Source organism: Anabrus simplex, chromosome 5 (assembly GCF_040414725.1).
Source record: "Anabrus simplex isolate iqAnaSimp1 chromosome 5, ASM4041472v1, whole genome shotgun sequence".
NCBI classification, from domain to species: domain Eukaryota; kingdom Metazoa; phylum Arthropoda; class Insecta; order Orthoptera; family Tettigoniidae; genus Anabrus; species Anabrus simplex.
The window spans coordinates 136538566-136942962 of NC_090269.1; the positions used below are offsets into that span (position 1 = coordinate 136538566).

Below are 404397 nucleotides of genomic sequence, written 5' to 3' on the forward strand. Positions count from 1 at the left end.
GGGTGTTCCGGCCTTATCTCAACGTAATATTGGCAACTTCTGGAACGTGTTCCAGCCCCGTTCTGCCTGGTGAACTGGGAGCACGGGTCATCAAAAGACGATGTTGAAGACAGCGACAATCAACCGTAAGGTGATGTGCACTTTGAAATGCATTTTATGAATAAGAACTATTATTCAATCTCTTTAAACATTTTCTTGTAATAGGACCCTGCCTCCCGTACCAAGCCCTAGCTAGAAATCACCCAGTATTGCCCTGAGAACTACTTCGTGCTAACTTTAAAATTAATTCATAAAGTCGGGATATTTTACTGGCACAGAGGGGCGGGTAATATACCAGGTGGCTCAGGGACGCCGTACTTTCTACTTATAAATTTTTCGCATGCATAAGTGATGTGTGGGGTGTCTACCAACTGATTTTTAACAGGAGAACTACTGCCAGCGGGCAGGTTACGTCAGAATATGAAGAGATAAGAAACAGAGTCACACTCGCAGCATGTTACTCAGCGCTGGCGGTCGAATGTACCCCTTGCATTAGTAAACATCGTTTTCGACCGCATAGTTCTAGGCTGGTGTATGGTACAGCCGCACTATATTTATTGTCTGCTTATCGCCAATAGCTAGTGTGTTCAGCAGCGACGAATACATATACATTATTTTAATCTGGACAACCCGGTCGGATCAAGGGCTTTATTCCTGTCAGGAATATCAAACGTAAGCAGCAAGTCTTCCTTGAGTTTGCTATCAATAAAGAAGTGTGTGAGCATATTTTTCTGATAGTCTCGCCTATGAAGTTTAACCTTATCTTGGGTTCAGACTTTCTATCTAAATATAAGGCTACTATTGACTACTCTGCCAACACTATTTATCTATGTAGGATTGTATCTGTAGAGTTACAGCTGGTAGACGTTGAAGATCTTAGACTTCAAGGGATTGATTTACCTCGTGCAGAAGTCGATGTTGTGATTGGCGATGCCGCCCCAGTCGACCAGGTACAGAAGGCAGAGGGCGATCCCGAGGAGGGAGAGGGACCCGTTTCCAAAGAAGATGGTGATCCCAAAGAAGGACCCATCGATAAAATTTTGAATGACAAAGGGCCCGATTTTCTCACCTACATCTCCATCTGAAGCCCCAGATTGCCACCCTAACATAGCAGCGGCGGAAGAAGACATATCCGGACGTCTTCAATGAGAATCCTGGAGAGATCAAGAATTTTAGACACCACTTCAGCGTCAAGGATACTTCCCCCTATAAATGCAAGCCATACCTGGTGCCTGAGAAGTATGATGAAACCAGGACACTGATTCGTCAGATGGAGGCTGACGGAATTATATCGAAGTGCGTTACGCCCTATATTATTCCGCTCACCATAGTAAGGAAACCCAATAGCAATCTGCGATTATGCTTGAATGCTCGTGCCTCGAATGACCGCTTAAAGATGTCATTAAGCGATTTTATGGGGAAAATATTTTTCAGGCGTACGAAATATAAAGTATTAATCACTGAAGCTACTCCCAATTTTACCGAGCAAACAAAATCACAATACTCAAATCTAACAAATATGAGTGACACCTAATCTAACATAAATCGATTTTCCACTGGAATATCCTCAGATAATGTAACATAAACAATCAAAAACTTCAGATGCCTTGGGTTCAAATAGAACCCCACCCATATAAACATGAACTCGTCGCACCAATGTTACACACCATTGTCGACGCTGAATAACACCACAACACAGTTATACAGTACACAAAAAATCGAGAGAAATACAGAAATTATATACACAACACAGGTGAAACGCAAATCACCAGTCCCAACATTGTTAGACTGCCTGTCGTACACCCAGAGCTGAACCCACGTTCTTGACGTCTGCACGGACGTGAAAGACCTACTAATGATTTTACATGCATGAAAAGAAATAAGAAAAAACCGTGTCATTGATTTCTGACATCTATCTAAATCGGTTGGGGAAATGAATCAATTAGCACTCCACGCAGGGACAAACTCAAGACGGATCACGATTTCACGGTGCGGGGTCGAAGGCACAAAATCTACTAGAGGCTGAACCAAACCCCTCCCTTTTAGATAATATCAGATATATTATGTTACGCAAAACGGGAGAATCGGGGCGTGGACCGCGACTAGGAAAGGCTAATGACATAGCCCTGAACTGGATATGTTCCTCATTTCAACGCAGTGTAGGATAAACACTAAGACTACTAACAGTAAAAACAAATTAAATTCAAATGAGGGTATATTGGAAATAATAAGAAAAATTCAAAAAAGGGAACAAATAAGAAATGAAGCCAGCAATCAAAAAGAGATAATACATACATGTTCAACACCCATCCAACTGGAAATCATATCATTCATGTGTGAACACAACTTTTTTTAAATCACCAGGCTGAAATTATTAATATAACACTCTCACCTTTTCAACTGTAGTCTCGCTACATAATACCGTGATACAATTACAATCCACAGGGATCAATTCAACCATTTTTTCAGCGAGCATAATGAAACTCCAAGCCCACGCGTCTATCATTATTTCCACATCGTCTCAACAATTCTTACGCAGCGAGGAGCAGAAAAGAATAGTTAACAATAAACCCAGGGGAACATAAACAAGCATGGAGGATCACATCTTAACACAGAAAGCAGCATCTCTAGACCAAAGAATTAAAATTCAAAAATAAAGAGAGGCACAGGCACGCACATAGCCCGAATGAAAATAAACAACATGGCGGCCTCCAGTTCAAAAAACGGCCAGGACGGACACCAAGGCAAAACAAGAATAGCCGTACCTGCGACAAGCATGAGGTCCAGAAAAAGATTAAAATATTTAATAACTGATTGATACGTCATCTTTACTTTCCTTTCACACGCCCACACACCCAAACAAAGAAGTATTTCCAGACGTGTATACAGTCTATCGTAGAGACCGAGGAGATAAAAAGGGAGGAGGGGTATTTATTCCGGTGAAGGAAACTTACTGTTCGCATGAATGGTTTACTGATGAAAGTGGCGAAATATTAGGGATAAAATTAGTTTGTGATAATATGAAGGAGGTGGGAATTATAGGAACATATAGGCCTGGAAGAGAGGAAAGAGACATGGAAATATTTGAGAAGATAATAGATTATACTCATAAAAACAATAATGAAACGGTAATAATTGGGAGAGATCTAAACTTGCCTGAAGTTGAATGGAATGGAGCTGCAAGTGAAGCCCATGAACAGAAACTGGCAAATAAGTTAATTTGGGAGGGAGGATTTACACAAGTAGTACAAGAACCAAATCGTCTCAATAACTTGCTAGATGTATTCTTGGTTAAACCATGGGAAATTGTTGATAAAACTGAGGTAATTGAAGGAATAGGTGACCATAAGGCTGTAATAATGGATGTAGGACTCGTACCAAAAATGCTTAATAAGAGGGTCACAAAAGACAAGAAATTATACAGAAAAACTAAAGTTGATGAATTTGGGACTTACCTTAAATCACAATTCAGTTGTTGGATAAGTGAAGGGAATAATGTGGATAAACTTTGGGCTAAATTTAAAGGAATCATTTGGGAAGGAGAGAACTGATTTGTACCTGTTAAGAAGGGTAAACTCAGACCCTGTTTATTATACAAGGGAAATAAGAAAATTAAAAAGAAAATGTAGAATAGTAAACAGGAAAATCAAAGTGGGTAGGGAGAATAGAGAAACTAGAAAACAGCTAATGAGGGAACTGAATAGAGTGAAAAAGGAAGCAAAAGAGAATTATATGAATGGCATTCTTCAAGGGGGTAATGACCACAAAGGGAAATGGAAAAAGCTGTATTCATATATTAGGAAAAAAAGGAAAAGGAATCCAAATTCCTACAATGGTGGGAGAAGGGGGTGAATACTATTTAACAGATACTGAGAAAGCAAACCTCTTTAGTAGGGAATTCAGAGATTCAGTAGAAGATTGTCAGGACTTGGAAACCGTAACAGAAGATAGAGAGGGAGAGACACACAGGGATAAAAGAAGCTTCTCATTCACAAATGAAGATATTTTCAGAGAAATCCAACTTCTTCAGCAAGGAAAAGCAGCAGGAAGTGATCAAATTACTGGGGAGGTATTAAAGACAATGGGGTGGTATATAGTGCCTTATTTAAAATTTATCTTTGACTATGTCATAAATAATAGTGTAATACCAAAGGAATGGAAGGAATCTATAATAATACCAATGTATAAAGGGAAGGGTGATAAAAGGAAACCAGAGAACTACAGACCAATCAGCCTGACCAGTATAGTTTGTAAAATACTGGAGAGTTTAATAGCAAAGTACATCAGAGGGATATGTGATGATAAAAAATGGTTCATGAGGAGCCAGTATGGATTTAGAAAGAAATTTTCTTGCGAGGCACAACTGGTGGGATTTCAGCAGGACATATCAGATCAGTTAGATTCAGGAGGCCAGTTAGATTGCATAGCCATATATCTCTCCAAAGCCTTTGATAGAGTGGAACATGGAATATTATTAAAGAAATTGGAGGGAATAGGATTGGACGTAAGGGTTATACGTTGGATAAGAACATTTCTAAATTCAAGGGTTCAGAAAGTCAAAGTAGGAAATAATATATCACAGGAAGAGAAAGTCTGGAAGGGAATTGCATAGGGTAGTATAATCGGTCCGCAACTTTTCTTAATATACGCAAATGATTTAGGGAACAATATAACATCGAAAATAATATTATATGCAGATGACATAATTGTTTATAGGGAAATAAATAACATTGAGGATTGTTCAGAATTACAAAGTGACCTTGAGGGTATCCAAGAATGGGTTGAAGAAAATAATATGAAGATTAATGGAGGCAAATCAACTGTTATAACATTTACAAACAGGAGCTTTAAAACTGAATTTGAATATACTTTGGATGAGGTAGTTATCCCAAAAGATGGCAAGTGCAAATACTTAGGTGTGAGATTTGAAAGTAATTTGCACTGGAAAGGTCATGTTGATGTCATTGTTGGGAAAGCATACAGATCGTTACATGTCATCATGAGGCTACTTAAAGGATGCAACAAAGAATTAAAAGAAAAAAGTTACTTAAGTATGGTTCGTCCATTATTGGAATATGCAAACAGTGTTTGGGATCCTCACCAAGAATACCTAATAAAAGAACTAGATGGTGTGCAGAGGAAAGCAGCAAGGTTTGTAACAGGGGATTTCAGGAGAAAGAATAGTGTATCAGAAATGTTAAAGGAACTTGTGTGGGAAACTTTAAGAGAAGGGAGAAAACTAGACTTATAGGATTATATAGAGCCTATACAGGAGAAGCATGGAGAGATATCCGTGAGAGGCTTCAGTTAGAAAATAATTATATTGGTAGAACTGACCACAAGTACAAAATTAGAAGGAATTTTAGCAGAAGCGATTGGGGTAAATTTTCTTTCATTGGGAAGGGCGTGAAGGAGTGGAACAGTTTACCAGGGGTAGTGTTTGATCCTTTTCCAAAATCTACAGATATTCAAGAAGAGAATAAATAACAACAGAGATAATAAGTTAAATGTTAGAGGGCATTCGACCAGTGCAGGATATTGTAAATAATAAATGTGTGTGATTAAATTAATTCCATCCCCTGGTCTAAGGAGTTTGGACAGCCCAAGTAGGGGACTGCCTGTAGGGATGAAGTACAGTGGGGACTTCGAGGGCCCTGGGACCGCTACGGTAGCTGTGAAGGCCCTTCAGGAACTCTGAAAAGTGGTGGCAAAAGGGACTATGGTTAAGACGCAGCAGGTCGTTATGCTACCTAGGTTCCAAAATTGGTAAAATATAAATATGTAAATAAATTCAATGTTAATTTTAATCTTATACCAGTTGTATAGTATTATTAGAAGTAATTTCACATACCGTACTGTATATGAGTTGACTATGTTTGTAAGATATTATAAGTAGAATTTTGTAAACAATATAAATTTATTAAGTATGATGTGTGTGTTTAATAGAAAAAAATATTAGCGTAAATTGTATACTATTGTATTCTAGGAAAATTTTCTTCGTCTCCTGTTAATTTAAAATTTAGTGCTTGACAATAATGTATTTTAGTGTACCATTTGCCACCGAGGTAGACACCTCATTTGCAAATAAAGAGATTTTGATTTGATTTGACAAACACATACACACCGCCAGGCAAATGATACGAACAGTAGCACCAGTAAATACGTTGAACACAACTCATATATTGTGACTCACCTGATCACAAATAATGGTCTCACATATGTTTGGGGGACTGGAATGCGAGAGTGAGCAATAGAGTACCGGTATACGGGAAAGAAGTAAAAGTAGACGGGGTACTGCAAAGGAAGAGTAAGGATAATGTTGTAAATAGTTATGGAGAAAGGTTATTAGAGTTATGTGCTCTAGAACATTTATTTATTTTAAATGGGTGGATGAAGGGGGATAGTGTGGGAGATTTGACGTATATTACAACAAATGGAGGGAGTATGGTGGACATAGGAATAAGCTCAGAGATAGCGTTAAGGAGAATAATAAGTTTTGAGGTGTTAGAATATGGGTTGACAGAACATATGCCTATCAAAATAAAATTGAGAACGTTGGACGCTGATGAGAAGGGAAAGATGGAGGAAAGAAAGGAGAGGTATAGGAATGGAGGATGGAAGTATGTATGGGATGATAATACTAAAGAGAAATTAAGACGGCATTTGAAAGAGGAGGGAGATATATTAAGGGTAGGAATTGAAAGGGCGGTAGAAGGGAATGATATGGATAACGTGCTAAAATTAATTGAACTCCCTGTATGGAGGGTGCGGAAGAAAGTGAGGAGAAGGGTAGAGGGAAAAAAGAATAAAATGAATGGATGGTTTGATGAAGACTGTAGGAGAAAACGTGAGGTTGTATTGAGAGCCCTAGCGGAGTTTAGGAAGGAGGGTGTGCAAGAAAAAGGAAGGAATATTGTAAATTGAGAAGGGAATATAAGGAGGTATTGGATGAGAAGAAAAGAGGATGGAAGGAGGTGGAAGCTGAAAAAATAAATATTTATTGTAGAGAGAAGAAATTTGAGAGGATTTGGGAGTCAATAAACAAGATCAGAAGAACTAAACCAGAGGGGAAGGGGGATAAAATAGGAGAAAACGACTGGGTTAGGCATTTTAAAAGGCTTTTAGAAGGGGAGAGGAAATTGGGTAGAGAAATAGACAAGTCACAAATTGGAAGGGAACTGGAAGTAGGCATTACAATATTGGATGGGGAGATAACAAGGCAGGAGGTAATTACAGTATTAAAAAATGCTAGACCCAAGGCTGCAGGAGGTGTGAATGGTATTTCCAATAGTGTATGGAAAGAGGTAGGGGCAAATGAACCGATGTTGAGAGGGATTGTGAAATTCTTTAATAGGTTGCTGGAAACGGGGAAATTTCCTAGAGAATGGAGGAAGGGGGTATTATGCCCTATTTATAAAAATAAAGGAGCTAGTAGTGATCCAAACAACTATAGAGGAATTACACTCCTAGACTCGCTGTCAAAGGTGTACACAGGGGTTTTGGCGAATAGGATAACAAATTGGGCGGAACAGTACGGTAGGATATCTGAGTTCCAAACTGGATTTAGGAAAGGATGTAATACAGTTGATAATGTTTGGATTCTGGACACTTTGATTACAAAGTATGTGAGGATAGCAGGGCGTAAATTATTTATAGCAGCGATTGACTTAGAAAAAGCCTTCGATATGGTCAGTAGGGAGGCGCTATTTTTGAGATTAGGGGAGGTTGGAATGTCGAAAAAAATGAGGGTGGCAATTGAAACTATTTATGAGGAAGTGTTTGTGATGATTAAATTGCAGGATGGAAGGTTGAGTAAGTGTTTTGAATCGAAAAGCGGGGTGAGACAGGGATGTAAGCTATCCCCGATATTATTTATATTATTTATAAATAATATTTTAGAGGGTCATGTTGGAGACGCATGGCAATGCCCTTGGGTAGGGAAAATGGAGGTTCCGGGGTTGCTATTCGCGGATGACCTATTGATTTTGGCTTTGACGGCAAATGGGTTGCAAAAAGTGTTGGACAAGGTAGTTGAATATACTAGGAAATGGTCTCTCAGAGTAAATGTAAGAAAGACTCAGATAATGGTGTGTAGGAAAAGGGGTGGGAAAAAGAATAAGGAAGTCTGGAGGCTGGAGCAGGAAGAAATTAAACCAGGGGGAAAAATTGAGTACCTAGGTGTAATAATTAGTAAGAATGCTTCTTGGAAAAATCAGTGTAAGAAGACAAAACTTAAAGGAAGAGGAGTGCTTGCGGTAGTAGGAGTATTAGAAAAGAAATTTCCAGACGTTAAATACAAAATTCAGAAAACGGTGTTTAAATCACTGGTAATGGGCAAAATGCTATTTGGGGTTGAAGTATGGGGAATGGAGGAAGACAGGAGTGAACTAAACCAGGTGGTGGCGAAATTTAGCAAGATCATGATGGAGCTACCGAATTGTACAGCCAATGCCGGGGCCAGATTAGTCTGTAAAGAATCGATAGAGGTTGAAATAGCTAAGAGGGTGTTCAAGTACTGGATTAGATTGGAGGAAGGGAAGGGTGGGGCGTTAGTACAAGAAACGTTTAAGTTTCAGAAAAGTATGACGAATGAAGGTTACTGGGTGAATAAGTGCAAAAATGGTTACAAAAGATTGGATTGGGGTATATGGAGAGGTCTGGGGGGATGGTAGGAATAAATGGGTATGGGAAAGGATAAAAGGATAAAGGGAAGACTACTAGATATTGAAAGACAGAGCTTAATAGGGGAATGTAGAGAGAGAGTCTCTTTATCAGTATTAAATAAATTGGTGGAAGTAATAAACCCGAAAACGGAGTTTGAGGGTAGAAGGGATAAGAGAGGTTTGTATTGGTGGGTATTGGGTCTTCCGAGGAATAGGGGGTGGGTAGGTAGTGAGAATAGGGATAGATGTGTGTTATGTGGAGAGAAGTGGGAGGACCTGCATATTTTTAATCAATGCCGACCTTTGGCGGAGATAAAGATCAAACTACTAAGTAAGAAGGAGCTGCATATGGTAGGGGAAAGCTATAAGATAACATCTTGGTTATGTAGAGAGTGGGAGAAAGGAACGAATATAGCGAAATTCTTAAATGTGGCCAGAGCTATATTTATAAAGAAATTGAGGGAGTAACAGGGGTTGTGCAGATAATGTGGTTCGTGCTGAGGGAGAAAGGGGGAAGGCATTCTGCTCAGAGGAATGGATATCCGCCCTGAGCAAATGCGGGAAGGATATCATGGTAATCATGATATCAGAAGAGGGGGCTGTAGTGTTAGGGGAAAGGGGGAGAACACCTTGCCCTGTGGAAAGGTGATCCGCCTGGGGCAAAGGGAAAGCCTGAGAAAATTAGGCAAGCGTTGAGAAAAGGGGAGGTTGAGTAGGTTTGAGGGTAGTGCAAAGCTTAGGTGGAAGTAAAAAAAAAGCGAGTTGACTGAGTGAACTAATGGACTTGGAATGGAGTACTGCCTGTTGGTGTGTAAATGAGGAGTGAAAAAAATGGATTGTTTAAGTGTATTTGTGTGAGGAGGGAGTATATAGAAGGTATATGTGATAGAATTGTGATAGATTAAGTGGGAATGTAGTTAAGGAGAAAATGTTGGCAGTAATGAAATTATGAAAGTAGGTCATATGAAAAAAAATTAAAAAATTTAAATGGTGTAGATGCCTTGATGAGGGGTGTAAAATTGAGGGATTCTTGATGTTTATGTATTAAGTTTAATAGGATGGAAGAAACGGGATCTAACAGTTTGATGTAATTGAGGTGTTGTAGACTGAGAAGTCGGAGTGAACTAATGGATTTGGAATGGAAACTGTTTGTTTGTGTGTAAGTGAAATGTTAAAAAAAACAAGTCAAATTGTTTGAAGTGCGATATAAAATGATTGTTAGTTGATGTTTAAGTCTGAAGCTTAATAAGGTGAGTCGGTTTGATATATGAAGTGTGGTGCGGTAGGTGGAGAAGACTGAGTGAACTAATGGACTTCGAATGAAAAAAGTTTGTCTGTGTAAAAAAACAACAGGTGTTAATTGTTTTAGGTGCGTTGATGAGGGATTTTAAATGGTTGTTAGCTGATGTTTAAGTCTTAAGTTTTATAAGGTGAGATGTAGATAGCGGGTGTAGTGCGTGAGAGGTGAGGGTGACGTATCAAGGGAAGAGGGAGGGGTGGGTGGCTTGTAACACATGATAAGGAGAGGAACACAGTGTTTGTCAGCGAGGGTCGGTGAGATACGATACCAGTTCTCACGTGGCAAGGCTGGTGGCTGCTGTAGACGGGTTGGTGGGCGTGTGTTCCATGCCAGGGCTGTTGCAGTGACCAGTCTAATTAATTTTTTAAATTATTTTTTTAGGTGGTAGTCAGGGGTTGGGCTTTGGGTAGTTAGTAGTGCGGTATCGTCCTGCATGTGTGCTGGCTATCCGCGTACGTGTGGGATGATACTGAGTAGATGTAGAAGTAGTAAATGTAGTTAAGTAGTTTTAAGAGAGATGTAGTTGCTATTATTGTTTGTTTTCCTTTGTTTCGCTCTGTCTGTCTTTATTGCCTGTAAGCCGATGGTGTACACTAGGGTGGGCAATAAAGATATGTTCTATATTAATTCTACATATGTTTGGGATAGCGTGCACGGCTCAGGCAATTAGCAACAACATATTAGTGACCTAACGGTCACGCATAAACCCATCATTTATGCACTGCATCCGACCCGAAATGGATCTCCGAGCCGAGACGCAAGGCATTCATTCATACGATGGCAAAATATATCACAATGCAGTGCACCAAAATAAATCAATCAGAGACCCGGCCACGGACACAATGCTATCACGTCAACAACAGACACACAATCCATTCTCGCTCTGAGTACAAGGACGCATATCAACCGGCCAATATTCAAAGAGGCAAACGGTACAATTTAACCGCAGAAATAATATAAATACAAAGATTACCGTACCTGTAATATCAGCAATTAAAATAATAAGAAGCAAGGTAGTATGGGTCATGTTTAAATCTGTTATAAACCCTTTTATAACATACGAACGCCGCTCCAATCTGCGAGGGTTCCATCTTTATATTCAGCACTCATAACAATGTCAAGATTCACTCCAAAGAGATAAGACAAAGATCTTGCCGAAAGAACGATCCTGCGTGCACACGACCGAGGGAGCTGCTCTCTAGGGTACAATCATGGAAATACGTAAGTCAATTGAGGTGAGGCTGACACAAGTTCTTTGCAATACAGAAAACATCAATTTAATGAACATGCCATATTAGCATGTTGCAAGGCTCATTCGTAAATACCAATCCCCAGTTCTGCCCACCCACTCGGCTGTAGGCGTGCCAGCGGGACATAACCTATCGCTGCCAGAGATGCTTTTATTGTTATCCGTCTCTCTTCGTTGTCTCGGGCGACGGAAGTAATAATAATACTCTGTGTTCAATTTATTGCTAAAAATCATAGAAATTTTTTACCGCACAATTTTTATATGCCTCTTCTTAGTTCACTTCATATACCACTCGAATTAAGCCGTATTGCTTATTCTCTGCAATAATAACACACACACAAAGGAACCTAGAGCCCGATACCAACACACATCTGTCCCTCGTGAGATGAAAACTCTAACTCCCTAGGGTGACGCTTTTAAAAATGTTAGCTGAAATCAATCAATCAATCAATCAATCAATCAATCAATCAATCAATCAATCAATCAATCAATCAATCAATCAATCAATCAATCAATCAATCAATCAATCAATCAATCGACACTGATCTGCATTTAGGGCAGTCGCCCAGGTGGCAGATTGCCTATCTGTTGTTTTCTTAGCTTTTTCTTAAATGATTTCAAAGAAATTGGAAATTTATTGAACATCTCCTTTGGTAAGTTATTCCAATCCCTACCTCTTCTTCCTATAAATTAATATTTGCCCTAATTTTTCCTCTTGAATTCCAACTTTACCTTCATATTGTGATCTTTCCTACTTTTAAAGACGACACTCTAACTCATTCGTCTACTAATATCATTCCACACCATCTCTCCGCTGACAGCTTGGAACATAGCACTTAGTCGAGAAGCTCATCTCCTTCTCCCAAATCTTCCCAGCCCAAATTTTGAAATATTTTTGTTGCACTACTCTTTTTTCGGAAATCACCCTTCTGCCTTCTTTCGAACCAGTTATTAATTTCGCAAACATGTCTCATATAATCAGAAAGAATGCCTACCCAAAGCTTACATGCAACGCATGTCAAACTTACTGGCCTGTAATTTTCAGCTTTATGTCTATCACCCTTTCCTTTACACTCAAGGGGCTACTATAGCAACTTTCCATTCATTTGGTATAGCTCCTTCAACCAAACAATAATCAAATAAGTACTTCAGATATGGTACTATATCCCAACGCATTGTATTTAGTATATCCGCAGAAATGTTATCAATTCCATCCGCTTTTCTTTTTTCAACTTTTGTATCTTATTGTAAATGTCATTGTTATCATATGTAAATTTTAATACTTCTTTAGCATTAGTCTCCTCCTCTATCTAGACATTATCCTTGTAACCAACAATCTTTACATACTGCTGACTGAATACTTATGCCTTTTGGAGATCCTCACAAACACACTCCCCTTGTTCAATAATTATTCGTGGAATGTCCTTCTTGGAACCCCTTTCTTCCTTAAAATACCTATACATATCCTTCCATTTTTTACTAAAATGTGTATGACCACCAATTATACTTGCCATCATGTTATCCTTAGCTGCCTTCTTTGCTAGATTCAATTTCCTAGTAAGTTCTCTCAATTTCTCCTTACTTCCACAGCCATTTCTAATTCTATTTCTTTCCAATCTGCACCTCCTTCTTAGTCTGTTTATTCCTCTATTATAATAAGGTGGGGCTTTACCACTCCTTACAACCTTTAGAAGTACAAACCTATTTTCACATTCCTCAACAATTGCTTTAAACCCATCCCAGAGTCTGTTTACATTTTCATTTAACGTTTCCCACCGATCATAGTTACTTTTTTTAAACTCCCTCATGCCTTCTTTATTAGCCATATGGTACTGCATAATAGTCCTACTTTTAAGACTTTCCTTTCTATCACATGTATTTTTAACTACGCCAAAAACTGCTTCATGATCATTAATACCATCTATTACTTCGGTTTCTATATAGAGGTCATCTGGTTTTACCATCACCACATCCAGGATATTATTCCCTCTAGTTGGTTACATCACTTTCTGAATCAGCTGTCCTTCCTATATTAACTTATTTGCCATTTGTTGGTCATGCTTCCTGTCGTTCGCACTTCCTTCCCAATTGATATTTCTTTAATTCAGATTTCCCGCTACAATCACATTCCATTCCATGTCGTTTCCACATAGCTGATTATCTTATCAAATAATTCTGTACCCGTGTCAGCGCTAACCTTTCCCGGTCTGTACACTCCAAAGATATCAAATTGCCTATTATATTTAGAAATGAGCCTTACACCTAGAATTTCATGTTTGATATCTTTAACTTTTTCCTAGCTTAAAAATTCTTCTTTCACCAGATTTAATACGCCCCCTCCCACCATTCCTATGCTATCTCTACGATACACACTCCAGTTCCTTGAGAAAAATTTCTGCATCCATTATATCATTCCTCAGCCGTGATTCAACTGCTATTACAATATCTATTAAATTACCTAATTCTATTCCATTCTTTACAATATTTCTACAGTTCATCACTAACATTTTTATGTCATCCCTACTTGATTTCCAGTTCCCTATTCACTTATCACCGCTCCCTAGGCCACGCAGTTTCCCTGAATGTACCTACCTATTACCCTCCCGAACACATTTCCTAACTTATACCTATTCTCGATGTATCTGAGGCGCAAAAGTGCGATAACCAGGTGACCAGTAATCATATACTTAGAACACCCCCGGCGATATCCAATCGCAGAATCTCCTGTAATAAATAAACTATTGCCTTCAAAATTCCCCTCGCTCACATGATTCCCCATGTCAAGTGGATGAAATTTCTCCGGTATCGGATACAGACATTGCCAAAATGTTTCAGTGGTGGTGATTATTGTTTTAAGAGAATATACAGCTATGCAACCATCCTCTATATAACACTAATCAGAGGGAAAATATGGAAGGGGTCCGACACTTCGAAAAATGAAGATATCGGCAAAAGGAGGACAAGGGCCACGAAGGGCATGAAAAAGAAAGCCTCCCTAGCCCTCGCAAACCTAGTAGCGTCGGGGTCGGAAAAGAACAAGAGCTTACCAAGAGAGGTCGGAAAGGATAGATGAAAGTGAGGAGCCTGGTACAAGTAAGTGGAAGCAATGCCAGGACTCAGCTAAGGGCCCCGTGGTCGCCAACCCACACTCCAAAGTTCAGAGTCCCTGGGGCCCCTTTGAGTCGCCTCGTACGACAGGCAGGGGATGCCGTGGGTGTTATTCTACCGCCCCCACCCACAGGGGGCAAAATGGTTCACAATTATTGACTACCAAAGAATATTTGAAATTGGAAATTTCCCAGGGTGCGAACCAAAAACATTGTTATGGTCCCTCGCTATCCGCTTCCAACTTGAATATCATCTCTTGAAATTCGTTTACTATCTCATCCCGATATTCATCCCAATTTGTAAAACAGTCTCCTTGTTATTCATACTTTTGGTCAACGCTATTCATCCAAATTTTTCTTCCCTGTCTTGTTCTTCAAAATGGTGTAATTTTACATCTCTCTGGAGTGCGTTATTTCGAAACTGGATCTCATATTTTTCCATGTCGATAACTGCTTTAAATTCTCGAAGAATTTCCATCCCAGTGATAATGTTGTATTCCATTTTGGTTAGGATTATAAAATGGTGTGACACAATATTGTTGGCTATTTCCAAGTCCAGATAAGCTTGCCTGTTACACGTGGTAGTGCGGTTTAGGATTATGCCTCGAACTTTAATATTTGAGACTATGATAATCGGAATGCGTGTTTTTGTCTCAAGTTCTCTCATCTTTACTCTAGATGCCACGCTGACGCAAGCGCCTGTGCCTACAATGCATCGAACATGACCCGAACATAAATAACCCGAAGTGCCTTTATTGTTTCTGGGTCTTCCACAGATCATCAGGTTGAACATCCAGGATGCTATAGTCACAGTCGTCCATCCTGACTGTCCTTCGGTAGTAGTCCTCGAAAATCCGGCTATCTCCTCGCTCGCTATTTCTAAATATTTTAACTGGCTCACGCCTCCATACTGATATGGTGGAGGGTGAATATCAAGGTTTTCGTCTGGAATTACAGCATTATGAGCGTGCAACTCTAAACTTTCAACCCCTCGGCATTCAACCGTCTTCGTGAATTTCGGTATCGGATCATTCCATACGTCATTGCCGTGCTGGGTATAACGTAGTTCCTTTATATAACAGCGTGACTCAATCCTGCGATCGTTTAAATCTCCCCGATAATACTCTCAAGGTTGAAATTTGCTGGCCTCCATTTCCCCAATTAGGTTTGTTCATCCTCTCGCATATCCGCTGCCCTCTTTGATTGCTTTGCCCAAGATTGAATCTTCCGGGATGGTATCGATTTGTTCTGCCATAGTTGTCGCTGTATTTTCACCCATGATTTTCCCATATTCTAGGCTGCAGGTCTGCGTCTCTTCTATTCATGTTTCCCATTTAAGTATCAGCCTGGGTACCCGTCCCTTGAGTGCTCCGGTTTGGAGACTGATTTTCCTCTCTCACTTTTATGGTATGCGCACATTCCACATTCCTTAATCGAGCATGTCCGTCATTCGACGTCTGATCCAGTTGTCTCAGGACGTGCTCGGCTTCCATAACAGTACGAACGTTTGCGGCAATTAGCATTCGCTGCACCTTGACCGGAAATTTCTTACTAATGGCCGAGATTAATTCATTTTTGACGATGGGCTGCCCGGTTTGCGCATTTTCACCAATTGCGAAGTGAAATATTTGCAGAACCTGATTGGCCCCCAGAGGAATAGCTTCTGGAAGAGAGCTCCAGCCTGAGTCCTTGCTGTGTCTCCAATCCCCAATACTTCTCCCGAAATAGTTTCTTGTCAGTTGAAATATGGCGTGGAATGACATCAGTAGACGAATAAGTTTGAGTGATGTCTTCAATAGCAGGAAAGATCACAATATGAAGATAAATTTGGAATTCAAGAGGACAAATTGGGGCAAATGTTCGTTTATAGGAAGGGGAGTTAGGGATTGGAATAACTTACCAAGGGAAATGTTCAATAATTTTCCAATTTCTTTGCGATCATTTAAGAAAAGGCTAGGAAAACAAGAGATAGGGAATCTGTCACCTGGGCGACTGCCCTAAATGCAGATCAGTAGTGATTGATTGAAGCTCCCATTGCGAAGTCAGATGCGTCAACCAACAATGTTAATGGAAAGTCACCTGACGAATGTACCAGAAAGGTGGCATTTGCTATTTATTCTTTAAGTTGCGTGAAGTCTTTTACTGCTTCGGGTGTGCAATTATCCTCACTGTGATCACGCCTGCGAGTGTGTTTACAAAGACTGAAGTATAAGCGTTGAGTAGCAGCTGTGTCTTGTAATGATCGGCGATAGAAATTCACTAATCCATGAAATCGTCTCAAGTTAGCACGAGGTTGAGGGAGTGAGCGAATAGCATGAACACGGTCGGAGATTTGTTTAATGCCCAAATATGATACACTGTAGCCTAGGGAGGAAATTTCTAAGGCTCCAAAACACATTAAGAAAGATTCACATTGATAATATATATATGCAGTCGTTCAAGGAGTATGCTTAAGTGATGCTCTTTTGAGATGCAATCAGGATACCATCGAGATAGCAAAAAATAAAGACGAAATCTCTCAAAATGAGTCCATGTACCTTTGAAAAATTGGGCAGCGTTTCGCAGGCCAAATGTAAGTTTGACAAATTCAAATAACCAAAACGAGGCTATAATAGCTGTATTGGGAACATCAACTTCTGCGACTGGAATGTGGTGGAAACCTCTGATAAGGTCGATCTTTGAGAAAATTGTTTCACCTGACAGTCTGGTGGTGGTGGTGATTATTGCTTTAAGAGGAAGTACAACTAGGCAACCATCCTCTATATAACGCTAATCAGAGAGAAAAATGGAAGGGGTCCGACACTTCGAAAAATGAAGGTATCGGCCAAAGGAAGACAAGGGCCACAAATGGCATGAAAATTAAAGACCCCCTAGGCCTCCATACGTAATACCGTCGGGGTCTGAAAAGAACAAGAGTTGACCAAGGGAGGTCGGATAGGATAGTTGAAAGTGAGGAGCCTGGCACAAGTAAGTGGAAGCAATGCCAAGACCCAACTGAGGGCCCCTTGGTCGCCAACCCACGCTCCAAAGTTCAGAGCCCCTGAGCCCCTTTTAGTCGCTTCTTACGACAGGCAGGGGATACCGTGGTTGTTATTCTACCACCCCCACCCACAGGGGATGACAGTCTGGTAGGGAGATGAGGTATAGGATACCTGTCTGGAACTGTGATGGCATTGGGGATCCTGTAGTCCGCACAGGGTCGCCATGAGCCATCTTCTTTTTGCACCAGGTGCAGTGGATTGGACCTAGGGCTCTTCGAAGTTCTGAAGATACCCAAGTCGATCATTTTCTGGAAAACAATCTTCGCTTGAACAAGTTTATCGGGGCAGTCTTCTTGCTTTGGCAGCGACTGGTGGGCCGATTATAGAGATGGTGTGGAAAAATGTATGTCGGTGTCAGTAAATGATAGAGGCCGGGGTAGTCTTGGAGTATAACGGAGTATTTGTTGTGGTGGTCGAAATATGAACAGTTCCTGAGTCAGGGGACGATACTGGTAGTGCGTGCGTTGTTAAATTAGTTGTGGCATGTATGAGACGTTCGTGTTTTATATCAACTAACAACCCATAGTTATTAAGACATTTAGCACCGAGGAGAGATTGACGAATATCAGCTATTGTGAAAGGCCACAAAAATGATCGTCTCAAACCAAAGTCGAGTGGAATTAAGTGCTCGCCGTACGTTTTGTTTGGTGTCCCGTTAGCTGCATCTAGAAGGCGTGTGCAAGCACGCTTTTTATCTTGTGCTATGGGAGGACAAATCCGCTCCTGAATCGATCAGAAATCGCCTGCCAGAGGAGCGGTCTATAATGAATAAGCGGCGTGAATTTACATGGCCCACGTCGCTAAGTGCCGCCTGTAGCGAGGGGCCTGAGCATTTCCCGAATCAGAAGAAGTGTAAAACTGCATGGTATGTGAAATGGTACCAGCATAATGAACCACGTGATTGATAATTTTTATGATGAGGTGAATGGAACTTTGAGCGAAATCGATGCTGTGGTCGGTTCAAAACACTATTTATTGATAATGTTAATTGTTCAATCTGCTCTTCAATCCTAGAAATCCTATCGGTGACTGATGCTGACGGTTTCGACTTAATAACGGATATGCTAGGGCTAGAGTAATACAATATCCGGTCCAGTATTGTTGCTATGTTGTCCAGTGTATCATTGGAAGATGCTAATATAGAACTTAAATGTACTGGTAGTTTTTGCATTAAAATCGTCCTTAAAATCTTGCTGAAATTGTGTTCCAACAGGGATACGCATTTCTCAGAGTAACTGACTAGGCTTATTATCACCACGTTCGATCTCTGTTAAAATTCTGGTTACCTTTCGTCCCTCTGATTCATCGAATTCAGTTATAAGACAAGACTTGAGGTCTGTAAAAGGTGTGTTGGATAATGATCGATTCAGAAAGTCATTTACAAGCTCTGCGACATGAGGCTCGAACGAACCTATTATGTAGGCTAATTAAATTGTGTCAATTCTGCTGTAATACCGGCTGTAGCGAATTGTGCTTCTATTTGCATCAGCCATAAATTTACGTTTTTTCGCCATATGGTTGGTATTTTTACCGAGACGCGTGCGATATGTGCATTTCTGTTCTGGGGAATGTCTGTTGATAGTGTTCCTTCCGTATTCTCAGTGTAAAGCATGTTTACAGAAACAAAATTGTATACGGTTACACTGCACAACAGTTCAATGTATGCGTTTTGATTTCATCACATTGGGTTCACCACTGTTAGAGTAGCCTAACTTGACTCTGCTCTTACATTGCTATTTAAGAATTCTTCTTCTTCTTCTTCTTCTTCTTGAAAGGTGTGGTTGGACTCATGTGATATCGTCCAGTCACGAAAACATTAACTACTTCAACACCGACACATGTATCACTCGTATTGTACGTTAAAAATGTAATTGATAGAAAAATATACCATTGGAGTCACACAAGAAGCGATGATGACATATAAGACAGAGGTTAAAGTGATTTATATCCCACCAAAATTATGACAAACATTTTGCAATGGAAGAGTGAGCATTAAGAGACTGTCAGAGGATTATAATACAATATGTGCATCATCAAGAAACTGATTTATGCTGTTAACAAGAGTAGGAGTTAGAGAGGATAATAAACACGAAATACTTGTGAGGAAGGGGATGCCCATGGTAAGGAAAGAGGATAGGAAGCGCTGGCGGGGAACATCAAAAGCAGGACATTGTAACAGGAGGTGATTACTGTCAGTATCAGACAAGCCACAAGCACAGGAAGTTGGGGGAGGAAGATGAAAACGATTTTTATATTGGGGAGTAAGGGCATGATTAAAACGTAGACGTATAATAGATGTGGTATGGCGCCGAGAGTACGTACCATAATAAAACCACGGTTTAGGAGGAATAACAGGTTGTAATTGATGATAAAAACGTCCCTTTTCTCGTGACGTTTCATTCCAATCGGACTGCCAATGTCGATATGCTATATCCCGCACTTCATGAGTGAGATCAAAAGGGGGGATCGCAAGAGAAAGAGGGGGAGATTGTTGTGATGCTCGTTTAGCTGCCTGATCAGCAGTCTCATTCCCCATGATACCAGAGTGACTGGGAACCCAAACTAGAGTTATGTAAACACCAGAACGAGTAAGGATATATAAGAGAAAGAGATACTTAACGCTATATAAGTACAAATTAGAGGAAGAAAGAGACGAGCATAAGGCATGCAGAACATTTTGTGCATCCGTGAAAATCGTAACCTTATCATAAGCATGTGACCTGATGGTAATGAGGGCTTATCGAATAGCAAACAATTCGGCGGTAAAAACAGAAAAGGCAGAAGGGAGGGAAAACTCAGAGAGATACGGTTGGGGGATATAAAAGGCTGCTCCAACGCCGTGTGCTGATTTTGATCCGTCAGTATAAATACTTACTTTCCTTATGTAGAGGGAAAGTCGAATACGTTTAGTTGCAAGAGGGGAAAGAGGAGTAGAATGTGTTAGACAAGAAAATGATTCAGAAGAAGATATAATTACTTGAGGAAAAAAGGACTGGCTGTCATAAGGGATAGAGTATAAAGGCAATGTTGGTAAACGGAGGAGCTCAACTTCTCTTGGTATAAGATAACGAAATGCGGTATATAAAGCAGGGACACGGTTTCCACGGGGAGATTTGGAAGAATAATAAGAATGTAAAAGTCGTAGCTTGGGGATAAGCTGAGACCGGGTGACAGTAAAATGTTTGAGGACATACTTAGCGGCTATGGTCTTTCGCCGAATCTTTAAAGGCTGTTCACCGGCTTCTATTAATAAGGCATTGGTTGGTGTAGTTTTAAGTGCTCCTAAACAGACACGTAGAGCGCGGTATTGTATTGTATTTAAACGTGCAAGGGTAGTAGCAGAAGCGGTGTCGATAAAAAGAGCACAATAATCTAGTAAGGATCGAATAGTTGCTCTGTAAAGGAGAATAGCTGTAACGGGGTCAGCGCCCCAACTTCGACGGGTGATCGTACGTAATATAGAAATAAAACGATCAGTTTTACGTTGAAGAGAGACCACATAAGGAGTCCACGATAATTTGTGGTCCAATATGACTCCAAGGTAGGGATGCTGATTGACAAAGGGGATGGTAAGACGATCAAGAAGGAGAGGAGAACGGTTAGGTGCGCGAGCATGGGTAAAAAGTATTGCAGCACATTTGGAAGGCGAGAGTGAGAAGCCATGTTCATGTAACCAGAGAGCAACCTCATGAAGGACACACTCTATTTTTCTCCTACACACATCAACACTATCATGTGATACGTATAAAACATAGTCGTCTGCGTAAGCTAAAACTCGTGCGTTCTTTGTAATTATACGTTCTAAATCTCGCATATAAAGCGCAAAGGGGATACCGCTTAGTATATCACCCTGTGGGACTCCATGCGAAAAGTGTCTTCCTGGAAACGGGGGATGGGGGATTTGAGAATGAGAGTACCAGAAGTATACAGGCGTTCTAATAGAGAAATAAAAGCAGAGGGAAAGCCAAGAGAATCAAGGCAAGACCATAATAGGTGTAAAGGAACGGAATCATAAGCTCCTTGAATATCAAGAAAAACAGAAATAGTGCTATGTTTACGATGTCTAGCTAGTAGGAGATCAGTCAACAAAATATTGAGTGGATCTTGTGTGCTACGTCCTTTAAAAAGGCATACTGATATTTAGGAAGGATTTGATGTTTCTCCATAACCCAGAGAAGATGCCGTAGTAGAATTTTTGAAAAAGTTTCCTAACACAGGAACTTAAAACAATGCCACGATAACTTAAAGGAGAGGAGGGATCTATCCCGGGTTTAAGAATTGGGACTAAATGAAAGTTGTTCCACTGTGTCGGTATCTGTAAGGTGAGAAGGATATTATTAAAAAGAGAAAGTAAAACAAGAAGACCGGTATGGGGTAAAAGTCGGAGCATAGTGTAAGTGATACTATCAGGACCAGGAGATGAACTACGAACTGCTTGTAAAACGGACTGTAATTCGGACAGTTGGATGGGTTGAAGTAAAACAGAAAATTGGGGGGATATGGGACGGAAGGAAGAAAAGGGAGGCGGAATTGTGAAGTCAGGTGTTACAGTATATAGAAAAGAAAGAAGGACATTAGGCAGAATAATCGAATGCGCAGGGTGCACAGAAGTAACACGGGTGAGCGCGCGAATGGCGTTCCAATGGGATGTTGCAGATACGCGATGATTAAGAGAGGAGATGAAGGCTTTCCAAGACTCTTTGCATTAAATATGCGTTTGATGCATTATGGCGTTTCAATGTTAAATGTAATTAGCTAGCGTCATATTCTTACGATACAATTTAAATAAAGCTGTTCGCCGCAGTATTAACTTGTGACATTCGTCGTCCCACCAATGTATTTTCTGATAAGGACGGGGACAGAGGGAGGGGATGAATTTGCATGGATGAAAAGTCTCAACATATGAGGAGAGAATGCATAGAAGGGTAGGATAGTCTAAGGTATTGGGCGTGTATTGAAGGAAATGGGTGTGAAGGAAACTACAATACGATTGTTTATCAAAATTTCGGAAAGACCTAATATTACTGAGCTGGGAGGGTGGTAATGAGGAAAAGGGTGGTTTACAAACACCAAAAGAAATAAGTATAGGGAAATGATCACTCAGATGAGTGTCACGGAGTGTATGCCACACGGTATTAAGAATTAAGAAAGCTGAAAAGCAATGGTTTATTGTTAACACAGCACCATACTTAGTTAACAACAAGATATAAACAAACCTACATAAACATACATTCCACAAGGAGGTTACACAATCTTAAAGAAGCAAAGAGAGAATGTAAAAATGTAAAAATTGGTCACTAAGTCTTTGGAATCATTCTTTTATAGGTGGAACCACCACAGGAGCTAATGAACATGAAATGAATGATGTGAATGGAATTGGGTAAGGAAGTGAAAGAAATCGGCATTGGCCTGTGAATAGGAACTGTCCCGGCATTTGCCTGAAAGTGAAAATGGGTAACCGCTGAAAACCATTCTCAGGAATACCAACGGTGAGATTCGAATCCAAGCGTCTGCCGAATGCTCGGCTCTATAGTTTTATAATACAGGAACACTCTCCAATGACGCAATCGCCGCATAAATTCAGCTGAATGTATTCAATCTATGGCGCTAGAGCGCGCACGAAGTCTTCGAAACGCTCGCTGTACCACCACCAAATGACAGGCCATGTCGGCAAATCTGCTGTCTGGCGGCGAGTTCCGCTGTGTCTGTTTCATCCCATCTGATACAATAAAACCATGTGTCGACTCGACGGCCGACTCGGAAAAATCCGCTCCGTGGGTCCACAGCCTAATGGACTTCAATAGACTTTGAACCGTTCCTAAGCTTGTGCTAATAATTTCAGTATTTATGTGAAGACGGCATTGCCAATAAATATTAGATCTCGGTAATCAGTAACAGAACAATCAATTGCTGAAATCAACATTAATAAATACACACTATATTATAAAAACTCTTGTCTTATGGTATACCGGTAACTTACATCTGTAGTGGACCAACACCTCCTAGATAATAATCTAGGAGGTATTTAGTAGACAACGAGAAAGGGAAATATTATTTTGATAATCTTGTAAAATTTCGACTGTGATTTTGAGCATCGATATTTACAGTTGTTTTCTCATGTGTAATGTATAGTGGTATGTCATGACCAGTCAGCTGATACTCAGTTGTAAAAAGTATTTTGACGAGTATATATCTTGAAATAAAATGTAAAGTGCAAACAGTGGAGTTATCTATTCCTAACCACTACAGATCCATCAGTCATTCAGACATTCATAAGGAACTTATGATACAGAATATACTGGCAGTTGCATTATTTAACACAAATTGTTAACGGTACAATTCAAGTATTAACCATCACAGGTAGATGGTACTTCATCGAAAAAAAATAAATAGTATTATTCTTTTAAAACTGGTGTGGATAGTAATCCTAGGGGGGTCTGAATTTCTCTTTTGAAAACCTCCAGAAAGTATTTGTGCTTACTCCCATGTCTCTGGCAGTAAGTTTCTGAACGTTGTTCAATGGGAAATTGTAGATCTAGCCACTGATTAATTAATATTAGGAAAACAAAAATGTAAGATAAAGCAGTATGAGTTAATACAGTGTAACTCCGCATGATACTCCAAAAGTGACTGAGAGCAAGCTCAACCACATGGCGATAGCTTCACTGGGCTCGCTGTCATGGCAACAAACCATTTTCGAGCAGCCAGTCCACCTTATTCTCGCAGTTAGCGCCAAAGTCAGACTTCAAATCTCGTGGGCCCTACTGCAGTGTATATTTAGCTCCCATCCATTCCCTGTCTACCCATGGAGTAATCTTCGTGCCATATTTCTTCCCTCTTCCCTGTAGATAGTTCTTGTATCTTCTTGTGCCTATGATGATGTCAGTGTCAATTTAATTTTGAGGGGTGGTGATTATTGTTTTAGGAGGAAGCTCAACTAGGCAAACATCTTCTATATACCACTAATCAGAGAGAAAAATGGAAGGGATCCGACACTTCGAAAAATGAAGGTATCAACCAAAGGAAGACAAGGGCCACGAAGGGCATGAAAATGAAAGTCTTCCTAGGCCTCGAGTGCTTTAATACTCTCGGGGTTCAGAAAAAAAAGATTTGACCAAGGGAGGTTGGGTAGGATAGATGAACGTTAGGAGCCTGACGCAAGTAAGTGGAAGCAATGCCAGGACTCAGCTGAGCGCTCTGTAGTCGCCATCCAACGCTCCCAAGTTAAAAGACCCTGGGGCCCCTTTTAGTTGCCTCTTATTTCAGGCAGGGTGTACGTGAGTGTTATTCCACCACCCCCATCCACAGCGGAATCATTTCTGAGATCCTAATTGTGGAAGGTTTCTCTGGCGAAAAATTTTGCCAGCCCTGACGAGGTGAACCAAGACCAACTACAATTACATCAGACCCTAATGCAGAAAAAACATGGCGGACATCGACGTGCAATATGAGAGGTTGAGGGAAAGGTTATGCATGTTTATTCCGAGTCACCTAAAGAAAATATCACAAGTTGAACCTCATGAAATGCAACTCACTAACTCAAAATATGAATAATTAAACACCATAAGTTGCGTTATCGCGTATTGTAAGTATAATGGCCTGTTTCTGGAACGACAGTTACCTGTAGATGCGTAGTTATCAGTGACTTAAGATGATGATATGTTCAAAATGAGTTTCCGAAACAACAGTTACCGTCTTCTTCACAGTTAACTGCGCAGTGACTGGTAACTGCAGCTAAAGCTAGGGTTACCTCTATGTTAGAACTGATTCCAACAAATACCGATGTGCAGCGCCACTTCATTACCGTTTCGTACAAGGTCTTGTATTAGTTACGTAAACATTAGTAAGTGATAATAGTCTGATTATAATATATCCAGTCATTCATTGTAGTGTTTACGTGCTTTCTTTTCTTTTCTACGTTACGGTAGATAGCCTGCGTTTATAGTATTGTAGGTGGTTTTACGATACTAGTTCATATCAGCAAAATGGGATTATTATTATCTTCGTCTTCCTCCTCATCATCAAATTCTGTGTCGTCAGACGAAGAAGATTTGGCTGTTTTGGGTGCTCTACCAATGCCACGAGTGTTCAGGGCTTCGAAAAATCCATTCGATCACTTTAATGAAACCGAATTTCAGATGAGGTACAGGTTAAGAAAACAGACAGTGATGAGGTTAGAACATCAAATTGGTCAAAATATTAGACCTGAAACACACCGAAACCAATCTGTAAGTTCATTAAATCAAATTCTGATTACCCTAATATTTCTAGCAACAGGAGCTTTCCAAATTTTATTAGGTGATGATATTAACCTACATAAATCAACGACATGTCGCATATTGCAGAAGGTGCTCCCTCAAATTTCTGCTTTGCGGGACGAATTTATTTACATGCCAAGAAACCCAGTGGAAATTGCAGAAACGAACCTTCCATGCCATTCCTGGCTTTCCCTCTGTAATAGGATGCATTGATGGGACACACGTGAAGATTCAGTCTCCGGGTGGTGAAAATGCAGAACGGTATAGAAATAGAAAATCCTACTTTTCCTATAACGTTCAAGTAGTCTGCGATAAAAATCTGCGCATTATGGATATTGTTGCTCGCTGGCCAGGTTCAACCCATGACAGCACAATCTTCAGTGCATCTGCTCTGAATCTCAGATTTGTTCGAGGAGAATTTCCAAACTCTTTTTTTTTTTTTGCTGACAGTGCATACCAGCAGAAGAAATTCATTCTTACGCCGATTCTAAACCCTCCAAATAATGTGCAAGAACGATACAATTCAGCACATATACGAACAAGAAATTGCATTGAACGGTGCTTTGGAGTTCTTAAGAGACGTTTCCCTATCCTGGCTTTGGGATTTCGCACCAAACGACAAACAACTTTAACAGCAATAGTGGCAGCTGCTATATTACACAACTTAGCGATAGAAGAAAAAGAGGATATGCCGGTCATGGAAATGGATGCAGATTACAACGACCCAGTACCCACAGAAAACCTACCTGTTAATGAGGGTAATGCTTTTCGTGCCGCAATTGTGGAAAGCATTTTCAGATAATGTAAATATGAAACATTTATATACTAATATAAATTGATATATTAGACTATAGTTTATCACAAATTATAATGTATTAACATAGGCTAATTTTCAGATTAATATGACACGCAAAAAAGGAAAATAGTATTTGTTTTAGATTGTTCTTACATCATTTCAAATTGCTTTAATTTTATTTTGTAATCAAGTTCCTTAATTTTAAATTTATATTCTTGTTTTTCCAACTCCTTAAGATCACTCTTCTTTTGAATGTCTAATATTTCACATTATTTATTCTGTTTTACTTCCTTCATTTCAAATTCCTTCTTTTTAATTATCGCAAGTTCTTCATCTATATCAGTTTTGGCTTTCTTTCTATTTACAATGCTTTCACTGACGCTGTCGACATAATCTGATTTTCTTTTAGGTGCTGGTTTAGGCCTAGGGAGTGCTGGAGTCGACAACATTTCATTCACTACATTGGCTTCAGTCACTGGTTCCACTTTGATGGTGTCATCTGTCCTAGCTGTTTTACCTACAACCTCCTCGGTACATGACGCCTCTACTGTAGACGTATCTTCGAATACGGGAACTGAATCATTAAACAAAATAGAACTGGAATCAAATGGATTTTCATCTGGCTCAAATTGATCTTTCAGTGCACCTATAATCTTAAGACCTATTTCATCAGCCTTTGTTTCATGAGTCCCACCACCAGTTAGTGAACACCTAATCTGAAATTAAAGAACGTTCACCATTAATATTTACATTTATACTAAATAATCAACATCTTAGTTACTGGTATGCATTTAATATAAGCCTGCTGAATAATAAATACAGATTTTTCATTGCTCTTTTAATTTTATTATATCATTTAAAGGTGATGTGAGGTCTCATATACTCCCACGAAATATAAAACATCTGGACTTCTTTAATTATAAATCTTTCAGGGAGCTGTAGTTTATGTCACCTTCTTATCTATGTCAACACAATTCATACCCAAGGTCAGGGTTAGCTCACTACGATTCAAATTCTCAAGTGGACATACAGAGCTCACGTCATCAGTTAGGAGAGTATTTTTGTCAATGCATGTTGCGTGGCCCGCGGAAGTAAAACATATCAAATGGCTGGTCCATTGCAGTTATTAAGATTACAAATCCTCAGTTCGGGGAGTATATTAGGGAAATGCTATGAACAATGAAGTGATAAGGCTAATTTCTTTCGGCTATTGTAGATTGCAGTTTGTAAGGGTTTCGTGTTGTACAAGTTGCAGCCTGAAAGACCGGATAAAGTGGATTTCTTGAAGGGTTTGGGAGCTTATCAAGTAAAATTACATATAAAAGAAAAGTGCGAGTAGCCAGTTTGTTCGCAGTGTACTAAAAAAAATTTGCACCAGTTACATCAAGGACGAATGAGAGTCACATCATCAGTGGCGGAATGATAGGTTACAAAGTGTGCTACACGTTTTCATTTATAGGATTATATTTGTTTACGCTCCTTTTGTTTTGGATCAGTGAAAAGTGATCTGTTTGATAATTTGAAGAACATTTTTAGTGACGACAACAATCAAGGTGAAATTTACGAGGATGTCTACGTACTGTGAGTAACAAAGAAGGGAATATATATGTAATTTTTGCATTATTAGGTACTACATATATTCATATTATGAGAGATTATTACATGCTGAATCCGATAAAATAGTAGTAGTACTTGTATAAGATGCCGAATGTTTCTCATTGAACTCTATTTTTGTCACAAGTCTCAGAGACCTCACGTCACCAGTAAGATGATATATCAGTACTTACCCTGTCTTCGTTGTTGTGCTTTCTTGCTTTCCTTTTCATAACGAAATACAGTTCTTTTAACTGTTTTGCAGTCCGTCCTCCTGTCTGGCTGGATGCATTGAAGACTTTACTTAAGTCCTCCCAAGAACCTTTTTTTCTGAGCTACTGTTGCCCCATCAGTCTTCTTATTCTCAATCACTTCTTTTCTTTGAAGAACGAGGTCTATTAACAAGTTCCTCTCGAAAGGACTGAAATTTTTCGCACGTTTAGAATTATCCGACATTTCCGTATTGTGTCGCACCAAATAGCTATCATTCACTGACTTCTTATAATCGCATTGCGATTGAGATGTCAATGAACATGTTTGCCAACCAATTTTCATTATAGAAAACTTCTGCTAGTAAAGGTAACTAGATATTAACAAAATAACCCTAAAACATTTGCGTAGAGACATCTATTGGAGGACGAGAGATACTAAACATGACGGTAACTGTACTGTTTATTACCAGGGCTTATAAATCTTGATTTAAGTTTCCGGAACCTCATTACAGTTAACAGCGCAGTTAAAGTTACAAGCGCATTTAGGTAACTCACAGGTAACTGTGGTGTACCAGAAACCGGCCATAAATGAAATTTCAGAGGGGAAAAACGAAGGGAGAATTATTGTATCAACGTCAGGTTGAAACACAGAGTATAAAAATATTTCACATATGAATCTCCGGTCAGCAAATACGATATATAGATGTCAACAAAGTACATTATTAACCTTACATGAAATACTATGTAACACCACCATTAACCACAACCCATTATGCAAAACACGCAAACAAATTTCCCCAACAAAATTTCAACCCTCCAAAATATGCCTGCATTGTTGAGTAGGTACAAGCGATATTTGTATGATAAACTTGACCGTCTAAAGCACTCGTCACCTTAAAACTCATCAGAATTGATGGCATAATTGTATTTTATATAAAAAAAGAACATAATCCTGACGTTAACTCACGGGAAATGGGGTTAGGTTTAGTTTACGCATGTTCACTGTAAAACGTTGTTAATTAATTAAGTTACGTCATTCTTGCACCACCGTTTAAGATTTAGTCTCTAAATCATAAATCTTGGTCATGATTTTCCGGATCTTTCTGGGACTTATTTAATTTTCTTTGTAGTAAGGTACGTTGGCTGATAGGGTAAATGCTAGGATAGGCATCATTAGTTTTAACTTCGGAAGTTTGCGCGGCACTGGAATTAGATCACCACCTTCTATAGGTATATGTCTTCCCTCAGAATACATTGATTTCAAAAATGATACAATAATTTATGCACACAACATTATTAGTCCTATGATTCGTTTCGAAGTTTTCCTTACGAATGCTCTTAACCCAATTTTGCCTTAATACTAGGTCTATTGGAAACGGGAACACTAAGCTCTTACTTACATCCAGGCAGACAGCACATTGAACTATAAACATATTGCATAGGTAACTAAAAATAAAGAAAGTACTTTCGGAGAAGAACACGAGAATCAAAATTAACCTAATCACCACCGACATTGTTGGAATAAATAAGCTCTTTGAGAACAAACAGCTTCTTACGGCACTGAAAGAGGATCTATAATCTTCTTAAGACCATAAATCAATATCATGTACGATTAATAATATTCAAATTTCCATAAATATTTGGTAACAACACGGCTTACATAAATCAAAACAAACGCATGCTAGCACTCCAGCTGCCACCATTATGGACAGTTTCGATAGGTCGGTTAAGATCTGAGATATTGTAGTTCGTCTTCGGTGAACTTTTCAGTCACTCGTCGTTTTCTTTTGACAAAGACCGATCGAGTTAGCTGTGCGTTTACGGTTTTAGCTGTGGATATGGTGGGTTCGAATTCCTAGGTCGGCAGCCCTAAATTCTCCCATTTTTCTAATGCTAATACCAGGTTATAATTCTAGTACGTTTTCTATTAAAGTGCTGCAGTACTGGTAGTCAAAACTAACCTTCTACTAGGAAAATCACAGAGACGTTAATAAAATGTCAAGAAGGTTGAATATAAACAGCAGTTTAAACCAAGAATATAGATGGTTTAACTTTGAATTAGGTTTAAACTTGATACTAAGTTTAAACCAATATGGGGAAAATGAATGTTAGTTTAAACTCAGACTTAAACCAGATTGAAATAAACCTAGTTTAAACTCATTTGGGGAAAACGGCCCTTAGCTGTGGATATGGTGGGTTCGAATTCCTAGGTCGGCAGCCCTAAAGATGTTTTCTCGTTTTTTTTTTTCACACCAGGCAGATATTTTTACTGGGAAGAAGCGATGCCTTATATCGTATGTTATGAAGGAGGTGTCAGAGTTCGACTTCTCATGACTGGGATGGCAACCCACGGGTTTCATAATTGTGTGTGCTATACCAAGGTGTTTCACACTCGGATCATACCTTAATTGCCGCCACGCTCACTACCTTCCCATTCCTAGCCCTTTCCAATGCTTGTATCTCCGAAAACCTTCGACGTGGTAGCGCGAAGTTAAATCACGATATAAATTGTCAGAATGTTCGCTTTAAAAATCTGATTTTTGAATGAATGAATGAATGAATGAATGAATGAATGAATGAATCAATCAATCAATCAATCAATCAATCAATCAATCAATCAATCAATCAATCAATCAATCAATCAATCAATCAATCAATCAATCAATCAATCAATCAATCAATCAATCAATCAATGTTATGCCATATGTTACGACTTACATTATGTCTATAAGGCGGTTTCCAAGGGTATCTTCCTTATGTTTTGTTTCGTAACTGCTGGTTACAAATAGGTTTTAGCCTGGTTTGAGGTATATCTACGGCATGCTTAATCAACGCGAAGTACGGAAGTATGTTATCTCGCACAATCTCGTCATGTACGGTACAGTTGGAATTATATTGCCAACTTTAATATGAACCTTTGTGTTAATGCAGGACATGTGACATGAACAGTTTCTTTCTAAGCCACGTTCTTCTTCTATGTTATTAGTAGTTAAAAAATTGGTATAGGTTTTGTAGATGGTAATATAAATATCATTGATGAATGTATGCACATCCTTTGTCATCGGACACATCCAAGCTATGGAACAAATCTGTCATTATACGAGAAATTTAGGAATTTTTTTCCGTTATTTGGCCAGCCTGGCTCATTGTCACACTGAAGTTACCGAAGTGAACGCTTCTGATTCTTTGGTATTTTTATAAAGTTAGATAGTAAATTTTTGTAACTTTGTACTGTTCGGGTAAAAATTAAGTCTTCTGTTATGGTACTGTTTTAGAGGTGAGTTGGAATTTATCGTGCATCAGCATGTGTTGAGCGTGTCCTTTCTTGATGGTTGTATTCGCAGGTCTCGAGGAAACAAAAGCTCCATCCGTACATGAAAAGTGTATTACAGAAATATAACCTCATTTTATATGTGAGAATGTTCGGCAGGTCGTTTTTTAGTTTATGCACTCAATGAAAAGAATACGTTGGTTTTTTAGTTCGATTTTCTGTTAAATTTCTTGATGACAATTTGTGAACAGATGAAAAATTTCTCTTTTTCTGCGCCCTGTTGCAACTGTTCTTGGAGTTGTTTAATGTGAGTGCCCTTCAGGAACTAAGGGTAGGTTCTCATTTGTTTTTCGGTATTTCTCTTCAATGATGACTGCTTTTACTCTTTATTTTATTTATTGTTGGTTTCCTGAATATATAATTATTTTGTGCATTCGTTCGTCCCCTCTTGGTTTAAGATTTCCGTACCTATTGAACAACCATTATGTCTCTGCAATTTACATTGAGTTTGTTGGGTTGTTATGCATATCGTATATTTCTGATATTTTAATTCTATGAGACTGGGTGGTAGAAGTATTTGTTGCTCTATTTTGTTTATTTTGTTCATTACTCTTTATTATTATGGGATATGATTTAGGATATAGGCTACTTGGTACTGTATTACTGTAAAATGCAGTGATTTCAGCACAGTTGTGACTAAAAGATTTACGAAATGAATACATCACTTGTAATAATTACACCTTTCTTGTCAAGGGAAATTTTATTTTCTTGCAATGGTTAATGGGTTAAACTCACTCAGTGTGTTCCATTTCCAGGTTGTGATGAATGTTGGGTAGCACAGGTAATCTGACTGTGAATTCATAATTGGCCTTTCTGTATAATGTGTGCTGAGCAAAGCGTGGCGTAAGTGGTATGATTTTGTTTAGGTATGTATATTAATTTACCACCTTTAGTCTGTTTAGAATATATCTACTGAGTAAAGTGAGGTGAAAACTTTGTACATGTGTGTATTAATTTATCACCATTCACTCTGCTTAAGGGGTTAATAATAATGTTATTGGCTTTACGTCCCACTAACTACTTTTTTACGGTTTGTGGAGACGCTGAGGTGCCGGAATTTAGTCCCCCAGTTCTTTTATGTGCCAATAAATCTACCGTCATGAGGGTGACATATTTGAACGCCTTCAAATAGCACCAGACTGAGCCAGAATCGAACCTGCAAATTTGGTGTCAGTGTCTCAGCCGTCTGAGCCAATTAGCCCCCTCCCTCTAAAGGGGTAAGACTTCATCATGCGAATATTTACATTTAAATTTTGCAATGGATATCTTCTGATGAATGCCAGTGGAACTTGCTGTTGGAGGGTTTTTCTGGTTAATACGGAATCGTTTTTATTATACATTAGTGTGTTAATATTTAATTAATATGTGGAGAATCAACAGTATTCTGTAGAATGCCGGTTGTATTACTCACGCAACTTTTAGTGGTACATGGCCTCCCTAGTGCTGAATCTGTCAACCTCGGTTATCTTTGAGATTCATATTGAAACGCAAACTATGAATCGCTGTGCGGCATCTGGCGTACACTTTACATACTAGTACTGTTGTTGTTTACACAGCAAAGCCAAACTATAGAATTCATGCTAGGAACAAGATTCACCTTGAGAAAATGTGTGCGTGTGTGGCACAGTTGTTGGCTTAAGATAATAAAGGTTTAGAAAATTCATAAAGATCATATTATCGATTCAATTCAGATTTCATTTCCATTCAGTTGGCAGTATTGCCGGAACCGGGAGAGCTCTTTCCTTACTCCTCACCACCTTAACACCAAATATCACTAAAAGTTGCACGAGTAATACTGCTGTTTTTATTTTTTATTACCAGAATCCTTGGTTAATTAACATTGTGCATTTGCTCAAATATATATCATTTTAATTGTCACTAACCTAAAAAGAAGGATGTGGAAATGTTACTTCAAAAGTTCCTTAGATATCTTAAATATATTATGGAGGAAAGGTTGATACTGGATGAAATGTCATTCTATGTTTATTGTATGTGCACTTTTTAGTGATAGATTGACACCCTAATGCTGAATTGGTCGACTTTGGTTATCTTCGAGATTCGTATTGGTGACCTTCAAAACATAAACTAAGAATCGCTTATGATCGCTGTGCGACATCTGGCATACACTTCACGTACTCGTACTGTTGTTGTTTACACAGCAAAGCTAAAGTATAGAATTCATGCTAGGAACAAGTTTCACATCGAGAAATGTTATATAGTATTATATATTGTGTGTGTGTGACACAGTTGTTGGCATAAGATAATAGAGGTTTAGAAATTTCATATAGATCGATCATATTATCGATTCAATTCAGATTTCATTTCCATTCAGTTGGCAGTATTACCGGAACCGGCAGTGCTCCCTCCTTACTCCTCAACCCAGTACAAAAATCTATCACTAAAAAGTGCGTGTACAATAATTATATTGTCTTTTTAACTTTAGGTCGTACATCCTTTGGTTTATAACTAGTGTTTCAAATAACTGGGAAGCTTTTTCATTTTATTATTGTTTGCAGATAACCAAACAAGGAAAAAAAAAAGTAATTTCCTTGCCTATACAACAGGGTATTTTCCAGATAAGTTGTAGTTTTTACTGTGTCAAAAGATCATAAGGTGGCATTCTCTTCAGCAATTTCATAAGCTTTCTTTCTGCCTTTTTATTTTACAATTTACCAATAACTTGCCACCTACTTTGATATGAAAAAAATGCTCTATTGGTTTTTGCCTATGAATGCCACTTTTGAATGACAAACTTCCTGATCATTAACCAGAATATCACAGTATTGAACCGACAGACTGGCTTCAGGATGGTTTCTAATAATCATCACTATACATACTACCCTACTTTATTCTTTCCTGACCCATTCATCCATTTGTAGCTGTTGCTGTTACATCTCTTCCTAGATTTTTCATATTAATTTCTTTGCCTCCTACACCTTTTGCACCCTACATTTCCCTTCAAAGTCAACTGATCAAGTCATGGATGTCTCAAGATCTGTCCTTCATTTATTTCTTCTTGTAATAATAATAATAATAATAATAATAATAATAATAATAATAATAATAAAAGAAAGCAGCACCCTCTCACCTACTTGGTTCACAAACTTGTTTCTTATCTGATTCTTTCTGCCCATTTTACTTTTACTTCAATAGCAACTTATCACTATTTTTTTACTGTATTGTTGATGTTTCACTTCCTTACAGTGATGTACTCAACCCAGATGTTTTAAGAATCAGTTCTCAAATAAGCTTGTCTAGCATATGTTAGGGGTGAACATATTCCTTTCTTTTCTGTTGGCTGCATTGTGTGTGTTATCGAGGCCTTCCGTTCTTTACTCAAAGTTTTCGCTTTACTTGTTAACTACAAGGATGTTTAGGTTGTTAAATCAGACAATTTATCAGAGTGTATTTATGGGCACAGTGAAATAAGTGCCAAGATATCGAAAGGGAAAGGAATTCTGTATGTCTGTGGCTTAATTATTTGTAGAAGACTGTACTGGTAGTAATGTTTTTATTTTATTTTTAAAAGTTTTTACCCTTATCACAGCAAGTATTGACTGCCTGGAAAGGTGTGGTTAAGTGTAAGAGAGGGCCAGAAGCCCCAACTTTACCATGGACAATAATCTGTCTGCTAAACCAAACCTCATGGCGCAACAGCCCTGAAGGGTCATGGTCGCTTGGTAAGCGACCGCTGCTCAGCCCGAAGGCCTGCAGATTACTGTCGGATTTTTTATTATGGACACTCGAGTTTAGGCTTTAATTACAAACGAACCAATAGGCCTATTGAAATTCAAGTTATACCAATATTTTCCTTGTTTAATTCTACATTAGCGTATATAAGACGCATTGTTTTCGACGTTCATTAAATATTTTTTATTTGTGGTTCTAATAAATATTGCCCGGGGTTTTGGCTTCTTCTCTACGAAGCGCTCACTTAGGAATATATACAAGGAAAACGACTTGTCTGATTCTAATCAAATTTTTATATGTTATAACCACATGTATTTTTAGTGCAATACTCAAGTTACAACTTTTTTCAACCACCTTGAAAAAGGTTCTTATCATTTTTCTAAAGCAACTCTTTCTCAGCCCAGGATAAACGTACAGCAGCAAACTTGGGCTTATTTTGAAGCACTCAGTCATGGTTATCAGAAACTACAACAACTGTAACCGTACAGTGTGGTACTGAATTTATGAAGAGTAATATTAAAGGGAGGTTTTCTGCACGCCGGACCGTGCGATTAACAGCAGGCCGGGTGCTGAAATTGGGCGCAGTGTTGCCGCGTTCAGTAGTAATCACGCGCGCAACGAACACAGTACACTCGCCCCGGGCAGTCGTGAAACGGAATGCCCGTGACCTTGGTTTGTCCGGAAGTTATTTTCAGTTTTCCTATATTCTGCATGTTGACCACGTCACTTCAAGATGCCTCCAAGGCCGCCGTTATCAAAGGGTGAACTTGCAATGATTTTTTTTTGTTGTCGTTATTTGCTTTACGTCGCACCGGCATAGATAGCTGGTCTTACGGCGACGATGGGAGATGAAAAGCCGATGAATGGGAAGGAAGCAGCCGTGGCCTTAATTAAGGTACAGCCCAGCATTTGCCTGGTGTGAAAATGGGAAACCACGGAAAACCATCTTCAGGGCTACCCTCAGTAGGGTTCGAACCCACTATCTCCCGGATGCGAGCTCACAGCTGCGTGTTCGTAACCGCATGGCCAACTCACCCGGTTTGCAATGATTTTGAGTGCTATTTTTTCTTTCAATGTGAGGGGGGGGGGGGGGGGGAAAGCAGGGAACAAGAAGTTCCCTGTGTACCAGAAGGTGGCAGATTGTCTTGGATTATCGCTGTCGTCAGTGAAGAGAGTAGGAGCCGCTTCAAAGGAGAATGATGGAAATACGTAGTCCAGGTCATAATTTTACACATCGAAATTGAAGAACGATTTCTTGACGGTGCAGAACTTTGTTTTATTGGCAAGAAAAGTAGTACTGATTATCAGAATGAGATGAACTCGACTCATTATGAAGAATCATGAAAGTCCTGAGTTTATTGCCTCAAAGGTCGGCTGTCGTTATAGATCAAGCTCCATGTCATACGAGGGTCGATCCTTCATCTTAAAACCCGAACATGTCATGACTGAAACGTGAAATTATACATTGGATAACGTCAAAGAATATTTCACTACCACTTGGACTTGGCGATTATAACAAATTAACTAAATCAGAGCTGATTATCCTTGCCAGGCCTTAGTTTCAAACGCCGGTAAAGAAGCTGGAACAACTGCCTAAACGACTTCGACCAGATGTACAGCTTGTTTGGTTACCAGTGGCCCATTGCGAGCTTAATCCACTCGAGCTCATTTGGCCTACGTAAAAGAGAAAATAGCCAAAACAAATATGGCTAACACATTAGAAAATGGTATGGGTATGGAAGCAATTTACGCTTTATGCCGAGAAGCCTTACGTACCGTGACCCCTGAACTCTGGAAACAGTGTATTAAACACGCGAAGAAAATTGAAGATCACTACTGAGAAAAAGATGGACTGTCTGCAAATGTCCCTTATTTCGAGTCAGTCATAATCAACATCAATGACAGCAGCACCGTTTTTTCGGAACACAGTGATTTTTCAGACGAAGAAAATTGATAGAATTAAATACCGTAAATATATGTAAATAATAATGCAAATAACTCTTGTAAAAATTGTACAGTGTGATATTTCTAAATTAGAAAGTTAACCATTTTTAAACCTGCCGTTGAAGGTCCAAAGCCCTTATGAGAGAAGGTGATGGCAAGTGGAATGTATAAGGGGAAATAAAATTAAAGTTTGAAAGTAAACGATTGAAAAGTAAACGAAAAGCTGTGTTCGTTGCGCGCGTGATTACTACTGAACGCGGCAACACTGCGCCCGATTTCACCACCCGGCCTGCTGTTAATCGCACGGTCCGGCATACACAAAACTTCCTTTGAATATCACTCTTCATAAATTCGGTACCACACTGTACGCTTACAGTTGTTTTAGTTTCTGATAACCATGACTGCGTGCTTCAAAACAAGCCCAAGTTTGCTGCTGTACGTTTATCCTGGGCTGAGAAAGAGTTGCTTTAGAAAAATGATAAGAACTTTTTTCAGGGTCGTTGAAAAAAATTGTGACTTGAGTACAACACTGCAAATACATGTGGTTATAACATATAAAAATTTGATTAGAATCAGACAAGTCGTTTTCCTTGTATATATTCCTAAGTGAGCGCTTCGTAGAGAAGAAGCCAAAAACCCGGGCAATATTTATTAGAACCAAAAATAAAAAATATTTAATGAACGTCGAAAACAATGCGTCTTATATACGCTAATGTAGAATTAAACAAGGAAAATATTGGTATAACTCGAATTTCAATAGGCCTATTGGTTCGTTTGTAATTAAAGCCTAAACTCGAGTGTCCATAATAAAAAATCCGACAGTAGGTGTCGTGTGGTCAGCACGACAAATCTTCTCAGCCGTTATTCTTGGCTTCCTAGACTGGGGCCGCCATCTCACCGTAAGATAGCCCCTCAATTGTAATTGTGTAGGCTGAGTGGACCTTGAACCATCCCTCCGATCCAGGTAAAAATCCCTGACCTGGCCGGGAATAGAACCCGGGGCCTCCGGGTAAGAGGCAGGCATGCTACCCCTACACCGCGGGGCCGGCTTCTGTCTACTGTAAGTTCAGTTATGAGCCCCTTGGTAATATTACTGAAAGTAAAATCAGAATATCCATATCTTCAATTGTTCATGCGTTGTACAAGATGGACATCTTAACTGAATAACCTTGTATACCCAGTTGGACTCTCCAGATATCCCTGAACTGAAATACCAAGTTTCAAGAAATTCTGCCAAGCCTTTTTTCCGTGATGTTTTTGAAAACGAAGAACGAAACTAGACAAAAAGTGAACTGAACCCATTTTTGACTGAGGTAAAAATGAAGTAACTTATAAGGCAAAAATTTAAAGTGTATTGATAGATCTGTAATTTTATTTGTACCTATGTGGCTTCACTATCAGAATTCAGTACAGATGCGTGATTGCCAACTTAGACAAATGAATTGGCCATGCTCTTAAAAAAAAAATGAAGAGCATATGTCACGCCATCCACAGCGGCTGGAGTGGATCTTTATTGTGCAGCCCTGATTATTTAGACCGATGTCTCTGAAGACAGCTCTGTCCAGACTAGTTGAGTGTCACTAAGATATATGTCGTCAACAGTTGATATCATGGCTAATAAATGTGTAAGCAAATACACTGCTAGCAACAGATGAGCATCGAGGTGTGCGAGTATACAGCTCTCCTTGTTGGCATGCACATACCTAAAATCTATCCTAGATTGCCCACTATTTGTCATTATATATAGGCCTATATGAAGAAACCATATTGCTTAGGAATTGAAAGTTTCCCTGGCAGTGAGTTGCATATGAATAACCGTTAATAGGCCTATATGTAGAAAGTAATAAGTTCATCAGACTAATTAGAAACATGCAGGGTTAAATAAGAATTAAAAGATAGTGGGGAGGGTGGGGGGGAATATGTACAAAGGAGGAAGAAAGTGAAGTCAAAATATAGAAAGAATAAAAAAAGGATATATGAATAGAAATATTACCTAATTTTATGGTTTTGTTATATATAGCGTCAGATGCCATTGTAAAACAATATAGTTGGTCCGTTATTGGACATTATAAATTTGCTGGTAATACCAATATAAATGGTCCGTTATTGGACATTATAAATTTTCCAGCTAACTCATTCTTGGTTGCCAGCGTTTCGCCCTCGTGTGCCAGGGTGGGCTCATCAGTTGGTACCTAGCACACCTACCAATACGCTGGCTAGTGCATACCGTGGAGGCCACTGCGTAGGCTAACTGAAGCCACCGGCAGTGCCAATGCACTAAGAGACTTTGTCTCATAACTAAAAATTGATGCCTGCTTGGCCATCAGATGATATAGATGTTGATTCCCATAGGGAATCTGAAATATTTGTCCTGAATGAGTAAATTTATAATACCAATATAAATGGTCCGTTATTGGACATAAATTTTCCAGCTAACTCATTCTTGGTTGCCAGCGTTTCGCCCTCGTGTGCCAGGGTGGGCTCATCAGTTGGTACCTAGCACACCTACCAATACGCTGGCTAGTGCATACTGCGTAGGCTAACTGGATGAGCCCAACTTAGAACACAGGGACTTAAAGACTATGACCCTAATGCAAGAGAGTACAAATTTTGAAAGAAACCTTAGCGTTAAAGGACTGGAAAGAATAAAATACCTATCCATATCTTTATTGGCTGGCAGTGGTCCTGTTGAAATATTAGAATTTCTTCATTTTTTATAGTAATGGTTTCTGCATGATCCTCAGGGAAGAGGTCAAAAATCTTGGAACATGACAAAACTACCTGAACACAGAGTGTGCTGAGCTATTGTTGATGTCTGGCTGGATGAGATATGCATTCCTTTCATGCTTTTTGAAAATGCTTTTGAAATGAGACATAAAGGAATGTTATGTTTGCCTGGTGAAGTTCTGTTCAGCCCAGAAAGTAATAGTGGACACTGTCTTTATTTTAACTAAAGCATTTACCAGTTTTTGAAGTACCATTCGCTTCATTGATGGTTGTTTATTATTCCCTCTGGAACTCATTACCTTCGATGATAAAACTATAAAATGCACCTCAGCACAAATTACATTATTTTCAAAGGTAAATTTTACTTATATAACTTGTAGCAGAGTGATGTGTTCATTAATTAATAAAATATATCTTCACTCGTAGAATTCAATACAGATAGATGTGATTGCCAACTGTGACAAATGAATTGATCATGAACATTGCACGCCACACCATCCTCAAGAATCAGATAAAAAATTAGATGTATGGCTTTTCAGGCGTTTGCTCTATTAACCAGCGTTTCGTCTTAGGTCTGACACTAGATTCTTCTGAGTGGGATGTGTCAGACCCTACCCACTGACGCTGGGGTGTATGCAGGTGAACTTATCAGAAGCCTATTTAAGAGGCACAGTCTGACAACTGCATACGGGAGATAAAACTCCACAATGAAATTAATGCCCTAATTCCCTCCATGGGAACTTAGAATATCCACACCATCCTCAGTCGCTGGCGTGGCTCTTTGTTACACACCCGTGATGTTTAGAACAGTGAAGTGTCACTATGAGCCAGGTTTGTCCAGATCAGTCAAGTTCACTAAGAGATATCTTGTCAACTGATTGTGTAAGCACTAAGCTCCTAGCAGCGAAAAAGAGTTGAACTGAAATCTGCAGCACTCTGCTGCTTTCTCGCTGGAGGTGCATTCTACCTTGTACATGGCTCACTTGAAAGTAAATACCGAGTTAATTTTAATTACAACCGTCTCTAGTTATGGTAAAGGTAGAAAAATAATACATGCATTGGAAGAATAATGAACGTCCTTGGGGTGTGTGTATAAAAAAAATGATTGTCCACGACATCTGTCAAGACTGTGTTATAATTATATTACATTCATTCACAGTCACAAAATCCAAAAATCCAAGCATCATTGTTGTAAAAGTGTTACGATCTGTGATATATTGTGGAGTTAATACATCCTACTGATGTGTGATACAGAAATAGATGATACCAAATACACTAAGAAGAAGCATGAGCTAGGAAGGGTGAGTGATGTAGGGAAGACATTTCCACTAGACTCTCAGTGTAGATTCTTCCTTGGGTGTATGACATTCCTTCCCATAATTCTTTACACAGTCTTGAAATACATGCTGGATCAAATTTTTTGCCTCTCTTTGAGGATCCTGAATCACCAGTACTATACCTTCTTTTGATTATCAGTGGATGCCTCCCATCCTGAGCTTTTGGTTCTGATTTTTCTCTGTCTTTGTATGTTAGCTGTTACCCTCTCTTTTCCTACCCTCATCTAATTTCCCAAAGAATTTGGTTCCATCTAACCCAGTAATTGGATTTTCTGCTGGATCTGTTCTTTTGTATCTTCTTTGTCTGGAATGTTGGCAGTATCTTCTGTTTGTAGACCATTCATCACGTCGTCATGCTGGGTTTGTGCTAATGGGTGAAGTGAATAAAAATAACTACTACCTGGTTTGAACAGTTCTTCGAAAGTTGTTGATTAAATAAATTCTAATTCTGGGTAGGAACAACTGTACACGTTTAAGTAACAGCTGGATAAACTAGTACTTTGTAGGGGTAGTAGCTGCTAGTTTGCAAACTTTTAAGCATTTACTTGCATTGCCCAGAACTTATTACAACTCTTCATGGCAGTTGTGTCCCTCACCCTTTGTTTCTGTTCTTTTATTGTTACTCTGACTGACACACGTGCTTGTCTGTTCTTCAAGAAAATCATCAAGGGAAGATGTCAGACAAGAAAAGAAACTTGACAGTGATTTACCTGTTAATTTAATACTCAAAAACCCTATTGTGGAAAAATCTAAATTAACTTACTACATCAAAGAAAGATTCTTGGAAAAGTAATAATAAAGTGCGTAGAAAGGAATAGTGATAAACTTACTTACCGAATAACTGATGACTACTTTTATGAAAGAGAACCAATCCAGGAAGGTTAAACTTTTAGTCGGGTTGCCAAGGACTTAATGTTTCTCTGCCTGTCATTTATCAGTTATGGAATCCGTGCGAGACAGGTCTTTTCACCAGGTGGGTTGGACAAAGTTGTTGACACATCACGACCCAAAATGACAATAGATATCTAGTAATTTCTGTGTTGTGTCATCATACCACAAGTGCCAGAGAACTGCAACAAGACCTCAGAAGGGCTACAGAAGTCACGGTATATGATCAGACTGTTGGGAAGAGGTTATGCAAAAGGAACTGACAGCTCAAATGGCCTGTTCGAGTGCCTTCCTTAATGCAGCAACATCAAGCAACTTGCCTTCAGTTTGCTTGTAATCAAGTCAATTTCGTAATATCTGAAGCCATTTCTTATCAATACGACTCCACGCCGAGTGACTGTCTTTTATTTACTTCTTGCGACCTTCTCGCGGAGGACATGGTCGGGGCGGTTGACCTCTCTAGTTAAGAACTAAGATGAGGAGGCGTAAGCCCTTAGAGGAGAGGAATGAATGGAAGTTGAAGTAATACAAGGCCGTTTCCTTTGTATATACCATTGGTCTGTATTGGTTAAGGTAGGAGTTGACAAGACCAGTGATATGTGGACGAGCAAAGGGGTCTAGAGCTGTGAAGCAGCCTTAAGCCTCTAGTTCCCTGTGTATGCACCATTGGTCTGGACTAGTTAGGGTAGAGCCTGGACAAGACCATTGGTCTGGATTGGTTGGGGTAGGGTCTGGACAAGACCATTGGTCTGGATTGGTTAGGGTAGGGGTGGACAAGACCATTGTTCTGGATAGGGGGTCTGGGGACATAAGCCCCCAAGTTAGAGTTGCAAAATGGCCTTAGGCCTCTAGTTTCCCCTGTGCAAACACTATTGGTCTGCACTGGTTAGGGGTGGTAGCAGCACATTCTATGTGGGATAGCAGTGAAAAGTTAAATTAGAACGGTAATACTGTTTCATAATTGAGATTGACGTGTGGCTGGAAAGCAGTTTTCAAAATACACATTGACCCAGGGCAATAACAGGCATACTATTTGACCTAGGGCGACAGCATAGCATTCATTGTATGTTCGATTCGACATGCCCCCGCCTATATCAGTTCTATTTGTTTGTGCTTTTATTCTGCCCAGGTTGGTAATACAATCTAATTATGGTTATTCACGGGAATGACATCACATCCGACTTTATGTTGGCCAATAGAAATGCAGGTACGTAGGTGGATCAAAAGGTTAGTTGCACTAACGCGCTGCAGCAGCGCGCTGTGTGTCGCAAACGTGGGCATAGCGGAGAAAGGGACAGACACTGCCCACACGTCTGTTAGGCAGGTTGCTGTGGTGTCTCGTCTAGTATTGTGGGAATAGCGGCCAAATGCAATGACACGTCAACTGGACGTTCACTCCAAATATGAGGTGCTTGCGACAATCCGATTCCTATGGGCCAAAAGAAAGAATTGTACAGACATTCATCGTGAAATTAGTGCTGTGTATGGGGAGCGGGCCATTTTCCGGCAAGGTATCGTAAAGTGGTGTCAGCACTTCGAAGCCGGACGCACGGATATCACGGACAACCATCGCGAAGGCAGGCCCGCAACGTCTATGACCCGTGCAAAGGTCAACACTGTGAATGCGATCATTAGACAGAACCGGCACATTAAACTGAGAAATTGCGACGCAGCTGAACATATAATAGAGAAAAACGCAGCTGAACATGTCGTATGGCAGTGTGTTCGCCATTGTTCACGAGGACCTTGGATATCGTAAGCTGTGTCAAAGATGGGTCCTACGTCTTCTCACCGATGAGCACAAGCGACGTTTCCAATCCTCCCTGGCATTTTTGCAATGCTATGCCGCAGATGGCATTGGGTTTCTGCGGCGAATCGTCACAGGCGACAAAACGTGGGTCCACCACTTCGCCCCCGAAACGAAGCAAACATCAATGGAATGGGTGCACTCCTCATCACCACAACGAAAGAAGGCCAAGGTTCAACCTTCAGCCGGTAAGGTTATGGCGACAGTGTTCTTTGACATGGAGGGTTTGCTGCACATGGAATTCATGCCGAAAGGAACGACGAACAACGTGTTGTCATATTGCCAAACGTTGCACCTGTTGTGTAAAGCGATTAAAGAGAAGTGCCGAGGGAAATTGAGCGCCGGTGTGATTTTGTTGCACGATAACTCAACACCTCACAAGGCCCGCCAAATGAGAGAACTGCTGCAGCGTTTCAAGTGGGAGGTCTGGCAACATCCACCCCACAGTCCCAACCTAGCGCCATTTGACTTTCATCTGTTCGGTAAGCTCAAAACGGAGTTCGGTGGTCGACGTTTCCAGACCGATGAGGTGGTGAAGGCCGTTGTCTCCGAGTGATTGCAGAACGCTGGAGGAAATTTCTATGCATCCGGCATCGACAAGTTGGTTGTGTTTACGTAGAAATGTTTGGAGTCTCTTGGAAACTATGTGGAAATGTGACGTTACAGTGTATGTCGTTATAGTCGTGTTGCTGTTGTATAGGTGGTGTAATAAATGGCCATAACTGAGAAGTGCAATATATTTTCTGATCTGCCCTCGTAGCTACTTCAGCAATGTATAACGGTGACTGCTGCTCTTAATTAGGTTATAAAAGTAAATGTACTTCTGGGGGCAGGATTGTGGGTTCCAGTACATCACAATGAACACATCTCTCCTGTAAAAGGAATTCCAAGTAACATTTGCATAAATTCTACTTCCTAATAATGATACTAAAGTTGGTAAGCAGGGCAATAATTTTACCTAGGGCAATTCCAGGAACGTCTTGAGAAGGCTTCACATTCAAGCGATGGAATGGTCAGTGGTGAGTCCTGACTTAAATCCCATTGAACACATGTGGGACGTGCTGGACAATCTTGTTCGTGGTCGTTCTGTTGCACAACTGACCCTCCAGGAACGCTCTCAGGCTCTCATTGAAAAATGGGAACAGATATCATAGAGACCTCTCGTAGACTTGTATGGAATATGCTATGTAGGTGTCAGGCTGTGATAAGTGCTTGCCGAGGGCATACATGATATCAGAGATCTCAAGCTCAGAAGAAAACTAAACTGGATGAGCAGCTGTTTTCTTGACACTGTTTGCACATTTAACTTAAGAAGTTTTTGTTAGTGTGAATGAGAATCAGATTATGTTTTGTTGTGTAATTTATCTGTGAAGAAGACAGGTGTATCTGGTAGCATTGCTAGGTATAAATTATTTTTCTGTACAGTATGGTATACGTTTAAAAACGTGTTACGTTAATTCTTTTGGGCAATGAAATGTTGCTAGATGGTAAGGAGTGTGTAAGGGATTGAAGAGACTAGAGAATTCTTAAAAAAGGAGCAATTATCTTGTATTAAGGGAGTCTGCATCCCTGGATTTGAGCACCAGTCCAACTTCAGAAGGTTTAACAAGAAGGGGATGGGAATGAAGTACCTTGACAGTGTAACATTAATTGAATGTGGTGTGGTGAACCACCATGGGAAGGTGAGCAGAGTCTGCATTGAAGCTGATGTATGGTATTAGATGAAGTGCAGTTTTGATGACCTTGTATGGGATAAGATTTGTTGTCACTGGTAAAATTTTAATTGTTTTTGCTAGTGGTTTTATGTTGCATTAACATGTAGATTTTCAATGAAAGGAAAGGGTAAGACTGGGAAGGAAACTACCGTGGCCTTGATTAAGATACAGTCCAATATTTGATGTGAAATCGTGGAAAACCATCTTCAGAGCTGCTGATGGTGGGGTTCAAATCCACTTTCACCAAAATGCAAGGTTACAGTAATGGGTGCCAAACTATGCTGCCTATGCGCGCTTGGTGTTGCTGGTGAAAGTGAAAGTTTTTTTAACAATTGGCATTGTCGCATCTTCACAGATAGGTCTCATGGCGACGATGGGGGTAGGAAAGGGCTAGGAATTGGAAGGAAGTGGCTGTGGCCTTAAATAAGGTACAGCCCCAGCATTTGTCTGGTGTAAAGACGGAAAACCATCTTCAGGGCTGCCGATGGTGGGGTTCGAACCTACTCTCTCGTGAATGCAAGCTCACGGGTGCGCGCCTCTAATCGCATGGCGAACTCGCTCAGTGAAAATGAAAGTGGTACTAGATATATGTAGACAGCAGATCATGCAGGTGTTATGATCACAAAGGAAAAAATCCAGAAGTTAGTGTGGAGTGATGTGGTCCATAGTGAGAGAGAATATTTTTGAGTTTTGAGGAGCTTGGGGTCTGCGGGGCTTTTATGTGAGGTCCTGGGTTTGGGGTGAGGGTGAGAGGAGATTGAATGATTGAGTTGGCTACGCGGTTTTGGGTCATATAGCTGTGAGCTTGCATTCGGAAGGTAGTGGATTCAAACCCCACTTGCCAGCAGCCCTGAAGATCCCATTTTCCCATCATGCTGAACCTTAAATAAGGCCTTGGTCGCTTTCTTATCTCATTGGAGTGCAGTGACCATTCATACACAGATGCCTGGCAGGCGGTCTACTGAGAGGTAAGCCTTCTGCAACTAGTTCAAGCCTTCTGTCCATAGATGGCATGACACGCCGTATACCATCTGAAAGCTGAGAATCTTCTCTCTTTATTGAAGTTGGAATGAACATCATAGATTGCATCATGCAGCAGGCAATCACTCTCCAAGTAGGGTGATTACCCGCTTGATAATCAGCAGAAATGTCCGGTCTTAGTAAACATTGTATTACAAGGAATAAAATCAAATGTATATTATGGGATAGTCAGAGTGAATTGGGCAGTGATGTAGTTTTGGAAAATTATACAATTTTATTTACTAGCAGTGAAAATTATAGCAGCATAACAAAAAAAAAACTTCATGTGAAACTGATGATGCGTTTGAAAGTGACGATGATAATGAAGTCCATCCTGCCTACAAAAAGACAAAGGAAGATGGCTGGGAATGGAATAAAACAGGTGATAAACCATCCGAAATATGATTTTATATGAAATTCTGGAATAAAACCCATCACAAACAGGGCCCTCCCTCCAGATCTCTCCCCTCTGTACATTTCTCAACATGTGATTCACAACTCTTTATGGGATGAGGTAGCTACTGAAAGCAACAGTTTTGCCGATCACTTATTCACAGAAAAAAATCCCAACTCACCTTGTATGAGTTCATTGTGAACATTTCGCAAGGTTTATGACCCTAAACCATGCTGTGACTATGTGAAAAGTAAGACAAGCAAGAAAAGTGTAATTAGATGCGACTGTGAAAAGTATTTGGTGGCTTTGCATTTCCTGGAGTGTTTTAGGATGTTTCACACCATTAAAACTTGCACAAATTGTTCTTCTGGGTGTTGCACTTCATCACATCAAACAAGGGTATGATTAAAATTCAGAATATTGCGGATTACATGTATAAATCTTAGTAGCGTAAGACTATATCTTTTGCGTGAAAAAATATACAGGCGCATGTTCATTACATTAAAATTAGTATGTCAGTGGGTTAACAGTCCTAACCTTGTCCTTTCCCATTGCCACCATAAGACGTCCCTGTGTTTGTGCAATGTAAAACAAATAGCAATAAAAGAAAATAAATGCTTGTTTTGAAATTTGATTTTGTGGAGACCAGGATGATATGTAGTTGATCAGAGTTCTGGGTTTGGTTGCTCAGGGAGTCTGAGGCCATAATATATGACCAAGAAGATCCAGTTTATTGACTAGTTGGCTGGATTACTCTTGCTAGTGAAGGTGTTCCCCAGATTGACATATAAGTCATAAGCAAATCTGTTTACCCTGGGTGGCAAGGCTAAATGGTAGCAATCATTTGGCGCAATATTGTTGAAAACCGTTCCAGTGGAGGAAATGCTGATGGTAGGTGGGTTTTTGATGTGTACACAGGTTTCGATTTGCTATCATGGTAGTGGAGGTCACTGTCAAGGATAAGGTGAGAATGTGGGTCTAACAATTTAAATGGACAATTCAATTAGAGTAGAGATGGTGTTGAAATAAGTTGAAGTTTGGGTCGTGGTTGCACAGGTGAAATATATCAATAAACTGATATCTGTCAACTGTGACCAGACTGAGGTTTTGGAGAGGCTCAGTGGCAAGGAACTCAAGGTTGGGGTGTATGAGGGGGCTGTCCTAGTGCTGAAAATAACGATAGAATTGTTTCCCCTGAAGCTTTAAAAGTTGCAACTTGAGATATAGTACTTGAAGCATGCGGCACCTTCCTTGCAATGCCAACGTGACACCTTCTGAATGTCATATTTTTTGTTTTGTGAAGAAATATACGCAAGGCCTACACATTTATATCTAACAATTCACGTCTTGCTGCCTTCTAGTTCTGTAGTTGCCTGCCTTACGTCGCATCACTGCACTTTGGCTATGTATTCATCATGTGCTTTATTCTAGAGTGAGAAGTAGATGTTTTCGTTGAGCCTAGTGTAATACACTGTATCAGGATGTAACAAAAAACAAGCCACAAAATTGTGTTATTCAGGAAGATCTTTGTTATTTTCAAATGTAAGCAGAAGTGTATCACACAGTGTGAAAATTGAAATTATCCAGATTCTCATATTTCCCATATTTAATTACTGTGATGTAATGAGTGGGACGCTGGCCTCTCACTGCTGGGTTCTGTGGTTCAAATCCTGGTCACTCCATGTGAGATTTTTGCTGGACATAGCAGAGAGGTTTTTCTCAGGGTACTCCTGTTTTCACTGTTATCTTTCATTCCAGTAACACACTCCAATATAATTTCATTTCATCTGTCGTAATTAATCGTTGCCACTGAGGAGTGCGACAGGCCTCGGCAGGCGGCACAATTCCCCTCCTCGCCACTAGATGTGGGCTTCATTCATCCCATTCCTGACCCAGTCAGATGACTGGATACAGGCTGTAGATATTCATATTCAATGAGTGGTGCCACTATGGAACTAACACTGAAGCTACAGGAAACAGAAAACTCACGTATTAGTCTTATCCTTTCCACCCTGAGCCACACGATCGTGCTGGTTGAGTTTTTATTTTATTAAAAGAAAACTAGCCCGTTTCCCTGCGTCACACCGGGCTGCAATGATCGTGTGGGTTCCACACTTCATATTGCAGTTTTTATTTCGACAGTTTGGCACAAGGAGGCAGCATATGTGTTTAAACTTTTGTAAATAAAACATACCATGCAGCCTCAAATTAAATTGTCCCTTTTTATTATCTTTTACATATTGATTTCGTTTGCTACAATTTCTGTATTTTTTGCAGCAAAAGTAATCACATCTTTATTATGCATACCACCCATTGTATTTGCATACAGTGGTAAAATGCCTATCTCGTGATAAAATACTGTACATATAAGGCTGTTTGAACTTAGTTCTGAAGGTCCAGGTTTTCTTTTTAACACCATTGTTTCTGTAATGCTTCAAAGTTTTGCATATTTATCAGATTTTTGAAATAGAAAAATAAACCTCAGCCTTCAAGAGTGATTACAAATCAAGGCTGTCAGAAATTGTATATTGAAAAAGGTCAGGTTGAAGTTTTTGAAACTGTCCAGTTTCTTCTCCAAGAATGACCTCCACCTATCTCAGAGCATGCAGAGTCTAGCATGGTTTCCACTCACTTCAGTTGTCATTTTCATCCTTCTTATTTGACCTGCCTTCTTCTCTTTTGACCCCAATGGTGATAGCTTTCTGAAGCGTAGGGAGTCTCTTTTTCACTCCCTTCATGGCCCTTCCCCTTCTTTTGCATATACTTATCCTTTGAAGAATCATGGACCTCTTCCACCTGCTGACAATGATACATGAAAATAACAAAGCAAAAAAATTCTCCTGTAAAAAAAAAAAAAGGCAGGAATGTACGTTACACAATGCAATAAGTACACGACTGGATGCATTTTTATCATAAAGATATATTGTCATTATCATTGGCATCCATAGGAGCACACCTTACATCTGTGACACACAATATCAGTCTGTGACATTCGGATGCTCTTCGTGTGTTGAAAGTTTTATGTCTGGTTCTGTGTTAATTAGTGCAACAATGTATAGCCATCATGACTATTCTTTCATGTAAATAATTGAATGCCATATTAATATTTTTAATGTTGCATCAAGTGCTTCATGGCCTTGCCTGTGAAATTTTCTGTATGTGTTCATTTGCTGATTGATTGCTAATTTTTATCATTTCAGATTTTGAATTGTGGTTGTGCAGTCTTCATTTGCCATGTCGAGTCATAAAAGCCAGAGCAACCCTCCAGGGTTGAAGCAGATCGACCTTGATCAGATTTGGGGTGATCTGCGTGAAGGCATTGAGCAGGTGTACAATCGACAGGGCATGTCAAGACCTCGCTACATGGAACTCTATACGTATCCTTTTGATTTTTTAAAAATGTCTCAAGGACATGTGTTTCAGGATTGTGTAAGCTTTGGATGGATTTTGTTTTGTAGTAATTTGAATAGAAATGTCCAAAACTAATTACAGTAAAACCTGCCTTAACGGACACCTCTCATTGGCGGACGATTTTCTAGGTCAGTAATTAAATACCATGTTGTGTATGAGTAATTTATCCCTCTTATTACGGACACCCTTTATTATGGACGTGGACACACCATAGCCACGAGAAACTCCAATTAAACCTCTCCTGATGGACACTTTCCTTTTTTAAAAATACTGTATTTGTGTCCTGTACAGGATATATTTGCTTACTTTTTGCACAGGCGGTACCTCAAAAAATCGCAGACACTGTAACATTTGGTCCAGGCTGTACACATTCTTGGAATGCAACACTAAGCTACGCTATCACTTCTGGAAGTTGTGTGATCTGACATGCTCGACAGCGCTGGAATTCGTACCTTCACTGTTAGGTTATTTTTCATTGACTCCTGGGCCTTTGATGTGTTGAGTTTTACGTTAGTAAGTTGGTGTAAACATGGCTCCGAGGAAGTTTCTAACTCTAAAAGAAAAGATAGGCATAATCATCATCAATGCCTTTGCTGGCGGGACCTAGTGTTTACAGTGCACTATGTCTTCTGGTATGGGCTAGAGCAATCTTGTTACTTTCATTGATCTGTCTCAGCTTTATCCTTGGCTTTGACAAAATGAAAGTGACTGAGGTATGAGTGATGCTAGTAATGCCATTCCTTCTGCAGCCAGTCCCTGCTATGAATGGTGTGAAAATATTGCTCATAGGGTCGGTTGGTGCATGCATTTCAGTGGGCTTGGCAGACTGATATGTAATAGCAACTTCTGGCCCGGTGAGGAAAGCAACGGGAAACTACCTCACTCCTCATTTCCCTAGTATGCCTCTTCAGTGATGCCTAGGCCATCTATGACAGCTGATGGCAGAGCTGTTGAGGATCCAACCAGCCTTCGGGCTGAGGACTAAACATATACAATCATCATCATCTAGGTATTCTGCCTTATGGCAGGTCTTGTCATGGGATGAACCTCTTCCACTGTTGCCTGTCCTGCGCAAAGTTTTTCATGTCCGAATATTTATTTCCTTGGATATTGTCCAACATTTGATATTTTTACCTTCCTCTTCCTCGTTTGCCTTTCACCATTCCTTCTATTCCTTCTTTCAGTAAACAGTCCCTCCTCAAACAATGTCCGATCCAGTTCATTTTTCTCCTTCTAATGATTTGTAACATACTTCGTTCTTCTCCAACTGCGATTTTTGACATTTTAACACAAAAACGTAAAATTGCCAGTCTTATATTAGGTCAGAAACAGTAATAGGCAATCCCAAGACCTCCCATGGCTTTTTGTATGTAAGGTGGAACATCTGTTCTGGTCTCAATAACATAATTGTGTACTATAATATTAAAATACAGTGAAACCTCGATTCTCCGTTTTTCGAGGGACCATGAAAATAAAACGTACAACATGGGAAAACAAAAAATCCGGGAATGAATGAAAACCATCAACAATTTGGCTAAACATCACAAAAATGAAATATGTATAATTATAAATTTACAAAAACTCCTAAACCAAACCTAACTACAGCCCCAATGGGCCTTTGCCTGCTAAGCAACCGCTGCTCAGCCCGATGGCCTGCAGATTACGAGGTGACGCATGGTCAGTGCGACAAATCCTCTCGGCCGATATTCCTGGCTCTCTAGATAGGGGTCGCCATCTCACCATTAGATAACTCCACAATTAAAGGTAATCACATAGCCTGAGTGGACCTGGAACCAGACTTATATCCAGGTAAAATTGCCTGACCCGGTCGCAATCGAATCCGGGCCCTCTGGATGAGAGGCAGGCATGTTAGACCGCAAAACCGGATTAATTACCAGTACGTGAGTTCAAAATCTCGATACTTTATATTCAGTTTTACAGGGGAATCTTCGTCAGTTTCCCGTGAAAACTTCTTCCAGTTCAGCAATTTTGATTAGGCTAGCCAAACTCTGAAAAATCTAATAACGCCAAGCCAAACGACAATCGACCACAAGTAGTTTTTAATTCTCTCATCTAATAAAATAAAGCACATTAGATATAAAAGCACCCAACATGATAGCGAAATCCCTTCGTTTCTTGATCTTTCATTGTAATTTAGTCTCCGGTATACTGTTTGTAGTCAGTTGCCGGAATTCTTGTACTGCGTAAATTAGGCCTACATCGACTTTTAAAGGTTATGTTGAACTCGAAAACATGGTTTTGAATGTAAGTATCGATTCTTAAAAATTCTTGAATGCATTATATTCAATTCTGCTCATTACAAATCCAATCAAATTGGAAAGATAAAAGAAATATCATCAAAACTTCGGAAATTACGGTTATTCGTGACCTTGAGGTCATCTGGAATGCGTGCTCGCTGCACATGTCACTACGAGTTGGAAATTATACCAACCATTTAAATGTAATGTGCGCAAATAAAACGACTGCGGTTTTTGGTATTTTAACATGAAAACGTAAAATTCCCAGTCTTACATTAGGACCTAAACAGTAATACCGTAGGCAATCCCAAGACTGCCCTTGGCTTTCTTTTTTAATGTAAGGTGCAACATCTGTTCTGGTCTCGCTAACATAATCATGTACGATAATATAAAAAATACTGAATTTGTGTTAAGAAGGAGCAGTTTCGATTCCTGCCTGAAAGCCCAGTTACTTTACAGTGCCCTGAGCAAAGTGCCGAAAACCTGTTCGGCAGTATGATTGAAAAAATGTAAAAATATAAACATCTAACCCTGGACATAATATGGACATTGTGGCCCCACTCTGCTTTATGATTTTCCGAGATTCTCTAAACAATACCACCCGAATGCGATGCTAAGATGGTCCCTTATGCAAGTTCACCACCGATCGCTTTTCCAGTACCGGTATTATCGGCACACTTTATCTGGATGCATGTACACCCTAGTGCTGAATCGGTCGACATCGGCAATCTTCGAGATTCGTATTGGCAACTTTTGAAACACAAACTATGAATCACTTAAGCATTGTTGTGTGACATCTGCCCCGTACACTTTACGTACTATAGAGCATCCAGCGTTAAGAAAAGACTACAGGCCTTTATGGGCTTTTACTTCTATTGGTGTTACCCACTTTAGTTCTACATGTATATAAAAATTATAATGAATTCCTATTAAAATATATAATTTTTCTTATGAAACAAGCATTGGTTGTGCCATACAATACTGAAGAAGACGTAAAATCATTTTGATATCTTTGAGTTTATTCTTTTAAATATCGTATATGCGGTTCAGTACACGGTACAGCCGGCCGTGCTTGTCGCATTGCGCGCCACATTTCAACGTGTAGTGAGGAAGTGTGTACAGTAGTCAACACGTGTAATAACTCAGCTTAACCACTGCGAATCATCATTGGTGAAGTCAGCGCGTCATGTTTCCCTTTTTGTGTGTGTCACTCATTACAGTGATTGCTTATGTAAGGGAGATATTTGGCAGAGTCAAGTGATCGTCTTCTTCGGGCGCATAGTGTTTTGTTATAAATACAGTATATTGTGTTTCATTTTTCGTGTATTGCATTGCTTTTGGTTGTTTGTATCGTGTATTGTTTTTGTCTGTTTAGTATTTTATATAATCAATCAGCGAGTAATACATTTAAATTATAGCTGAACATGTGAAAAGGAGTAGTGAAGTTGTCAGGAGAAAGGAACGGCAAATGGTGCTTAATTCATTTTCATATTTGAAAACAAAGCATCCAGGACGAAGTGTAAACTGGGTAGTAGATAAAGCCGCAAAGGTTTTAGGAATTTCGAGGTCTTCCGTCATCAAAATAAGGAAGGAAGCCAGCGAAGGGCCACTCCAGAGTACCAGCAAGAAGCGGGAAAGGAAAAAGTTAATTCGCAGTAATTCCAGACTCATTAAATATGATGATTTCGTCAGAAGTGGAATACGGCGCACTGTTCATGAATTCTATTTTAGAGATGAACCGCCAACTCTGAACAGAATCCTCACTTCCGTAAACAGCAACCCCAAACTATCTGATTTTAAGAAATCATACGAATAGGTCATTCAGCATTCTGTATTTTATGTTGCGGAAGAATATTTAAATTAACGTATTTTGTGATAAACATGAAGCCCTTGCATCTGTTGTCACGAGTAATTTTATCTGAAATGAGCTGAAGGATACATCACCGAGATAGATATATCTTGCCATCAGCTTCCTGTGTTGTAACCACATGGTATTTCGTCGCTGCCGAGACAAAACCTCCTATGTGAAATATTGTCGCTTAGAAGTTTGTCCGGTAAGGTTCTGTCATCTAAGGTGCAATACTGTGTGAATATTGTCAAGGCATTCTCGCTCTTCATAATGTATGTGCTGCGGGTCAGTATATCTCCAAAAAATATTATCACACAGGAGGTTTTATCCCGGGAACGACGATTTGCCTTAATAATGAAATATTTCTGGGGGCTAATACCCTCAGCACTGCGCTCCCATAAAGCAACAATGATCATGAAACTTTCTCAGATATAAGAAACAAGACAATCATTTCGGTTTCTGGACATGCATGTTATTGTTTTTGTTGTTGTTATTATTATTATTATTATTATTATTATTATTATTATTATTATTATTATTATTTAGTTCGCATCCCTGTATGTTCAAACTCTTACTCTATTTCGAATGATAGTCAGTGGGCTATTATCCTTAGAAACGTTATGACAAAACGAAATTTCATGACTGTAATTTCATTAATGACGGGAGTTAATCTGGCATTTATATTATTATTAGTCTTGCAACAGCTGTACCAAGCGATGCATAATTTTGTGTCATCACTGTATTTTACAAGCAGTGTCCGAGCCGCGGTGAGTGAGTGAGTGAGTATGGCAACAGTGGAAAGCAGCAGGTCCATAAGGACTGTAGTCTTTTCTTAACTCTGGATGCTCTATAGTACTGTTGTTGTTTATACAGCAAAGCCAAACTCTAGAATTCATGCTAGGAACAAGATTTGCACCGAGAAATGTTACATGATGTCATATAATGTGTATGTGACACAGTTGTTGGTTTAATATAATAACGGTTTAGAAACTTCATATCGATCATATTCTTTATTCAATTCAGATTTCATTTTCATTCAGTTGGCAGCACTACCAGGACAGCTCCCTCCTTACTCCTCAAACCCGTACACAAATGCATCCAGATAAAGTGTGCCGATAATACAGTCACTTGCTCTAATTATCGCAATGACGGGGCGTTAACACCAAGATCCATAAGTATGCCATAGCCGTCCTTTCGTGAGATACAGTTTATTAAAAAAAACGATTGATCGAGGATTTAGCGTTGATGGGACGGAAATTTCTGGACGGTTGATCCGGGAAATCGTTTCTTCAAGGAATGGATAATGCGGGGCTTTTACAACGTGATTTAATTACGATGCTCGCGAGACCACATAATTTGAACGTATATTACACGTTATAATTCTCATGTTAGGTCCGTATTGAAATGTACGTAAATACAAAGTATGTTACAAGTGTTATTATTTTTTATTGAATAGGTGGATATAAAAAATAACAACACTTGTAACATACTTTGTATTTTGAACGTATATTCCAAGAAAACGTATTTTCCAGGAACGGATAATCGAGGTTCCACTGTACATTTTATTCAGTCTGCCTGGAATTTCAGGTGACTGCAAAGATCCATAATATCATATTGTGCATTTCTTAAAGTTGATGCAATACATAATGGTTGGTGTTTCGAATGAGATAATCTTGAAGTTTCAAAGCTGAAAGAGAGCTAGAAGTAAAGATGACAATGAATATGTCGAGTCCTTTATCCCATGTAAGATCATGTTGCTGAAGATAATATCAAGATCTAATAAATATTGAGGTTAGTTTTAAACTGTTTACTGCGTATGCTATTGCAGTACTGAAGAAATTTCTTGTACTGAAGAGAGTATAAAATTTCTTATATTGGAAATTCTCCAATAATCAAATAGTAGATCTTTGTATCACTAAGGTACTGCACCCGCCCCTACCCTAATAAGGCACCGGCATTGGATCTACAGGGTCGCACATGGGTCAAAAGGTATATTAAAATAGGCGCTTATCTAACATTATCTTAAAGGCGTACAGGGTAGGATGACGGGCATACTTAACTATAATGAGAGCACATTCGGATTAAATTTTAGCTAACAAGACCGGTTTATTTAACCTTGATGGTGATGAGAATGATACATAAAGATACACTGATGAACTACATTAATATTTATAAGTGTTGTGAATTATTCAGTGGACGTTTGTCCATTATGCGTGATAGAAATGAGTGAGTATATCGCGACGCGATGTATCGTGACATGAAGCGAATGGAAAATTTTACCGTAACACTGAGGCTATATTATATCACTAACACATAAAACTAACATGCACGCGACAACATGTCTGAGCAATCACTACTCGAATGAAAACCTAGATTTCCCAATGAAATGATGTAAAAGAAAAATACACAAATATGAAACTACACCTGGGTTTCAACCGACCCTCACTAGTATAGACATTGCCAGGCCGATGGACAGAACCACCGCTGACCTTATTTACAATCAAACATGACGCATAGAACACACAAAAATCATACATGATACGCAGCAAATACATGAGGCACTTTAATCTTCCTTTTGGCAGTGTAGGCTTCCAGTGCCTACGTTGAGCATTGAACTGATAACCCCTTGCGATGAAGACATGGTCCTGTAATCCCTGTCTATATTATATTCAAACAATTAACAATGATTCACTGACAAACATTAGCATTATCGGCCGGGTCACTTGTTAATAAATACACCCCTCTGGCGTGTTGAATGAATCACATATTTAGCCGCTCAAAGAGGCCAACTTCCCTTTAACAGAAATGTCCCTTTCTCCTCAGCTACGGGACACCCTCACAAAAAAAAACACAACTGGGGCAAGGTCGGACGGCACGTCCGCCACCCCAAGGGTCAATAGCCCTACATAACAACCGTGACATTCCCTTTCAAAAGGAAACAAAACACTTCACAATGAAGTACATCCACAAAATAATCTAAGGGCTCATAACTCACGCAAATCACCTTGAATTCAACACACATTTTCTCATCAGTATCACGTCACTTTTACCACGCGACACCGGTATTACAATGCTAATATTTGCGTGACCACTATTATTATTATTATTATTATTATTATTATTATTATTATTATTATTATTATTATTATTATTATTATTATTATTATCATCATCATCTTTAGACTGTCACTCCCCATGACTCACCTGGTGCTTTGATCATACCTGGTTATCGTACAGATTCTACTTTGCACTCACAATTTAATTGCGCCCTCATCGGCAATTCATCCCTAATTAATAACTTCTAATTATTGATAGTTATACCCGGTCACTTTATCATCACACGGCAATGCATTAATTAATTAATTAATTTGATATTCACACGGATTAATATTTGACACACGCATTATAATCACATCCTGATAAATTTGATCAAATAATCCAACTTGAATATAAGACTCTCTATCTAAATATATCAGGGGTGGCCTTGGGTCATCAGTTCCGCCTGCGATTCTTGTAGCTTCGTGCCTTCACACAATATCGTACTTACCTTTTTTTTTTTTTTTTTTTTTTGCCTGTCATGCACTTATCAAATTAGAATAATTACACTCTAACTGCAATTCCCTAACTCATTACTACCGGTCTCTTGACGCAAATAATCAAACGAAAATCTCCCAAGATAAAATAACTGAATAAATCTCTACCACATGCAAAACTAAAGTGTTATATTCCCTAAATTATTTACAATCAATCACTCAGACGTCACCGACTCCCTAAACTAAGAATTAATAACTACGTGCCCATTTCGGCAGTTTGTATTCAACTGGACTACATCTTTAACCTTTTATAGTGTCAGCTTATGATAAACATTTCCCATCCCCACTAGGCATGCCAGATATTAAAATTAGTACTCATCTCTATCACGATGACGACATCTTTGTCAGGTCAGGAGATCCATCCTGGATTTACTGCTGCTCCATGGATACCACGGTAATCAGTTGCAGCTCCATCACCACTTTAGGCTTGAAGTTCATTGTCCTTGCTGATGAAACCACTGGAAGTACTCCTGTGCACAGACACATCACTATTTAAATTTACAATTCAATTAATCAGCGTTCAACATGAACGTTCGGGCACTACTTTGAATACTATCGCGTCACTCGCAGTTCCGTACGGAACTCCGTCTATCACAGCTACTTTAGCCTTTGTTGCTCATTGGCACTGCCATGCTACAGTAATAATAATAATAATAATAATAATGTTATTACGTTCCACGCTGTAAGTTCGCGATACAACACTGTTCATTAAATATTCACGTAGGTGTCACGAAAAATAACTCTGTTCGTTTTATTTAAGACGAATTATTTGACTTCACTTGAAAATTTAAGTTTAAGTCACTAGAACAAAGCACTAGTGCGAGCGTCACGGATATAGCTCCGCCCTCACCAAGCTGAAAATCCCGAATGACGCTCTTCCCTTACTGCAGTGGTTTTTACAAAGAAGCGATTTCCCCTTCTACAAATCTGTGTATTGCCTATCCACGGCAGCCTAGAGGTGCGATAGTGCAACGATCAAGTGACCAAAAATCATCTGATGTGACCGAGACATATCCGCCCAATTATCCTTCATTAGATTTCCTTTAATTAATTAAAATCCGTACAGCTTACCCCCCTCTGCTCTGGTGAACTTCCCTGTGAAGGGTGAAAGGTGACGATGACCAGATGGCCCTTGGTAACTTTCCACTCATAACTGAGGCCGTATTTTTTCTTGTATGAAAAGTTAGCATGTAATATGACATTAGAGACTCTAAATAGACGGCTCAATCACAGCTGTCTCTTTTAAAGCGAAGAACGACTCCAGAACTCAGATTTCAATAAATTTTATCTCGTAGAAAATTAAGTTGGCTAGTCCGAAATAAAGATGGCTCTGGTATTCCGCTTCGAAAAAATCTGTTTCCCCTCATTCTCTCAGTCGTGAGGAAGGGAAGTTTCTTCTCGAGTGGCGCCATGGGAAACCACTGATTGTCGCCCCTTTTGACTTTGGCTAGGCTTGGCTCCTGCCGCGTTCCCCCGTTACACAAAGGAAGTATCGCACACTGAGTTGCAAATAAAGAAATCATGTAATATAAATTCTAAAGACTCAATTTATATATCGTAATGATGCGGATATTAATTAATTTCGATGTCCCTTTTCTCAGATAGCATTGCGTCTGTAATTTGGAAGGTCAGTATTAGCCAAAGGTCCTTAGATCATGCCCCTGTCGGGTTCAGTACTTTGAAATTGGATTGGTGACCAAGGAACCCCTAGTTTAGTCTGCTAATGTACGCACTTACCTGTGAGACATCCTCACTTTCAACTTTTCCCGACTTCCCGGGTTCAACTCCCCCCCCCCCCCCCCCCCCCCCCGATTGATGACTCTTCCTTTTCTTCTGCTGATATTTTCGTTTTTTGAAGGATCTGACTTTTGCCTTCATTTTATTGTAGTTAAGGTGGCTGTTTTTTAATCTTGAAACAACAATTGCTACCAGCTTTTCTGTTAACCCTAGAACACAAAATCTCGTAATTTTGATGACGGCGATTTGGCAAATGTATTTGTACTGTCTTTGCGCGCCACATTGCTGGCCATTGTAGTACCTTCCTAACTCGTGATGAAAGTTGTCGTGATGAGTTCTGTTCTGTGATCTGCTCGTTCGCGAGTTTAAAAAAAAATCAATATTGATTCGTAAATTTTATGAGCTTTTGTTTTTATGTGGTGCAGTTACGGGAAGGTAAAGTATTCAGTATAGAATTATATGCAACTTACGTTTGTGACGTAAGTAAACAAGGCACGTATATAAACTCAACGAGTGAAAATACTAGTCTTTTTCCCAATTGTTTTAGGTGAATATCCTAGAAGGAAACAATCCGGAGTTTGGTGCAAAAATTGCACTAATGCTTCAAGATACTGAGGGGGGAAGTGATGATAATAAATAGTGCTGACGAAAAGAGGACTATATAAAGTTGACATTATTGTACCAATTGAAATTGACGACTAGTGCATAGAGCAGTCGAATGAACACAACAATACAAAATCCTCCAATGATCCAGAAGCCAGTGAAGATGAGTGTATTCCTTTCGAGAATTCCAAAATATTATTATCCAGCTGATTGAAGTACTTACAAGACTGCTGATGGAGAAAAGAATTCGAATCTCGAGCTTGCAGTCTGATTGTATACAATTATCTTCGTATTGGTCTGAACTAATGCAGTTACAATTACAATAAATAGAAATAAGAATTCTACCTAATCAATACATATTTATTGGTATTTAAATATGTATTGATTAGGTGGAATCCTTAAAATTATACAGGGAGCTTTAGGAGTTAAAAAGTAAACCCTTTAAAGTGGAAGTTGGATCCAGCGACACAAAGAGGACTATTTCCCGGCATATGTCCTTCTGAAAAGAGGCGAATGACAATGTCACATTACAGTCGGTGTTCACGGGTGTACTGCAAAGAGCACAGTGGCAAATAAGTGTGGAAATTGCTCCTGATGAGTGAAAGAGTTATGTGCAATGTTTTTGTGGACCCTCACAAACATAAGGAGGTCCCAGGGCTAACACGCTACTATGAGAGGTGAATAACGTCATGTTGCAGTTAGTCTCAGAAGGTGGCCAATTGCAAATATGACGACTATCAGTGGCTAGATTATTCCCGATTGAGGAAAAAGCTGCTGTGTGTGATATTTTTTAACGCACGCGCGCGCGTGTTGTTTTTTTTAAATTTTTTTGCTGCTGCAAAATAATAAATGGAAAGTGCAGTCATATTACAAGGTTTTGTGTTTATGTACTCTTAATGTAGGTTTTGTGTTCAAGGGTTAAATATTGATATTTTTCTGTTTGTTCTAAGGATAGAGTCTGACCACAAAAACATGTAAAATCAGAACCCCACAGAGGTTAGTCTAGACACATACTAGTATTACATATTTTCAACAATGTGTATTTTGTGCTTGTAAGCTCTGGTAGCATGTTCATTGTAAGGGAGGTACTGTCTTTATTTATTTACTTTTTATTTTATGAAATACTTCCTCTCGTGCAGAGGCTGCCTTGCGACAAAGTATACTTTTACATTTATTTCTAGAAGAGAAATAGATGTACTGTACTTGAGAAATGTTGAATGTAACCTAATTGTAACTGTGATTTCTTAGAATTCTCAGTGAACCCCATTATAGCGAGAATTCATAACAGTAAAAAATTCACTTGCTGTAGCAGATTTTATAGAAATTGGGAAAAACACAGACACATTAAAATTTAAATTCTTGCATTTCGTATCAAACACCATATACATACTTCACTTACTGAAGGTCATTTTCAACCTCAAGGAAACCCCTGTTTTTCTGCCCCCAGAATGCTTTCCTGGATTTGTTAATATTTTTGAGAGCAGCTTTTTGTTTTCATTAGTAGTTTACATTAAACTTCATTTCATTAAATTCTTGACCTGAGGCATGATCACCATTCTTTTCCATAACTCGCCCATAAGCGAAGTCATTCTGGAAAGTAAATTATTTATTGTAATACACTGGACTTTATCTTATACCTTGCGTCTTGCACATTCCATATACTGACATTTATCTTATACCTTGCGCCTCGCACATTCCATATACTGACATTGCAGCCAGCTCAACAGTGTTGCATTCTGTTTAGCTCATTAGGCCAGGGAATACCCTAGGATCCAGAATTACCTCCTCGACTTTCACCAAGTAGAGCCTCTGTGGCTCAGGCAACAGTACGTTAACCTCTCACTGCTGGATTCTGTGGTTCCAGTCCTGGTCACTCCACGTGAGATTTGTGCTGGACAAAGTGGAGGCAGGACAGGATTTTTTCCGGGTACTCCGGTTTTCCCTGTCATCTTTTATTCCAGCAGCATTCTTCACTATCATTTCATTTCATCTATCAGTCATTAATCATTGCCCCAGAGGAGCGTGACAGGCTTCGGAAGCTGGCACAATTCCTATCCTCACCGCTAGATGGGGGTTTCATTCATTCCATTTGTGACACGGTCAAATTACTCAAAACAGGCTGTGGATTTTCATTTTTCAGTTTCACCAAACAAGGAATAACTAAGATAGGGGAAGGATTACAGGAGACACTTAGTTTTGTGCTGCATGCCACAGGTTATACGTTATTGTATTCATGCTGACACATAAAGATAAACTGATGCGAGATATAATTGGGGATTATTTTTCTTGTAAGATTCAGGAAATTTTGAAATTATCTGTCTGGAACAATACAAATTCTACAATGATATCATCTTAACTTGTCAGTCATGTATACAACTATTGCACGAGTGTGCATCAACAGGCTAATCGCAATATGTCATCCAAGATGAAGAAGGGACAAGTGTCGGGCGGAGCTCAATTGGTGGGACTTGAATTGTATAAAAGGTTAAGAGACTTCTTGCGTAATTACCTCATCAATTTACTTAAGGTAAGTAATCATTTTAGTATAGCCTGATTTTTAGTTATCATTTATCTTTTTATTTTGAGGTTTCCAATTTCCTTGTTGATTTGCCTAAAAAACATTTAAGTATTTAAGCAAATAGTAGTTATTCGACTCAGGAGCGACGTTATTATTTTTCTAAACTGAATATTTTTAATAATGAATTTTATCAAAATTATTTGTAATTAACAATTTTATGCATGCAGGATTATCAGCCTGTGTATATATACCGTACTGTAAAAGGCTAAAGCTTCATATAATAATGTTTACTGTACTTCTACAGAGCTAGCAGGATGATTTTAACAATTTTTATGTCGTATGCAAGCTCTTGCTAAATGGATTCCAAAATGTCTTGAAAGTGGCAGTATTCTCAGGAAAAACTAAACTCCTTAACTGTTAAAGATACTGAGTTGAGGCCTTTTATATTAGATTCCCTCATTGTAGAAAACTAGATATGTTTCGTGTCAAAATTTACATTTTGTAACTTTACCGCATACAGTAGCATAGAGAGAGTGGGATCACTTCACCTATTTCTGTGGTTAATGCTTTAACTTCCTTCCAAGTCTTCCGTGCTTCAAGAGCCTCCTCCTCTACAGTCCTCTTCCAGGTCTTCCTAGGACGACCTCTCCTCCGTGCCCCTTGCGGATTCCATTCCAATGCTGTGCGTTCTATAGATCCCGCTGGCTTCCTCAAAGTATGACCTATCCATTTCCATTTCCTCCTCTTGATTTCCACTGCGACTGGAACTTTGTTTTGTTATCCTCCATAGCTCGTCATTGGATATAATTTCAGGCCATCTGATGTTTATGATGCACCGTAAGCAACGGTTTATACATGTCTGCAAGAGATTAGTGATAGTTCATACCTTCCAAGTTTCACAGGCATATAGAAGGACTGATTTAACATTTGTATCAAACATTTTTATTTTCGTTTTCCTTGAAATGTTGTTATTCTTCCATACTGTATACAGCTGCATGAAGGCTCCATTTGCTTTCCTTATTCTGGCTCTCACATCCTCTTCCGTCCCTCCTTCTCCTGTCACTACACTTCCCAAGTAGGTAAATGTTTTAACCTCTTCAATCTCTTCTCCTGCCACAAACAGTCTTTCATCAATTTTAGCATTTACTCTCGTTTCCTTGGTCTTAACAACATTTATATTGAGTCCTGCAGCCTCTGCTTCCTTCTGTAATCCTTCTAACTTGTTTCATATCACTTCTTGAAGACAAAAGACAAATATCATCTGCAAATTCTAAATCTTCCAGTCTTTCCCCCATTCCCCATTGTATTCCTCTTTTCCTTCCACCCAACATATTTCTCATAACATTATCGAGCACCACTAAGAAGATTGTTGGTGAAAGAACGCATCCCTGGCGAACTCCACTTGAGACATTCACATAATCTGAGAGTTTTCCCTCATGTACAACTTTACATCCATACCCTTTATACATTTCTTTCATGAGATTCAAGATCTTATCCGATACTTGATATTTCACCAAGGTCTTCCACGGTCCTATTTACTGAATCAAACGCTCTTTTGAAGTCTATGAATGTCAAGTACAATGTGGCCTGCCATTCATTACTTTGCTTTAGAATTATTCTTAACGTATTTATTAGATCAACGCAGCTGTGTTGTCTACGGAAACCAGCTTGTTCTTTTCAAAGACATTGCTCAATTGAGTCCTTTACTCTGTTTAGAATTATTCTAGAGAGAATTTTACTTGGTATGCTCAGTAGTGTTATTCCTCTCCAGTTCTTACACGCTGTGGTGTCACCTTTCTTGGGGAGTTTCACGATCAAGCCTTCTATCCAATCAGCTGGAATTCTCTCTTCTTTCCATATTTTCCCCAGTAATGGTAGCAGCAAATTAATGGTGGCCTCTTCATCCACTTTTAGTATTTCTGGATCTATATTATCTATATCTGCTGCATTACCATTCTTTAATTGTTTCAATGCTAACCTAACTTCATGCCTTGTTGGGGGATCTAGCTTTATTCTTGAGTCTTCACTATCTAAGCCTTTATTTACTTGAATTTCCTGCTCATTTCCGTCATCCTTGTTTAAAATTTCTGAAAAATACTCTTGCCATCTTCTCAATTGTTCTTCTTGTGATAATAGCATATTTCCTTGCTTATCCCTCACTGGTTTACTCTTCCTATAACCTCCTCTTCACAATTTCCTTGTAATAGTATAGAGTTGTTTCATATAACCCTTCTTCTCAGCTTCCTCTGCAATTTGTGCTTGCTGGTCAATCCATCTTCTTTTATCGCTTCTCACACTCCTTTTAACCATTTTGTCAATTTCCAAATATTTCCTTTGGGCTTCTGACTTCTGCTGTCTTGTTCTGCTTTGGTTTACTATAGCTTTTGCCTCTTTTCGTTTTTCAGTTAAGTCCCATGTTTCTTCAGACATCCAGTCTTTCTGTTGATAGCTCCTATAACCAATTACTTTTTCACACGTTTGTATGTAAGTGTTCTTAACATTTTCCCAAGTTCTTTCCACACTCAACTCTTCCTCTTTTTCGAGATTTGAAAGGACTTCAAACCGATTTTTCAACTCCAGACTAAAGTCCTTCCTCCTCTTTCCACCGTTTAACCTTTGTATGTTGAACCTCTTTTTTCTTCTTCGATGCAGCCTTTATTTTCAATTTAAACTCAGCCACTACAAGATGGTGATCACTACCAACATCAGCTCCTCTTCTATTCCTCACATCTGTCAATGATCTAAATTTCTTGCTAATAGCTACATGGTCGATCTGATTTTCTATTTTGTGATCTGGTGATACCCACGTAAACTTATGACACCTTTTGTGGGGAAAGATTGTCCCTCCAATCACGATTTCCTGGCTGGCACACAAATTTACAAATCTTTCTCCATTATCATTCATTTCATCTAATCCATGTTTCCCTATCACATGCTCTAGTCCCTCATTATTTGATCCAATTTTCGGATTCATATCACCCATAATAATAGCAATATCTCTTTATATTCTTTATAGTTTCATTCAACTGATGATAAAATTGATCCTTCATGTTGGCATCAGATACTTCTGTTGGTGCGTAACAAACTACTATTGTTACATTTTGAATTTTACCTTGAAATCTAGCTTTCATCATTCTGTCTGAGATGGGACTCCATTCAATTAAACTGTTCTTGGATCTCCTATTTAGCAATATACCCACTCCATTTCTCCGTTCAGCATCCTCCCCAGACTCTCCAGAATAAATAAATATATTCCCATTTTGCGTCATGATCTCTCCAAAATCGCACCTCCTCACTTCACTTAAACCAAGAATTTCCAAGCCATAATTTTGCATGTCTTTTTCAACCTGTTTTAGTTTACCTTCTTCTGTCAAAGTTCTAATATTACAACAACCAATTCTCATTTTCCGTTTTGGGCCAAAGTTCATCGAGGTATCCATTCGGTTTCGTTTCACTTCAGTTTCTTTAATAATTGGATTTAAGATGTGCGAGTTATTAGCCCACAGCACCCGAGCTTGGTGGTGGGGCTGCCACCTGAGCCTCCAAGCCTGCCGTTTTCTGTAGGGGTTGTCTCCCTTAGCCTTTGAAGATCCCTCTTCATCACAAGGCAGTGGTTTCCCCCATTTCAACCCCAAGGGAAAAGGATTGCCTCGTCTGCCAGATTTGCCGTTCCAAAGGTCTCCTCCTCCAGCGCATCTGCCATTGAGGACTTCACCAGAGCCCCGTTAGTCGTCACTTTTCAGGGTTCTTGAAGGGCCTTCACAGCTACCGTAGCGGTCCTAGGGCACACACAGTCCCCGTTGTACATCACCCCTATCGGCAATCCCCTACTTCATGCCGTTGCCCACCTCCCACGACGTGGACGAGGTGTTGGACTTACGGGAGGCATTGCACTCTACAACGAAAGATATTACGAAAAAGAATTTACATTTGCGAGCAATTTTTTTTTACAAACACACAGCCTTTCTTATACAGCACCCTGGTTCCAGTAAATTCCTAACCATTGTAATATACTGTATACATATGAACACATTCCAAGAGGTTAAATTAAGTTTGAAACTGAAAAAAATAAAAGTATTGTAGAAAATTTTTGAGATATTCAGTTCACTGCACAAACTTCTGCTCCAGTTCCACTTCTATTCCCGCTGCATAGATATCATGATTGTATACACACTGTGTTACTGTGGTTTCATTCTTGGGTCTCACCCTTACCCAAAGCTAGTTGTTTAACTTTATCCTATTCCTCATCCTTATGGTCTATGACAGCCATCTCATTCACGTAAGTTCCGTCTTTGCCGTTAATCACCAATTTATCAGCCTTAAGAGGCGACCGGAGTCAGTTCTAGATCCACCTTTTATTTCAAAATATCGCCACTAGTCTCGTTGCTGTCGACAGTTAACTCCATTGATAGTTGCATCACGGGTGCATAGATGTCAGTAAGAAAGGCCAAGGCCAAGCGAGCGATTCCCCTCTCACCCTCCAGCATCACATAGTCTGTCACCAGGAAGTTGTGATACAGTACTTGCACGGAGCTGATGGTGTTGACATTTGTACGGAATGCAAAACATTCCAGGAAATTGAGCATGGGTTAGGGCTGAGCCAAACAGTCAAAATAAGGTACTGTTTCCGACAAAAATAAATGAAATGGCGTATAGCTTTTAGTGCCGGGAGTGTCCGAAGACAAGTTTGGCTCGCCAGATGCATATCTTTTGATTTGACTCCCGTAGGCGACCTGCGCGTCGTGATGAGGATGAAATGATGGAGACGACATATACACCCAGCCCCCATGCCAGAGAAATTAACCAATTATGGTAAAAATTCCTGACCCTGCCGGGAATCGAACCCGGGACCCCTGTGACCAAAAGGCCAACACGCCGGACACTGTTTCCGATGTTGAAATGAAGTAGTGCATCAACCCCGTCCCCGCCTCACATCTTTCCCTGTACCGGCCAGTCGGTGATACATAATATAATTCTATCCAGTTAAAATACAAACTGATATAACAGAAGTTAATTCATTTACGCATTTTTTTGTCACACAATGATACTTTGGACATACGATAAAGACTGTAACGTGACCAAGAACGGAATTTTTCAACAACCCTGAGTAAAAAAAAACCTTACTAATTTATAACAGTTTTTCCCCCTTGGAAACAAACAGTTCTGAAATATATAAACAATATATAAAACATCCCATTGCATATTGTGTTAAAATTTGAATTTGATCAAATAACTTGTTTTCGGAGATGCAGAGGTGCCAGAATGTTGTCCCGCAAGAGTTCTTTCTTTCCAATACCACCGCACTGAGCCCGTTGTGAGAGTCTCTTTGTCTTTACAAAGACGGATTTGAAGTCGTATGTATTCATATAAGTTTTAAATAATAAATGTTACAGCATCTAAATATCCATTAGTTCTGTATTTCATGACTTGAGTGGAGTGTAATTAGAGTAACTACTAAGCTCAAAAAAATACCACTTCATTCTCACTCTCGGTGACGTCAGGTGCTTTAGCCTATAGAAACGCTGCTCACGGGAATGACCTATTTGACCTGTGAGTTATTCTAGTTAAGTTGAAAAACACCATTTTCAAGAAATACAAGGATTGTAAACGACGGTTTTGTATACCTACCCGTTATGAAACTCTGAAACGGTGCTGGTTAAGAACGCAACAGCTGAAGGGCACAGCAACTTCCCTCTGTAGGTGGGGGTAGTAGTAAAACACCCCCAGTATTCCCTGCCTGTGGTAAGAGGCGACTAAAGCGGGCTGCATGGGCTCTGAACTTAGGAGTCTGGGTTGGCGACTACGGAGCCCTTAGCTGAGTCCTAGCTTTATTTCCACTTACTTGTGCCGGGCTCCTCACTTTCATATACCCTTCTTCTTCAAGTGGCATCTCTTTTGTTTTTTTGTTTTTTTGTTTTTTTGCTAGTTGCTTTACGTCGCACCGACACAGGTCTTATGGCGATGATGGGACAGGAAAGGGCTAGGAGTGGGAAGGAAGCGGCCGTGGCCTTAACTGAGTCGATTATTTCAGAAAGTGCCAAAAAATGGAAAAATGAGTTAATTACAGAATATGTTACTAAAAGGGTATACGCACATTTTGGTGCTGAAACCAGTCAAGAAACGTAGTCCTATAATGGTCAGGCATCACGTTGAATTTCGTATTTAGTTCAGAAACCATTTAGTGACACCGCTTGGTTGGTTTCTGCAGTAAACTGCTGGTACCTTTCTGGTTGGCGCTACTGTTCTGAATCCAGAATAACCAGTTGTTCATCTGTTTTTGTTGTCGTTGTGTTTCTGGAATCGCATGTTCCTAGTTTTGTGAACAACTGATTCCAAAAGTGTTTCTTTTGTTTAGTGCAGTGTTCTTTATATTCTTAGTGATATGTCTGAAAATTCAGAAGCGGGTTCGAATCCCACTGTCGACAGCCCTGAAGATGGTTTTCCGTGGTTTCCCATTTCACACCAGGCAAATGCTGGGGCTGTAAATTAAGGCCACGGACGCTTCCTTCCAACTTCTAGGCCTTTCCTATCCCGCCGTTGCCATAAGACCTATCTGTCTCGGTGCGACGTAAAGCCACTAGCAAAAAAAAAAAAAAAAATCAGAAGACGAACCTGTATCTAAAAAGGTGTCATCTCATTTGCGATCAGTCCCATTTGCGATCAATCTTATCAGTGACATACAAACAGGTTGCTGTGGGGGAATTCCCTACTGAAGGACTGGTAAAGGAAGACATCCCTCAGTAACTGTCAAAACTACATACTAGAATTCTTGCGAATCATATGTTGAAACGCATTAAATTACTTACATTTACCGTTTGAGACTGATGCATTAATATCGGGATTGGCAGAGAATAAAAAAACTCAAATGAACCTTTTATTTAGAGTTACCAGATGGTTGTGGGTGTAAAGGCGGTTAAATTAGTTTTAAGAAGTAAGACAAATGATGGGCGTATTAAAACCGTTGGATTATACGTACACTTTCCAATTTCAAAACAAAAGGTTTGCTGTAATACTTTGCTTCTTCGATAGTGCTACCCTTTTTGAAGCAATTGTAGGTCATCTCAGACTTAGACTTAACAGTTTCTTATACAATAGGGGACACTATTAAATTACTGCTTAAATAATGCTCAAACTGTTCAAACATTCATAGTGACACTTAAGTAAACAGCTGCTCAAAATAGAATTAGCCTACTTTCATCTATCTGTATGTCTGTCTAGCCCCAGATCTCATTTCTTGATACTGGTTCGGGTTGAGGTGAGATTAATTTATACGGGATGTTTCTACGGCCGGATGCCCTTCCTGGCCTCAGTCGAGGACCTAATGAATATGAAATGTGTTATGGTGAATGAAATTGGTTAACGGGTGGGAGGACACACCTCTGGCCTATGAATAGGAACTGTACCGGCATTTGCCTGGAAGTGAAAATATTAAACCCCAGAACACCGTTCTGAGAACTATTGACGGTGGGGTTCAAACCTACGCGTTCCTCGAATGCTTGGCGCCATAGCCATAGCGCGTTAAAACGCACAGCCACTCAGACTACTTTCACCTATATAAATAAAATGATAAGTTAATTTGTGTCTGTACGTTAGGATTAGATGTACAAGATTCCAGAACATTATGTTAAGAAAATGTTTAGATTAAAATAAGTTGAAGAAATGATAATTCTATAATGATAGCACGAAAAGATGAGATTGCATTAGGGAAATAGTGGGTTCGAATCCCACTGTCAGAAGCTCTGAAAATGATCTTCCATGGTTTCCTATTTTCACAACAAGCAAAGGCTGGGGCTGTACCTTAAGGCCACAGCCGCTTCCTTCCCACACCCTTTCCTATCCCATTGTCGCCATAAGACCTATCTGTATCGGTGCGATGTAAAGGCAGCGATATAAAAACTCATGTCACCAAACATTCCTGACTTTTCCGTAAATGTATGTAAGCGTATCCATAATATAAAGTACAAGGCTTGCCTTTCTTCGTCTGTGACCTGCATGTCGTAAGTAAATACGCAGATAACAACATAACAATAAAAGCTACATCAACGATGGATGTCTACAGCTGGAATAATTCCAGTATGTTAAAAACTATAGACTAATATTCTTTCTTAATCTGCTTACCCTCCAGGGTTGGCTTTTCCCTCGGACTCAGCGAGGGATCCCACCTCTACCGCCTCAAGGGCAGTGTCCTGGAGCGTAAGACATTGGGTCGGGGGATACAACTGGGGAGGATGACCAGTATCTTGCACAGGTGGCCTCACCTGCTACGGTGCACAGGGGCCTTGGTGGGGGATGGGATGATTGGAAGGGATAGACAAGGAAGAGGGAAGGAAGCGGCCGTGGCCTTAAATTAGGTACCATCCCGGCATGTGCCTGGAGAAGTGGGAAACCACCGAAAACCACTTCCAGGATGGCTGAGGTGGGAATCGAACCCACCTGTACTCAGTTGACCTCCCGAGGCTGAGTGGACCCCGATCCAGGCCCTGGTACCACTTTTCAAATTTCGTGGCAGAGCCGGGAATCGAACCCGGGCCTCCGGGGGTTGGCAGCTAATCACAACAGACTAATATTACCTCGAGAAACCTTCAAGGGAGAGGTTGTGTGGACTAAGCCCTAATTAGAAGTCTCCCTGCTGCATGGACGTTGGAAAACCCTGATGGGCTGCTGATAATTTTACAGTGGTCGCAAATGGGACACGAACTGGTCTTTCTTCACATTCTTGTTTTCCACTCTAATGGAAGTGATCGCAAATGGGACAACTTTTTCTGTGATCGCAAATGGGACACAGCTTCTAGAAAGGAAACGAGGAATGGTAGACAAACAAACTCTCACGTGTAATATTATTCGGAATGCTAGGGTAAAAGGAGAAGATTATATTTCTTGCTCAGACAAGGAAGTACCTGGTCTGAGCCCTACATTATTCTTTGTTATTGTTTGCTTTAGGTGCCCATCAATATCAAGAAGTACTACCTCTGCGGTTCTGGAAATTGTCAATCAAACTTTAACAGCCTTTGAAAATAGGAAAATGGTTTCTCTGGTTTTATGTGATTTGAGTAAAGCATTTGACTGTATAGATCATGACATTTTGTTGGGAAAACTTCAGTATTATGGCATAAATAGTCCCACTTTGGATGTAATTAAGATGTATTGAAGTAACAAATGCCAGTTTGTTGCAATTAGAAATAGACATTCCACATTGAAAGATGTTATTACAGGCTTTCCACAAGGATCTGTACCTGGCCCATTTCTCTTTAATGTTGCTGTTAATGACCTACAACAAAATGTTACGTCACAATCAGTTGTATCACATGCAGATGACACAACACTAATCAACATGCATCAGGACGTATTAAATCTGCAAGAGATGTCACATGAAGCTCTTAGCACTGCAGTGAAATGGTTTTCATCTAATAAACTACTCTGCAACGAGAATAAAACCCAACATATTATGTTAGGATTTTTGTCCAATAATATAGAAATTCAGTCAGTCAAGCTACTAGGTATTCACATTGATACCAAGTTAAGCTGGGAAGTACATGTCAATCATGTCTGTAAAAAGGTATCACGGGTCTCATATCTTATGTGGAAATTGAGGGAATTAGTAACAGCAGACTATTTGAGAATGGCATATTTTGGACTTTTCCAGTCCCATATTTCATATGGGCTGCTATTGTGGGGACATTCATGTTATGTCCATAATGTATTGCTAATTCAGAAGAAGCTTGTTCGTGTAATGTGTCAAGCTGGTTCTTCTGAACACTGTCGTCCCCTTTTTATCAGGCTTAAAATATTAACAGTTATAAATCTGTATATTTTTATCTCATTATTGTATGTTAAAAATCATCTGAATGAATTTACCATCAGGGAAAACATCCCTCAACACAATACTCGTAATAAGGGTAATATTGATGTCCCAAGACATAGACTTGTGAAAACAAGTAACTCACATAAAGTAAATAGTATAATATTTTTTAATAAAATACCATTCTCTGTACAGGATGTGTCCATCAATAATTTTAAAAGAAAACTGTATAACTGGATGTTGGAAAATCCATTTTATGACGTAAAGGAATTCTTAGAAATGAAATATTCTTATTCTTACATGAACTAAATGCCTTAAAACCTTACCTGATGGAATATGAACACTTTTATGATAGCATTTTACAATGGCCTACTACAGAGACAAAATGTGCTGTGGAGTTTGTTTATGGGGATTGATTACCTCCTGTCATGATGAGCAGACATTGCTGATTTCATCCTTTTGTATCAACAATACAGTCTAAACCTATTAAAATATGCTTTTTTAAACAAATATGGGGTTTATGACAAAATCCCTTCAAAATTCAACAATTATCCCATAAAAATATGTTTGCAACACTCGTTTATTTCAGAAACCAGTTAAGTGAAAACTTTTTCTGTTTTTTTTTTTACAGCAAAGTTAATAAGCACAAAATATTTTTCCTTAGATAGAAATTATTAAGAGATTTAATACTTTCAAGCTAAAATATTAAAACCCCTACCATAACATTTTGTCTGATGCTAGACGGTTTTTTCACTTTCCCAAAAATGACAGACTTGGCACTTGACTGGTTTCTGATATAATCGATTCAATTAAGGTACAGCATCAGCATTTGCCTGGTGTGAAAATGGGAAACCACGGAAAACCATTTTCAGGGCTGCCGACAATGGGGTGGTGGTGATTATTGTTTTAAGGGGAAGTACAACTAGGCAACCATCCTCCATTAACACTAATCAGAGAGAAAAAATGAAAGGATCAGACACTTCGAAAAATGAAGATATTGGTCAAAGGAAGACAAGGGCCATGAAGGGCGTGAAAATGAAAGACTCCCTAGCCCTCGCAAACCTACTAGCGTCGGGGTCAGAAGAGAACAAGAGTAGACCAAGGGACGTCGGATAGGATAGATGAACGTGAGGAGCCCGGCACAAGTAAGTGGAAGCAATGCCAGGACTCAGCTAAGGGCCCTGTGGTCGCCAGCCCACGCTCCAAAGTACAGAGCCCCTGGGCCCCCTATTAGTCGCCTCTTATGACAGGCAGGGGATACCGTGGGTGTTATTGTACCATCTCCACCCACAGGGGGGCGACAGTGGGGTTCGAACCTAGTATCTCCCGAATACTTTATACTGAATGTAGGATGCTAAAAGGTTTGTTTCTTCCACCTATTCAATACATATAAATTTTATAAATTAGGAATTTATTATTGATTCCACTTGAGACATGTTTCGCCCTTCATTGAGGGCATCATCAGTCAAAATATCACCTCAAGGTAAAAAATCAGGTAACTGGTTAGTAGTTGACATGTACAAATTAATACATATTATTAACACACATACAAAAATTAAGTATGGGAAATAGTTGTACAAAAGTGATGGTTGAACATACAGGTTTATAGAAGAAAAGTCAGCACCAATGCCTAAAATTAACATAGTAGAGTTCGGCAGTGGTGCTCTGGAGAAACAGTTGACGCAATCAAGGAAAAAAGTTTAAAAATATTTACATTATAACAATTAAGGGAGAAAAGGTGTAGTGTTCAGCGTCAATGTTTGTAACCAAAAATTAATGTCAAAGGTTGGTAACTATACAGTATTTACATTGTTCAGTTGAACAGTTGAGATAAAGTTTTAAAAATATTTACATTATAACATTCAGCATAAATGTTTGTAATAAAAACTAATGTCAATGGTTGGTAACTATATAGTAATAACATTATCTAATTGAATAGTTGAGAATTTACAATTATATACATAATTACAACAAGAGCAGCTGGTGCGCAAGGATAAAAAATTTTAGTACCAAGTGCGTCCTGATGTTTTAGAGGTTGGACGAAGGAATTAGCATTGACATTTCAGAAATATGTAGAGCAGTTTATTTTAGTTAAAATCACCGGGGGTAGGGAAATATTTCATAGCCAAATGAGGTTTTATAGGCATCAAGCTGAAAGTTTTCCAGTTGCAGCGCCGAGATCGGTACGGAGACTGGTCAGTGTGGATGGAGATTCATGGGTATTCCGTGCGTTTGAACGGCAACAATGGTGACAGTCACTGCAACTGGAAAACTTTCAGCTTGATGCCTATAAAACCTCATTTGGCTATGAAATATTTCCCTACCCCCGGTGATTTTAACTAAAATAAACTGTTCTACATATTTCTGAAATGTCAATGCTAATTCCTTCTTCCAACCTCTAAAACATCAGGACGCACTTGGTACTAAAATTTTTTATCCTTGCGCACCAGCTGCTCTTGTTGTAATTATGTATATAATTGTAAATTCTCAACTATTCAATTAGATAATGTTATTACTATATAGTTACCAACCATTGACATTAGTTTTTATTACAAACATTTACGCTGAATGTTATAATGTAAATATTTTTTAAAACTTTATCTCAACTGTTCAATTGAACAAAGTAAATACTGTATAGTTACCAAAACTTTTTTCCTTGATTGCGTCAACTGTTTCTCCAGAGCACCACTGCCGAACTCTACTATGTTAATTTTAGGCATTTGTGCTGACTTTTCTTCTATAAACCTATATGTTCAACCATCACTTTTGTACAACTATTTCCCATACTTAATTTTTGTATGTGTGTTAATAATATGTATTAATTTGTACATGTCAACTACTAACCAGTTACCTGATTTTTTACCTTGAGGTGATATTTTGACTGATGATGCCCTCAATGAAGGGCGAAACATGTCTCAAGTGGAATCAATAATAAATTCCTAATTTATAAAATTTATATGTATTGAATAGGTGGAAAAAACAAACCTTTTAGCATCCTACATTCAGTATCTTCAATACGGATAACAATGATTTTTATCACTTACTTTATACTGGCCGCACTTAAGTGACTGCAGCTATTGAGCTCGGTTCATCTCCTTTCAGAAGATTGGCTACCGTCATAGAGATTCTTGCTTTGGGTGTAGGTCAGAAGAGGAACAGTTGAACCAAGTTTTCAAATTATCAATCGAAGGAATGCGCCTTCTTCCTGGTCTTTTTTGCCTTGTATCTTCCCTTGAATAAGCAGCTGCAGTAGACGATATTCTCTTCTCTCATCTATCCTATCCGACCACATTTGATCAACTCTTGTTCTTTTCTGACCCTGACGGTATTATGTAAGGAGGCCTATGGAGTCTTTCATTTCCACGCCCTTCGTGGCCCTTGTCTTTCCTTGGCCGATACCTTCATTTTTCGAAGTGTCGGATCCCTTCCATTTTTTCTCTCTGGTTAGAGTTATATAGCGGATGGTTGCCTAGTTGTACTTCCTCTTAAAACAATAATCGCGATGTAAAGCCCCTAGCAAAAAACCAAACAATAATCACCACCACCAGCGCACTGCAACTGAACAACGGATATATTCTTGTAATTGTTTCATTCAACAACGGTTGTGTTCCCGAAATGGTTGCATTCTATCTGTCCCAGCTGTAATGGGTATTACAAACAGTGACACATGCACGGAGCCTCAAGGAGGGTTGTAATGCAGAAACAGGGGAGGTCAGCCTGCTAGCCTCGTATCGAGAGCAAGGGAAGCAGTACAGCGGTGAGTTTCCGTGCACACTAGTAACAAATGTAGATTTAAACCCATATCCAGAGGCGATTCTAGTCCTGGCGGGGGGGGGGCTCAGTTTTAGTGAAATAATAATTTTAAAATTCCTTGATTAATAAAGAAATTGATACGTATTAGAAATAAACATGTTAAAGGTTGTGCTAATGTTGCCCATTGTATTTTCATAAACATGGTTACTTTTCTTTTAAATTCCGTTACCAAGACTTTCAATTCCAAACAGCCCCCCCGCCCCCCATTTTAACTACCTTTTTTGCTAGTTGCTTTACGTCGTACCAACACAGATAGGTCTTACGGCGACGATGGGACAGGGAAGGGCTAGGAGTGGGAAGGAAGCGGCCGTGGCCTTAATTAAGGTACAGGCCCAGCATTTGCCTGCTATGAAAATAGGAAACCACGTAAAACCATCTTCAGGGCTGCCGACAGTGGGATTCGAACCCACTATCTCCCGGATGCAAGATCACAGCCGCGCGTCTCTATCTACCAACTCGCCCAATGTTAACATTTTAAAAAAAAAGTTTAATGTCTTATTACAAATCAAGTATTTTGCCATTCCATTGCACTCGGTAAAAAGATACGACATAATAAAACTCGACAAAATATAATGTGCTATTGAAAGGTCATACCACAAGTAGCGAGTAACAAAGTATTGTTAGCGTGTCCACTGCTGCTTGTTATGAAGCAAGGGTGAGGAAGCGACTGATAAGCAGCTAAAGATCTCGCTCACCACATCCCTGCATGGGTAAGAGCTAATCTGTCATTATCCCTCTTCAAGGACAAGGCTTTGTGACGCTGCGGCATCTGACGGAAACTGGCTGAACTACCAGCACTAGAATTCGGCCGACACTCGTAAGTCAATAAGCAGAGCTTTATTAAAATCTTGATTAAATATATAAAGAATCCCTAATTTTGAAGAATGTTAAAGTAGCCCCTTAGAGAAAAAAATAAACTTCCCTATGGTATAGTTTGCTTCTAATTTGAACACCATCTTGACTTAAAACAAGTTTAGGAAAACCGCGGTTCAGAGCTCAATTTCATATGGAGATTTGTTATTTTAACCACCATTTTATAACTATATTTGCATTTCTTTTTTTAATGCTTTAACACTAATGAAGAGTGTATCACAGACTATCGTGCACTATAAAAACAAAATAATTTTACCTTGTTCCGTTTCCTTATAAAAACTCATACAAACTTTTGACCCATGTTACAACAACTACTGAGCTGGTGGCCGGCCGTTCCAGCTCCGGCCGCCTCTTAATAATGTGCTTGACATGAAAATGAACATCACATACAGAACTTCGCTGTGCGATTTCTGTCCTTCCGGGAATAGCATTTGGCCACTTCGATGTGAAAAATCAGGGGTCGTCGTGCATTCGCGGCTTAACAATAACCACTGTCAGCTACTACAGTAACCGTGCTGCTTCCCTTCAGTCTTCGCATGTGTGCAAAAACTCGTTCACCTTCAACGTCCGTGTCTTTATTATATATCGCTAGCCATGGCAGCAGGTTGTACAGTACCTCTGTGTAACATCACTGGTTCTCGGAAAATAGCGGAGAGAATGGCATTCTACTAGCCTCTACAAAAACATTTCTCAAATCCACAGAATGGCATTAAAACATTACTCTCTTGACTATAACGTACTTCCGAGCCCCAACTGTGCAGGAAATATAATTCAAATTATAATAGCAAGGATACGACTCTTGGAATATTTAGAAAGGCCACGTCTTCTCATTGGCAGAGTTATAAACCGTATACCTGATGCGCAGTAAAAGGAACAGTTTTTATAGCCGGTAGGGATATTTTCGTGATGGATTGTCTTAGTGTAGAGACATATTGAAACTGGTAATTTTCAACGAGTTCTAATCGGTATTATGATGCCAATTTTAAGTGTGTAAATGAAGAATACCATGTTGTTGTTTGAGTCATCAGTCCATAGACTGGTTTGATGCAGCTCTCCATGCCACCCCACCCTACACGTAACGCTGCAACAACAATACACCACAAATACTGGCACAGTCAACCTCCAAACTCTCAGAAAACGTATTCCTTAATACCAATTTTATATTCTTGTCGAGCTGAATACCAGACCTGGGAAGATTACAAGATTATTTTGTGCATCTACAGAATGGTGGTGTTAATGAAGCTATGTAATATAGAGAGAGGCTTTCAAAAGGTGGTTAAATGAAGAAGTTATATCATGTTCAAGATCATGCTTTCACGTCTCTGCACAGTATTTAAAATACAATTTACCGTTGGTCTTTATAGCTATTGTTGAGAGTGAAGGAGAATTTCCTGTTGTGTATGTTTATCAGGAACTCAAGGGAGACTTCATTAGTTAGTCGGAACATAGAAGAAATGATGAACTCTTCTCAGAAGAACTCTTAAGGTTTCACCTTACTTTCTCCTGCCTGCTGGCTCTTCAGAAGTGTGTGCACGTGCGTTTTGTATTCAGGAATCATTCAAGGCGAATATTTTCGCACTGCAAGATGTGTGGTTAAGGTTATTTTTAATATGTATAACTTTTGCTTTATCAACGTTTCATTTGTTTCTATATTCGTCCCTGTTTTTATCTCCTCGTAAGATGTGTATTGTTTAATGTAACACCTTGTGTAAAAAAAATTGGGTTAAATGAAGTTATATCATGTTCAAGATCATGCTTTCACGTCTCTGCACAATATTTAAAATGCAGTTTACCGTTGGTCTTTATAGCTATTGTTGAGAGTGAAGGAGAATTTCCTGTTGTGTATGTTTATCAGGAACTCAAGGGAGACTTCATTAGTTAGTCGGAACATAGAAAAAATGATGAACTCTTCTCAGAAGAACTCTTAAGGTTTCACTTTACTTTTTCCTGCCTGCTGGCTCTTCAGAAATGTGTGCGCGTGCGTTTTGTATTCAAGAATCATTCAAGGCGAATATTTTCGCACTGCAAGATGTGTGGTTAAGGTTATTTTTAATATTTATAACTTTTGCTTTCTCAACGATTCATTTGTTTCTACATTCGTCCCTGTTTTTATCTCCTCGTAAGATGTGAATTGTTTAATGTAACGCCTTGTGTAATATAAATGTCTACATGCTAGCCTATTTCCCACATTTTGGCTGAAGATGACGCCAAACAGCGTCGAAACTAGTTCCAAGTGTAAATATATGTTGTAAATAAACTATAACATTTTTGTATTGAAAAGGTGGATCCCTTTTAAGTTTCCTATCTTCCACCCTATCATGTGCTAAGCTTTTCATTTCTACGTAACTATTGCATCTTACATCTGCTCTAATCTGCTTGTCTTATTCATACCTTGGTCTACCCCTACCATTCTTATCCCCTACACTTCCTTCAAAAACCAACTGAACAAGTCTTGTGTGTCTTAAGATGTGTCCTATCATTCTATTTCCTCTTGTCAAATTTAGCCAAATCGATCTCCTCTCACCAATTCGATTCAGTATCTCTTCATTAGTGATTCGATCTATCCATCTCACTTTCAGCATTCTTCTGTAACACCACATTTCAAAAGCTATTCTCTTTTTTTCTGAGCTAGTTATCGTCCATGTCTCACCACACAATGCCACGCTCCGCACGAAAGTCTTCAAAAACATCTTTCTAATTCCTATATCAATGTTTGAAGTGAGCAAATTTCTTTTCTTAAGAAAGCTCTTCCGTGCTTGTGCTAGTCTGCATTTTATGTCTTCCTTACTTCTGCCATCGTTAGTTATTTTACTACCCAAGTAACAATATTCATCTACTTCCTTTAAGGCTTCATTTCCTAATCTAATATTTCCTGCATCACCTGCCTTCATTCGACGGCACTCCACTACTTTTGTTTTGGACTTATTTATTTTCATCTTGTACTTCTTACCCAAGACTTCATCCATACCATTCAGCAACTTCTCGAGATCTTCTGCAGTCTCAGATAAAATAATATCATTGGTAAATCTCAAGGTTTTGATTTTCTCTCCTTGGACTGTGATTCCCTTTCCAAATTCCTCTTTGATTTCCTTTACTGCCTGTTCTATGTAAACACTGAAAAGGAGGGGGGACAAACTGCAGCCTTGCCTCACTCCTTTCTGGATTGCTGCTTCTTTTTCAAAGCCCTCGATTCTTATCACTGCAGACTGATTTTTATACAGATTGTAGATAATTCTTTGTTCTCGGTATCTGATCCCAATCATTTTCAGAATCTTAAATAGCTTGGTCCAATCAACATCATCAAATGACTTTTGTAGATCTACGAATGCCATGTACATGGCTTGTCCTTCTTGATTTGATCCTCTAAGATCAGACGTAAAGTCAGGATTGCTTCACGTGTTCCTACATTTTTTTGAAGCCAAACTGATCATCTCCCAACTCAGCTTCAACTTGTTTTTCCATTCTTCTGTAAATAATGCGTGTTAAAATTTTGCAGGCATGAGATACTAAACTAATGGTGCGGTAGTTTTCACATCTGTCAGCACCGGCTTTCTTGGGAATAGGTATAACAATGATTCTGGCTAAAATCGGATGGGACTCCTCCTGTCTCATACATCTTACACACTAATGCCCGAGTGCACCAACCTCGGTAAAGAGAATACCGCGGTAAACTTCACAATTTTACCAGGGTAAAGTCGTATTTCTGTTGCACCAAGCTCGGTTTCGAGTTTACCGACATTTTACCGCGGTATAATGTTTACCGCACGTGAACGAGCGGTTAACTAAGAAAACCGCGGTAAAGTTTATTTGTGCTCTGTAGTTAAAGATTCCAAGATGGAGCTTAACAACTATAGGTTATATCTCCAGTATCTTAATCAGTTTGAAAGAAATGAAGGGAGAATTATAGAAGAGAGACGCGATTTATTTGAAGAATTAAGCGATGTTTCGTTCCAGAGAAGATTTAAATGGTGAACAATTGGAATGACCGACAGGGAGAAACTGTCCTATGTCGCCTAGAAATCGTCTTTTAATAGCGCTGCGGTTCTCTGCAACTGGAACATTTCATGGAGTGATCGGTGATGTCTGTGATGTTGACAGAACAACTGTATGCCGCATAATACACAAGGTTTCTGATCTACTTGCGTCGTTATCGCCACAGTTCATTCAACTTTCACTTACGCAGCGAGAACAAAGAGAGGTTATGGAAGGGTTTCATACAATAGCTGGGTTCCTTGGTGTATTGCGTGCGCTGGACTGCACTCATGTGCGAATACAGTCTCCCGGAGGTGAAAATGGGGAGGTATTTAGAAATAGGAAAGGTTATTTCTCGCTAAACATGCAAACTGTGAGCGATTCGAACCTCACGATACGAGATATTGTAGCAAGAAGGCCAGGGTCGACTCATGTTAGCACAATATTTCACAATTCTCGGCTGAGAGCGCTTCTCGAGACGAGACAAATAGCTAATGGCTATATTTTGGGTGATGGAGGTTACCCATGTAAATCCTTCCTCCTTACACCTGTTCAGAATCCCACCTCCCCAGCAGAACAACGATATAACAGAGCCCATATTGCCACAAGGAATGTTGTCGAGAGACAATATTGTGTGTGGAAAAGGAGGTCCCCTTCCATGTCTTTAGGACTTCGATGTAACATTCAAAACATGTCGAACATTATTTTCCATTTTAAGGAGTCGATAACTTTGCTTGCGCTGTCACAAAATGTAAACACGAGGGACAAGTGACTGTCGAAACGATCACTGCCGGCTGGATAAACTAAAGACAAGTGACTATCGAAATGATCACTGCTTCCTGAATACTACTTCGAATTTCTTCCGAGGGGAATAATAGCGAGAAAATCAAGCGTCTAGAAACCGCGGTAACGAAACCGGGCGATAGTAATGGTGCACTGCTTTTACGACAATACCACGGTAAAAGTTTTACCACGGTTTCGTAAAGGCTGATAATTACCGAGCTTGGTGCACTCGGGCATAAATGGAATAACCTTGCCATGCTGGTTTTCCTAAGGCAGTCAGTAACTCAGAGGGAATGTCATCAATTCCAGGTGCCTTGTTCCTATTTAGGTCACTCACAGCTCTGTCAAACTCTGACCTCAAAATTGGGTCTCCCATTTCATCAGCATCAACAGCCTCTTCATGTTCCAGAACCAAATTATCTACATCTTTACCTTGATACAACTGTCGGATATGTTCCTGCTTTGTCTTCTTTCCCTAGAAGTGGCCTTCCATCTGAGCTCTTAATATTCATACACCTAGATTTCCTTTCTCCAAAGGTTTCCTTGATTTTCTGTATGCAGTATCTACCTTTCCCAGGACCATACAACCTTCGACATCCTTGCACTTCTCCTTCAGCCATTCTTCCTTAGCTACCTTGCACTTTCTATCCACTTGATTCTTTAATCTCCTGTATTCTTTTCTGCCCTCTTCATTTCTAGCGTTCTTGTATTTTCATCGTTCATCAATCAGGTCTAGTATCTCCTGAGTTATCCACTGATTCTTAGTTGATCTTTTCTTCCTTCCTAACATTTCTTCAGCAGCCCTACTGACTTCATTTTTCATGATTATCCACTCTTCCTCTATTGTGTTTCCTTCAGCCTTTTCATTTAGCCCTTGTGCAACATGTTCCTTGAAACAAATCCCTCACACTCTTTTCTTTCAACTTGTCTAGATCCCATCTCCTGGCATTCCTTCCTTTCTTCAACTTCAATTTCAGATGGCATTTCATGACCAACAGGTTGTGGTCAGAGTCCACGTCTGCTCCTGGGAAAGTATTGCAATCCAACACCTGGTTTCTGAATCTCTGCCTAATCATAATGAAGTCTGTTTGATACCTTCCAGTGTCTCCAGGTCTCGTCCACGTATACAGCCATCGTTTGTAGTGTTTGAACCAAGTATTGGCAAGGACTAAATTATGATCAGTGCAGAATTCAACCAGCCGACTTCCTCTTTCGTTCCTTTGTCTCAATCCAAATTCTCCTACTCTATTACCTTCTCTTCCTTGGCCTACGACTGCATTCCAGTCTCCCATCACAATTAGATTCTCATCACCTTTTACATATTGTATTAAATCTTCTATCTCTTCATATATTCTTTCGATTTCCTCATCCACTGAACTAGTAGGCGTATAGACCTGCACTATTGTGATGGGCGTTGGTTTGGTGTCTATCTTGACGACAATAATTCTTTCACTATGCTGGTCGTAGTAGCTCACCCGCTGCCCTATTTTCTTATTATTAAACCAACTCCTGCATTTCCCCTGTTTGATTTTGTGTTGATAATTCGGTAGTCGCCTGACCAAAAATCCTGTTCTTCCTGCCAGCGTACTTCACTTATACCAACTACATCTAAGTTCAGTCTATCCATCTCCTTCTTCAGATTCTCTGACCTACCACAATGATTCAAACTTCTAACATTCCACGCTGTGACTCGCAGAATGTCAGTATCCATCTTCCTGATGATCGTCCCCTCTCGTGTAGTCCCCACCTGGAGATCCGAATGGGGGACTAGTTTACCTCTGGAATATTTTACCCGGGAGAAAGCCATCATCAGTACATCATTCATACAGAGAGAGCTGCATGTCCTCGGGAGGTAGTTACGGCTGTAGTTTCCCGTTGCTTTCAGCCGTGTAGCAGTATCAACACAGCTAAGCCATGTTGAGTATTATTACAAGGCCGTATCAGTCAGTCATCTAGACAGCCGCCCTTGCAACTACCGAAAGGCTGCTACCCCCCTTTCGATGAACCATTCCTTAGTCTGGTCTCTCAACAGATACCTATCCGATATGGTTGCACCTGCGGCTGGGCTATCTGCTTCATTGGGACACGCAAGCCTCCCCACCGCGGCAAGGTCACATGGTTCGCAGAGGAGGAAGAATACCATATAATCCCGAATACCACCCTCCACCCCCCCACCAATTAAGACCTGCACCGTAAATTTGAGACGGAAAAATACGAAAAAATAAAAAAAATCAAATAACTTGTATACCTATTTAATTTTCTTCAAATATACCACAAATATAAATTCAAACAGCTTACAATTAATAAAATCTTCACAAAAATCGTAAATAAAATCGGTCCAATACTCAGATCATTCACAATTCACTGTCGTCATCTGAAGTTTCACCATAGGAACTTTCGTCGCTGGCATCTTTCCACAAATAGTCATCCTAACTACTGTCCACTGAATTTGAAATTCCACATTTCTTAAAGCTTTTGGACACTAGATCGTTGGGAATGCGCGCTCATGCGGTCTTGATCCAGCTGCATATTAGTTCCACTTCAGGCCTCTTCACTCTCGTCCGGTTGGTGTTTACGCGTGATCACCGTCAGATATCCATTCAGTGTACAACTGTTTCATTGCAGTTTTGAAAGGCCGGTTCATGCACACATCCAACGGCTGTAGAATAGAGCCGAGTCTTCCGGGAATTATCGCAAGATCAGTTTTCCCTTTCCTAATCATATCTTTTATGGCGTTGATTGTATGTCCTCGGTAACTGTCGCAACGCAAGCATGTTTCGTTTTTGTAACAAAACTCCCTGGTGACGTTGCGAAACGCACTTCACCCAGTCCTCAACTAACGCACTGTCCATCCACCCGGACTCGTGTTCTAACAATAACACCGGACGGCAAGTTTGCTTTCGGAAGTGTTTTCCTTTTCAGAACCACACATGGAGGGAATTTGGTTCCATCCGCTAATAAGCACATTACTGTGCATCGTCGCTTTTCGTTACCACCTGTTCTGATGGTTACACTTTTAGAACCCTTCGTATCCACTGTATTTTCCAATGACATTTCAAAATAGACAGTTGTCTGGTCAGCATTCCCAATTTGCGACAGCAAATAAGAATTTTGCTTCCTCAAATGAATAATGTGATGGTGAAAGGCCGTTCATTTTTCTTGATACACCCCAGCGAGACGTTGTGAAATAGACGTATGTCTCTGAATGCACAATCCCTTTCTCCGGTAAAGGTTTTGGCTCCATCCGTGGCTTGTAGTAAAACCCTGTGTTGTGAGTTCTTTTGAAGTTTCTAGTGCTTTCAGTTGACACATTTCACTAGAAACACCCTATCCTAACTCACGTTTTTCTGTCACAATTTTGTGGAGTCGTTCTTCAATTTCCGGAAACACTGCACTCCGCTCGCGGAATGCTGTGCGATCGCCGTTACTCTTTAGAAGTTTTTCCTTCTTCCCCAATCATGAATACACGATTCATCAATAACGTACTTTCTGCCATATATTTCAGCTTCGCTTACAACTTTCAGTTTCTCACCCACAGTAAATGACCGCAGACGCCGTTTTAAATCCATCGCTTACTATCGGGACAGCACTTTCACAGGGCAGATACGGAACTCGAATGTGAGCGCAGTAGACTTCCGTAACCAACAGTCTCGTCTCTCGCACAGTACGATATCTCACAAGATTAACTATTCGTGCATCCAGCATGCCAGCAAGACTTGTGAAACAAATGACGATCGAGCATCCGCAACAGCGGCTTTCATGCTTACCGCATATTTACCTATATTCTTTGATTTACTGTATTTCATTACCTGACATTTTGCGTTTGCATGCCACTGTAACCGTATTGAGAAAAAATCGATCTTGTTTTCTAGAACGAAACTAAAACACAATAAGACCTGAATGCCCATTTACATGTAGTATGAGTACGGTAACCATCTTCAAATATATTTCAATACTTCATGTAAACGTATTAAATATTTACGAGAATGAATGGCTTGTATATGACCCGCACCCAAGATTTAGAACCAATATTTTGCGGGAAAATTGCGGGCGGTATTCAGGATTATATGGTAATTGTGAAGCCACAAGAAAATATGGCATAACTAAAGTCGAAGTTCGGCATTAGCGTGAAGAGACAGATAGCCTAAAAATGCATGCTGAACAGTACTGAACAAAAAAATGCACTCAGTGGCCCACAACAGGGACGCTTTAAAGAAGTTGAAGATGAAATTGTAAGATATGTGCACGAAAAAACACAGGGCTGGAATGGCATTACCATGGCGCACAAAATTCGTTGATCTTTAACGTCTGCACCTTTATTAATCCCATGACGCCGACCTCCATAAGTTGTGTAGATCTCCTTTTCTTCATATGCTGCAGATGCGTGGTGTAGACCTTATAGGCCTAACTTCATTTTGTTCTAACTTGTAAAGTTTTAAGGTTGTTGAAATGGTATGTCTTTGAAGGTGAAGATCTCTGCCTTTTATGTATGAATCATGCTAAATCAGTATTTCTTTTTCCTTTATAAAGAGTTTGAAATAATCTGATCTCTTTCCACTAGGCCTGTGTTACCTGTGCGCATTACACTACCTGTGAATAGTACGATAATATGTGGAACACCGCAAGTCTGCGCTACTTTTGTTTAGTACCGCAACATTACACATAGCATGATTCTACTTTCCTAGCGATACATACCATTGTGAGGGGCCGATGACCTGGATTTTGAACCAATTTTGACTATGGGCTCCGTGCGTTAGAAGGAGAAATGCACTGCCACGCTGCGAGTGGCGAAAATGGTAAGTTATTGCGTTATACCGCGAATGCACAAACATCAGCTGTCATCTCACCACGTGTTGCCATGGCAGACTTGATAATAACAGTGGGATTTGAGAGTATTTTATCTGACAGTAATCGGCCCAATTCTTCGAAGAAAGGCCGCCTACTTGCAGAAAGTGGACAAGTCATAAATTTACTAGAAAAACAGTTTGCAGGTAATACCAACAGTGTAATAACTGCTGATGTGATAAGAGAGACATCGGTTCGTCAGAAACCTTACCTTGTCACGATAAGAGGTAACGTACCTAATCATCATTTATGTACCAGTTGAAGTGATAACGGGATTAATGATCATGTACACATAAGCAATGTTGACTTTAGAAAATTATGTTAGGCTTACTTCTAATAGGATATCATGTTCTCATAGGTTAGTGCTACTAGAGAGACAATTAACTGTTCCTGTGAATGCCCTGCTGGACCGTCAGAGAAGTGCAAGCATATTTCGGCTGTTATTCATGCAGTGAACTCGGAAAATGTAACTTCGTGAACCGATCAACCATGTGAATGGTCTCGACCTCGTATCTCAAACGCGGGGAAAGAGAAATATAGTGAGGGAAAGAGGTTAGAAGAACTTTTTCCCACAAAAAGGCAGAGGCTTGATGTTAACGCAGCTGAAATTCCTGATTTTAAAACCCCATGTATACTTTTCAAAGTCTTAAATGAGGAGAAAAAATCAGAATCAGTAAAAGTTGTTAATGAATTGCTAGGATATTTAATAGCAGATGTCACAGTTACTGTTCAGAATAATGCATGTAAACATGTAATGAAACAGGAGACTACATCTATAATTAATGTGTGTAGTGTCAACAATTCTGCACTAACAAATAATTTTTATAACAATCATGTTGTAATTAATAAGACTCAAGCAACTGAAATTTGTGTAAAAACCTTACATCAATCGAAGTCTGACCTCTGGTTTTCAGAAAGAAAGAAAAGGATATCTGCAAGTAGGGCACATTCAGTTAAAAGTAGGAGGAAAGATCGCATGAAACTGGTAAATACACTTTTTAATCCTAAATGTCTTTATGGTAGGGGCCTTAGAAATGTCACATTTGGAAATAAATTAGAAAAATCTGCTCTTGCCAAATACACAAATTTATATGACAGAACAGTTGTTGAATGTGGTCTTGTAATTCATCTCACCCATCCTTGGTTATGTGCTAGTCCTGATGGTATAGTTGAAGCCAGAAAGGGTACTAGAAATTAAATGCCCTATTTCATGCAATGATAAACCAATTGTAGGTGATAATGATGAGATCAATGTATCCTATATTATAAGAAATTCAGAAAGAAATTTGGAACTGAAACAAAATCATACATATTTTACTCAATGTCAGCTGTTGATGTACTGTTGTGGGCTTGATGTTTGTGACTTTTTCATTTATACAGAGAACCATAGTTCCATTCTTTTAGAAATTCAAAGAAGATATGTTCTTGAAGGGCTGTATTGAAAAGTTGCAACAGTTTTATTTTACACATTATTTAAAGGAACTATCATTCAAATTTAATAATGAGCGTCAGAAATCAAGGGAGGTTGTACATTTGTCATAACACAACACATATGCACAATGTCATCAACACAACATAACAGTTCACTTGGAATTTTTTGAAGTATGTTATATACTTTCACTCTCTGAATGCAGCGTTCAACATGGATTCGCACACTAGCAATATTGTGTCATCTACTTCTTCAGGTGTCAAGTGACCTTCATGCATGAAGGGAGGCATGACTAAAATTGCATTGCTGTCCTCCCAATACAGTTTTTATGCCAGGGAAACCTTTATGAGCCATGATTTGATCTCCTGGTTCTATCAATTTCAAAATTCCACAGTCATTTGTGATAAAACTCACTAGCTCTACCACCATAACATTTGGAAATAAATGTCACCATACCACAAGGTGCAATTGCAATAAGGACCTTTGCAGTATATGTAGATTTATAATTAGAGTACATATACACACGCTGGCTGATTTCAGGAGGCTGTTCTGTTTTAATTTCAGTGCAGTCTATAATAGCTCTACAATTTGGATAGTTACCTTTAAAAACAGAAGGCAATGTGGCATTAACCGTACTATGGTGAATATTGAAAATAACAGCAAGGGCAGCAAATGGCAAGGCTAACTTCATTTTCATTAAGAATACCAAGAGTCTATTTTCTTTACTAATTTTGCGTGTAGTAGTGTCTGGCAGTATGTTTAAAAATACATTAAAAATTTCTTTGTTTACACCAGTGAGAACATTTAATTGTGATTCATCAAAAACTGAACTATAACCAAAAAATCCTATTTCTTCATATGGGGAGTCAGGCCCAGACAGTTTACTAACACGTCTAGGTTTAGCATGCAATGTGTGAATGGCTGATATACTTGCTTGTGTGCTGACACTATTCCCATCCAAAATACAACTGAATTAAAAATTACTTTCCACACCACTAATTCTATTTGTCTGAGTTTGTGCATCAGCTTTAATAGTCACTAGAACAGGCTCACTATCTTGCAGATCTGATATATGAGATGTTGAAATGACTAAATTTCTATTTACACTTTTCTCCTTCAGTCTTACAAATCTGTTGAGAGAGCTTGTTCCTGTTGATTTTCTTCTATAACATTCTGGAAAGATACTTGGTACATATGCTGGACTAGAAGGATGTTGAGATTTACTCCCTCCTATGAAGTGTTTGCTGCAGATTCTAGATGATTTTGAAGGTGTACACAAAGTACCATCTGCCCTATAAAATGAATTGTGTACATGTGGTGATAAAGTTTGAGCAATCTGTAGGCCTAAATGGAATTATTATTCTGAACACATATTGAAAAATTTAAGTTTTATCTGTATTACACTTATTTGAATTATTGTTGTAATGAATTCAAATTATTTTGTGACTATCTGGTTTCATAATATTACTTCGATAGGACTTCTTAAAATACTGTAATGCTTCTTTATTTAATGTTTATATATAATTACACATTTGTAAAATAGTTATGTAGGCTATTAAGATAGTGTTCCTATTTCTTGTCATGTAGGCCTATTTCTGTAAATATATTTATCCACTGACTTAGGAAAACTACAAAATTTCACACTTTGCTCAGTATTAAGGTATTTATTATCCTGGCTTTAATTAAGACTATTGTGTAATATATCTCTACAATTATGATGTGTCTGCTTTAAAAATAAGGCGTATGGAGCTTACTTTTCAAGTATAGCATTACTGTAATTATTTGGTTGTAGCTCTTAACCTTTTTGTAAAATTTGTGGTTAATATAGGTTTTGTACAGTATAATTTAGTCATTAAAATATGTAAATCCCCAATTACTGACTTCTTGCGATTTACTGCTAAGATCCACTGTCTTTTCAAATCTATTTTGTGAGGTCGTGATGGAAAACTATAAAATTTCACACTTTGTTCTGTATTGCAGTATCTATTATTACAGCCAACAACACAGCACATAGTATTTCCGGAACGTTTTGACATTTTAAAAATAGTAATGCCAAGATTACACTATAAAATAATTGAATAAATACATGTAAACACACATACTCCAACTTCTTACCATCAGCTATTTATAAACATCAACCTCTGAGTAGTTCTCATAATATCCACCCGCGGCATCTCAGTGCTATACGCACGGAGCCTATAAGCATAATCGATTCAGCATCGTGCTATAGAAGCAGTCCCGTTCTTCCGACTGGAAGAACAAAGAGTGTGGCTACTTGGAATGTGAGAGGACTTTTAGCTTCAGGAAGACTTTTCCTGATAATACAAGAGCTGGAAAGGTATAATATAGGAGTGGCTGGGTTAAGTGAAACTCACTGGAAAAACAATGGCCATTTTAGAAGTGTTAATCATTGGGTCTACTTTTCTGGAAATGATGAAAAAAGAATAACGGGGTTGCAAAAGTGATCAGCGGCAAACTGAATGACCTAGTGAAAGGATATAAACCTCTTAATGATCGCATTATAACACTAAGTCTCAAATGCAAGCGACTTTCAATCAACATCAATCAGGTTTATGCCCCAACAGCGGGTGCGTCTGATGAAAAGATCGACCGCTTCTATGGAGATCTTGATGCTACTGTTTCAGCTTTTCCAAGCAGAGAACTAACCTTTGTTATGGGAGACTTCAATGCCAAAATTCGTTCAACACAACATGATGAGCATGTCAGAACATCGGTAGGAAGATACGGAATTGGAGAAAGAAATGAACGGGGAAACAGGCTTCTTGAGTTTGCAATTCAAAACAGGTTCACTATAACACAGTCTTCAAGCATCACATCCAGCACATGTACACATGGACTTCACTTGGTGGTCTATATACAAATCAGATTGACTACATGTTGATCAGTTCAAGGTGGAGGTCTTCTGTAATGGACACCAAAACCTGTCCAGGTGCAGTATGTGGCAGTGATCATCAGCTTCTTAGAACAGAAATAAGAATAAAACTCCAAACACTAGTTAAAAGATCACACAGGATAGCACAAGTAGTTAATGTCGTCATTCAAGGAATCATTGGTGTGAAGAGCCTCCATATTACAGGATCAAGTAACAACTGCAGAAGGGCTGTGGAATGTGACTAAAAACTGGATAGAGTCCTTTTTGAATGAATCCAGAGTACCAAATACTAGAAGGCAACAGTGGATCTCTGACTTAACCCTTCAGCTTGTAGAAGAAAGAAGGTGCCTAAAATAATCTGGCATTAACACTAAAGAAAAAAAGAGAGCAAAAGTTTGATCTTGATCGAAAGATTTAATCTTCTTGTAGAAGAGATAAGAATAATTTCCTTAGTAACATTTGTTCCGAGATTGAAGACCATGCAAATCAAAACCACACCAATGATCTTTTTGACAAAATTGGAATAATCACTCGAGAATTCAAGCCATATTCCTGGATTGTACAGAGCCCACAGAGTGATGATGTGGATATAGAGAATGTTCTAAAAACATGGAGATTTTACTGACAGGATATGTACAGTGAACAATGCAATGCACAAGACCAAGTGAAGATAGACAGTCAGATCCTGAACCTAACATCCTCTGAGATGAAGTAGAAATGGCTTTGAAAATGCTGAGAACTGGAAAAACGTGTGGACCAGATGGAATAAGTGCAGAAGTCTTCAAAACTACAGACGATGCTGGAATTGAAATGCTGTTGAAAATCTGCTAATCTATATGGAATTCTAGAAGCTGGCCCGAGGAATGGGTACAGTCTATCTTTGTCCCACTCCACAAGAAAGGATCGAGGAAAAAAGTGGAAATTATCGCTTAATTCCTTTGATTTCACATGCCAGTAAAGTTATGCTTCATATCCTGCATAAGAGACTCCAGGCATTCTAGAATATCAAATTCCTGAAGTCCAGACTGGATTCATGAAAGGAAAAGGCACTCGAGAACAGATTTTAAGCCTAAGACAAATCACAGAAAAGGCTAGAGAATTCAATGTTCCGGTATACCTGTGCTTTATTGACTACCAAAAAACCTTCGATACCGTCAAATGGAACCATCTTTGGAAAGTCAGACTCGTTGGCTGAACGGTCAGCGTACTGGCCTTCGGTTCAGAGGGTCACGGGTTCGATTCCCGGCCGGGTCTGGGATTTTAAACTTAATTGGTTAAGTCCAATGGTACGGGGGCTGGGTGTATGTGTTGTCTTCGTCATTTTATCATCACGACACGCAGGTCGCCTACGGCCGTCAGATAGAAAGACCTGCAATTGGCGAGCCGAACCCGTCCTGGGGTATCCCTGCACTAAAAGCCATACGCCATTTCACATTCATATCTTTGAAAAATTTTAAATGACATGGGTTTGCCACTCTATTTGATTGATCTCCTCAAGTCCTTGTATAAGGAAAATACATCCACTGTGAAGACTCAAAACAAACAGTCACAACAGTTTCGTACGAGGGCTGGAGTCCGTCAGGGATGTATCCTCTCACCGTTACTTTTCAATCTCTATGGTGAATGTGCAGTGAGAACTGCATTAGATGACTGGGACAAAGGATTTTCCATTGGGGGGATGGAAGATCAACATTTTGCTGATGACACCACCTTGATAGAATCATCTGAAGAGGAGTTGACAGAGTTGATGAAGAGAGTGGAGGAAGCAAATCTTGAAATTGGATTACGCCTAAATTGACAGAAAACCAAAGTCATGATTATTGATCGTAAGAACATCAGTCCACATATCAAACAGATTGGAGGTTGTGAAGTTGTACATCAGTATGTATATCTAGGCTCCTTAATATCCAATTCTGGTGGTTCCAAAGATGAAATAAAGAGAAGAATTGAAATAGCAAAGGTAACAATGATCCATCCGCAGAAGATCTGGTAAGATAATAACTTCACCATCAATACAAAAAAGAAGCTTGTTCAATCTCTAGTCTTCTCAGTCTTCTTGTATGGCGCAGAGACCTGGACCATCCTCAAACGTGATCATGAACGGATAGAAAGCTTTGAAATGTGGTGCTGAGGAAGATATTGAGGATTCCTCGTACAGCTCATTGCATGAACACACCAATCCTGAACCAACTTCAGATAAAAGTTTGTCTATCGTGTAAGGTCTCCCAGCGGATCGTACGTTACTTTGGACATATAATGCGCCGAGATAGTAGTCTTCAAAAGTTGATTGTTGAGGGCAAAGTTCAGGAAACTAGACAACGAGGACGAGAACCAACATGATGGATTGACATGGTGAACGGCTCCCTACAGAGTTCTCTCAGAGCAACCATATTGAAAGCTTTAGATAGGGAAGAATGGCGGAGTATGGTTCATCGGCTAGATGGCTGAATATTATGATAGTCACGATGCCTCAGTCATGAGGTAAAACGAAGAAAAAGAAATGGTAATGTATATAGACAAACGGATTGCACCATAAAATGCCTCTTTTAGTGGTCTAAATGGTTGATCCTATGACATTTTCTTGTATCTCCTCTCTTTATGGGTTAGATTGAGTTAGAACATTGAAGAGAGAGAAATTTGGGTAAGGTTTTCACACACTGCTTTACGTTTCGGATAATTACGTGATAGAGACATAGAATTTGGCTCACATATGGCTGTTGGCAGGGCCAATGTTCGTGCCCAATTTGATGATTCTGTATTTCCTATAAGTGTATCAAACTATGAATTATATATGCAAAACCTGCATATTTTACGTACAATCGACAAATAGTCCGAATCTAACACATAAGCGATAGAGATACGACTAAACGCCATAGGACCAAAGTTGATCACACCAAATTGAACTGACATTGTTCCATCCGTTTTGTGATACGACTTACCATTTAGCCACGAAATACACTGAAACGAAGGTCTGCAGCGTCGTTTAAATTGCCTCCATATTTCAATATTTTCCGGGGTTAAAAAGTGAAAAATTTATACATCTTGGAATTCTTCCGTCGGTTACAAGCTAAATCCTATAATTTTGCCAAATTTCAACTTTCTGGCTCGTCTGGCAGGTTGTGCTGCCATCTTGATTTTACGGAGGGGATAAAAATGAGGACTTTCAGGAAACGAAAGCTAAAATATATGCAGGATCATTATTACACCTGAAACGCCAAAAAAAAAAAAAAGGCATTGTACAGACACACGGTCATTACAATTTTATTTATATACGAGGGTTGGGGCAAAAGTCATGGCAATTGTTTCTTTTCTTGCAGATATCAGTCCGGTTGGAAAATGTGACATCTACAGACGAAAGGACAAGGTGTTAACTACATATGTGGACAATGAATAGCACTGAAATATCATAACACACTAATTTATTACAACCGGGCGAGTTGGCCGTGCGCATAGAGGCGCGCGGCTGTGAGCTTGCATCCGGGAGATAGTAGGTTCGAATCCCACTATCGGCAGCCCTGAAGATGGTTTTCCGTGGTTTCCCATTTTCACACCAGGCAAATGCTGGGGTTGTACCTTAATTAAGGCCACGGCCGCTTCCTTCCAACTCCTAGGCCTTTCCTATCCTATCGTCGCCATAAGACCTGTCTGTGTCGGTGCGACGTAAAACCCCGCAAAAAAAAAATTTATTACAGTAGTATACAGGGCAATATGGCCTTTCCGGTGCAGAAGAATGACAACACAGTACACATAAATTTGACATGACAAACCTGGGCCTAAAGACCCTCTAAGAAGTCCCGTGCTACTGACATCACACGCTGCCAACGATGTGGGAGGCACTGAATATCATCTGCCTCAGCATTTGCCGCACCATGTGTGAATCGAGTCACGTGTTGGCACACAGCATTAGCAATGTCCTCTCGTGTTGCAAACCACCTACCATGTAGTGATTCCTTAATCTTTCGAATGAGATCAAAGTCACAGGGCAAAATGTCGGGAGAGTACGGTGGGTGCTCCAATTCTTCCCATCCCCAACGTTGCAGTTGCTGCCCTACACACTCTGCTTAATGTGGTTTTGCATTGTCGTGCAGGATTATTGCACTGTCCACAAGATCCGGACGTTTCTCCCGAACGCCACGTCGTACCTGTCGCACCAGGAAGTCGCTGTAGTACTGTGCGGTCGCTGTTCCGCCATGTGGAACAAAGTGGCAAACAATGACCCCCTGACATCATACACAACGATCACCATCAATTTGACTGGGGAAGGATTCTGATGGACCTTCTGCCTCCTTGGTGATCCAGCATGTCGCCACTCCGCAGACTGACGTTTCAGTTCTGGTTCGTATGCCCCGGCCCAAAATTCATCGATGCTGATTATTCGTGACAAGAATTGATCGCCCGTTCTGTTGCCAGCGTGCAAGGTGGTTGGAGCATATTGCATAGCGCACCCACCTTTGAACTTGCGTCAGTGCATGCGGTACCCACCGCGATGCGATTTTGCGCAGTTGCAGCTCATTACGCAGTATCCTGTGGACGGTGCGTTTCTCGATGCCACTTGCCCTCTCTGACTCCAGTAGCATCCATCGTATGTCTTCATCCAGGAGCTGCTCGATGATGGCACGTGCCACGTTGGTCCACACACTGACAGGTCGTCTCGAACGTTGCTCATCACTGGTTGACACGTCCTTGCTGAAACCTTCCTACCCACCGTGCTACTGTACGGTGTGGTAGGGCATTATTCCCAAGAGCTTCCACTAATTCACTGTGACATACCATCGCATTCCCTTGGAGAACGGCTATTTTGATGTAAGCGCACTGCTCAACGCGGGTTACTTCCATCTCGCATGACACTCACCAATTGACTGATTTCACAGCCCTCGCTGCGCTACTACCAGCTATCACAGAGCTATCTCTTGTTCTGCATACACACTATGCCTGCAGAACTTCCACACGACATAATACGTGATTCTTTGTGATCCGTTCACGTACTGTATCTACAAGAAAAGAATCCTCGAATGTGCTCAACAGTCTACATCTTTACATAAAAGAAATGAAACAGGGGTATTGAGTACCCGTTCTACTGGGCCTTTGTGAAAAACAACAGGTTAAGTTACTGCCCATACATCGAAATGGTGAGGAGGCGAACACTTGCGCTCCTTGAAAATAGAAATGAAAGTTTAAAATCCTATTTGGGTTTATGGCGCAGAAGTCAGAGGCTAAGCCTATGCTACTGGGGTGACTAGATGGAGAGAATAATTAAATTACAAGGATTACAAACTGGAAAAGGTTCCAAAATCATAGTCACCTCAAAATCAAGTTGATAGGGAACACGAGAGGGTATCACACTCTCTATACCTTGATTTCGAGTAAGTTCTTTTGATTTTAGAAAATATCCTGTTTTAGATTTTAGAAAATTGAAGTTACATTAGTAAAGATTGGAAACCACGTCGAGCTAGCTTTCAAAGACTATCACGTAGTTAAACCAGGACTGCCATTACCTTGAGCTGATGGACGTCTCGACGATGAACGAGGCACCCCTGCCTCCTTTATTAACACACACTCTGTCGACTGGAATGATCAGTAAGACAACCTGGCTCAGAAAATGTGCGAGCTGATATACTCGAGGGGAAGGTTCCAGAAAACTCTGGGCTAAGGCCCGACACACCCCCAATTTTCATTGGGTAATTTAAATAGGTACAAGACGGAGCTTATTGGCTAAAAAATAAATATACAAAATTTTGTATTGGTCAACATTTGAAGTTGGTGGGAGAAGAGTTGTAAACTTTAACATACCAAAAACAAAAAATTATTTCAGTTTAGGAAACCTTAAAATAAGATATTATCTTAGAATTTTAATGGTTACTCTTCACACCAGAGGGCATAACAAAAGTTTTTAGTAGTGACATCTGTAGAGAAAAGTCCTAACTTCTTGTATTAGTTGTTGCGCGTTTTAGTTGTAGATGACATTCTTCAAGGCGCTTCATTTGAATGAATGGAGTGGTTGTACATTCCGGTACAAGAAGTACGCAAGGCGTGTGCAGTCTTAGCTCAGGAGAATGTACAGAGAGGGAATTGCATTTGAATAAATATTGCATAGTAGGCCACACTTACTTTTATTAATATTAGCAAATGTAAATAAATTCCCTGTGATGTCATTGAATCCTTGTCAAATTGAACTAGCATACCATTAAAATTTTATATTTAAAAGCACATAAAGTTTGGGTCAAAGTTCATTCTTGAAGTTTCAGCAAATGTTCAATTCGAAATGAAATAAATAACTAAATAAACCAAGTTCCTTCTTGAAATAATTAATCAGTTTGACTTCGTATGGAAATAAATAAAGTTCACTCTTGAAGTTCTTAATTGAATGCCTAATTCGAAATTATCGCAAATTAACCAGAGTTCACTTTTGAAATAATTATTTTGACGTATTGTGAAAATAAAGTTCTAATTCACTGGAAAAATATCTAACGAAATGGCTCTCACTTGCATTCTATAAATGTTCTTCAAAGTTTTTCCACTCGTTAGCAAGTTTGTTTGAGCTTTGGAGTATTTCTGGTAAGACTTAATACTACACTGGCTTTGCATGTAAAATTGAAAGTTATTTGAGAAATTGAAAGTCACTTTGAGAAACTGAAAGTTACCTTTGAACTTGAAAGTTAAATTATAAGTTAGAGTTCATCAAGTTTGAACTGACTGCTCTTTAACCAACACAAATGCATATCACCTTTAAGTAATTCTGGATCTTGAAGTTGCTGGTTCCGTCTGCCTGCGTCCTCACAGGCCCGTAGTACCACGTATTCAGCAACGACCAGGAAACCCCATCACCACATGTCCCCCGAAGCTACCACGTCTCCATCGGCGAAAGTTCACACGATGGTACGGGTTGTTAAGCATGTGGCATAAAATTGCACACGGCACGTGAAGTGTTGTAGCACCGTCGGTTCCGCTTAATAATGCGATCGAACCATAACTGTCCAACTACACAAATTCGATATGCTGAATGCACTGTGTTCCCGACTGTAAGTTTGGATACAGTTCGTGAAGTCTAAGCAGAGTCTGCACATTCTATCTCACACATGATAGTGTCGTAATATTCAATTACACAGTCTATGTTCCCTCACATGAAATAATGAGCACCTAATTTTATGAAACAGTCTACTATTACAAGTTATAAATCTCATTCCATATTGATGGTTATCACTTTACAAATAAAAATTAATTTAAAATCCTCCTTATCAATACAAATCAAATCATCTGTTAGATGGAACAAAGTCTACACGTGTTTCAGCCTATTCTCAAGGCCATCTTCAGTAGCAGAGCAATTATTACATAACACAAAACAAATTAAAAATCTTGATGAAGTGAAATGACAATGATCATGATTAATGAATTAAAAAACATGTTGAGGTACAAGGTCCTCTCGTCTGATAGGTCATTCTTGATTGACAAATAAAACTTGCTGACTGTTAAAATGAAACACTGTGCTGGGCAGTGTAGTGAGACCGTCAATTACATGGATTAAAAAGTGTGTAACATCTGTAATAAAAAAAAGAACTATGAGTGGATGAAAAACAAGTCAAAATATTGTGCAAAAAGAAAACTCAATCGACTTACTTGTAAAAAAGTTGTCGCCTCGAGTGGAAACGACCTTGTCAGTCTCAAATCACATTGACAACCAAGTTTGTGTGTGGCTTACTGTGTGTCTGTGCTGACGCGGTTGGGTGGGGAAGAGGAGAGGGACGGGCGAAGGGGGAGGGATGAGGTGAATCACAGGAGGGGGATGTTGAAGAAAGGGCGAGTCTTGTTCTAGAATGTCGGTAGTGAAACTCGTTTTTAATAAATTGCTGACAGATGAGTGGGACAAAGGTTTCCCATAATACATTTTTCTTCTCATTGATTTCATTTAGGTTGTGCTCGGGATTGTTGTATTGGTCAATATCTATATAAATATAAAACAGTCTACTGTCTATCTAGCCCATCTTAAAATATTATTACTCGGTTCACAGTCTTGGTCCCCTTACGTGAAATAATAGGCACGTAAGTTTAAGAGTCCTAAATAAGAGTGGACGAAAAATGTTAGAGTATAAAGTTATCCTGCTGTCACAGTCAAAAGTTCTCACCTAGGCCGTGCCTCGCTGATACAAAGTTCGAAGTTGTAGACGTTCGGAATTTGGCACTCCACGCACCAAGTTAAATCACACTCGCCAACACTACGTCACGCAGCAGACCTTGACCGGTCTCTGCTGTCGATCGCTGTGTGTCTCGTTGTGTTTCCAGGCTCGCCTTTTATACAAGATCTTGACCCTAGACGTGAATGTCACGGATATCACCCGATATTTTAATATCTTAATATTACCTCAAATATTGAAGCTATCGACTTGAAATTTGAGTACGAGCCATTTGTTATTGCCAGCTGCACGATCTCGTTGTCCATTTGCTGTTACCTCATCAGAAAGCGGATATAGAAAAAAAGCTTCTAGATCATTCCTTCTGACGTGCAGGCCACGTGTTCCCTGATGTCGAGGTCGTGCTTTAGCAAGCTGCAGCTGAGCTTGCTATCAGGATGCGTTGCATCACAGACTACAACGCGCACAATTTAAACTTATGAAACAGACCGTGCATTCTCCAGTTCGATCATGGGCAATTGCAGGTGTAAACGGATTATTATTATTATTATTTATTTTCCACTAATTGTAGTTACAATTTAGGGATGGTGAATGGAGAAAGGGCATAGCCCCACATACACAAAAGTGCCTCCATCACCTGTTTCAGTATATACGGCAGAATTTTGCCGTTTTTAAAAGCTGTATGGTTTATGCTGAGATACTATTTCATATGTACCTACTCATTAACTTGTAGTGGTTGTATTTAATTAGGGAATATTTATTCAGTTGGTTATGTTTAAAAAGTGCACAATTTAGGAAGGTTTACACAGTTGCATTATTCAGTTTCAGAATTAATTAGTAGCTTTAATATTCTTTGTGATATTGCTTTTGGGGTGTCTCTCATACATATTGCTTTAGTCCTTGGCCTTGCAGTCAACCTTTCTGTATTACAGTTAAAAGCAAATACTGGCATGTAGTTCTGGTTCCGTTCCACAGGTAGCACGAAATATACAGTCTTACAATAGTGACCTTTGATTTTCGTGGTGGAACACACTGCACAGTCCTTGGTGTTGCTGTTTTTGTTACGGTAAATTGAATTTGGTGTCCCAGTCAGTCTTTCATATGTATCACGACAATGACGACGATGATGGTGGACGACCGTGCTTCACTGATGCTTTTACAGATATTCCAAATCTTTTAACACTTTGTCAACCATTGTTTTATTGTCCCTCTTTTCCTTCCTTCTTACTCTGTTATGTGAGACTTGCTCTATGCTATGCAAAACATCCAAATTTATATGTATGTATGTTCAGTCCTCAGCCCTAAGGCTGGTTGGATCCTCAAAAGCTCCGCCATCAGCTGTCATATATGGCGTTGGCTTCACTGAAGAGGCGTACTAGGAAAATGAGGAGTGCGTTAGTTTCCTGTTGCTTTCCTCACCGAGCCAGAAGTTGCTATTACATATCAATCTGCCAAGCCGCTCTGAAATGCATGCATCAACTGATCCTATGTGCAACATTTTCACACCATTCATAGCGGGGACTGGCTGCATAAGGAATGGCATTGCTAGCATTGTTCACATCTCAGTCACTTTCATATTGTCAAAGCCAACAATTAAGACTGAGACAGGTCTATGAAAGTAACAAACTTGCTCTAGCCTATCCTAGAAGACATAGTGCACTGTAAACACCAGGTTCCGCCAGCAAAGGCATCAAAATTTATATAGGGAAGAGTATCTTTGTTAAGCATACGTTTGGTAGGAAGCCCTGATAATTCGTCCTTTAGATCCCGTTCAGAATCTCTGTCTGAAAAATGTTCTGAACACTCCTGGCACAAATCTGCATATCACTTTCCACCACACATACATCTATGAATCCACCACTGCTTTCTTAGCTCATTGTTTGGGAAACGTGAAGTATTTGGTGCCACTTTTGGAGGAATCTTTCCTAGGTTTCGTCCTGCCTGTTATTTCACACGGCAACCGTACACCTAATACCAGGTATGTTCATATGCAGCTTGAGACTTAAGTCATGTCAAACTCTGAATAATACTGAATAAGAAAGCATCTGTTCACCACAGGGCTAGTCGCTAATGTGTAGAAAGCACCATGAAACTGTAAAAGCAAGACTACAACTAACTTGCTCATATTAAAGAAACTCACATGTTACTGCACAAACTCTTAGAGAGACTGGCAGCGGGTCTCTCTGTGACATTATAACCTGAGTGTAGCTGAAGCCTTCTGGATGCAGAAACCCCTTTGTGACCAACCTCTTATATACCAACCTTGAGCTCTCACTGCCCTATTATCCCCACTGAAGGCTTCTTCCAGCATGGCTGTAATGTCTGTCATATTGATCATATTTCCCACTGTTATATAGTCTGATCATAGTTCTTCTATACCTGGTAATTTTCTTCGTAACTCTGAGCTGTTTCCTCCTACAAAAATCAGTCAGTACTTCTTGATTTTCATTTCCATATCTGCAACTTCCTATGATTTCCTCTTTCCATTGTCTCCCTCTCCCCATGTGTGCATTCAAATCTCCCTTTGTTGTTATATGTTAATCTTCTACATGGCTTTCCAGCTCTTCAAAGAAGTCCTGCAGTGTCTGTTATTATTCTTTGTTTGAGGAACATTCACTTTAGAGATATCCTTCGTACCAATTTCAACCTGCATCCTTGTTCCATCATCCTGCTATTGACATTTTTTACAGTTTGCACATTTAACTGTATTTCTTTTTTCAGTATCATTGCTACTCCATTTTTAGGCTCAGATCTTCTGCTATAGAACAGCCTGTATCCATCTCCAAGTCTCACATCTCCTTTACCTTTTCTCTTGTCCTCTTATTCCTAGAATAGCTATATTTTCCTGATGCAGTGTTTTTGATCATATTTCTTATTTGTGAATTTCTCTTGTTTTCATTTAAAAACTTGTCTTTTGACCTACAGAATGATCTGGGTATCTTTTTTCAAGATGCCTATGAAGTTTAGCAGGATTAATTAATTCATTCAAGAGAGTATCAAAATATAGAAGACATTGAAGTTGCTGTTGTTGGTTGTTGAAAGCAGTAATCCTTATTGCAGATTTTTACAGTAAAACCTTGTTAATTCGAAGTCGTTGGGACGCAAAAATCGGACTTCAAATTACGTGATTTCGAATTAACCGCCAAATCATAATTCAGAAATGCCAACCCTTGCGGCGTCACGAAGTATTCTAAGACCTGTTACTGCATGCAATTAACCTTGATTCACAGTTTAAATCTTTCCAATGCCATGGAAAATTAAAAAAAAAAAAAAAAAAAATCCAAAATGTATCCATCCAACAAGGTGCATTTACAGTATTTAAATAATGCACTTGGATAACTCACTGGCAAACATAACCTCACGCAGTGAAATTTAACAAGAAAGAAAAAATGATTCAAAGACAAGGAGAAATCTAAGCTAGCTCCCCTGTGCAAGTGCTTTATTCATTGGATGTATGCATTGTACTTGCACGAAAAGTACCCAATGCCCTTAAAACATCGTGGCTTATCGAACTTTCCTATGTCGAGGGGAGAAAGTCTCTCACTTCTGTTTGCATTACAACGCAGTACAGTGACTATCCTTGTACGATTTCCCTCCATGGCACTTGTCCGTGGCCTCCTTGTCTCATAATTTAGAAATACCAACTCTTGCCGCATCACAAAGTATTCTAAGACCCATTAATGTATGCAAACACCTTGACTCTCAGTTTAAACCTTTCAAATGCCATGGAGAACACTATTTCTGAAATGTATCCAACACGGTGCATTTACATTATTCAAAAACATTGGATAAAACACTGGCAAACACACTCACGCAACGAAAGATTTTTTTTTTTTTTCAAAGATGAGGATGAATTATGCTGGCTCTCCTGTGCAAATGCTTTATCTCTTGGATTACTGTACCATTTGCATTATTAGATGCCTTGTACTTGCACGGGAAGTGCCAGACGCCCTTAAAACATCGTGGCTTATCAAACTTTCATATGGCGAGGGAAGGAAGTCACTCGCTTCCATGTGCATTGCAACACAGTACAGTGACCCCTACCCTTGTACAATTTCCCGGCTGGCACTTCTCTCCTTTATAACCATAAGTCCATTTGGGCTTGGCATTGAACAAATTTAAAAAATGCAGCTTCTTCGGCAATGACAATATTCTTCGGTGCATACGAATTTGCGGGTTCTGTTTCTCCGCACACTGCCTGCTGTGTGATATTGTGGCATTCCTTAAAACACTGAATACAAAATAATTACAATTTCACTCGAACTTAGCACATATGAAGCGCACGGTAGACACACCGATTTTAGTGAAAGTGTGAAAAGCTACCCATGCATGTTCTGGAAGATGTGTTCGTTCATGACGCGGAGAAATTTTGAATTTAAATTACTTTGTAAAGTACTATTTTTGTAAAATGTAAAGGCAGGTTTGAATTAAAAGTCTGAATTTTGGTAATGGGACAGACATTGTTCTTTGAATTACGAATTATACGTATTTTGAATTAATTTAAATAACATGCAAAACCGTACCTCACGCTTTGGGAACGAGAGCTTCTTCGAATTAGGCAAGATTTTGAATTAACCAATTTCGAATTATTGAGGTTCTACTGTATTACAATATCTCTTTAATTTACTTTTTACTGGAACATCTAGAGATGAAACTGAGCTGAAAGATGCATTTCCCAACAGCTTATCGTTGTCACCATGTTTATCTGTAATCAATATTATTATGAAGAATAAGCCAACAACTAACTATTAAAGACAAAACTAATCAATGTTTATGATTAATGTGTTTAAACTTATGGTCGTACGCTGTTTAATATCTTGGGAAGGCTGCAGAAAAAAATCAAACAAATTTGTAAGTTGTACTAACAACAGTTGAAAATTTTTTTTAAGTAATGCATTTCCATCATCATTTCAATATTACAAAAAAAAGAAATCCTTCTGAAAGAAGGAATTTCTTTAATCAAAATATTAATTTGGGTATCCCTGGGGATTTGCGGACCACAGTTTGAAAGCCATTGATTGAAATTATATTTCCTTTCTAATTTAATCTTCAGAACTATTTCTATCCAATCTTGTTTTTAACCCATTTTATTTTCTGATGCTCTTTAGGATGGTATAGATCTGATGGATGAGGACGTGCTGCAGTTCTATACAAAGCAGTGGGAGGAGTATCAGTTCAGTTCCAAAGTGCTCAACGGTGTGTGCGCCTACCTCAATAGGTGAGTAGCTAAATTGTAAGATAAGTAATACAATCAAACCTGCAAAGACCACTATAACAATCTACCCTCGTTTAGATATGTTTTATCCTTCATTGCAGCATTAGTAAAAGTTTGAAGAATTATAACTGTGATAATGATATTTCTTTAAGTTCAATGTTTTCCTTTTCTTTGTTGGTATCTGTAGCCGCTAGTGACATCAGTAATAGTTTAGGAATTGAAAGTTCAAAATTGAAAAAAGGAAGTACAGTAGAACCCCATTAATCCGGACTAATTGAGGCTCTAGGTTGTTCGAATTAATGAAAGTCCGTATTAAACAAAATAACTTGTGAAATGAGCCAAGTTACATATTAAAACACTCTATTTAGTAAAAGGAATGATTACAGTACAGTATTTTAAATTTAAGAAATACAAAGCTTATTTAGTATAAAAGATTTAATGCAATACAGTATTAGGCCCTACAAAATACAGAGTAACTAGTGCAGTACAGAAGTAGAACATGGCACTCAAGGCACACCTTCATTAACCACTCTTAACATGCTTACTGGTTTGACGAAACTGCTGATCTTTTGTTGTCATCGATTGACATTAATTTCTTTAATAATTAACTAACACAGGTGCCTCAGATGTTCGTAGTATGCAGATATGTTTTCATCATTGTTGTCTTCAATGTATTTAATGACAATGTTTAGATTGTCTTCAGTTCACTAAGTTTTGGCTCAGAGTTAATAATAGAACCTGCTTTATCCTGGTCATATTCATCCTTGTCAGAGCTTTCTGCATAGATCACACTTTCAACGATTTCCTCTTCTGTTAATACATTGTGCGGACAGGAGACTAGTTTACTCGTGTTTGGCCGGTCGAGCGTTGCGGCTGGGATACGAGTTAACTCGTCTATATGTTCGGTGATATCTCGAAACTTCTGAAACTAGCTGGCAGTCAAAGTTACTAGGATCTCAGTGTTGAAGCTTTTTTTTATTTTTTTATTACATGCTAGCTTCGCTTTATGTTCTTCTGTTTTATGATTTATTTACTATGTTTTCTGACCTCTTGTTTACATCATTCAAGGAGCTATGCGGTGGGAAAGATGGCGCTTCCCAGGCCGGCCATTTGTGGTATGTCGCACCGGCTGAATTGAGTAGAGTCCCGCGGATGTGACGTACGTCGAGCTGGCCTGAGTGGTTAAAAGTTTCTTCCACGGGTTAATCAAAATTGATGGTTTTATATCATTGACAGCAGATGCGAAATTGAAAATCATGGATCTGAAATTGTAATCTTTGAGATTCTGTAACGTCTTTTGCCCACTATCTTTTTCCCCTGCAGCCGGTTCCTTGACTTCCAAAATTCCATTTTTTAAAATTTTTTTATTTTTTTAAACAGATGCTTGGCTGTGTAGATGACGCCTTGATCCGTAGGCTTGATCAGAGAGGTTGTGTTTGCTGGCAAGAACATGCACCTGATCTTTTTATAATCACTAATCAGCTGTTCAACTTGTGGTTGTGCTGGGCAATTGTCCAGTAAAACCAGGGCCTTCACTTTTTCGTCGGGAATTTTCAAAACTTCTGTTTGATAACTTCTGGTTTCTGGCACTGCTTTTTGGTAAAACTAATCCAATATAATATCTGAAGTGAACCATGAACTTTTTGAGATGTAGTAGTAAACTGGAAACATGCTCATGATATTTTTTATTGCATGTGTTGTTTTTTAAATAACTTTTGCCTACAATCACAGACTTCGACATGTGACTTCCATCAGCATTACTACACAGCAATGCAAGAACTCTATCCTTTACTGTGCTTCTTTCCTGGTGAATCTTTTTCAGCCTTAGATGCTTGGGGACTGTCTGGTAACGGTCTCCAATATAGCCCTATCTCGTCATAATTGTACAGTTGTGAAGGCTTTTATAATGTCATTCAATTTTTTCCTGAATGGCTCACCAGCTTCGTCGGCACCGGGAAATGACTCTGATACACATCCCACTGCACTGCTCGTTTGTTACTCTATTATCAATATTCAAACACTATTTTGCAGTGTTTAGTTTATATTGAATGCGATCAATCATATGAAGTGAATCAGGTGACTGACTGATAGAGGTTGATGGGAGGCAGTGTGAGATAAGGTTGTCACATACGTACACTGAACAGCAGAGTGGCTTTGGGAAGGTCAACAACCCGCCACTAGCTGCTGCACAAACTGCATAGTTTACAACATTGCGCTTGTAAGTCGGCTTTGTACTGTAATTGCATTTGTGTATTGTTACTAAATGGCTGTCCGGATTAGCGAAGTCTGGACAAATTGGGTCTGGATTAATGAGGTTCTACTGTATTAAGGGGTTTTACAGGGGAGAATCGCAGAGTTTTAAAGCAAACAGTTCATGATCTCATGTAATATGTACTAGAAAAATAACAACCACAATACATATTTACGAAAACCACATCAAAATCCCTTTGGATATTCTCGAGATTAACTTGCAGGGACACTGACGGGGAACTTTTATAATATTTATATATGATTGGTAAGTGACCTTTGTACATCTGCAGTGAAAGAACTAGTGGTTTTTTTTTTTTACACCTCCACTTATTAATTTCAGGGATGAATGTTGAATTTTCATGACCATGTTACGTACATGTACAATGGGTGACTAGCATGCACTCTACAGTGTGATGGCTGTAGTGCCAGAACTGTAGCTTAGATCCTTTCCAATAGAACAATGATGCCCTAGGCCACCATAGCTCATTTGGTAGAGCAACTGACGCAAAATCGGGAGGTTGTGGGTTTGGATCTCACTGGTGTTCGGTTGGCAATATTTGTTCTGTAATTAACATTTCTTCAACATGTTCTACAAATACATAACATGGCCTAATAGGTTGAAAGTCTATTTCAGTTTCAGGGATGTTTTGCATTTTAAAATTTTAGGATTAGACAGTAATAGATACATGAAGTGGACACTTCCACTTCCTCGTTATAGTTATGTTTTCACATATTGAAACCGTACAGTGTCCTGTACAGCTCCATGGGAATGATATGGGCCTCTATACTCCATTAAAATTACTCCTAAAGGTCGCGTCATAGGTAGCAGTATGGGCGAAGGGGATCGAGCGGCGTCCGGCCAGAACGGAACCCGCGAAAAGAGCGCCTGCGAACAATGGAAAGACAAAGCAACAGCCAAGCCCTCGCGGAAATACGCTCTCAACGTGCAGAGAGAGATAGAAGGGGACGCGATGCTGGAATAGTCAGATACGCCCCGAGGTGGAGCCTAGCCTCCCCGAGTTCCAAACGAACATAAGGAACTTCCGGTTTTTTATGCACGTGTCACGGGTGCCAACGTCGGATTTTGGCGCGTAAACAATAGAATGATATTTTAATCCAGACATAGGAAAATTATGCGAGACACACCATTGAATAGAGCGGAATTTTCTGCGTTCTCCAGACTAAAAATATGTAATAACTTATGCAGGGGAAGAAATGAGGTCACCAGCTGTCAAGATGTAACATATCGCTAACACATGTGGATACAGCGGCGTCACCCACGCCAAGAATCGCGCTTAGGAGATAGCTCCACCCCCCAGAGGACGCTATGAATTAATCAAAGGCGGGAAGCAAATTACATAAAAACTGCTGATCGTCGGTCCAGCACGCCAGGCTCAAATGAAAGAGGAGACAGAGGGCTACAAGATGCACTATTCAAATATCGTCAATTCTTGGTACGAAAGGAGCTCTTGTGCTTAATGAACCGTGAACGTTGACGCCCCCGAGCTTCCGGCGGGTAAGATAATATAAGCCGGGCAGGCCATTGTAGAGACAGTTGTTGTTCTTTTACGGGTCGGTGAGGAGGACACTATATCCCGCGGTGCCCCAGTTTAAGTCAGAAACCCTTGACCGTGTATTGAAAGCGCCATTGTGTCCAGCACGCTTTGTGAAGTGAACGGGAGGCCAAACGAGCCTAGGTATTGTTCCTGTGCTGCGTGTCAAACTAGTAAAAACCCGCGAGCATAATTTGCAAACAAGTATTGGAATTCGGCTGAGACAGTGCCGGCTTTAATGAGTCAGTCAAATTCATAATTTGGTATCACCCAACGTGTTACTTTGAATCAGGGGCTCGAATCTCGTGAGCCACCCGATTCTTACTGTGAACGCGGGTGTAAACTCTGAAATAGAGGACGTGTGACGAGTGTAAAAGTGTTACCCACTTGGATTACTGTAAGATTTCAGCTGTGACGAGTTCCCCATGATGTCGGACTTGTATGGACCAGGGATGAAGGACTGCACGCCCGCCACCTACCGAGTGGTCATGGAGTACTAAGAACTTCACCATGGGTCTCCCGTGGCGGAAGAAACAACGGCCACCAAACAGATGAGTGATGTCCAAATTTAATTTCTAAGCATGACATAACCCGGGGATAGGATTAGCGTTCTTTTGTAAATATCAAAATGTTGTAAGTTAATGCATGTCCTATATGGAAATTTTATTGATTTTATAATGTTGAAGTAAAATTTAAGGGAGCTGAATTCCCGGACGACTCATATTTCTTTCTTAATGGTTAGCTTATCGTGAGGGTTATATTTTTAATGTAGAATGTCCTAGCAAATATGGGAACAAGGTTAGGAGAATATTTGAGTTTCCCGTAGGGGCGGTTGGAAACATAGTGCTGGCAAGCAGGGAAATATGTCGAAATGTTGGTAGTCACTGTCCCACGTGGTTGTCGGATATGCCAGGGAAACTCATGGGTCAGTCAGATAATGCATGCCTAGCTTACAGATATAATCCGTGCATGTACATCAAGAATGAAGAAAATCCCGACCGGGAGAGGTACATACTGTGTGATCTAGATAGGTGTGAGGGACCATGTGCAAGTCTCCCGTGATTTTTGATTAATGGGCCATAATGGTTTGGAGTGTATTTTTTTATCTATAGCCGGGGTAAGACCCAGGGGCATGAGTCCCTAATCTTTGGCCAGAAGGTTTAAATATAAGTGTAGTTATGTGGTATGGACGAGGAGCCATGAGAGCCATAGGCCCAAGGGAAGAAGATACGCGGTATGAGGCGTAGTGGAAGGGCCGAATAGGAACTTACGATGAGATGATTGAGAAGTGATCGTGCCCACAGTCTCAGTGATAATAATGAGAAGGGAGTGAATAAAAGAGTATTTCATGGGAATTCCATAATGATATGAATAAACAAATGAAGCGGGCTGTGGATATGTGTGTCCCCGAGATGAGAGGGTAGACGTGTGAGCGAGAGAAGAATCAGAACGGCCGTGCGAAGTGAATGGCCGGCCTTCCTTCTGTTGTGAATGACTGGCTCTCGCCCTCGCGACAGAGGGATCCCTTTAAACCATTGTGTTAAGACTAACTTGGAGCCCTGGGTCAACCTCGCGCTCCCCTCGGTTGGTTTAAATGGCTCAGCTAAGAATACTTGTATAATGATAATATCACGGTAACTTCTTTTAAAAGGGTATTTAATAAATGAGTAGGGATTCCCCCAGATATCCGGCGAGATGAGATTGTAGCTATTCTCGGTATCTACAGAAACCCACAGTACCTCTCGGTCGGGAGTCTGCCAGTTCGACGCCGGATGATGACGGCGCCCTTGAGCGAGCTGCTTCCAAGCTTGCGCTTTGGGCCGGAGACTGTGATAACCATGCTGTTTTCCTTTCTAGGAAGGGTTCTCCGGTGTGCATGAAGTGTATATATCCATATGTTTTGTGTATGTTTCGTAATGATGTGCACATATTTTTGAGTTCAAACAGAACCTATGTGCACGACGTGTGGTCTTGGTGACAGATGAGAAGTCCGGGGTTTAGCAAAAATGGTATTTGTGTTTGTTTGTGCATTATGCAAATGTGTCTTTTAATATGATATTATGTAGCGTAGGCCCCGGTTATGTTCGTGCTTAGAACAGCTAGTGATATTTGTGTATCGGGACATCAAGTCATCTCACGGTGTGATCGACAGAATAATGTACAAATTTCATGAGCGGTATGAATTAATGAGGAAAAATGAACGATAGCAAGTCGCAAAACCTCAATCATACCGTTATGCAGACGACGCCCATGGGCGATTCGTATTTTAAAATGATTATTATTTTCTTTTCATCCCATATGTGGAGAGTCATTGTATAGAGCTGTATCAACCTTTTTAAATTGTTATTTTTGAATAAATTTGCATTCGTAACCCCTATTTTATGGTTCTTGTCATTGGTAGCAGTGGTAAGCAGTATCCAGTAGGCATTCGAACCCAGAGATCCTACTTTCATATTATAGACATAAGGCTCCATCTTAAGGATTTGTTGTTTTTGTTTTTCTTTGAACGTACCACTTCCCCAAGTGCTCAGGCTGCCGGGCCGGCACAGAAAGTAGGAAGGGGAGCGGTTCGAAGCTCGTTAAGCAATTCGACCCGCTCTTCAATCCAATCTCACCCGTGGGTGTTTACCCCGTTACGTGGAGGCATTCTTATGCGTGGGTCATCCATTCGACGCCCGGTAGGGTGTATACTTGGCGCCCTTCGTGGATGGGCATTGTTTATAGTTTACGCTGGAGCATTTTTAGTAATAGATAGGCCGCCCACAGGGAGGATAGTGTGCGATGATGGAGTCAAATTGCCAGGTTCGTGCCACAATCTGATTACATTTGGTATCGAACGGGTTGGCAATTATTTGGAATGGAGTACCCGCCACGTAACCGAACGGATGGAGACGTTAAGCACATGTCCGAAGTGCTAAGATTCATAATTATAGATTGGATACTGCAAGGGTTGTTCAGATTGTGTGATACTCAGCAGGACTGTAATGGTCATCGTACGGGCGTGCGTAAGTCACGACTCGTGATGATAACTCACACAAGATCAGCCATGAAAGGGAGCGACGTGAATAATAAATAGGATAGGAAAATGACAAGAACAGAAAAATCATGTGTCCAGTTTAAGTGGAAATCCGCATGAGTGTCGCTCATAAAAGTAAAATGGATACCCGGGACAGACTATGAAGCTGTCATTTCTTTGGGAGACAACGTTATGGTTCTCTCAGTGTGAGGTTAAAACGGCCGGCAAAATTCTTCAAATTTCGCCAGTTACGGGTATCGGCCAAAGATTGTGCGCTGAAGTAACAACATTTGGCAGATATAAATATTTTTTCAAGAGGGCTTTAGACGCCGCGGATAGAGCAGGGTACCTCAACCCAGGCTCTAATTTTTGCGCAGTGACAGATGCGATGTTGCCAGTTTGAGACGGGTAATTGTCTGCTAACGTCATCTTACCAATCTCAAGGTGATAACATCCATTAGTGACTGGGGTGTGCCATGTTTCCGGCATACGTAAAATCGAGCCCACGGTAGGCCGCGCGCGAGGTTGGAAAACTTATTCCAGGATAACAGGGCTAACGTAGAATCAGTATTATTATTGTTATTATTATTGTCAAATAATATGACGAAATTTCTTATACAATGAATTATGACATTAATATGGTAGGGGGCGTGACACAAGCCGTTTGTAGGCCCAGTTTGGATTGATTTGTTGGAATTTCGAGTAAAGTTAGGTCACGCTGAAATTTGTATTAAATATTTAAATGGATCTATGCTTTCTGTCGATCACCGGTGGTCAATTTTCTGCCCACGGGAGATCCGCTTTCTCCAAGATTGAATTTAATATGGACATGGAGGCCATGAGGGAAATGATGTGCCAATTATTGGCAAAACACGAGGAAGGCTTAAAGGAACATTTCGAAGAACGATTAGACAGAATGACGGAACGTGCAAATCAGCAGGCAGCGGATGTTAAAGCGCAGTTCGAGAAGCAGGGGGAACTTTTGAAAGAACAATTAGACACGCAGGCAGAGCTTTGCCAGGCTCAGGCGGCTACGAATAAGGCTTCGTTAGACGAGCTCGCAGAGGATGTGAGATTAGGTTGTGAACGTAGCGACGAGAACGCCGCGAGGCTGGAGGCAAAGATGACTGAGGCGTTGGAGGAGAAGTTAGATGACGTCATCCAGCGAATAAAGCAAGTGGAGATTAGGGTGACAAAGAAGATCGACCTGACGGACACCAGAGTAAGCGCGTGCGAGGAAGAGATGGAGAAGGTGAGCACCCGCGTAGAGGATGTTGCAAGAGACGTGCAGGATACCAAAGCGGAAGTCCGAGAACTAAGGACGCAGACGACGGAGTCCCTCAACAAAGTGGCAAATGAACTCAGGAACAGCATAGCCCGAGTGCAGGATACTGCGACAACCCAATTCAAGGAGGTCCAGACGCAGATGTACGATGAGGTCGAGAAGCTACGGAAGGAGATGACCGAAGAAATGGGAGTCAGGCGAATTTGTAAAGTTTCTACAGAACATATAGTGAAAGCAGATGGGAACGACGGTGTAGAGAAGGTGGCCACTAAAAGGGATACCGAAATAAATGCATCCGAGACCCAATGTGACGCCGAGATGGATGAAACTGACGTACGGCGACCGTGAGACGTTGGACAGGCTGCAACGCATCGGAGAAGAGCAAGAGAATTGGCCCGCAACCAGACGATTGATCGATTTCTTCCGAAAGAGGATACCAGCAGGAACGCCTGAATACCAGGAGAGTGAGAGGCAGGCACCAAAATATAACTATTTCAACGGGATCCTTCACCAGTTCATCGATGAAGATCATACGAAGTACCGTATTGTTGTTCCGCCCGTGCTGCAAGTGGAACTGATTTGGCTCGCACATCATTCCATCGGTCATGCGGGAATCGATAAAGTTACCTCGACACTACAGGAGACCTTTGTCTGGCCGAGAATGAGGCGGATGATTAGGACCGTGTTGACAACATGTGATACTTGTCAACGAATCAAACCAAATACCTATCTCCTGCGGCAACCACCTAAGCCGCTGTTGCCAGAGAAGCCACGAGAGCTATTTGCGATAGACTTTTACGGGCCCTTACCCAAGGCAATTAGAGGGTTACAATTCATTTTGGTCTGCGTAGATGTTTTCTCGAAGTATGTGATGCTGTGCCCAGTACAGAAGGCAAATTCCAGGTCGGTACTGACACAGATCCGAAATAAGATCATTCCATCTATGGGAAAGCCAGATAAGATATTGAGTGACCATGGGTCTCAGTTCACGTCCGCCATGTTCAAACGCGAGATCGAGCAACTCCAAATCCAGCATGTCTTCAGTTCTATTAGGCACCCCGAGTCCAATCCATCAGAAAGGATCATGCGCGAAATAGCGAAATTTTGCAGAGTTTATTGTGCCAGACAGCATTGGCGATGGGTTGATGTTCTTCCAATCATCATGGAGTGCATCAACGGGACGATTCATGAATCTACGGGGCAGATCCCGATAGCGGTACATTTTGATCAGAAACCAGAGAGACCGTGGCACCGCGTGCTACAGTGCCCAGAAGATCCCAGGCCTTCGGCTGAACTTCGTGTGAGGATAGCTTTGGACCATCTCAAAGCCCAGGCAGAGAAGAGGCTCAGACGTCATCGAAACCGGAGATTTCATCGGCCACTTCGTGTGGGAGAACTAGTTTTAGTCAAACGGCCAGCCATGTCCGACCCTCCGAGGAAGTACTACCACAAGTTTGCAGAACTTTACATCGGGCCGTATAGGATAATCCAGAACCTAGAGAATAATGCCTACAAAGTACAGTCAATGGATGGGAGAACAGAGGCCACTTACAATGCTGCAAATCTCAAACTGTACCACGCCCCAGGACAACACCCTGAAGAAGGTCCGGAGGAAGAAGAACCAGGAGAAGCCGAGGATGACGAGGACAACCCGGATCCAATGGAAGAAATGGAAGCCGATGAAGATGATGATGCCGTGAATCACATTGTTTTGGAAGAAGGGAGCGAGTCCGAGGCATCAGCCTGTGAAGATTGTCCAGAATGTTCTGAGAGGACCGGTCTTAGGAATGCTTTAATTAATCTATGCTACCAGATACAACTGGAGAACACAGAGTTGACCGAGAAGGTCCACCAGCTTCGCGACCATCACCAATGACTACTTTCCGAGACAGTTAAAAGGGAAAGAAAAATCCCGAGTTCGTGATTTTTCTTTGATGAAGTAGGAGGAGAATGAAACCGTACAGTGTCCTGTACAGCTCCATGGGAATGATATGGGCCTCTATACTCCATTAAAATTACTCCTAAAGGTCGCGTCATAGGTAGCAGTATGGGCGAAGGGGATCGAGCGGCGTCCGGCCAGAACGGAACCCGCGAAAAGAGCGCCTGCGAACAATGGAAAGACAAAGCAACAGCCAAGCCCTCGCGGAAATACGCTCTCAACGTGCAGAGAGAGATAGAAGGGGACGCGATGCTGGAATAGTCAGATACGCCCCGAGGTGGAGCCTAGCCTCCCCGAGTTCCAAACGAACATAAGGAACTTCCGGTTTTTTATGCACGTGTCACGGGTGCCAACGTCGGATTTTGGCGCGTAAACAATAGAATGATATTTTAATCCAGACATAGGAAAATTATGCGAGACACACCATTGAATAGAGCGGAATTTTCTGCGTTCTCCAGACTAAAAATATGTAATAACTTATGCAGGGGAAGAAATGAGGTCACCAGCTGTCAAGATGTAACATATCGCTAACACATGTGGATACAGCGGCGTCACCCACGCCAAGAATCGCGCTTAGGAGATAGCTCCACCCCCCAGAGGACGCTATGAATTAATCAAAGGCGGGAAGCAAATTACATAAAAACTGCTGATCGTCGGTCCAGCACGCCAGGCTCAAATGAAAGAGGAGACAGAGGGCTACAAGATGCACTATTCAAATATCGTCAATTCTTGGTACGAAAGGAGCTCTTGTGCTTAATGAACCGTGAACGTTGACGCCCCCGAGCTTCCGGCGGGTAAGATAATATAAGCCGGGCAGGCCATTGTAGAGACAGTTGTTGTTCTTTTACGGGTCGGTGAGGAGGACACTATATCCCGCGGTGCCCCAGTTTAAGTCAGAAACCCTTGACCGTGTATTGAAAGCGCCATTGTGTCCAGCACGCTTTGTGAAGTGAACGGGAGGCCAAACGAGCCTAGGTATTGTTCCTGTGCTGCGTGTCAAACTAGTAAAAACCCGCGAGCATAATTTGCAAACAAGTATTGGAATTCGGCTGAGACAGTGCCGGCTTTAATGAGTCAGTCAAATTCATAATTTGGTATCACCCAACGTGTTACTTTGAATCAGGGGCTCGAATCTCGTGAGCCACCCGATTCTTACTGTGAACGCGGGTGTAAACTCTGAAATAGAGGACGTGTGACGAGTGTAAAAGTGTTACCCACTTGGATTACTGTAAGATTTCAGCTGTGACGAGTTCCCCATGATGTCGGACTTGTATGGACCAGGGATGAAGGACTGCACGCCCGCCACCTACCGAGTGGTCATGGAGTACTAAGAACTTCACCATGGGTCTCCCGTGGCGGAAGAAACAACGGCCACCAAACAGATGAGTGATGTCCAAATTTAATTTCTAAGCATGACATAACCCGGGGATAGGATTAGCGTTCTTTTGTAAATATCAAAATGTTGTAAGTTAATGCATGTCCTATATGGAAATTTTATTGATTTTATAATGTTGAAGTAAAATTTAAGGGAGCTGAATTCCCGGACGACTCATATTTCTTTCTTAATGGTTAGCTTATCGTGAGGGTTATATTTTTAATGTAGAATGTCCTAGCAAATATGGGAACAAGGTTAGGAGAATATTTGAGTTTCCCGTAGGGGCGGTTGGAAACATAGTGCTGGCAAGCAGGGAAATATGTCGAAATGTTGGTAGTCACTGTCCCACGTGGTTGTCGGATATGCCAGGGAAACTCATGGGTCAGTCAGATAATGCATGCCTAGCTTACAGATATAATCCGTGCATGTACATCAAGAATGAAGAAAATCCCGACCGGGAGAGGTACATACTGTGTGATCTAGATAGGTGTGAGGGACCATGTGCAAGTCTCCCGTGATTTTTGATTAATGGGCCATAATGGTTTGGAGTGTATTTTTTTATCTATAGCCGGGGTAAGACCCAGGGGCATGAGTCCCTAATCTTTGGCCAGAAGGTTTAAATATAAGTGTAGTTATGTGGTATGGACGAGGAGCCATGAGAGCCATAGGCCCAAGGGAAGAAGATACGCGGTATGAGGCGTAGTGGAAGGGCCGAATAGGAACTTACGATGAGATGATTGAGAAGTGATCGTGCCCACAGTCTCAGTGATAATAATGAGAAGGGAGTGAATAAAAGAGTATTTCATGGGAATTCCATAATGATATGAATAAACAAATGAAGCGGGCTGTGGATATGTGTGTCCCCGAGATGAGAGGGTAGACGTGTGAGCGAGAGAAGAATCAGAACGGCCGTGCGAAGTGAATGGCCGGCCTTCCTTCTGTTGTGAATGACTGGCTCTCGCCCTCGCGACAGAGGGATCCCTTTAAACCATTGTGTTAAGACTAACTTGGAGCCCTGGGTCAACCTCGCGCTCCCCTCGGTTGGTTTAAATGGCTCAGCTAAGAATACTTGTATAATGATAATATCACGGTAACTTCTTTTAAAAGGGTATTTAATAAATGAGTAGGGATTCCCCCAGATATCCGGCGAGATGAGATTGTAGCTATTCTCGGTATCTACAGAAACCCACAGTACCTCTCGGTCGGGAGTCTGCCAGTTCGACGCCGGATGATGACGGCGCCCTTGAGCGAGCTGCTTCCAAGCTTGCGCTTTGGGCCGGAGACTGTGATAACCATGCTGTTTTCCTTTCTAGGAAGGGTTCTCCGGTGTGCATGAAGTGTATATATCCATATGTTTTGTGTATGTTTCGTAATGATGTGCACATATTTTTGAGTTCAAACAGAACCTATGTGCACGACGTGTGGTCTTGGTGACAGATGAGAAGTCCGGGGTTTAGCAAAAATGGTATTTGTGTTTGTTTGTGCATTATGCAAATGTGTCTTTTAATATGATATTATGTAGCGTAGGCCCCGGTTATGTTCGTGCTTAGAACAGCTAGTGATATTTGTGTATCGGGACATCAAGTCATCTCACGGTGTGATCGACAGAATAATGTACAAATTTCATGAGCGGTATGAATTAATGAGGAAAAATGAACGATAGCAAGTCGCAAAACCTCAATCATACCGTTATGCAGACGACGCCCATGGGCGATTCGTATTTTAAAATGATTATTATTTTCTTTTCATCCCATATGTGGAGAGTCATTGTATAGAGCTGTATCAACCTTTTTAAATTGTTATTTTTGAATAAATTTGCATTCGTAACCCCTATTTTATGGTTCTTGTCATTGGTAGCAGTGGTAAGCAGTATCCAGTAGGCATTCGAACCCAGAGATCCTACTTTCATATTATAGACATAAGGCTCCATCTTAAGGATTTGTTGTTTTTGTTTTTCTTTGAACGTACCACTTCCCCAAGTGCTCAGGCTGCCGGGCCGGCACAGAAAGTAGGAAGGGGAGCGGTTCGAAGCTCGTTAAGCAATTCGACCCGCTCTTCAATCCAATCTCACCCGTGGGTGTTTACCCCGTTACGTGGAGGCATTCTTATGCGTGGGTCATCCATTCGACGCCCGGTAGGGTGTAATATATAATAACTGATCTTTCTTTTCAGGCATTGGGTACGGAGAGAATGTGAAGAAGGCCGTAAAGGAATTTATGAGATCTATCAGTTGGCCTTGGTGACGTGGAGAGATAACCTGTTCAAGCAGCTTAATAAGCAGGTAAAATTCTACCATAGAAGAAACTTCTTTTCTTTTTTCATTTTTGAATTATTAACAGTTAATTTCTGTTGCAGGTGACAAATGCAGTCCTGAAACTCATAGAACGGGAGAGAAATGGCGAGACTATAAACACTAGACTAGTTAGTGGTGTAATTAACTGTTATGTTGAATTAGGTGAGAGAAAAATAACATTTAATTTTTGTGCTTCGTTATCTTTAGAGATAATGAACAGGATATTTTATTGATAAAGATATAAACACTCAAATCGTAGAGACAAGATGAAGTAAATACAGTTATAAATAGCATTTACAGACCACTCAGGACATTGTCCCGGGGAATGATTATCCATATAGAGACATGCTTATCAGTTACAGTATCCCCTATCAATATCTGAAGCTCAGTCTGTCCATCCATCACAAATTCTTGCTTACCATCTGATTCATTTTGTGATGTTTACTGCGCAGAACAGTGTTGCATGGTACCAGAAACAGTGCCTGAACAACATGTGGTGTGAAGTACAATGTATGAGTGTGATCACAGAGCAGCAGTTGAGTGGAAATTACATGATGGAAAAGATTGAAGATATTCAGTTGGCTGTGTACTGTGCTTCAATCATCTAATTGCTCTGTACAGGAAATCAGTATTATTTTAAGAAAATTTAGGAGGCTCAAGTAGGGAAGGAATGTAACTGAAGAGTTTTATTTTGTATGCAGAGTGGTTCGCCATTTTGTGTAATTCGTGGAGATATGCAACCAATCCTATACTGATAGTACTTAAGGTCAATATTGCTCTGTTTGCTATTTTTATGTCGGCAACGTAAAACGAGACACACTTGCACAGAAAAAGACTTTTATATGTAATCTTAGTGCCAAGATGAAAAGATTATTCCACAAATATGCTGTTTATTGCATGCTTTTATAATACATGTACCGCCGATATGAACTAGTTACAGTAGTGGGTTGCCTGAAGTAGTTGTGGTAGGATTCTACTGTAAATGAGCACTGTAAAACATGAACCAGAGGTAGGGCATGGAAATGACCACATTTTACTCTCACAATTCCCCCCCCCCCCCTTTTTTTTTTTCTCTTAATATTTATAAGGGAGAGACTACTTAGACATTATGCCATGACTACAAAAAATCTGACATTAAATTGAGGCATACAACTTCAAAAATTTCATTTATCAAATTAATGTTTAACCTCTTAACCTGGCGTGATGAGTTAATTCGTCTACTGATAGTTGCTACTCAAGCAGGTAATGACGAGTTAACTTGTTTAAGAGCTTTTCGAAACTGCTATCTGCTGGGCAGGGCGTGTAATCTCGTCACTTTTTGTTGCCTAGTGTAGTTGTATGATCACTTTATAGATGTCAGTAGGTTCCAGACTTGCAGTGCCACACTGCACGCCAATATTTCATTGCATTTTCTTACGTACATGATAGCTATGCGTGCTCATTTCGATGATGAGACTATTCCTCATCTCGTTGATTCGGATGACAAATTAGATTACACTTCTTTGGATAGCGAGGATAACACAAGTGGAGAATCACAGTGAGTTTGCTTCTGTACCATTGTAAATAGACTCATTGAAGAAAAAGTATTTTGAAGAGTGTCTTACAATTTTTTTTGTAACCTTGTGTACAGTACAGTCCTTCACTTTTATTTTTCACTGCTTTTCTTGCTATACTGTTATAAGACAAGTTCATATTGTGTAATAATAATGTACTTTATTATAACAGTGGCATCGTTTTATTGGTTGTTGTTACTTAGTGTCAGATGTAGTCTCATTATAATGAAGTTGCAAAAAGTTGAATCAAATATTGAACTATGGTTTGAATCACCAAATGTATATCAAAAGAAACCACTCTTTCCATCTGCGAATATCAAATGATCATGAATATATCTGTCGGTTGTGGCCATCCGTCACCGCCTGCTAATTGGAGATGACCACCACTCATAAGACATAGTCTGCATGGTTGCTATGTACATTGTCTGGCCATCCATCCATATCTTACGTCACATCCTCCATGGTTGCCATGGTTACACTATTGTCACATTTTGTGACGTTAACTTCCATAACGCTAATTTTCAGATGCCCCCCAGTCATAAGACATATTAATATCAAAATAGGCAGGACTAGATATCTCGTCTTCTGCAGAGGCATGCACGCATGATGGGTGGGACAAGTTCCTTCATCATTCGTGGAAGAAAAATCTCGGTAAACTCCTTGGTTAAGAGGTTAAAAGCAAATAACTAAAGTAACACAAAATTTAACAGTTGTGAGGTTATTCTTCAAAAACCTTGCTGTATCAAAGTTCAAAAGTGGCTGCAGTACAGGTGCTTGATTTTGGGGTCAACCCTAACAATACAAACATTACATAATAATCATATTTATCGGGCCTAAAAAGTACATGAACAAAATTTACCTCATAAGTGCGTAAAAAAATCAACGTCCCTATCCTTTTCTCTCCACAGCTTTCTTTGGAAGACATATCGGTAGACAGATAATTTTCATCAGCGGAGTTGTTCGTATCCATTGCCTCGTCCCATATGATCATTCAGTTCACAGTTATAAGGTTGGGAGTCTCCACTTAATCAGTACATGTTACAATAAAATGTATGTATTTAACTTGAAAAATACATTACAATCGCCGGACTAGTTTTGATCCCACTGGGGATCATCTTCAGGTGCTGAGCATATCATTAACACCAATTGTCAAAATATCAGATACCTTGATAGTATTATGTTCTAATGCTAACAGTATTTTATGTCACCATTTGGTGAGAAAGTTTATATAAACATTTTTTTGTTTGTGCCAGTCAAATATGCATACAGTATAACCCCGATTTTGCATGACCTCGATTTCGCGTAAAGCCGCGTTTAACAGAAGAAATTTCAAGTCCCGAAAAATTATTCCGTAAGAGCAATGTAATTTTATATTCGATTTAACATTATTCACAATAGGGCACATCCCTCATTTAGCGTGAAAGAAATGTTAAAATTCTCAAATTTTTTATTCGTTTTGGTTATGGGACGTTATGAACCTATGAAATGAGACGTCGTAAGCTTGCTAAGGATGATTCAAGGCAGAAGAGGAATTTAGAGCAATTAGGGCTAAAGTGAGATGTCAGACTCGGATACACATCCGACTGCGTCTGCTGTAGTACAGTAGAAGAGAATCCCCGTTTTAATGACATTGTTATTATGCCCTTTGAAAATTCCTATATTAATCTGCAATGTTCTTTGGTTACAATGAGAAGCCTTTTACTGATTCATCCATTATTACATTATTACAGGCAAATTCGCATGTTTTATTTTTTATCCGTTATCAATATTCAAACACACTACTCCAGACAGACCGAGAATGGGGAAGATATGCCATGAATACGAAGATAATCCGTAGTAAAAGTATGGAAGGTGATCATAGATTATTGATTGTGAAATTAAAACAAGTAAAATTCCCTAAAATTGTATTGAAGAAGAAACCAAAGATCAGGATTTGGGAATTGGAGGAGGAGGATAAAAAAATGGCTTTCCAAGATTGTATAAAAAGGAAGTTGCCTAACACGGAAATACAAAGTGGAGAAGAAGAATGGGACAATTTAAGACAGACGTTTGTGGAAGCAGCAATTGAGGTACGCAGGAAAACAAAAGCAAAGTTTAAGGGAAAGGAGACACGGTGGTGGACAGACAAAATAACAGAAATAAAAAAGGAACAAGGTGAAGAAAGAAATGGATAAGGAAAAGCAAAAAATGTATCAGAGGAATGAGAATTAGATAGAAAGGTTACATGTGGAATACAAGATTGAAACTACAAGTAAAGTGGAGTATCAAGGAAGAAAAGGAGAAATGTTGGGGAGAGTTTACCAACAAAATGGAGCAAGATAGTCTAGGAAATCAGAAACTATTATACAGAGTAATTAAATCGAAAAGAATAAATCAAGAAAAAATCAAGGCATTAGAGAGGGAAGATGGATCCATAGTACATGACGAAAAGGGTCTTCAGAAGGCAATGGCAAAGTATTTTGAAAAACTTTATAATGAGGATGACTGCTCGGAGGAAGGAGGAGATAAGAAAATGGAAATAATAGATGGAGAAAAAGAAGAGAACTCGATAACATGGTTGGAACTTTAAAGCGCAGTGGAAGCAATGACCAAAGGTAAAGCAGGTGGAAAAGACAAATTCAATACTGATATGATTTAGGCAGCAGGGAGCTTTAGACTACTGTAACTATACAGAGCCCTCAGTGCCATATGGAAGGATAAAAGGATACCTGAAGATTGGCAACAAGAAAGCATTGTACCGCTGTTCAAAAAAAGGAAATAGGAAGAAATGTGAAAATTATAGAGGTATAACTCTATTATCACATAGGCTAAAAATCATGGAGAAAGTCAGACAAAAGACTGAGGGATATAATAGAAACACAGTCAGTTAGAGGAAGAACAATATGGCTTTAGACCAAATAGATCAACAAAAGACTTGATATTTACAGTGTGAACGATAATGGAAAAATATCTGAAAGGAACAAGGAAATTATCTTCGTATTTTTGGATTTGGAAAAAGCTTATGATACACTTAAGAGAAAACTGTATGGGAATGCCTACTGAAAAGGAATGTACCAAAATTATTAATTAACAAGATAAAAATGTATCATGAGAGTAAAAGCAGTGTGTAAGTAGGAAGTGGTGACTAAAACATTTTATACAAAAAAAGGTCTCAAGCAAGGAAGTGCACTGTTGCCATTATTGTTTATTATATTGATGGATGAAATCATAAAACGAGTAAAACAGAGTATCAATAGTGATGAAGTGAATGGTTTGGTATTTGCAGATGATGTGGTGATTTGGGGAAAGGGAGAAAAGTACAAAGCAGACTGGACATTTGGAATGAAAATCTGAAGGAGTTTGGAATGGTAATTAGTAAAAAGAAAACTGTAGTCATGCTCTGTGGAAAAGAGTAGCCAAGTGAACATAGGCGGAGAATGGTTAGAGAATGTAGAACAGTTTACATATCTGGATAGCATTATTAATGGAAGTAATGAAATCAATCCTGAAATTAATAACAGACTAAGTAAAGGTACAACATGTTATAAACAGAAAGGAGTGGAGGAAGCTTGTTAACCACACCTGGGCGACTGGAGTGGGACATTGATGATGATGATGATGATGATGATGATAATGATGATTACTCCAGCGTTTACATTGAATGTGATCGATCATCTTCCGTATCGATTCCCCTCTACGTGAAGGAGTCGATCTTGAGCAAGCCAGAGCTCTTCTCACAACTCCAACTATTGTAAACAAACATCGGGAGAACTTGTTTTGCCAATAAATGCGATGACAGCAGTTGTTAACTCCTTAGAAATAAAGGCTGAAGTAAACGATTGCATAATTTTAATACTATGTACTGAAATAAAATTAAAATGTGATACTTCTCCTCAAGATACAGCGGTGTGCATAACTAATTTCAGAGGTTAGGTTAGGTTAGGTTTTTTCGTGTGGTGTTCAATTTCAGAAAGGCTGTTCCAATGTAAATTTATAGTGAAAAGGTTTATCATTATTCTACAGGGAGCTTGAAATATCTTTTCATAATACGTGCGCAGTAAACCTAGGTTAGGTGACGCCGTTTGAAGTAAGAAAATGGAAATATTTGCCACAAGCCTCTGGATGATGCTATAACAGTTTTTAAGAATGAAACTGAATATGCGTGTTCAGAACATTGGAATTAGGCTATAACAGTCTTTAAGAATGAAACTGAATATGCGTGTTCAGAACATTGTAATTAGAAAATATGTGCTAACTAGCAAGCTACTGCTTGGAAAACATCCACGAAAATATTTAAACAAGCTGATTACTGTTTCATACTGATTTTAATGTGTTTTTGGGCGAGTTTTGTATCTTTTCCAACTTTGGAAAATCATGTATAATGTTATAAGAACAACCTTAAACTGAAGTGGTTTTGCATTCACTGACACAAGTCTGTCAAAAGGAAGGGTTAACCATGGGCTCACCATTATCAGGAATAATAGCAAACATATTCCTTAATAACTGTACCATGCTATACGGGTAGAGGAGGAAAGAAGTGTCTGGACCGGAACCAGCGCATAGAGAGCACAACTTCGGGGAAGCACATCATCTCTATTTAAATTCAGTTTTCCCCTTCTTGGGTTATCCTTTTTCTTTACGAGAGATATAATTAAGTACAATACTGAGGAGGAAGATGTACAAATATTTGAGAAGAAGCCTTGGCTAGTATAATTTACATAAATCTGGAGGTTGGTGCAAATGAATAAAATCCCTTATAACTTCAGTAAAAAGGCTTCAAAGTTAAAATTAGAATTCAAAATTTAAAAAAGCTTCAAAAGCTTGGTATCATTACATGAGACGCGTCTCGGACACACAACTCATTTAACAACAGCTAGTTCTGGAAAAATATTTACTATAATCTCACTTAAGCTAATTTAAATGAATGCTAAACTACAACCAATTAAACCTTTTAAAGCACCAGTAAGGCAATAAGCCTCGAACGGGAAAACACAACCCCAGATCCGCAAATGAGTTAAGGAAAAGAACTAGATGTTCCAGAATGCACTGGGTGTTTACAGCAATGTCTGGCTGCAGCCAAATATAATACCTTTCCTTGATTAGAACCAACAAGGGTGCTCGCCGACTCGAAACAGCTTTAGCATTCAACATTTCAAATACATTTTTGTGAACTAACAACGTTAAAAGCCTGGATACCACTACAGTGCGACTATCCAACAGGAATCGGGCAAATAAAACCTACTAGGCCAAAGGCCGATTAAACAGTGGGTAAGCCATACTATGAGTGACTGATAAAAGTAATTGCCTGAAGGGCGACATCCAATTCTGATTACAATAGAGTAAATTAATATATTATTTTGGGTCCACCTTTTCAATACAAAATGTAAATAGTTTAAATTACATAGGGACTAGTTTCGACCTAGTAATAGGTCATCATCAGCCTGAAGTAAATTAAAGCGTAAATATCGAAGAAAAAATAAACAATTTAAACACAAATACAGTCTTTTTAAAAGTACATACCATGTGGGATATTGAGCAGCAACATATTAAAAATAATAACTCTTCCAATTGACGAAGCACTGAGCGGAAGTTATGTTGTTTATTTATGAATAAAGTCCAGTGCGCCGTATAGTATTAAAAGTCCAGTGTGCACTAAAAGATGTTATAAAGAAGAATTATCATTTGAATGCTGGCTTCTTGAGGTATTTTCATAGACGAATACCTTAAAAAATGACGTAACTTCTTCGAATATACAACAGCAAACTCAAGAAGCCAGCATTCAAATGATAATTCTTCTTTATAACATCTTTTAGTGCACACTGGACTTTTAATACTATACGGCGCACTGAACTTTATTCATAAATAAACAACAAAACTTCCGCTCACTGCTTCGTCAATTGGAAGAGTTATTATTTTTAATATATTGCTGCTCAATATCCCACATGGTATGTACTTTTAAAAAGACTGTATTTGTGTTTACATTGTTTATTTTTTTCTTCGATATTTATGCTTTAATTTACTTCAGGCTGATGATGACCTATTACTAGGTCGAAACTAGTCCCTATGTAATTTAAACTATTTACATTTTGTATTGAAAAGATGGACCCAAAATAATATATTAATTTACTCTATTGTAATCACAGTTCAATACAGATCTATCATTATGAAACTTATTTCTTTTAATCCAATTTTGAAAACAGTCACTACAAACCAGAACAAAGTGTTTTCCAAGGGCACTCGCGTACCTCATTTACATTCTCTATGAACTTCACATAACAATTCTATTTTTATCCTCCATCCCCTTAAGTAAGTAAAAGGCTTTCAATTCAAGACCTTACCTCCATGCTCCCGGCAGTGAGGAGTTCAAACCTTGAGCGGGACCAGCCCGCTGTTACTCAGAGCAGACTCAGACCAGTTAGCACGATGATCAAAGACCTCAGTGAGGCGAGGAGCAGAACATATAAGGCCGGAGCAGAAAGCCCCGATTGGTCGGCGAGGAAGGTGGGGCTCGTTGCCATCGAGGCAAGTAACAAGTGCGTCTTGAAGGTCAGACTTGGCGCACCACGCCACAGAGTAAGGAAACAGACATCGTACACAAAACCCTTGCATTAGGGATGGGAGGGAGCAGGAACATATAGTACAATTTTAGATTATACAACAAATAAGGCATAATTTACGAGGGTTTACCTCACTAAGTTAAAATTAAGACGTAGCAAATATGGTTTAACAAAATGCTGCATATCTGACAGCAACATAAGCAAGGGGAGACAGTAAACTCATGGTACAATAACAATGAAAACAGTTTCTTAACCAACTAAGAGACTTGGAGACAAAATTCTAAGAGGTGTGCAATTACACTGACCAAAATTAATGTGTCACTTGAATTATCTAAGGAAAATTTCCATGAAAAAATTAATGCAAGTAATGTTATCTGTCTGTTATTGCTACCCTTATTTACTTAGATAATTTTTTTATAATAATAATCAGTGTATAACATAACTGCCAAGTATTCAGGTTTTTCTGTAAAATGTATGGATTTTGAGTGTGTTTTATGGTTGTACAGGTGAACAACGTTGTTGTACAGATTTTGAATATCGGCACTTGGTTTCGCTTTCTGCGGTCAAATCAGATTCGTTTGACTTTCGATAGTAGCTGGTAATATGAGATGCATTGTTTGAAATTCGACTGGTAAATGTATCGATAATCACATTATTGAAATTTGACTGGTAAATGTATCGATAATCACATTATTATCACCGTGCTTTTGTCACCTGTTCTACCTCAGCTGCTACTTCATTCAGTGAGATGTTCCCAAACAAGTAGCATGCTGCGATTTTAAAGAAAAGAAATCCGTGAAAAGTAGCAGGCTGTGAATTTATATAAAACAACTTTAGTAACTGCGCCGTGCTTCGTAGCAGCTGAAAGGCTTTGTTTGTGTGCGTGTTAACATTGACGGAAGTTCTGAAACTCGTGGAATTGTGAGACGAATTTTCGAGTGATTTAGTATTTTTAGCGGTGTTCATAATGAGTTCAACTAAGAAACAATATTATCAGCCTTTTTGGGAGGCATATTCTGCTTAATTTCCTTGTTTTATACGATCATGGAAAGTGTTCCCAGTGTTAAGTGAAAACAGATGAGCACTTGTCAAGATGTTACTTTGTGTAAGTATTTAATTTCAGGGATGATCATAACATATACAGTGAAAACTCATTCCATTGTTTTTCAGGTGCTAGGGGGAATATTACGACGGATGTGGGGAAAACTATAAATGCGGGCAACAAAAAAATAGGGGGAAAGCAAAATAATAAAAATACTGGTACTGTATTGGGACATTTTTTGTTATATAAATATAATATTATTATTATAAAAACAACAATAATGGCACGTGGCCTCCAGAGCCAGGTGCTGCAGGTCTTTTGAGTTGTCGCGTGATACGCAAACTGTGCGCATATGAAAATGCGGCCCTACCTAAGATAAATTTGAATGTTTAATTTGGCAGACAGACAGCCCCCCCAAACCGTTGGAATTAACCAAGGAAAGTTAAAATCCTTGACCCAATTGAGACCCCTTAAACCAAAGGCCAACATGTGCTAACCATTTAGCTCATACTACACATACCGGTATCAAAATATTGCAACTATGTTATAGTCCTACGAGATGAAAATAAAAAGCTTGACTTTTACGCAGTTTCGTTTCACATTCCTTTACACATTTCGTAGTAATTGAAGACATGCTCGCTAAAACGGTCTAACCCTCACTGTGCTTCAAAGGAGAAAATTAAAGTTTTGTAAATGGAACAAAAAAATATATATATATACTGCATTAATTTTACCTGGTGTATTGCACATCAAAACAAAGTACAGTAGAAGTCCATTATAGTGAGAATTCATAACAGCGAAAAATGTACTCGCTATAGCGAGTTATCGTTATATCAGTTTTTTGTATAAAAGTCGTAAAACCCCCCATGCACATAAAAATCGGTGTGAAACGGCAATCAGTTTGTTCAAAACTTGCATTTCCGCAGATGATATCCACACTACGGCTTACTTGTTTTTTTTCGAAATCTGATACAACGTGGAAGTGTATGTTTAATTTCATTCTGAAAAAAATATGGCACCGTATTTCTCCGAATCCAAGATGAACCCCACGTTTTTCTTCAAAAAATTTTAATCAGGCTCGGAAAGTACTTTGTAAATTCATATGAATATCTTGTTGTATTGTAGGCCTATGCATTTTTAGACGCCGAACATTGACTTTCGTCACGCTTTTTTTTTTTTTTTTTTTTTTGCAGCTGCACAATTATTATTTATTTCCACGGGTTTAAGGACCATTAACTTAAAATTCTCATCATAATACCAAAGAGAACCCATTGAAAGCATCAGATATAACCGGCTACCGCTGCATGCACGTCTCGCTTGCCGGGTTCGGCCAACTTCAGCGGCTAGCGATGTATAGGCCTAATCGTGGACGTTGAAAGTCAATGAACGAGTTTAATGCGCCATGGTATGCCCATGCCGCCCTTGTGTTTTTCGTGCACATACCTCACAATTTCATCTTAGACTTCTTGATAGCGTCCTTGTTGCGGACCACTGAATGTATTTTTTGTACAGTACGCTTTTTTTTAGCTCTTTGTTTTCACACTAATGCCAAATATTGGCTTAAGTTGTTAGGCCTATACCGTATTTTCTTGCGGCTGCACAATTATTCTACATTTCCGAGTGTTTAATAACCATTAACTTAAAATTGGCATCATAATATCGACTAGAACCCGTTGAAAATTTGCCGGCACTATCTTTTCCACGTATCTGTACAATATGACTATCCGTCACAAAAATATTGCTGTCGTCTCTAAAACTTAAATTTACTAAGCGTCATGTACAATAGATGCGTTATAACTCTGCCACTGAGTAGCCATGGCCTTTCTAAGAATTCGAAGGGCTGCATGTTTTGATGCCATTTTCCAGATTTGAGAAACGTTCTTGTAGAGGCTAACAGAACGCCATTCTCCACTATTTCCTGAGATCCAGTGACGTTACACACGGGCACTGTACAACCGGTTGTCGCGGCTAGCGATGTACAGTATAGTAAAGAGGCGCTTGTTTGTCAATGAGTTCTGTGCGCGTGTGAAAAGCAGCAGCGTGGTTACTGGGGTAGTTGCCAGTGGTATCCATTAAGTTACTGATAGGCCGCGAATGCAACAACCCTTGAGTTTTCGCATGAGATTCTGAGAAATAAACAGTCTTGGATTCGGAGAAATACGGTATCACTCCAGAGGTTTCTGTGGCAAACACCCCAGTTTTCTTCTTCGAACAGCATTACCTAACCTAACCGTATATGTATCATGAAAACATATTTGAAACGCATGTAGAGAAATGATAATATCCTCGCTAAAAATTTACATGTAAATAGCCTTTCTGAAATTTAACTAGACTCGAAAAGATATGAAATATCTTCTGAAATCAGTGATTTACTCTGCCATATCTTGAGGTGTATCACATTCTTACTTAATTTCTGAATATAACATTAAAATTAAAATATTGTTTACTTCAGTCTTTATTTTTAATGCTATCGGCCATGTCATTTACGCATTTATTACGAAAACGTATTAACCTCTTTCATTTCAAATTTTCTTTAGAGAACAGCAGTCGCCAGGTATTATTAATCAACTCCAACATCGTCTCTAAATGTCAACGAGAGAGTTCGCAAATGCACAAAGTGAGAAAACTATACCGTACCGAAGATGATCGATCGCATTTTGTTGCAAACTTTTCAGTTTTCTTATTCAAACAGCGTCACCTATCCTAACTTAACCGTACTATACCTGTGATGAAAACTTACTTCAAGCGCCAGTAGAGAAATGATAACCTTCTCGCTATAAATTTTCATAATTAGTCTTTCCGTAATTTAACTAGACGCGACAAAATATAAACTAACCTTTGAAATCAATTAAGGAGTCTACCATATCTCGAGGTGTATCCCATTCTTCAGTATTTAGCCTCAAAATTAAGAGGTCGTTTAGTCAGCCTGAATTTTTAATGAGTTAACAACCATTATCGGACACGTTATTTATACATTAATTACGAAAATATGTTCTCTTTCATTTAGAATTTTCTTTACGGAACAGCTGTCGACTCCGACATCGCCTTCGAATGTTGACGAGAGAACTCACTAGTGTCCATAGCGAGGAAACTATGCTGAAGGTAATCGATCGCATGCAATATCACCACTGGGGTGCATAAATATTGGTAATGGAAAAAATCGCGCACGCTTAATCGCTCGTAATAACGGATGCGTCAGTGATAGGGTTCTCGCTGTAACTGAAGGACGAAACTCAGTTTAATATAGGAATTTGAGGGGACAGAAAAGAGTCGTCGCTATAACAGAGTTCTCGTTATATGTCGTACTCGCTATATCAGACTTCTACTGTATGCATTCAGGAAAATCTTTTCATAGCAATTTTAAGTTGTTTTATTGCAGACTAGCAATGCAGTAGCTAAATGAACTTCAGGCAAGTTGTGTACTCAATGTACATGTGTTAGTTTTATAACATACCTACCTGACTTTGGGATAAATGGAAGGGAAATACAAATAATTCTGGCAATACATTATATAATATAGATAAGGAAAGTGTTATTACAAACAAATATTACATACTTTATCAACAAATGCAATAATGAGCTTGGCCTACAGGTACTTAATCCTGTACCTTAACCTAATCATAATCAGGAATATCAAAAAGTGGATCATCATCTTCATCTTCTTCTTCTTCTTCTTCTTCTTCTTCTTCTTCTTCTTCTTCTTCTTCTTCTTCTTATTCTTCTTCTTCTTGCATGGGACTACATACTTTGGAAGCAAGATTTTTGTAGTATGCATGATACACAGGGGGTATGTAATCTAATAAGTCTAAAATATCCTGGATTTCGGCTGGAAGTACAGGCCTAGGTCTGTCATACTTGCATGGTAGGTGTTCAATACCAGATGATGGTCTATCAAGTACTTACTTTCTGAGATCTACAGAATCATGAAGAGTATGAGTACTTGAAGAGTAACCTAAATGGATCCTCTTTACTGATTTTACGTGTAATCTTGCTTAATAATACCTTTTGGTTAGATCAGAGACTGTTCTTTTCGTTATCTTATCCAGTAAAGGCAAAACAGTGATAAACATGTCACGTGTCATCTTTACCGCTGCAAACGGCTTCTTAACCCTAGTCTTCCTAACAAGTTCCATCCATTGATCTGGAATGTAAATTGATGACACTAGCCTCTTTTTCTTCTCTGTAAGGCCAAAGTCTCTGTCACATTGCAAATACGTGTGACCTGGCACTAAATATTTATGTTCTATTATATTAAATCTTCCAGTCTGGACTAAAAACATCCAAAAGCTAACTAAAGAAAAGTTCTTATCTTGACCGAAGCAAGAATCAGAATATACTACCAGGTGGTTAACATTATCAGGAACGGAAGTTATTACATAATGCCGAAGGCATGAGATTATATCATCGTCCCCCCTTCCCGCTACATCCTCAGACCACATAAACATTGTTGCAGTGTTATTTGCAACATTGTGAATACCAAAATTCAAAGTCCAAAACTGACGTTGACAAAATATTATCCCTACAGTCAAGTGAGGAGACATTGCTGCATATCAAAAGCAATCACATGAACAGTACTGTCTTCCTTAGCCAATTGTGTGTCTGTTTTTAACTGCTCATAGGCCGACTCTGCTTTTCATTTATGCAGCTCTAACTTAAATTCTAGATCTTTTTTTTTTTTTATTCAGAGGGTCATTCTCTGTTGAAATTTGAATGTTTAAACTATCACATATTTTACATGTATCACTACGAAGTGCTTGGAAAGACAAACTATAATATTTATCGAACATCTTTCTGTAAATGGCAAGGCTAACTAGTGTCCTATTTTCCTGGGTGCACTTGTCCTTATAAAGGTTATACAAAACACTGATATTGAGTTATCCGCTTAAGTACTTCATGTTAAGATTCTTTTTCCAAGAATAATGACTCGACTGAGTGGGGAAACTGTCATTATGATCCCTTACATAGTTTACATCTGCCTCTTCTGTTTTGTTAGGACGGTTTCTATGATGACCCCTCTGATCCAACTAAAACAGAATAAACCATGGTCTCTTATAAACTTGTTTTATTATCTTGAAGCACAACCTAACTTAAGTAGAGAACTGCACGTGAAAAGTGATTAGAAGCACAGTGATATCTTACCTTGAAGGTGCCTGAAGTTTTCTTCTCTTGAATTATTCGAGGTCGTCCATTACTAAATCCAAATACAGTAGAACCTCGATAATTCGAAATCGGTTAATTCAAAATCCCGCCTAATTCGAAGAAACTCTCATTCCCGGAAACATGAGATAGAGTTTTGCATGTTATTTCAATTGTTTAATTCGAAATACGGATAATTCGTAATTCGAAGTACAATGTCGGCCCCATTACCGAAATTCAGACTTTTAATTCGAAACTGCCTTTACATTTTAAAACAATAGTATGTTACAGAGTAATTTCAACTCGAAATGTATCCGCTCCGCGTCATAATAGAACGCGCGTTCCGGAACGTGGAGGGGTAGCTTTCCGCACTTACTCACTTCGGTGGGTCTACAGTGCGCTTCATGATTGCTAAGTTGAATGAAATCGGAATTATTTTGTGTTCAATCTTTTAAGGAACGCCGTAATATCACGCAACATACAGTGTGCGGGAAAACAGAATCCGCGAACACTGGCGATGCCGACAGTTGACGAAAAAACGTGGCAAATATAATAAATTCGAAGGCACCAAACAAAATTGACATTGCCGGTGAAACTGCATTGTTTTATTTTAATGCGAGCCCAAACGGTCATATGGTTTTAAAGGAGAAATTGCCAGCCGGGAAATCGTAGTGTGAGGGATGGGGGTCATAGTAGTGCGTTGCAATGCACATGGAAGCGAGATACTTTATCCCCTCGTCATAGGAAACGTCGATAAGCCACAATGTTTTAAGAGCGTCGGGCACTTCCCATGCCAGTACAAAGCATGTATAATAAAAATGCAAACAGTAAAGAAAACCAAAAAATAATGCATTTGCACAGGGGAACCGGCATAATTTATCCTCGTCTTTGGATTGTGCGATTTTTTTTTCTTTCGTTGCGTGAGGTTATGTTTGTCAGTGATTTATCCAAGTGCATTATTTGAACATTGTAAATGCACCTTGTTGGATAGATTTCGGAAATAGTTTTTTCCATGGCATTAGAAAGGTTTGAACTGTGAATCGAGGTGATTGCATGTATTAATGGGTCTTAGAATACTTCGTGACGCGGCAAGTGTTTACATTTCTGAAGTACGAGAGAAGTGCCACGGCGGGAAATCGTATAAGGATAGAGTCATAGGAAAGTTCGATTTTAAGGGCATCGGGTACTTTCTGTGTAAATACAAGGCATCTAAAATGCATACAGTATAGTAATCCAATCAATAAAGCACTTGCACATGGAAGCGTGCATAGATTTCTCCTCGTCTTCGAATCGTATTTTTTTTTCTTTCTTTCGTTGCGTGAGGTTTACCAGTGAGATATCTGAGTGTAGTATTTGAATACTGTAAATGCACCTTCTTGGATACATTTTGGAAATAGTTCTTTTTTCATGGCATTTGAAAGGTATAAACTGTGAATCAAGGTTAAATGCATGCAGTAACGGGCCTTAGAATATTTTATAACGCGGCAAAGGTTGGTACTTCTGAATTGCGGATTGGCGGTTAATTCGAAATCACGTAATTCGAAGTCCGATTTTTGAGTCCCAACGACTTCGAATTAACGAGGTTTTACTGTATAGACAATAGGGCCTTTTTACAGATTCCAGCCTGTTTTGCATCTACCATAACCTTGAAAACACATGAACATTGTCATCTACTGCTACTAGAATCATTTACATATCTTTGTTTCACTGCGCAAATCTCTACACAACCTGAAATGTATGCATTTTGTAAGTCATGGTCACCCATATTCCAGAAATTGAGAAAAAGTCTCACGATAATCTTCTGTAACCTTTTCAAAACACTTACGCGAAGAACAGCAGTTTGCACCAATACTCTTCTTTTCTATTACAACACCTTTGTAATTAACATACAGTATTCCTCACCACTATTCCTTTCCTTTTTCTGAATTTCCTGACACCATTTTGCAGGACTACTTTTCGTTTTACGATAATTTCCGCACATTTCTTCAGCTCGCTCAGCAAATTCACTCTGTGTCCTCCATGTTTGTTATTTACAAGCAGTAGCCGTCGTCACCAACATTGATGCAATGAACATTCTGGGGTAGGTATAATACGCGAATCTTTTCTTGAGCCCTGAACTCCATAGTGCATAATGGGAACTAGGGCTCAAGAAAATGTTTGCGTACTATACATATTCACATATCATCAGAGACATCGTATTCTCAGTAATGATTTTTTAAAATGATGTTACATTAAAATTCTTATGTAATGTTCATAATGTTAGCCGCTCTCGGCAACTTAGTTGTTTCAATCATCGATTCACCACCACACTACACCACAATATTAGTGCTAAGCCTGTAATTTCTGGTGTATAGGGGTTAGCCCATATTTGCACAAAGGCACAGAGGTTAAACACTCAAAATTTTCACTCATTCTATTTCCTCTAAATGATCCCTGCTGATATTAGTGCATGTAGGAATAGTTACTATTCATGTTACTCAATAGATAGCAACACCTAACTCACTTTATTTAATTTTGTGGGTTAGACTGTTTTTGCGAGCATGTCTTCAATTGAAAACATTAAGTTCAGTTCTGTTATTGCAAATTGAAGATATTTGTGGATATTACGGCGATAACCTGTATTTAGGAAAAGATTCCGTAGACCCTTTGCAAACGATAGGTTAGATACGCAACATGGCGCGGCTGCCGCAGCTCAGCTCAGACAATGTCACAGAGGTTAGAAATTCAACGCGGCATGTCTCGAACGATGTCACAGGGGCTTGTGCGAAGCTCCCAACTTAGTAACTAGTTACGAGACTAGGCTATGAGAAAAGATTATTGGTCTGGCTTGGTTAGGTCCGGCTTGTAACAAACTATTGGGTAGAGGGCAACAAAGCGGTCAACATGCCTCTTGCATCCCACAGACTCCACTAGGTACGACGGGATTAATCACCCTGTGAGACTGAAAACGTATCTGGCACACTGAGCTCTTTTTTTTTTTTTTTTTTTTTTTTTCCCATTGAAGTTGGCGGCCATAACCAGCCTATACCAACACCGAAAATGGTGGCAAATTTGAATTTTACGCTGTCTATGTTTTAATTCTTGTAAATAAGAATACTTCTAGGAGTCGGTTAGTGGGCCGAGGAGAAGCGTTGGCACCAGGAGGCTCGTAGTGAGGTTGCGCGTGAATAACCTGCGCACAGCACTCCAACCTACAAGATCCTTGTTGTTCAAGACTAGCAACTCCGAATCGCTCGTACATCCTTACGTAACAGGTTGCCGCTATTACATGCTAAGAGTATTGAGCCGTCCCTCTAAATTAAAAAAAAACTGTTGCGTATATTTTTCTTATGTATGATCGATTAATGCAGGAAAATTGTGACTAAGGACAAACAATTTTTCGACGATTGATGCGATAAAACAATAGTTCGAGAAATGATAGATGCGGGGAAATTTAACATTGGTTTATATGGAACATTTTTTGGGACCGAATAAATTCAACGATGAATACGGGGAAACGACAGTTCCGGGAATGATGCATCGAGGTTCTACTGTATTTGACTTGTATTAGTATTGTTTATAATATCCCCCCCGCCATCCTTTTTCATTATGTCTCAAGACTGTTACGCATGCGTGTGTAGTTAAATTTCCGCTTAAGGATCTTCCGGATTTCTCTTTTTTGAAAGTTGGCAGGTATGGTGTATAAGTTATAAAACAAATGTTTCACAATTTAATATGCTTTTTTATTTAAAAATTCAAGTTATCCATAAATTTTGCAGGTCACTGTAAAAGAAGCTACAGAGCTGGTTACAAATAGAGGATTATGGAAGAAGTGCAGTAGAACCTTGATAATTCGAAATCGGTTCATTCAAAATCCCGCCTAATTCGAAGAAGCTCTCATTCCCGGAAACATGAGATACAGTTTTGCATGTTATTTAAATTGTTTAATTCGAAATACGGATAATTCATAATTCAAAGTATAATGTCGGCCCCGTTACCGAAATTCAGACTTTTAATTTGAAACTGCCTTTACATTTTAAAACAATAGTATGTTACAGAGTAATTTCAACTCGAAATTTAGCTGCTCCGCGTCATAATAGAACGCGCGTTCCGGGACGGGGAAGGGTAGCTTTCCCCTCTTACACTCACTCCGGTGGGTCTACAGTGCGCTTCATGATTGCTAAGTTGAATGAAATCTGAATTCTTTTGTATTCAACCTTTTAAGGAACGTCGTAATATCACGCAACAGGCAGTGTGCAGTAAAACAGAATCCGCGAACACTGGCGATGCCGACAGTTGACAAAAAAAACTTAGCTCCTATAATAAATTCGTAGGCACCGAACAATATTGTCATTGTCGGTGAAACTGCATTGCTTTATTTTAATGCAAGCCCAAACGGTCTTATGGTTTTAAATGGGTCATAGTAGTGCGTTGCAATGCACACGGGATGGAAGCGAGATACTTTATCCCCTCGTCATAGGAAAGTTCGATAAACCAAAACGTTTTAAGGGCGTCGGGCACTTCCATGCCAGTACAAAGCATCTAAAAATGCAAACAGTACAGAAATCCAAAAAATAATGCATTTGCACAGGGTGACCGGCATAATTTATCCTCGTCTTTGAATTGTGTGATTTTTTTTCTTTCGTTGCGTGAGGTTAGTTTGTCAGGGATTTATCCAAGTGCATTATTGTATTCCTATATTCTCTGTTATGGCTATTTGGCTGCATTAAATATATTATTATTTGAACATTGTAAATGCACCTTGTTGGGTACATTTCGGAAATAGTTTTTTCCATGGGATTTGAAAGGTTTAAACTGTGAATCAACGTGATTGCATGTATTAATGGGTCTTAGAATACTTTGTGACGCGGCAAGTGTTTACATTTCTGAAGTACGAGAGAAGTGCCATGGCGGGAAATCGTACAAAGATAGTCGTAGAAGAGTTCGATTTTAAGGGCATCGGGTACTTCCTTTGTAAATACAAGGCATCAAAAATGCATACAGTATACTAATTCGATTAATAAAGTACTTGCACATGGGAGCCAGCATAGATTTCTCCTCATCTTTGAATCATGCTTTCCCCCCCCCCCCCCTTTCGTTGCGTGAGGTTATGTTTGCTAGTGAGATATACGATTGCATTACTTGAACACTGTAAATGCACCTTCTTGGATACATTTTGGAAATAGTTCTTTTTTTCGTGGCATTTGAAGGGTATAAACTGTGAATCAAGGTTAACTGCATGCAGTAACGGGCCATAGAATATTTTGTAATGCAGCAAGGGTTGGTACTTCTGAATTGCGAATTGGCAGTTAATTCAAAATCACGTAATTCGAAGTCCGATTTTTGAGTCCCAACGACTTTTAATTAATGAGGTTTTACTGTACTTAGTTAATTCACAGAAACTTGCAGACTGAATGCTAAAAGGCGTAACAGTTTACAATGAAGATGCATATATGAGATAGTGATCCTTCATCTGACAACCACATTTCCTTATGTATGTGCCTTCAGCAATTATTCATTTGGGTTCAGCAAGTAGCATATGTCTGTCATCTGATAATAGTGCAAAGGAAAAATTTGTTAGGGCATACCCAACATTTATTTATTTGATTAAATTTATTTTCTAAGAACAATCTGAGCCAAAGCTAGTCATAGTGCAATACAGGTCTCTTGCTTACATACGAGGGGCAGTTTAACATGAGAGTAATCTTCAGCACAAACCGTACAAAGGTGTAACTACAGTGTAGTTTAGGGTGGATATCTCCTTGTTTTATTGCTGTCTTGGTGTGAATAATGTACAATAGTACAATTTAGGTTAATGCAGGTGAACATGCTTTCTACTGAAACCTTGATTTAAAGTTAAAAATATCAGGTCCCTGTAAAAACGTTAAATAGGGGTTCTACTGTATATTGATCAAATTCTTAGAGATCAGAGTCTATAATAAAAATATTACCAAGACAGCAGGCTCAAGTTTTATATCAATGTACATCTCTTTTTTGAAGTGGTCCAAACAAATCTTAGCCCCATTTTACTTAATTGTGATGACAATTTACCAGTTTTGAACTAAGTATCACTACGCGTAAGATAGAGAATGCAAAATCTTCCTGTGGATGAATAAGGGTAGAAAATATTCATAATGGGTAAATAAGACAGAAGTACATGGATATGATTAGTAAAAAATTCCAAACAGTAGACAGTAATCAGGTTCAGGATGTAGAAAGAGAATCTGTGGCATACAATGATGCTGTAGTAGAAACAACATGGGAATATCTAGGAACAACTGTGTGTAAAGGTGGGAAAAGCAAACAGCAGGTTGTAAACGTGAAATGAAGGCGTATCAGATATGGCTCCAAACAAGGACTAATGCAGATAGGGAATTGCACGTAGAGAAAAAAAACAGAGCGAAACAGATAGTTGTTGATCCAAGAAAAAGTAATGAGATGATTTTGATGATAACCTGGAAAGGCTAGGTCAAGCAGGAGGGAAACCTTTCTGGACAGTAGTAAGGAATCTTAGGAAGGCAGGGAAAGAGGAAGTTAATAATGTTTTAGGTAAATCAGGTGAACTCATAATAGATTCCGGGGAACTACTGGACAGGTGAAGGATTATTTTGAAAATCTTCTCAGTATAAAGGAAATCTTCCTGGTGACGTTGCAAACAACTGAGTTCACAGGGAGGAGGTCAATAATGTGGGTGAAATTACCATATTTACTAGTTTTTTTTTTTTAATAAGATGGCGCGCAGTAATGACAACGTAGTTTTTTATCCTCCAAGTAAATTAATCGTAAAATGTGACGAAAAATGCAGAAAATGTCTAAGATCAGTGAAAAATGGAATGTTGTGTGATTCATGTGATCGATGATGGCATTATAAGTGCGGAAATTGCCTTAGAGACGTAAAAACTAATGAAAATTTTGAATGTATTTGTGAGCAGTGTGTTCGGAATGTTGTAGTTGGCGATGGGTTGACGGTGAAGCACCGAAAATAAATAATGAGAAATACAAAAGTGCATAAAAAATGATAAACATTCTACAAAAGGACAACGAGGCTCTTAAGTAGAAAATCAAGAATGAAAAGAAAGACTGCGATCACCGGTACTAGTAACAAACTCGAGCACGTGGTGTCTAGTAGTTCATGGTTGGCCGGCTAAGAAGAAATCTACAGCTGAATATCCGGAAACAAACATCAGATATAGGTTTTCTGCCCTAAATAATTTAATTCAGGAAGAAAGTGATCGCGCAATTCAGTGTGATAGTGTTTCAACCTTGAAGGATGGCATCATTTCCGTCTTTTCAAATGAGATTTGTAGTCTGACTTTTGCTGCTATCTTTTCAAGTTCTTCAATTTGGTGTTTAGCCTCTTCCACACTATTTGCAAGCAGCGCAAGGTCATCTGCAAATGCCAGACATTTGAGTTTGATATTTTTGCCTATCTTGATGTTTGGTTGGCATTTCTTCATCCACTTTCGCATGATTTTTCCAGTGTGCAGTTAAATGGTAATGGTGAGAGACCATCACCCTGTCAAAATTTCTCACTCTTTGATGTTTCATGATCCACTTAAGTCTGATTATTTGATCTGGACAACTTCTTCCAGGTCTAAATCCTCCCTTGATATTCTCCAAGTTCTCGGTCGAGTTGTTCCTGAATTCTTGTCAGGATAATTCTAGACAGGATCTTAACATGTGACATGAAGTAAAAAAATCCCCTGGTAATTATTTGGATCCAATCTATCACCCTTTTTGTGTATGGGATGAATTGTAGCTGTGTTCAATTCTTCAGGCAGTTTTTCAGAATTCCAGATGTCTATGAAGTGTTTGTGGAGGTTTTGAAGTGTTTATTTGCATTCTTCCACAGCTCTGCAGCCACTTGATTCTCTCCTGCTGCCTTGTAGTTCTTGAGCCAACCAATCGCTTTGATTACTTCATTGAAATCTGGTGGTATAACCTTTTCTAGACGTGTTTTATTTTTTGGATAAGGATCAAATTCTAAGTGTTCTTTTGGTTTCTCAGCATTTAGTAATTCTTTGAAGTGATTCAGCTAGAATTTTGGCATTCTCTTGATTATTGTGTGCTAGTTTCCCCTGTTTATTTTTCATCATGAGTGTGGGTGGAGTATACTTTGATTGATATTGTCTGTATGTTCTGTAATAGTCCCTTGTCTTGTGTTGTTTGAACGACTCATCTATGATGTTCAGGTTTTCTTTTTGATAGTCTCTTTTGATTCTTCCAATTTCTTTGGCCGCTTGTCTTCTAGCAATGGTTAGTTCTTCTCCAGATTTTTCAGTTTTTTTTGTTGGTCATTTAGCCATGCTTGTGCCTTTTCTGAATTGCCATATCACGTTCCTCATTCCACCAGGCGTTTCTTTCTCCTTCTAATAGGAGCAAATTCTTCTGCAGTGTTTTTCAGTTTATCGATAATTGTTTCCAGTTTGTCGCTTAGATTTGTTTTGGATCTCTCTGAATACAATGCATTATTTAAGTAGCTGAATTATGTTAAATCTAATTTAAAATTGCATTGCTCTTATGGAATAATTTTCGGGACTTAAAATTTGTTCCGTTAAATGCGGGTTTACGCTTAATCCAAGGTCATGTAAAATCAGGATTATACTTATATTGAAACTGTTGTCATGAATCACATCCACATTCTAAGATTTTTTTGAAGAAAGTTGCAGATTTTCATCAGTGTCTCACTTCACAAATGAAATTACTTTGATGTTAATTTGCTTCTGATTTTAGATTTAATTGTGTTGTTTAAGTAATCCATAACTGTGAAGTTGTCATAAACTAATTCAGGATAAAATAAATACCTGGAATGAAAACATTAAATAACAGATTATACCTGAAAAATATGCCATTAAGTAATGTCCATAGATCTGTCATACATAATTTACTATTCACATTTCAATGCTCATTTGTTACGCTCCTTTCTATTCTATTGGCATAGTATGCTGTATCTAGATTCAATGAGCGAGTTGACAGTGTGATTAAGGTTGGTTAGCTATGAGCCTGCATTCGAGAGATGATGGATTTGAATCCCATTGTTGGCAGCCCTGAATATGGTTTTCCATGGTTTCCCATTTTCACTCCAGGCAAATGCTTGTGCTGTACCTCAGTCAAGGCCTAGGCTGTTACCTTTCCAATCTTTGTTGCCAAAAACCTTCAGTGTGTTAGTGCGACGTTAAACCTCTGGCAAAAAAAATCTAGATTCAGGCTGAAAGAAATTAATTGGAACATGTAAGTTTATATTTATGTCATTGAAGATCTTAGGCTAGGATAGAACATGGGATCACCCACACAGTGAAGAGCAATACAGTTCATTGTGGACAGAGGGAACAAGAGAAGAGAGACAAGAACAAACATGCAAACCTTGGGACAAACTTCATGCATAGCCAACTTCATGAAGGACAGCTTATTACAGCTTCCCTGCTTCGGGAGAGTGGCAGGCATCCACAATCCATCAAGAAATTTCTCCTTTCTTGAAGTGGGAATTGTAGGATAAGGAGAAAACTGGATAAATACAAGAAATGGAGAGTACTAAGTGAATATAATTGCTGGAGGACGATAAAAACACTGAAGAGGAATATAACAAGCTTAATATGTTGTTGTTTGAATCATCAATCCATAGACTGGTTTGATACAGCTCTCCATGCCACCCTATCCTGTGCTAACCTTTTCATTTCTTCATAACTACTTTATCCTACATCTGCTCTAATCTGTTTGTCATATTCGTATCTTTATTTAGTTCTTTTTCCGGGTTGAACCGTGTTGTTGTTTTCTTTACTCCCAGGCAGGGAGACTGATTACTTCGGATCGAGTAGGGGTATTTCAGTCACTTTGACAAAGAATACTGCAGTGTGTTCGAAACGTCTGCAAACTGTACGTAATGTACAGAAAACGATACAGATCAGCCCAGAAAAATAAACTAAATTCTATACACCGTGGAAGCTTCACTTCTAAGATATTCGTATCTTGATCTACCCCCACCGTTCTTACCACCTACACTCCCCTCAAAAACCAACTGTACAAGTCCTGGGTGTCTTAAGATGTGCCTTATCATTCTATCTCTTCTTCTAGTCAAATTTAACCAAATCAGTCTCCTCTCACCAATTCGATTCAGTATCTCTTCATTCGTGATTCTATCTACCCATCCTACCTTCAGCATTCTTCTATAACACCCCATTTCAAAAGCTTGTATTCCCTTTCTCTCTGATCTAGTTATCATCCATGTTTCACTTCTATACAATGCCACATTCCAGACAAAAGTCTTCAAAAACATCAATGCTCGAGGTGAACAAATTTCTTTTTTTTAAGGAAGGCCTTCCTTGCTTGTGCTAGTCTGCATTTTATGTCCTCCTTACTTCTACCATCGTTAGTTACTTTACCACCCAAGTAACAGTATTCATGTACTTCCTTTAAGACTTCATTACCTAATCTAGTATTTCCTGTATCACCTGACTTTGTTCGACCGCACTCCATTACTTTTGTTTTTCATCTTGTATTTCTTCTCCAAGACAGTCCATATCATTCATACCATTCAGCAGTTTCTCCAGATCTTTTGCAGAGTCAGATAAAATAACAATATCATCGGCAAATCTCAGGGATTTGATTTTCTCTTCTTGGACTTCGATTCCCTTTCCAAATTCCTCTTTAATTTCCTTTATTGCCTGTTCTATTTAAACATCAAAAAGGAGAGGGGACAAACTGCAGCCTTGCCTCACTCCTTTCTGGATTGCTGCTTCTTTTTCAAAGCCCTCGATTCTTATCACTGCAGACTGATTTTTGTATACATTGTAGATAATTCTCCTTTCTCGGTATCAGATCCCGATCACCTTCAGAATCTCGAACAGCTTGGTCCAATCAACATTATCGAATGCCTTTTCTAGATCTACGAAAACCATGTACATGGGCTTGTCTTTCTTAATTCGATCCTCTAAGATCAGACGTAAAGTCAGGATTGCTTTATGTGTTGTCACATTTCTTCTGAAGCCAAATTGATCTTCTCCCAACTCAGTTCCAACTTGTCTTTCCATTCTTCTGTAAATAATACGTGTTAAAATTTTGCAGGTGTGAGATACTGAACTAATGTTGCGGTAGTTTTCACACTTGTCAGCACCGGCTTTCTTGGGAATATGTATTAACTACGTTCTGTCAAAAATCGGATGGCACTTCTGTATCATACATCTTACACACTAAACGGAATAACCTCTCCATGCTCGTTTCTCCTAATGCAGTCAGTAATTCCGAGGGTAAGTTATTAATTCTCGGTGCCTTGTTCCTACTTAGGTCTCTCAAAGCTCTGTTGAATTCTGACCTCAAAATTGGGTCTCCCATGTCATCAGCATCAACATCCTCTTCTTGTTCCAGAACCCTATCATCTACTTTTTTTTACCTTGATGCAACTGTTGGATATGATCCTGCCATCTTTCTGACTTGTCTTCTTTCCCTAGAAGTGATTTTCCATCTGAGCTTTTATTATTCATACACTTAGTTTTCCTTTCTCCGAAGGTTTCCTTGATTTTCCTGTATGCAGCATCTACCTTTCCTAGGATCATACAACCTTTAATATCCTTGCACTTCTCTTTCAGGCTTTCTTCCTTAGCTGTCTTGCACTTTCTATCTGCTTTATTCTTTATTCGCCTGTATTCTTTTCTGCCCTCCTTATTTTTTGCATACTTGTACTTTCGTCGTTCGTCAATCAGGTCTAGTATCTCTTGAGTTATCCTTTGTTTTTTAATTGATCTTTCCTTTCTTCCTAATTCTCCTTCAGCAGCCTTACTGTTCTCCTTCTTCATTACTGTCCCTTCTTCCTCTACCATGTTTTCTTTAGCCTTTTCGTTTAGTCCTTGTGTTACATGTTACTCGAAACAATCCCTCCCACTCTTTTCTTTCAACTTGTCTAGATCCCATCTCCTGGCATTCCTTCCTTTCTTCAACTTCAATTTCAGATGGCATTTCATGACCAACAGGTTGTGGTCAGAGTCCACATCTGTTCCTGGGAAAGTCTTGCAATCCAACACCTGGTTTCTGAATCTCTGCCTAATCATAATGAAGTCTATTTGATACATTCCAGTGTCTCCAGGTCTCGTCCATGAATACAGCTGTCATTTGTGGTGTTTGAACCAAGTGATAGCAAGGACTAAATTATGGTCGGTGCAGAATTCAACCAGCTGGCTTCCTCTTTCATTCCTTTGTCCCAATCCGAATTCTCCTACTACGTTACCTTCTCTTCCTTGGCCTACGACTGCATTCCAGTCTCCCATCACAATTAGATTCTCGTCATCTTTTACATATTGTATTAAATCTTCTATCTCCGTATATTCTTTCAATTTCTTCATCATCTGCTGAACTAGTAAGCATATAGACCTGCACTATTGTGGTGGGCATTGGCTTAGTGTCTACCTTGACCACAATAATCCTTTCAATATGCTGGTCGTAGTAGCTTACCCGGTCCCCTATTTTCTTATTCGTTACTAAACCTGCATTTCCTCTGTTTGATTTTGTGTTGATGAAATTGTAGTCGCCTGACCAAAAATCCTGTTCTTCCTGCCAACGTACTTCACTTATACCACATATATCTAACTTTAGTCTATCCATCTCCCTCTTCATCCCTTTTCAGATTCTCTAACTTACCACAATGATTCAAACTTCTAATTTCCACGCTGTGACTCGCAGAATGTCAGTATCTATCTTCCTGATGATTTCCCCCTCTCGTGTAGTTCCCACCCGGAGATCCGCATGGGTGACCTCCGGAATATTTTACCTAGTAGGAAGCCATCATCAATACATCATTCATGCAGGGGGAGTTGCATGTCCTTGGGAGTTAGTTACGGCTGTAGTTTCCCGTTGCTTTCAGCCGTGTAGCAGTATCAACATAGCTAAGCCATGTTAAGTAATATTTCAAGACCATATCAGTCAATCATGTAGACTGCCGCCCTTGCAACTTCCGAAAGGCTGCTACCCCCGTTTCTATGAACCATTTGTTAGTCTGGTCTCCCAGCATATACCCATCCGATATGGTTGCACCTACGATTCGGCTACCTGCTTTATTGGAACATGCAAGCCTCCCCACCGCGGCAAGGTCACATGGTTCACAGGGGAAGAAGCTTAAGATAAGTAATGAAAATTGAAATCCTTTGTTTTTTTATGGAAAAAATGAAATATTTTGGCAAAATTTTGCCAACTTAATGAACAATTGACTTGTCTACTAAAAAGGAGCAGGAACATGTACATTTCTGGACTGGTAAGTTATCTGAAAGTATAGAGGTAAATATTCAGGGATTAACATTTTTGACAAAATTAGCTTAATTGCTGCTTGCATAGCAATAAATAAAATTGTATTGCCTGTCCTCTTTTTTTAAATATTCCACACTTTTCTGTTTTCATTCCAGTACAGTACACAGGCTTTGGATGTCTTTCTTGTTAAACAATTTCATCCCTTCCTAATCCCCTACTTACTCTTAATGCTACTTAATTAGTGATGTTCTGATTTGTCCCTTTCTATGTAGGTTTAAATGAGGAGGATCCTGGTGCTAAAGGCCAGAACTTATCGGTGTACAAAGATTCTTTCGAGAACGTTTTTCTTGAAGACACAGAAAGGTTTTACACACGAGAAAGCACAGAGTTCCTACGTCAAAATCCTGTAACCGAATATATGAAGAAGGTAAGTTTTTTGTACTGAAGTATGCCTTAACAGCAAAGTGAAAGTGTTGCATTAATAGTGATCTACTGTTCTCTTAAATTAACCTTGTAGGGGCGCGCGGCTGTGAGCTTGCATCCGGCAGATAGTGGATTCGAAACCCACTCTCGGCAGCCCTGAAGATGGTTGTCCATGGTTTCCCATTTTCACACCAGGCATATGCTAGGGCTGTACCTTAAGGCAATGGCCGCTTCCTTCCAACTCCTAGGCCTTTCCTATCGTATTATTGCCATAAGACCTATCTGTGTTGGTGCAACGTGAAGCCAGTAGGGGAGAAAAGAAAAAAGACCTTGATATTCAGAAATAAAACTGAAATGTTCAGTTCCAAGTTTTATATCCTGGTTGATCTCTGCTGTTGTTCTGTGGAGAAGGAAGCAGATAGGAAGTGAGAGAGAGAGTGAGAGGGAGGGGGGTTGGTCATGGAAGCATTGTATCATACATATGTTTACACTAATGATATAAGAGGCCTTTCTAATCTTATCTGGATCTATTACCTTATTTGAAGATTACCTTGGGAATATTTTGGTCAGATATAAAACCATTGAGGGTTGCTAAAATTGTGAACTATTTCCTTGTCAGTTGTCATATTAATTTGTAGTCAATTATTGCAGACCTTACTTTCCTGGATACATATCTTCAAACTAGATTACGATTACAGCTCTCTTGCAGAGATTATTATTATTATTAATAATAATAATAATAATAATAATAATAATAATAATCTAAAGTAACCAAAATCAGTACTATTAGAGCAAAGCTCTTTTTCCTTGTTAAAGGCTTAGAGTCATAATGTTTATTACTATTTAGCGCCTGTACTACGATGTCAGATAAGTCTGACTCGTTGGCTGAATGGTCAACGTACTGGCCTTCGGTTCAGAGAGTCCCGGGTTCGATTCCCGGTCGGGTCGGGGATTTTAATCGCTTTGGTGTAATACTTCTGGCTCGGGGACTGGGTGTATGTGTCCATCCCAACACTCTCCTCATCATATTCAGACAACATACCACACTACCAACCACCACAGAAACAATAGTGATTATATCCCTCCATGTAGGGTTGGTGTCAGGAACGGCATCCACCCATAAAACAGGGCCAAATCTACCTGTGCAACGCAATTCGCACCCGTGACCCCACAGGTGTGGGAAAAAGCTGTAGGAAAAGAAGACTACGGTGCCAGATACTGTACATAGATGGAAGTTAAACATTTTATTGCATACTACCAATGAATTTTAACTACGATATTGTTATGCGGAAGATGTAGTTATATTTTTATTGCATTGGCAATAAGGTTACTGAAAGTATAGTGAAATTCTGCACGGATGTATACCTGTTCCCTGGTGTTATGGTTTGTTTAGGGCCATATCTTTTTAGAGTCCACAGACTCTTATTAGGCTGTAATGTGGAAGTTGTAGCCAAGAAAAGAATTAGGACTGAAATCTACAAATGTAAAGAAATTTGGAAATTAACCCCTTCAGTGGCAGGTTCTGGCAGACCTGTTGTGCCAAAAAGGTGAGGTTTATTTCAGAGGAAGTTATTTATTTTAGGAAGCAAGGAATGAGTAACAATTATTAGGGGAACATATTCAAATATTACCCAATGTTAATAATTATTAACTTTACACTCTATACTTTTTTTGCAGCAAGCCTGTGACATGGTTTCATAAAATATTGGTGTTTTGAGAATACTGTCCTGTGACCAATACCTTTTTATTTCAAGCTTTTGTATTATTCCCATCAACAACACTAATAAAATAAATTGCCGAATTTCATAAGAGTTTGTTTCTTTCCAAAACTGTACCCCTTATATGCGGAGATTTATTTACAAGGTTTTCAATGCACTTTTAGCTTACAAATTTGTTTTGGTCACCATCAAATTTACAACTTCATTCGTTAGAAAGGGTTCAGAACAGTCAATCGCACTCACTGCTGGTAATAATCCTACCCTCACACTAGGATTTCCCTAAATGGAATTATATTAAGTCACACACTATCCCCAGCCTTACACTATTTCACACGAATGTATGTTCAACATCTCCTACCATCACCTTAGCCTCTGACGTAATATCTTCTTCGATTTCACCAGAAATACTAGGAAGATAATCATCCGAAGAATCAATACAATCATTATCACTAATATCAGAAATACTACTGTCACTTAGAGATTCATCTTCGATGCAGTTCCTTATTTTGTCTTTAGGCTGGAACAGCTGGAAACCCTCCCGCCACCTGTTGAGAGTGCTTGTAAACATTTTCCGAAGAGGTTTTAGCACCCGATAAATTATTGGGCGATCGCAAAATGAACACTGGTGCTAAATGAGAATTTCTCGGGCGGTGACGTTATGGGCAAGCATGCGCCACCCGAGAATTTCTCGGGCGTGCCACTGAAGAGGTTAATTAAATATTTAACGAAACACAGAAGTTATTGTAGGAAATAAAGAGATTGAGAATCATAGGCCTACGTGGAAGCAAAAGATAAGATTCAGGTCCTGTATCTTTTCAAATAATTCCTACCACACAATTTAATCTTGTTTTTTGTCTAATACCAACTAGCACGAGGCTTTGCGATGGTTTAAAATGAACGTTATCATTCAGTTTTTACATTTTGGGGAGTCCATTGTTGGCTGAGCCTGTAAAATATACCCTTAGTTCATACATCAGTTGGTTATGTAGGAATGATTATTTTTGGATTTGACACTCATTTGAACCTCATAGAATTGGAATGTTTTAAAACCATACTTTATTTAACCTGTAGGACGTAGAAGCGACAAATGTGCGAAATTTTGACTTCGTACGTTGCATAGTAATGGAGGAATGAAGGTTTTATTTAGGAGTGAAATGTTTTAAAAATATTTTTTTAGTTTAACCTGTAGGATATGGAAGACCAACCTTTGTGTAAAATTTTAAGTTTGTACGTGAAATGGTTTAGAAAGAATAAATGTGATTTTCAGAGTCAGTCCCCATCTAAACCTCTTAGGGGAGAAATATTTTAATGTATATGATGCATGACACCCAGGGCAAATAACAACCTTCTTATAAAATTACAACTTCGTACGTCCAACAGTTTTGGAGGGATGGTTAATTTTGCTTCCAGAACTAACCTCATTTAACCCCTTAGGGGTGGAATGTTTTAAAATACAGTAGAGTCTCGTTTATCCGAACTAATTGGGATCGGAGCCTGTTCGGATTACAAAATTTTTGGATTAACCGGAAAATATTTTCTAATAATGATGTTATTGTTTTTATGTCCCGCTAACTATTTTTACGATTTCCGGAGACGCCTAGGTACCAGGATTTTCTCCCGCAGGAATTCTTTTACGTGGGAGGGTGTCAGTGAACAGTTCATGAGGAAAACATGGAAGAAATTGTGGCAGAGTCTCGCATTCATCGAGAGTCCAGCGGAAGCATCTGCAAATATCAATCTCCTTGAAAATCATTCAGTAACTTCCTGGGTGTGAGGAAGCCAATGAAAATGACATTAGCGAGTGGATGGAAGCTGACTGTCATCAATTACAAACAGACCAAGAAATTGTAGCGATGGTGGAGAAAGAATCTGGAGTGATGTGGAACAAAGTGACGACGAAGAAGACCCCAATGAACAAACGACTAGTGTCACGTTCAGATGCCGCGGCCGCCTTAGAACTTGCCGCACGCTACGTCGAGCAACGCTCGACTGCTACGCCGGCTGATGTGAAGTTTATGAGATGCTGGTTTAACACTGCATTTTTTAGTAGGTTCCAGTCACTATGGCAAAAGAAACTAACAGACTTTGTAAAGATAAACGACCAGTGATTGATGGTTTATGATGTGTAATTATGTTTACATCAAGTTATTCTAGTAAAATATGACTATTAAAATGCAAATAAATCTTAATTCTATAATATGTTCTTTCATTTCGATAAGGAGAATGTTTTTAAAAAATTAATATTTCAGTTTGGATTAACCGGACATTCGGATGAACGGGACTCTAGTGTAGTTCCTTTTTCTCACACCTAGGATTTAAAATATACCTCAATTCAGAATTTTTTCTTCGTACGTTAAACAGTTTTGGAGGAATTAATATTTTTGTTTACGGATCTTTATCCCCATTCAACTCCCTAAGGGTTTATTTTTTCAAACTTTCTGTTATTTAACTCCTAGGAAAATGGAAAGATTAAAGGAGATAAGAGGTAATACCTATATAATGGTCCGTTATTGGACATTATAAATTTTCCAGCTAACTCATTCTTGGTTGCCTGCGTTTCGCCCTCGTGTGCTAAGTTAGGCTCGTCAGTTGGGACTTAGCACACCACCCAAGACACAAGGCTAGTGCATACCGTGGAGGCCACTGCATAGGCTATTTGAAGCCACCAGCAGTGCCAATGCACTAAGAGAGCTATGTCTCATTTCCAAAAATAAATGCCTGCTTGGCCATCAAATGATGTAGATGTTGATTCCCATAGGGAACCTAAAATATTTGTCCTGAATATCTACATCAGATAAGAGGTAGTAAAATAAAAGTGTGAAAATTAGAAGGTATGAGGGTACAGGAAGAATTTCTAGAGATACTGAAAAAACATATTCCTGTTACTGAAGTAGGAAATGTGGAAGATGAATGATTCAACTTCAAGAGGAAATTTGTAAGTGGGACAGAGAGTGCCTGTGGTAGAACATCGAGAGTGAAAGAAAATGGGACACCGTGGTGGTATGAGAAGGCGAGAGCAGTGAAAGAAAAGAACACAGCATGGCAAGAATGGAGTAGAGATGAAAAGGATAAGAGCAAAAGGAAGTACAATGGAACCTTGATTCTCTGTTTTTGGGGGGACACTGGGAAAAAATAATACAGTCCGGGAAAACAGAAAATCCGGGAACAAATTAAACCAAACCAAACCCCATGGCCTGCAGATTACGAGGTGTCGTGTGGTCAGCACGACGTATCCTCTCGGCTGTTATTCTTGGCTTTCTAGACAGGGGCCGCTATCTCACTGTCACATACCTCCTCAATTGTAATCACGTAGGCTGAGTGGACCTCGAACCAGCCCTCATATGCAGGTAAAAATCCCTGACCTGGCCAGGAATCAAACCCAGGGCCTCTGGGTAAGGGGCAGGCGCACACTCCCCCTACACCGTAGGGCCGGCTGGAACAAATTAAAATAATCAACAATTTGGCAAAACAACACAATAGTTATATGTATAATGATGGTCTTATAAACACTCCTAAAACAAACCAAACTACAACCGTAGTGGGCCTTGACCTACCAAGTTGCCGCTGCTCAGCCCGAAGGTCTGCAGATTACGAAGGGACGCATGGTCAGTGTGATGGCTCTTATTCCTCTCTCTCTATACTGGGTTCGCCATTTCACCGTTAGATAGCTTCTCAGTTAACGGTAATCACGTAGACTGAGTGGGCCTACGTAGAACCAGCCCTCATATCCAGGAAAATATGTGAGACGTGGCCGGAAATTGAACCCGGAGTCTCCGCGTGAGAGGCAGGCAAGCTAGACCGCGCGGTCGGCTTCAAACATTAATTACACAAGTTAAATGTCTCTATACTTTACATTTTTACCAGAGAAACTTCTTGAGTTTCCCGTGAAAACTTCCTCATGTCAGCAACTTTGATCAGCCAAGCTCATGGATGAATCTAATAAATAATGCCAAGTCGAACAACAATCGATCAAAGGTAGTCTTTAATTCTCATATCTAATAAAATAAAGCACATCAGATACAAAAGCGTCCTACAGGATGGCAAAATCCCTTCCTTTTTTTTATCTTTCATTGTAATTTGGTCACTGGTGTACTCTTTGTAGTTAGTTTCTGGAAATCTTGTACCACGTAAATTAGGCTTACATAGACTTTTAAAGGTTATGTTGAACTCGAGAATATGGTTTTGAATGTAAGTATCAATTCAGTATCAATTCTCAAAAGTTCTCCAATATATTCAATTCTGCCCTTCACTAATCACAAGTAGCTTTGAAAGAGAGAAAAAACGATCAAAACTCCTTAAATTCTAGTTTATTCATGATCTAAAACTCAACTGCAAAGCTTGCTTGCTGCACAAACCAGTGGGAAATGACACAAACTCTTTGAATGTTACGCTACGCAAATAAAACAACTGCTGTTTTATAAGGATATTTTAACATAAAAACATAAACTTAAAAATCCCCGTTTTATATTAGTAGTTAAACATTAATGGCTTCATATATGTAAGGGGCAACATCCCTTTTGGGCTTGAGAACATGTTCATAGTACATATAACGTAAAAATGTCTAATAATACAATGATAAAACTCATTACAACAATTTAAAAATGATCAGTAAAAGGATAATGTCTATTAAAACATTTAGTAACCATTAAAATAGCTTGAAGTGTAGGTGAATGATGTTATTGGTGCATTGCTGTGAATGATTATTCTTACGGAACAATGAACGTAATCCTCACACGATGGCATTAAACTGTTTATAGTTGTGAACACTTCTACACCATAAGAGTGAACTATTGTGGACTGCTATCTTGTTACAAATGTCTTAAAATCACGTGTTAGTTGAAAAACGAATTGTATGGATGGATAAAACATCACCTGGTAAGAGTAATATGGCTTTAAGAGACTCCCTCTTGTTATATTTCGTCATAATGTTATTCAATATATACTGTCATTAATCTTCGAACACGGGACTAAAAGATCTCATAGATGGAAAACATTGAAACAGGTGAGCCCCTTGTGGTTGAGGAATAAATGGTCCTTTAGTTGTTTACGGAGGTATGTTTTCCATCTATGAGATCTTTTAGTCCCCTGTTCGAAGATTGACAGTATATATTGAATAACACAACGACGAAATATAACATGAGGGAGTATCTTAAAGCCATATTACGCTAACCAGGCAATGTTTTATCCATTCGTTTTTCAACCAAGAGATGTCATTTTAAGACATCTGTAACAAGATGGCAGTCCACAATAGTTCACTCTTATGGTGTAAAAGTGTTCACAACTATAAACAGTTTAATGCCATCGTGTGAGGATTACGTTCATCGTTCCGTAAGAATAATCATTCACAGCAACGCACCAATAACATTTATCATTCACCAATACTTCAAGCTATTTTAATGGTCACTAAATGTTTTAATAGACATATTTTTACTGATCATTTTTAAATTGTTGTAATTAGTTTTATCATTGTATTATTATCGTAATCTATAATTTTCATTTCCGTATTGACAATTGCACAATTAAAAATAGGAGAGGATTTCCACCAATCAATACTTATTTATTGTATATATTAAATTACAGGACCGGTTTCGACCTCATATTCAAGGTCATCTTCAGCTGAACCATACATACATATTTATATAATGAAGCTTTGATTAAGATTGTGGTGTTGAAGGAATGCCATATGATGATGTACATTTAGTTACATACAAATGGGGCACGTCTTAGCGTGAACTGGTGTATATGTCATTCTGTACAATATTGCAACTGTATGTCTAAAATGTTGAAGGTCTTAAAACTAGTGTATAAAACACGTCTTTTCCTAAACTAACTTATATATATGTACAAGATAAAAACAATATATAAAAACACTTCATGCATATGAACATTCGTTCTTGCTTGGTGGTCAATACATCGACTAACTTCCGTATTTAAGTCTTATTCACAGTTGTGCACTTCAGCTGCTATTCTTAGAGTTTGTAAAATTGCATGGATAAAAGTTTTGTCTTCCTGTGCGTATGTGAGATAAAACACTTTCAATTTAAAATAGGTGCCAAATGTATGGATGAAATTCAAGTAAAATATGTTCAGCTCTGCTGTGTGTGTTGCCCTTTTATTAGAACCAATTCATGTTGTCTTTTGGCGTCCGTGAATTTGGATGACATTGGTTTCAAAGTAGTGGCTCCTTTCCCATTTGTAGCTGTGCAATGATGTTATGTTTATCTGTGGAAGATAAGATTGAGTTATAAGTGATATTGTGTGGAGGAATGTCTAAGGGTTATGTGTGTGAATTGGAATGGCACGCCCCTCCAGTTTGGTCTGCCACTGCTAAGCAGAGTCCTGGAGGGGCGTACCATTCCAGCTGATGAGTCCAAATGGCACGTCTGGACGAAACTTTGCAAAATGCACATGGCCTAACCACCCAAAAGCTGGTTCTATTCCCGTGATTATAAGATCTGCAGCCGTGAAAGCCTTTTTTGATATTACATCTCCAATGGGGAAGTATTTTTTAAACGGAGAATTCATTTCTCCTTTAGCAGGTTAGCAAACTAGATTTGCTAACACTGCAGGGCCACACAGTTTGGTCTGCCACTGCTAAGCAGAGTCCTGGAGGGGTGTGCCATTCCAGCTGATGAGTCCAAATGGCACGTCTGGACGAAACTCTGCAAAATGCACACGGCCTAACCACCCAAAAGCTGGTTCTATTCCCGTGATTATAAGATCTGTGGCCGTGAAAGCCTTTTTTGATATGTATTGTCTCTGTGTTGGGCCAATAATGTTTAGGGCCATAAGAGAGGATCGAGTTGTCATCATCATCTAGAGTTGTTTTTGATAAGTTGACTACAGGTGGATGGAACGTCTTTATTATGTTGTCAGGATTGTTCCATTTTTTGGTTACTTTAGTAACATTTCTGCTTAGCGCTGAGTTGTTTTTGAGCATGTTGAGCTTTCTATCTAAGGTACTCTCTTTTTTAGATAGTATATTGAACAATCTGTTGTCAACTTGGGTCTGAAATATGTCCCATTGAGCGCTTGAGAGTTGTCGAGCTGCTTCAAGGTCAGACTCAAGAGTCGACTGTTTAGAAAAGATTTTTTCCTATAAAGGGACTTAATTTCGTTATTTAACCAAATCTTGTTAACTTGGGCTTGGGTTCTAGAATGGTTAGCAGAAATGTTTGTGGGTTTTTTTTGTTTTTTTTGTTTTTTTTTTGTAAGTTTTAGGAAAATGAATTAATTAATTTTAATTTCTTTTCCTTAGATCTCATAAAATCCATATCAGTACTAATAGTATCATATTCTAAGAGTTTTTATATATACCACTATCCACCTTTTGAAGTACTAAAAAAAAATCATATCATTTGTTACCTAGCAAAAAATTTTATTCCTTGAATAACAACAATTGTGAATTATACTGCATCATTTTTTTAACCTCAAGATCTACAGCAAGAGTGCTCAAGAACCTCTACATGAACTTCTATTTTTAATTCAAGAAAAGTGTCATAAGTGTTACAATTGTGTTGACTTCTTGCCATTTTTGTGTAGGCTGATGATGACATGGCCTTATGTCGAAACCAGTCCCATAACATATTAAATATGTTGCTACATTAATTCGTGCAACAATATTATTGTATTGAATAGGTGGAACATCTTTCTCTCTTTAGCATTGTAATACTTGTGTTCTCAATAGTTAAACACGCCTGCGGTCCGGTCACCATTGTTGCCGTTCAAACGCACCGAATACCCATGAATCTCCATCCACACTGACCAGTCTCCGTACCGATCTCGGCGCTGCAACTGGAAAACTTTCTGCTTGATGCCTATAAAACCTCATTTGGCTATGAAGTATTTCCCTACCCCTGGTGATTTTAACTAAAATAAACTGCTCTACATATTTCTGAAATGTCAATGCTAAATCCTTCTTCCAACCTGTAAAACATCAGGACGCACTTGGTACTGAAAATTTTTTATCCTTGCACACCAGCTGCTCTTGTGTAATTATGTATATAATTGTAATTCTCAACTATTCAATTAGATAATGTAATTACTATATAGTTACCAACTATTGACATTAGTTTTTATTACAAACATTTACGCTGAATGTTATAATGTAAATATTTTAAAACTTTATCTCAACTGTTCAATTGAACAATGTAAATACTGTATAGTTACCAACCTTTGACATTAATTTTTGGTTACAAACATTGACGCCGAACACTACACCTTTTCTCCCTTAATTGTTATAATGTAAATATTTTTAAACTTTTTTTTTTTCCTATGATTGCGTCAACTGTTTCTCCAGAGCACCACTGCCGAACTCTACTATGTTAATTTTAGGCATTGATGCTGACTTTTCATCTATAAACCTGTATGTTCAACCATCACTTTTGTACAACTATTTCCCATACTTAGTTTTTGTAATTGTATTAATAATATGTATTAATTTGTACATGTCAACTACTAACCAGTTACCTGATTTTTTACCTTGGGGTGATATTTTGACTGATGATGCCCTCAATGAAGGGCGAAACATGTCTCAAGTGGAATCAATAATAAATTCCTAATTTATAAAATTTATATGTATTGAATAGGTGGAAAAAACAAACCTTTTAGCATTTTACATTCAGTATCTTCAATACGGATAACAATGATTTTTATCACTTGCAACGGTTCGTTTTTGCCGATGTGATTGCAGTACTCATAAGTTTGACAGTGCGCGAGACACAGTTTGGGAAAGAGTCCTAGTGATTAATAAATGCAGTTTATCTGGCCTCGTGGCTTCTCTCAACGGCTCGAGGTAATTGTTGTCGCCACACCGAAGTGAAAGGTGCGCTCGCGGCCAAGGGAGGCCGGCTTGTCCGCATGTATCCAGCAATGTGCTAGCCGTCCTAATGCTGGCGCTCTCCGGAGGTGTACAACTGAACCCAGGACCTAACCAAAGCAATCAAGGTATGACATTTTTCTATCAAAATGTGAGGAGTATGCGTAACTCTCTTACTGACTTTAATGCTGGACTAAGTGAAGGGAACTATGACTGTATTTGTATCAGCGAAAGTTGGCTTAACGAAACTGTAGTTGGTACTGAAATATTAACGGACAATTACACTGTATTTCGTAAGGACAGAAATTCCGTGAACACTTCAAAACTGGATGGTGGGTTTTTTTTTACTAGCTGTGAAGCCTGACCTTGGACCAGTGCCGAAGCCTGAGCTTGCTGGGAATTTGGAGTGTCAAGTAGTGAAAGTCAACCCTCAACCTGGTCGTGTTGTCTTCATTGTATGTTGCTACCTGCCTCCAGATGAAGTGAACGACCGGCTTAGCGACCTACGTCAAACATTGGGAAACATAACATCTTCTCAACTCACAGGACACTGTTGTTGTGTGCGGTGATTTTAACTTGAGCCAATTAGCTTGGAAAACTGATGAATCGTCGAAAGTACAACACATTATCAGAGAAGCGAGGAGGTATTCTTATTTCTAGAAATTATTAATGAATTCAATTTCAGTCAGATTTGTGATTTTCCTACTAGGAATGGTAATTTTCTAGACTTAATTTTAGTCTCAAACGAATTACTTCAGAGTGGAGAGTGCGTCAAAACTGAAAATGTAATTCACTGTGATCACCAAGCCATCGAAATCTTTCTGTCTATGCCACGGACATTTCGCCTCAAAGCGCAAAACAGTCATATTTGCGTGGAAGAAAGCTGATTTTTCTTTAATGAGGTACCGTTTATCCCTGTGCCCCTGGGATATGATTAAAGAGTCCCACTCTCTGGATGAAGCTATGAGCACTTTTTATGACTTACTATATGCGGTCATAAAAGACAGCGTACCATTTCGAAAGATTATCATCAGAAAATACCTTGGTACGACTCAGAACTAATCCAGAAACTGAAGGAAAAAGAAAGGGCGAGAAGGAAATACAAAAGATCAGGTCAAGAGTGCGACTATGTGCAGTTTTCGACATTACAAAGTGAATGTAAAAAACTGCAGCGTGCTAAGTACAGGGACTACATTAATTCGGTACAAGATGACGTCATCACACGCCCTAAGCGCTTTTGGAATTTCATTAATAATAAAAGAAAATTTTCCTGTCTGCCTCCCACTATTCTAATAAACAGAACTGAAATCCACGCAAAACATTAAATTCTAAACACATTTGCGCAAACTTTCGCAAAGTACCATTCTCCTTCCGAGCCCTGCAATGCAACTTTTTCTCCCCAATTTTCAATAGATCCTGTGTCTATTCAAACTTCTGTGGTAGAAGTGACATGGATCCTGTCATCGGTGGATATCAACAAATCATGTGGGCCTGACGAGGTACCTGGCATCGTCCTCCGTGAATGTGCTTCCCAACTGGCAATTCCACTATGTGAAATTATAAATAAATCATTTAAGTGTGGGTGTTTTCCATCTGAGTGGAAAAAGTGTTACGTAATCCCTATCTTTAAAAAAGGTGAAATGGTGTTGTTCGATAATTGTAGACCAGTAGTGCTGCTCTCACTTCTATCGAAGGTGGCGGAGAAAGTGTGGCTCTTTTAGTCAGTACATAGACCCATCACAGCATGGATTTGTTAAAGGCAGGTCAGTTGTTACCAATCTGGCAGTTTATTTATCCTCAATTTCAGATGCATTGGACAAAGGTAAACAGGTTGATGTGATATATTCTGATTTCTCCAAAGCCTTAGACTCTTTACAACACGAAGCCTTGTTGAGAAAGTTGTCAGCGTATGGAGTGTCTGGGAGTATTTTCGAGTGGCTAAAGAGCTACTTGACAAAAGAATATGTTTTGTCAAGTCCGAGGGTTTGATCTCTGGCGTCCCACAGTGATCACTGTTAGGGCCCCTTCTGTTTGTTTTGGTTCTAAATGATATTAGTACAGTCGTTCAGAGCAGTGAATATCTCTTGTACGCTGATGGCTTGAAACTATACAAAGTCATAGAAGAAGACAGTGATGGCGATTGTCTACTGTACAAGAGGATCTGAAGCAAATATGCGAGTGGTGTGAAAAGTGGTCCCCCTTAAAGTGAATAAATTCAAGTGTGGTGTCATGTCATTTACTCGGAAATTAACACCTGTATTTTACAGATGTAAAATCAGTGGGGAAAGTTTAAATCGTGTGGAGGAGTTTAATGATCTAGGTGTAATTGTTAGCAACACTAATGGCTTATCCTTTGAGAAACACGTCAGTGGTATTATAAAGAAATCTTTCAGACTCCTGGGGTTTGTCAAAAGGAATTGTAAAGATTTCAGTAATATTGCATGTGTCAAAACACTGTTTTGTTCCCTGGTGAGACCCTGTCTCGAGTATGGTTGTGAGGTGTGGCTCCCGTATCAGAAAGGCCACATACACCATCTCGAGAGAGTACAGATAAGGTTCATGAAGTGGATTAGTTTTGGATTCCTGGGCATGCCACACTCTTCAAGCAGGTATGAAGAATTTGTAAACATTCTTGGAATGAATACGCTGGCAACGCGCCGAAAATGTGCAAACGCAATGTTAGTGATTTAATGCTTGAAAAGTAAAGAGGACTGTCTGGCTATACTGGGGCTGATCCCACTTCATGTTCCAAGCAGACAAACAAGGCAGATATGTACATTCTACCTGCCCAAATGTAGGGTGGTTGCATATGAAAATTCTTGGTTCAGGCAAGCCCTTAGGACCTTAAATCAGCTGGAAGGGTCACTCGACATTTTTTACCACCCTTCCACTGCAATTCAGAAAGTTCTTCTCAAGGGTGGAACGTGATAATTTTGTAAATTATGTAAATAATCTGTAGAAAACATGTGAAGATTTATATCTGTTTGTATATATATGTATATTAGTATATATATTATTTAATTTAATTTTCTGTTATATCATCTGTAATTGGGACGTCCTGTAGGTGATAAATAAATATATTCTATTCTATTCAATAAACATCTAACCCTGGACATAATGGAGATGTTTTACAAGTACGCACATTTGACGAAGCTCGTTCTTTCTTCAAGTAGAGCTGTCGAAATGTGCTCTGTATCCTTCCAGTTGTTGTGGCCACTCTCGGCTTTTTGTATAATTTCCGAGGGTTCCCTAAATAATACCAGCTGAATGCAATGCTAAGATGATCCCTTATGCAACTCCACTGTTGATTGCTTGCTCTAATTACTGCAATGAGGGGACGTTAATGCCAAGATCCATAGGTATTTCGTAGCTGTCCTTTCGTGAGAGAATTTTTCTTGAAAAACTCTTGATCAAGGATTTAGCATTGAGGAGACTAAAATTTCTGGATGGGTGATCCGGGAACTCGGTTCTTTGAGGAACGGATAACGTGGGATATTTAGAACATTTGATTAGGAAGTTCGCGGGACCATATAATTTGAAAGAATAATCCAGGAAAACGTACTTTCCAGAAACGGATAATAGTGATTCACTGTATCTTGATAATAAAAGTAAATACACTGACTGACAGAGCAAATGCAACACCAAGAAGGAGTGGTCAGAACTTTATGCCAATTGCAGGGTAGACTGACGTCACTGAGGTATGCTCATGATGTGAAATGCGCCGCTGTGCTGCGCACGTAGCGAACGATAAATGGGACACGGCGTTGGCGAATGGCCCACTTCGTACCGTGATTTCTCAGCCGACAGTCATTGTAGAACGTGTTGTCGTGTGCCACAGGACACGTGTATAGCTAAGAATGCCAGGCCGCCGTCAACGGAGGCATTTCCAGCAGACAGACGACTTTACGAGGGGTATGGTGATCGGGCTGAGAAGGGCAGGTTGGTCGCTTCGTCAAATCGCAGCCGATACCCATAGGGATGTGTCCATGGTGCAGTGCCTGTGGCGAAGATGGTTGGCGCAGGGACATGTGGCACGTGCGAGGGGTCCAGGCGCAGCCCGAGTGACGTCAGCACGCGAGGATCGGCGCATCCGCCGCCAAGCGGTGGCAGCCCCGCACGCCACGTCAACCGCCATTCTTCAGCATGTGCAAGACACCCTGGCTGTTCCAATATCGACCAGAACAATTTCCCGTCGATTGGTTGAAGGAGGCCTGCACTCCCGGCGTCCGCTCAGAAGACTACCATTGACTCCACAGCATAGACGTGCACGCCTGGCATGGTGCCGGGCTAGAGCGACTTGGATGAGGGAATGGCGGAACGTCGTGTTCTCCGATGAGTCACGCTTCTGTTCTGTCAGTGATAGTCACCGCAGACGAGTGTGGCGTCGGCGTGGAGAAAGGTCAAATCCGGCAGTAACTGTGGAGCGCCCTACCGCTAGACAATGCGGCATCATGGTTTGGGGCGCTATTGCGTATGATTCCACGTCACCTCTAGTGCGTATTCAAGGCACGTTAAATGCCCACCGCTACGTGCAGCATGTGCTGCGGCCGGTGGCACTCCCGTACCTTCAGGGGCTGCCCAATGCTCTGTTTCAGCAGGATAATGCCCGCCCACACACTGCTCGCATCTCCCAACAGGCTCTATGAGGTGTACAGATGCTTCCGTGGCCAGCGTACTCTCTGGATCTCTCACCAATCGAACACGTGTGGGATCTCATTGGACGCCGTTTGCAAACTCTGCCCCAGCCTCGTACGGACGACCATCTGTGGCAAATGGTTGACAGAGAATGGAGAACCATCCCTCAGGACACCATCCGCACTCTTATTGACTCTGTACCTCGACGTGTTTCTGCGTGCATCGCCGCTCGCGGTGGTCCTACATCCTACTGAGTCGATGCCGTGCGCATTGTGTAACCTGCATATCAGTTTGAAATAAACATCAATTATTCGTCCGTGCCATCTCTGTTTTTTCCCCAACTGTCATCCCTTTCGAACCACTCCTTCTTGGTGTTGCATTTGCTCTGTCAGTCAGTGTATAAGAAATTGGTAAGAGAAGAAAAGTTAGGAAGAACGTACATAAAAAATGGAAATAGATGGAGCTGGCAGTAAAGGAATGCTGTATGGAATTATATGAAGTAATAGGAAAGAAAGAGTTAATACAAGGAGGGAAGTGAAGAGTTAACACATCCAGAAAAATTTAAAGTAGATGGAAGTAGTATTTTGATAAACTGCTGAATGTGACAAATTGTGTAGAGGAGATGTTAGTAATATGGTGTGATGACTCAATACTAGATGATATAACCATGTTAGAAGTGTAATTAGCAATCCATAAAATGAAAATGGAGAAGGCACCAGGGATGGATGAAAAAAAGGCTGTTGGGACCTGTTGAACTACAGTGGGTGTACAGATGGTTAAAGTGCTTATGGAAACAGAAACGTGTGCCAGGAAGACTGGGGAAAGGGAGTAATAATGCCAGTCTTTAAGAACGGGGTCAAATAAGTTTGTGAAAACTTAGAGGAATCCCACTCTTATCACAAGTAGCAAAAATAGTGGAAATAATATTAGAGAGGAGAATGGGAAGAAAGGTAGAAGGAGAATTGTAAAAGGAACAGTGTGGCTTTAGAAGTGGGAGATCTACAGTGGACCCAATCTTCAGCGTGAGGCAATTGATAGAAAAGAGTTCGGAATATGGAAAGGATCTGATCATGACATTCATAGGTCTAATAAAGGCGTATGACACTGTTCCCAGGGAGAAGGTTTGGGTAACCATGGTCAAAAAGAGATTAGGTACACAAACTGTAGTAATGGTGCAAGCGATGTAAAGAAAACTGTGTCAGCAGCACACAAACTCTGTATGCAAAGACAGAATGGTTTAGAAATGAAACTGGACTAAGACAGGGGAGTGTGCTGTCACCTCTTTTGTTTCTAATGGTTGTGGACAAAATTGTAAATGAGACCAAGGAAGCATATGAGAACAGGGAGATGAAGTTATTACTATTTGCAGACTATATTGTGGTCTGGTTAATAAACAGCAAAGAAGTACAAGAACAGCTTGTTGCACTGAACAAGAAACTTGAAAAGTATGGTATGAAAATCAGTGCAGAGGAAAACAAGACCATTGTGATATAAAGAAGAGAAAGAAAAAGAGAGTTCTGCAAATTGGTGTTCAAAAATTACCCAGGGAAGGAATTAATTCAGAATACAAGGTTGGACATGGAGATTAGCAAGAAGGCAATGTATTCTACCCGAGTGTAAGAAACCTTGTCTGGAATAAGGAAGTACCAAGAAAGAGATAACGTACAAAATGCATTATGTGCCTGTATTGACAGGTAGGGAGGAGAGTAGAATTCATGCCAGTGAATTGAAATTCCTAAGAAGTATGATGAGAAATGAAGATTTGAGAAAGGAGTTCAGAATGGAAAACGTAAGGAAAGAATTGATAGGAGTAAACTAAGATGGTTTGGACGTGTAAAGAGGGAGGAGGTAAGAATACTAAAACAGATGATGGAGATGGAAGTTCGAGGGAAAGAGAGCGAGTGGGAGACCTAGAACAAAGTGGATTGATTCAATAAAGACGAGTGCAAGAAGAAGAACTGGACTGGGACAAAATTATGGAAGAGGAGTGGTGGAGGATAAGGGTAAAGGGGGGAGGATAATGATTGAACACACATGATTAATATAACTGCTCAGAAAATCATTTTTTTTTTTTTAATAAGGCTGTAATCTTTCACCTTCGTTGTTCGTAGTGTACATGGATCATCTGCTGAAGGGTATAAAATGGCAGGGAGGGATTCAGTTAGGTGGAAATGTAGTAAGCAGTCTGGCCTATGCTGACGATTTGGTCTTAATGGCAGATTGTGCCGAAAGCCTGCAGTCTAACATCTTGGAACTTGAAAATAGGTACAATGAGTATGGTATGAAAATTAGCCTCTCGAAGACTAAATTGATGTCGGTAGGTAAGAAATTCACCAGAATTGAATGTCAGATTGGTGATACAAAGCTAGAACAGGTCGATAATTTCAAGTATTTAGGTTGTGTGTTCTCCCAGGATGGTAATATAGTAAGTGAGATTGAATCAAGGTGTAGTAAAGCTAATGCAGTGAGCTCGCAGTTGCGATCAGCAGTATTCTGTAAGAAGGAAGTCTGCTCCCAGACGAAACTATCTTTACATCGGTCTGTTTTCAGACCAGCTTTGCTTTGCGGGAGCGAAAGCTGGGTGGACTCAGGATATCTTATTCATAAGTTAGAAGTAACAGACATGAAAGTAGCAAGAATGATTGCTGGTACAAACAGGTGGGAACAATGGCAGGATGGTACTCGGAATGAGGAGATAAAGGCTAATTGAGGAATGAACTCGATGAATGAAGCTGTACGCATAAACTGGCTTCGGTGGTGTGGTCATGTGAGGCAAATGGAGGAGGATAGGTTACATAGGAGAATAATGGACTCTGTTATTTATTTATTTATTTATTTATTTATTTATTTATTTATTTATTTATTTATTTATTTATTTATTTATTTATTTATTTATTTATTTCATGTGCCACCAACAGAGACACACTCCAATTATAGGTGGCTTTTACAAATTATTTGAACAAATAACATAGAAATACCAAAAAGAAGAAAATGTGAAAATGCTATGTAAATGAGAGGATAATACTCTGTATGAAATGGATGAAACAATATATCATATACAGAAGCCTGTTAATAAATCAAACAAAAATTTGTAACAAAATCATGTAAATATTATACATATAAACAAATCACTTTGACAAGAAAAATTCTTTTAATATATTTACATATGTGTCATATTCATAAGCAAAGTCAAGATCTACATGATACTTATTAATTATTGTATGTTTCACACATATTGATAAACGGAGAGTTCTTAAAAAATACAGCTTTGGAGACTGGAGTAAAAAACAATTCCCGAAATCTTAAATTTCCTTTTCTAACATTAAAGCATAACTCGTGAAGCGAACTATTATCGTCAATTAATGCATTAACCATCCTATAGAGATAAATTTGTTGAGCTATTACACACCTACTGGCTAGTGATACATATTTAAATTCATTCAACAAAAATCCATATGAAACATAATTTCTAAAGGGGAATATCTTATATTTTTTATAATAAATATACCTTAAAAAGCGTTTCTACACCCTTTCAATTTGATTTTGATAAGATTTATAACATGGAGACCAAATTATACATGAATACTCAAGTTTTGATAGGACAATACTATTGAATAATAAGGTGAGTGCATACGTGTTAGAAAAATCTCTTGACTTTCTAATTATAAAACCCAATTTCTTAAAGGAATCATTAACCATTGTATTAATATGCTCCTTGAAAGATAAATTTCTTGTAACAATTACCCCTAAGTCATTAACAGAGTGAACAACTTTGAGTTCTTCATTATTAATTTTATATTTATAATTCAATGTATTTTTCTTATTTGAAATCTGAAGGAAACAACATTTATTTATATTTAGTTGCAAACAGTTTTCAATACTCCATGTGTATAAGTAATCCAAATCATACTGTAATTTCAACATATCAACATTTTTTATCTCTTCATAAAGTTTGACATCATCAGCATATAATAAACACTGAGAAAACCTAATTCTAGTGGGCAAATCATTAATATATAAAATAAAGAATAAAGGGCCAAGGTTAGACCCTTGTGGTACACCAGAAGTAACATTGTATGCGAAAGACTCATGTTGATGATAGTAAACATATTGTTTCAGTGCACTAAGATAAGATGCAAGCAGTTTTAAGCAAGGAGGAGTCAGACCAAAGTATGACAATTTTTTCATTAAAATGCCGTGATCTAATTTGTCGAAGGCTTTGGAAAAATCTGTGTATATTACGTTGACCTGTCCTTGATTATTCAAAACGGCACGCATATAGTATAAATTTTAATAGATTAGTCGTAGTTGATCTACCTGGTATAAAACCATGCTGATTGATATGTATACCGACCCTCACATGATTAAATATACGCGTGTACATTATTTGCTCAAATACTTTAGCCGGTGCACACAAAATACAAACAGGGCGATAGTTTTCAATATTTTTACTGTCCCCACATTTAAAAACTGGACACACTTTCGCTATCTTCCATTCTTTTGGAAAGGTTTGCGTTTTTACCACAATGTTATATAAGGCTTGTAAGGGAAAATCCAACACATTAGAACATGCTTTCAGTACGTACGGCGGTATTCCATCAACACCACATGACCTTTTAGGTTTTAATTTTTTAATAGCTAACATATATTCCTTTTCATCCACTAATTCTAAAGATAACGGATAATTAACATATACATCAGATGAATCAGGAATATCATAGGTTGGTGGAGGTTTTGAATATACTGATCCTGAAAAGGTTGCAAAGCCATCAGCTATACTTTTATTACTATTAAGTAAGATATTGTTAAATTTCATGCCCTGTTGCAGACCCTCCTTGGTATTTCTTTTGCATTTCATATAGCTCCAGAACTGATTAACATCACTTTTGATATTCTCTTCAAGTCTAGAAATATAATTCTTATACGCTTTACTGATCATGTTTCTTTTCTCTCCTTAACTGGTTAAATATTACCCTACTATACTCTGAATGTTTCCTTCGCTTTCTGTGGATTTCCTTCAGTTTCAAGTTATTTATTATGTCTTTAGTAAACCATGGAGGATACTTTTTCTTTGTGTGAAAATTCTTCATTGGTACCGTTTCACAAAATACAGAGTGTACCTGAGCATAAAAATACTCAACAGCCTGGTCAACGTCTGTAAATTTTTACAATCCTAGACCAATCCATTTGGTCGAACATTTTATAAATTTGAAAGAAATTAGCCCTTCTAAAGTCAAATAACTGCTTAGGTTATTCAGGTTGTTGTGAAACATGGCTACGCTCTCTGTTTAATAGTAGCGTGACTGCAATTGCAGGATGATAACTATCCTCCTTAATTGAGGGGCACTTATCTCTATATACTGTTAATGTGTTAACATTCGTAATAATAAGATCAAGTGTATTTCCATTTGCATTAAGAATATTATTGACCAAGTGCAAGTGATAGAGTGACATAAACTCAGCTAAGGATCTATATGCAGGTCCAAAATTTACAAGATTACTTTGCTCACCAGTAATTAATGGCAAATTAAAGTCACCAGCTATAATAAGATCTAAATTGGAAAGGTCCTTATTAACTTCAAACAATCTATAGAAGTCCAAATATGCTTCCAATTTGGTTGCAGGTGGAAAATACACTGACATTATTACATAACTGTGACCATTAACTATAATTTTTACACAGACTGCTTCAGTATCACCAAAATCTAACGTTATTTGTCTTGATACTATAGAACCTTTAACAGCTATTAATGTGCCTCCTCCTTTCCTTGTACCTCCACGATCTTTTCTATACACATTATAATCCCTACTAAACAGTTCGCTGTTAGCAACATGAGATTGTAACCCTGTTTCCGTTATCAACAGAATATCGTATTCTGATTCACTATTGTTAACATAAAACTCCGAAACTTTAGTGTTTAACCCTCTTACATTCTGGTAGTAAATATTAATTGCATTAAAAATCATTTTTCTCAAAACACAAAGGAGGGTAAGAGAAGTAGAGGTAGACCAAGACGATAATGGTTAGACTCGGTTTCTAACAATTTAAAGAACTAAATGAGACCACAACACTAGTTGCAAATCGAGGATTGTGGCGACGTGCAGTAAATCCACAGGGGCTTGCAGACTGAACGCTGAAAGGCATAACAGTCTATAATGATTATGTATGTATGGTACCATGGGAAGTGCTAGGACAAATATCTCACATAAACATGAAAAAAAAAAAAATTCAAAATCTTACCTGTTATATGTTGATTATTTTGTGCTTCTTTCTGACTTTTATTTGGTCTACTTCATAGGGAGTGTAGGAACTGAAATGCAGCTCTGAGGCACTTTGTCACTGTTGCCGTACAACAGAACTATTATGCTTTGTTTGCTTTGTTTCCGCTGATTACAGTTTTCCCTCTTTGAATGCCATTTTACGACCAGGCATTAAATAAAAAAAGAAGCCTGTCTAGTTCTCATTGAAAATGTCTTTAAGGAGCTAACGGAGATGTCGGTTCTTTCAGTTTTCTTTCCAATCTTGCCGAGTCTCGGCCTCGATACTTCTGCTTTCCCTACACACATTGTGATTGCCTATAACATGCCTAACCTTAAATTTGTGTAGCTAGCCCAACGAAACTCTAAAATCTTCTACACAAAGTCTGATTGCCAGTTCACTTGCCTTTTTGCAAAGCATTAGTCCACTGATTGGCCTTCTAAATTGAAAATATGTAATTTTTCAGTAGTTGTAATGCACTTCCTCTTCCTTTTGCCCATATTCACTACTCACAATGCTTATCACAACTGAAGTGCAAAACACACATGACTGAAGCAAGTATGGTTTGGTATTTCACAACTTTTTCTTGAAAATAGCTTCGTAGTTGTTCTGGCTACCCGTTGTGTACATCGAGGGATGTTTTTCAAGAAAAGTATAATGCGAGTCATAAGTTTGTGCATAGAATATTTCTCCCGATTTTGAAGACTGAAACCATCGTTCATGTATGAGCGATGCATTTTTAAGATATGATCACATAAGCTTAAAAACCGTATAGATGGAAGACTTACAAACAAAATAATATGCCATAATACATATAGGATTTTGTTGGGACTGCTGAAAAAATACATATAAGATGTGTGAAGCATATGATTGAAGTTTTACCGTGTCATTTTTTGTCATCAGCAAGGTTTCCTCCCCATAACTGTCTTAGATTTTTCCTATTGTATTTTTAAACAGGCAGGTTATCCCTCCTTCTCCTTCGCCATGTTCGTTCTGTATTGCAAGTGTGTTTTTGCAGTAAAAACTTGGAGTACTAATTGATTCCGTTAGAAAGGTTTGTGTGGCAATTATAAAATCAAAGTTGTTCCAAAATCTGTCAATTGTCAGTGTGACCAATCTTTTTAAAGCCTTCTCTGTTGCATAGCAACATGTTTGTCCTGTTTTATCAATCCCTGTGCATCTGTTGTGGTCATTTGTGACATTTTGTTTTAATTTTGGATGGAAATTTCATTGTGTATAGCTGTCTCGTCTGTTTTCAATACTGCACACTCTCTTCTGATCCTTCAAATAAGCTGGCATTGTACAGTAATGCCCTTTGGCCAGAGTTCTGGGGTCTTTACTAATTCTGTGCACACTCACCTTGAATGATTTGTGCCCCTCCTCCATGTTTGTAGCTGCTCACACAGTATCCTTTTGACTCCATTCTTCTATAGATAGGTGATAAGGTTTTAACTGTCAATTTTCGAGTGTAAGCGACCTGTATGCAGCCACGCTAATCATTCTCCTGGTTTTATTGCACCTCTATCCATTACTTTTCTTGTTCTTCAGTGCCTGTTTTATCTGCTTTTTCGTTGCAGATTTCTGATTGGGCTATGGGTTTGGTATTTACTTCTCTTGCTTTTTGGGTAGGTTGCGTGATTGAGTAACCAGATTCCTGTAAAAATCATGCTGGGCTGGTGGAATCCATTTCAGAAGTGACATTGAATCTGGGTGTTTTTGATTGTTTGTTGAAACTAGGGATGAATACTTACATAGTAGTAAATTTTAAATTGAAATTTGTGAATGAGGATGTCCCTGTTTCTTAAGAATGCATTGTGTACTTAATGAGAATTCATGGTGGTAAGTGTAGCAAACTTGAAGAATGCCTGGTGCAGCTGAGGCCATCTGAAACAAATAAATAAATAAATAAATAAAAAGTGAATAAATAATAGACTAGAAAAAGGATATAGATTTACTGCCAAGTTACACGACGCTCCTACTAAACCATCCTTTAACAGCAAGTTCGTACTATTATTCTGCATGTTTCTATACATCATGAATATATATTTTAATAAAATGAAGGTTAGCACCTTATTGCATCAAGCCCTTCAGTGATTAAATTACTTCAGGTAACATTATTTACTTTGTGATTTGGACATATCCTTCTTGTCCAAGGCTTGTTAAATTAGTATCTAAGTACTTGTTTTCACCCTGTTATCTCTCTCTATGTTGAGGTGTTCTGAGCAGAACCAGTATACTACTTCTGTATGTTATGTTGCAGAGTATCTGTTATAGACACACTATAACCTTTCACATAAAGTTCTACACTTTTATTTGTTATGTTCTAACAAGCATTGGCTGTTTGTAGGCTGAACAGCGTCTACTCGAGGAACAGAAGCGTGTTCAGGTTTACCTTCATGAGACTACTTTGGAGAGACTGGCAAAGACTTGTGAAAAAGTGTTGATTGAAAAGCACCTTGAGATTTTCCATGCAGAATTCCAAAATTTGCTAGATGCTGACAAGAATGAGGATCTAGGCCGCATGTATCAGCTAGTAGCACGCATTCCTGATGGTTTGGGTGAGCTTAGGAATCTCCTGGAAAGCCATATAGCAAGCCAAGGTCTAGCTGCCATTGATAAGTGTGGAGATGCTGCCAATAATGTGAGTATTTTCTGTAATATTCTCCAAAGGATCCTTAATTAATTTTTTAAAAATTATTATTATATACAGTATAACTAGAGCCCTGCACGGATGTGGATATCCGTGAATATCCACGGATATTATGAGGAGCAGAACCAGTATACTACTTCTGTATGTCTTGGCGGATACAAACTGTACGGCAGTGCGAATAATGTTGCTGATAATTTGTAAATAATGACGTTTATTGAATTTCATTCAGGTATACTCTTGTTTTTGCTTGTGGTTAGGCGACCCTTGATGTTGGTATGGGATAATATAAAGAGCCTCGAGGCCATAAAGCCGTAAATCTGACCTAACCCTAACTGGCTCCTGCCCGCAGTTAATGGAAGGAAAGAACAAAGTTCAATACATCGGTAGTTGTTGCAAGAGAAAATCCCTCATAAACCTGAGACTGTAGTTAAATATTTAAATTATCCGCGGATAACCATTTTGTGGATGGAGGTAACCCTGGATGCGGGTGCGGATGAAGGAAGTGCAGGTGCGGATATTATTTTGTACATCCACGCAGGGCTCTAAGTATAATTTGGTTATAACATCCAAGAGGCCTAACAAAATTGTGTCGGTATGAATGAGTGTTTTCATAACCGAGATTTACGCTATAAGTCAAGTGAGGTAGCAAATGATATAGAACAAAACTTAATGTGGCTTATTTTAATTTGTACATAATTTATCTTTAAGCCATCATTAAAGTGCAAAATTAAAAGTATGTACAACATAAAATGCAGTATTAATTTTTATAAAAGAGTTAGAGGTTGGGTGGAGAAGTCGGCCTAGAGCAATTTCCGAAGGTCTGTGACAGAATTGAAGATTTTTCTAGGCACTAATCCCCAACTCTGACTTTTGAATGTTCAAGTGACAATAGAAATCTTAAAATACTTTGGTTTTTAGATAGTCCTAACCCAAACTGGGGATTAAATTGACGTATACGAGGTAGATGCATAAATGTTTGTGTCGTATTAAGCAAGGCTGAAAGATGAAAAACACTTTACTTGTGAGGAATATGCTGGCACCACAGAATACCTGACACTATAGATGAGGTGTTGCTGAAACCAGTGCTGCTATAATAAAATTCTACTGTATATGGAATTACATTAATTATGTTCTGAAGGTCATCTTTGTTGAACAGTATTGTTTTTGTACTTAAATCCTTCTTTTATTAATTAGTATACCTGTTTCTTTCCCCCTTTATTTATTTGTGGGTTGGTCAGGATCCGAAGATCTATGTCAACACTATTCTGGAGGTGCACAAGAAGTACAACGCTCTTGTGCTGACTGCATTCAACAATGACTCTGGTTTTGTGGCTGCTCTAGACAAGGCTTGTGGACGCTTCATCAATAGCAATGCTGTTACCCGACAAGCTAATAGCTCATCTAAGTCGCCAGAACTGTTGGCTAAGTACTGTGACCTCTTGCTGAAGAAAAGTAGCAAAAACCCTGAAGAGGCTGAACTGGAGGATACCCTCAACCAAGTTGTGAGTGTTTAGTCATTACTCCAAATATTACATAACTATTCAAATTCTGAAATTAATTTTGTATCATCTTGTGTACTGCTCTACTGTATCTGGAATTTTAGAGCATTAATTCTTCTCAAATATTCTAGTTAAGAAATTGCAATAATGTCATTAATGAATAATACTTTTATTGCAGCCAAATAGCCATAAAAAGAGAGGTAGAATACAAAAAAATTGCACATTTTGCCTTGTTTTGCATACTCTTTAATTGATCTTGTTCTAATGCTGCAGGGTTCTGAGTGATAGTTTTCTCCTATATGTCCACAGTTTACATTCACATGTTTCTGTTGGTTCATGGTAAGATGTGTTTGTACAAATAATTTGGTGAAAACCCTGCACTTCCAATCTTGTAAATACATGCTACATCTCATAAATGGATATTGTCCATGTCCGATCTATACCTTTTCTTTTGTTTTTTGTTGAGTGATGTTAGTTTTTCTTTGGCTCCAGTGTTGAGTAGATGCAAAAGTGTTCTGAGGTCTTAAGTGAGGAATGATTCTCGTGCGAAGAGATAGACGAGTCGTCATCTTGTAGTCTTTGGTACTCCAATCACTCTTTTGATGTATAGCACTTTTGTGCTTTATAGTGCTGATAGGTTCTTTTCTGTGAGGCATTGTCATACCTATGATTAGAGTTTGTGATTTTTAGCATTTGCGATAAATGCGAAATACGTCGAAACTTTGTTAGTGTATGTGCCTTCATCCTATATGACCCGTACGAGTGGTTTCCAGCGATTCTGAATTAGCTATAAAATGCTAAATTGGTTCAAAATGCGAAATTATGCAATTTATGCAAAATAGATGCTAAACTCTCTGTTTTATACAAAATAAACATATATCTTTTTAAAACGACACATTTTTCTTAAAAATAAAATATATATGTTATTTATTTCAGAAGAAAGAATTATTACGGCAGCCATTGCCATTATGAGGCGGTAAAATACTTTGACGGACACTTCCGTCCTGGTGCACGGAACATTTATAAGTTCTTCTTCTTCTCCTTCTTCTTCTTCTTCTTCTTGAATGGTGTGGTTGGACTCTTTTGTTATCGTCCAGTCACGAAACCAGATTAATAACTTCAACACTGACACATATATCATTCATAGTGAAACGTTAAAGAAAAAAAACTATAGGACTCACACAAAAACATGATGACCTCATATAAGACACAGGTTAAGGTGATTTATATCCCACCAAAAATATGTCAAACATTTTGCAATGGAAGAGAGAACAAAGAGGCTGTTAAAGGATTATAATACAATATGTGCATCATCAAGAAACTGTTTTATACTGTTAATAAGAGTAGGAGTTAGAGAGGATAGTAAACACGAAATACTTGTGGGGAAGGCGATGTTCATGTTAAGCAAAGAGGATAGGAAGCGCTGGTGGGGAACATCAAAAGCAGGACATTGTAACAGGAGGTGATTACTGTCGGTATCAGGCAAGCCACAAACACAGGAAGTTGGGGGAGAAAGATGAAATCGATTTTTATATTGGGGAGTAAGAGCATGATTAAATCGTAGACGAATAATAGATGTGATGTGGCGCCGAGAGTACGTGCCATAATAAAACCATGGTTTAGGAGGAATAACAGGTTGTAATTGATGATAAAAATGTCCCTTTTCTCGTGACGATTCATTCCAATCAGACTGTCATTGTTGATACGAAATAGCCCGCACTTCATGCATGAGATCAGAAGGAGGGATCGCTAGAGAAAGAGGGGGAAATTGTTGTGATGCTCGTTTAGCTGCCTGATCAGCAGTCTCATTCCCCAAGATACCAGAGTGACTGGGAACCCAAACCAGCGTTACGTATACGCCAGAACGAGTAAGGATATATAAGAGGTACTTGACGCTATATAAGTACCAATTAGAGGAAGAAAGAGGCGAGCATAAGGCGTGCAGAACATTTTGTGCATCCGTGAAAATCATAACCTTATCATACGCATGTGACCTGATGGTAATGACGGCTTGTCGAATAGCAAACAATTCGGCAGTAAAAACAGAAAAGGCAGAAGGGAGAGAAATCTCAGAGTATACGGTTGAGGAATATAAAAGGCTGCTCCAACGCCGTGTACCGATTTTGACCCGTCGGTATAAATACTTACTTCCCTTAAGTAGAGGGAAAGTCGAATACGTTTAGTTGCAAGAGGGGAAAGAGGAGTAAAATGTGTTAGACAAGAAAATGATTTCGAAGAAGATATAATTACTTGAGGACAAAAGGACTGACTATCATAAGGGATAGAGTATAAGGGCAATGTGGGTGAACGGAGGAGCTCAACTTCTCTCGAGATAAGAGAACGAAAGGCGGTATATAAAGCAGGGACACTTTTTCCACGGGGAGGTTGTGAAGAATAATAAGAATGTAAAAGTCGTAGCTTGGGGATAAGCTGAGACCGGGTGACAGTAAAATGTTTGAGGACATACTTAGCGGCTATGGTCTTTCGCCGAATCTTTAAAGGCTGTTCACCGGCTTCTATTAATAAGGCGTTGGTTGGTGTAGTTTTAAGTGCTCCTAAACAGACACGTAGTGCGCAGTATTGTATTGTATTTAAACGTGCAAGGGTAGTAGCAGACGGTGTCGATAAAAAGAGCGCAATAATCTAGTAAGGATCGAATAGTTGCTCTGTAAAGGAGAATAGCTGTAACGGGGTCAGCGCCCCAACTTCGATGGGTGATCGTACGTAATATAGTAATTGAACGATCAGTTTTACATTGAAGCGAAACCACATAAGGAGTCCACGATAATTTGTGATCTAATATGACTCCAAGGTAGGGATGCTGATTGACAAAGGGGATGGTAAGACAATCAAGGAGGAGAGGAGAACGGTTAGGTGTGCGAGCATGGGTGAAAAGCATTGCAGCACATTTGGAAGGTGAGAGTGAGAAGCCATGTTCATGTAATCAGAGAGCAACCTCATGAAGGACACACTCCATTTTTCTCCTACACACATCAACAATATCATGTGATACGTATAAAATATAGTCGTCGACGTAAGCTAAAACTAGGGCATTTTTTTTAAATTATACGTTCTGAATCTCGCATATAAAGCGCAAAGAGGATACCGCTTAGTATATCACCCTGTGGGACTCCATGCGAAACGTGCCTTCCTGGAAGCGGGGGGTAGGGAGATTTGAGAATGATAGTACGAGAAATATTGAGGCATTCTAATAGAGAAATAAAAGCAAAGGGAAAACCAAGAGAATTAAGGCAAGACCATAATAGGTGTAAAGGAACGGAATCATAAGCTCCTTGAATATTAAGAAAAACGGTAATAGTGCTATGTTTATGATGTCTAGCTAGTAAGAGATCAGTTAACAGAATATTGAGCGGATCTTGTGTGCTACGTCCTTTAAAAAAGGCATACTGATATTTAGGAAAGATTTGATGTTTCTCCATAACCCAGAGAAGATGCTGTAGTAGAATTTTTTGAAAAAGTTTCCTAATACATGAACTTAAAACAATGCCACGATAACTTAAAGGAGAAGAGGGATCCTTCCCAGGTTTAAGAATTGGGACTAAATGAAAGTTGATGATGATGATGATGCTTGTTGTTTAGAGGGGCCTGACATCTAGGTCATCGGCCCCTATGGTATGAAATGAGACAAAATGGGATTACAATTTAAAAGTACAAAATTCATCCACTGACCCGAATTCAAAACGTGATGATGAGGAGTGAATTGATGAATATGAATTTAAAACAAGCAGTGGATAAGACGCGTAGTGCCTCACATTCCCAGAAAATAAATGTTACTGACCAAGGGACTGCTTCCAAAGCACAATCCTGAATCGATGATGCTTGTGTGAATGGGTCAATGTCTATGTCAACGATCCCGCATAGTGGCACTTATCGGTAGTAAAGGAGAACCATGATATTTCTCAAGCTGCGGTACTAATCAAAGGTAGCGTAAACTCACGGTGTTCAAAACATTCAGGTACTACTCACAAGTATTGTACGTCGTAAAGGTAACGCAGATCTGTGGCGTTTCTCACACAATGGCGCCACTCATAGCCTACGCAAACCGATGAGGTTCCTCACCTAGGTGTACTAATCACGGGTGCCGGCATTCCCGCGGTGTTCCTCACATAGTGGGTACTAATCACTGGCAACGCAGACCCACAGTGTCGCTCATATAGTGGTACAACTCACTTACTTTGAAGGGCTTCCCATATGTTATTTAATAGTAGTTCAGTTGTGTTTAGAGTTGATTTTCTTTTCTTTACCCAAATTGAGTATCTGGAAGTTGTTTATCTATTTCTTCTTTTATTTTCTCAGTAATTATTTTTGTGAAAATATTTTGAAAGGGATATTCTGTGAAGCGATGCCTCTGTATTTATTGGAGTCCTTTGGATGTCCTTTGCCTTTATGCACCACTTTTATTATGGACTGTCTCCACCTCTCTGGTATTGAGGTTGTTCCAATGCATTTAGAGTGGAAATTTATGTTTCCGAAGGGACTGAGAAAAAATTGGACGTCAAAAGCAGGAAAATGTACTACCAAAAACGCTAAGCTGTATTTACAGCATGGAAAAATGTTAAAAAAGCGCATCATAGACATGCGTGTGAAATTGACGACCTTAAGTTTTAGTTGCATGCACTACAACAGTCACAACATAAACATAGGTTTGTCAGTAACTTACAGGGGGAATAAATATCAACATAAAAATGAATTGACCGGGCTGAGCGGCTCGGACGGTTGAGACGCTGGCCTTCTGTCTCCAACTTGTCAGTTTCGATCGTGACTCAGTCTGGTGGTATTTGAAGGTGCTCAATTATGTCAGCCTTGTGTCAGTGGATTTACTGGCACTAAAAAAGCTCCTGCGGGACTAAATTCTGGCTCCTGGGCATCTCCAAACACCATAAAAGTAGTTAGTGGAATGTAAAGCCAATAACATTATTGAAAATGAATTACAGTATATGAACTTTAATTCTAATAATACATCTTAGCTCACAAACTATTTCTAATAATACATCTTAGCTCACAAACATGAATGCTTACACTGGTTTGAAATGCATTTGTGTGGTTGATTGCTTTCTTGGTTTTAATTTTAAAGTTATACTGTCCATCCTGTTTAATAAAGTCATTTCTTTGTCATGAAGTTCAAAACTACACAGTGCTGCTTCACAATGTCCATTGCATCCATAATTTTTGACACAGTGGGATCTGGCTCGTTATCACTTTAATCCTGACCGGACGAGTTGGCCGTGTGGTTAGTGGTGTTCAGCTGTGAGCTTGCATCCGGGAGATAGTGTGTTCAAGCCCCACTGTCGGCAGCCCTGAAGATAGTTTTCTGTAGTTTCCCATTTTCACACCAGCCAAATGCTGGGGCTGTACCTTAATTAAGGACACGGCCGCTTCCTTCACACTCCTAGGCCTATCCCATCGTTGCCATAAAACCTATCTGTACTGGTGCGACGTAAAACAAATTATAATAAAAAAACAAAAAAAACAGTACTTTTCATCCTGCACTGACTCTTTTTCCATCTTCTGTTCAAGTATTTCTTCCATTGTCATACTTTCACACACAAGAACATCATAAACGTTGACATATGTTTTGAAAGGGACCACTGCTGCTTTTCGGCGTCATTTTTTCACTCTCATAAAAATCCTCTAGCGTGACTTCATCAGCGTGAACACGACAAAAGCCGGCTCCATTGAAGCAGTTCTGAATAGTGTTTTGCTCCACAGAATCCCAGGCAGCCTTAACCCGATGAGTGCTACGCCCGCCTATAGACGGGCTGACGCGGCCGGTCCACCAGTACTATGTCCGTCTATAGACGGTGTGCGAGAATTTTAATCTTTTTGAGTTTCCCGGTTCACTTTCGAGTGCAAATTTGATCTCTGATATTGGTCTGCCATCTGTTGGGCATTATGTAGAACTAACTGATCAGAGATTATAGCTTCGGGAAGTAAGTTTCAGAGCTTTATGTAGACGTCTGTGGAGTTCATCTGTGATGTAAACAAACATGGCAGAACAACATTTTAGTTGCTCTTGCAGCGATGTTATTTCGGATCACAGAATCTTTCAGTAATGAACCACAGCGGAAAGTGATGATGGAGATAATCATTTTAAGAAATTGTTAAGTGATTTTGAAAGGGAGAGTAATAGAGAGAGTGCTGAAAATATTGTATGTAAGAGAGAAACAGAGCCTCGTTCTAAACTAAAGAAGAAAAACACTGTGAGTACAAAAGCTATTTTATTGGTAATTTTGTGGTGGATGGATTACTTTTCATCACCAGAGTTTCAGGTAACTGTAACAGGCTATGAGGGGCAAGTAGTGTTTGATGACAACCTAAAATCATTGATGTTTTAGAAATTTTTGTGCCAGTGGAGTTGGTGCAGATAGATGAACAAATCAGCATCACAAACAACCAGTAGAAAAAACTATCACCACATTCCAGGTTTGGAAAGTATTTTAAAATATCAACTTATATGCTTCTAAGAAGTTACATGTAATAGTTGCCTACATATTTTAGGAAATATTATTTTGGGCTCTTTACTTTGTATGAAGATAATGCACGCGTGGGCACATAAGTGTAATTTTGTTTTCTCTCAAAATAATATTGAACATAAGTGTAGGATTTTCCATTTGCATTTAGATTTGTAAACAACCAACATTTATAAACATTTTAAGCTAATCACCCCACTGATAAGTTAAAAATTGAGGCTTCTACAAATTGTTTTACATACGCATGAAAAAACTCAGCACTGAGGTACCAAACAGTCAACTGGTAACTCAGCACTTAAAAAGGTTAATGAAAGACGGTGATTTTTCTTGTCGTCGATTTCCACTGCAGCCAATCTTCTCTGTACAGTCTCTTTCGATATTTCTGCTTCATGCACTGTATTATGCCTTGGTCTAACTATTGTAGCTTACATAAAATCATCTTCATGGCCCGTATCGCACTTCAACAGATTCACAACTAAGTACTTTTATTTTCCACCTTGTCGATACATTAGTTGCTTAAGGTAACTTATTGGTTAAAAGTGGTAGGCTACATGTTTCGTATATTATTAACCACATAACACTGTTTTGATGAAAAATTTGTATATTGACAAAGTATCAATGCTTTGAGAGGAAGTGTCCTTAAAAATAGCATAAGAAAATTAAATGACAACATTTAAAAAAAATAACAACATGAAAGCATGGATAATATCTGCAGTATTTGAAATTTTGTTACGCGCATGGGAAGCAAGGCTTGGCATAAGAAACAAGAAAACTGCATTCTTCATTAATCCGTGCCTTGCTCAGCCCCCAAATGTTTCTAATCATTTTCCTCCCAGCAGACTGCACGAGTAAGCTACAATACAACTAATTTTTTTTTTTTTTTTTTTTTTTCTTCCACCTTGTCAGTACATTAGTTGCTTAAGGCAACTTATTGGCTACAAGTGGTACATAGTGGTACATGTTTCGTATTGCACGTTTCACTTATATATATTTCTCAATCACGTTGGCTGCCAAATAAATGCGGCACGTAGGGCAAAAAATCTTCTTGCGGCATGTTGAGCGACCAAATAATTGCACCGTGCATTTATACTATGCTATGTACCGGCAGCTACACCAATCTTTATTAAACCAGCCATAATAATTTTTCTATGCGCCGACATATCTTTGGTTAGGATAAAAAACCTCCTTTCCATGTTTCACTGTTGGTGTCAATTAAGTCTCTGATTCGCTGCACGATACCTCTCAGGGATAAATATCATTCATAACAAAGAAAATTATTTTTAAAGTGTGTCCGACTGGGAAACCGCATATCCTCTTTTCTAGTCTACCAGCAAATCCATTTCTTCTTAAATGTAATTAAAGATTAACTCTCAAATTCATCCAATCATAAACTTGCCAGAAATCGATTTTAACTAATCTCCTATAATAATGAATTAAATTGCAATAATCATAATTTAAATTCTTAGATTCTAGTTTTATTCATGATCATCAAGTGTCTTAGGATGAATTATAAAATTATTGAAATGTCCAAATACATTCGTTGTATTCTCATTCAAAAAGGACATAATTAATAAAATCCTTGACTGAAATTAAATCATTATCTCAGTAAAAAAAAATGCTGTACTTGTTAAATAGAAATGTAAACAAAAAAATAACTAAATATCATTTAAAAATAACTATCAATCATATTGGGTAACAATCTTGTCGAGCATTAAGAAAATAAAGAATGTCATTAAATTCAAGAATGCTTATTTATCTTTTCGTCAAGTCATTAATTTTCTCTTATTTTGTTCAACTTCATTCGTAACGCAAGCAGAATAAGTAAAGTTCCGTTTATCATAGCTTCCAATGGCTATTCTTATAATATACCAATAAATTTAAAAAATAATAAGTTGTATCTGAAATTGGATAAACATATCCGCAATATTTCCTGAAAAGAAAATGTAGGTATCGTTTAACATAGCATAATCATTTTCAACACAGGTCATACATCTCCCATGGTCAAATTCTTATTTAAATTCAACCACCTGATCACAAAAATTTCAAGAAATATCGTATGATAATTATTTACTTGTCAATGGCAGTAACTCAAATTATGTGGATGCTTTCTCCCATCAAAATATGGCTTCGACATTAATCAAATATAGCTTAATACAACATGCGAAATTCTCCTACAAAACACCAGGTTTACACCTTAGTATCAGTTATTTGGAAATAATCTTTTGATGACCGTACACCATTATCAGCCTGCAAATTCAGTAACATTATGTCTTCTGGTATGGGCTATATCAAATTTGTTACTTTCATTGACCTGTCTCAGTCTCATCCTTGGCTTTGACAATATGAAAGTGACTGAGGTATGAGTGATGCTAGTAATACCATTCCTTATGCAGCCAGTCCCTGTTATGAATGGTGTGAAAATATTGCTCATAGGGTCGGTTGGTGCATGCATTTCAGTGGGCTTGGCAGACTGTTATGTAATAGCTACGGCTGGCTCAGTGAGGAAAGCAATGGAGAACTACCTCACTCCTCGTTTCCCTAGTACGCCTCTTCAGTGACGCCTAGGCTATTTATGACAGCTGTTGGCGGAGCTGCAGAGGATCAAACCGGCCTTTGGGCTCAATACCCAACATACACATACGTATCACTATATGACTATCACATCAACCCAAACATCCTACGCCACTATGTAATTTACGCCGCAATCACGTCAGCTATAACCTATAGCTAGAATTATGTCACGTATTTACCATCAGTTAACCATTATTACACATCTCTCATCATATTCTAATCGTAAACATCGTAACCCCACATTAATCATATCAACAAATATAACCATCTCAAACTTCACACCAATAACCTCCTTACTCCGCCATATGTACTCTCAACTACACATATAAATATCAATTATTCCTCCCTTAGTGGCGTAACATTTCAATATTCCTCTATCATATCACCATGATGCTTTAATGGGTTTAATTACTATTCAAATACAAATAATCACTCTTAACCTTGAAAGAAATACATATATGAATGTATCAGGCTCATAACTTACATTTGGTGACGATTCGGCGTTAATCAGGTCTTAATATATCCTATAAGACGATCTATTTCCACACCGTATTTCAACTGGATGAAATCACATTATGTTTAACACACTTCTTTAGCAACAGTCGAATAATCATTTTCATATCTCTCCACAAATTACTATAAGCATCCCTACATATGAATGTTAACTAGCTGATGTACCCGTGCTTCGTTACGGAATTCTACATTGTATACAGAATTCTAGGCTAGTTAGTGTTCACGTTGTGAGCAAGATTGTATTAAATTGCATAGCTCTTAACGTTACCCTAGAAACGCGACGGGGAAGTCACCAAACGTCTTTTCTCATATGAAGACTGTGTTAGGGAATTTTTATTGTAATGATAGGCCCGCTTGCCTACCATCAGTCACCACCAGGTTAGGGAGTTTTCATTATAATGGCAGACACTCACTCCACCAGTCATTTTACATCCTCAGAAAGACTGTCTAAGTGGTTTCACCAACTTAAATGAACATAGGTCATTGCAATGACGTCAGTAGGGATGTCGCGATTAAAAGCAATGCTTTTATATGAAATACTCCATCAATGAAAGACCACACAATTTCTCACTTTTAACCAACAGTAGTATGCTGGAATTCCAGAGCTGGAATGACCAAGCCGCAGACAGCTCTGATCCGTGAATACTCTTCGTCTTTTTTTGGTGGTGGGGGGTGGAAGGGGAGGTGAATAGTGGAGAGTCCCAGCGCAAAAACTATGCCCTTTTACTAATCTGTTTCCTAGGAGTACTCGATGAGTCGTAAAATCTCAATTCACTACACTGGCAACGGAAAATTCTATCTGACTTGGAGGCAATTTTTTCCTCCAAGCCAGAGGAGAAGCCCCCTCTTCACTGATAATTTGGAATTAAATGAATGTAGATTTTCCAACTCCACAGCTATTTCCCGCCAATGTTCAGTCGGGCTGTTATACTCGGTACGCAGTAGTAATCCCATCTATCGGAGTTGAGCGGCACCATAAAAAACGAAGAACATCAGAACAAACAATGGTCAATGTAAAGTTATTGTTGATCAGTAACAAACAATGGTCAATATAAAGTTATTGTTGATCAGTGTTATGCTCTTTCGATATTGTAGGCCTTCTGAAATACCACTCTTATCATAGTCGGTACAGTAAAACTGAATGAAACATAAATGATCGGAAATTGTATTGTCTATAACTTTTGTTATGTAGTACTTTTCGATAGCACCAATAACATTGGTACCGGTATTTAAAAAGTAAATTTTAGGCGCCTTCCCCTAAACTACCTTTTCACTCAGCGTGAATAAAATAATTTATAGCCTAGATTGGAGCGGCTCATCCCCCAACTTTACATACCGATTTTCATTAAATTCTCTTCAGCCGTTTTCTCGTGATGCGTGTACATACATACATACATACATACATACAGACAGACAGAAATTACGGAAAAGTAAAAAGTATATTTTCTTGTTACTATGGACATGACCGATACAGAAATACCATTCTTTTCAAATTCTGAGCAATGTACAGACAAAACTCTTATTTTATATATATAGATTTACGTAATTAAAGACTACATAAATCCGTTGCTTTAAAACAATTGTATGAATTCTTTCACAAAGACACTGCAATTGAAATCAATTCTCGAAGATATAAATATCGACCTTTCTGTAATCACATTACAAACATCAACACACTACATTTCAAGTTATAGTTAATTTAAATATATAAATCTACATGGAACTTCTTATTTCTGCCTGCATTACTGGACTGGGCTGAATTTCATCTCGGTCTTCTTTGGTTCATCGGCTCCAGGTGATGGCTGCGTCATGTACGGTCAGTGGTTTCCATCCTGGGGTTTACAGAATCAGCTGGTTGGTGTCCATCAGTTGTTAACCCCATCTTCGGCTTAGTTGCTCGTAGCGTCGTCGCATACATGCGATAAAAACATATTTAACATAGTCATTAGTTCCATAATTCAATTATAAAATGAATTATCTTGTGCCTAATTTCTATTTTCAAACAGATTATTCCTTAAGATGTACAATATTATAGGTTAGGATCCACCTTTCAATACTCCGTAATAAGATGTGTTTTGAACATTTACTGAATTGCTACGTTATGATACAATGTTAATTTTTTGCCTGTATTCAATGTGCTAGTTGTTTTAAGATCTTCGCAAATTGGCTGATGATGACACTTAAAATGTGTTGAAACCGGTCCCATTAAACAGGTTGTAACTACTTTTTACCATCTTATTACGGAGTATTGAAAGGTGGATCCTAACCTATAATATTGTACATCTTATTTCTCTATTCAATACGGAACAATAATGAAGTTTTTAACTTTAAAAGATTATTCCTTCAAAATTAATAATGTCTCCAGTTATAAGACGTATAAAGTACTTTAGATAATTTCTAGTTTGACGAAAATGTAAATGTAAATTGGCGATATTTAATTTCTCCTTTAAGTAATCCTTTTTAATTTTCAATCCAATCTTCGGCCTCCGACAACTTATCTCTTCTTCTCTTTTTTTGTTTTTCCACTCGGTAATCTTGTTATTTATTTGAGAATTGGCGTAATATCTTTATAATATTACTCGTTCTTCCAATTAATCATGAAGTCTTCTTTAGTAAAACAGCTTCCTCCTTCTTTACATGTTGAATCTCGCGTGAAAAACTTTGTTCTGATGCTCAACGTAAAAATGTGTTTGTTCATTTTGCCGGTTTTAACAATTAAAATATTCTGCATTTTTCTTACTCACGGCCGCATGGATTCTATAGGTTTGAACGTTTTACTTTCTGATCATGGCTTACTTGACTCGTTATGTCTGTATTCCTTCCGATATATTCACGGCTTCTTTAATTCTATATGTCTGTATTTTTTTTTTTTTTAATAACATAATCATGGCCTATTTAATTCCGTATGTCTGCATTTTCTTACAATACATTTTTCTACTTTATAATCTTTGTCATTTTATCGCGATGTATGGCAAACATCGGTGTTGTAACATCTCGTTTTGACATAATCAGGGCAATGAAATGGTACAATTTATTATTAACATCTTCAGCCACATAACACAGTTTAGACGAAAAGTTCATATATTGACAAAGTATCAGTGCTTTGAGAGAAAGTGTCCTTAAAAATAGCATAAGAAGATTAAATGATAGCATTAAGAAAACATCATCTGAAACTTTGATCACCAATGAGACCTTACCTGCAATACATCCAACACTTCGCAGCGCAACTATCAGAACTTTGTAAGGAGTGATATATACAAACCTCAAGAACCTTCAACACCGAAATTCTTCTTCTTGGATTCTTCCTTCAACAGCTAAGTGCATTAATTTATGCATTTTATGCATTATCCAAAACTTTTTCAACAATTTTGACTTTTTACATTTATAGTGTCAAACCACTGTGTTTTCACGACTTTTCAAGGGACTGCAAAAAAAACTTCTTAAGCAGGAAACTTCTTAAAAGGGTTAATGACCAAAAAATGTTGTACTTTGAAATAGAGTGGAACCTTGATTCTCTGTTTTTCGAGGGACCCTAAAAATAAAACGTACAACACGGGAAAACGGAAAATCCGGGAATGAATGAAAACCATAAACAATTTGGTTAAACATCACAAAAATGAAATATGTATAATTATAATCTTACAAAATCTCCTAAACCAAAGCAAACCAAACTACAGCCCCGATAGGATTTTGCCTGCCAAGCAACCGCTGCTCGGCCGGAAGGCCTGCAGATTATTAGGTGACCCACGGTCAGTGTGACACATCCTCCCGGCCGATATTCCTGGCTCTCTAGATAGGGGTCGCCATCTCACCATTAGATAGCTCCTCAACTAAAGGTAAACACATTGGCTGAGTGGACCTGGAACCAGCCCTTATATCCAGGTAATATTGCCTGACCTGGTCGGAATCTAACCTGGACCCTCTGGATGAGAGGCAGGCATGTTAGACTGCGAAACCGGATTCATTGCCGGTATGCGAGTTCAAAATCTCGATACTTTATATTCAATCTTACAGGGGTGTCTTTGCCAGTTTCCCGTGAAAACTTCTCTCAGTTCAACAACTTTGATTAGCCAAACTCCTCGAAAAACCTAATAACATTGCAGGTTATAAATTTCATTTTTTGTCCATATTGAAGATCTACTTGTGATTCAGATTCTTATAATTTTGTTAAATACCACCTATTCAATACAATAATAACGTAATAAAAACTTACATATTTATTAAGTTGTTAATATGGTACATATTCCGCTCCTTTTTCGTGAGCATCATCAGCCAGTTATCATTTACTGAAGGTTATATAAGATTGTGAATCTATTCTATTGGATTTATGCTTGTAAACCTGATTGACAAATCTTATAATATTTTACAAGTCATATAAGAATAAAATTATGTCTTTAACTCATTGGGCCCGAGCCACGGAACTGTTCCGTTGTCTCATTTTACTACGTAATTCAACTTTTCGTCAAGAGATGGCAGAATGAGTTACATTTGTGATTTGTGGAAGGACTTCCTTTGCAATGTTATATGCTCTTTGCTAATATATATCGATAGTGTGCTTGGTAATATTAGTTTGAAGTGGGCTATCTCTAGTTTTGAGATTTGCTTATAAACAAGATGGCTGCCAGTATAGAACTGATATTTACCGATATATAACTCCTTTTAGGATGTAATGATGATTAGGAATGTAATTTTTTCGGAGAAGTTAGTAGTTATATTAGTACTAGTGTGAGCAACGCTCCTGAAGAACAAATAGATGTGGAAATCGAAGAGGAAGTGCAAAGAGAAGGCTGTGTTACAGCTCAGCAGGCAGACTGAGTACAGTCCCTTGATGCTAATTGTAACCGTTATTTCGAGCGCGTACATAAATAAAAATAATAATAGAATAATACCAGTAGTAAATAATATAATACTTAATAATATCACTAAGAAAATTGTTGATAACGCAGTGGCGGAGTATTCATATCAGAACTTAGAAGTGTGACGAGTATCTTTTAAATACGCAATACTAAATCAAATATAGGGAACACTTACAGGCCTAAAAATGACAACTAAGAAAGGATAGTGGAACGTGCGGGAAGCCCTACGAGGTCTATGGAACGTATAACGTTATGGGGGAGAAAAGACTTACATGAAACACCCTCTAGCTCAATTCTATTAAAAATAACAAATAACCAAAATTACAAGAGACATAACAGAGCAGCAGATACTTTACACGTTTGACAAACGGAATAACTACGAAACCAAAACACAAATGAAAGGATAGTTGATTAAAGGACAGGAGAAAGACTTTAAATTACGAAAACGAGAATCTAGGGCAAACTCAGACACGTTGAATATTAAACTTTGAAAATTACATTAAGCAAGAAAATACCGAAACGCAAAGGAATTAAATTAAATCAAACAAAATCAGAAAACATTGATAATAACAAGAAAATAGCACTGAAATAACACTTACTTCGGAAAGGCAGGAGTTCCCGAGGGTAGCCCTCGAGCGCGAACGCTCGCTAGGGCGGTCGGATGGAAAAATGACGCCGAGCGCACGCATCATTTTTCCAAAGCCGGCAAGAAGACCAGATATGGCCCGATTACAATCAACCAATAAGAAACAATTTCCACTAGATTCTCGTTTGCCAATATATTCGCATGACCATATATGGTCATTTCCTGTCTACAGACACTAGATAAATTACATCACTTATTTCAACATCCCTAACCGCGCGTGCAGTATAGGCTGTTCCAAATTAAAGCACCTTTACATTTTTTTTAAATGTTATCAAATTACATCATGATATACAAATCACTTTAACACTCTTGCAATGTTAACAATCCAATCTCGAGGATTTCTTAAATTACATTTTACTAGTTGCGTAATTTTTGAATCGAAATACTTCTTGCATCTCGCAATGTTCATACAGTTCAACATTTCTTGCTTATTGCCTAAAAGAAAAATTATTACACACATACTTCAGCTACATAAACGAATATACCAGCAAAGTCCAGAGTTCTTATTTCTTCATTTCTCAAAATATTACAAACAAAATAAAATCCTTCAGTTATGTTAAATTTTTTAAAAAAACTTTTACATTTCCAAACTCTAACTTCTTGCAACACACAACATCCAGTTCCAGTTTACTGTCCCACCACAGCTTACACTAATAAAATAAAATGTTTTACTGTATTCCTTGTTCCGCAGTTTGTGGTATGAAAGCCTTTTGTTTTCACGTACATTTAAATCTTTAATGGTCTTGTTAATTAAGAAATTTCTCATGATATGAAGCGACACTATATTTCCTCCAAAATAATTCCAGCGTCAATGCAGTTTCAATCCAACAAATATGCAGGGCTCAATGGGTTAAGTTAAAACATATTTGTCTAAAAGCTATCTAAGTCTAACATTTTATTGACGAAACTCATGTGGTAAACATCCTTAACGAAGTTTCATCGACAATCATACAAGTCAAGCAACATTGATTCAATACAATTAGCCAGATCTCAAAAGGATTTTAAAATAATTTTAAAGGTGTTCACCAGATGAGTTTCGTCAGTAAAATGTTAGACTTAGATAGCTTTTAGACAAATATGTTTTAACTTAAAGACATAATTTTATTGTTATATGACTTGTAAAATATTATAAGATTTGTCAGTCAGGTTTACAAGCATAAATTAAATCCAATAGAATAGATTCACGATCTTATATATATAACCTTAAGTAAATGATAATTGGCTGATGATGCTCATGAAAAAGGAGCGAAACTTGTAACATATTAACAACTTAATAAGTATGTAAGTTTTTATTACGTTATTATTGTATTGTAGGTGGTATTTAACAAAATTATCAGAATTTGAATCACAAACCTAATAATGCCAAGCCAAACAACAATCGACCACAAGTAGTTTTTAATTCTCTCATCTAATAAAATAAAGCACATTAGATACAAAAGCGCCCAACAAGATAGTGAAATCCCTTCTTTTCTTAATCTTTCATTGTAATTTTGGTCTCCAGTAAACTGTTCATAGTCAGTTTCTGGCAATCTTTTACCACATAAATTAGACCTACACCGACTTTTAAAGGTTATGTTGAACTCAAAAACATGGTTTCAAATGTAAGTATCGATTCTCAAAGGTTCACGAATGCATTATATTCAATTCTGCCCGTCACTAATCCAATCAAATTGGAAAGAGAAAAAAAATATAATCAAAACTTCAGAAATTACGGTTATTCGTGATATTGAGGTCATCTAGAAAGCGCGCTCGCTGCACATGTCGGTATGAGTTGGAAATGATACAAAACGTTTAAATGTAACGTGCGCAAATAAAATGACTGCAGTTTTAGGCATAACACGAAAACGTAAAATTCTCAGTCTTACATTAGGGTCAGAACAGTAGTAAACAATCCCAAGACCTTCCATGGCGTTTTTTAAAAATGTAAGGTGCAGCATCTGTTCTGGTCTCGCTGGCATAATCGTATACGATAATATTAAAATACTAAATTTGTGTTAAGAAGGAGCAGTTTAATTCCTGTCTGAAAGCCCAGTTAGTCTACAGTGCCCTGAGGAAAGTGCCGAACACCTGTTCCGCAGTACGATCGAAAAAAAGTAAAAATATAAACTAACCCTGGACATAATGTGGATGTTTTATAAGTGCAAACATTCGACGAAACTCGTTCAGTCTTCAAGCAGAGCTACAGAGCTTTCATTATATTATCCTTGAGAATCTATGCCTTCAAGCAGAGCTGTCGAAATGCACTCTGTCTCTGTACAATTGTTGTGGCCACTCTCTGCTTTATGATTTCAGAGATTATCTAAACAGTACCACCTGAATGCGATGCTAAGATGGTCCCTTATGCAAGTTCACTGCTGATCGCTTTTCTACTACAGTACTTGCTCTAATTATTGCAATGACGGGGCATTAACGCCAATATCCAAAGGTATGCCATAGCCGTCCTTTTTTGAGATACAGTTCATTAAAAAACGGTTGATCGAGGATTTAGCTTGATGGGACTGAATTCTGGACGGTTGATCCGGGAAATCTTTTCTTCGAGGAACAGATAATGCAGGATTTTTACAACGTGATTTAATTATGACGCTTGCGGATCCACGTAATTTGAACGCATATTCCGGGAAAACGTAGTTTCTGGGAATGGATAATCGAGGTTCCACTGTACATGTGAAACACACAGTCAACAGATTTCCTTGTTTGTGAACAATATCGAAATAGGCCGATATATAAGAGCTGCTAAAAGAAAGCCACAATACAAAAATTTGATTATCATGACATGTATTTTTAGAGATAAAGTAAAATAATTGAACATACATACATATATTTGATAAGAGAAGGGAACAAAAAAAGTCACTTCCGTGCAGGCCATGAAGACCCTTGCAGGAGTGGAAGGTAAAGGCTTCCACCATTGTTAACCTCAGCATGTGATGGGGTAGAGTGGTTAGCTGCATGCCCGGCCGCCTCTGCCCCCGGGAATTAACCTGGTACTAATTTTTGGTGTAGGCTGAGTGAACCTCAGGGCCATATGCACCTCCGGAAGTGGAAATCTCGTTTCTTAAATTTTACGACTTCCTGATGGGGATTTGAACCCACGTCCTTCCGAGTGAACAGAGCACGCCTTTACCGCCTTGGCCAGGCAGCCCCTAAGAGAAGGGAACACATTATATAAAACCGTGCACAAGAGATAAGAAGAAATACTAAGAACATTCAAATGGTAGATGGTAACTGTACATTATGTCAATTCTGTACTGCATTAGACATTAAATACATTTTCAAACACAAAAGTCTAGGCTCCTACTTGGAAAAGAAATTGTCTAGGGTTGACTGTTTTAGGTTTTTACTGCTTTCTTGAAGTACAAACCTTTCCATTTCCCACATTGCCTTTCATGTGTTCTAAGGCACACTGTTTGAACATTCCATAAACTGCCTCAGTTTTTCAAGGCAGATGCTTGCCCCACTGCAAGATGGCCTTAGGGGATGCTCTCCCTCATCTTCTTCTTCTTCTTCCTGAATTTCCCTGCAGATCTGATCTATGTTCTGCTCCTCGTAAGTGATTACCATATCATCAATGGCAGTGAAGTTCTTGAAACTACTGATATGTCCATCTTCTGTATAGTTTTCCAGCACCCAGGCTCTTCATGACCAACTTCCATAACAGTGCTGTTGGTACCACCACCGAAGCCTGCTTTCTTGAAGCAGTTTGTTATTATTACAGGCTCCACTGAATCCCATGATGAGGCAGTGAAATGCATTGTGTCCAAAAGAGATGGTTTGTAGATGGGTTTGCCTGCTTCCATGCATAGCAGTATACGGCGCTCAACTGATTTTCAGTACCTCTGCTTCAATACCTTAATGATTCCTTGGTCCATGGGCTGTAGTACCGATGAAGTATTCGGTGGAAAAAATTCTACCGTGATGTTCCTTAAATGGGGCCATTCCTTGGAATGAGCAGGGCAGTGGTTCATAAACACCACAATCTTCTTGTTCTGGCTCCCCATTTTCACATCTAATGCCTGCATGTACTCTTCAGACAGGGAACTTGTCATCCAAGCTGACTTGTTGCTGGTTTACTTGTACGGTAAAATCCTGATATTTTTGAAACAAAGTGGCTTCCTAGGCTTCCCTATCATCATTAGAGGTAGTATTTCAGATCCTTCCATATTAGCACCAACCTATACCGTAACGTGCACTTAATTTTACCCCGTGGCAAGATTCTCCCGTCAAAACTAGAGACTTATCCGGGATAAGCTGGTAAAAAAGTGCAAATTCATCAAGATTAAAACCGTTGCAAGGTTTGCTTATTTTAGCAGGCAGAACCATTTCCTTCCATGCTTTCCTTTCCTCTGCACTTACACTTTCTGCTTCGCCATAAATTGTTTTGTAAACGATGCCGGCTCGATTTTTAAAGCAGTCCAGCCACCTGTTCGACACGGTAAAAGGTACCTTCAAGTTGCACGCAATTTCTTCGGCTTTCTTCACAATAGTCCCGTTGAAAGGTATGTTTAAACTTTGCTGCTGTTTATACCCTATTAGCAGAGCTTGTTCTACTTCATCTTACTTTCCAGATTTAACTGTCTTGCCATTTGCTGAAGTATTCCCTGCAGAAGCAAAGATCTCTTCTTTCTTCGCTATGATGGCGTTCAAAGTAGACAGCGGCACCGCCGTCTCCTTTGCCAAAGCACCACGGGAAATTATAGATGACTCCACTTTCCTTATAATCTCCACTTTGTCTTTTATTGTTAGTGCCTTTCCTTGATCTCTTTCGTCTGAGTTCCGCTCATTTTCACTTAAAACGTTCGTACGTTGATATTACAAGTACAACTAACTTCCCTGACTCCTACTCACACTAAGTACGACAGTACACTATGCTTGGCAATCCGCAGTTTAGGCTTAAAAGACGCAAAGACAAGATGTGTACTACAGTTCGTTAACATGCGCTTTCTATCTTCCTCACACCCCTCGACACCTGCTTCAAGGTTAACGGCAGCAAATGGGAAATCTGGCAACTTGTACTTAGAGATTCTTAGAACCTAGGCCTGAATGGTCCCTGCATTCTTACTGGTTGTCACAGCAACGGGGATAGTTTTTGGCTGTTTCGCAAGTACCGCATGGCCAAGCCAGTATCGAGTTTATTTTCCCGCTTCAATCCTCTTCATGCTATAGCTAATGAAGAAAAGAAACACAGGTTCGAAGTTGCAGAAATGAGTGCATGGAAAAGTATCTGGGGTATTACGTGGGAGTGATAAAGGCGCAGTAGCAACACTAGCACATCTGAACGTAAACAGTTTCTTTCCCTGCGAGAATTTTATTTCATGTCTCCTCATCCTTGTGCAGCGTTCTAATAATGTGTTGTAATAATTACGAGTGACACGATAACACAATGTTTAGCTTGTATAAAGGTAAAAATAAAAATAACTTTTAATTTTATGCCAACATGTGGTATTGCAACGCCTCTGTGTGTTTCCCACCAACACCCAGTTGGTTATCAACTTCGTTGACGATCGAGATCTTCTGGCCGGCTGTTTGGCGGCATGTGTATCAGCTGGCAAGTTGTCTGTTTCTGGCATAGAGTCTGAAAGTTGTTTTTGTTCACCTTGCTAATGATGGACACAGAAAATCTTATCAGTTTAGTTCAAAAACGCAATTTCCTCTACGACAAGACTCATAAGTATTATTGCAACAACAACAACGTAAGAGAGAATGCCTGGAAGGAAATAAGCAAGGAAATGAAAAATCAAACAGGTTAGAATATTCAATTTCATGGTAGATTAGGCCTATACTGTATTTAGTTTATTTTGCAATTATTGTTGATTTATTTCAGAATTATATTATCATGTTGGAGTCCATATACAGTACGATATGTCAGCACGATAATTGGCATTGTTTGGAATGTATGACCTTTAAGTGTTTATTATAATTTTATAAGTGGCATCCCATAGGTTTGTTGTACATATATTCGTAACAAACAGTAATGTTGTGGACAAATACATTTTACGGTTTTTAATCAATGTTTAGGCCACCTCGATTAATGACTTCACCCTGTTGCGGCAACTTACTGCATTAAAGTTTTATCAAGCCATCCATTGCGTGCTTTATGTTTCCTGCATAGAATCCCGTTCGATTCTATTCCGCTAGATGGAACGATGGAGTGGAAATTTCGACTGATGGGTTCGATACTGTAGGATGCTAATTTGTTCGATTCAATTCCACAAAGTGAGAGTGAGCATCTGGTGTCTGTGTTTTCATAGCGTGACGTCGTATGGCCTTGGCAAGCCCGGACAGGTTCTGTGACATCAGAGACACACCGCAAGTGCGCGAACAGCCTAACACGGTGCAACTTGAGTGGAGACTGAAGGGTTCTAACCATGGTCTGCTTTGAGCGGACGTTTTCTATCTCAAGGGGCTCTAAAATCTGAACTATTTAACTGGGAAATATATTTACAACAGAACACTTTAAACGATAAAAATATATATATATCTTAATGCAACTGATCAAGGGACCAAGAATGTCACACTTCTTAAGCAGGAAAACTTCTTATGCGGGAACTTCTTAACAGAGTTTCACTACTTTAAAAATAAAGTCCCATCTTTTGTTCAGTAAGTGTTGCCTGAGTTTGAACCACAGTACTATCTACTGGCATGTTTGAAGCATACAGCTTCTTCTTAGTCTGGAAACTGACTCTGGTGATGACCTTTCTTTTAGCACTTTTCTTGTCTTCAAAGACAGTTTCAATCCATTCAAGTTTGCTAACAATTGTATTTAAAGTTGATGGAGGAATGTTTAACTTCCGCGCTACATCCACATGCTTCATATTTGGATTGCAATCCACTTCTTGAAGGATTTGTAGTTTTTCACTGTTTATTTGCCTCACTTTCTTCCTCTCCATTGCAAACACGTAAATAATACCCAGATCAAAATAGTCAAGGACACTATCACTATAGGGCAAGCTTTCATCACTAAATGAATAGATGACATTGCAGGGAGCACACTCACTGCTAAACTGAGTTGGCCGTGCGCGTAGAGACGCGCGGCTGTGAGCTTGCATCCGGGAGATAGTGGGTTCGAATCCCACTATCGGCAGCCCTGAAGATGGTTTTCCGTGGTTTCCCATTTTCACACCAGGCAAATGCTGGGGCTGTACCTTAATTAAGGCCACGGCCGCTTCCTTCCAACTCCTATGCCGTTCCTATCCCATCGTCGCCATAAGACCTATCTGTGTCGGTGCGACGTAAAGCCCCTAGAAAAAAGAAAAAACTGAGCTGAGCTCTCGACTACTGCCGCACCATGCATAGGCAGTCACTTAACCTTGACCGAAGTGACATGATCTGAGCCTACGTTGCTCGAACAGAGGTGCCAACTACTATGGATTTGTTACGAATTTCACCTCACATTTGCGGAATTACGGTCAAAGGGGAAATTGTTACGGAAAAGCTGACATTATCATGAAAAAATAATTTTCCACGGAAAAAAGGAAAAAAACGAAAAATGTTCAATCCTTTTGAGCCTTTCTCCTATACCGTCCTTGTTTCAATGCTTGTGAGTTGGCATTGGTACTTATTTGATCGTGACTTCCTTTTGCTACCCAGAAGCGTTGTGAAATTCATTGTGAATGAAGGAGCTCAGGTGCTGCTCATCTCCACTACATCCTTCAGTAATGTTTTATTTGCTATGTTAAGTGTACCAGACAGTTGACAGAAAACTGGAGTCTACATTTTAAGCACATCTGCACTGGAATCGTGTATGGTTCAGAAGACGAAAATGTCATTACAGTGGGAAGGATGCTTCAAGGAAAATTACACCGGAAAGCAGCTGTTGTGTGAGAAACAAGCTACAAGAAAGACAATCAACAGCAACAATAAATACAACCACTCAGGGGTATACAGTATTAAATGCAATAACTGTGAGACAAGGTACGTCGGTCATCGCCCTCTACTATGACTGCGCTAATACGCCTTCTCATTCGCCCAGTCACACATGTAAATGAGCGAACACGGCGCAGTTACCAGTAGAGGCGCTTGGAGCGCGAAAAGCTGGCATTAGTATGCTTGACGAGACACGCTCAGTGATCATTGCTAAGAGTGCTGGTGTAATTTGAGCCTGTATTTACCTTAGTTGGCTTATTTCGATGGTCCTGAACCATTTTAATGTTTATGTACATAATAATGTTTACTACTGTGTGCCTTAATGTAAGATGAAAAGCAGATCGGCAAGTGGGATTTCGTTTTATGAAATTACTTTGAGTGAGTAACAACGTCATAAATGGTTAAATGTTACTTCAAAACAGAATTTCTCACCGATTTTCAATTCAAGTTCATCGAAACGATATGTTTGCCACACCAAATAAATCCACACTGTCAGGCTACGTAGGAGATATAAACTGCGAGACTGGAATAACACTCTTAGTAAAAGAGCGCCTCTTAGCAGAAAGTCATTGCCTAAATGAAGAGAGATTGTGATTGTTGATAGTCCATCGAACAGCAGGTGTTATGTGACAAGAAACTCGACACCTTCTTTCAGCAGAAGACACTTCATTCCATGTTGAGTGAATAAAAATTACTTAAGATGACTGTTATGCAAGCGAAAGTAGAAATCGAATTACCCTAGTCAATAACCTTTTCTGTTTTATAATTTCTGCTATGACTTCAAAAATAAAGGTTACAGCAGTATTTTTCTTCTTTAAGAGGCTTTTAGGTTCATAGCTACATACTTTAACACTCAAAAGAATAAAGGAAGTCGAAGCTTGTGGTTTTTTCGTGTTGCGCATTGTGACTGACAATCATAAGACTAATATTAGCAGGATAAGAAGAATGTCTTCTTCAAAACACATTAAACCAAAAAACTGTCATCCAGTTGATAGCGAAATGCCTCTTCTTGCTTTCAACAAACGGCACTTTCTGAAAAGTAAGAAATTCTTTACAAAAAATATCTATGTCTGATGGTTCCCAGGATATAAATGGTGATTTTATTAACTGTAACAGATGCAATCAAATGAAACTGCGAAACAGGTTCATTTTCCTTACATGCGAAAACATCGAGCCGCCTAAGTTTAAGAAAATGAATGTGTTGCGCACAAAAGATATTTTCGCGACTGAATTGAAAAGACCATTTTTATACAGATATGCACAATTTTTTAATGCAAGTACCACTGTCAAATACAAGTTATCGATACAAAACTGATTCGACATACGTGTCAGTAGCACAAATGTAGCAACATTGCAGCTGGACAAGATGCTTGATTCTTTTGACAAGACCAAGGGGTTCAACAGTGCTAATGGGCCGCAGTACCCATCTTGATTTGCCACTGTGGATTTTGAAAGTTAATCTTGATTTTGTATTGAAAGCACAACCATTTGTGCATAAAAATCCTGTTGCATCTATGAGCGACTATTTAGTGCCTGTGTTGCGTGATTTTCCTCACTTCAGTTGTACTGAAATCGGACATTCATAGTTACTGAGTGAAGTTATTTGCGAGTGTGGTACTCCTGTATCTTTAAACAACATAGCCACATAAATAAGAGAAATTTTTGAAAGATTTGAATGCAGGAATGCGAAATACTTAAACAGTAAAGTGTGTGAATATATTTATCTTCTACAGTATTTACTACCTACCTACCGTTAATATTATTTTGTACAGTTTGTCCGCTGTGCAGGGGTATTGTTCAGCTTAAGATGACCCTATGTAGGGCGTCGAAACCGGTACTGTAGCATAATAAGTGCAATAAATAAGTATTGATAAGGTGGAAGTCCTTTCCTCTTTCTAATTGTCTCAATCACAAAGCGATGAAAATCAATTGGTGATGCTTCCGTAAGCGGGCTGGCATTGGTAATAATTAGTGAAGATTGAAAAGTAATGTTTTACAATACCTGAAGCACCAGAGGAGAGATCCTTCCTCTACGCTTGCTATAATCCCACCATCCCACCCCAAAAAGTATTCTTTCTCATATAGGAAAATTGAAAGGAAGACAGCATGAAAGAAGAAATTGCCACCATTTACTTTACTCCTTTTGGCGAGCTCCGATCAGCTGTGATCAGCCTGTGAAGAAGTCTATGAAACTTTTTTCCCCAATAGAGGTTGCATGATCAGTGGCCACAGGGTTATCACATTTGGGGAAAATAAGAAAGAAATGTGCGCATTTTCAATGTGGTAATGGCTTGTGGTTGATGTAATTTGAGTAATCATAAAAACAGTCTTTTGAGTGTTGACGAAGCTAAACTGAACGACTTTCTAATAAGCCATGGGCTAATAAAAGATTCTGTTCCTTGTGGCGTATGCGCAAAAACATTCACCGTAGAAGTTTATCAAACAAAGTTGTTGTTCGGGTACAGGAAAAGAACGTGCTCGTATATCAAATCCATACCAATGGTTTTGTCACTAACCTAACCAAGGCAGACCAATGATTTTGTCACTAGCCGGACCTAACCAATCCAGACCATTCATGGTGACACGCGAGTTACTGGAAGCCTAAGGCCGCTTCGTGCTCTAATGTGGGGGCTTACGCTCCCAGACTCCCTTTGCTTCCAGCCAGGCCAATGGTCTTGTCACTAACCCAACCTAACCTTTCCAGACCAATGGTCTTTAAATTTGCCTGTCGTTAAAAGATATTTGTAGGTTGGCAGCCTTCTGCAGCTGATTAAGACTTTATCCAACCTGTTCTATGTTGTCCGTGTAACTTCGGTTACATCGTCTGAGGCGCGCCACGCCCGGCCCGCTTACGGAAGGTTTACCAATCAGTTACTTTTTGGTTGAAATAATTCGGCATTTTGTAGCATGATGATGTTCTTCGTCGAAGAGAAAGTCCATTTCTCCTCATTAAGCCTTGGCTAACCTTCAAATCCGAGACCCTGATTCCATGTGCAGCAGCGATTTCTCGTCCTATAAAATACAGCATTTTGTGAGAAACGGCATATCCAAAGTTGCATAACGAAATATATTTAAGCAGATCCTTACCTACTTTCAGAAACTTGCCGCTTTTTGGTTCGCGAAATGCTTTGCGAGATTTGTTGGTCGCTTGAAGTGCACTTCTATGTTTTCTATTCTACACTTCTCTTTGATTCATCTGATGCCCTCCCTGTTACTTACATGCACACACGCTGTGATAGGAACATCTTATTGGAGCTTAATGTTTACGTCAGCTCCCGCTGTGCCAGCATGTAGTCAGCCATCTGGTGACGAATAAGTGTACCACTACAGTGACCAACGGTAAAGCATTCTTAAATTTAAACCCTCATATTATAGAAGTCTTCCTCGTGAACAGCCTAGATTTTCTTCTGAAGACGTGGAGCAAAGTTCTCTGCGAAACGTAAAGGATTTCACTTGGATGGGGTATTGAGAAATCTAAGAGTAGATGGAGTGTGTTACCAAGGCCAATGCACAGGTGGTGCAAAAGCATGGGTTTTATCATTAATTGAACTGCTGCTCTTTCTGTTTTATCAATTGAAAGATATTGTGTGGTTAATTTTTTTCAGATTTTTTTCTTTTTCTTGTAATTTTTGCCCTGGTAATAGTTGAGAATTAAAGGGGGATGTTATAGCAGAGTATATATGGTACTTACAGAATTGAACGTTATTTAAGTATTCCGTAAAATTTGTAGAGTTGATTGTTTTATTCTATTCATTGACTTCAAGATTATACAAAACAATTCTCTTTTACAGATGGTGGTCTTCAAGTATATTGAAGACAAAGATGTATTTCAGAAGTTCTACAGCAAAATGCTGGCCAAACGGCTTGTACAGCACATGTCTGCCAGTGATGATGCAGAAGCTTCTATGATCTCTAAACTAAAGCAAGCTTGTGGTTTTGAATACACGTCAAAGCTTCAGCGAATGTTCCAGGTGTGTTATAATTCTGTAAATATTGTGTACTGCATGTTAATGAGCATGTGTATGTTCAAGGCTTGGTATTAACCTTCTTTAAATTTTCTGGTGTGCAAAACATAATTTTGCTATTAGGTAATTGATGATCCACATTTTACATGGTAACTTCCTATTAACTTGTAGAATACCAGGGAGCGCAAATGCGTTTCTCAGCAAGCTAGAAAAAATTGCAAGAAATGCAATAGTGCTTTTTAAGCAAGCCGTTTTGTATATGCTTGTAGTTCTCATGTTTCTGACAGCCAAACAAATCAGATGATCTAGAATCCACATAGCCTGTAGTTTTTAAATTTACCACAACTGTTACGCTAATCGCTTTATTTACGGAGTTCATCATCATTGGTGCGACAGCCCTTTGTGGGCCTTGGCCTTCTGAAGAAGTTTTCCCCATTCTTTCCTGTTAAGTGTAGAGCTCCTCAAATTCTTGATTCCAGTTATCTTTACATCCTCTCTCACCCCTTCTTCCCACCTTAACTTTGGTCTGCCAACTTTCCTGATTCCTTCTGGCACTGCATTAAATATCTTCTTTATCATTCTGTCATTAGCACGCAGCACATGTCCTGCCCACTCCAACCGTCTGATCTTTATACAATTAACAATGTTTGGTTTGTTACCTAAATTATACAATTCATGATTAATTCTTCTTTTCCAGACACCATTTTCTTTCACTGGCCCAAAAATTTGCCTCAAAATAATCCTTTCAAATATACCGAGCTGTCTTTCATCAGATTTTGAGTGTGTCCAGGTCTCAGCCCCATATATTAATACAGGCTTTATTAAAACTTTATACATCAGGACTTTAGTTTTTCTGAACAGCAGCTTAGACTTAAGATGTTTTCTGAGGCCATAATATCACTTGTTGGCAGACAGTATACGTTTTTGCATTTCAGAACTAACATTGTTCTTGGAATTATATTTTGATCCAAGGTAGGTAAAGCTACGCACAATATCAAACTTATACGAGCCAATTTCTATTAATGTAGACCCACTAGGGTAGTCTTTCTTGGTTACGGGCATGTACTTAGTTTCCCCTTCATTAATCTGTAAATTCATCTTTCCCTGCTGCTTTTTCGAGGCTTGTGAAAGCTTCTTTCAATGCTCCTGGTGTTCTGCATATGCCAAAATTTGAAGATTTATATAAGATGGTTCCCCTTTTGTTGATACTTGCATCTCTAACAACTGTCTCCAAAGCTATATTGAATATAAGGCATGATAATGAATCTCCTTGCCTAACTCCGTTCTTGGTCGTTGCAGGACTAGATAATATATTCTGGATCTTAATTTGATTCCGAGTATTTTCCATGGTAGCTTTGACAAGGGCGATCAATTTCTTAGGGATCTCAAACTCTTGCTACATAGAGATTACTCCTGTCAATGCTGCCGTAGGCTGATCTGAAGTCAATGGAGAGATGGTGTGTATCAGTTCAAAATTCTTTACATTTTTCAAGTATCTGGCGATTTGTGAAAATCCGCATGGATAGTCACCAAGGGCATTTTCCACGTAAGGCACCAATCTGCTAAAGAGAATTTTGGAAAATATTTTATAAGCAATGGATAATAAGTGTATACCTCTATAGTTAGAACACATCATATCACCTTTCTTATGTATCGGGCAGATGATACCTACGTTTCATTCATCAGGAATTGTTTCAGCTACCCATATCTTGGCCACTAGTTTGTGAAAGTGTTTAACAAATTATTTTCCAGCATTTTTCACAAGCTCTGATTGTATTAAATCCATTTCCAGGGCTTTGTTCTTCTTCAACTTCCTCAGTAGTAGGTATCGGTACTTCTATGTCTGATTTTCTTGTATTTACAGGAGGTAAGGTTACTTGGTTATCACCTGGACTTTCATTCAACAGTTCATCAAAATATTGGGCCTATCTTTCTAGTATTGCTTCCTCGCTGCCCAATATTATACCATCTTTATCTCTACACAGACTTGTTCTAGGCTGGGAAATCCTTACGATTTTTATGTAACTTCTGATAGAAAGCTCTCACATCATTCATCCCTTTCAACCGTTCCATTTCTTCTTATTCTTTCCTCTCTCTTTTTCTTCTTGTGCAATCTCTTTTCTTCTCTTCTGGAAGTTCTATACTCTTCCACTGCTTTTCGGGTGTGGTTCCTCTGTTGCATTCTCTTGTATGCTTCATTTTTTAAGGTTGTTGCTTGTGCACACTCTTCATCAAACCAATTGTTGTACCAGACTTTCTCTTCACTTCCTAAAACTTCATTTGCAGTTTTTAATAGTGCATCTTATTCTTCCAGATTTCATCAATACTCTATTAGGCAAATCGGTCAGGGCCTCATTAAGCAAGCTAGCATATCTGAGAGCAGTTTCGGGCTCCTTCAGCCGAGCACTGTTGAACTTTCTTGCATTGGATCCATGTACCTTTCTTGCATTAGATATTTGATAGTTGCTACCACAAGGTAGTGGTCAGAGTCAATATTGGGCCCCCTATTAACTTCTAACATCCATCAACCCACAAACACGAACCATTTGTTTGTTAATTGATTTTTCAATTATATGTAAGTCCGTAAGGTCTCGAAAAAAATTGTACGGCTGCCCCCCTGTGACCGAACGGCTGCATTACGAATTCCCTTTCTTGCAAGTTGGCATCTCTGCATGACCCCACCACCGAACCCGGTTTATGCATACAGCTTCATCCATCGAGTACATTCCTAACTTAGCCTTTATTTCCTCATTCCGAGTTCACTCCTGCCACTGTTCCCACCTGTTTGTGCCAGCAATCACTCTTGCTACTTTCATGTCTTACTTCTAGCTTATGAATATGATATCCTGAGTCCACCCAGCTCTCACTCCCATAAAGCATAGTTGGTCTGAAAACAGACCAATGTAAAGATAGTTTAGTCTGGGAGCTGAGTTCCTTCTTACAGAATACTGTTGATTGCAACTGCGAGCTCACTGCATTAGCTTTACTGCCCCTTGAATCAATCTCACTTACTATACTACCATCCTGGAAGAACAGACATCCTAAATACTTGAAATCATCTACCTGTTCCAGCTCTGTGTTCCCAATCTGACATTCAGTTCTCTTGGATTTCTTACCTAGTGACATCAATTTAGTCTTAGAAAGGCTAATTTTCATACCACACTCATTGCACCTATTTTCAAGTTCCAAGACATTAAACTGCAGGCTTTTGGCACAATCTGCCATTAAGACCAGGTCGTCAGCATAGGTCAGACTGCTTACTATATTTTCACCTAACTGAATTCCTCCCTGCATGCGATGCTAAGATTGTCCCTTATGCCGACCCTACCAGGAATCAAACTCGGGACCCCTGTGGCCAAAGACCACCACGCTAACCAAATAGCCAAGGAGCCGGACAATACATATAGAAATTTCATGTAATACATATGGATTACATGAAATGACCATATTTTCAGATCAACAACTCAAGCAGTTCCTAAGTACCAAGTATGGACCCATGCTGAAACACCCATACTAATATGTCGTGTAGACTCCACAGGTAGCAATGCAAGCACTGACTCTGGCATGCAGTCGATCATACAAGCGGTGAATAGTGTCTTGATATACGTTATTCCACATCTGCTCGACCTATTGGCTCAACTCCATAAGAGTGGTGGGTGGGCGAGTCGCAGAAGTCACTTGTCATCCCATCATATCCCACACACGCTCAATTGTAAATAAGCATAGTGATTGTGCTGGCCAGGGAAGATGCTGAACATCTTGCAGTGCATGTTGAGTTTCACAGGCAGTGTGTGGGTAAGCATTGTACTGTTGGAACAGCACATCACCTTCCTGTTGCAAGAACGGCAGAAGAGTGGGTTGAACAACATTCTGCACTGCAAGAAATCAGCTTAATTTCAAATTCAATTACTATAGAGCAAATTGAGAAGAGGAGAAGATTCTAAACAACAAATACACAAAACTATCACTTAAATTTACTGTTATTGATTCATTGGAACATTCTGATGTACTAAGAACTGGTCAGTGTTCCCTCTACAAACACCAGAGATGAACGAGAATTGTAGCTTTTTGCACCATAGACCAAAAGACCTGGTGCGAGACCAGTGTGCCTGTCCTGTCACAAGAAAGGCCACAATTTGACACTCAGACTCGCTGTACGAAGCAAGAGTGCATCTCTTTGGCATGGTGTCTGCTTGCTCTACATGTTTGCACCACACTGAGCCTGCTGGAGATCGAAATTCAAATCGTTATCAATACACGGACTATCTCCCAAAAGTCATCGGATCAAAGTAATCATTCTTTTAGGTGTTCTTATTTTTATTTTTCAGCAGTATAATTACCAATACAATACAGTCCTGTGTACCTTATGTATATACCAGTATACAACTAGGGGCCATGTTTTTTGACAACAGTGATAAGTGCAAAATTTTTCATGTCCTCCTTGCCAATGTATGACATTCTAGGAAATTAATGTACTGTATTTTAGCAAAATGAAGTCTTGAAATATGATTTATTGTATTAATTACATGAATATCCATGAAATACAGCTTGTCTGTTATGAAAAATTTGAAATACGAGGATCACAAACGTATATGTGTCGTGTGGAAGTTCTGCAGGCATAGTGTGTATGCAGAACAACAAATTGCTCTGTGATAGCTGGTAGTAGCGCAGTGAGGGCTGTGAATTCAGTCAGTTGGTGAGTGTCGTGTGAGATGGACGTAACCCGTGTTTAGCAGCGTGCTTACATCAAAATAGCCGTTCTCCAAGGGAGAAATTTGATGGAATGTCACAGTGAATTAGTGGAATTTCTTGGGAATAATGCCCTACCATACCGTACAGTAGCACGGTGGGTAGGAAAGTTTCAGCAAGGACGTGTGTCAACCATTGATGAGCAACGTTCGGGAGGTTTTGGGATTGCCTATCGCTGTTTTGGTCCTAATATAAGACTGGGAAAATCATGTTTTTGTGTTAAAATGTTATCAAAACCGCAGTTGTTTTATTTGCGCACATTACATTTAAAAACTTTGTATCATTTTGTTGCGCTTGTACCGACTTCTACAGCGAGCACACTTTCCAGCAGCACACTTTCCAGCCGAGCTCAAGGTCACGAATAACCATAATTTCAGAATTGTTAATTATTTTTTTCTCTTTCCAATTTGATTGTGATCAGTGAAGGGCAGATTTGAATTGAATGCATTCAAGAACTTGAGATTCGATACTTACATTCAAAACTGTATTCTCGAGTTCAACGTAACCTTTAATAGTCAATGTAGGGAGATTCAATCAATCACTGCTGATCTGCATTAAGGGCAGTCGCCTGGGTGGCAGATTCCCTATCTGTTGTTTTCCTAGCCATTTCTTAATTTATGCGGTACAAGATTTCCATAAACTATGAACAGTATACCGATGACCAAATTACTATGAAAGATTAAGAAAAGGGAATTTCGCCATCATGTTGGGCACTTTTGTATCTAATGTGCATTATGTTATTAGCTTAGAGAATTAGGAACTACTTGTGGTCGATTGTTGTTTAGCTTGGTGTTGCAGGTATTAGATTTTTCGAAGAGTTTGGCTGATCAAAGTTGCTGAACTGAAAGAAGTTTTCAGAGGAAACTGACGAAGTTTCCCTGGTAAAACTGAATGTAAAGTCTCAAGATTTTTAAGTCGCACACCAGTAATTAATGTTTGAAGCTGGCCCCATAGTCTAACTTGCCTGCCTCTAACCCGGAGGGCCCGAGTTCGATTCCCGGCCAGGTCAAGCATTTTTACCTCGATATGAGGGTTGGTTTCAGATTCACTCATTCTGTGATTACCTTTAGTTGAGGAGCTATTTAATGGTGCGATGGCAATCTCGGTCTAGAGAGCCAGGATTAACTGCTGAGAGGATTCGTCACACTGACCATGTGTCACCTCGTAATCTGCAGGCCTTTGGACCAAGCAGCAGTTGCTAGGTAGGCAGAAGGCCCATTGGGGATGTAGTCTGGTTTGGTTTAGGGGTGTTTGTAAAATTGTAAGTATACATATTTCTTTTTTGTGATGTTTAGCCAAATTGTTGATGGTTCATTCGTTCCCGGATTTTCAGTTTTCCCGTGTTGTACTGTTTTTTTTTTTTTTTTTTTTTTCTTGTCCATCCAAAAACTGAGAATCCAGGATCCACTGTACATTATTATGGCAGGCCAAGAAACTTTTATTGGTTGCTGCACTACACTAAAGTGACATAGATACACGACTAGTTTTCAACATAGTCACCAAATCTCTGTAAACAACAGTCTAAGCATTCTACCAATCATTCAATTCCTTAACGATAGAAATCCGCTTCTTTGTCACGGAGCCATTCGAGAACTGCTGTGTGAATTTCCTCGTTGTTGGAAAATATCTTTTCCTCCAGATTTTCTTTCACCTTGCTAAAAAGATGGAAATCGCATGGTGCAAGATCTGGATTGTATGGCGGTTGCTTCCATACCTCCCATCGAAAACGATGAAACTCGTGTTTTGCACGCCGTGTGGGGTGTTGCGTTGTCGTGCAGGAAAACAATGTATTTGCTTAATTTTGTTCTTTATAGCGTTGCGCGGTGTTATCAGTACTACACCTTAAGAATCGACATTAATGGTTGTGCCCTTTGCCATAAATGCTGTGTACACAACTCCTTCACAGTCTACGTAAATGGTGGCCATAACCTTCCCTGCCGATTTCACAACTTTGTATTTCTTCCTCCCAGGCGAGGAAGTGCGTGTACATTCCATAGGCGCTCTCTTTGTTTGAGGTGTGAAATGGTGCACTCATGTCTCTGCTTGTAATGAGCCCAAATTGTCACACTGGGGTGAAAACCAAGAATGAGTTAGCTGGAAAATTTATAAGTTCCAGTAACGGACCATTTATACATGAATTATTTACTCATTCAGGACAAATATTTCAAGTTCGTTGTGGAATCGGTATCTATATCAGATAAGCATCCAGTATGTTTACATCTATGGCTTGGGTCGGCACTGAAACATGCCAGCTTCCTGCCACATAGGATATAAATGCAAAAGCTGTCATTATCAGATAGAATAGAATTGCTTTCCGTTTACTGTACTATACTGGGTTCCTATATAGTATACGTGAAACTACAAAATAAACACATATCATTAAAATTATAAACAGGTGATTTTTTGTTTTCTGTTTTACTCAATCTGCTTTACTTCTCACTGACACAGCTAGATTTTATGGCGACGATGGGATAGGAAAGGGCTAGGAGTGGGAAGGAAGCAGCCATGCCCTTAATTAAAGTATAGCCCCAGCATTTATCTTGTGTGAAAATTGGAAACCACGGAAAACCATCTTCAAGGCTGCCGACAGTGGGGTTCGAACCCACTATCTCCCAAATGCAAGGTCACAGCTATGCGACCCTAACCGTACGGACAACTTACTCGGTGATAATTATTTTTAAAGTTCCTTGTATTTTAATTTGCTTACACTGTCCATGATTTTTATTTCTTTTGTTAATATTGATGCTTTCCCGGCCCATACTTACAGACATAAGGGCTTTTGGGCTTATGCCGTGTCAAGGAAGCAGGGTGAAACACTTTACGTTTCACAGAGAACTTTGCTCCACGTCTTCAGAAGAAAATCTCGACTGTTCATGAGGGAGACTTCTACAATAATGAGGGTTTGATTTTAAGAATGCTTTACCATTGGAGTTGTAGTGGTACGCTCGTTCATCACCAGGTGGCTCGCTGTATACTGGCACAGTACTCCAAGCGGGAGTGGACAATAACATTAAGCCACCTAGTGACGAATAAGCATACCACTACAACTCCAACAGTAAAGCATTCTTAAATTCAAATCATCATTATTGTAGAAGTCTCCCTCGTGAATAGTCGAGATTTTCTTCTGAAGACGCGGAGCGAAGTTCTCTGCAAAACGTAGTTTCACCATGTTTTCTTTCATTTCTTTTGTTTGTCCTCTTGTAATTTGTTTATACTTTTAATATGTCATATTTTAATTATTTTTTTCATTTTATTTTCAGGACATTGGTGTTTCGAAAGATTTGAATGAAGCATTTAGGAGACACTTGGTAAATTCCAATGAACCATTAGACATAGATTTTAGCATCCAGGTGTTATCATCTGGGTCTTGGCCATTCCAACAGTCATTTACTTTTTCTCTTCCTACAGAGGTAAGGTATATTTTCACTCATTTTCCTTTACTGAATATGTACCTATAATACTGATTCATTGAGAGCCACGCTTCCACTGTTTTCTATAACCAACTTTAATAATTAAAATCATCACATTAGAATTTCAATTAAGGCAAAATTATTTTTGTCTATTTTGCTTGAGCTTCTCATGATGTGTAGCTGAACATAAAAACCAAGGCAATTTCTACACATGAATTTGTAACACTCCTTCCCGTCATTTGTAGTGAATTGATCCTTAGAATGATATAAATCTGAAACATGCCTCAGGTGGGTTTTTCCTGTACCATTAGTATTTTTATGGGTTGATTGAAACTTACAATGGTAGTTCTTAAATTTTTCCTTATCGTAAAGAAGCTTTATTTAATGTTGCCATTGATGCTTTCACGGCCCGTACTTATAGATATCACACTGTATAGGCTTTTGGGCTATACAGCTTTATTTAATTTGCAAATAGCCTTTACTGTCTGCTTCCATCAAGCAGAGGCTGCCAAAGACAAAGCGTAATCAACAGAGTAAAGAGAAATAATCAAAAGAATACTTACACTATGTAAACTAACGTTTGAATTAGATTTCCTTGAAAAATACATCAAGCATGATGTTTCAGATGTTTCCAAGCTTTTTTGTTAATTTTTCTTCCTATGACATTTGCTGTTCTGTATACACAGTATGTGGCAAAACAAAAACAGTGCTGTATTTACATACAAGCTTTGTACATCAAACAGTATTGAATGTCTCCAGAGACCTGTCGCTGCAACAATAGTGGATGCAGCAACCAACTGGGGCCACACTGTGAGGGTGGTCACTTGCCCTTCTGTGACACCACTGTCGATATGGATTAATTTACCCAGGAACAAAATTTCCGTACCCTTCCTACTGCCTGTAATTCATGTATCCAGAGGCTGAAAAAGTCCATTTTCCGGTCAAATGGCCCACGTAGGAATATTTCGGAATTACTGGAGAAGATAATTTTTTGTGTCCTTGTTACTATATTTGACAATCTGCTGTATTGTTATGAACAATGCATGAGATATGAGGTTGCACATTTTGAACACATGCTGTAGTAGTGCAGTTAGATATGTATTGCCATTGTCACCTTGCATGTTATAATCTCAATGTTCAGAGCACGTTTGTAATTCTAGTATTGTTTGTTTTGCCACAAACTGTAGTACTTCCTTTCTAATTTCGTATGCAGAATTTATCTTCCTTTCACAAGCTTCCCTATATGAATTATTCTATTACTCCTGAGGTCAAAATTCTTTTTATTGGTGTTTTACTCATTGGAGTTTACTTGTCAGCCTAAACCCAGTCAAATTATAATTCTTCAGTTTGCATCTCTCCATAAAATTCACTTCAGGCAACACTCCTGATATAAACAGATATTTTTACCTAATGCATGGATTTTCACAAAACCTTGTGGGAATGGCACCTACATCAAAGTAGAGATATTACAAACATTTTTTTCATGTACAATTAATAGTTTTTCCAAAAAAAATGTTTTTTAATTTTTGACATTTTTAATTTCTGTTTTTCATGAAATTAACATGTTAATGGAAATTTGTAATTAGGTACGTAATTTACTATACAAATTTTGCTTCATTTGGCAAAATATTACGGGAGAAAAATGGGATTTAAATGTAAAATTACAATTGGTGGGAAAATTAAAGCAAAGTTCAAGTGATGTTTTCTTCCTGATTCATTATCTAAAAATCACCAGAACCGTATGTTTTTCCTTCCTTTTCCTTCTTAGCATCTTCAGTACAAATACTGGTAAGTCTGGCAGTTGTCTCTTCTCCTTCTCCAAAGAACGGAAAATGATTCACCTGCATTTAGTTTTTCACAATGCAACTTTTCTTGGGTTATGGGAATAGTAGTTTCTGTCATGTCATGGCTGTTGGCTATAGGCTCCGTGCGTATAGCACTGTGCTGCTGTGGGTGGATACTACGAGAACTACTTAGAGGCATCTTCATCAACAGCTCATCATAAGCTGGAATATGTGTCACGTTTACATGCATTTATTCAATTATTTTTGTTCCGAGGTATCTGTGGAACAGCAGAGGTGAAAGAAGGTGCGGGGGTGAACAGGTCTCAGAATACGAAATTAAAGTTAAGATAAAATTTAACAAGGTTATATTTTCTTAGCAAAATCAAGAAATAACAAGAATGGCAGGTACAGAGTAGCAAGGTAACAAATGTACAATCACAGTATTCACAGGATTTGGGCTTCAAGCCCCGGACTCACAATTCTTGAGCAATTAGCCCAACTTTACCCAAAAAAACAAGATTCGACAAAGGGGCAGAAGACCCCAATCATGTTCAGAAGCACTTGCTTCCAATTACAAGGTAAAGCCTCCTCGAGGCACCCAAAATCAATTTCAAAAGAGCGATCCGCTCTCAAAGTTTAAGCCTAACAAAGGCCACACCAAACTCAACTTTCAAGCTGTCCTCCAAGGACATAGACACAGGGGTAAAAAGATACCCAACCTACTGAGGCCTATTAAGTGAAGAAACAGAAATATTACATGGCCTCGACAATACCAATTTGAGAGGAGGCGAAGCTGCACTCCTAATACATGTTGTTTAAAACCTACTTGGCACTAGGCCGTTAATGCAAGGGCTAATCCCATACTAAGGAGGTGACTTATATGAGAAGACAATTTACACTACGCTAGACAGGAAGAATCGGTTGAGAAAATAAGTTCACCTCGAAGCAAAATGAGTGGGAGCTCGAGAGGGTTAAGCACTCTCTATCCCAATTTGTAGTTAAAACAGAAAGAATTGATACCGAGTGTCTTTACATTTTAAAGGAAAGTTACATGGAAAAGGCTTCGGACCTGCCCCGAGAGTTAAACTGCTGAGCTAGCAAGAAAAGAAGTTATTAAAAGGCCATTACCTTGTGGTTGAACTGCTGCCCGAAGAAAGAGGCGCTTCCCGCCCCCTGCTACGTACTTTACACACTGAAAGATGTTACTGAAGTGGCGCGGAGACCCGAAAATCAGCAGTTTATATACCATCGTGGAACGTTCGAGGCGTTTCAGGAATGAGAACACCCTCCCACAAAAATTTTATTGGCTAACAATGAAAACCCCTACACAAGATGAAGAAGAAACACATTATTGGTGGAAAATTAATTACAGAAATTACTCATTGGTCGAATTCAAAGCTGGCGGAAAGAAAGGGTTAATATTGCCAACTTAACTGAAAGAAATTTAACAAAGAACAAACTTATGAATTCCAAATTTCTCCAAAAAACCCAGTTCTTTCACTTCGCACTAGGGTGCATAATTGTAGTTCTTCAATAGTGCCATCTGGAAGAGACTGTCCACACTTCTTACTACAGGCAAAACAAAAATACATCGAAAACGACCCAGTTCAGAACTTCAAAAGTTACAAGTAGTGACATCTTCTGAGAAACTTGAAAATTAACACAGTAGATAAAGTTCAGACTTCCTCCAGTAGAGGAGTTTCAACTGGCGCAAAGTTTGAATTAGCGGCGTGGAGGTGTACCACCCGGTACAATTTTACAGTGCTGTCTTCAGATGATTATATTTCAATGTCACAACGTTCCGACAGAATGATGTGCTTGTTCTTGGCTGCATTAATAAATACTGTAATACAGAGCTTTCATTCACGACCTCACGAAATGGATTTGAAAAGACTGTGGATCTTAGCGGTAAATCGCAGGAAGTGATTCAGGATTTGCACATTTATTTAATACACAACAAGTCTTTACACAATGTAAAGTTTAACAATTACAAACAAATTATTATAGCAACGTTAAATTTCAAAGTAAGCTATAAATAGACCATCTTTTTAAAGCACACACACACATCATACTGTAACAGATACATTGTATTCTATTAACATAGTCTTAATGATAGCCATAATAATAACAGCAACAACAATAATAATAATAATAACAACAATACTGAAGAAGTTGGATGTCGACACCAATACATACAAGACCCTGCAGAAGACGGTGGTCATTGCCATGACTGGAATTCTACGGAAATTTTTGGGTTCAAATTCTACGTAAAACTGTAGTGTAAATTAAGGTTTATTCTGCTTTGATTTCCTAAAATCTGTACAATTGCTTGAATATCATTACCACGAAAGTGTGCAAAATAAATAATGATAAGAAGAAGAAGAAAGAGAAGGATTATTATTATTATTATGATTATTATTATTATTATTATTATTATTATTATTATTATTATTATCACCAACTGCACCCAACCCTCAGCCTATTGAACTGCTATTGAAGCAATCTCTGTCTCAGTGTTGCCATATCAATTTTCTCTCACTCCTCAGTCACATAGATGAAGTTCGTTCGATAATATCAACCTGTAACATGCATATTATGTGTATTACTGAAACCTGGTTATCCGATAAAATTAGCTCTACCTTTGTAAATCTAGAAGGATATACTCTCTATCGGCATGATCGCACTGCCAGACACGGTGGTGGTGTAGCCGTATATTGTAGAGATGACATTAAATGTAGAATAATCAAATCATCATCTGGCATCTCTCCACATATGGAATGTATGTTTGCTGAGACCATAATTAACCGTCAAAAAGTATTGATAGGAGTTGTTATAAACCACCGAATGTTATTAATATATCTGACCTTGAATCTGACCTTCTCAAACTAGTACCAACCTACGAGCATATACTACTTCTTGGTGACTTTAACTCAAATATCTTAGCCCCGACTGGCAAATCAGAACGAATCAGCAACCTACTTACCTCCGTCGACATGACGATCTTACCGCTCGATGCAACTAATCATATTCATACACTTAGATATACAGTAGAACCTCGATAATTCAAAATCGGTTAATTCAAAATCCCGCCTAATTCGAAGAAGCTCTCGTTCCCGGAAACATGAGACAGTTTTGCATGTTATTTCAATTGCTTAATTCGAAATACGGATAATTCATAATTCGAAGTACAATGTCGACCCCATTACCGAAATTCAGACTTTTAATTCGAAACTGCCTTTACATTTTAAAACAATAGTATGTTACAGAGTAATTTCAACTCGAAATTTATCCGCTCCGCGTCATAATAGAACGCGCGTTCCGGAACGTGGAGGGGTAGCTTTCCTTACTTACACTCACTTTCGTGGGTCTACAGTGCGTTTTATGATTGCTAAGTTGAATGAAATCGGAATTTTTTTGTATTCCATCTTTTAAGGAACGCCGTAATATCACGCAACAGGCAGTGTGCGGGAAAACAGAATCCACGAACACTGGCGATGCCGACAGTTGACGAAAAAAAACGTGGCTCATATCATAAATTCGTAGGCACCGAACAATATTGTCAATCCCGGTGAAACTGCATTGCTTTATTTTAATGCGAGCCCAAACGGTCTTATGGTTTTAAAGGATAGGCCTATATTGAGAGCCGGGAAATCGTACAAGGGTGAGGGATGGGGGTCATAGTATTATAGTGTGTTGTAATGCACATGGACGCGAGATACTTTATGTCCTCGTCATAGGAAAGTTTGATAAGCTACAATGTTTTAAGGGCGTCGGGCACTTTCCATGCCAGTACAAAGCATCTAAAAATGCAAACAGTACAGAAATCCAAAAAACAATTCATTTGCCCAGGGGAACTGGCATAATTTATCCTCGTTTTTGAATTGTGCGATTTTTTCTTTCGTTGCGTGAGGTTATGTTTGTCAGTGATTTATCCAAGGGTATTATTTGAACACTGTAAATGCACCTTGTTGGATACATTTCGGAATTTTTTTTTTTCCATGGCATTTGAAAGGTTTAAACTGTGAATCGAGGTAATTGCAAGTATTAATGGGTCTTAGAATACTTTGTGACGCGGCAAGTGTTTACATTTCTGAAGTACGAAAGAAGTGCCATGGCGGGAAATCGTACAAGGATAGAGTCATAGGAAAGTTCTATTTTAAGAGCATCGGGTACTTTCTGTGTAAATACCAGGTATCTAAAATGTATACAGTTATAGTAATCTAATTAATAAAGCACTTGCACATGGGAGCCAGCATAGATTTCTCCTCGTCTTTGAATCGTGCCTTTTTTTTTTTCTTTCTTTCGTTGCGTGAGGTTATGTTTACCAGTGAGATATCAGAGTGCATTATTTGAATACTGTAAATGCACCTTCTTGGATACATTTTGGAAATAGTTCTTTTTTCATGGCATTTGAAAGGTATAAACTGTGAATCAAGGTTAACTGCATGCAGTAACGGGCGTTAGAATATTTGGTAACGCGGCAAGGGTTGGTACTTCTGAATTGCGAATTGGCGGTTAATTCGAAATCACGTTATTCGAAGTCCGATTTTTTAGTCCCAACGAATTCGAATTAACGAGGTTTTACTGTACAACTCATACTGGAATTGACCTCCTAGTTACAAGTAACCCGCATAAAGTTCTTAAGTACGGTCATTTTCCTGTATCTGGCGCTACTCTCTACGTGTACCAAAATACAAAGCTAAATACATTAGTTATAGGGATCTGAAAAATATCGATCTACAACTCCAAAATGATGCGTACAGTTTACCTTGGGAAGATATAAAGCAGTTGCAGGACACAGAAATGAAAGTGAGAAGATTTAACTGTCTACTCATAGGACTGTATGACAAACATGCTCCAGTTAGGCAAGCTAGAGTCACTTGCTCGCATGCACCTTGGTTAACAAGCGATATAAAAGCAACAATGGCTCTCCGTGACGCAATGTTCCGCCGATACAAGGAAACAAATAATGAACTAGATTTCGAACAGTATCACCGAGCTCGATAGCTGCAGTCGCTGAAGTGCGGCCAGTATCCAGTATTCGGGAGATAGTAGGTTCGAACCCCACTGTCGGCAGCCCTGAAAATGGTTTTCCGTGGTTTCCCATTTTCACTCCAGGCAAATGCTGGGGCTGTACCTTAATTAAGGCCAAGTCCGCTTCCTTCCCACTCCTAGATCTCTCCTGTCCCATCGTCGCCGTAAGACCTATCTGTGTCAGTGCGACGTAAAACAACTAGCAAAAAAAAAAAAAAAATCTAACAGTATCGTCTTTTACGTAACAGAACAAAGCAATTAATTCGCAATAGCAAATTTAATCGCATTAAAAATGTAACAAGGAACTTACATGCACGTGAAACCTGGAACGAACTTCGAGCTATGGGAGTTGGAAAATGCAAAGAGCCACATATGCCAACTATATCTCTCGATACACTTAACTCTCACTTCGTAACTAACCCAGTAAAGGAATCTCAACCTCAAAATCATATCAATCTCAAGCAAAGAATCAGTGACCGTACAGAAAACGAAAATAATTTATCTTTGAACCCTGTCAGTGTAAATGATGTAAAGCGTATTTTGAATTCAGTTAAATCACAAGCTAAAGGAGCAGATAACATCCCAATAGGCTATATAAAAAACTTAAACGTCCCTTACTAACACATTCTAATTTTAATTATGAAATGTTTTATGCTTTTTCACCTAAGCTTTAAGCAACATGTTCTGTAAGTTTTTAATGACATAAATTTAGCCAAAGGCTAAATAATAAAAAAGTATCGATCAGGTGGAACCTTTTACTTAATTGTTATCTTGATTACAGCATCGATACGGAATGAAGTGGATAGTATCTAATAGCTCTATTTGAAGACTGAACGAGTTTCGTCAAATGTTCGTACTTGCAAAACGTCTACATTATGTCCAGGGTTAGATGTTTATTTTTTTACTTTTTTCGAGTGTGTCGCCAAACAGGTTTTCAGCATTTCCCTCAGGGCACTGTATAGTCACTGGGCTTTCAGGCAGGAATCGAAACTGCTTCTCCATAACCTTTACCACTTGTCTGTCGGGTGAGGCCCGACATTACCATATTCCCGTTCCGGTCGCATGTCGGGGGGAGACCCGATATGGCATTTTATCGCCCACCACTCGTCTGCCGTCTCTTAGCCGATAAAATACATGATGATATACTGTACTGCCATCTTTTGGTTCCGCGTGGAACTTTGTAGAATCCAGATACTATTTGACAGTCAGTCAAAAATCTATTATTTAGATGGCAGTGTAGCCGTCAGCTGTAGCTGTACACTCATGCACATGAAAGCTTGAGCGATAGTAAACAAAGATGATCGCCATGTGCTCTTTAGTCATATATATGTTGTATATGTCAGGCATCACACAAAACCACAGTATTTTCGCACCTCTGCTCCTAATGAATATATCTAATAGCATTTCACGGTGCCTAAAAGTGAACTGACCTGACGATAGTCTGTTTGTGTACCATAACCCAACATGTACCTGATGCTGACGGTTGGCACAATTATAAATCAACAGATTCAGATTTCAACAAATTTCCGTTTACAGTGGTTTCAGCTTACAAACTACCGCGAGGTATGAAAACAGAGACTGAATAGAGTTTTTCAATTGCTTTGTAGCGATAATTTGTACCTAAATTATTAACGAAAACAATCGGTGTGCGATAACGGTAACAGTGCAAAATAATTCCTCTTAAATTCCACATATTGCTTTTATTTGCTCCAGTATAGTTTGCTGTAAACATGTATAGCCTAACTACATAATTTAAAAGCAAGTGCTATCTCCAGAATCGTGAAAGATTAATACAGGTCATATAAGATAAAAATGTACATTTAAAATACGAGTAGTAGAGGCAACACAGAGAACTTTAATTCGAAGGGTAAGAGTTAAGTAACACAAATTTAGTATTTTAATGTTATCGTATATGATAACGGTATGTTATCGAGACCAGAACGGATGTTGCAACTTACATACTGTACATAAAGCCATGGGAGGTTTTGGGATTGCCTATTACTGTTTTCGTCCTAATATAAGACTGGGAATTTCACTTTTTTGTGTTAAAATGATATAAAAGCCGCAGTCGTTTTACATTTTAAAACTTTGTATCATTTCGCACTCGTACCGGCTTGTACAGCGAGCGCGCTTTCCAGCTGAGCTCAAGGTCGCAAATAATCGTAATTTCGGATGTGTTAATAATATATTTTCTCTTTCCAATTTGATTGTGATTAGTGACGGACAGAACTAAATATAATGCATTCGAGAACTTGAGGATTGATACTTTCGAAACCATATTCTCGCGTTCAACATAACCTTTAAAAGTCGATGTAGGCCTAATTTACGTGGTACAAGATTTCCATAAACTGACTAGAAACAGTATACCGGTGATCAAATTGCAATGGAAGATTAAAAAAAAAAATAGCCATCATGTTGGACGCTTTTGTATCTGATGTGCGTTATTTTATTAGATTAGAGAATGAAAAACTACTTGTGGTCGATTGTTCTTTGGCTTGGCGTTGCGGGTATTAGATTTATTAGATTTAAGAAGAGTTTGGCTGATCAAAGTTGCTGAACTGAAAGAAGTTTTCAGAGGAAACTGACGAAGTTTTCCTGTTTTTTTTTTTGTATTAAAAACTTCATTTTTTGTCCGTATTGACTCAAGATTTTACAATGCTTAGTAAAGCTAAAGGTTCCACCTATTCAATACGTTATCGTAATGGTCTATTTAGAACATCACATATTTATTTAACTTATCATAAAATACATCTTTGGTACCGGTTTCGGCAATCCACTATGCCATCATCAGCCATAGAGTTTTTTATAGCAAGGAACATTCAAAAATTTAAAAATATGCAATAGAAAGTCCTATTCTAGCTATATTTTTAATGTTTTTCATGTAAGAATAGGACTTGCTATTGCATATTTTTAAATTTTTGAATGTTCCTTGCTATAAAATACTCAATGGCTGATGATGGCATAGTGGATTACCGAAACCGGTACCAAAGATGTATTTTATGATAAGTTAAATAAATATGTGATGTTCTAAATAGACCATTACGATAATGTCTTGAATAGGTGGAACCTTTAGCTTTACTAAGCATTGTAAAATAATAAGAAGTTTTCCTGGTAAAACTGAATGTAAAATTTCAAGATTTTTAAGTCGCGTACCGGTAATTAACGTTTAAACCCAGCCCCGCGGTCTAACTTGCCTGCCTCTCACCCGGAAGGCCCAGGTTCGATTACTGGCCAAGTTAGGCAATTTTTTCTGGATATTAGGGCTGGTTCCAGGTTGTCATTCTACAATTACCTTTAATTGAGGAGCTACTTAATGGTGATATGGCGACCCCGGTCTGGAAAGCTAGGAATAACGGCCGAGAGGATTCGTCACACTGACCATGCGTCACCTCGTAATCTGCAGGCCTTCGGATAGAGGGTGGCCGCCTGGTAGGCGGAAGGCCCATTGGGGCTGTAGTTTGGTTTGGTTTAGGGGCATTTGTAAGATTATAAATATTTCATTTTTGTGATGTTTAGCCAAATTGTTGATGGTTCATTCGTTCCCGGATTTTCTGTTTTCTCGTGTTGTACGTTTTTTCGTGGTCCCTCCAAAAACGCAGAATCGAGGTTCCACTGTATAAGTCTGGGAATTTCACGTATTTTGTGTTAAAATGTTATAGAAACCACAGTCGTTTTATTTGTGCACGTTACATTTTAAAACTTTGTATCATTTCGTCGCACTCATACCGACTTGTACAGCGAGCGCGCTTTCCAGCTGAGCTCAAGGTCGCGAATAACCGTAATTTCGGCAGTGTTAATGATATTTTTTTTCTTTTTTCCAATTTGATTGAGATTAGTGACGGGCAGAATTGAATATATTGCATTCAAAATTCGATACATTTGAAAACATATTACAGAGTTCGACATAACCTTTAAAAGTCGGTGTAGGCCTAATTTACGCGGTTCAAGATTTCCATAAACTGACTACAAACAGTATACCGGTGACCAAATTACAATGGAAGATTAAAAAATAAGTGATTTCACCATCATACTCGGCGCTTTTGTATCTAATGTGCTTTATTTTATTAGATTAGAGAATGAAAAACGACTTGTGGTCAATTGTTGTTTGGCTTGGCGTTAAGGGTATTAGATTTTTTGAAGAGTTTGGCTGATCGAAGTTGCTGAACTGAAAGAACCGGTAAAACTGAATGTAAGGTTTTGAAATTTTAAGTTGCGTACCAGTAATTTATGTTTGAAGCTGGTCCCTCGGTCTAACTTGCCTGCCTCTCACCCTCAAAGCCCGGGTTCAATTCCCGGCCAGGTCAGAAGACCCATTGAGGCTGTAGTTTGGTTTGGTTTAGGGGTGTTTGTAAGATTATAAGTATACATAGGTATTTCAATTTTGTGATGTTTAGCCAAATCGTTGATAGTTCATTCCTTCCTGGATTTTTCGTTTTCCCGCGTTGTACTTTTTTTTTCGTGGTCCCTCCAAAAACGGCGAATCAAGGTTCCACTGTAATACCATTTAGTTATCATGATTTTTGCTTTGGTAGGTACTTTCCTATTTCTAATTATGTCTGAAACCCAGTAGTAAAAAATGTTGAACCATTTCCTATCCTCTCCGAATTTTCTTGCTTATACAGTAGAACCTCGATAATTCGAAATCGGTTAATTCAAAATCCCGCCTAATTCGAAGAAGCTCTTGTTCCCGGAAACATGAGATACAGTTTTGCATGTTATTTCAATTGTTTAATTCAAAATACGGATAATTCGTAATTCGAAGTACAATGTCGGCCCCATTACCGAAATTCAGACTTTTAATTCGTAACTACCTTTACATTTTAAAACAATAGTACGTTACAGAGTAATTTCAACTCGAAATTTATCCGCTGCGCGTCATAATAGAACGCGCGTTCCGGAACGTGGAGGGGTAGCTTTCCGCACTTACACTCACTTTCGTGGGTCTACAGTGCGCTTCATGATTGCTAAGTTGAATGAAATCGGAATTCTTTTGTATTCAACCTTTTAAGGAACGCCGTAATATCACGCAACATTCGTCAGCATCACGTAATTCGATTGCAGAAGGAAAATGCATATTTGCTTTCCCAAATTGGCAATGCAGATCAGATGCTGGTCTACTTTGAAATGCCAGTGGACAGGACTGTGAATGTTACGGGTGCGAAAACTGTTACCATTAGAACAGGTGGTAATGAAAAACAACGGTGAACGGTAATGTTATGTATTCTCGCTGACGGAACCAAATTGCCGCCATACATTGTTCTCAAGTGAAAGACGCTCCTAAAAATCTACCCACTGGTGTTATCGTCAGATCTCTGAACTCCGGCTGGATGGACGGTTCACTTGTGGAAGACTGGGTAAAGTGTGTCTGGCAACGTTGCTCTGGTGCATTATTGGGACAAAAGAGCTTGCTTGTTCTCAACAGTTACCGCGGCCACACAACAGACGCTGTGAAGAAACATATCAAGGATGGGAAAACCGACCTAGCAGTCATTCCGGGCGGGATGACTTCTATGCTACAGCCACTGGATGTCTGCGTGAACCATCCATTTAAAGCAGCCTTGAAACATCTGTATACAGAATGGATTGCAGCTGATAATCACACGCCAACTGGTCGCATTCAGCGCCCGGAAGTTCAGCTGCTGTGTTCGTGGATTTTGACGGCATGTAATCATATCCCTGGGGACCTCATACAGAAGAGCTTCAGGAAATGTAGCATTTCTTAAGCAGACCCTACACGGTCAATAAAACTGTCAGTACCAAAAAATAAGGACAGTAATACTGATCGTGTGTGGATTGGAATGATGGAATGAAGGTCAGTACTGAAGCAGATCCGGATTTCCTGATCTGCGAGCGTCAGTACTGTAGAGTGGTGGGGATACTGACAGTTATACTGACCGTGTGAGTGCGCTCGTCATAATTTCTGTCAGTATTAACGGAGCAACGATGGACGACAAATGCGTTTCTCATCAAGGCCAAGTAGAGGTGCTTGTGGAACCGCCAATTAGGCCTATTGCAAAAGTTTATCGAGCTTTATGAAACACTGTCAGAATAAACGTAACACAATACTTCACACGTTTCCACAACTGCTGTACTGATGGAAACTGGTGACATTATAGCGGAAAACTTTAAATCTTCAAAATTTCTACTAGTTGCAAGATACCTCAGTGTCGCCGCTAATCTCTCTGCCACCGATAAACAGGTCCAAATGTTTGTATTTTGCCTTATTAGAAAATGCTCTACCATTCCTAGCAATTTCGCAAAAGTACCCTCACTCATTCGGAGATAGTTCTGATAATCTTCTGCTTCGTTATATTGTATTTCCCTCAACAACTTCATATGAGAATGCTCTTCTCTATTCCTAAGCCAATCTTTAACCCATCATTTACGTTTCACACTGCGTTTCATGCAGAGTGCTAATATGATAGCTACATATACCCGTTATTTACGATCCATTTTGATAGAATACCGCAATTGCATGTTATAAATCTCATTCCGTACTGACGGTTATTGACTTTTTATTTGTAAAGTGAGAATACTGCAATGGTAAGCAAGTGCTCTAGTACTGACCAAAATATTGACAGCAATAATGATCATGTAATGTTGATGCGTACTCTCAGTATTATTGACCGTGTAGGGTCTGCTTAATACTATAGATGGCAGCGATGACATTTTGTGGGAAGGTGATGGTGATGCAAGTTCCGAAGTTGGTACTGATGATGATGATGATGATGATGGATGAATGAATGAATGAATGAATGAATGAATGAACTCGTTGGATATCATTCTGGAAATGTTTCTGTACTTTATTTGTATTTTCTAATCATTTGATTGATGTGTGTTAGTAAAGATTGTAAATAATTTTGACTTCACTTTTTTTAAAAAATTTTGTTCCTTCAAAATAAGGGTACGGGTCTTATTCGGTGGCGGGTGGTATTCGAGATTATACGGTATTCTATTGCAAAACATAATCCACATTAAGTACTTTGTTGGCCAGTTCTTTAGCCACTATTATTGCAACACCATTTATTCTTTTGTCTCTTCCTGACCACCACATTTTATATTCCCTCTCTAGCACCTTGCTACCACTCCCTTTTTCTTATTTCACTTATAGTCCCATTATCGGTATGCTTTTCTCTGTCATTATTCGTGCGATTTCTTGAATTCTTGCATCCTTTTGTAAGGACACTACATTAGTAGTCCCAATTCTTATATTTTTCATTGAACAGATTTTTCTATCATCAGAGCCATTTTGGCCATCATACCTGACAGATCTGCACAAAGGCTTTGTCACTTTTGGTATTGGTTTTACATTTGATCCAAGGCTCGTTTGTTGAATGCGATGTTAATACGGTACCACTGGCTTTCTAGGCCTATCATGGATATTTGCATTAATATTTTGTTATGCACTAGCTGGTTGCCTAACATGCATTTCCTCACGTCAATAAAGTTTATAGTTTACCCGCCTATACTCGGGAAACTAATTGCAGTGGTTGGTTACGTACTGGGTGATGTGGTCACTACATCCCTACGCCATTGATACGCAACTACAAGAGGTTGCTTGCGCGCGTACTTCGTAAAAGTAAACAGACTGGCTATCACCACAGAACTCACAAAAAAGATAAAACATACAAGAATATCAAAACGTAAGTTATTGGCGCTATTGTTGTACCATCAGGAATACCAATACAAGCATAAAATGTTGCTCAGTGACAGTCGAGTACTGAAATATTAGCCCGTAACCAGCTTTATAAATTAATTCAGAAGTATGGGAGATCTTACAGCTGTATTCTGTATAAATATATCGGGAGAGTGGGGTGGGGTGGGACTGTTGGCCCATCCCATGGATGCGTAATTGCAAAGAACAAGCATATTTGATTTAATGGAAACATGACAGTGACATCATCACCTAACAAAGCATTTCAGCAGATGCCACGCCAATTACTGCTGTGTGCAGACTGGCAAACAAAGCATTATTAAAGTGATAAATTGTTTGAATTCAATGGAATAACTTTGTAACAAGAAAGAAGAAACTCAATACTTTCAGTTTCAGTCATAAAAGAAATTCACTTGAATGACCAAAATGTTGATTTTTATCTCCAGATCACCTTAAAACTGTTCTCTAATATACTGGCTTTCAAAAAAAAAAATTAATTGACAGAGTGCCTATAAGAATATGTAGTCTACAAACATTAACAAGTAATTAAAAGGTTATGCAGAAATTTTCTAATCAGTAATATGTTGCTGATACATCCTATGTATATTTCCATTAATTGGAACAAATATTAAAGAAAAGTAAAAAAGAATTTGTGAAGTTCAAAACTATTTTTTCCCCCACTTCCAGTCTTACAATGTTGAGGCCGAATTTCTTTTCTTATTTCCTCCAGATGTATACATATCTTGTGTCATTCTCCAAACATTGAGTATTCATCGAACATTGTATATTACCACTGGTCCCATCTCTATGCACTGTGCACTCTCTGTGCTCCCTATACAAGTTCATCCATGCATTTTAATGGGGCACTGTCATCGGATGCTCCGAATAAGTTCCTGTAGTTATATCCTTTGCTACTCTGGCTCTGACACCGGGTGCATAGCACTATGTAATGGTTTGAGCATGGATGTACACCTAACACTTCCTGTACCAAGCGTCCTTAAAAATGCTGGTCTTTGATGGTGTTGTACAGTTGCATTTTTTAAAAAAGCCCTAGCGCATGGTATTGTATGTTCCTTGCATTTAATATTTCATCAGATTTAATTGTAATTATCAAAATGTAATTTGCTTCCCGTGGAGATAACAAACCCTGTGGATACCCACACCAAACATATCTGTAACTTCAGTTGTTTCTGAGAAAAGTGTACCTGAGAGGGACTTGCACAATACCATGCACATATTCTTTTTTATTTTGAGTGGCTGTACCTATCTGGAAAGTTTGTTGGCAACATTTTTTGTCTAGAGGGGACGTTGGCAGCAGTTTTTGTACATTTTGAGCAGGTGTGTCATATTGTGTACATGCAGAATGGCTTTACTTCAAATCTTGCTTCATGTCTTTTTGTTGCCCTGCTGCTTGCAGCAAATTGTAGGCATACTATAGACCAGAGTCATATAATGTGATGTCATTGTGTCAATCTTATTTTGCTGCAACTCTAAAACTGTAAAATTCTGTGATAACTGGATCTTCTATCCCATTTCTGAAGTATTCAGTTGATGAAGAAATGTAATTGTCAAAGAATCTCATCCTTATAGAGGCATATTAAACACACTCAGCTAAAGCTTGTACAAGCATAATCTTGTTGGGATATTGTTCCATTTTGATGTTCAGTACATGTCGTCGTAGCATCACCTGAACTTCCATTGTTACCAGCTTTTAATATCCTTTGTTGCAGACTGATGCTGATGCTACTAGAAGGCCTCTGACAATGACCAGTATTGACTGGGTTAAATCCAATGAGATAGGTTTTAAACATGCCCTTACTCCTTTTCTGATTTCTAGTGTTGTGCAGTCAAGATTATGATTCTGTACAGAAGAATTTCATATTGTTATTTTGCAAATTGATATTAAGTGGTACTGGGAGGCCATGCCTTCTTTCTCTTCTGTCACCCTAGACCAGGGAACTTATGGTTTGGGCAGTGGACCATTGACTTCCATTCCATTCTCTCCTGCCACCACTCGTTTCCACCTCTGCTTGTCATCTTCGAATATTCTCCCCAGTCTGGACCTCTCATCTGTTTCTTGGTCTTTCTCTTGGTCTCTTCTCATAGCTGCTCCTGAACCTACCCTTGGAATTTTGTCTGCTTTCAATCTTGTGGCATGCCCAAACCACCGAAGGTGAGCCTACCGTATCTGAACTCCTCATTTCTGATTTTATCCTGTCTTGTTTTACCTTTCATACTTCCGAGGACTTCATTTCCAATACCTTTATTCTACTCTCCTCCCATATTTGCTGGTTTCAACACGATACCAAAGAAATCTTGTTAGATCTTTGTCATCTAGGGTCAGTTGTAAAAAATACTTAAGAAATTCATATTATAAACACACAGTGTACATTATCAAGATCATCATTTTCCAGTTCCAATTTTCCAGGTGTGGTTTACATGCGCTCGCCACATCTTCCTGTCATAGTTTCGGTTCCTCTATGTTCTCTATATACTCCCAGTTGGTATTCCATTTGCTGATATCTGATTTCACTGTCTCTATCCATCGATTCCTTGGTCCCCCAAATTCATCCAGGTACCCTTTGGTAAATGGAGGCATCAGATCGTTAGTTGTCATCAGGTCTTCTGCTAGCTGGTATACAAGTCGATTTGGTGAAAACTTCGAGATGCAGAGTGCATTTTTTATGTAGATTATCTGACTTAGTTTTCAAATTTCTGTATGAAAAGTCCGGCTGTAACATCTCAATTGCATACAATACTATTGGTGCAACTTTCAGCTTGAATAATGACATTTCCCATCGTCGCCATAAGACATATCTGTGTCGATGCGACGTAAAGCCAATAGGAAAAAAAAATATAGTAATAAATGACATTGAAAGTGATCTGAGGTTGCAAATCTCCATTGTAGCCGTCATCGTAGCCACTCTTCTATCTTCAGTGTACCTTGTGAAAGTGAATCCAGTGACCTATAGAATCACGCCTAGATATTTGAAAGATTTGACTATTTCAGTTGTTTGGTTTCCACAGGTAAATGTATCCGTTCATGACAGTTTCCCTCCTTTCCGGAACTTCATGATGTTCATCTTACTGTGGTTTATATGAATTTCATTCTTCTGAGACAATTCCATTAGTCTATAGAGTTTAATAGACTGTAGTGAGGTCTTGCTGTTGCTCAGTTTAACTATATGTTCTGCATATAATTACATATTCACATCTCCAGTTACTACCTTTTTTAGTACATCATGTGTGACTGTGTTAAACATCATGGCGCTCAGGGGATCACCTTGTAGTACGCCATTCGTTTGTATGATGTCTCTTGACTGAAGAAGACCATTACGGATGTTATTAACTTGAGGAAATGATATTCTGGTCCTTGAGCTGCTTCGAGCTTCTGGGTGAGGATGTTTTCAGTTTATCCCATGAATACAGCGAAAGCGTGTCCTTTTGGTTTCCTGATTGAATCTCCAATGTACTATAGTACACAGTGTACTGTTTGTACTGCAGATCTCCCTGGTATGAATCCATCTTACTCCATTGGCATGGTTTCCATCAGCTGGTCAAAAGGCGGACACATTCTAGCGAAATCCATCTGTATAAGTTTTTTTGTTAGGGGCTTTACGTCGCACCGACACGGATAGGTCTTATGGCGACGATGGGATAGGAAAGGCCTAGGAGTTGAAAGGAAGCGGCCGTGGCCTTAATTAAGGTACAGTCCCAGCATTTGCCTGGTGTGAAAATGGGAAACCACGGAAAACCATTTTCAGGGCTGCCGATAGTGGGATTCGAACCTACTATCTCCCGGATGCAAGCTCACAGCCGCGCGCCTCTACGCGCACGGCCAACTCGCCCGGTCTGTATAAGTTAGGAGACCTCTGAAGTCCTTTACCTTTATCATTGATCTTCTCCAGGCATTAGGAATTGTTTGGAGTTCCATACATTTGTTATAGTGCTGTCCATGTGCTGTTGTACGGGAGGGCTGCCTAGATTAGTTCAGTTATGATATTATCTGGACCAGCAGTCCTACTGGATTTGCTTTTCTGTAAAACTGACCCTACTTCTGCTACTGTCATAGACAATTGCACATCAATGCAATCAATACTGGAGTAAAGTTGCAAAATTTCAGACAGCATGTTTTGTCCCACCTCGAGTCTTCCACATTTTGTACGTGTTTCCAGGATCCAAGCAATTTTAGTAATTTTCAAAAACTTTGTACTTTTTACCTACTGAAGGGATTGCAACTTGTGTGTGATACATCATCTGAAAGGTACAGTCATCTCTCTTTACATCCCACTTACAACATTCAAGTATTCTGAATAGTGCATGGATATTGCTATGTTCTGTATCTCTATGTAAACTGTAAAAAATAGTCATTTCAACCTATTTGTTTCTCTCATCATTTTCATTTCCCTTTTTCCATCTCCTGCCAGGTCGGGGTGTTAATGGCACTTCTCCTCCGTTGCCTCTCCTTACACCACTCCTCTTCAGTAATTGTATTCCAGTCCAGTCTTCTTTTTTCTTATACTGTTCTTGGCAGAGTCCATCCATCTTGCTCTAGGCCTCCCTCTTGCCCTCTTTCCTTCCATCTTAGCCTCCAACACATTTTGTATAGTACATCTTGTACATTATCTCTTCACATTGCATAGGAACTTGTCTGTTCCACACCAGGTTCCTTACATTCTGGTACAACGTATTTCCTGGTTGTACCCTTCTGCTGATCTCCTTATCCAATCTTGCATCTTGCATTATTTTACTTCCCAAATATTTGAAGTATTCAACAACCTCAAGGTTTTATCCCATGATACTAACAATTCCTTTTCCTTCTATTTCTCCTCTTGTCATCACCACTGTTTTGCTCTTCTCCACACTGATTTTCATACCATATTTTGCAGAATTGTCATTTGAAGTCTCTGGTTGGATTTGCACATCTGTATTGTTGATTCCCCAGATCACTATGTCATCTGCAATCAACATTTTCATATACCCTCGATATCTTGCCTTTGTTTCCTTATGAATTTCATCCATAACCATTATAAACATAAGTGGAGACAATGCACTTCCATTTCTTAGTCCAGCTTGGTTTCTAAGCCAGTCTGTTCTTCCCACTGGAGTCTGGACTCAGCTGAAATAATCCTTATACGTTGTTTTCTCACCAGTTCCCTCGATTGCCTTCCACATCTTTTCTTTCCAGGGATTCCCACACCTTTTCTCTACTAACACTATTGTATGCCTTCTCTAGATCAAGGAATACCGTCGCCAGATCTTTTCCGCATTCCCACTGTTTTTCCATCAGTAATCTCATGGTGAATATAGGGTCTATCGTTGACCTTCCCTGTCGAAATCCATACTGCTCTTGTTCTAAATTTGTTTCCACCCTTCCTTTCATCTTCCTTTCTATTATTCTCTCCAATATTTTGGCTACTTATTACAGCAGAGTAATTCTTCGATAATTGCTATATACCTTCCTGTCACCTTTCTGAAATACTGGTATTATTACACCTTCACACCATTCATCAAGTACTTTCTTTTTCCTCCATATACACCTTAGCAGCTTTTATAACCAATAGAGACCAATAGGTCCTGCCACCTTTTATCGTTTCCACACATATTTCATCCATCCCTGCTGCTTTTCCTATTTTAATTTGACAGCCATTTCCACTTCTGCCATTGTAATATCACTCTCCTTTTCTGGATCATCATTTACCACTTCACTCTCTTCATCATCATTTCTTACATTCAGGAGTTTATCAAAGTAATCTTTCCCCCTATTCTATATCTCCTATGGGTCTGTTATATTATATTTCCACTCTCTTCCTTCACTTGTTTTGCAAAGATTGTTTCTCTCTTATTTTTTATCAAACCGTACATCTTTCTTCCACCATTTACATCCTCTTTCAACTGTTGTGTGAATCTCTCCCAACATTTTTTTTTTTTTTGGTCATATACCACATTTCTACACTTACTTTGAATTTCCTGATACTTAACCCTTACACTGCTACGCCCGAGATAACTCGTGCACGATAGTACGTCACGTCCTTCTGCGCCCGAGATATCTCGTCGGCAACTTAAGCTTAATTTCTAAAAAGGAAATAGATACCTTTGGAGATTCCTTTGTTTTTCAAACTTGACTAGGAACAAGTTACAGCTTTTAAGAGCATAATGGACTAACAGTCAAAATGGAGACTGCATTTCAACACTATCTGCGGTCAAATATCTGAAATAATGCACTCAGCTCAGTGCGTAAGCTAGGTTGGCAGTCCTGCAAAGCACCTAAGTCCAGGGTTTGTAAAAATGGCTTCATGTAACAACTCTTTCGGAGTTTGAACTTTTAGAAGCTGTGAATACTCTTGAATCGGAAGATGAGTACTCAGATATTAGTTATTTGGGTAGTGATTATAGTCATAGTGGCAGTGATGACAGTGATAGTGCTGAGCCTCGACTACCATCTCCACAAACCAGGAAAAGAGTTCTTCCAAACCTGATTTATTTCAGTGGCGCACGGGTAATATGTTTAGTCCTGTATACATAGTTTTGACGACTGTTCATCGGGTATATCACCCAGTGTGATTCATGATGAACCAATGGCTTTAGATGTATTTCAGTGCTTCTTTTCGTGAGAAATTATGGAACATATAGCAGTTGAAACAAACAAGTATTTTCTACTTGTTCCTCAAACAATGCCACCGTTACCAAGTTCAGGGCTACAGAAATGGAGTGAAACCACTCTTGAAGATGTGCATCTTTTTCGCCCTGACAATGCTTATGGCAAGAATGAAGAAACTTACAATTCTTGAATTTTGGCCAACTGATCCTCTAATAATAACCCCACAGTTCTCAGATTTCATGTCTAGAGACAGGTACCTCTTATTATTGTGGTTGTTACATTTCAATGACAACACTAGTCAACCTGAAGATGACCGACTGTATAAAATGAAAGTCTGTTATTGACCATCTCAGAAACAAGTTTAAAGAAACGGTCACCCCGTTCAAACATTTGCATTGATGAAAGTTTGACTCTCTTCCAAGGTAGGCTTTCATTCATTTAGTTTTATCTCATCAAAGAGACACAGATATGGAATGAAGACATTTGTTATTTGCGATTGTGAGACCGGATATGTGCTGGATTTCATTGTTTACACAAGATCAACTACAGGAATAATTCTTGAACTTAATTTGGGGTATCAGGTGCAGTTGTTTTGACACTAATTGATAGGTACTTGCAGAAAGGACATACATTGTGGATAGATAACTGGTATTCATGTCCACAACTGTGCGATCATGTACGTAGAGACAACACCAACACATGTGGTACCGTCAGGAAAAACAGGAGGGGTATGCTGAAATTTATTAAAAAATTGGAGAAAGGACAAATTGAATCAAAATCAACAGATAACATGATTCCATCAGGTGGTTCGATCGTAAGGAAGTTTGTATGCTGACCACACGAAAGACAAGACAGCCTGTAGAGAAACCCCACTGCGTTATTTACTATAACAAGTACACGAGTCCTGTTCACCGGTCAGACATGATGATCAGCTCTATCGAATGCTTGCGGAAGTCAATGAAATGGTACCGGAAGTTCTTTCTCCACCAACTGGACATCATCATTCTAAATTTGCATGCCCTCTTCAATGTCAAAACTGGACAGAACATATCTGTAGCAGATTTCCACCTACCAGCTTATTGGGGAACTCATCCAGAACTACCACGTTTCTAGACAAACTAGTAAAAGAGGACATCCTATATCTGGTGTCCAACCACTCGGACTGACGAAGATACATTTTCCACCTCCTGTGTAGCCTACTGCAAAGAAGACATTTCCTACAAGATGCTGCCACGTCTGCTCCTACACAATTGGCGAAAGGAAGAGGCGAGAGACCCGATACATGTGCGTCAAATGTGACGGTGCTGTCTGTGTTCACCCGTTTCCAAATATATCACACATTAGTGAAGTTTTGAAGACGGACACATTGGAGTGTCTGCTGTAAATTATGTGAGTACTTAGTGTTTTCTCTACATTTCTTATTTTGGACAACCCTGAATTTTACATTCTTAAATAATGAAATGTTCTTTGATTGCTTTTTATTAGGAAATAATCAGTCATACCCGATCTGTTCAAGGTGATGACCAGGGAGTACTATGGCGATTATGGATAACCCTAATTTGTGAAATAGCTAAAATGTCTGACATTCGTAATTTTTGAAGGAACGTTGTGCAGTTTGGCGAGAATTTAGCACTTGTGAAAGAGGAATATCGAACTTTTTATAGGAAAGAGTATTCTTGGCTCCAGTGGACAACCCTGAATTCCTCTGTTCTTAATTTTTGTGAAAAAAATAAAACTGAAAGCTATTCTGGAATATTTCTGCCAGTCCATATGAAATTTTTTATTTTTGCACACTTCTCCTATATTTCATGCATTTTTGTACATTATGAAAGTAATTCAGCATGGAGGGTCTGATAGTCACTTACGTTATTAGGAGTGAAAAGGTTAATCTTATCTCCTCCTTTCCTATTTCTGTTCCAATTTTGCCATGCTTTCTTCTTTTGTTTAGCAACCTCCTTCACCTTTCCATTCGACAAACGTGTCTCATTTTCCTTCAGTGTTGCCAAATTTTTGCTACAAATGTTCTCTGCACAGCTTGTAATTTTTTTTTTTTTTTTTTTTTTTTAAGTTGGTCCATTCTTCTTCTACACCTTCCATTTCTGATATAGGGATGTGCTGTTTTAATTCCTCCTCAAATTTTGCCTGAGTTCCTTTATCTTTTAATTTCCATACATCTATTTTCTTCTGTCCTTTTACTCTCACAGTTGTACCTATTTTCAGTTTTGCTACCACTACAGATGTGTTCAAATTATTAGACTAAAAACACTTTTGGTAAAACATTGACATTTATTACAATTTTATATCCATGTACATGTTACATTCTTACATTTAATACTTAGTGCATGCCTTTATTCTTAATCAACATCTTTATCCTGTTTGGTGTCATTTTTACCAGATTTTCACATGAGTTTTTAATTTCAATCTTTGCAGTACCAAATTTCCTCTAGATTGTCCATGAGGTCTTGTTTGGTGGTTATTGTAAATTTCCTTATACTTTGCTTGACAAGTTTTTAATGGAATTCATATCAGGCTAGGGTAACACTTTCTGCTGCCTTTCTTCCAAATACTTGGAGACACTTTTGGCTTTGTGGCAAGGTGCCCCATCATGCATAAAAATGGAATCTTCATTAGGAAACCTCTCACTTATTTGGGCAAAAAGTTCTGTTTTCAAAGATTTCTTTATATTGATTTTGCCTCATTGTCCCTTCGACAATGTGTAGTTGGCCAGAACCTTTCACAAATTGTTGCATACATCCAGACTTGAAAGATTCTCCTAGTCTCCTACGAACATACTGGGTAGGGGCCGATGACTAGATGTTGGGCCCCTTCAAACAACAAGCATCATCATCATCATCATCATCATCATCATGAACATACGGGCTGCTTTCTGCCATCATGGCGAATACAGATTTTTGCATTTTTGACCATACCTTTTAAGAATACACATTTGTCACTGAAGCATACCTGAAGGATATGTACAGAATTCCAAAGACCTAAACAATCCCAAAATTCAAATTTATACTTTTTGATTGCCAGTACAGCATCACAATTTGAAACACAAACTCTTAATGTTGCAGTACACTGCACATTAATTTGACATTGAATTGTACATACCTTTCCCTAGTCCTCGTTCACTCTTCAAATTGTTTGGGCCAGTGCAGTCTCTCTGTTTTCATTGCTGATGTGATTTTTTAGTTTTTTCCTTGGTCGGCATGCTTTTAAACCAGCTTCAAACGCAAGAAACACTTCAACACCAAAACCTTTCAGCTGATGGCTTAAGTCATTGGACGTAAGTTTATGGTTCAGTGTTGCCATGTTCATAAGTCTTCTCATTGATCTAGGACTACTGGGCGAGTTGGCTGTGCGATTAGGGGTGCGCAGCTGTGATGTTGCATCCAGGGGATTTTATATAAAACACAATCAAGTTCACAGACTTTATAAAGTCTTGATAATGTAACAGTAGGTATCCAAAATAAAAGCAACGCCTAGATTTACCACAGAAACATTTAAAAAAAAAACCCACTGTAAACAGAATTACAAAGCACGTGCATTGCAAACCTACACTACCACAGTTTGGAAGGAAACTGACATCTGTTGCCAACTGTGAAAAATACAGTACATTGATATGTGAGTTGCCTGAAAGGGAAATCTCTTGAGTATCAATCGAGAATGAAGTAACCAGTAAAGACAACCCTGTATTATACTATTATTATATTATATAATAATGTATTCCTTAGGGCCTGTACTACGACTGTCAGGTAAACAGCCAGATACGTAGGCTGCAGTTTTGCAAACTAGAAGTTAAATATTTTCTTGAGTACTACCAACGGATTTTAACAACGGCATTGTAATGCGGAAGATGTAGTAACATTTTTATTAGGTTGGTAATAATGTTACTGAAAATATAGTGAAATTTAGCACGGTGGTATACGTGTTCCCTGGTGTTTTCGTTTGTTTAGCTCTATTCCTTTTGTAATTGTACTTCTAGAATCCAATATCAGACTCGTATTAAGCTATAATGTGGAAGTTCAGGTCAAAAACAGAATTAGGACTGAAATATACACATACGAAGAAATGTTAAAATTAATTAACTGTATGACAAAACTGAAACTGTTATAGAAAATAAAAACAATGAAAATGTAACCTGGACGCAAAAGTTAAGATTGAGGTTATGTATCTTTTTTGTCTAGTACTAATTACGAGGATACGCGTTACGGCGAAAGTAAAGTTCATATTCGTGATTGTCACTGATCCAGGTTACGATCATCAATTTTATTATTAATTCAATTTATTGTTTGCCCATTGAATAAGTAGTTAGTTTCTTGGAATAGAACCCACGCTTTTGACACGCATTTTTATGATTAGGAAATGTGTACTATCACCTCTAGTACCCTATCGACTATAATTTAGAAGGTAAAAAAAAATTGTTAGACTACTGGGACTCGAACCCACGAAAAAGTGCATAGCAGCAAACGATGTTGCCCTAACGACCACGGCTATCCATGAAGCTTGCTTTTTACGGCTTGTATGCTACTGATATAGTCAGTAGCAACAATTTTCTAGTTTTGGAAATCTTTAAGAATTCTGTGATAGCTGGACAGGAAGCACAACATACTTTATAAATATATACATAAATTACATTGTAACAACTTAATTTCGCACAGTACCATGCAGATGTAGATTCCTCTTGATGTGTAGCCATCTTGATTCTTTACAGTAGCATAACTATACTCGAGAATATTTTCCCAGATAGCACATAAACGAAAGTCGTAGTACGCGTTTTCAACCGAACTTCCAGATAAATGTCCAAACTGCCAAATAAATTTATACCGCACTTTTAACTGGCTGTCGTAGTACAGGCCCTTAGTCTAATAATTTGAACATGTCTGTACTCTGTGCTTTCCATTAAACGCCTCACCTCGTGGTGGTGCTGCTATGTCTAGTATCTGTTTTTGTCCTTCTTTCACCCTAACCATATCTAGTGACACTTCTACTATTCTTCTTTCTAAACCAAGCGTTACCCACACTCATTTCTCTCACAAAAATCAATCCACTTAACTCTCTCGCTGTTTCTTTTTTTCATATCCAAAAGGCCAAATTACTTCTTCATTTCCAACCTGCGCATTGAGGTCTCCCAAGACTATCACTTCCACATCGGTGATTACTTCCTTGGGTGCCTCCAAGAATTCCTCGAAATTTTCCTCACACATTCACAAGCTATGAGCGACTCGTAGTCCAGCAGGGCCAACTTCCAAGCATTCATTTGCTTTCCAAACTCATCCATTTGAATAATTTGGGCCATATTGACAGAACAACAGAAGATAAATTATCCAGGTTGTTCCAAGAACATATATCATCCAAATCAAGAATCTGTTTTGTCAAATTAACAACATGTTAACCACATTACAGTTAATATCTACATTTCTCAACATCTCAATTTAGAAATTTTCATTTCTATTTGAAGGCTTCAATTAATACGAGAGACAGTGTTTCAAACAGGACATTCTCTTCACTAAGAAGCAGTAATTTTTAAGAATTTCCTAAGATGTACAGTGTTTTAATATGTTTTTAGTACCATTCCATGAACAACATACATTCTTTAACTTCACACCACATGAAAATGCACACCTCCCTTCATGTTAATTTATCTAATGAGTGCTTATAATACAACTGGGAAATCACACACTCCTCACCAAATTCATGTGCAGTGTTCTAACATGACATTCTTTTTAAGAATTCCTAAGAAGGATCAATTGTTTTATGTACGTACATTGATTTTAACATAACATTCCACTGTATTCAAGGACATTAAGTTAGTCATCCTCATGAAGGTGTTATTAACCCATTCAACGCCAAACCCGTATATATATATATATATATATATATATATATATATATATATATATATATATATATATATATTATTGAACGCCGTGCCTTGTTCGCCAAACCAGTATATATATATTTTGGTGCAGTGTGTACTATACAGATCTCGTATATGAACGGGATATAGTGTCATGCTTTGAAATTCTGTGGAAATGCTCAAAGAAGTTTTGTACAGCAGATATGCTACTCCATTTTGCTTGTTTTGAAAGCAATCTGATGTTATTTCAGCTTCGTTGGAGTGGAACATCTCTCCCGCTAACATGTAGCCATCATGGCACCTTGAAGTATACATTCAACTCATGTTGATGAAGAAATTGAATGTTTCCTCATAAATAGTGGTTCTAGAGAGCTATATGTTGATAATGAAGATGGGGTATACAGTATGATTCTGCAGCCCAACTAACGTGCACATGGTCACATGGGTGCTATTCCCCTGCAGGCGTACTATATGGTACTAATGTTCAGTGAGCACATTTTGCACATGATTTTGAACACTAGCGAAATGTTACACCATCTGTTCGCAAAACATGACGCCTTGAAATCATGTAGCAACGTCTTTTTTCATGTAACTATGATGATGTGTTGTGCCCCATGACCAGGTGTAACGAAGAGGGGAATCAATGCTTAAAACAAGGTAACAGCACAGTAATTAATGTCTTAAACACCGAACCAGATGGCGTATGTACTCTGCCCTCGTCGTACTACCAGCAGGTTTCCAGCAGTGTAGCATAGCGGATGTGGTTAAGCGTTCATCTAGCAATCGATGGAATGTGCCAGAGGCGGTTCGAATCCTGCATCGCTCGCATATTTTTGCATCGGTATGATGTTTGAATATATAAACACAGGCCCACGTTTGCCACATTCAAACAGTAGAATGACGTCCTTATCTTGTGCCCTGCGCATACTCCGCTGGTTAGGGCCTGAATGTACAATAATCTCTGCTGTCATTCGGTATGTTTTCCACAGAGGAATACGTTGACAGGCTCCTCATTAATGGGGAAGCAAGACAAAACGCGTGCAAGGCTCTACGTCCGTACCAGGAACGGTATCCCGACAGGCGACACTCGGCTGCTACGACATTCCGCCATGTTGAAAGATGCCTAAGGACAACAGGCGTGATTTCCAACCAGCCACCAGTCCGTGATAGGCCCGTTACATCGGGTGAAACAGAAAAGGCCATTCTGAAGGCAGCGTGTAATAATTCACACATCAGTACAAGGGCAATTGCACGACACGTGAACACTAGCCAGCCGTCCGCCTGGCGAATACTGCATGAACATAAATTTCATCCATACCATGTTGAACTACACCAAGAGCTCCATGGGCAGAATTTCGAAGCTCGAATAGAGTTCTGTCGGTGGCTATTAGGCAGGCTGAACAATGATGCAGCATTTGTATCGCATATCTTGTTCTTGGACGAATCGCGCTTCCACAATAACGTCAATCGCCACAACATGCACTATTGGATTCCGGACAGTCCTCACTGGATGCGACAGGCGGCCCTTCAAGTACGATGGGGAATGAATGTTTGGTGTGGAATATTGGGGAATCGCCTAATTGGACCTTATTTCTTTGAGGGCCATTGGACGGGATCCTGCTGCCTGCACTTTCTGCGTCAGGAACTCCCACTGCTGCTGGAGGATGTGCCCTTGCACGATCGTTTAACGTGATTGCAACAGGATGGAGCTCCACCACATTCGACCTTGCCTGTTCGTAACCATCTGAACGAGGAACTGCCAGGGGAATGGATAGGACGAGTAGGCCCTTTTTCTTGGCTCGCAAGATCACCGGATTTAACGACGTTAGACTTCTTCCTGTAAGGACATTTGAAGAACGTTGTTTATACTCCTATGCCGGAAAACCCCGACCAGCTCCGGCAGCTCATCACGGACGCTTGCCGAGCAATTACACCTGGAATGCTTCAGTGCGCAAGACGATCTATTGGACACCGGGCCCGAATGTGCATAAACCAAAAGGGCATCACATCGAGGATTTGCTGCGATAAAACATTGTCAGGGCAGTTGTGTTCCTATTTCCGGTCTGTATGTGTCCGGCCCGCTAACTAATCGGCCCTTCTTAGGGCGACAAATACATTCATTCACACACAATTTTCATGAAAGTGGGTGTTGAACTTACATTGCGTGCGGTACATATTAAACAAACAAATATTTCAACAGTTTGTAATCTTCGCCCCAGACTCAAACTTCCCACCTGACATGCAAGCCTGCTCCGCAACGCCTTTACCAACTACACTACGGTTCCATACGGCACGCTGGGCAGCTTAGAGCAAGTATTAGGTATACTGCGGTCACAATATCATTTTAGTGTTTCGCTGGCGTGTCAGGTTCATATGATCTAGAAGCCACATGCATGTCTTCCAGTGTTTAATACAGGTATGACATTACGGTGTCCTATCGTGGTGAGGCAGTAAATACCAAGATATCCGGTTGTGTTGTCTGAGCATACCGGCAGAGCGCGTTTTCAGGACGGAATGAATATTGTGGGTTGCATAAACTACATTGGAAGGGCCAGCTGAATTACGCTGTATATAGGGGGCGATATTGAACTACAGGAAAGTGCGAGGCAAATTAGTAACGATGAATCTCGTGCGGAATTGTCAACCCCTTTTCAGATAAATTCTAAATTATTTTTTCCCCATATGTCAACGATTTTGATAATACCAGTTCTTGGATCAACAATTTTATATTATATTTCAGAAATAATATCACTAAGCGAAGTAATTGTGCGTGTTAACATGCTACGGCTATGGAGCCAAGCTCTGCATTCAGCAGACGAGTGAGTTCGAACCGCACAGTCAGCTGTCCTGAGATTGATTTTCCCATTCATAAGCCACAGCCGATTCCTTCCACCTCCTTACCCAGTTTCATTCACCATTACCATTTCATTTCATTAGCTCCTGAACTGGGGTTAGTGTCTGGAAGGGACCTAGCCGTGGCAGAAAGTGAAAGACCGGGCGAGTTGGCCATGTGATTAGGGGCGCGCAGCTGTGAGCTTGCATCTGGGCGATAGTGGGTTCAAATCCCCCTGTCGGCAGCCCTGAAGATGGTTTTCCGTAGTTTCCCATTTTCACACCAAGCGAATGCTGGGGCCGTACCTTAATTGAGGCCACGACCACTTCCTTCCCATTCCTAGGCCTTTCCTATTCCATCGTTGCCATAAGACTTATCTGTGTTGGTACGACGTAAAGCAAACAGCATCAGAAAGTGAAAGTGATGCAATCTGTAGTGGTTTGAAAAAGCTGTTGTCTGTATATTATCAGTTGAATCTTGTTTGACGATGATTTAGCAATGTGGAGTGCTGCTTTTTTGGAGAACTTCTTAAACAACAGAAAAAATCAACAGTTAAACAATTATGAAAGAATTTAGTTATAAATAACAGTTACAAATAAATTAGCTGGTGTTGTGGTGAAGTTGTGTGAGTGCCTGACCATAGTGGACAAGTCTGTGCTATCCCGATAGTGGTTCACCAGTTGTGCGTGCAAAGCAGCAGATCTCGTCCAATGTAGCTCTGGTTCCTGCATGGTCTGTAAGGTGTGCATGTATGACAATAAGTTGGGGTTCTTTGCTCGTAGAGAGTATGTGCATCGTAATTTGAAATGAATACGTTTTATTCTCCTTCACTTAACTGATTATCATGCAGACTCCAAAATTGCATGCATACAGAACACTGTTGATAGCTTCTTGTATGATAATTCAATTTATCTCTGTTCTTGTAGTGACACATGGAAGGTCCGATAGTATCATTCAAGATTCATGGAGGTAGTTATTTGGTAGAATGCATGCTATTTGGTATTTACACAATTCCCTACTTTACATCCAGTTTGCATTTGTATCGCATCCACAATCTCTAATGATTGCAGCGTAGTTTTATAAAATAATTTTGAATTGCTGGTGTGGATGTAGTGTACTGTATTCATAAAATTAAATGAAAAATCAACTATTTTCGATGTTAATATTATTTATAGCTAACTGGATTCTTTGTGGAATGTGAGACTGAGACTGCTCGTCCGCTGAAAGCAACTACATACGACTGTCCAATAACGGACCATTTATATTGGTATCATATGACTATGCACGACTGGGGTCATCTACTGCAGGCGAATTCACGCGACTCTCAGTTGGTGTCTGTACTCCGTACAGATCTATGTGGATTTTTGTAGTAGGCGTTGTCAAGTTATTAAAAGCATTAAAGATTGTGTGAGATGGATGATAAGGATTTAGTTTACTTTGTTGAGGCGTCTGAGGAAAATCGCAAAAGAAAACAGTGGTTTGAGTAAACCCAGTACTGGCTAAAAGGAAGCCAATGGAGAATTCCATCATCTGTACAATAATTTGGACAAAGATCCCCAGTTCCGATTATTATCGGACGCATCCACAAATATTCCAAAACTACATTTTGAATGCAATAGACTACAAGTAGCCATAATGTCAAACCTCAGGAAAACAGGAATATTTTTTAAAAGCATTGATTATTTTAAAGAATCAAAGGTCAAATTAATTATGTAATTTAAGATATCAAATACAACATGATATCCTTAAAATAAATCTGGGTAGCATTATTAATGGAAAAAGCCCAGATAAACCCAACTGACACCGCGGACAGAAACCTTTATAGGAAAAAAATTAATGGATGGAAAGTGCAACCAGAGAACGAAGTGAAAAAGAAGACTGGAGCAAAGTGGACAGAAGAACGAAAAAGGATCCACGGAGAAAGGATGAGAGCTGTTTGGCAACTCAGAAAACAGAATCGTTAGAGCTTTGCGTGATCCATTGGGTCCATACGCACATAATAATAATAATAATGGAAGTAATAAAATCAATCCTGAAATTAATAACAGACTAAGTAAAGCTACAACATTTTATCATCAAGTCAGAGAGCTTTTATGGGATGACAAAGTACCCGAGAGAACGAAATTAACATTATATAAACAGTATTTCATACCAATTGTAACATACGGACTAGAAACGCTGGTAACTAATAAGAGACAAAATTGTAAGATCCAAGCAGTAGAAATGAAATTTTTAAGAACATTGGTTAAAAAGACAAGTAGTGATAGAATTCAAAATATTAAAATCAGAGAAGAGCTAAATATAGAACCGTTAGTGCAGAAAGCAAGACTGAGATGGTTCGGACATGTAAAAAGAATGGGGAAGGAATGGGTAACAAGAAGAGAATTGGAAAGAGAAGTTAAGGAAAGAGACCCGTTGGAAGACCGAGAAGAAGGTGGATGGATCAGATTTGGAGGACATTAGAAAAGCTGGATTGGATGTGGTGGAAGTAATGGAGCAGGAAAAGTGGAAGGACAGAAAGTAGTGGAGGAGGCTTGTTAACCACACCTGGGCGACTGGAGTGGGACATTGATGATGATGATGATGATGATGATATCATGTTACATACAAAAATGAGGAAGGTATGCATCTAACAGAAAGCATCTATTTTCCCTTAAACAATAATATAAAACCTTTCTTTCTAATTTCAACAGTCTCTACATGTTACTTTCAACCATTTTCCTTCTCACTTTTAATGATTTTTATATTCTTCAAGAAACAATTGTCATAACTTCACAACTCATATGACTTAGCACTGTTTGTTACGACACCTGAAATTTATTGTTCAACCTATTCAATACAATAAATGTACTCCTTTTGTAAACTAAGTGAGATCGCTGTTTTCAATACGGACCAAAAATGAGAGTGATGATTTGTAACTTGAAAAGTTACCAAACTATTGTCATAAGCCCACATCTGTAGAACCGGATCCCACTTGAAGAGTGTTGTTAGGTGGCTTGTTTCAGGTTTTAGTTCGATGGTTCAGGAGGACGCATATCGTGTGTATTTATATGGCGACGGTGTGTGCAGAGAAGTTGACATAATTCATCCCCATCTTTAAAAACTTGCTGGAGCTTATTTTTGCAGCCAGTTTTAGATTGTCAGGAACCTTCTTCATATAAGGAAGAGGGTCTTACCAAAAATTAGTAATCGCTGTCATCCTTAACAGCTCTACTTTTAGACAACTAATTGTAATTTTACTCTCTTTATTTCTAGTAATTTGTTCACCATCATCAACTATTTTATCATTCTTCTTCCTTCGCTTGGTGTTGGTTTTGGAGGCCCCTATTTTGGTTATTCAGCCGATGAGCTATGCTGCTGTGGATCAATTACATTACTGAAATTATAAATATATTGATGCATTTGGATGTGCTAGGAGTAAGTGATATTCGGGTAAGGGGAGATAACGAGGAAGAGATAGGAGATTATAAAGTGTACTTGACGGGTGTTAGAAAGGGAAGGGCAGAGTCTGGGGTAGGGCTCTTTATCAGGAATACCATTGCACGCAATATAGTTTCTGTTAGGCACGTAAATGAGCGAATGATGTGGGTAGATTTGTCAGTTGGAGGAATTAGGACTAGAATTGTGTCCATGTATGTGAGGGTGCAGATGAGGATGAAGTTGACAAGTTTTATGAAGCATTGAGTGACATCGTGGTCAGGGTCAACAGCAAGGACAGAATAGTGCTAATGGGCGATTTCAATGCGAGAGTTGGGAATAGAACTGAAGGATACGAAAGGGTGATTGGTAAATGTTGGGAAGATATGGAAGCTAATGGGAATGGGAAATGTTTGCTGGACTTCTGTGCTAGTATGGGTTTAGCTGTTACGAATACATTCTTCAAGCATAAGGCTATTCACCGCTACACATGGGAGGCTAGGGGTACCAGATCCATAATAGACTATATCTTAACCGACTTTGAATTCAGGAAATCTGTTCGGAATGTACAAGTTTTGATATACTAACAATTTGTTGGTTATTTTGATCCACCTTTTCGATACAAATTACAGTGTGAGTTGCTAAGTTGTAATGTTACAACACTAATTTACCGGGACATGTTTCGCTTTTATTCATAAGCATCATCAGCCTATACTATTGCCTCAAGCTTTGAATTATTGAATTATTTAGATGTTACTGTAACACGCTTAAAATCCAAATTTGATTATCAGATATACAGAAAACCAACACACACGCCAATAACAAGAAGAAATGACTCACTCCACCTCAAATCCCACAAACAAGCAACCTTTTTCAGTATGGTCTACAGAGCCTACAAAATAACCTTATCACCCGCGAATTTTATAAAGAAATAAATTTTATAAAAGAACTAGCACTAGCCAATGGATATAAAGCAGACATAGTAAATCGAATCATCAACAAAGTAAAGCTCAAAATAGCCACAAACCTCACACCGGAAAAGACTAAAAAATCCAAATACACAACCTTCACTTACACCAGTTCAAAGATTCACCAAATAGCAAACCCACTCAAAAAACGAGATATGCAAATAGCCTTTAAAACATATAAAACTAACAAAAAATTTTTTAACCATAACACAGTAAATGCCTACAATAACAAATTTCAAGGCTCCGGAATATACAGACTAACATGCGCACAGTGTAAATCTTCATATGTTGGGCAAACTGGACGCAGTTTCCTAACCAGATACATGGAACACTTTAATGCCTTAAAACACAATAAATACTCCGCGATGAGTAATCATATGAAAGAAACCGGCCATCATTACACCTCAATAGATAAAGACCTTACAATAATCAAAAGAATCAAAAAGGGGAAGCTAATGACAGAATTCGAAAACATATATATTCATTTGGATCAATACTTCAATAAAGGAAAAAACTTGAATGACGCGGTCGAAATAAAAAGTCCGTTAATAGAGCAGTTGCCAACATTATTACAAAATCTCAAATCAGAAAAAAGCAAATTCTTTAAAATATTCAATCTAAATACACTCACAACTGAAACCATTTCGGCAACGCAAAAAAGTCCCCCTCCACATAACACGCCAAAGCTTAACGCTCCGCCTGCAGGATCGTCCTCTACCCCCACCTCGACAACAAATAAGAATTCCCTACCACGTAGCACGTCAATAGCAAACGCCCCGCCCAACATCTCTTCCCCTCAACCCCCTACCCGCCCTTCACAACAGCTCTTTCATACATACAACACAAGGAGTAGAGCCACAACAGACAATAGTCACAGTAACACAATAAGGCCCACAAGATTCTGTAGCAGCAGACAAAGGGGTAAGTGATAATGCAACATCAACACTCACATTATAAGCACAACACACACACACAATATTACTTAAGTTCATTTCCATTTGTTCCAGAAGCTTCTTCCATTCCATAAATCGAAAGAAACATAATCAGATACCAGTACTCAAAATTTGGATTGAAGCCCCTTTTAACCATAACTTACATCAAAACAATCAACTTCCAACGGAGAGTCTGGTCGCTACAAACAAGAAGTAAATTGTCAATACTTCCTCTGATCAAATAGCCAAACTGCAGCAGCAAGCCTCATCAAATCTAGAAGCCGTTTTCCAACGAACTCAAGACTTCAATTCTAGATTATCATCATGACTAATCACGCATAATGCAAAATTACAGTCTTTTTAAATAACATTATTTAGAGAGCACAATTCTTAACTATATTTCTCAATACTGAAATGTTACTGTAATCTAGAAACCAACGCACTTCAGAAACTATGGCTCCTATATATTAACATCCAATATTTATATTTATATTTATGACTCAAATTTTAATGCCAAATTATAGTTGAATCAATTTTATTTTAACATTGCAAACAATTTTTAGCCAAATTAAAAACTGTGTTTTGGACGTCAATGTGTTTTAGAATTAAGAGTTAATCCATTTCAACATTTCAAATCATATTGTCATAATTTTTAATGTGTATATTATTCTTGTTTTAAATATTGTTATCACTGAAATCAGATTTACATTCAATGTAATGAAATTTGTAACAACAACCCAAAAATGACAAACCTTGAGGCAATAGTATAGGCTGATGATGCTTATGAATAAAAGCGAAACATGTCCCGGTAAATTAGTGTTGTAACATTACAACTTAGCAACACAAACTGTAATTTGTATTGAAAAGGTGGATCAAAATAACCAACAAATTGTTAGTATATCATAGCATAGTTCAATACCGGTCTAATAATGAGATTAGTTACATGTTGTACAAGTTTTCCACGGATTTTTTGATGATACAGACCACTATCTGATCTGTAGTGAACTAAGTATCTCTAGGCCTAGGGTAGAGAAAGTGAAATCTGTCTGCAAACGAATAAGGGTAGAAAATCTCCAGACGAGGAAATTAGACAGAAGTACATGGATATGATTAGGGAGAAGTTTCAAACAGTAGACAGTAAGCAGGTTCAGGATATAGAAAGTTAATGGGTGGCATACAGGGATGCTGTAGTAGAAACAGCAAGGGAATGCCTAGGAACAACTGTGTGTAAAGATGGGAAAAGGAGAACATCTTGGTGGAATGATGAAGTGAGAGCAGCTTGTAAATGTAAAAAGAAGGCTTATCAGAAATGGCTCCAAACAAGGGCCGAGGCAGACAGGGATTTGTATGTAGATGAAAGAAACAGAGCGAAACAAATAGTTGTTGAATCCAAAAAGAAATCATGGGAAGATTTTGGTAACAACCTGGAAAGGGTAGGTCAAGCAGCAGGGTAACCTTTCTGGACAGTAATAAAGAATCTTAGGAAGGGAGGGAAAAAGGAAATGAACAGTGTTTTGAGTAATTCAGGTGAACTCATAATAGATCTCAGGGAATCACTGGAGAGGTGGAGGGAATATTTTGAAGATCTTCTCAATGTAAAAGGAAATCATCCTGGTGGTGTTGCGAGCAGCCAAGCTCATGGGGAGGAGGAAAATGATGTTGGTGAAATTATGCTTGAGGTAATGGAAAGGGTGGTAAATAAACTCCATTGTCATAAAGCTGCAGGAATAGATGAAATTAGACCTGAAATGGTGAAGTACTGTATAGTGGGAAGGCAGGGATGAAATGGCTTCATAGAGTAGTAAAATTAGCATTGAGTGTTGGTAAGGTACCTTCAGATTGGACAAAAGCAGTAATTGCACCTATCTATAAGCAAGGGAACAGGAAGGATTGCAACAACTATCGAGGTTTCTCATTGATTAGTATACCAGGCAAAGTATTCACTGGCATCTTGGAAGGGAGGGTGCATTCAGTCGTTGAGAGGAAGTTGGATGAAACCCAGTGTGGTTTCAGACCACAGAGAGGCTGTCAGGATCAGATTTTCAGTATGCGCCAGGTAATTGAGAAATGCTACGAGAGGAATAGGCAATTGTGTTTTATGTTTCGTAGACCTAGAGAAAGCATATGACAGGGTACCGAGGGAAAAGATGTTTGCCATACTGGGGGACTGTGGAATTAAAGGTAGATTATTAAAATCAATCAAAGGTATTTATGTTGACAATTGGGCTTCAGTGAGAATTGATGGTAGAATGAGTTCTTGGTTCAGGGTACTTACAGGTGTTAGACAAGGCTGTAATCTTTCACCTTTGCTGTTCGTAGTTTACATGGATCATCTGCTGAAAAGTATAAAATGGCAGGGAGGGATTCAGTTAGGTGGAAATGTAATAAGCAGTCTGGCCTATGCTGACGACTTGGTCATAATGGCAGTTTGTGCCGAAAGCCTGCGGTGTAATATCTTGGACCTTGTAAATAGGTGCAATGAGTATGGTATGAAAATTAGCCTCTCGAAGACTAAAGTGATGTCAGTAGGTAAGAAATTCAACAGAATTGAATGTCAGATTGGTGATACAAAGCCAGAACAGGTCGATAATTTCAAGTATTTAGGTTGTGTGTTCTCCCAGGATGGTAATATAGTAAGTGAGATTGAATCAAGGTGTTGTAAAGCTAATGCAGTGAGCTCACTGTTACGATCAACAGTATTCTGTGAGAAGGAAGTCGGCTCCCAGACGAAACTATCATTACATCGGTCTGTTTTCAGACCAACTTTGCTTTACGGGAGCGATAGCTGGGTGGACGCAGGATATCTTATTCATAAGTTAGAAGTAACAGACATGAAAGTCGCAAGAATGATTGCTGGTACAAACAGGTGGGAACAAATGCAGGATGGTACTCGGAATGAGGAGATAAAGGCTAATTTAGGGATGAACTCGATGGATGAAGCTGTACGCATAAACCGGCTTTGATGGTGGGGTCATGTGAGGCGAATGGAGGAGGATAGGTTACCTAGGAGAATAATGGACTCTGCTATGGAGGGTAAGAGAAGTAGAGGTAGACCAATACGACGATGGTTAGACTCAGTTTCTAATGATTTAAAGATAAGAGGTATAGAACTAAATGAGGCCACAAGAGTAGTTGCCAATCGAGGATTGTGGCGACGTTTAGTAAATTCACAGAGGCTTGCAGACTGAACGCTGAAAGGCATAACAGTCTATAATGATTATGTATGTATGTATGTATGTATGTATGTATGTTGTATGCATGTATGTATGTTAAATAATCTATATATTATATAAAATAAGAGTTTTATTTGTACATTGCTCAGAATTTAAAAAGGATGGTATTTCTGTATCAGTCGTGCCCACAGTAACAAGAAAATGCACTTTTGACTTTTCCGTAATTTCTGTCTGTATGTATGTACACGCATCACGAGAAAACACCTGAAGAGAATGTAATGAAAATTGGTATACAAAGTCGGCTAATAAGTCGATATAATGTAGGCCTTAAATAATTTAATTCTCAAATATTTATATTATTAGTGGTCATATCTTAATGAAAATCGGTATGCAAAGTCGGGGAATAAGTCACTATAATCTAGGCCATAAATAATTTTACTCATGCTGTGTGAAATGGTAGTTTAGTGGAAGGCCTAAAATTTCATTCTCGAATATTTGTTATTGATTGTCGTATCATAAAGGAAATTGGTTGGGGAAGTCGAGGAATGTGTCGGTACAATTTAGGCCATAAGTAATTGTATTCATGCTGAGAAAAATGGTAGTTTAGGGGAAGGCATACAATGGAATTCTCAAATATTTATGTTATTAGTGGGCCTATCTTAATGGAAATCGGTATACAAAGTCGGGGAATAAGCCACTAAAATCTAGGCCATAAATAATTTTATTCACACGGAATGAAATGGTAGTTTATGGTTTGGCCTAAAATTTAATTCCCAAATAATTATGTTATTAGTTGTCGTATCCATAAATACTACATAACTAAAGTTATATAGTATTATATTTCCGATCATTTATGTCTTATACATTGTTACCATACTGACTATGATCAGAGATATTCATGAATTTGGATTTTTGTTGCTAAGTATTTATCAGCGCCGAGTCACGAGAAAATGGGTAGACAGTATTTGATGAAAATTGATATGTAAAGTTGGAGAATAGGAAACTACAGTCTACACTATAAATAATTTTATAAGATGCCCTAAGATCGCAGAGTCGAAAACTAAATGTGAAGGCGTACAATATAGAAAATTCATAAAATTGATCAACAATAACATACATTGACCATTGTTTATTGTGATGTGCTTTGTGTTCTGCCACTCATCTCTGATAGATAGGATTACTGTTGCATACTGAGAAGTTTTTAAAAATTTGCCTTACGTCGCACCGTCATAGTTAGGTCTTATGGCAGTGATGGAATAGGAAAGGGCTATGAGTGTGAAGGAAGTGGCCTTGGCCTTAATTAAGGTATAGCCCCATCATTTACCTGGTGTGAAAATGGGAATCCAGGGAATAACATCTTCAAGGCTCTCGACTGTAAGGGTTCGAATCCACTATCTCCCGGATGCAAGCTCACGGTTGCGCACCCCTAACCATACGGCCAACTCGCCCAGTCTTACGAGTGTAACAGTCTGCCTAAATATTGACAGGAAGTAGCTGGGGAGTTAGGTAACATTCTTCTTTAGCATGCCATTCCTCTCTTTCATAAATTTTCCGATACTACTGGACCTAACACACTGGTTCATCATAGCATTCGAGCTATGAATCCCTACTTTGAGGCCTTGGTTGGAATGAGCAGTGTACATATTTAACGGAATAATAGCAGAGAAGTGTTCACGGCTGTCTGTGGCCTGGTCATTCCAGCTCTGGAACTTTGGACTGTTAGATTGGCACCATAGTATTGTTTGTTAAAAGTGAGAAAATGTGCAGTTTTTCATTTGATCAAGTATTTTATATGATAACATTGCTTTTAATCGCTACATTCCTACGGACGTTTTTGTAATGACCTATATTGACTTCAGTTAGGAAAACCACAAGGTCAGTCTTTTTGAGAATCCCGTAGCGAAGCACGGGTACATCACCTAGTAATTTAATAAGACTAGTTAATATTATCAACACCCATTGAACAGAGTGGCCATGCGTATTAACACGCTATGGCCATATAGCCAAACTTTGCATTCGGGAGACGCGTGGGTTCGAACCCCATCGCCAGCTGTCCTGAGATGGATTTTCCCATTCATAAGCCATTCCTTCCACCTCCTTACCCAGTTTCATTCACCATTACCATTCCATCTTCATTAGCTCTTGAACTGAGGTTGGTGTCAGAAAGGGTCCTAGCCATAAAACATGCCATGGAAATTCACCTCACCTCTTTCCCGACCCCATAACAAGAAAGGGAACTAAGGGGTAGATATACATATCATTATCAACACTCGCTTCCTCTGTAATATTCGCCCATAGTTTGCGTTGTATAAGCCTATCTCGAGAATGATAGCGTTTATCTTTCATACCGAGCTCGATAGCTGCAGTCGCTTAAGTGCGTCCAGTATTCGGGAGATAGTAAGTTCGAACCCCACTATCGGCAGCCCCATTTTCACACCAGGCAAATGCTGGGGCTGTGCCTTAATTAAGGCCAAGGCCGCTTCCGTCCAACTCCCAGCTCTTCCCTGTCCCATCGTCGCCATAAGACCTATCTGTGTCGGTGCGATGTAAAGCAACTAACAAAAAAAAAATCTTTCATATTCCATTGAGGTGGTTTTTTTTTCACAAACTGCACTGATCAACTTTTCACTATCTACATCCATGATAACAGGTGTTGATTGAAACTGTAATATTATTATTATTATTATTAGTATTATTATTATTAGTATTATTATTATTATTATTATTGTTCCAGGGTTTCTGTGGCTTACAGAGGAATAGTAAGCGCCTGGGTTGAATGGCTGGACAAGGGATTACTTAGAGAAACGTTTAGTACAAATTTGAAAATTTTATTTCTTTCTTTTCTTAAAATTGAAAGATAGAAAATTTAATAGAATAACAAAGAACAATTGAAAATGTTAACGACCTCATCAGCTCTAACGATGACTTGGACTTAAAAGTCCTAAATCAGGTACAAAATAACTTAGGATAAACTCCCATTCATTAAGTCACATATGAAAGAGCATAATTGCTCCCGACAGGTACAATTTTGTGAAAGAGTAAGATTTGCTTCGAGCAGTTACACTTCATAGGAGTCTCAGCTCCAAAATACAGGAGCCTAGCCTCGAACAGGCAATCAGTTGCTTTTGACACAATTAATTACACTAGGCAACCCACAGGGTGACTCCACTTCAAAGTGTTCATACACAGTTGCCCTATGGTAGGCTTATCAGTTGCAATGCTCCAAATAAGTTAAATTACTTTTCCCAAAGGGGAAGCAAAATTAAGACAGTTTCCCTAAGAATAATTAAGAATACACAGGAGTATAATTACCCATACTACGGGCCGTAACGATAAAAAGAAAAGGTTGTACATAGCAGGCCATTAACAAAAGGCAAGGAGACAAAACACCAGCATTCCTTATAGAAATTTCTGAAGGGACGAGTACCTAAGCATGCTTAAGGCCCAATGACACAGAAGCTAATCCCATACTAAAAAGAGTGACTTACGGAGGAACATTAGAATCCGGGCAAGATTATCAAAATTTAGAGGTTGAAAAATTGTCACCCAAATTCAAAAGTTGAAGGGGAGATGACTGAGGGTCACCACTTGCGTTTCCTTACATTAGGCTACATATTTCCCATTAGGGAATAGAACTAGAGTCCGAAGACTGCGCAGAAGGTCCTACATTCAAACCACCAAAATACAAAATTACATTTAAGAAATGGCTCTAACCTTCCCCTCAAACTACCCGCACTCAAAATCACATGTTAAGGTAAATTCTGCCATTTCCTTGTAGTGCAGGATCTTCTTCAAGCCAGCCTCGCCCCTGCCTCCCTAGCCATCTATGGCTTCCATGAAGTCACACTCTCAAGCACTGGAGCAATTCGGACGAAACGGCCCTAAAGTGCCCCTCTTATATAGTTCCATAGGGGAAAGTTCCAAATTAAATTAAACTATAATATGCTGATAGGCAGAATTTCCATACACACCCCCGGGTTTGATTGGCTATAGAACATATGATAAAGATGTTAATTCCCATAGCAAACCTGAAATAATTGTTCCGAATGAGTAAATTTATAATACCATTATAGTTGGTCCGTTATTGGACATTATAATTTTTCCAGCTAACTTATTCCTGGTTACCAGCATTTCGCCCCAGTGTGCTAACTTTGGCTCATCAGTTGGTAAATAGCACACCTACCAAGACACATGGCTAGTGCATACCGTGGAGGTGTGCTATTTACCAACTGATGAGCCCAACTTAGCGGGCGAAACGCTGGCAACCAGGAATGAGTTACCTGGAAAATTTATAATGTCCAATAATGGACCAACTAGATTGGTATTATAGAACATAGTTACAAGCATGTGATTGGTAGATTACAATAGAGAAGGAACCAGTTGAAGTGTTGACAACTTCGGTACCTTAAAAAAACAATCCTAAAATAAAGTTTACCAACTTCCAAAACTAGAATATCTCTGGTCATTACAGTATTTTGTTTTAGTCCATCAGATCTCATTATTAAATAGATGGCAGTGCCATTTCACTATCGAAGAAGAAAGTTTTGAAAGTTTAAAATTTCAGGTCCGTTGGCATAAATGGCCGTAGAGAAGGTGCGCAGTTTAAATGGCCGGAGAAGGTGTACCCCTGGCACAATAATGTTTTGTATGGCGACGGGAGATAACCAAGTGCTGTAGGACCGTGGTGTACTGGCGGCTACAAACGGCAAATCCTATTAGAGTAGGATCTGTCGCTTGTTGCCTGTTGTCGGCAGTAGTCTTGTGAAGTTGGCTGCTCCAGATCGCTTGCAGTGCATGCGGTTTTGTTATGCTCTTCGCATTGGGATCGGTTGCATTGGTACGTACGTACTTGCCTCATCTTGTAATCGCTTCCAGTGGACGAGCAGCCTAATAGCATTCCTAACTGTGTACTGGCATATTTCATGGTTGAACCTGAAGCATTGCTTCTCTCAGACATGAATGAAGAGTCCTTCCTGAGTGTAGTAAGCACAGTTATAATCCTTGTTCCAGTTATTCTTAATAATGTTTCAGCACCGCATTATGTGGAGTAAATGAGGGAACACTCACCGAAAACACCGTCTTCATTTCACTAGGCTTTATTTATACATCTTTACACTCTCGTACATCTACTCTGCATCTCACATTAGCAGGTTAAAAGTTCTGCTGATAGGAGGCATCTGTAGCTTCTACTTGAAGCTTAAAAAATGCAGTTCTCTGGATGGTATGCATGGTCTGTTAGACAACTCTGTGTAACATAGGTTGCTCTGGACCATTCTAATATAGGTTCGAGTCTTCTCAATGTGCATGTTATTACTCAAGCACATCATCACCTCAATGCTTCCATCAGTGTAGATATTATGCTATTTTAGGTAAAAATTACTACCCTAGATCTGATTGTTCAATAATGTGGTCTATTTTAATTTAATTCTGTCATGCATAGTGCGTTAATATGGAATGACAGCGGTAGCCTGACTCTTGTTTGATGGCGTCCTTGGTGAACTTGAAGTACACATTTGCAACATACAACATTCTAATTCAGCTGTACGGTGGTATTTGAAGGTGCTCTTGGCACGTAAAAGAACTCCTTTGGACAACATTCTGGCACTTTGAAGTCTCCAAACTACGTAAAAGTGGGACATATAACCAATAACCTTATTGTTTTTATTATTAATCTCATGTGTGTTAAATTTTGTGTTTATGTATTATATAAGAGAAAAATTTAAGTGTTCATCATAACCTGTAAGTGAGAAAACAGAGCCTTCTTGTAATATACTGGAATAATTCTATTTCCACAGTTGGAACGTAGTGTGCACAGGTTTACAACATTCTATAGCAGTCAACATAGTGGTCGAAAGCTGAATTGGCTGTACAACATGTCCAAAGGAGAACTCCTGACCAACTGCTTTAAGAACAGGTTTGAAATATTTCTTTGATTTGAATTTATGTCAAAAAATAATGTGTTTTAAATTATACTTTTTAAACAAAATATATACCAAATACATACATTGGTAATTGCCATAATCAGTCCATAGAGTGCACAGATTGTGACTACTCTAAAGTATGCTGGGCACTAAGAAATTCCAAGGATGGTCAAAGTACAAATTGAGGTTAAGAAAGAATATCAGCTCGTGTAACAATAGATAAAGGTTCTATTCGAACAGCAAAATATTTATGTACTAACAGTTCATAATTGTAGATAATAGCAGGCAGTGTTATAGAGTTTGTTCTTAAAGAACAGGTATAAAAGCTTTTACAACAACTGAAAAGAATTAACAAAGAAAAATCATGTCAGTGTTTCCCAGTCTTGTAGGCTGTGGTCTAGGAGTATGTGATGGTCCCAACGTTTCACCGAAGACTGTTTGGCATTATCAAGAGTTCCGACTGACTTCTATAGCTGCAAAGCTCACATTGGAATGGAGTGGTTTTGCAATTCCACCTCATTGTACAGCGTGCTGCTTGCCTATTGGACCGCCATGCTGGAGGGGTGGTCGCTGATTGGATGTTCTTTGGCCAATAATTGAAGCATTAAGGAGCCCGATGTACATCAACCTGCCTTGGCGGAGACAGGCAACTATTACCCGTTGCTTTTCGGGTCTGCCGCAGCCATCGTGTCCTCCAGGATTTAAGGCTTTTAGGACTGGAAACCAGGCTTTGTTTACCTGTTCAAATTCCTCCTTATGGTAGAAGCTGTTTGTGTGCTTTAGAATTTCAATGGCTTCCCTTTGTAGCCGGGCGTGATAAGATACAGTAGTTGACAGTACTTTGGTGTTGCTGTACTGTATGTCACGGCATGCTATAATGCCGAACGCAGTCTTCGGTGAAGCGTCAGGACCATATCGCATGCTCCTAGACCTCGGCCTGCAAGCACAGAAAACACTGACATATTTGTAATGCCGTCCATGAAAGCCTCAATTGCTATATCAATGAAGATAAATTTTTACCATTTTAAAAAGTGTTCCTTACAAGATTGTTTAAAGGAATTATTATTCAAAATAGAAGAAATGCTAAGAACAATACAATAAGAGAGATTCTTTATAGACCACATACAACTTTTAAAAAATTGTGGTATTTAGAGAAGTGTCAGGTGTTAAATATTTACACCAAAACATGTCTCATAGGCATGCCAAGTTGGTTAGTCACAGTCCATGTCTGTATAATCATTTTTATTTTAATAGACAACAAATATTGCTAAGAAAAATGGGATATTAACTATTTATTTATTTAAATTTTTTAGCCAACATAGGACTACTTAGTCAGGTTTATGGAGGTTTTTCTTCTTTTTGTCAGCCCAATACTGTGCCATCCTTTCTGAACGTAATTTTCTTTCTACTTCTGGAATCACTCTTCCTATTCTCTGTTCGTTGATTTTTGTGTGTAGTCTAGTGTTCTTTCTCGTAAGTCCCCCTGCGGGTGAGGGCAGTAGAATAATACCCATGGTATCTCCTGCCTGTTGTAAGAGGCGACTAAAAGGGGCCTCAGTGGCTCTGAACTTTGGAGCGTGGGTTGGCGACCATGGGGCCGTCAGCTGAGTCCTGGCATTGCTTCCTCTTACTTGTGCCAGGCCCCTAACTTTCATCTATCCTATCCGACCTCCCTTGGTCAACTCAAGTGTCGGACCCCTTCAATTTTTTTCTCTCTGATTAGTTGCCTAGTTGTACTTCCTCTTAAAACAATAATCACCACCACCACCTGTAGTCTAGTGTGTTTATCTTTCAATATTTTGAGTGTATTGGTTTTGTATTTTAAATCTTCTATTGTTATATGCAACTCTCTCAAGTCTTTAAGTTCTGTGATCCATCTAATATTATTCTTACTCTTACTCTTCCATAATTTTTCTATTTTTCTACTGATTCTATTTTCTGGTGACTGTATTAGATGGCCTAAGAATGATATTCATTTCTTTTTCATTGTGCTAGTCACAGGTTCTATTTCTTTATAAACTGTCTCATTGGAAGCTAGTCTCCAGACTCCATTTACTTGATAAGTTTTATTTAAACAGGTTCTCACTATTCTCCTTTCTAACTTGAGTACTCTGTCTAATGCAACTGTGTTTGTTGTTTTGAATAATGTTTCACTTGCATATGTAATTTGTGGCTGGGTGACTGTTTTGTAGTGTTTCCATTTGGTTGCTATTGAGAGACACTTTTTATTATATGTATTCTTGGTAACATGCTGTGCTGTAACCAGTTTATCTATTCTATTTTGCCATGCTGGTTTCTTGTTCAGGTTATATGTGATTATTTCACCTAAATATTTAAATTTTTCTACAATTTTTATTTCTTGTCTCCCAGCTTAATTTTGTTTGCAAGTGAAAGTTGAGTTAGCATGATTTCTGTTTTTTCAAATGAAATTTTCAAACCAGAATTTTGAGCTATTTCCTATAAAGATTTTATTTGTTGTTTTGTTTCCTGAATATCATTGGCCAGAAGAGCTAGATCATCAGCAAATCCTAGACAGTTCAAATGTATGTTATCCTTCTGGGTTCCAATTTTTATATTTTTCTAGTTGTTCTTGTACCATTCCTTCATAACGTACTCTAGTGCACATTACATAAAATCAGCTTCATGGTCCGTATCGCACTTCAATAGATTCACAATGAAGTATTTATTTATTTTCCACCTAGTCGATACAATGATTGCCTAAGGCAATTTTTATTGGTCAAAAGTGGTACATGTTTCGTATATTAACAACAGCTTCAGCCACATAACAATGTTTAGATGAAAAATATAAAATAGACAAAGTAATGCTTTAGAGGAAGTGTCCTTGAAATTAACATAAGATTGACAAGATTAAAACAAACAAATAACTCAAGAGAAAATATATAAATTATTTCTACAATAGAAAGCAGTCGTCAAGGAAACACTTGTACAATATTCCATAGAGAAATTGTCCTAATAAATATTCTTTTCTTAATAATCCATGAAAAAAGATCAATTTATAAATTAAAAATTATACAATTTATAAGTAATTATCGAAATGAAGAAATCCTGATATCACAGTGTGGCTCTTATTATTAATGTAGATGAAAATATAACTAATTCCTAGTTGTCAAATCTTATTAAGCCTGCTTTCCTTTGGAACAGTAACTCCTGTCATTCTTTCACAGTTTTGCGCCGGGTGTAATATTGATGATGCGTTCTTCCTTGTTCTTGCACCTGAGGAGGAGGAGGAGCGGGGGATATAGGTGTGTCAAGAACTTCCTTGCTGTCACCTATAGCTTCAACTGAGGAGGAATAAGTTGTAGGGCTATCTGTAGGTGGAGAAATTCCAATTCTTTTTTCTTGATCCTCCTCAAGCATTTTCAAATATACTAGAATTTGATAATATAATGGATTCTTATATTCTACAGCCTCATTAAGGTTATCATTTTTCTTTACAAGTTGGTCTAGATGAATGTACAGGTCTTCATATGTGTTCATTAAGCTGCCCTTTTTTAACTTTTTTATGATGGTCAGGTCTTGTTCTATGTTTGTAAATTTATGACCTGTGGCAGTCATGTGTGACCCCATTGCTGAGAATCTTCTATGTTTTTCAGCATTCACATGTTCCAAATATCTAACTTTAAAATTGCGGCCAGATTGTCCTATGTATGTGTTCTTACATTCAAAGCATGTGAGTTTATATATACCGGAATCAAAAAATTTATCTTTTTCCGAGAGATTTATTGTATCATGGTTGAAAATACTATGTTTCATGTTGTTATTGGTGGAAAATGCAATTTTGAAATTTTTTCTTTTAAATAAATTTGTTATTACATGAATGTTTGGATTATTATATGTGAACTTGAGATATTTTTCAGTTTTACTAGGTTCGACTGCTAATTTAGATTGTTGCTTCTCCGAAAATTTATTAATTATTTTATCAATCATGTTATTGTTGAAACCATTCAAGAGGGCTTGTTGTCGGATAAACAACAGTTCTTTATTCCTTTCAGATTTGGATAAAGGAATACTAAACGCTCTGTTAATGTAACTATAATATGCTGATCTTTTCTGTGCCTCAGGGTGTAACGAGTTGTTCTTGATAGTGGTCAGTGTGAAAGTGGATTTTCTGTGTATTTTGAAAGAAAATCCTTTTTCTTCTCTTGTTGTGACTATGTCCAGAAAATTCAGTGATTTTTCAACTTCTTCTTCTAAAGTGAATTTTATATTGGAATCCAAATTATTCAATATATTTAAAACTTTATTGCTATCGGTGAGTCTGTTATCTATTATAGCGTAAACATCGTCCACATAACGTGTCCGAAAATCCAAACCCTCTATTTGATTAATAATTTTCGTGTGTTCCAAATAGTCTAAGTATATATTAGCCAATATTCCTGATGCTGGGGCTCCCATTGAGAGTCCTTTTTGTTGGTAAATTTTATTATTAAACGTAAAATAATTTTGATTTAACACGAATTTTAAAACATTAATAAAATCTTCAATTTCTGGTATGCTTACTAATTTGTTCTTCGTTAAATTCTTCTTAATGATTCTGATAGTGTCTTCTATTGGAATGTTTGTATACATGTTGGTTATGTCAAACGAACATGTCGTGTGAGATGATCCAAGTTTAAAATCTTTAACTAGATTGCAAAAATCCACTGAGTTTTTGATAGGTGTTTTACAATGAAATACGTATTTACTTGATAAGAAATTATGTATAAATCTAGAAGTTTTATAAATGGGGCTATTTTTGAAATTTATGATAGGTCTAATCGGTTCTCCCTGTTTATGTAATTTCGGTAGTGCTCTTGCAGTCGGGAGTCTAGGGTTCATATTTATTAATGTTTGCACATCATGTTCATTAAACAAGAAAGACGTGCTTTTTAATAGTTTTTTAAGATCCCTCTGAATACGTGATGCCGGGTCTTTATCAACTGTACTAAACGAATTGTTATTAAAAAATGTTTCTGTTTTTTCAATATAAACATTTCTATCTAGGGCTACAACTGTTCCTCCTTTATCTGCTTTTGTGATAATTAAGTTATTTAGTTTGATTTTTTTGTTTCAAGTTATTAACCGCCTTGTTGGTGCCTCGAAGTGATTGTAAACCTTTTACTAAAATAGGAATTTTCTTCTTAGCTTCATACCTTATGTCATTCTGTAAGTCTACAGGTAGATTCTGTATTGCTGTTTCTGTTTCAGCTAATGTGGTGATTAAATCATAACTTTTGTTTGAACTAGGCCAATTGAAATTAGGGCCTTGACTTAAAATAGAGGTTTCTTCTTCATTAAATTCTATCATAAAAAAGTTAAAAAAGGGCAGCTTAATGAACACATATGAAGACCTGTACATTCATCTAGACCAACTTGTAAAGAAAAATGATAACCTTAATGAGGCTGTAGAATATAAGAATCCATTATATTATCAAATTCTAGTATATTTGAAAATGCTTGAGAAGGATCAAGAAAAAAGAATTGGAATTTCTCCACCTACAGATAGCCCTACAACTTATTCCTCCTCAGTTGAAGCTATAGGTGACAGCAAGGAAGTTCTTGACACACCTATATCCCCCGCTCCTCCTCCTCCTCCTCAGGTGCAAGAACAAGGAAGAACGCATCATCAATATTACACCCGGCGCAAAACTGTGAAAGAATGACAGGAGTTACTGTTCCAAAGGAAAGCAGGCTTAATAAGATTTGACAACTAGGAATTAGTTATATTTTCATCTACATTAATAATAAGAGCCACACTGTGATATCAGGATTTCTTCATTTCGATAATTACTTATAAATTGTATAATTTTTAATTTATAAATTGATCTTTTTTCATGGATTATTAAGAAAAGAATATTTATTAGGACAATTTCTCTATGGAATATTGTACAAGTGTTTCCTTGACGACTGCTTTCTATTGTAGAAATAATTTATATATTTTCTCTTGAGTTATTTGTTTGTTTTAATCTTGTCAATCTTATGTTAATTTCAAGGACACTTCCTCTAAAGCATTACTTTGTCTATTTTATATTTTTCATCTAAACATTGGTATGTGGCTGAAGCTGTTGTTAATATACGAAACATGTACCACTTTTGACCAATAAAAATTGCCTTAGGCAATCATTGTATCGACTAGGTGGAAAATAAATAAATACTTCATTGTGACTCTAGTGCACAGTTAAAAGGAAGAGGCGACAATCCGTCACCCTGTCTTAAACCAGTTGTTACCAAGAATGGTTCAGAAAGTTCTCCTCTGAACTTCATTTTAGAAATTGTATTAGAGTAAGATCAGTCAATTTGATTAGCTTTGGGTGAAATCCAAATGTCTTAAAAATTTTAATAATGATGGTCTGTGGATGGAGTCATAAGCTTTCTTGAAATCTATAAATGTTATTGAAAGGGGCTTGTTTTGTTTTCTGTAATATGCCATGCCTAGCTTCAAAGTTATTATTTGTTCAGAGTAGCTTCTCCAAGGTCTGAAGCCTCCCTGGTATTCACCTAACTCTTGATCAAGTTGTTCTTTAATCCGATTATATAGTATCTTAGAGAAAATCATATTCGTGCAGTCAAGGATGGAAATACCTCTATAGTTGTCTGGATTACTTCTTTCACCTTTCTTATGAACTGGATTAATTATAGCTGTTGTCCATTATTCTGGGAATTTCTCTGATACCCAAATCTTCTGTAATATCATATGGAGGGATGTCTGAGTTGCACTGCCGGCATATTTCAACATCTCTGCAAAAACCTGGTCTTCTCCACATGCTTTGTAGTTCATTTTTTTAAGCACTGTTTCAACTTCCTTTGCTGTAGGTGGGTTTATATGTTCTGGTTTTGTTTTTATCGCGGTATGTGTTCAGTTAATAAGAGCTTTTCAGGTTCATCACTTTTCAAGAGCTTGTTAAATGCTTTTGCCATGATTTCTGCATTTTCCTTATTATGCGCTATTTTACCATCGTTATTTTTCAACAATAGTGTGTGTGGGGGGGGGTTGTATTTTTGCAATTGTTTACCAAAGGCTTTGTAATAATCTCTAGTATTGGTTTTGTAATAATTTTCCTCAATAGAATTTATTAAATCTTTTTGATATTTTCTCTTAATTCTTCTAATAGTTTGGGTGAATTCTTTTCTGACATTCTTGAGGTTCATGGCGTTTCCTTCTGTTTCGTGGGCTTGATATTTCAACCAAGCTTGATGCCTTTTTTCATGCATTCTATCACAATCAGAGGTCCACCAGGCATGTCTTTTCCTTGGATTTAATGGAGCTAGATCTTCTGCATTCTGTTTAAGAATTGATATTAGGTCATCTAAATTGTCTGTTAGTCTTGTAATTCCTGTTCTTTGCCGATACTGAGCATTCTGGATTAAGTGATGAGGGTCGTATGTCCTTTTCTCTCCAACTATGTTTTGTCTTTTTCTTCTTAATGGAGTAAATTTAATTTTGATTTTAATTAAGTAATGATCTGAACCAGTGTCCGTTCCCCTTAGAACTTTGACATTGTGGATTTCCTTGTGAAAGTATTTGTCCATACATACATGGTCTAGCTGCCATTCTCCTTTTGTCCAATCAGGATGTTTCCAAGTTTTAAGTTTATGTGGTTTTCTTTCAAAATATGTAGATTTGAAGATTAGTCCATGGGTTCTACAAATTCCTGTGAAATTTTGGACATTTCTGTTAGTATATTTATGAGGAGCCCACTTTCCTACTACGCCTCGATACTTCTTTTCCTTACCCAGTTGAGCGTTAAAAGTCCCCTATAACTATCTTGATGTTATTCATATTTATTTTAATCATTGTCTGATCAAGGAGATCCCAGAAATTATCGACTTCTTGCAAAGGATATTAACTATAATAATAATAATAATAATAATAATAATAATAATAATACCACCACAAAATGTATTAGGGGAGGAGAGCAATCGCACAAAAGGTTCACCATGTCAGTGTACTGCTAGGGATAATACTTTTTGCAAAAAGGCATGATTTAGATTTCCTTAATCATGGAATTCACAATAGGAATCGACAGCAAAAATTTAAAACCGTCAATCACATATCCAAGTCCAATGCTAGGAATTACAACAGCAACTTCTAGAGTTCTAAGTGTCTAGTACTCTTAGTTATACACCACCATGCAAATACAGTAAGTATTTAAGCAAGATGCGAGGGGAGAAAACACAAGACCAAAGTTGGTCTTGCAAAGTACAGTCCGTGAACCCTTGAGTTCTCTTTGAATCACCGTGGGGAGAAGGTAGAAGGATAAATCTGTGGTACGAAGGCAGAACCCGATATGTCAAAGAATCAAATTTTTGGTTTTATTGCTAGTATGGCAGATTTTGCAATGAACAGTATAGTATGATGGCAGAGCCTGGTATGATTCTGGTGCCTGTAGAATATGCTGTTCCCAAAGTAATGATGCTGATATGTTCAGTACATGTACTGAGGCAACCAAATTATTTGTTCCCTGAGCTTGCTGAATATATAAGAATAAAACTTGTGCCTTCTTCTCATTACATTTAGAAATGTTTGTCACTTCATTTTAGAGGTCATTGAAATACAACATGAATTTTGCGAGTTTGCAAACTTTTAAAAGTGTCTCCTGAAGAATCAAGTTCATTGACATATCGGGTTCTGCCTTAATACCACAGAAATACTCCCAAAGTCAAAGTAGGAAAAACAAGGAAAAGGGAATGGTGAGTACCACTGCCAGCATCAGTGAACTGGTTTCCCAACTTCAAATGAGGGATATTTATACTCAGTTTTATAGAAGCACTGAGAATACAGCAGATACACCCTGATACAGACTAGCAAAATGATAGATGGTATAACAGCTTGAGTCATGTGACAGCACTGGATACAGTCTGTGAGCAGAATAGCTGCAGGGTAGTTGTATGGTAAGCTGACGGAGGTCCATGGAGCTGATATGCTGAAAGTTGATACGTTAGGATTAAGTCGTTACAACTTGTAGAGCACTGGCTACATAAGCATGAAAACTCAGCAGTTGAAGTATCATATGTCCAAAATTCTATTACTGTAAGACTCACTGACATCGGTTAGTAGATCCACAACACACACTCAGTGATATCATTGAAAATTAATATTTAAAAACAATATTAAGCTTTAGCAGCAGCTGTATATTTCTGAGGGAACACACACGTATAGTTGACGCAACATAGTTGTAACAAATTCATAATGCACCTGGTCCCTAGTCTTTCATGAAATAGTATAATATTTTTTGAAAACAATTGTGTAGCAAATAGGGCAATAATGAAATGTCACTATTTCACCACCTGACAAGAGAGTAAAGTATAAGCTCTGAAATGTGTTGTGGAATACAGATTAATAAAAATTATGACTGGTAACCGTTTTAATTATTTAATAGCTCAGATTATCTTCAGTAGAATAACAAATTTCTTCTACTGGTTTCTCATGAATTAATGGAAGATAATGTTTACAAAGAGTAGACTCATGTGGTATAGTCTGTTTTGTGTGTTTCTAAGAATGCATGTAATTTAGTATGTTCTAATTTATGTAATGGAATGTCAGCACTAGTCAAAACTTTACATAGATCGAAGTTGAACAAGTTGCTTAGTTTGGGGTATTTAGTTTTAGAAAACACAGTTGGCACTTTTTTTTTTCAGTGAAACTTTTTTAAAAATGTTTTGCTGTTTTAATGTTGCATCACTTGAAAGTGAGTATCTGCTCTTATATCTTCCATATGCGACTCAAAATAACAAGCTGCCAACTGTTGTAAGCATGCCTTCTTTTTCATGTATGTATGTATTGAGTTGAGTAGTCATAATTTCAGTACCAGCATGTTTCTGCACGTGAATGCGGGAGTTTAACTGCAACTAGAATGGGGACTGAAAAGTAACGTCTGACTCTCACGTTCACAAAGCTCCACTGCACTGCAGAAGCGCTCTGCTCTAGCAATACTGGTGTTGTCAATCCCCATCAGGAATACCCCAGCTTTGACCAACAGTATTTTCAACATATGGCTCCAAATGAGTTTTTCATTTGTTTGTAATTGTTTGATTATTATTATTATTATTATTATTATTATTATTATTATTATTATTATTTTAAGGTATCAGTAATTCATTATATTTTTAAAACTATTTTCCTCTGAAAATAGTTTTAAAAATATGTATAATTGTAATGGTATCATCTAAATATTATGCAATTCTGAAAAAGTCCTTAATATGCAAAATTTGAAATTCACATCTTCAGACTGAGGAAACATGTTTTGAACAAATAGAAAAAGTTATGTAATAACTACCCAACCTTAGTGTTTAAAATTTTTTTAAACTCCCTCGTGCCTTTCTTGTCACCCAAGTGATTCTGCTTAATAATCCTCCTGTTACTACCTTCCTTTTTCTCACATTTTTTAAATGACTAAAACAGGTTTGTGATCACTTATACCATCAATCACTTCAATTTCTCTGATTTTTCAGCATCACATCTTGAATTACATTACAAGATATATTGTATATTCTTGAATATTCTTCCCTCTAGTTCCATCACTTCTGATTCAATTGTCCTTCCCACATTAACTTATTTACCATTAATTGGTCGTATTTTCTGTCATTCTTATTACCTTCCCGGTTAACATTTAGTAAATTGAGATCACCTGCTACAATAATGTTCCTCTTTGTGTCGTCCCCCACATAACTGATTACCAATAATTCTGCATTACATCACCCCTACCAGGCCTGTACACTCCAAAAGCATCAGTTACCTATTATATGTAGAGATGAGCCACACACCTAGAATTTCATGTTTCTCATCCTGAACTTTTCCACTCTACGATAAGCACTCCAGTTCTGGAAGAATATTTCTGCTTCTCAGCCGTGATTCAACTCTTATTACAATATCTGGGAACAATTTAACTGAGTACATTGGAACCAGCAGTGAGTCAGTGTGTTTGCGCCGTATAAAACAGAGTCATGTAATTTGTCAAGTGCAGTCACGAGGTCCTTTTGGGAAGCAGTTTGGAATCTCTTCCCCCACTAATAAAACATATCAAGAGATATATGGTATAACAACTCATAAATATCAATCTACTCTAATGAGCTGACGAAGAACTGTATTTCTTATGCCTGAACTATTAAGTGTTATTGCTAACAGAACATAAATGATTTTTAAAATACAAAAATGTATTGGGACATAAAAACATATTCTTCTGTATTATTAAAATATTCTGTACTTAACTAAAACAGTATGGTGTAACCTAAGTGAAACGATGGCTCTTGAACAAAGGAGAATCAAATTAGACAAGGCCTACCATGCCTGCAGAAAACTGTATGCCTCAAAGCATTTATCAAAGAATGTAAAACTGAGACACATAATGCAGTAGTCAGACCATCAGTCCTCTATGCAGCAGAATGCCTATCCCTAACTAAAAAACCCCACTGAGAGCCCTGGAAGTGCAAGAACGGAAATTCCTGAGAAGAATAATAGGGCCAAGGATCCTACCAGATGGAAGGCGATGGTACAAACCCAACAATGAGCTCTACCAGCATCAAGAAAACCTCATAGATGCCATCAGGAGAAAACGTCTGACTTCCTATGGACACCTATACAGAATGGATCCTAATAGATTATCCCATAAGATCTTCAAGGTTGCTAACAAAGGCAAAGCTACTGCATTCCCCTGGACCAAACAAGTGGACAAAGATCTTGCAGAGCTTAATATTAATCAAGCCGCCATTACTGACAGAAATGCATACCGTTTAATGGTCAAAACTAAACTTTTCCTAACATCCCTTACATCAGCTAGCCACAAAGGAGCCGGGAATTGGTCAGAGGAGCGCAGGAAAGAATTCAGCGAGAAAATGAAGGAATACTGGGCCAACAGGAAGGCTCAAGAGGCCACTAAGAACACAATCCAGTATGAATATTGAATTTTCACGACCGCATTGTAATCGAAACCGATTTTCAACCTATTAGGTCGTGTTACATACATTTAGTACGTGTTGAAGAGATGTTAAGTACAGAACAAAAATGGCCAACCAGACCACCGTGGTTCACAGGATGGCCAGACAGTGTTACCTAGCAACCCGTGGAGGCAGTCATCTGAAATTAGCAAACCTTGATGGATGGCCATGACCGCGAGACATATAAGCCACCGTGGTCTGGTTGGCCATTTTTGTTCTGTACTTAACATCTCTTCAACACGTACTAAATGTATGTAACACGACCTAATAGGTTGAAAATCGGTTTCGATTGCAATCCAGTATGCTAAAAGGGGCAGACGAAGACAAAAACACAGCTAGAACACAAGCACCGTGGTCCACAGATGGCCTAAACGCAAAGAGAGAGAGTATGGTGTAAACATTTGTACTCTGTGATATTAATCATTAAACACTAGCAGGGTTCATCTAACCCCATTGTGGTATCCATGTAGGAGTTTTTGAAGTATGGTATTCCAGGGTTAAACTGTTCACAGGATGGCCAGACAGTGTTACCTAGCAACCCGTGGAGGCAGTCATCTGAAATTAGCAAACCTTGATGGATGGCCATGACCGCGAGACATATAAGCCACGTTTATAATCGTTTAATTTTCCCATAATGAAATGTGACACCATTTTAGGTCAGTTTTTTAAAACTAGAACCACTGGAGCAGTCATACACTTTCCAAACACTCTTTTGACTATAATTTTTATTGTAGGATATTGATCTGCAGTGACTTTTCCTGGATGATCCTGACGCGTTAGTATCGAAAGGAAATTGAAGATCTTGATAACAAGTACAGTTTCTATCTGCATAAGAGAGTGATATTGAGCGAGTTGGCCATGTTGTGAGAAATAAACAATAAAAGTTCCAGGACCAATCCTACCTTAGTTGAAGTTGGAATGCAGCCGACATCTCCGTCCAAGGTAACTAGCGGTGATGAACGCGGTGGCCAAAACCTCCTTGAAATTTATAGGAGTTGGGGGCAGACACAAGGAGAAGTTGTGATGCATGAGAGGAAAAATCGCTGCATCAGCGAAAAGTTCGAGAAGCAGGGTCAGGTAGAACACAGGAGCGAAGCGTCTAGATAGTTCTAGGGGTAACAAATGAGATTGATCACATCGTAAGGTGTAGCAGGCAGGATATCATAGAATGCAATTCTGTAGAGAACACAAAGCAAACTTAGGTGGGTTTTTTTAAAAAAAAGCTTATGCAGGTGGAGATTCCAGAAGACTTGACGTCGTTGGGTGAGTCCATTATAGCCACTCCAAAGGTCTGCTCCTTCTCCCAAACATCCAGTTCCATTTTCCGAATTTCAAGTTCCAGTTTCCTCTTTTCAGATTCCCTAGACCCATACTTTCATGACGGTTTTGAACAGTGATACATTTCAGAGTAAAACCTTTGAGAAATAAACAAGAAAAATTAGCTAACCTTTACATGTTGATACTTGTAGGTGTACTGTACATGAACTGAAAACAGAAGAAAGAGAAAAATTGGATCTTTCAACTTAGGCTATTACAGTACATGTAAAGAGACTAAGTAAGAATGAGGCATCCTTCATGTAGTTTGTGCATTATCTGCAGTTTATTGACCCTATTTTAAAGTGACTTCAAAGTATTAAAAAGACAAAGGCTAAAATATTCTGTATCTTAGGCTATAATGAAACTTAAATGTTTCAGTGACCTTACCTTTGCTAACTATGAGGGGTGTATGAATTTGCTTTTCATAGCTTTTATTTTCTGAACTTTGACCCTTCTTTTCCAGTGACCAATATAATTTTCAACAGGCCCTTGGTTATCAGCATAATAATAATAATCATCCTCACCATCATATCTGGAGCAGTTTCCAACCACAGGCTGGGTCTGCTTGGAACATAAGCCTCTCCATTGTTTGCTGTCCATCCACTACTTCTCTTCTGCCACTGTCGTCCATTTCCCTCCTTTTGCCTCAATGCTCTTCTTTAAATGTTTCAGCCATCTGTCCCTCAGTCTTCCCCCAGGACTCCTTCCCTTCAACTCCATTTCTAACATCTTCATATCTTCTCTTCTCCCATTCTTTTAATGTGTCTGTACCACTTCGACTTTGATTTTTCTATCTTTTCCTGTAAGGGTACTATAAACAGGGATGAGAAGGTCTGCCTACTTAATACTGTATATAACATGTTAATATCATTTATTACATCGGGACTAATTTTGACCCCTGTATTGAATCATCTTCAGCCTTAAATTATAAATGGAAAAGAACATTAAACGAAACTTGAAAACACAAACACCTAATATAACACTATTGGCATGCCTTGGCGCTGTTTCTCTGCATTATTTAAACACAGTGACACAGCATAATCATGCATTTCATTCCAGGCTAGTTTCCTTTGCTGTTGTTGCGCTAAACTGTCCAAACAGATCTGTCTTCATTTCGTACATTTTTCTTAAAAGACTGGTATTTCAGATGTTCATCTTGCCTCTGGCTTGGTTTAGGCATATTCATATTAATATTCACTCACAAATAATAGGCTATAATTTATTTATGAAAACCAATTTTGGAACGCTACTGAAACAAGTTTTATAACTTCTAAATTTAAATTAGAAACATGAAACAAAAAACTTACAAGTTCTTATTATAAGTAAGTGCCTTATGTGTGTTTCATATTAACGAGACAGGCCCCACAAGTGGAATATATTTCATAGATTGCAATACTTGTGAATCTAAGGGTTTTCTAGTGATCAAAATGAGTGGTCTTACTATGGGCATTGAATAAACTATTATAGCAAAGGATTCTCCAATAATGGTTATGTTTGGAGGGAAATAAGAGTATAACATAAGAATACCTTGGGCCTTCGTGTTGCCTAGTTTGTAGGGAATTCTAGCAAAATTGTGAAATATGTCAGTGTGTATAGTGTAGCAGTTTTGTTGAAAGATATTTCTAAAGATCATTTAAGAAGAGCCCTTTAAAATCTACTCACCATATACTACTTCAGGTTCATTTTTTGTTTTATTATTTTAGGTATACCCTTCAAGCGTCAACTTTCCAGATGGCCGTCTTGTTGCAGTATAATTTGAGTGAGAGCTGGTCAATACAACAGTTACAGGAATCTACACAAATCAAGCTCGACTTCTTAATCCAAGTCTTGCAGATTCTTATTAAATCAAAACTGCTCCAGTCTGAGGAGGATGAGAGCGAGCTGCATGCCAATTCCACTGTAGCCCTCTTTACAGGCTACAAGAAGTAAGTAAAGTTCATCTAATAAATATGATTGAGTTCAAAAGTCAGTTTGAAATTCCTCCTGGAAAACTTGTTTTATATTTAATTTGATGCTGTTGTTTATCTATAACTGTGTTGGTCTCTAGGAATCCTGTACAGTAGAAGTCCGTTATAGCGAGAATTCATAACAGGAACAATTTACTCGTTATAACGGATTGTCGTTATGTCCGATTTTTGTATAAAAGTCGGAAAACCCTTCATGCACTTTAAAATCGGCATGAAACGGCAATCAGTCTGTTCAAAACTTGCGTTTCCGTAGATGATATCCACACTACGGCTTACTTGTTTGTTATTTTTCGTAATCCGATAGTATGTGAATGTGTATGTTTAATTTCATTCTGAAAAAATATAGTACCGTGAATCTCCGAATCCAAGATGAACCCCACTTTTTCCTTCAAAAAATTTTATTCAGGCTCAAAAAGAAGTTTGTAAAATCATATGAATGCCTTGTCTTACAGTAGGCCTACACATTTTTAGACTATTTTTAGACGCCGAACATTGACTTTCGTCACGCCGTATTTCTTTATTTTTGGCGGCTGCACAATTATTTATTTCCGCGGATTTAAGGACCATTGGCATCATAATACCGAAGAGAACTCGTTGAAAATTTTCCGGCAATACCTATTCCATGCGTCTCTACAAATACAACGATCCATCAGGAAATTATTCTTGCTGTCTATAAAACTGTTACTTTTACGCAGCGTCAGATATAACTGGCTGCCGCTACACGCACGTCTCACTTGCCGGGTTCGGCCAAATTCAGCGGCTAGCGATGTATTGGCCTAATCGCGAACGTTGAAAGTCAACGAACGAGTTTATTGCGCCACGGTATGGCCATTCCACCCTTACGTTTTTCGTGCACATACCTTACAATTTCGTCTTCAACTTCTTTATAGCGTCCTTGTTGCGGACTACTGAATGCATTTTTTTGTACAGTCCGCATTTTTTAGCTCTTCGTCTTCACGCTAACGCCAAATATTGGCTTTAGTTAGGCCTATGCCGTATTTTCTTGCGGCAGCACAATTATTCTACATTTCCGTGTGTTTAATAAACATTAAGTTATAATTGGCATCATAATGTCGACTAGAACCCGTTGAAAATTTGCCGGCAATACCTTTTCCACGTATCTTTACAATACGACTATCCATCACGAAAATATTCCTACTGTCTATACACCTTAATTTTACTAAGCGTCAAGTACAATAGACGCGTTATGACTCTGCCACTGAGTAGCCATGGCTTTTCTAAGATTTCGAAGGGTCGCATGCTTTGATGCCATTCTGCAGATTTGAGAAACACACAGGCTCTGTACAACCGGTTGTCGCGGCTAGCGATGTGTAGTAAAGAGGCGGTCGTTTATTGTCAACGAGTTCTGTGCGCGTGTGAAAAGAAGCAGTGTTGTTACCGCGGTAGTTGCCAGTGGTATCCATTAACTTGCTGTTAGGCCGCGAATGCAACAACCCTTGAGTTTTTGCATGAGATTCTGAGGGGGAATAAAAAAGTGTTGGATTCGGAGAAATACGGTATCACTCCAGAGATTTCTGTGGCAAACACCTCGGCTTTCTTCAAACAGCGTTACCTAACCTAACCGTATATGTAGCCTATCATGAAAACATATTTGAAACGCATGTAGAGAAATAACCTCCTCGCGAAAAATTTACATGTAAATAGCCGTAACTAGACGCGAGAAGATATGAAATATCCTCTTAAATCAGTGATGTACTCTGCCATATCTTGAGGTGTATCACATTCTTACTTAATTTCTGTATATAACATTAAAATTAAGATATCGTTTACTTCAGCCTTCATTTTTAACGAGTTAACAACTGCTATCGGCCACGTTATTTACGCATTTATTACGAAAACGAGTTTTCCTCTTTCATTTAAAATTTTCCTTAGAGTACAGCAGTCAATGGGTATTACTAATAAACTCCAACATCGCTTTTGAATGTCAACGAGAGAGCTCGCAAATGCACAAAGTGAGAAAACTATACCGTACCGAAGATAATCGATAGCATTTTGTTGCAAACGTTTCAGTTTTCTTATTCAAACAGCGTTACGTATCCTAACTTAACCGTACTATACGTATGATGAAAACACACTTCAAGCGCCAGTAGAGAAATTACACATTTCTCGCTATAAATTTTCATAATAGCCTTTCCGTAATTTAACCAGACGCGACAAAATATAAACTAACCTCTGAAATCAATTAAGCACTCTGCAATATCTCAAGGTGTATCCCATTCTTACTTAATTGCAGTATTTAGCCTCAAAATTAAACGGTCGTTTAGTCAGGCTTAATTTTAACGAGTTAACAACCGTTATCGGACATGTTATTTACGCATTTATTACGAAAATATGTTCTCTTTCATTTCGAAATTTCTTTACGGAACAACTGTCGACGGATATTACTAATCGACTCCGACATCGCCTTCGAATGTTGACGAGGGAAAACGCTAGTGCACATAGCGAGGAAACGATGCCGAAGGTAATTGATCACATGCAATATCATCGCTGGGGTGCATAAATAACTGTAACGGAAAAAAATCGCACGCGCTTAATCGCTCGTAATAGCAGATGTGCCAGTGATAGAGTTCTCGCTGTAACCGAAGGACGATACACAGTTTAATATAGGAATGTTGAAGGGACGGAAAAATGTCGTCGCTATAACGGAGTTCTCGTTATGTGCCGTACTCGCTATAGCGGACTTCTACTGTATTTTTACTTGCATATTTTTATTACTATTCTGTGGTTTCATACTGAGAAATGTGTACTAACCACTCTTTCACCACCCAAGTACAATTTGTCATCCAGCCGAGCAAGTGGCTGAGCGGTTTGGGTCACGTAGCTATCAGCGTGCATTCGGGAGATAGTGGGTGATGGTTTTCCATGGCTTCCCATTTTCACATCAGGCAAATGGTGGGACCGTACCTTAATTACGGCCACAGCCGCTTCCTTCCCACTCCTGGTCCTTTCCTATCCCTTCGTTGCTGTAAGCGGTATTTGTGTCGATGCCACGTGAAGCAATTTATAAGAAAATAATAATAATTTGTCACCCAATAATATATTGAACTGCATGGGTTCAGTTATCCCTCAGCCACTCATTTTTCATAAATGGCAGATCAGTGTCCAAACAACACTTTCTGACTGTTCTCTGAAAGCTTTAAGTCAACCCAAACTCGGTGGCTTTCAGTTTCAAGTCATATCACTTCACCACACCTGTGCAGGTATAATGCTCTGGTTAGAGTACTACAAGCTATGCTAGTTGCTGAGAACTTTAATCTAAAACTGTATATAGGATAACATCTTTTGTTTATTTCCACCTATTCAATACATTACAAGAAGTTGGCATTTACTTTAAAACATTATTCAGATGAGACATGTTTCGCCTCTCACTGTGAGGCATCTTCAGTCATTATCAAAAACCTTATTATTTTACCAGGCATCTGGTTAAAGATATTCAAAAAAGTGTTTGATGATTATAAGAGAGGTAAGATTTACGTTAGTTATAAGCATGTTCATGAAGTAACTAAAAATCTAATATATTGATAAAAACATATGTAGTTCTTTGTTGAATAGGACTTGTTTGATTGTACTATAGTAAAAGAAGGTGGCTTGAAGCCGTAGTCATTAATAGATGTCTAATACATAGTGGAAGGCATAAAATATCAGTTCTATGAGAATATACATTACATTCAAATGATACTAAAAACTAGTGGATTCAAAGGTAGTACATATAAAATGTTCAATGAAATAACTATAGATCTAATAAAATGATAAACACATATGTAGTTCTTTGTTAATTAGGAAGTCGTAAGATTGTACGGCTTAAAGCCGTAGACATTAATAGATGTCTAATACATAGTGGAAGGCATATGAAATCGTTCAATGAGAATATATAATACGAACAATTGATACATAAAAACTGGTAGATTCATAAGAGGTACATTTAAAAATGAAGGCGTCATGTGACTATAAAAGACAGTTGATGGCTTAAAGCCGTAGTCAAAGTTTGAAATGTAGGTCAAATAATTGCTAAATATATGGTAAAAAGATATAAGTCAAAATATACAGCTTAGTATAAAAAATATGAAGGAAAAACATTCCAATTGCTTGACAAAAGTTACTTGACGTTGGCATGCGTTTGTCCGTGATATTTATTGTTCAACATTTCGTAGGTTATTTTAGATTTATTCGGCAAGATTGCGTTGACAAGAAGTTCACCAGATGTTTATAGTTGGCCTAATTTGTAAAACGAAAGTTGCAGAGATGATGATGGGTGGAAATTCTCAACATTGGTATGGTTTTCTGACGTGAAGGTTGGAGAGCTGTTGTGTTCTTCTTCGATGACAATATATTTTATAAAACGTTGATTGTAAATAATTTATACTATTGAAGAGTATTATGGAAGTTTGATGAAGCTGTTGAATTATTGTTGTTATAGAATGGTTCTATGGCGTTGTAGGCCCATTTAACAAGCTGTGTGAGGCGCTATTAGGATACTAATGGTCACTAACGGTTTTTACTCCTTGTGTTGTACGTATGTCGTCTGGCTAGAGGGGGGTGGATAGGAGGGGGCGGAGTTGTAGGCTTGTGATTCGTGAACGGGAGGGAGTTGTGAATGGTAGGGGAAGCGGAGGGGCGTGTATCATTTATTGGTTTATGAATGGCGCGTGGAGGGGAATTACTTAAGATGGGAGGGGGAGGGGGGTATGATGTATTTGTTGACGTAAGGGTGTTTGTTGATACTGTTTTGAAAATATTAAAAAACTTTTTGTCCTGAAGGTTTACATTATTGAATAATGTTACTATTTGGTCATATAAAGGGCTTCTATTGTCTATTGGATCATTTAAATTCTTATTAGCATTGAATTTTTGGTCCAGAAATATGTATAAATTTTCGAATTTGGTCATAAGTCTACCTTTTTTAATTGTTTTTAAAATTTGAAGGTCCTGTTCAATTGTGGTAAAGTTGTGCCCCGTTTCTTTCATGTGATTGCTCATTGCTGAGTGTTTATTATGTTTCTGAGCATTGAAATGTTCTGTGTACCTAGTTATGAAGCTTCTTCCTGTTTGTCCGATGTATGAGCTGAGGCACTCATTACATTTTAATCTATGGATATCGGAGCCTGAGTATTTATTATTTTCTGAATTTATTGTATTATGGTTGAAGAACATTTTTTTGGTTTGAATTTTGAGTTTTGAAAGCTATTTTGATCTCTTGATTTTTTAAGGTGTTGGTTACTTGGTGTATGTAAAGGTTGCGAACTTTGATTTTTCATTTTTTATTGGGGAGAGGTTTGTGGATAGTTTCAATTTAACTTTATTAATTAGATTGTCTATGATAGAGGGATTATATCCATTAAAAGTGGCTATTTCTTTTATTGTATTTCTTTTTTTAAATTGGTCACTGAAAGGGGAATTTTTAGAGCTCTGTACACCATACTATAAAATGAGGACTGTTTGTGTGATTGTGGATGAAGGGAACTTTGTTTAATAGTTATAGGTGTGAATGAGGGTTTTCTGTAAATTTGGAAATCAAACTTATTGGAAGTTCTTGTTATTGTGATGTCAAGAAAATTAATTGATTTGTGGTTCTCGTCTTCTTTAGTGAATTTAATATTGTTATCCAGATTATTTAAATAAGTTAACATGTTTTCACTATTGTTGAGATTTTTGTCAATTATTACTAGTGTCATCAACATAGCGTAGCCAGAGATTTAATCCATTGATGTTATTTATTATTTTGCTGTTTTCGAGGTTTTCCATATAAATTTCAGCAACTATTCCGGATAAAGGGTCTCCCATGGCCAGGCCTTCCTGTTTGTATATTTTATTGTTGAAAGTGAAAAAGTTATTTTGTAAGACGAAGTTTAGTACTTTTAAGAATTCTTCTATTTCTATTTTGCTTAAATTGCTATGTTTGGAAAGATTGTTTTTTATTATTTCTATAGTTTTTTTAGCGGGAATGTTTGAATACATGTTAATGACGTCGAAAGAGCACAATGTGTGATTAGGTTTTAAGTTACATTTTTTTAGAGTTTCACATAGTTCTATTGAATTTTTGGGGTGTTTGTTATGGAATTTGAAATGTTTTTTGAGAAATTTCTGGAGGAATTGTGAGGTTTTATATGTCGGGCTATTTTGGCTGTTTATGATTGGTCGAATGGGAACGTCCTTTTTATGTACCTTCGGTAGCGATCTGACGGTGGGTAGTTTGGGGTTCATATTAATGAGACTTTGTTATTCATGTTCATTAAATAAAAATGAAGAGTTTTTTAAAAGTGTTTTTAGATTACGTTGAGTTTTTGTAGTGGGATCCTTTGAGATTATTGTGTAGGTCTCATTACAGAAGAACTCCTCTGTTTTATGAATGTAATCTTGTTTTTTCATTAAGACTACAGTATTGCCTTCGTCGGCTTTAGTTATTATTATGTTATTAGTGTCCACTTTTTTTCTTAATTCTTGGATCTGTTTTAGTGAGGACGAGTTATTTTTGTTAAAAATTTCTTTTACAAGGGCAGGTAATTTCTTTTTAATTTCGTATTTTATGTCGTTTTGTTTGTCTGTTGGAATTTGTTTGTTTATGTTTGTTTCAGCTTCGGCTATTGTAGTGATTATATCTTCTGCTTTATGTGGGTTGGGCCAATTATGTTTTAAGCCTTGGTTGAATAAACGTGTTTCTTTATCTGTGAAGGTGACGTCGGATAGATTAATTGTAGTTGGAATATTGTTCCATGGAGAGGGGGATATTTTTAAATTACTGTTCCGGTTCATTGATTTTGCTTTTTCTTCTTTTAAGTGTGTCAATTTACGATTTAGTGTTTCTTGTTTTTTGTTCAATGCAATCTGTATTTTATATGTAATGTGTTGTTGATAAGAAATCCATTCTAGCGGTGATAACGATTGCGCGAGAATCAAATGTTCGCGATAAAGTTGTGTATTTAATAAGGATTTCTTTCTATACAATAGTTTTATCTCATTTTTGAGCCAAAGGTTGTTGATTTTGTTTTGAATATCGTTAGATTTATGTTTCGGAATGTTTTTCCTTTGAGTCGATTTTAGAAATTTCGACACTAGATTGGATCTTACACATTCTTTTAGGAATTGAATATCTTTTGAGATCTTGCTAATTTTTGTTTTAAGGTTTAGATACTTGTTTTTATTAGCCTGGTTGGCTTTATTATTACAAGTGATGAAATGTTTAATAATGAAATGAATAATGTTTTAAAGTAAATGCCAACTTCTTGTAATGTGTTGAATAGGTGGAAATAAACAAAAGATATTATCCTATATACAGTTTATGAAACTTTCAATACGGACGAAAAATGATTTTCATCACTTGTAATAACTTCAATCTAGTCGGACAATAGTCTTACAACTGAAAATAGTTTGCTCCTCCAGAATTTTGTGGCGAACCATCAATCGTGACAACTATTCCTGAACTCAACCTACTCTATAGAATATGGTCAAGATCAAGTCATATGAGGACCAACTCTGGAGTATGTGCAGACTCTTCACTCAAGTGAAAGTAGGTACTCTCTCCAGGTGTGATTGTGGTGTCAATAGACAGACTGTAGCACATCACCCAGAAATGTGCCACTAGAGCCTACAGAGGAGACAGCTCGGTATTTATTGTTCCGATTCTTGCATTAGTAGACTATACACCGTATTTCCTGGTATATTACACACACACACACGCGCGCACACACACACACACACACAGAGTTTTTTCTAGATGAAAAAAAGGCGTGCATATAAGATCTCCCCACGGCGTAATTCATCAGGGAGAACTATTCTGCTTCGAAGCGGATACAGGGTATACTGCAGCTTCGATGACATCACACAAATTAGTAAATAGTTTCATCCATTCGACCCCTGCAATGAAAATGCATCAAAACCGTTTGGTACATCTGTGCTTCGTTGTTAAGAAGTGTCCACCTCATAGCGTACTGTAGCTCCGATGATGTTGCACAAATAGATGAACAGCTTTGTATATCCAGCCCACGCATCAGTCATGTGATATGTCTGTGTATTGTAATTAAGAGTGTCTTCACACATAATGATTTGCACAATTAGCTGCTGTTCTCGGGGCCCCAAGTTCAATTCCTGGTAAGATTTAAGAATGACAGGAAGGTTGATAGGAAAAACTTAAAACGGTCCACCTTTTCAATACAAAAAGTTATATTTTATTTATAACATGTATTTGTACTTGGAACTAGTTTCGACGCTGTGTTTGCATCATCATCAGCCAAAATGGGAAACAGGCAAGCATGTAGGCATTTATGTTACACAAGGCGTTACATTAAACAATACACATCTTACAAGGAGATAAAAACAGGGACGAATATAGGAAACAAATGAATCGTTGAGAAAACAAAAGTTATACAAATTAAAAATAACCTTAACCACACATCTTGCAGTGCAAAAGTGTTCTTCTTGAATGATTCCTGAATGTAAAACACACGCGCACACATTTCTGAGGAGCCAGCAGGCAGGACAAAGTAAAGTGAAACCTTAAGAGTTCTTCTGAGAAGAGTTCATCATTTTTCTATGTTCCGACTAACTAATGAAGTCTCCCTTGAGTTCCTGATAAACATATACAACAGGAAATTCTCCTTCACTCTCCACACTAGCTATAAAGAACAACGGTAAAATTTTAAATATTGCGTAGAGACGTGAAAGCATGATTTTGAACATGATATAACTCCTTCAGATAACCCAGTTTTTACACAAGGTGTTACATTAATTAATACACGTCTTACGAGGAGACAAAAACAGGGACGAATGTGGAAACACATGCATCGTTGAGAAAGCAAAGTTATACATATTAAAAATAAGCTTAACCACACAACTTGCAGTGCGAAAATATTTGCCTTGAATGATTCCTGAATACAAAACGCACGCGCACACACTTCTAAAGAGCCAGCAGGCAGGAAAAAGTAAGGTGAAACCTTGAGAGTTCTTCTGAGAAGAGTTCATCATTCTTTCTATGATCTGACTAACTAATGAAGTCTCCCTTGAGTTCCTGATAAACATACACAACAGGAAAATTAAACAATACACATCTTACAAGGAGATAAAAAACAGGGAAAGTTATACATATTAAAAATAACCTTAACCACATATCTTGTAGTGCGAAAATATTCGTCTTGAATGATTCCTGAATACAAAACACACGCGCATACATTTCTGAAGAGCCAGGAGGCAGGAAAAAGTAAAGTGAAACCTTAAGAGTTCTTCTGAGAAGAGTTCATCATTTTTTCTATGTTCCGACTAACTAATGAAGTCTCCCTTGAGTTCCTGATAAACATACACAACAGGAAATTCTTCTTCACTCTCAACAATAGCTATAAAGATCAACGGTAAATTTCATTTTAAATATTGTGTAGAGACGTGAAGCATGATCTTGAATATAATATAACTCCTTCATTTAACCCAATTTTTTACACAAGGTGTTATATTAAACAATCCACATCTTACGAGGAGATAAAAACAGGGACGAATGTAGAAACAAATGCATTTTTGAGAAAGCAAAAATTATACATATTAAAATAAGCTTAACCACACAACTTGCAGTGCGAAAATATTTGTCTTGAATGAATCCTGAATACAAGATGCACGCACACACTTTCTAAAGAGCCAGCAGGCAGGAAAAGGTAAGGTGAAACCTTAAGAGTTCTTCTGAGAAGAGTTCATCATTCTTTCTATGTTCCAACTAACTAAAGAAGTCTCCCTTGAGTTCCTGATAAACATACACAACAGGAAATTCTCTTTAACTCTCAACAATAGCGGTCGGCCTACATATAAAAGAATTTAAGCACAACTTTACTGAAATAAATCAAGATCTTGAAGTATTAGATATTCTAAACAAAGGTTCTTTCCTAGACGTCACTGAAAACCTCTATATTCATTTAGACCAATATTTCAATCCCAACCTAAACTTAAATGATATCTCAGAGAAACCAAAGATCCTATTCGACTTTCTCATTGAATTTTTCAAAAACATGAATATCCCGAAAAACAGATCTGTCTTTCAAATCATGCATAATACTTTGTCACGCCACACACTTTCACCACATCACCCTCCATACTTCCCCCCCTTCCACCCCTCCTCCCCTCTCCCCTCCTAATCCAACAACGGCCGCTGCCCAGACCTAAACTATCCAACACGCTCTGTTCCTCTTCATCTCACGCCATAGCTTTACCGCCTTATGTCCCGCAATAAACATCATAGAAACCTGCCCCCACCCTACACGTAACGCTGCAACAATACACCACCAATACTGGCACAGTCAACCTCCAAACTCTCAACAATGTATTCCTTAATACCTATTTTATATTCTTGTCAAGCTGAATACCGGACCTATGAAGATTACAAGATTAATTTGTGCATCTACAGAATGGTTGTTAATGAAGCTATGTAATATAGAGAGAAATTTTCAAAGGTGATTAAATGAAGAAGTTATATCATGTTCAAGATCATGCTTCCACATCTCTGCACAGTATTTAAAATACAATTTACCGTTGCTCTTTTATAGCTATTGTTGAGAGTTAAAGAGAATTTCCTGTTGTGTATGTTTATCAGGAACTCAAGGGAGACTTCTTTAGTTAGTTGGAACATAGAAAGAATGATGAACTCTTCTCAGAAGAACTCTTAAGGTTTCACCTTACCTTTTCCTGCCTGCTGGCTCTTTAGAAAGTGTGTGCGTGCATCTTGTATTCAGGATTCATTCAAGACAAATATTTTCGCACTGCAAGTTGTGTGGTTAAGCTTATTTTAATATGTATAATTTTTGCTTTCTCAAAAATGCATTTGTTTCTACATTCGTCCCTGTTTTTATCTCCTCGTAAGATGTGGATTGTTTAATATAACACCTTGTGTAAAAAATTGGGTTAAATGAAGGAGTTATATTATATTCAAGATCATGCTTCACGTCTCTACACAATATTTAAAATGAAATTTACCGTTGATCTTTATAGCTATTGTTGAGAGTGAAGAAGAATTTCCTGTTGTGTATGTTTATCAGGAACTCAAGGGAGACTTCATTAGTTAGTCGGAACATAGAAAAAATGATGAACTCTTCTCAGAAGAACTCTTAAGGTTTCACTTTACTTTTTCCTGCCTCCTGGCTCTTCAGAAATGTATGCGCGTGTGTTTTGTATTCAGGAATCATTCAAGACGAATATTTTCGCACTACAAGATATGTGGTTAAGGTTATTTTTAATATGTATAACTTTCCCTGTTTTTTATCTCCTTGTAAGATGTGTATTGTTTAATTTTCCTGTTGTGTATGTTTATCAGGAACTCAAGGGAGACTTCATTAGTTAGTCAGATCATAGAAAGAATGATGAACTCTTCTCAGAAGAACTCTCAAGGTTTCACCTTACTTTTTCCTGCCTGCTGGCTCTTTAGAAGTGTGTGCGCGTGCGTTTTGTATTCAGGAATCATTCAAGGCAAATATTTTCGCACTGCAAGTTGTGTGGTTAAGCTTATTTTTAATATGTATAACTTTGCTTTCTCAACGATGCATGTGTTTCCACATTCGTCCCTGTTTTTGTCTCCTCGTAAGACGTGTATTAATTAATGTAACACCTTGTGTAAAAACTGGGTTATCTGAAGGAGTTATATCATGTTCAAAATCATGCTTTCACGTCTCTACGCAATATTTAAAATTTTACCGTTGTTCTTTATAGCTAGTGTGGAGAGTGAAGGAGAATTTCCTGTTGTATATGTTTATCAGGAACTCAAGGGAGACTTCATTAGTTAGTCGGAACATAGAAAAATGATGAACTCTTCTCAGAAGAACTCTTAAGGTTTCACTTTACTTTGTCCTGCCTGCTGGCTCCTCAGAAATGTGTGCGCGTGTGTTTTACATTCAGGAATCATTCAAGAAGAACACTTTTGCACTGCAAGATGTGTGGTTAAGGTTATTTTTAATTTGTATAACTTTTGTTTTCTCAACGATTCATTTGTTTCCTATATTCGTCCCTGTTTTTATCTCCTTGTAAGATGTGTATTGTTTAATGTAACGCCTTGTGTAACATAAATGCCTACATGCTTGCCTGTTTCCCATTTTGGCTGATGATGATGCAAACACAGCGTCGAAACTAGTTCCAAGTACAAATACATGTTATAAATAAAATATAACTTTTTGTATTGAAAAGGTGGACCGTTTTAAGTTTTTCCTATCATCCTTCTCAGTTCAATACGGACAAAAAATGAAATTCTTAGGTTTAAATGACAGGAAGGTTGGTATGCAGTAAAATCATACATGCAGCTTAGAAAAAAGCTGCACGACTTCGGGATGAGGAGAGGAGTTTACTTTAGTTCAGACATATTCACAGTTATTGCTGCAGTGGACTCTTTTTAATTCAAACTCCAAGGGGAATCAGAAAAATTCCAATTATCCAAAATTCAAATTAATCAAGAATGCTTATTTTACCGGAAATATAGTAAAGTACTGTCTAAATAGATAAAAACTAATAAATTCATTGTAATGGACAATTATTACAGTACTAGCTGTTGCCTGCAGCTACGCTCACGGAGATTTCGTAGATAAAAGTAATCGTTCCTCGTTACTGCACTTAGGGCCCGTACTATGACAGCCAGATAAAAGTGCGGTTTAAAGTTATGTAGCAGTTTGCACATTAATCTGGAAGTTCGGTTGAAAACGCGTACTACGACTTTCGTTTATGTGCATTCTGGGAGAATATTCCCGAGGTTAGCTATGCCGAAGTTGCAGAGGCAGTTAACGCTCTTATCTGGGACTTCGCACCTATTGGGGACCCTACTGTAAGAATCAAGATGGCTACACATCAAGATGTATCTACATCTGCATGATGCTGTATGAAATAAAGTGGTTACAATGTAATATATGTATATATTTATAAAGCATGTCTTGCTTTCTGTCCAGCTATCACAGAATTCTTAAAGATTTTTCCAAGGTAGCAAGTTGTTGCTGCTGACTATATAAGTTGCATACAAGCAACTTCACAGCAAGCTTCATGAGTAGCCGTGCTCGTTAGGGCAACATCGTTTGCTGCTATGCAGTTTTTCGTGGGTTCGAGTCCTAATTGACTAACATTTTTTTTACTTTCTAAATGTTAGTCGGTAGGGTACTAGAGGTGTAAGTAAACATTTCCTAATCATTAGAATGTGTGTCAAAAGTGTGGGTTCTATTCCAAATCTATCCGCGACGCACATATGGAGTAAAGGTATACGACGTTGTTCATTGCGATTCGTCCGTAGAATGAGGATGTTAAGGAGGTTATATTTCTTTGACTTCATAACAACTTGGTACTAATTATTTACACTAAAGTGAGATAAATGTTTGTCAGTTACTATTCTCACATTGTGTTGAAAAGAAAGAAACTACTTACTTATTCAATGAGCAAACAATAAATTGCATCAGTGGCATTAATTACGAATATAAACTTCACTTTTGCCGTAACGCGCATCCTCGTAAATAGTACTAGACAAAAAAAGATATATAACCTGAATCTTAACTTTTGCGTCCAGGTTACATTTTCAGTCTTTTTATTTTTCTGTAACAGTTTCAGTTTTGTTATATAGTTAATTTTAATATTTCTTCGTATGTGTAGATTTCAGTCCTAATTCTGTTTTTGACCTGAACTTCCACATTATAGCTTAATAAGAGTCTGATATTGGATTCTAGTAACACAATTTCAAAAGGAATAGAGCTAAACAAACGAAAACACCAGGGAACACGTAAACCACCGCGCTAAATTTCACTATAATTTCAGTAACCTTATTACCAACCAATAAAAATATTACTACATCTTCCGCATTACAATACCGTAGTTAAAATCCGTTGGTAGTACGTAAGAAAATATTTAACTTCTAGTTTGCAAAACTGCAGCCTACGTATCTGGCTGTTTACCTGACAGTCGTAGTACAGGCCCTAAGGCATAATTATCTGAAAAGCCCTGAAGTGCCGGGCTGAGTGGCTCAGATGGTTAAGGCGCTGGCCTTCTAACCCCAACTTGGCAGGTTCGATCCTGGCTCAGTCCGGTGGTATTTGAAGGTGCTCAAATACGACAGCCCCGTGTCGGTAGATTTACTGGCACTTAAAAGAACTCCTGCGGGACTAAATTCCGGCACCTCGGCGTCCCCGAAGACCTTAAAAAATAGTTAGTGGGACATAAAGCAAATAACATTATTATTAAGCCCTGAAGTATTTAAAAAATGCTGAAAAATTCAGTTACATTTACCCCAGAACCTCTTTGTAAACCATGTTTGTGGTATTGCCTTTTGGGGCTCAGATGACCAGGCTACCAGCAGAGCTAACTCTGGAACATGTGACAAGGAACTCTACATGTGAGAAACAGTCCTCTCAAGTTGAAAACTTTTCTTTTAAAGGAGGTTCAAAGTACCTATTTCTTTGAAGTTTTTGAGATATACATACATACATACATACACACATACATTATCATTATAGACTGCTATGCCTTTCAGCGTTCAGTCTGCAAGCCTCTGTGAATTTACTAAACGTCTCCACAATCCTCGATTTGCAACTAGTGTTGTAGCCTCATTTAGTTCTATACCTCTTATCTTTAAATCGTTAGAAACCGAGTCTAACCATCGTCGTCTTGGTCTAACTCTACTTCTCTTACCCTCCATAACAGAGTCCATTATTCTCCTAGGTAACCTATCCTCCTCCATTCGCCTCACATGACCCCACCACCGAAACCGATTATGCGTACAGCTTCATCCATTGAGTTAATTCCTAAATTAGCCTTTATCCCCTCATTCCGAGTACTCTCCTGCCATTGTTCCCATCTGTGTGTACCAGCAATCCTTCTTGCTACTTTCATGTCTGTTACTTCTAACTTACTAATATAAGATATCCTGAGTCCACCTGGCTTTCGTTCCAGTAAAGCAAAGTTGGTCTGAAAACAGATCGATGTAAACAGAATACTGTTGATCGCAATTGCGAGCTCACTGCATTAGCTTTACGACACCTTGATTCAATCTCACTTACTATATTACCATCCTGGGAGAACACACAACCTAAATACTTGAAATTATCGACCTGTTCTAGCTTTGTATCACCAATCTGACATTGAATTCTGTTTAATTTCTTACTTACTGACATCAATCTAGTCTTTGAGAGGCTAATTTTCATACCATACTCATTGCACCTATTTTCAAGTTCCAAGATATTAGACTGCAGGCTTTTGGCACAATCTGCCATTAAGACCAAGTCATCAGCATAGGCCAGACTGCTTACTACATTTCCACCTAACTGAATCCCTCGCTGCCATTTTATACCTTTCAGCAGATGATCCATGTAAACTACGAACAGCAAAGGTGAAAGATTACAGCCTTATCTAACCCCTGTAAGTACCCTGAACCAAGAGCTCATTCTACCATCAATTCTCACTGAAGCCCAATATTGTCAACATAAATGCCTTTGATTGATTTTAATAATCTATCTTTTCTCTTGGTACCCTGTCATATGCTTCCTCTAGATCTACAAAACATAAACACAACTGTCTATTCCTCTCGTAGCATTTTTCAATTACCTGGCGCATACTGAAAATCTGATCCTGAGAGCCTCTCTGTGGTCTGAAACCACACTGGTTTTCATCCAACTTCCTCTCAACAACTGATCACACCCTCCCTTCAAAGATGCCTGGTATACTAATCAATGAGATACCTCGATAGTTGTTGCAATTCTTCCTGTTCCCTTGCTTATAGATAGGTGCAATTACTGCTTTTGTCCAATCCGAAGGTACCTTACCAATACTCCATGCTAATCTTACTACTATATGAAGCTATTTCATCCCTACCTTCCCACTATACTTCACCATTTCAGCTCTAATTTCATCTATTCCTGCTGTTTTATGACAACGAAGTTTATTTACAATCCTTTCCACTTCCTCAAGGGTAATTTCGTACTTTTCCTCCTCCCCATGAGCTTCTCTGTTCGCAACACCACCAGGATGATTTCCTTTTACATTGAGATGATCTTCAAAATATTTCCTCCACCTCTCCAGTGATTCCCTGGGATCTATTATGAGTTCACCTGAATTACTCAAAACACTGTTCATCACCTTTTTCCATCCCTTCCTAAGATTTTTTATTACTGTCCAGAAAGGTTTCCCTGCTGCTTGACCTAGCCTTTCCATGTTATTACCAAAATCTTCCCACGACTTCTTTTTGGACTCAACAACTATTTGTTTCGCTCTGTTTCTTTTATCTACGTACAGATCCCTGTCTGCCTCAGCCCTTGTTTGGAGCCATTTCTGATAAGCCTTCTTTTTATGTTTACAAGCTGCTCTCATCATTCCACCAAAATGTTCTCCTTTTCCCATCTTTACACACAGTTGTTCTTAGACATTCCCTTGCTGTTTCTACTACAGCATCCCTGTATGCCACCCATTCACTTTCTATATCCTGAACCTGCTTACTGTCTACTGTTCGAAACTTCTCATTAATCATATCCATGTACTTCTAATTTCCTCTTCCTGGAGATTTTCTACCTTTATTCGTTTGTAGACAGATTTCACTTTCTCTACCCTAGGCCTAGATATATTTAGTTCACTACAAATCAGATAGTGGTCTGTATCATCGAAAAATCCCCGGAAAACTCATACATTCCTAACAGATTTCCTGAATTCGAAGTCGGTTAAGATATAGTCTATTATGGATCAGGTACCCCTTGCCTCCCATGTATAGCGGTGAATAGCCTTATGCTTCAAGAATGTATTCGTAACTGCTAAACCCATACTAGCACAGAAGTCCAGCAAACGCTTCCCATTCCCATTAGCTTCCATATCTTCCCCACATTTACCAATCACTCTTTCGTATCTCTCAGTTCTATTCCCAACTCTCGCATTGAAATCGCCCATTAGCACTATTCTATCCTTGCTGTTGACCCTGACCACGATGTCACTCAATGCTTCATAAAACTTGTCAACTTCATCCTCATCTGCACCCTCACATGGTGTATACACGGAGACAATTCTAGTCCTAATTCCTCCAACTGACAAATCTACCCACATCATTCTGTCATTTACGTGTGTAACAGAAACTATGTTGCTGCAATGGTATTCCTGATTAAGAGCCCTACCCCAGACTCTGCCCTTCCCTTTCTAACACCCGTTAAGTACACTTTATAATCTCCTATCTCTTCCTCGTTATCTCCCCTTACCCGAATATCACTTACCCCTAGCACATCCAGATGCATCCTCTTTGCTGACTCAGCCAGTTCTATTTTCTTTCTTCCATAAGCCCATTAATATTGATAGCTCCCCATCGAATTCCATTTCGTTCACCAAGTTGTTTCCAAGGAGTCCCTCGCCTGTCAAATGAGAGTGGGACTCCGTTACTCCCATAGGTCCTAGGCTTGCTTAAAATGTTCTGAGCTTGGTAAATTCATGAAGCAGGATGCTACTCTACTTGCACATAGTCCAAGTGAGGATTTCTCCTCCAGCGGGTTGTTTACCACCGGTGAATTGTATAGACTTAGCCGCCTGAGCACATGGAGGGCCATGACTCAGAATATGTCCGAGATGCCCACTCCCATTCCATAGCAACTGGTATCCCAACTCTTAGGACCACATACTAGGCCACTCAGCCATTGCCCATGGTTCATGAACTAGGATGTGACTGCAGTACAATCGACCTCGAGTTCACAAACAGCGACAAGACCCACCAGAAGATAAGAAGAGACATTCCAGTGAAGCCTACTGATGTGCACCGTCATATATGTAAAAGACTCGCAACAAAAAAACACATCTAGAAAACAAACAGTCAAGGGAAGTCGACAAGGTCAAACTGTACACAGAAGCGGCAAGAAAAGCATCGAAGGAAATACAAGAAGGGAAAAATAAATTAATTACTTGAGATGATCGAAGGACATATAAAACAGGCAATAGTCAAGTAAAAACAGAAACAGAGAATAGTCAAGCCATGGTTCAAACAGGAATCTGCATCAGCATTTGCCGCACCCTATGTGAATCGGGTCACCTGTTGGCGTACAGCATTAGCAATGTCCTCTCGTGTTGCAAACCGCGTACCACATAGTGGTTCCTTAATCCATCGAATGAGATCAAAGTCGCAGAAATGAAGATGTCGGGAGAGTACTGTGGGTGCTCCAATTCTTTCCATCCCCAACGTTGCAGTAGCTGCCCTACACACTATGCGTTATGTGGTTTTGCATTGCCGTGCAGGATTTTTGCACTGTCCACAAGATACAGGCGTTTCTCCCGAACGCCATGTCGTACCTGTCACACCAGGAAGTCCCTGTAGTACTGTGCGGTCACTGTTCTGCCATGTGGAACAAAGTGGCAAACAATGACACCCCTGACGTCATACACGACGATCACCATCAGTTTGACTGGGGAAGGATTCTGACAGATCTGCCTCCTTGATGATCCAGCATGTCTCCACTCTGTGGACTGACGTCTCAGTTCTGGTTCGTATGCCCTGGCCCAAAATTAATCGATGGCGATTATTCACGACAATAATTGATCGCCCTCCTGTTGCTAGCGTGCAAGGTGGTCGGAGCAAATTGCATAGTGCACCCACCTTTGAGCTTCCGTCAGTGCATGCGTTACCGACGACGATGCGATTTCGCGCAGTTGCAGCTCATTACACAATATCCTGTGGATGGTGCGTTTCCCGATGCCACTTGCCCTCTCCATCGTCTGTCTTCATCCAGGAGCTCTTCGATGACGGCATGTGGCACGTCGGTCCGCACATTGACAGATCATCCTGAACGTTGCTCATCACTGGTTGACACACGTCCTTGCTGAAACTTTCCTACCCACCGTGCTACTGTATAGCATTGTAGGGCATTACTCCCAAGGGCTTCCACTAATTCACTGTGACATTCCATCGCATTTCTCCTTTGGAGAACGGCTATTTTGATGTAAGCTTGCTCCTCAACACGGGATACTTCCACCTCGCACAACATCACCAACTGATTGATTTCACAGCCCTCGCTGTTCTACTACCAGCTATCACAGAGCCATCTGTTGTTCTGCATACACACTATGCCTGCAGTACTTCCGCACGACACATATACGTTTGCGATCTATTCACATGTCTGCAAGAAAAAAAAAATAGTTGCCATGACTTTTGCCCCAATCCTCGTACATGGTACTGTATAGGCTTTTGGGCTATGCCGTGTCAAGAAAATAAGGTGAAATTCTTAAGTTTCGCAGAGAACTGTGCTCTGAGCCCTCAGAAGAAATCTCAACTGTCCACGAGAAAAGCTTCTTAAACGATGACTCTTTAAAATTTAGACGTTATAATAGAAGTGGAAATGGTACATTCATTCGCCACCAGATGGCTCCCAGGACGTGGCACAGTGCTAAGATTCGAAGCAGAAGCTGACCGAACCATAGAATCAATCTAAGCGGTTCACATAAATGTGTGTACGTAACATTTGACATTGACAGGTGTATGATATAGACACAAGCCTGGAATGAAACATCTGGCGACGAGGAACGTGCGAATTTGGAAAACACAGAGACGAAATAACAATAGTGAAAGGATGGGGAAGGGAACTACCTACGTAAATTCTTAATGGCTGGCAACCAGGTATTACTTAATTGATAGCAGGTGTCCCTGTTGAAATTGTTAGGATTTCTACGTATTTCCACAGCTTCCCGTATAATCCTGGACCTGTAGTGTCTAGTGTGGGTAAGAGCTCGAGCATCTTGGAACATGACACCATGACCCGACGATAGAGCGTGCTCAGCTATTGCCGGTTTGTCTGGTTTGTTGAGGCGAATATTACATTCGTGTTCTTTGATATGGGTACCAATGGACCGGCCAATGGACCGGCATGTTTGGCCAATGTATACCTTACCGCAAGTACAGGGAATTTCGTATACCCAGGATGAGTGGGGACAATTTATCCTTTGTTTTTCTCAGACTGTGAGCAATTTTAGTGGCGGTGCCAGACATTCGTCTCAACGAACTATGACTTGACTTATTTCCTATTGCTCCCTCTGGAGCATAGGCCCTTGGCAAAATTTCTCCACACAGTACGGTTCCTGGCCATTCTCTTCACTTCGCTCCAGGTCTTGTCAACCTCTGCGATTTCCTTTTCGATCGTCCTCTTCCAGGTCTTCTTTGGCCGACCTCGCTTTCTGGTGCCTTGAGGGTTCCAGTCCATGCACCGCCCTCTCAACAGCTCCATCCGGCTTCCTTAATGTGTGGCCGATCCAGCGCCATTTCCTCTCCTTGATCTGGATGTCAATCGGCTGCTGATTGGTCATGGTCCAAAGATCTTCATTAGAGATTATGTCTGGCCACCTCACATTTGTTATGCGACGCAGACATCTATTTATGAACACCTGTAGCTGGTTATTGATCTGTTTTGTAACTTTCCATGTTTCACAGCCATATAGAAGAATCAACTTTACATTGCTGTTGAAGAGGCGAAGCTTAGTCTTCCTGGAGGTGTTTCTATTCTTCCACACGGGATAAAGCTGGACAAACGCACCATTTGCCTCCCGGATACGGCTTCGAACATCTTCCTCTGCTAACTATACTTAAGGTAGAGGAAGTTTTCAACTCGCTCAATTTCCTTTCCATTTACTGTCAAGCTGGTCATGACATCCAAATTAATCCTCATCTCTATGGTCTTGTCTGTGTTGATCATGAGACCTGCTAATTCCGCTTCCTTCTGCAACCTACTCAGTTTATCTTCTAAGTCCCGGTACCGCTGTGCCATAAGGCAGATGTCTTCTACAAAGTCAAGATCTTCAAGCCTGTCTCTCATCCCCCATTGAACACCCCTCTTCCGTCCTCCTATTACCTTCTTCATTACACTGTCTAGGACCAGCAGGAACAGAGTGGGAGAAAGAACACACCCCTGTCTCACGCCAGACTTGACGTTTATCTTTTCTGTTAGTTTCCCTTCATGAAGAACCTGACACTCATACCCCTCATACATCTCTGTCATTATGTTGATAATCTTTGATGTAATTCTGTATTCCTTGAGGGTCTTCCACATAATTCTTTGATTTACAGAATCAAAGGCTTTCTCAAAGTCCACGAATGCGAGGTAGAGGATACTCCGCCATTCCATACTCTGTTCTATGATGATTTGAAGTGTATTGATGAGATCCACATAGCCGCGATGTTCTTGAAATCCCGCCTGTTCCTTTCGAAGTCTTCTTTCTACTGAATCCTGTATGTGATTCAGGATGGCTCGTGACAGCACTTTGCTTGGAATGGAGAGCAAGGTGATACCCCTCCAGTTGTTGCAGTTTGTTGTGTCCCCTTTTTTCGGTAACTTGACTATCAGCCCCTTCTTCTAGTCGGTCGGTATTTTTTCCTCTTCCCATATCTTCTCCAGCAGTGGGTGCAGCAATTTGATTGTAGTACCAAAGTCTGCTTTCAGTATTTCCGCTGGAATGTTGTCCAGACCTGGTGCCTTCCCATTTTTCATATGCTTCAATGGTGTCCATATCTCACCCTGGGTTGGAGAGTCAAGGCCGATGCCTGGATCACCTTCTGCTTCTTCCTCACCTTCTTCTCCTTTCTGCTCATTTTCCAGTCCCACATCTCTATAAAAAACCTCCGCAAAGTATTCCCTTCATCTACTCAGCTGCTGTTCGCACGTAGTGAGGATCTCGCCTGTCTTGCTCTTCACAGGCCTAGTTTTATTAAAACCTTTCTTCGAAAGCATCTTTGTGATACCATAAAGCTCTTTTATATCACCCCTTTTTGCCGCCTGTTCTGCTTTCTCTGCCTGCTCATCAATCCACTTCCTGTGATCCTTTCGCACACTCCTCTTTACTTCCTTATCTGCTACTGAATACTCGGCTTGTGTTTGAGCCTTCTGCTGTCTAGTTTTGCATATATTTAGCTTGGCCTTTATCTCCTTCCTATAATTTATCTTGTCCCAGGTCTGATCAGATATCCATTCCTTCCGCAGGTAGTTTTTGTACCCGAGCTGCTTCTCACTTGTTTCCACAAAAATGTTCTTCACCTCGCTCCATACAGTCTCCACATCCTTCTCTATCCCGGAATCCAACACCTGGAATCTGTTGCTAAGTTCCAGTTGAAATTGTTCCAACGTCTGCTGATTCTTTAGCTTACCAACATCAAACTTCTTGTGCCGAGTGTTGAACATCTGATGGACTGCCACGGTCTTTATACAGAAATTGGCGACAACAAGATGATGGTCACTGCCAGTGTCCGCTCCTCTCTTGTTCCTAACATCTTCCAAACTCCTTCTGAACCTCCTGCTCACCGCAATGTGATCAATTTGGTTTTCCGTGACTTGATCAGGAGACACCCACGTGACCTTATGACATCGCCTATGCGGGAACACCGTGCCACCTATCACCAGGTCTTGGCTGGCACAATATTCCGTAAACTTTTCCCCGTTTTCATTCATCTCGCCAAGACCGTGTATACCCATGATATGTTCCAATCCTTCATTTTTTGAGCCAACCTTCGCATTGAAGTCTCCCATAACTATGAAAATATCCTTACTTTTTTTCATTGTGGCATCTCGCAACATTTGGTAGAATTCTTCCTTTCTTTCCAACTCAGATTGTTCTGTAGGTGCATAGCATTGAATAATGGTCACATTCCTGATCTTGGTCTTGAATCTAGCAGTCGATAGCCTACTGGAAATCGGCTTCCACTCCATAAGACTTCTCATTGCATTTCTACTGAGCAGCAATCCCACTCCATCCCTGTGGTCTTCGTCCTCACCACCAGAATATAGAAATGTAATTCCATCTGTTGTCTGTATCTCGCCAAATCCTGGCCACTTCACCTCACTCAATCCCAGAATGTCTAGCCCGTAGTTCTTCATTTCCCGTGTCACTTGTTTTAGTCTGCTTTTCTCCCTCAAGGTCCTCACATTCCAGAAACCAATTTTCGTTATCCCAACCAACCATACGAATTGGCAATAGGTGAGCACGATCTATTGTCGGGTCATGATGTCATGTTCCAAGATGTTTGCAAAGAGGAGAAGAATTCCACCTAATCAATACTTGTTTATTATTGTTATTAAAAATACAGGACTGGTTTCAACCCTAGCGGGTCATCCTCAGCCGGACATACATATACATATAACACTTCATGCAATTGCAAACATTACCAAATCTAAAAAGGAATATCATGTGACGGTAACATGTCAGGTTGTACTCAAGAGTAGGGCATTCATCAAATTGGAAGTTAAGTATATGTTTTCATGCGCGAATGCACATCTATGAGAAGTGAATATTCCTAAACATAAAACTAACTTATAAGTATTCATAAAATAAAAACAACATGTGCGTAAAACACTTTCATGCTTGTGAATGTTTGAGTTTATGGCTTGCACTGTTTCTTAATTTTTCAGTTTGACTGCTATCATTAAGTCTAGTTGTCCACAACTGTGCATTATATTAAAAACTCAATGGCTTAAATTGTAATATGAGTTACACTTTAAAATACCAGTATCTCATTTAAAAGATTTTTGTCACCATGTGTACACGAAGGATACGAAACACTTTGCATCTCTAAAAGGCAAAATATTGACGTAGTGTGGATTCAGTTGAGGCTTGGACGGAAGTGTAGAAATTGCAGCTTGTATATAAAATCCAGTTGTTTAAATTAAAAGATGAGTCATAATGTCCTTTGCCGTATTAAGTAATGTTGTATTGCATTAAGCCAGAGTGGTGGCTCCTTCCTTTTTGTAGTTGTGTGATATTGTAATGATCTGTGAAAGATAAGAGTAAGATGTGAGTGATACTAATACTGTATATTGAAGGAATGTTGTAAGTCATGTGAGAGAATCTATATGTGTACTTACTGTTATTGTGGTCTTGAGGTTGTATATGGTTTGGGAGCACGTTGTGTACTGCTTTGTCTTCGTCTCGGGCTTACGCCATTTGCTGTGAGGGGAAGGGGCGTGCGGAGTGGCTGATGAGGGGGTAGGGGTGAAGCTGGGCGTGTCTTCCGGTGGTTCTCTGGCGTTTGGCAAGTTTTGTTAATTGATTCTCTTGAGATAAACATTTTTAAGGAAGGACTGACTGTATTAAAGATGATATTTTGTTTTTTCTGTGATTTCGTGTATATTAAAATTAGGGTTGGCCTATTGATCTAGAGAAATGTAAAATTCTTCTGTTATGTTGAGCAAGGGGCCTTTGGGTTTGATATTCAGAATTTGCATGTCATTTTCGATATTTGTGAATTTGTGTTTGTAATCTTCAATGTGTTGGCCTATGGAGGATAAATGATTGTATTTTATGGCATTTAGGTGTTCATTATAACGGATGGAAGTTCCTGCCAATTGTTGCATTTTATCCAATATACCCCTGAATGGTTGTATTTATTATTACTGTTGATTGTTCTAGCGTTGTGTATGATATTGGCACTATTGTGTGTAGTTTTATGTGCTATTTTTAAGTTGTATTTTTTGAAAACTTTGATTATGGGATATATATGCTTATTATTGAAAGTAAATAATACGTAATCTTTCTTGGATTTTTCTGTTTTTGTTGATTTTGATTGAAATTTTATTTTACAAATAATTTTGTTAATAATTTCTTTCTTATACCCATTGTGTTTGGCTATTTCATGAATTAATTTGTAATTCTTTATTTAATTCTTCTGTTGTTTACGGTATGCTAAATGCTATAGTATGCTATAGTATGCTGCTCTTTTGTGTATATTGGGATGAGTAGAATCCATTTTGATTGTATTAGAGGTGTGTGTGTATTTTTTCTATATATTTTGTAAGATAGGTGACTTCCTTGTCTGGTTATGGATATGTCAAAATAGTTAAGGGTACAGTTGTTTTCTGTTTCTTCAGTGAATTTTATGTGTGGGTCTATTGAATTCAATTGGTTCAGTATGTTGGTTTCATTGGTAAATCTATTATCAGTGATAACAAAAATGTCATCAACACATCGGCACCTGAAAAATGTTATCTATTTTACTGATTGGTTGTTGCTCCAAATGATCTATGTAGATTTCGGCTAGTATGCCTGAGGCAGGAGATCCCATCGGTAGGCAAATTCGAGTAGTTTTATAAACTCTTCTATTTCCAAAGTGCTTAGATTACTGTAGTTTTTTAAATTGGGCTGTTGGTATGTTAGGATACATATTTGTTATGTCTCAAGTATTATTACAATATTATAAGTCCACCTGTTCAGTACAATACAATACAATATGATCCACTATTTCATATGGTCAAATATTTTTTTATACATAATACATAAAAGTCAAAGGTACATGTTTCACCCTCCTTACGGGCATCATCAGCCTATATCAATCTTAAAAATAATACATATACTTATAAATTATAGGTTAAAATGTTGAAAAATGATTTCGTAAAACATTACGCAATAACATCTAAAACAACGATAATGCACCAAAGTATGTTAAAAGAGAGTGAATTAACAGTTTTGAAGATTAAAACGTGATTAAACATGAAATTTTGAGAGTTTAAAACTAAAATGGATCCATATTTTTATAATATCATTAAGACTGTGATGGCCTTGAGTATAAACACAATCATCAAAGGAGGATGTTTCTTCAATTCCCAAGTTGAATCCAAGGTGGTAAAATCACTGTCAGTTATTTAAAACGGAAAAATGTAATAAACAAGTTAAAATGTATATGTTTGGGATATCTGAAAGTCGAGAAGAAAATGGAACTTCTGTAGAGGCGTTGCTTATGATAAAACGTATGTCAAAGCTAGCGGAGTTCGGAAATTATGTGGTAGTTGGAACAAATGTTTCAATGGAATTTTCACATCAACTTGACTATCTTTTAGATCCATTCGACTATCACATAATTTCCGAACTCCGCTAGCTTTGACATACGTTTTATCATAAGCAACGCCTCTACAGAAGTTAGATGGATGGCTTTTCCGGCGTTCCCTCCATGGGAACTTAGAATTTCCATCTACAGAAGTTCCATTTTCTTCTCGACTTTCAGATATCCCAAACATATACATTTTAATTTGTTTATTACATTCTTCCGTTTTAAATAACTGACAGTGATTTTACCACCTTGGATTCAACTTGGGAATTGAAGAAACATCCTCCTTTGATGATTGTGTTTATACTCAAGGCCATCACAGTCTTAATAATATTATAAAAATATGGATCCATTTTAGTTTTAAACTCTCAAAATTTCATGTTTAATCACGTTTTAATCTTCAAAACTGTTAATTCACTCTCTTTTAACATACTTTGGTGCATTATCGTTGTTTTAGATGTTATTGTGTAATGTTTTACGAAATCATTTTTCAACATTTTAACCTATAATTCATAAGTATATGTATTATTTTTAAGATTGATATAGGCTGATGATGCCCGTAAGGAGGGTGAAACATGTACCTTTGACTTTTATGTATTATGTATAAAAAAATATTTGACCATATGAAATAGTGGATCATATTGTATTGTATTGAACAGGTGGACTTATAATATTGTAATAATACTTGAGACATACGTCAACTTCAATACGGAACCAAAATGAGAATAGTTACTTGTAACATATTTGTTATGTCAAATGATGCAAGGATATGGTATTGTTCAATCTAAGTTTTGTGGATTCTTCTTCCGTTAAAAGAAAATGTGTATTTTTTAGTAATGCTTTGAACTTTCTTTGTATATTAGTGGTTGGATCTTTGCGTTTGATATGAAAGGTACTATCTTGAAAACATTCTTTAGTTTTTGTTATGTATTCATCCTTGTCAATGATAACAGTAGTATTACCTTTGTCGACTTTGGTTATGAGTAGGTTGTTCTGTTTAATCTTGTCCTTGAGTTTTTATATATGTAAACTGTTGATAGTGTTTTTGCTATGACTATTGTCGTGAATTCTATTCATATATTCGTATCTGGCTTCATCGCGTAAATGTAATGTGATTTTTTTATAGCGTTTACGGTTTCCATGATAATGGTTATAATGTTCTGGAAAGCTGATGTATTTCCCCAATTATGTTTGGGTCCCTTGCCCAATATGACAGTTTATGTTTCATCAAGTTTCGTTTCTGTTAGAATTTTTATAGGTGGGTGGAATCTGTGTTCATTAGCGCTGTTAGGATGGGTGGGGGGATTCATCTTCGGGATCTTGGTTTGCGGTTTTGAGTTGAGTGGTTGTTTGAGTGCTTCTAGTTTCCTATTCAGTGTGTTTTGTTTGAGAATCGCTAAGTTTTCCAATTTTTCTTTGGATATCTGTTGGAAGTATTCCCAGTAGCTGTGTATTAATGAATGCAGTTAAGAGCATTGCATTTCTGAAGGAATGTCTAATTAACAATTTAACACCTAAATTTCAGGACCAGAACAGACATTGCACCTTTCATACATAAAGCCATGGAAGGTTTTGGGATTGCCTATTACTGTTTTGGTCCTAATACCAGACTGGGAACTTAACGTTTTTGTGTTAAAATGTTATAAAACCCTCAGACGTTTTATTTGTGCACGTTACATTTAAAAACTGTGTATAATTTCGGACTCGAACCGTCTTGTACAGCAAGCGCACTTTCCAGCTGAGCTCAAGGTGGCGAATAACCGTTATTTCGGAAGTGTTAATATTTTTTTCTCTTTCCAAATTGGATTGTGATTAGTGACAGGCAGAATTGAATATAATTCATTCGAGAACTTGAGAATTACACTTACTTTCGAAGCCATATTTTCGAGTTCAACTTAACCTTTAAAACTCAATGTAGGTCTAATTTACGCGGTACAAGATTTCCATAAACTGACTACGAACAGTATACCGGTGACCAAATTACAATGAAAGATTAAAAAATAAGTGATTGCACCATTATGTTTGGCGTTTTTTATCTAATGTGCTTTATTTTATTAGAGAATTTAAAAAAATTTGTGGTCCATTGTTGTTTGGCTTGGAGTTACGGGTATAAGATTTTTGGAAGAGTTTGGCTGATCAAAGTTCTTGAACTGAACTGAAAAAAAAGTTCTCAGAGGAAACTGACGAAGTTTCCCCAGTAAAACTGAATGTAAAGTTTCGAGATTTTTAAGTTGCGTACCGCTAATTAATGTTTAAAGCCGGCCCCGCGGTCTAACTTGCCTGCCTCATCCGGAGGGCCCGGGTTCGATTCCCGGCCAGGTCAGGTATTTTTACCTCAATATGAGGGCTTGTTCCATTCACACATCCTACGACTACCTTTAATTGAAGAGCTATTTAATGGCGAGATGGAGACCCAGTCTAGGAAGCCAGGAATAACGGCCGAGAGGATTCGTCGCACTGACCATGCGTCGCCTCGTAATGTGCAGGCCTTCGGCCCGAGCAGCGTTCACTTGGTAGGCGGAAAGCCCATTGGGGCTGTAGTTTGGTTAGGTTTAGGGGTGTAGTTTGGTTAGGTTTAGGGGTGTTTGTAAGATTATAAGTATACATATTTCATTATTATGATGTTTAGCCAAATTGCTGATGGTTCATTTCGTTCCCGGATTTTCCGCTTTCCCGTGTTTTTTTTTCCGTGGTCCCTCCAGAAACAGAGAAACGAGGTTCCACTGTACTTTGAACACTATTGTGGGCAACCGAGACAAAATTGAAAATACATACAAATAAACTAGAAACGGAACTAGGAAACGAGTGTGCGAAGGAACCTTTCCAAAGTTTAAAGAATGATTTTGAATTTTAAAAATTGTAACTTCTGATTGGAATGCGAAATATGCTACAAGCACAATCAAGCGCACTGGATTATTCAACAATCTTACTGACAACAAAGACCTTTCCATAGAACAAAAATAAACCACTTTTCCCTTTGAGAAAATCAAATGATCATAGATATGTCTCTTGGTCATGACCATCCAGCAACGGCTGCACGGTTGCTAGAGTTACACTTCCATTACTCATTTTGTGGCCGTAACTTCCGTGACGCATAATTTCGGATGATTCCCAGCCATAAGCCATGTATGTCAACAGGACAGCTTTTTTAAAAAAAATGCGTGAAAACTGAATTCAGCACTCCTAGCCATAGCGGAATCTATTACTGTACTCTAACTTAGCACTGTCCTGTCTTTTTCTAATTTAAAGTCTTTGCTACCAATCAGTGATGCAAAACTCAACTTTACCTAAGCTAATAGCTTGCGCCTCAATGGCACAATGTACCAGGTGTTCGAGAATTCAAGGTCATTTCCTCTTGTCGCACAACTTTCTCCGACCGACCCGTGGTGAGGACTCTTTGTTGGAAATTACATTCTGTACACTAGGGATGACAAAGAACATTTTCAGGTCTGGGGAATATATGATCGTACTAAGCGGTAAAGGCGAAAAATCGTGACGTGTTAAGTGGGGGATTTTTTAATACCGATTTAATACGATGAGCGTCGGGACTTCAAATTTACGACGTGCTAAGCGGGAGAACATGTTAATGAGCAATGTACTAACGAGGTTTCGCTGTAACTCCCTTAATAATCCTCCTATTGAATAGGTGCATTTGAGAAAAATAGTTTTAGAAATAGATTTCCATTAAGGTTGCTAGATTTCCATTCATGGTGGCCTTGTGTATCTTGCGGGAGAGTAAAATCACTGTTCCAATTCCCTATAAACCCCTTTCGGGAATTTGAAATGGTATGAGATTTGAGCAGTGATTAAATACTTTGTAAAGAAAGATATGAAAACAAAGGAAATTCATGCTGACTTTCAGAACACACTGGGGGACTCTGCTCCTTCATTTTCAACTGTTGCCAAGTGGACCAGCGAGTTTTAAATTTGGTCGGGAGAGCTTGGATGATGATCCGCGTAGTGGACAGCCAAAAAGTGTTACGGCCCCAGAATTTATCGCAAAAGTGCATAAAATGGTCATGGAGGATCGTCGACTGAAAGTGCGGGAGATTGCTGAAGCTGTAGGGATGTCTTCTGAACGGGTATATTATATTTTAACCGAAGAATTGGGTATGAAAAATTATCCGCAAGATGGTTGCCGTGGCTCTTGACGTTGGACAATAAACGCACCAGATTGGAAATGTCCGAACGAAGTCTGGCCCGTTTTCAGTGCAACCAACAAGATTTTTTGTGCCGGTTTGTGACTACAGATGAAACTTGGGTCCACTATTATACCCCAAAGACAAAACAGCAGTCAAAGCAGTGGAAACATGCTGATTCACCACCACCAAAGAAAGCAAAGGCAGTGCGTTTGGCCGGAAAGGTCATGGCCTCAGTTTTCTGGGATGCAAAAGGCATTCTGCTGATATATTATCTTCCTACTAGCCAAACAATTACGGAGCAATACTATGCAAACCTCCTAGACCAACTACAGGAAAAGATACGCAAAACAAGGCCTGGTTTGGCAAGGAAAAAGGTCATCTTTCATCAGGACAACACTCCGCCGCACACAAGTGTTATTGCATGGCAAAACTTCATGAACTGGGGTACGAATTGTTGCCTTATTCACCTGATTTGGCACCATCAGACTTTCATCCATTCCCCAAGCTGAAAATTTTCCTCAGTGGACGGAGATTTTCTACAAGGGAAGAACTGACGGCCGAATTGGAGAGGTATTTTGCAGGCCTGGAGGAATCTCATTTTCGAGATGGGATCAAGACATTGGAACATCGCTGGACCAAATGCATTAGTCTACAGGGAGACTATGTTGAAAAATAAAAGCAGTTCCACCAAGGTAAGATACTTAATTGTAGTACATTCCAAGAACTTTTCAAACCACCTACGTATCAAGACTGGAGTGGTTTGGTCACATGAAGAGGTCACATGCCAGTAAACAGAACTGCAAGGAAGGAATTTGACAGAAAAGTAGAAGGAAGACGACCCATGGGAAGGCCACAAAGGAAATGGATAGATTTAGTTAAGAACGATGTACTGATGAGAGGTCATGATTGGGACAAGTTGGTGGAGGAAGAATGGTACAAGGACAGGATGAGATGGAGGAGGCTCATATACCACACCCGGGAAACTGGGGATGGTTTAGGGTGATGATGATTATGATGACCAGGAAAAAGACGTCATCAAGCTTGCAAGAGTCCTTACCCCTTCCATACTCTGAAGAGACAGTTAAAGCCTTGTTAACGCGTACTTTTCGAAGTTCGCTACGTGACGCTTTGATTGCCCAGGGAAGTTCAACCTATGTGAATGGATGTTACGAAATATGATGGATATACAGCGATGGATAGGAGAAGGGATAGCACATTAGATCTTACTGGACCATGTGATATGGTACATGGAGGGAGATTCTGGAGCCTATATACATCCACGACAAGAGCTGGAGAGGAGAATTCTATTGGTCAATTCTAATCTGTTCTATCATTACATCGGAGGAGGGCTGTACGTCTTGACATCGGAGAAGGTTTTAACTGCTGAAGATCTTAACTTAGTTCACTTCGCATCTGAGTAGAGCACTACTCAAAATTACTCTCATTGAGATCTGATTATCTCAATGACGAGAGTTAAAGTCAATAAGAGAGCGGTTTTGACTGGTATAGAACAGGAGAAATTTTGTTGTGTATTTAGTTACGCTACATTTCTGTAACACGGAAGAATACAAGTGTATTCTCTCCATGAACGTAACCCAAGGTGGTTTTGCTATTAAAATTAGGATTCATTACAACTTTATGTAAGGAGTACTCTATGAAGTGTTAAAGTCAGGAATGGCATTGTTCAATTAATAAGCTATGCACAAATCAGAAGTAGGACTGGTACCTACGAGAGATGACACCAACACCAAAGGTCCATCAAACATCAGCTGCTACATAGATAGTGTCCAGATAACAGACTCTACAAATGGTGAGCTAATGGCATAAATTACTGCAAGTCTTCATGCAACAGTTCATTTCATTAAATTTTATTTCATTCAAGTTTTCTTTTGCTTCCGTACGTTCAGAGTTATGTATAGTTATTTAATTGGTTATTACAAAAATTCTCATTAACGAACCTTAATTTCCAAGTCAGTGTGTACATAATGGTTAGTGTTCCGTCACCCCACCTCTGGGACTATGTAGAGTTTCATTACTTATTATTATTATTATTATTATTATTATTATTATTATATATAATTCGCTGGGGCCATCAAGGACCACGTTAAGTCTTGTTGCATTTGACACTGAACTTGGCCTTCGTTAGAGCCCAAATTTCCCTCATTCTTCGTGAGTGGGCTTGCTTACGCTCCTCTGTCCAAGGGGCACCGTGTCTTCTCTTCAGTTGCTCGTCTCGGTTTAGTCCGTTCGTCAATATTTTCTTGCAGAAGAGATCTCTGTTAAGGGCGTCTTCAGCTGAGATATGTAGCATTTGCAGGTCTTCTTTGGTATTTCTAAACCAGGGAATTGTGGTTTTGGGGTTTGAATCAAAAAAGTGAAAGATTTCTTTAGTTAACTTTCTTCCGTCCATTCTTTCCAGATGACCGTAAAATCATGCCCGTCTTTTTCTGATTGTGTCGGTAATTTTCTCTATTTTGCTGTAGACTTCCTTGTTGGATCTTCTTTGATGGATTCCATTTCTGTACTTTGATCCCAAGATTCCTCCCACAATTTTGCGTTCTCTTTTCTCCAGTTCTTCAAGGAGTCCTTTGTTGGCATTTAGAGACAGGGTTTCGGCTGCATATAGAACTACTGGCTTCAGAACTGTTTTATAGTGACGTATCTTGGTGTTTTGGGAAAGGCATTTTTTGTTGTAGATTGTGCGGTATGTTTGGTAGGCTATTTCCAGTTTGCGTACTCGCTCCTGAAGTGCTTCTTTGTCCAGTCCATTTTTCATAATGATCTCACCCAGGTATTTGAATTTGTCTACTCAGGTGATGTCCCCGTATTTTGTATGGAGTTTTGGTGGAGCCTCTTTGATGTTAGTCATTACTTCTGTTTTCTCAAACGATATCTGCAAACCAGTTTGTTTGGCAATTTCCTTTAAAATTTCAACTTGAGCTCTAGTGGTTTCTATGTCGTTTGAGAGAACAGCAATATCATCGGCAAATGCTAAGCAGTCTGTTGCGATCCCCTTAGATTTGGTTCCTATTCTCAATGGACTGTAGTTGGTTTCCTGTAATCTCACCCGCCAGGTTCTGATGATATTTTCAAGAACACAGTTGAAGAGTATCGGGGATAGCCCATCACCTTGTTGGGCTCCTGTTTTGAAGTCAAAGGAATGCGAGAGACATCCATGGAACTTCACCTTGGATTGTATATCGGTCAGGGTGGCTCTAATTAATGCCAGCAGTTTCAAATCAACTCCGAATTCATTTAAGATGTTTAGCAGGACTTCCCGGTCAGTGGAGTCGTATGCTTTCTTAAAGTCCACAAAGACAGACACATACAGCTTGGACCTTCGTGTACAATATCTGATGATCGTTTTGAGATTTTGGATCTGTTCAGCTGTTGAGCGACCTTTTCTGAACCCTCCTTGGTATTCACCTATTTGATGATCGACTTGTGCTTCCAAACGCTCCAGGATGGCAAGTGATAGAATTTTGTAAGTCACGGGTAGCAAAGATATTCCTCTGTAGTTGTTGATGTTCTTCATGCTGCCTTTTTTGTGTAATGGATGGATCAAAGCTATTTTCCAATCTTCGGGAAGGGTCTCCTTGTTCCAAATTTCTTCTATTTGCTTTTGCAAGATATCAAGTGATTCCTCTGGGGCATATTTCCATAGTTCTACTACTACTGAGTCTTCCCCCGACGCTTTGTTATTTTTGAGACGGGCAATGTGGCGCTTGATTTCATCTCTGTCGGGTGGTCTGGAATCTGGGTACCTGAGTAAGGATTCCTTGGTGTCAATGGCGCTTTGCGGTTTAAAGTAATTAAGTAAATTCTTGAAGTAATCTGCCAGAACGCTGCAATTTTCTTCATTTGACGTCGCCAGTGTGCCGTCCTTTCGCTCAAAGCATAGAGATGGTGGTTTATAGCCAGTGAGTTTGCGTTTGAAAGCTCTGTAGTACTCTCTGCCTTCATTCTTCCTGAAGTTTTGTTCTATCTTTTCAGTGAGAGATTTTTCGTATTTATGTTTCTCAGTTCTGAACACCCTAGCTGCTTGGGCACGTTGGGTTTTGTAGGTTTCCCAATCATTTTCTGATTTCGTCGAGTAGTAGATAGATAGATAGATAAAAAAATGGGTGAGCCCTGTTTTCGCAGAGCTCCACACGTAGGTCTGTCAAGACCCTTTGTGCCCCTTGAACGGGTTTGCCTAGTCCAGCCCTAGTGCTCCTATAAAGGATACCAGTGTCCGGATTTTGGCATTCCTGATGTCCTCCAGGCTCACAAAATGTGAGCCCAGGAATCGATGTCTAGTGCTTGCAAAAGCCTCGCACTGACATAACACATGCGCGGAGGTCTCCTCCTCCTTACCGCATCTTCTACACATCGGATCCTGGGTGATTTTCATGATGTGTAGGTGTCTCTGTAAGGTATTGTGGCCTGTTAACAGTCCAACTACCATTCTCATTCTGGTCCTATTCAAATTCATTAGGACCTTTTTATAGCTTTGACTAGGCCCTTTGATAAGTTCACGTGCCTGTCTTGCTATGGTTAACCTCTTCCAAATATCTAGGTGAGACTGGTTTATCCATTGGGATATTGCCAGTCTCACACTTCGGAGTGACACTCCCAGGAAGGGCTCTGGTCCTATGAAGGAACCCATTGAGCCCTGTTTCGCTAGTTTGTCAGCTTCTTCATTTCCACTGATACCTGTGTGCCCAGCCTAGAAACCAGCTGGTGCAGTGCCGTCTCAACCGACTTCCCTGGTTGATATGCATGTTGGTGGGAATGTAGGGGAAAGTCTCTTAATACTTTCTCCCTGATATGTCTATCCACCAGTCTTTCCAAAGTCTTAAGTAGAAAAGACGTTAGACTAATGGGTCTATAATCCTTAGGTCTAGTATATGAAGACCTTCCGGGTTTAGGTATAAATACCACTTTCGCCTGACGCCACAAGGAGTACATGTACCCCATAGTGAGACAGGCTCTAAAAATTCTAACCAGGTATGGTATAAGGACCTCTCCCGCCTCCTGAAGAAGCGCCAGGAAGATCCCATCCACACCTGGGCTTTTATAAGGGGCAAAGGATTCTAATGCCCACTTAACCCTTCTTGGGGTGACAATCTCTGCGGCTTCCCTCCAGCCACTTTTATCGGGTCTGAAGGATCCGCTCGATTCTACCTCACAATTCGTGATTACCGAACCTGGAAAGTGGGCATCAAGCAGTAAGCTCAGGGTCTCCCCCTCTGTGGATGTGTATCCACCAGAAGGAGTCTCCAGTGAGCCCAGCCTTGCCCTTCTATCCAAGGTTAAAATTTTATGAAGCCTTGCCGCTTCATGTTGACTTTCAATGGAGTCACAAAATTGTCTCCAAGATTTCCTAGAAGCCTTTTTGACTTCTGACTTGTACCTTCTTTGTGATTCTTTGTAAGAATCTAGGCTTTCTTGATCCTGAAGTTCCCTGTATTTATTCCAGAGCCTTCGTGTATTTCTCCTCAGGTGTTCAAGATAACTATTCCACTTGAAGCTTCCTGTTACTCTCTTTGCCTTAACAATAGGGCAGTTTAATTCATAAGAGGTAACCAGTGTCCGTGTGAGAAAACTCACACTGAGCTCCAGCTCCTCTTTGTTTTTAATTATGTTTGAGGGTCCTCCCTCCAGTCCCCTCCTCACGTCCTCCCTAAAAGATATCCAATCGGTTCTGCTAGGGTTTCTGTAAGACGGGATCTCGATGGAGCCCTCTATATAAAACACAATGTGTCTATGATCTGACAAGGAAGGCTCCAAAGAGACCTTCCAGTCTTTAAATTCCTGCATGATTCCCATGGAACCCAGGGTAAGATCTATGATCCCTTCGCTCCTATTATTAATGAAGGTAGGGGTATCACCAATATTCATGATCTCAAGATCAGTTGTACATAGAAATTCTATGAAGTGCTCTCCCCTTCGGTTTGTATTTTTGCTTCCCCAAATGCTATGATGAGCATTGGCATCGCATCCTACTATGAGGTTTAATCCTTGTTTCCTACAGTATATCACCAGTCTCTTGAACTCCTCCGGCGGGGGTGGAGATTCAGAGTCTCCTGGGAAATATGCAGAACAGACAACCAAGTCTCTTGGCTGTCCGCCCTCTTCATATCTCATTAGGACTGCTACCAGGTCTCTACTAATGAAACCCGGTATAGCCCAAGCGTTATGATCCTTAACTAGTATACATGCTCTAGGCTTCTCCTCTGCTATTCCACTGAATAGCGTGAAACCTGCACATTTTAGTCCCATGATATGCCCCTGTCTAAGCCAGGGTTCCTGTATCAGGGCGACCGAAAATCCGCCTTTCTGGATACTTCTATTAAGTACCCTAGAGGCCGCTATACAATGTTGTATATTTGCTTGTATGAAAGTAATCATTCTTTACTTTCATAGAATACTTTACCTTATGCAGTCTCCCGCGATGGATCCTGGGGCTTGGCTGGCCCCGGTTCCTGTCCGGGCTCCAGCTCTTTGCCCCTGCTGGTCTCGATTTTTTCTGTGGTGGGGTTGGTCCTCTGCTTGTCATGCTTGCCCTCCACCAAGGTGAAGGTAGCCACATGCACCCCGCAGAAGATCTTCTTCCCCACCACTTTCTCCACATCCCTGGAGTCCATGCTGACCACAAGGCGGACACCTCTCTTCTCCTCCTTGCGGTCGTAAACCCTCCAGCTGGTGGGATTTAAGCCATGGTTCTGGCGTGCCATTCTTCCCAAAAGGACATTATTGTCCTTTGGTTGTCCTGGTATCCAGACCATGACTCTCTTGTAGGAAAGGAGTTTGTCCATGCCCACAATTGTGAGCCTGGCTCCTTCCCACGGTTGTATACCTGCAACAAGACTAGAAAGCCATGCTACAGTTTCGTTGTTCTCTGCTATGATGACGGCCGCACCCCTCGACAGATAGTAGTCCAGGAACTGAGGCTTAATGGGCCCCTGCTCCGGAAGCCCGTCTATCAGATTGGTGATAGCCTCTTCCACAGCTTCCACCTGTTTCTCGGATAGCTGCTGGTCAGGATATCCCACAGGTACTATGGCCATCCTGATCCCAGCTTTGGCTATCCTGGCGTACTCCACCTTGGGTCTCTTGCGGGTCTGCCGGTCTTCTTCTGGGGTTGCCCCCGACAGAAGTCGTTTCCCCGCTGGCATCTTAGTGGGTGGGGTCTTCTGTGCCCTAGAAGCAGAGCCCTTTTCAGGGTCCCGCCTCTTGTGCCCATTGGATCCCTCCACTGTTGTCGCTGTTGTGATAGTAGAAGTCCCCTCAGCCCCAGGAGTCAGGCCCTCTTTGGCCTGCTCCCGGGCCTTTAAGGCCTTCTTGTATCTCCTCTTTTCAGCGCCAGAGCGCTGTTTCTTCTTCTTCTTCTGGACCTGTAGATTGCCCCCCTCTTGAGTGAGCCCTCTAACTGTCGAAGATGAACTATCCGAGGGTATCTCCGAAGAGTCCCCTTCGGTCGTTGTTGTAGTGTTTCTCTCGGAGGCCCCAGAAGGGCTCTCCGGTTTATGGATGGCTACCGTATTTATACAAATCCCACGAGTAGCTAGGGAAATAAATGTCCGCCCAGGCAGAGCCCCGCATACCTGGGTAAGGCTACTTACTTCGAGAGGGCGCCAAGTATCTCGAAGGCTCCGTCCAAGACACATCTCCCATGTGCCATGCACCCCATCGGCACGGGTCGCGTTACACCTTAGGGTTGGGCGGTGCTTTAGCTTCCTCCTCCTTGTATGCCGAACGGTTACCCAATAGGGCTCCATTCGGCATCACAAGAAAGGAGCTACTAGTCCCCCTCACCACGAAGAGGATCTTCAATTGAAGAGGGTAACCAAGGTTAGCCCCCTACAATTGTAGAAGCACACACGAGGGGGTCGTCGAGTAGTACTGTTTCCACGCATTGAGTCTTTCTTGGAGGACTGATTCGCAGGTACTATTCCACCAGGCATGCTTTTTGCTTCTCTTGATTTCTGCAACGTCTTTGGCGGCCTCAACAAGGAGACTTTTGGCGTTGTTAAAGTCACAGTCATTTGGTCTAGCCTTCTCCTGGAACTCCTCGACCCTTTGCCGAAGTTTATCATTGTCGAAGCGTGTGATCTGTTTGGTTGTCTTCCTTGTGTTTGCGGGAATTGGTTTGAATTTGATAAGAGACATAATGATCTGAGGCCACATTGGTGTCTTTCTTTACCTTGACATTCATAATCTCAGGGCTGTTTCTCCTGGAGATTGCAACATGATCAATTTGGAACACTCTGAGAGCTTGGACGGGAGAACGCCAAGTCATTTGCTTTCTGGGTAGATGGCGAAAGTGGGTCGACATGACCTGCAGGTTGTGATTTTCGCAAATGGACACCAGGCTTTTGCCGTTGGGATTGGTTCTTTTGTGAACTGGGTAATTTCCTATAACTTTCTTGTACTTCTGTTCACGACCTAGTTGAGCATTGAAGTCACCCAAAAGAAGCTTGACATGGTGTTTGGAGATTTTGTTTAATTTTTCATCCAGTAGGTCATAGCCTTCGGATTCAAAAATTTCTTTATCTGGGTACTTTGTTTCCTGTAGGGTATCTGATTTTTGTGAAGAGCTTTGGTGAGGGTTTTCAGCTTGCCAGTTTGTGTAAGTGAATTTATGTTGAAAGTTGCTAGAAAGGTTTTAGATTTTGGCCTGAGTTTTTGACTCTTCGGGGTACACCGAGACGCTCCGACTCGTCTCTTGCATGATGTCGGGTCTCCCCCAGAATCCGAACGAGACTCATGCGAGGTGGCGTTCACGATGAGGGATTTATCCGAAGATTTACCCCCTGGGGTATGTTTCTTGAAATGTTGTGCCATCATGCTTTTTGACTTGACTTTGCTTTGGACGGGTACCCATCCTTTTACAACTAGGGTTGTTAGCCCTAGAGGTTGCCTCAAGAGTTTTCTGGCTTCTGGTCATTTACCAGTCTTCGCCGTAACCCTGGCAAGGGACCAGTTTTTTTTTTTTCCACGGTATTTTATTTCCCTACTACCCTCTGACTCTGCTGGCGGCAGAGCCAGCGAGCTTCCCCAATTCCAATGGGACGCGCCCAATGGAGGTAACCGGTAAATCTCCACCCCGTTATGATTATTATTATTATTATTATTATTATTATTATTATTATTATTATTATTATCATCAACTATCGTCTTCAAGCCATAAGTTTGAAGGCTGGCGCCCATGGGATATTGCTAATGGAGAAGTATATGAGCAAGTATGTATTTATATTAAAATTAAGGTGACCTGGCACGTCAAATATTACATGTAACTAATCTCATGATTAGACCCGTATTGAATTTGCTATAATATGCTTACAATATTGTGATTTTTTTATTCCACCTTTTCAATACAATTGGTTTTATGTTGTTAGATCATAATGCTACAACACTATTTTATAGGGACATGTTTCGCTTGAATTTCAAGCATCCTCAGCCTATATAATCATCTCAAGGTTAAGACCTGTCATATTTGATTTGCTTTGACAAATTTGTGTTTAATTATAATTCTAAAATTAAGTAATAAAATATATAAACATAGGAATTTATGAACACATTAATAGTTTAACAATATGAATGACTATACTAAAATTGGAATAACCGTTAATTCTAAAGATATTGACATCCAAAACATAGTATCTTCAAATGTTGAAAATTTGGCTAAAATTGTTTTCTCAAAGTTCTAGTTCATTAAAAACAATTGTAATTTGACTCCTATGTTAAAATTTGAATCGTAATTATAGTTAAAACTTATTGGAATCTGAAGATTAAAATTTTGGATACGTTGGAATTCAGCTTCAGGTTTCAATTTTGAGGCTTGCTACTGTAATTTAATAGTTTTGAACAGTAAAATGTTGAATTAGTTAGTTTCATCGAACTAGTCTTGTTTTTACGATCAGATTTTCCATTGGTAATAGTTTGTATTTATGAGGGTTTTAGTCAAAAGGGACGTCAATCCAAAATCTTGAGGAGTTGATTTGTTTCTTTCATAATATTTGAATGATGATGCGTCTGTAACAAAGGAAATCTACTTGAATAATGTGTGTTATTGTGCTTTTACAGTGATCTGATGGTATGTATTCACTTACCCCTTTGACTGCTACTACAAAACCTTGTAGACATTACGGTGACTGTTATCTGTTGTGGTTCTACCTCTTGTATTATACGTATGAAAAAGCTGTTGTGGAGGGCGGTACAGGATTTAGGGGAAGAAATATTAGGTGCGGGGTTAGACATTGGCATATCATGTGGTGAGGAGTCCTTATCTTTTGTCGAGGTGGGGGTAGGGGAGGAGACTGTAGGCGGGGCTTTGGGCCTTGGCGTGTTGTGTGGAGGGGACTCCAATAAGTTTTAACTATTATTTGAATTCAACCATAGAGCAGCCGTTGTTAGTCAAGTTTCTCTTCTGATGAGATAAAACAAAATCTTCACAGATTATAAAGTTTCAGCATAAGCCATGAAATCCTCTTTTTAATCCACAAATAATAATAATAATAATAATAATAATAATATAATCATACTTTACAGAATAAAATCTCTTCCTGTCTAATGTATCTGTATTTTTCCAGGGTGTTGTAGTATGGGAAACATGACTTCTTAATAATTTCATCATTTAAAAATGTTGCCACTGATGGTTGTTGTATCAGGGAAAGTAATACCACTTTTCTATTACAGCAAGAAATTGCGTGTTAATATCAACATCCCTATGAAGACAGAATTGAAAGTTGAACAGGAGACGACGCACAAGCATATAGAAGAAGATCGTAAATTACTTATTCAAGCTGCCATTGTGCGCATTATGAAGATGAGGAAAGTTCTCAAGCATCAGCAGCTGGTTGCTGAGGTACTGAATCAACTGTCATCCCGCTTTAAGCCCCGTGTACATGTCATTAAGGTAAGAGCGTGTGTTATTCTACCTTTACATTGTGAATTGTACCAAACAGGCTTTTTACCATTAACTGAAGTGTTGTGCTCTGCTAAAATATTTTTTGGCTGATGAATTAAGTGTTATTGCCCTGAAAACTTAGTTGCATTTATGTAAAATTCCTTTGCTTTTTTTTTTTTTTTTTTTTTTTTCTCGTAATACCCAGGCACTGGATATGATCAACTGGCTGCAATGATATGCATATTGCGGTATTCATTTAATTATGCACACCTCTCAAACATCCTCATATGTCCTCTCTCCATATGAGATAGGGTGCCATGGTTAAATGGTTGGCATGCTGGGTTTTGGTCCAAGCGGTCTTAGGTTTGATCCCTCGCTGGGTCGGGAATCTTAACTTTCATTAGTTGATTCGGGCTGGATGTTCATGCTCTCTTCGCCATTAAAATTCATCATTTTATATATTGCCCCATCCTCACAGATGTGCAGGTCTCCTATACTTGAAAGACCTGCTCACGTCGTTGTTGTTATTGATATTACTCCATATGAGCCTGGCAGGGATGTTTGTAATGGAACCCAGGCTTTTGGCACACAATCTAGTGAGAAAGAAATTGTATACTACCATCTCTCGTACCCTGCTGGCCAACATTCATGGTGGAAATTTTTTCCACTAACGGGACTCAAACCAGCTAACCATGAAATATAACTAGATTTGTACAGGATAAATGACACTAGGGTTAACCAATTAATCGTGAACTTGTTAGAAAAGGCATTGAAGGTGACACATAAGTTGAAAGTTCCAGTAAAGCTATGGGAAGATGGTTGTTTTTACACATAACATTTCTCCGTCAAGTAATGCAAGAAATATGTGCATGGTGTGAAATATTAAGGGGTCAGACATTATAGAGTTAATTGCACAATATGGAAGTAGAAAGCCATTCTCAAGATCACAACACAGACAAATATCTTTCTGTAAAGAATGCAACATCTCGCAGCTGCACATATGGTAAGAAACCGTGCGCGAGTGACTAGGTTGAGTTCCATGTATTGGATGTATCGACCACTTTGTCTGTTGTTTCCTTTTACATCATCATCTAACAATGAATAACGAAACACTCACTTTTGATGTTATGCTTAATTCTGTCATGATATTTCAAAACATTTAATTTCTTTAATAAGTGCACAACAGTCTACACCGAGGCCTTACAGCATAGACACCTACATTATGTTAACAACGCGTCCCGAACCTAAGTCGTTTAATGCATAGAAATTGCATTAGGTTAATTCAAAACATTGCGTGTTTACATTTGTACATTTCTTTTTATCATTATTATGAAACTTACCATCTATGCATAACAACATCTGGGTGATACTTAATAACCTCTACAAATTTCTTTGTTATAAACGTGACAAATGCGATTTTTTTTCTTTATGTTTTTTCTAATTTCTGTGAGTTGTGATACCTTTTGTTGGTAATGTTAGGATATTGTTTACAAGAAGGACATAGGTATCTTTTTGCAAAGAAAAAAAAATGTCTAAGTTGTGTAATGCCTGCGTAATGTAGTTAAAGGCAATCGTCGCCCTTTTTTTTTTCCAAGTTGCTTTACGTCGCACCGGCACAGATAGGTCTTACGGCGACGATGGGACAGGGAAGGAAGCGGCCGTGGGTTTGATTAAGGTACAGCGTTTGCCTGGTGTGAAAATGGGAAACCACGGAAAACCGTCTTCAGGGCTGCCGACAGTGGGGTTCGAACCCATTTTCTCCCGAACACTGGATACTGGCCGCACTTAAGCGACTGCAGCTATCCAGCTTGGTGGTCGCATGTTTACTTGACAGTGTCGTGGGATTACACTTGTGAAATGTGTATGGTGATATGGCATGCTGGACTAATAAATCTTAAAATCTGCATCAAATACTATCACAGAATCATAAGTTGTATATTTAATATCATAGTAAGTAATAAGAAGGGCATGATGGCACAGCAGTCAAGCTGCTTGCAACCATCAAGATGGACTGGGTTCAAATTCCGAATAATGCATGTGTAATTTTAGAGGTGAAAGACATGTCTGGTGGTTTGGATTTCGCTTAAGAAAAGAGGTCCTGTGGCTTATGATTGCGAGATTATCTGTCACATAAAACTACAAGCTTCGTTCTTCCCAATAATAATAATTATTTATTTTATTTATTTATTGGTGACAAAAGGTCCCAGGAGCCTGTGGCTCATGATAGGGACAGTACAGTACAAACTTTTCTTAAGGTGACACAATAATGACATTTTATATACAACTGCTTTTTCAGTAAAGTGACAAGTACATTTTTGTATAACTAAGACATAATTGCTGTTCTTTAACATGTTGGCATCTTAATTTTTCAGAATATAATCAGATATTGCTTAGCTGTAAGATATTAAATATGGGCAATATACTATTATGTTAATTAAAGTAAGTTATATAGAGGTTATATTAAAATATCGGTATAAGAGTAATATTCCTTCAGTTGTTTTCTTAAGGGCGGAGACCTACTTTAACACAGGGAAAATAGGCCAATATTCATTCGATTGTTATTTATGCTACAAACGTAGTTGACAAATGCTGCACATAACCCAGTATTGGCATGCTTCAGAGCAATCAGAAGCAACTTCAGTAATGTCAAAATTCTAATTACAACATTTCAAAATAAAATGTTCAAAATTTCCCGCCTTTTTAACGGTTTCCTTCATAACTCCTTTACTGTTTCACGGATAATTATGAATTTTTCAAAGTTTCTTCCCATAGTATTGTACTACAATCTGTACCTCATTCAGATCAATGGGATTGAAATTAGATTTTATATAACATATTTATTTACAAAAATATTAATATTTTCTACTGCTTGGAATAAAAACCCAACAAAAAATCCGAATTACAGTCTATGTTAATGATTGAGGTTTATTTTGTAGCTGGAGGTTTGATACACACTTTAAAAAAGGAAAAGTACAAGAATTCTTATAAAGTTGGAGTTTATAAGGGAAACAGTGATATATTGTTAAAAAGACGGGAAATTTTGAACATTTTATTTTGAAATATTAAAATTATTAAAATTCTGACTTTATTCAAGTTGCTTCCGGAAGCATGCCAACACTGGGAAATGTGCAGGAATTGTCAACAACAATTGTAGCATATTTAACAATTGAATGAATATTAACCTTTTTCCTTCGTTAAGCTGGGTCTCCCCCCTGTTAACCTATTCAGAGCTCTTTATAACAGGAGACAATACATTATATTCCCTAAACATTAATGATTCTATGCCTTTCACTCCATACTTTACTGAATGGGAGTGAGAGGGATATATCCTTAATGTTCCTCTAGTTTCATATCTGTGAATTTCACTAAAATAGAAGTCAACAGCAGAGTGGGTTAATTTCCTGTCTAGCTTATACATAAAGACTGATGATGAAAATGCAATTTGTTTATGGAATAGCAGAATATTTGACTCTGAAGAAACTTCATGTGACGGTTTGAGGATCTGAAAACATGATTAGCATTTGAACCATGTTGGTTCTCATGTTCAAGGTCCGCATCGATATCTCTGTGCACCACCACCGACTGGTAAAATGTGCCTGTGGCTCTCGTCGCTATAAACTGAAGGTAATGGGTCCATGTGACTTGAGCAGACGTGCAGGATGCCTCGCAGATGTATGAGAGAACCATACTGTCAAATGAGTGAGTTTGAAAGAGAGCGCATTATTGGCATGAGAGAACATAATGCATCCATGCAGGAAATTGCTGCTTGTGTGGGACAAAGTGTGTCGGCAGTGCAACGGGTGTGTACAGAATGGTTCATAGAAGGCCGTAGAACATGACGAGATGGGTCTGGTCACACCACCCACACCACCCCCTCGAGAAGATCGACACCTCATCCGAATGCCATTATGGCATTACAGGACAGATCTGCATCCTCCTCTACTCTGGTGCAACAGTGGAATAGTGTAACCTATCAGGAGTGACAATCCGTTGCAGTTAATTATAGTCTTGGTTACCGGCGCATCGTCCACTTCTCCGCCTACCTTTGACTAATGTGCACAAACATGCTAGACTGCAATGGTGCATGGAACAACGCCACTGGGAACAGGAATGGCAGCAGATAGTGTTTTCAGACAAATCCAGGTTCTGTTTGTTTGAAAATGATGGCCACATTTTGGTTCACCGCAGACAGGGGGAGAGGCATCATATTGACTGCATTCGCACAAGACATACAGCGCCAACTCGAAGACCAGTTTGGCCTGCGTGAATGACATCTTGCGACCCGTAGCCAAACCCTTTCTGCACGACAGCCCAGATGCCATATTGCAGCAGGACAATGCGCGATCACATGTTGCTGCACGAACACGTGCCTCCTTGTTGTCACGGAGTGTCAGACTGTTGCCATGGCCCGCCCGATCACTGGACTTGTTGCCAATCAAAAATTCTGGGATATGGTGAAACGACGCATGCGGCGCTGTGACGCATTGCCAACCACCAAAGATGAACTGTGGAACCAGGTGAATCAGGGTGCCATTTTTGCCGTATACGCGTCGATGCCATCGCACATGGAACAAGTTTTCAGTGCCCATGGAGGACCCAGTGACTACTAGGCAATAGGACATATGCTGAACCTAGGTGACTGAAATTCTAATCGTTTCTGCAGAACATACTAATGAACATGTCCTGTGAATATGAACTTCCTATCTCGAGTCTTTTGAGGTGTTCTGTTTTTTATGAACATGAGTGTATTATTTAATGGCTCCACATGATTAATATCATGTGTTCCTGCTAGAGCACAAACATTGGCAAAGCTGCTTTCCAGGAGGGGTTTGCTCTTTCCACCACTTCCTCAACATTGTGTACATTTATAAGGTCTCTGATGCTTGCTTGTTGTTTAAAGGGGCCTAACATCTAGGTCATCGGCCCTTATAAGGTCTCTCTTTGCACGTACAGCAGCAGTCAAATTCTGTTTTAGTGTCTAGCCAACACCGCCAACAGCAACACAAAAAAATTCTAAGTTTCCTTAAAAAAACCTGAGGTTTGAGAACATGAACCTTTGCTTAAACTGGCTCGTTGCCCTGTTTGAGAAGGTAAACAATGTGGTAATATCTGGTCTTTTTCCCTCCTTCTTCTTCTTATTGATATCTGTCAATACTGTGCTTAGAAAGGAGTGCGTGACAGATTGCACACAACACTACCTCCTAGTCCCAAGTCGTCTTAAGTAAGTTTACTTCTCCCAATGTACAAATCTAAATAAAAAACATAACCACTGACACTGTCTGCCCTTCCCCACCACTTCAACCCACATTTTACTGGTTTCAGGGGAAGGTACTGTTTCATAGCTGACCGCCCAGTAAATTTTACCCTGGCCTCATCTATTAACTGAAATTTTTGTGGTAGATAATGCTCCTGAAAATGATGTATTATAGAACTCAAAAATGGTCTAATTTTATAAAGTTTATCAAAATTTTGGTCCCCTTTTGCAGGCTGTCTTTCATTATTGTTACAGTGCAAGTTTCTCAAAATATCTAAAAATCTATTTCCTGGTGACATAAGTTCGGAAATTGCTGGAACATTCAAAATGCAGTTTGTCGACCAGTAGTCCTTCAGTGTTGGCATATTATGGATGCCAATCATCAAAATAATTCCCAACAATGCCTGGAGTTCATCTATAGTAACTTCATTCCATTCATCACCTTTCCCTAATGCAATTAGTTTCTGCCTAGCATACGAAGTTTGTTCCACTAGCATTTTCAGTATGTCACTTGTTAGAAATAGGTGGAAAAAATCCAAAGTTGTAGCAATAGGTGATAATACTGTCTAAGGTATGAAATATTCTTTCTTTTCTTGCTGGGAATCACAGCAGGCTCATATTCTTTCTCTACGTCCTCTTCTGATTCTCTTGAATCACTAATTGCAGCACTGGGCATAACTTCAACATCAGATGATTCACTAAAATCACTTTCTAAATCACTATCTAACCCGTCATATGGCAAAGAAACCAGTATATCTGCTATTTCCTCGTCTTTTATTCAAGGCAATTTGACAGCCATATTGCCAATTCAGTCACTGGAAAAATGACACTTAATAAAATAAAAAAAAAAGAAGATACAACACTTTGTAAACAGCCACTCAAAATAGACACATGGAATAAAAAAAGCCTGCTGTTTCCAAAAATTTTTCACTAGATGTCTCTACAAGTGATAGAAGGGAAGATTTGAACGTGCTTGGAGTGGAAGGATGGGGAAATAGAAATAAGGAAGGGGAAAGGCTACTGGATCTGTGAAAAAGGAATGGGATGGTGGTCGGGAACTCATGGTTCAAGAAGAGATAAAGCCGTAAGATAAACCTGGTACAGCAGTGACTGGTCTAAGAAATCCATTGTGGATTATATGATCTACGACTGGTAAATGAAGGGGAATGTTACCGATGTAAGAGTAATACCATCAGAGGCCCTAGATCAGGACCATCCAGTCATTGCGCTCCGAGAGCGATGTTCGGACCGCGCTGACTAGATACGTACAAATATACAAATATACCACATACATATACATATCGAAAGGTACTCCGATGTATGGAATGTATAGGAAACAATATCAAGTGTTTAGTAAAGAATAATGTGATTTATTCAAAACTGAAATTTGAACATATCTGAGAGAAAAATTCAACAAAATTTTACCAATATGAACAGATACTACAGAACTTGACTGACTTTCGCTCAGTCGTTTTTACAACCTTTTTAGTTTTGGAGCAAACGGTCTTCTTCAAATTGGGTATAATATTTCTGGACACAGCTATTCTTTAACAATTGCGCAAGTTTCTATTACTCATCATTGCATGATGTTCACTTTTGGTAAGCTTAAGAACCAAAAAGAACGCTCACAAATGTACGTTGAGCCGAACATTGACAAAACGTTACATGCATGTTTATTCAAAAGGGGGTATTCTTCTTGCGAAAAGCCGCTGTAAAATTCTTCTGAACTTCGTGACATTAAAAGCTGTCTTTAAGACGAACATTGCACTGCAGTTCTATCAACTCTAATTGAAATAGCTGTGGAGCACTGTCTGCACTAAGAGAAAATGGTCAAACAAATAGATCTTAACACCGCTTGGAGTTCTGATAATTCTGAAAAATCTCTTTTCAAACTCTTCTTGTAATTTGTGAATTACCTGCAAATACTTATCGAAGTCAACACCTTCTTTCATTGTTTCAAGCAATGGAAAATGTCCTGTGTTCCTTGCATGCAACTGGTCTTACTACAAAATCAATTTTCCTTTGAACGCTTGAATTTTTTCCACCAAATCACAGGTGTTGTGTTTTTCGCTCTGAAGCGAAGTATTCAAAGTATTCAGATGGACAGTAATGTCACTTAAAAATGCCAAGTCCGCCACCAACTTAGGATCACACAAAAGAACTTCGGGTCGCCCTTTCATGTCGCAAAATGTATTTATTGCGTTCCGCAAGCAAAACACACGAGCATCTTCGCCTTGCTCAGCTATCTTACTTCTGCTTGGTACGGTATATCCGGATACTCCGCTCTGATGTCATCCAAGAACTCTTTGAATTGGCGGTGTTTGAGTCCATGGGAGCGAAGAAAATTTACCATTCATACAACTGTTCCCATTCCGTCTTTAAGCTTGGCGACTTTTGCACAGATTGCCTCCAGGTGTATCAAGCAATGGATCGCCGCCATTAGGGTACTACCGCTCTCAATCATGTTTAATTTTACATAGCTGAGGAACCCCATGCCTAGACCACGTAAAGCAAGAGCTCCATCCATCGTTACAGTCGTCAACCGCTCCCATTTTAATCCCATTGACTCAAAAACACCCTCCACAGCTTGGAAAATATTGAAACCAGTAGCAGTGTAATTGAGAGCTACCAAGTCCAGGAAATCCTCGGTGACCCGAAGATCATCATCCACCCCCCGAAAAAAATAACGAGCTGAGCTGTGTCCGCAGTGTTGGTTGATTCATCGAGGGCGATGGAAAAGGATACAGAATTTGGTGCCTTCTCCATTAATTGCTATTCCATATCAACAGCCATTCTGCAAGCCACAGTTTGAGGAGAAAGAGAGATTTTGTCAAATTTCTCAACTAGCTCCATAGGACAAATATATGCCGCCGCGTCCATTAGGCACTCCTTGATTAAATTCCCTTCCGTGAAGGGTTTCCCAGCTTTGGCAATTCGCAGCGAACATTTATAGCTTGCTTGTAAAATGGGTCCACCAACCCTACTCTCCTCATACTCCTGTGAAACAAAAATACAGCAAGTCACAATTTTAATGTTCAGATAATTCAATCATTTCTTCATTCCCGTTTGTAAACAAGTGTTTCAAAATTAAAACAATAATACTTACAGAATAGTACTGCTTGAAATTTTCTTGCAGTTCCTCCAACTTTGATTGGCGATTGGCGTCGGTCAAGTCACCGTAAACCTCCCTGTGGTTGCCACTGTAGTACCATTCTAAATTGTGTTTTTTTTAAACACATTAAATCTCGGTGGCACACTAAACATTTGGCATGCCCTTTATAAGCTGTACAGAAAAACGAAATTTCCCATTCTGCTTTAACGGCTGCTTTACCACTCCTTTTTTTTTTTTTTTTTTTTTTTTTTCTGTATGATGTTCAGTCATGACAACTGCGAAACTGATTTAGTTACACGCTGTCACCAAAGCACATTGGACTAGACTAGCGATTCATGGTGGTGGATCGGCTGCTCGCTTCGGCACAGCGGGCCGGCCGCTCGCTCAGCCAGCCAAGCTCCTCACACCACTACCGAAACTACCTTCCACCAAAGCGCTCGGAGCATTGGCTTAGAGCGCGGCCAGAGCGCTGTTCGGCTGGCCCTGCCCTAGTTAGTGACCACAACCTACCGGTAATTAAACTGAAAACAATGCAGGAAAAGAAAAGAACAGAGAAGCAACAAAGACATATTAAAATATGGAAAGTGAAGGGGGAAGAAAACCAAGCAAGAATACCAGTAAATAATAAGATTAAATTTACCAACAGTTAATACAAAAACAGGAGAGGAGGAATGGGAAAGGTTCAAGAGGGCATTAGTAAAAACTGCAGAGGAAATTTATGGGAGAACTAGTACCAGGAAAAGATTCAAGAAGACTCCATGGTGGAACGACAGTCAAAGTGGCAGTTGGGGAGAAGAATGAAGTTTTTAGAGTGTGGTTTCAGCAGAGAACAATGGAGACAATACAGGAAAATAGACCAAGAATGAAGAAGCTAAAATGGTTGTAACAGAGAAGAAAAAATTGATGGAAAAGTGGACAAACATGATGTTGGAAGATAGCAAAGGAAATAAATAAGTACTGTGTGGAATAGTCAAGAGTAGGGGAAAGGCATGAGGGAAGATGTTAAAATGATAGATAAAAATGAGAATGAAGTGCAGGAGAAAGAGAAACTCAAAGGAATGTGGAAGGAGTATTTTGAAGATTTACTAAATCCAAAAGGATGCATTGAGGAGGAAAGTAGAAGCAGGGAGGAAGGAAGAAACACCAAAAAGAAAAGAACTTAACATCGGGAGAAGTAGAGGTAGCATTGTACAAGATGAAAGAGGGGAGTCCCAGTAAGTGAGTATATTGAGATGGTGAAGGAAGTAGGAGAGGTAGGGAAACAGTGGCTTTATCGTGTGTTGAAAGTAGTATGGAAGGAGAGAAAGACCTCTGAAGACCGAAAGAAGGTGATAATCATATCCATGGGCAAGAAGGGGAATGGGAAGGGAAAGATTTTATGAACTATAGGGGAGTCACATTGATATGTCACTGTGCAAAGGTGTTTGAGAAGATTCTGGAGAATAGAATCTGAAAGATAAGTTAACACAATGTGGACCGGTCCCGAGAAAACTCGTGTTTGCCTGGCCAAGCATTGCGGACCGGTCCCGCGTTATCTCGTGTTAGCAGCAGACTGAAGTTTATAGTGCTATCTTTTGAGATATACCAGAACTATTTGGAGGTCAAGGGTGATAGAACTCTGTTATGTATGGTTCTACACAATCGATAGTCTCATTTCTTTTCGATTATTCTTCATATCATAGATTTTCTTTGCATTTCTTGACAACATGTTCACAAAGTTCGAAGAGCCATGCAAGATGGCATCGCCCCGGGATCGCACGTGTTTAGATAAGGATGAAATTATTCGCGAATTATGTGCTGATACAGGCTCCGAATATCCAAGTGATGCTGAATATTTAGAGTTTGATGATGAAATATCTTCTAACATAAATGTTTCTAGTGATGACGAGGATATAGCCTCATCTTCAAGGTGTGGAACTTGCATGGCGCCATACGAGTATGATAAATGTGTTATGGGTGTAAATATTTTAAATAATGTAGTGTTTTCTGACAACTGGGTTATGGACAACAGTGAACCTAGGCTAGAGGATTTTGAAGGTGCTCCTGTTATAAAGGTATGGCCTAATGAATCTGGAAATATAGGACAAGTAGCAAGACTTACGTTTGGTGAGGTATTTTTCAGCATGTAGCTGAGCAGACAAACTTATACTATGAGCAGAATTCACATTCTCATAACGTATCCCCTAAAACACTAAAGTGGACTAATGTCACTAGCAGGGAAATTTAAAAAATATTGCTCTGTGTATATTGATAGAACAGGTGAAAAAATCATGTCTGAAAGATTACTGGCCAACCGATCCCCTAATAGAAGGCCCCATATTTCCGAAAACTATGAGCTGAAATAGATTTCAACAAATACTTACCTACCTGCATTTCAACAACTATTCAGGAAGGCCGCCATAAAAAAAAAAAATTAAAAAAAATATAAAAAAAAAATAGTCCTTCGAAAGCTAGTGAAGTTCTAACAGTTTATTTGAATGCATGCACTCCAGCTTGGAGGTAGTTAAAAAGTGGCCAGGAACAGGGCTTTGCATGGGGGGAAGGGCACCCAGTTTGCAATGTGTTAAAGAGGAGAGCATTATGGCTTCAGATCAGGAAGGTCCACAGCAGACCTTATATTCGCAGTAAAACAGTTACAAGAGCATCAATATGGGGTAAAAATCTACTGATGGACTTCTGGGACTTCAAGGGAGATGTGCCATGAGAGTGTCAGTTGTGTGAAAGTAGGAGGAGAAAGAGCAGACTGGTTTGAGCAAAAAATGTGGATTAAGACAGCTTGATGAGCTAATGACAAAAGTGGCAAGGAAAATTATGGAAGGAAAAATGGTGATATTTGCAGATGACTTGTTAGTCTGGGGAAAAAAAGGACAAGGATATCCAGGAACAGTTAGATGCATGAGAAGAGGAGGTGAAACAATATCAAATGAAATTCAAAGCCAAAAAGAGCGAGATAGTGATCACAACTAGAAAGGAGAGACCAATGAGAGGGATAATGCTTGGAGGGGAACAGCTTAGGAAGGTAGGCAGTTTCAGGTACCTGGGAGTATTATAGACGAAAGTGGATGAAGTGATAAGGACATAATCGAGCATGGAAGATGAGCAGGAGCATTCCTGAAAATGTCAGAAGCCTGGTTTGGAGCAAGGATGTCCCTGAGAGAGGCAAGTGAAATTAAATTTCTGAGGAGGAGGATAGGAGTGACAAGAATGGATAAGACGGGAAACGAGTAGGGTAGAGATATAGTAAAAGAAGAGTTACTACAGAACAGGATAGAGGCATCAAGACTTAAATGGTATGGACATATGAAGAGAATGTCAGAGGAAAAAGGTGCTGAGGAAGATGCATAAAATGGAGATAGCAGGAAAACAACCGAGAGGAAGACCTAAAGATACAAGTGGATAAAAGGAGTGGAAGAGTGTGCACAGAGAAGGGGAGAGGACTGGGCAAGAGTTACGAGGGAGAAGTGGTGGGAAGACAAGAGGAGATGGAGAGGCTAATGTTCCAAGCAGACCTGGCCAACAGCTAGAAACTGCATATGATGATGATGATGATGATGATGATGATGATGATGATGAGTACAGTATAAAGGACCTTGTATTACTTGGGCATTTTATTTCTCAATATGAAGGTTGAGATGTAAGTCAAGCTTGCAATTCGGGTCGCACAGCTGTGAGCTTGCATTCGGGATATAGTGGGTTCAAACCCCACTGTTGGCAGCCCTGAAGATGGTTTTCCGTGGTTTCCCATTTTCACACCAGGCAAATGCTGGAGCTTTACCTTAATGAAGGCCACGGCCGCTACCTTCCCAATCTCCCACCCTTCCATTGCCGAAAACCTTCGATGTGTTAGTGCGACGTTAAACAAATAGCAAAAAAAATACCCCTATTTTTTAAAGTTACGCAATTATATCACTAGATGGTAAATGTCTCAAGCAAACCTGGCATTTTTAGTATACGTCAACATCACTAGATGTGTCCACGATTTACAGTTAGTGCACAGAGAGCAATATTAAATCGCTTGCGAGTCAACCAACATGTTGAATGGATGTGATCTGACTTGAACAGCATTCTTACGTCAAAATTGCCATTACCCCCTGTGGGTGGGGGCTGCAGATGAATACACCCATGGTATTCCCTTCCTGTCGTAAGAGGTTACTAAAAGGGGCCCCAGGGGCTCTCAACTTGGGAGCATTGGTTGGCGACCACGGGGCCCTTAGCTGAGTCCTGGCATTGCTTCCACTTACTTGTGCCAGGCTTCTCACTTTCATCTATCCTGTCTGACCTCTCTTGGTCAACTCTTGTTCTTTTCCGACCCCAGCGGTATTAGAGCATTTGAGCCTAGGGAGTCTTTCATTTTCACGCCCTTTGTGGCCCTTGCCTTTCTTCGCCCGTTACTTCATTTTTCGAAGTGATGGATCACTACTTTTTTCTCTTTGTCTGCCCCCTGTGGGTGGGGGATCCTCTGCCTGTCGTAAGAGGCGACTAAAAGGGGTGATCAAATTAAAACTATCAGACTACTTGTAATTAGTACCATCACGCAGGGAACACCATGGGTTGCATTTACTTGCGCGTAGTACCACTATGTTAGGTACGCAATAGGTTTGTCATTAGTAGCGACAGTGTGTGAATCAGGATGTGGGTCCTACAGTACCTGTGATTCGTACGCCTATATGAGTGACACTCTGGGATTAGCGACACCATGGTTCTGCCTTACCTATGCTCAGTTCCCACTATGTGATGAATACTACGGGATAGTACGAGTCCCTGTGGTTAGTCCACTTATGTGAGGAACACCATAGGTTTGCGTTGCCTGTAAATAGCGTTGCAATGTGTGAAACACCATAGGTCTGTGTTGCATGTGCGCATTACACTACCTGTGAATAGTACCATAATGTGTGGAATACCATGAGTATACGCTACTTTTGATTAGTACTGCAACATGACAAATAGCATGGTTCTACTTTCCTGGAGATAAATACCATTATGAGGGGCCAATGATCTGGGTTTTGGACCCGTTTCGACTATAAGCATGATCGATTCAGCGTCGTGCTATAGGAGCAGTCCCTTGGTCAGTTATACTATTGTTTTGTGCCAGCTTTTGTGCATGTGAGGCATGTGATCCACTGATCATTTTAAATTCATATCCATCCATCCCTTCATTCTTCGTCCTCATGCTTTGAATTCTGGTCAGTGGAGGATGTTGGACTTTTAATGTCATTTCATTTCGTCTCATTTTGTACCATTAGGGGCCGATGACCTCGATCTTAGGCCCCTTTAAACAACGAACATCAATCAATCAATCAAAATTGCCATTCTCTAGGAGAGAAATGTTGGTGAATGCCACAGAGAGGTGGTAGAAACTGTCAGAAATAATGCTCATCCATACCGAACTGTCTTGAGATGGGTACCAATGGTTTAGTGAGGACATAAAACAACCTATGACTGGCAACATGCAGGACGACCTGTGATTGTACAGGCGTGTCACATACAGTAATTGATTACCTGATGGAGACCGAGAGATGGACACTGCTCGAGTTTGCAGAGAGAAAGCGGGATGGAGAAATGAACTTTCCACAATATCTTGGAGGTTACCATGTACACTCAGTGATGTTCAAATCTAGACTCAATTTGTAATATGCGACTACCACCTAACACGCTATCAGCAGAAAGGCGACCACTTTCCAGAATCATCGTTTTCAATGAAGGTTGGACCAGGGCGTATGAACCAGAGTTCAAATGTCAGTCAGCAGAGTAAGGACATACAGGACACCGTGAAGGCAGAAGTTCCATCAAAATCTTTCCCCTGTGAAGTTGATCTTGATTTTCACGTATGTCGTCACAGGGTTGATTGTGTGTTACTTTGTTTCACATGGCACAACATTGAGAACAGCTTATTGCAGGAAATTCCTGCTGAGATAGGTGTGTTATGCCATTTGGGAGAAACATCCTGATCTTCCGGACAGTGAAATCATTCTCCATGAGAATGCAAAAGTACACACACCAGAGTTTGTACAGCAGCTGAGGTAGCATTGGAGATGGTGGAGATGGGAAGTACTCTCCAGACTTTTCTCTGCATGATTTTGACCTTATACCAAAAGTAAAAGAACCGTTACATGGTAGACAGTTTTGTGATACGGGGAGGGGGTCATTGCAAATGATGTGTGATGAGAGATGACCAAAGTAACACATCGTGAAACCGTCTGTATTCCATGCCTTTCATATCGTTGGCAACGTGTTGTGGACTACACTGTGGGGGTCTGACTTTATAATGTGTATGTATGCTGTAATATTATTTCAACTACCATAATAAACATGAGAGAACAATGTTTTATGAGTTTGGTTTATATGAATGATTGCTACCCACTGCCACACAGCATTGTCCATATCCTCACATTTTTTCATACATACATACATACATACATACGTACATACATACTTTAAAAGGGAAAAAAAATGGTGCCCTGACTTATACTCCAACCCTTGTGTGAATAAGTTACAGATCATGTGCTTGGTTAGTGTGAGACTCGTACAACATATTTTATGTAGGAAACCTGTAACCTTGCACTAGAGTTCAGAACATTCTACAGTAAATTTTTTAAGTGTAAATAATTTTATTTTGATGCTGTTGTAGTGTTTTATTCCTTCAGTTAAAGGTAATGGATTTACGTTATCAGATACAAAGGTATGGAAAAGTAAGAGCTTACTTAGGCAAACTCATGATACTACATACACATCATTACCTGCAAATATGAACTGCACCACCTTGGTATGAGAAAACAAGTTTACTTAAGTTGAGAAATATTCATGGTTGTTGCTATTAATATACCAGGCGAGATCATTAACAAAGTGATCGTTTAATATCTCGTAATTCGGGCCATATAGGTTTTTTTTGGAGAGATCAATTTTAAAATGTGATTTGAAACTATCCAGCCATAACGATTGTTTTACTCGCCAACAAGCCTAACACATCATCAGCATATTTGTGAATATAATCAGTACGGAAATGAAACTTACAGATTATGACATTACCTGCAATCGATAAAGTAAGTTATCATTTTCAGGCAGCCAGCTAAGTGATGCAACAAAAGCTAACCATATCAGTTTCTTCTCTTGCAAAGTGTTTCAAAATTACTCTAAATTAGTCTGAGATATCTGTCCGAATTGATTATTTTATTGAATAACATGGATCTTATTCTCCTAGTACTGATCACATACTTACTACCAATTTTATGATCAGAAAGTGAGGTTTCTTATAACAGATTTGAGAAGCCAACATTTCAGATCAAGATTTTCCTTCAAATCATACATTTGTGTATACTGATAGGTTTTGAGGCATAATAAATATGTAGTATTTGTTGTGGAAGTAAATTCCGTTGGAGATTTTTGAGGCAAACGCTCCAGATGCTCATGAATTTCTTGTAATTTCTTCTAGGGTTATTTAATACTGAGCCTGAAGTATAAAATAATTTACTAGCCTATGCATGTCTGATCTTCAAATTCAGGGAATTTGTTAACAATAATTTTTACACACATGATTTACAGATTTGTATTCAAAATAACTTTCTCAGCAAACAAGTATTCTTCTCATGATGACAAGTGATACACCACAACATTAAGCTCGCCTTTTGGTACAGTTTTCGATTTGTTCATGTCTCCACAGGGCAAACTGTGACAGCTGTCTTGCCCTTAACTTACATGCTGGAAGACAACTCATTAAATAAATTCTCTTTATATGTTACGTGGGTGTTGTGTTTCTTAATACACGTTATATTTTAAAAGTAGTATATCACAGTATGCTGGTCCATAACTTTCTCCAATTTTTTAAATGCTACTATTTATAGTATTTTATTCTCTTCAAACTTGTAAGCATAGGATATGAGATTTACACTTCCAGGTGCAAAAGAATGGTGAATAAACAACTTGCCTAAACAAAGATATGATAGACACACAACATTGTATGAAATGCAATTTTGGTTTCTCTCTAGGTTGCCTTTATTGATACTGTCAATCATGTTTTTTGTATATTCTAATTATATCCTTGCATTGTCAAGCGTCTTTCACATTCTGTATTTTCCTTCCACATTTGCTTCTAAAATAATAGTCTTGTCTATTAAATTATTCATGCACTTCATGAGTGCCTGTCCAGTTCTTTGGTTCTCTCTCTCTCTCTCTCTCTCTGTATATATACATATATATATATCCAAGTTACGGTGTGAAAAATTCTTACCTTTTATGTTTATGTTCAAACCTTGTATGACTAAATCATGTGCCTTACAATACATTTTTTTTCTCTTTCAGAAATGTATTGACATCTTAATAGAGAAAGAATACCTGGAACGGACAGAGGGTCAGAAGGACACATACAGCTATTTGGCATGATTACTCGAACAGAAACCATCCCGAACACCGCGAGATGTGGTCAACTGTGTGGGAATTAACCCATGAAGGACTAACGGCCGGGGAAGGTGGGGCAATGTGAGGAGGCATATTAAGTGACGTGAGGAGAAGTGTAGAAGTTATTTGACCGTGTCAAAAATTGAAAAATTAAAAAATTACAGAAAAGAACAAAGTATGCTCTCAGAATTATCCAGAAGAGATAAAATAAGAGACAAAAACAGTTGTGGACGTAATATGTTGACGTCTTGGTGCAGAAATGTTCTTGTGTTTAAGTCTTTGATTTTAATTTTAACCTTCTACCAACAGAAATCATGAAATTTTTCATGTTAATTTTGTTGGTATAGATAGTAAACCACAGTTTTTAATGGAGAAATTTTATTGAATACATTCTTATTTTGTTATTAAACTTCGCCAAAGGTGTTCAAAGTTTTGCAAAATATTGTCATGTATTCATTCATTTTTCTCTACCACCTGTTTAGAAATTCAGTTTTTAAATATGGAAATAATTCACTCACTCACTAGAAGAGGAAAATCAGACAGTGGCATATATACTTTATTGCTTGTTATGATTTGTTGCTGCATTAATGTGATATAACACTTAAATTTAATATCACTAGAAGCCTGAAGAGGTGGCTGTCTACACCACCCTGTGCTGTGAATAATGCTGTGTGAAGTGATGTGGAAGAAGTAAATGATGATTTTCATCACGTTTAAGAGAATTTTTCAGAGCTGTTCTTAAGCATTTTCATCCATGTTTGTGATGCAGTGAAAGAAGAATATAAAGAACTTAAAACACGGTTTTTTGTTTATTTAAGAGAATTTTCATCAAAACTTCCAGCGATAGAGAACAGAGAAGTTTGATATTTTTTAAAAAACCACACTTGTGTGCGGGAGATAGGAGCAGCAGTCGTGCGCTGGTGGAAAACAGAGATAACATCGATACTGTTAATGAAACTGAAAATGTGTGATTTAAGAATGGTTGAATTTGTTATATTTGTTTTGTGCATAGTGTTAGGTAATTTAATCGGAAACTTTTACTACTTATTGTGGTATGCCTTGGAACAAAGGGTACACTGACAAGAGCCCATGGTGGTGAACAACTAAAAATTGAGAAAATGTTACTTGTGATAAACTGTGATGTCTGTATGTATTTTATGATTTAAATTTATTCATTCTTATGGCTCTTTTCTCGGTGTACCTTTTAATCCCATTGAAATCGGTGGAAATTCTCGATGTTAATAGAAGATTGCTGGTAGGCTTTACAATGTAAATAAGTCATTGTCAATAAACAATTTGTTAACGAGACTCATTGTGACCCATGCTTTTAATTATTATATGAAAAAATCTCTATTCAAAACACTACTGAAGGCATTACTGCAGTGAAATAGTATTATGGTGAATATAGAAGTTACAAAGTTTTGGTACAGCTAAATTATTTTCCTGTCAATGCCAATTTACGTGCATTTTATGTGTTAAAATTTCAGTTCAACGAAAGCCACCATAACGACAAAAATTCCAAGTAAACACTGGGAAACTTAATCCTGCCATGTGGTGAAAATATCAGAATAACAAATTTAATTTTAAGCTGCAGATCATTTCTCCTAAATTGCAACTGTATTCAGAATGTTATATTGCCTAGTATTGTCAAATATTCGAGCAGAAGTTGAGCCATACACTACTTCATGGTTGTATTATCTCCAACATATGAAATATTGTTCTTACCTCAGGATTGTATTGCTCCCTCAACTATTTCTAATTGATTCGATATTTATACAACAACTTCTGCTTGTTCCATGTGAAACTGTTGTCTACTTGTGCATACCATATTTACTCGTGTATTACTCGCATATTAGACCCCTTTCCCTGGCTTTTCAGTACGAAGAAAATGAAAAAAAAAATCTCTAATACAAGATCCCCCCAAACATAATTTGTCAGAGAAGAATGACGATTCCACTTCGAAGTGGATACAAGTCTTATTGCACCTCTGATGACGTCGCACAAATAGGTGAATAGTTTCTTGTCCGACCCACGCATTGCAAGCATGTATCAGTCATGCTAAATCTCTGTATTTTGTAGTTCAGAATGTCTGCCAGTATAATTAATGGTTAGTACAATTCGCTGCTGTTCTTGAGAGTCAGAATTCGATTCCCAGTACCGTACTGCCAGAGATTTACGAATGACAGGAAGATTGATATGCGGTAAAAATGGTACAGTACATGTAACTCCCCTCCACTGGGGGCGTGTCTAAATAGAACTGCACTACCTTGGTATGAGAAAACAAGTTTTCTTAAGTTGAGAAATATTCATGGTTGTTGCTATTAATATGCCAGGTGAGATCATTAACAAAGTGATCGTAATTCGGGCCATATAGGTTTTTTTTTGAGAGATCAAGTTTAAAATGTGACTTGAAACTATCCAACCATAACGATTGTTTTATTCGCCAACAAGCGTAACACATCATCATCATATCTATATACCGTATTTCACGGCATAATCGTCGCACTTTTTATACCAAAATTTTCGAAAAAAGTTGTAGGGTGCGACCATTATACGATGAATATTTAATACCAGTATTTGTATTACTCAAAAAATGTATTTATAACTAAATTGTATTTGATACCAATTTAAGATGCACGTAATACTCGCGTTTATACAGCAAAATAATTAAAATAGTCTAAAACAAAATTCATAATTTTTCACAACAATTCGGCGAACGTTTTTCCAACCTGAAAATAAAAATGAACGTATTAAGTTAATTTGTCATTAATTTGAGTATTAAAGTTAAAATATTACACTTGCAAAACATTATCGCTTTGTTGTGAAATGCGGACTTACCGGTACGCAATTTATTCCAAGTCTTCGGTGTCGTTATCGCAGGTTTCACTATCTGATGCGCCGTCCTCGCCTCTGTTAATACCAGTATCAGATTCTTCGTCTCCCTGCCACACTGCGTCATCTTCGGAACCGTCTAGTGCATTCGAAATCCCAGTCCTTTTGAAGCTCTTCGAGACTAGTTCAGGTGGTATAAGATCCCAACTCTTCTTCACCCACGAGCATAACAAGTCCAAGGGTGGACGCCTGATATTTCCGGCGGGCGTCAATTGCTGATCGCCGCTCATCATCCACTCGTTGTAAAATCGACGTAAGTGGTCTTTAAAGGGTTTATTAACACATACGTCTAGTGGCTGCAAAGCAGATGTTAGGCAACCAGGAATGACTATCTGTCGTGTCTTATTTGTAGTGAGAATTTGCTTCACTTCGTTCACGAGGTGACCTCGGAAACTATCTAAAACAAGCAGAGCTGGTTGTTTTAGTAGTGCACCAGGTCTTCTATTCCACACAGTTTTAACCCAGTCCAGCATGAGTTCTACGTCCATCCAACCCTTTGGTTGCACTCGTACATGAATTCCACAGGGAAACTGTATATTCTTAGGCATCATTTTCCTCTTGAAAATGATGTAAGGCGGCAACTTTCTCCCGTCAGCTGTAATGGCTAGCATTGCCGTGCATCGCAACTTCTCACTACCGCTGGTTTTCATTAATACACTCCGTGATCCTTTTAGCGCAATAGTGCTGTTGCGAGGCATATCAAAAAAGATTGGAGTCTGATCGGCATTACCGATTTGAGAAAGCAAGTACGAAGTTTCCTTGCGCAAACGTATGACAAATCGGTGAAAATTTACAATCTTGTCCGTGTAATCAGCAGGCAACTTTTGGCTTAGTGTTGTTCTCCTTCGCACTGACAGATTGTGTCGTCGCATGAACCCCTTAATCCACCCACGAGTCGCCTTAAACTAAGTTACCGGTATGTTGTGTTTGCACGCTACCTCCCGTCCCTTAATTTGTAACATTTCATATGATACACTGCAGCCATTGTTACGTATTTCACTGACGTACCTAAACACTTCTTCGTCAATTATAGGAAACTTCCCTGTTTTAGGACCTCTAAACGCGTGTCTAGAAGGGTTTGTGCTTTTTAGCTTGTTTTTTACTTTCCACCAGTCACGCACCAACTTTTCACTCACAGAAAATTTTCTTTCTGCAGCTCTGTTCCCGTGCTGTTCAGCGAAGGCAATTACGCTTAGCTTGAAGCCCGCAGAATAGTTTCTATATTTACCCATAATCGCTTATAAATGCTTCACACGTTAATGTTTTGCGATATAAATGACTTTCCGTAATTGTTCACTATTAAAACAAATTATTTCTGCAAACACCCAAAACACAAATTAAAAACTTAAATTCTCACGCACACATGACTACAGTAATCACGTAAATCTGAAACAAATAAATGCATCTGTGATCTGTCCATTCCAGAGCAGCCAATACTGTTAGGCAGCAAGGAAGCATGCAACAATTTATCAGTTTAGCTCGTTGATTGCGACACACTACTGTGCTTGCGCAAAGCTCGCAAACCGGAGCTCTAGCTAGCGCGGTGTAGATCTACTGTATAGTTGACTGTATTCCGAGACGTCAGTAACAAACATTCATTTTTTTCAATTTCTTTTAAACATACGGTAATTAGGTTAATATTTCTTCCCAGTTATTGATGATTTTACATTACATTACTGACGAGTTTATAAAATAAAACTTTAGCATTGGATAATAATTATCTTGACTGCTTGGATAAAAGTTTTCATCCCATGCCCGGACACTTATGACGTAGTAGTAAGATAAGAGTCTAGCGATGACAACTGAGACATCGTAAATAATTCGGCTGAATAATTCCGTGGAAATCTGCGTTATCGTCTTGGATTTCACTTCGTGCGCAATAACACAGGAGCCGGCCCCATGGTGTAGGGGTAGCGTGCTTGCCTCTTACACGGAGGCCTCGGGTTCAATTCACGGCCGGGTCAGGGAATTTTACCTGTATCTGAGGGCTGGTTCGAGGTCCATTCAACCTACCTAGCCGGTATTTCCTGGCGACGTTGCCGATAAGCGATAACTTACAGCCTTACATATTTCAAATGGGAACTCATAATATGTAGGTGGTGAATAAATAGTACACTGTCTCGCGACCACGTTGTCAAACTGCCGATAGTCTACCGGTAAGCCATGCGTCGTACATATACCGGTATTATTTATTAATACGTTGTGCAACATGTCGCAAACGTGACTGTGTTGCCAAATTGCCCATAAACCATACACGTATTTAAATTGCGCATTCATGTGCAACTTACGTTGCAGTTGCATTTACCTTTTAACCAGATTAGTGAACAAAATTTGGACGTGCGACAATTATGTAATTAAAGGTTTAAAGTCCGATTTTTGTATTGAAAATAAAGGATGCGATGATTACGCGGTGGTGACGATTATGCCGTGAAATACGGTATATAAAATAAGACTTTTGTCTGTACATTGCTCAGAATTTGAAAAGAATGGTATTTCTGTATCACTGATGTCCATAGTAACAAGGAAATTCACTTTTTACTTTTCTGTAATTTCTGTCTGTCTGTCTGTCTGTCTGTCTGTATGTATGTATGTATGTACGTACACGCATTACGAGAAAACGGCTGAAGAGAATTTAATGAAAATCAATATGTGAAGTCAGGGGATGAGCCACTACAATCTACGCTGTAAATCATTTTACTCATGCTGAGTGAAATGGTAGTTTAGGGGAAGGCCGAAAATTGAATTCTCAAATATTTATATTATTAGTGGTCCTGTCGATAAATACTACGTAACTAAAGTTATATAGAATTAAATTTCCAATCATTTATGTGATACATTGTTACCGTACCGGCTTTGATAACGCAGATATTCATGAATTTGTATTTTTGTTGCCATGTCCATATCAACGCGAGCCACGAGAAAATGGGTTAATAGAATTTAATGAAAGTTGATATATAGAGTTGGGGAATAAGAAACTACAGTCTGAGTTATAAACAATTTTATTCGCCTTGTATGAAATTGTAGTTTAGGGGAAGGTGTCTCAAATTTAATTTTTAAATACCTATCTTATTGGTCCAAGGCTTCCTTAAAACGCTGAAAGGCATAACAGTCTATAATGATAATGTATTGCCCCCTTCATACCGGGCTTGGCTCAGCCGGAGAACGAGATTCCCAAGGGTGGACCGTTCGTTGTCTGGCTTTCCTAATTTTTGAAGGCAGGGAAAGAGACAAGGACTAGCGACAATAATACAAAAATATAAAACAACAGGTTTCTGACATTTATTACAAACTAGCACATTCAACAATAACAAAATTAAATTAATAAATCTTGATGGTAATATTATTTTTCTTCTCTGCCAGTTTTGATTAATTTCTCCAATATTCTGGATGACCTTAGTTCTGTAAATATACAGAGTAATATTAGCCTTATTTATGGCTTAATGAAACAACAACAGAAATAAAAATTTACATTCCGTTAGGAAGACTTCCTTTCAATAATGTCTTTATTATTTATAATTTAAAAGAAATTGAAACTGTCCGATTCAAATTTATCTTGGACGTCAAAAATAATAGACTTATTTATATTTACATTTGCTATCTCAAATAAAACTTTCCTTCTTTAATGGGCACTTTTCCAGATAACGCTCCACTGGACAAAGTCTTTTATCTTACACCTTAGACTTTCGAGCTGGAGCGAAGTTAAAAAAAATGATTATTGAAATATTATTTTGTATTTATAATATTACAGTGTAATTAACAATTTATGTACAGGATTAAACGTTGCTTCAATTAATTCAAAAATAGTGAAACCAAAATCTTATTGAAATAATACTTAAAAGTGTCTCCATTGGACTTAATTTTACAAACTCGTGTTTATGCAGTAATTATTACTTCAAAACTTTCCCTAATATTTCATCAGACAAACGTGATATCAATCTTTAGCATCTGACATTTCTAAGAAATTCTTAATGTCGTAGGCTTTACAAAAATAATTGGTGAAACTTGTCCACTGAAATAATCCTTTATTATTCATTATTATATGGTACTCTGAACCTTTCTCTACTTAAATTCAAAATAAAATTCACTAAAGGTTTAAATCTTCAAAAGTTATATCACCACAAACAACGATGTTGATAATCAGTACTCACGTAACGAACACGTGGCCGGGTCAAAAACCATATTCAAAGAAAATATCACAATTCACTGAAATAATTATCAATCACACACACAGCATTCACACTAAGGCACAAGAGAATTATTTACACTGTTTACAACGAATTCTAGCCTTTGAATTTTAAATTTTTATATTTAATTCTAAATCCTTGAGATTTCTCTGACGGTATTGGCTAAAGAAAAAAATTATTTACGCCCCACAGAAATGTGATAGAGTCTGGATGATCACTTAGTTAAATAAGGTAAGATTTACAACGTTGACCATGAGAACATCGGCGGTTGATATCTGAAGAAATTGTCGTCAACAAAAATGCACATAGAATAGGTCAAATATTAGCATTCGCTTTCATGGTTCATGAGTCACGACATTATTATTACACAACTCCACGTTAATCAATTAACACGTGCTCCACATAAAGAATGTACGTTCAACAACACGTATTCTCCAAATAAGACTCAATAAATGGATTCACAATTCAACAACACATAGCAAATAATCCATTCTTAAGTCAACAAATTACAATACATGGACCGTCGAGATTCTGCCATATTCCAGGCTCATATTCATCCTAATTGAGCACACATTAACATCATACACACAAAATCAAGCAATATTTAAACTCATGACCCTTATTAATTTATTTAACCCGAGATGAAAATTTATTATTATTATTATTATTAGATGTGTTAGCTCTCAAATTCACGCAAACAAGGATTCGACAATATGCCAGATGTCACTAACACGCCTTAAATCATACAGGAAGAAAATCTAATATAGAAATCCGGCGTAACACAACATTACAAGTATAGTGACCTAATTTCATTGTAATAATATTTGAGACATGCATAACACAACATGCCGTAAATCTATCCCACAAGACTTCAGAAAAAATTATTTTCAAAATTAAATTATTAATTATTGGTGAGGACAATTATTTTTAAATCACATTAGACTATTAAATGGGACAGCTAGAATAATCGTAGAAGACACACACACGTTCTAGCTATACCAATAGAGACCAAAAATCACTTATACACAAATGACTATACTACCGTCTCCCATATGAAAGAAGAATGAAAATTTTCAAAACTACTGAAAGACTAGAAGAAATATTACCACTAATGAATAAGTAAGCATTATTTCTACAAAGATGAACAGATAAACATTACAAAAAGGTACTTAAATGATGGAACGTGTGGCATGCTATCTGCCCGCGGTCACTATCTCCCCATGTCAGAGATCGCCTACATCTTAATGCAGCATTGTAGCCTTGATGATCAAAGTAGAGTTGTTGTAGGCTTCCTCTTCATGGTATAGCAGCATCTTGAAATGCTCGTTCCAGCACGTGGCGACTCTCTTCCTTCTTCTAGTACAGTAGAAGCTGAAACTGACAAACAATTTTAGGATCTGTTCCGTACACACACAATGAATTTAGAGACGAAATTGTACGTAACTTTAATTACGAAAATCTGCCAAACTCGTAGATCCAAATAATAATGAAGATTGACTGATTGTACTGCAGAATAATTAGTCTAAGAAGCGTCTGCGTCGTGAATGAAATAACAGCATTATAGTGTGCAGCAAAATAGCACGTCGAAGTACACGTTTAAGTTCACAGTATAACAGCACAGCAAAAAGCGTGAAAGTTCACAGCACAGTAGAAGAGCACAGCAAAAGAGAACATTTCTTCTGGAAACTCGAGTATTTAAGCATATCCAGCACAAGGGGTGTATCACTATAATTGGCTGATGTCAAGCGTTTCAATTCTCGAAAGTACTTCCGTCTGGAACTTGCCATGCGCCAATCTTGTCGAGGCGACCTTGGCCTTCTCCTCAGTCGGTCACGTGGGGACAGCTGATAGCTCAGTAGAAAAAATCAATACATCGCTCCCCTAACCAACTCGAGACCGGTTCTGGACAGGTGAAACTGGTCTCTGTAAAACAGGGCTGGAGAATATCACCCGTGCTAATGAAATAATAATTTTTACACACATAGAAACAATAAATACTTATTGTAGGCCAAATTTGAAGGGGACAGTATGTAATGTATGTATGTTATTGGTCCTGTCGAAAAGTACTACATAACAGAAGTTATAAAGAATATAATTTCTGAACATTTATGTTTTATTCAATTTTACCACACCGACTATGATAAAAGTGATATTTCAGAATCGGAAGAAAACTAAATGTGAAGGCCTACAATATTGAAAACATACAACATTGATCAACAATAACATTACATTGGCCATTGTTTATTGTGATGTTCTTTGTCTCTTATGCTGCCGCTCAACTCCGATAGATGGGATTACTGCTGCATACCGAGTATAACTGCCTGACTGAATATTGGCGGGAAATAGCTGGAGAGTTGGAAAACTTTCTTCTTTAGCATGTCATTGCTCTGGTTCATACATTTTCTGATACCGTACTGCTGGTACATAACTCACTGGTTCATCATAGTATTCCACCTATTCGATCCCTACTCTGACGCGCTGTTTTGAATGAGAGTGTGCACACTTATCACAGAGGCTCAGTAGTAGTATGATGACCTGGTCTAGAATTACAATTTACCGGGCGAGTTGGCCATGCGCGTAGAGGCGCGCGGCTGTGAGCTTGCATCCGGGAGATAGTAGGTTCGAATCCCACTATCGGCAGCCCTGAAGATGGTCTTCCGTGGTTTCCCATTTTCACACCAGGCAAATGCTGGGGCTGTACCTTAATTAAGGCCACGGCTGCTTCCAACTCCTAGGCCTTTCCCATCCCATCGTCGCCATAAGACCTATCTGTGTCGGTGCGACGTAAAGCCCCTAGCAAAAAAAATAATAATAATAATAATAATAAATAAAGAATTACAATTTAGGCATATTCCAAATTATAGCACCATAATTCACTAAATGACTCAAAATTCAACCCTGAAAAGAGCCAGTTCTTAAAAAGAGCTTCTTCCTCTTCACTTTTATTAAATTCTACATTCATTTTATTCAAAATTAGCAGTGAAGAGGGAGTTTCTCTTCTGGCTTAGAGGAAAAAATTGCCTCAAAGTCAGATAGATTTTTCCGCCACCAGTGTAGTGAATTGAGATTTTCCGACTCATCGGGTACTCCTAGGAAACAGATTAGTAAAAGGGCATAGTTTTTGCCCTGGGACTCTCTACTATTCGACCCCCCCTCCCTCTTCGAGAAAAGATTAAGAACGTTCACGGATCACGGCTGTCTGCGGCCTGGTCTTTCCAGCTCTGGAACTTTGGACTGTTAGATCAGCAGCGTAGTACTGTTCGTTAAAAGTGAGTAAATGTATGGTTTTTCATTTGATCGAGTATTTCATGTGAAATCATTGCTTTTACTTGCGCCATTCCTACTGACGTCATTGTAATGACCTATATTCATTCAGTTGGGAAAACCACTAAGACAGTCTTTCTGAGGATGTAAAAAGGCAGGTGGAGAGTGTGTGTGTGCCATTATAATGCATTTCCCCAACCTGATTGTGACTAATGGTAGGCAAGCGGGCCTACCATTACAATGAAAATTTCCTAACGCAGTCTTCATATGAGAAAAGACGTTTGGTGATTTTTCCATCACATTTCCAGGGTAACGTTAAGAGCTATGCAATTTAATACAGTCTTGCTCACAACATGTACCGGTACTCTACTTAATCTACAATTCTGTATACAATGTAGAATTCCGTAGCGAAGCACGGGTACATCAGCTAGTTAATAATTTTGTGTCCCCACTTACTTTTCATGATTTTCGGAGGCGCCAAACAAATCATACTAGGGCATGCGTTAATAAAAAATGGAGAGAATGAATGTACGAAATTAAACATTATAATAATAAAATGCATTGCCACCACACCTGTAGATATCCATAAATGCAGGAAACTTTCGTGTTATTTATTTTTATTATTTCTGTGATGGAACTTCTGGCACTATCCGGGCGATAGCATACCTAACCTAAACAATGCGGTCTCTCTCATCTCATTTACAGCTGTTTAGGTAAATCCCGGTGTGATAAATGTTGAGAACAAGCACGAAATATACTTTAAAAGAAGGGTCTGGCTTTCAACAGCCCCAGTTTTCAAAACAATGCTTCCAGTCCCTATGTATTGTATTGAAAGTACAAATCGTAACGTACGCTAGTTATCAACTGGTGGTTTGGCACGCTTTCTACAGCACGGCTTTATTTGGAAGGAGTAGCTTCTGCTACACATACACAAACTGGGGATATCGGAGACCATCTCCAGAAACCATTTGAGAATAGATTCACGTAACGTTTGTGAACGAAACTATAGTCCGGAACAAAACTATTTTTAAAAGTTTCAAAAAGACGGGACCTCGAATGCTCTCAGTTGCAGGGGATGGCAGTGAAGATGACGTTATATGGAGTGATGACATGCTGGTAGCAGAGAAGTTGGCAGTGCAAGACTATAATTCAAATGAAAGCAGTGATCAGGTTTACTGTGTGGCAGCCCTACTGCTCAACTGACAGACACAAATGACTGGCCATTAAGTTATTTGTATCAGTATTGCATAATATGATAATACGATACCCTGATCCCTTTTCTCTACAGGGTCGAGTGTGAAGTAAAATGAATCTTTGTACTTCGCGAGTTTTTACGACTGTATGCCCTTCCCGACGTCATCCTCATCAGAGGAATTAATGAAATGAACGAGTGACGTGATATGAGTAACTAAAACTGACTCTATTTCCTTTAACCCCTTCAGTGGTGGGTTTTGGCAGACCTCCCGTGCCAGAAAAGTGAGTGTGTTTGGAGGAAATTATTTATTTTTAGGAAGCAAGTAGCAATTATTGAGGGAACACATTCATATATTATTCAATGTTAATAAAATCTTACTTTACACTCTATTTACACTTCAGTAGGCCTGTGATATGGTTTCATAAAATATTGGTTTTTTGACAGTACTGTCCTGTGGGCAATAGATTTTTATTTCAGGCTTTTGTATTGTTCGCATCAACATCACTAACGCAATAAATTTCCAAATTTCGTACGAGTTTTTTTTTTTTTTAACTGTGCCCTTGCTTGCAGAGATTTATTGACAAGTTTTTCAATGCACTTTTAACATAGGGACAATGATTTTTTTCGGTCACTGTCAAATTTACAACTTAATCCGTTATACGTTATAACCAGTTCAAACAGTCGATCGCACTCACTTCTGGTAATAATCCAACCCTCACACCAGGATTTCCCGTAAATGGAATTATATTAGGTCTCACACTATCCCCAGGCTTACACTTTTTCCACACGAAAGTATATTCAACATCTACCATCACCTTAGCTTCTGACGTAATATCTTCTTCACTTTCCCTATAATTACTAAGAAGGTCATCATCTGAAGAATCGATAGAATCATTATCACTACTATCAGAAATATTGATGTCACTTAGAAATTCATCTTTGATGTAGTTCCGTATTTTGTCTTCAGACAAAATTCTCTTCCGTTTCGCGCTCGCCATTTCTGTTTACCTCGTCCGCTGACCAGAGATTGTATATGTAGAGAAGATACGGCATATTTTAGGCCTGAGACTTCATGAATACAGCTGGAAATCCTCCCGCCATCTTTTGAGAATGCTGGAAAATATTTTCCAAAGAGATTACAGTACCCGCGAAATTATTGGGCCATCGCAAAATGAACACTGCAGCTAAACGAGAATTTCTCGGGCAGTGACTTTATGGGCAGGTGTACGCCACCTGAGAATTTCTCGGGTGTGCCACTGAAGAGATTAATGTGTTGGCCTAAAAGTTGTGTTCACCATTTATTGTCTTTTTACATTTAATAATGCTGCCTTCCAATGAAAATAGCCAGATAACTCAAATACATTCATAGATTTGTTAAAGAATAGTGTGGAATGTTTACATGTACAATTTATAGCTCTTTATAGCCTAGAAGTGATGTGTTCACTGCACAGAATTTGAGGTTATTGCATATTGGACCCTCTTTTACATTATTGGCTGTAAAAGTGGGTAAAAAAGGCGGTCTAATACGCGAGTAATAGTGATTCTCCTGCCATCTTCTATTATGGAGTTAGTTTAGCAAAGCAAATAAAAAATTATTGGTGATAGCAGTTTTTGAATTCAGCTTCGGTAAAAACCTTGCAAATGGAGTGACAAGTTGGAAGTGTGCTAGATAAGATAGTAAAGTATTTATGTACTAAATGATAGTAAAGCATTTGTAAAGTTGGACAAGACTATGGAGGAAGAAGATTATTTCACAACAACCACAAAGAGGAAGATAACAGGTTATTTCAGAAAATAATTAGCAATTCACTGATACGATTGGCAGAAATACAGATCACTGAACTACCAGCAAAAATTGTAAGGCACGAAATAGTGAAGAATGGGAAAATGGAGGTTCTGGCTGCACATTGTCTGGAGAATATGAAAAAATGAAAAGTTGAGGAAAGTTCCAAAGTTACCAAAAATCTTGGAGCTGTTGCATGAAAGTGTTCATGAGTATGAATTAACATATATTGGAGATTTTATTTTCTATAGCAACACACTAAAAAAATACTTATTTTTGTCAAAACCTGGAAACTTTTTTAAGTATTCCACTACTATATTCATTGATAGAACTTTTGAAAGTTGCGTGGAACTTATTGTCTTTTCTTTGATGTAAATCTTGTTTCAATACAGAACCTAAATATGAAATTCTTAATGTTAAATGGAACAGTTTTATCAAATGTTTTCCGTATTTGTTAAAGTTACGGTGTGTTTACATTGCCTTCTTGCAGACAAAAGAAATCCAGAGCTGCAATAGTGTACTGGAAAGCTTTCACAGTATACATCTATACTTATAATATTATAAAGAGGAAAAATTTGTATATTTGTTTGTAATGGATAGACTCAAAAACAACTGAACCGATTATAAAAATTACTTCACCTATAGAAAGCTACATTGCCAGTGAGTAACATGGGCTGTATTTTATTTTCAAAACAATTCTAGGGGGAGGGGGCATGAGGGGAGACAAAAGAATACTAGGCTAGTATAGGCGAAATATCAAATTTGTCGTATAAGGACGAGACAAAGATCAATTTAAGCCGCTTGACGCAAAGAACAATACTCGGCAAGTCCTTCGGGCCCAAAAACCATGTTTTAAGGCCCTAAAACCAACTGTTATGGAGATATTGGCACCACACTACCCCTGATCTAGGAATCGGATAAAGAAATGAACTGCTGTAACCATGGCAATGTCAGCTCCAAGACTCTACAGGAGCGAGATTATCTACAATATACCACACAATATCTCGTACTTTCAGCGCTTGTATGACGACTGTGCCGTGTTCTGGTATTGTAGAGCTATCTAACAGTTTCTGAGAGAACACGTTTTCCTATTTACAATAGTTCGCGGGAATTGCAACTTTTTTAAGCTCTGTTATTCTCGAATGTTCATGCAAGTTCACAGATGTTGTTGTTTGAATGTAAACATGGCTTCTGCTTCATCTTCACTCATAGAACTGGATATTTTAGAACAGTTAGTGGACAGTGATAGTGACGATGATGAACCAACAACCGACTTGGATGATTTATTAGTGAATAATGTAAGTGAAAGTGAACAAAGTGATAGAGATAATGAAACCGGAGGTGGTAATGCTCCTCCATACCCATGGCGCGAGTGGAAAGCTGGCGATCCTGATTTACCTGTATTCTCATTCAATGAAACATTTTGTGGATACAAAGCCTCAGGTAGGAACAGTCCCTCAACACCTTACGGATTTTTTCAACTTATTTTTAGTGACGAGTTATTCAAGCAAATTGCCGACGAGACCAACAGATATGCTAAATACCAATATAATACCAATATAAATGCTCCGTTATTGGACATTATAAATTTTCCAGCTAACTCATTCCTGGTTGCCAGCGTTTCGCCCTCGTGTGCTAGGGTGGGCTCATCAGTTGGTACCTAGCACACCTACCAATACGCTGGCTAGTGCATACCGTGGAGGCCACTGCATAGGCTAATTGTAGCCACCAGCAGTGCCAATGCACTATGAGACACTTGGTCTCATTACCAAAAATTGATGCCTGCTTGGCCATCAGATGATATAGATGTTGATTTCCATAGGGAATCTGAAATATTTGTTCCGAATGAGTAAATTTATAATACCAATATAAATGGTCCATTGTTGGACATTATAAATTTTCCAGCTAACTCATTCCTGGTTGCCAGTGTTTCGCCCGCATGTGCTAGGCTGGGCTCATCAGTTGGTACCTAGCACACCTACCAATACGCTGGCTAGTGCATACCGTGGAGGCCACTGCATAGGCTAATTGTAGCCACCAGCAGTGCCAATGCACTATGAGACACTTGGTCTCATTACCAAAAATTGATGCCTGCTTGGCCATCAGATGATATAGATGTTGATTCCCATAGGGAATCTGAAATATTTGTTCCGAATGAGTAAATTTATAATACCAATATAAATGGTCCGTTATTTGATTCGACTGGACTTGGCTTTCACAGAAAGAATCGTGCTTCAGTTGGTTGTTAATGTTACAAAAGCAACAGGTCAGTCTGGGTACCATGTCTACACTGATCGTCTCTATACAGGTGTTACTCTGGCTGATGAATTACTGAAGCAAAAGATCCATATCACTGGAACAATTAAACCGAATTGCAAGCACTTCCCAAATGGGATCCGGAAGAAAAATCTCCGCCTAAAGAAGAAGTCAAAGTGCTTACGCACAGCCGCAATGATGGTTCTGGGATGGCATGACAAGCGCACAGTACTGCTGCTTTCAACATCTGGAAACAATTCAACCTCAGTTATTGTCAGAAGAGAAACTGTGTTGAACAATTAGAACAATTCTTCTTCTTCTTCTTCTTCTTCTTGCGTTACGGCCTCTGTAGGACCACGGACAGCTCCTTCACGGATTGCATTTTCTTCTTCTCCTCCCAGAACCTCTTCATCCTTTCTCTTCTTCTCTCCCGCTCTTCTTTCGAGATATTCAGTATCCTCTTCTCTTGTCTACTCCACTGGTGACTCTCAATCCTTTTCCTGTATCCATCCCTATCATTGATCTCTGGCATATTAGTCGGTATGTACTTCCTTTTCCAATTTTCCTTTTCTTCCACCTTGATCCCCAATTCTGACCAATCTTTCCGGAGTTCAACTACCCACTTGGTTCCTGTCTTTCCTCGTGTCCTCGCTGTTGTTTCCCATACTCTTTTCGTCATTCTATCCATATTCATCCTGATTACATGTCCCGCAAACCGTGCTCTTTTCAGTCCGATTTCTTCTGAGATTGTCCTCATGTTCCGGTATAGTTCTTCCCTGGGTCTCCTCATCCATCTCTCACCTCCTCTCTTAGGGCCTAGTATTTTCCTCAATATTTTTCTCTCTTCTTTCTCTAGTTGTTCCGCACCATTTCTTCCTAGTGCTATTGTCTCAGCAGCATATAATACAGCATTTCTCACCGTTGCCTTGTAATGTCTGATCTTTGCGTCTGTAGATATATTCTTTTTATTGTATATATCTCTGGTCATACAGAAGGCTGATCGCATCTTCTTTATCCTCTCTGTTATTCCCTCATTACTCCTATTCCTTCCTGTTATAAATTCTCCTAGGTACTTGAATTTGTCCACCTTTTGTACGGTGCCTTCCGGTGTTGTCCAATCCTCAGTGGTATTCAATGTCTTTGTCTTGTTGTAGGCGATCCTCAGTCCTACCCTTCCGGCTATATTGCTTAAGTTGTTGAGTTGTGTCTTTGCATCTTCTTCTGTCTCACTTACTATAGCTATGTCGTCCGCAAAGGCTAGACAATCTACTTGGGCCCTATTGTCCTTTTTGTCCCCAACATGCGTCTTTGGTATTCCCATTGTCTCATTCATTGTTCTCCACTGTCTGATGACTTCATCCAGAGCTATGTTGAACAACATTGGTGATAATCCATCTCCTTGTTTGACACCAGTGTTGATATCAAATTCTTCAGAGAGTACTCCTCTGAATCTCACCCTTGCCTTTGTGTCTGATAGAATTTCCATTATGAGTTCATGTGTAGTGCCATCTAATCCTCTGTTCTTCAGGATTCTTCCAAGAGTTTGTCTGTCGATGGAGTCATATGCCTTAGTGAAATCCACAAAGGTTACCACCGTTTTTTTGTTCTTTAAGGCCCTATGTTCTATCAGTTGTTTCAGTATAAATATCTGTTCTCTGCATCCTCTTCCCTTCCTAAATCCTGCTTGGTAGTCTCCAATTGTACTTTCTAACTGTTCTTCCAGTCTATTGAGCAGGACTTTCGACAACACCTTATAGCCAATCTCTAGTAGCGAAATTCCTCTATAGTTGTTTGCATCCCTCTTGTCCCCCTTCTTATGTATTGGTATTATGATCGCATTCTTCCATCCTTCTGGTAACTTCTTTGTTCTCCAAATCTGGCCGATGATGTTGGTCATGTTGTCTACTGCCTTGTCACCTCCCCACTTAATCATCTCAGCTGATATTCCATCTTCTCCGGTTGCTTTGTTATTCTTTAGATCGCTTATGGCCTGTGCGACCTCATCTCTAGTTGGAGGACATGACTCTCTCTTCTGTGTTTGTCCCCAGCTCCAGCTCTTCTTCAGGTGGTTCACAGTTTAACAGGTCATGAAAGTATTCTGCAAGTATCCTACAGTTCTCCTTCGCACTAACTGCCAGATCCCCATTCTTATCCCTTATAAAGAGTTCTCTGCCTTTATATCCACTCAGGCTCTTTTTGAATTTCCCAAAAAAGTCTCTACTATTGTTTTTCCTGAAGTTGTTTTCAATTTCATCCAATTCCTGCTTCATCCTCTGTCTTTTGGTCCATCTTATGGTTCTGGCTGTTTCCTTCCTTACTCGTAGGAAAACTTCCCATTTTTCCAGGTTCTTCTTAATGCTCCAGTCTCTCCAGGCTTTCCTGCGATTCTCAACCGCTTCCTCACAGTCCGTATTCCACCACCAGTGTTTCTTTTTCTTTTCTTCCTTTCCCCATATTTCAGCCTGTTTCCTCATATTCAGCTTCATGTCATCCCATCCCTTGCCAGTTTCTATTCCTTCCTCGTATTTGGATCGATTGTGCCGTAATTTGTCTCTGTCTATATTTATTTTTCCAGTTGGTCTACTTGTCTGTGGCAGTCTACCCCTGTGCGGAATCCAAAGGCACTTGATTTCTGTAAGATAGTGATCTGATTCTATTCTTGTATTCTTTCTGACCTTTGTGTTCATAATCTCTTTAGTGTTTGTCCGATTGATTGCCACATGGTCAATCTGGAATTCCCCAATGTGGGTGCATGGGCTTGCCCATGTCTTTTTCTTATTCGGTTTGGCCCTGAAGTGAGTTGTCATAAGTCTCATTCTGTGTTCTCAACATAGTTCAATTAACCTTTCTCCGTTTTTGTTCGTCCTCTTGTGTGCTGGGTACTCGCCTACTATCCCCTTATGTTGCTTCTCCCTCCCTACCTGTGCATTATAATCACCTACAAGTATCTTTACTTGTCTGTGTGGTATGCTTTTCAGTGTATCATCCAGTTCTTCCCAGAAACTGTCTACAGCTTTCTTGTCTTTTCTGTTCTTGTCATTGGTAGGCGCATGTCCATTTACTATGGTATATTTTTTGTTCCCTGCTCGAATTGATAACGTGGAAATCCTTTCAGACCTACTCTTCATTTCAATTATGCCATCCTCATACCTCTTGTCTATTATGAATCCTGTACCAAAGCATGTAGGTGTGTGTCTTCCTTTTCCCACTCTGATTCCTGGTTTCCCTTTCAGCACTATGAAGCCTTCTGACTCCACTGTGTCTTCATCACTATATCTTGTTTCTTGCATGGCTAGTATCCCAATGTTTCTTTCTCTCATCTCATCTATTACCTGTTTAAGGGCCTGTACTACGACAGCCAGATAAAAGTGCGGTATAAATTTATTTGGCAGTTTGGACATTTATCTGGAAGTTCGGTTGAAACCGCGTACTACGACTTTCGTTTATGTGCTATCTGGGAAAATATTCTCGAGTATAGCTATGCCGAAGATGGAGAGGCTGTTAACGCTCTTATCTGGGACTTAGCTCTTATCGGGGACGCTTCTGTAAAGAATCAAGATGGCTACTCATGAAAATGAATCTACATCTGCATGATGCTGTGCGAAATTAAGTTGTTACAATGTAATTTATGTATATATTTATGAAGTATGTCATGCTTCCTGTCCAGCTATCACAGAATTCTTAAAGATTTCCCAAGGTAACAAGTTGTTGCTATTGAGTATATAAGTAGTACACAAGCAGCCAACCGCAAGCTGCATGGGTAGCCGTGGTCGTTTAGGCAGCGAAGTTTGATGATAAACAGTTTTTCGTGGGTTCGAGTCCCAATAGTCTAACATTTTTTACTTTGTAAATGGTAGTCGGTAGGGTACTAGAGGTGATAGTACACATTTTCTAATCATTAAAATGCGTGCCAAAAGTGTGGGTTCTATTCCAAATCTATCCGCGACGCACATATTGAGTAAAGGTATACGACGCTGTTCATGGCGATTCCTTCGTCGAATGAGGATGTTAAGGAGGTTATATTTCTTTTACTTCATAACAACTTGCTACAAAAGTATTTACGCTAAAGTGAGATAAATGCTTGCCAGTTACTATTCTCACGTTGTATTGAAAAGAAAGAAACTAACTACTTATTCAATGAGCAAACAATTTTTGAATTAATAATAAAATTAATGATCCTACGCTGCATCAGTGTATTAATTACGAATATAAACTTCGCGCAACCTCGTAAATAGTACTAGACAAAAAAGATACATAACCTGAATCTTAACTTTTGCGTCCAGGTTACATTCTCAGTCTTTTTATTTTCTAAAACAGTTTCGTTATACAGTTAATTAATTTTAACATTTCTTCGTATGTGTGGATTTCAGTCCTAATTCTGTTCTTGACCTGGACTTCCACATTATAGCTTAATAAGAGTCTGATATTGGATTCTAGTAATACAATTTCAAAAGGAATAGCGCTAAACAAACGAAAACACCAGGGAACACGTATACCACCGCGCTAAATTTCACTATATTTTCAGTAACCTTATTACCAACCCAATAAAAATGTTACTACATCTTCCGCATTACAATACCGTAGTTAAAATCCGTTGGTAGTACGCAAGAAAATATTTAACTTCTAGTTTGCAAAACTGCAGCCTACGTATCTGGCTGTTTATCTGACAGTCGTAGTACAGGCCCTAAGTTTACCAGTCTTTGTCATTGTCTGTACATTTATGGTCCCCATCCTGAAAATCTTTTTCGTTTTGATCCTTTTGGAGGTTCTTGGGAGCTCCGACTCTTCCCATTCGCACATTCTGGCAGGTCCCCCAGAATCCGAATGCCTGCTTGCGTCAACTTTGGTTGACGGGGGATTGTCCCCCTGGGGTAATCTCAATTCTACAGTGCGATCCATTCCATGAGCTAAAAGGAATGTTTGTTGGGACAGCTCGGGACTGTCCAATTATACGACTGAGGTTGTTAGCCCTAGAAGATGAAATAAGAGCTTGATGTTCAGCTCAGGCTGGCATTTCCTCCAAACCTCACGCTTCGGTTTTCCCGCCGGTACTCGGGTGGCTGACTGCAGTGGTTTCCAAACGTAATTGTTGACTACACGTCACATATGGGGGACGTTGCTCACTCGGACCACTGCACATCAACCTACGCTTTTGTAGTGAAAAAATGTCATGAAAGAAAGAAAAGTTCCACCTAATCATGACATGACATTTGGTAATTATCAGTACGGAACAAAATGAAATTTATTAATCAAGATTTATTGATGGTTATGAATTTCATGTTTTTGGTCCGTATTGAACTGAGAATAATATATAAGTAATAATAATAATAATAACGTAAATGTTTCCACCTTTTCAATACTACAATATATTCACAAAATTACAAAATTATACGGTACTAGTTTCGACCCATCTAGGGGTCATCATCAGCTCCAATACGGCTGATGATGACCCCTAGATGGGTCAAAACTAGTACCGTATAATTTTGTAATTTTGTGAATATATTGTAGTATTGAAAAGGTGGAAACATTTACGTTATTATTATTATTACTTATATATTAATCAAGATTTGTAGTGAAAAGCTTGAAATGGTGGTGGAAATTGTACTTCTGGCTATTGGAAGTGGCAATAGTCAACAACTTTTTGCTCTATAAAGATTACTGCACCATGAATCGCATGGAGATTCCGTCACACAAAACCTTCCAAAAACAGGTGATCAGCAAGTTGGTTGGCGAAGTACGCAACAAAGGTCAAAAGCGATGAAGACCATCTACTTCTGATGTTGAAGAACGTTTGAATGGTAAACTGCGCATCAACAACAAGCTGCCTGGAAAACAACATAAAGACTGCTGTCTGTTCAAACAGGAGCAAGAAAGGTGGTAGAAAGGAAACAGTTTACTACTGCAAAACATGGTCTCCATCCAGAAAACTGTTTTGAAAAGTACCACACAGTGAAATCCTGCAAGGATTAATGTATTTTGTGTGCCTAATTGTAAATATATTCATGTAACGTACTTATATTTTGTGTTAGATTCTTTTGCATTGTTCACATCATACAGCTGTTCATAGTGCAGAAATTAATTAGGAGTGGAGCTGATTTTGGTTCTGTCTGGTGGTTATGCGCTGAAGCATAGACATCCAACATATCCCAGGCTGTCATTCATATCGATTTATATCGGCAGAGCACGATTTTGAAACCTAGTTGCCAACTCTAATATTTACATTCACCACGTGGTTAACCTATCTCACTCAATGTGTATGCTATTGGGTACAGTTCGCAATCTTTTGCATTTTCCTTCGGTACTTGTGCGTTTTTCATATTGTTGGAGGGTTCCAGTGACTCTGAGATCAGTAATGTGTTCCCTTTGTAGGCCATAACCTCCTTCCTGTACCAGTCATTAACGGTGAGTGATGTGTTATTTCCTCATTCTCTTTTATTCTTAAAAATATATTCTCTTTTAGTGTCAGATGTTAGTGAGTGTAGTTTTTGTGAATTTGTTTTCAATCCATATTCATTAGTTTTTCTGAGTACAGTATTACATTTTACAAGGGCGTTTTACCGCGGTCGTTATTACATCAGCTGTTCTCGCGGGCTTAGCGCGCTGGCAACAGAGGAAAGGTGATGCTCATTTGTTTTGCAAAACTTCAATTTAGAAGTAAGGCCATGCTGACTATATGTATGTGAAGAATTACATAAATGAATCTGATTTTCCTCCTAAAATGCGAGCTAACTGCAAACTGCTGCAGAACATTCCATGCAAAATTCAACCAGGAATTGAATGCAGCCCATTCTAATATATAAGCTCATATGAAATGAATTTCATTTTGGTCTGTATTGATGATTTATCACTATCAGTAAGGATGAGAGGTATCTATACAATACTGAATATAATATGTTAATATTATTCTCATCCTTGTTGATGATAATATACAAGCTCACCGGACAAAAATCACCCTAGTGCGCACTCACAGATGGATCGTTACACCTGTACAGATAGCACAGCGAATATTAGAAACCATTTATGTATTACTATTAATTCTTTGGAATTTCAATATACAGTTATTCTTAGCTTACATCAGAGGTGCTTATGCTGGGATTTTCGTTCCAGTGGCAAACAGCATATAAATGGGCAGGCAAGCGATCAGTGTGCGTGCTTCAGCAATTGCAATGTTATGGTTATGTAAGCCAATGAAGGTCAGTGAACTGTGAATGTTCATTTGAGTATTAAGGGAATAGTGTTATTTTTTATTTCCAATGAGCAGAAATCCATATAACTTTCAACATAACTTACGTTGTAAGTCATTTCTATTCTGTTTACGTGTTTTGACCAGATACAATAAAGAGTTTACTGGTACCTTAAAATATTTTTTTACCCTGAGCAACTAATTATAATTTTTACTATTATATTTTAAGAGGGGTTAGAAACATTCCTGTATAATGAGTAAAGCAGATAAGCTGTGGCTTCTTATTGCTTGACTTTAAATGATCTGATCAGCTCATCAACAATACAATCATGTTAACTGGCAACATTTTTGATATCAAATCATGTGGAACTCATTTGGAGGCTATTTTCTGCATTTCTAACTGCTTCTTCAGGATTTGCAGCACAGTTGAAGGCTCCAGCCCTGTATCGATGGCCATTTCACGAATTGTGGTGTTCCGATCCACCAGCACTAACATGTTCACATTCTGCACATCGTCATCACTTACTGCAGGATGACCAGGCCGCGGCATGTGTGTCACATTTTGTCGTCCATCTTTGAAGGCCTTGACCCACCATGCTACAGTTCGGCAAGCCTCTTGCAATCCTTCGTAACACTGCCTTGCATTGCGACCTCTAGCGCATTCAACTTTCAACCAGCTCCTCTGGTCTTGCATTGAAATAATTACAGCTGTACTCCACAAGCGCATGCTCAAAACTGAGTTATTGTTGTGGTCGCTGCACACGTGCATGGTGTGTGGAGGAAGAGTTCATTTACCTAAGCTACCTTGTATACATTATATTGCCTGTCTAAATTTCACTGCATTGTTACAGCATAGTTGGCACTAACCCATGTATGTCTTGGTCATAGCCATTCATCAACAGGTGCTAATTTCAGATGACCGCCAGCCATAAGAGAACCTGCACGGTTCCTAGGTGACTGTCTGGCCATCAGACCATATTTTACATCATAACCTGCACAGTTACTAGGTTACACTTCCATCACATATTCTGTTACATGACATCATTTGATTACATAAACTTTCGGATGACCCCCAGCTATTAAGACATTTATGTCGAAAGAAAAAAAATATATATAACAACAGATTATATATGCCGGGCTGAGTGACTCGGATGGTTCAGGCGCTGGCCTTCTCACCCAAATGTGGCAGGTTCGATCCTGGCTCAGTCTGGTGGTATTTGAAGGTGCTCAAATACATCAGCCTTGTGTTGGTAGATTTACTCATAGAGTTAGTTAATAATATACTAGAGGTAGCAGCGGAGCCACCATCTGCAAGAGAATCATTGTAGCCAACGTAGCATGTTGAAATCTCAGCTGTTTTGCAAAAAGCTTGCTCCGCTGTGCTGATCAATGTAAATAGGGGACTTTTAAAACTTTGTGAATATTGTTATGGTTTAAAATTCTTACGTGGAAACATTCTAAGAGACTACAGTATACTTGCGATATTTCTCTCCAGTAGAAAGAAAGCCCAAAAAGAAGAAATACAGGACAAATGCTTGATAAGAGAGGATGGTGTTCAATTGCAGTTAAGTAAACAAAATCAATTTACTGTTCATATTTAGTCTTCTAACAACATACTTTTAGTATGGGGATACGTATATTTCGCTATCTTTTGTGTGAATACCCCCTGCGGGTGGGGAACGCACATGTAGAATACACCCGCGGTATTCCCTGCCTGACGTAAGATTGATACAATGTGTTGGACGCCTTTCAAATCAAATCAAATCAAATCAAAATCTCTTTATTTGCAAATGAGGTGTCTACCTCGGTGGCAAATGGTACACTAAAATACATTATTGTCAAGCACTAAATATTAAATTAACAAGAGAAGAAAATTTTCCCTATAATACAATATTATACAATTTACGCTAACAATGTTTTCTATTAAACACACAGCTCATCCTTAATAAATTTATATTGTTTACAAAATTCTAATTATAATATCTCCTGTACTACTTACAAATATAGTCAACTGATATACAGTATGTGGAATTGCTTCAAATGATACTATAAAACTGGTATAACATTAATATTTACATTGCATTTATTTATTTACTATTTTTTTTTTTTTACCCGTTCTGGATCCTAAGTAGCATAACGACCTGCTGCGTCTTAACCAGAGCCCCTTTTGCCACCACTTTTCAGAGTTCCTGAAGGGCCTTCACAGCTACCGTAGCGGTCTCAGGGCCCTCGAAGTCCCCACTGTACTTCACCCCTACAGGCAGTCCCCTACTTTGGCTGTCCAAACTCCTTAGACCAGGGGATGGAATTAATTTATTCACACACATTTTTTTATTTACAATAACCTGCACCGGTCGAATGCCCTCTAACACTTCATTTATTTTCTCTGTTGCTGTTTATTCTCTTTTTGAATATCTGTACAGATTTTGGAAAAGGATCAAACACTACCCCTGGTAAACTGTTCCACTCCTTCACACCCTTCCCAATGAATGAAAATTTACCCCAATCGCTTCTGCTAAAATTCCTTCTAATTTTATATTTGTGGTCAGTCCTGCCGATATAATTATTTTCCAACTGAAGCCTCTCACGGATATCTCCCCATGCTTCTTCTCCTGTATAGGCTCTATATAATCCTGTAAGTCTACTTTTCTCCCTTCTCTTACTTAAAGTTTCCCACCCAAGTTCCTTTAACATTTCTGATACACTACTCTTTCTCCTGAAATCCCCTGTTACAAATCTTGCTGCTTTCCTCTGCACACTATCTATTTCTTTTATTAGGTATTCTTGGTGAGGATCCCAAACACTGTTTGCATATTCCAATAATGGACGAACCATACTCAAGTAACTTTTTTCTTTTAATTCTTTGTTGCATCCTTTAAGTAGCCTCATTATGACATGTAATGATCTGTATGCTTTCCCAACAATATCATCAATATGACCCTTCCAGTGCAAATTACTTTCAAATCTCACACCTAAGTATTTGCACTTGCCATCTTTTGGGATAACTACCTCATCCAAAGTATATTCAAATTCAGTTTTAAAGCTCCTGTTTGTAAAAGTTGCAACAGTTGATTTGCCTCCATTAACCTTCATATTATTTTCTTCAACCCATTGTTGGATACTTTCAAAGTCCCTTTGTAATTCTGAACAATCCTCAACGTTGTTTATTTCTCTATAAACAATTATGTCATCTGCATACAATCTTATTTTTGATGTTATATTGTTCCCTAAATCATTTGCATATATTAAGAAAAGTAACGGACCGATTATACTACCCTGTGCAATTCCCTTACAAACTTTCTCTTCCTGCGATACATTATTTCCTACTTTGACTTTCTGAACCCTTGAATTTAGAAATGCTTTTATCCAACGTGTAACCCTTACGTCCAATCCTATTCCCTCCAATTTCTTTAATAATATTCCATGTTCCACTCTATCAAAAGCTTTGGAAAGATCTATGGCTATGCAATCTAACTGACCTCCTGAATCCAACTGATCTGATATGTCCTGCTGAAATCCCACCAGTTGTGCCTCACAAGAAAATTTCTTTCTAAATCCATACTGGCTCCTCATGAACCAATTTTTATCATCACATATCCCTCTGATGTACTTCGATATTAAACTCTCCAGAATTTTACAAACTATACTGGTCAGGCTGATTGGTCTGTAGTTCTCTGGTTTCCTTTTATCACCCTTTCCTTTATAAATTGGTATTATTATAGATTCCTTCCATTCCTTTGGTATTACACTATTATTTATGACATAGTCAAAGAGAAATTTTAAATAAGGCACTATGTACCACCCCATTGTCTTTAATACCTCCCCAGTAATTTGATCACTTCCTGCAGCTTTTCCTTGCTGAAGCAGTTGGATTTCTCTGAAAATATCTTCGTTCGTGAATGAGAAGCTTCTTGTTTCCCTCTGTCTCTCTCCCTCTCTATCTTCTGTTTCGGTTTCCAACTCTTGACAATCATCTACTGAATCTCTAAATTCCCTACTAAATAGGTTTGCTTTCTCAGTATCTATTAAATAGTGTTCACCCCCTTCTCCCACCATTGTAGGAATTTGGATTCCTTTTCCTTTTTGATTCCTGATATATGAATACAGCTTTTTCCATTTCCCTTTGTGGTCATTACCCTCTTGAAGTATGCCATTCATATAATTCTCTTTTGCTTCCTTTTTCACTCTATTCAGTTCCCTCATTAGCTGTTTTCTAGTTTCTCTACTCTCCCTACCCTCTTTGATTTTCCTGTTTACTATTCTACATTTTCTTTTTAATTTTCTTATTTCCCTTGTATAATAAACAGGGTCTGAGGTCATTTTAACCTTCTTAACAGGTACAAATCTCTTCTCTCCTTCCCAAATAATTCCTTTAAATTTAGCCCAAAGTGTATCCACGTTACTCCCTTCACTTATCCAACAACTGAATTGTGATTTAAGGTAAGTCCCAAATTCATCAACTTTAGTTTTTCTGTACAATTTCTTGTCTTGTGTAACCCTCTTATTAAGCCTTTTTGGTACGAGTCCTACATCCATTATTACAGCCTTATGGTCTCCTATTCCTTCAATTACCTCAGTTTTATCAACAATTCCCCATGGTTTAACCAAGAATACATCTAGTAAGTTATTGAGACGAGTCGGTTCTTGTACTACTTGTGTAAATCCTCCCTCCCAAATTAACTTATTTGCCAGTTTCTGTTCATGGGCTTCACTTGCAGCTCCTTTCCATTCAACTTCAGGCAAATTTAGATCTCCCCCAATTATTACCATATCATTATTATTGTTTTTATGAGTATAATCTATTATTTTTTCAAAGATTTCCATGTCTCTTTCCTCTCTTCCAGGCCTGTATGTTCCTATAATTCCCACCTCCTTCATATTATCACAAACTAATTTTATCCCTAATATTTCATCCCTTTCATCGGTAAACCATTCATGTGAACAGTAAGTTTCCTTCACCAGAATAAACACCCCCCCCACCCTTTTTATCTCCTCGGTCTCTACGATAGACTGTGTACCCTTCTGGAAATACTTCTCTATTACCCACCCCTTCTTTCAACCACGATTCCACTCCTATCACCACATCAGTCTCATAAGATTCCATCAATGTACCGAATTTTAATTGTTTATTTACTACACTTTGACAGTTTACCAAGAGCAATCTCAGACCCCCTTCCTCTCTAAAACTTGACTGTTGCAATTGGGTAACTTGAAATTCCTTACTATCCTGAGTTTCTTTTTCTAGTTGACTGAGCCAGCTTGAAGTACAGCTGGCTCTTTCTACTAGTTTTCCTGGTCAGTATTATAACTCAAGGGAGTTGCCTGTTTTACAGTACCTACATATCTTAAGATTACCGTAATAAAATCTAGAACAATATTTGCTATCTTTCGTTTACCTGAATTGTTTAGATGGAGGCCATGTTTTGTATAACAGTATCTCTCAAAACTGCTGCATTCAATAACCTGAGTATTCCGAAAATGTTTACAAATTTTAACAATATCTGTATTGACCTTGTCCACTTCAATGTTCACACACGAGTCTCTACTCAAATCATGCCTGTGGGGCACGTTCACTACAAAAACGTTAGTGTGGGTCAGCTTCCCTAGTGTATGTTTAAGTTGTGATCTTACATTCTTGGCGTCGTCGCGAGCTACGTCGTTCGTCCCACCGATGATAAGCACTGCATCGCCGCTCCCGAAGTTCCTAGTTGCTGCTTCTACGTTTTCCACAACACTGCTGATAGAAGCTCCTGGATATATTTCTCCGGTTGCTGCTATATTCTCGTCGTTAATCACTCCCGCAATTCCCCTTCCTTGGCTATCACCAAACACAGCTACCTTCGCTGATTTAGGCCTAACTGGGTCTTGAATCTGAATTCTAGGCCTAAATTTTAAACTCGGCACGGCAACGGATCGCGATGATTTGGTTTCACGCGCGCGATCACTTTCTTCCAGGATTAAATTATTTAGGGCAGAAAACCGTAAAATGGGGTGAATAGGAACATGGGGGTGAAAGGGAACACACAGTAGGGAATTTATTTTATGGAAGGTTTGCATCGTATGTAAGGCAATTCAGTGGGATTTTTTTCACCCAAAATATTCCCTATGCTTATTTCCCGCCATTTCTGTGCGCTCTGAAAGGATAACAATAACTTTTAGCAACAATAGTGCCCAATAAGGAAACCTTGAATTTTTTATAGCTATTAAAGACCATAAAATCTTCTTCTGGATTAGAAAATCACGTGGAGGTAAGTGCTTTTAATGTCTAGAATAAGTAACTATGCCATGTTTTGATACAATTAAACATAATTTTTACCATGACATACAAGCACACTTTTCTACGTTAACACTATGCACAATTAATGAACAAAATTATTGAAAAATGGGGTGAATGGGAACACAGAGATGATGTGTAAAATGAGCTTAATTGTGAATACAGTCTTCATATAAATACTATTCGGTAATTCTATCCCTTATTTTATCTGTATTCCAGTTGATGAAGAAAGATGCCAAGGCAATATAAACCAGATCAGAGGGGCAAAATCCACAGGAAAGACCCACCGGAAACACTTTCTGCTGCATTAGAGGATATTAAAAGAGGATTATCATACAGAAAATGTTCAGAGAAGTATGCCATTCCTACAACAGTGTTAAACAGACGTATGAAATATAATAAAAGTGAAGGAGGAATAGAAATATAGCCAAAAGTTGGACAGACATTGTTTAGATACTGAAAAGCATTTGGTTGATCAGCTGGTGATGTGTTCTCCTCTGATTACCTATTTGATGCATAACGACCTCCGCTGTATTGTTAAGGCTTACCTTGATAGAATGGGAGTCACTGTGAAGAGGTTCAGAAACAATATGCCAGGTTATGACTTTGCACTCAGTTTCCTTAATCGTCATGGAAATGTTTTATCTCAACGAATGTGTCTAAACAGAACAGAGACCGTATTCTAAGTCGCTTGCCCCGTTCATCAGCAGAAGAAACGGTGGATGATGTTGAAGAAAACAATGGTATCACTGATGACTGCATTGTTTCTGTATTCAATGATATGAGGTTCAGTCCTGGGACAGTAAAAATTAGAAAGAGAAAGCTAAACATTCCTCCTTGTCAGAGTGTGAAAGCTGACGACTTGGAAAATGATAGCCAAGAAGGACATCTGTCAGATGATTAGCAACAGCAGAAGGAGATCTCAAAATAAAATGAAGTTCCTACTGATAAACATGCTATAAAAGAAAGTTGCCAATCCCAACCAAAGGACGCCAGAATCAGAACCCCAAATCACACCTAAGGCAGGACTGCAACTGAGAACTACATCCGGTTGAAAAAATAATGAGAGGTGTGTACAAGAAAGCACGAATTGAAGAAGGTGTCTGGGTTATGGTAGATTTTACTTCTCCATCCAGATCATTAATCAAATCACCCAAATTCTTCAGAGTAATCCTATTTCATTGAAACAGTCACCAGTGTTGGACTATGAATGCTTCACAGTAACGTTTCTGAAGTAGGCCTACTGTATGTGCCAACTAAAGTTGAGAGCAGACAAATTTTTAAGTGGTCCGAACATGAAAATGTCTGTGAAATTGATAAGGCAAGCGTTGTTGGTGTGGTACACCACCCTAATCGTTTTAGAAAGGGACTCCTGAAATTCGATGTAAATTTCCACGTATGGTAACATTTTGGAGCATGTTTTAGGTTGATAATTACCTTATTGCATTAGTTCTTACTGTTTATGCATTTTTCAGATCTTAAATAACATTTTTAAAGGTTTTAAGTGTTCCTTTTCACCCCAGTATGAGGAGAATAGGTTTAGACGGGACACTTAAGTATCTGTTCCTATTGACCCCATATTTGGGGTGAATGGGAACACTAATTTTTCAGTCAATATCACGTAACTTTTTGTACCAATCTGTTCATTTCATGTACCATAACTAGCTATCTGACCTTATCAATACTGCTACACCAAGAAATTTATTAAATTATCTAAATCAAGAAAACAGCGACAGAAAATACTATAAAACCGTTCCCATTCACCCCATTTTACGGAACCTATTTCTAATGTTTATTTCCGGAAATTCAGTTGTAGATTTCTTCTTAGCCGGCCATCCACGAACTACTTGACACCACGTGCTCGAGTTTGTTACTTGTACCGGTATATCACTCGAAGAATGGTCAGTCCCAAATTCTAGCGATCGCAGTCTTTCTTTTAATTCTTGATTTTCAACTTTAAGAGTCTCATTGTCCTTTTTTAGAATGTTTATAATTTCTAATGCACTTTTATATTCCTCATCGACTGTTTTCGGTGCTTCGTCAACGCCGTCCCCAACAACAACATTCCGAACACACTGCTCACAAATCCAGTCAACATTTTCATTAGTTTTTACGTCTCTAGGGCAATTTCCGCACTTATAATGCCACCATCGATCACATGAATCACACAACATTCCATTTTTCACTAATTTTCGACATTTTCCGCACTTTTCGTCACATTTTACGGTTAATTTACTCGGAGAATAAAACACAACGTCGTCATTACCGGGCGCCATTTTGAAAAGAAAAAAAAGGCGACTAAAAGGATCATGTGGTCATGGGCCCCTCTTTATTTTTTATTGTTTTTTGAGGGTTAATTGTGGACAGATTCAAAATTCTCGATGTGTCTGCTGCTCGGAGATGGGCCTCCTACGTGTGCGATTATACTCGAAAGCCCGCGCAGTGGCCACCCAGGGATTGGCAGGTGCGAGTGTCGTACCCTTGCAGTAGTATCCGTGTGACAACACAGGTCCCCTCTATATTTAGTGCTCTGTACATGCAACCCCTTGGGAACAAGCGCAGCGTATTAGTCTGGGTTCCAGCTTCCCTAGGTTCCTGGCTGCTACCAGAACCAATGGGCAAGATTTCAAGTTGGTCAAATCAATTCTTTTCAGTCAACACATCGAAGGTGTATACGGTGAACTTGAGAATCTTAGAAAATGCGCAATGGTGGTTTGCTTCTGAAGGCGAGCACTGCGCTCCAAGCAGATCGGTTGCTTAAGTGCGACCACTTTGGCAAAATCCCCGTCAAAGTGAAAGAGTGCAAACCCTTGAATCTGGTTCGTGAATTTATTTTCCAACGTGATCTCATTCTGAACACTGACAATGAATTGATAGAAGACATGAAGCACCGTGGCGTGACATACGTCAGGCGCTTCACGTCCAAAGTCAACGGTGAAGACGTTGCCACGGATGCGTTCATAGTCTCCTTCAAATTGTCAGTGTTGCCAGAGAAAGTCAAGGTAACAACCTATCGTTGCGATTTGAGGCTGTACATCCCGCCTCCTATGCGATGCTATCAATGCGAGAGATTCGGACACGTGGTATCTCGTTCGAATCCATCTATGTGTGGTACGTGTGGAAGAGAAGATCATTTAAAGTTAAAAACTTCATCACTGATCCGTATTGAACTAATAATTACAATGCTAAAAAGAGAAAGATGTTCCACCTATTCAATACAATAATATTGTTGCACAAATTAATGTAGCAACATATTTAATATGTTATGGGACCGGTTTCGACATATGTCCATGTCATCATCTGTAGCAACATATTTAATATGTTATGAGACCGGTTTCGACATATATCCATGTCATCATCAGCAGACACAAAAATGGCAAGAAGTCAACACAATTGTAACACTTATGACACTTTCCTTGAGTTAAAAATAGAAGTTCATGTAGAGGTTCTTGAGCACTCTTGCTGTAGATCTTGAGGTTAAAAAAATGATGCAGTATAATGTTGTTATTCAAGGAATAAAATTTGTTGCTAGGTAACAAATGATATGATTTTGTTTTAGTACTACAAAAGGTGGATTGTGGTATATATAAAAACTCTTAGAATATGAGACTATTAGTACTGATATGGATTTTATGATATCTAAAGAAAATAAAATAAATTAAAAATAAGAAATAGAAAAGTGAAAATGGTAAGGTAAGTAATATTATGAGGCTCACTTTAATTTAGCCTTGTCATGAATCGTATATGTAGAATCGTATTGTATATTTCTGTATTGAGAGATGAATCTTGATTTTCTTCCTTTCCTCTCAGATAACTGAAGAATCTTGTAAGTTGGAATTCTAATTTCATTTAAATACCGCGCTATTTCCATCAATCAATACTGATCTGCATTTAGGGCAGTACAAGAGGAAGTAAGAACTGAAAATTGAATATAGGTAGGTGATAGGAGGGGATAAGGGAGTGAGGGGAGTAGTTTAATGTGGGTCAGGGGGGTGGTGTGGTAAGGGCAAGTAGCGCAAGAAGGTGTTGTGTTTAATTCTCTGAATGCACCAGCCAAGACACTAGACTTCAGCATGATAGCACAGTCTCTCCCAGGTTTGTCATTTACAACTGGAACACCTTCCCAGAAGATCGCTGTGCCCAAGGTAGGAGTTGCTCCTGTGAGCAACATCACAAAGATAAAGAGCTCAAAGTCGGGTTCATCCCAGCCTTCGACCACCAACAAGCCTGTGTCGGCTAAGAAACCTATGCCAGCACAACAGGGTTGTCTCGTTCCCTCACGAGGTCGGCGAAGGCGGCATCGTTGACCAGGGCTGGGAAATCACCTCCCAGCCCATCTAAACGAGAATCGACGGCAGGGAAGAAGAGCGCCCTTACAAGGCGTTCTTCGACCTCTCCTACGAATGGGGGTCTCGCGCCCTCTACCTGAAGAGTCTGAGTCTGCGCCAGCAGGTTTTCCAGAACCTGTGCGCTCCCCTCATAGGAAGAAACCCGGCCCCAGACTACATCGAAGAAATTCAAGGCATGCATCACATCGTCTGGTGACGAGGTGATGCACATGTATGCGAGTGTAGGTTAGGTAGCATTTCACTGCTTTTAACCTACACCTCAGAAGTCCACAGCCACACTATGGCACTGTTACTACGGAATTGTAACATTCATGATAGGCATCCTGCTGAGCTGTCCAGCTCATCAGTGAGTATTCGGTGAGTATAGTCTGTATTCAGGAAACAAATTTCAGACCAGGTCATCATGCGATCTTGAGAAATTTTTGACTATACTCGACAGAACGACATTATGCTGACCGGGTTTCCGGTGGCGTTGGCATTTTTGTCTGTTTTGATACCTACAGGAAAGATATTCCACTAAGAACCCCAGTGGAGGCTGTAGCAGTTTGCGTTCTGCTGCCTGTCATAGCGACTGTGTGTAATGTTTATTTTCCACCAGGCCAGCCTCTTAACATAAACGATGTCACTGAAATTAGAGATCAGCTTCCACCTCCCTTCCCCTTATTGGGCGATTTTAACACCCATCATCCCATATGGGGCTATGAAGCGCCTTGATCGAGGGAAAGAGAGTTGGAAACATTAGTAACAGAGCTGGATTTATGTATTTTGAACACAGGTGAACCAACTCATTTTAGTGTACACTACGGCACATACTCTCGCTTGGATTTAAGTCTATGCAGTTGAATGTTGGTTCCGCTGTTTCGGTGCAATACACACGATCTCTGTGACTGACCATTTTCCCATTCTTACTTTGTTGAAACAAAAATCTGTCGAGGTACCTCCTCGATGGATTCTTAAACATGCTGTTTGGCCAAAGTTCACATCCCTAGCTGTCTTTAACGACGAGACCAGGTGGACCGTAAATGGCAAAATAACTCAATCCTTGCTGCTGCTGAGGAGTCCATTCCCTCCTTCTCAGGGACTCCTCCCCAAAATCTCGTTCCTTGGTGGAATGAAGAAATTGCAGCAGCTATCAAAGAATGCCGTCACACTCATAAACGTTATCGTAGGCAGCCTACTGTGGTCAACTTGGTAACATTTAAAAACCTCTGCGCTAAGGCGCGAGTTCTTATTCGCCAAAGCAAGAAAGCTTCGTGGGAGAGATATGTGTCTTCTATGACATCACATACTCCATCATCTCAAGTGTGGACTAAACTTCGACGTATTTTGGGTATCCAGGGTTCATGTTCTGTACCGGGAATTTCCATTGCAGGCAGTATCGTCACTGAACCACTCTCGGTTGCTTATCATCTTGCAAGTTATTTCGCGGATGTGTCTGGCTCCGGGAATTACTATTGTGATTTCCTAGCTCTGAAGCGGGAGGCAAAACGCCATCTTCTTAGTTTTGTCAGTGAAGCTTCAGAGGACTATAACGTTCCCTTTACAGATTGGGAGCTCCGCAGTGCCTTGGCGCTTTGCAAGGACACGTCTCCTGGGCCAGACAATGTCCATAACCAGATGTTGAAACACCTTAGTGAGGATAGTCTATTATATCTCCTTCGAGTGTTCAACCGAATCTGGATAGAGGGTGAGTTTCTGGCTCAGTGGGGAGAGGGCATAGTCATTCCTGTCCTCAAGCCTGACAAAAATCCTGATTATGCAGGAAGCTATACACCTATTTTTCTCACTAACTGCTGCTGTAATGTATTTGAGAGGATGGTAAATCACAGACTTGTGTGATGTCTGGAGAAACAAGGACTTTTGTCCGAGTACCAATGTGGTTTTTGAGCCGCACGCTCGACCACTGGAACGCCTGGAGAGTTTTATCCAGGATGCATTTCTCCGCAAAAAACCTTTGGTGGCTGTTTTCTTCGACTTAGAAAAGGCCTATGACACCACATGGTGATATGGTATCCTTTCAGTCCTGCATCAATGGAGATTCCGAGGTACCTTGGGTCGAAACCGGTATCTTAAATGAAATATGCTGTAAATAACATTCCTGTACAACATACATTGTATTAAAAAGGTTGACCTTTTACCCAAAATTTTAACATTGTGCCAGTATTTATTGCGAACTGTTTGTCCCTCCATTCCGTGTCCGAGTTGGGAGGGCATATTCGCAATACCGCGTTCACGAAAATGGAGTCCCACAGTGTCAATCTGTTTGCAATTGCCATAAACGGTATTGTCGATCCTGTTGGTTCAGCAGTAATACCGTCGCTATATGTGGACAATTTTGCTCTGCACTATAGCTCGCGTAATATGGCAGTCGCAGAGCGACAATTACAGCAAGGTATTAGGAGAGTGAAATGGTGGACTTTAGAACATGGCTTTTGGTTTTCAACCGCAAAGACCTCTGTTGTCCACTTTTGCTGGCAACGCACTCTTCACTTGTATCCTGAGCTTTATTTCGGAAATGTCGCCCTTCCAAAGTTGACGCTTACCGATTTCTTGGGCTCCTTTTCGATTGCAAATTATTATGGGAGCCACATGTGCGGCAGTTGAAAGTGCAATACACCAAGTAGTTAAATACTTTGAAGTTTCTTAGCAGCACTAATTGTGGGGCTGACCGCACGGTGTTCATACGACTTTATAGGACACATATATTATCCAGGGTAGACTGTGGCAGTGTAGCATATGGATCAGCAAGGCAAAGCGTCCTTAAAAAACTGAATAGCATCCACCACAGCGGAGTTAGGTTGGCGATGGGAGCTTTTCATACAAGCCCCATTGCTAGCCTGCTCACTGAATCTCAGTGCCACCTTTACACCTAAGGCGCCAACAAATGCTTCTGTCCTTTACTGCAAATTTGGGAGAGATGCCACTTCACCCAGAATTTCAGAATGGAAACCGTCCGCTGTATGATGCTCATCCTCAAACAACACGGCTGGTTGGAATACACTTGGATAGCAGTCGCAGATTGTTTGATGTACCTTCGGTTCCCTGCCTTGTTAGACAACCAAATGGAGTACCTCCGTGGATAATACGACGACCTGAAATAATCCTGGATCTGCACACTGGCTCAAAGGAAAACACGGACCCTTCGATTTATCGGAGGCTCTTTCTGTCCATTGTTGGCCGGTATCCAGGTTCAGTCATTGTTTACACAGATGGTTCGAGGACAGAAACGGAGGTGGACTGTGCGTTCGTTGTCGACAATGATAGGTTTCTTTTTGTTCTCCCGGAAACCTGTAGTGTGTACCGCAGAGCTCTATGCTATCTGTGAAGCTCTGCGGTACACACTGCCCGATGAGCGCCGAAACTTTCTTCTGTGTACCGACTCCTTGAGCTCACTACAGTCTTATGATTCCTGTTTCCCTTGGCACCCTCTGGTGCAGCGGATCCAGGACCTGCTGGCCGGGTGTTCGGATGCCGGCACCAGAATTACGTTTATGTGGCTCCTGAGCCACATGGGTGTAGAGGGAAATGAGTTAGCAGATAAGGATGCCAAGGAGGCAGCTACACTGCCCCCCGTTGCCTTACAAGGTTCCCACTATAAATTGAGGATAATTATGTCCACCTTTTCAATACAAAAAGTTCTTAACTTTAAATTACAAGGTTCCAGCAAGTGATATTCGCACTCAGCTGAGACATCTGGTTATGTCTCATTGGGAGACGGAGTGGCAGGCCACTTCACTTCCAAATAAGCTGAGAGTGATAAAAGGAATAATGAAGGTATAGAGGACTTCCCTTCGGGCTTCTCGGAGGGAAGCAGTGGTACTATGTCATCTTCAGATGGGCCATGGTATACTACCGCACTCCTACGTACTGAAAGGAGAACCTCCTCCGGTGTGTGTTTGCGGCGATCATCTTACCATGGTGCACATCCTTACGGAGTGTGTGGACCTGGTCGATCTGCGCCGTAGGCTAACACTCCTGAGTACAGTCTCCCTCATCTTGCGAGATGACGAGCAGTCAGCACTCCTACTTACTGAAAGGAGAACCCCCTCCAGTGTGTGCTTGCGGCGATCATCTTACCATGGTGCACATCCTTACGGAATGTGTGGACCTGGTCGATCTCCGCTGTAGGCTAACACTCCTGAGTACAATCTCCCTCATCTTGCAAGATGACGAGCAGTCAGCAGACCTCGTCATCCGTTTTATGTGGAGTAGTTTTTTTTAGTTTTTTTTTTTTTTTTTTACTGTGTGTAATAATGTCCTTTGCCCTCATGCATTTGTGTTAACTGCGCTTTTATCCCATTGAGTCTATTTTAGTTTGTGTTTTGCATATTTTACTGTGTTATTTTAACTTCTAACTTGAATTATATAATATATATATATATATATCTGTACTTCCAGGCAATGCCTTATTCCATTGCCACCTGTATTTTCTATAATTTTATTAGAAAATAAGACATTGCGAATTAGATCCACTGATTGTTTTAATCTCATAATCATTTTTTCATCACCATTTATTTTAATCTCCAGTCAGTGGATACATTTTAAAATTTTAATCATTATATCGTCGTCCATCTTGTACCATTAGGGGCCGATGACCTTAGATGTTAGGCCCCTTTAAACAATCATCATCATCATCATCATTTTGTGTGAATGTAATAAGTGGGCAGGACTTTGGCATAATTCTGCTCAATGACCGAAAACATTCTCTCTCATTCAAAGCAAATAAGTGAGTTTTTAGGCCTAAAAGCATTGGCGATATTTTGGAGCAAAGTAGACAAAATATTGTCATCGCTGGTTAAGGAGCTGGCTTTCTGAGCCCAAGTTGGCAGGTTCGGTCCTAACTCTGTTCGGTGATATTTGGTCGCTCAATTATGTCAGCCTTGTCGGAAATTTGCCGGTATATGAAGGAACTCCTGTGGGACAAAATTTTAGCGTCTCCAAAAATCGTAAAAGTGATTAGTGAGACGTAAAGCCAATAACATTATTATTCCTACTACTATCATCATCATCAAACATCATCACTGTTTTTTAAATGTGATTACAAATGCAAATATGACAATCGGTTGTGGTTTCAGTTTATTATGGAGTTTTTTATTTAGCTTTTTGTGAAATGCTTTAAGATTTAAGTTGTAAAATGACTTCCTTTAATGGAAAGTGAGAGTGGTAAATGATACGATTGAAGATAACTGAAAAAAATATTTACAATAATACTTTGTTTGTCTATAATTTGCTTTATGTCGCACCGACACAGATAGATCTTATGGAGACGATTGGTAAGAAAGAAAGAGCCAAGTGTGGGAAGGAAGCGGCCGTGGCCTTATTTAAGGTACCGTTCCAGCATTTTCCTCATGTAAAAATGGGAAACCACAGAAAAGCATTCTTGGAGCTACCGACAGTAGAGTTTGAGCCCACTATCTCCCGAATGCAATTTTACAGCTACAAGAGCCAAAACCCACAACCACTTGCTCGTTATCATGCACATCACTGGCATTACAAGAAAGGAAAAGAAAAACATCAGGTTAATGTCTAAACACTGAGTAATCATGGCCATGAGGAGACAATTATACCTCTCAATATAATCAGCACTGTAAGAAATATGTTGAGAAATCAACATTACTTCGTGATTATAATGAAGAGTAACAGTGTATCAACCTATTGGTTAAGAAACAAAATTGTCTTTGTTAACCTACTTCTTACATTGAGATCATGCATGTATGATCTGCCAAGACGATGTTTACATAGGCTTATATTCGTATAATCTTTCACTGGATTTTCTGGATATTCGCTTTCAAAGGCATGATCATTCAGTGAAAGAATAATGTCTTTCCTTATATTTCCTAAAATATTAATTTCAGTCTTCATGGTAAAGTCCAAAGAATCTCATTCATGCCGATAGGAAGAAACCGCAAAGTCAGCGAAGGTAGGTCAATTCACATGGTGATAAGTGTCACACAAATTATTTTATTTGCACGAAAATGAATTTCAATGTACCTGTGAAATGATACACCTTTGCCTTTTATGAACCTCCCTGTGCAGCCATAAACTACCCAGGAGACTGATATTTTCCTTAAGAGAAATATATACTTCAACTAGCTGATGTACCAGGGCTTTGCTACGGGATTCTCAGAAAGGCTGACTTTGTGGTTTTCCTAACTGAAGTCAAACATAGGTCATTACAAACATGTCGGTAGGAATGTAGCAATTAAAAGCAATGTTATCATATGAAATACTTGATCAATTGAAAAACCACACATTTTCTCACTTTTAAAAAATAGTGTGACGGTGCCGATTTAACAGTCCAAGTTCCAGAGCTGGAATGACCAGGCCGCAGACTGCTGTGAACACTCCTCTGCCATTAATCTGTTAAATTTGCACACTGCTCATTCCAATCAGTTCCTCAGAGTAGGGATAGAATAGCTCGAATGTTATGAGGAACCAGTGTGTTATGTACCAGAAGTATCAGAAAATTTATGAACCAGAGGAATGGCATGCTAAGGAAGAAACTTGGCTAACTACCCAGGTACTTCTCGCCAATACACTCCCTACGAGCGGGCGAGTTGGTTATGTGGTTAGGGGCGCACAACTGTGAGCTTCATCTGGGAGATAATGGATTCAAACCCCACTGACGGCAGCCCTGAAGATGGTATTCCGTGGTTTTCCATTTTCATACCAGGCAAATATTGAGTTTGTACCTTAATTAAGTCCGTGTCTGTTTCCTTCACACTCCTAGCCCTTTCCTATCTCACTGTTGCCATAAGACCTATCTGTGTCGGTGCAATGTAAAGCAAATTAAAAAATACTCGGTACGCAGCAGTAATACTATCTATCGAAGATGAGTGGCAACAGAAGAGACAAAGCACATCACAACAAACAATGGCCAATGTAATGTAACTGTTGATCAATTTTATGAGCTTTCTATATTGTAGGCCTTCACATTTAGTTTTCTTTAGAGTCTGTGATATTAGGGCATCTTATAAAATTATAATAATAATAATAATAATAATAATAATAATAATAATAATAATCGTATGGCCTCAGCTACCGTGTGCAGACATTTCAATTTGACGCCATCTGGCTGTCTGCTTGTCAATTTCGACGTTCCGTTTTACTCTAGGTCCCCACTAGATGGCAGACCGAGTAAACCGAAACACTCTTGGGCGTCTATGGCTGAGATTTAATTAATTTTGTCGGGTAAACACCAAATGTGTCACCAGAGATCTTTTACATGCCGACATCGTACGACATGGAGTGTCGAATGGACTTTTTTCCGCCCTTCAAAAATCCGACTACCTCTGCCGGGTTTGAACCCGCTATCTTGGGATCCAGAGGCCGACACTCTACCACTGATCCACAGAGGTAGCTTATAAAATTATTTATAGCGTAGACTGTAGTTCCTTATTCTCTGACTTTACATACCGATTTTCATTAAATTCTGTGTACCCATTTTTTTATGACTCGGCGTTGATGTAGACTTGGTAACAAAAATCCAAATTCATTAATATCTCTTATGATCATAGCCGGTTCAGTAACGATTGCTAGGCAATAATTCCATTGTGGAGATTTATCTCCCGTATGCAGTTATCAGACTGTGCCTCTTATAAGGGCTTCTGATAAGTTCACCTGCATACACCCCAGTGTCAGTGGGTAGGGTCTGACACATCCCATTCTGATGAGTCTAGTGTCAGACCTAAGACGAAACGCTGGTTAATAGAGCAAACACCTGAAAAGCCTTACATCTGATATGTTTTTGACATTTAAGACACAAATAATCAGAAATTCAATACTATACTATTTAATATTATTTAATACAATATAACTTTAGTAGTATTTATCGACCACTAATAAAAAACATTTCAGAATTAAATTGTATGCCTTCCCCTAAACTACCATTTCACTCAGCGTGAATACAGTTATTTATGGCTTAGATTATATCTACTTATTACCCTAACTTTGGATACCGATTTTCATTAAGATACGATCACTAATAACATAAATATTTGCGAATTAAGTTTTAGGCCTTCCCCTAAACTACCATTTCACTCAGCGTGAATAAAATTATATATGCCCTAGATTGTAGCGACATATTTGCCGACTTTGCATACCAATTTTCATTAAATTCTCTTCAGCCATTTTCTCGTGATGTGTGTACATACATACAGACAGACAGGCAGACAGACAGACAGAAATTACTGAAAATTAAAAATTGCATTTCCTTGTTACTGTGGACACGACTGATACAAAAATACCATCCTTTTCAAATTCTGAGCAATGTACAGACAAAACTCTTTATTTTATATATATATAGATTTATCGGGAAGCTCCAGTTGTGACAAAAACAATCCAGCTTTTGCCAAATAGCGTGCTCGTTCAACTTCGCACGTGACTGCAGTGCCAGTGCTACCTCTAGTGTATTATTTGCTAACTCTATGGATTTCCTGACAGAAGCCTTCATGGCTCAGGCGGCTGCACACCAGCCTCTCACCGCTGGGTTCCGTGGTTCAAATCCTGGTCACTCCATATGAGATTTGTGCTGTACAAAGCAGTGGCAGGGCAGGTTTTTCTCCAGGTACTCTGGTTTTCCCTGTCATCTTTCATTCCAGCAACACTCTCCACTATAATTTCATTTCATCTGTCAGTCATTAATCATTGCCCCAGAGGAGTGTGACAGGCTTCGGCAGCCAGCACGGTTCCTATCCTTGCCGCTAGATGGGGGCTTCATTCATTCCTGACCCGGTCAAGTGGCTGGAAACAGGCTATGGATTTTCATTTCATTTTCTATAGATTTACTGGCAAGTAAAATAACTCCTGCGGGACTAAATTGCAGCACCTCGGCATCGCCAAAAACCATAAAAAAGTACTTAATTAAAATAGAATGACATGTTTCGTTCTTGAGATATCATCAGATTCTATCAAATTTCACACTTTAAAAGTTATGAATTAATATTATGGAGAAGTGTAAAACCACAAGTAATAAATTTCATTGTGGTGCGTACTGATGAATGATCACTAACAAAGAAGGGGAAAGGACCTTCCTTTGCCCTTCTTTGTAAGTGTAAAACCATTTATGTTAAAACCTGTATCCACTATTCTAATAATTGGTGAAATGTTATAACATACTAACTGATGTGCCCTAGCTTTGCTATGGAATTCTACATTGTATACAGAATTCTAAGTGAAGTAGTGTACAAATTATGAGTAAGCTTTTATTAAATTGCAGAGCTTGTAGTGTTACCCCAGAAACATGACAGGGATGTTGCCAAGCATTCTTTCTCAAGTGAACAGAGTTTTCATTATAATGGCAGACACTTGCTCTCCACCTGCCTTTCCTCACAAAGACTGTGTATTTATTTTAGAAGCAAATTAACAAAATAAAACTAGAATAAATTAGAATGTGAATGGTGATGGTTTTCTTGGATTTCATTGATTCTAGTACAAGTAGTTTAAAATCTATCATTGTTGGAAAATTGTAAATACTGGCAGTTGTCTGTTCCATGTGTCAACACTAACTTACCAAAAAAAAAAAAAAAGTGGACAAACAAATTCTTTGGATTCCGAAGGCGAAAGAAAATTAGCCCTCAAAGGTTGTGTTCAAAATGACGACCACCAGCTTCAATACAAGCCTAGTCTGCCATGTAAAGAGTGGTGCACCCGTTCTAGCATTTCATCAGAAATTTCAGTGCAGACATTAGTAATACGTTGTCTCATATCATCTGGTGTAGAGTAGATTTATGTCCTTGTAAACAGTGCTTTTCAGCTTTCTTCAGAGAAAAAGTCTGAAAGGGTCAAATCTGGTGAACGGGCCGGCTAAGGTACAGATCCCCTTCGTCCAATCCAACGATTTGGAAACAATTGTGAAGACAAGCTGTAGTACGTCGTGCAATATGCACTGGAAAACCATCATGCTAATATCACGTTCCTCCTAGTCTGCAGTGGAACGTCTTCAAACATCTGTGGAAGTTTGTTTGTTACGAGGTTAATATATATTCGAGAATTTAATGTTTCTTTTCTTTTTTTAGAAAAAAAATGGGCCTATAAGCTGATGGTTCACTATTCCACACCACACATTTAAATTCCATGGATGCTGGCATTCTTCCTGATGAAGCCAATAAGCCAATGAGGATTGTTTACGGTCCAATAGTGCATGTTTTGGAGGTTTACTCAGACATGATTTGTATATGTTGCTTCATCACTAAACAAGACTTAACAAGATATATGATAAATCTTGTGTATCTTGTCTTAATGTCCATGCACAAAAGTTAACAGAATTCTAAAAATTGTTTCCGTGCAGCTCTTAATGGAGATACGGATGGAACTTATGACAGTGAAGAATGTGTGGTACACTTGGCTGACTCGTGCCTCTTCCACATACGATAGCATGGGAACTAATGTGCAGATCTACAGCAACAGCAGTTAGAGTATTAATTTCACCCTCTTCTCTGGTCACACTTATTTTTCTGTTATGTTTTCTAGGTGGTACAATTCCAGTTTCACATAATTGGTTAATGAGATTCACAAATAATATTGTACAGATGGGATATCATTCTGCGTTCAGAGCACAAGAACAAACAGCATTCTTCATACACCATTAACATGCTGGCATACTATCTTCCACCACTTCTTACTTCTGGAACTATCACAGATTAACTGACAAGGAAGTTGCAATGCAATCACTATACTGTAAAGGAAACAAACAATTTTTTTTTTTTTTTTTTTTTTTGCTAGTGGTTTTACGTCGCACCGACATAGATAAGTCTTATGGGGCGATGGGATAAGAAGGGCCTAGGAGTTGGAAGGAAGCGGGCATTGCCTTAATTAAGGCACAGTCCCAGCATTTGCCTGGTGTGAAAATGGGAAACCATGGAAAACCATCTTCAGGGCTGCCGACAGTGGGATTCGAACTCACTATCTCCCGGATGCAAGCTCACAGTCACGCGCCTCTAACCGCACAGCCAACTCGCCCAGTCATTAGAACATCATGGCCTCCTAGCTAAGCATTTGAATGGAACAGACAACCGTCTATATTTACACTTTTCAACCTATGATAGCTCATAAACTCTGTGTATAGTACTCGTCACGGAAGGCTATACACTAAAAAGCAAATATTGCCACCCTATTCTCTTGTTTTTAATGGCTCATCACTGCTGCCAACTTGACTAGTTACATATTGAAATCACGAGAGATAACCATCAACAAACTAACCTCGAAGTAAATATCAAAAATGGAGGTTCCCGTACCAAAGTAAATGATCAATCAAGATATTCATTAATTAAGTCACTTTTCAAACTCAATGAGGAATTAATGAAATACACGCTTTCTCTCGCCCTCACTTAATTTAATGTTATATATTTTGGCCTTTATTTTGATATACGCATTACTATAACCATATTCTTCGGTGTTTACTTGGCGTAATAATTCAGCTCCCTTCTTGAATTTTGCTATTACTTGTCGGACTTACGTGAAACCAAGCTGTAATAATACACACAAGCAAATATATTACATACACATGTGCCGTAAGTCAACAAGAGTACACAAAGGCTAAATATGCAAACCGTACCAAAGGCAGGGTTAGGTTAGGTTGATATAGAAATTTCCTTTCATTCAAACTGAAATGATCTTTATAGAGGAGGTAATGTTGCTGCTGCATTTGTATTTTAACACAAACTACCTTATTAAATGTACTATTCGAACATGCCACAATTCTACTTACCTGGCATTATCTAAACAGATTTATAATCCTACTAACAAACCAAACCTCATGGCAATACAGCCCTTGAAGGGCCTTGGCCCACCAAGCGACCACTGCTCAGCCCGAAGGCCTGCAGATTGTGAGGTGTCATGTGGTGAGCACGACGAATCCCCTCAGCCGTTATTCTTGGCTTTCTAGACCGGGGCCACTATCTCACCATCAGATAGCTCCTCAATTCTAATCACATAGGCTGAGTGGAACGCGAACTAGCCCTGAGGTCCAGGTAAAAATCACAGACCTGGCCAGGAATTGAACCCGGGGCCTCTGGGTAAGAGGCAGGCACACTACCCCTACACCACAGGGCCGGCTTATAAACCTACAGAAACACAAAATATGCTTTACTTATACCCACAAATGTAACACTAGTGATTTTCAAAATACAGCAGTGAGAATACGTAAATCTTGCAAATCACAAGGAAAACCACGACTATATAGTGTCAACATGCAAGATTAGCAGGAACTGTAAGACTACGTATCAGCAAGTATGGTCCCTAAACTGTATGGTTAGCAACTTACTCGAACCTAACGTTTAGAAAATAACTATCTATCACTACCTTCAATATTACCATGGGAGAAAGAGTAAGGTTGTACCCTTAGTGTATACACCTAGGGAGTATAGTGGAATCTTGAGAAAAACTATTGACATTCTAATTTACTTTAGTTTTATTTTGTTAATGTCAATAGTGATTGTTCCATTTGAAAAATTTAACTTTACAAAATAATACATACTTACTTACTGGTCGGTGCTACAGTTCATGTAGGTCGTTGGCCTCCTTAATCACCTGCCTCCATTCGTCCCGGTCTTCGGCTTCCCTTCTCCAGCATTTAACTCCCATCTTTCTAAGATCATCCTCAACAGCATCAATCCATCTCTTCCTGGGCCTTCCTCTCTTACTTCTTCCGGTTTTCCTATAAAGACTTTTTTGACAGTACTGGTTTCTGCCATTCTCTGAACATGACCAGCCCACCAAATTCTTCCCTGCTTAATTTTAACAACAATATCTGGCTGGCCAAACAATCCTTGCAGCTCTGCATTTGTCCTCATTCTCCATCCATCCTGATCTCTAACTGCTCCAAATACCTTTCTCAATATCTTCCTTTCCCACCATAACAGCCACTGTTCTTCTCTGGTAGTCATCACCCAGCATTCTGAGCCATACATCACTACAGGTCTTAGTACTGTTGTGTATATTTTTATTTTAGTATTCCTACTGACATTCTTGGATTTAAACATATTTTGCAAAGCGTAAAAGCATTGGTTCCCACTTCTTATCCTTTCCTGTATTTCCAGAGGGGTTTTATTGTCTGCAGTTATTACTGAGACTAGATATTTGAAAGTTGTAACTCTCTGATATTCCTTCTCATGTATTCTCACTGTGGTCCTTTCTCTTGCTCCCTCTGTCTCTCCCATCTTCATATATTTTGTTTTATTTATATTCACTTTGTAACGGGGCCCATGGGAGTAATATACATATATTATGTATAATAGTGCTAAGGGAAAATCTAAGAATAGTTTCCCTCAAGTAGTAAGATTTATGCAATGAAGTAACTATCAAATTAAGAATGGAGGCCGTGGTCTTAGAAATCTCCAACAAGCATTGCTGAGTAACAAGATATTGGGCAAAGGAAAGGATGCTACATAACCTGGAAAGTTAAAGAAAAATGTAAGGAGGAATAAGGGACATGATAAGTGAAAATAGATCAGAAACCAATATAAAATTTAGAAATATATATATATATATATATATATATTGAAATAATAAATCAAACCTCTGACAATTTACATGAAAGGAGGACTATACAAATATAAAATTTTCCCAACCACTTACACGGATTACAAATTCATTATATAAAAAAAGAGATAAGATATCCAAGAGAAAGAAAGGAAAAAGAGAAAATGCCGCAGGAAAGGAAAGGGACAAACAAGGAAAGGATGAATACTGCAATAAAAAGAGAAACCCAGAACGACAAGAAAGGGAAGATGTTCAGTTAGCAAATTCAAGTATACCAGCTGAAAAATTATCTGAGCAAAATGCAAATACTATATGCAGGTCACCACCACTTCCGTTATCACACAGATTAACACTAGGTAACGTAGTTCTACAGCCGAATAATCACAATGTAGTTCCATTAAACCAGTTTCACAATATCCCGAAGCACTGAACGAATAGAAGTGTGTGTACAGTAGAAGTCGCACAGTTGCCAATACACCACACGCACACTTCAAAAGAAAGTTGTTACGAAGGTCGTCAATGAAAAGTTTTAAATACAAAAGGGGCAAGTGAAATTTCGGCCTGGAAATGCCATGCTCCCAGTTTAATTTTGCAGGGAAAGTCTGTCCCAATGCAATTAAAAATATTTACAGTAAAGAAATCAGTTTGTCATACCTCATCATGAAGCAAATTGAACTGCCCGCAAATGAAGACTTCTGGGCACATGTAATTAAGGACGAAGTTGACGTAGGATGTTGCTCCCTCCACACAGGCCTAAGTCCATCTCAATATTTCCAGAGGGAGGCCAGGTATTTATAGTGTGGAGTAGAATGAGAAATATATCTGGAAGATTCCAGAGATTAGTGAAGCATGCGCGAATAAACCAGGCGGTCACGTGACGTCAGCCGGCAAAAAGGAAGTTAGTTTATCGAAGATGGTGAAGATGAATAGAGTAGAGTTCATGCAAAGTATGAAGTATGCAAGTTCACAGAAGTATGCAAGTTCCAGTTGGAGAAGAAATGCAGTTTATATCATGATGAGGATAAGTCCATACTAATCGTAGAAAAAGGTTATGTGCATGGCGAATTTCATAACAACAGTTGCCGATGAAGTGAAGAGTCCGTTACAACTTCTAGCCCTAAGTCCTGTGCTTTCTCTTCTAACACAGCATAGTTCTCTTCAAGAGCTCTTTCATTTCGTGCAATAATTGCCACATCATCAGCCTATGCTATCACTTGTACTAATCTGTTCAGAATAGTTCCCCCTGAGTTGATAGGTAGGTGGCGTATTACATTTTCCAGTGCTCAGTTGAATAGGAGTGTGGAGAGAACATCCCCCTGTCTCAGCCCCTTTTCATCTAAGAATGCCTCTGACAGATCTTGTTCCACTCTCACCTTGCATATTGTTGTTTTGAAGGTCATTTCTGTCAACCAAACTCTCTCATAATTTTATAAATTTTGCCTTTATCTCGACTGTCATATGCCTGATTAAAATCAACATACAGCTGGTGAAGCTGCTTGTCATACTCATAAAACGTCTCCAGTAATTACATAAAATCAGCTTCATGGTCCGTATCGCACTTCAATAGATTCACAATGAAGTATTTATTTATTTTCCACCTAGTCGATACAATGATTGCCTAAGGCAATTTTTATTGGTCAAAAGTGGTACATGTTTCGTATATTATCAACATCTTCAGCCACATAACACAGTTTAGATGAAAAATATAAAATTGACAAAGTAATGCTTTAGAGGAAGTGTCCTTGTTAATTTCAGTGCTCATTTCAGTGTTAATTTCAAGGACACTTCCTCTAAAGCATTACTTTGTCAATTTTATATTTTTCATCTAAACTGTGTTATGTGGCTGAAGATGTTGATAATATACGAAACATGTACCACTTTTGACCAATAAAAATTGCCTTAGGCAATCATTGTATCGACTAGGTGGAAAATAAATAAATACTTCATTGTGAATCTCCAGTAATTGTCGTAATATAAAAATCTGATCCAGTGTACTGCGATTTTTTTCTAAAACCTGCTTGGTAATCCCCTAGTATCCTTTCCATCCATGGTTCCAGTCTTGAGGCTAATATCTTACTGAAAACCTTGTAAGTTCCATCCAGCAAAGTAATCCCTCAGTAATTTCCACATACTGCCTTATCTCCTTTCTTATGTATTGGACATATTATGTCCAATCTACAATCCTTGGGCATTTCCTCCTTCACCCAAACCTCCTTTATCAACTCATGAACAGCCTTCTCTACTCCTTCTCCCCCATATCTCAACAGTTCTGTCTCCATCCCATCTTCACCTGGGGCTTTGTTATTCTTTAATTATGCCGGGCTGAGTGGCTCAGATGGTTAAGGCGCTGGCCTTCTAACCCCAACTTGGCAGGTTCGATCCTGGCTCAGTCCGGTGGTATTTGAAGGTGCTCAAATACGACAGCCTCGTGTCGGTAAATTTACTGGCACATAAAAGAACTCCTGCGGGACTAAATTCTGGCACCTCGGCGTCTCCGAAGACCGTAAAAGTAGTTAGTGGGACGTAAAGCAAATAACATTATTATTCTTTAATGCGTTAATTGCTATCCTGACTTCTTCTAAATCTGGCTGATCTATTAACTCTTCATTCAATTCTCCTTCTTCTCCATCATCACTGATGATTTTCTCTCTGAACTCTTCCACTGCTTGCCTTGTCTTCCTTTGAAGCATTCTTTTCCTATCTTCATTCCTCTCTTGAATTACTGTTAAGCATTCTTCATCAAACCATTCTCCTCTCTTTATACGTTCCTTCTTCCCCAAAGTTTCATCTGCAACTTCACTGAAAACTGTTCTCAGTATCTCCCACTTACTTTCCACTTCTCCTTTCTCCTATAACTCCTTTCTTATTTCCAAAGATTCTGCCATTTTCTTCTTGTATTTCTCTTGCAATTCCTCATTTTGTCAGGCCCTCTACATTATGCTTTGTCTTCCTTCTTACTTTTTCCATCCTTGTCAAGTCTATTTTTTATCTGTATTTTATTCTTACAAGATAATGGTCTGAATCAGCATCAGCACCTCTACAACTTCTAACATCCATAATGTCTGATGCATGCTACCTGTCTATGATAACATGGTCTATTTGATTTCTTGTTACACCATCTGGTGATATCCATGTCTCCTTCTTTATGTTTTTCCGTGGGTGCCAAGTACTTTTGATTATCATCTGCTTACTGCTCGCAAAGTCCATAGTCTCAAACCATTATCATTACTGACTTCGTGCAAGCTTTCTTTCCCAGATCTCCAAGGATCATTTTCATATCATGTCTTTGAACTCGTTAATTTCATCCTCCAATTTGGTGTAAAATGCATCTTTTTCCTCCTCTTCTGCCTCTTCTATGGGGGCAGCGTCGTCGTGTGCTATGTAGGCGCCCAAGGCAAGGCTTAATCAGCGCCCCCCACCCCCCGATAAAACTTTGTTTGTTCCAGTTTTGATGGGGGGATGATACCTTAGCTCTTTAGAGCCACTCCATAATCCACCACCTATGGACCCGCTATGTTCCGGATTGGAAACACCGGCAGCTATTATAAATAACAGCATCACGGACCACCCGCACTCCACTACATATTTTATATGCATATAATAAGATTTGATGTATTTATATACAAAATACAGTCTTTGATTTTTCACTACTTGTTCTTGCCTTTGGTGCTCTTTTCTGTCGTCTATATACAAACTTCAAACATTGAAAGGCATTCACCTGACTTTTGCATGAGCAAATGTTGTCAGAATTTCTCTAAGGTCTAAGTTTTTTAAGTGTCATTTTCTGTTGCTAGAATGGCAGGCGAGTTCAGCCTTTCCTGTGCCATTGTAGAGCGCAAATAAGTTTTTATAAGCTTACTAAAGCTTCGTTCGGCACTAGCAACTGTCACGGGTGTTGTTAGTAATACTCTTAATGCGACCCACAAGTGTGTAAACAAATTTTTACTGTTTGTAATTTTTATTATACACAAGACTTCTTTTGGTGTGACTTTGTTCTTTCCATGATCCAAAATCGAACTTACGTGTAAAAGTTCAAGATACAATTCAATTACAAACAATAAAAAACATTTTTTCCGTATTGAAAGTATCTTAATTTATAATAATATAAAAATATTTTAACTCAACCTATTCAATACAGTACAAGATGTTAACGTATTAGTTAAACATCGTTAAAAATTGTTGAGACATGTTTCTCTCCTTCTGTGGAGCATCATCAGTCATATCAAATACATCAAAATTCTACCAGATGTCTGGTTGGAAATAATAAAAATATGTTACCTGAGTGAATTCATTAAAAAACATTTATAATCTTATCATTAACGAAATATCAAAATTAACTAAAGAATGTTACACTACGGTAGTGCACACGTTGGTGAATTTTCACTCAAAACAAGGCCGTCCTATAGTACAGTATTGACAATAGTGGTAGTTAGTCTTATTTGGTGCTAAGTTCGAAGACAGTTTAACATTTTTTTTGGTACAAATGTTGAGAATGAATGCAGAATACATATAATTGCAATTTACTGTACATGTATTTTACATTGTAAAATAATGTGAAAAAAACATTCCAAATTTGTATTAATATCCATGGAAGAAAAATTTTTTTTTTTTTTACTCTGGACCTCAATATTACGGTCCTGGTGCATTCTAATCAGAAATGGCTTCAAGATGTGAAATTTTGTATGTGATTTATGATCAGCTCATGTAAAAATGTTTGCATTATGTCGTAATTTAACTTGGATGTTTATATTGACTAATTATATTTTAGACTCAAACAAAATATTTCATCGAAGTATCCATGGGCTAATCACCTCCGTTGGACACTCTCTATGAAGACAGAGTGCCTAGTGCATGTAAACGAACAGTTGATATTGGATTCAAAAGGAACCATGTTGAAAACAGTAAAAATAATGGCTTGAATGAGGGTGGTTGAAATGTCCATAAGTCTTCCCAAGTGACTAGTGTTTTTAAGTTTCTCCGTGTGTTTATGTTGTTGAAGTATGGGGTAGCAGTTTTATTGGTTGAATGGGCGGCAGTCAAGACGTTACATGTGATAAATATCATTCTTGATCCGTATTGATGATACTTGAATTTAATAATAACAATAATTTATTGAATTCACCACCTAATCAATAAAAAAAGTCTTCTCTTAGTTGATTTACTTTGGCATGTTAACTAAAATGGTACATGTTTCACCTTGAATTCAGGCATCATCAGCCATTATCTTAACCTTAAAATAGAAACAGGCACCCGATTTACAAATACATGAAATAAAACAAATTTTAAAAAAACCTTGAAGAGATTTGAACTAAAATTAACATATGGTAAAAGACTTGTAATGAAGTTGGTTATAAAGATATTACTATGAGTGAGTAAAAATACAACTGGTGTAAGTAATAGTGATATTGATATTAGAAGACTTCTATTATCATTAAAATGAACAAAGCAACAGTCTGTCATGAACGAGTGATAGGATTGCTAAAAAATTATGTTGGCCGACCAGTGGTTGCAACGAAAATGATGATAAAAATCGTATTTAATAAAAAATGTATAATAAAATAATAATAAAATATGGTCATGTGACCAGCAATATTTGTTTACAAGAGATAAGTCGAAAGTCAAAGGCATATGGTCATGTGGTTTAGTTTGATCAAAAAATACGAAGTTGAAGAATGATGTTTAAATAGGACCTTTATGGACCATCTCAATTTGATGCAAAGTTGCAATGTTGTTAAGAATGTGTGGTTGGTTGATATTCAAGTCGAAACGGAAGTGTGACAATTGAATCTGTGAAGGAAACCAGAAACGTGGTGTTAATTGAGTGAAAAAATCGTAATGAAATGTTGAAGTGGAAATTGTGTACACTTACCATTAGACGATGGTGAGGGTAATTTGTTACGTTATTAACTGAACGTTATTGTCGACTGTCGGCTTCTTACTTCGAGTGTTGTAGCTGTATGTTTGAGTTGGAGGTGGAAACTGTTTGCGAAGGCGTGACTATGGGCTTGTTTGTAGTATTTGGAGGGGAACTACTATTGGCGGGAGAGAGAGAGGGAAGTGTATTGCTGCATGTGTTGTAATGGTGAGATGCCGTTGGAGGGAGCGATATTACAGTGGGTGTGGCTAAGGGTTTATTGGTTGCATTTGAATTAGAGGTACTGGCGGTGAGGGGAAGGGAGGGGGATTGTATTAGTTGTAGAGGAGGTAGGGGGGCTTATTGATTTGAAGTTGAAAACTTTTAAGAATATATTGGTGAGGGGAATTGATTCTTGTAATATACATAATGTCTGTTCATACAAGGGGCTTTTTTTATCAATGATGTCGTTTAAGTTCTTATCTTTGTTGAAATGTTGGTCGAGGAAAATGAATAAATTTTCATACTCGGTCATAAGTTTACTTTTATTGACTCTTTTGAGGATATGAAGGTCTTGTTCTATTGTAGTAAATTTATGTCCTGTGTCCCTCATGTGGTTGGCCATTGCGGAAAATTTGTTATGTCTTTGTGCATTATAATGCTCGGCGTATCTGGTGGAGAAGCTGCGGCCAGTTTGGCCAACATAAGAAATATTACATGTGGAGCATTTTAGTCTGTATATTCCTGATCCGGAGTAACTATTGTCTGTGATGTTAATAGAGTTATGATTAAAGAATAAATTACGATTAGTGTTTTTTGTTGTATAGGCTATTTTTACATCGTGCTTCATTAGTGAATTGGTTATCGGATAAATACCATGGTTATTGAACGTGAATTTAGCGTATTTTGATTTAACGGGTTTCAATGGAGTTAAATTTGTAGCTAATTTTAATTTGGTTTTGTTGATGATTTTATAAATTATATCTTATTAAATCTGTTGAATTTAGCTATTTCTTTAATGAATTGTAATTCTTTCTTTAAATTACTGGGGGACATAGGGATTTGTAATACCCTATATATTAGACTGTGATAAGTGGCTTTTTTATGTGAGCTGGGATGTAAAGAATAATTTTTTATGGTTGTTGGAGAAAAGGTGGGTTTTCTGTATATTTGGAAGTCGAACTTGATTGATAATCGTGTGATTTTGATGTCTAAGAAATTTAAAGAGCTATTGATTTCATCTTCTTTGGTGAATTTAATGTTATTATCCAAATTGTTGAGGAAAGATAATACGTTATCACTGTTATTGATTTGTTTATCTATGATTGCTATAAACAAATCAATAACAGTGATAACATATTATCTTTCCTCAACAATTTGGATAATAACATTAAATTCACCAAAGAAGATGAAATCAATAGCTCTTTAAATTTCTTAGACATCAAAATCACATGATTATCAAACAAGTTTGGCTTCCAAATATACAGAAAACCCACCTTTTCTCCAACAACCATTAAAAATGATCCTTTACATCCCAGCTCACATAAAAAAGCCACTTATCACAGTCTAATATATGGGGCATTAAAAATCCTTATGTCCCCCAGTAATATAAAGAAAGAATTATAATTCATTAAAGAAATAGCTAAATTCAACAGATTTAATAAGATATAATTGATAAAATCATCAACAAAACCAAATTAAAATTAGCTACAAATTTAACCCCATTAAAACCTGTTAAACCAAATATGCTAAATTCACGTTCAATAACCATGGTATTTATCCGATAACCAATTCACTAATGAAGCACGATGTAAAAATAGCCTATACAACAAAAAACACTAATCGTAATTTATTCTTTAATCATAACTCTATTAACATCACAGACAATAGTTACTCTGGATCAGGAATATACAGACTAAAATGCTCCACATGTAATATTTCTTATGTTGGCCAAACTGGCCGCAGCTTCTCCACCAGATATGCCGAGCATTATAATGCACAAAGACATAACAAATTTTTCGCAATGGCCAACCACATGAGGGACACACGACATAAATTTACTACAATAGAACAAGACCTTCATATCCTCAAAAGAGTCGATAAAAATAAACTTATGACCGAGTATGAAAATTTATTCATTTTCCTCGACCAACATTTCAACAAAGATAAGAACTTAAATGACATCATTGATAAAAAAAAGCCCCTTGTACGAACAGACATTATGTATATTACAAGAATCAATTCCCCTCACCAATATATTCTTAAAAGTTTTCAACCTCAAATCAATAAGCCCCCCTACCTGCTCTACAACCAATACAATCCCCCTCCCTTCCCCTCACTACCAGTACCTCTAATTCAAATACAACCAATAGACCCTTAGCCACACCCACTGTAATATCGCTCCCTCCAACGGCATCTCACCATTACATTAGACATCCGGATGCTCTAACGTAACACCTTTGTAATTTTGTCTAATGACTGTAAATATTGTGTGCTACCTGATGATGGCCAAGAGAGGCCGAAACCAGTACTAGTGCAATAATTCATTCACAATAAATAGTATTGATCGGTGGAACATTTTTCTTGTCTATTACAATAGTAGGTCCCCTCCAAGTACTACAAACAAGCCCATAGTCACGCCTTCGCAAACAGTTCCACCTCCAACTCAAACATACAGCTACAACACTCAAAGAAAGAAGCCGACAGTCAACAATAACATTCAGTTAATAACGTAAATTACCCTCACCATCGTCTAATGGTAAGTGTACACAATTTCCACTTCAACATTCCATTACGATTTTTTCACTCAATTAACACCACGTTTCTGGTTTCCTTTACAGATTCAATTGTCACACTTCCGTTTTGACTTGAATGTCAACCAACCACACATTCTTAACAACATTGCAACTTTGCATCAAATTGAGATGGTCCATAAAGGTCCTATTTAAACATCGTTCTTCAACTTCGTATTTTTTGATCAAACTAAACCACATGACCATATGCCTTTGACTTTCAACTTATCTCTTGTAAACAAATATTGCTGGTCACATGACCACATTTCATTATTATTTTATTCTAATTTTTTATTAAATACGATTTTTATCATCATTTTCGTTGCAACCGCTGGTCGGCCAACATAATTTTTTAGCAATCCTATCACTCGTTCATGACAGACTGTTGCTTTGTTCATTTTAATTATAATAGAAGCCTTCTAATATCAATATCACTATTACTTACACCAATTGTATTTTTACACACTCATAGTAATATCTTTATAACCAACTTCATTATAAGTCTTTTACCATATGTTAATTTTAGTTCAAATCTCTCCAAGGTTTTTTTTTAATTTGTTTTATTTCATGTATTTGTAAATCAGGTGCCTGTTTCTATTTTAAGGTTAAGATAATGGCTGATGATGCCTGAATTCAAAGCGAAACATGTACCATTTTAGTTAACATGCCAAAGTAAATCAAGACTTTTTTTATTGATTAGGTGGTGAATTTAATAAATTGTTATTATTCCATTCAAGTATCATCAATACGGATCAAGAATGATATTTATCACATGTAACGTCTTGACTGCCGCCCATTCAACCAATAAAACTGCTACCCCATACTTCAACAACATAAACACACAGAGAATCTTAAAAACACTAGTCACTTGGGAAGACTTAAGGACATTTCAACCGCCCTCATTCAAGCCATTATTTTTACTGTTTTCAACATGGTTCCTTTTGAATCCAATATCAACTGTTCGTTTACATGCACTAGGCACTCCGTCTTCATAGAGAGTGTCCAACGGCGGTGATTAGCCCATGGATACTTCGATGAAATATTTTGTTTGAGTCTAAAATATAATTAGTCAATATAAACATCCAAGTTAAATTACGACATAATGCAAACATTTTTACATGAGCTGATCATAAATCACATACAAAATTTCACATCTTGAAGCCATTTCTGATTAGAATGCACCAGGACCGTAATATTGAGGTCCAGAGTAAAAAAAAAAATTTCTTCCATGGATATTAATGAAAATTTGGAATGTTTTTTCCACATTATTTTACAATGTAAAATACACGTACAGTAAATTGCAATTTTATGTATTTTGCATTGATTCTCAACATTTGTACCAAGAAAAATGTTAAACTGTCTTCGAACTTAGCACCAAATATGACTTTAACTACCATTATTGCCAATACTGTACAATAGGACGGCCTTGTTTTGAGTGAAAATTCACCAACGTGTGCACTACCATAGTGTAACATTCTTTAGTTAATTTTGATATTTCGTTAATGATAAGATTGTAAATGTTTTTTAATGTATTCACTCAGGTAATTTATTCTAATTATTTTCAACCAGACGTCTGGTAGAATTTTGAGGCATTTGATATGACTGATGATGCCCCACAGAAGGAGCGAAACATGTATCAATGATTTTTAACTATGTTTAACTAATACGTTAACATCTTGTACTGTATCGAATAGGTTGAGTTAAAATAAATTTCTTATATTATTATTTTAAAAAATACAATTCATTGCCATTGATATCAGACACTTTGGTTGTCTTTCAAGGTCCAAACAACTTTGTTTTAGATCTTCTTTTCCTGGAAGTTGAGCAACATTACCGTAAAATCCCCACACTTGTTGGTGTTCTTTCAATGCAGTTGACTTCTTCTTAAGTGAGTTCAAAACTTTATCATGATAAAAAAATTCTCAAAAAGGTTTCTTCAGATGACGATTGCACTTCCTCAGAAGACTTGTACAAAAAAAAAAAAGCATTTTCGTTTACGAATCCTTTTCTCAGGAATAATGTTTCGATACCAAATTCAGCAGCTATTTCTTTAGCGGAGATTACTACGTCTACATATACAATCTCTCTAAAGCTGTTTAAAAACTTCAAACACTTATTAAACTTTTCAGAACAGTCGTTGATGTCTGCCTCTTTCCCTTGAATACTTTTAATGATCAAATTAACTTCAAAAAGAATGTCATTCCACAAGATCAAACTGACGATGAAGGAAAAGTCTTCCGTCTGGTTAGTCAAAGATTGAGCTTCAGCTGTTTGGGGGTCATCAATTTTGTCGCGTAACTCAACCAATGCATCCCTAACTTCTGCGTATTGGTATCTAACAGCCTGAACAGCACTTATGCGAGATTCCCAACACATTTCACACACTTGCTTTAAATTAAGTGCCTTAGTATGGTCACTTACAAATACACACCAGTGCTTCATTGAACTAGAGAAGATGGTAAAGAGACGTAAAATACCAAATAAAGATGTAGACTTAACTGATGATTTTGGTCTATCAGCAATTACTAGTTTTAGGCTATGGCACCCACAAGGAATGAACACAGCCAAAGGGAAGTTGTCCAGTACACCGGCTTGAACTCCTTTATGTACACCTGCCATGTTGGCGCTGTTATCGTATCCTCGACCATGACAGTTTGTCATGTTCAAACCACACTCCTCAATTTCTTTGAACAGCAAGTCAGTGAGAGCTTCTCCAGTGGTTTCTTTGGCAACTCGATAGGCTCTAAAGCTTTGTTCTACTTTGATCTTCCCATCATCATCTTCAGTGACGTAGGGAATCGTTAATGAAACTAGCTCCTTATGACTTATGTCTGGAGTACAATCATGGATAACGGAAAAATATCTGGCTTCCTTTATTTCCGTCAAGATACTTTGATTTACTGAGTCGCTTAGTATAGTTATTAGCTTATTTTGTATTGACACATTTAATCAATGAAATTGTGTTTCTTTGTTAGTTATACGTCTTAAGTGTTCCATTACTATACTATCAAATTTCCCTAAAAGTCTAAAAGTTGCACAAGTCCAAGAAAGTTTCCATTATATTTTGTGAAAACTTTGGAAGATGGGCCACAAAAATCCATACTGTGCTCTGCTAGATATAAAGTAATTTCCACTAACTGACGCAATACTTCTTCTGAACGCTGACCCCCACTTTCAATTTGCTTCATGGTGTGATGGTTGATTGATGTGTCCCCTTTAATTCTTTTTTCTGCTTCAAACCTTGTAGCCATATTTTTTAAATGGTTTGGTGACAACTCATGGGATTTTAAATGGTCTGCCAAACGTTTCCAGTTGTTAAAACCCATTGCTTGACCAGAATGTGACTTCGATGAGGGATTAGACAATCTATAATAGAAACAATAAACAGAATCTGATTTTTCTGAATAAATCAACCATCGCCTTGATATTTTTTCTCCATTTTCCAAAAACCGATACTGAAATTGGTTTGAAAAGTGCCTATTTCAACATTTTTGGGTAATCATGGTCTTCTTTAGAATATTCAGTCGGCCCTTTCAAAACAAACTCATCACGCTGAGTGTACATAATATGTGCTGGCCACATTGCAGGATCTAAAGTAATCACCGGCACCTGCTCCGATTTGGAAATAAATTTAATTTCAGCTTCGGGTTCTGTTAACAGTTCTATCACTCTTTTATTGGCATTATCACTATCATGATCACTGTGTTCACGATCACTTGTAACGGTATCATCAGTAGGGGAAGGTACAGGTACAAATTCAGTGTCTTTGGCCTCTTGACTGCTACTTTGTGAGGAGGAACTACAGCTAGGTTCAGCCGTACTGGTCTCAGCCGCGGCAACATTTTGTGTTGTATTAGTTTTAAAAAAATAGTTAGTTTTGGCACTTTACTTAACAAAGCCTCATTCGCTAACTCACTTTCCTTGTACAACTTTCTCCTTTACGCCCCTGACTTTTTCGACATAATGCTTGAGTTTTCCACTAATCACTATCACTATGCACTTCACAACAACATCGTTCAGTATTCATAAAGCTTGTAAAGCATGGAAAAATAAACTATTAACAATTGGCGTAAACAGCGACGGCATGTCTATGTCTGTGTCAATGTCACTATAAGAACAAGTAACCAAGACAAGTGTAAACTGTGTCCCACGCGCACTATGGTTGGGGAGGAGTGTTGATGTCGACTCGCCGGCGCCGATGAGTCACGATCCTACTCCCACCCTCACCACCTGCTACCACAGCGGACAGCGCTGCTCAGTATACACAGTTACTACAGTACATTATGCATAGAGAGAATTTGTGTGCACTCAGCCATGCATCCATTGTATTATTGTATAACACAGAGACCAATACAGTCGTCTATAGAATTAGACTACAAATGCATGAAATATTTTTTTTACCCACAGCGGCGCCCCCCCTCCCCGCGATCGCAGCGCCCAAGGCGACTGCCTCGGTCGCCCCACCCATGCGACAGCCCTGTGTGGGGGCATACACACAAAACATTGTAACAGTGAAGTACTTTGCTCGAAGTCTCAAAAGAGCACATCCTATTGTTGATTGCAGTAAAGTTGATCACACTTTGCTTTATAGACTTTTGTATGAGGAATCCTGTGCCATTACTGCCTTCTTCTCCTCCACTGTACATCAGGATATGTTGCCCAGACATTATCATCCCTTGCCCCTTCCATCTTAGCTCCTGTAATGCTGCTATTTTAACTCCATACTTATCCAGTTCGTTCCTTAATTCCTTCAACTTGCCAGGTCTCTTTAATGTCCTTATATTCCACGTTGCTACTATGATATAATTTTTCCTTCTCTTAAGCCGTTTTTCTCGCCATGTCATCACCAAATTATCCGCTTTTCCTGTAGTATGTCTTAAGGTATCAGTAACATTTGTCTTCTTATGAGGTAGGGGAGTTAACCCTACGCCCAACCCCCAACCTGGAGCATGTGCTCCCGCCGGCGTAGCTCTAAGGATCATTTGAAAACGCAAGCCTCCAAACACCCGGCAAAATGTATTTTGCCTTCGTCAAGGTGGTGATACCTTCGGGAGGTTGTAAAATAATGCCCATGCTAATAATTATTAAAATCTTTGTATGGGCTATAATTATGAGCCTTGGTTATATTATATCAGTGCCGTACATCTCCTTGCCGTGATAGCTGACTCGAGTGTATTTCTGTTTTTGTTTTGTAATTTGTTAATTCATGTTCCTTACCAATCGCACTCATTTGAAATAAGTGAGACTCATATGCGGCACTAGTGTACGGTCCTCGAATAGAAGCAAAGTCAGTTGTATATGGTTTGTACTAGGTTACTGTGAAAAGTGAAGAAAAGGCGAGAGCGTGAGTGGATGCCGTGAATCACATACTAATGTGGGTAACTGTTCTTGAATTAAAGGGTGCAGCTTCTGTCATTTTGTGGTTTATTTTATTCATTCAAAGTAAGGTCAACACACTCCAACCCTCAAAAGTATATGCCAAAACACAGAAAAGCTTTTTTTTTTCCTCGGAAATTATTAGGGTTACAAAGAAAATTTATTTAAACTTTTTCCTTGCAGTTTGAATTTTAAATACACCTGGTCTGCTCAATGTTTAAGAGGACTAACTGTTCAAGAAACTTATTCACCTGTAAGGGTTCCAAGAGTACGTTTTCTTCTGACTTGTTTAGCATTTTCTTTCGTTACATGGCTCGCTTAAGAGATAGTACAAACACACAGAAATGTATATATAAAATTTCAATTCTATTAAAAGAATTTATTGAAAGGTCCACCTAATCAATACTTGATATCGATGTTGATTCCCATGGGGAATCTGAAATATTTGTTCCAAATGAGTAAATTTATAATACCAATATAAATGGTCCGTTATTGGACATCATAAATTTTCCAGCTAACTCCTTCCTGGTTGCCAGCGTTTCGCCCCCGTGTGCTAGGCTGGGCTCATCAGTTGGTACCTAGCACACCTACCAAGACGCTGGTTAGCGCATACCAAGGAGGCCACTGCGTAGCCTAATTGTAGCCACCGGCAGTGCCAATGCACTATGAGAGACTTCAATTGATGACTGCTTGGCTATCAGATGATATCGATGTTGATTCCCATGGGGAATTTGAAATATTTGTTCAGTATGAGTAATCAATACTTTTAAAGTTAAAAATTTCATTGTTCCGTATTGAAGAATATTACAGTTAAAATTGAAATAATTGATAAAGAGATTCAACCTATTCAATACAAAAGAATAAGAAATGTAGTGAATTACATTCCTTTTCTTATGCATTGTTTTTCATGTTTTAATCGGCTGATGATGACCTGGACTAGGGTCGAAACCTGTACCATTTCTACTTATTATTAAATGGGAATGTAATTCACTACATTTCTTTTGTATTGAATAGGTTGAATCTCTTTTATCAATTATTTCAATTTTAACTGTAATCAATACTTGTCAAAAACAGTTAAAATATCAGAACATGTTTCAACCCGTTATTAGGTCATCTTGTGTCATGCTGAAAAAAAGTAATAATGCTAAACAAACACTTATTAAAAAGTGAATTGTCAAAACAAAATACAATATAAAATCACACAATAGAGAAAAGCATGTTGAAAAACTTCACTTTAACTGGCAATGAAAAGTTCATATGATAAGGTTGGCTTGTTGATGTTAAAATGGAGAATGTTCAAGTAATAAGTTTTTATCCAAATGTGTGGCCCATATGAGGGTTCCACACTATGCAGTGCAGATTTGTAGTAGTATTATAGTTGGAACTATTAATTCTGAGGACCTTAGCAGATGTATTAAGGCCTAATATGAAAAATATATTGCCGATATAGAACTTAAACTGATGTTGAAAACGTCGGTAGTTCATGAACAAACTCTTGTGTGTTAGCCAAAATCTAAACGAAAAAAGAAAATAGAAGATGAGCATCTCTCAAGGAAAAATGAATGCAATGAAAAGTGAAAAATAAAGTGAGAAACACTTACATCCTTTCTTCCAGCCTTCAAGTTAGTGCTATCAAGTGAGGTGATCATGAAGTTGCTTGCCCTGAGCTTAAGCTAGTAAGGTGAAGTGTGTGTGGAAGAGAAATGAGGAAAAGTGGAGCGGAGTTAGAAGTTCATTGAACTAGAGTCATGAAAGACTTCGGCAACCGTTGTTCATTGCTTAAAGTTACGAATCCATCGAATAATATTATTTTTTAACGTGCGTTTAAGTTCCGCATCAGTGGTATATTTTCATATTTTGCCATAATACATTCGGTAGGATCCTCGGAATTATTAGTTCCAGCTACAATACTACTGGCATACTACCATAAATCCACATTGCATAGTGTGAAACCCTCATATGGGCTACCGATTTTGATAAAATCTTATAATTTGAACATTATTCATTTTAACATCAACAAGCCAAGCTTATCAAGTGAACTTTTATTGCCAGTTAAAGTGCAGTTTTTCAACATTTTTCTGTATTGTTTGATTTAACTGTATCTTGTATTTTGTTTTGACAATTCACTTTCTTTTAACAAGTGTTTAGCTATATTACTTCTTTGTGTGTGTGTGTGTGTGTGTGTGCGCGCGCGTGCGTGCGTGCGTGTGTGTGTGTGTGTGTGTGTGTGTGTATAACAGCTGAAGATGACCTACAGTAATAATAGATTGAATTATGTACTGATATTTTAACTATTTTTGACAGGTTTTGACTAGGTGGACCTTTCAATAAATTATTTTAATAGAATTGAAATTGTATATTGTCAATACAGAACCAAAATGAAATTTGTAAGTTGTAAGGAAATACTGTTAGAATTTCAGAGGAAATGCTTCAAAACTTTTTTTCTAGGAAACTGAATTTTAAGTACACTTGCTGATGCCATTATTTAATAGGACTAGCTATTTAGGCAGCGTATTCACTTTTAAGCGTCGAAGGTGTACATTTTCCTACGACTTGGATCACATTTTATTTCCCTGCACGGCCCTCTTATGTAATAGTACTGTAATAGTAAGTAGCCCATATGTTAACGGAAGATTCCAGTTGAATGCATGCAAATTTGAGCACACTCCATGTAGTAGTTATTACATGAAAGAAACCAAGACAGAGATCAAGGATAAAGTATATGCCAAAACAAAGCATTTTTTCAGAAACTATAAAGTATTAGATACAAAGAAAATTCATAAAAACATTTTTCTTGTATGTTACTGGTGAAAGAAATTTCAAAATTGGTCCAGTAGTTTCTGAGATTACCAGTTACATAGAAACTCACAGTGTCTCTTTATTTATTAGTATAGACTAGAGGACTCCTGCTGCTCCGCAGCATTCATTATAACTAGGTCAAATAACATGTCTTGTTATGAAATTGTTCCATGTGCTGCCCTGGTACTTAGTGATGTTTACTTTTAAGATTTGTATTATAAATCAATCAATCAATCAATCAATCAATCAATCAATCAATCAATCAATCAATCAATACTGATCTGCATTTAGGGCAGTCGCCCAGGTGGCAGATTCCCTATCTGTTGCTTTCCTAGCCTTTTCCTAAATAATTTCAAAGAAATTGGAAATTTATTGAACATCTCCCTTGGTAAGTTATTCCAGTCCCTAACTCCCCTTCCTATAAATGAACATTTGCCCCAGTTTGTCCTCTTGAATTCCAACTTTATCTTCATATTGTGATAAACGCCATTCAAACTTATTCGTCTACTAATGTCATTCCACGCCATCTCTCCGCTTACAGCTCAGAACATACCACTTAGTCGAGCAGCTCTTCTTCTTTCTCTCAATTCTTCCCAACCCAAACATTGCAACATTTTTTTAACGCTACTCTTTTGTCGGAAATCACCCAGAACAAATCGAGCTGCTTTTCTTTGGATTTTTTCCAGTTCTTTAATCAGGTAATCCTGGTGAGGGTCCCATACACTGGAACCATACTCTAGTTGGGGTCTTACTAGAGACTTATATGCACTCTCCTTTACATCCTTACTACAACCCCTAAACACCCTCATAACCACGTGCAGAGATCTGTACTCTTTATTTACAATCCCATTTATGTGATTACCCCAATGAAGATCTTTTCTTATATTAACACCTAGATACTTACAATGATCCCCAAAAGGAACTTTCACCCCATCAACGCAGTAATTAAAACTGAGAGGACTTTTCCTATTTGTGAAACTCACAACTTGACTTTTAACCCTGTTTATCAACATATCATTGGCTGCTGTCCATCTCACAACATTTTCGAGGTCACGTTGCAGTTGCTCACAATCTTGTAACTAATTTATCACTCTATAGAGAATAACATCTTCCGCAAAAAGCCTTACCTCTGATTCCACTCCTTTACTCATATCATTTATATATATAAGAAAACATAAAGGTCCAATAATACTGCCTTGAGGAATTCCCCTCTTAATTATTACAGGGTCAGATAAAGCTTCACCTACTCTAATTCTCTGAGATCTATTTTCTAGAAATATAGCAACCCATTCAGTCACTCTTTTATCTAGTCCAATTGCACTCATTTTTGCCAGTAGTCTCCCATGATCCACCCTATCAAATGCTTTAGACAGGTCAATCGCGATACAGTCCATTTGACCTCCAGAATCCAAGATACCTGCTATATCTTGCTGGAATCCTACAACTTGAGCTTCAGTGGAATAACCTTTCCTAAAATCGAATTGCCTTCTATCGAACCAGTTATTAATTTCACAAACATGTCTAATATAATCAGAAAGAATGCCTTCCCAAAGCTTACATACAATGCATGTCAAACTTACTGGCCTGTAATTTTCAGCTTTATGTCTATCACCTTTTCCTTTATACACAGGGGCTACTATAGCAACTCTCCATTCATCTGGTATAGCTCCTTCGACCAAACAATAATCAAATAAGTACTTCAGATACGGTACTATATCCCAACCCATTGTCTTTAGTATATCCCCAGAAATCTGATCAATTCCAGCCGCTTTTCTAGTTTTCAACTTTTGTATCTTATTGTAAATGTCATTGTTATCATATGTAAATTTTATTACTTCTTTGGCCTTAGTCTCCTCCTCTATCTCGACATCATCCTTGTAACCAACAATCTTTACATACTGCTGACTGAATACTTCTTCCTTTTGACGATCCTTACATACACACTCCCCTTGTTCATTAATTATTCCTGGAATGTCCTTCTTGGAACCTGTTTCTGCCTTAAAATACCTATACATACCCTTCCATTTTTCACTAAAATTTGTATGACTGCCAATTATGCTTGCCATCATGTTATCCTTAGCTGCCTTCTTTGCTAGATTCAATTTTCTAGTAAGTTCCTTCAATTTCTCCTTACTTCCACAGCCATTTCTAACTCTATTTCTTTCCAGTTACTTGTTAAGTATATGCTAAGTGATTTTTGTAGATTTTATTTTACAAACTATTTTGTCATTTTAGATTATTTTGTTTCGCATGGAACTTTGTCCTTGTGGCAAAGCAAATTGTCTGGGAAGTGGCTGATCCTTTCAAATAAATGATAAAAGTAAGTGATAACTGTATGTATTTATGCATTGCACTATAGACTTCCAACTGTCATCGGGACTCTCATCAATCAGCCCAGCGAACCCAAAAACTGTGAATTCAACACTAATCTCAGTCATTTCTTTTTCTCTCCTCCCTACCCCCATGTCGTGGAAAGTGAACTTGGACTTAAATGACGATCCTAAAAACTATGACTTCTGCATTATTGTTGGTCATTTTTTATTATTTTTACATGTCGCTCCCTCCCAACCCCCAACCAAACGGGTGTCTTACCTCTACAGTATTTTTCTGTATAGTAAGTCATATGTACCAAGTTTGGTTGAGAATTACTATGCTGGTACATACACACATACATCCATAATCTTAGTCATTTTGGAAATTTTCTTTTTCAGACCTTCTCTCACCGCACTATGCTAATGGAGGCTGAATTTGGACTAAAACGACATCCGTAGTGTTACTATTCATCTTGGTGACCCTGAAAAGTATGGAACCAATACTGATATAGGTCGTTTTCAATTACATTTACATGGCGGCAGAGTGAAACCACGCATATGTAGAGCTCCTAAAAACTGTGTATGTTAAGTGTGTACAGCAGAAAATTACACGTTAACTCCTAACTATATCAAACATTTGAAGGAAGTAGTGTAAATATTGAAAAGTGATAAGTTATTAACATGATATCTGTAAAAAGAAGTGAAGCAGCTACCTCCTAGTCGCCATGGGCTTGTGCGCGGAAGGTAAGAAGGAGGTAGGGAAGGGAGCCAAAGTATAGTGCAAAGCATGTAAAAAGTGGTACCACGTGAAGTGCTTCAGTTTCGATGGAGGCAGTGATGAATTGTGTAGACATTGTAACAAAGAAACATCTCCATCAATTTCTCATGTGATCGAACATATTAACTAGTTTCGGGAAGAAATGAAAGAGATGAAAAAGGTACAGGATCAGAGGGAGAGAGCCCTAGGCAATTCATTGCAACTGTGTCACACTAAACTTGATGATAACGCCAGCCTTCTGAAGAAACAGCAGGGTGATATAGCTCAGTGTTTGGCCAAGATCGAACTTTTAACGCAGGAGAATATCAATCTGCGTGCCAAAGTGAAGGCTCTGGAGAACCGTGTTGTAGAGGGAGAACTATATTCCAGAAAGAACACCCTTGAAATACAGGGTGTTCCTGAGTGCCCGAATGAAAATGTACTAGAAACTGTAAAGCAGAATGGAAGAGCTCTGGACGTGGAAGTTAAGGACGAGATGGTTGACACGTGCCACCGACTTCCTAAACAACCCAGCCAAAAACATAGAGCGATAGTGGTGAAATTCGTGCAGCGCTTCAACAAGGAGCAACTCAACAACAATAAAGGTGTTTTAATTTAATCCACCTATTCAATACTTTTATTTCCACTTATAGTGGTTACATAAATAGACTCGCAGTTAAATGGGACATGTTTCGCCCTCAATTAAGGACATCTTCAGCCTAAAAACAATCAAGAGTACAACTAATATTAAAAGTGGAAGCTAAAAGTTTAGCCAGTTATTAAAATTCGGGACATAAAAATGTGAAAAATGATACAATATATAAAGATGCTAATGTAAACACTGTCAATGATTAAACTAAAATCTTGTCAGAGACTAAAACTTCTTCCATTAAAATTCCAATTAAAACAGTTCATTTAAAATGTTAGTGAAAAACCAAAGTGGTAATAATATAAATAAATATAATATATTACCACTTTGGTTTTCCACTAACATTTTAAATGAACTGTTTTAATTGGAATTTTAATGGAAGAAGTTTTAGTCTCTGACAAGATTTTAGTTTAATCATTGACAATGTTTACATTAGCATCTTTATATATTGTATTGCCCCCATTATTCCCGGGCTAAGCCCAGCTAGCGAGCGAGAGATCCCGAGGTGGACTGTTCGATCGTTGGCTATCACTTTCTAGAGGCATTTAAGGGAAGTTAAGGGTTGATGACAAGCAGGATAAAAAGAAATGTTAAAACAACACTCTGACATTTATTCACATAAGCAAATAATAAATGAAAATATTCTTAATGATATTCTTTTTTTTTTTACATAGAACTTCCATAATATTGTATTTCTTCCTCGATTTTGAGTGACACGTGTTCTTAATCTCCAGCCTTACTGTGCTCTAATGAAAACCAAAGAAAAATTAGGCCTCTTGCCTTTCCAAATCAAATTATTTGATTGAAAGAATTAAAAAAATTAACATAGAGGTTCATAAAATAATTAAACAACTGTCTTGCTAACGAGGGTTTTACAATAAATGTGTTCAAAGCTTTACCAATTCAGAGTAGTCTCAACACGTGGTTTTAAGATGAACTCAACTAAATTTATCATTTACAGTATTTAATATTAGTCAATGACACCAACATGAACTTCAGTAGAAAATGAAAATTGATTTCAAAATTCTCAAAATTAATTAATTATTATTCTGATTATTATTATTATTAATCTCTCACCATTTAATTAACCTATGCTTCACTGTCACACGATCATGTTCTCATTAATTTTCCACTGCATCATTTACCTAACGATCGTCATTAGCATTCCAGAATAATTATTTTCCAATTAATTATTATGACTTAGTTTCACCATAAGTCAAAGTAATCATGCGGCTAACGAACTTCTACTTCTGATCTTTGTATTGCATTTCCATTCAAATTAATCTTAAAATATTTCAAAGTTCAACTATAAATGTGTCAGAAATTTATGTTATCCACGTGTGAGCTAGTTAAATAAATTTTATTTACAAATCGAGTGCCTTCGTAAGATAACGAGATGATCTTTCCTTTTAAATCGCGCTAATGAAAAAAAAAAAAAAAGCTCTTTTCTAGTCTTCCTCGAGACTCGAGTTGATCAAATTTTCCCTTAAGGGCATGAAAATTACTTCTTAAGGCAGCACACAACGATGAATGTAATCTGCGTCGCAGCAAGTGCACGACCAGATCAAATTAAATTGGACCAACATGATACAAGAGAAATATACGTATTTACATATACACACACATTCACACTAGGAAACACGTATTTTATGTACATTATTTACGTCGAATCCTGTTTTGGCAAGTTTATTCATGATTTTTACGAGTGGTCAGGTCACGTAATATCTAGCAGAAATAATCTGTGTACTGAAATTATTCTTCATTAATGGTGACTAGTGATCAAAGTCATGGTAGAAACACATTTCACATATCAATGTAAGTTCATCTAACTCTTGAAATTATAATGGAAGATTCTAGTAAAATCCATAAGCACTACCATCGCTTGGGCTACAGGTTGAAACTATCGCGAGCGTGAGCCTTAATCGTATTATTTTTATTCCCTACCTGTGAAATACACTAGCAACACGTGCTCCAATAATTATAATCTATCTTGCGCTCCCAATACACAAGAATAAGTCAAATATCATCTTTAAATCATCAATTGCTCAATTATACAACAAATATCCCTCAGGATTGGTCATATTCCAGACCCTTCATGAACAGAGCACATTCAATCTCACATATAAGGACTCTACTGTAAATTTATGGCTCACGAGCGTTTAATTCTGTTTTATCCGATCTTTACTCAATATTATTTAAGTGATTATTACATCCACTGATCCTCGTAGAATATCATAAAATTAGATGACTTCATCATAAATACAACAAGTGATCTTGAAAGACACTAGGTTCGACCCTATTCACTCAAAATGTACAAGTAAATTTCAGTCCAGTAACTTTCAACATTACAAAGGAAGTAGATTTATCGTGTGGTCAGTGATTTTTAAATATTAAGCTCCTAAGCATGGGAAATCATTCAAAGACAACCTACATGTCTACTCTAACAGATTCAAAATTTCATTCACACGTACCTAGTCTACCACGACACCTTAAGAAGTGGAAAATGAAATGTTTCTAACTACAACAAACTAATAGATCTACGACTTAAAGAAGAAAGACCTCTAGTTGTACAAAAGGTAAGACAGATAAATTAAATTAAAAGGTACTCAAGTTTTAGATGGAGTTCGATCCCCGTCAACAGTCAATTATTCCAGCATTTTCCTCCGGTCAGTCTCCTTCCAATTACCAGATACGCCTCACATTTTACAGCTCCATGGAGGCTTTGTAGCAGGTGTCCCTCGATGAAGTTGTGTTATAGGTGGTTGTGGAATTGTCCATCTTGAGGTGTTCAGCTTCTAAGACGACTTCTGTAGAATTCCGGTCACAAGCAGTAACTGAGATGACAAGATTAAGTATTTGCACAAGCACACGTCGAACGTTAATAACTCGTCTACACAGTCACACTTAACTTGGTTCTTAAGGTGTGTTTTACTCCATAGGAATTCGCTAATTATCTCGCTAAATTCTGGTAGAACGGGCGTCGACTGAACTGGAAATCATTTCTCCACGTGGTCGGATAACGTAGCGTCGCACATCCAAGTCTAGAGTTCAGAATAGCAGCACAGCGAAGAATATTCAGGGAGGGAGAGCAATACAGCGAAGGATATTCAGCGAGCGATTTACTCGTAACAAGGCCTTTTTAACTTATCGGCCTGGGAGGTGTGATCTTCAACGAGAACGATAATTGGCTGATGGTCTCATTTAATTGGCTCAGACTATTCCAGATTCAGAATGTGAGTTACGCGCGTGCGGCGGTAGTCATGTGATTTGCTTCGACCTTGGCATGGTCCGGGCCATGTATCACTCCTCTGAATGACGAAAAAAACTCGTTCTTAGCTCGCCACTACTTCCCCAATGACACATTGCAGTTCCAAGCAGACAATAAAACTTTTAATTTCCAATTGTTGAAAATATACACAATATCGCCAATTTTAACGGGGACAGTATCAATTTTCACATTTTTATGTCCCGAATTTTAATAACTGGCTAAACTTTTAGCTTCCACTTTTAATATTAGTTGTACTCTTGATTGTTTTTAGGCTGAAAATGCCCTTAATTGAGGCCGAAACATGTCCCATTTAACTATGAGTCTATTTATGTAACCACTATAAGTGGAAATAAAAGTATTGAATAGGTGGATTAAATTAAAACACCTTTATTGTTGTTGAACTGTAAATTTTCAATACGGACCAAAGATGAGATTTATAACATGTAAAAGGAGAAACTCATCGAATGTCGCCGGGTGAAGAGGAACCTCTCTACAAATCATATTGGACTCCCTGGAGACTCCATTGTGTACATGAACGAAAGCCTGGTTCCGGAGAAGAGGAAGCTTCTAGCTACTGCCCGTCAGAAGAGGAGGGAAAACAATACACTTTCTTATGGGTAAGAAATGCAACTATTAAAATACAGAAAAGTCAGGCTTCACCAGTAGTGATTATTAATTGTACCAAAGACCTTGAAAAACTATAGAGGGTGAGCTAGAATTGATAAATATTTACTATCAGAATGTGCGAGGAATGAGAACCAAATTAGACTCGTTTAATGAAAGTTTATTGTCTATTAATGTAGATATTTGTATATTAGGTGAAACCTGGCTTGATGATAGTATATATGACAGTGAGGTCTGTAGCACTGGATACTGAGTGTACAGACAAGACGGGTGGGGTGCTCATAGTGAAAGAAAGCATTTTAAGGTCCTCAAGGCCGAAGGCTTTGCACTTAGGACAGAGGCCTTGTTGTTAAAATTATAGCTAGAGGGAAACATTTGTTTTATTTGTGCTGTCTACATTTCCCCCGCCTCTAATCTTGAGTCATACCAGGAAGTGCTAGAGTGGCTAGAAGCTCATTATGAAATTTACAGTAATAATCTGATCATAGCAGGCGACTTCAACATTCTAACGATAACAAGTACAGACCTCAGTCCCTATGATGGTAACAGTAAATGTCAGATGATAAAAAATGTTATGAACCTTTTTGAAAAACTGTGCAAAATTGCAATGGGAAAACCCTTGACTTAATTCTTACCAATTATATGCAATTAGACGTTTCCAGGGACACATTCCCTCTCTTACCAGAAGATAAGCACCACCCTTCATTAAAATTAAATTTACCACTAAAAAGTGCTATAGAGAATTTCAGGCTAAGAATTGAAACAAGATTCAATTTTAGGAAAGCTAATTTTGAGAAGCTATTCACGGAATTGGGAACATGCATCATTTTCAAAAATATTTTTTTTGAAAAGTACTCCAATGAAATAGTACGTAAACATATTACATTGTGGTATGTTGCCTTGTTTTCTACCACTAAAAAAATATTTAATAGTGCCTTTCCGCAAGGCGAGTGAAACGGCCTCTGACGTAAGTGGCGCGCTGTGACGTCACGATCCAGTACCGCATGGAGCTCTACCAGCCGTTGTGCATCAGCCGTTGCTAAAAGCCGATTGTTTATTATTGATGATCGCGAATAACTTAGAAATGACGGAAGAAAGGTTCAAAACAGCACAGTCAGACAATCTATCATGTGTAAATGTCATCATTCTTGAAAAATAGTGACTTTTGTGGCCGCAGAAATTCACGGATAACAAGCAAGTTTGTAAGTGGTGTCTTTTATATACGTGCAATGTACTGTAACCCATAGTATTAGGATAACAACGAACCTGGATAGATATCACATCACTTTCAACATTTCCTTCTAGACTGACTCCCCTATTAAAGAATAACATTACATTTTCGGGCTTTCAGCATTAGTAAAGCAAGAAATCGGATTTCAGCACTAACAAACATATAGGTAGAATTATAGTACTAGTCCGCTTCTGTGGTGTAGTGGTTAATGTGTGCCACTCCCGGAGGCCCGGTTTCGATTCCCGGTTCTGCCATGAAAGTTGAAAATAAATAGTACGAGGGCTGGAACGGGGTCTACTCAGCCTCGGGAGGTCAACCCAGTAGAAGGGTTTCGAATCCCACCTCAGCCATCCTCGAAGTGGTTTTTCGTATTTTCCTACTTCTCCTCCAGGCACCTAAGGCCACGGCCGTTTCCTTCCCTCTTCCTTGTCTATCCCTTCCGATCCTCCCATCCTCCAACAAGGCCCCTGTTGAGCATAACAGGTGAGGCCGCCTGGGTGAGGTAATGGCCCTCCTCACCAGTTTCATCACCATACTCAAAGTCTCACGTTCCAGGACACTGCCCTTGAAGTGGTAGAGGTGAAATCCCTCGCTGAGTCCGAGAGAAAACCAACTCTGAAGGATAAACTGATTAAGAAAGAAAGAAAGAAGGAAAGAAAGAAAGAAAGATCATAGTACTATAGGGCTATAATCTATCATTCCCAAAAAAAATATATATATTTATGGTTGGGACAACTGGCCTACCCACTTCCGGGGCCCATGAAAGAGAATTAAATATCTTTGTGGAGGGAAAAAGTTAAACATGATAAAAATAAATATGACTTCATCTAGTTTTCACAAGTCGAGCCGAGTGGTTCAGACTGTTGAGGTGCTGCCCTTCTGACCCCAACTTGGAAGGTTCGATCCTGGTTCAGTCCGGTGGTAGTTGAAGGTGCTCAAATACGTCAGCCTCGTGTCGGTAGATTTACTGGCACGTAAAATAACTCCTGCAGGACTAAATTACTGCACATCGGCGTCTCCGAAAATCGTAGGAGTAGTTAGCGGGGCGTGAAGCCAATAACATTAATTACATTTGGCTTTTAACAAGCTGAGCATATCAGGAAAGAAAAGTGTCCTGGTGACATTTTAGTCGCTCAATACAGGAATGTCTTTGGGTGCTGTGACTTTTATTTTTTTGCTTTACGTCACACCGTCACATATAGGTCTTATGGCGACGATGGGACAGGAAAGGACTAGGAATGGGAACAAAGCGGCCGTGGCCTTAGGTATAGCCTCAGCATCGAGCTCACAGCTGCGCGCTCCTAACCGCACGGGCAACTCGCGCGGTATTTTTACCCTTCGGTTTATTGACTTGGCTTGTATAACCTAAAACTTAGGATAAGTTGGATAATATTTTAAACACCTACATCACTATTTTCATCTGTGTGCAATTATGTTATTTATTTCATTAATATTATGATAATTATTATAATTGAGCATTATTAACTTATAAGACCCCAACAGACAAGCATTGGTTTTGTGTAGAGTTATACATTTGTTAAATTCACGTTGTTTCCTTTCATGATGTACACGCTATTCTTTGTTACATTATAGAGTATTTAGATATAGCCTAAATTTCTTTACCAATTAAGCTCTTCAATAAAGACATACATAACTGTCCCATGCCAAGATATATTGGTAGAATTAGAGCTGTCAAAATGGTTCATAACCCCTTTGATTTATTATCTTGACATGAATCACCCATAACATAGGTTAGGTTTGGAGAATACTTTAATAATCAGCATTATTTAATGCACTGTTTATTACTTTCATATTCCAAGATGTAATTGAAGCATTTAAATAAAGCATCATACATTAAAATTTAAAGTATTACCACTAGAACAGCTGACATGGAAAAGTGATTTGAAAATTCAAACAAATTCATCTTACGTTAAAATCTTCAAAAAAATAAACTGTAGACTTTTCCGATATATCACCAGCATTTCTCCAGCTCGCCAAAATCCATTTCTCCCTAGTTTTAGCGTCTTTGGAACGTTTATAAACAATTTGTTTGGTATGCTATTGCACATCGGAACTCTACACCATTTATAAGTTTTCTGCCTCACTGTCTGCGCAGGATTCATTTTAAGTCTAAAATATACCACTCAGATTATTATCCAATGTATAGACCTCGAATTTAACCATACTAGACACTAACGTAAAGTAGAAATACGCGAAGTGTATCCTGCTTCTCACAGCACACTGTGTGTTACTTCGTCTGCTAATTCAGTCAACCTGTACGATGACGTCAGGCCAATGAGATCGCGTACTTGCGTGACGTGACATTTTCGTAGATTTTTATCATGTTTCGAGTTATTATTTGTACATTCTGATCACATTCTTGAATTCTGCATGCAATTTTGAATCAGATTAGCATATTTTTAATTAAAACCCCGGATCATGCATGTTCCCTATTAAGGGACACTGACTGGAATGAGCTATACAGTAGCATGGTAATAAATTCGGCAGTAAATACTTTTTACAGTCAACTGTACATGGTATTGCGGAGAAACGTTCCAGTGTCTAATTCACAGAGGCTTAATAAATACCCCTCCTGGTTCACAAGAGAAATTATTAGAGACTTAAAACAGAAAGATTTCCATAGAAAACGTAAGGGCATTTCCCAATATAGTGATATGAAATTTAAACAATTAGAAGCAAAAGTAAGGCTGATATTAAAGTAGCTTATAGGAAATATGTAACGAATGTTGAAGACACCATTGCACATGATTGTAAAACAATTTGGTCTTATGTAAAAAGTAGAAAACGTAAGTTAGGAACTTGTAATAATATGTGACACAATAATGAAGAGTTGAAGTGTGGTGAATCAGTTGTGGATGGGTTTGCTAGGTATTTCAGATTGGTGTACTCTCAACACACTGCTCTGTACGATATTCCCACAGATAATACTAGTGACTCAGAAACTTTACACATTGAGGAAATAACGGTGGAAGACATTGATAGAGCACTGAGAAATTTAAAGCCGAAGACATCTGCAGGTCCGGATCAGATACCTCCATATATTGTAAAGGGATGTGCGGAAATTCTTAGGAGGCCATTATATTTTCTTTATAATCTTGCTCTTAAAACACAAACTTTTCCTGATGTTTGTAAAAAGTCTCGGGTTTGCCCCATACTAAAATCAGGTGATCAGCTGTTAATTAAAAACTATCGACCAGTGTGTATCCTATCAGCTTTTGCAAAAGTTTTTGAGTTTATTCTTCATGGTAAGATTATTTTACACACTGGACCACTAATATCTGACCAGCAACTTGGGTTTGTATCTAGGAGATCTACAGTTACAAATCTGGTCAATCTGTGTCAGGATATATTGAAACAATTAGATAATGCAGGACAAATGGACGTTGTTTTCACAGATTTTGAAAAGGCATTTGACAGCGTGGATCATGATGTATTGTTAAATAAACTGAGTAGATTTGGATTCTCGTGAGATATGCTCAAATTATTTAGTACTTATCTAACTAATAGGAATCAATATGTTCAATACCTTGGAAATTCGTCTATGGAATATAATGTAAATTCTGAAATCATTCAGGGTTCGAACCTGGGCCCGATTATGTTAGTTATTTTCATAAATGATTTACCTAAACATGTGAAAAATTCCAACTGTCTTCTTTATGCAGATGACTTCAAAATATTCAGATGCTTAGTTCAAGACAAGACTGCTTCTTACTACAAAAAGACCTTGATGATATTCTAATGTGGAGCCATATGAACAAATTAAAATTTAATGTCTTCAAATGTGTAACAATGTCATTTACCTGAAAAAAGAATAAAACTATATTTCCATACAAGCTGGATCCAAACGCACTGCAGGAAGTTGACCAAGTCAGTGACCTTGGCGCCCGGCTTGACAAGGGTCTTACTTTCACTGCTCATGTAAACAAAGTGACAGGAGAGGCCTACCGGGCATTGGGATTTATCATACGAAGCACTAAACTGTTCAGGAAGACAAATTCATTCAAGGCACTCTATAATGCCTTTGTATGAACAAAACTGGAATATGATAGCGTTGTATGGAATCCAAGGTTCAATAAATATATTAAGTTAATCGAAAAAGTGCAAAAACATTTTGTAAGATTCCTGCATCACCAAACACATGGCTTGTACCCATTTATGGTGCCATACAAAAATTTACTAACCAGTGTTGGAATGACCAGTCTTGAAAATCAGAGAAAAATCATTTATGCCAAGTACCTGTATAAATTATTAAACAATAAAATAGATAATATGATTCACTGTCTCTATTGAATTTTCGCATACCTTGCTTGCACTCAAGAGAATGCAGGATGTTTAGGACTGAAAGAACTCTGACGACCGCCCAAAGATCTAAGACTTGTAGCAATGTAATTTGTAATTCAGTTATTGAGATCTAACATTTGTGTCAATGTAATTTAATAAGTACTTTAAAGATTTTTAGGATTACTGTAATTGGGGTTTACTACCCCTTTGTAAACCGGCTTTTAAACAAACAAACAAACAAACAAACAAACAAATAAATAAATAAATAAATAAATAAATAAATAAATAAATAAATAAATAAATAAATAAATAAATAAGCCATGTGTGTATCAAGTTTAGTTGAAACTGCAGATTTGCCTACGGTCGGCTGTGAATTTTAATTGTTCAGCTTCACCACTGTTTTGCTTTTCTCCTACTGATTTTCATATCATATTTCTCAATATTGTTATTTAAAGCCTCTAGTTAGATTTGCACTTCTGTATTGTTGACTCCCCAGATCACTATGTCATTTGCAAACAACAATATTTCCATATCCCCTCCGTATCTTGCCTTTGTTTCCTTCAGAATTTCATCCATAACCATTATAAACATAAGTGGAGACAATACAATTCCCTGTCTTAGTCCAGTTTTGTTTCTAAACCAATCTGTTCTTCCCAGTAGGGTTGGGAAGACTGGAACAGTCAGTTGTTCCGGAACATTAGGAGCTTGAGGTGGAGTGTTTCGGAACAGTGTGCCGGCACATTGGATACAGGACTGTAACTGCGCAGTAGAGAGAACTTCGTGAGGCAAGATGACATGCTCCACATCAGCAGGAATGTGCTGCTGTACCGGACGTGCTGTGTGTAGTTACGGCCAGCGTAAAGCTGCATGGAACGTGAAGGAACAATCGGAACACTGAAATTCGCGCCAAATAATGTTTAAAGGCTGCTTTTAGGTGAAGATTTTTCGGTCAATATGAAATACACATAACACGGTCACAATGACAGTACAGATGTTTAAAAGTAACTAATCCAGGGATATGTTCACTGGTTGAATGTATCAGCCTATATTGTAATTAGGGCCAGGATAAAACTTCACGGCACGTGAAAAAGCAGTCGGAACTCTGAAATAGGCACCCAGAAAATCATGTCGAAATGTTTTTAGGATAAGAATGTTTTCATTCATTCTGAAATACACTTGTCACAATTACACTGGCAGTAGATGTGTTCACAAATGTCACAATGTTATTTTCACCCATTAAAAATATACTCGCACAGTTGAAGAAACATTTTTCAGGATTCTATTTACGTACACAACATACAAGCAGAACACGAAAATTTAAAAAACCCATAGAAGCAAACCACGAAGATAAAAGTTAAACACTATATACAAGCTGAACAGGAGATCAAAAATAAAAGTATACAAGCAGAACACGAAAATAAAAATTGTGGGATGTGTAAGTTTCAAATGTCTCATCATTGTGCCGGTTAAAGATCCTTTTGCAGACAAAATAGAAGAACATAAATTGCATTTCACTCTGTCCGGTTTTATTCTAGTAAAAAAGTCGTACACAGGACTCCGGTGCGACATTATACAAAGTTTACCATCTTTCCTACGGTATATATTACTAGGCTTCAATGAAAACACACTTACAAAACAGAACACATTAAGATATCCGCATGTACCGAAGGCCAGTTGCCAGTGCAACGGAACTCACAGAACAAAGAGGATATGACAGAACACGGAACACTCCAGCGCATGGCGGCACACTGCTGGTATCGACAGTGAGCTAGTGGGCGAAGGGCAGTGCATAGTGGTGCTTTTGACAGGATAGCGAGTCACTGTCTTGGTCTCGCTTGAGAATGTTTCAGAACAACTGACGCTCCGTGTTCCAGAACAGTGGAACATAACTGTGCATCAGCACAGTGTGCTGAAACGCATACTTTTTCTCTATTAATACTATTGTATGCCTTTTCTAGATCAAGGAATTCCTACTGTCTTTTTATCAGTAATCTCATGGTAAATATACGATATATCGTTGACCTGCCCTGTCAAAACCCATACCGCTCTTCTTTTAAATTTCTTTCCACCCTTCCTCTCATCCTCCTTCCTATTATTCTCTCCAATATTTTGGCTACTTGTAATAACAGTGTAATTCCTCTATAATTGTCACAAACCTTTCTTAAATACTGGTGTTATTACACCTTTACGCCAATCAACCATTACTTGCTTTTTCCTCCATATACAGTACACCTTAGCAGCCTATATAACCAATGTAGGCAAATAGGTCCTGCTACTTTTCCTGTTTTCATGTAAAGATATTGTTCCTCAACTGTGCGCAACCCGCTAAGTACAGAATGTATTGTAGGTTAGTGCCATGCCTTCACCTGAAATTACTGCAATGGTCATTTAGTGATTTGATTTTAGGTTTACTCAAGGTTGGTTGAACTTAGAGACCTATCAACACTTGATGATTCACTGGCAGGTAACTCTGGGAAGTATGAAAAAGAAATTAAGCAAATCGGTCCAGTAGAATGACTGGATGAACTGGAAGCTACTTTTAGTACATTTTTTAAATATATAGATTCATGTAGTATTCTCAAGTGGTTCTTCTCTCCTCACTGGTCCACCTAGGGGTCAATGTCCTGCAATACACTGTCACTGGTGTTGAATCGGATATCTTGTTTACCGTAACTTTCCGTTGTGTCATGTTTGGATGACGTCGTGGGTCATCCTGGAATTTTAATTATAGCCTATCTATATATTTAGAACAATAGGCCAACTTTTGTGACTGCAGGTTTGAGAGAACGGCTGAACCAATTGACATTGTAAAGCATTCTGGCAAAAGTCCTTGGCCTTTGCAGAGTGTCCTTAAAAGAATAAAAAGTTCTTGCCGTATATTTTTAAATTATTAAAGAAAACGTAGCATCCTGATTGGCCAAAGCACTCGCCATTATTTCAAGGCTGCCTGAACCACGAGAGCGCTGAGCAGGTGGCACGATACGGAAGGTGGATGTGGTCGGCATGCATGTGCAGTCAGACATCTTCCTGGTCAACTGTACTTCGTGAACAGGAATAGCAGCTGTTTTGCTGTCCAGCGGTTAAACAGTGTAGATTAAATTCAAAATTCCTCTAAATTTTAATGAGAATTAAATGTCACCATTAAAATTAAATTCCAAAGCAGCTGACGATATTTGTTTAGCATGGCTTAATAAGGAATAAACCCCAAATGGTAAATAGTTGTTAATGTGTCTGTATCGTCTTCTAAAATATATCACAGGTAATTACATTCCATTCCTTCTGGAGGAAAAATTCTTGATCTGAGGGTAGATTTCATAAAGGCGTTGCCTGTTTTGCCACATGCTTATTGCCAAACAATTATATTAAGTACTCTCCTTTTTGACTCTTCTTCAGAAAACACTGCTTACATACGAATATGCATTCAAAACCACAAAAAATGGAATTTGCTGATTTTTTGCAAGAAACTGTAATGGTACACCTCTGTAGATAGTGATGGATCCAATGTTATTGAAGTACCAGCCAGAATTTTAGCACATGACTACATTATGATTGAAA

The 404397-nt window shown here is 38.7% G+C and overlaps 1 protein-coding gene across 3 annotated transcripts; it reads left to right on the top strand.

Annotated features, from left to right (window-relative positions):
- Positions 1 to 31276: 31276 nt before the first annotated feature.
- On the top strand, positions 31277 to 325331 carry Cul1 (cullin 1). Of its 3 annotated transcripts, none has more exons than XM_067147140.2 (16): positions 31277 to 31535; positions 32345 to 32455; positions 50312 to 50488; positions 62927 to 63089; positions 104722 to 104831; positions 118419 to 118527; positions 118602 to 118701; positions 146288 to 146442; positions 170216 to 170509; positions 171766 to 172020; positions 198746 to 198925; positions 206929 to 207078; positions 251133 to 251251; positions 266213 to 266434; positions 307052 to 307271; positions 323924 to 325331. In XM_067147140.2, exons 3-16 carry the CDS (start codon positions 50346 to 50348, stop codon positions 324002 to 324004), a joined length of 2301 nt encoding a protein of 766 aa, XP_067003241.1. In that variant the 5' UTR covers positions 31277 to 31535; positions 32345 to 32455; positions 50312 to 50345; the 3' UTR covers positions 324005 to 325331. The 3 variants fall into 3 exon arrangements, with proteins under 3 accessions (XP_067003241.1, XP_067003240.1, XP_067003239.1); XM_067147138.2 differs by having other exon boundaries at positions 31279 to 31535; positions 171757 to 172020; XM_067147139.2 differs by lacking the exon at positions 32345 to 32455 and having other exon boundaries at positions 31278 to 31535; positions 171757 to 172020.
- The last annotated feature ends 79066 nt before the right edge of the window (positions 325332 to 404397 follow it).

What these genes read in the sequence shown, in the direction of transcription:
- Cul1 (XM_067147139.2), top strand. Translation starts at nt 50,346, where the DNA reads ATGTCGAGTCATAAAAGCCAGAGCAACCCTCCAGGGTTGAAGCAGATC. An exon ending in TCAAGCAGCTTAATAAGCAG is followed by an intron (nt 118,528 to 118,601) that starts GTAAAATTCTAC and finishes TTTCTGTTGCAG; the next exon opens with GTGACAAATGCAGTCCTGAA. An exon ending in AGCTTCAGCGAATGTTCCAG is followed by an intron (nt 198,926 to 206,928) that starts GTGTGTTATAAT and finishes TTTTATTTTCAG; the next exon opens with GACATTGGTGTTTCGAAAGA.